This window comes from Lepidochelys kempii, chromosome 2, assembly GCF_965140265.1.
Source record: "Lepidochelys kempii isolate rLepKem1 chromosome 2, rLepKem1.hap2, whole genome shotgun sequence".
In the NCBI taxonomy this organism is placed as follows: domain Eukaryota; kingdom Metazoa; phylum Chordata; order Testudines; family Cheloniidae; genus Lepidochelys; species Lepidochelys kempii.
Genome location: NC_133257.1, coordinates 255,339,548 through 255,916,263, shown reverse-complemented (window position 1 = coordinate 255,916,263; position 576,716 = coordinate 255,339,548). Strand labels below are relative to the sequence as shown.

General features: G+C 44.2%; 4 protein-coding genes across 24 annotated transcripts; 2 read left to right on the top strand and 2 right to left on the bottom strand.

The window, feature by feature from the left end:
• The first annotated feature begins 133,935 nt into the window (after positions 1-133,935).
• Positions 133,936-508,131, top strand: NUB1 (negative regulator of ubiquitin like proteins 1). Of its 11 annotated transcripts, none has more exons than XM_073334636.1 (18): positions 475,397-475,504; positions 477,242-477,434; positions 478,771-478,900; positions 481,543-481,660; positions 481,773-481,940; positions 484,794-484,852; positions 486,010-486,080; positions 490,551-490,745; positions 494,115-494,203; positions 495,690-495,796; positions 496,594-496,780; positions 500,036-500,143; positions 500,346-500,498; positions 502,078-502,224; positions 504,563-504,664; positions 505,322-505,514; positions 506,629-506,694; positions 507,394-508,131. In XM_073334636.1, the coding sequence occupies exons 3-18, from the start codon at positions 478,866-478,868 to the stop codon at positions 507,555-507,557; spliced, it is 1,962 nt and encodes a 653-aa protein (XP_073190737.1). In that variant the 5' UTR covers positions 475,397-475,504; positions 477,242-477,434; positions 478,771-478,865; the 3' UTR covers positions 507,558-508,131. The 11 variants fall into 11 exon arrangements, with proteins under 11 accessions (XP_073190745.1, XP_073190746.1, XP_073190744.1 ...); XM_073334635.1 differs by having other exon boundaries at positions 506,629-506,712; XM_073334637.1 differs by lacking the exon at positions 478,771-478,900 and having other exon boundaries at positions 506,629-506,712.
• On the bottom strand, positions 297,121-439,675 carry XYLB (xylulokinase). 9 transcript variants are annotated; one of them, XM_073334647.1, is made up of 21 exons: positions 439,392-439,448; positions 438,518-438,593; positions 435,705-435,787; positions 430,998-431,067; positions 429,505-429,585; positions 427,900-427,986; positions 425,526-425,654; positions 423,645-423,710; positions 421,498-421,570; positions 411,916-412,034; positions 410,516-410,597; positions 406,919-406,959; positions 406,367-406,482; positions 405,437-405,552; positions 404,783-404,856; positions 383,031-383,127; positions 317,025-317,083; positions 309,795-309,882; positions 307,456-307,550; positions 301,942-302,187; positions 297,121-298,171 (listed from the first exon to the last, which is right to left on the bottom strand). In XM_073334647.1, exons 2-21 carry the CDS (start codon positions 438,557-438,559, stop codon positions 298,088-298,090), a joined length of 1,848 nt encoding a protein of 615 aa, XP_073190748.1. In that variant the 5' UTR covers positions 438,560-438,593; positions 439,392-439,448; the 3' UTR covers positions 297,121-298,087. The 9 variants fall into 9 exon arrangements, with proteins under 9 accessions (XP_073190748.1, XP_073190751.1, XP_073190749.1 ...); XM_073334650.1 differs by lacking the exon at positions 439,392-439,448 and adding an exon at positions 439,306-439,321; XM_073334648.1 differs by lacking the exon at positions 439,392-439,448 and adding an exon at positions 439,149-439,285.
• On the top strand, positions 438,964-468,745 carry C2H9orf152 (chromosome 2 C9orf152 homolog). Of its 2 annotated transcripts, XM_073334657.1 has the most exons (6): positions 438,964-439,212; positions 440,014-440,105; positions 440,814-441,009; positions 450,002-450,130; positions 461,261-461,398; positions 467,526-468,745. In XM_073334657.1, exons 3-6 carry the CDS (start codon positions 440,961-440,963, stop codon positions 468,101-468,103), a joined length of 894 nt encoding a protein of 297 aa, XP_073190758.1. In that variant the 5' UTR covers positions 438,964-439,212; positions 440,014-440,105; positions 440,814-440,960; the 3' UTR covers positions 468,104-468,745. The 2 variants fall into 2 exon arrangements, with proteins under 2 accessions (XP_073190758.1, XP_073190759.1); XM_073334658.1 differs by lacking the exons at positions 438,964-439,212; positions 440,014-440,105; positions 440,814-441,009; positions 450,002-450,130 and adding an exon at positions 461,011-461,099.
• Positions 508,132-518,860: 10,729 nt separating the features above from the next.
• WDR86 (WD repeat domain 86) lies at positions 518,861-568,890 on the bottom strand. 2 transcript variants are annotated; one of them, XM_073334633.1, is made up of 7 exons: positions 568,252-568,890; positions 565,573-565,902; positions 554,235-554,376; positions 551,091-551,514; positions 529,022-529,157; positions 521,137-521,240; positions 518,861-521,031 (listed from the first exon to the last, which is right to left on the bottom strand). In XM_073334633.1, exons 2-7 carry the CDS (start codon positions 565,733-565,735, stop codon positions 520,813-520,815), a joined length of 1,188 nt encoding a protein of 395 aa, XP_073190734.1. In that variant the 5' UTR covers positions 565,736-565,902; positions 568,252-568,890; the 3' UTR covers positions 518,861-520,812. The 2 variants fall into 2 exon arrangements, with proteins under 2 accessions (XP_073190734.1, XP_073190735.1); XM_073334634.1 differs by having other exon boundaries at positions 520,884-521,006.
• Between the last annotated feature and the right edge of the window lie 7,826 nt (positions 568,891-576,716).

Genomic DNA, 576,716 nt, shown 5'->3' with positions numbered 1-576,716 from the left:
TCAATTGTCTTTGTTCTGTCAACTACTGACAGCAGCAAGAGCAATTAATTTCTTTGTGTAGCCCTTGTGATACACATTCTTTACTTCACATGTTTATTTCATCTTCATGTGAGGAAGAGAAAAATATACATGCTTATTTCTCCTGCTCACTTCCCAGCACCATCTGATAAGTAAACAGACTCACAAAATATCACATTACTGTGAGGGAGGGGAAGATGTTACATTTTTCTCCAATGGCTATGGGGGTAAAATAATGATTTTAAAAGTGTATGGGCTGAACAGATTGTATTTCTTAAGGGAAACTATCAGGAAACTCAGGCCAGGCCTACACTACAGACTTATACTGGTGTAACTACATCACTCAAGGGCGTGGAAAAATCCACCCCCCTGAGTGATGTAGTTATACTGACCTAACCCCAGGTGTCGACAGCACTATGTCAATAGGAGAACTTCTCCTGTGGACATAGCTACCATCTTTTGCAGAGGCGGATTAACTACGGTGACGAGAGAAGCTCTCCCGTCAGCGTAGGAGTGTCTTCACTTAAGTGCTACCAAGATGCAGCTGCGCGGATGCAGCATTTTAAGTGTAGATCTGCCCTCAGTTTAGACACAAAATGTTTGGTGTTAAATAATCAGTGATGACAGAGTTTGACAGTCCTAGTTATAAGTGTCGGGTCCAATTCTGATTTTGCATGAGTGTAAAACAGGAGCAACCCCACTGGAGTCAATGGAGTCACACGGCTGCAAAACTCAAGAGATTGTGCCACTTCTGCTCATGCTGAGTAGTACCATATTAGACACATTACCCCACTGAAATCATGGCAAACGACTACTTACCATCAGGATGGCAGAATCTGCCCCTAAGTGAGATCATAATCAGACTCGTCTAACTTGTTTCTAAATATATGCTGGGGGAATTCCTCTGCCTATAGTGTCACCAGCCTTTTAAAGTGATGTCATTAAGAGAGACGTTAATTTAGGGCTCTCATAGCAAAGTGCTTGGTAGGCAGATTTGGGGTGGGTGGGGAGAAGAGTTCCTTCCCAGGACACGATATAGTTCACTGGGTCAAGAAACATTGAGAAATTATAGATGACCCCAAGCCAAAGACTGCACACACCACTTGCATCACTGATTATGCTCAGGAAAGGAAACAGGCCAGGATAAAAGGCAAAGCCAGCAAGACAGATACCGCGCATTATGCTCTGAAGTGACTGCATGACCTGATCGATTTTGCCCTCCCCCATCCCTAGCCCTCCCTATGTTGTCATTCTAGGCCACTGGTTCTCAACCTGTGGCCCAATCAGCACACAGCTGCAGCCCATGTGTCATCCTCAGGACCACACAGGTAGTATTAGATGTGGCACACATAACATACTGTGGGCTGCATATGCGGACCACAATGGTAACTAGGTTTAAAATCACTGTAATCCAGACTATGAATTGGCGGGACCTCCATTTATACCCCTGACTCCGTATAAGCCAAAATAAACAATATTTAAACTTTAAAGCAAAGGAGACATGAGGAAAAATGCAACTCAAGAAACACTGCTCCCAAAAGCCTCCATTAAACAAACAAAAACAAATACATTTTGCAACTTGCCCTGAAGATCAGCAAGGTTAGGGGCCTTTTGGACCAAAGGCAGATTTCTTGAAAATGATGAAAATTAGCCAAGAAACTTGGAAAATTGTATGGATTTTTTAAATATAGGACTGAATTTGAGCCCTTTTCACTCACAAGTAGTCTTCCTTTTTCAGAATGCAAATAACATTTTTGAAAAAAACTAATTTTGTGAAATGGGTAGTTCTGCAGGTGTGAAGATACCCAAATTAATCTTCTGTGAGATCATTTTTGCCCACATTTCACACAGCCTTACTCATGAACAACACAGAGCTTAGCTCACAAGACTCGATTCGAAAGGAGAGGGTTGGTGTCTGGTAAAGATGAAGAACAACCACCACAAAAAAATATTATTGCTTTTTTTTTTAAAAAATCTTTTTCTTTGTTTTTCCCCCACAATTTTTTTAAAAATATCCCCTAATCTCCCCCACCCCCCAAAAATCTCAGTTTCACTGAAATTTTGGAATTTGAAAACTGTTGTCAAAACTGTAATTGCAATTAGAGTTAGTCACCAAATGGAAACTGATTTGGTAAAATATTCATAAACAAAAGCATGTGAATTCAATTCCTTGCACTTCGTGGGAGCATGCTCATCATTATTTGCCAATCTCATGTGAACACTCGTGAAAGATCCACAAGCCCAAAACTTTCAAAAATGTGTACCAAGGTGAGCATTGTTTGATGTTTGCTATTTGTTATTTTCCTGTTAAGAGGTTTTACTTATTCATTCAGCAATCAATCACACACCAGGAATAATGGATAGCCAAGCACTTCAAAAACCTCACTGGCTGAAAACTATTTTTCTGAAATATTCAATTTATCCTTGGAGTCCAAATTCATATAGAGCTAATGGGACTGGCTCACAAAACAAAACGAAAACATCAAGTCATTGAATTATTGTTTCAATGAATACTCTAATAATCTCTTGTTATAACATTAGTGCTCAGATACCAAAGTGATGGATGCATTAGAAATGTACAGACAGATTTCCCCTGCCCCTCAAAAATATTTTATGGAAATAGAGATGATTCATGTACCCTATTAAGTCCTGCTCATTACAGAATCAGGTCAATGGGATCCCACACAGGTACACAGGCCCTGTCTACATTGCAAGCCAAGATCTTAAGTATCAACAATCCAGCAGTTTATTAATATTTCTTGGGAGGTACCTTTCCTAACGAAACAGTAACTTAATCTAGTAGGGATTAGACAAAGGTTTGCCCCCACCCACAATTGCCCCAGTTCAATAATAGAGGTCACAGATAAGACCTACTGAAATTTTTGAATTTTGGAAACACAGTGCAGAAACAGTGAAGTAAAGAAGGGAACTGCCACATCCAATTGGGAATAAAAGATGTTTATTGTAAGCTTAATGCAATTTTATTGTAATTAAATTCAATCTCTTCATCTTTGATGCAGTAATGGATCAGCAAATAGAACTCAAGAGCGTAGCCCCAGCCGAGTAATGGTTCTGTGGTTGGATGTGCCACCAGCAGTACACTTTATAAACAAGGGTCAGTGCAAATTGATTTAGAATATTTAAAAGAACAGAGCGTTTCCCAGTTGTGTGTGTGCAGTGCACATGTATCGCTCCCCCCACCCCCACCCAGCATCTATTTCCAAGCCATCACCACAAGCAGAAGCCTCATCAGGTATGTCTACATGGCAATTAAAAACCCATGCCTGGCCAGCACCAGCTGATTTGGGCTCACAGGGTTCAGGCCGTGAGGCTATTTAATTGCAGTGTAGACTTCCGGGCTCAGGCTGGAGTCTGGGCTTTAGGACCCTGCAAAATGGGAGGGACCCAGAGCTTGGGCTGCAGCTCCAACCTGGAAGTCTGCACTGCAATGAAACAGCCGCAGAGCTCGAGCCAGCTGGCATGGACCAGACCATGCATACCGGACCATGGTTCTGGCTACTAAAAAAAGTGCCAGAAAGGCATTCCAGAGTGTTCCAGCAGGACTTGAGTGCTATTTTAGACACACACATCCAGGATTTGATCACTGCAGATGACCTGCCCAGGGCCATCGGCACAAAAACATGAGTATTTGCACCAGGAAACTGATTTTAAAAGTTACATTTATACCAGACCAGAAGCAAAGTGGCAGATGTGTAGCTGCATTGACTCAGGAGAAACCCAGAGAACTGAATACCTTCCCCTCATACTCCCCTTTGCTGTAGGGGGCAGTAGTTTTGTGCTGGCCCTAACCACTAGCAATTACTGTCCCATTTTTGCTGCCTAAGAGGGCCAAAGCTCATGCATTCACCACGCACCTGCATGGAAGGACCAGCCACACACAGCCCCTCCTGTCGGTCCTATGAACACACAGCAGCAATCTGAGTAACCTACACAGGAGAGTAAGAAGGGAAATGATGTTCCCCAACACCCCTGAGGACAACACTGTAGCTTGCCCTCAAATCAGGGAACTGAATCATACCATGTGACCTGCTTGTCTAATCACAGCTAACCCACAGAGTTCAAAATTTCTAACAGCTCAAAACTCAAGAACAACACACAGACCAACAGAAGTTGGTCCAATAAAAGATATTACCTCAGCCACCTTGTCTTTCTAATACAGACCAAAAGTTATTTGGAGGAACCTGTTTTGATTACAGTCACAAGGTGCTTTACAATAAGGAGTGGCTAATATGTTTGGGTTAGATACTAGAGGGTTTTTTAAAATGAGCTTTTTCCTCATCATGGAAAATTTCAGTCTTCTGGTGGAAATTCAAAAACTGAAATATTTCCATTTGGAAATGCCGCCACTGTGCCTCATGCTCCCATTCTTCTCTACAGGCCACGCGTCCTGACTAGACACCTCCTACGATGCATCACGGTCTCCTCTCTTTTGAGAGGGGAGGCAGCACATCATGGCATTCCCTGGCCAAGAGGCATCATGGGAGATGTAGTCCAGCCCCAGAGCCCAGCCCATAAAGAAGAATGGTGACACAAGGCAACTGAACTACCACTCCCCTGAGGAAACATGGCAGCACTTTCAAAGTTTTGGGGCATTTGATTTAAAAAACAATTAAAATTTCCCAACGCTTTTCATGAAAAACATCATTTAGTCAGACAACCAGTTTTCCATCAAGAACAGTTTTAATGGAAATTTTTTGACCTGCTTTATTAGATACACTGACATTACAATCTTATAATTGGTCTCAATACATGCACACTATGAAATTCTCAGTGCTGCAGAAGGATTTCTATGCAAGCCCTCAGGAAGTGCTCTTGCCCAGTGCTAGTCTCTTAACTTTGCCCATTAGTTCTTCTTGTTCCGGGGGATAATATACTGTTCTAATAGTCTGAGTCACAGTAGGCATCCAAAATAGGACTCTCAGATAACTCAGTAACAACACACTGTGTGTCTGCAGAACTCTAGCTCTGAACGTAGAGCTGCACAGCAGTCAGAAATCCACACATTCAGGAAGGATATTGAATACTCTTCTGAAAATAGAAAAGGACGACTTGTGGCACCTTAGAGATTAACAAATTTATTTGAGCATAAGCTTTTGTGAGCTACAGCTCACTTCATCGGATACAGCTCACGAAAGCTTGTGCTCAAATAAATTTGTTAGTCTCTAAGGTGCCACAAGTCCTCCTTTTCTTTTTGCGGATACAGACTAACACGGCTGCTACTCTGAAACCTGTCTTCTGAAAATGTCTCTGCATGCTCCTCTAATGCACTGAATGTGGTACCTGCAAAGGAAAGGGGCCATTTTCCTATAAGAAAGAAAGAAAGAAAGAAGGGAAATAAAGCTACTACTTTTCAGGATATTTTTAAGTAGCCATAGGGTATTCCATCATAATTTGGCCACCTTAATTATTTTCAGCACGGGAATTGTCAAGCAGAATTTTCCTATACTAGCTATTTCTACTGATATCTATGCCTTAGATAGCACTTTGTTCTAGGGTGACCCTATGGCACTTTCAATTTCCAGAATATTAAAGATCTAAGGCTGGCAGTGAAGTCATCTTCAGTATCTTTTTCAGGGTCTTCCAGTGAACTGTTATGATCTGTTTCTATTTGAATGGAATACCTTTCTTTGGTTTACTTTAATGCAGGCCTCAGTTAAACTAAATCTGATGGAAGGAAAGTCCAGCTCAGTAGAGTTCATCACACTAGCAGCTGGCTTTTGATAAAAGCCCTACACGAATGCACTAATATTATTGTACAATATCTGACAAAGTACATTCAGACTACTGGACAGTACAAAGTCAGCTCCCCCATGCAGAGTTTTATTCTTAAGTCTGAGGGCTCTGCTACTTCATTTGATCACCGGGAGACTTCGGGAAACGGGAGGGGAATATAGATCCAGAGCAGCAAAGCTCCCTCAGAATTTTATAAAAATGTTTGGGTGGGTGAGGAGGAGGAAGGAGCTAAGTTGCACATTTAGTGGTTGAAATGTGGCCCTGTATTTTGACTAGAATATGAATAAAACCCAGTATTACTATTTTGGATATTCCAGGGGTGGATGGAGTAAGAGGGGAAGTTCACTTTCAGGAGTATTCAGGTTTAGATCTGAATTCAAAGCCTTCTCGTATACAGAGTCCCCATATCTCAGCTATCCCAACTGAAGCTACACAAATCCAGAGTGGAAATAAGGTATAAATTTTTAACTGCCAGAGCAATTAACCATGGGAACAATTTACTAAGGGTCATAGTGGATTCTCCATCACTGACAACTTTTAAATTACGATTGGATATTTTTCTAAGAGATCTGCTCTAGGAATAGAGGGAAGTCTCTGGACTGTGTTATACAGGAGGTCAGACTAGATGATCACAATGGTCCCTTCTGACCTTGGAATCTACTGCTGAATAGGGCTAGAAGTGAAGGGCTTAGAGGGCTAGCCCGGACCGTGAGAGACATAAATTCAAATCCCTGCTCCATAAGAGTCTTCCTGTATAACCTTGGACAAGTCACTTAGTCTCTCTTTGCCTCAGTTTCCCCAGTTCTGAAGTAAGTATAATAGCACTTTCCTATCTCACAGGGGTGTTATGAGGATAAATACATTAACGATTATGAAGTGCTCAAATAGTACGATAAGGGCAGGCCTACAAGTCCCTAAGATAGACATAGCTTCTATTCATGAATTCCAAAGGTATGCATCATTATTCACCACTGACAGATGTGGAAAGTGAGTTACAGATGGTGGAAATGACTTGGCCAACGTCACATAGTAGGTGACTAGCGGAACTGGATATACAGCCCAGGTCTTTGGTGTCCTATCCATTAGGACATGTTGCCTATAATGAAGCAGAAAACCTCAATGAAAGCAAAAAGATGCTGAAGCCAAGCTTTCACGAGGGAAATGCATTCTAAACAATAAATGTGAACTATTTCCAGAGAGATAAGCCTTTGTATGAAGGATGCCATCAGTGTGTGTGACAGTTTTCCTGCAGCAAGAAAATGTAGCCAGACTTGCGTCAAAGTTGGTTAATATACTACCTTTTAATCATAGTTGATCTGATTAACTTGGTATATGCAAATATAAATGAGGCCACGTTTTCAATAACATGCTACATATAACATATGGTGGAGCTGACTGACTGCTGCAGAGATCAAGAGAAGAGACCAACGTTCAGAAAAGCATTTTAATTATTGAGCATTTTTGTTTATCAGGGGAATGAGGTGGGAAGATGAGCGATCAAAGTTTATATCCAAGGTTGTGTCTGAATCTCTGTATTTCAAGAACAATATAAATCAGGGCTTTTTATTTAGTCAGTTGTGTGAGATGCAAATTAACTTCACACTCATTATTAATAAGGCATGAATGATAGGAAGAAGAGAGGAAAGAGATAATCTACACCTTACAAGTCCCTGTTTCCATTGTTGTACATAAAATAGGATTTCTAATATCCCAGTTCTCAGCTTTACCCACCTCTCCTCCAGCTAAACCAGGGGTGGGCAAACTTTTTGGCCTGAGGGCCCCATCGGAGAATAGAAATTGTATGGCAGGTCATGAATGCTCACAAAATTGGGGCTGGGGTGTGGGAGTGGGTGAGGGCTCTGGGGTGGGGCTGAGGGGTTTGGAGTGCAGGAGGGTGTTCTGGGCTGGGACCGAGGGGTTCAGAGAGCAGGAGGGGGATCAGGGCTGGGGCAGGGGTGAGGAAGGGTTGCAGGTTCCAGCTAGGGGTGCAGGCTCTATGGTGGGGCTGGGGATGAGAGGTTTGGGGTGCAGGAGGGTGCTCTGGGCTGGGATCGAGCGGTTTGGAGAGGGGGAGGGGGATCAGGGCTGGGGCATGGGACTGGGGCATGGGGAGAGGTTCAGGGGTGCAGGCTCTGAGCGGCGCTTACCTCAAGCAGCTCCTGGAAGCAGTGGCATGTCCCTTCTCCAGCTCCTATGCGGAGACGGAGCCAGGCGGCTCTGCATGACGCTTCATCCACAGGCACTGCCTATGCAGCTCCAATTGGAGCGCCAGAGGGGGCCATTGGAGTTTGTAGGAGCCGGAGTGGGGCTATGCCACGGATTTCGGGAGCCACATGGTGCAGCCCCCGACCCAGCTGGAGCGCCTGATAGGGGCCGAACCGCACGGTGCAGCCCCCGACCCAGCACCCCATCTGAAGCGCCTTTATCCATTAGGACAAGGTCTAATAAAGAATTCCCTCACATTGGCTGTACCACTTTCTGCGTTAGAAAATTGTCATCTCTAATGTTTAGAAATTCCAAGGTTGTTTTAGTACTGGCAGCATGAGGCCGCCAGTATATATCACTCAACTTGAAGTCCCCCATGATAACACATTCCCCCCCACTCCCTCCCCAAATTGTAGATAGGTGTATAAGGCGGCAATCATACTGTTCCCTACTGTGATGTGGTGAATTGTAGCAGACACCAACTAGTACCCCATCGTGTGCTTTATCTGCTGGACATTGATCCATATGCATTCAAGACCATTTTCTTTGAGTTAGCAGTGACTCATCCTCCTTTCCTCCTCTATTTACTCCTGTGGCACTTGTTTTCCCTAAAGGTGCCCACCACCCTGATGTCTAATATCACCTAAAACAGAATTTGCTGCAGAAACCTTAAGGATGGCAACCAGTAAGTCAGTAACTGTGGCACCCCCTGGGGCCAGCAGAAAAAAATGCTATTGGGCCTGTGGCATTCTTAAATGATGCAGAGAAGAACACATGGATGGCTGGAGCTAGTTCCCATCACCCTGGGGTCAGGGGGATTCAGTATGCTTTGCTGTCAGTGCAACAATCCTATAAGAAAGAGTGTTAAGGTGTCAGGGAAGATCTTTTAGCAGATTGGAAGAGGAGATGGTGGTTATGGCTGAGTTTTTATTATTATATGCAGCTAGCCCACCCACACTCCAGCCTGCATTTGAAACACACCTTTAGGGATACTGGTGACACTGGTACAGTAGAAGGACCCTGCTTAGCTCAGCTAGTGTCAGACATCTCACCTTTGACCCTCTAATTTACAGCCCATTTGCCTAGGCTGAGCAGAGAGGCAGGAGGAAGGCAGGAGTCTCTAGGAGAACCCCAATCAGTTTTCATGTGTGGGGCGGGGGTGGGGGGCGGGAAGGGCTCTCTCTTTCTCTGTGGAACATCTGTGGGGGAATACACACAACAATCTGCTTCTGGCTAGCTAGCAGGGAAATGCAAACTCAGACAGCAGTGAGCTGGATAGGCATAAAGTTACTGTGTGTGTCCATCACTGCCTATCTGTGGCACATGACAGTGGTTGGGCTGAAAAGGGAATCTTAGAGGTCAAGAGTGCACAGCATGTACAAATGCACCATTCTGCCTCCAGGGGGCATTCTTTTTCACATCTCCAGAGTGGGTCTGCCTTTGTGCTTCAGCGCCCAGCAGCAGGGGCGAAGGCATCACCACTCGATGGTCTATCAAAGAACTTTTGCGGCACAACACAAACGTAGGGGATCTGTTTTTGACAGCGGAATCCGTAAAAATTGACATGCATGATCGTCAACTGAGACTGGAATTCAAATTGTGCCAAATGTATCCTGGGGTGGCAGACAGGAGAACTAAATCTTGTTAGTAGATTTCTATCAGGGATACGTTTGGCCCATTGTGTTGAAGTCTGCCTTTTCTGGTGTAGTGGCTTTTTAAAAAACAAAACATCAAAGCCTTAGTAAAAATCAAGGTGAGGTGGACACCGTTTTGAAAGGGAGTGAGCTTATATATCAAGTCGTTTCACAGCAGGATTTTTGATGTTTTTCAAAATGCCTGCTTTACAATCAGGCAAAAATAAAAATGATCACGCCTTTCCCAAACAACCCCACCAGCCACCGGAAAGGACCAGTCCTACTATTCAGGTATTTAGGAGGCAATATACCCCCATAGGAGCTAGGCAGCTCGCAAGCAGCGTGTTTAGCCTCTCAATCAGTGGCAGACTTAGAGTTAGTGGGGCCCTGTGCTCAGCTTCACTTTTGGGGCCCCTCCTTGGGACCCACCCAAGAAAAAGAACATTCTCTCTTATTTCCCTGCACCCCTGTTTTTCATTTTTTCTTCTTCATCCTCCTCCTCCTATAAGTAATAGGAAGTAAATGAAAATAAAGTGAGGTACCTTGATTGTTTTTGTAGTCTAACTTATTTTTCCACAGACTACTTGAAAATTGCTGAGGGTCTCGGTGGACCACTTAATGATCTTTCCAAATATTCTTTGTACCGTTAGCTAACTATTGTAAAAGCGCTTTGGATAAGAGTGCTTTATAAGTAAAAAAATGTTGGATGCGGGGTCTGGCCAGGACTTAGAGTGTGGAAGGGGGCTCAGGCAGGGGGTTGGGGTGTGCAGCGCTTACCTGGGGCAGCTCTTGTTTGGTGCGAGGGGTGCAGGTGGGGATGTGGGGGGGTGCAGGAGTCAGGGAGGGCAGATGGCTGAGGGTGTGTGAGGGGGTGCAGGAGTCATGGCTGGGAGCGGGTGCAGGAGTCAGGGAGGGCAGGGAGCTGGAGGTGTGTGGTGGGTGCAGGGTCTGGGAGAGAGTTAGGGTGCAGGAGCAGGCTGGGGGTTGGGGCAGAAGGTTGGGGTGTGGAGCACTTACCTGGGGCAACTCCAATTTGGTGCAAGGAGTGCAGGTGGGAATGTGGGTGTGTGTGCAGGAGCTCCCGTTTGTTGCTCAGGGTGGGGGTGTGCAGGAGTCAGGGAGGGCAGGGGGTACGTGAGGGGGGTGCTCCCAGCCCTCTGCCCCACCCCAGCCCCCTGCCCTGAGCGGCTCATGGTAGGGGAGGGTGTGTGTGTGTGTGTGTGTGTGGGCGGGGGGGGGGAACTGCCTTTGCTCCGCCCTGCCCCGATTCCACCCCCCCCCCAAGCCTCCTTCCCTGAGCATGCTGTGAAGGAGTACTCCTCCCACTCCTCCCCCTCCCTCCCGGAGTACCAGCAAACAGTTGTTAGGCAGCGATGGCAGTGCTGAGAGGGAGGGGGAGGGGCAGGGGGAGCTTGGCTGCTGGTGGGGACGGATCCTGCAGCAGGAACCCCAGGAGCTGGCAGGACCAAGCTTCTGCACCTGCAGCTGCCTGGCCTTGGGGCCCCCTGTCATTGGGGGGCCCCGTGCCAGGGCACCCTGTCTTTTACTGTAAATCTGCCTCTGCTCTCAATAGAGCTGTGATACAAGGATGTATTATCCCATATTTCACGTGAGACAAAAAGAGCTTAAAACAACTTACCCCAAGTCACAGAGGGAGTCTGTGGCACAGCTGGGAACAGAACCCAGGACTCCTGAAGCCCTGTTGAGATTGCCTTTCTGCTCTGTGTGGGACAATAGCTGGTTTGTTTCCAGCTAGCCACCATTATTTTCACCAATAGCCAACTGGCACAGGGAAATTTTTTCTAAAAGTTTTATAATATTTCTTCTCCTGCCTTCTGTACTACTAAACACCATTAGTAAGACACTTAGCAGCATCTTATGTCACTTCACACCTTTGAAGTGCGGCGCAAACATTCACTAATTAAATCTTAGCTTCAGGGATGCTGTAGACTTTGTGCTTGCAAAGGGACACCAAAAGGGAAGATCAGTGCTGGTGAGCAGCTCCGCTCCTTGCTTACACATTGTGAGGAGGATGCCCGAGGAATGAGTCCGTGGGAAAGATAGCACATTCTCCCTGAGGTGCTTGCTGCTGCAGCAGGGGGGTCAGTGGAAATGGTAACCCTTTCCTTAAGAGGATATTCAGGTCTCAATTGTCCATTTCTTTCACAGAGACCTCAATCCCAAAACAGAATTCAGAGCTACCTTTCTCTCCCAAAATAAACAAAACCAGCAGCAGTAGTTGGTAGTAGTGGGGTGAGGAAGGGGAATATGTGCAGCTGGAACAGGGACAAATTAGAAGTATTTGGGAAAAAAATCCATTAGCAGTAAAAGGAAGAGGATGTTTTAGTAGCCAGCAAGGAAATAATAGCTAATTTTGTTATCATTCGTATATCTCAGCCGAGCACGGGAGCAATGATGTCAATACCTATTAAATCTCCAAGAATGCCACCTGATTTGAACAGGACTTTCCCAGAGGCCTGAAGAGACTCAGAGCCTGAATGCTCAAACTGTTAATAAAGTTCAGTGCCTCTTTTCCATTCAGCCTAACTCCAGAGGGCTTATTGGGATAGTTCCCACCACTAACGGCAAGCACATACTGAGGGCAAAGGGGTGTGTGCGGTGGGATAACACTAGAGAGAGACACAATAGAGCAGCAGAGACTGTTGAGTAGCACACTGCATTGTTGACATAAAGGAGGGAGTGCGCCTTTTAGCGGCGACTACTGTGTGAATACAGGGACCACTGTAAAAACCCAGAAGCAACTTGCTTTGAAAGGTTGAATTCACTCAGGTTACATTTTAGAGGCAAATGGCAAACATTTTATGCTCAGTCCAGCCCTTTTAGTGCTGGCATTTTTGTCTAAATTGTGTTTGGATTAAATGAATCCCTCTCATCTGTTTCCTCTCTGGCTCTGAAATCTCCATTGCATCACTCTACAGAGCTCGGCAACACCTTGCCTGATCTTCCTGCTCTGTTCTGTCAGCATTCTGTTTTGACCCCTTAAATCAAGGGACATGGCTTTTATCTGGGAGACATACGTCTCAGGTGTCTAGCATAAGGTGCCATCCATACAAAGTAAGTGCAGTTGGGCCCGCCAGTAACACACGGTCAATCTAGATGTGGATAAACAGTTTCAAATGTATTTGCTCCCTACCCCGCAGTCAAAGCTAATAAGCACTGGGAATATGCTCCTGCTAGGCATGTGTAACGTTACTGGATTTTGCCCTCTGCACTGTACCTAGGAGACCTCAGATCAGATCCCCAGCTTCTTTATAAGACGCCACTAGGATTAATAAACCAAGAAGCTTGGTCACTTGGGCCTAGGGTCATTGGAGGTTGCAGACATGAGCTGGAGGATTTGGGGAGTGGAGGCTTTTATTCAGCACATTCTCAGTTGTGTTCTCTTGTGCAATTTGGACGGCAAGAGGGGGAACTACGACATCTCCATTAAGCAAAGATAAATGATTAGTGTTGAGTTGTTTGCAGAGAAGCAACCAAACATGGGTAGTTTTGCTTGTGACCTCAGAAAGACCAATATCCAGATCTCATATGCTGGAGCGAAAAAGTATTACTGTGAAGTCTTAACAGAGCTGACACACTTGCCATCATGAATGAAGCTGTCACTGCTCTGAAGAATTCAAGTGGCAGGGCACTGGATATGCTAATGCAAAATAAACTGATCTGAGCTGGTTGACGTTTCCCTGAAACACTTTTTTCTACAAAAGGGCTTTTCTATGGTCAGTGTAGTGGAAGAGCTGGGGGTGGAATTTTCTGTTCTTTCAATGAAAAATTATTTTTAAAAACAAAAACAATTTTTCTCTAAGTTTTCAGTGAAAACCAACATTTTTCTTCAGAAATTTTGAAAAAACAAACTTTTAGAAAAAGTTTCCAGTGAAAAAGAGATTGGCAGACCCATCCCTAAAACATCCTTTGGAAACAGGCTGAGTCCACAGAATTACAGATGGAGAGCAACTGAAATCAGGGAAGACTTACTGGGCCATCTAGACCATCCCCCTTATTGCTAATCCATTCACTACAGTACAATTGCTAGTGCTTTACGGAGTGTCATTTTAAGGGTTCCAAGGAACAGCATCTTCCCTAGGGAAATTATCCCACAGTCTAGGGAGAAGGTCTTTCCTGCGCGGTTGCCCCTGAAGTGCTGAGCTAGAAGCTAAAATGGCTGAAGCCTCTGGTGGGCAGAAAGATGTGCAGGTTTGTGGCACTGGTGATTTTACTCTCCAGTGCTGGGGCCGAGTCACCAAGTAAGACAAGTGTGGAGAAGAGGATGGGTCTGCAGTATTGGTGGCACCTCTGCCGCTTGATAGATAATTGGTGAACTCTTACCCCAGGGTGGTGTGTGTCTGGGGATTCTTTTCTTCTAATCCCTAGGCAGAAAAGCACAAGCAGAGTGCAGGGCAGTGGAGGAGATGACATGCCCAAGGTCACACAGGAAGTCTGTGGTATAGCTAGAACTCTAACCCAGATCTCAAGTCCCGGATGAGTGCCTTAATGAAGGCTGGAAAGAGCACAGTGATCCCACATTGCTCTGTCTTGGGCCAAAGCTTTTTCTAAATGAGGCTGTACCAAGGCACACAGAAACTGGGGTGCCTGCAAAAGCTGATGTCTTGAATCCTCTCAAATAAACAATGAAATAAAATGGGGTATAGACTGGCAAATCTCTTCATCTCGTTATTCCCCAATACCTGTTAGGCTGTACATTGTAATATTATCTAGAATTGTAATATCATAAAGGGAGGAGAGAAAGTCAACCTCTCTGCTATTGCAAACTCCTTTTTTGTTAAAAGAAAAGGAGTACTTGTGGCACCTTAGAGACTAACCAATTTATTTGAGCATGAGCTTTCGTGAGCTTCATGCTCAAATAAATTGGTTAGTCTCTAAGGTGCCACAAGTATTCCTTTTCTTTTTGCAAAGACAGACTAACACGGCTGTTACTCTGAATCCTTTTTTGTTAGCGTTCACTAAGGACTCAATGCAACCAGATGATCCACGAGAGTTTTTTGAGATGCACCCTGACTGTAGCTCAGTTCCAGGCCTCCTTAACGGAACACAGAAGAGCGGCAAAAAAGGGCAAGGCCAGATATTCAAATACTACTTGGCAACAGGGAAAGCAAGAATGCTAAAGAGGTCAAGGGTCAGAAGAGGAGAACTAGAAGAAAGGCCATCTAGCAACAGGCATAGCTTTCAGACAACAGCTCCAAGGCTAAAAAACTGCATGGAAGTAAAATAATGAAGTCAAGGCCCTTGCATGACTTCTGCTGTAGCTGGAAAATGCTTAAGCCTAAAACAATCATATTTAGACCAGGCACAACAACACTATACATTTCAGAGTGATTGATTCATAACTCCCAGGAGTTCTTTGCTGTATTCTTTCTCTCCCCCCCTCCCCCCCATAGCAGTTTGTAAGATCCAGCCCTCAAGACAGATGAAAGAGATCACTTCCCTACATTCTCCTTAACATCAGTAGGTCCCCACAGCATTTAGAAAGGAGCATTTTAATGCTTAATGCTCTAACGAGGAAATCCAACTGCCATCAGTAGAGCCTGTTTTGATGGCCTGGGTAAACAGGATATGCTGGTGACAGGTCATTTTAATACTGAACCGATTAATTCCAGAACACTGGAACAATGGGTTTCCTTCGGCTGCTGAATAATGCATGCCTGGCATTGCAACTGGCATCAGTAGGGTTCCTGGTTAGTGACAGAAATTCACACCAATGCTATTTTAATAAGCCATCACTGCTAAAGAAAGCTATTTACATTATTCATCTCCAACATTTGCACAGACATGTCAACTAGGGAGGTGGGGGAAAATGAGGTCAGAATAAAATACTGTTTCCTAAGTATTTAATTTCATGATCGATATAAATGGAACAAGGCAATGCTTATTTTAAGCATGTGATGTTAAAGGTACTGTCTCTGGTCTACAACTGGGACAGTGTAAGCGCATAAGAAAGTGACAGAGCTTGACAGACAAGGGAAAAGCCAGGCAACGATTGGCCAGTCAGCCAGACCAAAGCTGTAGCAGAGCTCTGCTTGATACACGTGTGTCAGCCAGGTGGCATTAGGACTGTCCCAGGCACAGTTGACTGTAACAACCCTTTTGGGCCATTATGGCAATCAGGGATCATCGGATAGAAGGCATTCTCTAGCCATGGCTCCTTATGTCTGGGGCTGCCATTATACTGACTGTAGGCCACTCAGGAACTGCCTAAGTGACTGGATTTGGCAAGTTTCCAGCTTCTTCATTGGTGCAATCCAGCCAGGGGTAGGAACAAGGATCCAGCCTGGAATTATGGAAGTGAGAGATGAAATGACTAGTTTGGTCAGATATAGTCTCTCCTTGCCAATGCAGGATTGTTCCACTTTAGTTACGAATGACTCAGACAGAGAGAGAAAGGGATGTTTTTGTGGTTAACACTGGATTGGAAATCAGGGGCTTTAGGTTTGATTACTGACTGTCAGACTCCTCATGACATCTTAGGCAAGTCACTTAGGATCAGATTTTCAAACAAGATCAGTTTCTATTTAGGCACCAGCTCTGTGGCTAAATTCTGAAAAACGATCATATTAAAGGCCAAGATTTTTACTCAAATTTAACCTAAATTATGGGTGCTGAGCACTTGAAAAATCTGGCCCTCACTCTCTCTAGGCCTCAATTTCCCATTAGTAAAGTGGAGGTAATACTTCCTGTCTCCCACCGTTTGTCTCTAATGTCTATTTAACCTGTAAGCTCCTTGGGGCAGGCCTGGTCTGTTACTGTGTTTGTACAGTGCCTAGCACAACAGGGGCCTGATCTTCATAGGTGCCTCTAGGCATTATCAAAACATTAAATAGTTTTAAGTGACTCAAGTAACAGCACTTCTAACAGTTGCGCCTCCGTGGAGCCCACTCAAGAATTCCATCTCACTCCTTGGAGTGTACACCCTACAGAGACCTGTAGATCTGTCCTCCTCCACTTCTGGAGCAGTGGGAATGTTTTCTATGAGCTTGTGTCTCCAATGTGGGACTTGCCTCCATTGTGATACTTTATTGTATTATTATTTGTATTCTTAATTCTTTCTTGGGAGCAGAGAGCCCACAGCAGATGTGTTTACAATCTATTAAGTCCAAAAAAAGCTAAACAAAGAAGCATGACCATTTCTTCTTGTTTTGCAAAAAAAAAAAAAAAACTAAATAATAAAACCCCCAAAACCTTGAGAACATGACACCATGGCGCATAGTAATACAATGTCAGGATCAAAGGCAGCTGCAGAGCTAAGTGGGAGAGGCTGCACCCAGCTTTACAAAGTGTAATGTGTTATTTCTATCTCTTGGGAGACCTATAATTGAGGCATATTGGAAAAAAAAATTAGTTTCCGTATGGGGCCATTACACTGTATATTAAGAAGTCCAATTGACATGAAGTACTGAACTGAATTTTCTAACCTTTTAAAAAAAAGCCTTCACTTGGAAATTTCTCATGCATGTTCCAGATTAAATCTTCCTAACATAACTGGCTTCCTATTCTCTCTCCTCCATCACATGTAAGCTTCTTGTCCTTGCCTTCATAATTAGTTGTTGCACAGAGGACTGTAGAAACATATAGCAAGAGACAGCCCTTAATCTGAAGGACTTCTATTCAAAGAGATGAGTCAAAGTATCATCAACCTCATCTTTGACAAGTTCTAAGAGGTAGCTGGGATTTTTAAAAACATTTATTCCCTCCCCTTCCTACAAAGTGGGCAAAAGCAACAATCATTTTTTGCCTACAAAAGTCTCCACAATGTCATTTTTTCAATAAAATTTCAAAATGAGAGCCAATGTTTTCCGAAGTGGTTTTTGGTGCCTCTGTTTTTGGGGCTGCATCTTTTGGGTGCCTGGTTTTCAGTAATTCAGCTTCTCATAACAAGCACCCAAAAAGGCCTGAACTTAAAAAGTGACTGGTGACTTTAAGGCCCCTTAAGACTGTAAAGGCTGCCACACTCTACAATGGGATTTTCCCCAATAGCTCCTTGAAGATCACTCCTTCTTAGTAGGTTGGAGGGAAAAAAACCCAAGAAGCCATATTTGAGCACTGAGCCTCTAGGCAAACATAGCTCATGGAACCATCCCATTCAGTTCTAGTTCAGTGGTGCAGATCAATACCAATTATTTAATGCTAACACCTCAGGGTCCTCACAGAGCTCTAATGGTGATCTTTTACTGCTTGTTCTCTAGCTTTCCAGTATCAACCTTCATTACGGTGCACAGAGCAGGAAAGCATCTTTAGACAAATGAACACTGCACTAGTTTTATGGCTGGTTAATACCGCACCAAGCTCAAGTGACCCTGTACAGCCAATGAATATCATAGCCTGGGTGGACTCTGGCAGAGAGTGTTCCCCAAGATGTGTGGGCCTTTGGGGGAGGGTAAAGGGGGGGGGAGTAGAAAGGGCAAGGATCTTGGTTAGCCACGCACTATACCCCTCCCCAGCCTCAAAATAGCACCTGCAGCATTTGTGTTCCAGAATTGAAGGTTTCATTTTAGGACACCAGGTATGGCTCTAGTCCTCACAGCTGTGAAGCTAACCTTGTAAAGGTTTCAGAGTAGCAGCCGTGTTAGTCTGTATTCACAAAAAGAAAAGGAGTACTTGTGGCACCTTAGAGACTAACCAATTTATTTGAGCATGAGCTTTCGTGAGCTACAGCTCACTTCATCGGATGCATGCCGTGGAAACTGTAGCAGACTTTATGTATACACAGAGAATATGAAAAAATACCTCCTCCCACCCCACTGTCCAGCTGGTAATAGCTTATCTAAAGTGATCACCAGGTGGGCCATTTCCAGCACAAATCCAGGTTTTCTCACCCTCCACCCCCCCACACAGATTCACTCTCCTGCTGGTGATAGCCCATCCAAAGTGACAACTCTTTACACAATGTGCATGATAATCAAGTTGGGCCATTTCCTGCAGAAATCCAGGTTCTCTCACCCCCCTCCCAAAAACCACACACACAAACTCACTATCCTGCTGGTAATAGCTCATCCAAAGTGACCATTCTCCCTACAATGTGCGTAATTAAGGTGGGCCATTTCCAGCACAAATCCAGGTTTTCTCACATCCCCCCCACCCCCATACATACACAAACTCACTCTCCTGCTGGTAAAACCCCTTCAAAACTGACCACTCTCCAAGTTTAAATCCAAGTTAAACCAGAACATCTGGGGGGGGGGGGGGGAGGTAGGAAAAAACAAGGGGAAATAGGCTACCTTGCATAATGACTTAGCCACTCCCAGTCTCTATTTAAGCCTAAATTAATAGTATCCAATTTGCAAATGAATTCCAATTCAGCAGTTTCTCGCTGGAGTCTGGATTTGAAGGTGCCACAAGTACTCCTTTTCTTTTAACCTTGTAAAGGAGATCTTAATGTACACCCATGCAGCGGGGAAGGGGGAAAAAGGACACAAGCAGCATCTCTGTATGTCCTCTGCGCAGCCTTTGCAATCCCTGTGCCCCTCAAATGCAAGCACAGATCCCACTGATGCCCCTGTGGGTGCTGGCCACACTCCAAAGAAGGCAGGGAGAAAAGCATATTTCTCAGCCTAGCTGGCTGCAGAGGGGAGCGCGCAGTGCACCTTCCTAAAGTTATAGCAGCAAGTACACTCCCACTATGCAACTTTGCGCCACTCTCATTGCGGGACCACACTCAGGCTGGAGAAGGAGAGTCTTGTGGTTAAGGACGAGGAGATCAGGGTTCAATTTCCTGCTCTGATTCAGGCTGCCTGTGTGACCTGGGGCAAGTCAATTCCCCCCTTGCACCAATGGGATTATGGTGCATCCTTTATTATCCTTCTCCTTCTCTATTTAGATGGCAAGTTATTTGGGTCAGATTATCTTCCTATATGCACAGTGCCTCCAGGTGCTATAGTAGACTCAATAGTTTGTAGAGCTCTTGGAAGATTAGAATTGTTAGCGCAGTGCTAAGTATGCTATAAGATCAGAAGAATTTGTCATCAGCCTACAAAATTACCTTGAAAAGGAGCCTACACTCAAGGCACTGACACGTGCCTGCAACCTTGACACAGAGGCGTGGGCGGGACTTACTGCAGCACATATAAACTTTCTCCTAGATTTCCAACGGCATGAAACACACTTCAGGTGAAGCAGGCTCTCTCACAGTAACAACTGCTCTCAACACAAACTGCCTTGAAGGGTTCTATGGCCATATACCATTGCTGATCTTAGCAGACCCTGCCCGGAGAAGCAAAGCTATCCCAAAGAGTTCTAAATTCAAAGAGCTGTGACCTCAGGATGTCTTGCCAGTTCAGAACCAGATGACACAAGGACATGATCAGCAGGTAAACTTTTATTAACTGACACTTATTTTCAAATGGACACATTGCTCACTATCGATTCAGAAAGCATTTAGTCAGTCCAGTTTTGTTTTGTGTTGCTACTGCAAGCCGGCCTGCTTCTATAAGCAGCTATTTCAGAAATGGACACAAACTGCACGAGCCCTGAAAGCTGCCCAGAACCTTTAGAAAGAAAGTAATGTAAGCCTTCCCCCTGCCTCCCCATATCACTAAGGCCTTGTCTTCATTAGAGTTTTGTCAACAAAAGCTATGCCGACATACAGCCACCGCTTTAACTAAACCGCTCTTTCATGTCCACACTATGCTCTTTGGGTTAGCAGAGCACTAGCAGCTGTTGCATCAACATAGAGAGCAGTGCACCATGGGTAGCTATCCCACTGTGCAACTGGCTGCAGGATGCTTTGGAAAAGGTTTGCTGTGCCTCACGGGGCAGGTAGTGTCACATGATGCAGGTTTCTCAATCCCGTTGTTCCATGGGCATCCTACTAGATTGCCAGCTGCTTTTCAACCGAAATTGGGCAGGGGGAGGAGGAGGAGGAGGAGAGCGTGAGAGACAGGGAGAGTGTGGGGGGAGGAGGGGAAGACAGAAACAGAACGTGTGTTGGGGGGCGGAGGGGAGCATGTACATGAGCAGAGCAGTCACGGTGAGCATTGTGGGATACTGAGGGAGGACTGTTATGGCGACATAACAAATGGCAGCATCTACACGGATGCTTTGTCACTTTAACTTTGCTGCGAAAAGCTCTAGGTCTCTCCTCAAGGTGGTTTTATTTTGTTGGCAGAACAGGAGAGTTTTGCTGCCAAAAGTATCATTGCAGCGTGTACACCTCTACAGTTGCGTCGGCAAAAGCTGCCTTTTGCCAACAAAACCATGTAGCATAGAGAAGGCCTAAAACAAATTAGAGGATTGGGCCAAAAGAAATCTGATGAAGTTCAACAAGGAGTCAAAGGACAAGTGCAGAGTCCTGCACTTAGGACAGAAGAATCCCATGCACTGCAACAGACTAGGGACCAAGTGGCTAGGCAGCAGTTCTGCAGAAAAGGACCTTGGAGTTACGGTGGACAAGAAACTGGATATGAGTCAACAGTGTGCCCTTGTTGCCAAGAAGGCTAACAGCATTTTGGACTGTAGAAGTAAGAGCACTGCCAGCAGATCGAAGGACGTGATCATTCCCCTCTATTCAGCATTGGTGAGGACTCATCTGGAGTACTGTGTCCAATTTTGGGCCCCACACTACAAGAAGGATGCAGAAAAATTGGAAAGAGTCCAGCGGAGGGCAACAAAAATGATTAGGGGGCTGGAGCTCATGATTTATGAGGTGAGGCTGAGGGAACTGGGATTATTTAGTCTGCAGAAGAGAAGAATGAGGGGGGATTTGATAGCTGCTTTCAACTACCTGAGAGGTGGTTCCAAAGAGGATGGATCTAGACTGTTCTCAGTGGTAGCAGATGACAGAACAAGGAGTAATGGTCTCAAGTTGCAGTGGGAAGGTTTAGGTTGGATATTAGGAAAAACTTTTTCATTAGGAGGGTCATGAAGCACTGGAATGGGTTACCTAGGCAGGTGGTGGAATCTCCTTCCTTTGAGGTTTTTAAGGTCAGGCTTGATTTAGTTGGGGATTGGTCCTGCTTTGAGCAGGGGATTGGACTAGATGACTTCCTGACATCCCTTCCAACCCTGAAATTCTATGATTCTTCCGTCACTCTGGGAATTCTTCCTCATGGCTCAACAGAACTAAATTGGGGTCCCTTTAGTCTGCCAAATACAACAAGTCAAGGACTGTGAGCAAAGAACCACAAATGTTTTCTCAAATTTTTAAATGAATTTTCTCCATCCACTTTTTATATGAATCCTTCCCATGAACAATCCTGCTGACCAGTTTTACTGGCACAAATGTTTGCAGACAGCAACGTTCAAAGCAGCATCTGCTAGCTTTCATGGTAACTAACCTTTTAATATTACATATTAATACTGAAAGAGCTTGCAAACTCATCCAGTTAGAAAAACAAATCATACCTTGTGACTTAGCTGGCCAATCAGAACTCACAGGTTGGATTTCACATACGAATTATTCAAACAAAATTACTCGAGGCATTAAGTTTGAACAAATAAATTTGAACAAATGAATTCAAGCAATCACAATCTACTTAATACTCTCCTTCCTCACCACGTAGCGAGCATTCATTATGAGTGCTAGGAAAGCACATGCATACAATTAAGCACATCAAAAGACTACACACTGAAGGAGCTTTGGGCACTGGTGCACCGCAATCCCGCCTGTGGTACATAATAGTTTAGTCTCCTGGAGGCTGGAATACTTTGGTCCAGTTTTGGTTGTTGGGTTTAGCTAGCCTGTTTCAGAGAAATAGGAGCTTCTTCCAACAAACCCCAAAGCCTGTCTCCCGCCCTTTACTTCAGCTCTGAACCTGAATCCCGCCCACACTATCAAACCAGGCTCTACCATTCCTGTCTATTCTGGGCCACTATTTGGATGTCTTCTATGTTAAGTCAAGTCTCATACGTTTTCTCTCTGAGCACTGTTCAATGGAGGTCAAACACACATAAAATTAACACTGAGTTGGCCAAAGGACATTTTTACACAGCAATGGAAAGAAACAGTGACCCCAAATCTGAAAGAGTCAGGCTAGGCCAGGGCCATATTTATCAAACACATTTGTAACATCTAGAGTAAGCCTAGGACAGCATTGGGGATTTGTGCTGATCACCGATCACAGCTGAGAAACAAAGTGGGTGAGGTAATATCTTTTACTGGACCAACTTCTGTTGGTGAGAAGTTGGTCCAATAAAAGATTTTACCTCACCCACCTTCTCTCTCTCTAATATCCTGGCACCAATAAAGCTGCAACAATACCGCATGTTACAGCTGAGAACAGAGTACTACCTTAAAAACAGAGCAGGTAACTAAGCATTACCTCTTAATTCCCCCGCCCCCTCACCTTATTCATATCAAATGCATCACTCACCAGTTGCCATGCATTTTCTGTCTTACATTGCAAATGGGTATCCATCTTGTGGCTGCTGAATAGACATAGGGCACTGGGTCTGTAAAGTAAGAGTTTATTCCAGGGAACTGTTAGGCAGAATTTGCTCTGGTTTGATACCTGCAAGAACACGGCACAGCCCTCCCACCTAACAAGGAGAAGGTGGATAGCCTTTCAGATTGTGACAGCCTGTGTGGCCTCTCATCTAATTAGGTCAGATAAGAGCTTGTATGAAGAAGCAGGTGAAGTGCTGTAGATTCAAGGAAGATGGTAAATTAGCTCAGTTAAAATAAGAGAAGCTACCTCCACTCACAAGCCCTTGTCCAGAAATCAAGCCAAAACTTAAAAAAAGTTCAAAATAAGCATGTTTAAAGGCAGAGCCTCTTCCTTGGAGCAAAGGCAGGAGCAGGGTGTGAGCTAGTGAAGCAATCTGCCCTACCCTCGCCTTCTAGTGAGAATTGTATTTTCTGATCACAGGAAAAATATCAGAATACTTAACCTGCTCAGCATTTCTTACCCAGTACTTTCCAGGCAAGGATCTGCCTCTTCCTTTCTGTTCCTGGAACACCGGCCTTTAAGATGCCCTCTCTTGAGCATCTGTGTGAGCCTGAGTTGCTATTAACTCATTTACCAGGGTCAGAGCTATCACAGTCCCCGTCTGATGGCATGGGGCTTTCAGAGCCCTGCCAGTCTACTGAGGATGGCTGAGCTGGTCTCATCTTGATTTTGCTAAGTCCATTTTTATTATTAATACCACTTAGTTCTGATTAGTGCTTCTCATCTGTAGATCTCTAGGCACTTTAGAAGTTATCCCCAACAAACCAAGGAACAGAGAGATGAAGGTCACACATCAGGTGAGTAATAGAACTCAGGTCTCCTGAATCCTAATCCAGTGCACTATCCATCAGGCCACATGTAGCCCTCAGGCTTGATGTCCACTCATATAAGATTACTATATGTCAGTGTTTCTCCTATGATTTGTTGATATTTCAGGAGCTGCTTTGAAGGTATTTCAGGAGCTGCTTTGAAGATGTATGAAATGTTCCACTTCTTCATGTTCATGGTGAAAACATTAGGGCTTGTTCAAGATGTATTGCTGCACCATGGAGAATTTGCTCATTGTTTTACAGGAACAAACAGTCCGGTGGAATGAGTGTTCAGTGTGATGAACAGTGTTTTGAATCTAATGAGCGTTGACACTCATAGCAGAGCTTTTCTCCTTTGCTCCAAATGAACATCAATGGCCTGTGTTCAGGGGTCCTGCTAAATTCTTTTAGATACTACTTGGGTGGAAGACGTTCTCTGTTCCAAGAAGCTTGCACGTGTCATTGTTGAGACAGAAGCTGGCAATGGTGACATCTGCACTTATTTTAAAAAGTGCATTTTGGTCTTTTGTGTGACTGCTTCATGATCCTAAAAATGTCACTGCAAAACTGTCCTGGGTTTTCATGTTGAAAATATGGTCCCTCAGCTACCATCGCTCTAGCCTGCTGACTCCATTCTCATCCCTTTCACTCACCCTCATGGTCTCACAAACACAAAAAGTTACATTAATCACAAACAACAACTTTCTTTTCTGAGCAAGGAACAAAACATTTGAAATAGACACAAGAAGCAGCAGAGGAATCCTTGAAGATACATGGGTAATAATTAAGCCACCAAGTGCTCTTATCATTCTACCTTTGCCTTCCCTCACCGCTCTGCTGTTTGCTGTTATCGTTTCTATATTATGTTAAACGTAGGGGCTGATCCTGCAAACACAACTGCAAGTAGCGAGTTGTCCTCCTCATGTGGGGTAGTTGTGAGTGGAAAGTACTATGCAGGTGGTAAGAGTTTGCAGAACTGGATCTTATGACTGTAAATTCTTTGGGTAGGTCTATACTGCAGCTGGAAGATGTGTTTCCCAGCCCAGACAGACTCACATCAGCTCAGCTTGAGCTAGCATGCTAAAGTTAGCAGTGTGGACATTGTGGCAGAGGCAGAGGCTTAGGCTAGCCACCTGAGTCCAAGCCCATCACCCCTTCAGGTCCAAGTTCAGGCAGCTATCCCAAGGTGCAATGGCTACACTGCTATTTTTAGCATGCTAGCTCACGTCTATGTACCCATGCTGAGAATCACACCTCCCAGCTGCAGTGCAGACATATCCTTTGGGGCAGAGACCACATGCCAGCACTGGGACTGAAGGGAGGCAGCTGGCCCCTCTCCAGTTCTCCTGGGGCTAATTGGGTACCCACTCCAGGTTATGGCAGCCATAACTGGCAACCCTGTTACAGTAGCCTCCGTGGGCTATAGTGAGCATGAAGAATCACTGGGGTTCAGGACCATCTCTCCTGGTTAAAGTAGATTGGAACAGGAGGGGCTGCTCTCAAGGAAGAGGGGGAGCTGTGGAAGGTGGACTACTTATCCAAGCTGGGGGAACTCCATTCTGCCTTTAATTGTACTCCCCCATCCTTTAAACCCCCCAACTCCTGCCTCAGAGCCTTCTGTAGGAGGAGCAGAGCCAGTACTATGCTTGCTGCCAAGGGTCCAACCTGCTGAGGGATTTCACTGTTGGGGGAGAGGGGGTTGAGTTTCCATAACCAGTGCCCAAAAGTCCTAGAGAACACTGACTAGGGCGCCATGTATTTACTTGGTAAAAGCACCAGACACATCCATTATAAATCATATCAAATCCCCAAGTTTATTTAGTATAATTGCACAACATGTCTACTGCAGTAGCACCAACCAGGTTGGAACCCTATTGTGCTAGGTGCTGTACAAACATAGTAAATGGCAGTCCCTGACCCAATGAGTTTACAGCTTATAAAACTTCATTCCTGCTGACCATACCCCTGTCTCTACTGGTGGGAGTGGCTGTTCTCAGATTATAGTTCTTAATATGGAGAGTTTTATCTGACATTTTGACTACTGAAGCATGACGTTTGTCTGTGTTGTAGAAGCAGATTGTGCTCAGAAAGGATGAAATTCAGCTGCTTTTTTCCTCAGGCCTGTAATCACATCAATGCTCTGTTTTCACTCTTTTAAACTCCTGTAAAGCCACCTGTGAAAAATGTTGCTGATTTTGAGGAGAAACATGGATCTGACCAAGGCTAACGCTGGCTCTTTAAGAGTTGAAGGGGAGACAATTAGGTGAAGTGGCTCAGCTAATGCATAAACAGTTTGTAATTATAGGGCCAGGACAGGCACACATGCGCTACCTGGGGAATATTCTTATTAAATAAAGCAGAATTCTGTCATCTTCTTAATCATGAAATATGGATGAAGCTGTAAGCAGCCCATCTGAGGTTTTAGCCTTTGCCCTCTGTGTGGGCGTGTGTGCCCATCCTGCCATTCAAGAAAAGAAGGGGGGCAGAAACAAAACCCAGCAATGCATTCACAGTATACAAAACTATGCTCTCTGGTGTTGATGGATTTTTTTTGAGTTTGCATGGGCATACGGATTACAGAAATAAGAATTCTACATTATCTACAGCCAGGAGCTTCTTTTCAATTGATCATTAGCAGACAGATGGTTATATACTGTGTATATATATATATATATATATAGGAAGGTCTTGACCACATTAAAGGGAGTGTTGTCTCAGAATTTTGGAGATATGTGGCCACATTCTGATCCCTTCACTCATGTTGAGTAGTCCCACTGACATCAGTGGGATTTCTGGTGGAATATGGTGCTACTTAGCATCAGAAGCTGGTCCTCGGAGCACCTCCAATGAAGAGCCAGCTTTAGCCCCCTATGCCCTTTCCTCCAGTGATTACAGCCCAGTGCCTCAAAGATATTTAGGTGCCTGATTTTAATTGAGAGTTATTGGGAGCTAGGTACCTAAATACCTTTGAGCATGTGGGGTTTTTTATTGCAGTCCAGACATACCCTTAGAGACCCAGTGTTCTGCAGTGGAGCGATACTTCGTGTCTCTAATCAGCCCCTCCTGCAATGTTGCTGGGCACTGTTTTGAAGGCTGCTCTGTGTCACCCCTTAAGTGGCTCCATTTTAGTGCTGTATGATGTAGCGCTCCCCTGTACGCACCCTGAAATCCTTCAGGATGACAGCTGCTATATAAAGGCTTTACTGTGACATATGGAGTTATTGTTATGTTTGCAGCGGGAGACCCACAGCACCAGCACTACTGGCTGGAGATATTCTGCCTACAGATGAGAGAGGCAATCCCCTCTGTCGGTGCAAGGGGAAGAACGCACAGGGGCAAAGGAATGTGCTCTCTTCTTCAGTGCTGGCCCCAGACTGCTGGCTGGTGGAGAAGTCAATAGCAGTGGCCCAACTACACCCAATTTGTGACATCTGGAGAAGCAGGGACTGTCTTTTTGTTCTGTGTTTGGACAGCACCTAGCACAATGGAGTCCGGGCTCATAGGTGCTACTGGAATACTAATTAATAATATGTGGGGGGGGGGAGCATACATTTCAAGACTTTCCCCACCTGGCTGTGCAGAGGGGTCCCTCTGTCCTCTCCATTCTAACCATCTAAACAGAAGCAACCCTTAATCTAGCCCTTAAGTACCCTCCTCCTCCTTGAAAGTACACTATAGTGATAGATAGATAAATAGAACTGACCTAAACCCGTTAATTATTCTCTGCTTTAATCCCCCTCATTCACTTGTACTGCTATCCTTCAGCCAGCCACTCAGTTTAAAGAAAATCAGCCAGCTTGAAAAATGGGGTGTTCTCATGTAAACATTACTCATATTGCTGCAGTGAATTATGCTGCCTTCTGATCAGCAGCCTCACCCACTAAAGCCCACCTGATACAATGTCACATAGCATAACATGGTATAATGGTGTGACTGCAGTGAAAGATGCAGTAGTTTACTACACAACAAACCTGCTTCCAGAAGTTATGCACAAGCCAAAACTCCTTCATAGCATGGCTGCCGTACTCATTTGCAGCACAGCTACCGTCCCAGGCAGATCTGAAAACTCAAAAGGGGGTGTGGTCTGAAGATGTGAAGGAGCCCAGGAAAACCACAAATAAGTTACCACAGCAAACTATAGAATACGTTAGTGCTGCCGTGAACAGTAGAAAGTAACTAAGAGCCAGATTCTGCCACCTTTCCATTGAGCAGAGCCTTACTCCTCCATTAGTTCCATTGCTTTCAATTCGAGCTTGAGGACTTAGGTACTACTCTATGCAAGTAAGAGTGGCCAAATATGGCCCTAATACCCTGATCTGATGCCCATTAAATAAACAGAAAAATTCTTATTCATTTCAATGTGTGTTAAATCAGACCCTAAATTATCCAAAATCCACATCAGTGTAGCCAGATAGTGTTTCCATGGCTGTCCAAGCATATAGATGGTCCAACTGCAAATGCTGGGAGTGCCTGGACTTAATGTCAGGTTACAAGGGATTTGTGAAATTTTGCTGCATCTTTCCACAAGCCATAGCCTGTTTCTGCAGGTTGTAGTAGTGCAGTACTAGACATCTTTCCCACAGGGCTTTTATCTCTCCAGTGGGTGTTTCTAGCCATTCCCAGTATACCACGAATATCTATTTCTCATGGCTGGATAGCAGAACACATTAATGTACACTGCTCAGGTTTGTAACACATTTTCAATAATCTTTACGTTTACCACTCCACTTTACTACAAATGGAGCATGCAGCCCAACATGAGAACAGATTAGAATTGGAAGAAGGAAACATTTGGGGTTAGATTGTGCCATCAGGTTTTAAAAACAGATATTTCTTTTGAAATCAGCAGGGAGCTAGCATGCCAAAACATCATCATAGTGCAATATGTCTCCTTGGTTTGGATAGCAGCTTTCATTTGTGACGAGTACAACAGTGTTCAAGAGCTGCCTTAAATCCCAACCAGTGAAATCCATGGTTTGCCAAACCACCCAAGTTCTTAAAAGATAGATCAGTAGGGGGCTAATCATGCTTTTATTTTGATCTGATCTTCTGCAATGGTTTCCATTAGATATGGACCTCAGGATCTGAGCACTTCCTAGACTACAGGGAATTTCTAATCCAGATCTGAATCAGAACTTTGCATCTCCAGGCCTGTCTCTTGTTTGAAATAAACTCCGATGTCTTTTATAATCTAGGTGGTTATCATCTGGTAACAAGCCATATGTATTAGCCCCAAAAGAATGATGGTGATGCAGAGATAAATTAAAGAAGTCCAGATTTAGGGTGGACAAGGGACAGTGCTTCATTTCTGGAAAACAGAATGCCTAGGTAGGCCAAGTTGTCAGCCAGTGGCTACTCAGGTCCTGATTCAGGAAAGCCTTTTCTGGAACTTAAAACACATGCTAAGTGCTTTCCTGAAATGGGCCCTCAAGGAACAATTAAGCAGCACTCTAGGAAGTAGCAAAAAGAAAGCCTTCTCTGCTTGAACGGCCTTATTGACCTGAAATCTTATACTCTTTCTTTGCCAGTTTTGTTCAGCTGGAGTTGATTTCGAACTATAGCATGTGTCTTATTAAACATTCAGCTGGAATAATCACATGCAGGCCCAGATCCTCAGCTGGCCTAACCAGACAATACCAATTAAACTTTCATGTATGTCACAACGTGCTAAATACTGTGAAGGGTAAATTATTTTCCCCAGGCAGGGTTAATAAATATTCTTAAAAAGGCAGTTACATTTTGTTTGAACCATCCATGCATTAGGTTGCCAATGACAATGTGATGACTTTACTCTAAATTCACCTCCAGGTGAATGAGTTCATAGATGTAATAATTTGTCACCTTGTTCATACTTTCTCTCATTTTGGCAAACATTTCAAAACAACCAATTGTTCAGTTTCTAATAGAAAAGAGAGGCTTTGTTTTGGTTTGGTTTTTTGCATCGAGTAACCAATGTAGAGAGCTTCTCTCAGCAACCTGCTTTAAAATGCAACCCCTGTCCTGTACCTACCCTGTAACTTTCTGTTCCTCTCCATGCTCTGATTTCGCTCTCTCTTTTTGTACGATCACATTATCCCATATTGCAATTGTAAAACCACATTATAAAAGCAGCCGATATTGAACTAATTTTATCACAGGGCTAGTAATAAAGTTTAACACCAACTATAATATTGTTGTACACCAGAAATATTGCAACAGAGCAGTAATATCCTGTTAAATTCGTTTTCCACCCAGCACCATCAGATCTGTTGAAAGATGTTAAGGGTGAAGCATTTTTTGTTTTTTTTAAGCTTTATTTCTGTGGAGCTCTATAAATGTTTAAATTTCATAAAAAAATAGATCAGCTGGTTTTAGAAGTTGGACAGTAATTGTACCGGTGATATGTCCAACACATTTATAGTCTGAGCAGTGTAATTGATGGTCAGTAACCACCCTGCATAACAATGTACATCATTAGAGCATGCCCACAGAAAGGAATGACTATAGAGATTTGGTACTTGTGTGGCTCCCATATGACTGTAGCATCTGAGTGCCTCAACCTTTAATGCATTTATCCTGTAAAATGGGGATAATAGCACTTCCCTGTTTTACAGACAGGCTACGTAACTTGCCTACAGCTATACAGGGAGTCTGTAGCAGAGCAAGAAATTAAACCTGGGGCTCCCAACTCCCAGTCTGGCACCCTAGCCACTGGACTGTCCTTCCTCTACATAGGAGGAAAACAGTGATGGATTAATGTTTTCTGTCACGTAGGGCCATGGCTAAAAATATTAGCCATCCTTCTAAGTAAATTACCCCTGCCCCTGAAGGCTGCATAGGGTATTATAACTAATAATTCATTTACGGTAGCAGCCAAAATGTGCTAGTGTTTTCCAACCATCTGTGAAAGAGCTCTTCTTGCTTGCAGAAGCTCAGAATCGGGGGCCCTGTCCACCTAGAGGTAGGCACTGGATTAATGAAAGGTGTGTGTTGAAACAAATTTACTTAAGCTGGTACCAGCCTGTGTTGACACTTGTTTCACTGAAATCTGGTTTTTAAAATAATTTAGCTTGCATCAAAAATATGCCAATACAATAGTGTCCACTCAGATTTGTGCCTTTTAACTAAATTGGTTTTTAAACTAATTTTAGTTAAATGGGTGCAGAGTCTGTGCATAGAAAAATCCTAAAAGTGGATTTGTCTAGAAGGACAAGTACACAAAGATTATGGGAAGAAGAGAAGAGGTCAATTCAACTAACTGTCAGAACTAAGCAAAATGTATTGCCATTGCTTATTTGTACAATGGTAGTCTCTATAAGCCCCAACAAAGACCAGAGTCCCATTGTACTGCACCCCGCACAAATAGATAGTAAGAGACTGGCCCTGCCCTGAAGAACTTAGAGCTCAACAGACGTTACAGACAAGGGGAAGGAGAAAAGAAATATTTCAATTTTACAAATAGGGAATTGAGGCACAGAGAATTTAAGCAATATGCCCAAGTCACACAGGAAGTCAGTGGTTAAGTTAGACTTGACCCTAGGTCTCCTGTCTCCCAGTCCAATGGATTAAGTACAAGGCCATCCTTTCTCTCAAAGTAGGATCTAGATGCGGGTCTTTAAGATGGTCTTAAATGAGGACTGGGTAGGGACCTTGGGGATGAGCTCTGGGAGGTCATATTATACATAAGGGGCCAAGCGCAAGATAGCATATGTTAGAGTGTCACATCTCATAGCACCCCCTCCTGGTGTGGCCCTGCACATACCCCGCCCGTTACTTCCCCCTTTCAGGGCTTCTCAAGAATACTTCTCCAACACTCTCTTAAGCAATAACACCCATTTCATGAGGTAATTTAGTAACATGGGACATCAGGTCACAAAAGAAAGTCCAGACCTGTAACTCAGAAGGTTTGGACTCCACCACCTTCTGTGACTCCAGGCTCTTCATCAATCTCACTTGGTCTTCAGGCTCAAAAGCTACCCCTCCCCAAGGGCCCTACTAGAGTTCAAAAGCTCAGAGCAATAATGCTCCTGCCCTAGGCATAATAAAAGTCTCCTGTCCCTCCAGGGTCTTTCCCAGCACTCTACCCAGTGTACACGACAGGGGCCACAGGTCCAGTCCTCTGGGCCTTCCTCTTGATTTAGTCTCCTTCTCCCACTAATCCAGGCCTGTCTGTCTCCCTATTCCCAGGGACCACCTATAGAGTTTACTACTCTCCGCAGATTCCCTTAGGCCCATGGCAAAAACCCCACCTCTGTTCTCTCTGCCTGGTTTTCCTGACTGACTCTCAGGCATGGCTCACCCAGTCTGCTTCCCTTTATGGCCCAGCTGCCTTCCCTTAAACCCAACTGGGTAGGGACCTCTGGACCTGGGAATACATCTGCTGCCAGCCTTGTGGGAGGGACCTCTGGACCTGGGAACCAACTGAATATGGGGGACAACTAATGAATAACAGGGTCAGGAGTGAAGGTCACACAGACCTCACAGGCACCCACATAAGCCTTCCTAATCAAGAGTTTCATCTGAAGACTCCCAGTCCCACCTGTGGGGAACCACAGTATCCTGATTACCCTCTTTTAAAGGACAAAGGGCCATAACAGATGTGCTGAGACCAGTGCCTTGTTATACCCACCCTTCCCTTCCTGGCCAAGAGTTTCTGGTGAACATCTATGGAGCATTTGGCCTCTCATAAGTAAGCCTCTAGAGCATCAGTAGTCAGCCCATGGGCTGCAGGCCACATGCAGCCCAATTAGCACACAGCTATGGTCCAGCTGTGTGCTAAAAAAATTCAAAATTTGCCGCTCTGATCTGATAGGGGGCAGGGCTGGCTGAGGGAGAGAAAGCATCTGGCAGCCTGCAGAAGGGCTCCTGCCAGCAAGGGGCTGGCAAGTGGGTCTATGGCAGAAGTGGGCAAACTATGGCCCGAGGGCCACATCTGGCCAGCGGGACCATCCTGCCCAGCCCCTGAGCTCCTGGCCAGGGAGGCTCGCCCCCAGCCTTTCCTCCCACTGCCCCCCCTCCCCCGCAGTCATGCCACTGCGTGGGCAGCGCTCTGGGTGATGGGGCTGCGCACTCCTGCAGGGCAGCATGGCAGTGTGTCTGGCTTCAGCCGGGCAGCACGGCTGCCAGACATGCCGCTCTGAGTGGCATGGTAAGGGGGCCGGGGGGTTGGATAAGGAGCAGGGGGTCCTGGGGGGCAGTCAGGGGTTGGGGAACGGGGGGGGGGGTTGGATAGGCGTGGGAGTCCCGGGGGGCCTGTCAAGGGGTGAGAGTGTGGATAGGGGTCGGGGCAGTCAGGGAGCGGGCAGGGGGGTGGGAGTCCTGGGGGGCCTATCAGGGGGTGGTCAGGGGAAAAGGAGTAGGGGGAATGGATGGGTTGGGGTTCTGAGGGGGGCAGTCAGGGGGCAGGAAGTGGAAGTGGGTGGATAGGGGGTGGGGGAGCCAGGCTGTTTAGGGAGGCACAGCCTTCCCTACCTGGCCCTCCATACACTTTTGCAACCCCGATGTGGCCCTTGGACCAAAAAGTTTGCCCATCCCTGGTCTATGGGCAGGTTGTGGGGGGAGGGGCTTTGGGTTGTGAGGGAATGGGGGATGCTGGGAACCAGGGGTTTGCGGCATGCCAAGTTTTATGTGGGGCTCCATGACTAGGGTCTTGGCTGCCAGCCCACGCCTGCTGCTCCACTCCTGGCCCAGTGCAGGGGTCCCAACTGCCCAGTGCTGCATAGCGGCATCCGGTTCTGGCTGCCAGCTGCCCCGCACCACAGGGTCCCGGTCCAGCTAGCTGGCTCAGTGTGGCAGGGTCCAGCTGCCAGGCCCCACATGGCGGGGTCCACGTCTGGCTGCCTGGCCCTGCACCACAGGATCCCGGGTTCTGGCTGCCCAGCCCCACACAGCGGGGTCTCAGTTCATCTGCCTGCCCCCCCCACCACCACAGGATCCCCTCCTGGCCCCCTCTGTGGAGGGGTCTCTGGGCGGGGTGCTGGGCATAGGGGACTGTAGGGAGTTGGGTGGGGGGGAAGCACTGTAGTTCTCAACCTGCCACCCACGTAACACATTGAAAACCACTGCTCTAGAGGCTGTTAACAATTATGACCACCACTGCTACTATGGCTTGGGGTCCTGAATTTCAGGGGTGATGAGCAGCGGCAGCTCCAAAAATGGGCCCTTTAGCCAGGATTCCCTAGCTACTCTTCACCTGGAACTTAGATTGCATTTGAATCCTTGTTCTTTAGAAATGAAAGACACAGCGTTCCACCACTGATCTCCCACCTCCCATCCTTTCCTTGCAATAAGTTGTTTTAAGTAAGAATGCATCAGAGATGACATCTTCCAGTCTTCCTTTAGCTCTCTAAATGTTCACCAGGAAGAGAGCAGCTCATAGATTTAGCAGGCTCCTGCTTGCCTGACTTCTTCCTGTGCTACTGTTGTTCCTCCCCTTTCAGTGGATTACATCCCTGTCAGGTGCATCCTCATGTTTCTTGTATATAATTAAAGGACAATATGAATATTTTCTTTGACCATTACATCCATTGACAACAGCAGGAGTTGAAATGTCCAAATCCAAGGCACGTCCACATGGTGCATTAATGACCAGCAGCACCAGAAAATCCATGCTGTTCTCCTCAAGGTGAACATATAAGGCATGAAAAGAAAGAAATCAATGCCTAATGTGGCATCTGCAGGTTAATAACAAAATGCAAGCTGTAGTGGAGGTAGGCAGGGAATTAGTGTGACTGGATAGTTTAAGGAGGGGACTGAGTTCGGAGACTGGAGTTCTAGTCCCAACTCGGCCTCTTCAGGTGCGTGACTTGGGCAAGCTGCTTAACTCCTCGGTAATTGTTTCCCATCTGTAAAATGGGGATACTACTTGCCAGCTTTTACAGAGTCCTTTGAACCCTGCTATGAAGAGTGATACGCTCATCCAAATATTTCTATTACTAACCCTCCAACAGCCCCCATCCTCAACTCAAACAGGGTATGAAAATAGAGGGTCAGATTCCTCAGGAACTCAGAGCTATGCTGATTTACACCAGCTGAGCAATTGGCCCATAATATTATCACAGAAGTAAACTTAAAACAATCTATTCAAAGCCCAAATCTACAAGGTGGCAGGGGCTTTCAGCTCACTGGTGCATGCAAGCATTGGACCAAAGGTTAACCGTGACCTTGATGTTACTGGCCAAGATGGCAGCATGCCGATAGGATGCAGTCTCAGCAATCATTATCCACAGTTGGCTCTTTGGATCAGAAGTACAGGAAACTCCCAGCTGGGGACCAGCATGCTGAGCAGACAGATATGAACTGGCAAGTGACTGCTGGGCAGGGGCACTCTCTGCAAGTGCAGAGTGGAAAGATGGCAAGACTGGCCACCTGGGGGAGTTTGCTGGGGGATTTTGGGAAGGCACTGGAGGACAAGCTTGTTTCAGTGATTGTATCATGGCACTGAACTACAGCCATACTGGAACTCTCTTGAGTGAGCAACAATCAATTCAGCATGGTTCAAGATCTACCCCAACTTCTATTATGCTCAACATACACTGAAGGGAAATTTGTGTTTCTACCTCCTCCTGGGTGTCCCAGACCAAGACAGAGACTTCAGTGCAAAAAGCAAAGGTCACAGTACAGGTTAAATCAAAATTCGATTAACCAAACAGAATGGAGTTTGCAGATAGATACCTGGTATATTATACCTCAGTCAATTATTATAGTTCTTCATTATGAAGCATTATGCTGCATACACTATTTACCATTGATGCTACAACGTGCTGGAAAGTGGACATGATTTTTCTGCTATTTTGAGATTATTCTTGTCTTTGTGCCATCTGTTCTTGTGCAGTATTTGACACCACCCAAACCAATCTTCTTGCTGCACTTTACCTTCTTTTTGGTGTTCACGTGGTATTTCCTGCACTTTCAATTTCACGTGCAAATAATGCAACTGGAGTTTAATCATCCCTCTCTTGAATTTTATTCTTATTCATTTTAGCCTGTCTGGCATAGTGGAAGTGGAGGACAGCTTTCAATTGACACCACAGAGGGAGTGAAGGAAGATGGTGTGTATATGTGAGTACAAGAGAGTGAAGCCAGGTCATAGATTTTCCCTAGAAGCGGGTAAACTCTTCTGAACAGCTGACCACAGGGTATGTCTACACTGCAATCAGAAGGTGTGACTGCAGCTTGGGCAGACATACCTGAGCTAGCCTTGTACTAGCCAGACCAAAGCTAGCTCCAGTAACAACAGTTGTGCTGCCACAGCAGCAGGAGCCAGCGGCTCGACTATGTACCCTGGGTCTGTACTGCAGGAGGCTAGCCCTGCTGCCATGGCTACACTACTGTGGCTACTTAACCTAGCTCCTGTAAACACACACTGGCTAGCTTTGAGCACAGGTATATCTAAAGGAGCTTTAACTGCACCTCCCATTTGCAATACAGACATATGTTAAGTGACTTTCCCAAGGTCACACAGAAAGTCTGTGGCAGAGCTGGAATTTGAACCTTGATCCTGTATAGCCTAGTCCAGTGATTTAACCACAAGGCCATAGGTCAATTCAAAATGTAATGCTGGGGTTCTCTTTTATATTACCTCATGTGTTTTATTGTGGGATCATTTTCTTTTTCCATTTTTCACATTGATCTCATTGATCAGTGTCACTACTAATGACTGTCCTAGTGCAGACAAATTAGAAGGGGTTGAAGAGATCAGAGAGAGAACCTAAGCGCTTGTGCAGTCTCTGCTTGTGAGCAGCAGTCGGATTCTCCCACCTTAGCATACAAATAACTCCCCTTGACTTCAGTGACTTCAAAGGGAGCAGGAACATGTTCTCTGTGCATAGAAGCTGAGTGTATTTTTCCCTAAAAAACAGTCATCAATCATTGCCAATGACACAGACTTATATCTTCCTCTATATTGAATCTAGGGGAGAGTCAGACGTTTGAGATTCCAACATAGCAATTCCATATTGAACCAGTTCATGGCTGGCTGAGTCCATGTTGCTTTCTTCTGTTTGTCAGAAAAGATACCACAAGGTTAGCTTAAATTAATTTGCCTTACCATGGTACCTTAGGCAAAGCCAATGCATTGCAATGGAAGATATAGTCCCCTTGGCTGCCACAGGTAGCCACTACCATGGAGAAACAATTGTTTTAAGCAGTCTCCCCCTCCTCTTCATCTTGTCTTGCAGATCTGTGCACTGCCTCTTCCACAGCTTTTCCAAGAATTCAGTCTTGCCTTCTTGTAAGAATATAATTGAGTAGATGGTGTCTTTTTGAGCAAGTTCAGTGGTTCAGGAAAGGACAGTTGTTTTAAAGAGTGTGGCTGGCTGGCCAGCACCCCTTCTTAATGCATTGCACACACACGAGAGAAGCAGTAATATGAAAGCACCAAGAAAAAAAATGAGCAATTTAAAAAATAAAAAATGATTCTTCCCCTCCTGCAGGGAAAGCAGAATTCCAGGACTGCACTCTGAACAACAACCTACAGTCCATCAATTTTGACAGGCTTCTCAAGTAACTTTTGCAAAAAATGTACTTAGACCCTGTACAGATATTGCATTGAATTTTCTAAGCTAAAGTCCTGTCAGGAGAACCTAGAACTTAATTTATCGTATATGTTTACCAGCTGTCTTTGGGAGTATCCATAATGATTCTCTTTTTATCTGGCAACAATAGAGGACAAAGGTGCAGTGATGCAAAGAAAGATACATTAGCTGTCAGAACATAGGTAACATATCTTGCTAACATACTCCATTCTATTTTCCCCACATTGGCTTGGAGCAGTGTTTTCCTTTAAAAGCATCCTATCACCTCTGACAGAAGCATTAAACATGAATGGCATCAATACCTTGGGAAAATGCTACCTGCTAGGGAGCTAGATAAAACTTTGTCATTCAAAAGGTTTTATTTTTCCTATAAGGTCCTTTTTCTTGGAAAGCATCAACCATTTACTTTAAACTTTATCTATTTTTTTTTCAGTGAACACATCTATCCTGACAGTGCTGAAAGGCATGGGCCATGCAACTGCCATGGGTCTTGCTGAAAGCAGGCTAATGGAGGGGTCTGGATCTATAGGTAGTTCTTTCTAGACACCTTTGCCAGCACTGGTAGAGGACGATCAACCTGGTTTAGATGAAATAAGGACCAACATGAACCTTCATCGCAAAACACTAATGGAACCCAAATCTTTTCTGGGATTTGGGAAAGAGCATGGCTAATTTATTATAAATTATTAATTCATTATTATTATGATGGTTATTATTATAACGGTTCTCTGCACAACTTGGTTTTGGTCAGAACCAGAACTACAAATTCTTATGAGAGAGGCTATTCTTGAGTTTTTCTCCAACACCAGACAATCTTATGAGAGAGCCTGTTTTCCAAACCAACCTCAAGGTTTGGAAAACAACAACACAGCATCCATCAATCCATGTTGCTTAAAACATTAGCTGTCAGAACACTAATATTGCTTAATTCCCAAGAAGGCTAAGAGGAATATTATAACAAGCCAGCACTAGAATCAGAACTACAGCCAAGCTTGTGTTACCTACCTAGGGTTTGAACTTGCAAGAGTGCTAAGTGCTCTCGACTTCCACTGAAGTCAGCGGGAGTCGAAGGTACACAGCACCTGGAAGAATCAAGCATTTAGTGAAACAGATCTACAACAAGGCAGGTAAGCAAAATAGTAGCTAATCTACCTGTAGCTGTACCTATATGTTGATAGAAGGAAAGTTAGAACAATTTCAGTCCTTTCTACACAGGACCCACTTGAGGGGTGAAATAAAGAGAAGAGAGGCAGAACAAAGATGAGAAGAGTAAAGACATGAGAAAAGTTGAGATTTCTAAGGGAAGGCCATGAAATCTACTGTACTATTGTTGCCTTAGGGCTCTGGTTAGCTCAACTGCACAGCGTTTACTCTATGCAGGCTCCAAAGCTAATTAGCTGCTGCTAATTTGGATCCAACCTCTAAGCACAGGGCCAGATTTGGATCCAGGGATTTGATTATAAAAACACTCCAAAACAGAAGAGGATATTCTGGATTGGGTTTAACTCTAATATCCACCTTTCCTTCAGTTTTGCGTTCAATGTGGGGGTTTAAACAGCGCAACACAAAAGAAACTCAGGTGATTCTGGCAAGGTTCATGGTGAAGACATGAAAAAAATAAATTCAAGTTTCAATGCAAAGCCATAAATGATCCCAGGCCTGGTTGAAAGCTTTACAGTCAGTCACTAATGAACCTTTCAACTCACCTGAGCTGCAAATTTCAAGTATTCAACGAGATTAGAAATCAGCCATGTTTCTCCTGGTTTCAGGTTCTACCGCAAACATTTCCACAGCTCTAATTTCTGTTTAGGATTCAAGGGGATGATAGAGAAATGCCCTTTTTAAATGACTCAATCTCATTTAGAAGCTACATCAACTTCTCCATTCTATTATCTAGATGATTGTAATGATTCCTAGGAGCATCTCTGAAATTGTAAGTGGCAGGAAATTACTTGTGTGGGATATAATAAAGGACCTAGGAAGAAGAGGAGCAATGTACAAGGGGAACCAGGGAAAATGGAAAGAAGAATCTCAGACCCAAGCATGATCATCATAATAAATTTATGAATGGATACAAATAAGAAACCCAAGGATATCTTATATTAATCATTGCGGGGGAGAGAGGAAATTATGAACCTCTGACTTCCACTGGTGAGCAGTCACTCACACAAGTAGTCCCAGTGAAGTCAATGAGACCACAGAAAGCAAAGCAATTTGCGTAAGGTCTCACAGCAGAGCCAGGTCTCTTAGTCCTATGAGCTAGTTAGTGGACATTTGCTAAACACTCACACCTACCCATTACCACTGTCCTCATGAGCAGGTGTGGAAAGACAGTTCAACTACTTCCTGTGTTAGGGAATTGCTTAGACAGAAGCATGAGCATTACAGAGGCAACATGCCAACCACACCTTATTTTGTAACATGCCACCTTTAGGGGACCAGCTCTGCACAGAGCAGATGACATGGCCTGGCTCTTACGCTGTTGTAAGGTTTCTTTAGAACTTCAGTTAACATCCTTCAACCCATTGTATTACTGAAATCCCTTAGGCCTTATCTACATTAGGCATTTGCTAAAAATATTCTCATCATCGCTAACACAACTTCAGCTTCTTCAGTGTTAGCCACGTGGGGAGTCTTAGGCCTGGTCTACATCTGAAACTTAGGTTGACCTAGCAATATTGTTCATGGCTGTAAAGAGTTTCACACTCTGTATGACATAGTTAGGTTAACCCCCACTGTAGACATAGCTATGTCGACGGAAGAATTCTTCCAACGACCCAGCTACTGCCTCTTGAGGGGTTGGATTTATTACAGCGACAGAAAAAAACCCTTCCACCACTCTAGCAAGCGTCATCCACGTAGCTGCAGCAGTGTAGCACTAGTCGCATAGACATTCCTTTAGAGGATATACAGGTCAAGCTGCCATGAACACAGAGTGATTCTAACTGAGAGAGCTCTTGAAAATGCCAGTGGCAGCTGGCAGCCCATCTATGCTTGGGCTTCCAGTGCTGCTAAGCATGATGGAGCTCAGCTGGTGTCAGTGAAGTTCGAATTTCCTAATGTTGGTAGGGCCTGTAGCTCAGATTTGTAATACTAAAAGGGATCATTATGTTCATCCAGTTTGACTTACTGAATTACACAGCTCATATAATTTCACATAGCGAAATCAAATTCTTCATCAAACTCAACAACTTCTGATTGATCTAGAGTACATCTTTTAGAAAGACACCCAAGTCTTAATGTAAAGATGGCAGTGGTAAATTACCAGCACCACTAAAAGTAATGCAGCTCTGACCGATTTCACCTTATATATATTAGTAAGAAGCTAGGAAGAGTTCTCGTGTGTACACTTTCACAAACAGGGGCTTCCCAAATAAGGTGCCTGTTGTTTTCCTTCATAACTAAGATGCATAATTTTATCAGTGAAGTTATTTTCTCTCTCTACCAACAGAGAAAAAATGATATACCAGCTAAACTAATATCACTAACTGAAATGACAGGTTAAGTATAAGTGTGTATGACTGCAGAATGCAGGATGGTAAAGCATATATCAACCCCTTTCAAATGTGACTATTTAATATTACTGTCATTCTTTTGGAAAAGTCTTTCTCACAATGAAAACGACAAGCTAGTAATACTCACTTTGGGGGCTAAATTCCACTCTCAGTTACACTGCTTTAAAGTGACTTTAATGGAGTTACTACAGATTTATGCTGGTGTACCTGAGAGCTGAATTTGGAGCTTTATGTATTACAATATACTGCTACTTCACTGTTTTATATTCCTGTAATTTTTCAGAATCATGTGAGTGCCCTGCATCTTCAAATCAGTGTGAATGTCTCCCTCCTAATCCTGTGCAAAGAATGAAGGTTAATTAAGCCCATGTTTGATTTATAAATGTTATCCCTTCTGGGGAGCAGAGCACAACTCAAGCTACAAGGCAGTACTATGTTTATTTTTACTGCCCCATGAGACACTCCTTGCATGCAATAATTTTATGGTATAAACAATATTTTAGGGAAGGGACTGTTATGGCTTGTTGAGCAACTCTGGTGAAAACTGTTCTCAAACAAGACCAGCTTTTAAAGAGATCGCATAGAAGAGCAAGCCAAATGAAGCAAGCATCCTTGAAGGGAGCTGTAGTAATTTGTCCTTTAGTGGGTAAGCCATAAACCAAAGACATATCACAATTACATCTGATGTACAAAACATGGGATTAAAGCAGGCAGAATGTCTTACTCAGAAATCCAAATTCTGACCATAGTTACATGGGTGTAAATCTGGAGCAATTCCATTTGAATCATTGTGATGCCTCTGGATTTACAGTAGGGTAAATGAGAACAGAATCTGACCCTTAAGATTGTATTGAACTCCTTTCCCTTCCCTCTAGAGAAGTCATCATGGGCCAGTTCCTAAATTATTGGCACCTGTGTGAATAAAAACAGTTACGGCACCTGCTGTATTCCACTTTCTTCAAGGGCTTCTTTGAGATTGTGGCCATCTTCCAGCTCTGCTTCCATCACACCATCAGCAGTAAGCGTTACTACATGGAGTGAGGTGTGGGGACAATGTGGAACAGTTGAAATCTCTCTCTCAAACACACACCTCCCTGTGAAAAATTTAAATTTACTAAATGCCACAAAAATGGCAGTTGAACTGCAAAAACCATGCCAAAATTCACCTATTTTCTCAATGAAAACAATTCCACTCAAAATGGGCCTGTTTCAGCACAAAAAATTCACAAAATCAGGCCCGACTTTGAATTCACAAAGAAATGGTGTGACAGGGTGGAGTAGGCCCTGAGGTCCCCCGCTGGTGGCCTTGTGGCCCTGTCACACCTTGCCCCAGAAAAGGGCAGTAGAGAATGTGATGGGTTCCTCCCGGGGTGCTACCTGGAACTGGGGTACACTGAGCCCTCCTGACCCACCAGCCTGGGCTCCCTCTCACACTGTGCTGCTGTGACAAGCTCCATAGCCTCCAAGCTTGCACTTTCACCAGCATTCACACAAGTAGGGACACAGCCAGCTGCAGTTAATGCAGGCTCTCTAACCACCAGCCTCCCTCCTAGGACCCCAGAGCAGTACCATCCTGCCCTGCTCAAATCTGGCCAGTATATGGGTTTAATACCCGGTCCACCTCCCCCTCAGTGTGAAGAGGACCATACACACTTGTGGTAACCAAGCTGAGATTTGCCCCAGGCACCTTAGTCAAAGACGCACTGGTTTGGATTAAAACATAAAATAAGTTTACTAATATCAACCCTTGATATTAGGGTTGATATTAAGTGATTATAAGTGATAGCAAACAGATAAAAGCAGATTACTTAGTAAATAAACAAAACCTCAAACTGAATTTAACACACTGGATAGGTAGGATATGAATTAGCAAATTCTCACCCTGAGTGATAAATGGGCTGGCAGATTCTTAAGGCACACTGCCTTTGCTTTGCAGCTTGGGTTTTCTAGCCTGCGTATGAAAACTGGGAAACACCTTTAGCCTGGGACCATCACTTCCCCCAGTTCATTCTTTGTTCCTCAGGTGTTTCCAGGTGTGTTATTGTGAGGAGAGTAAGATACCATCAGGAAGTCATTTCCCCCTTTTATATCTTCTTCCCACTTGCTGGAGAACTGTGACCTGGGACAAACAGTTCCTATTGTGCTATCTCTGAGAGGTTTCTATTGTACACAATTCCTGGGGTAATCCTTATGCATGTGTGCATTTCCTCAATAAATCATTTATAGTGTTTGGCCTTTTTACTGTTGTACCTGAAAGGCTGCTTGTGGGTGTTTTCACCCTCACAACATGTTTCAGTAACACCTACACAGCCAAACTTCATAACTTCACATAGGATGACAGCACATACAATCCAACGAGATATTAATGTCTACCAGATCAAGACTTTTAGAATAATGCCTCACAAGACATACTTCGTGCAAAACATATCCTAATTATAGGATCACAGAAACCTTGTGAGCAGCACAGAGTGGGCTCAGGAGATTTGTTTTGTACCAGACCCTGTCAAAAGTTCTGAAACCTCAGCAAAGGATCTGGGTTGGATCAGTGTTTATAAGCAACTCTCAGTGGGCTGTTCTTGTGTTGGATCCGTGCTATGGTTTAAGCTTGTTTCCCCATCTCTAGTTTTCATCCTGCACCCTCTCCCAATGCAAACACTGGCCTTGGAAAAAAACAGGGCTGTGATGTGTATTGTGACAAAGTTCCTGCTCTACCTTGGTGGGTCTTGCACTTATTGGCAGATTTGCTTGCCTTGGAGCTTCACGGCAGCCCTCAGCTTGGCCGTTTTTCTGAACCCACAGTCCAGGTTGACTCCTCCTGTGTCTGACCAGGAGCTGGGAGGATATGGGGGGAACCCGGGCCCGCCCTCTACTCTGGGTTCCAGCCCAGGGCCCTATAGAATGCAGCTGTCTAGAGTGCCTCCTGGAACAGCTCCAATTCCTTGGACTACTTCCCCATGGCCTCCTCCCAACACCTTCTTTATCCTCACCATAGGACCTTCCTCCTGGTGTCTGATAATGCTTGTACACCTCAGTCCTCTAACAAGCCACATTCTCACTCTCAGCTCCTAGTGCCTCGTGCTCCCAGCTCCTCACACACCACAAACTAAAGTGAGCTCCTTTTTAAAACCCAGGTGCCCTGATTAGCCTTCCTTAATTGATTCTAGCAGCTTCTTGATTGGCTGCAGGTGTTCTAATGAGCCTGTCTTAATTGTCTCCAGAAGGTTCCTGATTGTTCTGGAACCTTCCCTGTTACTTTACCCAGGGAAAAGGGACCTACGTAGCCTGCTCACCTGCTGCTGCCCTCTGGCCTGGGCTTTCCTTGCTTTTTACCCCTGCTTTCAGCTTCCTCCTGACCGGGCCAGACGCTCTCCCCGCTTTCTTTTGATGTTTTTATTCTTTCTCCGCTGTTGCTAGAGTGCTGGCTGGCTGCCGGCCGGCTGTTAGCCTCTCCCCGCCCACCCACCCTCAGACGCTGCTGCCGCTCCAGCTGAAACCCCGCCCCCGCCGTGAGAGAGGGGGGCCTGCCGGCCCACTTCCCCAGAGGGGGGAGTGGAAGGACCCAGCCTCCAGACCCAGCTGCTTGCTGTTTGTCTGCGGACCCGTCTCTGGTTGAGAGGAATCTTATCACTTGCTCCAGCATTTCTGGAATGCAAAAAAGAAAGCCCGGCACAGACAGAGGAACAGCTGTCTACCAGAGGAACATTGCCCGGGGAACTTACAAATCGCCGTGGAGGGGGCCTAAGGCTGAGTAACTTTCGAACTGTGCTCTCATGTGGGGGGAGGCCTTGACTGTGTCGTGACTGTGTTTGTAGGCACACAGGGGGTGTGGCATGGAGCTCCCCCCGATCCATCTGTGTCCTCCCAACCCCCACACTACCATCTTCACAACTGCCACCTCCACCGTCATTGCTGGCTGTTTAACATCTGCCTCTGGACTTAGCTGCTTGCCCTGATTCCACTGTGTGGGCCAGAAGCACCAGCCAACCAAACAGGACTCTCTGGACAAGTGTACGGTGGTTCATGTGCCCCCCCCGCCCTGAATTGCCCATCCCACAGCCTGTCCCTTTTTACCTGACCCCAACTCCTGTTAACCACCTGCCACCACACCCGCTGGGGCATCAGCAATGGAGGGCACCGGGGAGACCTCTGCCACTGCCATGCCCACCGCCTCCCCAGACTCTAGGGGAGCCCCCCCAGCCGGCGGGAAAGGCCAGAGCAAGAAGAAGGGGAAGGACCCTGCTAAAACCACCAGGCCCTCCGTGGCAGGGGCCACCCCCATTGCTGCGGCCCCACCACCGACCACGGCATCCCTCCCCCCTGCCTCCTTCACCAGCTCTGCGGGTGTCCCTCCCTCACCCCCAGGATGTATGCCCCGCCGCCTCGTCATCTCTCCTGCCCACCACCTCCGCCACCATCAACAGCGGCCGGGGCCCCTTCCCCACCATAACAAGGAAGCACGGTGTCCGCTGCCTCCTGGTGCCTGCCTCACCGCACGTGGAGACCTACGTGCGGGCTTTGGCGAGGGTGGTGGGGCCCTCGGCCATTGTGATGGCCCCCAAAATGTATGGGAAGAGCGTCTTCTTTTTAGCAGCGGAGGCTGCCGCCCAGGAGGCAGTGGAGAGGGGCCTGGTGGTGGTGGGGGGGGGTTGTCCCCCTAAAGCCACTAGAGGACCTGGGTGTCCACCTGGTCCTGACCTCTGTCCCTCCTTTTCTCCCCAACGCTGCCCTGTTACCCACCCTTTCCACCCTGGGGAAACCTGTTTCTGTCATCAGCCCTCTCCCGTTGGGCTGCAAGGACCCCACCCTCTGTCACATCTTTTCCTTCCGCCGGCAAGTGCAGTTTCTACTGCCGTCGGTGGCGCATGATGGAGAGGCGGTCGAGGGGTCCTTCCTAGTCCCCCACCAGGGGACCTGTTACCGGGTGTATTTCTCCACGGGGGAAGCCCGGTGCTATCTCTGCCGGGCGTCAGGGCATGTCCGGAGGGACTGTCCCTTAGCCCGGCAAGGAGGGGCATCTGGGATCCCCGAGACCCGGCAGGACATCGGCCCCATCATTGCCAACGCCCCTGGCTGCCCGATACCCAAACCCGCCCCCCTTCTCTTCGGACCACCACTTCTCCCGCTCAGGCCCAAGGGGCACCTCCCCTACAAAGCCCAGACAAGTGGGAGAGCCTTGCCCTCGCTGCTGACAATCTGGCAGGGCCTATGGAGGAGGGTGTGGCAGAAATACCACCAAGCATGGGAGAGAGCCTGCCCCAGGGAGAATCCTCCCTCCCTTATGCTGCCCCACCGTCCCCCCGCCAAGTCCCTGGGCCATCACCTTTACTACCTGACACGACCCCTGCTAACCAGCCCCCAGATGATGCCATGGAGGGCTGGGCCCTAGTCCAGGGGAAGCGAGGCAAGCGGAAGGCTTGAGCTCCACCTCATCTACCCAAGGCGGAGGCCCCCCCATAAGACCAGGAAGGGGGGCACGATGCCAAACCTTCCGCTTTGCCCACGAGTGCATCCCATCCACCGGTGTCAGCCGGGAAAGACGTGGTAGCACTGGAAGGTAGTGTCTCCCCTCCATGGGAGACCCTCCCCTCCGAGACCCTCGAGGAAGGCCCTTCTGTCCTGACACTACCCGAAGCCCCCGTGAACCCCGAGGCAACCGTCATGGCAGGTGCCAGCAGGGAGAACCCCGGGGCGATGGAAAGTGTCCTCTCCTCCATGTTCGAGGAGATTGAGGCCCTAGATCTGACCCCGGTCGCCCAGGGGGAGGACAACCTTTTGCCAGCAAACCTCAATTTGGGCGACCTCACTCCACCCCTCTTTTCCCCATGTTCCCTCCCCCTAACTGCTGCTTCTGTTCCCACCTCCGAGGAGCCCCTGGACTCCTCCATCGACCCGGCCGCTAATGACACCCTGCTGACAACCACCGAGCCTGCTCAGGTGACAGCTGGCACCACACGACTGGGACATGAGTCACCGGGGCACCCCCTGTTGGTGCGGAGCAATCGATTTCCTTCCCGGGCGAGGGCCCAACAGAAGATAATCCACCATAGAGCCCGCGCCTGGTATCACTGAGAGCTCCCTTCCCACCCCCTTAACCCTCGAGTCTGATTGGGAGGCGCCACCATCCAGCTGCTTGCCTCCCGAAACCCAGAACCTCACCTCTGCCCCTGCCCCTGCCCCTATCCAATTTACCTCCTGCAATGTTATTACCGCCACTGGGGCTGTCTCCTTCCCTTTCCCAACTGATGACCCCCAGGGAGCGGCCTGTGTGTTCTCCTGCCCTGACCCATTAGGAGCTGCTATCTTCCCTCCACCATCCCTTATCGCCCCAGAGCTTGAGGCAGGCCTAGAAGCTCCAGCCCATCAGGCACCCCGTTGGGGGTCCGCACCCTGCTTGTCCATTTTAGTGGACCATGGGGCTGCACCAAGGGCCCCGCCAGGGAACAACCGGGAAACCGTAACCGCACCCCCCCATGAGCTGCGAGGAGAGCTGTGGAAGATTTTAGAGGATGTCCGTGGCTCCCGCAACAAGGTACAGCTTGCTCTCCAGCGATGGGGAGATATTTTTCAAATCCTCTGGGCCACAAGGGCCCTCATGGGGGAAGGTAAAGGGAGGGGGAAGCAGGATGCCGCGGCCTACTGGCGGGTCCACGTCTTCCGTTACCAATTACTCACCTACGGGATGGGTCAAGGACTATTGCGCGGCCCGCTGGGGGATGCGACCATCCCTGCCAGTGAGGATCCCCCCCCCCATGACACCTCTCACCATCACAACGTTGAACACCCGGAGTTGTAGGATGGCTCTCCACAGGTCCCAGGTGCTCTCCTCCCTTCGGGAGGGAGGGTACTCTGTGATTTTCCTGCAGGAGACCCATACGGATCTGACCACCAAAGACGGTTGGCGGCTGGAGTGGGGGGACAGAGTCTACTTTAGCCATTCCACGATTAGGCAGGCTGGATGGCGACCCTGTTCTCCCCCGACCTACGGCCCAAGGTGCTAGGGGTTGCCGAGGCCGTGCCGGGTTGCCTGCTGCATCTCCGGGTCTGTATAGAGGGGCTCATGGTTAACCTCGTTAATGTCTATGCCCCGACATCGGGCCCGGAGCAGCTGCAATTTTATCAGCAGGCGTCCACCTTCCTCGGCACCTTAGATTCTCACGAGTGCCTGGTCCTGGGAGGGGATTTTAATACCACCCTCGAGGAGCGAGACTGCTCGGGGACCGAGCAGAGCCCAGCCGCCACGGACACCCTCCAGGAGATAGCTGAACATCACTCCCTAGTGGACATGTGGCGTGACCACCACCCAGATTACACTTCCACGTTCACCTTTGTCCGGGTGGAAGCCCATCGGTCAAGGCACTCCCGGTTGGACCGCATTTATTTATCATGCTTCCATCTCTCACAAGCCCACTTCTCCAGCATTCAGCTGGCCCCACTTTCTGACCATCACCTAGCCACTGTGACAGCCTCCCTCTGTGCAGAGAGGCCAGAGCCGGCCTATTGGCATTTTAACAACAGCCTGTTGGAGAATGAAGGCTTCGTGATGTCCTTCCGGGAATTTTAGCTGGCCTTGCAAGGGCATCGACATGCCTTTCCCTTGGCGCAGCGATGGTGGGACCTGGGGAAGGTGCGTGCCCGGCTTTTCTGCCACGACTACACACGGGGCACCAGCCGACGGAGAAATGCGGCGATAGAACAGTTGGAACGGGAGGTCTTAGAGCTGGAGAGGCGTTTGGCCGCCAGCCCCGAAGACCCACTCCTCTGCGGATCATGCCGGGAGAAGCGGGAGGAGCTCCGGGCCCTCGAGGACCATCAGTCCCGGGGCGCCTTTGTTCGATCCCTGCATCTGCCTCCTTCGGGAGATGGATTGCGGCTCCTGCTTCTTCTATGCCCTGGAGAAAACAAGGGGGGCTAAGAAACACGTCACCTGCCTCCTGGCAGAAGACAGCACCCCCCTCCCAGAACCGGCGGAGATGTGCGGGAGGGCCCGAGCCTTCTACGCACATCTTTTCTCCCCGGATCCGACCGACCCTAGCGCTTGCAGAGTGCTTTGGGAGGAGCTCCCTATGGTCATCGCGAGCGACCGAGACTGGCTACAATTGCCTCTCACTCTGGCCAAGTTCTGGAAAGCCCTCCGTCGTATGCCCACTAATAAGTCTCCAAGCATGGACGGGCCGACCGTGGAGTTCTACCGCGTGCTTTGGAACGTCCTCTGCCCAGACCTAGTCACCATCTGGGCCGAGTCTCTGCAGAGTGGGGTTCTCTCTCTTTCGTGCAGGCGAGCTGTGCTCGCCTTATTGCTGAAGAAGGGGGACCTCCGCGATTTACAAAATTGGCGTCCCGTCTCGTTCCTCAGCACGGACTACAAAATCGTAGCGAAAGCAAACTCGCTGCGGCTAGGGTCTGTGCTGGCAGATGTGATCCACCCAGACCAGACCTACACCGTCCTGGACCGCAGTATCTTTGATAATCTATTTATGGTTCGGGACCTTTTGGAACTCGGGCGTAGAGACGGTCTGTCGTTCGCCCTCCTGTCCCTAGATCAGGAGAAGGCATTCGATAGGGTGGACCACGGGTACCTCCTGAGCACTCTGCAGGTCAACTGGGTCAAGAACTCTGGCTTGGCGGTAGGAGACTGGCGGCAGGCGAGCTCCCTCCCACCCGCGCTTCAGACCATCCGGTGGAGCGTGGGTCCGCTGCTCTACCTCAGCGTTTACCTTTCTGCCACGCATCCCTCTCCGCCGGAAAACTGGGAAAATTTAGAGGGCGGGGTGATAAAGTGGCTCCAGAAATGGACCGGACTACTCCGATGTCTCTCCCTCCGAGGGAGAGCGCTGGTGCTTAATCAACTAGTCCTGTCCATGCTCTGGTACCGGCTCAACACCTTGGTCCCGGCCCCGGGTTTCCTGACCAACCTCCGGACATCGATTCTGGGGTTCTTTTGGTCAGGAACGCACTGGGCCCCTGTAGGGGTTCTTCATCTACCCCTGAAGGAAGGAGGACAGGGCCTGAAGTGTCTACACACGCAGGGGTCCATGTCTTCCACCTCCAGGCCCTACAGAGGCTCCTCTATGGTGCAGGCAGTTTGGCATGGAGCACACTGGCGCACACCATCCTGCACCACATCCGAGGGCTCCGATATGACCGGCAGCTCTTTTATCTCCGTCCAGGAGGTCTTCCGCGAGACCTCTCGGGGCTGCCAGTCTTCTACCAGGACCTCCTCCGGACTTGGAAACTGTTTTTAATGACCAGGTCCATGGCAGCCATCGAGGGGTAGATCTCCTCGCGGAGCCCCTGCTACACAACACCCAGCTCCGTGTGCAGGTGGCAGAGTCCCCCTTGGTGCGCCAGAGCTTGATCCTGGCAGAAGTCACGAGAGTCAGAGACCTCCTGGACTATGACTGGGGAGACTGGCTGGATCCCCTGACTCTCGCCTAGCGCATGGGGCTCTCCAGACCTCGCACCCCCCCGGCGCGTACTTCAGGAGGCGAAGGCCGCTTTTCCGCCTGCTGCTCGAGCTTACCTTGACCGGGTCCTGCTCAAGGGCACGCCCCGCCCACCCTCTACCCCAGGCCCGCCAGACCTTTTAATTGGACCCCGCTCCGCAGACCCAATCGACCCCTTCACTGCGAGCCAGTTGCATGAACTGCAGCCGGTACGCTTCCAAACCGCGCCAAGGAAACATCTATACATGCTCGTGCTCCACACCCTTCACACCCTCACCCTAGTGTCCCGCCCCGACACAAAGTGGCGAGACCTTCTCCCACCTTTGGATGGTGAGCGGCCCCGGTGGGCCAGCCTATATTCCACCTTTGTTCCGAGGCCCGTTGGGGACATCAGTTGGCGGCTCCTTCATGGAGCTGTGAACACGGGCACATACGTGGCGCGGTTCACCCCCGTCCCAGATACTTGTCTCTTTTGTGGTGTGAGGGAAACCCTGGCGCACGTATATTTGGAGTGTGCCAGGCTGCAGCCCCTGTTCCGGCTCCTCACAAATCTCCTATTATGTTTTTGGTTGCATTTTTCCCCTCATCTTGTTGTTTATGCACTCCCCATCCGTGGCCTCACAAAGTCGCGGGATCTCCTGGCCAACCTCCTCCTGGCCCTGGCTAAAACGGCCATCTATAAAACCAGAGAGAGGAGGTTGGCCGATGGAGTTTCCTGTGACTGTGGGGCCATTTTCCGATCCTCAGTCCGTTCACGTATCCGGACGAAGTTCTTCTGGGCGGCATCCACTGACTCCCTTGATGCTTTTGAGGAGCGGTGGGCACTGTCCGAGGTTCTCTGCTCGGTGTCCCTGTCCGGGTCCCTTTGTCTGACCCTTTGATTGGGGAGAGAGTAAGGGACCCCAGCCCCAGCCATTGCTGCTGCAGACGACATCACCACCTTAGAGGGCTCCTTTCACATGTGGGTGCATGTGCCCCCCCCCGGATTGTCCACCCCACAGCCTGCCCCTCTTGTTGGGTGCTTTCAGAGGAGGGAATTGTTGGTGACACTCGGGGGTGGTGCCAGGTAACTCGAAGGGGTGGAAGACCACGAGAGTCAATGAAGCCCACTCGCTCTGGGCCACCAGGTAACTCGGAAGGGTGGAAGACCACGAGAGTTGAGGAAGCCCCCCGCTCTGGGCCCAGGCAAGCTTGAACACTTCCCTTCCCTGAAGCTAATGAGAAAACAATTGTGATTGGTTGCTGTGTTACACATTGCATATGCTGCTGTTTTTACTTTGTAAGTGTGTTATGCAAATAAAGAAGACATCTTTTGCTTAAAAAAAAAATTACTCTCCTCTAGCCATCTGGCCTGACCCTGTCACAGTATGAATATGTAACCTTCTTGTAAAATGTCACTGCATCGCCATCTATGGCTGGTCCACAGAAGGCAGCTGTCTGCTACTGCTCCCAGCAAATCTAATTAGTCCTTCAGCTCAAATGGTAGAGGTCTGTTGTTTGGCACTGCTAGGCCCAGGGTGAAGTCCTGCTAACAGACAATGAACTCACTACTGATATTCTTGCAAGCCTATGGGGAGAATTCTTTTCTGAGGTCTCAGGTGTTTCATGTACCACATGCTGGATAGTAACAAGAGAGGACTCCAACCTTCAAAAACTCAACTGGCTCTTTATTAAGAGAACTATTTACAGAGGTGCTGCAACTACAGCTAGGATTCAAGCCTTGTGCACACAGACTGGCTTCCTGGTGCCTTCTCCTAACCCTTCCCTCTTGCAAACTCTGCTTCTCCCTCAAAGTCCTGTACAGGTTGTTACATCAGGCATGCAAAAGAAGAGTCAGCTGTAGCCCTTAGAGATCCATTATTGTTTACTGGGTAAAATGATAAATATTCTGTTTGCTTTTAAAAAGTAATACTTTTTCTTTTTCCCCCTTTCTTGGATAAACTTCTCCCTTAATATATCTCACTAGGGGTGTGTACTGTGCATTCCTTGACTGGTCCATTGACTCCACAGGGTAATACATATGTCAAATATTGGTCTTGTTCTTAGAGCCAGGATAACATCCATTGTACACACTTCCTGTTTCTTCCTTCCCAGTGCTGGGGCTACCGCACTTTGACATACCACCAGTTGATTACGCCAGATCCAGTTGCTATTAAACAGATGTAAGCAGGGAATAAATTCTTCCCTGACATCAAGCTGGGAGGGGGAGAGACTTTGGCTGTGTTTATGTAAATATAGTTTGCTCCTGCTCCTAGATATCCAGCAAATAGAGCAGTGTTTTGCTCAAAGTAATCAGCTTTGGCTAATGCTGGGTTACAAATCACTTTAGTACTGAATGCAGGGGTAGTGAAATGCTGTTACCAAAATGTTGCAATTATTGTAGGAATACGGGGAAGCAGGACTGTGCTTAACCTGTCCCAAATGAGGTGGGGGTCACCTTCAGCTCAAAGGACCTCGTTAAGCCAGGGGCTTGAATGCCAGTGCCCTGTGAAAGTAAGAGAGGTGGGAACAGATGTCCTAGCCAGGAGATATGGATTCTCCCTAGGAGTGCCCAGGCTGGTTTGACCTATTCGTCCCCACTGTTCAAAGAAAGAGTTAAATAGACTTTATTAGGAGCCTCTTTTGTTATTTTAAATGCACAATCAGAGCTGAAATCAGTTGTGGGACTGTTTCTGCCCAAACTGCTAAGAACTAAATGTCACTGAGAGCTGAAATCACTTGAGATGGGGCAGTGTTTCTGCCCAGCCTGCAAAGAGCTGAAAATAACTAAGAGACTGATATGCAGAGGTCACAGCAGAGAGGGCTGGCAGCAGAAGGTGACTGACAGTCGGCCAGCAAACGAGTGGCTGGATGGGCAGAGAGGGGCAGCGAGCAGCCAGCAGGGCAGCTGGCAGAGAGGGGTGGCAGATGAGTGCCCAAGCAGCAGAGCAAGTAAGGTGCCTCCTTACCTTAGGGTGACCAGAAAAAATGGACAAAATATCGGGACACATGGGAGAAGCAAAAAAAAAAAAAAAAAGCGGCCGGATTCGAATTGCTGAAGGAAAAAAAAAAAACTCGCCGGAGCGGCCAAAGCCGCAATATTGGGACATCGTGCATCGGTTGGGACAGGGGACAAAGAACTAAAAATTGGGACAGTCCCATTTTATCAGGATGTCTGGTCACCCTATCTTACCTCCACCCAGGGTGGGAGGTGAACTCTGCAGATGCACCTCTGAACTTTGGGTTTGCATTGACCAAGGACAGCAACTGTAAGTGGGGTGCAGAGAAGGGACTGGCCTGCTAAAAGGACTTTTGGGTTGCTGGACTTAAGAACCTGAGGGGAAAAGGACACTGCCCAAATTACTTGGGGGGTGGGTCTTTGCTCGTGGTTTATGTTTACGAATCCTGTTTGTGGTGTTTTCCCAAATTAATGCCGAGTTACTTAAATCCTTTTATTAAAAGTTTCTTTTCTACACTCAGACTCTGTGCTTGCGAGCTGGGAAGTATTGCCTCTCAGAGGCGCCCAGGGTGGTGTGTAATTTTCCCAGGTTACTGGGTGGGAGCTAAAGCCAGTTCTGTGTTGTATTGATGGAAAGGAACCTCTAGATATTGAGCCCATCCCTGGTTGCTGCTGGCTTCGCCGGGCAGAAGGGTTAAATAAATGGTGCCAAAAACCTTGGCCAGTACGATGCAGACCTACAAACCAAGCCCCTAATGCAAACCAGCTGTTTGCACCTGGAAGAATAGGAGTTACAGAATGGAAGAATCCCTGGGACCACTGCATGAGGAGCAATAACTAGACATATCCTTTGATTTGTGAACCTCACACAGCCACTTGCTGGCTGACTGATTCAAAGGGGGAAAATAAAGCTCCCACTAAGGCAGTGCAAGTGAGACCAGAAAGCTCAGGCAGCTTGGGCTGAGATTGTCAAATCAGCTCCATGTACTTCAGGGCCCAACTCCCATTGAATTCAATGGGCACCTACCTCCCTTAGATCTCTTTGAAAATCCTAACCAAACAGATCATGTGGCTACAGAGCCTCTGTAGGGTTGGTGGTGGGGAAATCATTAAAATATAAGATTTGACTCACTTGCTATGGAACCCTCCTGCCCCATAGCCATGAATAATCCATTCTCCACAGTTTCCATGGCCTAACACAGTGTGAAAAGCTGGACAAGTCTTTGCAAATGAATTGAGCCCCAGAGTAATTACACATTCCTGCAAATTAGTTGGTACTATAATTGCACTTAGTATTTACCATGTGACCTAAGCCAAAAATAATCATGTATTTACTTTTTATTTATATTGTAACTTGCCATATACTGTAATTATACTGCCACTCCATGGCACTTAACACATCATTGAATGTTCCACAATTATCACGTTAGTAAATAGTGCTTAGTGGGGAGATTTGTGGCCTGTAATTTTAGAGCCCTACTTGTTAAAGGTTTAGTGTAGCTCTGTCAAAAATACTGCATCTCTTGACAAATACATTTTGCATAAAGAGCACCAGATACCAGGAGAGCAAAAAATGAACATTTATAAATTTCAAAATGCATCCAAAATATAGCTGGATTCTTAAGGCTCTTATGTTGAAGTCAAGCCAGTAATCATATTAACAAAATTCTCTAAAGTCTTCAAGAAAAAGACCACCAAATAAATGGAGGTTACTTACCTGTAACTGGAGGTTCTTTGAGATTTGAGGTCCTTATCTCTATTCCACATGTGGGTACACTGCTGCACCATGTGCATGAATCAGGAGATGTTTAGTAAGCGATGTCCATTGGTCTGCAGGTGCACGGTGGTTCTCCTCATGCTCTGAACCAACGTTATAAGGGGATCTGCAGTAGAGGGGCTGAAGGACCGATAGTGGAATACAAATAGGGACCACATAGCTCAAAGAGCCTCCCGTTATAGGTAAGTAAAAAATGGTCATCTATCTTTCCATAACGGTTGTTCTTTGGGGTGTGTTGCACATGAATATTCCACTGGAAATGTAGTGCACACACTTCGTGCACAGCTGACAGAAATTTTTCTCTCAGAGGTACCTGTCAGGGTAGCTCAAGCATCCTCTTTTGCCACACATTCCTCTCAGTTCCTTCAAACTGGAAGATTCCAATAGAGTGGGGAAGGAATGTGCAACACATCTCGAAGAACAACTGTTACAGAAAGGTAGGAAACCATTTTTTCTTCTTCAAGTGCCTGCACATGGCCAATCCACTGTAGGTGATTCACAAGCAGACAAACATGGAGGTGGGCTCAGCGTCTACCTGAACATTATGAATATAGGACAAATCATCCAAAACATCCATAGTCCTGGACTAATGGGGAAACAGCATAATGAGAATCAGATATGTGGACTGATGATCAAGTTGCTACTTTACAAATGTCTATGATAGGTACCTGCACCAAGAAAACTGCTCTAGTAGAATGTGCCAATACTCTAGCTGGTGGGGTTATATTAGCCAATTGGTAGCATAAATGAATGAACAAAGAGATCCAAGATGAGATTCTCTGAGTGGAAACTAGTCAGCTCTTAGCTCTGTCCACAATCACAATAAACTGTGTGGAGGACCTAAAGGACTTAGTATACTCTAGGTAGAGAGCTAAAGCCCTTCTCACATCCAATGAAGGAAGTCTCACCTTATCTCTATGTGCATGAGGTTTTGTGAAGAATGTTGGCAAACAGATTGCCTGGTTAACATGAAGATTAAAGAGTACCTTGGTGAGAAACTTTGGGTGAAGGCAGAGATAAACTTTATCCTTATGGAAAACTGTAGAGGGAGGATCAGACACTATGGGTCTCAACTTGTCCACCCTTCTGGCTGAGGTAAAGGCAACTAAAAATGTTACCTTCACAGAGGGGTGAAGCAGAGAGTAAGTTGTAAGGAGTTCAAATGGTGAGCCCATCAACTTTGCTAGGACCAAATTCAGATCCCTAGGAAGGGTAGTATCTTGCACATGTGGGTACAATATGACCCAGCCCTTCAGGAATCTGGTGATGATGGGGTTGGAGAAAAGGGATCTACTATCCACCGAGGCATAGAAGGCCGAGATAGTTTTATAAGAGTACATCTGGAAGCTAATAGCCAAATCTGATGTTTTCGGCATAGAAGATTGTGCAGTTTGAGGTGCAGCGGTGCATGTTCCAGAGATCCTTTTCTGCCGGGACCAAATGGAGAAGTGCTTCCATTTAGCTGGGTAAGTGCCCCTAGTAAAGGGGTTTCTACTATTCAGAAGCACTTTCTGAACATCCTTACAACAGGATCTTTTCAAATGCATTAACCATTAAGCACACATGCTGTCAGCTGAAGGGTCACCGGTTGGGATACAGCAGGTGACTGTAGTCCAGAGAAATCACATCTGGATCCAGAAGAAACAAAGGAAGTTTGATTGACAGGGTCAGTAGGATCACGTACCAGTGTTGTCAAGGCCATGCTGATGCTATAAGGATGAGACAAGCATGGCCTTGTTTGACTCTGAACAAGACGCTGGGTAGAAAGGGAATCTGAGGGAAGGCGTACAGTGGGTTGGGGTCCTTACAGGGCAGCAGAAAAGCATCCATCAGTGAGCCCGGGCTGAGACCTTGCTTGAAGCAAAACTGATGGCATTTTCTGTTGGGTTTTGTTGCAAACAGGTCCACTTGGAGAGTCTCCCAGAGGTGGAAGATTTATCTGACTGAATCTGGGTGTAACGACAACATGTGGTGATCAGAGATGGTACTGCTCTATCGATCCTCCAACATGTGCTGTTTCCCTGGAAGATAAGCAGCCTTAAAATGTATTGAATTGGTTATACACAAGTCCTAGAAGTTAATTGCCTCTTGGCATAGCTGAATAGATGGCACTCCCTCCCTTTCTGTTTATGTAAAACATAGTCACAGAGCTGTCTGTTAGAATTAACAAATTCTTTCCTACTATATGCAGGAGGAAAGCTGTACAAGCTAGTCAAACAGTTCTTAACTTCCTGACATTTCTATGAATCATTAGATTCTGAGACAACCAACCAGAGACCTTGAGTCAGCAGGTACCCCATATGAGGCCCCCAACCCAGGGATGGTGAATCTGTGACTACAGTGAGGGCTGGTAGTGGAGGGATAAACAGGACCCACACACAGACTTTCAGAGGGTCCATCCACTAATCCAGAGATGACAAAACTGGTATTGGCACTGGAATCACCTTGTCCAAATGATGAGAACTTGGGGCATATGCTGCTGCTAGCCATCCCCACAGCTTTCTCTGATGCAGCCTGGCATGTTGAACTACATAGGTACACGTTACCATGTAACCCAGGGGATTAACGCAGCAGCGTGCTATGAAGAGAGGATATGCTTTCAGTCAGGGAACCAGGCCCAGTTATGTTTTGAACCTGGATGGTGGGAGCAGGGCCTTGGCCTCAGATTGCTCCAACACACACTATTCTCTGTACCAGTTTTAGAATTGATTTGTCCCAATTTACTAGAAGCCCCAGTGCATCCAATGTGGACAGGACAGTGAATCCACTGGATAACACTGGAGCCTCAGACTTACCTCTGACCAACCAGTCATCCAGACATGGGAACATGGACTCCTAATTTTTGTAAATGTGCTGCCACCATATACTTTGTGAACATGCAAGGAGCAGCTGAGAGACTAAATGGAAGTAATGTGAACTGATCCTGGGACCCGTTTGCCACAAATCTGAAAAACTTTTGATGGTTGTGGTGTATCACAACATGGAAGTAAGCGTCCTTTAAGTTGAGGGCAGCATACCAGTCCCCCCTGTTCCAGGGAGGGAATGATCGAAGCTATGGTAACCATGTAGAATTTTATTTTCTTTAGGAATTTGTTCAACTCTCTTAGATCTAAAATAGGCCTTAGACCTCCTTTTTGCTTTGGGAATAAGGATGTAGTGAGAATAGAAGCCTTTCCCCGGAGACGCAATGGGACTTCCTTTATGGCCCCAGCCTGAAGAAGTGACTGGACCACCCAGTAAAGGACAATCCTGTGAGAGTGATCCCTGAAGAGGGATGGGGCAAGAGGGTGAAAAGGAGGGGTAGAAATGAACTGGAGGCCATATCCCAAGTCCACCATGCTTAAGACCCATCAATCTGATGTTACTTGGGTCCAAGCACTTAGGAAGCAGGATAAGTGATTTGTAAACAAAAGGTGGGAAACAGGTGGAACTACAGTAGCTGGTACATTGCCCTTGACCAACTCATCAAAATGCCTGTTTGGATGAGGCGGCTGGACAGGATGAGTCCACTGATGCTGAAGAAGAGGTTGGTGGAGGTTGTCTCCTATAACCCCTACCCTTTCTCCTCAGCAGATCTTGAGAATGGGGAGCAAATCCTTGGTATCTGTATGGCTGTTGTGGATGGAACTGTTTCCTCTTTGTGGCTGAAATATAGATTCCAAGTGAGTTCAGTGTTGTCCAGGAATCTTTGAGGCTATGGAGCCTATCGTCCATCTTATCCAAAAACAAAGAGGGACCTTTGAAAGGGAGGCCCCCGATGGTCTGCTGGATCTCTGTGGGGAGCCCAGATGACTGTAACCATCTTCTTATAGAAATAGCTGATGCCATGGCTCAAGCCACTAAGTCTATGCCATCTAAACTGTTCTGGAGTGCAATTCTGGCAACCATCTTGCCCTCTTCCACTGTTACTGCAAACTCCGGCCTACAGTCCTCTGGTAACCTGTCTTTACATTTTATAATGTTTTCCCAAAGGATGAAGTCATGGCGACTCAGGAGTGCCTGCTGGTTTGCAATTCTGAGTTGCAGAAGTCTAAGAAATAAAGTTTGTGCCCAAACAAGTCCAGTCTTTGAATCTTTGCCTTTGAGCATAGATACTTGATGTCTGTGTCTCTCCCATTCATTAGCAGCTGCTAACACCAAGGAACCGGGGAAAGGTGAGAGTATGAATGCTCATATCCCTTAGAAGGGAGGTAGAACCTCCCTTCAGCTCACTTTGATGTGGGAGGCAAGGAGGACTGTGTCTGCCAAAGTGCCTTAACCGGCTCCATAATGGCTTTGTTAATTGGCATAGTCATCCTGGCAGGTGCTGCCAATACCAGGATGTCCACCAACTTGTGAGAGCTTTCATGCTCCTCCTCTGCCTGAATATCAAAAACAGAGGCCACCATTTTCAACAGATCTTGATGAGATTTGTGGTCCTCCGGCAGCAGTGAGTTAGTTGCTGGTGATGAGGAAGAGGATGCAGCAGGCTTCTTAGGTGGTGGCTGCTTCATGACTTGTGGTGGGGAACCCACTTGAGTGACTTCTGGTTGTTCATTACCAATCTCGGTATCGAGTGTGACCTCAGGTGCCTCGGGTAGCCCACACTGAAAATGCCAAGGTGAGAGCAGGCTGTAAAAAGGAAAGCAGATTCTCCCAAAACTGATGGTTAACACTGTAGTTAGATTCACCAACCAGTCACAAACTGTGCTCCTGATCCCCCACTCTGGTTATCAAGAAGTTTAAAAAAAAGAAATCAGACAGCCCCCTGTATTGCATCCCAGTCTCTGGTTCCCAATCAGCCAATAGAGGTCCAGTAAAGTGAGAAGTTATTTAAAACTCTATTTACTATACAAAATGTTCTTCTGATCCCCAAAGGGCCAGCCACATTACCAGGTCATTATTAGTTTGGATCTTACTCGAAATACCACACTGCCAGCCAATTCTTTAGTATCTAAAACGTAAAGGGTTTTATTATAAATGAAAAGCAATCAGATACATACATATGACTTCAGAGTCCATATATCAGAGTCCAGCATTGGTGAGTTTGCTGGCTTTTAAAGTCCCTCCGGAACACATCCAAAGCTTGGATGGGTCTATCAGTCATTCGGTCAAAGCTTCAGTTTGTAGAGAAGTTACTCCAGAGATGAGATGGATTGAAGACAAAATGGAGAAGATGCAGATGTCTTTTTATGTCCTTTGCCATGTGGCTTGTAGATCCGTTGTCCCAAACACAAGATCACAGCACATGGGCATGGAAAAGCACTTGGAGTCCCCTGTCCACAGGCATGTCCCTACATGTCCTGCTGACTCACAGGTGAAGCCCCTGGCTTCTTTCAATAGGTTCATTGAATAGCTGATTGTCCTTGATGGGCCAATAAGCAGGCTGGATAGTGCTCATGCCAGTCTGTCTGGGGGTGTCACCAAGAAACGTAACACAAGTTTGAGATGCAGATATATCACACATTTATAACTCACGATACAAAGATGATACATATGCATAAACAAGATCATACTTAGCAAATCATAACTTTTTCACTGATACATTACATGGCACATCTTGTAAGATTCATTGCAATTTTGTAATACTGGTATCAATAATATTATAAATGGTCACCCATATACCTTACAGTGTCACACCAGGATCTGGAAAATGATGCCTTTGGTGCCGACTTCTTTTTGAGTGGTCTCAATGACCGTGAATGAGATGGTTGAGGGGAGGTCTGAGCAGAAAAAGGGGCTCCCCAAAGTGTCCAGAACAACCACTGATATAGGCCTTGGACCCATCCTTGACTGGGCTATTGCCCCCTAAAAGAAGGCCAGTGCTGTGACCAGTCATCTCCAGTACTCTGATGGAAGCTATGCTCTCTGTCTTGGATGCGACACAGACAAATGCACTTCTGACAATAGAGTGGGGGTGGGCAGAACAGGTTGGGACTGGGGATAGGTAGCCCAAGCCCAGAGAAGGTGATACCAGGGATATCATCAGAGGTTTGCCTTTCAGCTGCATTGATCTTTGCGGAAGCTTGAGAGTTAGTGGTACCTTAGTTTCCTGATGCGGTAAAAGTAGATGCCGCAAGCAGCTATACCAATTGTAAGCCCTCCTGGACCGTTAGGGAAGCAGGTCCATTGTGGCTGCGTATGCCTCCAGGATGGTTGGGAAAGGCAATAACTGATGGCTCTGCTGCAGAGATCGTTCAGGGGATGCCCTTGATGAACCTGGCACAGACCCCAGAGGTGGTGATCCCTTCTTCTTAGCTGAAGAGTGCTTCAGGGAGAGAGACTTCCCAGAATGTCTCATAGACTCTCTGCCTCTACTTGGCTTCAGTAACGACACAAGCAAGTGAGGTACTGAACCTAGAATCATAGACTTTAAGGTCAGAAGGGACCATTATGATAGTCTAGTCTGACCTCCTGCACAACGCAGGCCATAGAATCTCACCCACCCACTCCGGTCACAAACTCCTAAACTATGTCTGAGCTACTGAAGTCCTCAAATCGTGGTTTAAAGGCTTCAAGGAACTCCACTAGTAACCTCCTTCCAGCCTGACAGTTCACCTTTCAGTGTGACCCATTGTTCCTTATCCACCTTTCAATTTTCATATTGATCCCCATCTTTTCCAATTTAGCTAATAATTTCCCATGTGGAACTGTATCAAATGCCTTAATGAAATCGAGGTAAATTAGATCCACTGCATTTCCTTTGTCTAAAAGATCTGCTACCTTCTCAAAGAAGGACATCAGGTTAGTTTGATGTGATCTACCTTTTGTAAAACCATGGTGTATTTTGTCTCAATTACCATTGACCTCAATGTCCTTAATTACTTTCTCCTTCAAAATTTTTTCCAAGACCTTGCATACTACAGATGTCAAACAGGCCTGTAGCTACCCGGATCACATTTTCCCCCCCCCTCTCTTCAAAATAGGAACTATGTTAGCAACTCTCCAGTCATATTATACAACCCCTGAGTTTACAGATTCATTAAAAATTTTTGCTAATGGGCTTGCAATTTCATGTGCCAGTTCCTTTAATATTCTTGGATGAAGATGATCTGGGCCCCCCAATTTAGTCCCATTAAGCTGCTCAAGTTTGGCTTCTACCTCGGATGTGGTAATATCTACATCCATATCCTCATTCCCATTTGTCGTCCTACCATTATCCCTAAGATCTTCATTAGCCTCCATCCTCAGTGTTTAGCGGTCCCACTTCTTCTTTCTTTGTTTTCTTCTTATTTATATGGCTATAGAACCTTTTACTATTGGTTTTAATTCCCTTTGCAAAGGTCCAACTCTACATGGCTTTTGGCCTTTCTCACTTTATCCCTACATGTTCTGAGCTCAGTAAGGTAGCTTTCCTTGCTAATCACTCCCATCTTCCACTCCTTGTGGACTTTCTGCTTTTTCTTAATCACCTCTCTAAGGTGCTTGCTCATCCAGCTTGGTCTACAACTCCTGCCTATGAATTTTTTCCCCTTTCTTGGGATGCAGGCTTCTGACAGTTTCTGCAACTTTGACTTGAAGTAATTTCAGGCCTCCTCCGCCTTTAGATCCACAAGTTCTTCAGTCCAATCCACTTCCCTAACTAATTTCCTTAATTTTTTAAGGTTATCTCTTTTGAAATCAAAAACCCTAGTCACAGATCTATTTTTGTTTATCCTTCCATTTAGTTTGAACTGAATTAGCTCATGATCGCTCGAACCAAGGTTGTCCCCTACAACCATTTCTTCTATGAGGTCCTCACTCCTCACCAAAATCAAATCTAAAATGGCATCCCCTCTTGTTCATTCAGCAACTACTTGGTGAAGGAATCCATCACCTATCACATCCAGGAAAATCTGAGCCCTATTATTATTACTAGCACTTGTCCTCCAGTCTGTATCTGGGAAGTTAAAGTCTCCCATGACCATGATCACACAATTCCCATTAGTATTTACTTCATTAAAAACATTAAAGAGGTTTCTATCCACATCCAGATCAGATCCCAGCGGTCTACAGCACACCCCAAGCACTATCCCAGGGGAGGCTCTAGTAGCTTTCTTCCCCAATGTGATTTTTGCCAGACAGACTCTATCTTATCCATTCCATCACTTCTTATTTCTTTACAGTCTACCTCATCATTGATATACAATGCTACTCCACCACCTTTGCCTTTATTTCGGTCTTTCCTAAACAGCACATACCCTGTGGAGGGCCTAAGCCTTTTCTTTGGTACCAGCGAATGGGACCACATAGCTGCAGACATCCCTGATGGTGCACTGCATACTGAAGCTGATGTATTTGAGTCGCTCTCTCCACAAAATGAGTCCGATGGAGGGTGAAGTGCTGCCTCCACGAATATACACTTGAGTGTCATCACTCTACCTTTCTTGAGTGGGGCTTAAATCCCTTACAAATGTGACAGAATTGTTACTTTACTGGTTGAGGATAGTGTGATGTTGCACCCCATAATGCTTTTTGGAAATATGCTTATGAATGTAAATGACATAACTGGAATATGTTTTATGCTACGTATGCCATGTAACATCTCTCTGCAAAGGTTATGATCTACTGAATATATTCATCCTATTTGTATGCATGTATCATTTTTGTATTTGAAGTTATGAATATTGGCTGTGTACTTGTCTGATTTTAAGTAGCCTTAGTAAGGCATTCAGACAGCTTCTTTAGAAAGGAATTTGCAAGTTAATTGCCCAATCAAGAAACACTTAATGGACAACGGATCTTGGAAGGCTCCAATCCACATAAGAAGTCTACCTGAGGATGTTCAAGGTAGTATGTGAACAATGGCTGCTACCTGTAAGTTCTGAGTCATGCAAGGACATGTGACTTGCCCATGATACTCCAAAACCCCATCTTGTAGCTGAGATTCTACACAGGGGGAGGGAGGGGTGTCCACTCACAAGAGAAAGTCTATTTAAACCCCTGGGAGACTCCTCCATTTTGTCTTCAGCTGGCTCAAGAGATAGCCGCTCCACCCCAAAAGGATACCTAAAAGAAACCGAAACAAAGGACAGTAACCACGGGTGTGTGAGTGATTGCTGGACCCAGACTAGAAGGAGGCTAGTCTGTAAAAGAGGCTTATTGGAACATCTCTGAGGGTGAGATTTTATCTGTATTCAGCTTTTTACTCTATTAGGTTTAGACGTCCGTGTTTTATTTTGCTTGGTAATTCACTTTGTTCTGTCTGTTATCACCTGGAACCACTTAAATCCTACTTTTTGTATTTAATAAAATCACTTTTTACTTATTAATTAACCCAGAGTATGTATTAATACCTGAAAGGGGGGGGGGGGACCAAACAGCTGTGCATATCTCTATCAATGTTATAGAGGGCAAACAATTTATGAGTTTATCCGGTATAAGCTTTATACAGGGGAAAAAGGATTTATTTGGGGTTTGGACTCCATTGGGAGTTAGGCATCTAATTGCTGGAGACAGGAACACTTCTTAAGCTGTTTTCAATTAAGCCTGCAGCTGTTGGGGAAACGTGGTTCAGACTTGGGTCTGGCTCAAACCAGGCAGGGCATTGAAGTCCCAAGCTGCCAGGGGAAACGGGCTCGGGGTAGTCACAGCACAGCAGTTGGCAGCCCCAAGGGGGTTTCTGTGATCCAACCTGTCACAGATAGATTGAACCACACAGGAACGTGAACACTCTACATCTGATGTCCATCCAAATACCAGGCCTTAAGTTTCAATGGTCCCCAGTTGTGTTGGATTAGCAGGTCTGAAAATGGTTGGATGTTGATGGGTTTATGGATTGAAAATCTCAGTAAGTCTGTGAACAAGAACTGTCTCACCCAGTTGGTCACAATAAGGATGACTCGAGCCTTGTCATGATGCATTTTCCACAGGACATGTGGTATTATTGGGATGGGAGAGAAGGCACATCTGAGGTGATCCCTCCATGGTTGCAGAAGGGCGTCTCCCTTGGAGCCCCTGCCTAGAGCTCCTCTGGAGCAGTACAGGGGAAGTTTTTTGCTCCAGTTAAGCAAGGAAGATGGCATTCTCCACTGGTGAAAGACCATGTTCAGGACCAAATCATGAATCTCCCATTTGTGGTCTGTGAAAAAATGTCTGCTGAGACTGTCTGATGGGGAGTTCTACACACTTGATTAGCATGCTATTGAAAGGGTTATGTGATGTTTGATGCATCAGTTCCAGAGGCTGACTATCTCTGCACACTGAGATAGAGATCTTATTCCTCCCTGCTTGTTTATATATAAGATGGTTGTCATATTGTGTGACATTATTTGTATATGCTGGGATCAGCTGAATGGAAGGAAAGCATTGCAGGTCCGATGGACCTCCCTTAGTTCCAGTAAATTGGTATGCATCCTGGACACACAAGGGGTCCAGATGCCTTGGTCAGTATGGATTATCCATATGAGCTCCCCAACCTAAGAGGGAGGCAATGATAGTTGCCTTAACTGTAGGCATGAGGAAAGGAGTCCCCACTCAAACTTTCTCCAGCTTCATCCACCAGATCAGAAAGGCCAGAATCTTGGACAGAATTGTTACTTTAGAATTGATGTTGACTTTTTCTGGTGAAGATGGACTGAAGCCAGATTTGCAGGCAAAGGAGATGAAGCCTGGCAAATGGCATCATGAACATGAGACCACGTGGCCAAGGAGGGAAAGGCAAGTTCTGACTGAAGTCCAAACCCTGAAGTGACCTGTTTTATGAGATCACCAATGGCATGGGATCTCTCAATAAGTAGATAGGCTCTCGCTGTAGTTGAATCCAAGATCACTCCTATGAAGTTTATGGACTTTGTTGGGGTGTCAAAGTGGACTTTTCATGGTTGACAAATTCCTCGGGAAGGTAGTAGAAGGAGCAGGCATCAGGTTAGCAAATGGACATCCTTGTACAATCCACCCATCTGAAGCCAGTCATCGACAAATGGGAAGTTGCTATACCTATTTCTTCTCATCCAAGCTGCCACCACTGAAAAGATGTTTGTAAAGACCCCGGGTGCCATAGCTAGCCCAAGGACTCTGAATTGCTAATAGTTTTGACCAAGGAGGAATTGAGGAACCTTTTTTGGGCAAATATCTATGTGAAAGTTTGTGTCTTTCATGTCAAAAGCCACAAACCAGAAAAAGAATTATTGATGCCAATGTGACCATGTCTGAATTTTCATTTTTGGATGAATATATTTAGTTAGCATAGGTTGAGAATTGGTCTCCACCCCCCATTTTTTGTGGACTAAGACTATGTGGAGTAGAATATTTTCTCTGGATATTGAGGTGGAATTCTTTCTATGACTTCCGGCTGGAGAAAGGAGTTCAAATCTTGGTGCAGAATTTCCTAATGAGATTGGTCCCTGAAAAGGAACCGGGAAGGGTGTTTGTGGGTAGGTGGTAACAGAAAGTTAATCAGATAGCCATAGTGAATAATTTCCAGCATCCATTGTTTGTTAAAGCCTACCAGCTTTAGGCAAATTGGGTAAGGTGGCCTCCAAAAAAAACTGAGGGGAAGAATGATGTGGTATCAATAAAGGGACACAGGTCCCATCAAAAGAAATTATTTGACTGTGGGATAGAATGAGCTGTGGCAGTGAATGTTGTGAACCTGGGCCTTTGCACCATCTGATGTTTGTATGGTAGTTTGTGGAAGAGTTGATGGTAAAATGGTTGAGGAGGTGGTCTTGCTCTGTACCCCTGTTTGTGATGTCTTCTTTTAGGGGCAGGGGCATTAATACCCAAAGAACAAAGTGTTGTTTTTGAGTCCTTGAGAGAATGGAGAGATTCATCTGCCTTTTCACGGCACAGGCTAACTGTATCAAATGGCAGATCTTGATTGGTACTCTGCCCCTCTCTAGAGAAACATGAAAATTGTAACCAGGAATCTCTCCTCATGACAATGACTATAGCCATCCCTCTGGACACAGTGTCTGCAGCATACACGTCAGCCTGGAGAGAGGTTTTTACCACTAATTTGCCTTCATCAATTAAGGACTAAAACTGAGCTCTATCTTCCTAAGGGAGCTTGTCCTTAAAATCCAACAACTTTGCATAATTAGTGAAATCTCATTTAGCTAGACGGGCCTGATAATTTGAAATTCTAAATTGGAGAGAGGCAGAGAAGACCTTTCTCCCTAGAAAGTCAAGTTTTTGGTACCCTTGCCCAAAGGTGTAGTTTTGAGGTGTTGCAGCCTGGATCTTTCACTGCCTGCTCATACCATGAGAGAGTTGGGAGGTGGGTGAGAGACTAGAAACTCTGCCTCCTTAGGTGGAATGAAGTAGTGCTTCTCAGGCCTCTTCGGGGTGGGAGCGCAAGATGCAGGAGTGAGCCATCCTGTTCTAGCTCATGCTCGGAGGGGTGCTGCCTGTTGATTGAGGCCAATGTACAAGGGGGTCTTCCTCGCCTGGATCTGATTGTGATCTCATGGGCTTCTCCGTCAGATATTTTCTAAGTCTTAGGTCTCAACCCTCACAATTCTGGGAGAGAAGGAGCAGCAAATGCTGCACTTAGCCGAGATGTGAGCCTTGCCGAGGCACTAAAGGCAGTGTTGGTGTTCATTGCTCACTGACAAGGAATGCAGGCAGGAAATGCAATTCTTTGAACCCCAGGACTCTAACTAACTGACTACACTAGTGTGATGTTATCTAATTAAAATATGACAATATAGATTACTGTTGCAACAACTGTTCTATATTTGCAACAAATCTTGTACAAGATCTCGACTCACACCTTACGCCACCAGCACTTCCAGCTGTCTCCATGACACCACTGATTTCCTGAGAAAACTACAATGCATTGGTGATCTTCCAGAAAACACCATCGTATCCACCATGGATGTAGAGGCTCTCTACACAAACATCCCACACACAGATGGAATACAAGCTGTCAGAAACAGTATCCCTGATGATGCCACAGCACAACTGGTTGCTGAGCTCTGTGACTTTATCCTCACACACAATTATTTCAAGTTTGGTGACAATATATACCTCCAGACCAGTGGCACCACTATGGGCACCTGCATGGCCCCACAATATGCCAACATTTTTATGGCTGACCTGGAACAACGCTTCCTCAGCTCTCGTCCACTCACGCCCTTTCTCTACCTATGCTACATTGATGACCTCTTCATCATCTGGACCCATGGGAAGGAAACCCTGGAAGAATTTCACCACGATTTCAATAGCTTCCACCCCACCATCAACCTCAGCCTGGACCAATCTACATGGGAGGTCCACTTCCTAGACACCACGGTGCAAATAAGTGACAGTCACGTTAACACCACCCTATATTGAAAACCCACAGACCACTGTGCCTACCTTCATGCCTCCAGCTTCCACTCCGGACACACCACACGATCCATTGTCTACAGCCAAGCGCTGAGGTACAACCGCATTTGCTCCAACCCCTCAGACAGAGAACAACACCTACAAGATCTTCACCAAGCATTCTCAAAGCTATGATACCCACACAAGGAAATAAGGAAACAGAACAACAGAGCCAGACGTGTACTCAGAAGCCTCCTGCTGCAAGACAAGCCCAAGAAAGAAACCAACAGAACTCCACTGACCATCACATACAGTCCTCAGCCAAAACCTCTCCAATGCATCATCAGTGATCTACAACCCATCCTGGACAATGATCCCCCATTTTCACAGGCCTTGGGAGGCAGGCCAGTCCTCGCCCACAGACAACCTGCCAACCTGAAGCATATTCTCACCAGCAACTACACACCGCACCATAGTAACTAACTCAAGAACCAATCCATGCAACAAACCTTGATGCCAATTCTGCCCATATATCTACACCAGCGACATCATCACAGGACCTAACAGATCAGCCACACCATCACCGGTTCATTCACCTGCACGTCCACCAATTTAATATATGCCATCATGTGCCAGCAATGCCCTTCTGCCATATACATCAGCCAAACTGGACAGTCCCTACGTAAAAGGATAAATGGACACAAATCAGATATTAGGAATGGCAGTATACAAAAACCTGTAGGAGAACACATCAACCTCCCTGGACACACAAGAGCAGATTTAAAGGTAGCCTTCCTGCAGCAAAATAACTTCAGGACCAGACTTCAAAGAGAAACCGCTGAGCTTCAGTTCATTTGCAAATTTGACACCATCAGCTCAGGATTAAACAAAGACTGTGAATGGCTCGCCAAGGACAAAAGCAGTTTCTCCTCCCTCGGTGTTCACACCTCAACTGCTAGAAGAGGGCCACATCCTTCCAGATTGAACTAACCTTGTTATCCCTAGCCTGATTCTTGCTTGCATATTTATACCTGCCTCTGGAAATTTCCACTACATACATCTGACGAAGTGGGTATTAGCCCACAAAAACTTATGCTCCAATATGTCTGTTAGTCTATAAGGTGCCACAGGACTCTTGGCCACTTTTAAAGATATGGCATGTAAGATGTCTATGAAAAGGTTATGATTTGCTGGTTATAATTATGCTATCTGTATGCATGTATGATTTTTGTATTTGAAGTTATGAGTATTTGCTCTATACCTAGATTTCAAATATTTGCTCCTGGGGTAACGCCCACAAGGTATTCAGCCTGCACATCTTGGAGGGACTATTCAAATTACATGGCTCATCAAAAGGACATTTAACTGACAATGGACCATGGGAGATGCCCATCTACACTGAATGGACTGTCCTGCAAACGTGCTGTCTGGGGGATAGGTAATAATTTCCTGTGGTGACTAAGCAAAATTATTCATGGACATGTGACTTGCCCATGTGACTCCAAACCCCATCTTTTACCTGTAATTTCCCACTAGCTGTGCTGAGGGCTTTGTTTGAAACAATGGGTTTCCCTCCACACGGCAGAAGGTATAAAAGGCCCTTGAAACATCTCTCTCAGTCTAGTGTTTTCAGTGGTAATACAAGAACTGGAATGCCTAAGGAAACTGCTTTTCTGACTTCTTGTTAGCCAGTGTGGTGAAACAGAAGTTTACTTTTGTTGCTGGTTTGGGATATCCTATGGGGGATTAGCCACCAGTCTTGGGGTGCATCTGCCCTATTTCTCAGCAGTTTGTCCTGAATTTGGCACTCTCAGTTGTGGCCCAAAAAGGCACGGTTACAACTAGTACTTCCGACAAAAAGAATAAAATACTAAAACTTTGTACAATGTATTTACAGATTGAAGCAGTCGAAGGAAGAAGCTGTGGACACAGAGGATTCTGACTCAGGCCATGCAGCGGTAAGAAGGCACTGGAGAGGTGCCACTCCACACCTCCCCTTTTACTATCAGTTAAGAGCAGGAGGAGAACTACGGTGCATGTGCAGACCAATGGATAATGCTTACTAAAATCTCTGAACTCACATGTGGAATACACACAGAGACCATCAAGTGAAGAAGAACCTTAATTTATAGTAGATTAAAGCCAAAATTTTCAAACTTGACTGACTACATTAAGGTATTAATTCCACATTCAGGCACCTACAAAAACAAGATATTTTTGAAAATCCACCACAGATCCCATTTATTTCTGCTGGGATTTGTGAGTGCTCAGCACATATAACAATCAAACCACTTATATTAGATACCAGAGACTCTAGTCCTGAAGACACTTACTCATGCGTTTAGATTTGTACATACAGGTATCTTCCTTTGGATTTCTATGGGGCTACTCACATGATTAATTTAAGCATGTTTTTAAAAGCTTTTGTGGAGTGGGACTTAGCTTCATGCATTCAAGTTTAAAAATATTGGCCAAACTAAACTATTTACGGAGAAAAATTAAGTTTTAAAGTATTCTCAAATTTTCACAATTTCCATTTCAGCAGAAATTGTTTCTTCTTTAATTTAAATATAGATGGACCCCAGCTAAGATCCTGAATCTGAACACCCCCAAGCCTTGGTCAAATTCCAATCTGGATCTAAACTTTGGGGGTCAGCCACACTCCTAGTTTTCAAGGATTTCCTTTTAACAATCTATATGATTTATGATATAACAAAAAAGTTATTGGTGTTACAGATGAGCTACCCAAATTTTCCCACTTGCTTTAAAATGTTTATTTGTAGGTGTGATGCTCTGTACCTTGGGGGAATACCCTGCACCCCCATGTTCATCCTTATAATATGATTGTGTGGTATCCAGTGCAAAGTTTGTCATGTTGGATGTCTTCGGAAGGCTCATGATGCACTGAGCATTGTTGTTATAGTAATATAGTTAGGAGGCTGAAAATGTGTCCTCATGGCTTAAAACAAGTCGAGGCAAAAACTCTCCAGGCGCAGAGGGGCAGTTCACACCTCATCAGGCATGTATGGGACAAACCCAGCCCAGCCTCAGAAGAACAAAGGACACTGCATGCCTAGGTAGCAACAAAGGATCTGTTGGACTCTCAGGTGAGTCACCCCCCTTCCCTTGGTCAGTTTGGGACTGCAATGAGGTAATGGTACCTGACTCTGAAGGGGGAGGGCAAAGCCAAGGGGGAAGAAAGAATATGATAAAAGGGAGAGATTTGCCATGCTCTCTCTCTTCACCTACAGACACCACCACCAAGCGACTGAAGCACTGATCAAAGGGGAGAGCCTGGCTGAAGGACAACCAGCCACCCTGTGGTGAGAAGCATCTAAGTTTGTAAGGGCACTGAAAGTGTTAAAATCTGCTTAGAACACATTTTGCTTTTATTTCATTGAACCAAATCTGACTTCTTGTGCTTTGACTTATAATCACTTAAAATCCATCTTTTGTAGTTAATAAATTTGTTTGTTTATTCTACCTGAAGCAGTGCATTTGGTCTGAAGCGTGTCAGAGACTCCCCTTGGAATAACAAGCTTAGTACATATCAATTTCTTTGTTAAATTGATGAACTCATATAGGCTTACAGTGTCTAGCAGGCATAACTGGGCACTGCAAGATGGAGGTTCCTAGGGTTGTGTCTGGGACCAGAGATATTGGCTAGTGTCATTTGGTTTCACAATCCAAGCAGTGGCTGGCCAAAAGTGCTCGCTCATGTAGTTGGGAGCAGCTTACATGCTAGAGGCTGCGCGTGAACGGCCCGGGAGTGGGGGTTCTCAAAGCAGAGCAGGGTAAGGCTGGTTCCCAGAGTCGAGGAGTGGAGTGACCTAGCAGATCACTGGTCCAGATAACACCAGGGGAACGTCACAGTAGGTGAGCCTAGTGGAAAGACTCCATGCATCTAAACGGAAAACCCAGGTCTAGAAGGAGGAGTTTGTTGCATCATTCACTATCAACCACACTGACTGATTAAAGAATAGCAAAGATGGGCCATTAAGCTAAAATCCAAGAGTGGAATCCTTGCTCCATTGAAGTCAATGGGATTTTTGCCATTGATTTCTATAGGGACAGGATTTCATCCCAGAGCCTGAAGTTCCTGCTCAGACCTTGACCCTGCAAATACATACAAATGTGCTTAAATTTAAGCATGAGTATTCCCATTAACTTCATTAATTAGAACTGGATAAATAATTCCTAATGAATAATTTATTCAATGAATTTTACTTCTTTTTGTGTTGGTGAATTGTCTGCAAATAGATTATTGATTGGACTCTTCATCTAAAATTTGCAGGTTTTTTCCAGTGAATCATCATCAACCTGCAGGTCTCTGGGGAACAGTACATTGTGAACAGTTACTGTCTGCAATTCATGCTGTGTGGGTTGGCTATATAAATGGTGAGGGAACACGTCTGTTCCTTGACAGGAAAAATTGTATGTAACTAAACAGCAGCAGCATGAATTTCAAACTGCACATTCAAGTAGAAAACTCAAAAATTCACATTGTTGTCGACTGCTGTTATGAAATTCAAAATTTGCTTTCAGTCAATATCCAAACATTGGGACTTTCAAATTCCTTTCAGTGCGTGTTCACACTAGTAAGGCTTGAGAAAAGCCAACACAAGAGGCACAAATTCATTCAAACTTTGTGACTATTTCTTTAAGATTTTTTCCATGTGGCTCTACTCTTTGTTCAGGGCGGAGATGAAACATTGCTGAAGCCACAATCTTCTCAATCTTACCCAAGAAAGGGAAGTTAGAGATGGGCAGGAGTTGGTGAAGTCATAATGTCCTATGACTGCTTGTGCATGGGTCAATTCACTGCATTTCTTATAGTTGCAAGGATTAGGCTCTTATTGGGTGAGATGTTGACTTGGTCTTTCAGTAAGAGTCCTCATTATTCTACACTGGCTTTCACAAGCCAAGAAGAGGAAGAGTCCAATCCACCTATGATGGCCCTGGCTTCCACCATTGCTTTGAATATATGAGACTGACCAAAACTCAGCCAGGGAAGTTGCAGTGGTTTCCTCTTTTGGCCTTCAGTTCAGCATAGCACTTAAGCAGGCACTTAAAACCCTTTGACTTTGATGGCATTTAAGCATTTGCTTAATGTTAAGCATGTGCTTAAGTGGTTTGCTAGCTATGGTCCTTGGCTCTGGTTTGGGAGATTGTCGAAAATGCTCAATCTTTCCCATAAAGTAGCACTTCGCAGTAGGAGGCGTTTAATCTGGTATAGCCCAGATCAACATTCATGATGAAAAAAAGATAAATTGGTTACAAACAGGCCCTGCTGTCATAAAGCAATCCCCAAAGTGGGCAGATATGGAGTGGACTTTTAAAAATCAAATCATTGTTTTGTAATGAAAGAGAGAGAGGAAGCAATGAATATGATGAAAAGGTTGTCAGGCAGGCTGTAGATTCAACCATGTGACTGGATGCCCCTTTAATCTGCCTATCAGAATTCAAAGGAAGAGGGTAGTTTTAAGAGCTGTCTCAGAATACAAAGCAAACATGTCGACTGCTGATTCATGTAATGATAAACAAATGTGGGTTTTAGAGTGGAAGTAGGATTGAAGGTCATGCTATACAGATAGGAGAAGAACAAAAGCCGCTACTTAAACTAGCGTCATGTTGTGTACTGGTCCAGTTGGACCAATATAGTGTCCAAGAAGGACCACAAGTTTATGATTTTAAGAGAGTACCAACCACTTGAGAAAGGTTTCATTTGTTCTGTTTCCAGTTCTAGCTACAGTCAGTATTATCAGTCAAGAGAATGGATTCATAGCTTACCATTGCTTGTTCCTGTTACAGCCTTTGTCACAAGAAAGAAAGCGTGAAAAATTTGAGTAGCCTCATGCTTATGGTAAAGATTATAGTAAACCAATTCTCTAATAGCTAGGGCAGGTGTCACCAGATGGCGCTGTTACAAATATTTTTCCAAGTTCTTTCTCTTAGTATGTGAGCAAATGTTCAGTGTTGTGAAGACATGGTGTGTGCTGTTAGTTTTGTTATGCAAGGTTCTGGGGAGTGGCAACTGTATAAGCAGCAGGAGAATTTGCTCTCAGTTTTGGTCTCTGATTAGAGTCAGTTCTTGTGACAGAAGTGTTCCCTAAGAATTGGGCACTGGTGTTGAGCTGAGATTCCTGAAAGAGGGGATTGCCTGCATGCTGCTTGTGACCTCAGCTCCAGGACTGGTGTATGTATGTAAGTAAATAAAACAAGATATGCTGAGTGTATCTCCAGACTCCACATCACTGATTTCTCCTCTACTGGGAAGCCGACCTGCAAAGCCCTGGGCATCTGCTGCCATTCACCAGAGGGGGTAACCCTGGTGTCAGAATGGGACACAGATATTGGCAGAAAGGGCAACAATACAATCTATGGCTGCCATAGAGCTTCAGTCAAAGGAGACTTCAGGTTCCAGTATATAATCACTGATTTGATCCATGTGACTACAGTGTACAAGCCTCCATATTAATGATAAAGACGGAGAACAAGCATTTGGCTAATATGGTGATGTGCACCAATATAAGAAACTGGATAGATTGTTTCATTTGGTGCAAATGTAGTGAGAGCTATGGGCTCCTCTGAAGTTGCTAAGGGGCAAAATGTGAATAGCCCTCCTCTCCCCCCCGTGTGCTATAGTCAGCTTTTCTAGCCATTTGCAGTTTGAAAAGTATGACTGCAAACAGTACCATATGATGGGGGTCTCAACTCAAGATCTCCTATAAGCTTCTACCACTTGAACTAAAGCAGCAGCTTCTCTAGCCAGTAGCTGAAATAGATTCGTATCTTCTATGGACCAGTTACCAAAGGGGACAAGTTACCCACAGTTCATATGTGTTACATGGCCCCTTCTAGCATTTGGATAAGTCACAGCCACTCGCTTTATCCCATTAAGTCTTTCCCACAGCACAACAATCTGAACTAATGAAAATCTCGCATGAACAATGCAGCCAGTATTTATGCCCCATGCATGTGCCATTGATTAGAGTGGCTGCAGATGGTTGTATTTTAGATAATCAAGCCCAGATTTGTCAGTGTTGGAACAAAGGCATAGTTTCCTTGCTCGCTAACCAAATTTGTGGCCAAGACACTTGAACTGATCTCAGCTCTGGTGGCCAGTGAAAAAGTGTACATGGGGGGTGGGGAGAGAAGCAGCCTTTGCACATATCTAGGGCCCTACCAAGTTCACGGCCAGGAAAAATGCATCACGGACCGTGAAATCTGGTCTGCCCCCCTGAATCTGGTCTTGTGTGCGCTTTTACCCTATACTATAGGGATTTCACAGGGGAAACCAGTGTTTTTCAAATTAGGGGTCCTGACCCAAAAGGGAGTTGCAGGGGTCAACAGGTTATTTTGGGGAGGGGGCCACGTTACTGCCACCCTTACTTCTGCGTTGCCTTCAGAGTTAGGTGGCCAGAGAGCAGCAGCTGTTGGCCGGGCGCCCAGCTCTGAAGGCAGCACCCTGCCAGCAATAGCGCAGAAGGAAGGGTAGCAATACCAGACCATGTCATCTTTACTTCTGTGCTGCTGCCTTCAGAGCTGGGCAGCCAGAGAGCGGCTGCTGACTGAGGACCCAGCTCTGCGGGCAGAAGTACAGAAGTAAGGGTGGCCATACCATGCCAGACCATCCTTACTTCTGCGCTGCTGTTGCTGGCAGCGGCTCTGTCTTCGGAGCTGGGCTCCAGGCCAGCAGCTGGCACTCTCCAGCTGCCCAGTAACGTAACCCCTCCTTCCCCTGCCCTACAATAACCTTGCAATCCCCCCACAACTCCTTTTTGGGTCAGGACCCCTACAATTATAACACTGTGCAATTTCAGATTTAAATAGTAAATTTCAAGTTTAACTATTTTAAAAATCCTATGACTGTGAAATTGACCAAAATGGACTGTGAATTTGGTAGGGCCCTACACATATCTAGTCAGGTGTCTCATATCTTACCACAAACACTGCTTTCTTTCAGATCAGTAACCTTATTTTCTAGCTTCTGAAGGGAAAAAAAAAGGCTTCTATTTTTTTAAATATGCCTGTGATAGCTAGGGCAACTTCCTGCAGTATCTTAAGTATGAATAGCTTATGTATCATTGTGGACCAGGGATGGTACACATGTCATAGGAGAGGGTTACCACAGCTCCTCCAGGAAATGAAAACAGGAAGGGGTGATTAAAGCAAATCACGCTGGTTATAACACCTCCAGAGAGGTATCACCTCCTGGGGAGCCTCACCTATAGTACTTCAAACTGGATTCACCACAGGCCAGCCGACAGAGAAAAGACTTTTGGATTCAACTGACTCAAAGCCTTCTTCCTCCACCAGCAAACTGCCAGGACCTGCTGTCCAAGGTGAGCCCCAAACCTTGTGGCAGAATTGGAAAGACTTTGAGCTACTGGGTCCCCATAAGACTGATGGGTGACCTCCAGTAAGCTGTTAGCATGCATATAGGGTCATTTATTATTTGGTATATGTTTTCTCCGTTACCTGAAGAATAAATGTGCATGCGGTGTGGTAACTTGTAACTGCTGGCAATACACTGTTCATAGCCCCCACAGAGAAACAATGCACAGGCACCGGCCTTTGAAGGCAGACTGGCTGGCCGGGGCTATTGCAGTGTATCCAGGGTGCTGTGCAGCCTTAAAACCCCCAGTCAGAAGGGGTGAGAGAGAGGTGGATGGCTGGCAGCCAGAAACCCTCAAGTGGGCACCCTTCAGAGACCCTGGAGGGGGAAACACAGATGCAGTTACCCTGAAACTGCGACAATGTCATCCTGCCACATCTCACCACCACTCTGGTTTTAAAAACCAACAATCCCCCCTCTCCCTCAACACACACACAGAGAACAGAGTTGAAAGTTGTCCTGAGGGATGTTCTGGCCTGTCTCACACTCCTAATAGAACACGCTGCCTCAGGTACCACTTGTCCAGACTGCCACTGTGTTCATGTTTCAAAAGAGTCTCATTATTTACCATGCTGTTTGGCCTGGTGGGGCGGAGGGCAGAATGGGGGAGTATTATTATTTCTGGTAATGAAACATTTGGAAATAGACAAACTGACCCAATAAGGACCTGATCCTGTGAGGTGCTGAGCTCTCTCAGCACTCATTGAAGTCAATGAGACCTGTGGGTGGGTGCTCAGCACCTTTCAGGATCAGGCCCTTAATCCTGCTGTGTTTCTGAGACCTCTTAGTGCTAGACTTGATTCAGTCTATGTGCCTGCTTCAAGGAGTAAGGAACCCCCTTACGGGGGCTACTGGACCTTGGGTCTGGGTGTGTAGGTGTAGGCAAGGCTGATCACTCACTCGCTTGCTTGCCTGCCTGGAGCAAATGGGCAGGGAAAGGACAGGTAGGTGCAAGCAATTGACACAGGCTTGACTCTCCTCACCCCCATCACTGGCCAGAGTATCTGAGGAAGAATGGTTTGTCAACACCAAACTACTGCCCCAGGACCAGGAGGCAGAATTGTACCTTAGAGGTGTAGCCCAAGGTCCAGCATGCTTCAACAGCAGCCATGGGAACTACGAGTTGTGGACTACAAACTGTGGCATGTTGGGAGAACTTCCTGGTTCCTGCAAGGATGTACCCTCTGCCCCCGCCCCACCCAGCAGAAGGTCTTAGCACTGACTGAGCTGGGAGCATGTAGCAGGCAAGCAGAGGAAGCTGCTGGACTGTAATCCTGTTCTATGTTCTTGTTCCTGGTGGTTTGTCTGAGTGGGTCTGGTCTGAGGTGAACACACACTAACACACAGCGCAGACCACACAAAGGACCCTCAAACTTTCCCAAAGTTGTGTAAAAAGCTGCCAGGCAGGCTTCCCCTATCTTGAACACCCTTATACTGGGCCAGTGAACAGGAGGGGTAGCTACAGAGGGAGTAGAGTTATTTCTGGCATGAGGCAGTTTGGGCAGCCCCCTTTGCTCAAGATGTGCCTACAGTCAGAATCTAGCCCAGAGCCTGGGAAACCCAGCTTCCTTCCCTAGGTGTCACTGGCTTTGAGAACAAAGGACTGAGACCAAGGGAGGTATTGCTCTCGCAAATAGTTGCATCCCAGCCCTTTGTTTTAAGACACACTTTGTACAAATGAAACAAGTGGACTGTATGTTAACAAATAACTAAAAAATAGAGTATGTGTGAGAGAGAGAGAGATCAATAGAAAGCATTTAGCAGCCGAGGTGACATAGACAAAGTACATTTAGGACCACAGACACTTGACTCGAGGCTTTGATAGGGGCGTAGTTTATTTTTTGTTTCACTTCTTAATATTCTTCAGATTAATGGTTGCAATTCTCCACTGAGCTATAAGGTCCTAGAGGCAACTCCTGCTGGAGCATTTTGATCAGAGTAAGCCATGGCATTTGCAACAGACAGGTTTATGAACTGATTTACTGCTCATATAAATTTCACATTGCTAAACTATTTAGCTGGCCTCTTTCTCTCCCCCTTCCCCACACCTCTTGACAATTAATCATTGGAGAACTTTTTTTTTTGGCATGAAAACAGCTTCCAGGTAGTGTTGTACTGCTTCCATTCACATCTTATGTGTATGTGACAGTCACTGAGAGACAATTTTTTAGATTTACAAAATATTATTGCTATGGTGAACAGTGACATGGGGAGGGGGGAAATTGTGCTTGAAAAGTGTGTGTCATATCCCCAGCCTTGTGGGTAGTCTCAAAGATAATAGCCTACCACAGCTGCCAGTTAAAGGAGTTACTGTTTTGGCTCAAGTGGTAGAGTTTTGTGCTGAAGGTCCTAGTGTGATTTACATAAGATCTATAGATAAGCTGAACACTAGAGAAAACTCATCAATCAAGAAATGAGTCAGTCATTCTCCTATTCAATGATGATGAGAAAATGTACAGAGAGTATCACCTTAGATATTTAACCATCACTTTCTGTAATATGTATAATTCTTAAAGTAACATGTGAAATGAAAAAGGTTCACTGTAGGCAGATTGCCTAGGAAAACACGTATTTAAGTACATGGACTGGGTTTACCTGATGAAGAGAAAGTTTTTAAAAATTACCCTCATAATGGACAATATGCTTAATGTTGAACTTCCAGATTTGGAGGATTGGTTTTATGTACTCTGCACTACAGCTGGGGGAAGAAAAAAAAGAAAAAAGAAAAGAAACATTTTGTAAGAAGCTTTTCAAAATTCAAACATTCAAGATTTTGAATTTCCACCAGCTCTTTTAGATGATCAGAAAACAAGGCCAAGGAAGCTCTCTCTGTTTTTTGGAGTGATGATATTTCTAATTTTGAAACATTTCTCTTTTGCCCTTCTAGTAGGGCCTTCAATCCCAGGATCTGAAAGCACTTTACATACATTAATTAACATATTCATTCTTATAAACACCCTTGTGCAGTTAGGAGGTATTATCATTCCCATTTTATAGACTGAGATTAAGGCATAGAAAAGTAAAGTGATTTCCCTAAGGTCACATGGTGAGACACTGATGGAGCTGAGAGTAGCCTCTGGGTTGCCTGGATCTCTGCTGTCTGCTTTAACTGCAATATTATCCTTCATCTCCTAAAAGCTGCTGCAGCGAGACTAAAACTCTCCTTACAGTACGCACACATTTAAAAACTAAATCATTCCTTAAGCTTTCCCCATAATTAAATCTATACCAAACCCTTTCTGGAAGTTCAATGGAAGTTTACTTAATATTTGCATTTTTTTACCCTATTTGTATGTCTCAAGCAGGAGTGTTAGACTACCATAAGGAAAACCATTCTAGTGGTAATTCTGACCTCACTAGAAGCAAGGAACACTGGCCATCTTCCAAAATAGTCTATTATTGCAAAATCTCCAGCCTAAGTTTCTACAGAGGAAATGTCAATAGATCAAACTGGAAGCCAAACCTTGGCTTGCATGATACAAATCAACTACACATGATTGCCCGGTGTATAAGTTGATGCTGCATTTCTTCCAATCAGTTTACAAATATTTTGCTCATGGCATGGACCTTAAAAATGGACCTTACTAAAGTGTAAACTCATCTGACAATAAAACAAAGCCCCAGCTTTCTTCTTTAAGAGGAGTGTCAAATGAACCAGAACTGTGTGTTAACTTATATGACATACTCATTGTATCTCATTGAATACACTTTGCAGTCAAATAGAGACCAGTTACCTCAAAGTGACGCTCCTGGTCGTGGCATAGCGGCTTTTACCGGTCATTGCACTGGTTCAAATCCAGCTCAGGTGACCAAAACTTGTTATATCTGAAGGCCATTTGATTACCTATATCAAATGGACTGCAGGTCTCCATCTGGCTCCTATTGGACAGACGACCACATAACAAAATCTGTCCTCAATCTGAAACCATGGCTGGCAGCCTGAGCAGAGACACTTTTGATATAATGGGCATGAAGAATGGACTACCATCTCTTCCCCAGAGGTGTTCTCTCCAGAAATGGTCTGAGGCAGGTGTGCACTGCTACTGAACACACTGTATCTGTTTTAGTAGATAAAATGAGAACTTCAGTTCCCAGAGCTGTTATTTCAATGCCTTTTAATGTCAGTTTCCTTTTTAAGAAGAGTAGGGGGGGAAAAAAGGCTCTATTCTGAAAAAAAATTCAAATTCATTTTGTGACGTTGCACTCTATATGTTTATGGAAATATGCTTATGAGTGTAAATATGACATAACTGGAATATGCTTTGTGCTAGATAGGCCATGTACCATATCTTTGCTAAGATATTTTTATATCTGAAGTTATGAGCGTCAGCTCTATGCTTGTATTTGAAGTGTTTTCTATAGGAAACACATAAGGGAGGTGTAGAGGGGTGAGCACCTGCTCCAGCCCTGAAGGGGTTGGAAAAACCCTGCAGAGGGCTGGGGCTAGGGAAGGGAGTAAAACCCTGGCTGATTGGGAGAAGTGGCTGCAGCTGAGGGCCACCCCTAGTCAGGGCCCAGCTGGCTCTATAAAGGCTGTGAGCCAGAAGCCCAGGCACTCTGGTTTTTCCTTTAGCGGGAGAAGGGCCTGGCTGCAAGATGCTGAGCAGGACATCCAGATTGGAGCAGGGCTAGGGAAGGGCCAGAGGAGCTGGGAGCTCCGGTCTGGAAAGCCCCAAGCTGCAGCCCTGGGAAGGCCTATTAGGTGCGGGGGTTGCAGGGGCAGCCACGGGTAGGCAAAGGCAGCAGGTCCAAACCCCTTCACTTGGGATGAGTGGCTTATACTGCAGTCTGCCCCAGGGAGTGGGGGCTAGTTGGTGACTGGCAGTAGCCTAAGACTGAGATGAGATGGGGATAGTGGGTGGGGGTTCCCCTGGGAGGGGGAGACCCAGAACGGTGGGGGTATTGCCAGGGGGCAGCACCCAAGGCAAGGGCACCATGGTCTGGGAGGGACACAGGGGCTGGGGTGGTGAGACACTGGCCTGAAGGAGGTGCTCCAGAGGCTGGGTGTTAATTCCCAGATGATGACCAGCAGGAGGTACTGCCAGGTGAGTCTGCGCCCCGTGACAGGAGGTTTGGCTAATATATTATTAAGGGGCTGTTCAAGTAATTGGGAGTACTTAACTAACAAACAATGGACTTCAGGAGATGCCAATCCACATCTGAGCTTTCCTGGGAACTTTCAAATTAACATATAAAACAATGGCATCGTCCTGCAAAAAGCTGAATCATTCATGGACATGTGACTTGCCCAGGTGGCTACAAACTCCATCTTGTTGCTGTGATTTTGCACATAAGAACAAAGGGGTTTCCGCCCACAAGAGAATATAAAAAGCCCTGGAAGCACCTCCATTTGGTCTTCAGCTGGCTCAAGAGTTGGCCTCTCCACCCCAAAGAGATGCCTGAAAGAAACTGGAACAAAGGACTGCAACTACGGGGGTGTGAGCGATTGCTGGACCCAGACCATAAAACATCTCAGGTACATAAAAGGATTATACCTGAGATAACATGAAGGTGAGAAGTTAGTATTTGTAACTAGATCCTTAGTGTATTAAGTTAGCCTTAAGAAAAGGAGTACTTGTGGCACCTTAGAGACTAACCAAATTATTTGAGCTATAGCTCACTTCATCGGATGCATACTGTGGAAACTGCAGAAGACATTATATACACAGAGACCATGAAACAATACCTCCTCCCACCTCACTCTCCTGCTGGTAATAGCTTATCTAAAGTGATCACTCTCCTTACAATGTGTATGATAATCAAGGTGGGCCATTTCCAGCATAAATCCAAGTTTAACCAGAATGTCGGGGGGAGGAAAAAACAAGGGGAAATAGGCTACCTTGCATAATGACTTAGCCACTCCCAGTCTCTATTTAAGCCTAAATTAATAGTATCCTATTTGCAAATGAATTCTAATTCAGCAGTTTCTCGCTGGAGTCTGGATTTAAAGTTTTTTTGTTGTAAGATAGCGACCTTCATGTCTAATTGTGTGACCAGAGAGATTGAAGTGTTCTCTGACTGGTTTATGAATGTTATAATTCTTGACATCTGATTTGTGTCCATTTATTCTTTCGCGTAGAGACTGTCCAGTTTGACCAACGTACATGGCAGAGGGGCATTGCTGGCACATGATGGCATATATCACATTGGTGGATGTGCAGGTGAACGAGCCTCTGATAGTGTGGCTGATGATATTGGGGCCTGTGATGGTGTCTCCTGAATAGATATGTGGGCACAGTTGGCAACAGGCTTTGTTGCAAGGATAGGTTCCTGGGTTAGTGGTTCTGTTGTGTGGTATGTGGTTGTTGGTGAGTATTTGCTTCAGATTGGGGGGCTGTCTGTAGGCAAGACTGGCCTGTCTCCAAGATTTGAGAGAGTGTTGGGTCATCCTTCAGGATAGGTTGTAGATCCTTAATAGTGCGTTGGAGGGATTTTAGTTGGGGGCTGAAGGTGACGGCTAGTGGCATTATTTTCTTTGTTAGGCCTGTCCTGAAGTAGGTGACTTCTGGGAACTCTTCTGGCTTTATCAATCTATTGATTTCAGCCCATGCACGTCAGCGGAAGCACTCTTTGTAGAAGTCCAGTCTGCTGTTTCGACCTTCAGGAGGAGTCCACCCAGAATCCTTTTTTGTAATGTTGGTAGGGAGACCTCTGTGGATTAGTATGTTGTTCAGAGGTATTTTGGAAATATTCCTTGAGTCGGAGATGTCGAAAATAGGATTCTAGGTCACCACAGAACTGTATCATGTTCGTGGGGGTGGAGGGGCAGAAGGAGAGGCCCCGAGATAGGACAACTGCTTCTGCTGGGATGAGAGTATAGTTGGATAGGTTAACAATATTGCTGGGTGGGTTGAGGGAACCATTGCTGTGGCCCCTTGTAGCATGTAGTAGTTTAGAAAGTTTAGTGTCCTTTTTCTTTTGTAGAAAAGCAACGTGCGCGTTGTAAATGGCTTGTCTAGTTTTAGTAAATTCCAGCCACGAGGAAGTTTGTGTGGAATTGACTGACAGACAGCCCCCCAACCTGAAGCAAATACTCACCAACAACCACATACCACACAACAGAACCACTAATCCAGGAACCTATCCTTGTAACAAAGCCCGTTGCCAACTGTGCCCACATATCTATTCAGGAGACACCATCACAGGGCCTAATAACATCAGCCACGCTATCAGAGGCTCGTTCACCTGCACATCCACCAATGTGATATATGCCATCATGTGCCAGCAATGCCCCTCTGCCATGTACATTGGTCAAACTGGACAGTCTCTACACAAAAGAATAAATGGACACAAATCAGATGTCAAGAATAACATTCATAAACCAGATGGAGAACACTTCAATCTCTCTGGTCACGCAACTACAGACATGAAGGTCGCTATCTTACAACAAAAAAAAACTTTAAAACCAGACTCCAGCGAGAAACTGCTGAATTGGAATTCATTTGCAAATAGGATACTATTAATTTAGGCTTAAATAGAGACTGGGAGTGGCTAAGTCATTATGCAAGGTAGCCTATTTCCACTTGTTTTTTCCTACCCCCCAACCCCCTCAGACGTTCTGGTTAAACTTGGATTTATGCTGGAAATGGCCCACCTTGATTATCATGCACATTGTAGGGAGAGTGGTCACTTTGGATGGGCTATTACCAGCAGGAGAGTGAGTTTGTGTGGGGGGGGGCAGAGGGTGAGAGAACCTGGATTTGTGCTGGAAATGGCCCACCTTGATTATCATACACATTGTAAGGAGAGTGATCACTTTAGATAAGCTATTACCAGCAGGAGAGTGGGGTGGGAGGAGGTATTGTTTCATGGTCTCTGTGTATATAATGTCTTCTGCAGTTTCCACAGTATGCATCCGATGAAGTGAGCTGTAGCTCACGAAAGCTTATGCTCAAATAAATTGGTTAGTCATAGAATCATAGAATATCAGGGTTAGAAGGGACCCCAGAAGGTCATCTAGTCCAACCCCCTGCTCAAAGCAGGACCAATTCCCAGTTAAATCATCCCAGCCAGGGCTTTGTCAAGCCTGACCTTAAAAACCTCTAAGGAAGGAGATTCTACCACCTCCCTAGGTAACGCATTCCAGTGTTTCACCACCCTCTTAGTGAAAAAGTTTTTCCTAATATCCAATCTAAACCTCCCCCACTGCAACTTGAGACCATTACTCCTCGTTCTGTCATCTGCTACCATTGAGAACAGTCTAGAGCCATCCTCTTTGGAACCCCCTTTCAGGTAGTTGAAAGCAGCTATCAAATCCCCCCTCATTCTTCTCTTCTGCAGGCTAAACAATCCCAGCTCCCTCAGCCTCTCCTCATAACTCATGTGTTCCAGTCCCCTAATCATTTTTGTTGCCCTTCGCTGGACTCTCTCCAATTTATCCACATCCTTCTTGAAGTGTGGGGCCCAAAACTGGACAGTACTCCAGATGAGGCCTCACCAATGTCGAATAGTCTCTAAGGTGCCACAAGTACTCCTTTTCTTTTTTTGAGAGTCTGTGACTGAACCCACCACACATTTTCAGCCAAAAGACCTGAAGAGCTCTGTGTAGCTCAAAAGCTTGTCTTTCACTAAGAAGATGATCCAATAAAATATTACCTCACCCACCTTGGTCTGGTAAATAAAACCAGAAAGCCATCTCGAAATGCTTTCATCTGACATGCTCTGATCATCTGCAACCCACCTAGTGCTATTTTCACTAGAGAAATTAAATGCTGGGAGTTCTGCTACTGCTTTGAATACTATTCTTAAATACTTTACCATGGAATCTCCCAAAGGAAGTGGTGGAATCATTGCTTGGGACATGCAGTTTTAAGTCTCCTTTTCATCAGACCCAGACGGCATGGTGCTACAGAACTTGGATGAAAGTGAGCTGGCTGAGGCTCAATTCTGCAGAGACAGAGGTTATGTAGGTCAGTTGTAGATAACTAGGAATTCACACGGGACAGTGCATGCCAGTTGTAGAGGCATAAACCTGTACGATCAACATATTGGCTGACTCACAGGCAAATTGTAATTCTTCTATTACTGACTGGATTATATCCAAGTACACACTTTGTCCCCTTGGCTAAAATAAATGCAATCCCATTTTCTCTCTTTTTCCTCAGATCTTGAAAAGTACACTGCATATCTATCCATCATCATAAAATGACCCTTTGCCTTCCCATGCAGCTCTGAGATTTCATATATTTCTATCTTGCATCTTTCAAATACTTTTGTCACAATGGCAATTCCCTTCATACATATTCCTCACATTCCATGCTCCAACTCTGATGGTTAGTTTATGAAGCTTTGGCTCATTCTTCTCCTTGGTGCAACCATCAGACAACGTACTGCCTGAAGGTTTTGGTACAGTATCATCGTAACACTCACAGCCTGCACTCTTAATGGCCTCCCCAGTATAATCTGACATGCCTTCTGGCCTGTGGGTTTCACCATCCAGTGCCACATGTTGATGACATGATTTGAGTTCTATGAATGACTTGAAGAGACACTTCCTAAAACACAAGTTAAAGATATCACTTTTGTTATTGGGAACTTGAATGCAAACGTTGGATCTGTAAGCTATCCTAAAGAAGTAATGGGAAACAATGGCCTGTGTTTACAAAATGAGAAAGCAAGGTATTGAATTCTGCTGCCTTAATCACCAGGCCATTACAAACACCATATTCACCAAACATCTTAGACATTTATACACATGAAGGTCACCTGACACTATGGTAAAAAATCAGATTGACTATATAATGATACAGAAATACTTGAGATTGAGTGTGCAATGGACAAAGACTTTCCTGACTGCAGCTGAGACCATCTGCTGCTAGCCTCAAATTTAAAAAGTTACATTAGACAGGTCCACTGCATTTGGACTTGTCGAGAATCAATTAAAATGATATAATTTCTGTCCAGGTGAATGAGGACTACTACTGCAATGATCTTTGGCATAAAATGAAAACTATTATGCTTGAAACTGCCAAAGCACGCATTCCAAAAAGTCAGTGCTGAATTGCATCATGGTTAATTGAGAAGGTGTTAGAGATTGTGGGGGAAAATGACAGAGTGGCTTGGAAACAGAACATAGGAGATAATATAAGGAATCAAGCACACAGATTCAAAGGCAGTCGAGGCTAGACAAGAACAAATATATAAAAGGGCAAAATGTATGGAACATGAGAATTATAAAGAGTAATACAAAAGGGAGGTTCATAGTGGTCAGACTTCTTACCAATAGATTTTCCCAAGATCAAACAGAATAAAAGATCATGATAGCAGATTCCTTACTGAGGGTGATAACATTAAACACAGGTTGAGAGATTACCATCCCTATCTGTCTTCCTCACAAAGCCACTCATAATATAGTACGACAGAAAAGAGTATGGAGCTGGTGCCATCAATCCTGCAGGAGTACGTGATGCATGCTATTATGAAAATGAAGCTTGGGAAAACACCATTAGTAGATAACAAGCCTAGAGAATTGTTCAAAGCAATTGGTGAACATGATACTGATCTTATACGACCAATTTGTAAAGACCTATGGGTGACCAGAAATTGACAAGAGGACCGGATGAAGGGAATTTTTCTGCCCAGCCACAGAAGAGACGTAATAGAGTGTAGTAACGATTGTATTATCTCCCTGATATTGTACGTGAGCAAAATTTTGCTCTACAGGAAGTTCTGCTCTTTCAGGGTCACATGAAATGAAGTGTAGAAGCAGAACCACCACCACCTGGTTTCAGAGAGGGCCAAGGCACACATGACTAAATTGCAAATATCCATCACATCACTGAAAAAGGCAAAGAGTACGAACACCTGTTGATCATGTGTTTAACTGATTACTCGAAAGATTTGATACCATTCGACACGACCATCTGTGGAGGCTACTGGCAGACATGGGGATTCGAAAGCATCTCACTGAACTCATCACAAGTCTCTATCTTCACCAGCAGACAACGGTGCAAACCTCAGTAGGCAACAGTGACTGGTTTTCTACTGGCAGGGTGTGAAACAAGGATGTATTTTGTCCCCAGCCCTCTTTAATATATACATACATACTAAACCTTGGAAGGTTTTGGCAAGGCGGAAGGAGCTGGGATTTGCACTGGTGGACACCTCAACTAACCTCCATTATGCTGATGATATGGATCCTGTTTACTGCAATTCCTGATGTAATATAACAAATGTTGGTGTCTGTAAAAATAGTGAGGAATATGGACTAGTCCTAGATGTGATTAAAACAATTATGTATGTTGAGAATTAACAAAAACAGGATGCAAGTGGACATCACAATTAACAGAAAAGCTATAGAAGCAGTAGATTTAATGATCTGGGATCATATATATCCAGACAAGGAATCTGTTCCAAAGAAATTGGAAGAAGACTAGGGATGGCTTGCTCAGTTGAAAGACCATCTTGAAATGCATGAAGGTGTGACTGATGAAGAGCCTAATTTCTGGCATAGCAATTTATGGATATGAATTGTGGAAAATTAATGCTGCTGCCAAGAAGCAAACTGAAGCTTTTGAAATGTGGTGCTGCTGCTGGTGTATCTCCTGGATGGAAAAAAGATGAATGCCTATGTTCAGAATGATAGCTGTGTTAGTCTGCATCAGCCAAAAAAAAAAAAAAAAAAAAAGAAGTGTTAGTCTAAGGTGCCACAAGTTTTATTTGGGCATAAGCTTTCATGGGCTAAAACCCACTTCATTGGATGGGTTTTAGCCCACGAAAGCTCATGCCCAAATAAATTTGTTAGTCTCTAAGGTACCACAAGTACTCCTTTTGTTTTTTATGTTCAAAATATAACTGTCAGAAATCAATAGTCGCAGACTTATGTACTTTTGTCACAATAGGCAGAGAAAGTTGAGAGAGTTATTATGGATGGAATGGGGGAGGGTCCTCGTAGGGGGGATGACCAGTGAGGAAGTGGATGGGGTGTGACAGATCACTGGAAGGTCAGCTGCTGAGTGCTTAGCATTAGAGATGGATTGTGAAGGCTTCAGAAAATTCTGCTTTGCCGCCACTGATATTCAGAAATAAATCGATTTACTTGCCTCCATTATTGTGGTGTTTTGCACATCACTATTCAAGAAAGTTCAGTATTTAGGGATTAATTTTGGATACTCAATTGAGCTTGAAATCTCAGGTGGCTTCAATGGCCAACTGTGCCTTTTTCTCCTCTTTGCTTGGCAACCATTTTTAAGGATATGATTATGTTACAGTGCTCACCACTGTCAGGGAAGATGTGAATTTTGCCTTTTATATGGACTCTGCTGCAACACATTAACAATTTGTTCATTTTTTTATCTAGTTTTTTTTTTAAATGAGACTAGATCAAAGCAAGCTAACTAATCATTAGTGTGCAGCAGCAGGATCCAACGGAACAATTCTTTTGTTCGCTTTGATTAACAGTTCATTAGTTCGCTTTGCTTTATTCCTGTTTCAAAGAGGACTAGATCAAAGCAAACTAACAATGTGAGGGAGCTGACTTTTTCTCATCACTATAGCATGAAATTATCTATTGATTACTATGACTATGCCATGAATTATGCTTCATTTTACTGTGACATCATCATGTCCTTAACCATTTCCTTCTGATGTTGACATTGCCACAGTCATCCATGCCACTTGTGACCTTTGGATTAGCTTAATGCAATGCTTGCTATGAGACAGGGTTCTACCATCCTTGTGGAGCAGGGGGCTACCCCGTATAAGTAGCCCCAATGATTTCAATGGAGCCACTAGCACAGTGAGGTGGTGTTCAGTGGTAAGTCATGGAATCTGACCCTACATCAAATCTCCCTTGACAACTATGTAGAAGTTGCAGCGACTGTTTAGTACTTTTAACCACAGGAAGCAGATTCCATCAGTGCTCTCCATACTGCACGGGCTTCCTTTTCGTTTTGAGGTGCAATTCCACATATGCACGTTAATCTTAAAAGCCTTCCTTGACTCGGCTTCTAGACTCTTTAAGAACTTGTGAGAGTAGAACCTGGGACTATGGGGGTTTGGGCCGCCGATGCTTAAGTATTGCCATTGGAAGCTTAGGCCAGGTCTCTGCTGGAGGACCCTGTGAAGATAGACACTGCAGAAAGTAACACCCAGCAGGCCCTGAGGGGCAGCTGCACACGGCCCATTGATTGGCTCATTCTGGTATATGACCAGGAAGACATCATGGGGAGTTGTCTGAGCAACAGTGCAGACTGCTTGCTTGCCACATCTTGCTTTGCTGTGGGCCCTAAACTCGGGTTTCTTACCCTGGTTAGGGCAGCCATTCGTGCATTCCTGGAATACCGGACGTTTTGGTACTTCTGGGAATAGCGTTGGCCTGCCCTGTCAGCTTGACTCCTCCACTGCCATGACCTCAGATGCATGGTGTTTGTGAAGTCATGCTGCATAGGGGTGCCCTGCTTTGCCCTCACTTGACTGTGTGCAAGATCACACTGGCTGGAATGGAGCAGCATGCTCTTCAAAGGGGCATCCGCTGTTCTATATTGGACAAAACCACATCCGGTTTAGTCAGAGTATGAGATGGGAGGACCCCCGCCCCCCCCACCAAAAAAAGGACTTTCTGGTTTAATACCGGACAAGTGGCCTGCATAACCCTGGTTCATCCCTGACTCTGCTACTTGCCTGCAGTCTGTAACCTAGCACCTGATGGTAACTTCCTGGTATCCTGGCCCTGCAACCTTGACCCCACTATTCATCTTGTAACCACAATTTGATAACTCATTGGTACACACAGGCTGCCCACAGCCTGGCCCTGACAATTTACTCATACCACCTTTGCCCCCCTCCTTCCCCCTCCAGCCCCTCTAAAGATGATGGAAGGGACAGGCCACCCTCCAACCGGTGGATCCCTGAGGGCTTGAGACTGGCAGGACCAAGTCACCCATTTACCACCAGAGAATCTTATGCTACAGGCTCAAGCGATGCAGCTCGCGGTCAAAGCACAGACCCTACACTAGCACACACAGGGAGAAACTGCTACACTACGTACCTGAACAGACCACCCATCGCCTGAAGCAGTGCCCAGGGTTCTGCTGCCCACATGGTTTAACGAGGACCATCAGAAATTCCAGAGTTTCCTGAACCAATGCAGGCTACTCTTCTTGCTCTGCCCCTAAACGTACCCTACAGACCAGACAAAGGTGGGGCTTGTAGTCACCCTGATCCCCAGCAAAGTGCTTGGTTGGGCTTCCCCATGTTGGGGCAGAACAGCCTAGTGCTCTTTGACTGGGATGCCTTCCTACAAGCCTCCTTGGCCATCTCTGATGATCCACATTGCATCAGCTCCACAGAGGGTGTCCATTCGAAGCTTCATCAGGGGCAAGGGCTGCCCACTTCCTACACCACTCACTTCTGATGGCTTGCAGCTGATGTGGCATGGAATGAGGCAGCCCCATTACACCAATTCCAGTGGGGACTCTGAGGATGCAAAAGATGAACTATCCCTTGTTGAAAACCCCACCTACCTATAGGCCTTCGTTGTTCTCACCCTGAGCATCAACTTTTGGCTGTGTGAGTGGAAGGAGGAAAGGGGTGGCCCAATGCCCCCATGCCCATGAGCCCACCTGTCCTGAACCCATGCAGGTTGACATAATCACTGATGCCTGACCCCGGAAGAGAACGAATGTTGATGGCAGCTGAACCTCTGTTTTCACTGTGGAGCGCTAGGACAGGCCCTTGCCTGTTTAGGAAACAGTTTAGGAAATAGATCAGCCCAAGGCCTGGCAGGGGGGTAAAGCCTGGGCATCAGTAGTGCTCCACGCTCTAAACCACCTCCCAACCTTCAAATAGAACCCCACATTTTCAATCGTTCCTGTGTTTGTGGGTTTCGGAGCAAGTGAAACAGATCCCCCCACAGCTGGTGATGAGAGATTCCAGGGCTGCTGGCAACTTTATAGAGGCTAATACAGCCCAAATCCTCCAGATCCCTCTCTGGCCAAAATCCACACAATGGATTAGGTTTGCTCCTAACATCAAGACTAGTGACTCAAGAGACCATCCCAATAGTGGAAAGGCACCAGGAAATAATGTGTTATGGACTGGGATGTAGGTGGTCTGGACTAGTAGTCAGAGCAGGAGTCAGGTCTATTGGGTGGAGCAGGTGTCCAGGGTGGGGATAGAAGCCAAGGATCAACACCAGAGCCAACTGCCAGTTCCCAGAGCCAGGGATTGAGTCAGAACCAGGAATCAAAGCTGGGGGTCAGAGCCAAGGTCAGATACCAAATGCCAGAGCCAAGGGTCAAGCTGGACTTAAGAGCAGAAGTCGGAGGCCAGGGTCAGAGCCAGAACTGGTCACTGAGGATTGGAAGTGAGGCGTACAGGCAGGAGGAGAACCAAGGATTAAGCACTGACAGAAGCAGAGTGGGAACAGGAGTGAAGGTGTGAGTAAGGCAGGAGCCAGGAACAGGATTAGGTGCAGGAGGCAGGCACAAGCAGGGTCCAATGCAATCACAAAAGGAAACCACCTTGTTGCTCGGACAAACTTCCTGTTCCTCCTCCTGACTTAAATAGCGTAGGTGGACCAATCAGTGGAGCCGGGCAATCCCTATCAGCTTCCCAGTCCACCCTGTTTCAGTAGGTATTGGGTGTAGCCCAGGATGTGGCAGCTGTCTGGGTACACCCAGGCTTGGGTTCAACACCTGGGACATCACATGATGTAAGCTGCTCTCCATTCTTCCCAATAATTCTTTGCTTAGAGCAGCATGACCTATGTATCTCCTGATGGCAGAAGAGCATTGGATTCTCCTGTGAATATTTCCAGAAAGTTTGCCTCCAACAAACTGACCAATACCCAGAGGGCCCACATCCAGGCCTGAGGATTGGCTAAGACCCCAGATGGCAGGGGCTAACCAGAAGGGAGCAGCTCAAGACCGGAACCTCACCCTCCCTGACAAGTACTGAGACTACCTGGATGTGTTCTGAAAAGACAGATTCACTATCCCCACACCGGGCTGCAAGTGACCTTCAACATGTGACAAAGGTGCCCTATGAACAGACATACGCCTTGTCTGAACCAGAACTGGTCCACTATCAGCCTAGATGTCATTGTGGAACTTCCAGTGTTTAATGGCCTATCAGTAGTCTTAATAATCATGGACCATCTGACTAAAATATCCCAATTCATTCCCTGCAACCACCTGCCCCCGGATGAGACTACTGCCTAACTCCTGGTGCAAAACGTGAATCATCTTCGTGGACTTCCAAACCACACTATTTCAGACCAAAGGCCCACAGTTTACCTCTTGCTTGTGGCACAAAGTGCTTCAGTTTCTGGAATGTCACATATCCACTACCACTGCACACCACCCCTAAAACAGATGGGCAAACCAAAAGAGTGAACAGAGTACTAGAACAGTACTTGAGATGTTCTGTGAATTATCAGCAGGGTAACTGCTCCACATTTCTGCCATATGCAGTGTTTTCATTTTACAATGTCAACCATGCCGTTACAGGTTATAGCCCCTCCTTTTCAAATTACAGGTTCCACCCCATTTTCACACAGTGCCACCAGCAGCCTTCTTGAACCCAGCCACCACTGACTGGGTCCAACAGTCCAGGAGGAGCTCAAGAACAACCAAGAGGCGGCAAAAGAGGCTTACAAGAAACATGCATACCGTCAGCGACAGAAAGCACCCTCATTCACAGGAGGCCAGAAGGTGTGGCTCGCTGCAAAGCATCTCCAGACCAGTCAACCTTCCTGGAAACTGGACCACCACTTCCTGGGATTCTTCCAGATATGCAAGCAAATCAACACAGTTACCTTTAAACTACAGCTTCTCCAGTCCCTCAACATATACCCAGTTTTTCAAGTTTTCCTTCTGAAGTTCTATACTCAGAACCCCTTCCCTGACTGAACACCACCACTTCCACCAGTCAAAATCCAGGGTTGCGAAGAATATAACATGCATGCCATGCTTGATACCTGATGGACATGTGGCCGCCCGCACTACCTGGTGGAGTGGGAAGGCTACAGCATTGAGGAGTGCTCTTGGGAACCTGCTTCCCATGTGCATGCCTCTGACTGGGTGGGGGGATTCTACAGGACTCACCTTGACAAGCCTGGGCCAGCACCACCCCGAACCGGGGCCTGAGGAGGGGTGTAATGTAAGAACATGGGACCACTGGGGTTCTAGGCTGCTGATGCTTCTGTATCACCACTGGAAACTTAGGCCAGGTTTCCCCTGGAGGACCTTGGGAAGCTAAATATTGCAGGAAGTACTACCCAACAGGGCCTCAGGGACAGCCCCACAGTCCACTAATTGGCTCATGCTTGTATATAAACTTGGAAGCCATCAGGAGGAGCTGTTTGAGCAACAATGCAGACCACCTGCTTGCTTCTGCTCCAGACCTTCCAACTTGAGTGTCAATTAACTTCAGCTAACTAATGCAATTGTAAATGCTGCTCTAGACACACTGGTCTTCAAAAACACAAATGTTTGTTTGTAGGCTGAACAGTGATCAAGAACAAACATTTATGGATTTCTAGTTTAGCACTGAGTCATACGCCTGCTGTATATACAGTTTTTGGATTCATCTTACTATTTAATTTATGGGTGTGATTTTTTTAAAATCAGAAAGCTAGAACCCTGTGAACACAATTATCCAGTAAAAAGTGTAAAGGGTAAAAAGTGCCCTATGCTGGTCTAGTTTATTCCCTGTGGGATGAGAAGTAAACTATGCTGCTACAGGCATCTTTATACCAGCATAACTCCATCCATGCTAGGAGGATTATTCCACTTTACCAGGATCAGCATCACCCTGTTGCATTTCAGAGCAATAAACTTATCCTGTCAATGTCAAATGGTAAACTCATTTTGGTTTTGTGAATGCCATTTTGATTGTAACCTTCACTTTACATTGTAAATGCCATTTTGGGATAAGACAAGATGGGATGGCAATGAAAACCAGTCAAATCCCGAGAGGGACAATCTATGCTAGACCCTCTGTGCTCATATCAGAGGACTGGGACACCTCCTAGAGAGCCAACAATGAGAGTGCCATCAAGGGCCACCAACTCTGAATGACTCTTCCCTAGCTGAACAATACGTTTGCCCTTAGTAGGGGTCACTGACTTTGAATGGACTCCACACAAAAACCTGCCTTTGAAGAAGGGGGCTGAAATTCCTTGGTCTAAGCACATGGCTAGAAGAGCTGCAATTGCCCAGCCTGACTAAAGAGGAAAGATTTTATTTAGGGAGGCTTCTTCTGTGAGGATGGCAGCCATTCCACTGCCAGATAACACACAGGCCAATACGTGTGGGAGGGTTATCAGGTCTATGGACTTGGACCAAAACCTTAGGTCTGACAGGTGGTGGTGAAGTTATACAGAGGGAGCTGTGTTCAGGTGTGTGTTGATTTCCACAGATCTGTAACCCTTGTGTTCTTTTTAAGAGTAAAGGAGTTTTGGTTAAGAAATGCCTGTGCTAAGTCTGTGTTCCTTGCTTTACTGCCACATAGTCCTTGAAGTGGTTAGTTGAGAAATCAGAGCTTCCATAGCCAGCTGGAGTCTAAAATGGAATTTGTCTAAGAAACTGGGGGCTCAAGAGTACTGAGGCACTGGTCCTGGGATCCAGGTGGCCAGACTGCAGGGTCCCATTGCTCAAGAAGGGTGTCAAATATGGAGTCTGCACGTAGGAAGGTATTTGAGAGACCTAGAGTTGGGAACAGTTATCAGTCACTAACCAGGCCCAGGAGGTTTAAAGGCACATGGAATTCAGTGATTGGATCCCATCGTAAATTGCTGTCCATCCAGCAAGCAGGACAGGGCCAGGCTCTGACACTATGTAATTGCTGTCTTAGGGCTTGTCTACACCAACAATTAGAAAGCAGCAACCTGGGGTGTGAATCTATCCTGCACTAGCACGATCTAACTGTGGGTATGCACCCTGATGACACATGTTGACAATTCATTAGAGTGTTTGGAGCTAGTCCCATTTCAAAGAGGACTAGATCAAAGTGCTGTAACTAACTGTTAATGCATATCAGCAGGGGCACATGGACTGTCAGACTGTGACTACATCTACACTTGCAGATTTAGAGTGCTGGAAATTAAACCAGCTCTCAGAGACAGCAGCAGGGAAAGCGCTGCTGTGTGTTCCTTGTGACTGTAGAGCATGTCCACATAGCAGCTCTTGCAACGCCACAGAGAGCGGTGCATTGTGGTAGCTATCCCAGTGTGCAAGTGGCCGCAGCATGCTTTGGAAAGGGTTTGCAATGCCACATGATGCAGGCTTCTCAATTCCATTGTTCCATGGGCATCCTATTAGATTGCCAGCTGCTTTTCAAATGAGGGGATGGGGAGTGTGACGGGGAGTGTGTGGTGTGTATGTTGGGGGAGAGACAATGTGTTTTGGGGGGGCAGAGTGTGTCAGCATGCTATCTTGTAAGTTCAGACAGGGGAAGGGGGAAATCCGACAACACCCCCCGCCTCACACACACACCCCTCTACCTGACTCTGTAGCAGGAACATTCCACAGTAATGGTTTGCTTTATGTCCTGGAGCAGATAAGCATTCAGGCTGTCAGAAACAGAGCTTTGAAAGGGGATATCTGCATGCCTGCAGCAGAGTTCAAAACAATGACCGGTGTGGCCACTTGACTTCAGGGAATTATGGGATATTTCCAGAGGCCAATCACAGCACAGTAATGCAACACGTCATCCACACTGACACCCCAGTCCTCCGGCCAGGGTGTCACAAGCAAGCTCTATGCCCGTGGAGGTGGATTACCAGGAGTGCTCCAGCTAGAGTCCAAGCACTCTACGTGCCTTGTCAGTGTGGACACCTCAGGAGTTATGGCGCCTAGGGCTGATTTAATGCACTCTAACTTGCAAGTGTAGACAAGGCCTGTGATATGTTAGTGCAGGATAGATTCACACTCAACTTCCTGTAGTTTAATTCCTTGTACAAACAAGCCTTTTGACTTTCATCAGCACACAGTATCTGACTGCCTTTATCCTGCAGAATAAAATTCACAGGATGGTACATCCTAAGTTTACAGCCTGTATTCAAACCCATAGATCTCTGTGGTCTTAACACAATCCAAAACTAATACAGCAGACAATCTAATGCAATTTTGAACATTACACGACATGGTCAGTAAGGCAGCTCAGCTGGACAGCATCCTGTTTGCATTTGAAAAAGCAATGATCTTGGCATTGCCAGTTCATAAAGGAAAAAGAGCATTTGGTGGGGACCTGCTTTAGCAAACCTCATCAGCCACTGGGAGTCCTTGGCACTTCCTTCAAACCTTTACCAAAACTTCACAACATCACAGGCTCAAATGGCACACCGGGTGGAAAGCTGCAGAGCTAAAGCTTGCTCCTTGTCAGTTCCTAGAGCAGCTTCCAGCTGATGAAGCTGGTACTGTCACTACTTTGTCTGCCATTCAGCTAGGCCATATTCCATTTCTGTGGTGAGCTGTCATTTCCTAGCAGGTAGACTCCAGTTTGAACTGGTGGGTCATTTTCTGTTGAGATATTTAGAGTCTTACTCTAGAGATCCCCCTGTGAGGCTTATGTTAAGAACATAAGAATGGCCCTACTGGGTCAGACCAAGGGTCCATCTAGCCCAGTATCCTGTCTTCTGACAGTGGTCACTGCCAGGTGCCCCAGAGGGAATGAACAGAACAGGTAATCATCAACTGATCCATCCTCTGTTGCTCATTCCCAGCTTCTGGCAAACAGAGGCTAGGGACACCATTCCTGCCCATCCTGGCTAATACCCATTGACAGACCTATCCTCCATGAATTTATCTAGTTCTTTTTTGAACCCTGTTATGGTCTTGGCCTTCACAACATCCTCTGGCAAGGAGTTCCACAGATTGACTGTGCGATGTGTGAAGAAATACTTCCTTATGTTTGTTCATTTCTGCAATAACTGAGCAAAATGTTAAAGGAAAACTGAAGGAGTTGTGGGGGAGGGTGTAAATGAAGTACCAGGATAGACAGGGTGAGGACAGGAATTATTCAGGCAGCACAAAGGAGTATACCTGGGAGTCCTGGGATGAAGACCCTGATTCCACAAGGTGCCGAGTATTCTCATATCCCATCGACATTGGTATGTTTGAGGGACTTCAGCACCTTGTAGGACTGGGTTCAATTCCTGGACCTTGAGCAAGTCACTTAAACTCTCTGTGCCTCAGTTCTCTGTCTGTCAAATGAAGACAAAAATTCTCAGGGCTTGTCTACACATATAGTGCTGCAGCACTTAGAGAAGACACTATCTACACTGAAGGGAAAGCTTCTCCTATCGGCGTAGGTCCACCTCCCTGAGGTTGACTGGAGAAGTCCTTCCATTGACATGGTGCTATCTACTGCAGGAGTTTGGTCAGTATAAGTGTGTTGCTTGGGGGGGGGGGGGGCTTTTCCACAATCTTAAGTGATGCAGTGATACGGACAGAAGACTGTAGCATAGATCAATCTTTAGGCCACATCTACACTACAAAGTTTTGTCGGAAAAAGTTATGCTGTTTTAATTAAAAGCCCTTTTGCATGTCCACACTATCTCCTTGTGTCAGCAGAGCACATCCACACTAACGGCTCTTGCATTGACACAGAGCTGTGCACTGTGGGTAGCTATCCCACTGTGCAACTGGCCATAGGGTGCTTTGGGAAGGGTTTGCAGTGCCTCATAGGGCAGGTACAGTGTATACATGATGCAGGTTTCTCAAACCCATTGTTCCAGAGCTATCCTAGTAGATGGTCAGCCGCTTTTCAACTGAAGGGTGTGGAGGGAGGGAGAGGAGAGTGGCGTGTCTGGGGTGTGAGAGACAGCAGGGGGATACCTGAGACAGGGGGATACCCTCCCCACGTCCGCTCCGCCCCTGGCTCTGCTCCTCACAGCAGTCTCTCCCGAAGCAGCCCACTCTGCCTGCCTATGGCTCTGTGGTTCCTTCCGAGTTCTCACACAGCCTCCTGGGCTGCTGGGAGTGACATCCGCAGCAGCTCTATGAACTCTCCCTGCTGAGCGATATCAAAGCAGCGCAGCAAACAGCCCATCCCTCCCCCGCACCCCTTGCAGCAGTCTGTCTGCCCTGGTGTTCTAGTGGAGGGCAGAACAGGATTATTCCACCCCAGCGATTTGCTCTGTTTCCCGAGGGAGCAGCACGCTCAGCTGTCAGATACTTCTGGGAGTCTTGAAAGGGGAGGGGCACATGACTGCAGGGCAGCAGAGATCAAAACAGTGAGCAGAGCTGTCACGGCAGGCATTGTGGGACACTGGTGGGAGTCAGTTGTCGACAAAACAAACAGCAGTGTCTACACAGACGCTTTGTCGCTTTAACTGTGCCACAAAAAGCTTTGTGCCTCTTGCTGAGGTGGTTTTGTTGGCAAAACAGCAGAGTTTTGCCTCCAAAATTAGCTTTGTAGTGTGGACACCTCCCGTTATGTCGGCATAAGGCAGCTTTTGCCAACAAAACTTAGTGTAGACAAGTCCTTAGTTTCTCCCTTCCTTTGCCTGCTTAGATTGTTAGGACTTTAGGGTAGGGACGGTCTTACTCTGTGTGTATGCATCACCTAAAACAATAGTGCCTGGATCTGCTCCTGTGCTACAAATGAAAGTCATGCATTCCATCCCCACCTTTGCCATAACAAGGAGCACGTGACATTTTCAAACCAGTTCTGAGACATACCAGCCGTTAACCCTGTATCTGAATAGAGAGATTGATTTCCCAGTAGAAATGGCCATTGCACTGGTGCGCCTCACCAGAAGCTACAGTTCAGTGATACAGATTAGGACCTCATGGAACACCGCTCCTATTTCAAACCTTGGCAAAGCAAGGACTTTCAGCGTTGTTGGAAGGAAAGTTCTCTCTTGTTAATTTAACAAACCACTGCTAAATGTATACTTACATTTTTTCAAATCATACCCTACACTCTGAAAGTACCTGCTTTTTCCTGAATTCTAAGAGGAACTACATCTCCCAAGTCCTACTCTATGTAGTTAGTCTGCCAAGATTTCTGCTGCTCTTTGATGGTTAATCATTCCTTTCTTTTATTATATTTGACATTAAAAGTTGTTTAGTGTTTTACTCCTCTTTGTATTAAATGCAAAGATTAGAATGTCTTTTATATTATACCGCAGGTTTACTCTGAAGATGAAAAGTGCCAAGTATTATATTATAGCCAACCATGATTTATGGGGCTATTATTTACAGTGTGCATAACCTGTGCTTGAAATGCAACAAGATGGACATTCTTCATATTTTCTACAGTATGTCCTCATTGTTCTTTCCATTAAATTTTTGGAGGGAGAGAATCAATGGAACAGCTCCTCAGCTAATGTAAATCTGCAAGGTTACACTGAAGTCATGCTGATTCACACCAGTTGAGACTCTAGCTCTTTGAGGGAAAATTAATCCAATGTCCCAGTGTACTGGCAAAACAGTATGCACCCATTTTTAGGAGAAGATATGAAACTGTAGAGATCACAGATCAAAGCGGCTGGAAAGGCCATTCAGCAAAAACAAACAGGGAGAACAAGACCATCTGTGTCTCAGCCCAGATAAGCAAATGGTAGTTGGCACAGTCATTGACCAGCTGGGGTACCATTACCTTCCATTTCTCAAGAGACGGAGAGTGATTTAAACATCATCATTTAAGCACCAGTGGGTTTTGCAGCTTAACTGATATGAGCTAATAAACCTTTGCATTTGAAATATAGTGTAAAAATGGACACTTATTCTTCCTATATTCTTGTTGCTTTCTTATCTAACCTTCAGCTATTCACAAGTGCAAACCAACAAATCATAATTCATAAGCTAAATCCATCTTTAGTATTACTCTACTGTCTTCAGTTGACTTACACCAGGCATCAGCTTGTGATCACTGTTTTTCCACATCTCCTCTTTGTGATTGTTACTATTAAAGCTGGTCAAGAAGTTTCAGATTCTCAACATGTCAACAACATTTCACTATTTTTCACCCAAGATATCCATGTTTGGATAAGACTTCCTCCCCCAGCCCCTCACAGTTTCCATTTGATCCTGTAGGGTGAAATTCACCCCATATGCAAACATACATAAGAGCTATGGGCCATTTAAGTCCAGTGTTGTCAACTCTGGCAAGGTCATCACTAGGCTCACAATATTTGGAGCTTTGTCTTAAAGCCCCAGCTCCTGGAGTCATGGGATTATTTGAGAATCTCAGTTTTAACTGGAATAAATAAATCCTGGTGTAAGCAGGGTCTGAATGAATTCTTCCCTGACAGTTAGCTGAGAGGGGAAGAGACTTTAGGTGTGTTCATTTAAATAGTTTGTTCCTCCTCTGCTTAGCTAGAGTGCTGTGTTGCTCAAAGTAATCAACTTTGGCTGGTGTTGGGTTACAAATCACTTTAGTACTGAATGCAGGGGTAGTGAAATGCTGTTACCAATGTTTTTGGCAGTATTGTATGAATACTGGGAAGCAGGACTGTGCTTAACCTGTGCCAAATGAGGTGGTCACCCTCAGCTGAAAGATCTCATTATGCCAGGGACTTGAATGTCAGAGCCCTGTGAGAGTAAGAGGGGTGGGGACAGATGTCCCCATTTCCTGGCTGCGACCCTCCCCAAGGGTCCTCCCCATACTGGTTTAACCTGTTTCCCACACTGTTCAAAGAAAGAGCTAAATAGGCTTCATTAGGAGCCTCCTTGTTATTTTAAATAGGCCTGGTTTCCTAAACCTTTCATCATTTTTGTTGCTCTCCTTTGGACTCTCTACAATTAGTCCCCATCTTTGTTAAAGTGGCACCCAGAACTGAACACAATACTCCAGCTGAGACCTCACCAGTGCAAAGTTGTGTGGAACAATTACCTCCCATGTCTAGGAGTATGCTTACACTGAACTCTCCTTTTGGCCATGTATAGAGTACATGCACAACATGCCCCCTTAACATGGCTATAAACAGAAGTGTAGATGGCGAGGCACTGCTCCAGAGAGTAAAGATATGTCTGAACCCTTAGGGTATGTAAGAACATGAGAATGGGTCAGACCAATGCTTGATCTAGCCCAGTAGCTGGTCTTCTGATAGTGGTCAGTGCCAGATACATCAGAGGAAATGAACAGAACACGGCAATTGAGTGATCTGTCTCTGGTCATCCAGACCGAGCTTCTGGCAGTGAGAGGTTTAGGGACGTCCAGAACATGGGGTTGCATCCCTGACCATCTTGGCTAATAGCCCCTGACGAGCATATCCTCCATGAACTTATTTAATTCCTTTTTTAAGGTAGTTATACTTTTGGCCTTCACAACATCCCCTGGCAACAAGTTACACAGATTGACTATGCAGTGTGTGAAGAAGTACTTCCTTATGTTTTAAACCTGTTTCTTATTAATGTAATTGGGTGACCCTGGTTCTTGTGTTATGTGAAGGGATAAACACTTTCTCCACACCATTCATGGTTTTATAGACCTCTATGAAATTCCCCCTTAGGTGTCTTTTTATCCTAAAAGGAACTGTCCCAGTCTTATTGATCTCTCCTCATATGGAAGCTGTTCCATATCCATATAAATTTTTGTTGCCCTTCTCTGTACTTTTTCTAATACTAATGTATACTTTTAGAGAGTGGATGAACAGAACTGCACGCAGTACTCAAGGTGTGGGTGTACGGTGAACTTATATTGTGGCATTATGATATTTTCTGTTTTATTATCTATCCCTTTTCTAATGGTTCCTAACATTCTGTTCACTTTTTTGACCGCAGCTGCACATTGAGCAGATGTTTTCAAAGAACTATTTCCAAGATCTTTGAGTGGTAACAGCTAATTTAGATTCCATCATTTTGTACCTATACTTGGGATTATGTTTTTCAATGTACACTGCTCTTCATTTATCAACATTGGGCAAGAAAATGGCAGATGAAATTCAGTCACCCAGTTTTGTGACTGGGTCTCCCTATGTAAGTATTTGCAGTCAGATTTGGACTTAATTATCTTTTCAATAGTCTGCAAACTTTGCCACCTCACTGTTTATCTTTTTCCAGTTCATTTATGAATACGTTGAACAGTACTGGTCCCACTACAGATCCTTGGGGGACCCCACTATTTACCTCTCTTCCCTGTGAAAACTGACCATTTATTCCACTTTGATATAATAGGCATCACAGAAACTTGGTGGAATGATGATAATCAATGGGACATGGTAATACCAGTGTACAAAATCTTTAGGAGTAACAGAATAGGTCTGACTAGTGTGGGTAAGCACTATATTTAAAAGAAAGCATAAAGTCAAATATAGTAAAACATCTTAAATGAATCCAACTGTACCACAGAAACTCTACAGATTTAGTATTCATGCATGGATTTTCTGAGTGTAGCATTAGGAATATACTACTGACCACCTGACCAGGGTGGGGATGGTGAAATGCTCCGGGAGATTAGCGAGGCTATAAAAAACAGAAAACCCAATAATGATGGGGGAATATCAGTTATCCCCATATTCTTTGGGAACACCACCTCAGGACAGAATTCATAAATAAAATCTGTCAACATAATTAATAACTGCTTCTTGGAGCAGCTAGTCCTGGAACCCACAAAGGGAGAGGCGCTTCTTGATTTACTCTTAAGTGGTACATAGGATCTGGTCCAAGAGGTGACTATAGCTGACTCACTCACTAATAGAAACTACAACGTAATTAAATTTAACATCCTTGTAGGAGGAAAAAGACCAAAGAAACCCACCACAGTAGCATTTAATGTCAAAAAGGGGAATTACGCAAAAATGAGGAAGCTAGTGAAACAGAAATTAAAAGGATCAGTCACAAGAGGGAAATTCCTGCAAGTTGCATGGAAGCTTTAAAATCACCATAACAACTGCTCAATCGATATGTAGAACCCCCCCCCCAAAAAAAACAAAAAACAAAAAACCACACACAGACACCAGTATAAGGACCAAAAATGCCACTATGGCTGAAGAGAGTAAAAGAGCCAGTTAGAGACAAGATGACATCCTTTAAAAATTTACATCAAATCCTACTGAGGAAAATAGAAAGGAACATGAACTCTGGCAAGTCAAGTATAAAGGTACAATTAGGCAGGCCCAAAAAAACAAAAACAAAAAAAACCTACACAAAATAATTGAAGATCAATTAGCAAAAGACACAAACAGAAAAAATTTAAGTACATTGGAAGCAGGAAGCCTGCCAAACCAGTTGAGACCATGTGACAATAACTAAAGGAAGACAAGGCCATTGAGGAGGAGCCAAATGAATTCTCCGCATCAGTCTTCACTGCAGAGGATGTGAGGGAGATTCCCACACCTGAGCCATTCTTTTTAGGTGACAAATCTGTGGAACTGTCCCAGACTGAGGTGTCAATAGAGGCGGTTTAATATATTTAATTATATGTACTCTCTGTGGCTCTCTACATGCCTACCCACGTCTACACTGCTATTTTGAGCAGTGTACTGTACCATTGCCTCCCCACTGGTAGAGTCTTTCCCTGCCACAGCAAGGAAATGCTCTGGCAGCTTCCCACACTTGAAGCCTTTCCCATCTGCCTCCTTTATTGAATTTCATTTTATTGGTTTCAGACCAGTGCTCCAATTTATCAAGATCCTTTTGAATTCTAATCCAAGTCCTCCAAAGTGCTAGCAATCCCTCTCAGAATGGTGTCCTCTGAAAATGTTAAAAGCATACTCTCCACTCCATTATCCAAGTCCTCAATGAAAATGTTGAACAGTACCATTCCCATGACAGACCCCTGAGGGACCCCATTAGACACATCCTGCCGGTTTGACAGCAAAACCATTGACGACTACTCTTTGAGTACAGGTTTTCAACCAGTTGTGTGGCCACCAAATACTTTTAATCTACACCACATACCCCTAGTTTGTGCTTTAGAAAGTCATATGGGACCAGGTCAAAAGCCTCACTAAAATCAATTTACATCATGTCTACTGGATGCCCGCATCCAATCTCATGACTGCAGGGTGGAGGGGAGAGACTGATTCACGGTTTTGGGGTCGGCAATACTGTAAGTGGGGTTTACGTGGTGCATAATCTTGATATAGCCTTCTGCACAGGAGTGAATTTCCTTATAGTGAAGACATAAGTGTGTTGCGGGAACGTACCAATCTGACCCCGAGAAGCCACAAAGCAAGGTTCATGATTTAACTGCAACATCACATCAGATCTGGGCCTGGCCTGCAGGTTCCAGGACTATAACACACACAAGAAGGGAAAATGCACTTATTGTGAAAAGACCTCCCCCAGAACAAAAGTCTTTGTTCAATGAAAAGAAAGGAAAAGGGAAACAAGCTAATTCTGGCACTCTTGGTAAACGTAAGCCACTCACACACAGGGAGCTCATTTTACTGAGGGCAAAGAGGGATTTTATTGATGAACCACTCAGATTATTAATGAAAAAAAGATAAGCCGCTCACTTTTGCAGCTTGAGTCCCACAGGTCACTCTCTCAGATGGGTGGTAGCATCAGAAAGAAAACTACTGGTAATATTATTGATGAGCCCCAGCAAATATTAACCCTATATATATATATATATATATATATATATGGTGTGTACTTCAGAGTCTGATCACTGGAAATAGAGAAAGTTGTTCATTCTACAAAAAAGAAGAATTTAACAAAGATAAATGGCTGTTGTCACAACCTTCTCTAATGACAAACAAAGCTGTCTGGCCAGGTCTTTGGCCTAAAGCATTTGCAGCCTAGATTAGGTCTCGTAAACTAATGCTCACCTGTTACTGTCTTGCAGTTCTTTCATTTGAACCCCTCTAACTGCAGCTGATTTAGGCACACAGATATTCTGGATGGTTTCATGATCAACAGTCAAGTTACTGTACTCCTCTCTCTTCCCAGTATACTGTACAATCAACCTTTCTACAACTTATTATCTCTATGCCTATCCTTTGCTAGAGGAGAGAGTACATAGAGGGTGATTATTTGATTTCACTCTATCACTTTTGAAACCAGAACAGCAGTTGAGAGCGAGACAAGCTCACATGGCTAGCATCAGAGCTCATGCTATGCCAGAAGCCTGTTTGATTAGCAAACACACCACAACGAGCTTCATAGGCCCAGCCTCGGGAGGACCACCAAGTATCCCAGTTCAAAAGGATGGTTCTGGTTTTGAAGAACTGGGCCAGTATCCAAAATGATTATATTAAACATTAGATGTGAGGATTTTAGCACTTCACCAAGCTCCCCACTGCCTCCACCATCTCACGCAACAGAGGGAAAGAAGGAAAGGCAAGAACAACCGTAGCTTTGAAAAATGTCAAGCTTAGATAGTGGAAAGTGGTGGGATTCTCCCAAGTTCTACCTACTTGTGAGGCCACTCGCAGTAGATTGTGCACATCTGCCTAACATGATCATCCCTCTCCTTCTGTGGATGTTTTAATCAGCAGTGAAATGATTAATATTGACATTCGTATTGTCATCACTGGGTTTTAGAGTTAACATCACTGTAAAAGAATATGGGCAGCTTGCACCTCCCTTGAGCTGTCAGGGTCAGGCTGTCTGCAGACTCAGGAACATGTCACTGCAGCAGTTTGCAGTCAGATTGCATTGTTCAGGTTAGGAGTACTTGTGGCACCTTAGAGACTAACCAATTTGAGCATAAGCTTTCGTGAGCTACAGCTCACTTCATCGGATGCATACTGTGGAAAGTGTAGAAGATATTATATACACACAAAGCATGAAAAAAAATACCTCCTCCCACCCCACTCTCCTGCTGGTAATAGCTTATCTAAAGTGATCACTCTCCTTACAATGTGTATGATAATCAAGGTGGGCCATTTCCAACACAAATCCAGGTTTTCTCAACCCCCCCCCCCCCATTATGCAAGGTAGCCTATTTCCCCTTGTTTTTTCCTACCCCCCCCCCCCCCCCGACGTTCTTGTTAAACCCTGGATTTGTGCTTGAAATGGCCCAACTTGATCATACACATTGTAAGGAGAGTGATCACTTTAGATAAGCTATTACCAGCAGGAGAGTGGGGTGGGAGGAAGTATTTTTTCATGCTTTTTGTGTATATAATAAGATCTTCTACGCTTCCTACAGTATGCATCCAATGAAGTGAGCTGTAGCTCACGAAAGCTTATGCTCAAATAAATTGGTTAGTCTCTAAGGTGCCACAAGTACTCCTTTTCTTTTTGCAAATAGAGACTGACACGGCTGTTACTCTGAAACCTGTCATTGTTCAGGTTAGTTTCACAAATATAAGGGCTAGTGACTTACATGATTATTATTATTTTAAATGTGAACTTAGATTCTAGAGCTCAAGACGCAACAACCCGGGGAAAATCCAGGCTTGCCTACATGGGTCTGTGAATTGAGAAGGGGCCTAGCTAGCAATCTCTGGGTGCTCATCTGCAGCAGCTACACAAAATGGAAGACCGTGTGTTTAAGGACACAGGCTGGCTGCTACCATTGTCTCTGGGGCCTCTGCAAAGAAAGCAGGGCTATGTCCTAGTCTTCTGTCCACAATGAGAAGCAGAGCTAACTGGGCAGAGTGAGGAATGAAAGGTGTACGAGATGGAGCTATGGATGTACTGTAGTTGAGGCATTGTATCTGCCTGCCAGAACTTCCATGGGGCAGCAGCTGAGCCACCTTTAAAATGCAGGGCTGCAGCTATATGCCTGGAGAGTTTGCGTCTTTGCCCCTTCTAACCACAGGTTCATGGAAGAGGTTTTATGAATCTCCTACTGCTGCCAGCTGTAGGAATCCATCTTTTAGCTCAGAGGACAGAGGCTTGTGCTTAAGATCTCAGTTCAAACCTCACTGACAACTCAAGTGAGACTGGTTCCACACCATTAATTATTGTTATGATTTGTGTAACAGTAGTGGCCAGACACTCCATGCAGAGATCAGGGGCCTGTTGTACCTAAAGCAGGCTTTCCTGATGGTCACATCTCCAAAGATCAGACTCAGAGCTATTACTGTGGCCGCATGTATTCTAGTAAGGTCCTGCACTACATACAAATGCATTAACTTAAACAGACTAATATTAATTCAATAATTAGGCCTCCAAGTCTCATTTTGCGACTTGGCTGGTTGTTTTAAGTATCTTCTTGCATATATAATTGTCCCCCTTCACCCTAGAAACTCCTCTGTGTGCCTATATTTATGCTATATCTGCTCAGGAATAAGACAAGCAACTGTGTCTGGGTACATTTTAACTTGTTCTTTTACTTTAGATTTCTTTAAGCCTGGATTTTGTACCCCATGCTGTAGAATAAAGTAATAGTAACTTACACAGAGAATCCCAAAGCATCTTAGTCTCTGGGTCTGACCCTATTCCCACAGGGATCAGTAGGAACTGTCCTAACAATGTCAAAGAGGGAAGGTTTAGAAAGGAAGGAAAAGTGGTTTTGTCATTAAAGCAGGAACTCAGGAGACCCATATTCAGTCCTTCGCTCTGCCACAAACTTCCGTGGTGACCTTGGGCAAGTTGTTTAGTCTCTCTGTGCCTCAGTTTCCCCCCCCATCTGTAAAATGGGGATAATGCTGCTTCCTTTGCCTATCTTCTGTACTTAGACTGCAAACTGTTCCAGACAGAGACTGTCTCTTATTGTGTGTCTGTACAGCACATACCGCAATGAGGCACTGTAATGGGGTGAGCACCCTCTCTCGTGCGTGCCCCCTTTCTCTCTGGCTGATATACTTGCAATCATAGTCTTTTACGTGGGGTGGCATCCACCTCTCATGAGCAGTCCCCTTTGGATGGTTGGGTTGGAGCCTGTTTTTGGTTTTAGTTCTTATATTGGGGTGTCACCCACCTCTCAAGACACCCCCCAGGCTGATGGTTCTCTTCATAGGTCTTCAGTGACTCAGCCCTCCAAACAAGCCACATACACTGTCCCCGCTTTCTGGGGTATATAGTCCAGAGTTCTTATCTCAGCCCTGGTATGGGGCCATAGCTCTAAGGCTTTTCCCAGAGGCACTGTCTTCTTCAACCACCCAGCCAGGGCCCATCTCAGTACCCGCAACTGGTGGTGTTTCAGCAGGCCTCCCTGGGCTCAGTCTTCAGCCAGACCAGCAGGGCCTATCTTGGTACCCTCGCTAGCCTGGCCAGGTTCTGTGCTCAGTCCCCCTGGGCTTCAGCCTGCCCGCACTGACCTTCTGCTGGTCCTGCTGCTCTTCCCACCAGCCAGGCACTCAGGCTTCAGTCCTGTCTACAGTACTGCTGCTCTTTCAGTCACCCAGTCTTCACTCTTTGGGCTCCACCCAGCAACTGAACTCTGCTCTGCTGCTTGTCTTATGTAGGGCCCTTCCGGCCCTGGATTGGTCACTCCATCAGCACCTCTGATTGGCCACTGTTCTGCAGCCACTCTAGGCTGTCTGGAGGACTTCTCTCTGCTCTGTTCTGGGGCAAGGTGATGCAGGGCTGCGAGGCCTCCAGCAGGGGACCTCCGGACCTAGTCCACCCTGCCACATGCCCCAGTAGTAGTTGTGGCCCCAAGATACTGTAACGTTAGTATAAATAAAGATAATAAGCAATGGCAGCAGAAGTCTCAGGCCCTATCAATATACTATACATAGAGCAAGTCCACGACATAGATACATAACTTGGTATGGACATAATTTTGTGCTTTCCAAGCTGCTACATCACATCCTGGCCTCAGATGCAGATGTATTCATCAGGATCATTTTAAAACACTTTTCATTTTATACTGCATGATTTTGTTCATACACCCAGAATGAGTTTCATTGACCCTTACCTAATTATGGGCCATTACTCTGTATTTAGAGAGATAAACTGGTTAGCCAGCTCACATGTCAGCTACAGATCATGCACCTGGAGATTCACTGTAGGCTTAGGTCCAATGGTTCATGTAGGAACCAAGTTTGGTTCAGGATGTGGCCATTAATTTTCAAGATGAATTCTTTGGCTATTGGATTAGCCATTTGGTATTATACACTCACTGCCATATGTAAGATACCTATAAATGAAAATCTAGCAGTTCCTCATTTCTGGTGAAGTAACTCCAACTAACTCACTTGTCTAAAGTCATGGTTCTTAACCTCTTCCCACGCAGCACCCAAAAACTACCCAGGGTTTCTTGCTACCACCTACCTAACTCTCACAATCCAAAAGCTGGTGGAACAGGGATTAATAGCACTGGGTGGTTTGGAGAGCTGGCAGGATGTGGGGGTAGTAGGTGCTGGTTGCTGGGAGATAGCTTGCTGATGCAGGACTCCAGTAGAGCAGATCTGCTGGGACATTGCTGGGTGCTGAGCTAGTGGGGTTACTGGTGCAGGAGAGCAAGTCTACTGCCTTCATGTGGTGACCCCGTCAGCCATGGAAAGCAAAGCTAAAACAGACAAATTGCAAAATCTGAGCTCAAGTTCTCATCATAAAAAGAAAAATACAGGCCAGTGGGGCCACTATGAGGGCTAGCATTATAAACTTTACCACTGGAGTCAGATCACAAGGTACTGCACCTCAGTATCAAGGGAATTTCAGTGGCCAAGAGGGATCTCCTCCTCCAGTTGGCCATAGAACTTGAAGTACAGGTCATCTTTCTTCAGGAAACAAATGCCACTAGTGTTACTTAACTATCAATTCCTGGCTTTGCTGTCATGTCTCACCTCCATCATAGGCAATACAGGATGGCATTCTATATCAGGGAAGGTATTCCAGCAGCTCCAGTCTCATCATCAGGTCCAAATGACATTATTGAATGGCAGGCTACCAAAGTGAAAGACCTGACTTTTATCAATATCTACAAACCTCCATCTGCCAACTGGCCACCTCTTGGCTTACCCATCATCTCAGAATCTTTAGTCTACTAAGCTTATTCAGACCACTCCCACTGGGCATACCCTGATGATGATGATCTGGATGGAGTAGGCTAGAGGACTGGATGTTGACGGTCAACCTGAAGCTTATGTATGCTCCGAAGCAGCCACCCACTTTTCTTAGTAAAATATAAACCTTGGGTTTGTCTCCTGACCTTGCTTTTTCTACAACTGGTCAACATCCTCTAGTGGTCACAGAGTGTAAAATTCTTGATATGCTTGCTCAATCCCACCATCTGCCATGCCTGATCACAACAGGCATGCAAATTCCAACTACAAGGGGCTTCCAGAAACCTCAGAGGAATTTGTGGAAGGCAAGGTGGGATCTGTTCCAATCCAAGTTGGATGCTCTTATGGATATAGATTCAGAATCAGACAGACATTCAGAACAACATCAGTGCCATCTACCAAAGTTTCTGCAATAAAAGTTCTGGCTACTGAAAAGAAATCTAGGCCTCAGGGACTTTGTCAACAATTCATTCCTGGGTGGTCATGTGATGCAACTAGACTATATCAGGAATTTAAATCTGCCAAGAATGAACAGCAGGTTTTTGACAAAAGTAGAGACCTTATTCACCTTCTAAGTCAAACTAGGCAGGAGCGATGGAAAGAAACTGGTTCCAAATTGAACTTAATGCATTCCAGTTGCAGAACCTGGCGAGCTATGAAGAGAGTGAGGAGAGAGTCTAGCCTTGGCAAGAGGGAGTACCCAGGCACAGCAGACTCCATTGCATCCCAGCTTGTGGCCAATGGCAGCGCTCCAAATGGAGATAAAGTTTTCAGCTGTGCAGTTAAAATGATGGTTGCTGAGAGATGACAAGTGTGGACACAAACCTGAAGGTGCCTTCTACTGATGAAGAGCGCGACCTGGTTATACATCAATTGCAGCTTAACAAGGCTTCTGATCTAGATAACATCCACAACAAGTTTGTGTCTCATTTTGGACCAATCACCAAAAGCGGGCAGCTTCACTATCTGAATTGTTATACCCAGGATTGCTGCATCCCAAAGCCTGACACAGAGCAAAGGTCACAGCTGCTCCCAAGCCAGGGAAACCACTGACAGACCCAAAGAGCTACTGACCAATCTCTCTGCTATTTGTTACCTACAAGATGATGGAGAGACTAATCCTGATGCAGATTAACGAGGTAGTTGATGCTCAACTGCCTTCCATTCATGCTGGATTCAGGATGGGCAATGCACTCAAGATGGGGTTCTTTGTCTGACTCAAGACATAACAAATGCATTTGAATCAGGACAGACAGTCGGTGCAGTCCTTATTGATCTGATGGCAGCCTTTTGCACTGTGTGGCATTTCAGATTGACTGATAAGCTGCTGCAATTTATTCCTTGTAGTCCGATGGTTCATCCAATAAGTGATTAGTAACTAAAGATTCATCCTGCAATTTGGGGAGACAATCCTAAATCGTTTCTGCGATGGCCTTCCACAAGGATCAGTTTTGACTCCTCTTTTGTTCAAGATATACACAGATGAGCTTCCTGAAATGCAGGCCAAAAAGTATATATATATGCTGAGGACATCTGTATTGCTGACACTGGAAACAATTTCCATAGGGCTGAAGGGAATCTCAGTCAACACATGGACATTTTGACTCTACTTCCAGCAGCAAAGACTAATACTTAGTGAAACCAAGACAGTGGCAACTACTTTACAGCTAAACAATCATCTTGCCAATCGACCCTCCTCGATCCACGTATAAGGACAGTTGCTGCCATTTCAACATAGGTGGGAATAAAATTCAACCATAGCCTGACATACTGGCCACACCTGGAACACCCAAAAATGAAGATCTCTTCCTGTACCACCTGGATAGGAAAACTATTGGGAACCTCCTGGGAGCAGATCCTTTGGTCCTTCATACATCTGTATTGGCCCTGGTGTTGGCTCCAGCTGAATGCTGGGCATTGGTCTGGAGGTGCAATTGCCACACTCATCTGGTCAACTTGGGGCTGAATTTTCCACTCCTATTATTAGTGGCTGCTTGAATAATAAGCCAACCTCCGATCTGTATGTGCTAGTGTCCATAGCTCTCCAGGACCTTCGACAAGATGCCATTACTTTTAAGCATGCCTGGAGAGCAGTGACAGATGAAACTAACTTATTTCAGTTCAGTGGTGCCCTGTTTTCAGACAGGAGACTACACACAGCACCGACCTGAAGGTCTGCATCTATTCAGGGGAGAAATTCCACAATTGCAGACTGTGTGTGACACTCATAGCTGGTTTCTCCACAAGCCTTTGCTAGGGCAGCTCACATACTCCTGGACAAGAGCACTACTGGTCCTTTACCATGCACAGATAATCAGTTCCACCAGGAAGCTATGTTCTTATAGAGGGGAAGCATTGGTGGGAAAGAGAGTCAAAGGGTAAGTTTACGCTGTTTTAAAACCTGCCGCAACAAGTCTCAGAGCCCAGGTCTACAAACTCCGGCTCGCAAGGCTCGTGCTACGGTGCTAAAAACATCTGAGCAAACATCCGGGCTTGGGCTGGAGCCGGGCTCTGAAGCTGTGAAGGGGAGTGGGTTTCAGAGCCCAAGCCCAGAAGTCTACACAGCTGGTTTTAGTACCATAGCGCAAGCTTGTGTCTGCAGACCCAGGCTTTGAGACTTGCTGCTGCAGGTTTTAGGATATGTCTACACTGAATGTTAACACACGACATATATACAGGAATCCATCACTGCACCTGCTTTCTTGTCTACTTGATCTTAGATCCTGAACCAGGTTCAACAGGCTACTCTGACTCACAGAGTTGCCACAGCTATGCACCAGCTTGGCCTGGTTTCCTCTCCAGGGTGTGACTGGGGGGCAGCATTGCAGACAACTCATGTGATGGAAGAATGCCCCCCTTGACATCTGGAGGACGATTTACAATGCCCGGCCCCCCTTCATATAGAGGCTATCCTCTGGTTATGCACCCTGGACACTGAGAGCTGGCGTCTGTATATGAGAGGAGGTGCTGGCTGCTGGTGGGGAGCTGGGCTGCTGGAAGCTGCACAGCGACTGAATGGGGTGGAGCTGGAGCAGAACAAAGGTGATAATAGTAGCAGGTTGGAATGGGGGAGTAAGTCAGCTGCTCCTTCTCCTCGCTGTCCATATTCCCAGTGGATTCTAGTAACTGGGATTCAGCTGCTTTTGTGTTCTCTCAAGCAGTCGAGTGAAAGCCAACGAGTGTCTGTAATGTGGGCTCTCAACCCTGCAACACCTCCTGACAGCCTGGTGTGGAACCACAGTTGTGTCTCTGCCTCAGTTTCCTCTGCTGGACTCTCAATAAGCTCAGTGAGGCTTGTATCCAGTGAACAATGCCTCTTCAGGGGTCTAGTTTATTTAAGCATCACCAAACATGGCATGTAAACAACCCTTCTCCTGCTGCTGTAAGTCCCCAGGCTTCTCCATTGCCTGGAGCTCTGCATTCTCTCCTCGGCTGACTCAGTTGAGCCTTCCTGGCTCAGTAGTCTCTCTCCTCTGGAGCTGACTCTCGTTGTGTTCTGGGGGCTGTTCCTCTCTCTGGGAGCCTCTGCTCTCCAAGAGACACCACTGGAAGTAGCTTCCTACCCAGCTCCCTGGGAGGGGCTTTCTCGCCTGAATCTTCCTTGTGTGTTCTGGGCTCCAGCCTGAGCGCTCATAATACTTTATACAGCCCAAGTGTTCCTTAACTAGCTAACTACAGCCCAGCTACTTATCCAATTAACCATCCACAGGTGGATCAGGGTTGGCTCATTCTCCTTAGTGGCGCCTGTCACAGAATGGTTGGGTGCCTGATCACCCAGAGGGCTAGTCCTCATGACGGTGCCCCATATTTACCCCTTGGCTGTCATGCCCCAAGGGTTCAGAAGTCCCATAAGAGCAATCAGAATCAACAGTGCGTGAACTGAGAAAGTGTAGACGATTTATCTGGAGCTTTACCAATCTACAGTGTCTGAACCTCTCGGGTCCAGACAATCTAGCTGGAAATCTAGCTGTCAGAAAAGACTTTTCTCATGAGATTTCCATTACTTGGAACACCTGGTCAGGCTAGAAATACCACAAAAGCAGCTTCTCTCAGGGCATAGCATCTTATTACTTCCAGTTTCAGCAGTAGTCCACAAATGCAGAGTTGTACAAAAGTAAGAAATAACAGGGGAGAAAAATTATACAGACCCCAAATCTCATAAAAGCTTCACTTTGGGCTAACTTAGAAGCACGAGCAGTGGGGAGGGGGCATGGGAAATCAGTGTCTTTGAATGGGATCTGCCCTTCCCCAGCCTGAATGCAGCCTTGCAATAAATGTGTCCACTGGGCAGTTGTCAGTCTAGTAATCACACAAAATAGCAGGTCATAGATTCATAGATACTAAGGTCAGAAGGGACCATTATGATCATCTAGTCCGACCTCCTGCACAACGCAGGCCACAGAATCTCACCCACCCACTTCTGCGAAAAACCTCTCACCTATGCCTGAGCTATTGAAGTCCTCAAATCATGGTTTAAAGACTTCAAGAAGCAGAGATTCCTCCAGCAAGTGACCTGTGCCCCATGCTACAGAAGAAGGCAAAAAACCTCCAAGGCCTCTTCCAATCTGCCCTGGAGGGAAATTCCTTCCTGACCCCAAATATGGCAATCAGCTAAACCCTGAGCATATGGGCAAGATTCACCACCCAGATACCCAGGAAAGAATTTTCTGTAGTAACTCAGATCCCACCCCATCTAACATCCCATCACAGGCCATTAGGCCTATTTACCATGAATATTTAAAGATCAATTAATTACCAAAATCATGTTATCCCATCATACCATCTCCTCCATAAACTTATCGAGTTTAATCTGAAAGCCAGTTAGATCTTTTGCCCCCACTGCTTCCCTTGGAAGGCTATTCCAAAACTTCACTCCTCTGATGTCAACATCAGTTTTCATTTGGGGACTGATTTTCAAAGGTGCTAAGCACCCACAGCTGTAATGGGATATGCAGTGGCTCAGAACCTGTGAAAATCAGGCCCCAGGAGGCAGACACAGCAAAATAAAAGGAAGAGAACTCTGTCATGGCATCACACATTTTCCCCATGGGTTTGCCTTGATGTCTATTTCCAGTACTTCCCTGGGCTTTTCCTTGGCATTTATCTGACAGCATGAGCCCATTCCCCTGAGAAAATAGTTTCTTCTCTGTTGACAATATCACTTTATTTAGTTTTATATTAGGTATTTTGTAACATTTAGCAGGGGTTAAATACTGTTGTCTTTTAACTAATTATGGTGGAGAAGAAAAAGATGGTCTTGTGACCAAGGCACTGGACTGGGAGGAGATCGGGATTCAGTCCCTGTGTGACCACATGGGCATATGACTTGGTCTCTCTGCACCTTAGCTCCCCATTTATAAGTTTGGGATAATATTATTATCCCATTCTCCCACCCTTTGTGTGTCTTGTCTATTGTCACCAAAGGTCAGTGGGCCTACTCAGGTCTGCAAAGTTAGGCATGTGTTTAAGCTTTTGCAGGATCTGTGCTTACAGGTACATCGACACTTATGGCGTCCTGTAGGGTACTGACACTGCACGCCCAGCTAGCCCGGGGATAAATAGCAGCGTAGACGGTGAGGCATGGCTTAGGTGAGTAGATTCTATGCACCTAACCAGTGCCTCCCACACTTCTACAAATAGTGTCGTGCCCCTCTGCTTCTCTGCTGCTGGAGTCTTTCCCCACTGCAGGGCAAGGCTCTGACAGGAAAGGACCAGCGGGGACAGGCAGAGCAAGACAAGGCTCTGACAGGGAGAAGGCAGCGGGGACATGCTCTGGCAGCAGGGAGGAGGCAACGGGGAAAAGTCTGTAATGAGAGGGTGATGCAGTGAGGAAAGGCTCCGACCGTGGGGAAAGGCTCCAGCAGCAGGGAAAGGCTCCGACAAAGAGGAGGCAGTGGGGAAGGGCTGTAGCAGCTCCCTGCTGCCAGAGCCTTTCCCCGCTGCCTCCCCACTTCAGGAGCCTTTCCCTGCTGTATATAGCTACACGCTTTAGCAACAAGTGTGGATGCAGCTGCCTTTTACTGCGGTGTGTAGCTACATGTGTACCGCCTGCACTCTACACGCTGCTGTAAGTGTAGACAGGGCCTTCAACTGTCAGCTTTTTGGAGCAGGGACTGTCTCCCACCCTGTGTTTGTACCGTGACCAGCACACTGGGGTCTGTAGGCACTACTGTAATAAAAAACTGATAATAACAATAATAGAGAGGAGACAGTAACGTTGTTTCACACACTTCCAGTTTGGGCCTCTTTATTATTATGACAGTAGCACCCCAAGGCCTGACCAAGACCCCCTGGGGCTATGTGTCCTACACTCACAAAGTGATGGACAGTCCCTGCCCCCAAATAATTTACAATCTAAATAGAGAAGACAGACAAAGAGCATGAGGAGAAACACACAGAGAGGAGAAATGACCTGCCCAAGGTCATACAGCTGGCAGAGGCAGGACTGGAACCCAGGCCTCCTGAGTCTCACTTGTATGCCTTATAAGTAGAGAGATAGTTTGATCTACTGGATATTTCTTATTTTTAGCCATAGTGAGATGCCCACTGACCACAACTCTTCCGGATATTATATAGGCTGCAGTTAGCTGGAAATAACTTACTTTCCACAGGATATCCAAGAACTATATTCACTGCAATTTCACTCTGCGGCATGTAAGCAATAGCCATACTTATCTGAACTATTGCAACACTGACAGCCAAAGCACGCTAAGTTAATCACTGGTCTATCTGTAGGCTGCCAAGTATATAATAGCGTGATAATGAATTTGTATAACCAGTCCTATAAAAACTTTGCTTTTTGTACTCAGGCATTTTAATTGACATAGAAACACATTTTAAAAGAGAAAGCAGGCTTGATGAGGTCAGCTTAAATTCCTTGGTATAATTACCAAGTCCATTGAACACAAATCTGAAATCATTTATGGTAAGTTAATAACTTATGCCTTTAGTTTATAAGTGCTGCATTATATTTCAGGCAGCTCAGATCTTGGCTTTGCTAAAATGACCCAGCCTTTAATAAATACCTCCCCACGTTTTTTCTGTTATCGTTCTTTTACAATTGTGGTTTTGAAATGGTGATGCAGGTATGGTATGTTTAAATCACCATAAATTAGAATATTTTTTTTTCTGGCTGTTGCATCCTTACCGTAAGTCACCTGGTTTTCTTTCCCCAAAGAAATGTATTGCATGTAGGGTTCAGAAATGAAAAAATACTCCATGTGCCATCTATGAAGGACCCATGCTAGATTCCTCCTGGATCAAGGGCTCTTTCGGAGTCTCCCTAGGCAGGTAATTGAGTTGAGGTTTTTTTAAAATAATACTTTAAGGGCTTGACCCTGCAAGGTGCTGATTTACAATCTTTGGATTTACAATCTAACTAGATGGACAGACACACTATCTCTAGAAATGTTATATGGCCCCCATTACAGTGGTATCTAAGTGTGACACTTTGGGGTTCACCCAGGCCAGTAAGGGGTTCAGTCAACATCTGCCTTGCAACTCTTGCTGGCTTAAATGCTGTGTTGCCATGGTTCACAGCCAGAACACCAACAGCCAATATACAAGCACCCTTCTTGCCCAGTTACTCTTTGCAGGGGGACCTCAACAACCTTTCATCCCCAAGTTCTCCCCAAAAGTCTTTCTCTGCAGTGCTCAGCTCCCCTCTCCGTAGCGCACACAAAACGGTCTCAAGTTCACTGTTCCTTTAGCGCCAGTACATAGCAGCCTCTTAGCTTAACTGCGGTAACACACCCTCCACTTCAATACATAGCACTGAGTTGGTTTCTAGTTCAACAAAGGTTATTAAGAAGAGAACACAGATTTACGTGATACCAAGCAGAGGGGACAGGCATAGAAATGGTTACAAACCAACCAAAGTAAAAAATACGCTTCTAAAACTAAAGTCTAACCCAACCAATTAGAGTCTTTTGTTCAAAGTTGTTTTCTCACCAGTCAGTCATTCGCCCAGCATGGCTGTCCAGTCTTTAGCCAGGATCCAACACAGAGCCCAAAGCACTCAGTTTCTTTGTGGTGAAGGATGAAAAAACGGCCTTTTGCCATCACTTATATCATCCCAAAGTTCACTGGCCCTGTTTCAGGAGGCAGGAGGAAGGCTTCCTGGGGGTGCAGTCTCCATCCCACATCTCGACTGTTATGTGGTCATCTTCCCTCACTTGCCTGCCTGCTGGCTTTGTTTACCTTGCATGTAAATGTGTTTTTCATTGTCTTAGGTCACACCTGGCTTAATTTACACTGGAGACAATGGAGTCAAGCCAGTGAAAAAACATTCCTTTGTCTAGGATGGGCTGGGCTTAGGCACGGATTGCCAAGCACATTTGAGACCTATTTCCAGCATATCTGTTTAGCTTTTTGCATGTTAGCTGTACACACATCACACAAGAATATTTCTGATCAGCGAGTTACTAGTTTTACAGTTATATAGCACAAGACACCTTTTAAACAACTGTCATGACAACAGTGCGTGGGATGCCCTGAGCTGGTCAGACCAGCTGAGACTCACTGCTACATACCAGGGAGTCCCTTGCCCTCAGGCACTGTGGTGCTCTTAGAGTCACACTGAGCACCTCACAATCTTCAGTGTATCTATCCTCACAACAACCAGTGGAGGAAGGGAAGTGCTATTTTCCAGATGGGGAACAGAGGAACAGGGAAAGTAAGGGTCAGATTTTTTAAAGTACTTAGGCACCTAGCGGGATTTTCAAAGCATCTGCGTGCTTGACTGCCAATGACTTCAATGGGTATTAAGTGTCTAAGAGGCTATGGAAAATCCCACTAAGCACACATACCTTTAAATGTCTGTCCCTATCCAGCTTGCCCGCAGATTACACAGGAAAGCTTGTAGCAGAAAAGGGAACTTGAGTCTCCTAAATCCCAGGCTAACACCATCCCCCCTCTGCAAGTCCCAGAGGAAATTGATAACTTAGAGTATCCTTTCCTTCTATACACACCTCTTAATATCCTGGCTAGTGGACATCTTTCCGGGACCACACTCCTAGCGCTTTCCCAGCAACATCTCTTACAAGCTTGTACAAGTGCCTTTGAACTTGTTAATGTGAAAACATTCATTCATCAAATAGAATATTTTGGATACTATCCCACCTGGAAAGAGGTCACTGAGAGTGTCTCTTTCCATTCAGAGCTGTGGAACAGAAAAGAAATTCCTTTCAGCTTCAGGAGACCAGACTACTTCTGCTCTGCAGCCCCTTCCCTTTCTCCCCTCCCCCAGCCTTTCAACCCGGCTCTCATCTCACACAAATCAATCTTTCCCAAGGATGTCATCGGATCCCCGTGCAGCGTATTAAGAAGAGCAGGGAATATTGCCAGGAGGAATGTGCTGAGCCAGCTGGTCCTTTGCACCCGGTAGGATGCACAGACCAAAGAGGCATCTGCCACACATGTCACACAGATGAAGCCAACTTTACATTCAACAACGGCACTAGACAAAAGATAAAAGCAGCTTCAACATAATCTATCACTCCAAGGGCTCTGGATCCACCCCCAACCCTTTCTCTCCAGGTTGTTTACCCAAAGCTGAATCTTGTTTCCAATTAAAGGATTTCTAAACAACGCTTTATTATTAATTATTATTATTGCCTGACAACTTTGATTATCACAGTGGCTCATTCTCATTCATTAATCCAATCTAAAACTGTAGTACGAACAGTGTTTTCCTGTGATACATTCCTATGGTTTCTTTAAATGTTTTGCATTTTGACATTTTGTAGAGCTATACGTAGCTTTTTGGGGTATTTTTAAATGACTCCAGGTTTGTACCTTAGTTGCTGTCAACCCTCGAGGGAAAATAAGGGAGCAAAATAAACAAAAAAAATCACTCCAGCCATGTTTCCTGGAATCGGCTATTGTCAGAGAAATACTAGCATCACAGAAAGAGTCCAGGGAGTACTCTCATGTTTAATATGCACAGGCTACCACTAATACAGTAGCTTCACGTGCTACGAAACAGAAGTACAGTAATTGCAGCATCTTGTGGTGGTGGTTAGAATACTGGCGCTTTCCAGACTGCCAGCCATAATGAATTTCCCTGGAGGATGTACCGCAGAACCCACTTACAATGAAGCCAGATAGAGTGACAGTTTGTTTACAAAAAGAAAAGGAGGACTTGTGGCACCTTAGAGACTAACACATTTATTTGAGCATAAGCTTTCGTGAGCTACAGCTCACTTCATTGGAGGCATCCGATGAAGTGAGCTGTAGCTCACAAAAGCTTATGCTCAAATAAATTGGTTAGTCTCTAAGGTGCCACAAATCCTCCTTTTCTTTTTGCGAATACAGACTAACACGGCTGCTACTCTGAAACCTGTCAGTTTGTTTACAATGAAGCAGAAAAAAAAAGTGGAAAATTGTTTCTATGTAGTACAATGTGAAAATTGAAATTCTAGTTTGCTCCGTTCGTACTATTTAGCCAAGATATTTATATAGCATCAACCACTGTAGTATCTAGCTGTTATACACATGGGGGGAGATTTTCAAAACTAACTGCTTACATGCCATTTGTGCCTTTGAAAATCTCAGTCATACTGTATCATATATGTTAAATACACACACATGCATTTTGCACATATGTAGCCTTTCATTAGAGGATCTCAAAATCAGTATGCAAACATCAATTCATTAAGTCTCACAACAGTCCTGGCCAGTCGGGGAAGTATTATTAATAACCAGTTGTATTATGGTAGTTGCCTAAGGGACCCAATCACAGACGAGGACATGCGAGGTGCTGTGAAAATACAGAGCAAAAGATGTTTTCTGGCCAAATAGGTAGAGACAGACAGACATCACAAGAAAACAATGGACAATACGGGTCAACTTTTTTGTTTTGTTTTTTGTTTTGTTAGGGACATAGAAAATAAATGTTGTTATCCATTTTACATTTCTACATTGTAGTTGCATCACTAACCATGATCCTAGGCAGTGGTCTCAGTATACCAACCTTCTAACCATTATTATTATTCTCATTTTACAGACAGGTAAGTTGAGTTGCAGAGGGATTTTTAGTGACTTTCACAAGGCTACTCAGCAGAGTCAGTGACAGAGTCAGGAATAGAACCTAGAACCTGGCACCAGTCCTGTGCTTTAGCCACTATACCATACTGCTCACGGATACAGTCATCCAAAGGTAAACTACTCACATGGTGAAGTTTTCACAAGCACCCAAGTGATTTAGAAGCATAAGTCCCATTGAAAATCTCACCTGCAGTATAAGAGAAGAAATAAACTTACCTTGTTCCACCACTGTAAATTGGCCTCATCATCCAAATCACTTTCCAACATTAGGGGAAGAGGAACTTACATTTGAGATTTTCAGATGCAACATTTTACCCTACTTCACAATTTTTACACTCAGATGGGGAATATCTTCCCGCTTCTAACGATCTATGCTAGATTTGATGAGATGTTGAATAATAATACAAAAAGACTGCCCTATTGTTACAAATACTGTTTAAGAATCAGCACCCCCACCACCATTTTGGTGAGTCTTTCCTAAATCAATGTGCTGTGCTCCCTCTGCTGGTTCTGTGGCAGCAGCTAACACTATTCCTAGGGCTGACCTGACAGGTCATTCCAGTGCACTAACAGAAATGCTGTTAAACCCCAGAGATACCTTTTCAAAGGCACTCGATAAAATGAGGCTGTGGTAAACAAGCAACTGTGTCATTTTCATCTCCGTTCAAAACAATTGGGGGGGAGGGGGCGGAAATCAATGTTTGTCAAGTGAAAAAAAGATAATTTCAATAGGAAAAATATTTCCATGCTTCTAAGATTGTGAAAAATATCAGAAAACTGGAAAAAAAGTCTTGAAATTCTTCTTTTAAACAAGTGTTACACTGTGCACAGAAAATTCTATAATCGATGTTAAAACATTTAGTCAGGATGGAAACTGCTTTAATCGGGATGGAACTATGTCATGTATAGTTTCCTACACTGGGGTTTTGGGTAAAAATATGTTTTAGGTGCCTAAGTCCCATCTTCAAAGGTGACTTAGGCCACGGATGGCCTGATTTTAAAGGTATTTAGGTGGCTAATGATGCAGATAGGCATGTAGTGGGATTTTCAAAAGCATCTAGGCACCAAATTCCCATGGGCATGTAGGCACTTTTGGAAATTCCACATCTGCATCTTTAGGCACCTAAATACCTGGTCCCTAGGGGGGCCTAAGTTGCAATGATATTCACTTAGGCTTCTAAGTACCAGAGATTTAGGCTTCTAAATGCCTGTCTCTTATGAAAATGGGACTTAGACACCTATGAAAACTTTCCCGTAGTCACAAACAAAGCCACTTTTCTGAAAGCTGACTATTAGGTGAACAAAAATGCGAACGACACTAAACCTTAATTTGTCCCTAATTGAAAACAAAGATGATCCAAACCTTTTCTGAGTTTGAAAAAGGCTGGTTAACTTTTGAAACAATTAGGTTTCATTTCCACATTGCTCTTCTGCGTTCTATTAGAGAGCAGCAGAGAATGGGACTTTCAATTTTGATTTTTTATAAATTTAGTAAAAAATTTTAAAAGTCATAATCAGAATGAAATGTTTTGCGTTTACTGAAATGGAACTTCTGAGTGACGGGAAACTTTTTTTTAAAAAAAGTTCTGTTTCACAGAAAATTTTGAATTGGGGGTGGGGGGACGGGGTTATTTCCCCAGATGAGGAATGAAAACAAATGTCAAAATCTCAGGATTTCTTGTGAAACAGAAATTCTGATTCCCAAACAGCTCAAGTAACAAAATATCATGAGCCAGATGCTCAGATCGTGTAAGTCAGCATAGCTTCATAAGTCAGTGGTGCCACATTGATTTACATCATCCGAGGTCCTAGGCCCTGTTCTAAAACTTTTCCACATGTAAGTGTTTAGGGAGGTTATTTGTCAACCTTTTCTACACTGAGGAAGTATAACATACAGCACTAAAGCACACTTAACAAGGAATTCCTCTGACTGGTGGTTCCTCTCAATCTGTACTGTACAACTATCCTTGGCATTATCATGGCCGAGACACAAAATGAGAACAGTTCATATAGCTAATGACCTAGGGATTGATCAGAAGCTCACTGAAGTCAATAGATGTCTTTCCATTGACCACAATGGGCTTTGGTTCAGGGCCTTAGACACCAGAAGGTGTGCTAAGCTTGTCTTAGCTAGAAGCTGCTCTTTCCTTATCTAATGTGTTCTAGCAATGGGGATGTGCAGAAAATTCTACCTGGAATACGAAAAATGTAAGACACTGAGATTTTTCACCGCACCTCGGTTTTCTGAAAAGGCATCAATTTTATTAAGAATTTAAGATATTTTGCCATTTTTTCACTGGAAAAATATCAGATCTTGGAGGGAAAAATGGACTTGTATTCCCTTTGGAAATCATTATTAAGCCAATGACTGAATAAATCCCACAACATTTCTGATGTGTTACATTTCAGAATTCTAAATTCCTTTTGCCTGAAAATCCACTCACATCAAATACATCAAAAACTTCATATCACATTCGTTTGTGATATGAGCCATTTCCAGAACATACAGTAGCAAAGGATATTTGGGGGCTGTATAAAATAGGGAAAAACAAAATGATGAGAAAAGCATCTCTTGGAAATTATGGTCACTCTTGAACAGACTTCTTAGCAAGTCTGCCCTGAGAGTCAGAGTCTGCACCACTCTGAATCAGGAATAACTTCACTGAAGTCAATGGAGACTCACCCGCACAAAGCCTGTGTCAAGTGAAGCAGTCCCTTTCCTGTCAATCTACTGTTCTAGTCTGTTCCCAGCGACTGGCAGCCCAGGAGATGCGCCAGTCTGGAATGTGGCAAACAGTAAAGAGAGTAAAGCATGCTGACATTTTCTCAGCTATTAGGTGTAAGCAAACAAACAAAAATACAAAGGAAGGAAAATAAGCTTGGCACAGATGGGCTTTTTGCACATTGCTTTCCACACACAGAGCAACTGAATCTTGAGTCAGCATAATAATGACAGGTCGTTACAATTACAAGCTGCTTTGGACGTATTACTATTAGGGCTGCTGCTGGTTACGTTCGTATTGTTATTGGTGCTATTCATGCTACTTGGACAAGCATTTAATGTTCCCGTACTCACTTAAATCAAATCTGGATTAACGGCTGAGATAACAACATTATGTGAAACGGTTTAATGGCTGAAGAAGTAGTATTAAACTGGGGTCACATTTCAGCCTTATTGACCTGGGGGCATTATGGATTCAGACTGGGAGCCAATAGGAGTTTTTGTGTGAATAAGGATCCCCAGAATTCCCTTTTTGAGGGGACACAGATGACATGACTGGAGAGGCAGCAGACGTCTCTGTTTTCTTGTTTGATGGACAAATTTGCAGACGATCTCACAGCAAGTCAGTGGCAGAACCAGGAATACAATCCAGGAGTTCTAAATCGCAGTCCTCTGCACTAATCACTAAGAAACACGGTTCAGGAATTCAAAGCAGCCTTCCCTCGATGATTATAATGTTCTATAATCCATGGTACCGAGCTCTGTACAGTCTCTGATTTAACACTACACCCTCAAGCCATCTTTTACTCCATTTTGAGGTTGTTTGTATTACAGTGGCACCTTGACAACCCAGCTGAGATCAGGGCCCCATTGTGCTAGGCACATATACAAAGTAATAGTCAGTACCTACCCCAGAAACCTCACACACCTAATAGACATAGGAAGCATGATCATCCCTAATTTGTAGATGCAAAGCTGAGGCCCAGAGAGATGAAGTGATTTGCCCAAGATCATATGTGAAATCTGTGGTAGACAGCTTTTCAGAGCCCAAGTCCAGTACCTGGGTCAGAGCCTGGGTTAACTCAGGGTGCAGTGAAATCATACCCTTAATGGGAACACAGCAACTAGTGAAACAGACCAAGAAACTCTTGAAGTCACCTAAGTTTGCAAGACTACATAATAATGTTCCAACTGCACAATATTAAAGCAAGCTGCTGTGCATGGACAGATCCATCTATTCATACTGAACCTCACCAAGTTCTTTAAAATTGGGCGTTCTCTTCATATTTAAAATGACCCCCTTAATGACCCCTGGACTAGATGACCTTCTGGGGTCCCTTCCAACCCTGATATTCTATGAATTCCCTGTAGGATTCTCCATGTTTTCCCAGTTTTCAGATGCTACCTTCTCACTCTGAAAGCTGTTAATTCAGATGAGGCATTCAGATACTATGGGGAAGTCAGTATAGATCTCCCCAGGGAAAGGGGTTTGTCCACATGGAGCAGCTCGCAGGGACAGAGCCTTAATTTGTTCCTGACCCCCAACCGGCAGATACCCTGGAGCCTGAGAACTGATAGCTTTGTAATTTGATCCTGCTGTAACTGCAGATACAACTCCTGTTTATATACATGTAATCCTTCTGCCAGGTGGAGTTGGCAGCAACAAGGGCCAGGTTCAATATCTATGGGCTCCTCTTAACAATACAACACAGAACTTAAGCAGGCCCCCACCCAGTAATCTGAGGAAAATTAACACCACCCCTAGACACCTCTAAGAGGTAATACTTCCCCTCTTACAAGCATTGAGCCTGTGTATAACAAATGAGAACTTTTATTAAAGAAGAACCAAGCATTAGATTGATAAAACACCCTACCCCCTGATCTCCACTGGGATTTGGCATCCCTATCCCCAGCTTAGCGAGTGAGCTTCAGTTTAGGGTGACCCCCTCAATCAGGGCACGCTAAGTACAGTTCTGCTTCCCTTCACTCACAGAATAAGGATAACAACAGTTCATTACCTCGGCATCAAATACTAAAATGATTAGTAACCCAACACCAGCCAAAAGTGATCATTTTGCCAAAGCAGCTCCACCATGCTGTGCACCTAGGCAGAGTAGGCATGTCTATGCAAACACAGTCTGCTTCTGAAGTCTTTTCCCCCAGCTCATCACTAGATGTCAAGGGAAAGCTCATTCAGACCCTGCTTACATACATGTGCAATTATTTGAGATACTTCTCAGTTCAGAGAAATAGCATATGATCCCCATCCTAAAAAGCTTGCAATCAAATTTCACACTCTAACATAACAAAGGGGCCAATTAAATGGGAGGGGGCAGGAAATCCAGGGTTGAGAGTTACAGGAGTAGGTAGATATATAGGAAAGGCCAGTGCACACCATGGTTGAACCAATTTTACATTGTATACATTAAATATACACACACAAATAAAATAGTCTCTGACAACTTCCTTCTTGTAGGCATTGGCAGAGCTTGTTGGGAAAGTTTTTGACAAAAAAAATTTTTGTCAAAAATACCAATTTGTCAAAACCAAAACTTTTCAGTTTCAACAAATTTTTCAACTCAAAAATTTTTAAGAAAAAAGGTTTCAAAATTGTCAAAATATTTCACATTTTCTCAACAAAAATTTCCATTTTTCCAGCTCAAAACAACTTTTCATTTCAATATTTAAACTAAAAAGTTTATTCAAAAGATGAAACTCTCAGGGAAATATTTCGATTGCTCTGAAATGATTTTTTTTCCAGATTTTTGGTTCACAACATTTTTTGAGATTGACATTTTGTCCTAATTGGGCAAGGAAAAATGTTTTGATTTTTCAAAAAATCTTGTGGGACAGGGAAATGTTTCCCACCTCGTTCTAGGTTTTGTGCTAGGAGTGGGCTAAAGAGTTGGAAGAGGAGAGGGCACAGACCTTGGAAACTTGTCCAGTTCCAAGCTAAGGGGCAGCTTGGATGAAGGCACTAAAATGATGGTGGGAGAAGCGGTTGAACAGGGCACTGAAGTTGCAAGCGGGGTGTAAGACAGACAGCACAAGAGATTGGATAAGTCAGTGGGGGCAGAGTTATATATAAGACCACACCCCTTGCAACCACTGGATCATCAGCAGGGTCAAACTCAGGACCTACTAGTGCTAGAAGCATGAAGCATTACTGCTTGAGCTACAGGAATAAATTCCATTACCTTCTACCTGCAGTATACTCTCAACCTCTAATGTGAGCTAACAGCTGTAGGAGGGACAATGACTCTCCCTTTGCTCAGATGGTTTGCATATGCAGAACTTTGAAGGTGAGGACAAGTTTGAACTTGATGCAGTGAAGAAGAGGAACAAAGGAAGGGGTTTAAAGAGAAGGGGGATGTAGTCAACCTGTTGAGTCAGGAGGAGGATTTCAGCAATTAGATTGTGTAGGGAGAAAGCCGGAGAGGAGTAGGATGCAGTAGTTAGCCTAGGAGGTGGAACCGGCCCAGCAAAGGACTTTTCCAGTAGTTCTGTATTATTTTTTTTAAACTCTCTGAGCTGTCTGCCTTAATAAGATTCTGCTGCAGCGAGATCCACAGCTTAATTATGTGATACTCAAAGTAGTATTTTGCAAGTCCACAAGTAGCTCTCCCCAGTCTGATGCAACTGAACTGGGTATCTCGGAGCCTGATTCTAAACCCACTTACCCCGGTGTAACTCCACTGAGATACACCTGATGTAAACAGATGCGAGATCAGTGTTTGTCCCTTATTTTACAAGTAACTTTCCCACTGGGAGAATCTGGTCAGAGGGTTAACTACGCTGATTTATGCATTTCAGGTTGAGTGCTTCCCTTGTGCAAGTTTATCTTGAAAATACCAGACGTAGGGCAGGAAATCCAAGTAGAAGTAAAACAGGCCTTACTGTTTGGAACAGGACACATTCTTGTTCCAGATGATACACATGTGGCTACTCAAAGGATGTCATCAATGGATGTCAATTGTTTCCACTTCTTTCTTTCTTATAAGACACCTGCAGACAAGGACAGAGGAGGAAGTATGAAAAGGACTACTCCAAATCCTTTATTCCACTGATTTCCAGCAACAAAAATCTCCCTACATAGCACATTCCAGTGTCCTTTGTTTAACTCCCCTGCCCTACAAAGATTAGAGCACAAAACCTTTGCTTTCTGGTGCTTTGTAGGCTAACCTATAGGTTACTCTTTGATAAATATCCAGCCAGTCAAGGGACCATTAAGGTGTTTTCTCAAGCTGTGAAGTTGATATTTTGTTCAGTGTTTGTTAACCATTACAATGTTAGCCATATATGGAGGGGCTTACTGGCTTCCAAGCTTAATTTTGCTATCAGTTTTGGCAGGCTAGGTTAACTAGTGTTGATATTTTTGTCAGTTTTAGCCATTCACATCATCATCAAGTGCTTTATAGTTCACAGTTCTGACTTTCATATCTCATGGGAGGAGGCAGGAGGGTTTCACACTTATCAGAACAATTGTATCCTTGGGGTTTGACACACACACACTTTGAAGCAAACAGAAACCCACCAGGAATGGATTTTAGTGCTCTGGAAGCAAGCATTGACTAGATCCCAGTATAACATAAGCAGGTACAGGGCAAATTTCCTAACAGAGCCATGCATATGATACCTGACCTGCAGTATGACAGTCTTGAGCACAAGTTAACAGTCTTAAGAAGTTCCACCATTGTGCACTGGGTTGAGGTTGTGAACCAGCATCCATCATCAAGGCAAATCCCAAAGGAATGTAGCCTCCTTGCAGATCAAGCACCACCTGGATCAATATCTAACTAAGGGTATGTCTACACTATAAAATTAGGTCGAATTTATAGAAGTCGGTTTTGTAGAAAGCATTTTTATACAGTTGATTGTGTGTGTCCCTACACAAATGCTCTAAGTGCATGTAGTCAGTGGAGTGTGTCCACAGTACCGAGGCAACCGTCGACTTCCGGAGCGTTGCGCTGGGGGTGGCTATCCCACAGTTCCCGCAGTCTCCGCCGCCCATTTGAATTCTGGGTAGAAATCCCAGTGCCTGATGGCGCTAAAACATTTTCGCGGGTGGTTCTGGGTACATATCGTCAGGCCCCCCTTCCCTCCCTCCCTCCCTCCGTGAAAGCAGCAGCAGACAATCGTTTTGCACCTTTTTTCTTGAGTTACCTGTGCAGACGCCATACCACGGCAAGCATGGAGCCCGCTCAGGTAACTGTCACCGTATGGCTCCTGGGTGCTGGCAGACGTGGTACTGCATTGCTACACAACAGCAGTTTATTGCCTTTTGGCAGCAGACAGTGCAGTATGACTGGTAGCCGTCATCGACATAGTCCTGGGTGCTCTTTTAACCGGGTGCCTGGGCAAACATGGGAATGACTCAGCCAAGTCATTTCCCTTTTAAGTTTCGTCTCGTGGCGATTGAGTCCTACCGGCAGTGCACTGTCTTTTAATCAGCAGCCAGCAGAAGATGTTGGCCAGCAGTCATACTGCACCGTCTTCTGCCGAGCACCCAGGAGATGACAATGGCTAGCAGTCGTACTGCACAGTCTGCTGCCAGCAAGATGTATAAAGATAGACAAAGTGGCTCAAAACAAGAAATGGACCAGATTTATCTTGTATTCATTTTCTCCTCCCTCCCTCCACGAAATCAATGGCCTGCTAAACCCAGTTTTGAATTCTATCCTTGAGGGTTTGAGTTCTATCCTTGAGGGGGCCATTCAGTTTCTCGCAAAGCCACCCACTTTGTTGATTTTAATTCCCTGTAAGCCAACCCTGTAAGCCATGTCTTCAGTCGCCCCTCCTTCCATCAGAGCAATGGCAGACAATCATTCCGCGCCTTTTTTCTGTGCAGATGCCATACCACGGCAAGCATGGAGCCCGCTCAGATCACTTTTGCAATTAGGAGCACATTAAACATCACACACATTATCCAGCGGTATATGCAGCACCAGAACCTGGCAGAGCGAAACTGGGCGAGTAGGCTACGTCAGCGCGGTGACGAGAGTGATGAGGACATGGACACAGACTTCTCTCAAAGCACGGGCCCTGCAATGTGGGCATCATGGTGCTAATGAGGCAGGTTCATGCGGTGGAACGCCGATTCTGGGCTCGGGAAACAAGCACAGACTGGTGGGACCGCATAGTGTTGCAGGTATGGGACGATTCCCAGTGGTTGCGAAACTTTTGCATGCGTAAGGGCACTTTCATGGAACTTTGTGACTTGCTTTCCCCTGCCCTGAGGTGCAAGAATACCAAGATGAGAGCAGCCCTCACAGTTGAGAAGCGAGTGGCAGTAGCCCTGTGGAAGCTTGCAACGCCAGACAGCTACTGGTCAGTCGGGAATCAATTTGGAGTGGGCAAATCTACTGCGGGGGCTGCTGTGATGCAAGTAGCCAATGCAATCAAAGATCTGCTGATATCAAGGGTAGTGACCCTGGGAAATGTGCAGGTCATAGTGGATGGCTTTGCTGCAATGGGATTCCCTAACTGTGGTGGGGCTATAGATGGAACCCATATCCCTATCTTGGCACCGGAGCACCAAGCCGCCGAGTACATAAACCGCAAGGGGTACTTTTCGATAGTGCTGCAAGCTCTGGTGGATCACAAGGGACGTTTCACCAACATCAACGTGGGATGGCCGGGAAAGGTGCATGATGCTCGCATCTTCAGGAACTCTGGTCTGTTTCAAAAGCTGCAGGAAGGGACTTTATTCCCAGACCAGAAAATAACTGTTGGGGATGTTGAAATGCCTATATGTATCCTTGGGGACCCAGCCTACCCCTTAATGCCATGGCTCATGAAGCCGTACACAGGCAGCCTGGACAGTAGTCAAGAGCTGTTCAACTACAGGCTGAGCAAGTGCAGAATGTGCATTTGGACGTTTAAAAGCACGCTGGTGCAGTTTATTGACTCGGTTAGACCTCAGCGAAATCAATATTCCCACATTTATTACTGCTTGCTGTGCGCTCCACAATATCTGTGAGAGTAAGGGAAGACGTTTATGGCGGGGTGGGAGGTGGAGGCAAATCGCCTGGCTGCTGGTATGCATATCCAGATACCAGAGCGGTTAGAAGAGCACAGGAGGGTGCGGTGTGCATCAGAGAAGCTTTGAAAACCAGTTTCATGACTGGACAGGCTACGGTGTGAAAGTTCTGCTTGTTTCTCCTTGATGAAACCCCCTGCCCCTTGGTTCACTCTACTTCCCTGTAAGCTAACTACCCTCCCCTCCTCCCTTTGATCACCACTTGCAGAGGCAATAAAGTCACTGTTGCTTCACATTCATGCATTCTTTATTCATTCATCACACAAATAGGGGGATAACTACCAAGATAGCCCAGGATGGGTGGTGGAGGGGAGAAGCACCAGGAGGGGTGGTGGAGGAGGGAAGGACAAGGCCACACAGCACTTTAAACATTTAAAACTTTAAAACTTATTGAATGCCAGCCTTCTGTTGCTTGGGCAATCCTTTGGGGTGGAGTGGCTAGGTGGCCAGAGGCCTTCCCACCGCGTTCTTGGGCGTCTGGGTGAGGAGGCTATGGAACTTGGGGAGGAGGGTGGTTGGTTACACAGGGGCTGTAGTGGCGATCTGTGCTCCTGCTGCCTTTCCTGCAGCTCAACCATACACTGGAGCATATTGGTTTGATCCTCCAGCAGCCTCAGCATTGAATCCTGCCTCCTCTCATCGTGCTGCCGCCACCTTTCAGCTTCAGCCCTCTCTTCAGCCCGCCACTTACTCTCTTCAGCCCGCCACCTCTCCTCCCAGTCATTTTGTGCTTTCCTGCACTCTGACATTGTCTGCCTCCACGCATTCATCTGTGCTCTGTCAGTGTGGGAGGACAGAATGAGCTCAGAGAACATTTCATCACGAGTGCATTTTTTCACCTTCTAATCTTCACTAGCCTCTGGGAAGGAGAAGATCCTGTGATCCTTGAAACACATGCAGCTGGTGGAGAAAAAAAAAAAAGAGGCAGTGGTATTTAAAAAGACACATTTTCTAGAACAATGGCTACACTCTTTCACGGTAAACCTTGCTGTTAACATTACATACACAGCACATGTGCTTTTGTTCCAAGGTCACATTTTGCCTCCCCCCACCACGTGGCTAGCCCCTCCCCGTGGCTAACAGCGGGAAACATTTCTGTTCGGCCATAGGCAAACAGCCCAGCAGGAACGGGCACCTCTGAATGTCCCCTTAAGAAAAGCACCCTATTTCAACCAGGTGACCATGAATGATATCACTCTCCTGAGGATAACACAGAGAGATAAAGAACGGATATTGTTTGAATGCCAGCAAACATACACTGCAATGCTTTGTTCTACAATTATTCCCGAGTACGTGCTACTGGCCTGGTGTGGTAAAGTGTCCTCCCATGGTGGACGGAATAAGGCTGCCCTCCCCGGAAACCTTTTGCAAAGGCTTTGGGAGTACATCCAGGAGAGCCGCAAATGCCAGGGCAAATTAATCATTAAACATGCTTGCTTTTAAACCATGTATAGTATTTTAAAAGGTACACGCACCAGAGGTCCCTTCTCCACCTGGCGGGTCCGGGAGGCAGCCTTGGGCCGGTTCGGGGGGTACTGGCTCCAGGTCCAGGGTGAGAAACAGTTCCTGGCTGTTGGGAAAACCGGTTTCTCCGATTGCCTGCTGTGAGCTATCTACAACTTCATCATCATCATCTTCCTCATCCCCAAAACCTGCTTCTGTGTTGCCTCCATCTCCACTGAAGGATTCAAACAACACGGTTGGGGTAGTGGTGACTGAACCCCCTAAAATGGCATGCAGCTCATCATAGAAGTGGTATGTTTGGGGCTCTGACCCGGAGCGGCCGTTTGCCTCTCTGGTTTTCTAGTAGGCTTGCCTCAGCTCCTTAAGTTTCATGTGGCATTGCTTCGGGTCCCTGTTACGGCCTCTGTCCTTCATGCCCTGGGAGATTTTGACAAATGTTTTGGCATTTCAAAAACTGGAACGGAGTTCTGATAGCACAGATTCCTCTCCCCATACAGCAATCAGATCCCGTACCTCCCGTTCGGTCCATGCTGGAGCTCTTTTGCGATTCTGGGACTTCATCATGGTCACCTCTGCTGATGAGCTCTGGCCAGTGTGGCAAGCTGCAGGTGACCATGCAAAGAGGAAATTGAAATTCAAAAGTTTGCGGGCCTTTTCCTGTCTACCTGGCCAGTGCATCTGAGTTGAGAGTGCTGTCCAGAGTGGTCACAATAGAGCACTCTGGGATAGCTCCTGGAGGCCAATACCATCTAATTGCGTCCACAGTACCCCAAATTCGACCCGGCAAGGCCAATTTAAGTGCTAATCCCCTTGTCGGGGGTGGAGTAAGGAAATCGATTTTAAGAGCCCTTTAAGTCGAAAAAAAGGGCTTCGTCGTGTGGACGGGTGCAGGGTTAAATCGATTTAATGCTGCTCAATTCGACCTCAACTCCTAGAGTAGATCAGGGCTAAGAACTTAAAGTTGTAAGCAATTATCCACTATGGACTAAAGCAGGGGTTGGCAACCTTTCAGAAGTGGTGTACCGAGTCTTCATTTATTCACTTTAATTTAATGTTTCGCATGCCAGTAATACATTTTAATGTTTTTTAGAAGGTCTCTCTTTATAAGTCTATATATTATATAACTAAACTATTGTCGTATGTAAAGTAAACAAGGTTTTCAAAATGTTTAAGAAACTTCATTTAAAATTAAATTAAAATGCTGATCTTACGCTGCCGGCCCGCTCAGCCCATTGCCAGCCTGGGGTTCCATTCACCTAGGCCAGCAGCAGGCTGAGCAGGGCCTGTGGCCGGGATCCCAGCTGGCAAGGGGCCAGCAGCCAGAATTTCAGACCGGCAGTGGGCTGAGTGGGGCCGATGGCTGGGATCCCAGACCAGCAGTGGGCTGAGCGGCTCAATCCGCTGCCACTCAGCCCACTGCCAGTCTGGGGTTCCGTCTGCCAGCTCCTGCCAGCCAGGGTCCCAGCTGCCGGCAGCAGCCCTGCTTAGCCCGCTGCCGGTCTGGGATCCGGGCCCTGCCCACATGGAGTGACTACCTACCTTCTCCCTGGTTCTAGCCCATTCTCTTCCTCTCTCTCTCTGCACTGAGCTGAAGGTGGGAGTGCACTGAGCACAGGGCTGGGGGTGAAGGAGCAGGCTGGGTGTTGGGGTGTAGGGTCTGGCCAGGAACTAGAATGAGGGAGGGGGCTCAGGGTTGGGGCAGGAGGTTTGGGTGTGGAGTGCTTAGCTGGGCACCTCCCACTTGGTGCGAGGGGTGCAGATGGGATGGGGGGGTGCAGGAGCTCCCGTTTGGTGCTCAGGGTGGGTGTGGGAATGTGGGGGGTGCAAGAGTCAGGGCATGGGGTGTAGGGGGGCTGGGTATGTGTGGGGGGTGCAAGGGTCAGGGCAGAGGGCTGGGTAGGTGTGTGGGGAGGAGAAGGGATCAGGGCAGAGGGCTAGGGGTGTGTGAGGGGGGTGCAGGGGTCAGGGCAGGGGGCTGGGGGTGTGGGCTAGGGTCATGGGGGTGCTCCCAGCCCCCTGCCCAGAGCGGCTCATGGCAGGGAGCTGGAGGGGATATGCCCTGATTCCACCCCCCTTCCCCAAGGCCCTGTCCGCACCTCTTCTCCGCCTCCTCCCCAGAGCAGTGCACGCACTGCGGCTCCACTTCTCCCCCTCCCTCGCAAGGGCCATCAGCTGATCGGTGGCAGGGAGAGGAGGAGGGTCAGGAACAAAGCACGCTGGGGGAAGAGGCAGAGGGGGGAGCTTGCCTGCCCTGCAGCAGCAGCCGGCAGAACCAAGCTTCTTCACCCTGCCCCCGTGGGAGGGGGGCAGAGAAGAGCGGGCAGGATTTTTAATGGCATGCTGCTGCCTGCCGGGGTCCTGGCCTGGGTTCGGCAGCAGGCTGAGCGGGGCCAGCAGCTGGGACCCGGCAGGCAGCAGCGTGCCATTAAAAATTGGCTTGTGTGCCGTCTTTGGCATGCATGCCATAGGTTGCCAACCCCTGGACTAAAGTAAGACAATCTTGTTGTGTGTTTCTAATACTGCCACCAGGTGATGAGGGTGCATAAGGCATGAAATAAAGATGGCTAACTAGCAAGAAGCTACTGTGTCTGTATTATAGACTTTGACAACTAGTAAGGAATGAAAGGGCTGGCATGCTAGGTTTGGTTTGGATAAATCTGAACAAGACACAGGAGATGATGGTGGGTAAAGCTAAACCATAAGGAGGAATCTGCAGGGGATGTGGCTGCTCTCTCAATTGAGGGTGTGTCAGGAGGTGGAGATTGGGGTCCAAGCCTGGCAGTATCCAGCGGCGAGAGTCTGTGGTCATATTGCCTAGTGGTGAGAGTCAATAGCTGGAGGTATGGGAACCTGGGCCCTCCTTGCTCCACCAGGTTCCAGTCCAGGCCCCAGTGAAACAATAATTCAAAATGTGCAGCCTAGAGATGGGTGCCCCTAAATCAGCTCCTTGGGCCACTTCCCTCTCTCGCTTTGGTTCCTCTATCTGTGTCACTGGTTTGCCTCTGGGTCCCTCCTGGAGTCCTCTCTGTCCCACGAGGTATCCTCTTGCAGTCACATCTTGACCTCTGCAACAGAAAGGCCTGGGGCAGCTTAGCAGTGAGGCCTGGGCCCACCCACATCAGGCCTCAGAAGTTTCTTGGCAGGAGCCTGCAATACAAAACTGCTCCCCTGCTCCATCCACCCAGACTGAGCTGAGCTGCTCCCTTCTGAACTCAGCCTCCACTGTGAGCGTGCCCAGCAGGGTCCCTGGGTGGGGCTTTCTGGGCCCAGAGCTGCTCCTTAATCCTTTCCTCACCAGTGTGGGGCTGATACACCCCATCACAGGGTGTATGACCTAGAACCTGGCTATTTTGAAAGCACCTCTCACTCTCCTTGGGTTTGTCATTCTTTACTTGTGCCCTAGTTGTCCAAAGATGAAATCCATGCCACCTTGTGCTGTTAGCCTGTCAGATTTCACACATGCGGAACTGGCTTGGGCAATATGTGGATAGCGTGAGAAACACCCAAAGGACAAAGGAAGTGGTGATTCAATAGGTGGTGCTGTTCCCTGAAATCATCTATGCTACCTGCCCAGTTTTAGAGGACATTGTGCTGTTACGGGTGCTGTCTTTCAGATGAGATGTAAAAACAGAAGTCCTGACTACTTGTGGTCATTAAAGACTCCAATTGACATAACAGAGATTGTTGTGACCACATTCCAGCCCAGGTCATTATACTTTGCCTACCTAACTTGCAATTTCAGTTGGACACAGGATTTTATTTAACTTCCTGTCCAAAAGTTCCTCACTATAAATAGCTGCACTTCAGTGGTGGATGACATGATTCCTATCCACCACTAATCTCACAGCGATGTCATAAGGTTTAATTAACATTTGAAAAGCACTTTGAGATCCTCATTTAAGAGATGAAATGGCAGTACAAGGGTTTATCAGTATTAACCCATGGCCAGGCTACCTCCCTGCTATACAAATGTAACCCTTCTGTCAGGTGGCACTGGCAGCAACAATATCTAGGGGTTCCTCTTAACATTACAAAACAAAACTGGCTCAAGCCCGCACCCAGTAATCTGGAAAAACTAAACACCACCTGTGGGTACCTGTAAGAGGCAATACTTCCCTCCCCCGCTTGCAAGCACTGACTCTGTGTATAACAAAAAAAAACCCAGAACTTTTATTAAGAGCAGAGGGAAATATGGCATTAATTTGGGAAAACACCACCACAACTGAAAAGTAAGTAAACAATAGTAAAGTAATAATAAGTTAAACCTTCACCCTTCAGTATCATGGGCAGTAGTCCTGTGTGTCAGTTTCCCCCCTTGAGGTGTGAAAATCCAACAGAGGCCACTCCATTTTCTCTGCAGCGCCCAATGTATGGTTTGTTGTCCAACATCAGCAATGTCCCAGAATCAAGAAGTGTGTTTGGGTGAATCCACCTTATGCCTCCGGGGGACAAGGGGTGGTCAAGTAATACCACTGTCTCTCCTAATTCATGCCTGAAAATTTCATTCATGTGGCCAGGACCTCACTCTACAGGAATTGTTTTCTTACTGCAAAATAAATAAATAAATAAATAAAGCCAAAACATGCCAGTAGATTGTGGTTTCCCTGATCAAAATTAATCTTTGGGCTATGGGAATCCAATCTCACTTTCCAAAAGCCATTTCCGATTGCTGCCTATGTGCTTGACCCTGACTTCTGCTGATCGATGGGGCACTTGGTTTCAGGCTCCAATTGAAAATTATTTCTTTGGATTGCCTTTGTTTTCAAAGCCAGGAAAGAATTGTTCACAATTCTGAAGGCCACTTGGCTATAGGCAAAGTACTGAGCAGCTCATAGGAGCACTAATTGGATCCAGTATACTGACTGACCTGCCTTGACACTAAGGGTATGTTTTTACTACAAAGTTCACTCTGGTGATCAGCACTCAGGTGCAAGCACTAGGCTGGCCTCGCCTGGATGTGAGGAACCACACTGCAAAGCCCTACCTGAATTTCCATCTCCTCACTGGTGCTGAATGCCACCATGTGTGTTACTAGGACTTCTGGAGACTTATCTCATGGTACTTAGTACTGCAAGAAGCCGAGCTGCTCCATGATTCTTTCCCACCCTGACATCTGGTGGTGAGCTGTGGAAAAGGACTTCAGGGGCTGATCTCGTTTGCATGGGCACACCCACCCTGCCTAGCATGATGGACTGCTTGCCCAAATGGTCACTTTGGCTGCTGTGGGATCCCCAGTCTCTTTGTTATTGGGGCAGGAGTAATAAAGGGTTGTTATCCTGGTTATGTGAATCAAGGGCAGTAGAACTGTACTTGGCATTTTATGATGGAAGGACTCGCCCTCAACTAAGTAGCGCTCACTAGGCAAGGGACATGGGTTCCAAAACCCAGTGACTTGAGAGAGGCTGGGGATAGGCATGTGTACCTGGGAGTGTGGGGGCCTTACTTTGACCTTGGCTCTCCCCACTGTGTAATGACAGAGTTAATTTTGGCTCCATTAGGAGTCTTGTGACATGCTGCAGAGTCGAAATCACTAGTACCTAGATCGAAGCATGAGACCTACTTTGGGCTAGTGGTGCGCCAGCACTGAGGCTCCCCCCTACTACCAGTTAAAAAAATCGCTGAGAGCTGTGTTAAGTGAGGGGGGGCCCTGAAGACAAGTTGGTGAGTGGCTGGCGGAGAGGAGCAGACAGCAGGATGGCTAGCAAAGAGCGGAGTGGATAGCTGGTGGTGAAGACTGCAGCAGAACCCCATGGAGAGGCATGGCACTTGGCCATTGACCCGAGCAGCGGAGCATGTAAGAGGCCCCCCATATCTCCCTCCACTTCCACCCAGACTTGGAAGTAAACTTTGCAGATGAACTTCTGAACTCTGGAGGGCGGGGCGGGGGCTGCACTGATCAAGGACAGAAACTGGGGTGGGAGGTCGGGGACCATTGGGTTGCTGGACTTAAGACCCTGAGGGGAAAAGGACACTGCCAAACTTACTTGGGGGTGGAGCTTTTGCTCATGGTTGGTGTTATGAATCCTGTTTATGGTGTTTCCCCAACATACTTACACATTGTTTTCCTCCTTTATTAAAAGGCTTTTGCTACACTCAGACTCAGTGCTTGTGAGAGATGAAGTATTGCCTCTTAGAGGTGCCCGGGGGGATGGTATGTAATTGTCCCAGGTCACTGGGTGGGGGCTCGAGCCAGTTTTGCATTGTGTTATTCAAATGGAACCCCTAGATACTGAACCCGGCCCCTGTTGCTGCCAACTCTGACAGGCAGAAGGGTTATATGTCTGTCCTCTGGCCACACAGGGAAACTGTGGGAAGGCACTGGAGGATTATCAATACTAAAGTGGTTCAGCCGATATTCAGAGTGGAATGTGAGTGGGTTACTAGCCTGCGTGTAAGCAGCACTTGAGCGTTAGTCTACAACCTAGGATGGGCCAGCGAGCCTGGGCATAAAGCACCACCACACTCAGGTGACAGGGGTGAAGGTGTGTATGAACAGGAGCTGGGTTAGGGGCAATACCAAGTAAGAACCTGAGTTAACTCTGCAATGAAGACAAGCCCTAATTGCACAGAATACATTCTGTCCTTGCAAGGTGCAGACTGTGTTTCTGATCACAGTTTTCATTGGCCTACATGCATTGATCATGTGGAATGATCAAACTGGTGGAGTGCCCAGAACAATCCTTAAAACCCTGCTGCACAATATTCTTTAAGCTAATTGTGGCTGCAGTTGTATGAGAAGAGAGAATAGGGTCATGGGATAAGCTATATAAGCCTTCCTTCACCCTCTCTGTAAATTAAAATGAGGTCAAGTTCCTGCGGGGTTAGTTGATTTCTTCACTTGTCGAGCTGTTCTTTGCACAGCTCACTGTGCAGGAGAAAGAGGGACTGAAACTTTGGATTAGAGCAGGTTGGGATATTTGAATACCCTTTTTTGTTGGAAATGTGGATGCATTGAAATGGAAACTTTTCACAGAAACGGTCAGTACTAGGGAGCCCATGGAATGATGGGATGGAGAAAGCTGCACCATGGGACACTGAGCCTGCCCCCATGAGGCATTGCAAACCCTTCCCAGAACACCAGATGGCAGCCAGTTGCACAGTAGGATAGCTACCCATGGTGCAGTGCTCTCCCTGTGGATGCCAGAGCTGCTACTCCGGACACGCTCCACCGACACAAGAAGCGTAGTGTGGACATGCACCGGCAATTTAATTACAGCGGTGGCAGTACGTCAGTGCAACTTAAGCCAACTTAAGTTTGTAGTGTAGACATACCCTAATTAATTATTTATTGGGTCTGAGAGAAAGACTGACTCTGCAGCCTGGTGGTTCAGCCACTCACCTGAGACAGGGCAGATGTAAGGTCTTGCACCTGGTTTTCCCACATCCCCTTACTACTGGCTATTCTCAGGTTCTGCTCTCAGTTTCAAAAGGTCTTGGACAACCTGTTTGTAAAGCACAAGGAAAGATACCTCAGTCAGTACATTAACATTTACCTAGGGCATGGACCACAGAGAGGGCTATTCACTTTAATATTAATACAGGAATCTGATGAATTGATCTATCTTTTATGAGCATTTCATACAGCTACAATGAGCTCGATGGTGCAGAGCTCTTGCCAGCTTCTGTCTCCCCATATCAGCTGAAAAATGCTCATACTTGTGACACCACCCAGAGATGGCAAGAGACTTAAGAGCTGGCTTTAACCTCTAAGCACCGAGCATACAAGACGGTGCAGTGAGAGGCATGCACTGCTTAGGAGAAAGCCCTTCCCACTCTGTACAGCCACCCTGTGCCTCCGTCTCCCCAGTTGCTAATAATGTGGGAAGGGAGAAAAAAAAATGTAGGAGGAGGAATGGACTTGGCCACTGGAGCATGTTACTAAATTACAGCTTCAGACCTCAAACGATGACCCAAGATAGAATAGTGTAAAATATTATCAGTAAACTAAGCTGTACTAAGCCCATGCAATATCTTGTAAGTAATTGTATAATAAAGATATCCATAAATCAATCGGCACCTGCAACTAGTGCAAAGATTTCTTTTTAAATCATAAACATTCAAATGGTATAAAAGAAACCCAAGGCCCAACTTACAAACAGGGTGTCTAGTCCCACGTCCAGCCTCCAACAGTGACCAGTGCCACCTGCTTCAGAGGAAGGAACCCTGAATCCAGTTCTGGGGCTACTTGCCCCCAGGGAAAGCTTCCTCTTCTCCCTCAATAGCTGAAGGTTGGTTGCAGCCCCAAAGCTGGTGGGTTTACATCCCTTCCCAAATTCTTCTTCGTATACTCTTGATTTGCTATCCTAACAGTTAGGCACCTACATCAAAGGGGCTGATTTTCAGGAGGGCAGAACACGCTGAACCCCAGTTGAGGTCAATGGGAGTTGCTGGGATCCCAGCCCTTCTCAAAATCAGCCCTCCTACTTAGATGCCTGACCTAGGGTACCCAGATGTACAAATTTACTACCCCTTCCACAAACTGCCCACATTTTGCCCAGCCTAGGATATATGCAGGGTATCAGGCAAACCAGTCATTAAGGTACAAAATCAGCGAAGTATGTAAAGCTCATGTTGAAGAGCTTTCATGGATTGGGGCCTCAGGATTTACAATCTTCCAAACTTGAAGTATTCATTATTTCCAGATGCAACTGAGACCTCAACCTGGTGGTATTCCTTGCACTGTAGAGACAATCTACCTGCAGAATGTCAATGCTTCCTAAAAGATGGTGGACCAGACTGTGGCCAAACCTGAATAGGTGTGCAAGGTTTGGGGAAGAGTATGAGGCACATTCTCTGCCCTCGCACTCCTGTGAATCAGAGCTACAGGTTTACAAGAACCCTTATGTACCAAAAACATTGCATCAGGCATGGTCAATCATCGTAGTCTTCCCTCGGCATCAGGTCAGCCAAACCTATGATTTTGTGTTTCTGTAGGGCCAGATCTGGACTCCTCACAAAGCTCAAGTAACCTGAGGAGGAAGGTTTGGTTCACACGGTCAATGGTCACATTCCCACCCTCCCAAGGCTCTTGCTCAAAGCAGTGTTCGATATATGCAGAGAGTGGAATCCACTTGGACAACCTTTCCTTGGCCTCACCCTATGCAGCTGATCCACATGGGACCAACAGCCCTTCAGGTCTTCCACAGGATTTAGCTCTTACATTCCATAAAGCTGATGGTCATCATCCAAGTCACTTGCTGTGCAGCATAAATTGCCGAGTTGGGTTTCAGACTGAAAGTGTAATTCTAAAGATATTCCAGTTTATTTTTAGTTTACCTATGCTATGTGCACAGACAAGAGAAAGCTCCATTGGCCAGATTCTGATCTCAGCCATGCCAGTGTAAATCCACTGAAGTCAACTGAGTTCTTCTGCATTTACACTAGCCTAGCCCCAGTCAGAGTCCGGTAGCACAATGGAGTAACTGATATCGGCACCACATTCCTGATCAAGAACACTCACTCTCTTGCTGATCTCTCTGAGTTAAGTTCCAAGGGGTAAAATTCCCAAATGATAACCACAGGATATGTGTGCGGTGGAATATTCAAATTAACACAAAGCCATAAGAGAGTATAAAGCTGAAATGCAATGCTATCAGAACCCGCTTAAAAAAAAATAAACCAAACCAACCTTCCTCATTAAATAGATGCTGAAAGGAGAAACTGAGGAACAATGCAGTTTGGCACCCTTTAAAATAATTAGATCTACCTACTTGGCCCTAATGTTTTTTACCATCAGGAACATCAAGGCGGGTGTCAGCAAGGCTCCTTCTCATTTCTTAGGTGAACTGCATTGAGGGATTTACAGTCTATTGAGAGGAGTCTGGAATTCTTTAAATTCACCGAAGCCAAAGTAATTCTTTCTGAATGCAGCCCCTGAAGGTGATTGTGCAGCTTAGAATAAGGATGTCAACATGCTGCTTTCATCATTTGATCGCAGAACTGGTACTGCACACGGAGTTTCTCTTGACCATTTAATTAATGAAGGGACTCACACAGCTGGAATTAACGTGAACTTTCAAAGCATCAAAAAGTCCAGCTATGGAACAAGCTGATATTTTCATTTATATATTAGCTTATTCTGGGTCATTGTTATGTACTTCATTCACAGGATATAGCAGCCTCTTGTTCACCCCCTTTTACTTGAATATTCCCTTTCACTTCACCTCTCTAGTGCTTCTGCATGAAGGAGGCTATCACCAATTAACAGGGACAATGGGAGCTGGAAGGGAATTTTAGCAAGCTCAGCAGGAATTCTTTTCTCCCAAAATCTTTGAGGAAGAGGATTATCCAAAAATGGGCAGGATCGATGCCAAAGTTTTTCCCTTTCTGATTTCTACTTGCTTTAGCCCTAACTTTAAAAAAAAAAATCAGACAATATCAAAGACGCTCTTTCAGAAATATTTGTTTGCTTATTGAAGTGAATTGACTTCACTCCTGGTAGATCACAAACCCACTACATTTCCCAGAATTCCATTATATGCTATAAATTAGATCAAGAGTTTAATACTTATTACCTCATGCTAGTGGAAACACTACTTTCACCTTTGTTTTATTGCCAAATACCAATGGTTTCAAGAAATGTAATAAAAGAACATTTGATAGCGCATGGGGCTATTTATAGATTCAACACTAGCAGCTTAATTCCTACAGCAATCAGTCAGATGTGGCTTCTGGATAATGCAATGGACAAGCACATTGGCTAGATGCTATGAATCAAGACTAGATGCCTTTCTGGAAGATACGCTTTAGCCAAACACCCATACCCAGACTCAATAAAAGGGGTCATTGGGTAAAAAGTGTTGGCCAGTGTTATGCAGGATGTCAGACTACATGATCTAATGGTTCCTACTGGCCTTAAAAACTACCAATCTAAATGTTGCCAGTACAATAAAATAGTTAAACATAATGACTTTTAAGAATCATAATTAGGCTTCTTAGTTAACACATCAATACAATGAACCCAGGGAGTTCAAATCTCTTTTGGGGCTACCATTTGAGACTGTGTGGTTGCAAATTCAAAAAGGACAGTAGTACACCTGTTTCTAGTATCAAGGAACCTGAATCCGGTGGCAAAGCTAGTAGAAATAGGCTTTAAATGAAATCTTAGAATCTGGGGAACACAGCAAAATGCAGAAGAAGATCTTGACTCCTTAAAATTCTTTTATTTTCCTCTGAGCAGCTGTGATGACGTGTGTGTCCTACCCTGGCCCTGCTGGCACCTTGCACAGGGTGCCTGACTCAGTCCCATTGTTACACAGCACTGATGGAGCACAAGAACTGCTGTCTTACACTCCGGCGGTAGCTGCCTCTGAGCGTGGAGTGAAGCAGTGGTGTGACCTATACACCATATGTAGTGGCACCCCTGTTTATAAGCAATGGTTTAGGAGCCATCATAAGCGTTAGATAAAAGATGTACATTAATGGGCAAATAATTCAAAAGCGGGGACCTAACCCAGTGTCACTTAAGGGGGAGTTTGGGGCAAGCAGTATTCTTCTAATGTGTACTCACATGAATGTGTATCTAAATAAAACACAGGCAGCTATGTGGTATTAGAATGAGCACAGGCTTGAGAGCCAAGAATTTCAGATCTGCAATCCTGGCTCTCCCACTGACTTGCTGAGAACCTTGGGGCAAGTTATTTCACCTCTATGTAGCACAAAATGGGGACAACAATAGAAACTCTCCCATGCTGTTGTCAGGGTTAATTAGCAGCTGTTATTAAAATGTTCTGCAACTGCTCAGTTATCACAGTAAAAGTGCATATATTTAAGTGGGTTAAGTGCTTTGGGATCTTTCTGGACAAAAGGCTTAACACGTGTCCATTCTACAGCTCCACCCTTTACCCAGAGCTCACTGGTCATTGTGAGTCTAGATTCAGTATTATGGTAACGGCACTAGTTGCTCCTGAATACAGCTTGACAGATATTCCATATTGGTTGCATGCTTTATGGTTGGAAGAAATCCCAGCCTTGTTGACACTAACTTCACTCAGCTTCAGAGGCTCTCTTAACTCTGCTTTTGGGCTTGTCAACACTTGGCGGATTGAGACACCCTGTCAGTGTGTGGTTCCTTATACAAACCATGACTAGAAGCCAAGTAGTCTCCAGGGCATTTCTTTTTAACATCCTGTTGTGTGAGTTACATGCTGGTTAGAAAGGAAAATCTGGGTTTATTCCTTCACTGTTTATGTTCAAAGAATTTCCATCCCACAATGCCTACCCCAATAAAACAACCATAGCACGTCCTCCTACTGCAATTGGTTTCCATACCATAACATATATCCAAGCCTAACATTGACGCTGCTGAATAATGACTGTACATGAGGCTTGCTGTACAGGCTAGCTATTTTAGACTGTTTATAGTTAGGAAACTAACTCTGTCGGGGCATTTTCAAAATGTATATTACACTGATTGATGAAATGCCGTTTCTGGATTCTGTGACAAAGAAAGCTGCCAGGCCCCCCCTAGCCGGCCGTACACAGAAGCAAAGCACCACCTCTACTTTTACATGGGTATCAATATTTAGCTCTTTTTAATCAATACACTGCTGGGGTTTTCAGCTTAGATCACTTTAAAAATACTCCATCACTTTCCAAATAACACAGTCCCTAGGAAACTGCCACAGCACAAATTCCAGATAATTTTTTCCCTTTATTCAAAGGGGAAAAAATAGCTTCAAAGAGTGAACTTTGTTTAATGATTCTCTCGGTGCTTGTCAGACCAGAGCCTATTTCTAATATAAGTCTGTTTCATCATAACAGGTTTATGAAGTTCTGACTGAACACATTACATTAAAGGACCTATTATTTATTTGTATTACATAAGTACCTAGAGACCTCAGTGAAGATTAGGGCTCCTTTGTGTTAGGCTCTGTACAAACACAAAGTGAAAGATAGCCCCTGTCCCAAAAGAGTTTTCAGTCAAAACAGACAGATGAAGAGTGTGAGTAGAAACCAGAGTCATAGAGAGGTAAAGTGACTTGCCCCAAGTCACACAGCAAGTCCAGGAATAGCACTCACATCTCTTGACCCCCATCCAGTGCTTTACCCACTGGACCACACTGCCCTTTAAACATCACATTGAAGGCACTCTGACTGCACAGTGCAGGTTGGCTGAAGTTTATGGTGGACATGTGGGATCCTTTCCCTTATGGTTTTTGTTCACTGGTCTGGATTTATATTTGGTTGGATAACTGGCCCCCTTTGCTTGTAAAAACATAATCAGGTGGTCATGGCTGGGGACCTGGCATGGTGACACATCACTTCCTGTCAACATTATGGAGTTGAAAAGCAAATTCTGTCCTTCAGCCAGATCAGCTCTGCCTCACCCATGTCTCCCCTCTTGAATTCAATTTAAGGGCTCTGCTCAGACAAGGTGGCTGTCATGTGGGTAAATGACAAACACCCTGAGGAAGCAGGAATTGAAAAGATACTTAAAATAAATGACATTGATTAGTATGCCGATCTCAGGTGCAATGGCAATGGACAAATGCCTTTTGCACTTATGCACACAAAGGGACAGCAACCTCTTTTATAACTAAAAGAGTAAATCATATTTGCTTCTGTTGCAGAAAGCTATAGAGTTTCATGTCAGTCTGTGCCTAATTTGGACAAATCTGCAATCACCACTGTCAATGCTGGCTGAAAAATGTAAACAATTCTACAAAACATCTTACATTTTTGAAGTCATTTTATCTTTTCACAAGATTTAAACTGAGTCCATTTAATTTTTCAATCATTTTCTATATTTCTTTTGCCTTTTCCTGTTCTAAGGTCCTCTCCTTTTTTCTCTTCATTAAAATTGGTTTGGAAAATGACTGCGAGTTTGAAGCAAAGAGAGAAAGAAAAAGTGAAAAATGAAAACACGCAGAACATTTTGAAAAAAGAATTTTGACAAAAAAATTTAAATGGGCAGGGGTTTTTTTGCAAACATTTTCTATTTTGAAAAAGGTCATTTTTGATCCTCAAAGTGTTCATCTAAAAAATTTCAATCATCTCTAGTCACTACTATCGTTTCATCTAGCCCTCCTTGTAGTCTGTAAATTCTTCCCTTGTCCATCTTAACTGTAGTCTGCTGTACTCAGAACACCTTATTGAGGCAATGACTCACAATCATCTTGCTTTGACTGTGAGTTTAGGCCATGACCTTTCTTTTATTTTAGCCCCCAGGGTCAGAAACAGATTTCTTTCTCAGGAGGTGCCAGCAATGGTTGACCTTCACAATCTTAATTCCAGATACCATGGTGATGGACACAATATAAGTACCTCGACAGATAAGGTTGGCTTAATTAAAATTAATTTGTTAATGGAAAAACTAGAGATAATAAAATCAATGGTAAGTAAATGCTTCCATCTTCTATTACTCACAATGTTGCTATAGCTATAAGTAAAGAAGGCTTTAAGTTAGAACAGTGATACAATATGACTGCAAAGAGATGCAGGGCCAAGAATGTAAACATGACTAGTGACTAAACTGTCTCAAGTTTGGCATCCAAAGACAGACACACAAAAATAGTCACTTTTGAAAATCTTGTTCCTGTCCCTTGCCTTTAGGTTGGAAAAGGGTCTTGTCAGTGCATCCAACCAAGTTGGATCTTTGTCCTTTGTAAATCCTGGCCACACCTCTCTGTCTGGTTGCTTATCATTCAGGTAGAGATTCCAGTTAGCAAATGGGAGTTTGCATCAAACCTACCACAGAGACTGATCCTCCAAGGTGTAGAATATCCTCAATTCCCATTGCCTACACAAGGAGTGGAGGGCACTCTCTACCTTGTGAGGTTGAGGTGTTAATGAATAATTTGCAGTGAATAATTCTCTCAGTGGAGACAGTCTCTCCTCCTGCTTGTGAAATACCCATACACACAGACTGTTGTTGACTCAAGTACATTTATTGCACAAATTCACTCCATTAATTTTTTCGTGATCTTCTTTATTTCTATGGACCTGGCCATTGTTGTTTATTGTGAGTCTTCAACATTCAAGCTGTGCTGCTTAGATGTTATTCATCACATGGCATTCTGTCCCCTGATTTGACAATTAACTTTTATGATCATGGGAAGGGCCTGAAGAGGTCAATGGAGGTTAGGGAGCAGAAAGAGGATTAGACAATTGTTGGATTGAAGGTTTAGGGAATGCTGGGCCACACAGGTCTTGCCTGAGGCCTTGTTCCTAGAAAAGTTAAGCTTTGGTAGTCTGATGGTACTATATTCTCCATCTTCTTCAGAGTCTAAATTTGCAGGAACAATGATCCATCTAATTTTTACAAACGAGCTGCAACCGAGAAGTACCTAGTTTAAAATTAGAGTTGCACAAAATGGCTTTTATAAATAAGGATTTTTCCAGAGTAAGAAACGTAATTGATTATTAATAGTCAGAATAATACTTTGCAATTCTATCCAAAGAGATATTATGGCTAGGCAAACAAATATGGGTTAAATCAAGTTAGTCCAAAGTGCTGTTTTATTTATTTATTATTTGTATGATAGCATCCAGGAGCCCTAGTCTTAGACCGGGATCCCTGTTGTGCTAGGCACTGTACAAACACATAATAAAAAGATGGTCCCTGCCCCAAAGTGATCAGAGAAGAGGCCTGGGAGTCAAGACTTCCAGCTATGTCACTGATTCATTGTGTAACATTCAACAATTCACTTATGGCCTTACTTTTCAGAGATGTCAAGTACTTGGAGTTCCATTGACTTCAGTTGGAGGTGTGGGTGCTCAGAACTTCCAAAATTCAGTCTTAACCTCTGGGTCTCAATTAGCCATCTTAAAAGCCATCTTACCTCCTTGATAAGGGATTCTATTTGCAAAGCATTCTGAGATCCCTGAATCAGATGCTATAGAAGTGAAAAGTATTATCATGATCTACCTAGAATCCTAGACCAATCCTTTTAAGGTTATTATGCAAAGAGCATGGTTAGCCAGAGAGCTGAAAGAGTAAATGTGCCCATAGATATGGCGTCAGGCAGCCTGGCAGGCTAGTTTTTAACACAATCAGAAATGTTTTCTTCAGCATTGTTCTATCCAAAAATCAATAAAGGAACCCTTTTAAAATTACACTTAAAGAAATGCAATTGTTTTGTTCTTTCTCTGTGTACCTTCCGTACTATATGCCAACAGAAGAACAGAGCGTTCCCTCTAAATAGATGACAAACTCAAGCTTCAGAAGATAGATTTGATTTGGGCCACAAAATGTCAGCTTTAATGCATTCTAAAACCAACAGCAAAAAGATAGAGTGCATTCTATGGGGCACATTTGGAAAATATTAGCAATCCAAATGCAAGAATACCGATACCAGAAACTATGCAGAAGGCAGGGCCAGTAATTGTGCAAGCCCAGTAGGGAAAAGGGGTTTAAAAAAAGTTTTAGATGATTGCCTTTTATTGGTCTAACAATAAAAATAAATTGGGCAATCTCCTGAGAATTGCACTTGTTTAATCAATCATGGAAAACAGAGTGAGGCAGAGGCACTGAGCTAGTAGCAGGGTGTTAATTCAGGATGCATATTGAACAGCATCGGACAAATAATTCCTAACAAATCATTTCCTGGGAAAGGCTCTTTGCTTCTTTTTCCCCCCCTCTCTTTGCAAATTGACTCCCAACAGCTTACTACTGTCTCAAATTTATTTGCTGCTGGATATTATGTAACAGTTCATTTCTGTTGGTCACTTGTGCTCTATGGCTTGTGGGGAAAGCAGTTCTTTGATAGGAATGGTTGAAATTTGTAATTTTCATTGCAAATTTTAATGAAATTTCAACAAAAATAAAACCTTTGCCAAAAATGTTGTGAATTGCTTTTTTTAACCTGCTCTATTTATTAAGACTATTTGATTATCAAAATATGAGCTGCGTTGGTTTTGACTGGAATTATACCCCTTACTAGCTTAGTTAAAGCAGTATAACTTTCTAGTGCAGACAAGGCCTTAGACTACAAGACTGACTCTCACTATGTATTTCTGAAATAAATAGGATGAAATTCAATAAGGACAAATGCAAAGTATTCCACTTAGGAAGGAACAATCAGTTGCACACATACAAAATGGGAAATAACTGCCTGAGAAGAAGTATCACAGAAAAGGATCTGGGGGTCATAGTGGATCACGAGCTAAATATGAGTCAACAGAGTAACACTGTTGCAAAAAAAAGCAAGCCTCATTCTGGGATGTATTAGCGGGAGTGTTGTAAGCAAGACATGAGAATTCTTCCGCTTTACTCCGTGCTGATTAGGCCTCAGCTGGAATATTGTGTCCAGTTCTGGGCTCGACATTTCAGGAAAGATGTGGACAAATTGGAGAAAGTCCAGAGAATGGCAACAAAAATGATTAAAGATCTAATAAACATGACCTATGAGGGAAGATTGAAAAAATTGCGTTTGTTTAGTCTGGAAAAGAGAAGACTGAGAGGGGACATAACAGTTTTCAAGTACATAAAAGGTTGCTACAAGGAGGAGGGAGAAAAATTGTTCCCCTTAACTTCTGAAGATAGAACAAGAAGCAATAGGCTTAAATTGCAGCAGATGGGTTTGATATTAGGAAAATTTTCCTGTCAGGGTGATTAAGCACTGGAATAAATTGCTTAGGGAGGTTGTGGAATCTCTGTTGGAGATTTTTAAGAGGAGGAGGAGAGAAAGCCATGAGTGCAGGGGACCAGACTAGATGACCTCATGAGGTCCCTTCTAGTCCTACAATTCTACGATTTGTACAGCACCTAGCATAAGGGGACCCGGATCTTGGTTATGGCTACTGTGATACCAATAAATAATAATAATGTTTCTGTTCACAGACTCGAAAAGTGTAACTCTTAAAAATTAGGTTTCTGCTGGGAATAAAAAATTCACATATTCAATATTCGTCAATATTCGCTTGTTTCACTTCTACCACCAGTATTCCTGCCCTTTAATTTGTTTGCTAGGATATTCAGAGGAAGCTAAGATGCAAGGGGCATGAAGACAGGCAAAGCTAAATCATTTAAAAAGTCAAGAAAAATTCACATACATTTTTTGCATGATTTGCCCAGCTCACTATTTATAGTTTGAGATACAATAGAGTCAATGGGGAAGTTTGTTTAAACAAAGTCAGATGCACGTATGGCCTGCACTTCCTTTCCTTAATAGATCTGCTTAGATGAAAAGGGCAAGAAGGTGCTACAATCTGAATAAAAATGAAGAGTGAAGATATTTCTGTTTAAATGGGCCATATTGAGCCCTGGTGTAAGTGAGTTTAATTTATTAACGTTGATGGGAGTTGCACTTGGGAGACCTGGGTTCACGTCCCTGCTCTGCCAAAGACTTCCTGTGTGGCCTTGGGCAAGTCACTTAGGGTACATTTACAGAACCCATGGCCATGAGCCCCCTAGCTTGGGCCAATAGACTTGGGCTCCTGCCCCAAAAATAGTTGTGTAGATGTTGTGGCTTGGGCTGGAACTCGGGCTCTGAAGCCTAGGGAGGGGACAGGCTTCAGAACTCAGGACAGGACTTCAAAGTGCTCTCCACACAGCTATTTTAATAGTGCTAGCATGAGCCTCACAAGCCCCAGGCTGTCGACCCAGGCTGGGAGTCTCATGCTGTGTAGACGTACCCTTTGTGCCTCAGTTCCCCATCTGTAAAATGGGGATAACAGCACTTCCCTACCTCTCATGACCGTTTTGAGGACAAATATATTAAAAAAAAAATGAATGCCAAGCACTTTGCGATCTACTGTGCTATGTGAGACCTAGGTATTATTATCTTATACCACAGCTGTAGCTGACCCCATAACTTTACTAGTCTGTACATAAGTGTTACCAAATTGAAATGAAAGCCCAGGTTTTCAAAAGTGACTAATGACTTTGGATGCCCAACTTGAGACACTTTAATGGGTCCAATTTTCAGAAGGCAGGTGCTAGGCACTCCCCTCTATAGTCTCAAACTGGGCACCCAAAAAATTAAGTATCCCAAATCACCAGTCACTGCTGAAGGCCTTAGCTTAAACACTGCCTTATAGGACAGGTTTTAACAGTAGCAAAAGGAAGATAGAAAAGGTTCAGAAAAGGGCAACTAAAATGATTAGGGGTTTGGAACAGGTCCCATATGAGGAGAGATTAAAGAGGCTAGGACTTTTCAGCTTGGAAAAGAGGAGACTAAGGGGGGATATGATAGAGGTATATAAAATCATGAGTGGTGTGGAGAAATTGAATAAGGAAAAGTTATTTACTTGTTCCCATGATATAAGAACTAGGGGGCCTCTAAATGAAATTAATGGGTAGCAGGTTTAAAACAAATAAAAGGAAGTTCTTCTTCTCTCAGCTCACAGTCAACCTGTGGAACTCCTTGCCTGAGGAGGTTGTGAAGGTTAGGACTATAACAGGGTTTAAAAGAGAACTGGATAAATTAATGGAGGTTAAGTCCATTAATGGCTATTAGCTAGGATGGGTAAGGAATGGTGTCCCTAGCCTCTGTCAGAGAGTGGAGATGGATGGCAGGAGAGAGATCACTTGATCGTTACCTGTTAGGTTCACTCCCTCTGGGACACCTGGCATTGGCCACTGTCAGTATACAGGATACTAGGCTGGATGGACCTTTGGTCTGACCCAGTATGGCCATTCTGTGTTCTTAAGATGGCTTTATGCAGTAACATTAATATACAGTATAGACAAAATGCATTAAAATAACTATTGCACACAGGGTAGTTTTCTGTGGATTGATGGCAGTGCTAAAAGAAATAATGCAGGCATGGTGTGACAATCTTTATATAGAATACATAAATTGAACATTTTGGGTTTGACCAACATGGCTACAACAACACTGCAAACAAAAATTCAGGGCAAGACAGTTATCAAATTACCTTTTGGAATTGCAAGGAACAAATGAGAAATGGAGGAATCTCACTGTGAGGGATGTGAACATATGTTGACAAAAAATATGTTTTCTGTATATTCACAAAAAAGTGTGTCCATAAATACAAGAAACTAAGCCAGCCTTCTGGTCTCAACTTATGTATTATACACACACACACACTCACTCTAGTTGCTCAGAAAGGGCACCCTATTGTGATTATTAACTGGCATGGCTAAGGCAGGCCTGGGGCTGATTATTATAATTTAAACCCTTGGATGACTGAGAAGCCCTATATAAAACTGTGCAGTGCAGTTTAACAGACCCTCTCCTTTGCCTAACTAGAAAATCTGTTTCAAAGGGGCTCCATGAATTGTAGGGTACAGTCAATTAACTTGAATATTAATTATCTATAATGAATGTACCCATCTTGAGGGCTTGAGAAGAAACACATTACTTGGAGAGGGACTAATTACGATGATGTAATCTTGACCATGAAGAATAATTCCTTCCTAGTGATAGAAATGATCTAATTGAAGTATCTCATTAATTAATGTCTCCTGAAACTGACTGATAAAATGCCTCTATGAATGCCATCTGAACTCTGAGCCAGCAGAGCACTGTGCCACATACATTCCTGCTCCAGACCTTATTGGGGACAATATAATTAAAGGCCGTAGAAGCGTGCTGCGTTCAGAAGGATTTATAACTCTGCAACGTGTATAACCTACAAATGCAATGTTAAGACAATGCAGTTTTCAAACATCGCAAGACATCCGAGGTCAGCGAAAGAAAATATAAATCATGTAAAAATGTATTGGATTGGAGTGAATCCACTCCCCCACCCCCAACCCACACCAAGTCAGTCTGCACTGAGGGACCAATCTTGGGAGGTGCTGAATGTTCCCACCTTTTATTGGCTTCCCGACTCCAACTCACCTACTCCACAGCTCTCTGCACTAGATCCCCATTGAATATAGAGTCAGATGCCAGAAGTCTCATTTTCGGTTTACACCAGGTTTACACTAGCATATATCCATACACTTCAGTGGAATTGCTCTTTATTTACCCCAGTATAAATGAGAGGAGAGTCAGGCCACTTCCTATGCCTCTTATGTTGCCTTTTATGCCCCGGCAAAGAGGGTTGAACCGCCATTTGGACTTGGTAACGTTACATACTTGTCACAGGGTGAGCTGGCCATCTAAAGGAGTTGACCTGTGTCTAGTTAGCTACTTCTCAAGTGATTGGTTTGAAGTCAGGGGTCAGGTGATAGTCCTGCAGATCACCGGATCCCCAGATAAAAGTAGGCAAGCAACTCAGGCAAAGGGAGGCCTGCATGAGATCCAGGGTCAGGTGAAAGGATCGGTGGGAAGGGGGATCCACCACAGCAAATAGGTGGAAGGCTTGGCTGGAGATACCTGCTGTGTGGACAGGGGCTTAAACCTTGTCAGGAAAATCTTGAGGTGGGTCAGGCAGCAGAACCTGGCTTGTCTATTTTGACTGCTACAGGGCTGGACAGAAAGAGATAGAGATCCCTAATGGGTTTATTTTCAGATTAGTAAAGTGCTAAAATACCAAGGTGATGAGTGCTGTATAAATGTGTAGACAGACAGATTAGGTTGGTGATAGAGGAGGCACTCTGCACCTCTCGGACCAGTCCCTAAAGTGATCATTTTGAAAATTAGACCCTTAACCTAACTGTGCCTCATGTTGTTATCCTCGTGGTACAGATAATTAACACTAACCTATGGCATAGGCTTGTTGGGATTTTGTTTGCAAAACATGCTGAGACCCTGGAATAAGGCTCAATATCCTGATTGAAGTTTCTAGATTCCACTGTAATATAATCAACAATCATGGGATAGTGAAACCTGAATTAGGGCTTGTCTATACAGAGACCGGGTGTACAGAAAGCCAGGGTGTAAATCTACAGCATACCAGTTTGCCATGCACTAAGTCTCCATATAGACCTGCCCTTAGAATCCCAGAGCTAACAGTAATCAACTACAATTTAGTACAAACATTCCAGCACTTAACATCACATAAGGAAACCTTGGAAACAGTAAGTAAGTTAACAGGAGATATATGGGCCAGTTCAAGGACACAATTGTAATGTTACACCCTATATTCTTCATAGAAATATGGTTATGATATGAATATGGCATAACTAAGATATACACTATGCAAGATGGCTCATGTTAGATATCATTAGAAAGGTTATGATTTACTAAATGTGATTATCCAGTTGGTATGCATGTATCATTTACCTATCTGAAGTTAGGAATATTGACAATGTGACAGTTACAACTGTGTGTGTACTTGGGGAAACACCCACCAGACAGTAAGCAATCAGCTTTAATGGGCCATTAGAAAAAGACAATGAGTCTTTGAGATGGATCTGCCATCTGCCTGGAGTTCCTTCCTGTGGACATTGCAAACAAACCTGGTTTCATAGTTGCTTTGACACTGCAAAGTCAGTTGATAAGATCACCTGATACAAAATACTACCTTGGACACTGCTGGTACTTTTCCTCTGTAGGGAATGGGGATCAAAGGTTTCCCACCCTAGGTAAATCCTTTTAAGGCTGGGGAGGGGGTTAATCTAGACTCTTCTCCATTGCCTACCCAAGAAGAAAGACTGCTAAAAGTACCTAAAGGGACAAAGGAACTAACCTGAGGGGAAAGGCAGGGGTGAGTCCAGACTGAGACAGGAATCCAGTCTGTAAGAAGAAATAACTGGAACTCTAAGCTACAGAAACTGTGCAACTTGCCTAAAACAACATTTGGGGGAGAAACCCGACTCTTTAAGATCTTAAGCTTAGTATGCATATTTTGTTTTATTTGTTCAGTAATCTGCTTTGTTCCGTTTGCCATCTCTTATAATCACTTAAAATCTGCCTTTTGTGGTTAATACATTTGTTTTGTTTATTATTAAACCCAGTTTGTGAAAGTTCTAACTGGGGGCAAGAAGTTGTGTGTATCTCTCTTTACACAGAGAGAGAGCGCAAATTTTTATAAGCTTGCGCTGTGCAGATCTTTCTATACTGCACGAGACAGTATTATTTTGGGTTTATTCCCCAAAGGGGGTGTGCACGTGAGTCCTGGGTGAATCCTCTCATACAGAGCTGACTTCAATCTGCGTCAGCTGATGTGTGGCTCTACCTCTGTGTGTGAGTGTGCGTGTTCGTGCACGCGCGCACTTAAGCTGCAAGAGGCCGGAGAGCCTAATTCAGCAAAACAGGGAGAGGGAATCCAGGCTGGTGGAGCAGGCTGGGCTCAGTGAAATCCCAGTACATCAAATGGCATTCCAAAAGGGGCAGGAGGTCTAACCCGGGATAACAATATCGTTATTTGTTTTTGGTTTTTTGTTAAAGTGATTTAAATGTCTACAGCTGATAAAAGGTTCTTCTCCAGACTCCAGAACGCCTGGGTGTCACATACCATTCCAGCACTAATTACATTTCATAAAGCTACCATATACACCATAACTAACATTTATTGGCCCATGAAATGTTGCTCAGAGTTAATAATTACAGATTTGTGTAGACAATAAAAAGCGGAGCATCAGCCTGGAAGCACGACGGGAGATTTAATGTTTCAGTTGTTAGTGAGTATGGCTCAGTCGCTAAATTTATAAACTGGGGCCATATTGCCCCAGAAAATCCCACAGGAGGAGAAGAAACACACCTTTGGGGAGTTTCCCCCACACATCATTATGTCTGGGGAGCGGCGTGCATGAGCTGTAGGTCTGGCCCTCAGCACTCATAGACCTCCGTATCCATCAAAGACAGAGTCTTTATGGAGGCCCTCAGTCCTATTACCCCTGCTGCCCACTCCTGGGTAGAGATTTCCCTAGCCAAAGCTGACTCAAGTTACAGCTACACTACAGAGCCTATGCCAGCATAGCCCCTAGCGTAGAGGCAGCCTACACCGACAGGAGTTGTTCTGTCAGTGTAGGAACACCCCCCCCCCCGTCAACACAGCTGCCCCTACACTGGGGGCTTTGTCGGCATAGCAACATCAGTCAGAACTGTGAGTGTTTTCATACCCCTGGCTGACACAGCTGTGCCAACATAAGTTTTAAGCACAGACCAAGCCCCAGGGAGTGTTTCCTCTTCTGCTGTGGCTCCTGTTGTGAATTTTCCCAATGCAGTGGGGGTGCCCAACAGGTAGAGAGCCAGCTCTGCCCCGGCCCTATCTCATGGGGTAATGCAGGTTAGGTGGCACATCAGGAGCAGGCTGGAGGGGGGCCAGAGTCTATCCAGAGCACACTTGCAATGCTCCCTATGAGCCATCGCTAGTGCCCAACAGAGGCGCACAGGAGAGCATATCTCAGGCCTTAGACTTTTGCCATAGGTTGAACTGGCCCCTAGCAGCCCTATATGGGAATGGGGACTGGAAGCTTCCTTCCTGCTGGTGCTCTACTGGTGCCAGGATGAATTTGTCCCTCAGTCCTTATTCCCAAGGGAGTCAGTGGTTTATTATTATTCCTGCCCCCCATGAAAATGAGCAGTTAAATCAAGATGTAGAGAGGGAGAAATCAGCCTCCTTTTATGCCATTTTGTCATTTGCTTGCTAGTTCATATCTTCTTTCAGGTCGATTCCTATATAGCCAATCTCCAGATTTTTCACCCTATAGCACTTGAAGCTTTATTTGAGCTGGCCACTAGGGTGCAGATTCTCCCTCTAAGGGTATGTCCAAACAGCAAGAAAACACACACAGCTGGCCCACATCAACTGACTCAGGCTCATGGGGCTCGAGCTGTCGGCTATAAAACTGCAGTGTAGATGTTTGGCCTTGGGCTGGCGTCCAGGCTGAGGCCCTGAGAAGTGGGAGGGTCCCAGAGTCCGGGCTCCAGCCCCAGACTGAATGTCTACACTACAATACCACAGCCTGAGCCAGTTGGTACAGGCCATCCGCAGGTGTTTTACTGCAGTGTAGACGTACCCTAAAGTTCTTATTTGCTTATTAAATGAGATTAGCACAGATTTACAGGAGTAGCGAGGAGATGAGGAAGGTCACATATATCATTCACTATCAACAAATGCTCCATCACTCTGTGTGTCTGTAACCCTTCTGCCAGTGGAGTCGGCAACAAGAAAGCCAGGTTCAATTTCTCAGTGGCTGCTCTTGACAATATGACACAGAACTGGCTCAAGCCCCATCCCGTAATCTGCGTAACCCTACCACCACCCCTGGCTGCCTCTAAGAGGCAATACTTCCCCACTCGCAAGCACTGAGCCTGTGTGTGTATAACAAAAAAGATCTTTTAATAAAAGGAAACCCAGCATTAGTTTGGGGAAAGGTAACAACCACATTCAAAAGCAGACAACCGTAAGCAAACCTGACCACACAGTGCCCTGGGTAGTGTCCTTTGCCTCAGTTTCCCACCTTGTGGTGGGAAAGTCCGACTAAAGCCTGTTTGCCAGAAGCTGGGAATGGGAGACAGGGGATGGACCACTTGATGATTACCTGCTCTGTTCATTCCCTCTGGGGCACCTGGCACTGGCCACTGTTGGTATACAGGATCCTGGTATACAGATGGACCTTTGGTCTGACCCAGTAAGGCTGTTCTCATGAATGCCTATCCCTGGAACACATCACTCCCCTCTCCCTTTGCTGCACCCCACTCACAGTCGGTTGTCCTTGGTTAGCAAAGACCCAGAGTTCAGAGGTGTGTTCATGGCGTTCACCTCCCACCCCAGAAAGAGACAGGGCATCAAACAGTGTCTCTGCTGCTGCCTCTGCAACTGGCTCAAAGCTACCGCTATTTCTCTGCTGCCGCCACTCGCCACTGTCTCACCGCTGCGACTTCTCTACCACCACCGCTCCTTGCGGCGTCTAGCCACCGCTGCTCGGTGCTCCCACAACATCATATTCTGACGTTCCACCACTTAACCCAGCTCTTCGGCCATTATAAACTTACTTTGGTATAACTGCCTTGCTCAGGGGTGTGAAAAATCCACACCCCTCAGTGACACCGTTATTCCAGCCTAACCCCTGGTGTAGACAGGGCATAGCCACCCTCTCTCACAGAGATAGATTCGGCTATTTCAATCTTCACTGAAGCGCTACAGCAGAGCAGTGTTTTAAGTGCAGGCCTGTCGTTAGTGATTGAGCGCTCAGTGATTTCACCAGGGATTCTCACCGCCAGTGCCACCTCTGTGTTGTCTTTCGCTGTCCCCACACAAGGTCTAAGGTCAGCTCCTAGACCTCCTCAGCAGCGCTGTCAGCTCTAGGAATCACCAACCAGAAACAAGAACTCTCAATAGATCTAATTCGCTCTATCTTTAAACCTAGGAAATAAAAAGGTCAACTGGGGGGGTCTAGGACTCTTCAGGCAGAGTCCCCACCAACAAACAGGAATACCTGCCCCCCACCCATTCTCATCTTCACTGGGATTTGGCACCCCAACCCCCTGCTTAGCAAGTGAGGTTAAGTTTAGGGTGTATTAAGCACAGTTCTTCTGCCCTTTACTCGTACAATCAGGATAACAACATTTCATTACCCTGGCATTCAAATACTAGAGCGATGTGTAAACCCAAACCAGCCAAACTTGATTATTTTGGCAAGACAGCTCCATCTGCTGCTTACCTAGGCACAGTAGGCACGTCTACACAAATATGGTCTGTTCCTGAAGTCTTTTCTCCTTGCTCATCACCAGATGTCAGGGGAGAGCTCATTCGGACCTTGCTTACAGGTATGAAACCATCACAGAACCTAGGAACCTCATTCATGGACAGGACCCCATTGTGCTAGGCATTGTACAAACACAAAATGATGATCCCTACAAGGATCAAGTGGCATGATGCTCTGCATGGGACTACCTTAAACACTGGATATAGACAAACACTCAAGGCCCAGTTCTGTAGGCGTTACTCAGGCAAAATTCCCACTTCGGTCAATGAGAGTTTTGCCTAAGCGAAGCTAGCAGGATCAAGCCTATGCTGTGAATTCTGAACCAAGTGGTTACATTTGATCCAGACAAGCATGCCTGGAGGAAAACATTTAAAAAGGGAAAGAAATAAAGTTCTATAAATGGTGAGAGAACAGCACTGGGCATATGTGAAATACTGGAAAGTGCCCTAATTCCACCCATAGATTTTTCTCCACTGTCAACACACTAGGCTATTCTAAAGGAGATTATTTTAGGTTTGTGCTGATAATATTAAAAGGGGGCTTGAAGTGGGGTCGTGTATAAATAATGGATATAAAATAAAACCACTGCAACATTATAATTAAAGCTGTGACTGTACCTTTAAACAAAAAGAAAAGGAGTACTTGTGGCACCTTAGAGACTAACCAATTTATTTGAGCATAAGCTTTCGTGAGCTACAGCTCACTTCATCGGATGCATACCGTGGAAACTGCAGCAGACTTTATATATACACAGAGAATATGAAACAATACCTCCTCCCACCCCACTGTCCTGCTGGTAATAGCTTATCTAAAGTGATCATCAGGTGGGCCATTTCCAGCACAAATCCAGGTTTTCTCACCCTCCACCCCCCCCCACAAATTCACTCTCCTGCTGGTGATAGCCCATCCAAAGTGACAACTCTTTACACAATGTGCATGACAATCAAGTTGGGCTATTTCCTGCACAAATCCAGGTTTTCTCACATCCCCCCCACCCCCATACACACACAAACTCACTCTCCTGATGGTAATAGCTCATCCAAACTGACCACTCTCCAAGTTTAAATCCAAGTTAAACCAGAACATCTGGGGGGGGGTGTGTAGGAAAAAACAAGAGGACACAGGCTACCTTGCATAATGACTTAGCCACTCCCAGTCTCTATTTAAGCCTAAATTAATAGTATCCAATTTGCAAATGAATTCCAATTCAGCAGTTTCTCGCTGGAGTCTGGATTTGAAGTTTTTTTGTTTTAAGATAGCGACCTTCATGTCTGTGATTGCGTGACCAGAGAGATTGAAGCAAGGACTGGCCTGTCTCCCAAGATTTGACCTATCCTAAAGGATGACCCAGCACTCTCACAAATCTTGGGAGACAGGCCAGTCCTTGCCTACAGACAGCCCCGCAACCTGAAGCAAATACTCACCAACAACCACATACCACACAACAGAACCACTAACCCAGGAACTTATCCTTGCAACAAAGCCCGTTGCCAATTGTGCCCACATATCTATTCAGGGGACACCATCACAGGGCCTAATCACATCAGCCACACTATCAGAGGCTCGTTCACCTGCACATCCACCAATGTGATATATGCCATCATGTGCCAGCAATGCCCCTCTGCCATGTACATTGGTCAAACTGGACAGTCTCTCCGTAAAAGAATAAATGGACACAAATCAGATGTCAAGAATTATAACATTCATAAACCAGTCGGAGAACACTTCAATCTCTCTGGTCACGCAATCACAGACATGAAGGTCGCTATCTTAAAACAAAAAAACTTCAAATCCAGACTCCAGCGAGAAACTGCTGAATTGGAATTCATTTGCAAATTGGATACTATTAATTTAGGCTTAAATAGAGACTGGGAGTGGCTAAGTCATTATGCAAGGTAGCCTGTGTCCTCTTGTTTTTTCCTACACACCCCCCCCCCCAGATGTTCTGGTTTAACTTGGATTTAAACTTGGAGAGTGGTCAGTTTGGATGAGCTATTACCATCAGGAGAGTGAGTTTGTGTGTGTATGGGGGTGGGGGGAATGTGAGAAAACCTGGATTTGTGCAGGAAATGGCCCACCTGATGATCACTTTAGATAAGCTATTACCAGCAGGACAGTGGGGTGGGAGGAGGTATTGTTTCATATTCTCTGTGTATATATAAAGTCTGCTGCAGTTTCCACGGTATGCATCCGATGAAGTGAGCTGTAGCTCACGAAAGCTTATGCTCAAATAAATTGGTTAGTCTCTAAGGTGCCACAGGTACTCCTTTTCTTTTTGCGAATACAGACTAACACGGCTGTTACTCTGAAACCTGTACCTTTAAACAGTAAATGTCAAGGCTGTTATACCACATGTTTACAGAGGGCTCATAGAGACCAGATTTTCTTACCAATTACTCCAAATTCTATCACACACAGTGAGGGTTGTCCTCTAGGTCGGGGTCGGCAAACTTTGGCACACGGCCCATCCGGGTAATCCGTTGGTGGGCCACAAGATATTTTGTTTACATTGGCCATCCGCAGGCACGGCCCCCAGCCGCTCCCAGTGGCCGCGGTTCGCCGTTCCTGGCCAATGGGAGCTGTGGGGGGGGGCCAGGCTTGCCAACGGTCAACGTAAAGAAAATGTTTTGCAGCCTGCCAGCAGATTACATGGGTGTGCCGAAGGTTGCCGACCCTTGCTCTAGGTAGAACAGGGACCTAGGAGTCAGAACTCCCATATTCACTTCCCAGTTTTGTCCCTTGTTGTATGACCTTGGGCAAGTCATTTAGAGCCTGATTTTCAGAGGTGCTCTGCATCCACAAATCCAGTTGAAGTTGTGGGGAGCAGCAGCTGCTCTGCACCTTTAAAAAAATAATCAGGCCCCTAAGCTCTGTAACATTCATGTCACCCATCAGTAAAATGGGGATATTGATACCCACTTCAGAGGGCTGTTGTGGGGCTCAGTTAACTATCCCCCATATCTCACTCATCTGGTCTCAGAGAAGAGAATATAGCATTCAATCAGAGCCCAGCCCTGCAGCCTGGTACAAAAGTCCTGCCTCTGTAGCATCATTCCCCACTTCTCCCAGCCCACCAAAAGCCTCTCCATAGGGTTCTAGAGCCATATGCAGGGAAGCGTCTGGTCTAGTTTTAAATGCCCCAAGTGATGACGTTCCTATCACCCCCTTTAAACTATTCTACAGCCTAATATATCTCACTGTCTAGAAATTTTACCTAATATTCAACCTAAATTTCCCTTCTCAGTTTTATCTCATTACTCCTAGTTGTACCACCTTGTACCAAATGTTGTTCTTCCATAGAAATTATACCTCATAATGTTTGCAGACCATCACCACATGGCTGATTCACCTGATTTACAAGATTGTAAATGAGAGGAGTTAGTACATTACACATGGGCATAAGCACAGTTGGGAGTTTAAGATTAGACTTATTTCAATACAACAACAAAAGTTTAGTAAATACATTGCAAAAATCTTATTGTTTCCCCATTTGCACTCATATCACAGAGTGAATGTGAGCCCAATTCTTCACTCCATTAACACTGGGAAAGAGAATTAGCTCCTATATGTAACCATGGCACCCAAAATGGCTTACTGGTGTTGTTACGAATTACACCTAAGAGGACACGCACACAACTGCTGCGACCAGTGTTCACTGCTTTCAGATCAGCTGCAGCACATTGACCCCCACTGTTTGCAGGTAATTTCAGTACCATAACTGATAAAATGAGATGTCAGACATAGGGGCATATTCTCCTGTGAATGCAAGCACATAACTCCCATTAGTGTTAATGGGAATTATGCACATGCATCGTGTAGAGAATATATGCCCTGGGTTAGACAGCACACTCAGCAGACTTGAGTAATCTGTGGCTGATTTTATTTTTCTCCTCAGAGAGTTTGAGATGAAAGGGAATGCATAGGGAAACTGGGGTACAAGGCATTAAAATTGAGACCTGAGCGAAAGAGCGCTTGGCGGCCATAGTGCTTATGTTGTGTGAGTAATGGGTGGAGTCCTACAGGAATTCTTTTCTCTTAAAGGGCCTGATCATGATCTCTCTCTCTCTTGCTCGAGTGTAAAAGAGGAGCGAGGGTTAAGGGGAAGGGAAGCAAAGCTAAAACCAGAGGAAGAACTCCCACTTTTCCCCTTACTGTGGTGGTCTGGGGGAGTGCCACTTCCCCTCTCCCCATTCTCCAATGGTCTGAAAAGAGTCTCTCATGATGCCCTCTCCCCAGTTCATTTTTATGAGTGGTTCCCTTGTTCTTTATTGCTAGCCCCCATCCTGTGCACTGTCAGAAGCTGTCCAATCAGGCCCTGGGAAAACTGGAGAAGAGCGGAGTTTTCACCAACAAATGTGATTTAAAAAAAAAAAAAAATTTACAAGAGACAGTAGACCAGAGAGGAATGACATAACTGGGCCTTGGTCCTCTCTAGCTTCTTCTGTTTGCTTAAAAGACAGCTCTCCTAACTCTGAAAATGGTACTGTTTTACTTGACAGACCTGCTATCTATCTAAGGCACTCATATAATCCCCATCATTTTAGTATGCGAGTGCCTCATAATCTCATGTATTTATCTGCACACAACACCTCCGTAGGATAGCACTTTCCCATCATCCCCATTTTATAGACTGGGACATGAGACACAGAAAGGCTAAGTGCCATGCCCTAAATCTGCAATGGAGCTGGGAATTGAACCCACGTCCTACCTAAAGCCTTAACCACTAGACCATCCTTCCTCTCCTACTCCCTGTACCTAGTCAGGGTCTTATCCACACACTGCTATAACCAATATATAGTTTTACTGGTTTATCTTACAGAGGCATCATAGTCCAGCAGATAGGGAACTAAACAGGGAGTCAAGGGTCTTGGGATCTATTCCCAGTTCTGCCACTAACATACTATGTGACATTGAGTAAATCACTTCACCTTTTAGTGCCTCTGGTTTCTCCCCCTGTAAAATCGAAATAAAGATACTTGCTGTACTTAAAAAACCAACAACCCTATATTAAAATAATGCTCCCAGCAACGTGGGCTGTGCACAGATCTGCTGTGACTGATGGGATTATCACTACAGTGCAGACTAGGATTCTCTCCCCCTACAATTTATACATTCTTAACAGTAATCAAGGTTCTGCAGGCTGAACTGGTGCCTAATTGATTTCTGGTGTTAGCTTTAAAAGTGAACTCAATTGAAAAACCCCAAGTTGCTGTAAAATGAACTCGCCCCTTCTGTAGGGCAGGTGGAATGTTAAGGCTCTAGGATCGTCTAGGGGTGATCAAGAGTGGGAATTCTTTTAACTGTGAACTTGATTGCTTCTCTACTTACCAACACAAAGCATGTGCACAGACTGGAGGGGAGGAGGACAGTTTATATCCTATCTCCATACTAGAAACCCTGGCTGATTTTGCTTATCACCCATTAAGGGAAACAGTTAGAGGTTGTGCCTGTGATCAGCTAACACCCCGGGGCGGGGGGGAGGAGGGATAAAACACAGTGAGGGGGTCACAGAGTGCAGCAAAAAGTAAAACAAGCCCACCTCTCATTTTTGTTTTTCATATTACTTAAGTTAACACAGTGCACTGTTAACGTTAACTCATGGCCATATCTCACTATATCGATAGGCAATCAATATCACCACTGAAATATGATTTTGTTAAAATGTCTAGAGGGCTGTACACATTTAGCTCTCACACTATTTTCAGAAAATGAACATCAATATAAAAAATAATGAGGCTATAAAAATAAAGCCTAGTTCATGCAGCTGAGCTGGCTTTTAAGAAATGGGGCAGAGATTTATATTAAAAAACCTCAAAGGACACAGGCTAGAACAACAACATTTAGCATCTCTTTCAAACCCAAATGAAGGATGTTCAAGGCTGAAACTCAGTTTGCCATTGCTGATAATACTTGGATAGAACAGTGTTGAGGAACAACAAAAAAATCTCAGGCAGATAGATGAATAGAAACCGTTTAAACTTAAGACAAATAAATAGGATACTATAGCTGATATGACAGAGCATCACCTCATATTCACAGACATTGTAATGTCAAGGCATGCTTCTGTAACTCCCACACCTCCTGCAAGTGGTGTTCTGTCCCATCTAGTAGCACCGAGACCACTTAGAGAGAGAGAGAGAGATTAAGGAGTTTGCTCTACAGCCTTAGCTAACAGGAAGTTAGCTTTTAGCTCATGAGGTAGAGGCTCATGCACTAAGCTCCAGAGGTCCCAAGTTCAATCCCGCCCACTGATAACCAGGGTCTGTTGGCATTACGCTTCCATTCATAGTCAGACCTCGTCAGGCTAGAATATCATGAGAATTCAGACATTAAGCACCATCAGGCCTAATTAGTTCATGGATGGCAGACAATGATGAAAATGATTCTAGGGATACTACAGGGATTGGTATTGGTGACGCAGTAAGAGGCATCCCCTCCCTTCTTATCCAAAGTAAGCTAATGTCCCACTATGGTGGTAGGAGGCTGTTGGACATGATACTTGGTCAACTGCTATTTTTGTTTATTTTTCTTTAGGGTTGCCAACTTTCTAATCGCACAAAACCGAACATCCTTGCCCTGCCCCTTCTCTGAGGCCCCACCCTGCTCACTCCATCTTCCGTCACTCGCTCTCCTCACCCTGACTCACTCATTTTCAGTGAGCTGGGGAGGGTCCCTTTTTGACCGGGTGTTCTGGTTGAAAACCGGACACCTGGCAAAGGATGTTTCCAAGGGGCAGATAGAAGCAGGTTGTCACTTGACTATCCATATGATGTAACACAGTCACACACTGCACATAAAAAAGGATTGCAACTGGGGCACAAACAGGTCCAAGTGTTACACGCACAACAGACAGTGTTCAGAAAACAGCATGCTAAGGGAGGAACAGCAGCAGCAAAGTCATAAAGAACCAAGAATAGTATTTTCAGACCCCCCCGCTCCAACTCCCTTATATTTGTCAGGCTCTTCTCCTCCCACCCATCCTAGATCTTTTATGCATTTTTCATTTAATGAACAGAAGCCAATGTCCAATAAAGTACCATTGAAATGAAAGCATGTAAAATATCTAAGCGTCAGCAAGCTGAATTCAAGGAGACAGAGGACAGTTCCTTTTAGAACTACACCCCCACTAATGCATTTTCAGGGGCTCTTCTGTCTGCTCTAAAATGCTTCAATGGGGAATGTCCCTCCACAAATGAAAGTATACAACCTTAGGACCCATCCAGTGGCTGATATAAAAGTTCTCTGGGATACCCCCTGCTCAAGGCCCCCCCCGGGCCCACTCTAGTTATAGAGAAAATGAACATTTATGGGTCCAGGATGTCTCCCAAGCAAAGATTAGATAGAATGCAGTTTGACTGGAAGTTACTAGTTAAGACCCCAATCCTGAAGCAGACTCCATCCATAGAGAGTGGTGTTGGCTTCAGTGGGAGGGAGGGATGCACCCACAGGGAGCTCAGAATCGGGACCTAAATGGAGACATGTATGAACCCATCAGCATTTGCTTTTCCACCAAACAATGGATACTGGCTCAGAATCTGGCTCTGAACATCCTCCAAATTCAGGAGGAATTGGACCTAAAATGGAATTTCAGATCCATCTCTAACACCAACTAGCTATGCCACGGCCAGCCAGCTTAGAAGGCCAGAAGGAGCTGACGCAAATTCAGTTGTATTTCATAGGCTGTGGGAGCTCACACTTCATTGTATATAAATGGGCTTCTGTTTTTTTCATGCTATTGGATACTTGGGGTTCTTAGAATTTTTATTTAGCTTCATTTCACTTCAAACTCAGCATCATGTATAGTGGTTTAAAAATATCCACATTTAGAGTTTTCAGTTACAGCTGTGCATAGACTGAAAAATGTACCACCCTGCACTAAGAGCAGTAAAGATTTAAAAACATTCCCCCCTTGCAGGTACTATACAGTACCAGCCTGTTTCTGCTTGCCTCAGGGAAAATTCTTTCATCTTTCACATGTTCCTGTATGGCTGGATTATGTCACATCAAATCCAATTACCTCATGTCATGTCAGTTTCTGACATAATGCAACAGTACATACTGAAGCAACACAACTCAGCATAACAAGATGTGTCTGAAATATTTAAAACATGCATTATTCCATGCAGTAGTCGAAGCGCACTGGCTGCTTAAATGCCTTTGAGCAGCTATATTATTCGCATGCCTTGTACGAGCAAAATCTGACCTATCTTCCAGCACTGAATAAACTCAACTGCACAGATTCACAAGGCTCCCCAGTCCTTCTGTGCTTGAATTCTTCAACACCACTCTGCATTTCCCAGTTGTGCAGCTTAAGCAGCAGGTAACCTTACATCAACTAGTCACAGCTCCAGAGAGCACCTTTTTAGATATATACACACACACACAAAAAGTATGTTTTAAAAACCATGTGCATTGTGTTCAGTACAAGGGGCAGGATGGAAAGACCTGGACTGTGCAAGAGAGTCTCCCAAAGAAGTGACTTGGGGGTCACTCAAAAGTGGGCTGGATGGAGTACAAGCCTTGGGAAGTCAAGGTTCTAAATAATCACACAGATCTTCTAATCTTTTTAAAGTGAAACAGCAAACAGCAAAAGTCCCGCTACCACCCCAGACGCTTTGAGTCTGTATGCATAAACTAACTTAATATGGACCACGGAGCTGGTTCAAGGAGATTGCTCTGCTGAGAACTCACATAAAGAGGAGAGGGATAGCAGCATAAATAAAGGAAAAAAGAGGCTCCGCAAAAAGTAGACAGCCAGAAATAAGTAGAGACCTACATATATGACTCCCCCAAGAGCTCATCATGCAAGCAACAATCCAGTTGGGTAGCTTGTCTATTTAAGATGATTTGTTTACCTGCTTCCCTTCCTTTCTTATTTATCCAGGAAAGGACAGCTCCCAGGGAATGAAATCACCTGCCACCCCTTCTTTCTTGTTTAAGGACACCTCCAAAAGGAGTTCATGAGGGGGCAATAGCTTGTCCTTCCCCTCTCCAAAACTGCGGAGGCATTGTCCCTTTAACAAACAGGTCTTATGCTGTCCTGGGTAGTCTTTTTCATAGGGGTGCATGGATATGAATGAACATGATTCCAACAGGGTGTAAAATGGCATTACCATTCTTTTCCTTTGTAAACCTCTACAATGTTCTAGTTTACCTTTCCCCCAAGTCAGAAAGAAAGCCATATTCTCTTTTCCTATACAAAGAGGAAATTGAGTGGTGCAGTGTAGACAAAGCTCACCTGAAATCAACAGGAAAGATTAGGGCCTCCCAATAATAAAAAGCTCTGAAAGAGTTTGTATTTTTATTTATCCCCTTACATAAAGTTATAGCTGTGCCCAGGGCGGGAATAAATCTACTAGTTATTTCCTGGCTGGTAGCAACCACTTGAACCTGCCTAGTCCAGCTGTGGCTAATTGAAAGCCACAGGTGCAGCAGTTCCCAATTAGTGGATCCTGAGGCATCATTGGGGTTTCTGGGATATTTGAAATCTTGAGGCAAACACCTCAGAAGCTTTTTGTCTGTGCAGATAGGATTATGGGGGAGGGTGAATTCCAAAATGGAATACATGAGAGAGGAGGTAGCTATAGAAACATCTGTACTGTTCTTGAATAATTCTAGGTTTCTTTTAGTATTTTCTTATGGGGAGCAATGATAAATGTTATTAAATCATTTTGCTTTGCTCTAGAGCACAAAGCTGTTCTGTCTGCTTTTGCTTGTGGCATCCGTGAGGGGTTGCCCCCTCCCCCTCTGTCTGATATGCCACCTGATGTACTGGGGTTTCACTGAGCCCGCCTGCTTCACTAACCTGGGCTCCCTCTCCCTGTTTTGCTGAATCAGGCTCTCTGGCAACACACACACACAGTCTGCAAGCAGCTGTGTATGGGAAGATTCAGCTAGGAAAGTGCCCAGCACTCAGGTGCACACCCCCTTTGAGGAGTAAACCCAAAATAATATTGTCTTGCGCGGTATAGAAAAGTCTGCACAGTGCATGCTCATAAAAATTCACCTTCTCCCTCAATGTGGAGAGAGATATGCACAGCTTCTTGCCCTCCCCTCCCCCCAAATATGAATTGCACAAACTGTGTTATGTTATAAACAAGAAATAATTTTAACCATCAAAGGTAAATTTTAAGTGATTATAAGGGATAGCAAACTGAACAAAGCAGTTTACTAAGCAAATAAAACAAAACATGCATACTGAGCTTAAGATCTTAAAGAAATGGGTTACAAGTAGTCATTTCTCACCCTAAATGTTGATTTTTGGGCAGGTTGCAGAAATTCTTGAAGGTTAGCTACCCTGCTTGCAGCTTAAATCTTCAGGTATCTTATTCACTGACCAGATCCCTTTTCCAGCCTGAGATCAGTTCTCCTCCCGCTTTCCCTTCTTCCTAAGGTGTTTCCAGCGCTCATCCTGGGTGGGGATTCAGTGAAGAGTGAACCAAGATCAACTTACTTCCCAGCCTTAAATAAGATTTATATAAGGCGGGAATCTTTTGTTTCCCAGTCTTGACCTCCCCCTCCTTTTAGTGGAAAATTACTCGAAGTCCAAGATGGTATTTAGTACCAGATGACCTAGTAGTGTCACAGCAATATCCCAGGATGCCTCTCAGGAAAGAGAGAGATTAGTATCTTCAAAGTCTTATTGTTTCTTCCTAATGGCCCACCAAGGCTGATGGCCTGTTGTCTGGTGGGTGTTTCCCAAGTATACACCCAGTTGTAATTGTTACATAGTCAAATTCCTAACTTTAGATACAGAAATGATACATGCATACAAATTGAATAATCACATTCAGTAAATTAAAACCTTTCCAATGATACCTTACGAGACCCATTCTGCATAAAATATCTCAGTTATGCCATATCCATATCATAAGCATATTTTCATAAAGAATATGGGCTGTAAAGTCACAGCACCATCTCACCACACTGCCTATACAGAGGGTTGCCAGAAAAGGTTACATTGAAGAATCTGCTCAAACCTCCTTTAGCTTGGTAAGTTCATTTGGGAAACCTAGGATATAGGTCCTGGGAGGAAGAATGCCTCAGATCTATCATGGAAGCTGTCTCTTCAAAGCCAGCAATGTCTTCCATGCTTCCTGGCTTGCAAATGCTGTGGGGCAGCAGCTGCAACTTCATATGTGTTTGTACAGCACCTGGCACAACAAGGCCTTGGTACTGTGTGGTGCGGGGAGGGCTCTCTGGTTGCTTCTAGAATACAAATATTGCATAATACTATCAATCCTGAATCAACAGGGGCTGTAGATCCTTCCAGCCACAGATCATTAGCCATTTGGCATAGAGATGGACAATGTCTAGCCATGTTTCAGGAGGCCTCTGCTACATATATGATATTGCTCGCATCTTGTGAAATGGCCAGTTGCAGAATTCTAGCAACATCAAACATGAGGTCCCTGTGGGACCAAGCATGGTATTACACGCATTCCCTGCCTTCATCCATAAGTTTTGGCTGCCTGCTTGGAGCAGGATAGCTCATGCCATAAACTCAGCATCAGTCTCTCCACAGTTAAATAACAAAATAACCCAGGCCTTGGCTCTCTGTGCCTTTAAATAAAGAAAGAAAAAACTCAAATGCAAGCACTAAACACAAGGTCTTGACCTGATTCTGCACTAGTGCAGAGGAGGAGGAGATGCTGCATTCCAGTCTCCCTAGCTCTTCCACTAGGAAGATGCAGGCAATCTATCTTAATTGGCCTGCTGGCTCTTGATTGGACAATATTTTTCCAAGCCCTTCTAGGCTTTAGAGGGTTGTCTTGTTGGTAGCCTGGACTGAGTGGATTTTCCTTGAGCAGGGCTGCTGATGCCTCCAGAAGGGGACACAGAAGGCCTGATCGATCCCATCAGATCCCCCAACAAGGGCATAAAAAATCTGCTTCCAATAGAGTGGAAATTTTGGCACATATTAACAATATTATAGCCAGCATTAGTGCAGTGCCAAGGTGTGACCTCAGAAAAATCAGAAAAGTAAGATAGAAAAGACCTTTCTGATTGTCTAATCCGTCATCCAGGCAGTGCTATTGGATGAGACTACCTTAGGTAGATGGTGATTTGTGATTACTTCTCGTGACTGGTTAATTGCACACATTCTACTTTTGTTTCTGTTTTCTCCCCTTGCCCTGACCCATCCTGGTGCATTTGTTTGTCATTCACCTGTTGCATTTTGTCTTCTAAATTATAAACTCTCTGGGGAAGGGACTGTCACTTACTAAAAGAGAGGCAGTTTGACTTAATGGATAGAGCATGGGGCTAGAACGTAGGTTCTATTCCTGGCTCTTTCATGAGCCTGCTGAGTTACCTTGGGCAACTCCCTTGACATTTCTCTGCCTCGGTTTCCCCATATTCAAAATGAGGGTAATGACACTTCCCACCTTCGTAAAGCACTGGGGGTCTATGGACGAAGAGTACAATATAAGCGCTAAAGATTATTATGATGTTTGTACAGAATGTAGTACAATAGGACGCCGACACAGTTGACCTCTAGGTGCTATCAGAATATAAATATTACGACACACACAGTTGTTCCTCAGAGACAGAGCAAAGAAGTCCGCAGAGATCCTGAGTGCATCTGTTAAGTATTATAGGTTCTGCTCGTTTGAGCTTTTTTAGATCCTAGGAGAACTAACTCTTCATGAATAAATTCTCTTTGTTCCTGTGCATCAATTAGCTCAGAAAGCCAGAAGAGCCATTACTCAATGAAGTCCAACTGCAACGTTAGCTTAATGCAGGAGCTCTCAACCTTTTTCTTTCTGAGGCCCCCCCAACATGCTATAAAAACTCCACGGCCCAGCTGTGCCACAACAACTGTCTTCTGCATATAAAAGCCAGGGACGGTGTTAGGGGGTAGCAAGCAGGGTAATTGCCATAGAGGGCCCTGCAAAGCTAAGTTGCTCCGGCTTCGGCTTCAGCCCCGGGTGATGGGACTTGGAGCCCTGGGCTTTGGCTTTCTGCCCTGGGCCCCAGCAGGTCTAATGCCAGCCCTGCTTGGCAGATCCCCTGAAACCTGCTTGCGGTCCCCGGTGGGCCCCGGGCCCCTGGTTGAGAATCACTGGTTTAATGCACATCTTGTTTCCAGTGCCCATCGAGTTGAGATGGCCTCCAGTTGTGTCCCTCTATGGGTGTTCCAGTTCCACATCCAATGAACATTCCTGTCCTCAAGAACTCAGAATTGTGCATGAGGCAATTTCCAATCAATTTACCTGAAATCCTGAAAAGGTGGTGATGGCTCCAGCTTTATAATGGGCTTTCTGATCTCTTGAAGGCATATGATGGAAGACAACTGTGCATGAGGCATGAAGAAGGGATTGTTAATGAACTGATCCACCATAAGGGGAGAAAACAAATGAGACAAATTCAACAAAATACAATAGACATGGAGTAATTCCAATGATTTCCTCTAACTACCCTGTCTGCTGAGTACTCACCAAATACTGCAGTATCTAGAGGTCTTTCATGTGAGTCACATTCTCATTTAAATATCTAATGCATGCACTGTCTGCCTGCTCATAAGACAGCAAGTTCACCTGAAAATATAGGAGCCAGATCTGCAGCTGCAGCTTAGCATAGGGCAAGGAGGACTGCAAGGCTGGTGTTAAGCCACCTTAATGCTCCCCATCTCATGGGGCAAACTGTGTGCAAGTCCAGTCCCTGGCATAAATTAGAGAAGCCTGAAGCCTACTCTAATTTATGCCAGTTGTAAATACCCCTAAGGAGATTACCAGTATGGACAGATGCCCCAAATGCTGCTGCTTGACCCAGTCACACCCTTTCTACTAGCTGCCAGGAGGGATGGTGGTGAAGAAGTCATTACAACAACTCTGGACCACCCAAGGTCCTCACCACCCAGAGGGAATCCTACAGTGGCCAGTTAAGCCCCCTTTGTGCCAGAGGAGTAGCACAAAGTTGCCTTCACGCCACCCTATGCTCTTACAGAAAAAGTTCTCCTAGGTCGGGCATCTTCTTGGCTCAAGTTACACACCGGCTAGATGTCTAAGGGCCTCTGCCTCAGCTCTTTTTCTAATTCCTAGGACCCACCTTTGATCTCTGGATGACTTTCTCCTCATTGGCCCTGTAATTTGGAACTGCCTTCCAAAACCTCTCAGGAAGGCTCAGCTATGAAGGGAAAGGATGGACTTCCTCACTCATTGAGCTCACAGTTAGGATCATCTAGAACTTCTTGACAAAGAGAGACAGACAAATCAGCTCTGAGTAAGAAATATTCAGGCTAGTTCTTTCTCTTCCCCTCCTTTGCTGTCCAAAGGATCCAATTCCAGACACTCCCTCCTAGATGGCACTATTAATCCCTCTAATGACAATCAGCCCAACCTCACCACTGATACCCCTGCACTGGTCCCCTCTCTCCCAGAGATACCTGGGGCAGTCTGAGGCTGGAGTAACAGAAAGGCCCTAGAGTCCACAAATGCAGGGAAGTTTGAAACTTGTGGTGACCAGAAATCCCATCCAAGAGAAAGTTTGCAAGACTTGCCATCCAAATGGCCCAGATGCTCGAGGCTGTGACCTCAGTGCAGACATAGCTATGTACACCAGCTAAAAGTCTAACGCAAGGACTTGAATGGCAGAAGAAAGGGAACAAGAATTGAATGTATTAGGAAGGGGGATATTCAGCACTGGATCTGGGCTGGGACAGAGCAAGGGATGAATGCGGGGTAAAGCCAGGAGAGTTAGATTCAGACTGATATTGACCCTTATCTGACCCTCCTAATCTTCTAAGTTGCCGCTGTCGCTAACAGTGAAGGGTTCTCTGCTTTAGATCAGATAGGATTGTTTTTAAACACATTTCAGCAGGAAATGGTACTATTATTTACAAAGTCCTTTCTTTCCAGTGGAACAGTTGGTGCTGAGACTATGGGGTTTTGACAGGATCCATATAACATTAAAGCAAACAGTAAGATAATAGGAATCACATTTAACTGCCAATGAAGAAGAGAGAAAACCCAGAGTTCTTATCTAAGCTTTATCGGTCCCTGTGCAGTACTGTTAGCTTTTACTGTTGTTGATGCACCCAGCATCCATTCCTATAATTTGTGCAGCATTAGTCTTTGCCTGGACGGGAACATGAGATGAAAAGTGAAGTCGGATGAGCAGAACATTAGAGCAATTGGAGAGGGAGCATCTCTACTTCTGAGTTCTTGTGACGGGTAAGAATTTGTGACAATCTAGTGGCATAATTTCATGCAAGTCAAGGTCCCCTTCAATTGACTTTGTGTAAATCTAATCTCTATACATATTTCCCTCCCATCGAACAACTAAACCTCCTCATTGTAAATGCCATAGTGAGCCCTCTAATACACAGCTGGTGCTGCTGAGGTGGCCTATGGAAAGCAGATATTAATGGATATAATTTTTATGAAGACTCTGTAATTAACTGTGGGGGGCAGTGAGGGTTCTGTCCTGTTTTCCGATGAAAGAGGTAAGAATATAGGTATGTCTGGGTATACTATTAACTAGTTGGTAAACTAATTCCTGCTTGTAGCAGGGCAGTCACCCCACTCCAGCTCAGAAGGGGTTAAAATCCAGCCCTTGGAGAGGACTGGGGCTGAGAGGAAAGGCTAAGCTGATTGGGGAAGCAGCCACAGCTGGGGCCACACCCCAATCAGGGCACAGCTGGTCCTATAAAAGGGAGAGAAGGACCTAGGTTCTTGGGAGTTGAGCAGGGTACCTGAGTAGAGAAGTACTGGGGAAAGGCAAGAGGAGCTGGGGAACTAGCCTGCTAACTCCCTAGGCTGCAGGCCTTGTGCAAGGCCTAGAGAGGTACTGGGGCTACAGCCCAGAGGTGTAGCCTGGGGTTAGGCAGAGGCAGCTGGTCCAAACCTCCTTGCCCGTGATGAGTGGCTTACAGACTGCAGTCTATCCCAGTGAGTGGGGGCTAGATGGTGACTGGCAGTAGCCACTGAGGCAAGGTGGAGCTAGAGGGTGGGGGCTCCCTTGGGAGGCAAGACCCAGAGTGTGGGGGCACTGCCAGGGGGCAGCACCCCAAGGTAAAGGGGGTCTGGGAGGGATCCGGGGGCCAGTGGCAGATGAGACACCGGCCTGCACAGGGCTGGAAGAGCTAATTCCTGAGACAACCAGCAGGAGGCTCCACACCAGTGAGTTATTGCCTTGCTACACTGCTCTATTGAGAAAACCATAGGGGTAAATTCTCTCACCTTTACTCACAGGAGTAGTACTTAGTCTGCCAGTATTCCCATTGATTTCAAGCACCTTTTTCTAGAATAAGGTGCTACTGAATGTGAATGAGGCTGGCAGAATCTAGCCCATAGAAATTTGCCATTTCAGGGCCTGGCTGTAGTTTGTTGGCTCAGCTCCTTGATGGGGGTCTCTGATGGGGGTCAAACCTCCACAGCAGGAACTCCAGGAGGTATGATGGGCCCTGAGCTCTGTGCATTCAGGGGAAGTATTGCTGCTTCCCTTAAGGAGATGAACCTGAGCCAGAGGTGCAAACGGCTTCAAGGTGTCACCCCCCTCCCCACTCCTTTTGGGGGGTAGCTAGGAGCAGTAGCCACGAGTATTCTTTGTACTCAGGGGAACACAAGGACTCCAGTTGTTTCACGCTCCCCATGTGACTTTGCATTCATGGCTCCTTATACCCATGTTTGGGGCCTGGCTACAGTCTGGCATTTTCTAGACAAGTGTGTGTTTATACAAGTACTATACGGGACCCAGAGAGAATGAATGAGAGTGGCCCATGTCATACACGTCAGTGAAATAAGACAGACAGTACCACTTCTCCATGTCAGAGTACAGACACAGCGTGCGGTACCAGGCCTGGGCAGCCCACCCACTGATATAAACTTTTAGAGTTGTTCTCAGCCTGTCATGATCTACCTGACTCCGACTCTGTCCTATGATGATTCTTGGGGATCTACCCACTTGACTTCACCTAGCAGGATTCTAGTGAGCTGTAGTCCTTTGTCTGACTACAAAAATGGATCAGATAGACATCAAAAGGGGGTGGGGGTGGAGAATGAGGAAATACAGACATCTGTGCCCCATACATCTGAGACAGCAAAGAAAAACTGTGGTGTGCTTTGTTGGTTGCAGGGTCACAACTAGTGTACTGTGTACTTATCACACACAATAATTTTTCAGTTCTCCTATAAAAAACATATCCAACTCTGAAGCAGCAGGGTACTGAGAGTAGAGATTACTCATCGGTTAAGAGAGGTCAAATATTTCTCAACAGGGTCCCTTTTAACCTTTATAGCAACAGGCTTATTTCAAACAGTAATCTTGCAGATGCTCTCCTAAGGAGAGCTAGCTGCTAGATTAGTTTTCATTTAGATATACTGCTACAGCAGCATGCTGTCCATGAACTTTATGATCTGATCATTCTTGGTTAGTTCAGGGAGCAGGAGATGTTTGGGTTTCTGTTCCACCAGGAAAACCACTTAAAAAAAACAACAATAAAATCATACCACTTTAAACATGCAATTAACGTGATGGCAGCTGTCCTGGTTCAGATGTGATCTCTAGATTTCTAGAAATGATCAGCTCCAGGACAGCAGTTTCGTTTAAGGCTAAATTGAATCTGTAAAGCTTTGAACAAAGTGGCTTTTAAATCTGTACAATAGCTACAGCAAAGGGAAGCCCTGGAAAGTCAACGTCACCGAAACCATTATTATAGCTGATAGGCCCCAATACCGCTCCCCAGCAGTCTCCTCCTTGTCTATTGCAGCCACCCCTAGAGGCCCCATTGTTCTAGGTGCTGTACACACATACAGTAAGTGACAGTCCTGCTGGGAATAGTCCAGTCTCTATGCACAAGACAGACAAAAGCAGCAGCAGGATCTCTAGTTTGCATACAGAAGCACATAGTGATTGAGTCACTTGCCCTGAAGTCATGTGGCAAAGCCAGGATTGGAAACTATATCTCAAGTCCCAAACTAGTGCCTTAAGCAAGGGATCGTCTTTCCTGCCAAGCAAGATCATCTGGCATCTTCCCACACTGTGGAACCGTACCACTTCCACTGCATTTTGAGCCTGGAATGCCCACAAGGAAGGAGCAGCAGTCAGCTCCAAGCATTCATGCTTGCCCCAGGGGCCTGGAGCATTCCACCATACACCTCTGACACTACACGCTGATTGACAGAAGTGATGTGTTATCAATGTGTTATCAATGTTTTTGTCCCACATCACAGAGGAGGTAACTCTATATAAGCAAACAGGAGCTTCAGTTATCTAAACTTGGGAGCTTAGAGTTAAGCAGGTAAATCCATATTTTAGACATCTAAATAAGTAGCCTGGTCTGCTGAGGTGCTGTGCACCCAGCTCCCCATTTGACCTCACAGGGCAGTGGGGACACTCAACCCCTCTGAAAATCAAGTGCAGGTTATGCATTTAAATCCCCCTCTAGGCAGCTAACTTTAGGCTCACAAGTTTGACAATTCTGACCCTATTGTGCTAACAGCTACAGAAGTGTTAGTATATTAATATATGCAACTTTAAAATATCTAGGCATTTATTTTATTATTACAGTTGACTCATTGCACAAACATATTTATCACTGTGCATAGCCATCCTGAACAGTTACCTTCAGGTTAGCATGAGTGCACCAGCTCTGTATTGCTCATTTGTCAAATATCATGCTCATGGATCTGAAGCTGGTTAAGCGGTGTTTCCTCTTAAAGTCAATATTTATTCATTAACAACCTTTTAGCTAGTTAATTGAAAGTGACAGGATGCATTTTGCCTAATAGATTGCATTTTACAGAGTAATTTCTGATTTACAGTAAATTTGATTGAAGATAAAAGTTCATTTCTGGTATCAGTTTAAAAATGATTTGCGCATCTAGCAATTTTCCCTTAGGAAAATGCTGTGCTCTGATTTACTTGGATGTGTGTTTCCTGGCTTGCAACAACACCTCAGCCAAGTTTTTCCTCTAAGTTCTAGGTATCATAGCAAAGGGACCGTGTGATGAGCAGGACAGCAAATTGTGTTAAAGAGCAATTATTCTGCTATTTCTCCTTCAGGGTGGTTTTTAAACTGGATTAGATTCCACCCCCCCCCCATCTCTTCTACATTTAAAACTCAAGCACCTGGGAGTAATATGCTCCAGATAGTAGGATCAAGTACATTTGAAAAACAAATCAGACACAGAATGTATCAACATTACTTGAATTGTGGAAATCGTTATGAGCGGACAGAAACACGAACAGCGATTTTATTCCACCCATAACAGGAACGCTCGGCTAGTAAGCATTCTAAACTCCTGGCTTTCCCTCAATCCCTCTTACTTTTAAAGGTGAAGAATGATTCTGCTTTTCCAGGAAGGGTATATTAAAGAGCAGGTGACATGGGGTCAGGATTGCTGGATTCTGTTCTCTTTAGGTGTATGGTACTGGTCTGAAAAGTGACTTTGTAAAGACGGCCATGTGTATTGTCTCGAGGCTACATCTACACTACAGCTGGGATCGAAGTTCTGAGATCGATCCACCGGCGGTCGATTTAGCAGGTCTAGTGAAGACCTGCCAAATCAACAGCAGATCGCTCTCCAGTTGACCCCGGTACTACCCCCAGCGAGAAGAGTAAGGTAAGTCGACAGGAGAGTTTCTCCCATCGACCCCCGTGGTAAGTCATCCGAAGGTACGTAGACTCCAGCTATGTTATTCATGTAGCTGGCATTGTGTAGCGTAGGTCGACTTACCACAGTAGTGTGGACATCAGTGACTCCAAATCAAATGCACTCGCTTTACAAGTGAAAGGATGGTAGTTTTTTCCTGCCACCCTTGCAAACTCACCCTGGAATCTAAGTGTCCACAGCTGAGTTACTTCTGGCCCATGCATCAAACAATAAAGAATATACAGCTAGAAATTAGTTAACAAATCTGCTGATGATACATAAGCCAAAATAGAATCCAGCTGCCTCTCCTGTTACTATATTGACCGTGCAGGATTAACAGGAGTAGAGAGCAGTAAAAACTTATGGCCCAATTCTCCTGCTTTTATTCATGTTGAGTAGAACCTTAGTATGAAAATAATCCCAGAACTCAATTGCGTCTTCCAGATAAATCAATGGAACAACCTGTGTGCTCAGGTGGAACTGTGGCCCTTAGTCTACAAAATAAGCAGATAGGCCGCTGACTACACTTGGATAATCCATCAGTTGATTAAGAAGGTGACATTTTTACCCCGATACTTTTCAGAGGAAGACCACACTTTTGAACACCATGGGGATGAAGAACACACAATGGAGGCAATACATACCTGCTTCACTGCATTATTATGAAGCATAATTAAATGAAAAAACATTGTGAAACACTTTGAGGCACTTGACTGGACAATGTAATAATTACAACTTCTCCTTACTTACCATCAGAGATCACTTAGGAATCACGTTCTGACACTGTGATGGAGCATAATGACCTTGCACTCCCATCACTGCATCATGCAGGGACTTGCAGGATAGATACTTGAGTGTCAAATTTTTAAATATGTCCCCACAGTTCAGGGATGAAAACCTGGTACCACTAAAGTCAGTGGCAAAACTTCTATTGTCTTCAATGGAGCCAGGATTTCACCCCAGATGTTTATTCCACATTAACTGAACCTTACCAGGTCTTGATCTTCCCTCTCCTCTTTGTTCAAACAACAGGACATATGCCTTCCCCCTTGACCACATCCATCTTCCACTTACCCCAACTCCACTTAGTACAGATCCAATCAATCCTAGAGGCATACCCTCCAGCTAGTTATGGAAACATGGTGCAAGGTTCCCCACGCTGGCTTGCAAATGCCACTGCTTATATTGCATGAGTCCTGTGAACAAAGAAAAGAATATAGTCTTCAATTTGTCACCCAAATATTGACCAAGTGGTTAAAATATGGGGAAAGAAAGCGATAAGTTACACCACTACTATTGTTTCCCTGCCTACTAGTGACAGTTTTCTGTCTACTTTGACTTAACAGGTCAGATTCTGAGAACATTACTCCACTGAGTACTACCTTACTCAAGTTTCACAGAAGTCATTAGAAGTGTTCATAGAATAAGGGACCACTCAGGGTGACAATCTGGCCCAATGCTGCTGGGGAGGGGAGTATTTTGTTTAGTATCCTTTACAGATTAGAGAGGAGAAATTTCATCCTTTCAGTGTGACACTATGGGAGATTGGATAGTAGATAAAAAACAGAATGTTGTACTCAGTGGACAGTAGCACCACTGCCAAATACCATTGTGCAAGTCACAGCTCAACTAGAAGATGGAATGTTTGTGTTTTAAATCTCTCTGGCTGTATTCTCTTCACTAAGATGCTAGCCTCAGAGCAAATTAAAATACATAGTATTTTCTGCTGTTGTGTAAAACATGCCATTAGAAACAAATGGATCATCAGAGAAACCAAAAAATAACTAATTTTAAATATTTTATTGCTGGTAAAGTATGAACTGCATGGTCATTTGGGTGCTCAGACACTGTTCCTGATCTGCAGTAACTCATCACAATGTCAGACACCTGGCACTGTTTGCTACTTTTGCTTGTTAAAGCATATTTATATTACATCAAGATGAGTTTCTATCTTCTATGCTGAGTTTTGAAGAACAAAACACGCATTTATGCCTCAGTCCTATGAACCTGTACTCACATGCTTACCTTTAAGTATGTGAGTAGTCCCATTGACTTCTGTTCCTCTTTTTGCTGCTCACAATATGGAAGGGATCCAGCAAGAAAGAAAAAGAAAGTCAGAGGCTCCTCTAATCACAGGACAAATTCTATCCACAGCTACTTCCACACCCCCATATCAGTAGGGTTACATGCTTGTAAGGGGAGGAAGAATTTGTTCCATGTTTTTAAAGCAGATGTTGAGAAAAGGTTTGTTCGTTTTTACTAATATCATCCTTCCCAAACAGGAGAGAGGAAGAGCTATTCTCTGGTTAGATTGTTGGGCTGAGACTCAGGAGACCAGGGCTTGTTCCCCTGCTTCATCAGAGAATTCCTGGGTGACCTTGGACAAGTCACTTAAGCTATCTGTGCCTCACTTCCCTCTCTGTCAAAATGAGGACAACAGCACTTTCCTATCTCACAGGGGTGTTGTGAGGATAACTACATCAAAGACTGTGAGGGGCTCTGATTCCTTGGTAATGGGAGCCATGCAACTACCGTAGATAGCAGGGGAGTCCCAATGAAAAGGAAAGGAACTACCCCAAAGCAGGGGGAGCTTCCCATTCTCCACATTAGTGCATAAAGTGATCACATGATAGGACTCTGGCAAATTCCAAAACAGAGTAGCTTGTGAAAGGCTTCAGATCTCCACAACACACCAGGGCTAAGTTACACCCTCTGCATTCAGGCTATTCTGTACCTCGGAGTTTCAGCCCCATTATTTTATTTTTAGAAATGCTTGTCATTGTCATACATAAATAAGCCAACATCAGACAAAGGAGCACCCTTAGGAGGGTAAAAGAGCTGGTTGCAGGTATGGGAAGAAAAGTGTTATGAGGAAAGACTTCAAAAAGGAAACAAGTTCATTGTAGAATGATTGATTTACAGAGACTTTAGGTTTACAAATGCCTGACTGGAAACACCATAAGAAAGAATGTGTAAATGCTACACAATGAGATTGAATAAAGAGTTACTTAGGTTGGCTATCAGAATGGGATTTTCACTAGTCAGTCATTAACCCTTAAAGAGGCACTCATCCTTCAGGACTCCACACATTCATTTTTCTAACTGCCGGTATTTGTGCCTCCAATTTAGACCTCTTCTAGGCAAACGGAACTACTTGATTTCAGCCACGTCCCAAGAAGTAAGGGGAATAAACAGGAAGAACTGGAAGTCTTAGTATACAAGCTAAATTATGACTTAATTGGCACCAGAGATTTGGCAGGATAAATCTTATGACTAGAGTATTGGTATAGCTCGTTCAGGAAGGGCAGGCAGGGGGGAAAGGGAGGAGGTGTTGCATTATACATCAAGAATGCATACACTTTTTCTAAAGTGGGGAAGAAGGTGAGTGGCAGACCAGTTGAAAGTCTCAGGGTAAAGATAAAAGCGGGGGGGCGGGGAGAAACAGGGATGACATTTAGGGCTTTACTATAGTTCACAAAATCAGGAGAAGGGGACATTTCTAGATTAACAAATACTCAAAACACAAGACCTGGTAAAGGGGGACTTTAACTATCCAGCTTGTGACACTGCACCCCATATTCTTCAGTGATATTATTATATGATTATGGCATAATTATGACGCATTTTGTACATGATGGGTCATATGAGGTTTCATTGGAAAAGTTATGATTTGCTGAATATGATTATCCTATTTGTATGCATGTACCATTTGTGTATCTAAAGTTAGGAATATTGACTATGTATCTTATTTCAATCATACTTACCCTGGGTAACACCCACAACTAGCCTTTCTGGTATAACAATGAAAAAGCCATACAGGGCTGATGGCCCATCAGCAAAGAACGTAACCTTCCTGTGAACATTTTGGCCAGCCTGTAAGCAATGGCTGCTATGACTCTACAAGGACATGTGACCAGGCCACATGATTCTGGACTCCATCTTGGGATGTCAGTATTTTTCCACAAACCGATCTGGGAACCACGTTTTGAAACAAAGGATTCCTGCCATATGCTAAAGCTACATAAGGCAGGGAGTGACATCATCTGTTGTTCTTCACTCCCCACACAAGAAGATTCCTGGAAACACATGAGGAACAAGGACTGGAGTACTGTCATGGATGGTTATAAACTGTTCAGGAAGGACAGGCAGGGCAGAAAAGGTGGGGGAGTAGCACTGTATGTAAGGGAGCAGTATGACTGCTCAGAGCTCCGGTACGAAACTGCAGAAAAACCTGAGTGTCTCTGGATTAAGTTTAGAAGTGTGTGCAACAAGAGTGATGTAGTGGTGGGAGTCTGCTATAGACCACCGGACCAGGGGGATGAGGTAGATGAGGCTTTCTTCCGGCAGCTCACAGAAGCTACTAGATCGCATGCCCTGATTCTCATGGGTGACTTTAATTTTCCTGATATCTGCTGGGAGAGCAATACAGCGGTGCATAGACAATCCAGGAAGTTTTTGGAAAGCGTAGGGGACAATTTCCTGGCGCAAGTGCTAGAGGAGCCAACTAGGGGGGGCGCTTTTCTTGACCTGCTGCTCACAAACCGGGTAGAATTAGTGGGGGAAGCAAAAGTGGATGGGAATCTGGGAGGCAGTGACCATGAGTTGGTTGAGTTCAGGATCCTGACGCAGGGAAGAAAGGTAAGCAGCAGGATACGGACCCTGGACTTCAAGAAAGCAGACTTCGACTCCCTCAGGGAACGGATGGCCAGGATCCCCTGGGGGACTAACTTGAAGGGGAAAGGAGTCCAGGAGAGCTGGCTGTATTTCAAGGAATCCCTGTTGAGGTTACAGGGACAAACCATCCCAATGAGTCGAAAGAATAGTAAATATGGCAGGCGACCAGCTTGGCTTAATGGTGAAATTCTAGCGGATCTTAAACATAAAAAAGAAGCTTACAAGAAGTGGAAGGTTGGACATATGACCAGGGAAGAGTATAAAAATATTGCTCGGGCATGTAGGAATGATATCAGGAGGGCCAAATCGCACCTGGAGCTGCAGCTAGCCAGAGATGTTAAGAGTAACAAGAAGGGTTTCTTCAGGTATGTTGGCAACAAGAAGAAAGCCAAGGAAAGTGTGGGCCCCTTACTGAATGAGGGAGGCAACCTAGTGACAGAGGATGTGGAAAAAGCTAATGTACTCAATGCTTTTTTTGCCTCTGTTTTCACTAACAAGGTCAGCTCCCAGACTGCTGCGCTGGGCATCACAAAATGGGGAAGAGATGGCCAGCCCTCTGTGGAGATAGAGGTGGTTAGGGACTATTTAGAAAAGCTGGACGTGCACAAGTCCATGGGGCCGGACGAGTTGCATCCGAGAGTGCTGAAGGAATTGGCGGCTGTGATTGCAGAGCCATTGGCCATTATCTTTGAAAACTCATGGCGAACCGGGGAAGTCCCGGATGACTGCAAAAAGGCTAATGTAGTGCCAATCTTTAAAAAAGGGAAGAAGGAGGATCCTGGGAACTACAGGCCAGTCAGCCTCACCTCAGTCCCTGGAAAAATCATGGAGCAGGTCCTCAAAGAATCAATCCTGAAGCACTTGCATGAGAGGAAAGTGATCAGGAACAGCCAGCATGGATTCACCAAGGGAAGGTCATGCCTGACTAATCTAATCGCCTTTTATGATGAGATTACTGGTTCTGTGGATGAAGGGAAAGCAGTGGATGTATTGTTTCTTGACTTTAGCAAAGCTTTTGACACGGTCTCCCACAGTATTCTTGTCAGCAAGTTAAGGAAGTATGGGCTGGATGAATGCACTATAAGGTGGGTAGAAAGCTGGCTAGATTGTCGGGCTCAACGGGTAGTGATCAATGGCTCCATGTCTAGTTGGCAGCCGGTGTCAAGTGGAGTGCCCCAAGGGTCGGTCCTGGGGCCGGTTTTGTTCAATATCTTCATAAATGATCTGGAGGATGGTGTGGATTGCACTCTCAGCAAATTTGCGGATGATACTAAACTGGGAGGAGTGGTAGATATGCTGGAGGGGAGGGATAGGATACAGAAGGACCTAGACAAATTGGAGGATTGGGCCAAAAGAAATCTGATGAGGTTCAATAAGGATAAGTGCAGGGTCCTGCACTTAGGACGGAAGAACCCAATGCACAGCTACAGACTAGGGACCGAATGGCTAGGCAGCAGTTCTGCGGAAAAGGACCTAGGGGTGACAGTGGACGAGAAGCTGGATATGAGTCAGCAGTGTGCCCTTGTTGCCAAGAAGGCCAATGGCATTTTGGGATGTATAAGTAGGGGCATAGCGAGCAGATCGAGGGACGTGATCGTTCCCCTCTATTCGACATTGGTGAGGCCTCATCTGGAGTACTGTGTCCAGTTTTGGGCCCCACACTACATGAAGGATGTGGATAAATTGGAGAGAGTCCAGCAAAGGGCAACAAAAATGATTAGGGGTCTGGAACACATGAGTTATGAGGAGAGGCTGAGGGAGCTGGGATTGTTTAGCCTGCAGAAGAGAAGAATGAGGGGGGATTTGATAGCTGCTTTCAACTACCTGAAAGGGGGTTCCAAAGAGGATGGCTCTAGACTGTTCTCAATGGTAGCAGATGACAGAACGAGGAGTAATGGTCTCAAGTTGCAGTGGGGGAGGTTTAGATTGGATATTAGGAAAAACTTTTTCACTAAGAGGGTGGTGAAACACTGGAATGCGTTACCTAGGGAGGTGGTAGAATCTCCTTCCTTAGAGGTTTTTAAGGTCAGGCTTGACAAAGCCCTGGCTGGGATGATTTAACTGGGAATTGGTCCTGCTTCAAGCAGGGGGTTGGACTAGATGACCTTCTGGGGTCCCTTCCAACCCTGATATTCTATGATTCTATGATTCTATGACTGAACTGGGGGAAGTGCTGAACCCAGACTAAAGGGATTTCTAGCCTGTGTTTGAAGACCTGAGAAACCCAAGCTGTAAAGCCAGTGCAGCTTGTACCTTAAGAATCTATGAGTCTGCCCGTACCATCTGTTAGGTTGAGAATCTGGTATTAATATCCAATCTAGTATATTAAGCTTAGGTTGTGTTTTTGTTTATTTGCTAGGTAATCTGCTTTCTATTTTCTATTTCTGGTCTATTTGCTATCACTTATAATCACTTAAAATATATCTTTTGAAGTTAATACATTTATTTTATGTTTTAATCTAAACCAGTGAGTTGGAGTGAAGTGTGTGGGAATCTTAGCTCAGAGATGTTGTTGCATATTGAGGCGGAGGTGAACTGGATAATAAATTCATACTGGTTGGGGAGTTTGGGACCAGGACAGGACAGTACCACTTTGGGGTCCTAAGCTAGAAAGCTGGGGGTTATTTTGGCTGTAGCCTCTCCATTGTTGGTTCACATTCAGTGGCTGGTCAGAGAGCCTGCATATAACTGCAGCTGGGTGTATCCCTACCTGTGTGTATGCTGGTGGAAGTGCAAGACCAGGAGCATATCTGCAGCTTGTCACAGCAGCACAGTGTGAGAGGGAGCCCAGGCTGGTGGGTCAGAGGGCTCAGTGATACCCCAGTTCCAGGTGGAACCACGGGAGGAACCCATCACACAGATATTTGTTGGGAAAAACAAACAAACAAAACACAGAATGTCCAATAAGTTCTTGGAATGCACTGGGGGCAACTTCTTGTTTCAGAAGATGGAGGAAGTAATCAGGGAGACAGCCATTTTAGACTTGATTCTGAGTAACAGAGAGAAGGAATTGGGTGCAAATCTGAAGGTGGAAGGGAACTTGGATGAAAGTGAACATGAAATGATTTCTTTATTCTAAGGAAAGAAAGGAGTGAGAAGAGCAGAATAAGGAAAGTGGTCTTCAGAAACCAGACTAAAACTCAGAGAACTAGTAGGAGAGGTCCCATGTGAATGGGGAAATCTAAGGAAAAAGGAGTTCAGGGGAGTTAGCAGTTTCTTAAAGACACAATATTAAAGGCACAGCAACAACTATTCTGATACAAAGGAAATATAGGAAGAATAGTAAAGGGTCAATATGGCTGCATCAGGAGTTCTTTAATGACCTGAAAATCAAAAGGTATCTTGCAAAAACTGGAAACATGGATAAATGGCTAAGGAGTACAAAAGATGCACAAGTATATAGCACAAGTATATAGGGATAAAATCAGAAAGGCTAAGACAAAGTGAGTTACATAAAAGGCCACTAGAAGAGGTTCTTTAAATATATTAGGAGCAAGAGAAAGACAAAAGAAAGTGTAGATCCACTACTTAGTGGGCAAGGAGAGTTAATAGATGATACCAAGAAAGTTGAGGTGTATAAGGCCTCTTGTGCTTTAGTCTTCACTAAAAAGGTCATAGAACATAAGAATGGCCATTCTGCGTCAGACCAAAGGTCCAGCTAGCCCAGTATCCTGTCTTCCGACAGTGGCCAATGCCAGGTGCCCCAGAGGGAATGAACAGAACAGGTAATCATCAACTGATCCTTTCCCTGTTGCTGATTCCCAGTTTCTGGTAAACAGAGGCTAGGGACACCATCCCTGCCCATCCTGGCTAATAGCCATTGATGGACCTATCCTCCATGAATTTATCTAGTTCTTTTTTGAACGCTGTTATAGTCTTGGCCTTCACAACATCCTCTGGCAAAGAGTTCCACAGGTTGACTGTGCATTGTGTGAAGAAATACTTCCTTTTGTTTGTTTAAACCTGCTGTCTATTAATTTCATTTGGTGACCCCTAGTTCTTGTGTTATGGGAAGGAGTAAATAACACTTCCTTATTTACTTGCTCCACACCACTCATGATTTTATAGACCTCAATCATATCCCTCCTTAGTAGCCTCTTTTCCAAGCTAAAAAGTCCCAGTCTTATTCCTCTCTCCTCATACGGAAGACGTTTCGTACCCCTTATCATTTTTGTTGCCCTTTTCTGAACCTTTTCCAATTCCAATATATCTTTTGGGAGATGGGGCAATCACATCTGTACCCAGTATTCAAGATGTGGGCATACCATGGATTTATATAGAGGCAATATGATATCTTCTGTCTTATTATCTATCCCTTTCTTAATGATTCACAACATTCTGTTCATTTTTTGAACTGCCACTGCACATTGAGTAGATGTTTTCAGAGAACTATAAACAATGACTCCAAGGTCGCTTTCTTGAGTGGTAACAGCTAATTCAGACCCCATTATTTTATATGTATAGTTGGGATTATGTTTTCCAATGTGCATTACTTTGCATTTATCAACATGTATTTCAGCTGCCATTTTGTTGCCCAGTCACCTAGTTTTAAGAGACCCTTTTGTAGTTCTTCACAGTCTGCCTGGGACTTAACTATCTTGAGTAGTTTTGTATCATCTGCAAATGTTGCCACCTTACTGTTTACCCCCTTTTCCAGATCATTTATGAAGATGTTGAATAGGACTGGTCCCAGTACAGACCCCTGGGGACACCACTATTTACCTCTCTCCATTCTGAAAAATGACCATTTATTCCTACTCTTTGTTTCCTATCTTTTAACCAGTTACCAATCCATGAGAGGACCTTCCCTCTTATCCCATGACAGCTTACTTTGCTTAAGAGCATTTGATGAGGGGCCTTGTCAAAAGCTTTCTGAAAATCTAAGTACACCATATCCACTTGATCCCCCTTGTCCACATGTTTGCTGACCTCCTCAAAGAATTCTAGCAGATTGGTGAGGCATGATTTCCCTTTACAAAAAACATGTTGACTCTTCCGCAACAAAGTATTTTCATCTATGTATCTGACAATTATGTTCTTTACTATAGTTTCAACCAGTTTGCCTGGTACTGAAGTCAGGTTAACCAGCCTGTAATTGCCGGGATCACCTCTGGAGCCCTTTTTAAAAATTGGCATTACATTAGCTATCCTCCAGTCATTTGGTACAGAAGCTGATTTAAATGATAGGTTACATACCACAGTTAACAGTTCTGCAATTTCACATTTGAGCTCCTTCAGAACTCCTGGGTGAATTCCATCTGGTCCTGGTGACTTATTCCTGTTTAGTTTAGCAATTTGTTCCAAAACCTCCTCTGACACCTCAATCTGGGACAGTTCCTCAGATTTGTCACCTAAAAAGAATGGCACAGGTTTGGGAATCTCCCTCACATCCTCAGCCGTGAAGACCGATGCAAAGAATTAATTTAGTTTCTCCGCAATGGCCTTATCATCTTTGAGTGCTCCTTTAGCATCTCGATCTGTCCAGTGGCCGCACTGGTTGTTTAGCAGGCTTCCTACTTCTGATGTACTTAAAAAGAAATTACTACTTTTTGAGTCTTTGGCTAGCTGTTCTTCAAATTTTTTTTTATAGACCAAACTTCTATACATGGCAAGATTTTGGAACAAATTATTAAACAGGTTGCTAAATAATCTTGGAAGGATAACATTTTTTTAAAAAAAAATCAGCAAATGTTGGCAATCAATTTCACTGTATACACACAAACTGATGGGAAAATATTTCCATCAATAATCATCATCAACATTTATAGATATGCAGAATAAGAAAAGTGTTGCTTGAGAACTTCAGAGCTTGATTTAAGGATCTTTACTTTGAATATTTTGACATGTGAGGTTGACAATTTGTGTTTTAACAGTTATAAAACTAACTCTTTGAAGGTCAACCTCTACTGTCATTAAATAAATGTCTAACCCCTCAAAAATTTTCCACAACTGTGAAAATATAAAAAAGTACTTAAAATAGATGTCTGTCAACATTAAAAATCGATTTCTGACAAGCTGAATAGTAAGTAACAAATCATACTAAACCAACTTAATTTCCTTTTTTGATAGGATTACTGGCCTAGTGGATGGGGGGCGGGAAGTAGTAAACGTGATCTCTTGATGTTACTAAGACTTTGAGACACAGTCCCACATGACAGTCTCATAAGCAAACGTGGTATAGAGATGAAATTAATATAAAGTGGATACATAACTGGTTGAAAACCCATACTCAAAAAGTAGTTATCAATGGTTCACTGTCAAACTGGGTTGATGTACCTAATGATGTCCCACAAGGTTCTGACTTGGATCTGGTACTATTCAATATTTTCATGAATAATTTGGATAATGTAGTGGAGAGTATGCTTATACAATTTTGGAAGATCCCAAATTGGGAGAGATTGCTAACACTTTGGAGGACAGGACTAGAATTCAAACCACCTTGACAAATTGGGGAATTAGTCTGAAATCCATAAGATTAAATTCAATAAAGACAAGTGCAAAGTACTACACTGAGGAATGGGGTGCCAGAACAATTTGTGTTGGGGGGCGCTGAGAGCAGTTGAACAAAACTGTAAACCCTGTATATGATGGAAACTACTTCAAGCCAAGGAGTGCAGCGACACCCCCAGCCTTCTTGGCAACAAGGGCACACTGTTGACTCATATCCAGCTTCTCGTCCACTGTAACCCTTAGGTCCTTTTATGCAGAACTGCTGCCTAGCCACTCGGTCCCTAGTCTGTAGCAGAGCATGGGATTCTTCCACCCTAAGTGCAGGACTCTGCACTTGTCCTTGTTGACCCTCATCAGATTTCTTTTGGTCCAATTCTGCTGTCTCTGACTGATCTTCAGGCTCAATAGATCCATGCTTGTCTCCCGCTACAGCCCACAGAGAACTGCTTTCCACAATTCCTCCCTACACGCCTCTGCCCCATTCCACATGGCATCCGGAGCCACTGCAGTACCCCTACTGCTCCACCCCGGGGGAGAGTGCAGACAATCACAGCCATACACACACTGACCTGTGAGAGACATGGTTGGTGAATGTGTTAGTGAAATGGAAATGACTGTTCTTTCCCCTTCAAAGATTATTTTCCCTGTTGTGATCGGGGGCATGGTGCAGGGGGCTTCTGCCTAACAGTTTGAGTTTGAAGTGGTAGCAGTCCTGCCTACTGGTTACAGTGCAGATGGCAGCAGCCCTGCCTAGTGGCAACAGTTCAATGTGGCAGCAGCCCTGCCCAGTGGCTATAGTGCAGGCGAGGTAGGGAAACCTGGGCCCACCCTACTCCACCGAGTTCTGACCCCAGGTCTCTGTGGGGCTGGTTCAGCTGCTCTCCTATCTCTGAATGGTGTCAGCCTCCATCAGACTGCCTGAGCCACTTCCTACTCCAGTCCGTATGCCATCCAGCTGTCGCTGGTTTCTGGTGAACACTGCCTTCTGGGCTTCCAGCCCTTGTCCCAGTCTCTGGATGCTGTGGTTCCCCTGTTCCTGGCTTGCTGCGGGTTCAGTTCTGGTCCTCTGTGGGCCCTCCCAGGGCACATCCTCTTCCTTGGCTTTCCAGCCCTTGTCTAAACTGCGTTGGCGTTTAAACACTGCCTCCAGCCCAAGTATGTTCCTCAAGGGTGTAGGGGCGGGTCCTTAGCCCACAACTGTTCTTTAACCTCTTCCTGGCCAGTGAGGGGTTTATACACCTCATCACACCTGTATTGATAAAGTTTTGTTCAGTTTTAAATATGTCTGTATGTGTTCAGAATAAAAGTCTATTTATGGAAACTAAATTCACCTTTATTAGTTCACAAGATATATTGGCTGGGGCTGACATCATTCACTGATAATAGCAACAGATGCATTTGCAATGTTATATTACCACATACACAGCACTCATCATAATGTAAATACCAGAGTGCAAAAAAAAAAAAAAAAAGCACACTACAGCAACACACATTACTGTGGCTCATTGTTAAAATGGTTCTTCAAAGCCTCCCTGAGCCTTATAGCCCCTCCCCTCCCCCCACGTGCAGTTGAGCTCTTCTTACAGCCCTGCTATCCGGCTGCTCAAAATCAGCAGACAGCCGTTCTATCTTCCCCCCCGGATTAGCAGATGACAGAACGAGGAGTTAGCAGATGACAGAACGAGGAGTAATGGTCTCAAGTTGCAGTGGGGGAGGTTTAGGTTGGATATTAGGAAAAACTTTTTCACTAAGAGGGTGGTGAAACACTGGAATGCGTTACCTAGGGAGGTGGTAGAATCTCCTTCCTTAGAGGTTTTTAAGGTCAGGCTTGACAAAGCCCTGGCTGGGATGATTTAACTGGGAATTGGTCCTGCTTCGAGCAGGGGGTTGGACTAGATGACCTTCTGGGGTCCCTTCCAACCCTGATATTCTATGATTCTATGAAACTTCTCCCACTTTGCTTCAAAGACAGTATGAAGCACACAGCAAACAGTTATGACCATCGGGATTTTTTTTCCACTGAGGTCTAATCTCGTGAGTAGACAGCACCAGGACCCTTTCAAACAGGCAGAGGCACATTCAATTGTCATTCTGCACCTGCTGAGCCTGTTCCTGAAGTGCTCCTTGCTGCTGTTGAGGTGGCCGGTGTAAGGCTTCATGAGCCATGGAAGGAAGGGGTAGGCTGGGTCTCCCAGGATCACTATGGGCATTTCAACATCCCCAGTGGTAATCCTCTGGTGTGGAAAGAAAGTCCCTGCTTGCAGCTTTCTGTACAGGCCTGTGTTCTTAAAGATGCGTGTGTCATGCATCTTCCCTGATCAGCCCGCATTGATGTTGGCTTTTCAGAAATGATCTGGACAAGCTTGTTTGGATATAATAAAAACTACATTAAGAAGCTCCCCATCGCTTTAGGGCCTTCTCCCATATTTCAGGATTATGCTAAACCTTTTCTGGAGGTTCTCAGGGAACTTGTTGAATTCATTTCTGGTGTCTTTGTGCTCCCAGATCCTACCAGTGCTGGAAAGCTTCACTTCAGCCCACTTGTGCAAACTCCCAAGGTTTGATAAGCATCAGAGAAGTAGCTGAGCCTTTTGGACTCACCCCAAACTCCATCCAGTTGGAGATGTCCCTCCATCGCCAATCAAAACACATTCAAAATGACATTTGTGTGCACGCACAATTCAGGGTTAAGGCTGAAAAATTATGCTCAACTCTTCCCCATTGTGGCTGGCATTTGTGGTACTTACTGGGCCTGATTCTCCCCTATTACACCCTGTGTCATTGTTTAAATCTATGTAGAGCAAGTGAAAAATGGGTATAGCAGGCTGCCATTTTGATTGGGTACATTTCTGATGCTCATGTTGCACAGGTGTAAGTGACTCCATGAAGTGCTGTGCAGCAGAGAACACGGCCCACTGTCCGTATTACAGGACATTTAGTGACCTCTGCAATACAGGGCTTGACAATACAATTCCTAGCCACCTCCTCCCTGCACCGTTACCATATGTTATAAAGCTATTAAGACGGCAAGAACACTGTATGTTAAAGGAAAGGCATTCAAAAGCCACTTCTATAACATGAACAGAATTAAAAAGTTTCTCTATGCACTGTTGTAATATGGAAAAAGCGAGCACTTCCAAATCTACAGACCTTGTTATCTATGTATCTATTTTGTTATTGCTCAGGGATTAGAGCTGCTCTTCCTTACAAGCAGGCCTTTCTTTCACAAAAAGCGCCCAAAGAGATAGAACTCTGTCAAAGGACACTCATTTATACAGTCATGTGACTACACCACATGATTGTGATTGAAAGCTACAGCATCCTCCTGAAATACAAATAAGTGGGCATCACATAAGTCCTGTTGTGGATTTGTGAAATCATTGTTTCAGACCTCTGGAATGACATGGGGTGTCACAAGAGGGAGGACTAGCAAAGAGAGTGGCTATCCTAGCTGGGAGCATACGCAGGGCAAAGGAATGGGGACTGAGAGAATTCGTGCTCACGTGAAAAGAGAACAGTGCAGGATTCTGCTCGTTCCTGTTACTAATGAGGATAGGGTTAAACTGAGAGATTACAAGAGATGGCAACCAGAACAATAAGATTAATACATTGCACTTAAAGAGCCCCGTCTGCAGAAAGAACACAAATCAATTCATAAATATTAAATATAAATAAGCCCCACAGTACCCATGTGAGCTGCTTAAGTGCTGTGATTAGCGATGTGATGAGTCCACATTTTTATGGCTTCACTAGATACCAAATATTGGGCTCTAAATTTCCAAAGATGTCAAATGCAATGTGGCTGATAGGACACATCCTCTCATTTGCTGAAAATAAATGTCATATTTACATAGCAGCCACAATGTACCCTACCATGGGTACAATCTCCATCAACGGCACTAGCATTAACTGGCATGAATCTTCGATGGACTGCATAGGATGCAGAAGGAAGGGGTTAGGGGGTGGGGGAGAAAGCTTCTTCTAGGTGCAGCACCTCTCACTCAGACAGAGGCTGCTGATCCCATTTTGGTTCTGTGAGGTAAGTCATAGAATCATAGAAGATTAAGGTTGGAAGAGACCTCAGGAGGTCACCTAGTCCAACCCCCTGCTCAAAGCAGGACCAACACAAACTAAATCATCCCAGCCAGGGCTTTGTCAAGCCAGGCCTTAAAAATCTCTAAAGATGGAGATTCAACTACCTCCCTAGGTAACCCATTCCAGTGCTTCACCACCTTATTAATGAAAGTCATGTAGGGCCTGGTCATCTCCCCTAGCTCTGCACACAGCTCTATCCCTTTAAATACTGAAGGAGAATCAGCTGCCTTTGAAGTGTAATCCCACATCCCCAGAAGCCAGGGGGAGCCCTCTACAGCAGTCATATGCTAGACTAGAGTGGGATTTCCGAATGCACTCAGCATTGGCCTAACTCTGCTCCCATTGAACTCAATGGGAATTTTTGCCATGGACCAGAGTGGGGGCAGAGTTAGGTCAGTGCTGAGCGCTTTTGAAAACCCCACCCTAAGTCTTTACCTATTCTAGCCTAGGGATCCAAATCTTCAGTGTCAAACTGCCAGTCATAGCAGAGGCTGCAGACTCCAGGCTGATGTTTGCTCAGGAGAAGGGCTGTCAAGCGATTAATAAAAATTAATCGTGATTAATCATGCGATTAAACAGTAATAGAATACTATTTAAATATTTTTGGCTGTTTTCTACATTTTCAAATATATTCAATTACAACACAGAAGTATGAAGTGCTCACTTTGTATTTTTTTTTTGCACTATAAAAAACAAAAGAAATAGTATTTTTCAATTCACCTAATACAAGTACTGTACTGAAATCTCTTTATCATGAAAGTTGAACTTACAAATGTAGAATTATGTACAAAAAACCTTCATTCACAAATGAAACAATGTAAAACTTTAGAGCCTACAAATCCACTCAGTCCTATTTCTTGTTCAGCCAGTCACTCAGACAAACAAGTTTGGTTACAATTTGCAGGAGATAATGCTGCCTGCTTACAATGAAAGTGAGAACAGGCATTCACATGGCACTGTTGTAGCCAGCGTTGCAAGATATTTAAGTGCCAGAGGGGCTAAAGATTCATGCTTCAACCACCATTCCAGAGGACATGCGTCCATGCTGATGATGAGTTCTGCTCGCTAATGATCCAAAGCAGAACAGACTGACACATGTTCATTTTCATCTTCCAAGTCAGATGCCACCAGCAGAAGGCTGATTTTTGTTGTTGTTGTTGTTGTTTCGGGTTCTGTAGTTTCCACATTGGAGTGTTGCTCTTTTAAGACTTCTGAAAGCATGCTCCACACCTCATCCCTCTCAGATTTTGGAAGGCACTTCAGATTCTTAAACCTTGGGTCGAGTGCTGTAGCTATTTTTAGAAATCTCAAATTGGTACCTTCTTTGTGTTTTGTTAAATCTGCTGTGAAAGGGTTCTTAAAATGAACATGTGCTGGGTCATCATCCGAGACTGCGATAACATGAAATATATGGCAGAATGCAGGTAAAACAAAACAGAAGACATACAATTCTCCTGCAAGGAGTCCAGTCACACATTTAATTAAAGCATTATTTTTTAATGTGCATCATCAGCATGGAATGGTGGCCGAAGCATAAAGGGGCATACGAATGTTAGCATATCTGGCACGTAAATACCTTTGCAACGCCGGCTTCAAAAGTGCCATATGAACACCTGTTCTCACTTTCAGGTGCCATTGTAAATAAGAAGCAGGCAGCAGTATCTTCCATAAATGTAAACAAACTTGTTTGTCTTAGCAATTTGCTGAACAAGAAGTAGGACTGAGTAGACTTGTAGGCTCTAAAGTTTTACATTGTTTTGTTTTTGAGTGCAGTTATGTAAGAAAAAAAGCTACATTTGTAAGTTACACTTTCACAATAAAGATATTGCACTACAGTACTTGTATGGGGTGAACTGAAAAATCCTATTTCACTTATTTTTACAGTGCAAATATTTGTAATAAAAATAATATAAAGTGAGCATTGCACACTTTGTATTCTGTGTTGTAATAGAAATCAATATATTTGAAAACGTAGAAAAACATCCAAAATACATTTCAATTGGTATTCTATTGTTTAATAGTGTGATTAATTGCAATTAATTTTTTTAATCACGATTAATTTTTTTGAGTTAATCATGTGAATTAACTGCGATTAATCAACAGCCCTACTCAGGAGATTTTCCTCCTGATAAATTTAAGACTCAGACTAGGCTCGCAACTCAGAACTTTTTGCTCATAGAATCATCCTGATTATAAAAAGTGTACTTGATCAGAGCTCAGCATAAACTTGAAAGCCTTGTGTCTCTCACCAAAAGAAGTTGGTCCAGTAAAAGATATTACCTCACCTCAAAGACCAGTACATGAAATCTATGGCCTGGGCAGCAGAGAAGGGTTGCATTCTGGGTTAAACCTACATGATATGTTCATGAAATCTTTACTATTACCCTATATAGCCTACAGACTTCATATCACCATCACTGTCCTCCATCCCACTGGGTGGAACTGAGACGCCTTCAGACCGCTGTTAACTCCATACTGATTGAATATTTCAGCTTTCCTTTTGTCCTTACTCCCACCTGCTCAAGGAGAGAGAGAGACCAAAGACTCCAGGTCAGGTTTCCAACTTTGTTGCATATAAACTATATTGTAGTCCTAAACTGCTGAGCCCTAGGATGAAGCCATATCCTGGACTCATTGATGTCCAACCTTGGGGCTAAACTCTGCTCTCAGTTACACCAATGCAACCTCATTGACACCAATGCATGTATGTAACTGTGAAGAGAATGTGGCCTTTAATATAACATGGAATACATAATTGTGTATATTCTGTGTTGTTAACAAACAAGTAAAAAAGGCGATGTCAAATCTCAGCATGCATGTGTATGGATTGTGGGTTATTGACATTAAGATCTATTGGTGCACGTTATTTGGGATACTCAAGCTACAGATAATTAGCAGAAGAGACCACAATAGTTCTCTCTGAATTGATACAGTCTATGCAGTCAATGCTAACTTAAAGCCAAATTCAATAAAGCCTCCGTCTTAAGCACCATAAAAACTCACATCAGGCTATGTACTAAACTCTGAAAAATAAAATATCCAAAACATGCAGGGTTCAGAGGATAGATAAATCTGACCCTTACTGAATGTTTAAATCAAGAAAGATTGAGCATGCTTCTTTTGATTTATTAGGACTTTAATCCCTCTTGTAGAGGCAGCACGATTTAGAGGACTGAGAAGGAGACTAAAATCCTAACAACAGCTGGAGTGAAATCATGGCCCCACTGAAGTCAATAGGAGTTTTGTCACTGATGTCAATAGGGCAAGGATTTCAACCCTGGTTCTCAGATAGGGTTATGCAAAATATTCACAGCAGCATTTGAAAATCTTGACATGCAGGCTTAGTGATTGGGGGGTGCCTCCATTCTTCACTGTCCACATTGGGACACCTTGAATGGGCTGGATTTTCAGCGCTAAGCAGCTGCCCTCTGAAAATCAGAGCCCCTTAAAGTGTCTCCAGATGGGCACGTAAAACCTGAGGCACCCAAAATCACTCGCCGTGTCCTCTGTCTAGTCAAATTTTCAAAAAAGGGTCCAATTTTGTAAGAAACATGCAATATTTTTTCCACTTGAAAACTCATACCCATTTCGAACACTGATCTTTCTGACACTGCTGCTAGTGGGAATTGGTGTGATCAGAATATACACTTAGATTGCAGACTACACATATATCATGTACACTAAACTAATGTATTAAAATTCCTTATTTGTGGATGAGTAGCTTTTCCAGCTGAATAGTTCCTGTCTTTCTAAGTGAGCTCACTAACGTAGCAGTACTACTAGGTAGTCTAAATAAACCTATACCCACTACGGGAAAACGGTAGGGTTCTGTGCTGATTCTGTACATGGGGGATGGTCCTGCCACATTTATTCATACATAGCTCCCTTTGAGTGGCCAGAGGAAGGAGGATCAAGCACTTGATGAGCCCTATTGTAACCGTAATGCCCTTCTTTCTAATTGCTCTCTTCCCCAATGTTTGCTAACACGGATATTATTCAGCCTGTTAGTTTATGATAAGCACCGATGCAGCTAAATGCTGACAAACTCAGCTATACTGTAACCCTAGTGATATACTTTTATTGCTGCCTTTGTACAGTGGCTCATTTACAATGCTGTACAAGAAATTAAAAAAAAAATTAGTCTGGAGCTCTGTTCTTCTCACTCTGCATTTTCCATTAACAAGCCCCGCATGGGAAAATGGGTGCCCCCTCTACAGTTATTTGCACTCTGGCTGCGTATCAATCCCCCCTCCCCAATCTGCATTTCTCAATCCAGCCTGTGGATTAGTGTTGTTACCTCAAACCCGCCTTGAATTGCTCCACTTTGTCACCCGTATTTGAGGACTAAGGGAGAAAGCGAATGAAAGGAAAGCTGCATCTCTAATAGTATATTCAGTGGGCCTAGGGGTGCCGACTTTCTACTCGCACAAAATAGAGCTGGGGATGAGGGATTTGGTGTGCAGGAGAGGGCTCTGAGCTGGGATTGAGGGGTTCAGAGGGTGGGAGAGGGATCAGGGCTGGGGTTGGGGAGTGGGAGGGGGTCAGGGGTGCAGGCTTCGGGCGGCACTTACCTCAAGCAGCTTCCAGAAGCAGCGACATGATCCCCTCCAGCAGTGCTGACCAGAGCCACCAGGGTCCCTGTTCGACCAGGCATTCTGGTCGAAAACTGGACACCTGGCAACCCTAAGTGGGCCTGATTCTCTTCTCATTTAGTCACTCCTGATTTACACAAGGGCACAGGGATGCAGTTCCAATGTGTGGGCCAGATCCCTGTGTTTGGATGTGCTGTGCTCAGAGTATGATCTAGAGTGGAAGAGGGTCTAAGCAACCTTTCCACTACTCTGATCCTTGGAACAAACCAGCCCTTTGTGAAGCACCACTCTCCACTAACCATGGATCTTTGGAATGCAGTGTACTCTGGCTTCCCCCTCCCATTCAGCTTCCCACTCCCGCACCCCACGCCCCCCGCAGCCTAGGCATGGAAGGTGGTGGAGTGGTGGCTATGTCAAAGGAATCTCCAGCTGTAAGACTAGAGCAGCACTCATCCCTTTAGGGCTGCTGGAGCAGTGCAAAAGGGACAGAGCTAGGCGGGGGATAGGCTCTGGCCCATTATTTTCAATGGACCTGTGTCCCTCTGCACCAGTGATGCATTCAACTCCTTTACATTATGTTGACAAAGGGATAGAGTTTCTATAGGTCTGGAAACTGTACAAATGTACCACAATCTAAGATCCATCTGCTTCCCAAGGCCCAAAAGTGAAATCTGCTTCCCATCTTATGTTTTTATCTTTACTGACGCCCTGCTGTTTATACACTCAAATGCTGCACATTCTAATTTTGTTTAACATACACAGTAACTATGTACCAGCTGCTGAAACGTTGTTGACTTACGGCCTCTTCCTTCTGTCCACACAGTGAAAAGACAATATTAAAAATGCATCTTGCTTTCAATATAACGGACGGAGTATGAACACAGGAGAAGCTCTATGAAACAAGCATGACATGTATTTGGCCCCAGTGTACCAGACCCTCAGCTGGTTAACTCAGAGGAGCTCTGTTGGTGTCAATGGGACTACACTGAGGTGCAGCAGCTGAGGACCTGGACATTTGTGTCTACATTTATCCCAGTTACTTGTTGTTTTGCTGAGTCAAGGTGATCCATCCTGTGGTATATTTCTAATGCACAGATGCTATGTTGGCCATAATAATATTTGCTTTAAGAGATCAGGATGAGACCTACAGTAGAAACCGCAGAGTTACAGACACCTTGGGAATGGAGGCTGTTTGTAATTCTGAGGTTCTACTGTATGTGAGGAAGAGGAAAATTATCCCATAGTATGCAGATTCACCTTCCTCTGAAGCATCTGTCACTAGTCACTGTCAAATACAGGATACTGGCTAGATGGACGTTGGGTCTGCTGTGGTGCGGCAATTCCTATGTTCCTGTGTGTATTCTAGTTATGGTACGTTTTAAGATTTGACTTCACTGAGTTATTTTCCCCCCCATGTGACATCCAGTGGTGAGCTGGAGCCAGTTTGCACCGGTTCGCTAGAATCAGTTGTTAAATTTAGAAGCCCTTTTAGAACTGGTTGTTCTGCGAGGGACAACCAGTTCTAAAAGGGCTTCTAAATTTAACCAGCCAAAAGTGGCGCCTTAGGCACCGAATCCATGAGTGCTCCAGGGCTGGAGCACCCAAGGGGAAAATTTGGTGGGTGCAGAGCACCCACCAGCAGCTCCCCACCCCACCCCCACCCCCAGCCCCGGCTCACCTCTGCTCCGCCTCCGCCTCCTCCCCTGAACGTGCTGCCCCACTCTGCTTCTCCGCCCCCCCTAGGCTTCCCACAAATCAGCTGTTCCCGCGGGAAGCCGGGGCAGGCTGAGAAGCAGGCCACGACTTCCCGCTCAGGCCCTGGGAGGTGGAGGTGAGCGAGGCGGGGGGAGGGGCGCGAGGAGGGTCACCCGCGCCACAGCAGGTAACCCGTGGGGGGGGTGCATGCAGGGGAACCGCTCCCCACCCCAGCTCACCTCCGCCACCCTCCGCCTGAGCGGGAAGCCGCTGCCTACTTCTCAGCCCTCCCAGGCTTCCCGCCGAACAGCTGATTCACGGGAAGCCGGGGGAGGGGGCGGAGAAGCAGAGCAGGGCGGCGTGTTCAGGGGAGGAGGCGGAGGCAGAGCAGAGGTGAGCTGGGGCTGGGTGCGGGGCAGGGAGCTGCCGCTGGGTGCTCTGCACCCACCAAATTTCCCCGTGGGTGCTCCAGCCCCGGAGCACCCAGGGAGTCGGCGCCTAAGGCGCCACTTTTGATGTGATCAGTGAGGCGAGCGGCCGCTCCCCCTGCTCCCCCCCAGCTATGCTCCCCCGCCCCTAGGAGCCAGAGGGACCTGCCGGATGCTTCCTGGGAGCTGCCCCAGGTAAGCACCTCTGGGACTCCCCACCTCGCCCCCCGACAGGTGCCTCTGGCTCTGAGGGGTGGGATGGGCACCCACTACAGTGGCCCACGAGACCCTCCTGCCCGGTTCTGGGGGAAGTCAGGGGACAGGGGAGGGGGGTGGATGGGGCAGGGGTCCTCGGGGGGCGTGTTAAGGAACACGGGGGGGTTGGATGGGGCAGGAGTCCCGGGGGGCAGGGGTGGGCAACGACCCCCTCATGGGGTGAGGAGGGAACCCGTTAAGATTTTGGCAGCTCATCACTGGTGCCATCCAGACAACACTTGATGTCAATGGCTCACATGTTTAGACTCTTTGATGATGATGTTCCTCTTTGTAGAGGTACAGTCAAACCTGAATGTGCTGTGCAAGGATTAGGTCTGCATGCAGTTCCTATTAAAATTAAGTTACCTATTGTAATTCTGTTCTGAAAATGCACTCCCTTGCAAATGACCACAAGAAATAACTCCTGGCCGTGAAAGTCGTTACACTGGTGACCAAAGCCAAGATTGAAATTGATCTGCAAAAGGAAAGCCACTGCAAAGCCATTTCCTTCTGGAAACCCAGAAATGCAAACCAGTTATACTCTATACACAAAAACAGCAATACCAGTCCCTCAATAAAGTGCCATCTACTTCTTCAAGCAGTGGAACCCAGGAGGTAGAAATTATATTGGATCTTCTCCATTGTTCCCAGAGACAGAAAAAGAAGGGGAGACACCGATAAGTTGATTTTAAATGCACAATGTGGACTGCTGTTAGAAAACAGATAGATTAACGCCAGCTCCTGCCATGCTAAATGTACCAAATTAGGAAAGAATTAAACTGAAATAACCCAACATTCCATCCAAGAACACAGAACCTGAAAATATTTTTTCCCCATGTAAATCTTTGTAAAGTAGCCACTTCATTGGCTTCCCAGCACTAAATCTCATGAACACCCCACCTGGGAGCAATTGCACCAAAAATGGTGGCTTGGCATTTTGAAACTGGTTCTATCATGCATTGCTAGGTCTTCCACTGATTTAGGGATTTTGAGATATACCAATAGAGCTGGGAAAGGCAATCTAGGCACAGAAGCACATACTGTACAAACTCCAAACCAGAGAGGGAGGAAAGCCCATATGGGAGGAAGGATGGCCTGGCAGACAGGGACCTAGCCTAGGACTCAGGAGACCTGGGTTCAATTCCTGATTTAGCCACAGACTTCCTGTGTGACTTTAGGCAAGTCACTTAATCCACACTGTCTCAGTGCCCCATCTCTAAAACTTGGGTAATGCTTCCCTCCCTCATAGGGGTGTTGTGAGGATAAAATGAGTGTGAGGTGCTCACTGTGTTATGATACAATGGTGATAAAGCTAAACAGACCATGTGCCAGTGTCCTGGCTATAAGATGACCAACAAAAGTCGTGACTTGCTCAGGGCAAATTTGGAAAGGGACACCCCCCCAGTTTACATAATTCTTTCATGTTGGATTCTCCTATCTGTTGGAACCTCAAGAATCATACTGTGCCCTATTGTTGCCAACTACGATCCTTTCTGATTTGGCAACTCCTTTTAGAGCCAATCAACGATACTCTGTGATTCTTCTGACACTATATCATGCTCATCACTGTGCATATAATCAGCCATGGAAGTCACTAGAAACAGGACACTTTCTTTCTACCATCTGAACACAAGTCAAGTGAACAGCTCCAAGGAAGTGGTGCAACTGATTATACCAGCTGTGATTGGGCACATTGCTTCCATAGCATTCACAGTTCCTGCCAGACTCTGCGGAGTGAGAAACTGGTGGTAAGAGCTGAATGTAGGCTCATGGCTTTGGCTTCGTATTGGCTGCACACAGATGGTACCAGAACAGTACATGACTCAGCACAATCAACTTTCAAATCAAACTCACTGGTCTTGGTGGCACAAAATGAGATCTCAAAATCTGGAAAATGAAATGAACAGTAACTCGAAATGGGATAAGAAATAGAGTAACAAAAGTGAGGCGTGACAGGCAAACAGCATCTTAAGTAAAAATTATATTAAATAAAATAATAATGATAAAATACTGCTGCTACTTCTACTACAAGGATTTGACCACTTCCGCTAACATGTTTGAATAAAGAAAACCGTATCTCAGTACTTTTACTTCTGGCCAGACCAAGGGATGGGGAAGGCTGCCACACAAATAGAAGTAACACAGAGACCAAAAAAAAAAAGAAAGTCAAACCAACAACATTTCTTAAATCTACAAAACAAAACAAAACTTTCTTTAACTTGAGTTTGTGGTGGAGCCCCACAGCCCGGCTGGGATCCCACGGGTTCTGCAGGACCTGCTGCCATAATAGCGGGAGAAGGGTAACAATTCAAGAAACAATGCGGGAGCGGGTGGGAGAAGGTATTGCGGGGCAAGAGTGGAATTAAAAAAAAGTAGTCTTCCCACAACACAAACAACATGAACGCCCCAGCCAGCAGCTGCTGCTTTCCAGCTGCCCAGCTTTGTAGGCAGCGCTGCTGCCAGCAGCAACACAGAAATAAGGGTGGCAATGGGGACTCTCTCTGCCTGTGCCTGAGGATGGCAGGGCATGGGAGCTTCCTGTCCCCTTTGCATGATGATGCAGGAGCTCTCCAGCCATTTGCATGGAGGGTTAGAGATTTCTAAGCCCTTTGCATGGGGAAGGGGAGACTCAGGGGTTGCTGATCCCCTTGTAGCAGTGCATGAGGACGCCAATCCATCTGCATGGGTGAACTGGGAGTGTCGGGAGTTCCCATCCCATTGCATGGAGGTCCAGGGAGTGGGTGGGTGGGGAGACATCTGCTGAGAGCAGTATGTCCAGCCATTGCTGGGACAGTTTTAGAGCCCTGCAGTGGGACTAGGATCCCACAGTTTCCGCAGCCATAATAGCAGGAGCAGATAAAAATTCAAGAAACAATGCAGGAGTAGGTGGGAGTGGGAATTGCTGGACGGGATGGGAGCAGGAATAAAAAATTGTATTGCACAGGGTTCTAGTTTGAAGCAAAGGTTCCTGATGGGTCTTAATTTATCCAAACTACTAGATATGGAAACACCTAGATCATCAGCAGGGAAGCTGAGGTTACCAAAGCCATCTCACTTAGACTCTCTGACATCCACAGATTTCATACAATCACAGTTAACCTGTGGAACTCATTGCCACTATATATATATATATATATATATATATATATATTACTGAAGCCAAGGATTCAAAAAAGGATTGGGTGTTTATATGGATAACAAGAATATCCAGAATTAAACTAGTAAGGATTAAAAACAGAATTAAGAGTTTTGGAAGGGATATAAACCTTCATGCTTCAGGACACAAGCTAGCCTCTAAAGGGAATCTGTCACAGATCTGCTCAGGCTCCCCTTGCCAGTGGCCACAGATTGCTGTTAGGGGAATCTAGTCTCTAGATCCCCAGGTGTTTTAAGCTTCAAGAATCTCAACAGAGCCCAGGCACTGTCCCAGCCTTGGGGTCTGGAGGCACTCCCTCAGAGCACAGACCCTCTGCCTGGCGTTCCCTCCTGAGAGCTATGACCATGCGGCCCAGCTGCCCAGCCCCTGGATCCAGTGCTGACTCATCAGGCTGCCCCCATACTTTAAACACTCCCTCTCTCAGCATCCCACCAAAGCTGGGAGCCTTCTGGGTTACAGTTTAGCTCTCCTGGCAGCTCGTAGAATATTACGAACAAATACTTTGCACAGAACACTGCCCCGCTGTTGCTCTTAGCTCAGTCACACAAGAAATACACAGATCTATACAAAAATAATAAATCCTACATGCATTTCCTCTCTCTAGTTTCCCCTTCTCTTGAGAGTCTTTTGGGGGACTATCTGTAGTCAGATAGGCAGGGTATCCTCCACCCCTCTTGCCTGATCTGGCTCCTGCAACAGCTGCCTTCATTTTATGCTGGTGAAAAATAGTCAAAGAGAGCAAATAGAGCAGCTTCTGCCCTTTCATAACCTTCCAGCCTCTCCATCAGGTGACTCCCAGGTGACCAGAGCCCTATCAGGTGACTTAGTTGCTAGGCAACCTCTCCCGTGATAAACCAGTTCTCCTGGCAGGGGTCAGCCTTTTATCTAGGGTGCTTCCATCTTGAATAAAGGACCACCCCCTTTTAGTGACCCCCTGTTGTTAGGCCTTCGTCACTGCTCCTGTTGGGATTACTGTTCAACATGGAAGTTAAAGGACACCAGAAGAGACAAAAGGCTTCATAACGGCTGTAGCATAGACATAGCCTTCATGAATTGTACAGGCAGACCCCAAATCATCACTGAATCTAAAAGAAACTTTCCCTGGGGGCAAATTATCCCATAACTGTCACTACAGAGTTTCTTGCACCTGCCTCTGAAGCCGCTAATCCTGACCACTGTTGGAGACAGGACAAGAGGCTACGTGGACCATTGGTCTGGCTCGGTATTTCTGCGTTCCCTTAGAAACTAGCATTCATTTAAATAGAAAAAAGAAATTTAACTGGAAGCCCTGAGGAGCTTTGTCCACTAATTCCCAGTACTTCCCTTGCCCTCGCTCTGCATGACAGTGCTACAATTTTTTAAACAGAGAGAATCAGAACCTTATTTTCTTGCTTTTAAAACCAGAGCCTGCTGAGACCATCAAGCAACTGAGAAACCTCCATGGTTCTTGACACTGTGTATTGATTTAGATATTCCGGGCAGGTTTCTGGAAGATTTCGTGGGAGATGTGCTCACAAAACCTGTTAAGGTTTTATAATAACAGGTGTTGTGTGCATACATCCCCTGTGCTCCAAGTTTCTAGCTCAAAAATAGCAAAAAATGAGGTCAGTTCCTGAGACCGATGTCGTCGGGCTGGAAAAGAAGTGACAAGAAAGGAGTTGGAAAGACATTGTATTATCACGAAAGCTCCTCTCTGGGATTGCATGTTCTGGCAGCAGTGCTGTAAGCCTTGCTCGTGTCAGAATGTGTCAACATTGACAAGACCCATTGGAACAAAAAGCACGATTGGGTCAACCTGAAAAAACCCAAGAGGGTTTTGTAGGTCCTGAGTCCACAATTGGATCTATGCAGATGGACTGTGCCTGTGCAGAGACCCACCGTGCACTGCATGTGCACAGGGTCCCCCCACATGGATCCAACTGGGGAGGGTGCATTATTCTTGGGGAGGGTGCATTATTTTCTTGTGCGGCGGGGGGGGGGGGATTCCTGACAATTCCCTTGTATTTGTGCTATTTTGTGATTATTATTTATTTAGCACCAAGTGTTCCTGGCACTTTACCAAGTAGGATAGAACTTGTCTGTAATTATATGGAGTCTGCCTCTATGGCATCCAACAGCCTGTATGAAGAGAAGGGCTCTGCTCCAAAGACCTCACAAACTAAGGCCAAAATTTCAAACTCGGGCACCTAAAGTTAGACAACTAAACCCATATTAAGCACCTGATTATATGACCTAGGTTTCAGAGCTGCTGAGAATCCACAATTCCTACTGGCTACAATGGGAGCTTTGGGGCCTCAGCACTTTGGTGCCGAAACAGGGATTTAGGGGCATGATTCAAGAATTGAAAATACAACAACAAAACAGACAAAGAAACACAGTTAGTATTTCATGAACTACAAGGAAATACTCAAGGGGTTCAATCACACCTAATGCCTCGCTAGTCCTCTAGCGCCCACCAAAGAAGACAGGATCTTTAGTGAAAGCACAACTACTGTTGCTTTCCAGAAGTAGACAGCTTCACTGGGGATAACAGAAGGGGAATTTTCAATATGCCCACCATTCAGAATCTGAATCTGGGCACAGCACACGGACCAGTTTCTAACTTTCTAGTTTTACTCTAATCCGTCTTTTCAAATTTACCAGTACACACCACCGTTTTCAAACCAGCAGTTACCCGTGTCCTTCTGCCGTAGCCTGTAACTTACTTATCACTGCCATTTAATGGGACACATTCCCTGCTGGTGTAGGCAGACATGATGCCTTTGCAGCCAGCTGAGTTGCATCTGCTTTCACCAGCAGGGCAAAATCTTGCCTTTGGCAAAGGGCCAGTCCAAGGCCTAGGTACTACACAAACCCTATTCTGAAGGCTTCACTCAGAGTGGAGTGGTGCCTAGGCCTTGTGGGAATTTCACCCATAATGAATCCGGCAGCACACTACATGTATTGCTAGCCTGACTCCAGCCAATCTTTCCTAGGATTAGGGACCACCATTTTCAAACCATCACCCACAGAGGTGAAATTTATGATCCCCGTTCCCTCTTCCTACCTGGTATTGGACATGATGAAAGGCCTCTTGCTTTCCTATGGGGGAAAAAAAATCTGGTCATTCTTTCTCAGACTCACATCTCTACCACAAGCACATAGCCCGCCATTATTCTGATATTTCAATTGATTCAAATGAAAGGCCAAATGAAAAGCTAATCATTGCCAGCTTTGGCGCCCCCCGCCAACCAATCACCAGTTATGCCCAAGGAGTTTAAGGGAAGCATCTGAACTGTGGAGTCGTTATCTGGACTACAGCAAATCTCTTAACCTCTTGAGATACCACCACCACCAGAACATGTTCCTAAATCACTAGAACATGTTTCTGCCAAGCTTGTCTTCTAAAAGGATTATGACTGGGGTGGGTTAGGGTTAAGCTACAAACTCCTATAAAATGGCTGGTGAAAGCAACCACCTCGGACAGCTAATTCCCCATCTTTTGCCTTCATGCAGTGGAGGTATTTCTACTAAAAGCTGGGGCGCAAAAAGGGAACGTCTGCTCAGGACAAGCGTGGCTCGTCAGCCTTGGTAAACAGCCTGCCTAGGAGAAGGAACTCCTAATTCGCTGGTCCTCATCCTGTTCTGTAATAGCATCAGGAGGTGCTGCAGCTGAGCCTGGGGACTAGCTAGTTCAGCATTCAGGCAGACTAATGAGCCCAGATCAGCTACAACAGAATCGCCTGATTGGCTGAAGGGAACCGGCAGCTGTGCTTCTAAGCCTAGCAGTACCACCAGGTGGCCAGCTGCTCAACACTTAATGCCTGCAGCTGCAATTGCTCCCATGCCTGCTTTGTTCCCAGACTTACTCCAGTCCTGCTCCTTCCGGGTCCCTGACCCTTGGCTTTGACTCCTGGTTCCACCTCTGACCCTTGGTGGTGTTCCTGGCCTCTGACTCCAGCTCTGACCACTAGACCTGACTGCCAGCTGCTCCAACCAGTAGGCCTACCTGTCCACGTCCCAGTCCTGATAAATAGCTAGAGACTGGCTTAAGACATAAAGCATGAAGTGTGTTATCTCTTCCCAATTTTTTCATTAATTATGATAACTCTGGATAGTCTTGATCTCCATATAAATTTCAAACCCCTCTTTGAATCCTGCTGCAGTCTTATACAACTATATACGGTCTTGAAAAATTGAAAGTCAGTGCCTTTTTCACCATATGGCTAGAAGGAATTTGTAGTTCCTTTCCCGCTTTAGACTTGATACTACTCATTGGAGCTCAGAGGTAAATGCTAGACCTGCGGTCAAGGCCCTGGACTAGGAGTTCAGTTGCCTTTCTCTAGAATACCTGTCTATCACAGCCTCTCTCTAGGATATCTTGGGGGTAAGTCACTGATCTCTCTGTGCCTCAGTTTCCCATGCGAGGAGTGGGAATAACAACACTCTTTCTTCCACCCTTTTGCCTACTTGACCATAAGTTGTTTGGGGCAGGAACTGTTTCTTACTAGGTTTCTACAGCACCTAGCCCAATGGGATCTCTGACCTGCTTGGGATACTATAATACAGATAACATTAACAAACTGTTACTGGCCTGAGGGAGCTGTCGTCTGAAAAGTAAAATAGTTGGATGGACTAGAAGGATTGTCAAACTTGAATCTGTGGGTCTTAAGACTAGTTTCCTTGGAAAAGAGATCTTTGCCACCAGCCAAGCGGATAGCTAATGACCCTTGTCTGAAATCAGACCTGTGCCGAATTGATATGAAAGGGAGCCATGCAGCTAAATGGACTTGCGAACTCAGAACCAGATTGAGATCATGATGAAGTCAAACAGGTGATGTTCTGATGTGATGGGGAGTTGATCCTTCAAGAAGATCAACACAGGAGCCAATCAAAACTTAGTTATAACCAACATAATCTTCAAACTGCAAAGCAAGAAATGACCTGCAAGTACCTTCAGAGTCCATTATAAGGTTCACACTCTTAAAGCCTGTGAAACACAAGTGAAATTAAAGAAGACAATTGAACAAAAGCCACAGACCTCTGCACAGCAAGCATAGATCAGATATAGGACAACATCTCCTGCTCCATTATAGACACTGCGGGTGAACTCCTGCAGAAACAGATCCTAAAGAAGAAACCTTGGATTGTGGAGAAGATCATCAAGTTGAGTGATCAAGGAAGGAAGCTAAGAGCACAAAGGAAGATGAATGAAACTGCAAAAGAGCAATATTCCTGTATGATGAAAAAAGAATAGATGCACTAATTAAAGTGGCAAAAGACGACTGGTTTGAACAACAGTGACCTGATATACAGAAATCTTGTGGCAAATGCCACCAGGAAGGCCTACCAAACCATCAAGACTCTTTTGAAAGATTTTTATGACAGGAAAAAATAGTTGCCCCAAGTATTGGTGAAAAGGTATTTCCAATCATTTATAATGCTTTCTAGAGGAGCCGAGAACTATGCGTGACCTTGTTACCACTCTGCCTTAGCAAAAGAGAGACTTGCTGGAGCTAAAAGAGATAACAGCTTCCTGTCACCCCGGTCTGTTAACCACCCCAGACAGATTTCTCAAGACTCTGCCAGCTCTTACTTGTTGCACCCGAGTTCCCAAGCCCTCCAGAAAAGTGTTCCCCTGTACTGTCCGGCCTATCAATGGACACGCATAGAAACTACCTAGTTTGCTACCTCCAAAGAGACAGTTTACACACCAGCTTGTTTCAGTCAACTAAGAATTCATACTATGCTTCATATTGCAGCACTGAGATTTACTGATGATAAAACAAAGAGAAGCTTATAAACAAAGTTAGAGTTTTAAGTGATACTGAGTAAGGAGAGTGGACACAGAATTGGTTACAAATAAAACAGAAGTGTAACATGCTTCAATGCTTTGGCTAAAGCAGTTTTCTTACCCTCCAAGTCCTTTTGCAGAGTTTGCTGATTTTCAATCAAATCAGGATCCACATTTTTCATGAATTGTTCTCCTCCATGATAACCAGTCTTTTTGTTTCACCTTACATTTCCCCAAAACTCACTGTTTTGACCCTAAAGGCAAGACAACTCCCTATTGCCTTGGTCTCCCATGCTGATTTCACATCCCTCCCCCGTCAACCTGTTTTCCTGTTGACTTAATATGCAAATAGCACTTCCTTTGTGTTTGACATATGCTGCTTCATTTACCTTAGAGATCTAGGTAGACAGTTAAATCAGCATTCCTTTGTCTGGGAAAAAGTTGATTACTGACCCTGCCTGGTTACGTTGTTTATACATATTTTTAATACATACCTACAACTTCTTGAATGACATCCATACATACATACATACGTCTTGCAATGCTTATGATGACCAGTATGATATAAGCTTTTACTTGGTACCTTACATGAGGTTCTTTCTAGATAATAAGCGCAAAGTGTTAGAGGTAATGAGTTTGTCAGGCCTGATAGTTGTTACAGAGCAGAGAACTCATTGCCAGTTGGCACTGAGGGATTCTTAGACTCCTGATGAACAAAATTAATTCTAAGTTCGAAGTGAAAGAGGCAGAGGAGATCTACGTGAGAAGCTAGACTTACTCTGATGAACTTCCTTCTACAACAAAAGAAGTTGCAGATGTGGTTTGGACACTGAAAAGCAACAAAGCCCCTGGAGTGGACAACATACAAGCAGCACTAATTTAAAGTGGTGGACAGGCACTCATCTGGGCATACCATAAGCTTGTCAATGTGATTTGAAAGTCTGGAAGATGGCCCAAGACTTGGGTACAGTCCCTGATGGGTCCTATTCATTAAAAGGGGGATGCAGCTGTTTGTGGAAATTACCGCACAATCTCTTATTGAGCAAAATACTGCTGTGCATCATGCTGAGGAGAACTGTGCCCCAGATAGAGAACTTTCTGGCTGAAGAACTAGCTGGGTTTAAACCCAAAGCATTAAATTGAAGCAAATATTCAATTTGCATGTGCTATACAGAAGAATCCCATGCACTGCTACAGGCTGGGGCCGACTGGCTAAGCGGCAGTTCTGCGGAAAAGGACCTGGGGATTACAGTGGTCGAGAAGCTGGATGTGAGTCAATAGCGTGTCCTTGTTGCCAAGAAGGCTACCGGCATATTGGGCTGCACTAGTGGGAACACTGCCAGCAGATCGAGGGAAGTGATTATTCCCCTCTATTCAGCACTGGTGAGGTCATATTTGGAGTATTGTGTCCAATTTTGGGCCCCCCACTACAGAAAGGATGTGGACAAATTGGAGATCATCCAGCAGAGGGCAATGAAAATTATTAGGGTGCTGGGGCACATGACTTATGAGGGGAATCTGAGGGAACTGGGCTTATTTAGTCTGCATAAGAGAAGAGTGAAGCCCTGGCTGAGATGATTTAGTTGAGGTTGGTCCTGCTCTGAGCAGGGGATTGGACTAGATGACCTCCTAAGGTCTCTTCCAACCCTAATCTTCTATGATTCTGTACAAGAAAGTGCTGGAGAACAATGGGAAGGTGGTCCATCTTTTTGTGGATTTTGCTAAGACGTTTGATAGCATGTGGCACAAACGTCTTTGGGCAATCCTGTGGCTGGCTGGAGTGGTGAAAATGTGTTAAGTCTGATACAAAATCTCTATGGAAGTACAACAGCTTTGATGTTTGTGGGGTATGAATGAAGTAGTTGGTTTGACTTGAGGACAGATGTCAAAAAGGGCCTCTTGCTATCACTGACCCTCTTCAGCTGTTATCTTGAAGAAATATTAAGAGCTATTGTTGGAAATCTAGAGGGTGGCGTATCCATCAGTGGATGGAAATTTAGCTATTGGTCCTCCACCAATGAAATTGACTTGATTGGATAGTAACAAGAAGAGGTTCAAAAATTACTAGAAAGGTGGAAGCAGAGAAGTTAGGTTTAAAAGTATCATATGAAAAGACAAAGATAATGGTGACATCTGAGTCTGTTGAAAAGGCAAAGATATTCCTACACAAATCTGAGGAGGCACTGGAGTACAATGAGTATTTCAAGTGCCTGGGTAGCATGACTACAAGAGACACTAAACATCACTTAGATATTTGACCTACAATGGGACGTGTGACTACTGCTCTAGCAACATTCAGCTACATTTGGAGAAGTAAAAGTATTACTATGAAGTGTGAAATGAAATTGCTGTAGTCTCTTGTCTTCAGCATCTTGCTGTACACAGGTAAGACATGGATGTTAAGGAAACAGGACATTAAGAGGCTTTCTGCCTTCAAATTGAAATGCATCACGTGATTGCTGTGCATTAGTTATACCTCACACATGAATAACAAGGAGGTAATCACCCAGATTTATAGCATGACCAGGATGATAACTGACATGAAGACGATCAGATGAAGAAAACTTGAGTTTGTGGGCCATGTGGGTTTACTTCTGTGAAAATTCTGTGACACTGCACATGCGCAGAATTCATGTCCCCTGCAGATTTCTTTGCTTCCCCACAGAAAGTGACAGGGAAGCAAAGGGAAGCCGCAACAGTGGGCATGCACCCCTCCCCAGTACTGTGAGCACATGATTTCCAGCACCCGGAGCAGCTAGCAGAGAGGTAAATCACCCCAGGGGAGTGGCTGTGGACACCCATGGGTGTAGTTTGGAGGGGCAGGGGGCATTGCCTCCCAAACACAGGCAAAATGTGATGGGGCTTTTGGGGGCACATTCCACTGCTCCCTCCCATTTCTGTGAGCGCAGAGCTGACTGGGTGAGGGAGGGTGCTGTTCCAGCTAACTGACTGCAGCTGGATGCTGCCTCCTGGGTCCTAGTGTTGGTCATGTCCCCTTCTATGTATGCTGGGAACCATCCTGTTTTCGGTACAAAGGTGAGTGCCCACGGTGAGGCAGGAAGGGGATGGAATAAGGCAAGGAGAGGGAGAGGGGGAGGGGATGGGGAAGAGAAGGGATAGGGCACAGAAGGTATGTGTATGTATATATGTATGAGGTTTAATATGAGGCAGGTTATTTCACATCTGCCTATGGCAGGGTTCCTGCACCTTTCTCTGAAGCATCTGGTACCAACCGCTGTCAGAGACGGGATACTGGCAATTCCTATGCACCTTTGAGCTCTTTAGGGCATGGACCACCTTTTCATTATATGTGTGTGTGTGTGTGTGTACAGAACCTCGCACAATGGGCCCTGATCCTCAGATTTGCTTTTAGGTGCTACCAAAATACAAATAAAAATGATAGACAAAGAATAACTGCAAACATCCACTGAATGTGAGCTCTTCATAATATTTTGCCTTCGAACCAGAGATCTCAAAGCACTTTACAATATCCTACCACTACTGCAGATGGAGGTCAAGTGACTTGGCCTAAGTCACATGGGAAGAGCAAGGAATAGAAACTATATCTCCTGACTCCCAACCCTGTGCATTAACTACACAGCCATGCTTCCTCTCTAATCTTTGATTTACCCTCTAAATGCTGGAAGCTGTTTAGTGGGTCCTTTTTCCCCCTGTTCAAATATTTTACTAGCTGCACTGGAAAGAAAAAGATACAAACAGCAGGGGAGACTTTCTCATGGATAGAATACAATGAATTGCATGAGTGTGAGGGACTGCCCCTTACAATGTTCAAATGAAAGATAAATGTGAAAGGAGCTATATCCTTACAGCATAAAACATAGCAAGCACTGTTCCTGGGGGAATAGTAACGCCTTTTACAAATAAAACAGCAACCCAGAGGTCAATGCATTGTAGTGAGCAATATTTGCCATCTGGTAACTCAAATCCCTGAGATTTGCTGGCAAACAACTTTTGGGAATAATAACCATACGTTGGATTCACTGCATATATGTCCCTTCAGCCAAGGACTTCAAAGCACTTTCCAGTTATTAATTAAGCAAGTCTCATAACACTCCTGCCAGGTGGCAGAGTATCATTACACCCATTTTGTAATGATACCGAGGCTGAGGCCCCCCATCTCCAAACATAGCACCTGATTTGGGTGCCTAGCTTGAGACATCCTACGGGGGCCTGATTTTCAGAAAATGCTGAGCTCCTGCCCTATGGAAATCAGCCCCCTTTAATGTGTCTCAAATTGGGCTCCCAAAAAACAAAGGGGCCCCAATCACTGGTTACTTCTGAAAATATTGGCCATAGCAGCAAATTCATCATTGTAAATCAGTGCAAAGGCATAGATGGCAAACGTAAGTCTTCACCCCAGTAAATAGCACCATCACAGGGGGCCTTTCAACCTTCCCTGGAGCCAGCTTTGCACCACCTCAGCAGAAGCCCCCAGTGCAGGTTGCATTTGGGGTGAGTGGCAGATGGGCACAGTTATGTATCCCAGTGATTCCCCACTGGTGCAAGTTAGGATGGCCTCAGGGCTGCTCTAACCTGTTCTGGAGGCTAAAGCAGCTCCCCCACCCAGGAACCAAAGAAGCACAAGCCACTTGGGAATGGGCAACAGGGGATGGATCACTTGATGATTACCTGTTCATTCCTTCAGGGGCACCTGGCACTGGCCACTGGCGGAAGACAGGGTACTGGGCTAGATGGACCTTTGGTCTGACCCAGTAGGGCCATTCTTACATTCTTATCTCTGCACTGGGATTAATTTTACCTCTGAGAGCTTGATTTTTAGAGGTGCTGAGAAGCCATAACTCCTTCTGAGGTCTGTGAGAGCTGCTGAAGGCCCGATCCTCCTCTCCCTTACACCAGGTTTACACTGATATCATAGGTGCAGGAACTATGGGTGCAGGAGATGCTGCAGCACCCCCAGGTTTTATTTGGGGCTCTGCTCCTCGCCCCGCACCCAGGGTCCTGGCTGCTGGCCCCACCCTTGTCCCCCTTACCCCTGTCCGGGTGCCCTCCTCCTGGAGACACGGCCCTGCTCCGGGTCCCAGCTGGGGGGGGGACGGGACGGCCAGAGGTAAGGGGGCTGGCTTTCAGCACCCCCACTATTAAAAGTGTTCCACCATCACTGACTGATATGGCTCTATCAACTTCACTGGAGTTGTCCCGATTCACACCTGCGAGACGAATCAGGCTATCAGAATGGAGATTCAATGGTGTAAATGAACGGAGGATGAGGCCCGAGGTACCTAAAACCAGACACTCCAAAAAAAAAATGAAGCACCCAGAATTAGTGGACACATTTGAAAAATGTGACCGGACTTTGGCTGCTGAAGAAACGCACCTGCAACCTTCCTAACAGTAGGAGCATTTCTTTGCCAGACTCCTAAGGGTTAAATTCTTGCAGACCGGCTGAGAGGGAGTGGTACCATGTATAGAACACGGTACAAGGAGCTGAAAGCATGAGGCCATTCCTGGAACCCCCGGCATCTGTTGTCAATGACCATGGCCTCTCAGTGCAAAGCGTTGCCCTAGGGGAGATGGAGGGCTGCTGAATATTTATCATGGATCCAGGAATTCTGCCTATAACTGACTGGTCCAGTAAAAGTCTGTGTCAAGGCTCTGCCAGTGCAGGAAGCTGCATGTAGAATCAGGGCTATGCATATACCTACAGTATTGCTTTGCAACTGCCCTGCAGCAGGGCTCATGCTTGCGGGCTCTGTTGCTGGTATCAGTAATTATATTCAAGACCAAGATTCAGTTTTAGGAGGGAGCAGCAGGGGAAAGGTCCGTCTTATACAGAAGCAACAGCATGCTCCATGGCTAGAGGCAGAACATTAGCAGCACCAGCTGTTAGTAGGGGTGGATGAGCAGAAAAATAAAGAAGAGACCAGAAAGAAAACAAGTGACTCCAATAAACTGCAAAAGCCTTAACTGGAGTTGAGTTACTTTATCTGGAGTTCAGGCATCATGTATAGGTATCTAAAGGGGAGAATCATTTTTCACTCATGTGTTTAACCTTTTGAGATTTAAAAGAGAAGGGAGCTTAAATTCCTAACAGGAATATGCTACGCTTTCAATATGCTAAGTTAGACCCACACAATGCAATTCACTGTATTGTTACTGGATTTGAAGAATTTTTGTGTGTGTCTTGCTTAAAAAGAAAAATCAAGGAAGGTCTGATGATATTTTTAAGCTGTCGTGACACTCTCCTTGGGCCTCCTGAAATCAATGGAAAGGCTGCCATTGACTTCAGTGGGTTTTGGCTTGGGGTCATTATGGATGTTTGGGGATTTCTAGTCTAAAGAGAGGTTCAAGGTTTACATAACACTATGAAGAAGACTCTGCATAGAAATGTGGCAGCTGTAGAGTGGGGACAGGATGGTCACTGGTTCAAGGAATCAGTACTAGGACAGAGAGCATTTTGACTTAGGTCACTGGACTGATTAGAGCCCAGTTGGATAGCAATGATCGGACATTGTTACCTGTCATCTGATCACTGCTCAGGTGGTCTTTGGGAAGCAGTGTGGTTGGTGTTTCATCCAGTTCCTAGTACACGGGGGCTGAATCACCAGCTTCTTTCATGGGTTGACAAACCTCTTACCCCTGAGACAGAAGGATTAAGAGAAAATGACACATTTAAATATGTTTCCCAAATATCCAGCTAAGGAGTGCATGGGCCCATTATTGTTGTTAACTCTATAGTAGCCCAAGTGTGCTAAGCACTAAACCCTCTTAGTGTGTTTCCTAAAGCATCATTAACCATGGCTAAAATACAGAGATACAGTATATACAACCAGCTACTTTGCATGCCCTAGAACTAGTTTTTTCTTAAGAAGCTTTACTGTACGTTTGGTGCCTTGGAGCTGTAACATGCGTATGTGCTGTTCTTCTCTTAACACTCCATGCAGGGAGTGATGGGAATGTGCAATTGGTTATCAGACATGAAACTCAGCTGTATCTAAAAGCATCCATTTCAAAAGCAGACACCAAAGCATGTAAGGGGCACATTACTAGTGATGTTGCCGTTGTTTTTAAAAGAGCACCAAGGAAACAAAGCTACAAAAAAAATTCATTCACACAACGTCAAAGGGATCAGACGTCAAAGCATGAAAGCAAAGCAACTCCAGAAGGCGGCAAACGCCCTTGCTGGAGGTCACCCACCCATACTGCTAACAGACTGCCGGGCTCCCAAGTAAGTGCAGGGATTGGAAAGAAGAAAAGATTTTCCATGGTTCATGTGTCAGACACGGCCTGATGAGGCCAATCAATTTTGCAGCAGGGGCCAAAAGAGAGAAATTCAGATGTTTAGAAGGGGAGAGGATCTCTAGATACTTCCTGCTACCAAAAGTTTTATAAACCAACTTGGCTGCAATGCAATACCTAGATGAAAGAGCAAAGCTCTTCATCTCTCACTTGTTTAAATCTGGAGCAATTCCACTGAAATCAATGGAGCTACACTAGGGTACGTGAGAGGAGAATCAGGCCCTTTATGTTTAACATGATAATGCTGAGTTCTGAAATGTAAGCCAAAGAGTCGGATTCTCCGCTCACCTACCCCAGTGTAAATCAGGAGTAACTCCATTAAAGTCAATCATGTTAAAGAAGGAGAATTTGGCCCAGAAACTATATTGTTCCCTGTCTGCATTTTTAAATACACTGCACATCCATAGGCCAGCTTATTCCCTGTCAGGTGTTGCAAGATCTAGGTATAAAGGCCGATGGGGAGGGAGGCAGGTAGGTTAGGGATGTTATTTAGCCTTTAACTTGGGATTACCTTGGTTAATTTCTTGTGGCACTGCTCAGGCCCATTACCGGTTTCTCTAATGTATTTCTCTCTCTCTGTGTATGGTATTAATTTTCTGTTATGGTGGAAAAGAAAGGATAATTTTTCCAAAAGGAGATGAGCGGTGACAAAGGATACAGCTTGCTGACAACATACTTAGCCACAAGCCACTTTTACACCCTTTTACAATAAATAGTAGCTGGAGGGGGCATTGCTTTTCCCACTCTCCTGCCAACCTCTCATTGTTTACTCTACCCTAGCAGTTCAGGAGCTCTTGTTAATGCACTGTGATTGAGTACCTCAGAGAGGATGGGGTTTGGGGGTTAGCTCACGGTTCCCTTTGAAGAGCTGTTTACTCTTTAGTGATGCCTATGGCCCATTGAAGATAGTGCTGCCTCACCCCTGCTGGGCCCATCTGCTTTGTCTGCCTGGTTTCCTGCTGCCGCAGGCAGGCAGCTGGCCTGCGCATTTCAGCGAACATTTGTAAACCCCTGGAGGGAAAAAAATTAACCCCATAAAGAAAGGTGGGAAGGGGCAAGAATGAAACAGAACGTTCTTGCCTTCTAACCCCAGCCCCTCTGCCCCAAGCCCCGCCCCCATCTGTTTGATTTCCTCTTTAACAAGGAAATGTGCGTGTCTGTTCCTACAGTTAGACATCCACATTGGGCCATTTCCCCAGCTGGGGTCAAAGGGTGCTGCCAGCAGAGCGACAACCATTTACACCAGCCAGGGAGCTGGCCTGGTATTTGTTGTTGTAGCACACACGGCCTGCGAGCCATGCTCATGCTGTAAAGACTTAACAAGCGTTGCTATCTGCTGGGTGCCATTGACCCTCAGACTCTGCTGCCTTTATTTTATTTGGTTACTTTGTGAAACCTTCAGCGACGGCTACTCGTACATCCTCCTGATGAGGATGCTGCCCTTAGCAATTTGGTCCTCATCAGTAGCCCATCCTTCCTTTCAGGTGTTGTGCAGTTTTCACCTGCACTAAATTTTCTCTCTCTCTTTCTCTCACGCACGATGCAGTTTGGGGTCAGTTACATGGAATTACCTTTAAATGCACATTGGACTTAAATGCACAAGAAACCAGAGTGTTGCCGGCACCCGGTGCCGAGAGGCAAAACAACAGCAGGGGTTCGTTACCCGGTGTGCATCACCCAATAATCACAACGGGGTAGAGAAGCAGAAAAGTTTATTTGCAGCTGCAAAAAGGTACAGGGAGAATAAGATCTCAAATCCTGCACACAGAGCAGGAAGTTACACAGGCTTTTATACATCCTTTTTCCCAGCATACTTATCCAATAGCAAGCTGCCCTAAGTATCCATATAGCCAGCCAATCCAGTTACCAGCTAGTTCCCTTGTTTTTTGTATCATTTGTTAAACTATACATAAAGCTGCTTTATTCAGCATTGTTCTGCCATATCTGCCTTGTTTCGTTTCAGGCAGTCTGACTCTGCAACATATTGTTGCAGATCCTCAGCATAACTGCTGCGAGTGCCTCCAGGCGGGGGGGCCAAGGACACTTGGGCCTAGTACGCAGAGCTGCTGCGAGTGCCTCCAGGCGGGGGGAGGGCCCAAGGACATATGGGCCTAGTGCAAGGGGGCTTCATCGATACTCGTGGTCTTCCATCCCCTCGAGTTACCTAGTGGCCATGCCCCAATGTCCCCAACAACTCCCTCCTTTGAGAACACTCAACAGCCTTGGCTCTGAGTTTGCTCACTTGGGCTACTTATTTCTTTACAATAGGATTTTGCATAAGCACTTTATGATAGCCCTGAAGAGAATGACTTATTAACTTTTGCAAAAGGGCCCTGACACATGATACTGCACAGCATAATACCATTAATACAAGCAATACAGGAAAGAGAAGTTTCAATAACAGGCTAAATAAACCACCAAACCAAAACGACAAACCCCAGCCTGAAAACAAGGTTTGCAACCAATCGCTCTCAGGGGCAGTATAGGCAACCTGTGCTCCGGCTCAAGCATGGGCCTCAGCCTGTACCACCTTTTCACAGATTTCATAACTGCTATCATTTACATATACACAACATCGGGGCCCGACGAGGGCACAAACCCCTCCTTGGGATGCCAAGAGATAGTCCAAAGCCAGCCTGTTTTGGAGGGAAAACGTCCTGAGCTGCTGTACCTCTTTATTTAATGTTTTTACTGCTGACCCTAAATCACTAACCGAGTGCTCTAACTCTAAAGCAACTTTCTCAAGTACCATTTGCAGCCTTACAGTATAGCGGCCTATGCATGCCATGGCTGGCCCGGTAAACAGTGGCACTATTTCCAGTACAGAGCACCCTACAAGCTTTTCAGTTGTGAGGGAATTTTTTTATATTGCCCTCCAATGCCATAGTCAGTCACCGCAGGGTCTTTTCTTGTGACTTAACAGAGGTGTCACGGGCATTTCTAATCTTTCCTTTGGGCAGTGTGGCAGTTATTGACAGATGAGGAACTCCATGAGCTATATAACAGCTACCTGTCCAGTTGGCTGGCAGCACCTTGTAAGCCTTTCGGCCACATACAAAATAGTGACCCTGTAGGGCCCAGTAAGGACTGTTTCTTAAGGGGATTCCTTGGATATTTAAGGCTGCTTTGGCTGTTTTTCCAAACAGTTCATATGCCCCTAAGGGGGCATCCCATCCTCCTGATTGGGTACAAGTGGAGGCGTTTCTAATTGTGCTGTTCAAATTACACTCACCATAGGGACCACTACAAACCCACCATTGGCTTGCTACATTGGAGATATTAACTGGACGGCAAGTTACATTTCCAAACCTTTATTTTGTGGTAAGATTATTTGTAAGAGTTTTCCTAAAAGGGGAGGAACCATTACACCCACACTGCTGGCCTCCCCTTTTGGTCTTTATCCAATACCCATTAGCCCACTGTGTAATAACACAGGAGCTTTTTCCCACAGGACGCCCATAGTGATCAGATTGGTTTCGGGTAAAACATAACACTCCCTCAGTGAGTACTGCAACTGAATACTCCTGGTCCTGATAGGTGGCTTGCTGTAAAGAGGTCTTGTTCCAGAACAACGAGTCCATTCTTTCCTGCTCTTTGGTGGTGGCTAATTCTGCTAGGGTCAGGGGCAGCATGTCAAGGGGCATTCCCGTTTTGGGGGACAGTGGAGTCGGAGCACATACCCAGCAATCAGTCTGGTTTGTTAAAGTAGCAACATGGTGCGCAAGCGAAACAAAGGAGTTATGCTCCCGATATGCACAGTTTGGAAATACCAATACAGAGAGTAACAATGTTACCCAATTAATTATTACCAGAGTCTTCCCAACCCAGGGTCTCCAGTGCCTGGGTGGGCCCATTTTAGTGTTAAGGTGCCCGCTATTTGTGTCTTTTAAACAGTAGCTTTAGCCCAAGATCGTCACTAGATGAGGAGTCAGCAGGTTGGACGGTCCACTGCTCTGCTGACGAGGGGGCAGGTACTGCCTTCAGACGAGAGTGATGGATCCAGTTCTTGTGTCCCTCGATCTTTGCCGCTGTATGGGAGATCAGCAGGACGGTATAGGGTCCTTTCCACTTTTCCTGGAGAGGCTCGTCTTTCCAGGTACGAACAAGCACGGAGTCACCGGGCTGTAAGGAGTGGACAGGAGAGTCCAAGGGGAGAGGCTGGGAATCCTTGGTATACCTGTGAAGAGACAAGAGAACAGCAGACAGGGAACACATATACTGTGACAAAAAAACATTACCCAACTCCCATTCCCCTAACAGAACCGGGGTGCCATTCATAGGCCATGCCCTTCCGAATATAATTTCAAAGGGACTACGCCCTAATCTACCCTTTGGGAGAACGCAGATACGAAGTAGGACAAGGGGCAAAGCATCAGGCCATTGCAGTGAGGCTTCTTGGCACACTTTTGAGAGATGCCGTTTAAGGGTCTGATTGGTACGCTCCACTACCCCACTGGCTTGCGGTCTCCAGGGCGTATGGAGTTTCCAGGGGACCTGTAAGGCATGTGAGATGCTTTGAATGATTTTTGACATGAAGTGTGTCTCGTTGTCAAATTCCATCCACAGGGGGAGTCCAAAGCGAGGAATGATCTTCTTAACAAACTTGAGGGCCACTGTCCTGGCAGTGCAGTTACGGCATGGGAAGGCTTCTGGCCATCCGCTGAACTGATCCACTATAACAAGGAGATATTTGAACCCTTGGGTCCGGGGAAACTCGGTAAAGTCTATTTGCCGCACTTGTCCGGGGCCCGGAGTGGGTTCTAGGGCAGCTGGTGGCACAGGATGTCCCGGTTGGGGGTTATTTTTTTGGCAGACTAAGCAGTCCGCTTGTACCTGGGCAGCCAGGGGTCAGAGTCTGGAAGTGATAAAGTATTTTCCCATTAGCTGGATAAGTGCTTCCCTGCCAGCATGAGTGGTTTGATGTAGTTTCTGCAGCACCAGCTGGATCAGGCCCTTTGGTAGGAGGACCTTCCCTTCCGGGGAATGGAACCATCCCTCTTTTTCCCAGAGACCGAGTTTGTCAGTTAGCTGTGTCTCCTCCCCAGAGTACTGAGGGGTTGGAAGCTCCCCTACTGATGGGATAAGGGCATGCATATGGGCGTTCTCAGTCTGAGGGGATGGCAGGGTGGCAGCATGCTTAGCCTCTCTATCTGCCCGGGCGTTACCTCTGGCCACATCTTGATCCTCCCTTTGATGGGCTTTACAGTGTACCACCGCCACTTCCAAGGGAAGTTGTACGGCTTCTAGGAGCCGGAGGATTTGGGGCCCATACTTGACTGGGCAGCCTTGGGCTGTCAGCATTCCCCTTTGCTTCCATAGGCCAGCATGAGCATACAGCACACCAAAAGCATACTTTGAATCAGTAAAAATGTTGACCCGCTTTCCTTTTGACAGTTCAAGTGCACAGGTCAGGGCTGTTAGTTCGGCAAGCTTGGCAGAGGTCCCAGCAGGCAAACCTTCAGCTTCCACAGTGTCATGGAGGGTCACAACAGCATAACCCGCCCTCCTTTGCCCATCTATTACAGTACTGCTACCATCAGTGTACCACTCATAATCTGCAATTGGGAGGGGTACATCCTTTAAATCCGGACGGCTGGAGTACTGGGCATCTGTGATCTCTAAACAGTCATGTTTCTGTTCCTCTGTTTCTGGCAAGAGAGTGGCTGGGTTAAGGGATGGGCAAGGCTGTAAGGTGACTTCAGAGTTCTCTAACAGCTTAGCCTGGTACTGAGCAATCCCTCCCTTTGCATCCAATAAGGCTTGGACCATATGGGGAGTATAGATTTGCATAACCCCTCCCAATGTTAGCTTCTCGGCTTCCTCAAGCACTAGGGCAGTAGCTGCGACTGCCCGTAAACATGCCGGCCAACCCTTTACAACCTGATCCAGTTGCTTAGAAAAATAAGCCACAGGATGTCTCCATGCTCCTAACAGCTGTGTGAGCACTCCTAGGGCCACCCCCTTTCGTTCATGTACATACAATTGAAACGGCTTAGAGAGATCCGGCAGGCCCAGAGCCGGGGCTTCCATCAACTTCCTTTTCAAGATTTTAAATGCCCTGTCAGCCTCTGGGGTCCAATAGAAGGGGTCATGATCTGCTCCTTTTACACAGTCGTACAGGGGTTTAGCCCACAGTCCAAACTCTGGGATCCATATCCTGCAAAAGCCTGCCATACCCAGAAATGCCCTGAGCCGCTTACGATTACTTGGGGTAGGAACTTGACAGATAGCTTCCTTTCTTCTTTTTTTTTTCGCTTGAAAGCTGACGCTCCCCTTGCCTTAGCTGTAACCTGATCCCTCTCCACCTCAGACAGCAGGGTTCTCAGGAGGATATTACAGTCGTCTCAGTCCGGCTTGTGACTACTGAGGCACCCCTCAAAGACTGAAATAAACAGGCTTGGGTTCATGGAGAATTCCCCAGCCTGTGTTTTAAAAGCTGCTAGGTCTATTGGATTGAATGGCACATGGGTGTAAACTTGCATAGTGGTATCCTGACCTCAGTCTGCCCCTGGGCAAGCCACAACAGTCTCAGTAATCAAAGGATAGAGTCCCACCGAGGGGGCAATCTCTGTAACCCAAGGCATCCTACCCTTATAAGGTGGGGGTGTGGGGGCCAAAGGGGACACTGGCTCTGCCATTACAGTGGGGGTGGGGGTCTGGGGACTAACATTAGCTACTACCGAACCAGTCGGAGTCAAATTACAGCTCTGCAGAATTACAGCTCTGTTCTATTTCTTAAAGCCATAAACACTTGTGCATACAAATGTTCATTCCATTTACCCATTCACTGACAAAACAAAACTAATTGGAGGATCGTGTTGTAATTAATTGACCCTCCTGGTGAGCACCACTACTGGTCCTCTAGTTGATATTGAGGCCAGTCAACTGTACAGAATTGTTTTAATTGGCTCTTGGTCATTGGATCCGCACCAAATACCTTCCAGTTTGCTAGAATGCACTCTAGGGGCGTACACCGTGCCCTAACTCCCGAGCTCTGTCCCTGTCCCATACCTACTGGGTAACTCTGGGCATCCCCAGGTTCCAACAGAGCATACAATCCGGATTTCAAAAAGTTCCTACCTTATCCAAGGGACCGGTTCCTCACCGTTGCCCACAGCTGCTTCTCCCCTATATGAGTGCGTTGCACCATTGTACCCTCCGGCGTCGATCAAATCGCTTCTCCTCCGAGGCCCCCGATGAACTCACCGGTGCGCGCTGGGCGTCGGTTCTCGCCGCAATCCTCAACCTCCAGGAGGGGTCCGGCCAAGGCTAAATAGCAGCCTCGTCACCCACCCAGGGACGCCAAAAGCTGTTGCCGGCACCCAGTGCCGAGAGGCAAAACAACAGCAGGGGTTCGTTACCCGGTCTGCTATACCCAATAATTACAACAGGGTGGAGAAGCAGAAAAGTTTATTTGCAGCTGCAAAAAGGTACAGGGAGAATAGAATCTCAAATCCTGCACCCAGAGCAGGAAGTTACACAGGCTTTTATACATCCTTTTTCCCAGCATACTTATCCAATAGCAAGCTGCCCTAAGTATCCATATAGCCAGCCAATCCAGCTACCAGCTAGTTCCCTTGTTTTTTGTATCATTTGTTAAACTATATATAAAGCTGCTTTATTCAGCATTGTTCTGCCATATCTGCCTTGTTTGGCCTTGTTTCATTTCAGGCAGTCTGACTCTGCAACATATTGTTGCAGATCCTCAGCATAACTGCTGCGAGTGCCTCCAGGCGGGGGGGCCAAGGACACCTGGGCCTAGTGCGAGGGGGCTTCATCGACACTTGTGGTCTTCCATCCCCTCGAGTTACCTAGTGGCCATGCCCCAGTGTCCCCAACAAGAGTATTAGGGATAACTTAGAATGGGTGACATTGTATAGGGCCCTTTCTATTTTTGCTTTGTTCTCCTTTGAAGCTATATGCAGCAAATGAGATGCTGCTTTTCACACACAGCACTGCCAGCTAATAAGAAGGGTAAAGTGGAACCAAAAGCTAGTTACAGTTGTCAAGCTGCTGTTGTATGGTAGGGAAATTTGCAAGAAGCACTAATCTCCAGGAGAAAAATTGTAAGCTCTTGTGCAGCAGCCTTCTATTGATAAATGGGTGGATGGGAACTGGCGTACTTCTGAGACCCTGTCCAATGAGTCCGCTCTGTGTCTGGAGAGCATCTCTTCCCCCTTCTCCCTGCCACCCCCGTAATGCTGCTGAGCACCCAGAGCCTTAGTCTCCAGTGCTTTGCATCCTGCATTATAGTTTACTCCTGTGCAAAGGAGTAAAAGGCTGCCAGATTGGAAGGGTAGCACACTGTAAAAGAGACTGCCAGCCAGGCACAAGGCAGTGAGGACTCAGGCTCTGCATAGTCTCACCTGTTCACTGCTCTTTACTGAGACAGAAAACAAATAGAGTAAAAAAAACCCCAACCTGTGCACAGAATCCCATCAGAGAAGAGGCTTCTCTGCTATGGCAGCTGGGAGAGGTGGCTGTGTTGCCTACATGACACACTTAGGGCTATGTTCTCCTCTCCAGGCATGTATATAGCTCATTAATATTAACAGAAGGCTCACACAAACTCACAGGAGAATATATACCCCTCTGTGTTTGAGACTTGATACAGGCTGTATTTATAGTAGTCAGGGTCTGCGTTAGCTGCAGTTATGTTGATGTTCTGCCACTGGCCTGGATCCATTACAGACACTTATTTTTCTTACCCTCATTTCCTCTCTTCTCTCAAGTAATAGGCTTTTCTGATAGTTTCCATACCGCCATCCATTGGAAATAATTGGAGACATGAGAAGCTGATTATACATGAGAAGCTGATTATCTATCCCCCTATGTCTTATACTGTAGAGCAAGAGGAGAAAATGCCACCTGCTACCTGAGGGTGACTAATTTCCTACTAGGAAAATTTGGTTGCTAAACATCTGGCTTGACAGGATAGTGAGATGATTTCCAACAGAGGTGCGGGAAGGCCCAGGAAAATGTTTACACTAGCCTAAGGATGCTAGGCCCAAGTCCAGCACTATCAACCTACACATCAAGGCAGTAAAAACCTCCTGGATCTCCACAGAATATTTCCTCCAAAAGGATCCCAAAACACTTTGCAAACTATAGGCAGAGCACAAATGAAATGCATCTACCCCTATGGGGGAAGGTGCTAATAAACCAACATGCAGCATAAAAGTGTGAGCAGAGGAATACTGGCAAATATACAAAAGAGAAAGCCATTTCCCTTATCAGAAGTACCAAGATATCTTTAATGTTTTATGCAAGTCGGACAGGACCTGCTCAATTTCGCCACAATGGAAGCATAATGGTAAACGGGCTTCTAGGATTTGAACTTGCAATTCATAGAATCATAGAATATCAGGGTTGGAAGAGACCTCAGGAGGTCATCTAGTCCAACCTGCTGCTCAAAGCAGGACCAACCCCAACTAAATTATCGCAGCCAGGATTTTGTCAAGCTGAGCCTTAAAAACTTCTATTCCAGAGAGTTTAGCAATGTCAAACCAGATGCATACAACATACACATGACTCTTCTAACCCTCTTTTGGTTAGTGTATTAATGATCATTTGCGTTCTAAATATATACTAATAAAAACTGATTTGTGCATGTGTGTGTATGCACGCGTGTGTGTGAGCACTACTGTCTCTACAATAAAAATCAGAATTGCCCAACTGTGCATCCTAGGTCCTGCAGTGGTAACAGCTAATGTGGGGATTCTCCTTACACTGAAGAGGTAGAGACCTGCTTTTTCAGCAAGTGGATCCTAGTTCTAGCCCTGCTGTCGCTGAGAAGTTCAGAGTGGCCATGCTGTGCAGCATGTGACATCCCTGAGCTCCCTAAATAGCCAAGGGATTGTTATTACATATCTGAAGCAGTGAAACAGACTAGGAAATAAATGAACCTTTTGTCACACACCAAGGTGTAGGCGGTGCGACCTCGTGATTAGCGCATGAGTCTGGCCTAGTCATCAGAGCAGAACCGTACAACAGAACTGAAGGCGTGGTCAGGAGACAAGCCAATGGCTGGAGTCAGGAGCCAGAACAGAACCCAAGGGCTGAGCCGGAGTTGTGGTCAGGAGACAAGCCAATGATTGGAGCTGGGCATTCAGAGGTAGGAAGGGATGAGGGCTAAAGCTCCACAGGCAAGGGTTGGAGCAAGGGCTGGCTAGGAAGCAAACCGGGCATGGCTGTGGGTGTGGAACATACTAAGCAGCCACTGTTCTGCTGTTGCTACAGGGCTATGTAACTATAGCATCCTCGTGGGCAAGATGGAGTCTGCTCTGCAGGCATCTCTGGCCAAGAGAAGGCACACGCAGAAACGCAGCAGGGAAACTCCCTTCTACCTCAGGGGCACCTGTCCCAAACCCCTGGAGTAAAAACAGCCACACACTGGAATAGTGCAATGGATATAGGAAAGGGAAATATTCATTGACAGAGGGATAAATGGAGAAAACAGCAGGGGGAGAAGATGTGGGGGGGAGCAGTAAAACAGGGTTACAGCCCACACCAGGCTCCATGGGCCCAGTAGTATCACAATATGAAAGGGCAGATGCTGAGCACTGCGTCTATACTCAGAGTTCAGGAGTCCTGGGCAGAGTTCCAGTCCAGCAGTGAGTCTTGGGTGCTCCAGGTCATCTTCGGCGCCGGTAAACTTCCCCCTCTTCTGCCCTCTTCTGCCGCTCTCTGCAAACCCACACAGAGTAACAACCTCCCCACTTAGCTAGCTACAGCCTCCCTTCGTATTCCCAATGCAAAGTCACAAGCCCCAGTATTCATGGCCCCATACAGCGCTGGGCAAAAGTGATACTGGGTCTGGCTACTGTTTATCCTCATGGTGCCCTTCCCAGCTCCTGTCCTGAGATTTCCCCTGTCAGCTGCTCTGTCCTTCCTGGGCTTGAGACTGGAGTGTTGAACAGGATAGATTTTAAGTGACTATAAGTGATAAGGCATAAGTCAGAATTGGTTACAAAAGAAATAAAAAGATAAACCCACAATCTAATTCCTAAATTTTACCAAGCAAAGTAAGAATTGAAAGCAAAAAGGTTTCTTTCACCCCAAAACTTTCAGCAGTCCATACTAACTGGAAAACCTTTCAGCTAAGACCACTCCCCACAGTTCAATCATGCTCCTATTGTCTTTCAAGTAATCTTGCTGCCGTGACTACAGATAGGGGAGGAGAGGTAATGTGTAGGTCTGTATCCCTTATTTTATATGTGCCTTGTCTCTTTTAGGATTGCCCTCTGCAACCCACTGGGGTGCAGACCTTTAATCTGTGGTGTACGTGAGTTCCAAACTCTCCTTTAGATGAATTGTAAATTTCTTGTTTACTCCTTCTGTGTATGTGAAGTTTGAGCTGTCTCAGAGGTGTCTCACTCTTCCCAGCTGGCGAATGGGTTGCTTCAGCAATTAATAGTTTTCTAACACCTGTGGTCAGTTCTTTGTTGTCTCTGAGGAGCTAGTCTGTGGGCATTCCCACAATTACAACATATTTCAGTAACAAACATATGGTAAAATTTCACAGTTTTACACAGATTGTTGTTAATCATTTTAAGAGGATAATGATGTTCAACAAATTATAAGTTTTCAAATGATACCTCACAAGATATACTTTGTGCAAAATATATCCTAACCATATAAAAGTGGTGCATATGGGGTACAGGGTGTCACACTGGCATAGTGAGTTTTTAAATTACGGAGAAGGAGAATAGAACACACAGCAAAATCCTATACATTGGGAAAGAGCAGAGTGTCATTGTTATGGAGAGTAAATGGAGCACATTAGCTTGTATGCAGAACTCCATCTTGAAGCTCACCTTTTATGAAAAAAACGCTCCTTATAAGTAGCAGAATTTGAGAACTCTGACAAGAAGTAGGAAGTGGTAACAGTATCAAGTTACAACAAGAACACAGCTTCTTCATTGGTCACGGAGGCACAATAACACAAGGAACTTCCTCTGAACAGCTCTGAGCATATTGTCCCTCCATCACTTTCTCCCTGGTGAGCCAGTGGAGCAAAAGACCATATCAAGAAATTACACCTACACCTCACACATGAGAGTGAAAGACACTAGTACGAGGCAACCAGTCTGACTTGAGTTTCATCTAATTTAGATTTATTTTAACCCTAAAAATGTAAGGCCTGTTTTTTAATCTGATGGTAGGTGCTTAGTATTGTCATCTCAAAGCATTCAAAAAAATCACAGTCAAGCCCCGCCCCCGCCAAATCACAAGATGGGCTTAGCAATCATGAGATTTTAAAAATAAATTTGGGTTCTGTTTATTTGACTTCTGGTTTTTGAACAGTTAGGGTTCAAATTCATCTTTGCAACCATAAGGAATAAAAACATACTTTCCCCCAGTACATGAAAGCAGAGGCATTCACTTAATCACATGATTCCAGGAGCTGGGGCTTTATAGAAAAAACACCAAATATCATAAGCCTCACTATAAAATCATGAGAACTGGCAATACAGTTGTCCTGGGGCTCACTCATTGCTATCAGCACCTCCTGTTGGCCATCCTGGGAATTAGCTCTGCCAGGCATTGTGCTCCCCCTCTGGCATTGTCTTCCCGCGTGCTGTCTCGCCATATGGCCCCTTTCACTCCAGGGACTGCAGTCTCCTCTTCATGGCTTGGCACTATGGCCCGGTCACTAAAGTCCTCCTGTTCTGGGGAATTCAAAGTCCTTCCAGACCCACTAGCTGGCTGGCCTCTGCAATGCCTTGCCACTCCCCAGTGGCTGGTAGGGGAACCCAGGCACACCCTGTACACTGGGTTCTAGCCAAAGTCTCTGCACAGTTCTACCCCTTGCCAGGGCCGGCTTTATGCCTTACACATCCCTAGACACAGCATCTTCAGTGCCCCCCGTCACGGAGTATGGGGGACTCCAAGCCCTGCACTCCTCTTCCTGGGATTCACTGTGACTCTCAGCCAGCCAGTAAAACAGAAGGTTTATTGAACAATAGGAACACAGTCTAAGACAGAGCTTGTGGGTACAACCATGACCCCTCAGTCAAGTCCTTCTTGGTGACAGGGAGCTTAGACCCCAGCCTTAGGGTTCCCTGCTTTCCACCACCCAGCACAAAACTGAAACCAAAACCCCTCCAGCAGGCTCTCTCCTGCAGCCTTTAACCAGTTTCCCAAGCAGAGGTGTTACTTCCCCCTCCCCCTCCTGGCTCAGGTTACAGGCTCTCAGGTATCCCATCTCCAATTAAACTCCCCTGCCACATTCCCAGGTCAACACTCCCCCATCCCTGCTTTGTCACATCTCTCCCCCCTTCCAGACTGAACTCAGCGGGTCACTCTGACAAGTGACCTGGGGAAGTTCAGAGCCCCCTCTCCGGGACAACGCATCCGCTATCATGTTGGCACTTCCCTTTACATGGACCATGTCCATGTCATAATCCTGCAGGAGCAGGCTCCACGTCAGGAGTTTGGCATTGGCTCCTTTCATCTGGTGTAGCCAGGTCAGTGGAGAGTGGTCAGTGTACACGGTGAAGTCGCCCGAAGAGATATGGCTCTAGTTTCTTAAGGGCCCACACCATGGCCAGGCATTCCTTCTCGATGGCCATGTAGTGTTGCTCCCGGGGTAGCAACTTCTTGCTCAGGTACATGATGAGGTGTCTCTCCCCCTTTTCATCATCCTGCATTAACACCGCCCCCAGTCCCATGTCTGAGGCATCGGTGAACACCATAAAGGGCTTGTCAAAGTCTGGGTTTGCAAGAACTGGGCCACTGACCAGAGCCTCCTTCAGCACCCGGAAAGCCTCCTGGCACTCCTCGGTCCAGACCGCCTTGTCTGGCTTCCCCTTCTTGCATAGCTCAGTGATGGGGGTTGCTATGGCGCTAAAGCGGGGTACAAACCTTTGATAGTATCCTGCCAACCCAATAAAGGGTTGGACCTGCTTTTTGGTTTGGGGAGCAGGCCAGTCTCTGATCATCTCCACCTTAGTTGATTCCGGCTTTAGGCGGCTGCTCCCCACCCAATGTCCCAGGTAAGATACTTCAGCCACCCCCACCTTGCACTTCTCAGCTTCTCCAGCGCCCTGGAGTTGGTCCAGCACTTGTCTAATCTGGGACACATGGTCTTCTTTGGTCTGGCTAAAGACAAAGATGTCATCAATATATGCCACGGCAAAACTCTCCATCCCCCTCAGTAGCTGATCCAGCAGGTGCTGGAAGGTGGCCAGTGCTCCCTTGAGGCCGAAAGGCAGGGTCAGGAACTCATAGAGCCCCAGAGGGGTGATAAAGGCCGATTTCAGCCTGGCATCTGCATCCAGAGGCACTTGCCTGTAGCCCTTTGTAAGATCCGTGGTGGTAAGGTATCAGGCTCCTCCCAATTTGTCTAGGAGCTCATCAGGCCTGGGCATGGAGTAGGCATCAGATACAGTGATGGCATTGAGCTTCCGATAGTCCACACAGAACCGGATCGACCCGTCCCTTTTGGGGACCAGCACCACCGGCGAGACCCAAGGGCTGGCAGATGGCTGGATCACCCCCAAAGTCAGCATGTCCCTGACCTCTTTTTCCAGGTCCTGAGCAGTTTTCCCTGTGACTCGGAAGGGGAAGCATCTTATTGGCAGGTCTGAGCCTGTCTGCACCCGGTGGACAGTCAGATTAGTGCATCCAGGCTGGTTGGAAAACAGCTGTCCGTACAGATGTAGCACCCCCCCTGCTCTCAGCTTGCTGGGCAGGGGTTAGCTGATCTGAGAGGGGAATTGTTTCCAGGGGGAAGCCAGCCCTGGTCTCAGGGAATATATTTACCAAAGGGTCTCTCCCTGCTCCTCCCAATGTCCACACACGGCCAACACCACATTCCCCCTGGCATAATATGGCTTCATCATATTCACATGGTACACCCGGTGGTGGTGCGCCCAGTTAGACAGCTCCACCACATAGTTTACCTCATTTAGCTGCTTGACAACCTTGAAAGGGCCCTCCCAGGTGGCCTGTAGTTTGTTTTTTTTCAAGGGGATGAGAACCATCACCTGTTCTCCGGTGGCATAGGCGCGGGCCCACACAGTGCCGTTATACCAGACCTTCTGCTTCTTCTGGGCTCTGGCCAGATTCTCCCTGGCCAGGCCCATGAGTTCAGTAAGATCAGGACATACTCCACCACTGACTCTCCATTGGGAGTGGCCTTTCCCTCCCACTCGTTTCTCATCAGGTCCAGGGGGCCCCTTACCCTCCTTCCATATAACAGTTCGAAAGGCAAAAATCCGGTAGACTCCTGGGGCACCTCCCTGTACCCGAACAGCAGGTGAGGTAAGTACTAGTCCCAATCCTGCGGGTGCTGGTTCATAAAGGTTTTCAGCATCATCTTTAGCGTCCCATTGAACCTCTCCACCAGCCCGTTGGACTGGGGGTGATAAGCTGAGACCCAGTTGTGCTGGACCCCACATTTCTCCCACAAGCACCAGAGCAGGGCCGACATGAAGTTGGACCCTTGCTCTGTCAAGACTTCCTTGGGGAACCCCACTCGGCTGAAAATGGTCAGCAGCGCATCTGCCACGGTGTCTGCTTCAATGGAAGCTAAGGGCACTGCCTCAGGGTAGCAGGTGGCGAAATCTACCACCGCCAGAATGTATTTCTTCCCTGACCGGGTTGTCTTTCTGAGAGGTCCCACTATGACCATGGCCACCTTCTGGAAAGGCTCCTTTATGATGGGCAAAGGTTTCAAAGCCACTTTCCCCTTGTCCCAGGCCTTTCCCACCCTCTGACAAGGGTCACAGGATCGGCAATACTGCCGGACAGTGGTAAAGACCCCGGGCCAGTAAAAGTTCTGTAGCAGCCTCTGCCAGGTGCGCCGGATTCCCTGATGCCCTGAGAGGGGGATGTCATGGGCCAGGTACAGTAGCTTGCAGCGATACTTCTGGGGGACCACCAGCTGCCTCCGGATCCCACAGGACTCCACTTCCCCTGGGGGAGTCCATTCTCGGTACAGAAACCCCTTTTCCCACAGGAGCCTCTCCTTGCAACCTCTCCTCATAGTCTGTACCGCACTGAGGTCGGCCAGGTCCCTTAGCTTCCGCAAGGGGGGATCTTTCTGCAACTCGGCCTGGAACTCAGCGGCTGGGGAAGGGATGGGGACCGGTTCCCTCTCGTTGGCTGGGTCTGAGGCCACAGCCTCTCTGAGCCGTGCCCCTCGGTGCTCCCTCCCTACCAGGGTAGGGTCCTGTGCCTCCAGTGTGGTATCCTCCCCAAGGTCGGGGCACAGTGTCCCTCGCCAGCTCTGGCTACGGATCACAACCAGGGCATTCTGGGAGTTGCTTGGCCAGTCCTCTAGGTCCCCCGCATCAAAACCTCAGTGGGCAAATGGTAGTGCATCCCCACATCCTTGGGGCCCTCCTTGGTGTACCCTTGCCACGGGCACCTCGAATGGGGTCCCGCCCACCCCCATCAGGGTCAGGTATGTGTCGGGCACCACCCAATCTGGGGCCACCACCTCGGGCCATGCCAGCGTCACCTCCGCACCCGTATCCCAGTATCCATTGACTTTCCTCCCATCCACCTCCAGGGGAACAGGGCACTCTCTCCGGAGGGACAGCCCTGCGCCCACCCCGTAAACTGAGGGTGCAAATTTGCAAATTGGATACTATTAATTTAGGCTTAAATAGAGACTGGGAGTGGCTAAGTCATTATGCAAGGTAGCCTATTTCCTCTTGTTTTTTCCTACCCCCCCCCCCCCAGATGTTCTGGTTTAACTTGGATTTAAACTTGGAGAGTGGTCAGTTTGGATGAGCTATTACCAGCAGGAGAGTGAGTTTGTGTGTGTATGGGGGTGGGGGGGATGTGAGAAAACCTGGATTTGTGCTGGAAATGGCCCACCTTAATTATGCACATTGTAGGGAGAATGGTCACTTTGGATGAGCTATTACCAGCAGGATAGTGAGTTTGTGTGTGTGGTTTTTGGGAGGGGGGTGAGGGGGTGAGAGAACCTGGATTTGTGCAGGAAATGGCCCAACTTTATTATCATGCACATTATGTAAAGAGTTGTCACTTTGGATGGGCTATCACCAGCAGGAGAGTGAATTTGTGTGAGGGGGTGGAGGGTGAGAAAACCTGGATTTGTGCTGGAAATGGCCCACCTGATGATCACTTTAGATAAGCTATTACCAGCAGAACAGTGGGGTGGGAGGAGGTATTTTTTCATATTCTCTGTGTATAAATAAAGTCTGCTGCAGTTTCCACGGCATGCATCCGATGAAGTGAGCTGTAGCTCACGAAAGCTCATGCTCAAATAAATTGGTTAGTCTCTAAGGTGCCACAAGTACTCCTTTTCTTTTTGCGAATACAGACTAACACGGCTGTTACTCTGAAACCTAAAAAATCCCAGCAACTGACAGCTAAAAATAGCCCAGTTGGGCTAGAAAAACCATTTACCTGGGAAACTTTGCACCCTTGCAAGTGCCGGTGCCCCTAGCATATGCTTACTGTGCCTAATTAGAAATCCAGCCCTGTCCCTTTCTGCTGTTTCCATTGGCTTCTTCCTAGTTTTAATGGAAACTGATGGCCATTTTTACCCTTAAAAATTGGGGAAAATTGCTCACGTTCTTTAATAAAGGGCCTGATTCTGAACTGGTTTTCCCTGGTTGTACTCTGCTATAAACTCCCTGCTGACATCAGCAGGCATGCTCCTGATTTTACACCGGTGTAACTGAAATCAGAAGTAGGCCTGAAGTTTTTGCAAAAAGTATTTGATTTGATTTTTTTTCCCCCTCTCAGTGGCTGTGGCACATTGTGAAGGACTGTCAGTCACAGGGCCCACAGTGAAGCACACTACAACTCAAAGCACTTTTTCATCATAGTGTTTGGAGCAATGCAGTAATTCTGGGAATAGTTTTCCTAGCAGAAACAAACATAAACCCCACCGGGGTACAGGCTGTCTGCATGGGCTTTGTATTTTTCTGGCCAGAAATCTGGAGCCAGGTATCCAGATTTGTTTATGCATTTGCAAATGTTTTAAGGCAGGGGGACATCCTCACTTTATGCAAATAAAAAGCAAGGGCCTGATTTTCAGGCACATCTACTGCCTTATGTAGCTGAATATGCACATTCAATCCTCAGTTTATATGCATGCATAGTTGTGGCATATGGATATATAGCCACATGAGCACTGTGTACGTGTGTGCAAAATAGATGTGCATTTACATGCATGCAAATGATCTACTGTTGTGATGGGGTATCCACCCCACATAGGATTAGAAGGGGTTAAGATGGCCAATTAACTCCCCAGGCTGCACCTGGAGGAGAAGCCAGGGAGCAGGGAACTAATTGATTGCATGCAGGATCACCTGTGCAGAAACGGGGGGCGGGGAATAAAGACAGGAAGCTGGCTCTATGATGGCATGTCATGTGCCAACAATGAACATTGGCCAAACCGGACATGCCATCATGTGCCAGCAATGCCCCTCTGCCATATACATTGGCCAAACCGGACAGTCTCTACGTAAAAGAATAAATGGACACAAATCTGACATCAGGAATCATAACATTCAAAAACCAGTAGGAGAACACTTCAACCTCTCTGGCCACTCAGTAAAAGATTTAAGGGTGGCAATTTTGCAACAGAAAAGCTTCCAAAACAGACTCCAACGAGAAACTGCTGAGCTTGAATTAATATGCAAACTAGATACCGTTAACTTGGGTTTGAATAGAGACTGGGAGTGGCTGCATCATTACACATATTGAATCTATTTCCCTAAGTTAAGTATCCTCACACCTTCTTGTCAACTGTCTAAATGGGCCATCTTGATTATCACTACAAAAGTTTTTTTTTTCTCCAGCTGATAATAGCTCATCTTAACTAATTAGCCTCTCACAGTTTGTATGGTAACTTCCAATTTATCTGTATGTATAGATAGATAGATAGATAGATGTTCCATTCTATGTATCCGATGAAGTGAGCTGTAGCCCAAGAAAGCTTATGCTCTAATAAATTTGTTAGTCTCTAAGGTGCCACAAGTATTCCTGTTCTTAATGAGATTGATAATCTGGTAAAAGTATTTACCATGATTATTAATGAGAATCAGAGGGCACCAGAACGAACTTGGTTTCTTGACTGAACCCACCCCAAAAAATTACCAGCAATAATAAAACCTTTTCACCTGAATGCTGAACAGACTACCATCAACAGAAGATATGACCAATATGCAATGGATTATGCTACCCTGAATAGTTCTACAAGCAAAGGACCACTTTTAATGGCAGTACAGTAAAGTTTGCATTTCCTAATTCATGTACACACACACACAAAATCTATATAAGGAGTCAGGTTTTAGCCCAGGACACTCCCCCAGATCCAAATTACAATAAAAAGCAGGAATGTGCCATGCAACCCCAGTTAGTTTCTTGGCCGGGCTCAGGGCTAAGGAAGCCTGCAGTTAATCAGCTTTCTTTCTCCACTAACTGTCACTGCAAACAAAGGAATTAGCAGTGAGGTCTGCAGGGAACACTGAGATAATTTGGCTCAAAAGCAAGGTGGGGGAAGAAAGCAAAACAAAATTACCAACAAATTTACTCACACTGACCGCACCATAAATATTTAGATATAATCATCATTATCTTAGAGTAAATTAAGTTATAAACAGGCTTACATGACAAATGCCTGTCAGCACAGGAAAGCACTTTATTGCAAGTTAATGTGGAAATGGAGCACTTCAATCAATCAGGAGGCAGAAGTGCTGTCTGATGATATCAGCCCATAGAAACCTATTCCTATTGGACAGCATATGCTCATACCCACCCTGTACTTATTATACTGAACAGTGATAGATAGGAACAGGTATGGGTGTGTATGAAACTGAAATAATGAAGTACTTACACCCCCTTAGGAGTTATTACTGTGTATTACACTAGCACCCACAGGCCCTGAGATAAGGGGCCCATTGTGCTAGGTGCTGTACAGACACACAGTCAGAGACAGTCACTCCCGTAAAGAGCTTACACTCGAAACGGAGACCAACAAATGGTGGTAGTAAGGAATAAGTATCATTCAACCCTGTTTTATAGATGGGGAGCCCTTCCAGCATGCCCCAAAGTCACCAAATTCAGGCTATTTCACACCAGGGGAGGGTGAAATTCTATGGCTCATGCAATAAAGGAGGTCAGACTGGAGGATCTAATGATCCCTTTTGACCTTAAAATATATGAAAGCCTTTGCCTTAGAATCAGCCCTCATTTAGCTCGCCATGCTTATAGGCCCCAATTCAACAAGCTCCTTAAGCACATGCGCAGTCCCACTGAAATCATTAGAATCACGGACAAGTTTCAGGGCCTTGCTGAATCAGGCCTTCATAAAGAGTTGAAAATGCTCCTTGCCAGAGATAGTTTCTATTGTCATCGCTATTAGCCTCAGAATAAGGCAAACTCCCCTTGTCTTCAAGATGAGCCTTTGTTTCCTTCGAGTATTTTGTATGTTGTGTCAGAGTAGGTCTGCTCCACTGTTGCAGCAGCTGCTGTTACTTTCTCTGATTTGCGCGTGGGAGGGAAGGGAAGTTTATACTTTGCAACTGAAATTATTTAGCCAACTCCCAATGTCTGTCCTTACACCGGCCACAGTGCTGTGGAGTTCACGGTGTAACCCATTCTGCCTGGGCCAGCAGCAGGGTTTGAACTGGTGCCGTGTGAGCCGAAAGTTTGAGTCTCCTCCGTTTGGGCTAAAGGAGTAATTCTATTAGCTTGCAACTGTAGCCGGCTCCTATTATTAGTAACTATTGCCTGCGGGACCCTGGTAGGACTGGGGCTGGGGCTGCTGTTCAGTGGCTTTGTTCTTTTCAATCACAGATCTTAATGGGTAGTCGTGGGATTTTGCTCCTCTTCCCAAAGCGCTCCCCGGGGTGGGGTGCTGCAGGTTGCCATGGTGTCATCCCCTTTGTTCAACATCTGTATGGGCCCTTATGAGGGTTAATAAGGAGCCGGGAGATTCGGTGTTTCCAGCGTGCTGATGACACCCAGCTGTGTGCCTGATTTGGACGATGAGGTTCCATGCCTTACCGAGTGTAAGGTTGATACTGGGCCATGGATGAGAGTGAGGTGGCTGAAGCTTGAAGTCCCAGACAAGACTGAGGTGGTGATGATGGGTTGGGGGAAGCAGCCAGAAGAGATGGTGGAGGTAATATCAAGGAGTATGTTTGCTATTAATTATTAGTATTCACAATTTTATGTTTGTTTTAGGCTCCCAGCTGCTGTTTGAGGATCATATTACAGCAGTGACCCAGTCAGCTTTCTATCATCTGCACCTGGCCAGGCAGTTGCAACCTTTCCTTGCAGACCTTGCCACTGTTATCCCTGCTTTTGTCCCCTCAAGACCAGATTATTGCAATGCTCTTCACATGGGGCCACACCTTAAAACCATGCGGAGACGAAAGCTGGTGCAGAATGAATGCAGCAGCTCCCTTACTGATCACATGACCCCAGTGCTCCAGGATCTGCATTGGCTGCCCATTGGTAGGTGTTGATCTTGACTTACAAAGCCCTAAGTAGCCTGGGACCAGACTCCCTGAGAGATTATTTCTCTCCCCACACCATACTGCCACAACTGTGGTCAGTGGGGCGCGTGAGCTGGATCCCTCTCATCAGAATGGAGAAAGGGGCTGGCACAGCATTCTCCGTGAGGGGTCCAAGATTCTGGCCCTTGCTCTGCCTCCTTCCCTTCCCCCAGTGTGAAACAGCCCTAATTTGTTTTGTTTTCCCCCTGTTTTGAACCCACTAACTTGTGCTTGGCTAAAGAATTTCTTCCAGAAAGGCACCCAGTCTTCATCTGAAGATTCAACAGATGGAGAATCCACCACTTCCCTTGGTGGTTTGTTCCAATGCTTGATCACCCTCACTGTGAAAAATTTGTGTCTTATTTCTAATTTGAATTTGTCTGATTTTAACTTCCAGCCATTGCTTGTTACGTTTTTCTCTGCTAGTTTAAAGAGCCTTTTAGTACCTGGTATTTTTTTCCCCAGAAAGGGGAGAATTTCCATCCCCCAGGGACCACTGCAGCGTTTCCTCAGTTGCCCAGGATGGTAAATCTCCTAGCTGCCCATGAACATTAGTTCTGCTTCTAGATCTTCAATCTATTCTTTCATTTGGGTGAATATCACTCTCTCCTGTGGCTCGTATCTCCTCCCATATAAAACTCACAACATCAGTTTCTACAGAATAGCTGTAAATCTCTTTGTGAATTCGTCATTGGAAAGAAAAAAAAAAGAATCAACAGATGAAGTGACAGAGAAAATAATTAAGATAAATAAGATTCTTCTCAGAAGCGTATGTTTATAGAGAGAGGTGGAACCTAGACAACTCTGTGCTGTCTGCCCTTTGCCCCACTATGAAGTGAAAACTGAATACTCCTTTTCTTCTTTCTCCCCATGAGATGTCCTGCAACTGGCCTGCTAATCACTAGCCGAAGCAATGGAACCTTCTAAAAAGAAAGAGACATCTTTGGATGTTTTTTCATCTCTGAAATATTCCATGTGCCATATGAACCAGACAGTTTCTTTTAACAAAATGCTGTTTCTCCCCCCAACCCTATCCTTAGAGCAATAATGCACCCCGCACCACAATAATCCAGCCCACTAAATTATTGCAATTAAACTCCAATTCCTGTCACACACCAAGGACAGAATCCCAACAGGGTTTGTAATGCATTCATGCGGATGGGCAAGCAGAAGGCCAAGGTACATTTTGTTAAATGGTGTCTCACTCTCACTGAACTTCTGTGTGACTGAGAGGGGAGGGAGGAAATAAATTCACTAAATCTTTTGACTCAAAATAAAGATTTCTATAGATACCAAAAATCTGTTGACTGGCTCAAATAGAGAGCTTTGTAATTGAGTGAACAATGTTAACTACTGACTTCTCCTAAATCCTGCAAGACCAAGAGGGTTTCAGATTTCAGGTATTTAGCTAAAATTCCGTCCTCAAAGTATGCCACCCTAAACAGCAAATATTCTAGCAGTTAATTTGGGGTTATTAGACTGATGGGGCCAGTCAGGTGGCTTTATGGGAATCAGGCATTGCTCCTCTTTCTTTTAGGGAAATCCTAAGGGAATTATAAGTGGCTTTTTTATTTTAAAGGTGTGGAAAGGTAAAAAAAGAACAAGGTGTTTCTAGAAAATAAAAAGACCAAAGCAAAAGCGTTTGGATGGATAAAAGGTTGTAGAGATTATTACATTTTAACATATAAATTACTCAAATCGCACCCATATGTCTGCACTCTGCTGCCGCATGAAAAAAGGAGACTGAGTGCTTAGTTCCCAATACATTAAATCCTAATAAATCCACCTCTGTTTTAAGTTATAATACATGAAACACTTTTCTCTGAAAATTCATCTGTGGTGCCATGGAAGTAGAGGCTGGAGCTGTAAAACGTGTTTGTTATGGAATCAGAAAACAAGGGATAACACTGCAAGGCAAAGGAACATATCAACAGCGAGAGATTGCTACAAAGGCAGAAACTAAGAAAGTAATAATGGTGTGATATGAAGACAGGAGGAATCAGTTTACCTAAGGGAGCAGCCTTGCTGGGGAAAATACAGCACAGACTACGGTCACGCAGTTTATTAGATGAGTAAGTTGGCGGAGTTTTCTGGGGAGAAAAAAAGGAGTTTGAGTCTTGTAATTGTTTTGAGCCAGATCCTCAGGTGACGTAAATTGTCACAGTCAATGGGAGTTATTGAAATCAATGGAGCTGCACTGATTTTCACTTGCTGAAGATCTGACCTTTATTTTTAATGTTCACTGATGTTTTTCTATTGGGAGATGCTAAATCTTTTCTGAAATGTTGATCACATTTCTCTTATGCCAAGCTGCATCCTACTATCCAACTAGTCAATAAGCATCGGTTGAGACGCCCTTCAGAGACATTCAGCAATGTTCCAGTCAGCCTCAGGTTTCATGGGTCCAGCTCTCATTCATGTTAATGGGAACATCTTCACTGACGTTTGTGGGAGCTGGTTGGGACCTGAGATGAGCCACGAGAAACTCCCCAACAATTCATAGAAATCATAGAAATGTAGGACTGAAAGGGACCTTGATAGTCGCCTAGTCCAGTCCCCTGCACTGAGGCAGGACTAAGTATTATCCAGACCAACCCTGATAGGCATTTGTCGAAGCTGTTCTTAAAACCCACCAATGACAGAGATTCTACAACCTCCCTAGGTAATTTGTTCCAGTGCTGAACTACCCTGACATTTAGGAAGTTTTTCCTAATGTCTGACCTAAACCTCCTTTGCTGCAAAAAGCCTGTTATTTCTTGTCCTGTCCTCCATGGTTAAGGAGAACAATTTATCACCCTCCTCTTTATAACAACCTTTTATGTACTTGAATACTGTTATCATGTCTCTCCTCAGTCTTCTCTTCTCCAAACTAAACAAAACCAGTTTTTTCAATCTTTCCAATAGGTCAGGTTTTCTAGACATTTAATCATTTTTGTTGCTCTTCTCTGAAATTTCTCCAATTTGTCCACATCTTTCCTGAAGTGTGATGCCCAGAACTGGACACAAAACTCCAGTTGATGCCTTACAAGTGCTGAGTACAGTGGAAGAATTACATCTCATGTCTTGCTTACAACACTCCTGCTAATACATACTGGAATGATGTTTGGTTTTTTTGCAACAGTATTACATTGTTGACCCATATTTTGTTTGTGATCCACTATGCCCCCCCAGATCCTTTTCTGCAGTACTCCTTCCTAGGAAATAATTTCTCATTTTTGTATTTGTGCATTGGTTATTCCTTTCTGGGTGTAGTACTTTGCATTTGTCCTTATTTAATTTCATCCTATTTAATTCAGACCATTTTTCCAGTTTGTCAAGATCATTTTGAGTTCTAATCCTGTCTTCCAAAGTGCTTGCAACCCCTCCCAGCTTGGTATTCTCCACAGATGTCATAAGTGTACTTTCTATGCCATTATCCAAATCATTTATGAAGATATTGAACACAACTGGACTCAGAACAGATCCCTGCTGGACCCCACTTGATATACCCTTCCAGCTCAACTGTGAACCATTGATAACTACTCTCTGGGAATGAAGAAAAGGAGTACTTGTGGCACCTTAGAGACTAACCAATTTATTTGAGCATAATTGTACACTATAGGTACACTTATCTAGTACCTTTCATCCAAAGAATGCAAACTTTGGTCTGAATCATGGCTGTCCACATGTGGGCGCACTAGAAGGGAGAAAAAGAGCAGAGAGTCCTTCCCCACAGTTCACCTACTCAGGGGGCAACTGTAATTTGGCTCTCAGGGATCAGGTGTGCGAAGAGGGAGTTGGCCGGTAGCTCTGGTAACATGAGCAGCCCAGAGAAATTGTGTGTCTGGATGGAGGCACAATTACACACACACACACACACACACACAGATGATTGCTCTGGGAGAAACATTAGCTACACCTTTGTATAGGTTACCAAACACATATAGACAAAGAAGGAAAAATAAAGCCTCACTCACCACTGCTAGGCAGCCACCTCCAGGGTGCAACATGGCAGCTAATTAACAGCACTCACAGCAACTCTGTGTAACAGTTAAGGATGGGAGAGGAAGGAGCGACGTAGGTGGGCAGAATGTCATGACCTCCATCAGACTCTGGCCAGGCTTAACACCCCTGCTACGTGAGAGATGGCTTAGTATCGCTAATTACTTCCAACATTCAGTGCATCCATAGGACGACACATTACAGCAGCACAGCACCCCCTAATGGCACGCAGGGGAATTGATTTGGTACAGTCCTCAAGGATGCGCTCCACCAACTGATCAACTAATACAGTAATACAAGTGCAACACAAAGGTGGAGTAGAGCCCTGGTAAGAAAATCAGCTTTATTTCCTGGCACTGGTACAAAAGCTAATACCCCTATCCCTAGGGGATCAATATTCACTAACTGCAGTGGACACTCTTACAAACACCACTGTGATAAGTGCCTTAGATGTGTTTCTTGTAGCACTTGAAAAGGTCCCATCCAAGCACTAACCAGAGCCCATTTATCAATTCTCACAAACAGTGTAAAGATCACGGCCTGAGATGGCATGGCTACATGCCATGGATACACAGAGCCTGCTTTATTGGAATCCTTCCTATTAATCTGCTTGTTATTCTTGACCGTAACAAGAGAAAGCATTTATTCAGGGTCACCTGAATGTGACATACCAAAAGATCCTTGCTAGGCAGTCCAGCTTAATATAGAGTTAAAAATGCAAGGGCAGCATTCCCTACACTGGTTCTCAGTCTTGAATCTTACTTTACATCTTGAATGGTGTATGAGACATCTGCACAGCATGCTGGGAGAACAAATCCGCCAGTAAAATGACCACCCGGGGATAAATCCATCCCTGTTATAACAGCAATGGAGTTACACTCGGGCATGATTTTGGCCTGTTGCTTCCCAGAGGGAGAAAATGGATTCAAAGCAAGTAAGCCTTGATCGTCTACCAAGGAGACAAGTGAATGACTAAAACAGCATAGTTGTTGTAACTGTATGGTTTCATCTCTCTCACCAATAGAAGTAGGCCCAATAAAAAATATTACCTCACCCACCTGGTCTTTAAAATAGTGTAAGTAGAAACAGAAGTGCCTATTCAGTATGCTAAGATGCATTGGCCAGACCACGGCTGTGGTCGTCACACCGTGTTTGGATTCAAATTACCACTGATCAGTTATGCCCTATCCAAATCCTTCCCCCATAAAAAAAAAAAAAAAAATCTTAAAACCTATCTTGTGTTATGCCTTCTGGGCAAATTTGCTTTTATAAGCATGAATAATTCATGCATGTTCATTTATTATTAATTAATATGCCATGAACATGCATGGTTTATTCACCCAAACAAAAGCAGCACACCCTTCACACTCTCTGGCAGCATTAGATTAACCATTAGTAGCCAGTCTGACCAAAGCACGTGGATCTATTTCATTTTTCACCCCTTTTTCTCTGTGTGTAAGTGAAATTGTTCTCTGTCCTTCTCCCTTGTCAATGGCTTTCTCCATTCCATAGTGATTCCTGGAGTGGGGCCATTCAACTTATCAGAGCTTAAGCCTTTAGGATCATTTGAAAATAATACATTGTTGTTGCTACAAGGAGGAAAGAATGGTAATTATTAATTTGCAATATACTGTACACTTAAATACCATGTTATGTACAATTTCACACGCAAGAATGATGAAGATAACTCTGGAAACAGCTGACTTGGCTACCTCATAAGTAGGCTTACTGTTCAGCAGCATTGCGGAGGGGGTTTTATGCCTGAAACTGTATAAAAGCTACTATCACTTATGGCAGCATTTTCCAGATGGAAATATCTCCCGGCACTGTTGAAATGCCCCCAAAAGCTTCTGCAAATCACAGCCTCACACTTATTATAATTACTGTAATAATTTGTACCATGGTAACCAATTGATATCAGGACCCATTGTGCTAGGCACTGTACAAACACGCAGTAAGAGACAGTCCCTGCCCTGAGGAGCTTACAATCAAAACAGACAAGGAAGTATTCTTTCCTTTTTTTAGGTAGATAAAGAATAGAGGCAAGGAGAGATGCTGAGTTACACTAAACCCCTTAACACTGCAGTAAAATGACCCTAGTCTTCAAGCTGAAGTGACTTGCCTAAGATCACACAGGAAGTCTGTGGCCAAGCCAAGATTTGAACCCAGACCTCCTGAGTCCCTGAGCCTTACCTGCAAGATCATCCTTCTTCCATTGCCAGATACCAGTGTCAGTCCATACCATGGACAAGATGTAGTAGTCGTCTCTTATCAGTATTGCCCAAGAAGTACAAACTTGGTTAATTTGTTTTCCCTTTATGTCTGTGGCTCTAGTACTACAAAATGGCATCTCAGTTTAGGAAATTATAAACTAATTCCAATTCAATAAAGCCACCTGGTTTGAGACCTGCGATCCCGAACTTACAGTACTAACTATCCTAGTTTAAGGGATAGCTCAGCAGCAAAGCTCCATTCATTATATGCTTAACTTGAATCCCTATAAGAAAGGCAAAGTCTGCCAATCAGCTACTCTATACCAGCGGTTCTCAAGCTGTGGGCTGCATGCAGCCCAATGAGCACACAGTTGTAGTCCAGCTGTGTGCTAAAGGCTTTGCGGCAGGGTCCAGGTTCCCCGCTGCCCAGCCCAGCGCAGCAGGGTCAGGGTCGCCGGTCTGGGGCTGCTGGCCAGCCCCACAGGGTCAGGGTCTGGGCTGCTGCCTGGCTGCCCTGCCACTTGGCCCCATGTGACCAGGTCCAGGGTCATGCTGCTGCCCAGCCCACCCCCGCTCAGGGCTCCATTCCTGACCCCACTCTGTGGAGGGGTCTCTGGGCAGGAGGCACTAGGCATAGGGCTCTGTGGGGGGGGAGGGCACTGTGGTTCTCAACCTGCAGCCCAGATAACACATTGTGGGCCGCATATGCTGCCCACAATGATAAATAGGTTGAGAACCACTGCTCTATGCCGTAATAGACACACACACAGGGTAACTGTCTTTGGTCATTCCCATTGCCAAGGACCAAGCAGACACAGACCCATGCTGAATCCCTGAATGAACCAACTCTGCTAGACTTCGGGGAAGTCTGGATCCAGACTGGTGCCCTGATATGACATGCACCAGCCTCACTTGGCACTAGTGTCCATGCAAAACCCCATGCAAAACTGTGGTCAGGGTGGGTTGGTGGCCATAGAGACTAAATCTGCAGCCTGGCCCATCTCCAGCTCCGAGGAAATAAGCAACTGGTGAAGTACAAAGTGGTGAAACAAACTCATTTGGTTCAATATTTTCAATGTCCCCAGCAATTCTGACTGTCATTTTAAATACTCCTTGCATTGTATAAATGGCCCATTGTTTTAGACAGAGCTTTGATCTTCACTTTTTAGGGGTGACCTGTTGCAAGACACTCAGGTCTGTGCCACTCACATACAGCATTATGATTTCCCTAACTCGCAGAGACAATCCCATGTAAGACACAGTGCAGAGATGTGGAGAGACCTATATATTTTAAGGTCATACTCCCTTATACAACCCCTTATTTCAAGCATGAGGACAACAAAAAGGGGTCATACAAAAATTCCAGTGACAAATACACTACAGCTGCAAATCAGGCTTCAGTAAAAGCAATCGGAGGAGGCGCAGAGCTGGTCACTGACCGAGGCCATGTCTATACAGAGTTAGGTCACAGCAAGCTGGAGTGTAAGTCTACAGTGCTCCAGCCTGCCATGCACTAGCTGGCCACGTGGACCCTGCTTTTGCACATTAAAAGTTCCATTGTGTGCTTTGACCTACTGCTAGTTCACAAACGTTTCAATAGCACTATGTCAAAACACATTACAAAGCATTTAATGTACAACAGCATGGTCCACATGGCCAGCTAGTGCATGGCAGGCTAAAGCACTGTAGATTTACACTCCAGCTTGCCATGTACTAATTCTCCATGTATACAATCCCTGAGAATGGACAAAAAAGGCTTTTGGAGAGAGAGAGTGTGCAAGCAAAGACTGTCATTTAGGATATTTGTACAGCACCCAACACCACGTGGCCCCAGAAACCCCTGGATTTGGTTGAGGCTCTAGATGTTACCTACAGCAACATTAATGGAGACGAGTGAATGGAGAGGAAGAGGGAGACAAAAAAATAACTCAAGAACTAAACTGTTCAGTCCTCTTAAATAGTGATGTATCCAAAGCACAACTCAATATCCAAACCTCCCTCCTCTGTTGAAGAGGGAGGGCAGGGGGAAGGGAATGATTTGGAACTCTACTCAGATCCGGGCACAAATTGTACGGTTTCCTATGTAATGATCCAAACCAAGACCCCAAGTCCATACTCCCCAGCCATTGGTGTATTCCAAAACCATATCCAAAACAGAATGGCATGTCTCCCACCTTAAATGCTTCAAACATCCTCCCATTAGGTCAGATTGCTTTATAAACAGAGAGATGTTCTGGAACACGAACACTTGGAGAGTTACAGCCAATTTAACACACAGGGACTGCTCTGGGAAAACTTAACACTGTCATAATTCATCCTTCCCCTCCCCCCAAGTCCAGAGATGAAAGATGAAACCTCAGAAGATTTATTAAACTGTCACTTTAATAGAATTTTTAGACTTTCTCTGTTAATAGTTTAAATTTAATTGAATTCCATCAAATGTGGGGGAGGGGGAAAGGTTGACGTTTCCCCCCAGCCGAAGAACGTTCTGAAACAGAAGCAGAGCTCCAATGCATCTTTTAGGCTTATTTGCATGGCATAGAACTGGATTGGACAAACAACACACATCTCACTAACAGTGACAGAAATGCCTCCACAACCAAACTTCAGAACTGGCTCAGTTACCATGCCACAAACTGCCCTGAGTTCCAAACACGAGACAGACGACGCAAAGGAGAAAGAATAAAACATGTCACCCCTCGCTTCTCAAGGAGAGGGAAAGAAAGAGAAACAGAAGGACTAGGATGAATAACTCTAGCACTTGACACGGCAACAATTAACTTGCTGAGGGCAGAATAATTCTTATGGTACGTCTCCGGCCTTGGCAAGTTCCCAACTTGGGTAAGGGAGAGATGTAATGAGCACAACGGACTGCCAAAGAATTTTCATAAATCCCAGCTGACGTCAGTTTTGATTTATGAGATTTGTGTGAAAAAATGGAAAATCCAGGTTTCTCCAAATGCATATGTCATCAGCTGCCACAGCCCTGCTGGTCTCCAGAGGTAACTCATCACACAGACAGCAGTAATCTAGTGCTTCATAATCACACCGAGCTTCTGTACTGCATTCTTAAAGGTTAGACGTTCATTCCTAATCAATACCCGAAGTAGCAGACTCCCCCCATCCAACTACATTGTCTTACATTATTTACAACTCATCAGCTTTGTCCAGTAATTACTTTCAATCCCATCACTTGGGGACACAAAGCAGAGTCTCTTCAGACATTGAAAAGAAGCGGGCACCAAGCTGGCACAGCCAGTCACTTTGTTCTTCACCTAAGGAACAGTCACAAGCCAGGCTGCAATATTCTGAGATTCAAATGTATCTTGTTTTCCCATTCAAAAGAAAGGTGCTATCAAGGGATTTAAAACCCAAGTTCCCACCCCAGTGAGCTCTATTTGGGAGCGTGGAGGAACAGGCATTAGGAACACAGAGGCGATCTGCAAGCTGCGCTGAAGGCTGAGTTAAGAGCTTTATGTTAATGTGAATGGGTGCAGTTTAATATCACAGCAGCTGGAGGACATTCTAGCGCCGAGCTTTCACCCTCCCTCGCGTTCTGATGCACACAGGGTGACCAGATGTTCCGATTTTATAGGGACAGTCCCTACATTCAGGGCTTTTTCGTATATAGGCGCCTATTACCTTCCACCCCCATCCCGACTTTTCACACTTGCTCTCTGGTCACCCTAAAGACACACCATGCTCAAAGGGGAAGCAGCAGCAGCTGGTATTACCCTGTTTATGATTTTAACACCACTGCTGCTGCAATACAGAACATGCAGGAGTCTGCCCCTGGAATACACCACTACAAACAAATGCACCGTCCACTTCCATCCACAATGGCACCATGGGTAACCTATGCCTGCTTGATATGGCACCTTCTATCCCCTTCGATGGGGCACCTAGACCAGCGTGATGAGTCTACCACAGCCTTAGTTAGGAGAGATGCATCTTTTAGCTCATGGAATAGAGGCTTATGCATTAAGCACCAGAGGTCCCAGGTTTGATCCTGGTTGACGATAATTGGGGTCTATCAGCATTATACATGCACTCTACCCCACTCCTGAGACTACCCCAGCACACGCACAGACCCAGCCTTTGTATTTTTTTGTTTTGTTTTAAGCTTCGCAGTGTGTCTTTAAATGAGGGCATGTACCCCCCCTTACCTACCTCACAGGGGTTTTGGGAGGCTTAATTAATTAGGGCTAGGCCAGAACAGGTGCTGCAGGAGGGGAAAAGGGCACCTGTGCAGTGCTCCTGTGCAAGAGGCAGCCCTAATACTGTTGCAAAGTGTTTGGGAGCTCAAGGGGGAGGCCAGCCTGTAGTGTTCAGTGATAACTCAGTACTTAAGGTGCATGCAAGAGCTGTGCTGTACTCTGTTACAGGTTCCCCTGGGCTGTGCACAACAAGAGCTTCTCAGGGCCTCACTCAGCCTCTCCATCTGGGAAGCTTAGCCCTTAAAGGCAATCAAATTCCACCGCTTCCAAGCCAACCTTACTATAGCAGACATTTACAAACAGTGATAACCAGCCTAATAACCAGTGGTGAGCTGGAGCCAGTTCACACGAACCGGTTGTTAAATTTGGAAGCCGGTTTAGAACCAGTTGTTAAAGGAGTGGGCTAACTCCCCATGTGGGCCGCGGGACCGTCCTGTCCGTCCCACCTGAGCTCTCAGCTGTGGAAGCTCCCCTGAGAATTTTTACACACCCGGTGGCACTTTGGGCCTTCTAAATGTTTATCAGTGTTCAGTTAGGCTCTGAGGTGCCCTGTGCTGTTGCTTGGGACCTGCAGGACTCCCTGGAACATTAGCACTACTGCTAATCCTCTTCTTCTGGTTGTGCCCTATCCTGGGGCTCTGTTGTCTCAACCTGCTGTTGCCTGTCTGAGACCATCCCAGGTAAACGGCAGAGTCAAGGCCCCTTATCTCCCTTCCATTTGGGATTTGGAGAAGGTGTCACTTATTCCTCTGTGGCATGTGTCCATCTGGTTGACAACCTCATATGATCATAGGGCAACTTCTTGTGGAACTACAGGCCAGTCAGCCTCACTTCAGTCCCTGGAAAAATCATGGAGCAGGTCCTCAAAGAATCAATCCTGAAGCACTTGCATGAGAGGAAAGTGATCAGGAACAGCCAGCATGGATTCACCAAGGGAAGGTCATGCCTGACTAATCTAATTGCCTTTTATGATGAGATTACTGGTTCTGTGGATGAAGGGAAAGCAGTGGATGTATTGTTTCTTGACTTTAGCAAAGCTTTTGACACGGTCTCCCACAGTATTCTTGTCAGCAAGTTAAGGAAGTATGGGCTGGATGAATGCACTACAAGGTGGGTAGAAAGCTGGCTAGATTGTCGGGCTCAACGGGTAGTGATCAATGGCTCCATATCTAGTTGGCAGCCGGTATCAAGTGGAGTACCCCAAGGGTCGGTCCTGGGGCCGGTTTTGTTCAATATCTTCATAAATGATCTGGAGGATGGTGTGGATTGCACTCTCAGCAAATTTGCGGATGATACTAAAATGGGAGGAGTGGTAGATACGCTGGAGGGGAGGGATAGGATACAGAAAGACCTAGACAAATTGGAGGATTGGGCCAAAAGAAATCTGATGAGGTTCAATAAGGATAAGTGCAGGGTCCTGCACTTAGGACGGAAGAACCCAATGCACAGCTACAGACTAGGGACAGAATGGCTAGGCAGCAGTTCTGCGGAAAAGGACCTAGGGGTGATAGTGGACGAGAAGCTGGATATGAGTCAGCAGTGTGCCCTTGTTGCCAAGAAGGCCAATGGCATTTTGGGATGTATAAGTAGGGGCATAGCGAGCAGATCAAGGGACGTGATCGTTCCCCTCTATTCGACATTGGTGAGGCCTCATCTGGAGTACTGTGTCCAGTTTTGGGCCCCACACTTCAAGAAGGATGTGGATAAATTGGAGAGAGTCCAGCGAAGGGCAACAAAAATGATTAGGGGACTGGAACACATGAGTTATGAGGAGAAGCTGAGGGAGCTGGGATTGTTTAGCCTGCAGAAGAGAAGAATGAGGGGGGATTTGATAGCTGCTTTCAACTACCTGAAAGGGGGTTCCAAAGAGGATGGCTCTAGACTGTTCTCAATGGTAGCAGATGACAGAACGAGGAGTAATGGTCTCAAGTTGCAGTGGGGAAGGTTTAGATTGGATATTAGGAAAAACTTTTTCACTAAGAGGGTGGTGAAACACTGGAATGCGTTACCTAGGGAGGTGGTAGAATCTCCTTCCTTAGAGGTTTTTAAGGTCAGGCTTGACAAAGCCCTGGCTGGGATGATTTAACTGGGAATTGGTCCTGCTTTGAGCAGGGGGTTGGACTAGATGACCTTCTGGGGTCCCTTCCAACCCTGATATTCTATGATACCACAGCTGTTTGCGACCACTGTTGCCCTCATAGAGACACACGGCATCATTTTCATGGAGTGGTGGCAGCTCCCAGACCCCAAACTGTATTGATTTTTTGTTTTGCCTTCTCTCTCTCTTTATACACCTTCAAGAGAACTCCTCCTTAAGGTGATAATCAGGGCGGGGAAGATGCTGTTTCAGCCACTTTGTGCTAAAAGCTTTAATTACTTTCTGGAGGTGTCATCCTGAGCAGTAGCTCTGGCAATGACAGTCCACATTTCATCTGAGACTGGACAGATTTTTTTAAATCTTATTTACCTATTCAAAATCTAGCTCTAGACTTTGCTCCTCTGCACTTTTGTCAAATGCTCTAAAGAGTGTGTTTGCAATCACCACATCTCTCCCAGATTTTCATTCAATTTACAAATCACAAAGCTGAAACTATAATCTCTGTATTCTTGTGGGGGGGTATTGCCAGGCCTCTTTTGGCAATGGCAATAAGTGTTTTATGATCAGTTTCAACTAATGCAGACCTCCCATAAATAAAGACGGGAAACTCTGTACAAGCATGGACTAACGCCAAAGCCTTTTCCTCCTCCATTTGAGCGTATTGACACTCAGTTTTTGTTAGTGCCCATGACACATAAGCCCCAGTCTCCAGTTTTGGCCATGCTGCTGTAAGAGAACTGTGCTAACACCCTCCTTGGAGGTGTCCGAAGACAACTTAGTTTTGTATTACTGTCATAGTACCTTAGGACAGGGGCCTCTTCAACTCCTTTACTTTCTCAATTTGCATCCCATGTCCATTTGGACATCTGTGCACAGTAGTGCTCTCAGGTTCCTGGTTTGAACAGCTGGCATGGGCACAAATTTCTCTACATAGGAGATCTTTGTACTCCCTTCCTCTCCTGTCTTTTGGGGCAGGCATATTGGTGATGGCCTCAGCCTCATTGTGCCCAACCACCTTTCACAGAGACAGTTACCTAATTACCTAGTTATCTAATTACCCTGTAAGGTATTTACCACCCTGATTTTACAGAGGTGATTCTTTTTACCTTTTGTTATATTAAAATTCTTCTTGTAAGAAACTGAATGCTTCTTTTCATTGTTCTTAAGATCCAAGGGTTTGGGTTTGTGGTCACCTATGCAAATTGGTGAGGATTTTTATCAAACCTTCCCCAGGAAGGTGGGGTGCAAGATTTTGGTGAGGATTTTGGAGGGAAAAAAAGTTTCCAAATGGCTCTTTCCCAATAATAAACCCGGTTAGATGTTTGGTGGTGGCAGCGGAAATCCAAGGGCAAAAGGTAAAATAGTTTGTACCTTAGGGAAGTTTTAACCTAAGCTGGTAAAAGTAAGCTTAGGAGGTTTTCATGCAGGTCACCACATCTGTACCCTAGAGTTCAGAGTGGGGAAGGAACCTTTCCCCATGTTTATTCCACACACACACCCCCCACTGTTCCTCAGAAGTTCTTGTCACCTGCTGGAAATGGCCCACCTTGATTATCACTACAAAAGGTTTTCTCCCCCTCCCCCCCCACCCACTCTCCTGCTGGTATTAGCTCATCTTAAGTGATCACTCTCCTTACAGTGTGTATGATAACACCCATTGTTTCATGTTCTGTGTGTATATAAATCTCCCCACTGTATTTTCCACTGAATGCATCCGATGAAGTGAGCTGTAGCTCACAAAAGCTTATGCTCAAATAAATTTGTTAGTCTCTAAGGTGCCACAAGTAGTCCTTTTCTTTTTAGAGACAGTACAATTATTCAGCACAAGAGCATTACATAAAACAAAGCATCATAAAACTACAGTCTACACACACGCGAGCTTACCACCCTCTGCCTGGGAGCCTGCTACGTCCATACACAAGTTTGTCAGTTCGTTTTTCAAGAGTGCGTCACTCCTGGGTCAGCTCAGGCTGGCCCTTTGTACAGCTTGAGGTCTTTGTTCGCTAGCTGTCGTGACCCTGTTCAAAACCAGTACGTGCATCCCCCTGCCCCCCTCAGAGGGTGGTACTTCTATAGCTACGAGTAAGCGCAATCAAGAAGTGCTGGGATGTAAGTACCAGAAGTGCCAGAACAGCATCCCAGCAGGACTCCAGTAAGGTTCTACAGACCTGTTCACCAGCTAGGGATTTACAGTAATTTCCCCCCAGTGATTCCAGATTCCACAGGAAACCCACCCAGCAAGCCAGCAATACAAAGATAGATATACCACTTATTGATATAATCATTGAAGTTTCCACATTTCCAAGATCTCACGTCAATCAGACTGCTTATCTCATCATCACCCTCACTGGCACTCAGCAGCCATTCTGCCTTACACAGCACTTGGGGATGGACTGTATAATGAAATGCTAAACTGTATTATACATTCAGCCACTCGGTGGTGTTGTGTATAATATACCTTATTTAAGCTAGTCTCAACCATACCTGGCAGTACACTAAAGGACCTTATAGTGAACATTTCTGGTGTATCTCTCTGGGAAGGAAGCTCTGTAGACAGTCCATATTTGGTACAGGAGCTTGGCCTGCTAGTAGCAGCCCTGCAACCTATCGTGTACAAGATGCACATGACATGGTGTCAGGAGTAAACTAGTGCCAGAGGAGAACAAAACTTAAGGAAAGCGCAACCAAGGTTGTAAACAGAAGGAACAAAGCTTGCAGGATTGATCTTATCATCATGCCATTCTTCAATGCCCCAGAGAACTTCATTTTTGATAGACCTACAGAATGGACAAACTGGAAACAACATTTTCCAAGTTTTTGCATTACAACCAAAGTCCACAAGGAAGCTGGAGACATTCAGATATGCTCTTTAATTTATGCTCTGGGGAAGCAGGCCGAGCATATCTTTAAATATTTTACCTTTACTGAAGAGAGTCACAAAGATTAAAGGGGTCTGGTGATGTTTGATGCATACTGTATACCTCAGAGAAATGTGGTTTATGTAATGTCATGTTTTCACCTGAGAATTCAAGGACAAGGGGGAAATGTTGAATTTTGTACAAGAGCTCTACATACGTTGGATAAAAACTGTGATTTTTGAGACTGCAAAACATTAAAATACCAGAGACAAGCTCGTTATTGGGATAACAGATAAAAATATTTCACAGTAGTTACAATTAAAAACAGACTTAGCCCTAAACACAGCTATCCAGATAGCAAAATAGACAGAATTAGTGAAACAGCAGAACAAAAAAAGACAGGAAGCAGTAAAGAAACTCAGCATGACTGCTAGAAGTTATTATCATAAGACCCCTGAAGCTAAGAGGGACAAATTTCAAGCAAACACCAAAGCCTTTCAGCCTAAGTGTACAAGGTGTGGAAAATTTCACCGCTGTCCAGCTAAAGGTGAAAAATGTAATAAATGCACAAAATGTAGACATATTTCAGCTGTTTGCTGCACCAAAGCAGTCAATATTAGTTGACTAATATTTCAAACAATCAAGAGCTATCGTTTCTGGGCTCTATCACATGTGATGACACCGAGTCTCCCTGGAGAGCAAAACTGAATATTCATGAAAGGACTATTGACTTTAAAATTGACTCAGGAGCAGATGTCACAGTCATCTCAGAAAGGACTTGCAATCACCTTCAACTCCTCCCTGAGCTGAAGTCAACAGACACAGCTCTGACTAGCCCTGTAGGTACTCTGAATTGCATGGGCCAGTTCACCACAGAAAACGACATACAAAGACAAAAGCTATGCATTCAGCACGCATGTGATCAGAGGATCAAAGACTGATAACCTTCTTAGCTATAGCGGGGCAACCATGATGAGCCTACTGAGAAAGGGAGGAAAACTCAGAGGCTTTGATAATATTGGACTTTTAAAAGGAGATCCAGTGCAAATAACCTTATGAGACAATGCTCAGACTTTGGAAGAGTCTAGCTGCAGATTTATGCAAATTCAAAGGACATCATTACCTGGTCATATTCCATTTTCCAGGTATATAGAAATAATGTACTTGAAAGACATAACATAAGATGTCACAGAGTTATCGAGAAACTGAAGTGCACTTTTGCTCACTTCGGTAATCCAGAACAAATAGTGACTGACAAAGGATCACATTTCACTGCAGCAGAATTTAAGTCATTCAGAACAAAATATGATTTTGATCATATTCCTAGTAGCCCACTTTACCCACAAGTGAATGGAGAGGCTGAGAGAGCTGGACAGACAGTCAAGAAAATCCTACCACAGAAAGATCCATTCCTTGCTCTTCTGTGTTACAGATCAACACCAACAGCAACTTCTGGATATAGTCCAGCACAGTTCCTGATGGGAAGACAACTCAGAACTACTGTTCTGACTTTGGAAAAGAATCTATCTCCAAAGTGGCCAGATGTGAACAGAGTAGCCAAATTAGATAAAAGGAGGGGGAAAAAAGCTTACAACACTTGTGTAACAGAGATCACGGAGTTAGAGAACTTCCAGGTCTAGAACCTGGTGACCATGTTTGTGTCAAACTGAATGGAGAAATAAGATGGACAACTTCAGCTATCATAAAGAAAAAGAATTCAGAGCCCAGATCATATATGACCGAGACTGACAATGGAGAGTTTAACAGAAACAGTCGACATCTACAGTTTGTTCCTCAGAAAGAAAAAATCAACAGAGCAAATTCTATAGGTGGCAGATGCAGATCAAGAAGAAGACGACCCAAAGATTGCAGACTGACCACAGCCATTTGTTGCAACTAATGGACAGCCAGATAGCCAAGCTGTTACCTATTTGGGCTGTGTAATTAAAAAACCAGTATGATTCAGACACACTTAACAGACTGATATGTACTGAACTTCAAATATAGCATAATAGCGTAAATTTTGTAAATGGTAGGAATGTAAAAAACTTAAAAGGGGAGATGCAATGCAATAGGAAACCTCATTATACTGTTCAGCCACTAGGTGGCAATGTGTGTAACATACAGTACCTTATTTAAGCTATACCTGGCAGCACATTAAAGACTCTTTCGGTGAATACATCCGGTGAATCTCTCTGGGAAGGATGTTCTGTAGTCAGTCCATATCTGATATGCTAGTAGCTGCGCTGCAACCTACCGTGTACAAGGTGTACATGACAGACTGTGCATCCTGCCCCAGGCTCTCTAGAACCAGAAATGTAGTGGGTATATGGTGCTTGACGATCCCCAGAGAGATGTATAAATGCTTATAGTATTGTTATCTTCCCAGTCTCCACTTGTGAAGGTTCTGTGCTACAGTCCTGCTTGCTCCTCACTGGATGGAACTTTGTCACCAACTCTCCATGACCGTTTGCTATAGGCCTTTCAGAGCTTTTCAGGCCATTTTCTAAAGTGCCTTTGTATTGGAATGCTTCAGTTTTGGAGTCCTCAGCTTTAGAGACACAGCATGTTCAGAGATGCTGAGCTGTGTGTTCCCCCTGACTTGGAGTTATGGGTACTCCAGACTGCTGGTAATCAGTCTTTAGCGAACCAGTTGGGTGCCCAGAAATAGAGGCCACGTGAATATTTGTCATCCAAAATCAGGTGCCACTTTTGAAAAATCTGTTTTTCTCCTCCCTGTGCAATGCAGCATACCCTGACTTCAGCTGACTATGCTGGGTCCGCTGTGTTATTGACATACCAGCTTTCATCGATCTACAAATCAGGATTCTTCAGCCCTTAGAGTAAACTCATACAGCCCAAGAATAAAATCCTCCTCACCCAGGTAACCAGTCCTTTCAGGGATCCAATGTACCAGAGGATTCTCCAAAGGCTCCTCCAGAGACGAAGTAACTTGCTTCTCCAGTCCCCACCACTGGTAAAGCAAGACGTACACGCATTTGTGGTGTCATACCAATTCATTGGCAACGGGAAGCTGATGAATATCCACTTCTGCTGAGTTAGAGGGTCCCCTGACAGTTACAGAGCATGAATAACATTTTATGCAATTGAGTGGCTGCGTAGGGAATTGTGGAACTCAACTAAAGTTGAATATGAAAGAGGTTATTCCTAAGGCACATTTGAAACATCTGTTGATTGTCTCTAGTTTAATGCTGATGGCGGGGGGGGGGGGTGGTGAATAGCTGTGTCAAAGCCCAGTGAGCTCATCAGTCAGCATAGGGCGACGTGTCACTCTTCCGATCTCCAGTCTGATCTTGCTGTGATAAAAGGGAACGGGGGTTGGGGGGAGGAGATAGATGTGTCTCTGCATACAATAAGGGCTGCAAGATTCACATCATAAGCTACTCGGTTTGTCCAGCAGTTTCTTTTTGTTATGGTACCTATGCAAGTAGATCTGGCTGGGGGTGGTTTCTCATAGAGGAATGCTTTCCCCACGTATGGCCAGTCTGTTCAATAAGACTTTCTATTATTGTTTACGGTAGTGCCCAAGGTATGGTAGGTGCTTCCCAGACATTCAGGAAGGGATGGTCCCCTGTCCTGAGGACCACATACTCTTAGCGAAGAGCAGACAATTAGACACTGGTTAAAGGAAAGGCAGAAACAAATAGGAAACATTTATACAGACCAACTGATTTTCACTGTAAGCAGCATGAGAGAAGCAGGTCTTTAAGAGGACTTAAATGCAGGCCAGATATATATATGCTTTGTCTGCTGCGTGCCTTATTCTACTTGTGCATTTCTTATGGCACTGGGTGTTTCTTTACAGCTACCAATAAGGAGTGGAATGTGCTCGTGGTTAGAGCAGAAGACTGGGACCCTGGAACTCATGGCTCTGATGCTTATGGATCTTGGCCACATCTTGTGACCTCGCTGCCTTGATTTCCCCATCTGTCAAATGGGGTGGGCTAGCAGTCAGTTTGCAGCCTCCCAAAAGTGGGGGTGAGGACTGGCTGACTAATGGTTTTTAAAGGGCTTTGAGAAGGAAGGTTATTGTTGTTTGAGAAGGTTATTGTTACAATGTAACATCGGCTGTCAGGATAACCGGGATCAGCATCATATGAGAAACAAGCAATACTCAGATACACACAACTCTCACCGCAGAAGTTGTCCCACCAGGCCAGAGCTGAGACACATTGTCAGGTCAGCATGTAGGAGCGTTTGCCCAACTGTAGTCCATCCCGTGTCTGTTCTTGGGATAAATAGAAGGCATCAATCTCCAGCCGGGTTGCACAGCCAGCCCTTCATTCACTTTTAACAGTTATAAAAAACCAAAGCAAAGCAAGTGCCTTGGCAACAGGTCACGTCAGATGGTACAAATGCCACATCAAGAGAGTGATGCTGGTTCTGTGCTTATCATCTCGATAGCACTGGGGGTAGCCGTGCATGTTTCGTTACCAAGGCTTGTTACAAATGCACCAGCGACAATGTACAACCTTCTGTTTGCCCAGGCAAAAAAACCAAAAGACAAATTAGTCACTATAGATGCTGATCATTTCAGGCAAAGGAAAATAAAGAGGGGAGAAACAGGGACTCAACCTGCAGCCTTCATCGAAACTGAATCAAAATGTCAGCTGCCTCACAGCAGCCAGGAAGCCGCTCTCACATTTACAGGTGCAATCAGAAGGAAACAGAATCACCTCTCATTTCAGTTACATGGCTACATACACCACAACCAGCCTCCTTAGCAGGTGTTTTCATTTTCCTCTTAAGGATCAGGGCTTAGCTCTCTGCCAGATGTAGGGTTCCAGACTCAGTGGGCTGGGCACAAGACGGATCTAGAGTGCCTTGTATCCTATATTCTTAAATTGACATGGATGACAAAACACACCACCTACCAAAGCCTGCCATGAGTATGACGGGGGTGGGGGACAAGACTCAGGGAAATGCTGTAATAATGGAGATTGGCCCCGACAGCGGAGTTCAAAAATTCAGGGTCACGGTTTCGGAACCAATGTTCCATTTCAGATCCATCTCAATAAAGAAGAGACAAGAAGAGACGGTGAAGGGAGGGTTCCCAGTTAATCCCTGGGTAGTGTAAATGCTCTGGAGCTAAACTCAGTGCTGGCATGAGTGGGTGCAAGTCCATCAGTGTGGCCCTGTACTTTTATTCTTTCTATGTTTGTAAATTTTTGGAGAGACAAGATGGGTGAGGTCACCCACCTCGTCTCCCCAGTACAGCTACAATTCTGTAAGCTTTGGGGTTGTCCCATGGTCCTGTGTCCTGGGAATTGACTTTGGCTGACCTTTCTCAGCAGCCTTACTCTGATCAGCCAGACACTGAGCTGGGCTACTGTATGTTTATTTTCTCGCAACAATTAAACATCTCTGATCAGCTCAATTAATTAACTGTACACTAGCAGTTACTCACTGACAGCACCTTTGGCACCTTTACCACCTGTTACCAGACAATCAAACAAAAACAACTGAGCAAACAATGGATCCATGTCTAGTTGGCAGCCGGTATCAAGCGGAGTGCCCCAGGGTCTGTCCTGGGGCCGGTTTTGTTCAATATCTTCATTAATGATCTGGAGGATGGCATGGATTGCACCCTCAGCAACTTTGACACTAAACTGGGAGGAGAGGTAGCTATGCTGGAGGGTAGGGATAGGATACAGAGGGACCTAGACAAATTAGAGGATTGGGCCAAAGGAAATCTGATGAGGAAAAGTGCAGAGTCCTGCACTTAGGATGGAAGAATCCCATGCACTGCTACAGACTAGGGACCAAGTGGCTAGGCAGCAGTTCTGCAGAAAAGGATGTAGGGGTTACAGTGGACGAGAAGCTGGATATGAGTCAACACTGTGCCCTTGTTGCCAAGGAGGCTAACGGCATTTTGGGCTGTATAAGTAGGAGCATTGTCTGCAGATTGAGGGACGTGATCATTCCCCTCTATTTGGCATTGGTGAGGTCTCATCTGAAGTACTGTGTCCAGTTTTGGGCCCCACACTACAAGAAGGGTGTTGAAAAATTGGAAGGAGTCCAGCGGAGGGCAACAAAAATGATTAGGGGGCTGGAGCACATGGCTTAAGAGGAGAGGCTGAGGGAACTGGGATTATTTAATCAGCAGAAGAGAAGAATGAGGGGGGATTTGATAGCTGCTTTCAACTACCTGAAAGGGGGTTCCAAAGAGGATGGAGCTAGGCTGTTCTCAGTGGTACCAGATGATAGAACAAGGAGTAATGGTCTCAAGTTGCAGTGGGGGAGGTTTAAGTTGGATATTAGGAAACACTATTTCACTAGGAGGGTGGTGAAGCACTGGAATGGGTTACCTAAGGAGGTGGTGGAATCTCCCTCCTTAGAAGTTTTTAAGGTCAGGCTTGACAAAGCCCTGGCTGGGACGATTTAGTTGGGGACTAGGACCTGCTTTGAGCAGGGGATTGGACTAGATGACTTCCTGAGGTCTCTTCCAACCCTAATATTCTATGATTCTATGAACTTTCTGGGAAAGATACAAAGAACTAAGAAATCTCACAACAATTATACCCACCTTGAGGGCTAAAATGCACATAAAGAACTAAAAATTAGACAACCTACCTGGTTACCTTTGCCCCAGTCTATTCTACAAAAACTTAGCTAGAATCCTGCAGTAGTGAGACATTCCCTGGTGTGCTATAGGAGAGCTTTAGCTTTTGCAGAGAGAGGAATTTAAAATACATTTAAATAACGTAGGGATGAGCCTGGAGGCAAACATCCTTGTTTAGCTAGAGAATAGTATACTTCTGACTCCAGATCCAAACATAGCTAAACATGGGATGAACTCAAGCCCTCAACCTTCCCCATCTCCTCCCACCCCCCACCTCCCACACACACACACCAACAAGCTCCAGCACACCCAGGTTTGGGGAAAGTTTGGCTCCAGATCTCAACTTTTGGGCTTAGGTCCATCTCTAGAGAGAGAGAGAGAGAGAGAGGTGCGTAAAGCCCGACAGGTGCATAATTGCCAACATGGGCACTAAGACTTTCACTGGCACCTTTTCCTGCAATCCCTGCGAAGGGGCCCAGAACTGGAGGACCCCTGGACTCCGAATTGTCTTCTCAGCCTTCCAGGCCCACGTTCACTCCTGCCAGCAAGGCAATGACGAGAAGCTCGCTCCCCGGCCTCTCATGCTGAGGGAAGTGCTGCATTCTCCAGGGCACTCAATCCAGGAGCATCATGGACAGGACTTTCAGACGTGCCGGTTGGTTTGGGAGCCTCCATTCTCGAGGACCCATACAATGTAAAGGCCTGTCTTTCAGAAAACACTATGCACTCACTCTCTGAAAATCATTTCCTCTCATGGTGTCTCAAGTTGGGCTTCCAAAGTCAACAACCACTTTGGAAAATCTCAGCCTAAACGTACACACACAAAAAACCAAACACTGCAGAGGGTATAAATTGCAGGTCACATACAAATCAACAAGCCAAACCAAAAATGCCCCCAGATATACAGGATGGAAGAAGGGATGGTATTAATTCCTCTGAAAGCAGGCTGAACAAAGAGGAGCTCCCAGTATGTGCGAGAGAGCCCTGAAGTGCTGATGTAAAGTATCGTGCAGGTTCTTTCATTTTTGCAAGAAAAGAAAAAACCCTAAATTGAACCATAAAAACCTTGTGTTACAAAGAACTGATTAACATTTGACTCTGCTATAGAACCTGAACAATGGCCAAGGCTGTGAAGTGGCTGCCCAAAAAGGCTAAGCGAAACAATACAATAATACAAAGAGCCCTTGTGCATGGCAGGAAGCGTAATATACTATCTATCCTCCTGGTCACTGAGAGTGCTTTAGTGTTCATCTTAACTAACCAAGCCACAAGAATTCTCATGCTACATATTTTGTTAAAAAATCCCTGGGTAAAGAGGGTGCACAACAAAGTCATATTGCACATCCTAAGTGTCATAAGTGTTTCCTTGGTTACAATAGACAGTTAGCACTGTGGAACCAAGCTGTTCCTATGTTCCTTCTTCCCATCTTCAAAGCACTTCACATCCATCAACTAGTTCTCACAACGTTTCATGAAGTCAGCCAATAATATTATCCCCATGTTACTGGGAAACTGAGGCAGAGAAAAGATGGACTCAGAGGGACCACAATTTGAACTCAGGAGTTTTTGGTCCTTAGTCACTTTCTATGGTTAACAAAATGTTAGACAATTAGACCCAAATACTCAACTGATCTAAATCAGCCTAGCCTCATTGACTTCAATAGAGATGTTCCAGCTTACAACGTCTGAGAATCTGGCCCTTGATCTGTCTCCTGGGGACAAACTGAAATTTTACTTTTGACAAGGCCCCTCATCAAATGCTCTTAAGCAAAGTAAACTGTCATGGGATAAGAGGGAAGGTCCTCTCATGGATTGGTAACTGGTTAAAAGATAGGAAACAAAGAGTAGGAATAAATGGTCATTTTTCAGAATGGAGAGAGGTAAATAGTGGTGTCCCCCAGGGGCCTGTACTGGGACCAGTCCTATTTAACATCTTCAGAAATGATCTCAAAAAAGGGGTAAACAGTGAGGTGGCAAAATCTGCAGATGATACAAAACTACTCAAGATTGTTAAGACCCAAGCAGACTGCAAAGATCTACAAAAGGATCTCACAAAACTGGATGACTGGGCAACAAAATGGCAGATGAAATTCAATGTTAATAAATGCAAAGTAATGTACATTGGAAAACATAATCCCAACTATACATATAAAATGATGGGGTCTAAAATAACTGTTACCACTCAAGAAAGATCTTGGAGTCAATGTTGGTAGTTCTCTGAAAACATCCACTTAATGTGCAGTGGCAGTCAAAAAAGCGAACAGAATGTTGGGAATCATTAAGAAAGGGATAGATAATAAGACATAAGATATCATATTGCCTCTATATAAATCCATGTTATGCCCATATCTTGAATGCTGCATGCAGATGTGGTTGCCCCATCTCAAAAAAGATATATTGGAATTGGAAAAGGTTCAGAAAAGGTCAACAAAAATTATTAGGGGTATAGAACAGTTTCCATATGAGGAGAGATTAATGAGACTGGGACTTTTCAGCTTGGAACGGAGATGACTAAGGGATCTATAGAGGTCTATAAAATCATGACTGGTGTGAAGAAAGCAAATACAGAAGTGTACTTACTCCTTCCCATAACACAAGAACTAGGGGTCACCAAATGAAATTAATAGACAGCAGGTTTAAAACAAACAAAAGGAAGTATTTTTTCACACAACGCAGAGTCAACCTGTGGAACTCCTTGCCAGAAGATGTGATAAAGAACAACACTATAACAGGGTTCAAAAAAGAACTAGATAAGTTAATGAAGGATAGGTCCATCAATGGCTATTAGCCAGGATGGGAAGGGATGGTGTCCCTAGCCTCTGTTTTCCAGAAGCTGGGACTGGGCGACAGGGGATGGATCACTTGATGATTATCTGCTCTGTTCATTCTCTCTGAAGCACCTGGCATTGGCCACTGTCAGAAGACAGGATACTGGGCTAGATGGATCTTTGGTCTGACCCATTGTTGCCGTTCTTATCAGAATGTTGTAGTAGGAGAGGTGCTGCCTCCTGCCAGTGATCATATTCAGGAAGGAGAACTTCACGACTAGGCAGAAGCTGGTGAGACTGTTTCCAGGAAGTGCTGGCTTTTGAGCATAGGTTGTGAGTGTTCAAGGACTGTGTGTTCAAGGGCTGCTGGGAGTGCGCCTTGTCTGAGTGACACACTGGCAATCTCTGCCAACAGCAGTCCTTGGAATTCTGTGTTGGCTTCCACTAGCCACAAGCAACATGTGTCTGTTAGGACACTGCCGGGAGCTCAGCCAGGGAAGGTGGTAACACAAGGAAGGGAATGGAACAAACAGACATTAGCATATTTATTTTTCTGCTCCAAGCTGAAATGGAGTTGAGGCCACTGGCCTTTGTGACTTCCATGCACCAGATCATAGCGTGGGCTGAAAATGTAACATGCTGTTTTGTCTCTGTGTGTGATATTTGGCTTTTCACTTCCTGAGTGTGTCTCCTATGCAGTGTTTTTCTTTTGCTGATAAATATTTATGTTGTATGATTTTGATTTATATTTTGGGGGTTAAATACTGTGGAGCTGGAAACATCCAAAGTAAAACAACATAAAACAGAAAGAGAATAAAAGGGAACGACTCTTTGCCAAGGGTTCTGCTTCCTCCAACGGCGGAATTTTTCCATAGAAATGACCCCCAAAAGAGGCACAAAACTCATCCCCCCGGTCTATGCTTTATGATCATGACTCCAAAAACGTGTGCAGCAAATCGGAAAGGTGTTTGCAGAATCACCAAGGTTACTAGAGTGAAAACATCGCAAACAGCATTTGCATGATTGTCCTTCCAAATCTCAACTTGTAGCAACAGTGCATTTTAAATGAAGGTGATTTATAACTCAAACCAGCGTGCTAATCATATTCTGGATAATAGGATTTATGAGATAAAAAACAACAACCTATCTTTGGAGACAATGAGCTGTGTCTCTAGAAAGGGAGGCAGCTGAGCTTCAACCCCACCCCCACAAACATTTTGGACGGATTCAGAAATATACAGGAAGGTTATCCGTTTTCAGTATGATTCACAGTCTAGCAGGCATTAGCCCCTTCCCTGCTGAGGGACGAAGGGTATATCTTTTCTGCAGTCATGGGGCAGCTCGAGTAGACATACCTGAGCTAGCTTTAATGGAGCTAGAGCGGGGCCCAGAGGGGTGAAGCCACAGCAGCGTGCACTTAAGCGTCAGCTAGCCACTCAAGTAAATTACCCAGGGCTCCGGGCAGGCTTGTAAAGCCTTCACTGAAGCGAATGCTGCCACACCTTCACTGCTCTGGGGCTGAGTTAGATTACAGCTAGCTATAGTATGCCTACTTGAGCTGTAACCACACCCCATAAGTAGGGTTGCCAGGCATCCAGTTTTCGACCAGAACGCCCAGTCAAAAAGGGACCCTGGTGGCTTGGGTCAGCACCGCTGACCGGGCCGCTAAAAGTCCGATTGGTGGCGCAGCAGGGCTAAGGCAGGCTCCCTGCCCACCCTGGCTCTGTGTAGCTCTCAGAAGCAGACAGCATGTCTAGCTCCTAGGCATAGGGGTGGCCACGGGGCTCTGCACGTTGCCCTAGCCCCGAGCACTGGCTCCACAGCTCCCATTGCCTGCTAACCGCAGCATGGGCAGTGCACAGAGCCCCCTGGCCCCTCCGCCTAGGAGCCGGACATGCCAGCTGCTTCCAGGAGCCACCTGAAGTAAGTGCTGCCCAGCTGGAGCCTGCACCCCACACCCCCTCCTGCAACTCAATCCCCTGTCCCAGCCCTGAGCACCCTCATGCACCCTAAACCCCTCATTTCTGGCCCAGAGCCCAGACCCCGCACCCCCAGCTGGAGCCCTCACCCCCTCCCACACCCCAGCCCCCTGCCCCAGCCCAGAGGCCCTCACACACCCTGAACCTCTCATTTCTGGCCCAGAGCCCGGAGCTCGCACCCCCAGCCAGAGCCCTCACCCCCTCCCACACCCCAGCCCTCTGTACTACCCCAGTGAAAGTGAGTGAGGGTGGAGGAGAGCGAGCGACAGAGGCAGGGGGGATGGAGTGAGCGGGGGCAGAGCCTTGGGGAAAGGGTTTCAGTTTTGTGCAGTTAGAAAGTTGGCAACCCTACCCATGACTGCAGTACAGACATACCTTAAATCGAACACCCCAGCCCACTGAGCGAGTTCAAACAACTGTCATTTTTTAAAAATTAACCTGTCACAAAAAAGGCCAATTGTAGATCTCTACAACCTGCCCTCTTTACAACAACTGTAGAATTCCCAGCCCCCAAATACGCTGCATGAGGTGTGAGACAGACAATGTTCATTCCTGCACCAAGGATAGGGTTTAAGGTCCAATATCTTGCACCAAAGCAGAACTGGAAATGAGAGCTTTATGCCATTTGAAAGCAGATGCCCATGTTCCCAATGAGCTCAATAGTCCTGGATGCTCCTAAGATAGCTAACTTTACAGCCACGACACATTTATGTGGCGAAAAGCTCATTGAGATCACACTTTTGAAGGTGTATTGGCCCAAATCCTCAACAGGTATAACTTGAAATATGCTGATTTACATCAGCTGAAGATCTTGACCCTCAGTTTTAATTTCTCTCTATGAGCCTCATACAATTGGACTCATAATAACTAATCACCAGGCTTGACAGGTGGAAGGATACAAGAAATTGTTCTGAGAACCAAACTCTCTAAAACATTTGTAAAATAGATTTTCTGTGCAAGATGCGGTTTACAAGGAGCACACGATAGTATGGAGTGGTAGAAATGTCCTAATCAATGCTTGTATGGGACGGTCAGGCTGATTCACTCAGGGATGTGCCCAAACTCATCTCAACAAAATTATGTCACACCACCTTATGTATTTTCTATATATATATATATATATATATATATACACACACACACACACATATATACACACAATAAACATTCATATAAAATATGTCACCCTGTAATCTGTCAAATAAATCTGACATAATAAATATGTCAATTTATTTAACAACTGGTGCTGAAGAGAAATAGGCAGAGTGAAAGAAATAAAGACAGGGCTTAGTAAAAACACTGAGGAAGGCAGAAATTAAAGCAATCAATCAAATCCTCATGGAATGCCTACATCACTTGAAATAATATTTTATTGTCAGCTATTGATTGGCTCCCACTGAACGAAATTGCAAACAATGAATCTGGGGTTATAAACAAGAGTCACAATAAGAATAACTTATTTCAAAATCTTGGTCGCACATCAATTTGTGCTTTGCAGAATGAGATGTGCAGAGAGAGTCACCGGTAGCCCTTGGGCATTTGGCTGTTTTGCCATTTTAACCTCGGAAGCCATCACCATTCAGTAACAATGGAAATGTTTTTATGAAGCACCAGTAAAAATAAAAACCCACTCTCCCCCCTCCCAGGTTTAAACTTTAATTTGTCAAGTGTCCAAACGTCTCTCGGATTAGCGCTAAGGCATGGGATGAAAAAGAAAAGTAGCATTTGTTTCAGCTGGTGAGATTCCCTTTCGGAAGAGGGCGGGGGGGGGGATCTTGACATTCAGTCTCATGGCACCACCAGTGGGATTGACATTTTGCCCAAAGCAAAATAAAATAAATCAGAGGTGCAAAGAATGCTTTAGGAGCGATTTGAGCAGCTGGTGCACATTCCAGGCCCAGATCATTAATGATCTGGAGGATGGTGTGGATTGCACCTTCAGCAAGTTTGCAGATGACACTAAACTGGGAGGAGAGGTAGATACGCTGGAGGGTAGGGATAGGATACAGAAGGCCCTAGATAAATTAGAGGATTGGGCCAAAAGAAATCTGATGAGGTTCAACAAGGACAAGTGCAGAGTCCTGCACTTAGGACAGAAGAATCCCATACACTGCTACAGACTAGGGACCAAATGGCTAGGCAGCAGTTCTGCAGAAAAGGACTAGGGGTTACAGTGGACGAGAAGCTGGATATGAATCAACAGTGTGCCCTTGTTGCCAAGAAGGCTAATGGCATTTTGGGCTGTATAAGTAGGGGCATTGCCAGCAGATTGAGAGACGTGATCGTTCCCCTTTATTCGACATTGGTGAGGCTTCATCTGGAGTATTGTGTCCAGTTTTGGGCCCCACGCTACAAGAAGGGTGTGGAAAAATTGGAAAGCATCCAGCGAAGGGCAACAAAAATGATTAGGGGTCTGGAACACATGACTTATGAGGAGAGGCTGAGGGAACTGGGATTGTTTAGTCTGCAGAAGAGAAGAATGAGGGGGGATTTGATAGCTGCTTTCAACTACCTGAGAGGTGGTTCCAGAGAGGATGGTTCTAGACTATTCTCAGTGGTAGCAGATGACAGAACAAGGAGTAATGGTCTCAAGTTGCAGTGGGGGAGGTTTAGGTTGGATATTAGGAAAACCTTTTTCACTAGGAGGGTGGTGAAGCACTGGAATTAATTACCTAGGGAGGTGGTAGAATCTCCTTCCTTTGAGGTTTTTAAGGTCAGGCTTGACAAAGCCCTGGCTGGGATAATTTAGTTGGGGATTGATCCTGCTTTGAGCAGGGGGTTGGACTAGATGACCTCCTGACATCCCTTCCAACCTTGATATTCTATGATTCTATAATCTTTGTACAGAAAGGGGAAACAGTTTCCATTGCCCCTTGACTAGCCCCTTGGCCCCAACTCTCCTCTCTCTTGCATCATTCTTACCCGGGTGTAATTCCACTGACTGCTGGTTTACACCAGTGGAAGAGAGAGGAGAATCAGGCCCTGAATTTTCCCTTCCCTGCTAGAAAATGATGTGTGCGATTAGCCTTGAGTTAAACTCTTTCTGACCTGGATTCTGTTATCCTTCGTCATTCCTTCCTTCCCAAGTCGCCCCACTGAAATGAATCAGACTGCTGGAGTAGTTGGGTCTTGTGAAGGAGCAGAGAGACTGCAGCTGGGCACTGCACGAGTTAAAGAAAACCTGTGGGCTTAGCTAGCACCGCCCCATTATACCTTCAGCCAATGCCAGGCCTGGAGGGAGTAGAAAAGAAAGGAGCCTGGCTCGGTCAGGAGCTGACTGGTGAAGAGGCAGGAGCTCTCTGTATCCCTGCCTGAAGAGACAGATCAGCAACCTGCCTACCAGCGCAGCCACTGGAGGCAAGTAAGTCTCCCCTTGCCAAGGGGAACCTGCAGACAAGTCCCAAATGCGGGGAAACTGCCCCAAATGAAAAGGTCTGGCATAGAGAGCAGCCGAGGAAAACAGGTCCTGAACCCCCTCTCACGGCTGGGAGACAGGTCCACCTCTCCAGTTTAGGGGTGAGCAACAGGATCCTGGGCCCGGACCTGAGGAAGAAGGAGATGTCAGGTCCCCTTTCAGTCCCCCCTAACCACCGATCTAGCCACGAGGCTGCCCAGCCACTGAAGGCCCTATCACAGGTCTACTCAGAATGAGTGAGGGTAACCGAATCCGGCCCCATCAGATTGAACTGAAAAGAGGAGCATTAACTAATTATCACTTATTACCAGAATTGCAGTAGCGCTTACAGGCCATAACCACATAAGGACTCCACTGGGCTAGGTAGTGAATGGCTGTTTTAAGGAGATATACATTTTTGGCAGGCTTTGGGAGAAAAAATCCACTTCTTTCATTCTCCTTCGGCTTGCTGACTAGGAAGGTTTGACTCCAAGGGTGTTTATCAAGTTAAAATTAAAGGATTTAGAACCAACCACACTGGTCCCTTTTCTAGCTCTCCCTCACACTTACTCATACTCCCCACCTCCAAGGAGAGCTCCAGGCATAGGCGCCCACTCCGTGGGTGCTCCAAAAATGGTGGGTGCTTAGCATCTCTCCCTCCCCCCACTGCCTCCTGCCCACTGGCTACATGATAGGTCTCAACATGTAATTGTAAATTGGGAATCATCATCGAGTGGGTGTGTTTCTAATGGGGTCCCGCAAAGATCAGTTCTTGACCCCATGCTATTGAATATTTTATTAATGACTTGGATGAAAACATAAAATCATCACCAATAAAGTTTGCAGATGACACAAAAATTGGAGGACTGGTAAATAATGAAGAGGACAGGTAGCTGATAAAGAGCAAACTGGATTGCTTGGTAAGCTGGGTGCAAGCAAATATTGTGTGTTTGAATATGGCTAAATGTAAATATATACACCTAGGAACAAAGAATGTAGGCCATTTCTACAGGATGGGAGAACTCTGCCCTGGGAACCAGTGACTCTGAAAAAGATTTGGAGTCATGGTGGATAATCAGCTGAACATGAGCTCCCAGTACAATGCTGTGGCCAGAAGAGCTAATGTGAAACTTGGATGCATAAACAGCATAATCGCAAGTAGGAGCAGAAAGGATATTTTACCTTTGTATTTGGCACTGGTGTGACTGCTGTTGGAATACTGTGTCTAGTTCTGGGGTCCTCAATTCAAGAAGAACGCTGAAAAAATGGAGAGGGTTCAAAGAAGAGCCATGAGAATGATTAACAATTAGAAGACATGCCTTCTAGTAATAGACTGAGCTTGAGTCTATTTAGCCTAAGAAAGAGAAGGTTAAGGCCTGACTTAATTACAGTCTATAAGTACCTGCATGGGTAACAAATGTTTGACAATGGTCTCTTTAGTCTAGCAAAGAAAGGTATAACATGATCCATAGGCTGGGAGTTGAAACTAGACAAATTCAGACTGGAAATAAGGTGTACATTTTTAACAGTGAGAGTAACCACCATTGTAACAATTTACCAAGGGTCATGTTGGATTCTTCATCACTGGAATTTTTAAAATCAAGATTGGATGTTGTTCTAAAAGATCTACACTAGGAATTATTTTTGGAAAGTTCTATGGCCTGTGTTTTTCAGGAGATAAGGCCAAATGTATCCATAGTGTAAATTCATTGATTTCCAATGGGGCAGTATTAGGGGCTAATGTAGCTTTAACAAAGTTCTAATTTACATTTCTGACGGTGCTTAGCATCACTTCTAAGCTCTCTATAAGTTACCTTGCAAGGGGAGAGAGCTAATGTACACGCTAAGGTCTGGTGCAAGGACGACAGCAGTAACATATTGCCCAAGACTAAAAGTAGTTCCTGCACCTGTAGAATCGAGTCGATCTAGCCTGAAGCAAAGCTTCAAGCAATATTCCCCCATCGAGGACATTTTCCCCCGCTACTGCTCTTGGAGTCAGTTAGTATTTGTTTTACCATCAGGTAGATCTCTCTCTCTTTGTCTTAGCATTTTATACTGCTACCTGTCATCTGTGCACCTTCCCCATAAAATCAAGAGCACAGTCCCCAGTGAGTTTCATGGAGTTTCTGGCACTTCTCTGTCTGTGGGGTAAAATCCCTGCTTGGGGAAGGGGGCGGTTGGTTTTGATTTTTTTAGATCTGTATTCGCTAGATAAATGATCCCCTCTCCTACATTCCCCCACCGCCAAACCCCTTCACATGTTGTAAGGTCTCCTTCCCCGCACTAGGTTAGCAGTATCAACCTTCAGGTCCTCTATTCAGCAAAACAGAAGCAATTTTTGGTGTGGTCATCGGCCCACAGAAACCAACCAATGCTGGTCTCCAACCAGGACATTTTGCACTACCTGCTGTACCTCCAGCCGTTGGGGCTTGCTTTTAGTTCACTGCAAGTGCATCTGGCAGTAATATCGACATTACAACCCCTCATTCAGGGAAGATCAGTTTTCTCCAATGCCATGGTTGCAAGATTCCTAGAAAGGCTCCTTCATCTACATCCTATGGTCCAAGAGCTGGTTTCTCTGTGGGACCTTAACGGGACCTCCGTTCAAGCCCGTGGCATCTCATCCCTTTCCGCTTTTGTGTCACAAAAGACCTGCGTTCCTCGTAGCAATAACATGCACAAGGAGAGTGCGAGAGTTGCAGGCTTTGATGGCGGAGCCTCCTTAAACACAGTTCTCCAAAGACAACATGATTTTATGACTGCATTCAAGATTTTTGTTGAAAGTGGTTGCTCGGTTTCATTTGAATCAGGCGGTATTTTTACCTGTGTGCTTTCCCAGGCCACATTCATCTCCGGAGAAACAGCATCTCTATACATTAGATGTCAGGCGATGTCCAGCCTTTCAATCTGGACAGGATTAAATCATTTTGTGCTTCACCTCATTTATTTGTGTCATATGCGGATCACAGGAAAGGTTAAGAGGTCTCTTTGCAGCCGATCGCCAACTGGATAACATCCTGCATCAGGACTGCATATGAAACATCTTCTGCTATGCCTTGTGAGAGAGCATGAGCTCATTCTACGAGGGTGCAAGCTACGGCCACAGCGTTCTTTATTGACATTTCCACATTTGCAGGGCTGCTGCATAGTCGTCAATACATACATTCACAAACCATGACACCATAACTGCCTCTTCCAGGGTGGATGCAAACTTCGGGAGACTAGTCATGCAGTCCTTGTTTGGGTAGACTGCGAGCCCTGCCTCCTGGGGTGGGTCCTGCTTGTGAGTCACCTAAGTGGAATACACAGCTGCATCTACTCGAAGAAAAAGAAACGGTGATTTACTATAACTGTGGTTCTTTGAGATGTGATGGAGACTCGTATTCCATGACCCACCCCCCGTCCCCTCTGCACTGAAGTCTCATTTCCATGTGTTTGGGCTGAAGGAACTGAGGGAGGGTTAGGGCAGTGCCACCTCATATAGCCAGGGGAGGGGCTACGACCACTAGGCCTGAATGCTGCCCCTCTATGGGTACTGCTAGTCAAATTGCTCTGGCTCCAGTGCACTAGGCACACCCCAGTGGGATGCACAGCTGCATCTACTCAAAGAAGAACTAACCGATCACAGGGCTCAAAACAGTTAAAAGTGACCTATTCTCGGGACAGCAGGGTGATCAAAAGGACCAAGCTGCTTTTAAAGGGGACTCTCACTAAAGCAGGGGAAAAGAACTGGTTTGGGAGTTGAGGGAATGGACTCGGCCAACCAGACACTCGAGGTCTCATGGAGGGGTGGGGGTGATATGAAGGTTAGCGCTCCGAGGATTGCCATGGAGAAGATGTCTAGACACCTAGTAAGCCAGACATGTGTACAGACTGTTTTTTGTTGTTGTTGTTGTTGTTTTAAGACCCATTTTCATTCTAACAAATACTTTGCTTTAAAAAGGCTGTTTGGTTACTGCTCCAAGAGGGAACAGACTTGCAGGTGCTGGATTAAAGTCAGCCCTGCTGAAGTAATCACAGCTGATACACAGGGTACTTCAGCCAGGGCCCAGTCGGAGTAGGAGACTCATATGATTCCCCCACAAGCCAGGTGACAGCTAGGGGCCTGATCCCGGAGAGGGGGTGCAGTTAGCTCAGTAACTCACAGAATGCGCCAGCATTTCTTCCCCTCCCACCACACTTGCCAAGGCCCCTCACATCAGCAGCCCATCTCTACTTCCGACCAGGAGGCTGCTATATTTGGAGTCCATCAATGCTTCTCTGAGTGCAAAGTCTGGGCTGGAGGGGTGCTTTCCTAAATGTATAATTTTCCTACTGATTTCTGCTTTGGCTAAGAAAACAAAGCACATCTCTGCTGCAAGGAGGAGCTCTTAGGGTGGATGTGTCATGGAGTTCTGGGCATTCACCGCCCTGCTGAAGACCAATTAGCAGTGGGTGATTAAACAGTAATGCAGCATACATAATGAACCATTCAGAGGAGAGCAGAATGAGTGATCAAGATGTACAGAGCAGATCCCTTCAAACACAGAAGTGAGCCCTGCAGAGAAAGGGGAACAGCAGCTGCTGCATGCTGAAGGGAAGAAAAGAATCCTTGGAACAAAGCAATTGGGTACCCTCTAGTGGCACAAGCTGGGAAGCAGTCTTCCCTTTGTCCTGACCCCTTCATTGTATCTCATCCGATTATATTTTACTATACAGTTACAAACTCGTAGGCTTTACATGCCCCCAGGCTCTCTCTCTTTAACCCACTTTAATCACCATCTTCTCTATCAACACATCAGATCCATTAGCGTGAGCAGTAACGAGTCACCCTGAGCTTGTCAGATGTTTTTATCATGAGATCATACCATATGCCAGGCCCAGAGCTTAGCAGACGCACACGGAGGCATGGAGGGACCATGAGAACCTTAAAAAAATCACAGTAATTTTGGGGGATCATACACAGTGAAGACTAAACAAATGCTGAACCTCCTGACACTGCTGCCTAGAAGCAGCAGGTTAATCTCTGTCACATGCAGTGACATTTATATTGAGGAAAAAAGAAACCAGAGGTGGTTAGGTGCCAGTTTAGGGGTGCAGCGTGAGCGATGGCAGGGCTGACGATAGTTTCTCTATTGAGCTTTGGTGATATTGCTGTCCTTTCTTACAGAAAATAATCTGACGGTATTAGCTGAGTTAGAATGCACGATGGCCACCATCTTGGTGGGCACACTGGGGACTGAACTGGGGGACTTCCAGAGCTAAAAGCACAAGCTGCTACAGCTTGAATTAAAGAGCCAAACAACCTTTGGACTCATATCCTCCATGGAAAAGGCACAGAGGGCTCCTATAACACACTCATCAGCAGGTTACATAGGCACCCTTTATTAATATTTGAATTATAGCAGGACCTTCATGCCTCCACAAAATTGAGGCCTTGCTATAAGAGGCTGTGTATGAACAGTGAAGTCCCTGTTCTGAAGAGCTTATGGTGTAAATGGAGAAGACCAAGAAAAGGCCGGAGAAAAGCAGCATCACCATCTCTGTTTGACAGATGGGGAGCCGGAGGAAGGAGAAAAAGAGTGAAAATTTAGTCAAAACTCTTCTCCTTACTTTTTCCTCCATCTAAAAATAGAAATTTGGAAAATTTCAAGCAGCTCTAGCTTTAAAGCTGGTCTGGGTGAGATGGTGACTGGGTTCTCATTGACATTTTTAATATACAAAATCTTGTTTTCAAAGGTAAATCATTCAGAGCCCAGTACTGTGTTGGACTATTGGTCTGAGAACAGAGGGTCCCATCCTCTGCTTGGTTGTGCCCCTTCAGTATTTGTGTTCCGCTCTTTCAGGGATCTTGCTCCCCAGCAAATACACTGCATATAGCAAACAACAGGGGTCCCAGCAACAGCAGGAGGAGAGAGAACAACACAGGGCCAAAATTCTCTGCTGGTATTGCCCAAGCCCCTGTGGGAAATTTACTGCCGTGCCTTTCTCAACAGAGCTGGATGAAGACTGCCCTTCAGAGAAATCAGAACACAGCTGTAAAAGAATCTGTCTCCTTTTATTACTTGGCTCTCAATCTGTTCAAAGAAAAACAACTTTTTTTCCTTCTTAATCACCTTCATCAAACTCCACTGAACTTTGGGATAATGTATGCTGTGTCATTGGTGCAGCACTGCTCAGAGAATGGTAAATAGGCTCCCATGTATTTCTTAGGATGACAGTTCACATTATCATTGAGAGCGAGGAAGCACTGTGCCGCACTGAACAAAAGGAAATCAGAATACCTGCACCCCGAGTGTGCCTTTCCCCCTGAGCCTCACAACATGGCTGTGGGCTAAGGAAGGAAGATTATGTCCCTGTTTCAATTAGGGGTAAACTGAGGCACAGACTTACTCAAGGTCAGACTGTAGTTGAGGCAGAAATAAAACCCTAGAGTACCGACTACCAGTCCCCTGCTCGAATGACTAGCCCCTTCTCCCTGCCTCTTACTTGCTGCTCTACTGCAGTTAAGGTGCTCGCATGGTATGTGCCTCTGGCCTTTATAAGGAATGACAAAGAAGAACAGGCTCCAGCCCAAGAAAGCAAAGAATAAAAAATCTCATTGGAAGCAATGTTTTTACCTATACAAGGGAAATTAACAAAGCCACCAATGGGAGTTAGACACCTAAGGGAATTAGGCATCTAATTGTCATTTGTTTTTGAAAATCTCCCTTCTAATGGTTATTCCTTTGGTTCCTGAATCTTTAAAGCCCTGAGGGCTCTGCTGTTTGCAGAGAGAGGCAGCCATTTTGTGTTCAGTTAAGAGCAGACTGTCACACAAAGTCATGCTGTGCTCTTTCATGATGACTTCAATTGTGTTCTTTCTTGTCACCTTAGTCTAAAATAAAAGTAATTGTGCGCAACTTCTTCAGGGAATCTACTTTCAATTTATCTCCTCGTCCCTTCTTTTGTCCCCAGTTAACTCCCTTCTGAATGTGTTGCTGCAGCTTTCTTCATCTGACAGAAATTTTCAGTTAAAGGAAAAAGGTGTCAGTAATGTAAACCACGACTCGTGTCCCTTCTCCAGTTCTGGTTAGATCTTCATTCTCTTTATAAAACCCATCTAGCAAGGAAGTTCACCATCCTTAGATAAATACAAGAGGCCATGACACTTTCCAGGTGTGTGAAAGGAGAGGAACTTAGTTACACAGATTCACTTGTTGCCTCAAGTTAGTGCTGATGACAGAGAGGAGCACAGAGGACTAGCTAGACCCTGGATGATGTAAGCAGGTGCTATGCAAGCTTCTCCCCACCCCCAGATCAGCCACTGGAACCCCTTTGTGACCTTTAAGCAGAGACTGCCTGTCATAGTAAATTGCGTGGTCATTTTGTAATGTATATACATGTCCACAAGCGACTAGGACAAGACCATCACAGTGACAGATTATAGCTCACGTCTCCTAGAGACTTGAAATTCAATAGGACATGCAGTTTATACTTTCAAATACAGAAAATGGATAAACTGAATGTCTTGGGCTAACGTTTTTGGAAATGGCCAATCAATTTGTGCCTTGAATATTGTGTTTACAAATAAACGCCCCAACTAGGCCAATTAGGGGAAATGTCTCATGCCCTTTGGGAAGTGAATGTCTAAACTGCGGAATTGCACACACACATAGGCAGGGTTTTCTGATGCAGCTTCCAGCTTTCCTTGTGGGTACAAAATAGGCGTCTTTCTGAGCGAGCACATAATTGCAGTAATCTCTTATTTACCATCCAGCTCATCACATAAGGAGCTCTTGTCAGGATGCAGCTTAAAAAGGGGTCTGAGCACATGATTGTCATCTAAATTAAGGACCAGGACCGTACTGTGCTAGGCTCTGTACGAACTCAGAACAGAGTCCCTGAAACCCTCTCCTATTTTCCCTCTACTCCTTCTTAATTTTACCCTATAACAAATGTGCAGCTAAAATTAATCACCCCAGAGTTGAACTGTCCAGAACCCCAGAGTTGAAATTGTTCTGTTTCTCATTGTCTAAGCTTTTCAGCAGGAAAAAATAAAAAGCAACCAAACATCATCCAGGGCCAGATTTCCAATTAGGCACAGTAGGCATGTGCCTTGGGGCACCAGCCTTCTAGGGGTGCATTACCTCTCTAAAACTGTGTGCAACATGAAGGTCAGCTGTAGGCAGGGGGAGCGCTGAAGATGCTGGGCCTAAGAGCACGTAAGGTGTAAATCTGGCCCTGATATCATCATAAATGTAATAAAAAGTAAACTTTAAAATTAAATCATTTATTTTAAAATTTTATTAGTAACAGGCAAAGTTTTAAAAAATATTTTATATTTATGACGTGTTTTTACTAATTTGTTATTTAACCATCAATTAATTCAGGCTCTGAGCCAGAAAAGCACAGAAGACCATGCTTAGTTTTAAACATATGCTTAAGCCCATCTCTCTTCAGCAAAGCAATTAAGCACAGGCTTAACTTTAAGCCTGTACTTAAATCCCATTTAATGAGAACCACCAGCTTAAGTGTTTTGCTGAATAGGGCCCCTCAATCATTTTGAATGTTGTAGCTCTTTTCAGTATAAGAAAACTGCAACAGCATAATTGAGCAACTATGGTAAATCAGTGGGTCTGTCTGGCACTCAGCAACCAGCAAGGAAAAAACCAACAGAAGTGCAAAAAAGCATTCTTCTCCCAACTTGCCCCCTTCCTTTAAAAACAGCCAACAGGAAAAAGATGTATAATTTAGTGGAATGGTTTTATTTGTGCACTGGATTATTTTAAACATCAGCTGAAGTTATGTTCTCGTCTTCAGAGCTACTGGGTGTTGCTTCAAAGTCATTCTGAGTCACTGCTCTCAGTCTTCATCTGCTGATGGGCCCGCAGGTAGTGATGGAAATATAACTTCCCTTGACACAGATAACCTCCAACAAATGAGCAAGTTCCCTTTTGACAGGGTGATTATAATAAATGGGGTGGGGGTGGGGGAAAGAGATCACACAGCTCTTTAAAAGGTAAGAAAATGGGCCATATTCTGCTCTCAGCTTCCACCGGGTCATATGGGTTTAACTCAAAGCAGGATTTACTCCAACATGTTTGCAAAGCAGCAGAAATCTCATTAGTCTGTTTCTAAGACCACTGATGGAAAAGCAGTTTTTTACCTGCAATTGCTTATTCTACCGCAAATGGATAACACATTGGTACATGCCAGTAAACCGTAGGCCTTGGAGACCTGTGTATCTAGGAGTCTGACTAACTGAGGTACCTGGCCTTTCTCAGAGCCCAGTCAAAAGCCAACGCTTCTGATAATCCGGAGATTAAATACTGGCCCCAATTCTGATCTCAAAGGTTTTACATTAGTGTGGCTCCACTGACTTTAGTGGAGATACTACAGGTTTGCAGAGGTGAGAGATCAGAATCAGCCCCTAAGTTCACAAGATATCCTTCAACCTGCTTTGCACAAAAAAGGCTTTGTACACCCAAAAGTTGAAGTGAGTATAAAGGGCCTGATCCAAAGCCTGCTGAAGTGAATGGAAAGATTTAGTTACTTCAGTGAGTCAGAATGCAGCCTGGACTTCCAGGAAGTATCGTCTTTGCTTTCCAAAGGGTTCTTAATGCCAGCCAACCCCTACACTCTGACCACTGCCCTCTTATACCATTCTGGGGTGACTTGATTTACCGCAGTTCACCCTGCCCTGCTACACTGATGGTGCCTCTCCTTAGGGCATGTGGCCCTGGTCTTTCCTTTCCCACGAGAGAGCATTGATTAACCCTCTCTCTGCTAGCCCCTGTATGAAGTCTGTGCTCATCACATGTATTTTTCAGATAGCACCAAACATGGTCATTAACACACACAAAAAGCTGAATTCAGCACTCTTTCTGTAAAACGGATGGTGAATCCTTAACAATGCTAGTCTCTCCTGGGAATAATAAATTATGAGGACAAATGGCAGAATCATTATCAGTTTCAATAGCCAGTCATAAATAGTCTTATAAGAACACTGAAATGATGGGGTTTTATTGAACTAGGTATCACTTGCCATTAATTACAGCAAGAAACTTTTGTACTTTGATGAAAGGCATTTTAGCCAGCTGAGTTATAAATTTGAAATAATCTTAAAACAAAAGTCACCTCAAGTATTCCCCCCTCCCCCAGACCTGAATGCAAAATGGCTTTTTAAGCCCATAATGACACAAAGTTTTCTAAAAGCTTTCTTATTGCACTCTGCTTCAGTGCTTACAAGAGACATTGAGTACAGATGGCTATTTTATTTTTCCTATTTACAGTGTTTTGTAGTTCTGCTTCAAATATTTTATCTTTTGGCTTGGTCATTTATGCTACAGCAGCCCATAGCATCTAGAACAGAAAAACCCACCGCACTAATTTAAAGTCAATGGGAGCTGTTGGAGCTCAGCACCCGTGAAAGGTAAGGACACTAATTGAGCCGCACTCCAGCAACTTCGTACACATGTGCACTTAACCTGAGTCCAGCTGCCTTCAGTGGGAATGGACCATATGAGCATGTGTGTGTCTGTAAGCAAACAAGTATTTGCAGGATCAGGGCTTTGGATGCCAAAGGCTCTGATCCTTCACACACTTCTGCACCTGAGTGGCTTTATGCCTGGGAAGCACTATTGAGTCCAATGGAATTACTCTGATATGTATTGGCAGGACAGGGGCTGAATAGTTAACTTCTGGCACCCAGGTTTGAAGATGTTGACCTTTGTCTTTATATTTGACTGCAAAGCACACCTATTATTCTCATCATCATTGTTATTTATTATGTGTATTATAGAGCCTAGGAACCGCACTCATGCACTAGAGGCTCAGTCCTGCAAGATGCAGCATGCTCTCGGCTCCTGTTGAGGTCAGTGGGAGCTGAGAGCAAGTGACATCATATGACTGCTCAGCACCTTGCAGGATCAAGCCCTAGATAAACAATAGGAGAATGGTCCTGTGGTATTACCATTTGCTTCTTGTTGCCTTAAATGACCTGTTTATATTTTTCCTTGTGCAGGCATCATGTTTTTTTCCTACTGCCTATCCAGTTAAGACCTTATTTGGCAATCTGAGAGTTTAGCTCCCCAGTGCACTTGCTTAAAATTTAACAGATGGCCTCTAATAAGTAAATTGAAAAGAGCAAATAAGGTTAAAACAATTTTTCTTTATTGAATATCATTAACTTCACGGCTGCTCACTCCAAAATGCTAATTAAACTACAATTCCTTTTGTAGGGTCCTAGTGAAGAAAAATTGCTGTGGGGTAAATTAATCTTGGTTGCAGAGGCCTGGACCAGAAGGTCTGATGCACAGATGTTTGTATTGCATAACCTTGCAGAGACTATTTGAAACTTTCCACTGATCATACTTTGTCAGACTAGATCCTTTCCCAAAATAATATAATCAAGAGGGGAGTTCTGGAGGGTCTGATAAGAAACTTTGGTCCTTTCCACAGTATAGTAAGGAACTGGACAAAACGACAGGGTCTATAAACAATGGTGCTGCTAGGTCGCCTCTAACAGATTGTTTGACTAGTGTGGATGAGGATTTCTAAGAACCATGTTATAACCTTGTAAAAATCGTGCTTCAAACCAAAGGTACTTGGCTGCTGTCTCTAGAACCACATACAGCTCTTGACAAGAAGAATGCCTTAACCACAACAGCAGTGGATTCATGAGCTGTGGGTTCAGTTCTCTCTCTTTCAGTACTTACATAATTCTCCTAACTGGAGTATCTGAGTACCTCACAATCATTAAAGGACTTTATCCTCACAACACCCCTAATATGTCAGTAGGTCTTACTCCATTTTACAGACAGGGACGTGAGACACAAGGGGTTAAGAGACTTGCCTAAGGTCACAGGAAATCTGTGGCAGAGGAGGGAACGGAGCCACAGTCTCCTGACCCTCACTCCAGTCCCTGTTCACTTAGGCCAAACTTCCTATGCTCCTTGTCACAGATTGGTCCCCTGAGAATCCTTTCAGGACTTAATCACAGACCACAACCACTCCAGGTCTCCTTCACCACCATCACCACGTTTTATTTCATTCTCCCAGCAGGCCGCAGCCCGTAGTGTTGTTTACATGTATTTACAGCCCCTCGCCAGCTTCCCCACTTGTGTCTGGAGAAGGGAACAGGTAGGCAGCATCTAGTCCTGCCTACTTCAGCCTTCCTTCAGGCTCCCAACTCTTCCAACACTTCCTTCCTATCAATGTATATACCCCCAACAGGCTGGGGTTGCTTCTCCCTCAACCTGTAGCTCTTCTCAGTTAATTAAAACCCTCCCTCAACTACCTATTTTCCAGTTAGGTCTCAATTACTATATACTGGTGGGTACTAAAGTGAGACAGTGCTGAATTAGCTCCGACGCAGCACACCCTGTTACACTCCCTGGGCAAGTCACTTAATCTCGGTGTGCTTCAGTTTCCCAACTGTAAAATGGGAATAGCATGACATTCTCAGACTGTCCTATCTATTTAAAGCTGTTTAGGGCAGGGATTTCTCTTATTATATTTGTGTAATGCCTAGTACAAATGGGGCTCTGATCCCGAATGAGACCTGCAGTTGCAGCTGTAATGCAATAATGCTAATAGTGATACATATGGACCTGAATCAAGTTCCACACACTCTGCTTAGTTTCTAACAGGGTGAGCCGAGTGCTGCCCCCAGGCACACTGCCAGATTGACACAATGAGGCCAGAGCTAGAGCAACGAACACGAGTCACCAAGGTCCTATCCCATTCCTGGGTGCAAAGGGTAGAGAAGAGAGAATCTCTTGCTCTCAGCAGCCAGGAAAGGTGGGATTGTGATGAGGGAGAGAGAAAACATACAGAATGCCAACAGGAAACATGGCAGGGCATTCTCAGGAGTATTAAGGCTTTTAGAATGGCACCTCAATACCACAGAGAATGGTGCCTATAGTTAAAACTGTTAGAAGCAATTGCAGCCAGAGTTAGTTGGAGACTAAACCAAAGAATGAAGTGGACTGACTGCAATTTATAACAAGGACCTGTTTCATTGTTGCTGTCATTTTCATCCACTCAACATCATTGTGGTTCAAAGGCAGGAGTGGTTTATTTGGTTCTGAAGCCGTAACAGTATAGTGTCAACTACAACAGGGACAGAGCCTCAGACTTTCCATACTGCAAAGATATTGCAGAGGAACTCTCTTCTCCTTTAAATATGCGATTCCACTAATCTGAAAAGTTGGATTTGCTTCTACACTTAAAGATTCGGAGTATAAATTGTAAACTTTAAAAAATGGGGAATTTGACGTCAATTATCTGGCCAGTAGTCATTTCTAGTCTAGACAACCAGACTGAATATCAACATCTTGGCATCTGCCTCTCAGCCCAGAATATTCATTGCAGGGAGCACCCACTGTCCAACACACCAATTGCAAAGTCATTCTAACTCCAAGAGCAGCCATTGCATCCATGATGGTTAGAGAGAGTGGAAGTTGTGTTGTGACTTTCATTCCAGTCTTTAGATGAAGTAATCAGAACAGTAGCAGATTTTTCTTTTAACTATGGAAGCTACTGAATCAAATTCCTGTGCCAGCTTGTAGCCATCCCTATCCCCACCCCTGTTGGGTTCAAGCTGGCTGAGGAAGTTGTTAGCAATAGTTGTTTTAAGAATAACTGGTCCACTTATAAGTGGATCTAAAATGCCCACAAAACAAATCAAAATGAGACTCTATTCACTGGGCAAATGGCAAAATGGATCTAGTCAGAAAGCAATTCTGCTTGTGACTCAAGTGTGCTGTTAAGGCAGTGAGATGGAATCAAGAGAAACAGTGTACCATGTTTCCTGAGTCAGCCATTCCCAGAAGAAATTGGTTAAACATCAAAGAGGGGTCTTGAAGTGCAGCATATTTGCTAATTCGTTTGGCTGACCTGTCTGACTAAATTGCATATTGGATTAAGTACCACTGATGGCAGGAATCATAATAATTAGGTCAAGAAAGGGAAAACATATTGTCATCTTTCAAGGATATCTTTCTTGATCAAAGGAGCATTTCTGCTATAAGCTACTATCCTCAGACTGAGTCAGTTAGGACGGGAATCTAATGAAAGGAATGAAACCGTGAGTGACATGGGGAATGTCCCACTCTGACCTAACAAGCTACAGCAGCAGTATCAAGAGATGCTCTCAGGAGACATAAGCAGTGACATCAAGGTTTTGCGAGAACTCTTTGCTTATTTGTTTTCTGTAACTTGTATTTCATTCTAAGATGAAAGCCTAAGGTAGGAAGTCATCTTGCGGTGACTGTATAAGCCCTTTCATAGCATGGTTTATATTTTTAAGAGTATTCCATCTGCAAATAAAGCAACATTTACCAGCTATAGAATGTCTAGAGTTCCAGACTGCCTCTCACTCCCTGTCCATATGAGGAAGTGTTAGGAGAGTCCCCAACAGCTGGTAAAGCGGTGCACATTATATTATGCAACACCTGTCAAAATCTCAAGGGAGTCTTGTTTTACCTAACCCCAGGAACTGGGCTTGCAGGCACAATATGAATGTCTGGAAGAGTACAGCTGAGCTGCAGTGGTAAGCACAGACAAGGGCACACAGCAGAGAGAGAGAGAGAGAGGGCAAGATGATGTAATAACAAAGTAACCTGTCTGTATCTGCAGGATATCCCTGTACAAATGGATTAAGAGGATTTTCTGATGGGAGTTTGTGACATGCCAGGTGAGCCTGAGGAAGGTAGGAAGCAAATCCCACCTAGTTAGGAGGAAAAATAAAGGAGTATTGGACCAAGCAGGAATTAAATGAAGTCTTCTGGAGCTTCTGTACAGCTAGCTACAGAAGAATATCCAAGTATCTCATGGGTGGCTTCCTTAAGCCCAAGGCCCTCCTCTTCCTGAAACACATGGACCAAACATAAACCAGGCAGGAGGTTTCTGCTAGCCAGGGCATTGACACTTTATCCCCTGTCCTAACCTCTGAGCCACAGGCTTCACAGGCCCTGAACAAAATGAACTAGCATGCACAGTGGTAAAGAAAGAGCCAGCATTTCTTAAAGAACAATTGCAAAAGTTTCATTATATTTGTCAAGGACTTGTTTAAGATACTACAGAACGGCAGAAAGACAAGGCAAGTAAAAGCAATATCAAGAATGGGTCTTAACCAGAGGAAGGTTCACGCAATGAAACGTCAAACAGAAAGAGGCGTCTTCGTGCCTATGAAGAAGTGGGAACAGCAGCCCATTTCCAGCAAACTCCAAAGGTGAAAACAGCAGCAGAACATGCTTAAGTCCCGGGCAGACTGCGAAAAGCTACAAGCGTCTCTCAAAACTGGGTGACTGGGCAACAAAATGGCCAATGAAATTCAATGTGGATAAATGCAAAGTAATGCACATTGCAAAGCATCATCCCAACTCTACATATAAAATGATGGGGTCTAAAGTAGCTGTTACCACTCAAGAGAGAGATCTTTGAGTCATTGTGGCTAGTTCTCTGAAAACATCCATTCAATGTGCAGCGTCAGTCAAAAAAGCAAACGGGATGTTGGGAATCATTAAAAAAGGGATAAATAAGAAGACAGAAAATGTCATATTGCCTCTATATAAATCCATGGTATGCCCACATCTTGAATACTGCGTGCAGATGTGGTCGCCCCACCTCAAAAAAGATATATTGGAATTGGAAAAGATTCAGAAAAGGGCAACAAAAATTATTACAGGTATGGAACGTCTTCCATATGAGGAGAGATTAAGACTGGGACTTTTCAGCTTGGAAAAGAGACTACTAAAGGGGATATGATTGAGGTCTATAAAGTCAGGACTGGTGTGGAGAAAGTAAATATGGAAGTATTATTTATTCCTTCTCATAACACAAGAACTAGGGGCCACCAAATGAAATTAATAGGCAGCAGGTTTAAAACAAATAAAAGGAAGTATTTTTTCACACAACGCACAGTCAACTTGTGGAACTCCTTGTCAGAGGATGTTATGAAGGCCAAGACTATAACAGTGTTCAAAAAAGAACTAGATAAATTCATGGAGGATAGGTCCATTAATGGCTATTAGCTAGGTTGGACAGGGATGGTGTCCCTAGCCTTTGTTTGCCAGAAGCTGGGATTGAACAAGAGGGAATGGATCACTTGATTACCTGTTCTGTTCATTCCCTATGGGGCACCTGGCATTGGCCTCTGTCAGAAGACAGGATACTGGCCTAGATGGACTGGTCTGACCCAGTATGGACATCCTTATGTAACATATTTACTCTCAGAGGCAGAAGTTGTGGAACTCTTGATAGACAAAAGAGATCAAGTCTCTGGAAAGAAATCTTAAATTCTGATAGGATCACTCAAAGCGAAACCACTGTGGACTACATGGGTCAAAAAGCCCTGACTTAAGGAGTGCTGAAAGCATGCAGAGTGGATAGAGGCTGTAATTATTACTATCCTAAGCCAAGAGAGGTACATTACATAGATGCATCGGAAAAGATGTGTTTAGCTATAAGCTTATTACAGAAATACTTGGCCTGATTCTCCACTGCCTGGCACATTGTGTTGTCACATTGTGTTGTCATTTATGCTTATGCAATACAAAGCAATAGGGACTACGATTCGGATTTGATAGCATTTTATGCCCACTTTACACAGGTGTAAATCACTATGCTAGGGGCCTGGCTTTGCAAAAATCAGGCCCACTGTCTATGGGTATCTTTCTTTAAATGGATTTTGGCCCCTCATAATGTGGATGTAAAATCTTAACCACAGTTTCTGTTAAGAACTTTTCATATAGGCCCAGAGTCCACAGCTTGGCCTGGGGCATGAGGGCTAGCTAACAAAGAACAATACATGGCTAAAAGAAAGCTGGGGTAGACAGACAACCTTGTGTGTTTCAAGTCGATGAGCGGAGTCAGCATAACTCCAGATGGTGAGCCGTAATTGGGTGTCCTTATCGCGTGTTACAGACACATGAAGCGCTGAGAAGGTCCTCCAGGTGAACTCCCTGGTGAAGGAAGAAGATAGTAGTACAATACCCCTCAGATGCCAGACAGAGGCACAGCATGATTGGCATGAGTTATGACATCCTCCCCTCACAGATGTATGCCAGTCCTAGTTCACAGAAATGCAAGGGTAAAACTATAAACAATTGTTATTGTTAAATACTAATTACTGCTTCTTTGCTTTAAATCTCCAGGAATGTACCCGTTGGTCAACCAGGAGAGCTGCCACCTCATTCCCTGGGACCCCAAAATTAGGATTTAACCTATACACTTTAATAGGAATAGTTTGAGGGTAATTCCCTGTGTATTAGCAATATGTTAACCTGAGTCACGGGTGGAGCCATTATGTAATCTTTTAGACTATTGGCTTCTTGTGCTTATCTTGTCTTGCTGCTAGAACCTATCCAGGGTGCTCGGGAACTCCCACCCTGTCGCTTCTCTCCGCCCAAGGAGCACCCTATATAATCTACTGTAATTAATTGTTCTGCAGTGTCTCTGAGCCTAATAAGCAAAGTGACACTCCAGCAGCGCTGTGCATAATAAACCCTTGTGCTTGACTCTACACCAGGGATTGGCAACCTTTGGCATGCAGCATGCCAGTGTAAGCCGCCTGGCAGGCCAGGCCGGTTTGTTTACCTGCCGCATCCGCAGGTTTGGCTGATTGCAACTCCCACTGGCCGCGGTTCGCTGCTCCAGGCCAATGGGGGCTGCGGGAAGGGCAGCCAGCACATCCCTCAGCCTGTGCCGCTTCCCGCAGCCCCCATTGGCCTGGAATGGTGAACTGCGGCCAGTGGCAGCCACGATCGGCTGAACCTGCGGACGTGGTAGGTAAACAAACCTGCCAGACCAGGGGGCTTGCCCTGGCGGGCCGAACATTGCCGATCCCTGCTCTACATGGTGTCCATTTCTATTCCTTCAGTTTATATATCATATCATTATTGTGAGACTTTACTGACTGGTTTCTTTATATGTATTTTGAATCTTTCAAATGTTATACATTGCTTCCATTCCCCAGCCAACTGGGGCGCAAATGGAAATAAAGGCAAAGCATGTGCGTGAAGTGCACTTTTGGCTTTTCTGCTGCTTTAGACACGTATCCTGCACTGTGTTACTGTTTAATTTGGTGAATTTGCCGCAATTAAAAATGAAAAGTAAAAAGGATTCCACAGGGGTCAAAAAAGGCGGTATTTGGGTCAACTACTACTTAAACCATGGACAGAAAGTAGATGTTTTCAGTGTATTATTTATTCAGTCAGAGCTCTACCTCTTTGAAACTGAACCTTTCAGCAAACCCAAACATCTTTTCTTGTTCTTTTCCACTTGCACCATAAAGTGCTTTTTCATTGGATCACTTTATTGGAGAGTCATACCTTTCTCAGATGGATTGAGACTACAGTTAGGGGGCCATTCTTTTTAAGGGCATGGCTGAAGCCTCGGTCTTTCCTTGTACTCCATGACCCATAAGGCTCCAACCTAGAGGGTCTTTGGCATGGGAGTGAGAAGTAATGCAAGTCAAACAGCAGCAAACCCGTTCCCCACAGCTAGCAAACTTCACTGCTGTTCCAATGGCTGGGATCAGTCTTCTGTGCAGTCTCACTGGGTTTGTCTAGATTAATAAAAAGGTTGTGGATTGGTCAGGGTTATTTAATACAATAGCTAACCCTGACCTTTCCTTAGTTTAGCTGCAGGTTAACATTTTGCCTGTATTTAGCTAGTCAAGGTCACTGTAGCGAAGGAACCTAGGGTCAACCTCAACCAAATAAATCCAGGTAGAAGGTGTCAACCTGCAGCTAAACTAGGGGAAAGATTGTGGGTTGGCTGGGATTAGCTAGTGTGTTAACTAACTCTGACCTCTTTCCTAATCTGGACAAATCCACTGTGATAAACAAGGAGCCTGAACAATGTGAAATAGGGAATCTGGTTGGAAATTCAAATGCAAGACACATTAAATTTGAAGAAAAGGGCCCCACATTCCTGCATCAGTGGGTTTTTGGGAAGGGATGTGTACATATGAGACCTGCGAGTCCTTGCCAGACTAGCCTGTATGCCTGGAAAAGAGAAAACAAAAGGGAGGACTGAGTCTTACAACAGCATTTCTTTACAGGACTTTCTTGATTTACTGAGTCTTATTCCATCTGACACTAGTCAGTGAATAGTTGTGACTTTGGTGAGTTGGAAAAAAAAGAGCTTGTCTATAAATTCTTATACACCAGACACCAATCCCTAGAGGTCACCCCTAATAAACCCATCACCACAGCAATACTATAACTCAGTGGTGCTCAATCTGCAGGCCCTCACAGCCTTACATGCTTCTCTCATCTCAAGGTTGCGTAAGGCTTCCTGCAGCAACCTGACAACGCAACAGTCGCCTTGAGGAAAATGACAATTTGAAACAAACACCAAACGGCAGACATACACACGCATGTTGGAGCCAGGATTGGTACAACCAGATTTTTTATCCCAGGTGACATACATCAAATGCCAGGTTTCTCACTCACCCAAAGGGATATTGCACAAAGTGTTCCCTTTCATTACCGACTTTGAGTTATTAATGTACAAGAACTTTTCTCCATACACTTCTGAATTCCAAACATACGAATACTTTGCAGTTCCACAGCACTTTCCATCACAGAACCTCAAAGCACCATCTCATAAATGAACTGAACTTCACAGCACCAGTGTGAGATAAAGCAAGTATTACCCATACACACAGAAAAGGAGGCACAGGGTGGTTAAGTGACTTGCCCCATGTGACACAGCATGTCTAAGGACAGGTTTCAGAGTAACAGCCGTGTTAGTCTGTATTCTCAAAACGAAAAGGAGGACTTGTGGCACCTTAGAGACTAACCAATTTATCTGAGCATGAGCTTTCATGAGCTACGGATGCATCCGACGAAGTGAGCTGTAGCTCACGAAAGCTTATGCTCAAATAAATTGGTTAGTCTCTAAGGTGCCACAAGTACTCCTTTTCTTTTTGAGAATGTCTAAGGTAGAGCTGGGAACAAAACTAAGAATTCCTGATTCCAAGTTCTGTGTTTTAACTACAAGACATTGCTTCCCCTCATGTATAATTAATATTTTTAATTCTTCTGCAGCTCTGTTGGACAACAAGATGGCTGTTAAAGGTGGAGGGCTATTGCTATAATAATTGGTTCATGTTATAGCATTGTACTTGGGGACACAGACTAATGAGCACATAAAAAGAGAGGAAGGAATGCACAGAGATAAACGTGTACTTATGCCACTTTTGAAAGCAATTGCTCAAAACCCCCCTTTTAAAAACATGAACGTGTAATCCCGAGCTTGTTAATATCAAGAACAGTTCTAATGGTTCAATCATGAACAAAAATGGCATTGTTCATATTCACAGATGAAGTATTTAAAACACAAAATGAATAAAACAAACATTCCTTTATAATGCACAATGGACAATATTTTGTTGAAGCTGCTCTTTACACAAAGTCAGATGCTTGCGTCATCTTCTAGTAACGTTCTTGTATTGAAATTTACTAATATGGGGCCCAAGTCAGGAAAACATCCTGAATTCACTTAGGCATGTGCTGAACAAAATGGGATGTAAATACATACCCAAAGATAAATACATGCTAAAGAAATGTCAATATGGACGGTGTCATGGGATTGCTGGCCCCGCTAAGGGGAGTCCAAGCCAATGCCACCTCTGAAGAGCTATCTTAATCATAGAATCATAGAATATCTGGGTTGGAAGGGACCTCAGCAGGTCATCTAGTCCAATCCCCTGCTCAAAGCAGAACCAATCCCCAACTAAATCATCCCAGCCAAGGCTTTGTCAAGCCTGATCTTAAAAATATCTAAGGAAGGAGATTCCACCACCTCCCTAGGTAACGCATTCCAGTGTTTCACCACCCTCCTAGTGAAAAAGTTTTTCCTAATATCCAATCTAAACCTCCCCCACTGCAACTTGAGACCATTACTCCTTGTTCTGTCAACAGCTACCACTGAGAACAGTCTAGATCCATCCTCTTTGGAACCCCCTTTCAGGTAGCTGAAAGCAGCTACCAAATCCCCACTCATTCTTCTCTTCCACAGACTAAACTATCCCAGTTCCCTCAGCCTCTCCTCATAAGTCATGTGTTCCAGCCCCTAATCATCTTTGTTGCCCTCTGCTGGACTCTTTCCAATTTTTCCACATCCTTCTTGTAGTGTGGGGCCCAAAACTGGACACAGTACTCCAGATGAGGCCTCACCAATGTCGAATAGAGGGGAACGATCACGTCCCTCGATCTGCTGGTAATGCCCTTACGTATACATCCCAAAATGCCATTGGCCTTTTTGGCAACAAGGGCACACTGTTGACGCATATCCAGCTTCTTGTCCACTGTCACCCCTACGTCCTTTTCTGCAGAACTGCTGCCGAGCCATTCGGTCCCTAGTCTGTAGCGGTGCATGGGATTCTTCCGTCCTAAGTGCAGGACTCTAAGGAGCCACCTAGGCAGTTAAATTGTATAACAAGCACCAGGGCCTGATGAAAGGCTTCCAGGGCTCACTTACTTGGGGTGCTCATCTTGAAAGAAACTCTCCCAAGGGAGAGGAGCTCCCAGGATTGAGACCCATAGGCCCCAAGGATGAGGGCTGTGCAACCTCTGAGCCAAAGGGAGAGTTAATTCAAGTGTATTTTGAATTTAATGGAGTAGAATCCCAGCAAGGATATTATGTCTTGCATCGGTTTGGAGTGTGAAGTTCTTAAAGGGTCCTGAGAAAAGGGAAACAGAGGCAGGGGGTGCCTGCGGCACCGCACCAGCTCAGCAGGGGACGCTACCGGCAGGCATGTCCTGTGATAGATGGATTTAACCATGTGCGTGAGTGCTTTCCTGACTCACACATGGCCTTAGATACTAGGAATGGCTTTGAAGCACAATGTTTGGACAGGTTCCAGTTCTGGGTCTGAAGTACAATGTGTTCAGTTTAACTGGTCCATGGCAAGGATCTGGATCGCTATTATTTAGTTATAGGCGCGATTGGTAGCACTACCTTTTATTAAACTTGCCTGACACTTCCCTTTTTAAGTTAGGCCCTATATAAATCTCAGGGTGTTTTAAAAAAAAAAAAAAAACCTCACCACGTCACAGCCAGAGCCCAGGCATTGGACTTTCACAGGATAGCCACAGCCACCAAGACCCCACTCCCACCCCTCACTACTGCAACCTTTTCCAGTAGCTGGGAGGTGAAACCAGGCATATCAGCTCACGCCTCCCTGCTGAGGCCATGGCTGCTTGTGCGGGGTTAGTGGGCTGCTCCAATCTCAGAGGGGACCAGGTAGGTAGCAGGCCAGTCCTGTCCCAGGGAGAGGGCGGGGCAAGCGGGGTGCATCTCACCGTCAGCCAGGCTGCTGCAGCTTCCTGGTCCGACCAGCCAGTGGGGAAAGGGGGTTGGTGCTGACAACACGCAGCCATTAGGAGCCCAGGCCTGGACCACCGCACAGTGGCCCCTGAGGGCCCTGCAGGAAAATCGGGGTTTTCCAGGTTCCATCCCCCAACCCTAATCCCCCCACCCTAATTCCCACACCAGGGCAGGGCCCCTCTCACCCATGCTCATGCTCCAAGCCACAGATCCTCATCTCAGCTCCTGCAATGTCTCCCCTGGGCCTCCAAATTGCAGCACATTGTCAGCACTGCCCCCCTCTCCCTGCCAGTTGGCTGGACAGAAAGCAGCAGTGGCAGCAGCCTGCGCTGGATGGTTGGTGCCATGTGGTGAGACATCCTCACCCCCCGGAGCAGCAGAATTAGCCCAATACTGTGATTTTTCCAACAGCGGGGAGGCAGAAACAGACATTCCTACTTCCACCTCCCCACTATTGCAAACATCACAGTATTGGACCAATTTCACAACTCCTGCGCAGTCTGTGAAATCATTATTTACACAGGGCCTTATTTATAAGGTCCTGTTTTCAGTTGCTGCTAACTTTGCCAAACTTTAACCACTTGGGCTGAAATTTTCCATGCTGGCGTCTGCCTAAGTGTAACAGGGTTCACTCACCATTCTGGCACCTCCTGCTGGCTGTCTTGGGGATTAGCTCTGCATGTTAATGCGCCCTCTTCATGTGGTGCCTCGCTGCTGTCAGTCCTGCTCTAGGACCCACATCTCTCCAAGGACCGTGGTGTCCTCTTCAGCGACACAGTCTTCTGGCCGGGCCACACACTGTGCTCCCCCACTGTCAGGGACCTGTAGTCTGCTATTCAGCCACTTCGCCTAGTGCCAACTACAGCAAATTGTCTGGCCACTTCCTTGTGGCCCCAGCATCCTCTTTACCCTTGCCTCAGGCCCTCAGCCTGCAAACCCCAGCAGCCAGCCAGGATGGTCTCTTGCTCCCCTGGTCACAGCACTGCTCTGTCCAGAGTGCGGGCACTTCTCTTAACCCTCTAGAGACACAGTCCTTCCTCCCTCGGCTCCCAGCAGAAAACTGCCCTCCCCTGCCCTGCAGCTCCCTTTTTATATGGGCCTGTTTGGCTGCTGCCCTCATCCCTTCTCTGATTGGCTGCCTCCTGTGCAGCCTCCCTAGGGCTCTATTAACCACTTAGAGCCCAGGGTGGGGCAGGGACTTCAGCACACATTTTTGGAAATATGTCACCAAGATGGTTTGGCCATTTCCAAGAAAAAGGCTGGGGAAAAATGTTTTCCCCCCATTAAAAAATTCTCCTCACCTTTTCTTTAAAGAGTTCTAATGCCAACATGCTTTGGAGCAGGGACTTTAAGTTTGGGAAGGGGATGGGCCTTTGTGTTGGGGATGTGTCTCTTGCCCCACAAGTCGTCATAAAAATCCATCCAAATTTGGCCAAGTTATAAGCCTTTGAAAAATTACAGTTGCATGTGCTGAGTAGAAACAGCTTATATTTTAGCAGCTATATTCCCTGAAGATTCTGTCCACATTGGATATGCTCCAGTCTGGGATTGAACAGGACTTTCCCTGCAGTTACATCTCTGGGCTTCTGTGGGCCATGCTGGACCCAGGTCCAGGAACCTGAACTGTGTGCAGAGAGACTGTCTCTAGAATACTTTCAATGATAACCCTGCTGACCCCAGGCAGTGTGGAGGAGGAAGCTGACGGATTAAAATGCAGAGTTGGACTTGCAAGGGGTAGGGGAGTAGATTGGAACAAGGAGTCTGTGGGAGGGGAGATTCTGGGACTGCCCGGACAAGGAGACTGGGTCTGGTAGCCACGGGTAGAAACTGGAACTGAGATGGTAAGAAGACTGGAGCCAGGGGACTATGCGATGGTCTGAGCAAGGGGACTGGGACATAGTCTGGGACAGGAACACGGGGGATTGGGAGCCAGTTAGAGCTGGCACTAGGCATAAGCAGACTAAGTAATTGCTTAGGGACCCAAGCAGCTCAAGGGGGCCCCCTATTAATTATTAGTATGTGTTGTGTGTGGGGGGGAGGGGAAATATTCTTGCTTAGAGCCCCCAGCATGCTAGCACCAGCACTGGAGCCAGTAGCTGGGGGAGAGACTAAGGTCAGATGAGATGGCAGGAGGAGACTGGGACTGGCTGCGTAAGGAGATTGCGACTGAGAAACAGTGGGATGTGGGGAAGAAGAGGGCAGGAGGGGACACCAATCTAATGAGGAGCTGGGTCATGGGGAGGAGAACCAGCACTGTCTAGGTAAAGAGCCAGGAGGTGGGGACTGATTGGATGAGGAGACTGGAGGGGGAGATTGGGACTGAGAGCCAGTGGCGCTAAGGAATGAGGGGAAGATGACTGGAGGCCAGGGTGGGGAAGGAAAAGAAAGAGATCAGATGAGGAGCTGGGACTGGCTGTGCAGAGACAGGGTGGGAAGACAGGGAGCCCCAAGGGATGAGACCAGGACTTGCAGAGACTGGAAGGAGAAGCCTGAAGAGTGCAGACTGAACTAGAGGAAGAATATAGGACTGGGCCAAAGGGATCACGCTTGGGGAAAATGGCAGAAGAATCTACTCACCAGAGCACAAAGCCCTCCACATCCTGAAATGGAACACAAGATTCCTGAGTCTTGCCCTTCTTTTGCTACCAGCAAATGCCTGTTAATATACCACACAAGTGTCTCGTTCCCCTCTAGTGCTGGTCCGCGTAGAGGATGACACCCTACTGCTGTTATCGGCTACTCAATGAGTCCAAGCAACAGGGGTCTGTGCAGTGGAACTAAAGGTTTCAACTCTGATAGCCAATGGGGTGTCAAAATAATGTCACATAATGGAGGTTGGTTTAAGTGGCATGTCTAACATCACACAGGGACACAGGCAGGGATGGAATCCAATTCTCTAGGGTGGCATTCAACTGCCTTAACTTTTTGCTTCCTTCATTCTCCTGCCTCATTCCCTACACTGTTGCAACAAACAAAGCAGGGGTCCTACAGACTACAGTTTCTTTCCCTATACAACTCTGATTCATCTCCAGACCAAGTCCATCCTATGCACTGAATGAGGCAGGGATCCTATGTGATGATGTAACTGCAGACTGTTTATAACACATATGCACAAAACGGACGAATGAAGGTTCCACAGGGAGCCTGAGTTCTGGCATTTCCCAACTCTGGAGTGCTTGATTTTGCAATCTTAATGCTCTTTTAATAGTTTTTTGTTTGTAATATGTATATATTACAGTTGCTGTGCACTGTACAAACACATGCCCTCAAAGGATACAGAGATTCAGATTCAATGCTCTGACTTGTGCTTTTCTCTGATAGGAAGATCTAGTGGTTTGTATTTATCTGAGAAGATTCTCTTAGCTTAAGTTTATTGGGTTTGGTATAAAAATATTGGAGGTGGAAGAATCGTAGTTCAAATAAGACAGTGCTGGAACAATGTAACCCAGAAATATTCATGGGTGTCATCAAAATGGGAAAAGCTGGTTGAATCAAGTATGTGGGAGACAGGAACTGCGAGGGTAGGGGTGAGGCTGAGCTGCACTGTTGAGCCTCACTCTCTGACAGGGAGTCTCGAGCAATCACTCCAGCTCCTGCCCAAACACTCATAACAGTGAGCGGAGCTGAGTGCAGCCAGAACAGCCAGTGCAGTGGTGGGCACGAAGGAAACAACATTCCCCAAAGCCAGTGAGCTGGGGGAACTATCCCTCCACTTTTAGCAAAGGTTCCACTTTAGCCCCCTTTCTTTCTCGTTTTGGAAACTCTACTGTCAAACACCATACAGTACAGAGGTGATAAGTGTACCTCACAGGTCAAGTTCAGCCAAGGGAACTGCAAAGCAGCCTGCACGTACGCTGCTCTATACTATACGGCAGGCTTCGCTGATGTGGAGAGGCCCAAGTTAAGACAAAACACGCCTGAACAAGTAACTGCTGAACAAGCTGCTCATGGAGTTCACTCACTGCTGTGAGTGCCTCCTCCTGGCAGTTCTGGGGATTAGCTCAGTCAGGCTGACACTCCTTCCAGCAGGTTACACCCTGAAAGTTTCTCCTCTGCAGCCCCTCTCTTGCTCCTGGAACCATAGAATCCCCTTTGTGACTCACCCTCCAGCCAGGTCACTCTTGTGGTTTCCCCCTATGAGGGAGGGAGAGTGAGAGCGTGTGTGTGTGTGTGTGTGTGTAGCAGGGAGAGACAACAATCAAAGCTCCTGCTCTCCAGCAGTCTTCCACTTCACTGCCTCACAGTAGCACTCCCACAGCAGCTGGCAGGGGAACCTGCGCCCCCTCCAGGTTCTGGCTCAGGGACCCTACACAGCAGCCAAAGTCCATTCCCTGCACCTGGCTGCTTCTCCCTGAGCCACTTCCATGTCTCCTAGCTCTCACTACTCCTATGGGTTTCCCAGTCTCTTCACTGATCTCAGCAACACCCCCCTGGCATGATTGCAAACTTCTCCCTACCACCCCTCTGCTTCCAATGTCCTGTCTTTTTTTCACCTGTCCCTCACTGATGAGCTTCTCTCTAATTAGGTTCACCAGCCTAAAGCTCCCCCACAACCATTTGCAGCCAAATTTAGCTGACTGGGTCCAGCTGGCCCAATTCAGCTCTTGCAGGGCCAATGTGGGGAGCACTCCCTATCAAAGTCTGAGCAAGTAATTGCTGAAATAACTAACTGTTGTGACAATGTTTATATACAATAAGGAAGCAGAAACTAACTAAACTAATTATTGTGGGTATGTTTATAGTAAACTAAATAGGCAGAAATACCCTGAAATGATAAGCTTGCCTTACACAATCTCCAAAGCAATTGGTCTGTATGCAATCCGCAAAGTGATTGGTCTTTACATGCAAGAAGTACAGAGGTTAGTAGCTAGGCAAGATGTGTATAAACTGTATGGTGTGTGACATGAATTGGAATTGTGGTATCACCCTGTACCTAAATCCCCTGTGTCTGGACCTGGCCAGAATGGGCAAAGAGCTGTTGCAAGCCTAATAAGTAACCTGAGTGACAAGCTAGAGTCAAATTGAGTTTTTTGGATCCCATAGAACTGGATGAAGTGTTCTCCCCGAACTGGACAAGGTGTTCTGGAGGATAGGTCCATCAATGGCTATTAGCCAAGATGGTCAGCGATGCAACCCTATGCTCTGGGTGTCCCTAGCTTAACATAGAATATCAGGGTTGGAAGGGACCTCAGGAGGTCATCTAGTCCAACCCCCTGCTCAAAGAAGGACCAATCCCCAACTAAATCCTCCCAGCCAGGGCTTTGTCAAGCCTGACCTTAAAAACATCAAAGGAAGGAGATTCTACCACCTCCGTAACTAATTCCAGTGCTTCACCACCCTCCTAGTGAAAAAGGTTTTCCTAATATTCAACCTAAACCTCCTCCACTGCAACTTGAGACCATTACTCCTTGTTCTGTCATCAGCTATCACTGAGAACAGTCTAGAGCCATCCTCTTTGGAACCCCCTTTCAGGTAGTTGAAAGCAGCTATCAAATCCCCCCTCATTCTTCTCTTCCACAGACTAATCAATCCCAGTTCCCTCAGCCTTTCCTCATAAGTCATGTGTTCCAGTTCCCTAATAATTTTTGTTGCCCTCCGCTGGACTCTTTCCAATTTTTCCACATCCTTCTTGTAGTGTGGGGCCCAAAACTGGACACAGTACTCCAGATGAGGCCTCACCAATGTCGAATAGAGGGGAACGATCACGTCCCTCGATCTGCTGGCAATGCCCCTACATATACATCCCAAAATGCCATGATGCTCCAATTGGATACAAATGGACTTCCAGTAACAGCACCTAATAAGAATGTACTTCCTCCAAGGATTTCAAAGAGCTTCTACAATCATTAATCAGCTTTTATAAATATCTAAATGGTATTAGACCCATGTTAAAGATGGGTATGATGAGGTACAGAAAGGTGAAGTGATTCAGATCAAGACCTATATTTCCTACCCATAGGATGCATCCCCATACCAACGATATGAGCAGTTCCAATCTGCCCCATTTTCTGTAAATTAGATCAGACTTTCAGACATTTAATAAGCAGACTATATAGCACTCAGCTAGACATCGTTTGGGCACCCCCAGATGTAACACACTGTAAGCACATACAGGCACTTTCTACAAGAAGACTCATTTCCAACAGATCCTTTACTTGTTTTAACACTCTTTATTGTCTGTAGCACATTTAGCCAGAGGCCACAGCCATTAATTACAGATAAACGGCAAAAGCACTGAGTTCACATTTCAGACAGTGGGCCAAACTGCCCTCTTAGTCATACCCAGGCAACCCTTCAGTGTGCTTGCACAGGCATAAGTTATGGTGGGATTTGATCCAATGCAGCCAACACAGTACTTTGTAATAGCAGATAATACTCACTAAGGCATTTCCACAAATGGAAACAGAACATCACTGGGACTGAAGAAGGGAAAATTAAGAAGTACTCTCTTTAATATTAATAACTGCTTTCAGAGGAACATAATTCCCGGGATATTCATACACCACCTTCTGTTTTAGAATAATCTAGCAGCTTCATAAAATATCTATATGTTAAGGAAAGAGAATCCAAAATCAATGGTGCTTAGATTTTTGTGGACTTTACGTAATTTCTGTAAGGCAGCACCATAATAAACATGGTATAACATGGTATAAAAAACAGACAGATTAGATACTTATAGAAAGATAGTTATGACAGATAAATGGATATAACAGACAGATAAAATAGATACGATACAGACAGACAGAAATGGTAGACATACAGATAGAGACAGACATGTAAGCAGAGAAAGACATGGGTAAATGGATAGATAGAATTAACCTGACTATTGTTACCCAGCTATTACAAAATACCAATTACAATGCTGAAAAGGATCTGAGAAAAAAAATGATGCTGTGGACACAAAAAAACACTTGAGTGCTTTAAGTAAGATTTCAATCTTTCAGCAACTTTTCCAGAAACACCTTTTTAAAAAACATTTTAATATGTATTAGACCTTGTTTTGGGCACAAAATACGAAGAATGCCTTAAACAACTGCAGTAAATTCTGTCAACTTTCTTCTGATCTTCACCCTGGCAGTCAATTCCTTGGGCTAGTGTTAGATTTTTCTTTTTCTTGCTATTTAGCCAGATGAGAGGAGACTGGACTGTAGAGAATCTTTTGTTCAAGCTCTGCATATCTTTTCAGAAGGGGCTGGTAGAGCTAAAAGAAAGAGAAAGTTACATGTGTATGTTTAAAACATGGATTTTAAAATTTTGCATTTCAAACCACCCCCAGAACCAACCAGAGTGTTAGGAGTCTTTTAGAAATGTCCTCAAGAATATGCACTGCTATTCTTCATTCTGTTTTTAATAGCCCTTGCTAACAGTTCTTTTACAGCTTTAATTTTGACACACTCAGACAGTTTCTATTGTAGTGGTGTGATAAGATGTGTACATGTTAGTTCAGTGTTCTTGTGATGAGCATAATTCATTATGTCAAGGGGAAGTAAGCAGTCATCTCTATTAAAATCACTGTTTTCTCGCAATTTGACACATCCTTCTCTGTAACATTTCTAAAACCCAGCCTGGTCTTCCTAGCCACACAGCCAAAACTCTTGTCCCGGCCTTCCTCATCTCCCCCAGTATTAATAATAACTGCATCATCCTCAACCTCTCCGGCCTACATGCTCCCTGCACTGATGCTATTCACCAGCAGGGCGGTGTTATGCCTGCCTGCTGGCACTAAGGGGCCATAAAGCCATAATAAATCAGGCCCAATAACTGGAAACCCTTATCCGTAGTAACCAGTAAGTAAGACCCAGTATTTAAGTGAATGTCACTGTTTCCCAAATAAGGACTCCAGTTTGCAATCCTTACTCAGACAAAATTCTAAATGGCTTCACCCTGAGTTTTTCATGAGTAGAAGTATAGGCTTTGTGAGAGTACAGAAAATCAGAACTGCCCTTTATTCAGCTAAAAGTACAGTACCTCATGGCATCAGTGTTTAATACATACTCAACTGGAATAAAATACAATCTCCCAATATGATCACATCTTCTCACAAGAGAACACATTTATAGTTTTTGTAGGATGTTATCACCTAACATCCTACAAAAAAAAGTGATGGTGTTTTGACCTTGTGTTTCCATTCATTTCAAAATCTTCAGTTTCTGAATCCCCTTCTCCCTGAATAATTGTTTCGAATTGAAATTCTCTCTTTGTTCCTGGAATTTAGTCAAGAATTGTTGACTAAAGAATGGAATTATTGGACAAATTCAGCAACAGAGGAGTATGCTTTGATTAATTCTACCCATCACTAATAAGCGGTTAACAGCAGTTAAAACAAATTTCTATACTAAATTAAAAATATCAGGTGAAAGTCTAAGGAATATACAAGGTAAGTATACAATATATCTATGATATGTGAGAATATACATTGTACACTTCACTGAAGCCCTGTCAAGTACATGAAAATAGGTGTTTTAATACATGGTAGCTAATAAATTTTAACATTTTTAAACACTCTCTTCCAGTGACAGAGCTCAGACTAGGAGACAGGAGACCTAAGTTATACTCCTACCTCTACTGCTGACTGACTGTATGACCTTGGGCAACTTGTTTAATCTTTGTGCCTCAATTTCTCCTGTCTGTAAAATGGAGATAGAGATCTACTGACAAAAAGGACATGAAACTGCAGAGTACTGTTATGATGAGAGTCATTCAGAAAGCATCTAGCCTGACCTATTTAATTATACAGTAGGGCCCAATATATTTCACAGACCAAAGTACTGATATTTTGTGTTTCTTTGTTTGCAGACATTTTTCCCCATGCAGAACTTGTACAAGGATGTGTTGAAGTGAGTAAGCACCGAAGATTTGAAAAATGGAGAAGAATGAAGTCATAGAGGTGATCAAGTACCTCTATAAGGCTTGAGTCCAAAGAAAATCCCTGAGGACATGATTGCAACACTGGGGAATGATGCCCATATGCCACAGTAAAAAAGCTGGGCTGATGAATTGTTGAATTTAAGCAAGAGGGAATCAGCACTGAGGATGAGCCAAGGTCAGGATGCCCTAGAGAGGCCAGAATACCAGAAAAAGTTGATGCAGTCCACAGGATGATGATGAATGACATAAGATGAACAGTCAGGCACATAGCTGAGACACTGGGCATCTGCAGTGGGTCAGTGCATGCCAGCCACCGTGAAGACTTGGGCCTGAGAAAGGTTTCAGTAAAATGGGTGCCCAGAATATTCAGCACTGATCAGAAAAGAGTGTGATACATTTCCAGGAAACTTTTTGCTTCTCCAGGACAGTGCATCACCGCACACATCCCAGACCGTAATGACCACAGCAGCCAAATGTGGCTTTCAGCTGCTTCCCCGTCCAGCCTATTCAACATATTTGGCTCCTTCAGATTTCTGCCTGTTCCCCAAGTTGAAGGAAGACCTTTGGAGAAAGAGTTGCAGTGATAATAATGAGGTGATCATAGAAACTGAGGAGTTTCTGGGCATGCAAGACAAGGACTTCTATTAGACAAGCATAGCCAAACTGCAGCTGTCTATTCTACAGCTGCACTGGACCAAGTGCATTGATGTCATGGGGGACTATACTGAAAAATAAACAAATGCAAATTATGACTCTCTTTGCCAGGCTAGAAACTTTCTGAACACTCCCCATAGCACATCACAGAGCATATGATTTTAACTAACTACATGAATGCCTTAGGTGTGTTGTGTGCCAAAGTGCTGTCAGTACCTGTGAAATACCGGAATTGCCATTACACATCCTGAAGAATGCTATTGTTCCTATTTTTCTTAAATATATATATAGAAGAGTAAACAAAATACTGAGCAAACACACATGGGCTGTATTAGGAGCATCAATATGTCAGACAAAAATAGATCCTTCATTTACTGAAACATCTATAGTTATGCCTCACTAATTCTTGCCTTGCTAACCTGTAAACTTGATAAACCCTGGCTGCTTTACCAGACTCCTCAGCAAAGATTTAATAGCAGAGCGCTATATTGCTAAGACTGCTGTATTTCTAAGATAGCGTTCTCATGTTACTACATGACATTTGTACAATATATACTACTGCACGTTTACTAGCACAATATGAAGTAGTATTGTGAATATATCACTCTAAATTAAAAAGCGTCAAAATCAACGAACAGCCACGTCAACTGATAAGTGTCCTTGACTATTTTATTGGCCTTGAACACTTAACTTGCCAATTTGCAAAATCCAGGCACCTGCAGTGGGTCTCCCAGCCATCAGTGTGAATGAGTGCTGTAATATATACTGCATGCACATGGGAAAAATCAAGACCATCCCTCCTACTTTATTTCCGTACAACTTGGGTGAAATTCACCCCCCTGTGCAGAGGCCCAGCACAAAGTCTGTGAACTATATATGTTCTTCTTACCCCCTTTTTTGACTTCATTGGGGAGTTCTGTTTAAATACTAGTGGCACAGCATGGCCCCCTATTACTGCAGGCTGTAGTGATTGGTATTTTATATGCAAACACACGCACGGTGAGTCAGAACTTCAAATGGTGTAAGAAACAGTTACTTATTGTAACTGTGGTTCTTCAAGATGTGATGCAGATGTGTATTCCACTTGGGTGTGTGTGTGCCCAGCACACCAGAGCCAGAGAATTTTGCTTAGCAGTATCCGTAGGAGGCGGAAATGGCACTTTGTTCTCATGGTCCCTCTCCAGCAATACGAGGCAGCACCACCCAACACCCCTCAGCTCCTTCACCCAGAACACCTGGAAACGAGACTCCAATGCAGAGGGGACAGAGGGTGGGTTGTGGAATACACAGCTGCAACTCAAAGAACCACAGTGACAATAAGTAACCATTTCTTCTACTTCAAGTAGACGCAGCCATGTATTCCACTTAGGTAACTCACAAGCAGTACCCACCCCAGGAGGCGGGGCTTGGAGTCTATCTAAACAAAGATTGCAGGACTGCACTACCTACATTTGCATCCGCTCTGGAAAATGCAGTAATGGCATCATGGTTTGTAAACATATGTATCAACAACCAGGTGGCAGGCCTGCAAATGTCCAATATTGAGATGACACTGAGGAACCCTACTGACATAGCTTGCACTCTTGTAGAATGAGTTTGCACCCACTGAGGAGGCATGGTTGAAGCTCTTTCATATGCAGTCTTGATACAAGATGTTATCCACCCAGGGAACAGACTGCTTGTCCGTTCATACATCTGCATATAACACAAACAGACAAGTCGATGCATGAAAAGGTTCAGTTCTATCCAGGTAGAAGGTTAGACAATGTCTCACATCTAAAATATGGAGATGCTGCTCCTCCAGAGATGAATGTGATTTAGGAAAGAACACAGCTAAATATATTGCCTGGTTCAAATGAAAACTGAGAAACCACTACAGACAAAAAATCATAGTAGCTGGTTTCCATTGACATTACCTTGGATAACTCCTCCTTAGAGATTTCAGGAGCATTTTTCCAGAGGCAATTATATGGATTTATTTTTATAATTGATGTCCACATGGAATAAAGAACACTCAATGATGCACAAAAGCTCAGGAACATAAATTTCCTCTTTGTAATACCCTCAAAAAGTAACGTATCAAAGAGTGATATTTTAAAAAAGTAATTATGTGTGTTATAATATGAAGCTTGTAATTGCCTATAACGTAACTGTCATCAATATATTACTGACCAATCTCACACATTACCAGGGCTCAGCACGTAAATAAGAAAACAAAAGATAACAAATTGTTAAAACAAAATACAATATAACCTAGACTGAGACTACTACCTTCCATGCAAGAAGTGCTCACATCAGTATTACCTTGTCCTCCGTTCCCATCCGTCTGTTGCATCCTGTTACAAACCTAGATTGTGAACTCTCTAGGGCAGGGACTATCGTCTTATCAATTGTTTGTACAGTGGAGCCCTGACCCAGTCCCTGGGTACTACTTAGGGTGACCAGTTGTCCCGATTTTATAGGGACAGTCCTGATATTTGGGGCTTTTTCTTATATGGGCACCTATTACTCCCCACACTCTGCCCCAATTTTTCATACTTGCTGTCTGAATACTACTAACTAGACGACTACTAACATTAATAAAGTCAACAATACAAACAGCCCCCTTGTCACACACCTCTCATGTATTATATAAGCCAATGCTGACTATATCAATGCAAAATTTATGAATTAAATAGATGTAATTAAAACCTATGCACTTAAGGATGCATAGGCACTTCCCTGCACCTTCCCTACACAAAATCCTATATAACAGCACTAAACCAAATCTTATACCATTGCATAGGTACATGCCTTGTAACACAAGAGATGGGATTATCTCCAGATAATCATATTCTTTCTCATGCCTTTTTGCTTAATTAGCCAATAAGCCAAGCATCTCCGTTTTTAATAGACTTCTAAAACTGAGCTGCATTTTAATGCTGTAATAATGGTTTCTTACTGTCAGTTAGCATATACATATTGTTATAAGGTCTCCCAGTTATTTCTGTCATGCCTAGTGGTTCTGTCAGGCTGCAATCTAGGAAACTTCAGTGTCTGGAGCTCTATTGTGCCTTTCCTGCACAATCCCAGTTCCTTGCCCCAACAGGAACTATGGAAGGCATCACGTTCCCCAATGTGAAGGGGGGCACAGCTATTGCTCTCAGTATGGCTGCAAGTCATTGCTGAGGGATAGGCAAGTTGAGGGCCCATGCTCGTCCCTGCCCCTCCCCCTCTTTGGGACGGCTGGCAAGTGAGTGCAAGGACTGGTGATGGTCCTAAGCCCCTGCACGGAAGCACAAAAGGAAAGTGGTTCCATGCACCCTCCCCACATCCTTCACATCCACATGAGGCACTAGGCCAAATCTGACCCTACAATAATAAAGAACATATTAGGATAAAAGTTGTACTTCTGATTCTTGAAATTCTATTGTACTTATAGACCTTCACATTCAGGATTCAAATACAGCAAGCTGTAATGTTTTATTGCAGTCAGAAACAGGCTTTCCCCCCCTCTAGTGATCTGGTCCTTGTTGCTTCCAACCTATACTGGCAAAAGAAGGAAGCCAGACTAGATTCCCTAGCTATGACCCGCTTTCCGTACACTGCGAAGATCTGGCTCTTGCAGTCCAAAAGTGATATGGGCAACTTCACATTGGTTAGCAAAGCTGCTCTACAAGAGCTCCTCAGCAAGACAGAGCTTAACCTCAGGATGACTTTGAAGTTTATAAAAAGAACCATCATTTAAGCGAAAGCCACTAAACACAACAGAATGAAACTGGATGAACAGGGAGATGCAGCCCTGTAAAAAACAGAACCAAACTGACTCATCACATTATGAATTTTCAATGCACTGTTCATGCTAACCCACTGTATTACTGACAGGCCCTCTGGCTTTCTGCAGTTTCACAGCCATGAAACTAGCCAAGGAATCCACTATCAACTGTAGAATTATAGAACAGGAGATAAAAAATTGAGTGGAATTTATAATGGAAAGAAACTGCTTTTAATGGGATGCAGCTAGCATGCTAAATGGGGGTGCAGAAATGGTCATTCCTCAGCTTGTTGTTTAGCTGCTATGGTCTCTTTAATGACTCCGTTTCAACAGGAGCAATAATTCACTGCCTCGATATCATTTAAGACCAATAAAAAGATGTGCAATGATAGCCAGGTCTAACCAAGTGAGAAAGGAGGAGAAAAGTATGGAGACAGAGACAATTATTCTTTTCGTTGTCAGGACATTGTATGCCAGTAAAACGTAAAAGACAAAAGAATTCACTGTTGATACTTTGAGCCAGGCAGTGTCTACCCCTGCACGGAAACAAGGATCTCACCCTCCCTTGCACACCTTTGCAAGCGGAAACTAGAAGAGCACTAGACAGCCCAAAAGAAGTGAACCGGTGGTTCACCATTCCACAGAAGCCAGCAGAGACAAACTGCACAGGGAGCACATATTACACACTTTCAAAGGGTGTTGCAACTCCCACTGGTACCATGTCCCTCACTCCTTCCAGAGACATTGTGGCTGAGTCAGATGTCACTGTGGACTGCTACTGGGGCAGAGTGTTTCTCCACCCTTCCCATATCTCCTGGCAGCTCGGATTATAAAAACCAGAACACAGATCTTTTAAAACAAGGGGAAACAGGTATCACAAAGTTGAGCAAATGAGATCAGATCATCTGATTTTAAATTGACTGGCTTAATATTTCTGATCAGGACTTGTTTGATCACTAAGATTTTCCAGTTCTGTAATAATTAAATAATATGCTGGTATGTAGTGTGCCACTATGTAGCATAATCATTTCCATTACTAGTGTTGCTGATGTCTGGTCCTCCAATACCCTTTTAGCTGGAAGCTAGTAATTTTGGCAGTTTCCAAGAGTTTAAATAAAAGCTTAAAAGCCTTGATGTCTGCATTTATGGTGTGTGATGTTCTATGAGTGAAGTATGACCATTCATAAACTTGATATTGCCACTGCAACAAATCTTGTACACAGTATGTCATGTAAGGTGTCAATGGAAAAGTTATGATTTGCTAAGTCTGATTATCCAATTATATGCATGTATCTTTTTTTCTGAAGTTATAAATATTGACTATGTACTGGCATACATATATGCTGTATTCCTGGGTAAAACCCACCAGGTAAAATCTACAATGAAGCCAGACAGCTTTGCATTGATGACCCATTAAAGACACTTAACTGTTGCAATGGGCCACAGAAAAAACTCATTCCACCAAGATATCTCTTCCTACAGATGCCTCAGCCTCAGCTACCATCTGTAAATCAGCAAGCCATGAAAGGACATGAGATCTGCTCATGTGAACCTTGACTCCATCTTGTGCCAGTAACTTTCCACAAACTGGACTATGAACTTTGATTGAAATAGAAAATTTTCAGGCCCATGGTCAAGGGTATAAAACATCCATTTTGTCTCTTTCCTGCTCTGATTCTCTGGACTGTGCATTTACAACTAAAAGGAGCATACTGAACTATGGACTGAGGACCTTCCAATACTTTGGAAGTTACCAGGGAGACTTTACAAGCCAGCAATCTGTAATATCACTGCTACAAACCAGATATAAAAACATTGCCATTATTGTATGTATATGATCTATTCACCATTATAATGCTCTTTTTTAATTAATAAAGCTTTATATTTTAGTTACTAGAAGACTGGCAGCAGCATGATGATTATTGGATAAAATCTGAGTTATGTATTGACCTCACTAAGTGGCTGATCTCTTGAGATTAGAAGGACCTTATATGTGATGAAATTGGTTTTCAATAACCACTCCTCAGAGTCCAGTGTCTGGGAGGTGAGATAAGGGCTGGGATGCCGAAGGAGACTGCATTTCTTACTTCCTGTTAACCAGTGTGGTGAGACAGAAGTTTACTTTTGTTACTGGCTTGGTATAATCTAATGATAGAATAACCATCAGTTTGGAGTGAGTCTGCCCTATTTCTCAACAGTTTGTCCTGAATATGGCATTCTCAGCTGTGACCCACTGAGGCAGTGACATGCTGCATCCAACGTATTATGCAACATGCCAACAGACTAAATTAATGTAGAAGAAATCTGTACATAATTAAAGTTAGTGGAAGTAGAAGGTATTTAGATCCTAGACAGCTACAACTAAGTTACTATTGTACAGTATTCTTGCTGCATTATACTGTTCATTTATTGCATGATATTAAGTTATATGTAAAAAGCTGTAATAGAGCTACAGTCTTATGGAACTCCAAATGGGAACAAATTGCCTTTAATGGGAAATTGGAAGTCCCAAAGACAAGTTCTTTCCTTGGTTTACATGAACTATGTGGCTCTGTTGCCTAATTGGTTGTTTAGCCACGTGGTCCCACAAAACACAAGTTTCTTGTTTTGGGAGAATTGTAGAACTTTAGAGGATGTGTATGTATGTAGTGAAAACTGGTTCTAGTAAGCATTATTTCTAATTAGCGACCATTTGGCTGTTCAGACTGGAAGTTATCAGTGAAGATGTGTGTGCCTTTCATAAATGATTGCTGATCAATATTAAGAATCAGGCAGGCAGGGATATTTCTGATGTTTTCTAAACAGAGAAAATAACTTCATTAACATTTTTCCAACTAGCACTTTGCTGGAAGTAAAGACTACTTTGTCAATATTACCAGTCAGAACCCAAATGACCAGCACAGGCATTAAACCCAAGTTATAACACTTTCTATCCTTGAAAGATGACAGTTTTTCCTCTCTGCATGTATCTGATTGGGGAAATTTACTCTTTTATGGGTCTGAATATTGTGATCACTCAGATATTGTATCATTACAAGAACAGAGATTTCCTCAAATCAATCCTAGTGCCTCCCAAGTTACAAATACATCCATTTTATTTGCAAAAAACAAACAAACAAACAAACCAACAAACAAACAAACCATTTTTAAAACATACAGAAAATAAAATGAAATAAAATTGAAAATGCTGAAATTCCAAAGCTACTCACCTGGTCTGCCCCAGTGGTTGGTGTAACAACTAATCTAGGTTCTGGTGCTAATTTCACTACATCTACCAAGGACACACTTGTTTCTGCCACAAGCCCTGCAGAGAGAATCACAATACTGATCAAAGCTCAAAAACAAGATGAGGGATGTGCCTCGACTCACTGGCAAATTAATACATTATATTGATCCTCCATCACCAGGTCAGCATTCAAAAGTGAAGGATAAATGGCAAAGGTCTTAGATTCCAATGCACTAATCTGGAAAGTGGGGACTCTGAGATTGAGTTTTTGTCAATCATTCAATTTGTACCTTATGGTGGAATAGCAGCAGAAATGCAGTTTCAAAAAATATCAGTAATCATTTATAGACACCAATAATACAGTAAGCCGCAGTGAAAATTTGCAGAAGCAAGAAATCCAAGGACAAAGTGTAACCAAAATAAAAAGCACAGCAAGAAAGATAGGGATGAGCTGTGAAAACCGTATTAAGAAAATATGTACTACAAATACTCATTAAACTATGACGATATATAAGGCAGCTGAACAGTCAGAGGGAATCCCATTACTACAGCATTCTCCCTCGCAGAATAAGCTACAGCATTTCAGGTATTCTTTGTTATTCCTGCCAAACAACCTAGACTAACCATGGAATACTGTATTTGTAGATTATAAATTGTAATGTTGTTAAGGGGCCCTTATCATCAATATTTCATTTATATTAGCAAGTCTTCATTTTTACACAATTCCTCTGCTCAGCCAGAGGAGTGAGCCAGCTGAACAGCATCAATCAAAAATGCCACTGAAAAAAAACACACAGCATGCCCGAGGGGGGTTAGGCAGCAGCATACCTGAGCAAAGATTTCATATACCATACTGACAGAGGGAATCCCCATCTTCTGGCCATATGAAATATCTGCATAAATCTTAATGGAAGTTGTCACCTCAAGCTATATTCAAGGGCAGAGAATCCAGCATGTACGGGAAAAGTTCAGGATGATTTTGAAGTATAAGGCACATTCTGAGTAAAACAGAGGAAGGATTTGGTCCCTAAAAAGTGTAAAAATGTTCTCAGCATACTTCACTCCTACTGATAGTCTGGTGCTGCTATTTCCACTCTCCTAAATGCTTTGCTGATGGCATCATTGCATCTTCTTTGGAAACAAAGTAGTGGAAGCATATTTTGTGTGTTAAAATTACTGACTCCGGTTCTCTGCTGCACAGAGTTTCTGCTTTGTCTTCAGACCTGTGAGTGCAGTCAATGTGGGTGTACCATGTAGCTGAACGCAGAATTTTCTTCTGAAAATGAAACCTGGATGCTTTTGTGATGATCAGCACTGTCTTCACCATGCTTCTGTCTCAATGTTATGACCCTGCATGAACCTGGACACAGGCTGTCCATTGCTAAAATGTCTAATTGAGGCCTATGAGAATTTTGCCTGAGTAAGGACTTGGCCCACAGCTTTGAACTTGTTTAACAGTAAAATAGCCAGGAAATGATGCTATTAAAGCATTCCAAAATACGTGAAGACCACCTTCCTGGGATTCAACATCATTTAACCTCTGAGAACCTGTCATTAACATACAAGTTTTTGCATCAATACGCAAATTAATTAACACCTTTACTTCTGGGTCTTTGGCTGTTGCATTACAACTGGTGATGTACTGCAATAAATGAAATGACTGAGCAAGAGATTTATGCATTCACAACATGAAGCATACACAGCTTGAACGTGGAGCACAGCACAGCTTGTATATGCTGATAGATGGTTTGTCATTTAAAAATGCCAAGATTTACACAGAAGCTTTATTTTAATGTCACCCGTTTGGGCAGTATTTATTACTAGGCTGGTTTTCTCTAACTCCTTCTCTCTTCCTCTGTGGGTTCAGTCAGGAGAGGGGAGCTTTAATTAACAAATGGGTATCTGTTGGTGGAGGATCAGCGCATCAAAGCTGCACACCCTTCCCAGCAAACCTCATCCACTTCTAGAGATGTACCTGCCATCTGTCCAGGTCCCACTCCTGTCTGAGAGGAGGTTGCTGTAGATTGTGCTGCTGTACCCTACGTTACCCTCTAGGCAGACAATCTGCCACTGGGAGCCCAAGCCTAAATTCTGCTGCAAGAAGTGAGTGAAACCCTAAAAATTCACTTTTATTCTTATTGGGCATGATCCAAAACCCACTGATGTCAGTGGAAATACTCTCTTTAACTTCAGTGGGCTATGGATCTGGTCCACTATGCTTTATATACCCTGCACTTTTTTTCAGAAACTTTAATCATGGCTATTGGGTGCATGAAAATTAAATGTTCAGGTAGACCAAAGGACTTTTCTTTACAGCCTTACCATGAATTGCTCTGTAAGCACATCCTAAACAAGCAGAGTTGGCGGTGTCAATAGTATACACTGGTGCGCTAAACACATCAGACAGGACCTGGGAAGTATAAAAGCATCTGTTACATATGACTGTGAAACACAGGGCAAATAAGTAATTCCTTATAATTGCTGAGGCAAGCAAATGGTTCCTGCACATGATAGCAAAATGTTTGTGCAGGCTTTGTACCAGTTACCTCAGGGGTCAGTGTGTACTGACCCTTTTCATGTGACACAGTACTAACCTTTGGCAAACTTGACTCAAGTCAGGTGACCGGGGCCAGGAAATAAAGATTTCTTACAGTGTTGTCACTCCTTTATTACAAAGGTTCTGTATGCGGTTATTATCTCTCCAGCAAGTTCTCAGAGTCATCCCCCAAGACTTGTAAGGGGCAGATCTGTTCACTCCTGAACCAAGAAATGGGGGGCCAGATTCTCTGCTTCACCGAGTTTATGCTCAGCAAAGTAGAAGGAAGGAGGGGAGAAGTGAGGGAGTCAGCTGCAACTCCCCAATTCTCTGCTCAGACATGACCACGGTTAGAGCAGCCTGGAGGCCCAGAGCATTCCAGCTACTCCTCCTCTCTCTCCCCAACATAGCCCTTGTTCTGGGGTCTACAGGGAGGGTGGTATAGGAGTCATGTGATCCTAACAGTATCCCAATGCAAGAGGACAGAGGCCTAAGTGGTATCTTGTAGTGAGTTTCAGCTGGCCAGATCAGTTCAGTGTACATCAACTCACTTTAAAAAGGTATAATGTAAGACATCAATAGTAAGCTAATAACATACTGATCATTAATAGTATTGTGTGGTGTATGCACAGATGACAAATTCAAAATTACAAACATATTGTGAATTATGTTTTTAAAGTGTGTCTGCTGGGCAGGGCTGAAGTTACCCCACTCTAGACAAAGGAATGTGGTTCTGCCACCTTGAAGGTACTTCCAAGGTGCATTAAGAGACAATGGAAATGCAATTTACAAAAAAGAAACAGAACTATCAAGGCAACAAGGGGAGGAGATAATCACTCAGCATCACGGCACGGGGAGGAGACTGCAGAAAAACAGATTAATTGGCATTTTAGCAAACACCAGCAGAGGAAACCAGCATGAAGCTTCCTTCACCGCAAGACTATGTCCCTTCCTCACAGCTTGACTGAGCTTTGCTTTAGGATAACCTTCAGAAGAATCGATTGCAAAGGTTCACTGCACTATAAAAGAGAGGGGGAAAAAGCCCCAAGTTATCTTCCACCTAACAAGATAAAGGAACCAAGCACTTTGGACTTTGTGGAAGATCCTGACCTGAATGGTGGTCAGCCATCTTGCTGGAAGGTAGATTGGTAAGGAAACTACCTTGAATAAAGGCTGTAGCTTGTTGGTGTTAAGCCTCAGCCACTTGAAAGTGTTTTTCACTTTTATTTGCTTGTACCCATATTTAACTCTATCCCTTACTTGAACTCACCTAAAATCCTATCTTCTGTTGTTAATAAACTTGTTTTACATTTAATCTAAACCAAACCAGTGCCGTGCTCCCTTCAGGTAGCATTGTGAAGTAAGCATCTCTAAGTATCCATCTATATCAAGCATCACGTGAAACTCTATTTTAGGGGACAAATGGAAAATTGATCAAGACATCCTTTCCATGGCTTGGTAATCAAATTTAAGCTTATTCATAAATTCATATATATAACAAATCATTTAGAATATGTGATTTCTTCCTCATGAGTGACTTCAAAAGTAACCGATAGAACTTTTCAATGTCAAAAATAAAGAACAAATATTTCACCACATGTTTCATGCAGTCATTCATCAAGAGCCAAAGATGTAAAAGGAAAAACTCCCTAGTTTAGACATTAAGGATTATATTTTGAAACAAGAAAATAGAAAGGGGCATAAACTCTAGCAAATCAAGTGTCAAAGTATAATTAGGCAGGCCTAAGCCACCAGATGGTATTCACCCAAGAGTTCTGATGGAACTCAAATATGAAATTTCAGACCTGTGGTTTGTAACCTATCACTTAAATCAGCTTCTGTACCAGATGACTGGAGGACAGCTAATGTGACATCAATTTTTAAAAAAGGTTCCAGAGGTGATCTTGACAACTACAGGCTGAGCTAAGTCTAACTTCAGTACCAGGCAAATTGGTTGAAACTATAGTAATGACCAGAATTATTAGACACATAGATGAACATGATTTGTCAGGGAAGAGTCAACACAGCTTCTATAAAGGGAAATCATGTCCCACCAATCTATTAGAATTCTTTGAGGGGGTCAAAACATGTAGACAAGAGTGATCCAGTGGATATAGTGTACTTATCATAGAATCATAGAATATCAGGGTTAGAAGGGACCTCAGGAGGTCATCTAGTCGAACCCCCTGCTCAAAGCAGGACCAATCCCCAATTTTTGCCCCAGATCCCAAACGGCCCCCTCAAGGATTGAACTCACAACCCTGGGGTTAGCAGGCCAATGCTCAAACCACTGAGCTATCCCTCCCCCTTTAAAAAAATTTTAATGGCTGGGGGAGGTTTGGAGCTGTGTGTTCTGCGGTGAGCCCTCTCCATGCTCCCGGGTTGCCGGGCTTTCTTGAGACTTCAAGAAAGCCTTTGACAAGGTCTCTCACCAATGGCTCTTATGCAAAGTAAGCAGTCATAGAATAAGACAGAAGGGCCCCTCATGGATCAGTAACTGGTTAAAAGACAGGAAACAATGGGTAGGAATAAATGGTCCATTTTCAGAATGGAGAAAGATAAATAGCAGTGTCCCCCAGGGATCTGTATTGGGACCACTGCTGTTCAGCATATTCATAAATGATCTACAAAATGGGATAGACAGTGAGAATGCAAATTTTGCAGATGATATTAAATTACTACAGATAGTTTAAGTCCAAAGCAGACTGTGAAGAGCTAGCAAATCTAAGGGGAAAAACAACTGAAGACAGTTGGCAGTTTTTCAAAGAGACATTATTAAGGGCAGAAGAGTAAACTATCCCGTTGTGTAGAAAAGATAGGAAGTATGGAAAGAGACCATCCTGGCTTAACCAGGAGATCTTCAATGATCTAAAAATCAAAAAAGAGTCCTACAAAAAGTGGAAACTAGGTCAAATTACAAAGGATGAATATAAACAAATAACACAAGTATGTAGGGACAAAATTAGAAAGGCCAAGGCACAAAACAAGATCAAACTAGCTAGAGATATAAAGGGTAACAAGAAAACATTCAAATACATTAGAAGCAACAAGACTACCAAGGACAAGGTAGGCCTGTTACTCAATGAGGAGGGAAAAATAATAACAGAAAATGTGGAAATGGCAGAGGTGCTTAGTGACTTCTTTATTTCAGTTTTCACCAAGAAGGTTGGTGGTGATTGGACGTCTAACATAGTGAATGCCAGTGAAAATGAGGTAGGATCAGAGGCTAAAATAGGAAAAGAACAAGTTAAAAACTACTTAGACAAGTTAGATGTCTTTAAGTCACCAGGGCCTGATGAAATGCACCCTAGAATACTCAAGGAGCTGATTGAGAAGATTTCAAAGATAATCATGAATGGCTCAGATAAGTCATGGAAGACAGGAAAGAGTCCAGAAGACTGGAAAAGGGCAAATATAGTGCCAATCTATACAAAGGGAAATAAGGACAACCCAGGAAATTACAGACCAGTCAGCTTAACTTCTGTACCCAGAAAGATAATGGAACAAATTAAGCAATCAATTTGCAAACATCTAGAAGACAAAGTGGTAAGTAACAGTAAGCATGGATTTGTCAAGAACAAATCGTGTCAAACCAACCTGATAGCTTTCTTTGACAGGGTAACAAGCAGTGTGGATTGGGGGGGGGGGGGCGGCAGACGTGGTAAATCTTGACTTTAATAAGGATTTTGATACTGTCTCACATGACCTTCTCATAACAAACTAGGGAAATACAACCTAGATGAAGCTACTATAAGGTAAGTGCATAACTGGGTGGAAAACCATTCCCAGAGAGTAGTTATCTGTGGTTCACAGTCATGCTGGAAGGGCATAATGAATGGGGTCCCTCAATAAGGGCAAATGCAAAGTACCCCACTTAAGAAGGAACAATCAGTTGCACACATACATAATGAAAAATGACTGTCTAGGAAGGAGTACTGCGGAAAGTGATCTGGGGTCATAATGGATCACAAGCTGAATGTGAGTCAGAGTAACACTGTTGCAAAAAAAAAAAGTTACAGAAAAAGGGCAACAGAAATTATTAGGGGTATGGAACAGCTTCCATATGAAGAGAGATTAAAAAACTAAGACTATTCAGTTTGTAAAAGAGATAACAAAGGGGGGATATGATAGAGGTTATTATACCATGAATGGTGTGCAGAAAGTGAATAAGGAAATGTTAATTTATTTCTTCACATAACACAAGAACCAGGGGGTCAACCAATGAAATTAATAGGCAGCAGGCTTAAAACAAAACGAACAGTCAACCCATGGAAGGTGACCAGATTTTCCTATTTTACAGGGACAGTCCCGATATTTGGGGCTTTTTCTTATATAGGTGCCTACTACCCCCACCCCCACCCCGATTTTTCACACTTGCTGTCTGGTCACCCTACATGGAACTCATTGCCAGGGGATGTTGTGAAGCCCAAAATTGTTTCTGAATTCAAAAAAGAATTAGGTAAATTCATGGAGGATAGGTCCATCAATGGCTATTAGCCAAGATGGTCAGGGATGCAATCCCATGCTCTGTCCCTAGACCTCTAACTTCTAGATGGTGGGACTGGACGACAAGGGATGGATCACTTGAGGATTGCCTGGTTCTGTTCATTCTCTTTGAAGCATCTGGCATTGGCCACTGCCAGAAGACAGGATACTGGGATAGATAAACCCCTGGTGTGACCCAGTATGGCCATTCTGATGTTCTTCACAGATATTCCTGAGTGTTTAAAATAACCTTTGGTATGTACAAAATGAGGGATTGTGAATACAGTTTATTAAGTGGCAGCTTTCTATAGCCCCAGAATGAATTATCCAAAAGCGATGACAATAACCTGAAAACACTTTGTTTCCCGAGGTTTTGATTAAATATTAAAGAATCCAATTAACCAGTGATTAAATTAAAGTAATGGCACTATATTGATCATATTATTTTAAGACACTTCTAAAAAGTTTTAACAGCAGCTTTATTATACTTAAACAGCAAGTTCTGTAACTTTATTCCCCCTCTCTAAGTTTGTTTCACTGTGTATAAATGTATTGTGAAAAACATCCAGCTCCTTGCCTAGATATAACAGTGAGGAGGTTCTACAAATGGCTCTAGGGTGTATATATATAGCTTTAGAAATTAAGGTTTCACTCCCACTAAATGTACTGGCCCAAGTTCAACCCTGGTGTTGCCTTAGTGGAATTACACAAGCACGGATCAATCTGACCTAGTTTTTAATCTTCCTTATGTCAAGTTATCGACTAGAATAACCAGAGCAGATACAACAGACAAAGAGAAATAACAGCAACAAGCAACATGTGTCAATTTTTTCTCTTGCCCCAATCCACTTTAAACACTATTGTCATACAAAACTGAGAAAAGGGATTCTGGATGACTTGGGAAATATAGAGCCTTTCACTTCTAAGTCATGAGCTCAAATCTGGATCAATTCCGTAATGACCAAGTCTGTGATGGGGTATACAAACACCACACCATGCAAAACTGCCTATACAACAACTTTGGGCTCAGGCAGCCTTGCCTAACCACCCCTGAGAGGCATGCTCATCTTGCAGGAGCCCAGTTCAGAAGGTCCCAGCCCTGGGAGGTAGAGAGACCTCTCTTCACTGGCTCCCAGGAAGGGAGGATGAAGCTGGCAGAGGCTTCCTGCAAACACTGTGCAATAGCCCTGAGGACACTGAAAAGAGGGAGGCCAGGGACACGTTTGGACTGTTGCTGTATTGTGCTTTTCCTTTGTTACCTTTCCTCTGAGGCCTGGAAGGGGTTGTGGAAGAAGGCCTAGAGGCAGACTGCAGTAGGTAGAAGCCCAGGGAAGAAGCAGGAGGTCTGAAGAAGCAGATCTCAATAGCCTGGTACACGGGCCCTAGGCTGAAACCCAGGATAGAAGGATGGACTTGGTTGTCCTATAGGCCACCAGCGAAAGGACTGGTGAAAGGCCTATAGGCCACCAGCGAAAGGACTGGTGACCAGACAAGGGTCAAAAGGTCTAGTGGGCCTAGAGTCAGGCTGGAGCCTTGGCACAAGGTTGCCAGACTATATCTGGACAGGACTCTCACTTACCTCGAAGTGGTGAGACTAAACCATGGCCTGGCCAGAGAGTTGAGTCACAAGACAAAAGTGGCACCCAGCAGACCCCAATGGTGTGTCACCGAGACGACAGTGAGGAAAACCCTAACTCTGTCGCACCAAACCACAAGGCGGCACATTGGCTGGTAAGTCATTTTGTCAAAGACCTTTGTACTCTCAAAGCTGTTCTGGTGTTAGTGTGAAGTAAATTAGCAAGATCAGTCCACTTCCTACTGGACAACTGTCCTTGTCACAAATACTACCACCACAACTAGCACTAACAATCAAACTCAGGAGAGAGGTTGATGACTAAACGGGCCAGGGAGACTAAATTACTTTATCACCTAGAGGTTGTCCCTTCACAATGCGACTGAGGTATATTGGTGGGGCAGTATGCTGTAGATTGCACTGATACTGCCTATGCTGTATGTGTCCTGTGGGTGAATAGAGGACTTCCGCCTCCAGCACTCCCATAGGCATTACAGCTGAGATTTTCAAAAGTGTTCAGCATTGGCCTAACTTTGCTCTCATTGACATAAATGGTCCAACGTTGAACATTTTTTAAAATCTCACTTTAAATGCACTCTTACCAACAACTCTTTGGTTTGGTTGCTGAAATGATGTGACTTAAGTTATGAGACTTGGAGATCATCACCATTTCAGATACTTTCACAAAACTAGTAAGTTGTAAATACTCTTCAGAGAACTCAACTTGAAATTAGCATTGGATTAACCTGTAAAACGTGGAGAAATTATTATAATTTTGTTAATATACTCCACACAATATCTCAAAATTTGAACAACTCTTAAAATCTCAAATACTCTCAATCTTATGTGCAGCTATAGAGGCGGCAGACTCAGCACACGAATATAAAACTCTACTGCCAAAGCTGTTAATATCCAGTGCAATGTAATTTTCTTAACAAACTCAGCAGTCTGCACTTACCTGTAAGATCTCTTTATTATATGATGCTCCACCAGTGGCCAAAATCCTTGTTCTTGGCACTACAACACAATAGAAAGGTCAGTTAACTAAGTATCATCAAGATATATGCTATTTAATTGGGCAATTAGAGCACGCAAGTGGGAATAAGACTACATGGTTTCTGTCACTGACTTTACCACTGGCTTACTGTGTGACTCTGGGCAAATCCATAACCTACCTCTCCCTCAATTTTGCCAGCAGTAAAACGGAGGATAGCGCTGCTTAGCCACTGTTATAAAGCATGTTACAATCCATGGATAAAAAAGGCAATATAAGTAATGTAACTCTAATATTGTGGTACCAAAATCAGTAAGCTCTACTGAAGAGGGATACAGTAACAACGGCAAGATGATATTATGCTATAGTTCCGATTTGAGGTCAGCCTCAGTTTGGATCTCAGTTATGTACGTGCAAACTGACAGACAGCTTACAAAATCAGCAAAATTCTCAAAACACATCTCTTTGTGATGTTCACAATCACTAATCAGAGAAATTAGTGGCAAACTCCCTCTGCCTGAATGATAAGAATGTGTTTCAAAGAATAATAATAAGGGAGTTACTAATAGATTCTGATAAAATAGTCTTTCTGAACCTTCACCCAAAAAAGGAAAGAATGGTTACTTACCTTGCAATAACTGTGACTCTCCATACATATTTCACTTTGGTGCACATGTGCCCCATGCATTCAACACAGCAGTGTCTGTGGAGGCCGTGCCTGCCCTGGAGTTCCCTCTCACTTCCCATAGATGAGAGCATAAAGGGCAGGGCAGCCAGAACCTGCACTCAGGTCCTTTGCTAATAAGAATCCCCCACAAGCAGGACACCTATCAGTGGGGATGAAAGGCAAGATTCAGAATCTCTGTGGAAAACCCATCTGGAAGAATCATAGTTACTGCAAGGTAAATAATTCTTTCTTCTTTGAGAGGATTGTCCACACAGTTTCTACTCTTGGTGACTAACAAGCTGTTAAACCAGTGATAGGAGGCTGGTAAGCAGAGGCCCATTTCAAGAGTGACTGTAGGATACCTAACTGAACTAGCAACTGCTCTGAGAATAATGAGTAGTACCAGAGAATAATGAGTAGTAAAGGCCTGGATAAAACTTCACATTGCTGATCTACATATCTCTGCTGTGGGGATGCTACCCAAGCAGGCTGTGGAGGCCAGTCACCTGAACTCTGGTGGAATGAATTCTAATCTGTCCAGGTGGCTCTTTCCTAGCCATAACAGAGCAACTCCTGACACAGTCCAAGACCCACTTCATCTCTATGAAGACACAGGCTGCCCCTTATCCCTTCCAGCAAATATAATGAAGTGTCCAGGTGTACACCTGAATGGATTGGTCCTATTCAAGTAAAAGGATAATGCTCTCACAGCATCCAACATGTGAAGTCTCATTTCACTTGCTGTGGAATGTGGTTAAGGGCTTCAGGGCTCCACCTTGCAGCCATGGGAGGTAAGAAGGAACTGAGTGAAGATTATGGCTGCCCTGTTCTTTATGCGCACTGTTATGTGGAGCAAGACGACACTGAGAGCACAGGCATAGCCCCCAACAGACACTGCTGTTGAAAATAATCCAATCTTATGCTCATGTGCACCAAGAGCAGAATCTGTGTGGACAATATCTTGAAGAACTGAGCCCATACCTTTTGGGATATTAAAAATAGCACCCTATTCATCTTTGAATCAACATTTCAAGAAATGGCTCCTTCTCTTCATTAATAATTCCCTCACTGTCCTGTGTCTTGTCATTTGTTTTAATGCTTGTCAAAGCACACAATCTGTCTTTATGTCCATAACCCCAATTCAGCAAAGTACTTAAGTATATTAGTAGTAGAGCTGGTTGCAAATTTCACAATGAGACAGTGTTTCATTGAAAAATGCAAATTTCTCTAAACCAAAACTTTTTTTGGTCCATTTCACCAAAAGTATTGTTGGGAAGCTCTCTCAGGTTTAGGATGCGATTTCTGGGCAAAATGAGAGCAAGAGACTAGCCCACCTCAGACAGCCTGATGGTCAGGGCACTCACCTGGCATGTGGGTGACCCAGGTTTAAGTCCCTTGTCCTCAACAGGCAGAGCAGGGACTCAAATCCAGGTCTCCCACTTCCAGGTGAGTGCCCTGCCCATGGGGCTATTCTGGGCATGCTCTATGGTTTTTCACATAAAATTTCATAAGGTCTTAGTTTCACCCCAATGCGGAATGGGAACATTTTTGAAACCTTGAAAATTTTCAATGGATAGGAAAACCATTTCCTGCCCAGATGTGGGTAGTCCCATTGACTTCAAAAAGACTATTCATATGCTTAAAACAGGCAAATATTTAAATACCATTGCTGAAGTGGGGTTCACGTTTGTAATGTGCAGCATGAATTTATAGAATTAGATGTTTTGTAATAATCAATAGTAACTACTATTGTGTTTGGTACTGTTAAATGCTATAATGCTGAAGATCCCTCCCAAAGAGATATTTCACTGATTACATCTATATATCAGCCTCAATTTGGCCTGAGCTGAAGACAAAACACAATGGAAAAGGTGGTCAAACAGCTCTGGAGGCTACAAACCACTCTTTATATTCTACCTTTTAGAGAATTTGTAGTCAAAGCCCTGAACATAAAAAACAACAACAAAATGAAGATGTAGATTGCATAGGGTTCTCATACAATTCCTGAGCCTACAGTGACTTGATCAGGTAGAGACTTTATGACACAGCCAAAGCACTGCAAAGAGAACCTCACTTTACCAATACATTAATCTTATTTTCCTTTTGGTGCATATTCAGTGATGCACAAATTGAGTTTTAAAAGCCATTAAGATCTCTGTCAATGTCAGTAAACAAATCAACCAAATGGCAGAGTGATTCCTCGGGGGAAACAAGTTTCAATTATACCTACATAGAGTGACAGATCCCTGCCAAGATTATCAAAACAATATAATGCTGAAACAAATGAAAAATAACCAATAAATCACTGTGCCTGGAAACAAATCTGAACTCTTTATGGTTTGCCTATTAGTTAAATTTCTCTTTTGCTACACCTTCGGCATGATATTCTCAAAAAAACATCACATCCAAGATAAAAGCACCACATTTGAAAGTCATCCTGCAAAACAGACAGAAGTGAAAAACAGAAATAAGTTTACCTCACTTTGCCGCATGACAGTGACCAATTCAAAGAATGAGACTGGCTTCTGCCTCCAGCCACATGGGGAATGCATCATACAATGCCACTATACCAAGATCATGGAAGAACAAGTAGAAAATAAAGGTGATAAGGGCAAATAGGAGTCCAAATGAAAATTACAACCACTTCTTGGGTAAATTGCTTCTTTCAGCTACTTCTACCCATGCACACTCCAGCCCTTTGTCCTTTTCTATGCTTTTGTTATGCAAGCATCCAGCTTTGGATCACTGTAATAATATAAGAATATGTTGCTGTATATTTTAATTGACCAAGGTAAACATTGGACTACAAATTGCTTGTTTTGTGCATTATCCAGATTTGTATTAAGTGACGTCAGTATCTATACAGAAGACAATCCTTCAGTGTTGGCTCAGGGTCTCACGGCCATCGTGACTCATCGCTGAGTTACCTCTGAGCCTGAGCCTTCTCAAATGCAATGAGTCATCAATTACCCACAGGGTTCAGCCAATCCACAGGTGAGGTTCCATCCTTGTGATCCCAAGGCAGGTATATAGGCTCCTGAGGGACACAGTCTCTCCAGTATGCTCGTCACTAACTGGCCAGGAACACTCCCCCTGCCAGTAGTTTCAACAGACTACCTTTGCTCCTGCCCATGTCTGTTCCCACTCCAGCCAGACCCTATTCCAGCTTTCATCTGCTTCTGCCTCACCTGGCCACTCTGACCATTTCACCAAACTGCCCTTTTCATGCTTGCTGAGATGGAAGCCTCTGTCACACCTGCTACTGAAATGTTGGAGTTAATTCAGTGCCTCCAGAGTCAACACCCTCTCTGCTCACAGATCCCGACAACCTCAGTACCCCCAGTGCAGCCAGATGCAGTACCTTTAGAACAAGGCCTGAAGGTCCTGCCACCAGGGAAGTTGGATGGGAAACACCAGAAGTTCTGCAGGTTCCTCAACCAATGCCATCTGTTTTTTCTGATGTGCACTGAGATGTAACGCACTGATCAGGGCAAAGTGGGGCTTGTTATCAGTTTATTGACTGGTAAAGGGGGGGGGAGGAATAGCTCAGTGGTTTGAGCATTGGCCTGCTAAACCCAGGGTTGTGAGTTCAATCCTTGAGGGGGCCATTTAGGGATCTGGGGCAAAAATTGGGGATTGGTCCTGCTTTGAGCAGGGGGTTGGACTAGATGACCTCCTGAGGTCCATTCCAACCCTGATATTGATATGATTCTATGAAGCTCTAGACTGCACCTTGCCTCTCCTAGAACAGTCAAGCCAGGTCCTTGGCAATTTTGACAAGTTCCTCCATGCCTTCTCACTCATATTCGACGGCCCAAATCATACTCATACCGCCAAAGCTGCCTTGCAGTTTCTTAAACAAGGTGTTGATCCATCTTGGCATATGCCACCCATATTCAACGTTTGCTCACTGACATGCAATAAACAAGGAGGCACAGATCTATCATTCCTGTCAGGGTCTAATAGATGACATAAAAATGAGTTGGGCTGAGTAGACCGTCACACCCTCCCCCCCCAGACCCCTATGGTGCTGAACTCAGATACTGAACTATGCATACAGATTGAGAACCAACTGTTCAAATAGTGCCAAAAGAAAAAAATAGTGCCATGTTCTACCCCAATGTAGTCTGGTCCCATTCCAGCCACTACCACAGCCAGTCCCAGTGTGACAGCCTGTGAAGATCAAAGTGATGCAAAGACACCTCATGGACTGGGAAAAGGAGTATCAGCAACATAACAGCCTTTACCTATACTGTGGTGGGCAAGGCTATTTTGCCACCAAATGCTCCCTCAAATCCAGACCTGCGGCAGATCAGAGTAACAACCACATACAGCCCCTTTAGAAGGGTCACAGCTGGACATAATCACCAGATTGGGTGCCCCAAGCCAACCCCCTCTTCTATCAAAATGTATTTTAACAGCTGTGGACTGTTGTCATCCCCACCTGCAAGTCTTGCTCCATTTCTTGTCCTGTCTACACATGAGGTGAACTGCTCCCAATTTGTACTTGTGGATTCTGAAGTCTCCAGTAATTTTATAGATGCTGGATTTGATAAGACTAATCAACTTCCGGTACAGAGAAAGCACACCTCAGACCTGGTGGAATTGATTGATACTGTTCTCTGGTCCTGTTACCAATGAATCTATGCCCCTTTGGTTTGAAATCCAAAACCTCCAAAAAACCCTGTAATGTAACTTGATCAACTCACTCTACTTCCACGTAATACTTGGCATCCCCTGGCTCATGATCCAAATATCTTTTGGAAGATTTGAGGTACAGTGTGAGTCGGGCTACTGCCAGCAGTGATGTTTAGCCAAGTCAGGCACCAAGGAAACAAGAAACAGCATGGGGAAGGCCACTTCCTTCTGTGTCCAGCAAATTCAAGGAGGTAACAATTTACCAATCCCTGAAAAATATTGAGATTTTGCCAATGTGTTTGACAAAAGAAATGATGATATCCTACCCCCACATCAGTCCTGCGTCTGCCCCAATGATTTACAGCCCAGGGCCAAAATTCCATTTGAATGGATTTATCCCTTGTCAAACCAGAATTCCAAGCCCGACAGGAATACCTTGATGAGAACCTGGCAAAAAACATTACCTGTCTTTTGTCAATGTATAGGTGAACAATGATTTATTGTCTCTTGTGAAGTCTTTCCTGCCTCAATCCATTTGCGGTATTACTGTTGTTGACCACTATACACCTGGCCCCCAACTCAAACTTCACAGTCAAGAATGGGGTTCTCCCATTAAAAGATCGGATCTATGTCCCCAGTGGCCAACCACATCCAGCTCTACTCCAGCTATGTCACTACTCATCCCTGGCTGGCCATTTCAGTCACTGGAAAATGATGAAGTTAGCCTCTTGTAATTTCTGATGGCCAAAAGTACATCAGTCTATGAAGTCTTACATTAACTCCTGCAACATGTGTGCTTTGACAAAAACCTGTGCACTTTGGTTTCACTGATGGCTCTATCCCAACGCTGGTCATCTCTGTGGACTTTATTATTGATCACTCCAATTTCCAAGGCCATGTGGCCACAATAGTTATCACTGACCTCCTCATAATGATGTCTTTTTTTGTGCCCTGCAGGAAAATCTCTACTGCAGAGGTGACAGCCCAACTATTTTTAATCACATCTTCAAGCTCCATGGTTTACCACTGGACATTACATCTAACCAAGAATCGCAGTTCATTTCCCATTGTTGGCAGGAACTGTTCAAGCTCTTGGATGTTAATTTATAAGCCTCCTCAGCCTATGGGAAGACAGAACAAGTAAACCAAATTCTGGAGCATCATCTCTGCTGTTTTATCAGTTACCATCAGAATGATTGGGTGCCACTTCTTCACTTTGCCAAGTTTACATACAATAATTCTGACCACAAATCAATCCACCAAAGTCCTTTTTACACCAACTATGGTTTCCAGCTTTGGTTTCACCTGTCCATACTACCAGTTTCTCACATTCTGACAGCCTCTAAGCACCCACACCACAACCATGAAGAATTAAAAACCCACTCAGACTCCACCATGACTCCACCAATGTACAAACAATACACGGACCTCAGTTGTCAGAATACCCCTCAAATTGTGGTCTGGGATAAGGCATGGCTCTCAAAACAAAAACACCTTGTACCAGCCCTCAAGGAAGTTAGGACACCAATATCTCAGCCCATTCCAGGTCATCCAATAGATTAAGCTGGTGGCTTTCAAATTCCAGCTACCCAAGATGACAAAGGCTCCTATAAGTTCCATATTCCCGTGCTGAAAAAGTGCAACTCCTTTTCTGGATGGATGAAGCCACCTCCTCCCCCTGTCATGATCCAGTGGCAGGAAGAATGCCTGGTGAATCAGATCCTGAACTCCAATATTCTCCAAGGGAAGCTCCTATTCCTCACTGATTGGGAGGTCTATGACTCAGTTGATTGCTCCAGAAAGCCAGCCAACAACATACATGCTCAACCTGCTTTTGGAATTCCATTGGTCACACCCCAACAAACTGGGCCCCGCAATGCCTGGTATGTATCTTTTGAGGGTGTGTGATGGGATGACTCATCCCTAAGTTATCTCTGAGCCTGCTTAAGTGCAATGAGACATCAATTACCTGCGGGCTTCAATTAATACACAGGGAAGGTCCCACTCAGGGAGTCCAGATGACTCAGGATCACCAACTGGCCAGGAACAATCCCCATGACAGTAGTTTCAACAGACTACCCTTGCTTCTGTTCCAGCCTGCTCCTGCTCTAGCCTTTGACTGTTTCTATTCCAGCCAGCCCCTGTTGCAGCCTGCATCTGCTCCTGCCTTAGCCAGCCACCCAGTGACTGACACTCTGTATAGAGAGCTGGTGACTGAGAGTGAAGATTACACCTTTGCAATTACCTCTTGCAGTATGAAGTTAACAGAAACTTCTACTCCTTTTGGATCAGAGGACGTATTTCATTTGTAGAGACTATTAGATCTGACTGGGATTCAGCCATTAAAGGAAAATACACTTCCAATGGTAATCCATTCTATCAGTGACTTGGTAGAACATAAGGACCTTTGGTTCTTGAATAATTCAGTAGTTCAGAAGTATAAGCAGGTTGACATATTTCCAATTAAATGTTTTTAAAATAACAAATGGTCTTTCAAAAATATTTTTAAGTGGATGTTAATTATTTTTCTTTTTCACTTAATATTTCATACCTTCTATGCCTTTTCATATTGTTGTGATTCCCCCCCACACACACACAATTGATATTTTTGGCTTATCTAAAACCTTCTGTGAAAACGGTTGATATCTAAATAGTTTTCAACAATTTTTGATAAGCCAAAATGTAATTGTTTTTGAAGAAAATGTCAATAAAATATTGTGAAATTTTGAAAACGTAAGAAAGAAAGAAAAATGGCTGTTTTGAATACTTCAAAATAAAAAACGAACCAACATTTTGAAATTTTTGCAGAAACTATTTTTGGATTTTTCGACCTTTCTATTTCAAAGAGTTCTCTCAGGTCTCCTTGCTCTATAGTTGATTTATAGACTAAACCAATGTAATGTATGGAGTGAAGTTCAGAGACCATGTGGCACTTATCAGAATGTTTCTAGTAGTTGACAGCCTGGTAAATTCTAGGTGTCTCCAACAAAGTCTGATCTACTTGTCTATCTATATTGCAGCAAGATGGATCAAAGTAAAATCTGCTTGGCTGCTTTTGTGGAGGCAGATCTGTATATGGAGGCAAAGACTACCCTTCTTGGGTTTCAGCAAGTTATGCTCATTGAGGAGGTAAAGGTTTCAAGAGAATGGGTCTGAAAAAGCCTGAGTTTTGATGACTTTTAGGTTATGACAGGTTTCAGAGTAACAGCCGTGTTAGTCTGTATTCGCAAAAAGAAAAGGAGTATTTGTGGCACCTTAGAGACTAACCAATTTAACCAACCATCTGGACCCCATGGAAAAGAAGCCCTTGAGGAATTCCACCATGATTTCAACAATTTCCATCCCACCATCAACCTCAGCCTGATCCAGTCCACACAAGAGATCCACTTCCTGGACACTACAGTGCTAATAAACGATGGTCACATAAACACGACCCTATACCGGAAACCTACTGACCGCTACTCCTACCTATATGCCTCCAGCTTTCACCCTTACCACACCACATGATCCATTGTCTGCAGCCAAGCTCTGTGATACAACCGCATTTGCTCCAACCCCTCAGACAGAGACAAACACCTACAAGATCTCTATCAAGCATTCTTACAACTACAATACCCACCTGCGGAAGTGAAGAAACAGATTGATAGAGCCAGAAGAGTATCCAGAAGTCACCTACTACAGGACAGGCCTAACAAAGAAAATAACAGAACACCACTAGCCGTCACCTTCAGCCCCCAACTAAAACCCCTCCAACGCATTATCAAGGATCCACAACCTATCCTGAAGGATGACCCAACACTCTCACAAATCTTGGGAGACAGGCCAGTCCTTGCCTACAGACAGCCCCCCAACCTGAAGCGAATACTCACTTGCAACCACATACCACACAACAGAACCACTAACCCAAGCACCTATCCTTGCAACAAAGCCCGTTGCCAACTGTGCCCACATATCTATTCAGGGGACACCATCACAGGGCCTAATAACATCAGCCACACTATCAAAGGCTCGTTCACCTGCACATCCACCAATCTGATATATGCCATCATGTGCCAGCAATGCCCCTCTGCCGTGTACACTGGTCAAACTGGACAGTCTCTACGTAAAAGAATAAATGGACACAAATCAGATGTCAAGAATTATAACATTCAAAAACCAGTCGGAGAACACTTCAGTCTCTCTGGTCACTTGATTTCTGATCTCAAAGTGACTATCCTTCAACAAAAAAACTTCGAAAACAGACTCCAACGAGAGACTGCTGAATTGGAATTAATTTGCAAATTGGATACAATTAACTTAGGCTTGAATAGAGACTGGGAATGGTTGAGTCATTATAAAAAGTAACCTATTTCCCCTTGTTTATTCCTCCCCCACTGTTCCTCAGACGTTCTTGTTAAACCCTGGATTTGTGCTGGAAATGGCCCACCTTGATTATCATACACATTGTAAGGAGAGTGATCACTTTAGATAAGCTATTACCAGCAGGAGAGTAGGGTGGTGGGAGAGAAAACCTTTTGTAGTGATAAACACCCATTTTTTCATGGTTTGTGTGTATAAAAACATCTTCTGTATTTTCCACAGTATGCATCCGATGAAGTGAGCTGTAGCTCACGAAAGCTTATGCTCAAATAAATTGGTTAGTCTCTAAGTTGCCACAAGTCCTCCTTTTCTTTTTAGGTTATGGTCCATCTCTTCTCTCAGTCTCTCTTCTGAAGGTGAGGTGGCTGGGTTGTTATTTATTTTAAAGATTGTGCTTTTTTTATTTGTACAAACTGTGTATTTTAGTGAATGATATGCATGTAATTGGGTACATGTTATAAACAACCACCCAATCATTTATGTACAAAGAGACACAACGACATCATTCATCCATCATTATCAACTGTTTTCAGCTGACTATGGTTGAACTTCTCAGGGGCTGCCATCCGTCCCTTATGGCAGTGCACAAAAGGTACTTAAATGAGTGCTGCTGAAATAACCTAACAACTGTAACAAACATAATTCATGGATTAAATCTTTTGACAGTTCATGGAATTGGTTTAAACATTGTTTTAATTAAAGCCGCACCTACAGTACACACACACTGATGTGAAGAGCTGTAGCTTTGTAGAGGGTTGACACACAATATTTTCCCCTACTGTGTGCGTCCTAGCACTGCTAGGTGTAATGTAAGATCTATGAAAAGAAGGACTCCTGCAGGGTACACATCTGCTACACATATCTTATCTGCTGTAAGAAACATATCGGCTTTGTTTTAATATTGGTTAAAACAGTAATGCCTGTAGAAAAAAGAAAGAAGCAAAAATAGCATCAGTTTACTGGTGCAATAGGTAGGAGTGACACACATTTTCCTATACAAGTTCTGTCTGCATCTATCTACTTTGAATGGAATCCTACTCTGCCTAAGGAATGCCCTCTCGGACCTCAGACCTCTAGCCGTCATCTCTGAGGGCAGGGACCTACGTCCCTTCTCTCTGCAGACTGTGGTTTTAGGCCGCAGTCCCCTTACAGTCACTGTGATGCTCTCCAAGCAGGTCTGACTAAGCATCTAGCCTCTACACTTTGCTTTGTGTCCAAGGGCTACAACCAGGGAATGCCAGTGACTACAAGTAACCCAAACAGGTTTTTCAAAGCAGAGTACATTTAAGGACAAAAACATGCAGCGAAAAAAACACAGAACAAAATAAATGTCAAAACACATACTAAATGTGCCAGAAGTCACTCATTTTCCACAGAGGGGAGTCTGGCAGGCTGAAGTCCTTCCAGCCCTCCAACAGATTTGGGGTCCTTTTATTGAATCAAATAGAAGGCTTCTCTGTCAGCCTTTTAAAATAGAACTCTTGCTTTGTAACCCAGCTTTTAAAACTTTTAAAACTTCTTTTAAAAACTCAGCCTTTTAAAATAGAACTCTTGCTTTGTAACCCAGCTTCCTGAAAACAGGTAAACACAGTCACAGCCCCTTCTTCCCCAGAGGTCAAGCCTCAAAAGGCTGGGTATAACCAGCTTTGGGATTTTGCATTAATTATCTTCTAATGATTCCAGATTCCACAGGAAATCCTCCAGTGAGCCAGAAACATATAAATACATACAACATGTATTGATACAAAAGGCCGTGAATATTCTAAAGGCTCACATTTTTCTGGCCCATTTGAATACAATGGTCTTTGAAGTGCTCATGCTTTCAAAGCTGGCTCAAACATTCAGATAACATTCCTAATATTAAATACAATAAATAGTCTCAAGATAGGCCTGTGTTCATTATATCTGTCACAGTGAGCAGATCATTGAATTAACTATTACGAATATGTACTATGGGCCTAATCCAAAGACCACTGAAGTCTATGGAAAGACTCCTGTTGACTTCAGTAGTCTTTGGATATCAGGTCCTATTTCAATCATGGCACAATAATGTGTCCAAATCTGTCCTAATTATGCTCATAAGATCTCAATGAAGTCAGAGGGCAGAATTTGATCCAACATTTTTAAGTTTAAAACCAATTTCAATCCCTGAATATAAATATCACAGTTAGGCTTAGATTTAGTTTGCGCCCCAAATTCCACACCCACGGTGTCATTTGAAACTCTGGAGAAGACAGTTTCCTTTCCTTAGTCCAAGTAGCTCAGCAGTATCTACACGTTCTAAAAAGTTTTATGGAGTTGGAACTTTCTTCTCCTTCATGGCTCGGCCCCCTAAATAAAATAGCATGATGAAACAAGCATTCAAGATGCAACATCACCTCATTCCAGCAATAAATGTGATTGCAAATAACTGCAATTTATGATTTACAAGTAAAGGCAAAAATCAATCCCTTCTTTATTTTCCTGATTAAACCCCAAACTCTGCAATTTAATGAAAAACAAAAACCGTGAGTTTATATTTGTGTTATTTTGTCTGATTTACAAAACAAACCCTTGAGAATTGTTCCTACCTATAAATCCACATACACCACCTCCAAAAATCATGTTAGTCTGTCTTATTATTACAAAGTTGGCAAAATTAATCTCATGCTCTTTAGTGAACAGTTCAAGGATTCCCCTTGCCATGTACCTTAAAGCCTGATCACACACACAAAATACCAATTGCCCCTTTGTGCCCCTCCAAAAGGTACTCAGCAACTTGCAGCGCCAGACCCTTAGTCACAAGCATGTCTGCCAGACTGTGGTATAACACAGCTTCACACATTCCATTCAGTTGTGAATACTTTAACTCACAATAAAGACAAAATACTGCTGCAAAACAGGTTTCACTGCAGTTTAGATCTAGCTGAAGAGGGCATAGATGGCACTAACTGGAATAGCCAAGTTCTGGATCTGGTAAAACAGTACAAACAATCTGCCTAAAATGATTCTGAACCCTGGTTTAAAGACAAATGGATAGAATTCCGTCATCCCTGCTATACTAAAAAGCGAAAATTGAAAAGCTAGGTCAAGTGTTATTTATTTTTATTTCAAAACGATAGCCACACTGGAGAAAACATGGGAGGAACGAACAAGTGCATCTACTTCAAAAATTTGCAAACCGGTCACTTGGTCTACAGTTAACCTCTTCATTAAGCACTACAAGGTTGATCTTTTATCTTCTCCTTTGGCAGGAAGCTGCTGCAGGAGGTGGCCCAGAAATAATAGACGTTTGAGCAAGCTCACAAAAAGAGGTTACTTCTTTCCTACAAAACTTTTATTTCTGACGTAAGTAATTTTAAATGATATAAAAAAAAAAGATAACCTCCAGGGCCTAATCCTGATGAGCTCACCAAGACAAACTGCCACTGACTGAAAGAGAAACATTTGCTTGCTGAAAGCAAGGCTACGAAAACAAGGGAATCTATTCAAGTGTTTTCCCATTTAAACAAAAAAGTTCCATGTGAAGCACCAAAGATGGAGGCAGCACTACTGGGCAAGCAAACATATCAAGCTTGAAACATTCATTCTCTGCTTCTGGACAATGTAGGGAATATATTGATCGTATAGAACAGCGTTCAGCTCTTCACTAACCTGCTATGTGAGCATGGGCAAGTCACTCCACTTCTCTGTGCCTCTTACTATGTGTACATACAGCACCTAGTATAGTGGCGTCCCGATCTCAGTTGGGCCTATGAGACACTGTTACACACACACACACACCCTCTCTTTGAAAGTGAATTTTTAACAAGGGTCTCTTGTGGGCCCCAGGAACTCCCTCCATCCCATTACTGGTAAAATTAAGACCTGTTGATATGTATGATGTTTTTAATTTAACTGAAAAATAATCACAGACAAACTAATAGGCCGAACGATTTTTTTTTTTTTAAGAATTGCCCTAAATCAGGATTAAAGTGTTCTGACTCTCAGTGTATCTTAACAGGCAAGTTCTAGGTAGCTAGCCATTCACTGGGCTGGGGTCTTATAAATTGGATGCTGTTGCCAAGCAACAGTAGGTGCTAAGGAATGAAATACAGTCTGTAGAGACCTAATAGCCTGAAGAAAAACAGAATCACAATCCAAGATTTATGGCGTATTTAAAAAGGAGACAGAGAATGTCACAAACACAAATACACACTATTAATTTATTGTAAATATAATTAGTATGTTTTCATAACGCATAATTAACTAGCAAAACAAAAGAAAACTGTTAGGTGAAATGCTTTATATTTTTCTTTATTAAGCTTAAATAGACAGTCAAAAGATTCTTAAGAAATTAATCCATTAAGACCGAGCCCTGACATCTACCATGAAGAGATTTCAGAAAAAGAATTCTGTGTTGATAAAGAACACTACAATTGCCAGTGGTTTATCTAGGATATCTACATATCTGTGTTTTTCTGCCATGCTCATTGACATGGCATCTGCACATCAGAAAATTCTGTGTAAACCTATTAAGATTTAAAAATATTTTTAGCAAGTAAATTAGAATACATTAACACAACTCATCTGTGTTCACCCATCATGCATATTTTATACTACTCAGGCAAACTGCCTTTAAATGATATACCAGAGCTATGCAGGATACACTGTAGCATAGTGAACAATGTAATCCTGTGATAAAGGTAACTGTTTCCATAGATGTAATAGTTTATTTGATGGACTGTGTATTTTAATCTGCAAATACACAAGGAAGATTGGGCCAAAAGTTTTGGTTGTAACCAAGAGAAGGGGCTAACTGAAAGCCTAACAAGATCAAGTTGACCCAACAGAAACAAAAGAAGCTGCAGCAGCAGCAGCAGGATTGCAACTTTGTTGTGACCTCCTTCCAAGTCTCAATTCCATGGGCCAAATTCTTCCCTGAGTTAAGGCCACTCCGGTCCCTTTCACTTTTGCAGAGTGGCCTTAAATGCTGCATAGTTGTCCACAGAAAAAATATAGAGGGATCTCTGGTAGCACAGAACTGTCTTAGTGGCTGTTATATCACCATCTGTTTCTGCAGCTATATTGGGGGTGAAGGAAAGTGGGCATGACTGGATCTTCCCTGCACCTCAGTAACCTCTGAAATACCATAATTGCCCCTTTGAGTCACTGGCAGTCAGAGCATTCTAATGAGCTGCCATAAATTATACTAAGTTAAGACAGGGGACCAAATTGGTGCACAGCCAGACATGAATAACTTTGAAGACACCTTCCTCTGCACCTCTGGTACAGATATAATACAACAGCTTTTCAATTTTAATGACTCTGGATCTAACATGTCTTATATTGACATAGTCTCTAATAATATCTTTCCATGTCATGAAACCACTCCAAGTAGCAATCTCTTTTCAACAGAAGCTCAGGATTGACATAACAAGGGTTTATTTCAGGTCTGGATTCAGGTACATTAGACAGAACTAAGTGTGAAAGCATACAAGGAACAAGCCTGAAATAACCTTGGCTTTAACTAGGGTTATAAATTGCTTGTTCTAATGTGCAATAAATGTCCAAATTCAATCACACAGAATTAAACAAGGGTTTATGGGGGAAAGGGAGACAGTGAAGCTGACTTTGTATATCTTGGATCTGTATTGTACCATTTATAGAACAGTCACAAAAGGGCTCAACTCTAGTAAGACTAAGTCCATCATGGGGCACTGGTAATTGATGGCAATAAACAAAAGGGAACCCAGGGCTCTTCGGAACCCTGTCATTCATTCACTGAGTCCAATCAAATCCTGTATGTTGTATTTAAAACTGTTTCAGTCCCCTTTTGAGCCCACCCAATTTTCCTATCAAAGGAATATTGGAGATTCACGCTAAGTTTATCAATAGACCTTCATGTTAAGCAATGTTAGTTTTAAAGAGTTCCATAAATTAAAAAAAAAAAAAAAAGACAAGAAATCTGCCACTCTTCCTGGTTGAATCAAATTTTGCAATCTATAATAAGCTGCCCCTACCTCATTCCACTCTAATTAACATCTTACAGGTTTCAGAGCTGATGTATTTGAGTCACACCATAAAAAAACACAAAACAAAACAAAACTAAAAGCTTTAAAAATCAGGTTCTATTCTTAAAAACCCACAATTTAGATTTTATGGCACAAAGCGCATCAAAACATAGGTGCTCTACATTTCGGTCATCTGTCATACATTTTGATGGTGTGTGTCATATGCATTAGTGCGTTTGAAGGCTGAGAGGTATGGTCCTTGTTATAAATCCTTCTACAATGCTAAATAATTCCTTTCAATCCTTGGTAGTTACACCTTTCCAATATTAAGCACTATTAACCCATGTTCTAGATATTTGCTCTTGTAATCGCTTCATCCCCTTAATCATTTTTGCTACTCTGCTATGAATTTCTTCTATTTTTGCTACAACATTCTCAAGTAGAGGTGCCCAGAACTGAATGTATTTAGCTTCAGTGTACACAGCACAGTAAAAAATTAACACAGATGGACAATTCACAGGCTATTCCAAATGCCAAAATAAAAGAGAACTGCTGAAACAGCTGAAAAATGCATGCAAACAGATAGAACTCCAAACCTTCTCTGAGTAAAATCCACATAAATTGCAACAAAAGTATAAACACCAATCTGAGCTTTAACCCAAAGCTTGACAGTTCCTACTGTTTCCCTGCACGGACCTCTTTGTTTCTGCCCAAAGAGAGGATTCCATCTCCTTATATCCAGGATCGAGTTAACAAGCTACCTCTGCCACATAGCGCTAGCCAGCATCTTCCTACAGTGTTCCAACACATGCTAACAGGTAAGGAGACCTGACACCCTGTTATATGCTATTAAAGAAGAGAAGATGTATTCGTTTATTTTGTTACATTTAGACAGAAATGTGACTTCTTATGAAAGAAACCTATTGAGCTAACTCTGTAGAGTTCTAGTAATATCTATTAGGCAACTAACAGAGCTTAGATGAGCAGTAAAAGAGAAAATTAACATTTCTTAGAGACGTGGTGTAGTGACCAGAAACCCTACACTACATCTCTCAACTAAGAATGTCTACCACCAAAGGAGGGAGAAGGAGGGTATCAATCAAGACAGCAATAATGAAACAAAAGGATATTTAACAAAAAGCTTATTTTGTTACAGTATTAAACTACCACAGTGAATCCAGATTATTCCTCAAATGGAAATGGTGACTGGATTATCCATTCCAGTTACTACCCATTACCAGGTATCAAGCATCAGTATTCAACATGAGACTCCCAGAGTGTTACAGCTACAGCTGTAAAACTCGCCTTGCTTGGAATTTCAATGAGAACCTGAAACTCTCTGAAATTCAAACCAGCTTCAGGCCAGCTTGGAATCCTTTTACCTCTCAACAATTCCTCTCCTCTCAAAATGTCTCTGAATTCTGTTTCCTCAAACAGACTCCACTTGTCCTTAATGAAAAGCTACATGCTTCATACGTAGTTGTTGGAGATTTTTCTTTCAGCAGTACCCGTCAGGGAAGCGCAAGCATGCTCTGGTGCCTTGTGTCATTGCACACGGGCATGAAGAGCCATGTTGTCCCGATCTCCTTCAGTTCCTTCCTACCACAAAGACTCTGACAGAGGCGAAGGAAGGTAGTTGTGGAATGGACTCATGCAACACATCTTCAAGAACAACAGTTACAGAAGGTAGGTAACCATTTTTTCTTCGAGTGATGACACACGTCCATTCCTCTATAGGTGACTCACAAGCTGTTCGAGCTGGACATGGTTTCAGAGTCTATTTGAACAGGGATTGTAGGACCACCCACCCAAATCTGGCATTGTCTCTAGACTGAGAGGTAAACATGTGGATTGAACGACTGCTGCCCTACAATCCACATGTTGTGCAGGATGAGCGCGTGAGCCAGAAAGTCCATGGAAGCTACCTGTGATTTAGCTGAATGAGCCACCACTTCAGTTGGAGCTTCCATATTTGCTGGACAGTAGCATAAACAAATACAGCTGGAAATCTAGGAGGACATTCTCTGAGTGCACACTGGGTGGACCTTTACACTGTCTGAAATTGTGACAAATAGCTGCAGAGATTACCTGAAAGGCCTAGTCCAATCCAGATAAAAAGCCAACACCCTTCTAATATCTAGACAATGGAGATTCTCTTCCCACCTACCTGAATGAGGCTTTGGAAAGAAGAAGGTTGGTAAGTAAATGTCTTAATTAATGTGAAAATCAGGAACCACCTTAGTCAGAAGCTTTGGATGAGGTTACAGGAAAACCTGGTCCTTGAAAAATATTGTATAGGAAGGTTCTGACACTTAAGCTCATATTTCTCCTGCTCTCCTAGTCGAGGTAACAGCAACCAAGAAAGCCACTTTCATAGATAGGTGTAGTAGGTAACAAGTCGCTAGTAGATCAAAGGGGGAAACCATCAACATTGCTAGAACTAAATATGATGGGATAACGTGATTTTGGTAATTAATTGATCTTTAAATATTCATGGTAAATAGGCCCAATGGCCTGTGATGGGATGTTATATGGGGTGGGATCTGAGTTACTACAGAAAATTGTTTCCTGGGTATCTGACTGGTGAATCTTGCCCATATGCTCAGGGATTAGCTGATCGCCATATTTGGGGTCAGGAAGGAATTTTCCTCCAGGGCAGATTGGAAGAGGCCCTGGAGGTTTTTCACCTTCCTCTGTAGCATGGGGCACGGGTCACTTGCTGGAGGATTCTCTGCTCCTTGAAGTCTTTAAACCACGATTTGAGGACTTCAATAGCTCAGACATAGGTGAGAGGTTTTTCGCAGGAGTGAGTGGGTGAGATTCTGTGGCCTGCGTTGTGCAGGAGGTTGGACTAGATGATCATAATGGTCCCTTCTGACCTTAGTATCTATAAATTCAAGCTCCACTTTGGAATCAGGCTGTGCATATAACCTGTCCAAACCCTTTAGAAATCTGATGGGCATTGATTGACCTTTTCATACCCTGTTGTCCACTGGCGGGTGGAAAGCTGAGACAGCCACCAGGTGAACTCTGATGGAACTATGGGCTAGTCCTTATTGTTTCAGGAACAGAAGATAGACCAAGATATGGGGAATTGAAGCTTGCAAAGAGGCATCCACCCAGCCCATAGATCAAATCGAAAATCTCTTCCATCTAGCAAGGTAAGTAAACCTACTTGAAGGCTTCCTACTGTTAGGAGAATTTCTTGTACTCCTTTAGAGCAATCTCATTCCAAGTATGTTAGCCAAGAAGCATCCACACTGTCAGGTGGTTTGAGCATTGGCCTGCTAAACCCAGGGTGGTGAATTCAATCCTTGAGGGGGGTCATTTAGGGATCTGGGGCAAAAATTGGGGATTGGTCCTGCTTTGAGCAGGGGGTTGGACTAGATGACCTCCTGAGGTCCCTTCCAACCCTGATATTCTATGACTGGAGCTCTCTTCCCCATAAGACTGTTACTTGCAGTCTGCCAGTAGTGAGGGACCACTACACCCTCTTTCTCAACAGGTCCTGATTACAAGGCATGAAAGGGTGGAACCACTGGGATTGCTGGGGTGGAATGGTTTTCTCTTTGTCACCAGTATATAAATTTCCAATGAATTAAGGGTTGCCTTGAATCCTTAACGCTATAAATCCTCTTGTCCATCTTTTAAGAGAAGAGTGAGGGGAGGAGGAATAGGAGGTCTTCTACAGTTTGTTGCACCTCCAGGGGACGACTCAATGACTGCAGCCAAGATGAATGCCGCATAGTAACTGTAGAAGCCATAGCTCGAGCCTCAGAGTCTGCCACATCTAGGCTTACTTGTAAAGCTGATCTGGCAATTAATTTGCCCTGTCATAAATATAAAGTGAAGGGCAAACCCCTTTGAAATCCCTCCTGGCCAGGGGAAAGCTCCTCTCACCTGTAAAGGGTTAAGAAGCTAAAGGTAACCTCGCTGGCACCTGACCAAAATGACCAATGAGGAGACAAGATACTTTCAAAAGCTGGGAGGAGGGAGAGAAACAAAGGGTCTGTGTGTCTGTCTTATACTGGTTTCTGCCGGGGATAGACCAGGAATGGAGTCTTAGAACTTTTAGTAAGTAATCTAGCTAGGTATGTGTTAGATTATGATTTCTTTAAATGGCTGAGAAAAGAATTGTGCTGAATAGAATAACTATTTCTGTCTGTGTATCTTTTTTGTAACTTAAGGTTTTGCCTAGAGGGGTTCTCTATGTTTTTTTAATCTAATTACCCTGTAAGATATCTACCATCCTGATTTTACAGGGGGGATTTCTTTATTTCTATTTACTTCTATTTTTATTAAAAGTCTTCTTGTAAGAAAACTGAATGCTTTTTCATTGTTCTCACATCCAAGGGTTTGGGTCTGTGGTCACCTATCCAAATTGGTGAGGCTTTTTATCCAACATTTCCAGGAAAGGGGGGGTGCAAGTGTTGGGAGGATTGTTCATTGTTCTTAAGATCCAAGGGTCTGGGTCTGTAGTCACCTAGGCAAATTGGTGAGGCTTTTTACCAAACCTTGTCCAGGAAGTGGGGTGCAAGGGTTTGGGAAGTATTTTGGGGGGAAAGACGCATCCAAACAGCTCTTCCCCAGTAACCAGTATTAGTTTGGTGGTGGTAGCGGCCAATCCAAGGACAATGGGTGGAATATTTTGTACCTTGGGGAAGTTTTGACCTAAGCTGGTAAAGATAAGCTTAGGAGGTTTTTCATGCAGATCCCCACATCTGTACCCTAGAGTTCAGAGTGGGGGAGGAACCTTGACATGCCCTCATCCATCAGAGCAGTGAACTCCTGCTTAGCTTCATCCAGAAGCCCGTCCTTAAATTTTAGGACATTATCCTACAGGCTAAAATTGTACCAACCCAACAGAGCCTGCTGGTTTACAATTCTCAGTTGTAAACTTCCTGTGGAATACATCTTCCAGCTGAAGAGGTCCAGATTCCTTATTTCTTTCCCGTTTGAGGCTGATGCCTGATGTCCCTATCTCTCCTTTTCATTTGCAGCAAACACTATCAGGGAACCCAGAGGCAGGTGGTTGTAAAAATGTTCATACCCCTTGGAAGGGATGTATTATCTCCTTTCCACCCTTTTAGAAGTCAGAGGAAGGGAGAATGGAGTCTGCCATAAACTCTTAATGGGATCTAGGATAGCGTTGTTAACAGGGAGAGCTATCCTAGAAAGGCCCACAGTGATCAAAATGTCCACCAATCTGTGAGACTTTTCTTGCACCTCCTCTGGCTGGATATCCAGAGCTGTAGCCACCCTTTTTAGTAAGTCTTGACAGGCCTTGAAGTCATCTTGCAAGGGTGAGGTAGACTGCATGACTACCGCCTCATCTAATCATGAAGAGGCTAATGGCTGTTGAGGAGGTCCCTTGTCCAACTCTTGCACAGGAGAGTCCTGAGTAAATAACTCCTCTTGTGAAGTCCCAGTCCCAGGAGAGGGGGAGTGGTGACCCTGGTGCACATGTTCCCAATACCTTCTCGATATGGGAGGGCTGGAAGGGAGTGGGGATGTCTGAGAGCATGGGGGGAAGGTAAGAAACACTGATACAGAGGTGGGACCCAGCTATATGCCAGCCATTGGTCCTTGGGTTGAGATCTAAACCATAGTGGGTAAGAACCCCACTGGGGCTGCTCAAGTCTGGAAGCATAGGATCCAACCTCAGAGTCTAACGAGGAAGATGAGTCTGTTTTCTTTGACGGTTGGGAAATGACCCCATTGGTACTGGGGAGAACAATTGTGAGTCTAGTGATGGAGGCACTGGTGAGACCATCACAGGCTTCCCCCTTGATGGAAGCCACCAAGATGCAGCAATGTATCCACCAGCAGTACTGAACAGTGCACCGGTGATTGAGCTGGCAGGAAGGATCTAACACATCCAATCCTGGTACAGGACAGGAATCTTGCACTGCAGGTGAAACTGGTACCAAGAAGATCAATAGCTCGCAAGCCGTCTTGAATGCTTCGGGTGTAGATGGCGCCATCAAAGGCCCCGACCCTGGGGTACAATGAGCTGCACCAGTCCTGGGATCAGTCTCAACAGGTCCTTCCTGAGCTCCAAAGTCATTAATCCCTCTTTGCATGCAGGCTGTATCTGGGAATCTCTCTTCTTTGACTTCCCCTCAGTGTCCTTGCCTCCACTCAGTACCTTACCTGCAGATTTTGAGGGCATCAAGGACTTATGAAGTCTTTTCTTCAGTATGGTAAGGAGGGTCTGCCTATAGAGTCAGCTAGAATGGGCAGAGCACTCCTGATAAACTCGGTACCCGTTCCAGGTGTGAAGGTTCTGATGGAGGGTGACAAGCAAACTCTACGAGTAAGTATTTGAGCCTGCCAGCCCTCTCCTTTTTGGAACAAGGATTGAACCCTCTACAACTGTGACATATGTCACCTATGCATGCTTTCCCCAGACATTTAAGGCAGCTGGGGCAAGGATCACTCACTGGCATCGGTTTGCCACAAGAGTGACAGGCCTTGAAGCAGAGAGAATGTGGCACCAGTCCAGTACTGGACCTGGTGCCCAAACAGGCATTGGAGACCAAGATTCACTAAGAATAAAACTAAACTTACACTAGTCAGTAACTATGTACAAAATACACTACTCTACACTAAACTAACACGACAGGCACTATACACACATGAAGGGAGGAAAGACTTGCAAATACAAAGATCACAGCTCCAACAACCGACACGGGGGAACTGAGTGGGCAGGGATAGCATAGCCCTTTATACCTGCCTGCAGTGGCACAAGGCACCAAAGGGCACTTATGCTGCCCTGGCAAGTATTCCTGAGGGGAAAAAACAACAACTGTGTACAACGTGTGCACACTTACATGTGCAATCACTCGAAGAATTGTGTGTTTTTCTGGAGAGTCCAACATCTTCAATCAACTGGCCTGCTCCCCCATCTGGTGTCTTTGGAAGGTTGCTGATAAGCCACTGACTCCACCAATCCATGGTTAACATCTTTACAAAGAAGGAAACTGCTTACCTGCAGGACATTCAGCAGCAGGACGACCAGGAAATGCTTTCCCTGTCTTATTTCTGCCCCTTTAAAAAGCCTTCCCCTTTTTCTTGGGTCTGGTGCACTCCAGAGTACACAGTATGTTACATTCCAGGTTTTCTGCTTTGCAGTATATCTAATTGTGTATAAGTGAACAAAAATGCACATCTTTTGTAATTCCTCACACTTAACACATTTAGCAGTAATAAAGGACACAGTGACTTTCCAAGGGCATGTACCTGCTTAATTATTCAAAAGAAAATGACTCAGGCACTGTGGTATGAAACACTAAAATATGCAAACAAGGTAAATTATGGGGGAAAGTGACAAAAGGAAAAAATACAGTTCATGGTGGAAACACCACACAGGACCATATCCTGATCACCTTACCCATTCATGCAGCTCCATTCACTTCAATATAAGGTGAAACAAATGTGCCACTTCAGGTGAATTATTCTGTATAGCACTCAGCAACTAGCCAGTTTCCTAAAATAATCTGACCAACAACTGGCCACCTCTAGAGCATCTGCAGTATTTTGACTTAATGAAGAAGGATGTTTAAGAAAGGACAACAGGGAACTGTACTTCATTTAATGGGGTCAAATCCCAATGCAGGCAAAACACCCTTGACTTCAATGGAAGCTTTGCATGAGTAAGGACTCAGTGAGATAGGAATTCAGGATTTCACCCTTGTGTGACTCTGGGCTATCACAAATGAAGGATCTGAACTGATGGAAAAAAGAGATTAGTACAGAGACATTGCAACATTGAATTTTATCTACTTCTCATAACACACACAAAGTCCACTCAAACAATGAGCATCTGATTTTAGCTTGGACCAAAAGAAATGTCTTTCCAATCAAGACATCTATTAAACTGAATGTCTCTTGTAAGCAGGTACTGTGTTATATATATTTTCATCAAAACTGCTGAGAATAAGCAAGAGGAAAATGACTAAGTGAACTGAACAAGAAAGTGTCTGATCTTGATGAATAATTCAAGGATGAAATGCAACAAATGCTGATTTGTTTTTAAAGGCAGAAGGCAGGATACAACTGTCCTTGGGTTTGAAAAATGACCTTTTCTATGTAATGATGCTCTTGTCTTTAGGCATTGAACCACAAGCTCAGCATCTGTAATTCCAGTTTACAGCTCTGTTGTTTATCTCAAAGCTTATCACTCCTTGTAATATAATTTAACCTTTACTTAACAGTGTAACCCAATTATTGCAGGTGACTAGACTAGATGATCTATCAAAGTCCATCCAGTCCTACATTTCTATAATTCTATGCTTACCTGCTTCACAGTACTGTTGTGATGCTCAGATACAATTTTTAGATGTAAGCACAAACTTTTTATTATTACCACAGTATACCTATAAGTCAATAAATAACTGCAAAAAAAACCTTGTGGTTATCTATATCAGTGGTTCTCAACCTTTCCAGACTACTGTATCCCTTTCAGGAGTTGGATTTGTCTTGCATACCTCCAAGTTTCACCTCACTTAAAAACTACTTGCATACAAAATCAGACATAAAAGTACAAAAGTGTCAGCACAATATTACTGAAAAATTGCTTACTTTTTCATTTTGTCTGTATAAAATTTTAGTTTGTACTGACTTCGCTAGTGCTCTTTATGGAGCCTGTTGTAAAACTAGACATATCTAGGTGAGTAGATGAACCCTCTGGAAGACCTCTGCATATCCCAGAGGTACATGTACCCCTCGTTGAGAACCACTGATCTGTATGCTTCAGTTCCGTACGTAAACTCCACCACTGTGGTCAGATGCACTTCTAGGTTATGCTAGCTACTGTAGTGGTGGGGAGGTGGCAGCGGTACAAGGCAGCATGTAACTTCTTCTCTGTTGGGGTTGCAATAGGAGCTTAGTACAGCTCTGTAAATGGCTAGTCATGGCCTTGGTAGCCAAAGGATCTGCCCTATTCAGTGCATCCTTGCTGGATCCTCTCACTAGCACCCTCTCCAATTCATGTCTTCTTTGTGGTTCTCTGTGTCCTTTATGTTCACCTGACCACAGCCTGTTATGAAACAGCTGATAGGACAGGACACCTTTGTCAGTGGCCTTCCGACCAAAACCTCCAATTGAGTGTAAAGTTCCACAAACCCTTCACCACCTCTTATTAGAGATTAGGGGATTTTTGGTCTCTGGGGTAGACTGCAAGAAATTACAGTAACTCCTCACTTAACGTTGTAATTATGTTCCTGAAAAATGTGACTTTAAGCGAAACGATGTTAAGCAAATCCAATTTCCCCACAAGAATTAATGTAAATGGCGGGGGGGTTAGGTTTCAGAGAAATTTTTTTCACCAGACAAAAGACTATATACACATACATACATACACACACACACACTGTTTTAAACAATTTAATACTGTACACAGCAACGATGATTGTGAAGCTTGGTTGAGGTGATGGAGTCAGAGGGTGGGATATTTCCTGGGGAATGCCTTACTGCTAAATGATGACCTAGCACTCGGCTGAGCCCTCAAGGGTTAACTCATTGTTGTTCATGTAGCCTCACACTCTACAAGGCAGCACGAATGGAGGGCGGGGAGACGGCATGGCAGACGGAGGGCGGGGAGACGGCATGGCAGACGGAGGGCGGGGAGACGGCATGGCAGACGGAGACACACACCGTGTGAGTGAGTGAGTGTGAGAGAGAGAGAGATGCACATTGTCCCTTTAAGTATACTGACCCCACTCTAAGTACACTGCCTTGTTAAGTGGATCAGCAAGCTGAGACCGCAGCTGCTGCCAGAAAGCTCCCTCTGTCCTAAGCCCTGTCCCTGTCGCGTGTCCCCCCTGCTCTATGGAAGATGGGGTAAAGCGGGGTGCAGGAGCAGGAGGGAGGGGGACACCCTGACATTAGGCCCCCCCTTCCCCCTTGCACAGCAAGCAGGAGGCTCAGGGAGCATCTCCAAGGCAGAGGGCAGGAGCAGCACATGGCAGTGAGGGGAGGGACAGCTGAACTGCTGGCAACTGATAGCCTGATATGCTGAGCGAATATATCAGCATTTCCACAAAGTATTGTTTGGGGGAATACAATCTCCATTTTCCATACAATGATTATTGTCCCTTCTCTCTGCTAACATCCCCTCAACTAGGTCTGGATGAGTAGGCAATTTTCCTGATTCCAAATTCATTAGTTTGTATTTCAAAAGCCACTTTGATCTACAAAACTCAAGGTGACTGAATTCTGATTTGCACGCCCATGTCCGTCTGTATTATTCTGTATGTTGGTCCCTCAACAATGCAGAATGTATTTTCCTCATTATAAATACATTTAAATTATAAATTTTGCTTGCTATGGAACATCATGAAAGATACCAAATTCTGTCACATCTTTGCTTGTGGGTTTCCTGTGGAGCCCCAAGAGGCAATTCAGCTGCCATCTCCCAGGGCAATATATAAGAAAGGGTAGTAGATGTGATTCCATTTATCATTGCAAGAGGCCAGGCTGGAGTAAGGAGGTGCAGTTTCAAGCTCCCTGCAACAACTGACAACCAGGGTTAATCTGGCTCGATATTCCTTAAATTTTTAGCATAATAATTCACACACAGTATCCAGGACTCTTTGTGACTCATGCCTGAGATACCAATATTGGTGGAGGGGAAAATAAGTGCTTCTTTTACTAGAAAGTCATGATTTTAAAATTGCTCAGTTTTCCCAGTCTCGGCTTCTCCATAAATTGTGTTCTAAGTCCTTTTCCTGGACTGATAACTTGATTAAACCAAAATTGTGCTGGAATGAATCCACTTGAGAGCAGATGATCACTCAAGACAGATAAAAAAAATGAGAAGAAAAACAACCTATCCAACTCTGATACTAGGCAAACAAACAGTAAGACTGGCTTAAGCACAGACAGAGGCCAAGCACTAAGATGCATACTTTCTGTCTCCTGAAAATCCACCAGCACCCCTTGCTCATGAATACTCAGATTGTATTTGGCTAGTTGGCAGCACCATTTAGCAGTCTAAAAAAAAAAAAAAAAAGTGCTTTTTCTCTGTGGTAGACAAATCTTCTCACCTTCATGCCCACCTTGTCATCTATAAAACTTACAATTTATTCAACTATTTTATTTATAGCATAATTAACCTTTTCAATATCTGAAACCTTCTGTGCCTTTTAAAGTATTAATGAACAAAGAATACTTTTCTGAGCCAATGTTTAATACTATTTCTGGGAATACAGAGTATGATACTAAAAGAGAAATATATATACTGTACTTAATACAGGATGTGGCTAGAAAGAGAGACTTCTCTACTGAAGGTTTTTAATTTCATAGCATGATGATTGGTTTGCATGGAATTGCATTTTGGGCACATTCTGATCTCTGTATACCAGGGAAAATACACTCAAGTTAATGGTTACTTTAGATTTACACTGATAAACAACAGATCAGAATCTGGCCCAGACAATCATGAGAAAAAAAGTCCCACTTGCCTTGGTCCCTTGGAGACCCCAGGATGGCTCACAAGAGTAAGGGAAACAGGATGTGGTCTCATGAGTTTCAGATAAAAATGCAAAAAAACTTCAAGCTTATATGTAAAAGCAAGTTGTGGGAATGATTCTGATCTCACCCTCACTGGTGCAACTCCATGGATGTCAATGGAGTTACTTTCTGGCTTACACTGGTGTGAGATCAGAATCAGACCCTCTAGGCTTGATTTACCATTGCCAGGCACTTTCTGTCATCATTTACAGCAATGCAAAGTGAATACAAAATGCTACCAAATCAGAACAGTAGCATTTTACATTCACTTTGCCCTGCACCTTGTGTAGCGATTTATACCACTGCAAAAGGCAGAATGGACCCTATATGTTTAGGTCCAGTTAAGTGAAAGAATACATCCAATTCCTCAATAATATGGCTGTTGATTAGTCTCCTGAAAGGTAACTGAAGTCTTCTACGTGTCAGATATTTAGCTTTAGTTACACCAAAAACTATCTTCAGGGAGTACAAACATTTCCCCTCTGGCAACCTGTCTGCCACAGCAAATCTGTAAATAAACTGTCAAACGATTGCAATCATTCTTGAATCTGCAAGGGAAAAAGTAGTAAAAATGGTGCAGCTGGCTCTAGTCCCTGTAGAACTGGACTGATTTCACAGCTTTAACATGGTTCACTTCTTCACAGTAAATCCAATCTGATATACTGTGTGCAGAAATGAGTGACACCTTTGCTAATCATTTTCTTTAACTTATCATATTCAAAGGTAATAAAGGATGCAATGACTTTTCAAGGGCATGGACTGGTTAATTTTTCATAAGTAAATTGACTGCAGCTCTGCAAAAATCTACTAAGACATACTGTAAAGCCATCTAAAGTATGAAGACTCACATGTAAAAGGGAAAACAAAGGCACTGGTACTGGGAGAGATGATGTTAGAATGCTTCCTTATATTGACAAATGGAAAGTAAGAGTAACAAAGCTGCAAACAACCCAAGGAGCTAGCCAGGGGCGCTGACTGTAAGACTAATTAGATATAATTGCAAACTGGACAAACTGTTAAACAGAGAGAACTAACATATTTGTTTTTATAATTTAATGGTGCAGATTAAGGCTTGGGATTCACCTCCCTCCCTTACCTTATGTACTTAACAGAAAGCCAGCTAATCAGGCGAGCAGGGTCTGAGGATGCAACCTTATTGGACAGGCACTAACCAAACATCTGGACCCGTGAATATGGGGATGTGAGAAAGGCCTATCTGAAAAAGACAGTGAGTTTCATAACAGTTTTGGCAATCTGTAAAAAAAAATCTTTAACTGAGGGCTCTGCGCAGTGCAACTGGTCACTCCAGAAGGCTGTGCTGAGGAAGTAGTGTCCAGGAGATAAGTCTTGGTGGTTTTAGCTGGAAAAGTGACAAAGAGACCTGGAAGAAGAGCAGCAACTGGAGATGAGGGCTGCCCCCAAAATGCTGTCTGTAGAGAGTAAAGCCTCCATCCTGGTGGCCCTGAAGAGGAAGAACAGAACAGGGGAAGGAGGATCACCTGGACCGCTCTTGCTCCTCCGGAGTGGGCAAAGCATAGGAGATAAAAGGACGTACTAACAGCTTATGCACTGAGCTTCATCAAGATAGCCTTGGAGGGCTACAATGAAGCAGGACTTCCACACTGTTCCCTGGTCAGGACCTCCCCAGTGGCAACCTGGTTTCCTGGAGATCCAGGCATCCATGGTCTCCCTGCTGGCAGCTCTACAAACCCACCTGAGAATGGTTGAATATACATCAAGGAAGCAATTTAAATAAAGCTGAGGTCAGCATGATCACACTCTTGAGTATCCCAATGGACTTGAAGGGGGGGAAATTATACCATCCCCCTGACACTTCCCCTTCCCAGCCTATAGAGCTCAAACCCCAACTACAGAAAGGGTTTTGCAGGAGAGATGATTGCAAGTCTTTCCACTGACTTCAACGGGTTTTGGTCAGGCCCCTGTGGAGGAGGGATATAGGGGCCTTAGCTAGGAGACCCCGCATCAGAATATTAACCACATAATAAATTGAGTTATTTGTTCAGCCATTTTGAGTTACTGGCATGTGTGTGGTGGAACCCCCATATGGACCTGAATCTGATCTCTCTTACATTGGCGGTGTGTGTTTATAGGTCTCTTTATGGCCGAAACAATTAATTTATTCTCAACACTCTTATGAGATACAGAAATATTATTGTCCCTATTTCACAGATGAGGAATTGAGGCACAATAGAGAGATAAATGTTCATCCAGGAAGCCTGTATTAGAACGAGGAACAGAAACCAAATCTCCGGAATCCCAAGGCAATGTATTATCATAAGACCATCATACCTCACTGGTGTGATTCAGGATTTACTGCATTTATACTGGAATAAAAACATTGTGAAATCAAAATAAAGCCTGTGCATTTCTTTTCATCTGAAAAAATGACTTTTTCCCCCCAATCTCCCCATAACAAAGAAATAGCTAATGGGATTTTCCTCCCACTATAAAGAAAACAATATCACCTCTGGGTTGAAAGGTGTCAGCCCCACAAGCCATTATTTTTTTTAAAGTTGTGGGCATGTGAAGGCAAGAGATTCTAACAGAAGTCTGAAAATGAAATCAGCCTCCTCTGGCATGCAATACAACAGAGCAACAAACATTAGGACAGGATATGAAGACTAAGACTGTGTCCAATTGAAAGTACTGGGGTATTTTAGGTAGAGAAAGTAATTACCCCAACTAGAGTTGCTCCAGGTCAGCAGTGTTAACTCCCTGACCCTTGCCAAAAGCGCTGTGAGTCAGGTCAACAGGCTAAAGCCTGCAAAGTAAAGTGTTTTTCCGGAAAGTGTTTAGCGTGTAAGATAAGGAGAGATACAAGAACAATTAACAACTGAAGAAAAATGTGTACTACTACCTTTGTTTTCATCCAGGCTGAATTTCCCCTGAAACTGAATCACTGGGTGGGGAGGAGGGGTGGAGGGAAGGATTTGCTAACATCCTGAACCACAGGAAGAGCCTGCCTGGGAAACCTAAACAAAAAAACTCACAACTGTGTTTTTTCAGTGAAAAAACACACACGCACAATAAAGCTTGTTACATATACCATGAAAGAGCATATTCCTAAAATAATTACAACCTAACCCAGCTCAGAAAAGGCAAGTATGTTTAAACAATGACAAAAAATCCTAAAAGATCACATCCCTGTTTGCTGAACCAGCCTATACAGTATAAAGATTTCCCGCACCCCTTTCTCCCATCTCCGGGCACCCGGGTTCTGTACAGTCAAATAAATTGTAAGCAGAGACAGGGTGGGCTCCACCCTGACATCTGGTGGTGAGGTGTGGCAAGTTGTGGAAAAGAACTTCAGGGGCTGATCTCATTTGCATAGGCACACCCACCCCGCCTAGAATGAGGCCATAACTGCCCAAATCGTCACTTTGGCTGCTGTGGGATCCCCAGTGTCTCTGTTATTGGGGCGGGAAGAATAAATTGTTAGTACCCTGATTATGGGAACTGTGCTTGGAACTGTACTTGGCCTTTTTGTTATGATGGAGGACTCACCATCAACTGAGTAGCACTCACTAGGCAAGGGACATGGGTTCCAAAACTCTGTGAATTGAGAGAGACTTGAGACAGGTATTAGTGCCTGGTGGTGTAGGCCCCTTTGTGAGGGCCTGAAGCACCAATTGCACCTCTGTCTCTCTCCACTGTGGAATGTCAGAGCTAATTTTGGGTCTATTAAGAGTTTTGTTACAGGTACTGTGCTGAATTCACTTCAGCCTTATAGTGCACCAGCACTAAGGCTACCACTACTATGAGCTGAAATCACTGAGAGCTGAAATCACTGAGCACTGTGTCAAGTAGTGGGGAGCCGGAAGATCTAGTGTGCAGTGGAGCCGGTCGTGAGACAGCGGTTTGTTCATGAGACGGCGAGCTGAGCGGAGCCGGTCGTGAGACAGCGGTTTGTTCGTGAGACGGCGAGCTGAGCGGAGCCGGTCGTGAGACAGCGGTGTGTTCGTGAGACGGCGAGCTGAGCGGAGCCGGTCGTGAGACGGTGAGCTGTGCAGAGCGGAGCCGGTCGTGGTGGAGCGGAGCAGAGCCCTGTGGGGCAGTCAGCTTCAGGACACGTAAGGTGCCCCTTACCTCTTTCCCCCACACCCAGGCACATTTTAGCCAGATTGGGGAGTAACACTCTGCAGGTGAACTTTTGAACTCCGGGGCTGGACTTTTTTTGGACTTTGGGTGATTTGTGGATTGCTGGACTCAAGAGACGTTTGGGTTCTGGGACTCAAGAGCCTGAGGGAAAGGATGTGGCCCAATTTTTCTGGGGTGGGTCAGTGTTCATGGTTTGGTTAATGAACACTAGTTGTGGTGTTTCCCCAATTTAATGCTGATGTTGTTTGCCTCATGTTATTAAAGATTCTCTACTACACCAAGACTCTGTGCTTGCGAGAGGGGAAGTATTGCCTCCTTGAGGCGCCCAGGGGGTGTGTAAGATTTTCCCAGGTCACTGGGTGGGGGCTCGAGCCAGTTTTGCATTTGCTTTAATGAGAGGGAACCCCTGTGTACTGAACTCGGCCCTTGCTGCTATCAACTTGGCCTGGCAGAAGGGTTACAAAATAATTGAATCAGAACACAATATAAAAAACTCCAATAAAATATCCAAACCAAACAGTTATGAAGTGGACAGTCACACATAGAGGGTCACAAATACTGTATTCAAGCGGCCACCACAGTGGAGGCTTGATCATATGCTGATTGTAGGTTTAATAGTGGAACCCCTAACAACAAGCAACTACCCACTGAATTAGGCTCAGTACTTTGTGGAAATGCTGAAATCGCCTGACCCGGATAGAATAATGAACTCTTAATGTTTGAGATTAGTCTAATCCCTGACTAGGTTCTTGGGTCAAAAAAGGAGAGGAGATCATTGGGGATACAAAGGAAAGTGTGTCTCATGCTATTTGACCAAGAGGGTCATGGGGAAAAGTTAGATAACATTTTTCCTTTATCATATGAATACAGCCAAGTGTTTGTTCACGGAGACTAATTCGACTCCCATTGACTTCAGTGGGCATTAGGCTGGGCCCTAAGGGTGAAACTGCAATTTTACAACCAGCCTTGAGTAAGGGGTTGCATGTAGCAGTGCTGCCCCAGGAGTGGAGCAGAGACCTAACTGTGATTCAGTCCCTCCCCTGCTCTCGTCTCACAGTGGCGGAGTAATTTACTTTACCGCTTCCCCTGGGGCAGCTTATTTCCCAGAGCCAGCAAGCAGGAAAGGGTGTAGCTATGGCTCCTTCCACACTCAGCCCTTCTATAACCACTTCCTTGCAAGAAGAGTATCTGGTAAGTAACTCCTGCTCTCCCAACCCTGGCAAGAGTAACAATCTGCACAGAGAAGTAAATGGGTATTATTCTCTCTCACTCCCTCTATAGGCAAGTAAGGGACATGAAAAGTAAGGGACATGCCAATCTAGCACTAAGGCCTTTAGCTCGACCAACAGGACCTAAAGGTAATTTATTTACACCAAACTGGTTGAGATCAACTCTCTATCTATCCCCCACTATAACCACAAGAGGCTTTTCAACCTTTTATAATTTCTCCCAAAACATTAACACAGCTAAATTGCACATCTTACATGTATTATGATATAGATTAATATTATAAACAACTATATGTTCAACAAGGAAAAAGAAGAATAAAATACATATTTGCAATATGGTCAAGTTAATTTTTGGAATCTCCTGACTTTTGAGTGTCTGACACTGAATGTTGCACTAATACTAGGGGATGGTATGGGCATCATATTTAATTGCACTTATTATTTCACAGGGGAACAAGAGGAGGAAACACTCAAATGCTAGAGAGAGAGAAATCCAGAGTTATTTGACATGCACACCTTACAAGCTCTGCAGGTTTCATCAATGATGCTTGTAAGTTCTTTGAAGTGTAGCTATTGCACAGCTTGTAAGTTTCCTTGCTCTGGAGCTAATGGGCTTGTGGAACTATAAGCTCCTTAAGCTCCTTAGTCTAGATCTAAGCGAACAGCTTGCTACAGTTACAAAGCTTCACTACCCCTTGCTCTGAAGTTGTTAAGCTTCTTAGTTTACACTCTTCTCCTGCGTCATCTTGTAAATTCCTGTAATCTGTACCTGTACTGAACTCTACTATACAACTAAACTACCATCCCATGCACATGCATTGCATCCACCTTTAGCACCTCGCAAGATGTGCTTAGCACCTCACAAAAATCAGGCCCAAGTCAGTAGCTACAAGTTAAATGGAAATTGCTTTGGTTCATGATCCACCTACATTTTCCAGTGCCATAATTTTATTGTAAACCCAAGTTTTTTCTATCCTAACAAATCTTGACTTCTCAATAAAAACCTATTTCATACCAGTTTTGAAGTTTCAGGGTGAGATTTTCAAAAATGTTCAGCATCAGCCTAACACTGATACCACTAAAGTCAAAGGGAGTTTTACTATTGACTTTAGTGGGAGCAATGTTCAGCCAATACTAAACACTCTTGAAAATCTCACCCTCAAAGTTCTGAATTACACCCATAAAAATAATGTTGGTCAGAATTTCCCCTCTCCTTTCCTATTCCAAAAAAAGTAAAGAAAAAATTCATTCACAAAGTGAACAGGAACCAATTCTGGACCTCGGGCAACGTGTAAAGCCAGTGACTTTGTACCCACTTACACCAAATTTGGCTTCAAGTATGGACATTTTCATCCCTGAGTACAACTATTCTGAGAAGTTATGATTTGACAGTGGAAACTGTCTTGGCAACTTTAATTATAATTATCATGACTAATGTTACAAAAACATTGTACCTTTTTCATGTGCAAATGCTATCTCAAATTAATCTACTAATTGCATCATTGTTGCTTTTTGGCATGCAAGCTACCAGTTTGATTGCTGAAAAAACAACTCTTTCAAGGAGAGCACCTAAGCATGTCCTTAAGTCCCATTACTTCAGTAAGACCTAAGCACATGCTTAAGGGCTTTCCTGAATAAGGGCCTTAATCCTGCCTTCACTTACCATTAATGTGAGTTGCATCCCTGCATTTGAGAGCTGTACCTGAAACCCAAGATCTTGTAACACAGCAGCCTAATCAAAGGGCTGCTGGCCAGGCCACTACTCTACACTTCTGCTATCATGAACGACATAATGCAATACAGCTAAAAGACTTAAGCATTCTTCATTTGTCAAAAGTAATTAAACATATTACTGACTTTCTGCACAACTCCAAAGCCAGCTGGGAAAAGAGAAGTATGTCTCTAGATCCATTTGAGTGACAAGGTCACATCATCCCTCTCTCCTTTAGTTACATCTCCATCACTGAGGGTGTGCATCATGCTGTAAGTTAATCTGTAAAACTCTGGACAGTCTATCTAATGTAATTAGGTCTAGCTGTCCAAACAAGACAAAATAATATGGGATGGCATCTGAGGGTTCAGATTGGCTTGTAACCACCAACTGACAGAAATAGGTTAATATACAAATGTAATTCAAGAGGAGAACATAATAGTAGGCTTCTGTATAGTTACATTTTAAGAGAGAAAAGATTGGAGAAAAGGTTTCAAGACCTTCAAATTGCAGGTTAAAGAAATGCTACGTGCACTCGTTAAGAGCCTGATGTGGAAACGACATATCTGCTTAAGGCTGGGTTGTTGTTTTTTCTCCTGTGACATAAAAAGCTCATAAAATGTAATTTTCCCAATGTAGCTTACAAGAAATTGCTATTCAGTTCATCAACACAAACTAGTCATCACAAGGGGACACTCAGATGATTGTGAAAAGAATTAAGCATGTAAAAATGAGGACTAATTGGCTGAAACAGAATTTAGTAATGGGATACAGAGCCTATCACCGATAGATATTCCCCTCCCCCCACCGCCTTTGTCTGTCATAGCTGTTTATATTGGAAGCTCTTCAGGGCAGAGACATTCTCTGACCACACACACACCCTGCATCTAGGCACAATTTTGGGTGGGACTCTAGGCAATACACTAATAGATCACTGGTATGAAGAACTTGGCTCAGGACAGTAGTGGCCAAAATTTGTTAATATCCAATAATAGCTGTCCAGTGAGGTGTCAAAGAAATTGGTGGACAGTGTCTATGTCACCTTGCTGACTCTCAGCAGAAAGGCCAACAACTAAGATTGCAAATTCAGCACAGCTAATAACTTGGAAGTATATGAATAATCCCACTGACATTAGAGAGTCAATGGGACTACTCATGTCCTTAAAGTTAAGCGTGTTCTTAAAAGCTTTGCTGAAATTGGGTCTAAACTGGCAGAGAGAATGAACCAAGCTCATTTCTACAGGAGGTTCCTCAAGGTCAGGACTGAGCCATAATGGTAAAGCAGCTTTCACTGCTGTTGCCTATGCAATACCTCTTCTCCAGATAAGCAGAGGATTTCAGTTTCTGTCGCCATCAATCCTGCAATAAATGTGCTTTGTCTTGCTTTTGTTTTTTTTCTAACCTCCTGTGAGCTCTTGAAGAAGCACAGAAACCATTCCCACCACTGACTGAATCAAATGACAATGCTATATGAAGCAACAAAGCAAGCCCTGTTTTAAAATTAAAAAAACCCAAAAGAATGACAGTGTGAGAGGGGGAAAGAGACAGATCTGGTGTGAAAGGATATGAGAGACATTCATAAATTTATTTTTTATTAAACTGGATATATAAGTTAAATATCTCCCAAGATAAAATAAGTTTTACCCCTAAGACCAGTTCTCCAAGGCACCAATGGCCTCACAGGCTTTAAGGGGAATGTTTTTATTCCAACAAACTGTTTGAAACAACTTCTTCAATGTACTACATTAGGCACACATACTGCACATCAGACATAAGTTTCTCCTCCCACCCTCGGCCTTTTTAAAAACAATTTTATTATAGATATGCCAAGGGTAACCCCATTTTTAAAGTTATGTTTGAATTCCACTTGTTCTTGGAAGATCCCAAACTATTTATTGAGTAGTTAAAGATATTCTTCCATAAACATGCATTTCTTTTTATTCGCTTTCAAGGCCACAGAACAACTGAACTGAGACCTCGAAATGCCCATGGGTTTTTCAGGCATAGGATGCACTACAAGAGATAAGCAAGGGTCTAAGGAACATAGATATTGTACTCTGACGGATAAGGTACAGTAACTCCCCACTTAACGTCCTCTTGCTTAACATTGTTTCGATCTTACGTCCTTGCTCAATTACAGAACATGCTCCATTGAAAGTTGTGCAATGCTTCGCTATAACGTCGTTTGGCTGCCTGCTTTGTCCACAGCTGGCAGCCCCCCCGCCCTACCATCAACTCTCCTAAGCCCCCGCCACAGTGCCTCCCGTCCACTGGCAGACCCCAGGGATCAGCGCCTTATCCCTCCTCCCGCGGCAATCAGCTGGCTTGAGGCATTCTGGAGGGAGTAGGGAGAAGCAAGGACTCGGCGTGCAGGCTCCCCCTCTTGAACTATGCAAACCAGCTGATTGCCACAGGCAGGGGGGAGGCTGCGCTCCGAGACCTCACTCCTCCCCCCTGAAAGTCACAAGCTAGCTGATTGCCGCGGGCAGGAGGGAGGAGCGAAGACGTGGCGGTGCAGAGTAAAGGGGAAGGATGGGGGGTGAAGAAGAGGTGAATTAAGGGTGGACTTGGGGGAAGAGGCAGAGTGGGTGGGCTGAGGGTTGAGCCCCCCGCCCCTGGTGCTTGCAGAGTAGGGGAAGCTGCTGCTGCTGCACAACATGGTTCTCCTAGCCTACAGCACCTTCAGCCTCCTTGCCTGCCTCATTGTCTCCTCATTGCTGTGCCTGTGTGGGGTAAGGCAGGGGCACAGTACAGTACTATAGTTGGGAGGTATGTACAGTATGTTTGTGAACACACAACACGTGCACACTCCCCCCCCGGCAGCAATTCACTGTTGCTTTATGGCCCAGTGGTCCTGCTTGGGAATAGGGCTCTACACCAAGTGCTTGCGAGGCCACCAGCTGCCTGCAAAGCAGCTGTGGGTGGTGCACAGCAGAGGCCCTGCCTTGCTGTCTTGCTACAATGATGATTGTAGTATTAAATTGCTTGTTTAAAATGTATATAATGCCTTTTGTTTGGCAAAAAAAAAATTTCCCTGGAACCTAATTGCCCCTCCCCCCCCCCTTTACATTAATTCTTATGGGGAAATTGGATTTGCTTAACATCGTTTCACTTAAAGCTGCATTTTTCAGGAACATAACTACAACGTTAAGTGAGGAGTTACTGTATTCTGGACCGTGATGGTGGCCAAGAGACTCACTACCTTCTACATGTGGCAAGGAAAGTAGCTTACTGCATGTTCCCTAGCTTAGCAAATTGACTTAATTTTATGATCTTCAAATGTGAGGAACCCTAAGAGGGAGCAATTCTCAGTGTGTGTGGGTTTGTGGAGGATGAGTGTCTTCAAAAGATCTGAAAAAGCCCTTCTTATGCTTCACGAAATGCAGCAAAACAATTTCAAACATGGTCGTAAGGGAATATTTATGCCAAGCCTGCCCTGAAGCTTATTCCTATGTTAATCAAGATCCGAAATGTAAATTTACCTCTCAAGCATCTTTCACTTCAGTCCCAAATTTACCTCCCTTGCACATAATGTTGATGTCATCTCACTGTTTATTACTGAAAATGATTGACACTTGAAGTGCTGAATCATGAAATTGGGGTTGTACACTAGTTTGTTCACTTTAAAGCAATTGATCCCACATCATTTCAAGATTCCTCTTCTGCTGTTTTTCATTGTGCTCTTCATCCTGTCCCTTTGTCACACTGTGGCAGGGATGTGCTCCGCTCCTGCCTCTTTCCAGACAAATTTGGAGACCTTTCTTCCGGGAAAATACCCAGTGATTTATTTACATTTTTCATTCCCACCACCTTGACAGATTGTGCAGCAGCTTTAGCAGTATTCTGGGACTCTAAAGCTCCTGAGCCAGGCAGAGGGGAGACCTCCTGTGGCCTTGACTTAGAGTGACCATATTTCCCAAAGAGAAAATGCAACACCGCACGGGACTTGCCCAACCCTGCCTCTCCCTCCCTCCACATAGGATCCGTCCCAACTACCTGGCATCACCGTTCACCCGAGCCCCTCCCACCCCACACGGGGCTGGCCCAAACCCTCTGCCCCCCAGTACAGTGCCGGACCAATTCACCTGGCATCACCACTCGTCCAACTCCTGCTGCCTGGGGGCTGACTGCCTGAGCCCCGCACCTGGCACCACTTCTTCCACCCCCTCAAATGTTCCCCTGTGCCCACCTAGGAGGGCATGCCCCAATTTTTTGGCAAAACTGGGCATTTCGCATTTGCTCTTGCCAGCTGATGATCAGTTGGCAAGAGCAAATGGGACAAATACCCAGATTTGCCCAAAAAATTGAGACATCCAGGACAAGGCTTAAAAAGGGGACTGTCCTGGCCAAAACAGGATGTATGGTCACCCTACCTTGACTCTACCGGTCTATAGCTTTTCACCTTTTTGCTTCCCCCTTTGCACTTCCTTCCTGTGCCCTTGTACCTAATGAGCTTTTAACTGTCTCCAGCATATCCTCAGTCTGGCACAGTTCTCATATTCAGGTGTACATGAGGCAACTAATTGAAGTTGCAGTGATCAGAGTGCTGGATCAGCTGCTGTTGCCCACCATTCTGTCAAACACACACTTATATAGGTTGAAAGCTATCAATGAATCCTAACAATGTAAGGCCAGATCCTGCACACCTCTCAAAATATTCTCAGGCAACTGGATCTGATTTCAATGGAAAGTTTATCTGAGTACAGTATATAGGATTTGCCCCAAAGTGATATTATGAAAAGTGGTTACAAATACTAACAGACTGAGTCACATGTGGGTTATCTGTAAGATTCTGGAATCTGGACACCTACTCTGTTCCTATTTACACAGACTATGAGCCACATTCCTCTCTTAGTTACACTGTTCCTCTCCATTAAAACAAACAAAATATTACTTGTGTAACTAATAGCAGTTGGGCCTAGCTGTTTTCTATCACCATTCTGGTACTGTTTTAAGAAAACTATATTAGCTTCCAAAAGAAACAGGGGCTTCTGAACTAATGAGTCCCCTAACCATTTTGTTCAAGGTACAAAATGGTATCACCCGTGATTGACACATTTATTATGTTCTTCTTAAGGCTCAGATCCTCTGAGATGTTGTGCCTTCAACCCCTATGTATTTCAGGCAGAGTTTAGAACACCTGGCACCCTGCAGGAGGTGCTCAGCACCTCACAGGACTGCATCTTAAAAATGTAAACTAAGGCATTACTATCAATTTGGTATAAAATCCATTTCTTATACTAGAGTGCAGGCTTTATTTTTAGGTGTTTTGATCAACTATAGATTTATATCACTTCAAATTGGCATTTCTTTTTTACTACCTACTAGTATTTAAAGTTGGCATAGCAGACCACATTGGACATCTAGTCAGGTAAACCTATATACATAATGGAGTTGCTCTGGCAATTCTCCTTACCTCACAAAGTCTCCTGTGATTGTTCCCCCTACAGTTCAAATTTATCTTCCTCTGATGATCCCAGCTAGGTAAATCTCCAAACCTAAAGTCTCAAAGCCTGCATAATTACATAGTGCTAATAATCCAAACTTCTATTGTGACTAAAAAACAGAAGAGGCAAGAGGCTTCTAGTAGTGGTACTTTCTCCAATTCTCTCACAGAGCAAAGCATTTAAGCTAATGTATTACATTTAATGAGGAGTCAGGAACTTGTACTGCAAATAACAGATCAGATATAATTGGAACTTGTTCCACCCCACTAACCTACAGTATATCAATAAAAACAATATTCACATTGGATATTGGGTTCACTTCATTTGCATTTCTTAATTTAGTGTTTAAATAATTTAACAATAGTAACGACTTAATTCAAATTAAAATCTAGGGCAAAAATAAAACAATTTTAAAAAGCCATTAAAGATTTTTTTACATTCCATCTAAATTAATATTAGCCTTAATATTTTCAGTAAATGCTTTTTTATCCTCTTCCCACTGAAACAAACATGAAGTTTTCTCTGTGCAGCCAAGCTTTAGACAAACCTTGTTAGAGCTATTGGCATTATTTCAGGCAATTAATTAATATACATTTTTTTAGGAAAAAGTGCAAAGAGTGGCAGTAAAATGGATGAAGCTGTTTTTTAAAACACTGCATTCAATTGAGATAATTGCTCTTATTCAAACACATTCAAGAATGTGAGCTGGCTAGGGATATCCTATCCATTAGTTACACATTTCCTAGCCATTCTTGGCACTGCTCTTAAGTGTCAGAAACTCAAATCGCACAAACTGCAACAATAAAGCAAGACATAACTTCCTATATCTCAAACGGTAGTGGTAGATTGATAATTAACATATGTTCCCATAAAAATAACTTAATTAAATTAAGGTTGTAAATATGTATGTATTAATTTAGAACAGTATTATCAAAACACTATTAAAATGTTTGAAAGCCACAACATTTGGAGTTAAGGTTCTGCAAACTACCTCAGCTCTGACCTTGTTTTCACTCCCGTTATTGACAACCCAGTGAGGGCCAAATTTCAGACCTAGTATAAGTAGGCACAACTCTATTGCCTCAGTGGAGTTATACCAACTTACTCCACATCTCAGTTTAGTGCATCATTTTTTAGTCCATTGATAGAAAGTGAATAAAGTTCCCCGAGGAGGAGCTGTCTAGTAAATTTTTCAAGACTGCTCAAGGGTTTGGAAATTAAGACAATCCTACTGTGACACATGTCCAGAAAGGGTTAAGCATCCTGCAGGATAAATCACTCAAATTCAACCCTTAAAAACATATGGGGAGATAATATTGGTGTTTTTGTGTTTACACATATACACTGGTAGAGGTCAACAATGTAATCAAACGGTCCCTGTCTATGCTGCATTCTGTTAATTCACAGATCAAAACAACATCTTAACATTTAAATGAACTGTAAACATAGGATACTGCTGCATTCACCTCTCTTTGAAATGTATAGCAAATCGACAAATGGTGGAAAAAAAACAGGCAATTGCCTTATATTAATTCGTGTAGCTCAGTACCGGTGATGCTTAGGAAATAGGCGAAACAATATGCAATCAGGGTGACTTTGAAGTAGGTCTAAGGACTCTGACCTGTCAAAGAAGGCCTGGACCTGTATAAGACCCTTGGGTCCTGATCCTGTTATCTCAGGTTTCATGCAAGGGAAGCCTAAGCCATAAGGACTGAGATCCCAGTTCTGACTGGACCGCCCTGAATATAAACATGGGACTATAACCTATGGACTATTTCTGAATGAACTCTTTGCATTTACAACACTCCATTTCTGCTATGAAACTGAATCTCAAGGTTGACTCATGCCTGTATGTATACTGCTCTTTTAACCAATTCTCGCTCTCTTTTCTTTAATAAATGTTAGTTTAGTTAATAAGAATTGGCTGTAAGTGTGTATTTGGGAAAGGTCTGGAATATTCATTAACCTGGGAGGTAATGTGTCCAGTCCTTTGGGTTGGTAGAACCCTTTTTTATATGAGGAGTAAGATTTTCAGAAATCCTCATCATACCTGACTTTGGTGTCCAGGTGGAGGCCTGAGGCTGGGTTACTTTAAGGGAACTGTGTTGTTGACTTCTGAGTAACCAGTGAGGTATAATAGAAGCTGCTTTGTGCTGGCTTAATAAGTATTGGAATATCCACCAGCTTTGGGGGTTGCCTGCCCCATTCTTTGCAGTTCACCCTAATCGAGTGACCTCAGCTGGCTCCTCTGGGATTCCAGTCACACCTACACGCTGGTATTCAGATGAGAAAGTGGTCAAATCAGTGGGAAAACTCTTGTAATAATTACTCGTGAGTAACAGTTTGGCAGAAGTTTGTAATTTATAGTGTGTTTGAGTTTGCATCAGAACTTGTAGCTGAAAGAACTTCAAAATACTTAATTATGAATCAAAGGGGTCTAAAAGAGAAAAACAAAGACAAAAACCCACCATGTACTGAGAAAAGAAGATTACTTACATGTAACTGGAGTTCTTTGAGAGGCGCCTCTGCATATTCCCACCTGTGGGATCAAGGCAAATGCACCACAAGCTTCCAGAATCTTCTGGAAAGTAATGTCCATCAGATCCACTCAACCTTCCCTTCCCCAGATCCCAGAGGACTCAGAAGGTATAAAGGAGGGGGTGGCCCCAACAGCCCCTTAGTTCTTTCCACTAATTTGGATATTCCTAACCTGATAGTTTAAGGAAGCGGGGAAGGTGGGCAGGGAGCGTGAATATGCAGAGGCTTATGTCAAAAAACTCATGTTACAGAAAAGTAACCTTCATTTCTTCTTCAAGCAGGTTCTGCACATTTCCACTTGTGCAAGTTTAGTGAGTAGTACAATACCCAGGAAGATGGGCTGAAAGGTTCTCAGTAAACATGGACAGCAGAACTGCCGAAAGAAACATCAACTCTGGAAGCCACACCAGAGTGAATAGAGGTGACTCAACTTCTTGCACTCCAAAAATAAAAAAAAGTATTAATGATGGTAATTTGTTTGGGAATGCTTGCATACAGCTTCAGTATCAGTCATGCAACATGCTGTGGTGAAGAAAGCATGAGGGTATGCCATGGATAAGGACCAACAATTCCAGGAGGTTGAAGTCCTGTCAGGTGGTAATAATTGTGAAACAGTGCATTTTACATGATGGACTGACTCCTCCATTGTCAGCTCCATTTCTCCAAGGGTTTTGGGAACTTGTAGATAAGTTTGGGGGCCATATAAAAAAATGAAATATGCAAAGTATGATATGACTCTGCATATGCAAAGTATGATACCTGCCTCCCTGAATGTAAGTGAGACTCAGGGACAGATAGACATTTCATCTCTTTCCGACTACTACTAGAAAGCCCAAGCATCTTAGACAGTTAGGATGGAGCTGTAGGAAGGACCACCTAATCATTAGGCTTGTATCTCAGTAACCATAAGCTAACAAGAATGGTATCTTCATAGTGATATAGTACAGAGACTAATATGACCAATGCTTAAATGGGAGCCTATGAGCTTTATGAAGATACACACTACAGAATACTAGACACTGTGTATGTCATGTACACGGTAGGTTGCAGGGCTGCTGCTAGCAGGTCAGGCTTCTATACCAGATATGGACTGGTTACAGAGCTTCCTTCTCAAAGAGATACACCAGCTGTATCTTTCATTATATCCTTCAATGACTACCAGGTATATCTGTTGCATGCTCAGATAAGGTATGTTACACACATTAGCAACTCGTGGCTGAACAGTATAATAGTTTAGCATTATTTTACAGTGTACTCCATGGTGCAGGTGGAAGTGGACATAAAACGTCTCCTTCCTGGCTTAGAACCAAAAGCTAGTTATAATTGAATGTAGGTAGCCAGGAGCCCAGTAATGTTATAATAAAATTTCCTCCCAGGAGAGGAATCCATCAGCATATTTAGGGAATATCAGAGTAGTTATCACAGCCCCTCATACAGCTCTAAATCTAAATAGGACCTACAGTACTCTGTATCTTCTCTGCAGAACCTTCACAACGTGTCTTTTAATTTCCTGAAGATGAAGAAAAAGGATTCCATCCATCTCTTTTTTTGCCTTTGTATTTGCAGGTTACAAAGAGGGTCAGAAGCCAATAGGCAGTCCTTTCTGAAGCATCAGATGTATCCTGTAACACCTTAATCTGTTTCTCTTACAAAGGTTGCATAGGAGAGAAATCTTCAGATCAATGACAGGTTTCAGAGTAACAGCCATGTAAGTCTGTATTCGCAAAAAAGAAAAGGAGTACTTGTGGCACCTTAGAGACTAACCAACTTATCTGAGCATGCTCAAATAAATTGGTTAGTCTCTAAGGTGCCACAAGTACTCCTTTTCTTCAGATCAATGAGATCTCAGAATCAATAGGTCTGAGGTAGGTACAGTAGCACATTGTAAGGGAGCTTCTAATCCAAACATCAGTTCTTGGTCTGTCAAATCTTCATATATATTCTCATAAATTTGGTCCTGGGCAGCTGAATTTCTGTTAGAGCAGTGCTTCCCAGCCTGTGAACCATGGCTCCCTGGGGGAGCCACAAAGTGTTCATGAGAGAGCCTCAAGTATCTGGCAAAAATATTTAATCAATATGCCCACTTTTTCTAATTAAGAGACTATTAAACAAGGCTTAAAAATCATCTGTGTCTTATATTATGCTGTTGCTGCTGCCAGGGATGGGTGCCTCTCTGTGCCCTCCGCTCCAGCAGGAGCCTCCAGCAGAGGGACTTCCTTCTGGAGGAAGCATTCAGCAGGAAGCTTCCTGGAGTACAGGGCAGAAAGAAGTTCCCAATACTGGTAGCAGCAGCAGTACCAGTAGACAGGAGCAGAGGACTAAGGGAGAGACAGAAGCATGTTATCTTTATAATGGAATGATTTTTATGAAGTGCTAAGCCTACATGTAGAAAACATTAGGCTAAAAATGATTATTTTAATAAAGTCAAACAGAAAAGGAAGAAAAGTAGACAATATGGTAATTACATTTTGTCTGGATTTTCCTGTTTTGGTATTACTAGGGAAAGTCCACAGCCCACATTGTGTCTCCTGTTTTCAAGTGTTAGTAAATTAAAGTACGAGGCCAGGGAAACTACGGAGACACTTAGAAACCCAACAAATTGAATGTACTGAACCTAACACTTCTAGGTAGGAATACTAATATACTAGATATGAAAGAAAAAAAAATCAGGAAATTCATGAAATAGCCTTGTCTTTGGAGATGCCACATTGAAAGGGGAAAGGAGGACTTGTGGCACCTTAGAGACTAACAAATTTATTTGAGCATAAGCTTTCGTGAGCTACAGCTCACTTCATCGGATGCATATAGTGGAAAATACAGTGGGGAGATTTTATATACACAGAGAACATGAAACAATGGGTGTTACCATACACACTGTAGTTACTAAGATATTTCCAGTGTTATCAGACTTCTTAAAACAAGAGAATGAAAAAGATCAAACTGCTATTAAAGACCTACTACTAAATTCATGTATCTGTATTGTATTCCCATTTTGATCAACTTTTTCCTGGAGTTGAACGTGAGTTTCCATGAACATCAATCTCTGTCTGGTTTCAAAACCTGTTCTCAGGAACAGCTGACTCCATTCCAACTTTGAGTATCTCACCTCAAGAAAATCTCTAGAATCATCAAGTACTTATACGCTAAGGATCAAGTTTTCAAATCTAACAAACAAAGAATTCCAGTGTCCAACTTGAATCTAGTGTCCTGAATCAGTATTTAAAAAAAAAAAAAAGGTACTTGGTTGTGGGGAGCCACCAAGTTTTAAAATATTTGTAAGGGAGCCGTAGCTCCCTTACATTTGGGAACCACAGTCTTAGACAACTTAGTCCTTACAGAAACCTCAACAGTCCCTACCCAGAACCAAGGGAAATGACAGTTCCAGAACCAAGTAAACTGGATTCTAAGAATTCTGACAGTAGAAGAGTCTAAGAATGGATGGTCCTTCTGTCCCCACATAAAGGGCAAGGGTCTCATAGATGGAGCAATAGAAGGAGGGAAACACTCTCAGACTAGCAGGGCATTGAGTGTGAAAATGCCAAACAGGAAGCACAATGTAAAAATACTATCCACTGTCCAGATCTGATCTGATCAAAAACTTGTAATGCATTTCCCATTTCAACTGTTGTAAGGACCTCCACACTGGCCCTCCTTGCTCACACTACTATATTGAGCACAGAATCAATAAGCGAGCAGTTCTGCAAAGATTATGGTGGTGGAACTGCAGTACCATATTCCACTGACCTGACAGAACCACTAGAAAAGTGACAGAACAATCGAAGGCGTCAGATCCTCACGTTTGCTAGATCCGAGGCAACCTGATCCCTTCTTGACAATGAAGCTTGACTCTGCATCCAGGTTCTCACCCTGGATCCATGGTTGGCAAGCTAGCTAGATCCAGACTGGTTAGAGGATCTGGATCTATACTTGTCAACAAGAGATCCATGCTAAGCTTTAAAAAAAAAAAAAAAAAAAAAGCTCTTGATCCTTGCTCTGTTGTGGATCCAGGTTCTGCAGCTCCCGGATCCATGCTTGGCTGCCAGACCCAGATCTTGCAACTCTGGAACCATGTGTGGCTGCTGGATCCAGATCTGGGTATTGCAGCCACAAATCCATGCTTGTCTGAAGGTTCTAGGATCTGCAGATCCAGATCCTTTGGAAACTGGATCCAATAGCTAGAGAGCCATGTTAGGCACATAGCTAGGTCTCCTAGGTCAACCTGGAGAGGAACATTGATGATGAACAACATGAGGAGCTTTCCCTGTCAGTAGGGGTGTATGAGGCAGCCTTCCCATTCCTGTGAGTCCAGACAAAGCCTGTGACAGACAGGCATCTCCTCTTTTCTTTTAAAAAACAAACTGGACAGACTAAATGACAAACTATAAGCCAAATTTGATCTGAAAGGACAGAGAATAGGAATAAACCAGGAGGAAAGCATTGAGGCCATTGTGTGAGATCCCAGCTCACTGCACTCTTGACGGTTAGAAGGAATTAAGACCACTTCCCCTTTTATACCCTCAGAACCTCCAAGATGAGTGAGGAGGGAAGGGTGAGTGATCCCAATGGACACTGCTTTTCAGAAGGTTTCATAAGCTTGTTGTGCAGGCACCTTGATCACACAAATGGGAATATGTAGAGGCCACTTGAAGAACGTACAGTTTGTCTAAAATACAATTCATTCTCTTCAATAAACATTCCAGAAGTACTTCATTCTAGCGTTCCACCACTTTAAGGGCCAAATTCTGGACTTCTGTGGGTACCCAATATCCACATCCAAGGGCAAAATTCAACATTTAGTAATTAGCTTTGATGTCACACTGTCTGGAGCACAAGTGTTCAGTCCTTGGTAAATGTAAGTTATTTAACTAGAAACACTTAATTGGACAAGCTCCTCTGGCCTTCCCCCAGCCCTGCTCCACCTTAGGTATTCAGGTATGCTCCCCAGCAGCCAGGCCCTTCTCCCTCTAAAGGCAGAGAGAGACTCTCTGCTCCTGGCCCACTGCCCTCTTATAAGGGCCAGCTGAGCCCTGATTGGGGCATGGCCACAGCTGATGCTGCTTCCCCAATCAGCCTAGGAGCTGCTTGCCCCCAGCCACAGCCCTCTCCTGGGCTGTTTTAAGTCCCTCAGGGCAGGCGTGGGGTGACCACCCCGCTACAGTGATTATCATCTTCTCTCACATACTGTTCACAGAGTTCCCATTACGTAGGTTGATTCTGGGTGTTAAACTACAGTACTATTTTGTATGTTCCAAGATGACCACTGAATAGACCACAATAAGTTACCTTATTTTCAGAATTTCTGTGCGTCCAGCAGCTCCAACTGGAGATCACTTATTTAGGTGCCTAAATAAGGGTTCCTACATAAGGTATAAAGACTCACCTCTACTTCAGCCCCTATACATTGGATAAAGGGGCTGGAGTAGCGAAAAAGAGCTCTAGCAGCCCTGGTTCTGACTGGGGGAGAATCTCCACCTTATAGCCCCCAAAGCCTGCATGAGCTACAGGGATTCTCATTTGTTGCAAATATTCTGAGCAGTCCATTAGCTGCCCACAGGGGAATGCTGTAAATTAGACCAGCTCTCAGAACTGGTGGTGTCTTTCCTTTTACAAATTAATATTGAACATAATTAGAGATTCTAAATAATAAGCATTCATTATAACTATAAACAGAAAACACTATTATATGCCGGGTAACAGATTAATTTATTTGAACATAACTTGGGTATCTCTAGAATCTAAAATTATGGTCAACTGATTTATCATTTAGTAAAGCTCCAGGATATTTATATATGTGCCTTATCACTGGTAGAAGCTTTCTGCAGCGTTACTGTTCCAATATGTTGTGTTCAGTAAGTTCATATAGGCTTAGGGAAAGATTTCTAATCATTTTATAGTTGATAGTTTGTCAGGGATAAATCAATTTTTAGGACCACCACTCTGCCACTGACATAAGATGACAGAACACAATAATTGGCATGGCAAAAAACATCCTACTGTGTTAACCTACTGAACACAACATATCAAAACAATAACACTGCAGAAAGCTTCTATCAGTGATAAGGCACATATTTAAATATCCTGAGGCTTTACTAAATGATAAATCAATTGACCATAATTTTAGATTCTAGAGATACCCAAGTCATGTTCAAATCAGTTAATCTGTTACCCAACAAATGCTGCTATTTGCTATTTATGTTTATAATGAATGTTTATTTTTTAGAATCTTTAATTATGTTTAATATCAATTTGTAAAAAGAAAGACACCACCAAGTATCCATGTGTAAGACAACACAGATTTTCTGATAGACTATTCAGTACACTATGATCCCCATACAACTGTTCCTCTTTTAGTTTATCTCAAATGCAATAAAGTAAATAAGTAAAACTATATATATAGACCCAAGCCAGCTGGGTATAGCAAAGTAGCCCTATTGGGATCCAGGAAGTGCTAAAGGATCACCCACAAGCCTAAGAAGGGGGTCCACAGGACCTGGAAACCAAATAATTACAGGGGACAACTAATGAAATAACAGCAACAGGAGTGCGGTCAAAGGGTCAAACGAAGGGAACCAGACGGGGACACCGAGCAGAGAACCCCAGACAGCACACACTGCTCCTCAAAGGCGTCAAGGGAGTCAGTGGACGCCGCCCAGAGGAACTCTGCCCAGATACATGAATGGACGGAGGATCGGAAATAGGCCCCACAGTCACAGGAGACTCCATCAGCCAACCTCCTCACCCTGGTTTTATAGATGGCCACTTTAGCCAGGGCTAGGAGGAGGTTGACCAGGAGGTCCCGTGACTTTGTGGGGCCACGAACAGGGAGTGCACAGATAAGGAGGTGAGAGGACAAGTGCAACCAAAAACGTAACAAAATATTCGTGAGGAGCCGGAACAGGGGCTGCAACCTGGCGCACTCCAGGTAAACATGCGCCAGGGTCTCCCTCACGCCACAAAAGGGGCAGGTGTCTGGGATAGGGGTGAACCGTGCCAGGTACAAGCCCATGCTCACGGCCCCGTGAAGGAGCTGCCAACTGATATCCCTAGCGGACCTTGGGACCAGAGTGGAGTATAGGCTGGACCACTGGGGCTCCTTACCCTCCAGAGGTGGGAGGAGGTCCCACCACTTTGTATCGGGGCAGGACACGAGGGTGAGGATGTGAAGGGTGTGGAGCACAAGCGTGTATAGATGTTTCCTCGACGTGGTCTGGAAGCGGACCGGCTGCAGATCTTGCAGCCGGCTCACGATGAAGGGGCCGGGGGGCCTTCAGGTCCATGGGGAAGGGGACTGATGAAAAGGTCCGGAGGGCCTGGGGTGGAGGGTGGGTGGGGCGTGCCCTCTCTTAGGACCTGGTCAAGGTAAACCCGAGCAGCAGGCGGCAAAGCAGCCCTCACCTCCTGAAGTACACGCCGGGGAGTACGAGGCCTGGAGAGCCCCGTGCGTGAGCGAGCATCGGGGATCCAGCCAGTCTCCCCAGTCGTAGTCCAGGAGGTCTCCGACTCTCATGACTTCTGCCAGGACCAACCTCTGGCGCACCGAGGGGGACTCCGCCACCTGCACACGAAGCTGGGGGTTGTGTAGAAGGGGCTCCGCGAGGAGATCTGCCCCCATGGTGGCCGCCACGGACCTGGTCACTGAGAACAGTTTCCAGGTCTGGAGGAGATCCTGGTAGAAGACCAGCAGCCCAGAGATGTCTCGCAGAAGACCTCTCGGATGGAGATAAAGGAGCTGCCAGTCACATTGGAGCCCTCAGAAGCGGCGCAGGAAGGCGTGCACCAATACACTCCACGCCGGACTACCTGCACCAAAAAGGAGCCTCTGCAGGGCCTGGAGGTGGAAGACATGGACCTGAGTGTGTAGATACTTCAGGCCCTGTCCTCTCTCCTCCAGGGGTAGATGGAGAACCCCTGCAGAGACCCAGTGCAGTCCTGACCAGAAGAACTCCAGAATCAATGTCCGGAGGTGGGTCAGGAAACCTGGGGCTGGGACCAGGGTGTTGAGCCGGTACCAGAGCATGGACAGGACTAGTTGATTAAGCACCAGTCCTCTCCCTCGAAGGGAGAGGCACCAGAGTAGTCCTGTCCATTTCCGGAGCTGCTCTATCACCCTGCCCTCTAAACCATGCCAGTTCTCCGGCGGAGACGGATGTGTGGCAGAAAGGTAAACCCTGAGATAGAGCAGCGGACCCGCGCTCCACTGGATGGCCTGAAGCGTGGGTGTGAGGGAGATCGCCTGCCACCCATCCCCTACCACCAGGCCAAAGCTCTTGACCCAGTTGACCCGGGCAGAGGAGGCTGCCGAATAGATGGTCTGGCAAGCCTCCACCCATGCCAAGTCACCCGGGTCCTGGACCACAAGGAGCACATCGTCAGCATACGTCGACAAGACCAGCCACAGCTCCAGCTCTCGCAGCACCAACCCCATAAACCTCCTACAGAGGAGATAGAGGAAGGGCTCGATCGCCAGAGCGTACAGCTGGCCTGAGAGGGGGCACCCCGCCGTATTCCTCGCCCGAAGCTGACCAGTTTGGTCAGGGTCCAGTTGAGCCTGACCAGACACTCTGCAGAGGTGTACAGCACCTGTAGAAAACCCACAAACTGGGGTCCGAAGCCAAACACTCACAGAGTGCTCAGGAGATACCCATGGTCCACCCTGTCAAATGCCTTCTCCTGATCCAAGGACAGGAGGGCAAACGACAGACCATCCCTACATCCGAGCTCCAAGAGGTCCCAGACCAGATACAGGTTATCAAAGATGGTGCGGCCTGCGACAGCGTAGGTCTGGTCTGGGTGGACCACATCCACCAGCACGGACCCTAGCTGCAGTGAGATGGCTTTCACTACAACTTCGTAGTCCGTGCTAAGGAGCAAGACGGGATGCCAATTTAGTAAATCGCGGAGGTCCCCCTTCTTTGGCAATAAGGCGAGCACGGCTCGCCTGCACAAAAGAGGAGGACCCCGCCCTGCAAAGACTTGGCCCAGACGGTGACTAGGTCTGGGCCGAGGACATCCCAGAACACGTGGTAGAACTCCATGGTCAGCCCGTCCATGCCCTGAGATTTATTGGTGGGCATGCGGTGCAGGGCTTCCGAGAACTCAGCCAGAGTGAGAGGCAGTTCTAGCTGGTCTCGGTCGCCCACGCTGACCGTAGGGAGGTCGTCCCAGAGCACTCTGCAAGCGTTAGAATTTGTCAGATCCAGGGGAAAAGGGCCTGCGTAGGAGGCCCTGGCCCTCCCACACATCTCTGCCGGATCCATGAGGGGGGTGCCATCCTTTGCTAGGAGGCATGTGACATGCTTCTTTTCTTGGGCCCCCTCTTTTTCTCCAGGGCATAGAAGAAGCGGGAGCCGCGATCCATCTCCCGAAGGAGGCAGATGCGGATGTGGGATCGAACAAAGGCACCCCGGGCCCGATTGCCCTCGAGGTCCTGGAGCTCCTCCTGCTTCTCTCGGCATGCCCCGCAGAGGGATAGATCCTCGGGTCTGGCAGTCAGATACCTCTCCAGCTCTAAGACCTCCCATTCCAACTGCTCTATCGCCGCATCCCTTCGTCGGCTGGCGCCCCGGGTGTAGTCACGGCAGAAGAGCCGAGTGCGCCATTTCCCCAGGTCCCAACACTGCTGCTCCGAGGGAAAGGCACACTGCTGCCCTCACCAGGCCAGCCAGAACTCCCAGAAGGACTCCACAAAGCCCACATCCTCCAACAAGCTGTTGTTGAAATGCCAATAGGCCGGCCCTGGCCTCTCTGCACAGAGAGAGGTCATCACGGTGGCTAAATGATGATCAGAGAATGGGGACAGCCGGATGCTGGAGGAGTGGGCCCATGAAAGGTGGAACCTTGATATATAGATGCGGTCCAACCGGGAGTGGTGCGACCAATGGACCTCCACCCGGACAAAGGTGAACATCGAGATGTCGTCCAGATGGTGGTCGCACCAGACGTCCACGAGAGAGTGATGTTCAACTATCTCCCGGAGGATGTCTGCAGCAGCCAGGCACTGCTCGGTCTCCGAGCAATCCCGCTCCTGGAGCGTGTTATTAAAGTCCCTGCCCAGGACCAGGCACTCGTGAGGATCCAAGGTACCGAGGAAGGCGGACGCCTGCTGATAGAAACGCAGCTGTTCTGGGCCCAATGTCGGGGCATAGACATTGATGAGATTGATCACGAACCTCTCCATGAGGACCCGGAGGTGCAGCAGGTGACCCGGCACAACCTCAGCGACCCCCAGCACCTCGGGCCGTAGGTCGGGGGAGAACAGGGTTGGCACTCCAACCATACGAACTGTGAGATGGCTAAAGTAGACCCTGTCCCCCCATTCCAGCCGCCAGCTGTCTTCAGCAGCGGGATCCGTATGGGTCTCCTGCAGGAAAACCACAGAGTACCCCCCCCAAAAAGGAAGAAGAGCACCTGGCACCTGCGGAGAACCATCCTACGGCCCTGGGTGTTCAATGTTGCGATGATGATAGGTGCCATGAGGACGGCTGGGGTGGATCCTCGCCAGCAGGGTCACTCGCGGTCCCCGTCGGGCCACGCAACAAACCGTGACCTACCCCGTAGGTGAGTAAGGAGTCACAGAAGAGGTGGACCTGCTGGTAGGCCGTGGCGGCCTGCTTCTCGGTCCTTTTACCCTCCCCAGTGAGGGCCCTCGTGGCTCGGAGGATTTGATGGAAGTCCCCCCATCGCTGGAGAGAGAGCTTCACCTTATTATGGGAGCCACAGACATCTTCAAGGAACTCCCGCAGCTCTTCTTGCAGCGTATGGGGGGCCAGGGTCACTGGCCCCAGCTATTCTCAGGAGGGGCCTCTGACACAGCCCCGTGGCCTACCAAGACAGGCAGGCAAGGGGCAAATCCCCGACGTGGCGCCCGATGGGCCAGCGCCACGCGGCCCACCTCAAACCCCAGCTCAATTGCGGGTGGCGGAGGGAAGATAGCAGCCCCTGGTGGGTCAGGACAGGGAAACACAGAGGCCGCTCCCTGGGGGCTATCCTCTGGGAACGAGGAGGTGACAGCCCCAGGGGCAGCAATGGCATCACGAGAGGTGGAAGGGATAAGGACGGGGTTGGCATTAGGGGCAGGACAAGGATCAAGAGCAGGGGCCGGGTAAGGATCAGGAATAGGGGCAGGGGTCAGGAGCAAAGTCGGGGAGAGGAACAGAGGCAGGATCCTGGGCCCCAGTAGCTGGGCCATTGGGAGGTGGCCCCTCTCGGTTGGGCTCAGGGATCTTAGGAGTGGGAAGGGGACCCCCAATGAGGCCGGGCTCTGGCTCCATGGCTGGCGTGGAAGCAATGGCATCAGGAGGTAGACAGTCTGCAGTGGGGTCCCCGCCCAGGAAGGAGGTCGGTTGCCCCACACCTACGAGGGATACCCCATGGGACTCGGGTCCCGGCCGCAAGGCACCAGCCGTTGCCTCAGTAGGCTCGGCGGCTGTCAGCAGGGTGCCACCTGCAGCCGGGCTGATGGAGGAGCCCAGGGGACCCTCGGGGGCTGGAGCAGAAGCAGTGGTTAGAGGGAGGGATGGGGAAAGGGGGGCGGGGGTGAGGTCGTCCTCCCCCTGGGTGACTGGGGTCAGACCCAGGGCCTCGATCTCCTCATAAATGGAGGGGAGATCACCTTCCACCACCCCGGGGTTTTCCCCGCCGGCACACGAAGCGACAGTCACCTCGGGGCTCACATGGGCTTCAGGTGGTAATGGGGCATGAGGGGCTGCAGCTGCACTAGGGGAGGAGGGAATACAACAGCATAGGGGGTGTAGTTAAAAGGGGTTCAAACTAAAATGGGGAGGGGCACAAGCCCATGGGAGGGGGCATGGGCACACTGAGCAAGGCACTAATCAGGGCAGGGGAACCGCATGGGAAGCGGGGAGAACCAGGCTGGAAGTAGGACAGGGAACCAAGGGGCTAGCTTCAGAGGCTGGGGCGGGGCAAACAAACAAAAGCTGCAGAGGGAAAAGGGCGGGGCAGGCAAACAAACTGAAGCTAGTATGGGAGGCTGGAGAAAAGGGGAGGGGCAAAAGGCTGCAAGGGGCAAATGGGGCAGGTAGCAAGGCGCAAAGCTGTGGGGGGGCACGTGCGCCTGCACAAAAAGTCAGTGTGGGCTGGCTGCTGCTTCTGGCCCAAATGGTGGTGAAAGGGTGTGGCAAGCCAGGTGAGCAGCTGAATCCCAGAGGCAGGAGCTGAAGGCAGATGGTAAGTGTCCAGCGATGGTGGTGGGGGTGGGGGCAAAGGGGGACACACGGATGGACTAGGGGGCAGGCTCCACACCACACCCCGTGTCCCCACAAACTCAGTCAAAACTCCCATCACAAGAGCACAGTTCAAAAGTTAATCAGTCTAGAGAGAGAAGGGCTACAAGGGTTGCAGTGTGCCTCTGAGAGTAGCATAAACTACCTGGCAGCACGGGACCCAAGGGAACAAGGTTGAAACTCTGCCACAATAGTTTTATCTTGTGGGAAAGCTAGTTAATTTGTGCAAATAGGCTCTATTTAGAAGCTGATCCAACATAATAAGGCACCTTCCAAATACAGTTTGCATTTTACAGGAACCAACACAGTTGATAAGCATATATCAAGATGGAACAGGAAGAAGAGCTAAAGCATGATTTAGTGACATACTCAGTGTGACAAAGTTCCTCCTCTACCTTGGTGGGTCTTGTGTTTATTGGTGGATTTGCTCATCTTGGAGCTTCACGACAGCCCTTAGTTTGGCCGTTTTTGTGAACCCACAGTGCAGGTAAACTCCTCCTGTGTCTGACCAGGAGTTGGGAGGATTTGGGGGGAACCCGGGCCCGCCCTCTACTCTGGGTTCCAGCCCAGAGTCCTGTGGAATGCAGCTGTCTAGAGTGCCTCCTGGAACAGCTGCGCGACAGCTACAACTCCCTGGGCTACTTCCCCATGGCCTCCTCCCAACACCTTCTTTATCCTCACCGTAGGACCTTCCTCCTGGTGTCTGATAATGCTTGTACTCCTCAGTCCTCCAACAGTATACTTTCTCACTCTTAGCTCCTAGAACCTCTTGCTCCCAGCTCTTTACACGTGCACCACAAACTGAAGTGAGCTCCTTTTTAAACCCAGGTGCCCTGATTAGCCTGCCTTAATTGATTCTAGCAGCTTCTTGATTGCCTGCAGGTGTTCTCATCAGCCTGTCTGTCTTAATTGTCTCCAGAAGGTTCCAGATTGTTCCCCTGTTACCTTACCCAGGGAAAAGGGACCTACTTAACCTGGGGCTAATATTTCTGCCTTCTATTACTCTCCTGTAGCCATCTGGCCCGACCCTGTCACATCAGCTAAAGATTGACAAATACATTTATCAGTTTATTTGCACCATATGTATCCTCTAAAAACTGATTTATCCCTGACACACTATCAACTATAAAAAAAATAGAAATCTTGTGTGTGTGTGTGTGTATGTGCATGCGTGCACGCGCGCACACACACACACACTTCTCTTCTTCAATTTAATTGCAGCCTTCAAAATTTCTTGAAATGATTTTACTAAGCACAATGTTTTTTACATGTATGCCAAATTTTTTATATGGATGCACTAACTGCTTGGACAGTACCAGATGTATGAAGTTCAGTAGGGGCTCCTAAGTTTCCTAGAATGATCTATTCTTTTCCACTTCCTTTTGGGTCCCTGGGCTGGAACCCAGAGTAGTCAGTGGACCCAGGTACCCCTACCAGCCATTGGGGAGGTGGCACAGACCAGTCAATGGAGCAGAAGACTGCCTAGGACAGTCATCCAATGGGACTTTAGTACCCCTGTAAGGGAAGGACTGTGGTGACCTGGCTGAAGGGCCAAGACACGAGGATGGAGTGTACTGAGTCCCAGAGAGCAAGAGGACAGAAGAGGGCACGAGACCTGGTGACAGCTGATCCCCAAAGGAGCCACAAGGAGATGCCACCTCCCATGAGTGGACCCCATTACATAAATGCAACATACTTACACTTAGAAAATAAAAATTAAATGCACAACTAGGAAATGAGGAATAACTGGCTAGGCAGGGGTACTGCTGAAAAAGATTTGGGGGTTTTAGTGGAGCACAAGTTAAATATGAATCAACAGTGTGATGCAGTTGTGGAAATGGCTAATATAACTCTGTGACGTTACTGTCAGGAACTGTGACCATATAGATCAGGGGTTCTCAAACTGGAGGTCGGGACCCCTAAGGGGGTTGCAAGGTTATTACATAGGGGGTCGCAAGCAGTCAGCCTCCACTCCAAACCCCGCTTTGCCTCCAGCATTTATAATGGTGTTAAATATATAAACAAGTGTTTTTAATTTATAAGGGGGGTTGCACTCAGAGGCTTGCTGTGTGAAAAGGGTCACCAGTACAATAGTTTGAGAACCACTGTATAGATCATTGTTGCAACCAGGGTCCTATGGCTGAACCAGATCTTGTACAGAAGAGGCCAAGTGGGGTGTCTATGGAAAGGTTGAAGTTTGCTGGTTATAATTATGCTGTCTGTATGTGTATCATTTTTGTATTTGAAGTTATGAATATTGGCTATGTACCTCTTTGATTCCAAGTAGCCTCAGTGAAGCATTTTGTCAGCTTCTTGAGAAAGGACTCTTCTAAGTGAGTGCCCAATCAAGAAACACTTCACTGACAATGGACTTTGGGAGATGCCAATCCACATCTGAGCTTTCCTGGGAATGTTTAAACTAACATGTAAACAATGGCATCGGCCTGCAAAAAGCTGAATCATCGATAGACATGTGACTTGTCCATGTGGCTACAGACTCCATCTTGCTGTGATTTTGCACAGGAGAACACACGGGTTTCTGCCCACGAGAGAATATAAAAGGCCCAGGAAACCCTTCCATTTTGTCTTCAGCTGGCTCAAAATATAGCCTCTCCACCCCAAAGAGATGCCTGAAAGAAACTGGAACAAAGAACAGTAACTATGGGGGTGTGAGTGATTGCTGGACCCAGACTAGGAAGGAGTCTAGTCTGTGAAAGAAGCTTATTGGAACATCTGAGGGTGAGATTTATCTGCATTTAGTTTCCTACTGTATTAGGCTTAGACTTGTGTGTTTTTGTTTTATTTTGCTTGGTAATTTACTTTGTCTGTCATTACCTGGAACCACTTAAATCCTACTTTTTATACTTGATAAAAGCACTTTTTGCTTATTAATTGACCCAGAGTAAGTAAGTAATTCCTGGGGGAGCAAACAGCTGTGCATCTCTCTCTCTCTCAGTGTTATCGAGGGCAGAAAATGTATGAGTTTACCCTGTATAAGCTTTATACAGAGTAAAACGGATTTATTTGGGGTTTGGATCCCATTGGGAACTGGGTGTCTGGGTACTAGAGACAGGAGCACTTCTTAAGCTGTTTTCAGTAAAGTCTGCAGCTTGTGGGGGACGTGGTTCAGGCCTGGGTCTGCGTTTGTAGCAGGCTAGTGTGTCTGGCTCAACAAGACAGGGTACTGAAGTCCCAAGCTGCCAGGGGAAACAGGCTCAGAGGTAGTCTCAGTACCTCAGGTGGCAGTCCCAAGGGGGGTCTCTGTGACCGAACCCATCACGCATTCTGTGGTGTATTTACATGAGTATCGAATGTAAGATATGGGAGGTAATTGTTCTATTATACATGGCATTGGTGAGGCCTCAGCTGCAGTACTGTGTCCAGTTCTGGACAACACACTTTAAGACAGATATGGACAAATTGGATGGAGTCCACAGGAAAGTGACAAAAACAATAAAAGGCTTAGAAAACTTGATCTACAAAGAAAGGTTTTAAAAAAACTGGGCAAAGTTAGCCTTGAGAAAAAAGACTGGGGCAGGGGGATACGTGATAATAGTCTTCATATATGTTAAGGGCTGTTACAAAGAGGACGGTGATCAGTTGTTCTCCATGTCCACTGAAAGTAGGACAAGTAGTAATGAGCTTAATCTACAGCAAGGGAGATTTAGGTTAGATATTAGGAAAAGCTTTCTAAGTGTAACAGTTAAGTATTAGAACAGGTTCTCAGGAAAGGCTGTGTAATCCCCATCATTAGAGGTTTTTAAGAACAGGCTAAACTAAGGCCTCTCAAGGATGGTCTAGGTTTACTTGGTTCTACATCAGCACAGGGGGCTGGACTAGATGACCTCTCAAGGTCCCTTCTAGCCCCACATTTCTATGATTCCATAAACCACATCCCAATCTCAGGGAACAAAACCACAAATTCATCTAAATTCCAGTGTATACATAAGGAAATACAGCATATGGAGGGAGGGGTATGATTCCCTGTCATTCTAGAAAGACATTCTATTGGGCCAAACCTGGGCTGATGCAGTTGTAAAGCACTTTGAGATCTATAAATGAAAAGTGACATATAATGACAAGTGTATAAGAAAAGCCAGGACACCTAAGACAAGTAAATGGAGAATTAACTCCGACCTGTTTGTGACAATTGGAACAACAGGAGAATCTCTGGGGGAGCTGACTGGAGTCCAATCTCTTCGTTCATATGTGAATAACCAAAATAGAAAAATGGAGGGACATAGGAGGAAAGTTTAAAGTAGTAAATACGTACAGCTTAGCCAAGTAACAACAATAATAACTGTAGTATTTTGATAATGCTACAAGCACTAAAAAGGGGAGGAATTTACAGTGATATGGAGAGGTTTAACTAGAAATAATGGATTTAAACCAAAGACAAGAAAATACAGGGATATCGGGAAAGCTTCCTAAGAGTGAAATATTTTATGCTGTGAAATAGCTTCGCAAAACAAGGAATAGGAGCCACATCACCAGAGTCAGTTAAAACTTGACTGGAAAAAGCACTAGAAACTATACTAGAGGAAATAGTCCCTCACTGGATGACCTAATACATTTTTAACATTTTTAATTTCTATGATTCTATGCAGCTTCCTAGTAGACCTAGTACAGAGATAGCCTGATCATTTTTTAGGTGGCTATGTGAATAGTATCTCCACCGAAAAAGAATAAAAAATCATCTGGGCACAAGAATCACATTTAAATACTTGCGGACTAAACATTAAAGCCATTGTTCGGACAATGACAGCATCTTATCAATTTTCAAAAGAAAGGCAGATAATGCAATTTCCAATCTCTTTAAGTGTTCAGATTTTCTGTCTTAGCTGTGTTTCCTTTATGATGATAACAAGAGAACAACAACAAAATTCCAAGAAGGACAATGCATGTAAAAAATTCTAGTGCACGTAGGCTGCTTCCTTATAACACATTAGGTCACTTCCTTTGGAGGCATTTTATCTGTAAGTGCCTAAAAAATATTAAACTGATTCTGTTACTTCCCTCTGCCAGATGAAAAAGCAGCTCTTTGTGTGGACTAGATGGCTCGGCTAACAAACCTTTAACCTCCAGGTCACTGGTTCAAATCCAAGCTCTGGTCAATCATGACTGGAAGTCATTGCTATCTGATAGATGTTTGCTGGTTTGTGTGATATAAGATGAGGTATGCTGAAAAGCTGGTCCCCAAATCACAACTGGGACCCTTTTAAACAGTTTCATCTATAAGGATTTGGGACCCTCTGGAGTTCTGACATTGACTTTGATCATGGCTTTAATTAATATGAAGGTAAAACTAACCTCTCTCACCTCTAGAGCTAACAATCCTCTCCCCACAGAGAAAGGTTGAGGTGTATTGGTAAGGGGCATTGTAGGAAGCTTGCCCTGCCCATGTGGTGGTTAAATAGAGGCCTTGGTTGCTGTCAAGAGCACTACATTATTTTAAGCTGTTTTCATATGCTTCATGAAGCAATGGGCTTCAAACAGAGGAGCCGCCCGCACTCATGCTGCTGAAACAACATCAGAACTCTGAGCAACAGCTAGAAACCAGCAATCAGCCAACACAACATTTTAGTATTGATTTTTCTTTGAGAAATTTAAATCCTTCAGGGCAAAAATGTCAATTTAATCTGTATGCAGCTACACCATGGCTCCTTCAAAGGTTCCTTTTTTCAACTAGGAAGGAAGGTGTAACGTAATTACAGCTCAAGTAGCCAGATTCTTGAGCAATGAATGTAAAGAAGTTGATAGAATAAGCTTTCAATACAGTACCTTTAGGAATTAAGGTTTCCCAAAAGCTTGTAATAATTTATCAAGTAGGAAGTTAGATACTGGTTACTATAAGCAAGACAAGTGACGGTGACTATAGGCAAACACAGAAGCCATTGAAAGTTTTACCAATAATTCACACTGAACCATTAGCAAGATATTCTGTTTTATGGGCTGAGGGGGAAATTGTGAGATGAATGCCCCTAGGACTAGTGGTCTCTAGCTTTGCAAAGCCAGGGAGTTACCCCATCATCAAATGGACTGACATTGCATCATAATGTCTGCACCATAATGTCACACTGTTGGGACTTAATGACATAGCATCGTAACACAAACAATGATATGCCTAAATGTCAAATCTCCACCAGGAATATTTTGTGAACCTCTCTGACTCCAATATAATATCTTTTCCCTCCATTTCCCAGCTAGCTGCTGGGAGGGAAGATGGATCCATTTGGTTTGCTTAGCATTTTTTCAGCAATTTTACACCAAGAAAAACCAAGGAGAGAGTAAAATAGTATCTGAAGGAAGGAGGGAAATTCCACTAGATACACTGGAGTTTGCTCTCACACTGATCTATGCTTTGGTTTCTTTTTAAATATAGGATCTCAATCTCATTGCTGCGACAACAATGACAAGGTTAAACCCTAGGAAGGGCCTAGACTGGCACTCTCTCATTTTTTATAACTAGTATCTTGGGATTGCAGTTTTTAAAAAGATGTGGCTAACCTCTTAACTCAATCAGAAGAGATGCACTTTCACACACTTGAAATACTATTAACACATGGCACTTTAGAAAACAAAACCTACCGTATTCTTAGCAAGAGAGCAAAAAGGTGGGCATGCCTGGTACTACAGCCATTAATATTTAAGCATGCATGTGTACTGTCCACACAGTTAGTAGGGTAACATAAGCAATGGATTTCCACATGTAGGGGACAATGTAATATGTAATAAATACAGACAAAGGGTTTTAACGTAAATGTTTTAGCCTATAAAGCTCAGAACATTATATCCATCTCCATTACCCTTTGGATGACAGTTAGATGGTGAGAATCAGACTCCTAAAAACCTAAACTAATAATCACACTAGCACAATGTCAGAAAGCTACAGCATTATATAGTCACTGATGGGTACTTTTGAATACACAGAAGTTATTATACTGATTGGGTCTGTCAACATCACAGTAACTCCCCCACCCTCCCTGTCCCATGTACAGTTTTCCTTCAATGTCCAAAATATACTTGACTCAGCTGAAGGCAAGCATACGGTTCACTCCCTCAATTACTTATTTTGGGGCTAGTGACACTGTCATTAACACTGGATTCCCCCAAACCAGGATAAAAACCCTGATTGGGGTTCCCTAACATGTAAGATCCCCAGCCAAAGTAAAGGTCTTATCCTGCTTCTATTGACATTAATGTAAGTTTTATAATTGACTTCCATGGGAACAGGATAAGCTTCTAAGCAGCTGGGATTATGTGTGTCAGGAGGCTACTTACACCATAATTTTCACTATAAAGGTGTCATGGTTTTGGTTTCAGAGGACATATAAGAGGTGCAGGGCTTTATCACAACAGGTCCCCAATCTATACATTAGACAGGTCTAGGATCTGATCTCTGAATTCTTAATTGTTGAGCAGAAATTAAATTTCAGAGGGGATGGCCATAAAAATAGAGAAGTGACAAAACAGAAGATGTTTATAGTACATTCAAAACCCAGAGAAAAAGGGAACACAAAGCCTTCACCTTATCTCTGCAGATCACTGAATCAGACGATATAAAGAACAGGAGCAGAGCAAGCTTCATTTGTTTGTTCCGGGTTGGCAACACTCTACCTACCCATCAAGTAAATAATCATAACAGGATATAGGGTGTTGCTCAATCATTTCCCTTGAAATCTGATTGAGAAAGATTGGAACAACTGCAACACAATGACAAACACATTAAAGCCTTTAAATCATGATTTATACAAGGTCTAACTTTTCTCACAAGTACCATCTGGTGACTTTGCCAGTTTTAAAAACAGGGTTGAGACACAAAAAATATATATCTTGGTTTCAGTAAAATAAATAAATAAATAAATAAAATCATGAGATGGAATCTACCGCCCTCTCCTGGTAAATAAGCAAATTGTTTTCAGGAATGTGTATATGTGCACACATGAACATATACACATGGCAAGTACAGGGTTGTTTTAAGATTTTTGCAATTAGACTTTTGCCAAAGATTTTTTTTAAGTATGAAATGCACCTAGAGTTTTCGATAGCTGCAACTGGAAACACAACTAAATAAACAAACTATGATTTCGCTGTGTCACTATGTTTTTTCTACTACAGAACCAGTTTCTATAAATAAAAGCGATTTTTAGTTTTTCTATAAAGTTGACAAATTAATTCATAAAATGACATTAAGTTACAGTAGATTATCCAATGTTTATATTGTTTGTTACTCATCCAGGCACTCTAGCAGACAGGAAATATCCTTAAACAAGTTCCCTTCAAACTCTGAGGCTTTCTGGCTTATCCATCTTCCATTGCATTTAAGATTACAACCCAGATTCTTGGGTCCAACCAAGCTGCACTTGGCACAGGATCTGAGGGGCAGGGAAGATCGGGGTACAAAAATGGTTTTACATACCCTTTGTGACTCCCATATTCTGGGGCTGGATGGAGAAATTATCAGGTAGCCAGCTAAACCAGTTTTCTGGTTCATTTGTACCACCAAGAATTGGTTCCTATAAATTTCAAAACACCATATAGAGGTGTAAATTGTACTAGATCATGTCTACCCCATCTCCTACTAAGGCCTTGTTTAAATTGAGGAATTTTTCCCAATTCCAGGAATTGGCAGGAATTACCATTGTAGCTGCACCTGTGCAAAAGTGTCGATTAAGGAAAGCTGCAGTTTGCACTGATACAACTACAGTAGTGGATGTAAATCAACTCAATTCCTGGAATCTGGGCAAATCCGCCATGTATACAAGGCCTAAATGTGCTATATTTAATGAACACAAGTGACTATAGTTATATACTTCTTCCAAAAGATAAACAGACTTTTAAACATCTCATCAAGAATCACTAAAAATAAAAACTGACAGCTACCAAAACAAACAAGAGAAGGAGTATCTTGTGTGCAGGGGAACTAAACATATTTATAGTACTATGATCATATCAGTACCCTAAAACACACTGTATTTTTTCCCATTTCAGAACTGTTTTACCAAAAAAAAAAAAAAAGTTGAGACAGTGCCATCACTACCGAAATAGAGCATCACATTTAAATAAATAACAGCATTGAGGAAAAAAGCAGGAAATGCATAAAATTAGCAATAAGGGCCAGCAGTTCTTTTTAAACTCATCTTTTAGTAATTACATAGCTGAAAGTTTATCTTGATGCAACAAAACAAGAATCAAAATGTTCCATAGCATCTGTTGGGAAGATACAATTTAAGGGACAGTGTCACACTCAGATATTATAGTCATCTCAGGAATGAGGTATAAATGGACATTTAAAATACAATGTATTTTAATGTTGCCACCAATAAGCAGGTGTGTTGTCTCCACGACACAGCATCTTTTTTTTTGTGTTTACAAAGCAGTATTGTCAAATCTTGTGATTTTTTTCATGAGTCTCGTGATATTTGATGTTTTTCTTGAAGCCCCAGTTCCTATTGTCACATGCTAACATAAAAATCTCAGCTTTCATTTTTAGAAAAAGGTATGAGTCCTCATGGCTGTAGAGAACAGCTTGAAAACATGACCCAAGTGGACCCTAAAGGTAAACCAGAAGGCAAAGAAAAAGATCCCAAAATATAGTCTTTTAAAAAAAAATCTTATTATTTCTAAGCCAATCTGATGACTTTTGGGGACCTGACTTATAATTTTGGAATGTTTGGGTTGACAACACTGACACGGTGCCAAGTACAATGGAGTCCTGATCCCTGACTGAGGCATATAGGTTCTGCCACAACACAATTGATAACAATAGAGTTTAACATGTATGTTGGGGTATATTCAGCTGGAGGGAGCGGGGGAGTTATGTTGTAATAAGCTAAAGTATTGCTTTAAAACAGAAGTCATGGGATGTTAAATCATCAAAAAAAAGGCCAGACTAATGGACGAGCAGTACTGCAGTGCAGGAGACCCAGGTTTTATTTCCAGATCCAGCCTTTCAATTCAGTGTTGCCAAAGGGCACCCTGGAAGACAGGGATGCTTTCTGTAGCTCAGCAGCTACCCCTCTAGTTAATTGAAGAGTAGTATTTGTAGGGTCTGACCAGGTCCAATCCAGTCTGCCTCAGCAGGAGGACTGTGATTGCAATCCAAGGTTCAATGGCAAGGGTGATACAGATCTAAATTCATAACAGCTGATATCAGCTGAGACAAGGTGAGTGAGGTAATATATTTTATTGGACCAACTTCTGTTGATGAGAGACAGACAAGACGACCAACAGAAGTTGGTCCAATAAAAGATATTATCTCACCCACCTTGTCTATGTAATATCCTGGGATCAACAGGGCTACAACTACATCGAATACAACAATGGAAGATATCAGCTGAGATGTTCTTGTGAAAAGTTCTTAGATATGAATGTCAGATCTGGTGGGGAGGGCTTGGAGGCAGGTGTTCTTGGTACATCATATTTCCCCCACATACGTAAGATAGCCCATAGTCTATTGACGGTTAGAGAATGGTAAAGGCCCATTTTTGCCTGACAGGGGTGATGGTGACTTATGTTTACACTTTAATTTATGGAGACAGTCTATTATGTTAATATTGAAGCTGGTGGCATCAGACATGCCTCCCCATCACCCACTCAATATCCCCCATTTAAAAGTGGATCTACCACTAGCTTTTTCACCTGTCTCCTATGTGGCCTTTGTTTTTATATAAATCTTTAACTGTACCCTGCTAAGCAAAAATACAGGCCATCCTGAGCCAGTCTGTTCTCAATTGTACTGATACAAAGGGATAACTGTGAGGGATGGATTTTAATTATTTAGTTTTAAATTAATAGAGTACTCTTGAAAGAGGCATGTGTCTCCAAGATAAACATGACGGAGAACAACAGGCAAAAACTTAAGCCCATGATTTTTTAATGTGGTTACCTTTTCCTAAAATTTACCATTTATTATTTACATTACAATACTTACCAAGATTGGTGCTTCATTGTGCTAAATGCTGTACAAACAAAGTAAGAGAATTTTCCTGCCCCAAAGAGTTTACAGTTGAAATAGACAAGACAGACAAAGGGTGAAAGAAAGGAACTATCATTATCTCCACTTTGCAGATGGGGAACTGAGGCACAGACAGATTAAGTAACTTGCTCAAAGTCACACAGAAATTCCTATGACAAAGCCAGGAACTGAACAAAGATGTATTAATCTCAAGTCTAGTGTCTTAACCACAAGACCATCCTTCCTCTCATTTAACAAAAATTCTAGTTTAAAAGTTATTAGTGAAGCCTAATACATTGAATTAGCCAGGATACCTCAAGAAATAATCTACAGCCTGATTCTGAGAGACTTTCATCATCCCCAATTAAATCAGCATCTGCTAGAATCAGGCTCCTTTTTGCATAGTCAAGAATGGCATTTAACAAGAGCCTAAGTCAAAACTCACAACAGTTTCAGTACCTGTCAGGCAAGATAACAACCTTACCATCTGCGTTACAGTCAGAACCACTCTTGTTAGTGCTTGATCTTAGGTTCCATTGCCTCTGCTGTTTTTGTTTTTTTTTCAGATCACACTTACTGATTTTATATCCCAGCTTTTCAGCATGAATCCTCTTGGCCATGAACTGTCCTTCGATCAGTGCTCGTATCTCCACCTCCTTTGGAAAGTCTGGAACCTGTATCACAGGAATAAATTAAATTAACACACACCTTATGTAGTATACAACACAAGATTGGAGTCTGTTTTTTTAAAAAAAAAAAAAACAGATTTATAGTTCATTATCCTTGTCTTCACCCTGATGCTTGCACTCACAACTGTTCTTCAATCACATACACATCACTTCTAAAAGCTCATGACAGACAGAATATAGCCCATAACCTTGGCACTCTTGGCAAACCCTTTAATCCTGAAATCAGTGCATGATGGGTAGTGTTTCTAATGCCAGTTGTAAATTCTTCTACATTTATCCCACAACACCAACAAACTGCTTATGAAATTGGCCTCAAGTACATTATCTCCTCTGGGGTACATTAGAGAAAATTCACTAAGTACTAAGTAATGTCATACACAGAAGAGTTTAAATTTGTCCTTTTGTCTACAAAAATAGGAAACAAAAACTAATCCTTTTCACTGATTTTCATTCACTGTGGTAAAGAGAGATTACTCCCTTGTAAAAACCGGTTATTTACCTTACAGTAACCATTGTTCTTTGAGATGTACTGTGTATGTGGATCTCACTCATGGTGCATATGTACCCTCTGCACAGGAGTTTGGCAGTTTTATCAGTTCTGTCCACTATGGATCACATATGCGTCTTTCACACCCTTGGACTCCCTCCCCAGGGTATAAAGCAGAGGTGGGCAAACTACGGCCCGCAGCCACATCCGGCCAGTGGAACCATCCTGCTTGGCCTGTGAACTCCCGGCCAGGGAGGCTAGCCCCCGGCCCCTCCCCTGCAGCCTCAACTTGCCTGTCAGGCGGTCGGATAGGGGTCAGGGAACGGGGGGTTGGATAGAGGGTGAGGTCCTGGGGGGGCAGTTAGGGTCAGGGGGTCCTGGGAGGGGGAGGTCAGGGGACAAAGAGCAGGGGGGATTGGATGGGATGGGAGTTCTGAGGGGGGCAGTCAGGGGGTGGAAAGTGGGAGGGGGTGAATAGGAGGTGAGGGGCAGGCTGTCCGGAGAGACACAGCCTTCCCTACCCGGCCTTCCATACAGTTTCGAAACCCCGATGTGACCCTCAGGCCAAAAAGTTTGCCCACCCCTGGTATAAAGGATAGACCCTACCATTCAGCTCCTTCACCCCCCAGAATACAGATTAAGATTCTCTGAGGAGCAGGGATGGAGGGAGTTGCGGGGAGAATGGGGAGTCATGGGATCCACATGCACATCTCAAAGAATGAGTTACTATAAGGTAAGTAATTGTGGTTTTTGCCTTCGAGTCTGTGTCTGTGAGGATCTCGGTCATTGTATTTAGCTAACAATTTGGTTCCAAGTGGTGGGAGCTGGGAACTCATCTGAATAAAAATTCCAGAACTGCTTTCCCGACTTGTGCATCAGCTCCTGATGCTGACACCAGAGAATGATGACTGGTAAATATATTCATTGAGAACCATGTGACTGCTCTAGAGAGCTCCACAATTAGTTTTCTACTGAAACATGCCACCAATGTAGCCTAGGCTCTCATGGAATGAACAATAACATGAACTAGAAATAGTATTTTTTTAATATCATGCGATATTCTAATACTGTCCACAATCCATTTGAAAGTCTTTGAGCAGAGATCAGGTTGGTCTACCTCTAGATGTACTGCCACATGTGATGAATAGTCTAAGAGATCTTCTGAATGGTGCTATAATACAACACCCTCCTCTTAACATCCAATGTATGAAGTTTAGATTCACTGGAAGATTATCTGTAATTTTCCAAGACATCACTAAACTGAATATATCAATTAGCATGAAAGTCTGAAACCACTATTGGAATAAATGTAGGGTGAGGGCTCAGTCACTATGTCTGCATGTAAACCATGGGGGATGGAAGATGATATATGTGCATGAAATTCACTTACTCTTTATGCAGAAGAACAGCCACCAAAAATATAGCTTTAATAGATAAATGATGAAGGGAACAAGAGGACAGAGGCTCAAATGGAGGTTCCATTAGAGAGGTAAGGATTAGGTTCAAATCCCATGAAGCTAGTATCTTTCTTACTGGTGGAAACATCTGCAATAGATTCTTATGGAAGAGACGTGAACAGGCAAATGACAGGCCAAAATCACTGCAAGTAAATTATAATGAAGCTGAAAGATAAACCAGAGAGTCCAGAATTGGAATGGATGATTGAAGAGTGTCACGTTGTCTTGCCCTCACTCCTAAGGAAAAACACTTCCACCATATATGATTTTCTAGTTGAGGGTTTTTTATTTTCCAAACGGATTCTCTGGGTCTCTGCTGAATGCTCCCTACCTGCTGACATTAACCAGAGACTCTCCATGCCATCAGATGGAGAGATGTTTAGTCTGGATAAAGCATGAGTGATGGTCTATACTATTACGTTCACCACTTTTACAAGACTATGATAAATTTTGTACAAAGTATGCTTTGTGAAGTATCATTTGAAAACTTATAATCTGCAGAACATTATTGTCCTGGTAAAGTATGTGTTATCAGCACCGTATGTGAAGTTAGAAGATTCTATTATGTATCCTTGCTGTAACATGCTCAGTTTAAAAAAAGCAGGCCCAAACCAGTTTTTCAGAACAAAGAACAGACTAACACCCAGCCAGGTGTTAAAGAGCTATCACTTACTTAAGCAGTCATTCTCCAGTAATGGGAAGGTGTAGACAAGAAATCTACATTTCCTCTCAATGACAGTTCAACCTTTACCTCCACCCAGCCGGGGATAATCCTCAAAGTGGGGGGAGTGGTATAAGAATGAGAGACAGTGGCCTCCACTTCATCTCTCTCCTCCTTCATCCCTGCTCATGTCATGAATGACCCAAAGAACTGAACTGCGGGGAGGGGTCCCCGGCTGAAAGGAGACCCACCCTGTGAAATTTACCGCAGCGTATGGTGAGACAAAAACTGCTTTTAAGTTCACTTGGCTTGTTAAGTTAGGTACTAGCTTGTGTTTTATGTTTTTATTTTCTTTTGTAACCAATCCTGACTTTTATGCATCATCACTTGTAATCATTTAAATTCTATCTTTCTGTAGCTAGTAAACTTATTTTTTGCTTTATCTTAATCAATGTGTTTTGATTACTGTGTGTTGGAAAAACCATTTTGGATAACAAGGCTGGTTCATTATCATTTTCCTTTGATGAAATGATGGACTTTCTGCGAGCTTGCATTATTCAACAGATTGCTGGACAGTACAAGACTCAAATTTCTGGGAGACAAGGCTGGGACTAAGAATATGCAGGCATTGCCCTGTATGTAATTAAAGAATGACTGGTCAGGGCGCTCATGTATTTAGCTGGGAATGAATTTGCATGCTGAAGGCTGTCTGAGTAGGCCAGGAAGAGAAGGTTACTCACTTTGTGCAGTAACTGAGGTTCTTCGAGACATGTGTCCATGTGGGTGCTCCACTTCAGGTGCTGGTGTGTCCTGGCACTGTCAATCGGAGATTTATGGTCGCAATGTCCGTGTGGGTCATGCGTGCACAGTAGGCGTCTTGCGGTGCCATTGGTGCCGCATCTAGTGCGAGTATAATCCAAGCCCTCCAGTTCATTCTCTACCATAGAGTCCTAGCAGCAAACTTCAAAGTAGAGAGGAGGAGGATGGGTAGTGGAGCACCCACAGGGACACACATCTCAAAGAACCTCAGTTACTGCACAAGGTGAGTAACCTCTTTTTCTTCGAGTGCTGTCCCTGTGCATGCTCTACTTCAGGTGACAGCAGAGCAGTGCTCCTCAGAAGGCAGGAGGGTCTTTGGGTTCATGTGAGTCACAGAGGTAAGTACGGTTAGGCCAACTATGGTGTCAGCTCTGGAGTCTTGAATGATTGCATAGTGCTCAGGGAATGTGTGGACAGAGGCCCAAGTGGCTACCCTACAAATCTCTAATATCAACGAGGGCGATGTCGTGGTGGGAGTCTGCTATAGACCACCGGACCAGGGGGATGAGGTGGACGAGGCTTTCTTCCAGCAACTCACGGAAGTTACTAGATCGCAGGCCCTGATTCTCATGGGAGACTTCAATCACCCTGACATCTGCTGGGAGAGCAATACAGTGGTGCACAGACAATCCAGGAAGTTTTTGGAAAGGGTAGGGGACAATTTCCTGGTGCAAGTGCTGGAGGAACCACCTAGGGGCAGAGCTCTTCTTGACCTGCTGCTCACAAACTGGGAAGAATTAGTAGGGGAAGCTAAAGTGGATGGGAACCTGGGAGGCAGTGACCATGAGATGGTCAAGTTCAGGATCCTGACACAGGGAAGAAAGGAGAGCAGCAGAATACGGACCCTGGACTTCAGAAAAGCAGACTTTGACTCCCTCAGTGAACTGATGGGCAGGATCCCCTGGGAGAATAATATGAGAGGGAAAGGAGTCCAGGAGAGCTGGCTGTATTTTAAAGAATCCTTATTGAGGTTACAGGGACAAACCATCCCAAAGTGTAGAAAAAATAGTAAATATGGCAGGCGACCAGCTTGGCTTCACAGTGAAATCCTTGCTGATCTTAAACACAAAAAAGAAGCTTACAAGAAGTGGAAGATTGGACAAATGACCAGGGAAGAGTATAAAAATATTGCTCGGGCATGCAGGAGTGAAATCAGGAAGGCCAAATCACACCTGGAGTTGCAGCTAGCAAGAAATGTTAAGAGTAACAAGAAGGGTTTCTTCAGGTATGTTAGCAACAAGAAGAAAGTCAAGGAAAGTGTGGGCCCCTTACTGAATGAGGGAGGCAACCTAGTGACAGAGGATGTGGAAAAAGCTAATGTACTCAATGCTTTTTTTGCCTCTGTCTTCACGAACAAGGTCAGCTCCCAGACTACTGCACTGAGCAGCACAGCATGGGGAGGTGGTGACCAGCCCTCTGTGGAGAAAGAAGTGGTTCGGGACTATTTAGAAAAGCTGGACGAGCACAAGTCCATGGGGCCGGATGCGCTGCATCCGAGAGTGCTAAAGGAGTTGGCGGATGTGATTGCAGAGCCATTGGCCCTTATCTTTGAAAACTCATGGCGATCGGGGGAAGTCCCGGACGACTAGAAAAAGGCTAATGTAGTGCCCATCTTTAAAAAAAGGAAGAAGGAGGATCCTGGGAACTACAGGCCAGTCATCCTCACCTCAGTCCCTAGAAAAATCATGGAGCAGGTCCTCAAGGAATCAATTCTGAAGCACTTAGAGAACGGGAAAGTGATCAGGAACAGTCAGCATGGATTCACCAAGGGCAAGTCATGCCTGACTAATCTAATTGCCTTCTATGACGAGATAACTGGCTGTGTGGATGAGAGGAAAGCAGTGGACGTATTGTTCCTTGACTTTAGCAAAGCTTTTGACACGGTCTCCCACAGTATTCTTGCCAGCAAGTTAAAGAAGTATGTGCTGGATGAATGGACTATAAGGTGGATAGAAAGTTGTCTAGAGTGTCGGGCTCAACGGGTAGTGATCAATGGCTCCATGTCTAGTTGGCAGCTAGTATCAAGTGGAGTGCCCCAAGGCTCAGTCCTCCGGCCGGTTTTGTTCAATATCTTCCTTAATGATCTGAAGGATGGTGTGGATTGCACCCTCAGCAAGTTTGCAGATGACACTAAACTGGGAGGAGAGGTAGATACACTGGAGGGTAGGGATAGAATACAGAGGGCCCTAGATAAATTAGAGGATTGGGCCAAAAGAAATCTGATGAGGTTCAACAAGGACGAGTTCAGAGTCCTGCACTTAGGACGGAAGAATCCCATGCACCACTACAGACTAGGGATCGAATGGCTCGGCAGCAGTTCTGCAGAAAAGGACGTAGGGGTTACAGTGAACGAGAAGCTGGATATGAGTCAACAGTGTGCCCTTGTTGTCAAGAAGGCCAATGGCATTTTGGGATGTATAAGTAGGGACATTGCCAGCAGATCAAGGGACGTGATCGTTCCCCTCTATTCGACATTGGTGAGGTCTCATCTGGAGTACTGTGTCCACTTTTGGGCCTCACACTACAAGAAGGATGTGGAAAAATTGGAGAGTCCAGCGGAGGGCAACAAAAATTATTAGGGGACTGGAACACATGACTTATGAGAAGAGGCTGAGGGAACTGGGATTGTTTAGTCTACGGAAGAGAAGAATGAGGGGGGATTTGATACCTGCTTTCAACTACCTGAAAGGGGGTTCCAAAGAGGATGGATCTAGACTGTTCTCAGTGGTAGCAGATGACAGAACGAGGAGTAATGGTCTCAAGTTGCAGTGGGGGAGGTTTAGGTTGGATATTAGGAAAAACTTTTTCACTAGGAGGGTGGTGAAACACTGGAATGCATTACCTAGGGAGATGGTGGAATCTCCTTCCTTAGAAGTTTTTAAGATCAGGCTTGACAAAGCCCTCACTGGGATGATTTAATTGGGGAATGGTCCTGCTTTGAGCAAGGGGTTGGACTAGATGACCTCCTGAGGTCCCTTCCAACCCTTATATTCTATGAAAGGACACTTTCATGGATAAAAGCAGCAGGGAACAGGGTTCAAATAGCAATCTGGTGAGGCATTTCAACACGAGATTGAGGTCCCATGTTGGCAAACTTCTGAGTAAATGTTCTGGAGACCCGTGAGGAAGCGTTTAGTAATTGGGTGGCCAAAGATCAAGTTCCCGTCAATCTCATGATGGAATGCAGTAATGGCCACAAGATGGACTTTGATCGAGCTCATTGCTAAACCTGATCGATTCTGCTCCAGTAGGTATTCCAACACTAATGTTAATGGTGCTGTTGAAGCTGTCATGTGTTTTTCTTAACACCAGGAGGAGAATCACTTCCATTTTTGAAGGTAAGTGTTATGCATGATCACTTTTCTGCTGTTTAGTAACATGTTTAACTTGTTCCAAGCAGGCTAGTTTGCCATGATGGAACCATGTACGAGCCACGCTTGCAGGTGGAGTTTCTCTGGGTTCGGGTGAAGAGTGTGACTGTTGTTCTGAGACAGCAGGTCCAGATGACGAGGGAGAGTTAGAGGGGCACATATCACCATGCACATCAAGTAAGGGTACCATGCTTGTCTGGGCCATGTCAGGACTATGAAGATAACCTTGGCATTGTCTGTTCGTATCTTGTGTATCACCACCGGCAGAAAATGGAGAGCAAGACTCTCCCATTCATTTCCCACGTGTGGTCTTGAGAGAAGTACCCATTTAGCGTGTCCGCCATCACTTTCTGATAGCCAGCAAGGTAGAAGGCCGAAATGTTTATGTTGTGGTGTATGCACCAGTTCCATGGTTACATGACTTCAGTGCACAGTAAGTGAGATCGAGTGCCCCCGTGTTGATTGATGTAAAACACGCAGGCAATGTTGTCGGTCATAATGCGAATGGATTCATTCATTATGTGTGGTAGGAATGTCTGCAGGCATTGTGGATAGCACATAGTTCTAGTAGATTGATGTGTAACTGAGTCTCCGAAAGAGACCATTTGCCTTGAACTGTGTGCAGGTGCATAAGGGCACCCCAGCCTATCAGCGAAGCATCTGTCATGATTATTATTGATGGGGGTTCCTGTTGGAACGGTATGCCCCTGCATACATTGTCTGGTCTTGTCCACCAATGTAAAGAGCTCAGAACATGGGGTGGTACTGTAAGTCGTTTGTGCAAGCTGTGCTTGCTGGGTATGTATACCGAGCTCAGCCAGCCCTGTAGGCAGCACATATGTAGTCTTGTGTGTCATACCATGATTGTTGTGGCTGTCATGTGTCCTAGCAGTTACAGGACAGGACGAGCCAGTATTTGGGGGCTGACTCTTACCTGTGAGATAAGGTTGGTCAGAATTGTGAATCTGTTCAGGGGCAGGGATGCCTTGGTTTCTATGGCATTGAGATGTGCCCCAGTGAAGTCTAGTTGTTGAACAGGGATTAGAGTGGATTTTCATTCATTTATCTGTAGCCCTAGATCCCTGAATTGTGTGATTGTTGTCTGGACTGAGTCCAGTGCTTCTTGTTGAGTTGGGCCTTTGAGAAGGCAATCATTCAGGTAAGGGAAAATCATTATTCCTGTTTGTGTAGATGTGCCACTACTATCACCAGGGTTTTGAAGAAAACTCTTGGTGCAGTGGATAGGCCAAAAGGTAGTACTGTGTACTGGAAGTGATCATGTCCTACTGTGAAATGCAGGAATTTCCTGTGAATGGGGTATATAGTAATATGAAAATAAGCATCTTGAAGGTTGAGTCCTGAAAACCAGTCCCCCTTTTGCAGCGCTGGAAGTATCGTGCCCAGTGTCACCATTTTGAACTTCTGACTGTGTATGAACTTGACTTTCCTGAGATCCAAAACAGGTCTCCATCCCCACTTCTTGTTCTGGGTCAAGAAGTAGTGGGAGTAGAACCCCTTCCCTGTGTACTCTGAAGGTACTTATTCCACGGCACCTAGTTGTAGAAGATGATCGACTACTTGTCGTAACAGGTGCGTGTGAGAAGGGTCCCTGAAGAGGGACAGGGAGGGTGAGAGGGTAGGTGGTCAGGAGGTAAAGGGAATGGTATATCCCAATCTTACAATCTCTAACACCCATTGGTCCGTTGTTGTTGACATCCAGATGTGGTAGAATGGGCAAAAGCAGTGTCCAAAGCATGAGGATGGATTAGGTGAAAGAGCTGCCTGGTGAGGGAGATCGACCACACCCTCGACCAAAACTTCAAAACTGTGGCTTGGGCAGAGCCGATTGAGAAGTCAATGGTTGAGTTTGAGGTGTTCTCCGTCGCTGCAACCATTGGTGATACGTTTCGTTCTCGTATTGTCACTGTTGTTGTCAGTTGGAAGAGGAATCCCCGTTCCCCTGATAAGGCTGGTATCATCTTCTCTTCACAGGTGGAGTGTACATCCGCAAAGTGTGAAGGGTGGCTCAGCAATCCTTCACTGAGTGGAACCCCTCGTCTGTCTTGTTCAAAAAGAGCTTCTCTTGGTCAAGAGGTAGGTCCTCGACCTTGTTTTGGAGTTCTTTAGCTATGCCACAGGATTGCAACCAGGATGGCCAGGGCCTGACTACGGCCATGGCCGTGGTTCTGGCTGCCATGTCTGCAACGTCCAAAGATGCTTGGAGGGCTGTTTTGGCAAGTAAGAGTTGACCCTCATTTACAATGGCACAGAATTGTGATTGTTTCTCCTTGGGAAGCTCCACTGTCAATGAGCTGAGTTTCCCATAATCATCATAACTGTATTTGGCCAGCAAGGCCAAATAGTTGGCGATTCAGAATTGTAATGTCGCTGAGGAGTAAATTTTTCATCCAAAGAGGTCGAGCCTCCGGCGTTCTTTGTCTTGTGTAGTTGATCGAAACTGTAGTTGTTTGCCAAGTTGGTTAGCGACATCGACCACCAAGGAGTTGGGAGGCAGATGTGAGAAAAGGAAGTCCACCCCTTTGTTGGGGATGTAATACTTTCTATCTGCCCTTTTGCATGTTGGCAGAATTGAGCCCGGTGTCTGCCCGACTGTCTCTGCTGGTTCTAAGATCACATCATTGATTGGCAGAGCAATTTTGGAAGTGAATGCAGGTTGTAAGATTTGTACCAGCTTGTGTTGGTTTGTCTGCACTTCCTCCAATGGGATGTCCTGGCTTTGGGCTACCCACTTAAACAGTTCCTGGAACTGTATGAAGTCATCCGCCGAGGTAGGCGGCAGTGGCATAATTGCCTCAGCCGGGGAGAAGGAAGAATAGTGAGCAGGAGATGTCGCTTCCTGATCAGCAGCTGTTACTGTGTTGTCCCCAACATCCTGAGCCTCTGTTGGTTGCGGGGTGGGAGACATGGGATTAGACCTCAGCTCGCCTCTGAGCCGTGGGTGGCCTGGATTGGGGGCCCCAGTAAGTTGCCCAGGGTTCCCAATGTGCCCATTACATTGGTAAGGCCATCGGTGTATACATCCATAGTGGTCCGTTACCACGGTTGGGCCAGCTGGTTATAAAGGTATTTAGGACCCATCTGGCTCCAGGTTGGGTTGTCGGTCTTTTAGTGATGAGTGGTGAGGCAAGACAGTGCATGGTTCCCGCACATCATCATCATCATCACTGGACAAGTGTACCACGCCATGAGAAGTATGGGGATCTCTTCTATAACTTAAGGGAGAGCCCTCGGTACCAAGTAGTGAAGACTGCTGTGTTGATGACACAGCCAAGACTCTCTGTTGCACTAATTTCTGTGGCAGTTCTGATGTCAGTGCTGTCAGCGCCAATGGGGGTGCTCTAATCGGTACCTTCAGATGGGATGTTGAGTTAGTCAGCGCTGACTTGGTTTTCTCAGCTACTGCCAATGGCAATGTCAGTGCCGGGGGGCGGAGACATGGTGCCTGAGGAGATGCTCAGCACCAGTCCCTTACGGGTGAATTTGGTGCTGTGAAAGAGGCATGTTGCCATCTGTGCCTCGACTCCATCTCCTTCGCTCGGGACTCGGCAGTGCCAGAGGTGCCCAGAGCGTCGTAGGTGCTCATCCAAGCATGTGTCGGCATCAGGGGTAGTGACCTGGCAGGAGACCACCTATGTTTCTGCGGTGTTCTCTGCGGAGACGTCTGCGCCCTCTTCTTTGCTATTTTAGAGGAAGACATGTCTCCTGTCTCTGCAGCGGGGGTGCCTGGAGAGGAGGTCCATTGGCCTGGCTGTTTGGAGAGATTTCTCCATCAATATCATTTTCAAGTGGAGATCATACCAGGCTCTCACTTTCAGATTCCTGCAGTGGGTGCACATAAAGAGTGTCCATCCGAAACGGGCATTGCTTCACAGCAAGAGCTGCATCGCTTAAAGCCTGGGGAGCCAGGCATCTCTGACAGGTAACTGACCCCGGTGCGGAGAGGGTAAATAAACTGGAAAAGTAAACTTTTTAATTCTTAAAACTATCACTAACACTAACTATAACTTTTAAAAGACTAAATAACTATTTAAACTGCTATCTTTTTTAAAGGTTTGGCAAGAGTAATAAACACCGCCCCTAAACTCCATCTTCAGCCGAGGATGGCTGAGAAGGAACTAGAGGGCTAGGGTCGTGCACACACTAGACGCACCAATGGCACTGCGAGATGCCTACTGCACGCGCGTGACCTGTGCAGACATTGCTACCATTAATCTCCGATTGACGGTGCCAGGACACACCGACAAATGAAGTGGAGCACCCACAGGGACAGCAGTTGAAGAAGAATGGATGTTCTGACAGCAAAGCTGTGTAAAAGGTACCCCAGGCTAGAGAGTTAAGGGGGACACAGCTGTTAAACAGTCCAGATAGTACCCTGGGAAACATCATAGTATGCAACTGGAATTCTGCGAAATTATATCCATCGGAAGTAGAAGAGCTATGAGCTGATGACTGAAGAGATGCAGCAGGTCTGAACACCAAAACTGACAAGGTCATGCTGAAGCCACCAGGATCATCTGAGCTTTGTCTTGTCTCACTTTCCTTAACAGTCTGGAAACGTAAGGAACAAGAAGAGCAGTTGATCTGACCATGGAATCAGAAAAGTAGCCATTATTGACACCTAGCTGTGACCTCAGGGCTGGATTACCCAATAGGCAGACTAAGCACATGCTTAGGGCACCAGCAAAGCAGAGGGCACCAAAATAATATATATATATTTTTAAAAAAATTAATATTTGATATTTCCAAAAAAGCATCCAAGTAGTCATCATGGGAAAAATCAGAACTTTGTTAGACTTCCTTACACTCCACTACACACTCTTCCCCCGTTTTTCTGTTTTTTTTTATTACTTAGCCCCACCTAAACCAGGGGGGCGTCCCACTAACGTAGATCAAAAAATGCGAGGAAATCAGATCCTGTCATGTATTGCAATACATTTGTTTTATTATTGATATATTCTTCTGAGTTATATGTACTTGATTTCATATATGCATATATATATACACACACATACACACACATAAAAATAGTGTACATTGTATAATTTGGTTTTTTTTAGTTCAGATAACTGAGATAGGGGGCAGGATGAAACATAACCAACTGAGTGGAGCACAGAAACGTAAACTGGTGGAAGAAAAGAAACAAAAAACTAGTGAAATTTTCCAAAATCTTCCAAAGTTGACATCATTTTACGAAGTGAATCCATCAGAAGCAACATCTTCTCTCAGTAGCACAGACATCGTTCCAAACCCTGTAGGTGTTTCAGAGACTGACCCTTCTTCTGTTGGTGAAACAAACACCATTCCAGAACATGTGGATGTGTCAGAAACTGTAACTGATCATCCTACTCCTGGTGGTAAAACAGACATTGTTCTAGAAGGTGTGGATGTGTCAGAGACTGAACCTGCTTGTGCTGTAAATAATGGGAGAAAAGATCCTGGTATGTGGGTTGATTTCAGTACCTATGATTTAGCTTACTGGATAGATCATGTACCAAATGACTGTCAACACCACACTGGGTCATTTGAGAAACCACGTTGGACTTTTACCAATGGCAAACAAGCAAGATACTGTCCACAAAAAATATTTTTCAGCATGAAAGTGAATGGTGAGAAATACACTCGAGAATGGCTACTGTATTCACCATCAACAGGATCTGTGTACTGTTTTGTTTGCAAACCTTTTGCATATAAGCCTTCAACATCCCGGTTTGCTGCCGATGGATTTAGTGACTGGCAGAATACTGTTTTAATTGAACAACATGAAAATAGCACTATTCACATAGATTCAATGTTGACATGTTTAAATCGAAGACAGGGCTTTGGATTGACACAAAAATTGGAAGAACAAATTAAAGGGGAGCGTGAATACTGGCAACATGTCTTGCAGCGTGTTATAGCTGTTATTCAAACATCAGCTGAACGTGGTCTGCCTTTCCGGGGATCAGATGACACATTTGGATCATTGCAGAATGGAAATTTCTTGGGATTGTTGGAGCTTATGGCTCAGTTTGACCCATTTTTAGCAGGCCATATCTCAAAATATGGGAATGCTGGCAAAGGTAACCCATCATACTTATCCAAGACAATATGTGATGAACTCATTGGTCTAATGAGTGACAAAGTTCATTCAGCTATTGTGGATGAAATAAGTACTACTGGGTATTTCAGTTTATCTGTCGACTCTACACCTGATCTTTCACATATTGATCAACTGAGCATTGTACTAAGATATGTGTATCCCACAGATGGAAAACCAGCTGAACGATTTACGACATTCCTCAATTTGAAAAGCTACACTGGTGAAGAAATGGCAAATCAAGTACTGCATTATCTGTGCCAAGTTTGCAAAACAGATTTCTCAAAGTGCAGAGGTCAATCTTATGACAATGCTGACAACGCCAGGGCGTTATCAAGGAATGCAGAAGCTTTTAGAACAGAACAAATATGCCATATTCATACCATGTGCTGCACACTCTCTCAATCTTGTTGGCCGCAGTGCTGCTGATTGTTGTCCGGTGGCAGTAAGTTTTTTCTCAACAGTCCAATTACTTTATACATTTTTCTCTGCCTCAACACACCTATGGGCAGTTCTTAAAACACATTTGGGCAATGATCATGTGTTGAAATCTCTTTCTAATACTCGCTGGGAGGCACATGCAGTGGCAACAAGTGCAATTCTGGAGTCCTACTCAAAGATTGTGGATGCATTAGAAAGTATAGCTGAAGACCAATCACAAAAGGGAGAAACTATACAAGAGGCAGAAAACATTGCAAACAAGATGCAAAAACTAGAGTTTGTATTCATGTTGACCATGTGGAATGAAATTTTACAACACTTTTACCACACAAGTCAAGCTTTCCAAGAAAAAGAATTGATTTGAAAACATGTGCAGACCTCTGTCAATCATTAGCAGACCACTTACACACTTTGAGGAATTATTTTGAAAGATTTGAAGACACATCAAAAGATATCTTGCCTGATACTAACTACGAAGAAGCCCAGTCCCGCAAACGAATCAGGAAAAAACATGCAGATGATAGCAGTGCAACAGAAACAGCACTGAATCCTAGAGACAAATTTCGCGTATCTACTTACTACACTATAATTGATACACTTGAAGCTCATATGAAGAGGAGAGGTGAAGTGTACAAAGAAGTATCAAGTAGATTTTCTTTTCTAAACGATATGTACTTATCTGATGAACAACATTCACAAGGTTCCCAAAAGCTAGCTGACTCATACCCTGTTGACTTGAACATGAACCTCTGTGGGTTTCTTAAGTGCTGAGGCCAAGGGCACCAGTAGGGCCAAAGTTGAAAACTGCATGGACAGGGCATATTACACCAAAGTGGTGGACCCCAAGGACCAAAAGATAGTTCCTGAGATGGAGTCTTAAAAGCAGTGGTCCAAGAGGAACTTCCTCTGTCATGTTTTCTATCCATTGATGGAACCACTGAGAGTAATCAAGGCTCCAAGGACTCTTCTCTACTGGATGCCTACAAAGATGAAAAATCTTCCAAAATTGGTACTGAAGGAGCCTACCACTCACCACTCATTAAAGAGTAGAAGGCATTTCCTTTTCCTTAACCTGAGGTCACAATGATATCTTCATGACAGATACTCTGGGTTGCACTGGTGGAGATTCTGACCTGCCCAATAAAGGAGAAAAGTACAATAATGGAAACTCTAGTTCAGGAGTTATCCTTGTGTTAGTCATTTCTATAGATGAGACAGCAGTAAATGTCCCTGGGAAATATATTATTCGGCTAAAAAATTTCACCCAGCTCTAGTCCTAATTAAACAGCAACTGAAGTACTGCCCTACCAAATTGTGCATTGGACCTGGAAGCTAAATCAAGAGCATAATTTTCAGAATGGTAGTCATGTTAGTCTGTATCAGCAAAAAGAACGAGGCATACTTGTGGCACCTTAGAGACTAACAAATTTATTTGAACATAAGCTTTTGTGCGCTAAAACCCACTTCATTGGATTCATACAATGGAAAATACAGTAGGAAGAAATATATATACACACACAGAGAACATGAAAAAATGGGTGTTGCCATACCCACTATAACGAGAGTGATCAGTTAAGGTGAACTATTATCAGCAGGAGAAAAAACCCTTTTGTAGTGATAATCAGGATGGCCCATTTCCAACAGTAGACAAGAAGGTGTGAGTAACAGTAGGGGGAGAAAATAAGCATGAGGAAATAGTTTTACTTTGTGTAATGACCCATCCACACAAGAGCATAATGTTTCATGAATGTATGTATAGAGTTCCAAGTTGGTGCTTTGCACACTTCAATAATAGGGCCATGTTTATGGCACTCAGGAGGGACTGACTTAGCCCTAGTGGAGTGTGCCTTAATCTTAGCAGGAAGAAGGACTGAGGCTAACTTGTAACTCTCCTGAATACATAGCCTAATCCACGTGGATAAGTGTGGGAACCAAACACCCTGATCCTCATGATCATCTAGTCTGACCTCCTGCACAGTGCAGGCCACAGAGCCTCAGCCACCCACTCCTGTAATAGATCAATAGCTTCTGGTTGGGTTAATGAAGTCCTCAAATCATGATTTAAAGACTTCAAGTTACAGAGAATCCACGATCTACACTACTTTAAATCTGCAAGCGTCCTGCGCCTATGCTGCAGAGGAAGGTGAAAACCTCTCCCAATCTGACCCACCGGGGAAAATTCCTTCCTGACCCCAAATATGGCAAGCAGTTAGACCCTAAGCATTTGGCCAAGACCCACTGGCCAGATGCCTTGGAAAGAATTCTCTGTAGTAACCCAGAGCCCTCCTCATCTAGTATCCCATCACTGGGCATTGGAGATATTTGCTGCTAGGAGTCGCAGCATGGCTACATACTATTATAGGCATCTCATCATGCCATCCCCTCCATAATCTTATCAAGCTTAGTATTGAAGCTAGATAGTTTCTTTTGCACCCACTGCTCCCCTTGGAAGCCTGTTCCAGAACTTCACTCCTCTGATGGTTAGAAACCTTCATTTAATTTCAAGACTAAACTTGTTGACGGCCAGTTTATATCCATTTCTTCTTGTGCCCACACTGGTGGTTAACTTAAATAACTTTTCTCTCTCCCTCCCTGGTATTTATCCCTCTGATGTACTTGTAGAGAGCAACCATATCTCCCCTCAGCCTTCTTTTGGTTAGGCAAAACAAGCCAAGCTCTGAGTCTCCTCTCATAAAGTAGGTTTTCCATTCCTCAGATCATCCTAGTAGCCCTCCTCTGCTCCTGTTCCAGTTTCAATTCATCTTAAACATAGGAGACCAGAGCTGCACACAGTATTCCAGATGAGGTCTTGCCAGTGCCTTGTATAATGGACACTTCCCTATCTCGACTGGAAATACCTCGCCTAATGAATCCTAAGACTGTATTAGCCTTTTTCACAGATGTATCACATTGGCGGCTCAGTAGTAATAAACTAATGAACTTTGGTCTTTCTCCTCCTCTGTCACTTCCAACTGATAAATCCTGAGTTTATAGCAAAAATTCTTGTTGTTAGTCCCTACATTCATGACCTTGCACTTTGCACTATTAAATTTCATCCCATTTCTATTATTCCCATTTTCAAGGTCTTGCCCACATGCTCAGGGTTTAGCTGATTACCATATTTGGGATTGGGAAGGAATTTTCCTCCAGGACAGATTGGCAGAGGCTCTGGGGGTTTTCGCCTTCCTCTGCAGCATAGGGCACAGGTCACTTGATGGAGGATTCTCAGCACCTTGAAGTCTTTAAACCACAAGTTGAGGACTTCAGTAGCTCATTCATAGGTCAGGGGTTTGTTACAGGAGTGGGTGGGTGAGATTCTGTGGCCTGCGTTGTGCAGGAGGTCGGACTAGACGATCATAATGGTCCCTTCTGACCTTAAAGTCTATGAGAGACTGTTACTGGCTTTCAGGAGCTGTGTCACAATGCTCCACACTGTACTGCTATGACTGAGCAGTGGGAGAAAGACCAAATGGAAGAACCTTGTCCTGATAGCAATCTTCCCCAAACATAAAATGGAAGTATTTGAGATGAGAAGGTCTGAGATACATATGTATGGAAGTATGCATCTTTGAGACAGAGTTCTGAACCAATCTTGGGTGGGTAAAGAGTGAATTGTGAAAGCATAGGTCATCATAGGAATCTGAACTTCCTGATGGAAGAATTAAATGTTCTGAGGTCAAAGATGGGCCTCAGTCTACCATCATTTTTTGGGATCAGGAAGTATCTTAAATAAAACCCCTGCTCCTCTCAGCACCTCCCTAATGGCCCCTGCTTCTAGAATGGAGAGAACCTCTGTTCTTACTAGATTCTCGTGAGAGGAGTCACTGAATAGGGAGGGAAGGAGTCAAACTGTGTCCAACAGCATTCTGGCACTATCTCTGGGGTTCACTTTTCATGGAGATGGCACTCTATTGATGGAAATAGTTGGAATATCTATCTCCAAAGGAAAGGAGTACTTGTGGCACCTTAGAGACTAACCAATTTATTTGAGCATAAGCTTGAGCTGTAGCTCACGAAAGCTTATGCTCAAATAAATTGATTAGTCGCTAAGGTGCCACAAGTACTCCTTTTCTTTTTGCGAATACAGACTAACACGGCTGTTACTCTGAAACCTATCTCCAAAGGAAGAGTCAGAGGTTGATTGGAAATTGGATTGTAGTTCTCGCTCCTCCTGTGAAATCTAAGGCAAGAGGATGAGGCTGTCTGCCTTCTCTGGGGACAAAGTTTGTGGTTCCTTTCTCCTTTGTTGTTGCTGAGGAACAGGCTGCTGTTGTTGATAAGGACACCTATGGGTAACATATAAGGAGGAAAGTGAAGAAGGATATTTCTGTCTGTGGTACAGATTCTAAGGCCAGAAGGGATCACTATGATCATCTAGTCTGACCTCCTGCATAACAGAAGCCATATCTGAAGATGATCTTCCTCCCTAAAGTGTCTAATTTTCCACCTTCCCTATCAAACAGAGCAGAATGCACCTCACTATCTTTTTGCTTGTTGAACAGCTGCAGCCACCACCAGTGAGCTTGGGAGCAAGGTGAGTGTGAAACAGCAAGAACTCTTCATAGGGCAGCTGCTTTTTTCAACATGACCAGACTCATAACTGGATTAAATCAAATTATTTTAGGTGGCTTCAAAAGTACTTCCAATACTGTTAGAGTGATCTTTGAATTAGAAGGAGCCCCCAAGTTATAAAAAATTAGATGAGAGATCTCTTTTATAGAGACTGATGGTATATTCAAAGTGGAAGCCCTTCTAGAGACCAAGCCATGGAACTATACTGTGACTTCAGACAGTGAAGATGCTATGCAATTCCTACATTATCACCTGGAAAGATTTGGTCTCCAGTCTCTAAATCAGTGCCCTAGAACTCTACATTGGTTCTTCTTCTGAAAGAGTATCTGGGACCACCACTGGAGATTGCTGTCTATACCTGCTGATGTAGACAGATTTGGGGGCACCCAGAGGTCTCAGAGGGGACAACTCCCCGTATGACTACATATGTTCAGCTTCCTCATAATATCTAGGAGACAGCCAATAGGACCATCCAGCTCAAGAAGGACACTGCCAGTCTTGGCAGTACTCAGAATCAGCTTCTGTATCATGGAACCCACCTGGATGTAGGTGTGTTCTGTGTGAGTATGGGTCATTGAGAGTATATGTTTTGTAAGCAAAACAGAACCAAGGTAGAAAGTAACCTGTCTGTCTGATGCCACACTGGAGTGTGGATCCAACCTTAGATCTCAGGTAGTTGGAGACAGTGACACTAGAGGTCTAGGCAAACTTAAAAACTAAAAAAGGGGAAGATAATTTTCCCAGAGAGCCTGTACGAGATGTAGGAGAGGGAAGAGACAGTTCAGGAAGATTTGGCTATGCTCCATAACCTTTTGTCTTTTCCCCACAGGGGAAAGCAGAGAAGGTGCCTCTATTACTTCCCTTTTATCCTGTAATTGTTAGTGTCTTCTGGATCTGAGGCTATTTGAGGATCTGAGCGATGTATTGGGCTATAATTGTTAACTTTGGCACAGGTGGCTCCTCAGCACTGGAGATGATTTTTGGATTGGTAACACTCATATCACCTGCCTTCATTTTAGGATTTGAGGCTGACATTGGAATTAATCCCAAATAATATGAAAGGGATTCCAGACAGTGCTTGGACATAAAAATGGAGGCAGCATCACGCAATACCAGTCTGCTCCGAACCAGGAGAGTCCGGGCTCTTTTGAGAGGGCTGGCTCTGCTAACAGAGGCCTACACATGTACCATTCTGCTACTCTTGGAACTAGGATCTGACAACTTAAAATCTCTCAATATCAAGAGTTCTACTCTTTTCCATGGATTGGAGGACAATTCATTTTGTAGAACCTTAGGCTGCTGGTTCTTAGTTCTCAAAGGATCCAGACCTAACTTTACTCACAGAACCAAACTGATTAGCACCGGAGGGTCTGGCCACTAGGTCCTTCTGTAACAGAAGAATTGGTAGCCAGTTTTGCTGCTCCTTTTGGGCTCTTGAAGTAAAGGTGCTATAAACTTTGCACTAAGAAAGAATGTGTCCTTCTCCTAAGAATGATAGACACCTCGTAGGGGTGCTGGAGGCAAGGAACACAGCAGGAAAAAAAGGATTACTCTTAAAACCTGGCTGCTTTCCCTTTGGATCCACCACAGAATCCATAAGACTGCACTGAGGCGCAGAACCTAAAGGGAGTCTCAACATATAAATAAATAAAATACTTTTATAAAATAAAATACTGTACTCTTAACTAACTATGGCACTATTTGATTAAAGAAGTGGATCCAAGTCAGATCTGGAAGCTTCCAATCCATCTGCAACTGCACATGGAAGGAATTGAGGTGGCCAGTGTGCTACATCCCCTGTCATAGCCTCACCTTCAGAATATTCAGAACAGTGGGGAGGGGGGAAGGTCAGAAGAGGACATGAGAGCACTCCAACAGGACCTGCTGTGAAGCATTCTATTATCAGAGCTGCAACGGCAACATATACCAAGAACGGGAATATGTAAAGGCCACTCAAAAGAAATTTTTTTTTCTTCCTTTAGTTATGTTCAATATGAGAAAGGCAACTAAAATAAGAAACCAGCCAGATACAAACCTGAAGCAAGCTACATTTCACAAATAATTATTTATTATCTGTAGCATTTTCCCATGCAATGTAATAACTGCCTATGATTTGGATAACAGTAAGAGAAAACTTTGCAAACACTTAATCAGTAAGAGTTTAAGAGATTGGTGAGGTTATAAAGATAAACTGTACCAATTTCTGTTCACTCAACAACGATTAATCACAATTTCCAGTCATATTGTTTGAGTCTCATTAGCATCTTTACTGATAGACCTGAGAAGCCAGTTAACATCCATTGCCCGAAAGAGAAAAGGAATACATAAATCCAGGGGTGAAAGTAAGCCGGTGCAGGCTGGTACGGCATACCGGTAAAAAGTGGCCGCCAGAACCAGCCCGTACCCAGCTGACTTTAAAATCACTGCTGTGGCAGCGCTTTAATGTCATTGCCCCTTTTGCCCCACCACAGCTGCCGCCGACAGGGAGAGGCAAAAGGAGCAGCTGCCTCGGGGATATAAAAGGACCCAGGGCTCTAGCCGCCACTGCTGCTACCATGACAATGGCCAGAGCCCCAAGCCCTTTAAATCGCAGCTGGAGCCCCGGGCGGTGTGGGCTAGGCAGTGTGGAAGGGCTGGCTGGGGGACTCTGACCTCCCCCAGCCACGCCCCTTCTGCCCAAGGCTCTGCCCCTTCCGGGGGCCAGAGCTGGCCCCCATACCAGTAAGTCTTTGTCTTTACTGTCATCCCTGCATAAAACTTTTCTTTCCATAAAATGTATTCTATTTTCATTCCAGTTTGATTTGGTCCAGTGTTTCATTACAGCCCACCACATGGCTCTCAGATCATTTGGTTAGAGACACAGAGAGGCAGGAAAAGTTCTTTACTTTATATATTTAGGAGGAGCTAGACAAAAAAAGTAACTTTAAGGCCAAAATTTCAATTCATCCTTAAACAAGCAATTATTTGTGCCCATAATTTGTGCCACTAAGATACGTGCACCTCTGCCTGTGTATGCAAATCAGGGACTTTGGCCTGGTCTACACTTAAAATTTAGGTCAACATAGCTATGGCACTTAGGGTTGTGAAAATCCATACCCCTGAGTGCCATAGCTATACTTACCTAACCCCCAATGTAGATGTAGCTAGCTTAACAGCAGATAGCTTCTGTCACCCTAGCTAACTTTGTTCAGGGACGTGGTGTTCTTACAGTGACAGAAAAACATGTTCCATTGCTGTAGGCTGTGTCTGCACTACAAGGTTATGCTGGCATAGTTACAGCACCATAGGTGTTCCGCAACAGTCCCCGTAGTGTAGACACTGCCTTAGACAAGTGATTTATTTGTGCCCACAGAAAATGGATGCCAGTGTACAAAAATCAAACCTTTAGTCTCAGCTTGGCAACAGCTTATGTTAACCTAGCACTATTTGGTTTGCACTGCACTCTTCAGAGCACATCAAGTCCCCTAACCCAGGTGCACAATAAATAGACATTGGCCAGTTTATAATGAGCTAGCTGGGGTCAGAGTCAGTACTGTGGATATCTCCAAGCCTGGGACACAGACCAGAAAATGCCTTCAGAAAATCACTCAAAGGATCACATCAGTATATGAAATCCAGAAGGAATAACCGCAGATGCAGAAGAGAGCAAAGTTCTCAGGCCTTGATGGGATGAGCCTCCTTTAAGTCATGAACACAACATGATTTACTACAATGTGTTAAATAGGTTATTACTACCTTGTTGTTGTCTCTGTTGAATCTGTGAATCCCAACAGCTTCAGGAGTAATCTCTATCACATCAAAATAGAAACCTTAAATCAAAACAAATTAAAGATAGTCATGTTTTCTTCTGGCACAAAAAAGTATTAGTTTCAGCAAATGGCTAAAACAACAAGTGTATATAATGCCCATAAGAGTACAGAATGGTAACAGAGTGGAGCAAGACAAAGTAATTTGATTTATTAGACAATAAATTTAAATTTTGTATAGCATCTTACATGCACAAAATAAAATCACGGAATGTTTCTTGACCAATTCCAGTCCACACGTTTATTGAATTTATTCTATTTCCACTGATTTATAAGAATGTGTTTTTTAAAAGCATCTCTGACTCCAGGCACCTTTAATACTTCAATAGAAACACAAACCATATAATAAAAAAAGATAAATCCAGCAACTCAGCCTCACTATATAACAGAAATTACCAACCAAATACATGCGTATACAAATAGTGTATGTAGGTTACAATAAATCTTAGCGGTAGCATGAGTAGATACAGGGCAAGTGGGAAAGGGAGAGAAGAAAGAAACAAGTGATAGGAAGCTACTACCTATGAAATAATGACTGTATCCAAGTAAACCCTGGAGTTCCCAACTTTGTCAAGGTTCATACCTAGGTTTCCATTGTTTCCAACAACAGTACATTTTAGGGCTTTGGAGAATTCGTCCCAGGAGCCTGAAGCACAGTCATCTCTGATCCTCTCTCTTATTAGAGAGCCATTCTTAAAACTAAAAACAAACAACAATACTAACTATATATTCAAAAGCGGCATTTTCCAAATCATTTGGACCTCCCAGATTATTAAAGAGGATTTTGAAACACTAGAGGATTTAGACACACAACGGTCACTAACATTAATGGAACATATATCTAAATTCCTTAGACTGCTTCGAAAGTCTCAATCCAAAGTACTATAACTCAGTGCAACTGAGGTGGGAGAGACAAAGGTGGCTCCAAACCTTTTCTCCTACTTTGACCCTGGTGGTGCTTAGGAGACAAACTATCTCCCTGGGCAAATTAGAGCAGCCACATGGCTATCCTAGAGACCACTCCAGGAGCTGAATATCATAGGATGACGTGTTCCAGCTACACACCCAGCATGTCCCAGAACAGCAGCAGTTCTTCCCCTCTATGAAAGAGGAATCTCCAGATGCCTCTTTAAAGGTACCTTTAAATCCCTTTTGTACTACTAATGCAAAGGTTATATATTTTAGGACAAGGATCTAGCCCACAAACCATCACCATTCACGTGATTTCTATTCCTCTAAATTTAATACACTGCCTTAGATTCATGCTCACCAGCCTTAAATTATACAAAAATGAACCCCATCCCTTCTATTGGCACCAGAGCTTATTCCTCACAATTTTGCAGCTCCTGCTCCCCAAATTAAATAATGGGGATGTCATAATGTTGATTGCAAATATTGCCATATACTGTACATAATATTGAATTTTTTATTCATTAACATTTTGCAAAGGAAACAAGAAAAAATATCTTGTTGACTCCAAATGTAAGAGAAAAATCATGTAAAAGGATGTTACCATAAAAGTGCCATATAGGCTCGAGAGTCAACAGGATTGCAGAAAATATGACCTTCTAATGCAGGCGCTGGTTCTTTAATCCAAAGAAACAATGTGTCGCTTGTGCCAAGGCTAATCTGGAGAAGAAAATAATTGTTATAATAATAATTGTATCACATGAAGGCAATACAGAAATTAAATTAAACCCATTTATTATTACTGCTAATTGTTTTTAAATCACACATTTAGTGAACTGGATTCTTATTATAGCAAGCGGTGATTCAGGTTGTCACCCCAATTAAATATGTTCCAGAGATAGAGATCCAGCAACTTATAAATTTGGGGCATTATCTTAAAAATAGTCCATGAGTTTGATTAAAATCCTACATCCAGCTCCAGGAGGAACTGAAATGAGAATCAGTCTGACTCCAGTACACAGAAAATCAACAAATTCTCTATTTTGGTTTAGTTGAGGACCAAAGGTTATTGTCCAGGGTCCTATTTTACATTCTGTAGTAGCTCTAATTTTATCACAGTGATGTGAACATTTTTCATGAATGTGTATTGACTTACCGCAATGTCCCCTTCTTCAAGTTTCATTCCTGCAAGTGAAGCTGAAAACATAAATCAGATAGTTCAATTAATAACTAGGCATTCAAGGTAATTATGCTGCACTGGAGAGGACATTCTATTCTGTGCAGAAAGCCAGCACAAGGCCCAAACATAACCTCAAAGTGGATTTAAGTGGTGAGTAGGCCTTGTTTACTTTGGAGAAATTCACCCTAAATACTGAAGTTAGTCATTATAGGGCATCATAGAATCAAAGGAGTTGGAGATTAAAAATTTTATCATGTCACCTGTTTCAGAGTAGCAGCCGTATTAGTCTGTATCCGCAAAAAGAACAGGAGTACTTGTGGCACCTTAGAGACTAACAAATTTATTTGAGCATAAGCTTTTGTGGGTTACAGCCCACTTCATCCCAAGCATAGAATGGAACATATAGAAGATACATATATATACACATACAGAGAACATGAAAAGGCGAAAGTTGCCATACCAACTCTAAGAGGCTAATTAATTAAGATGAGCATATTATCAGCAGGAGAAAAAAAAACTTTTGTAGTGATAATCAAGATGGCCCATTTTAGACAGTTGACAAGAAGGTGTGAGGATACTTAACATGGGGAAATAGATTCAATTTGTGTAATGACCCAGCCACTCCCAGTCTCTATTCAAGCCCAAGTTAATGGTATCTAGTTTGAAAATTAATTCCAGTTCAGCAGTTTCTCATTGGAGTCTGTTTTTGAAGCTTTTCTGTTGCAAAATTAAAAGGAGTACTAGTGGCACCTTAGAGACTAACCAATTTATTGGTTAGTCTCTAAGGTGCCACTAGTACTCCTTTTCTTTTTGCGAATACAGACTAACACGGCTGCTACTCTGAAACCTGTCGCAAAATTGCCACCTTTAAGTCTGTTACTGAGTGACCAGGGAGGTTGAAGTGTTCTCCTACTGGTTTTTCAATGTTATCATTCCTGATGTCAGATTGTGTCCATTTATCCTTTTACATAGAGACTGTCCGGTTTGGCCAATGTACATGGCAGAGGGGCCTTGCTGGCACATGATGGCATATACCACATTGGTAGATGTGCAGGTGAACAAGTCCCTGAGGGCGTGGCTGATGTGATTAGGTCCTATGATGGTGTCACTTGAATAGATGTGTGGACACAGTTGGCATCAGGCTTTGTTGCAAGGATAGGTTCCTGGGTTAGTGTTTTTGGTGTGTGGTTGCTGGTGAGTATTTGCTTCAGGTTGGGGGGCTGTCTGTAAGTGAGAACTGGTCTGTCTCCCAAGATCTGTGAGAGTGAGGGATCATCTTTCAGGATAGGGTGTAGATCTTTGATGATGCGCTGGAGAGGTTTGGGGCTGAAGGTGACGGCTAGTGGCATTCTGTAATTTTCTTTGTTGGGCCTGTCCTGTAGTAGGTGACTTCTGGGTACTCTTCTGTCTCTGTCAATCTGTTTTTTCTCTTCAGCAGGTGGGTATTGTAGTTTTAAGAATGCTTGATAGAGATCTTGTCGGTGTTTGTCTCTGTCTGAGGGATTGGAGCAAATGCGGTTGTATCTTAAAGCTTGGCTGTAGACAATGGATTGTGTGGTGTCCCCTGGATGGAAGCTGAAGGCATGTAGGTAAGTATAGCGGTCAGTAGGTTTCCTGTACAGGGTGGTATTTATGTGACCATCGCTTATAAACACTGTAGTGTCTAGGAAATGGACCGCTTGTGTGGACTGGTCCAGGCTGAGGTTGACGGTGGGATAGAAATTGTTGAAATCATGGTGCAATTCCTCAAGGGCTTCTTTTCCATGGGTCCAGATGATGATGAAGTCATCAATGTAACACGAGTAGGGGCATTTGGGGATGAGAGCTAAGGAAGCGTTGTTCTAAGTCAGCCATAAAAATGTTGGCATACTGTGGGGCCATGCGGGTACCCATAGCAGTGCCGCTGACTTGTAGGTATACACTGTCCCCGAATGTAAAATAGTTGTGGGTGAGGACAAAGTCACGAAGTTCAGCCACCAGGTTTGCCGTGACATTATCAGGGATACTGTTCCTCATAGCTTGTAGTCCATCTTTGTGTGGAATGTTGGTGTAGAGGGCTTCTACATCCATAGTGGCCAGGATGGTGTTTTCTGGAAGATCACCGATGCCACCTGTTAGCCCACGCACTCCTACTTTCCACCAGTACAGGATTGTTCTCTATGATATATGTTCAAGTGTTTTGTTCTCTCAAGTTTTAAGTATCTCAGACCCTGTTTTGGTAAAGTACTTAAACAGACAAGGTGTCCTACTGACATCAGTGGGACTATTCACATGCCTAAGTCCTTTGCTGAATTTGAACCTTATAGAAGGATAGTCTTGCAGTTGAAGTACCCATCTGGGATCTAGAATGTCTTGGTTCAATTCCTGGCTCTGCCACAGACTTCCTGTGTTCCTCTGGGCAAATCACTTAATCTCCCTCAGTTCCCCATATATAAAGGGGGGCCAATGACAGTCCCTTTTGCCAGTCTGGTCCATTTTGACCATAACTCTGTCTTTTACTATACATATGTACAGTGCCTAGCATAATGAAGCCCCTATCTTGGTTCAGACATGTAAGCACTACTGTATACAGATAAATAATTTTAAAATCTCAAGAAATGGTGCTTCTGCACTCTTGTCCATAGGAGTTTTCAGAACTTCCACAAACATCCCTAAATTTAGCACATCTTGGATATCTGGGAATTTTGAAGCCCCTTCAATTATCTCTTAATAGAATTTTAGTAAAGGGCATCATTAAAATTTCAGCACCCACAAGATTAATGAGGGTGGGAGATTAAAAGAATAAAAACAAACTTTCAAGCACTTTGATGCCTGACTTCCCACTGTCTCTTTCAAGTAAGGCTTACACTGTATCTCGTAGTGATGAAGTTTGTCTTCTGTCACTGTGTTATTCCTTTTTAAAAAACTATGGTATTTATTCTACACAAGTAACTGTCTAAAGCACTGCAGTATCATTAAAGCAAGTGCTAGTGTTTTGGATTATTAATGTGAAATTGTGCACTACTTTTTTAAGGGTTTCCTGTTTATAGAATTTTTCTTTTAAACCTTTTTTCAGGTTTTAACGGGTGATTTCTTTTTAAAGGTTTGGGAATAGGTTTATATTAATTTAAATATATGTTTGTTTGAACTAGGTTTTATCTTCTTCATACCCAGGACTAACAGCCTGATTGAAGAAAAGTTCTAGTAGTTAGAGTGAACCTCTGATCTCAGTTTCCACCTTCAGGCTTGGAGGAGAAAATGCAAGTTCTTTAAACAATAGATTTTTCTCAAGCTAAAATGGAAGTGTTCATTGGCAAAGGAAGTTTCTCAGGTGTGGACAAACCAAAACCTAAATTATCAAGGTGCAATTTAGGTGCACTATGATTATGAGATGCATTTGGAGTCCATATGCAGTATATATCCCATACAAAGTATGTATCTCAGAAGAATCAGTGACAAAGGCTGCTGGAAAAAGGTGCCTGTGTGATATTCTTTCACCATATATAGATCATCTAAGAATTAATGAGATTTATTCAGTGAATATGATAATACACAAACACAGAACTATGGAAGCATATTTGTTTATTATCTCACCTGGATTGTCCCCGGTAAATGTCACTACTTTACAGTCTGGACTAAACCCATAGCGCTGAATATAATATGGAGAAACAGAGCCCTAAGGAGTAAACAACACATGAAGAAAGCTGAAAAGTGCAAATTAATCCCAGAGTGTCAAAATACGTCTATAACACAGATATCCAGCTGATTCTACAGTACTTCTACCGTAGCTGCAATAATTATTTACATTTGTTTTACATTTACATTGCAGCGCTTGAGCTAACGTTTTTGTAAGATACAAACAAGAAAACCTCCTGAAAACATCCCTCAGATCAGATTCTGAAACAGTAAAGACAGCAGCAGCATTCTGACTTCAGATCTGCCTCCAGTTATTCACAAAATATACATACACTTGTGTTCCACACCCACATACATATATATTACTATTCAAAATTAGATAGGAATACAGATTGATATGCAACCAAAAAAACACATACAGCTAGTATGCATCACTATGTCAAATGTGATATGAATGTTTATCATCGATTATCTTTTATTTCAGGGGTCGAGGATTCCATTCTTTTATGTCTCACCAACAACAAACGGTAGCAAGAAGAGATTACTCTTTAAAATAAGAGGACACTTAAAATGACTTCTAAAACGCTGCTCCTGTTTTCACTGCCAATACCAGAAGACCAGCACTTGGCACTGGAATCACAGCACACTCCCAGATGGGTCAACCATGTTCACTGGTGCTTATACAGTGGCTGGGTGTCTGCTATCCCCATTCCCACGCATGCACATCTCTCATTTTGTGGTGCTGCTCAGACCACAATCTTTTTCAAAAGGTATTCAACCTGATTTGTTTTGACAATATAACAAAAAGATACGCTAGGCGAATTGAGGGGCTTTTAATAAACCTGATAACTGATAAACTTTATAACTACCACACAATACTGCACTTGAGAAGCTTAAATGTCAGGCTCTATTTCTTCAGTGTTACTGACTGATGATAAAAGGAATACAGTAAACATTGTTCTCTCGTCTAAAGTCAAACAAGTGTTTGTGGGTGTGCAAGGAGAGAGAAGAGACTTTTATCATTTGAAGACTGCCAACAGGGTCACCACAATCTTAGTCTTTGTATCCCCAGCATGCAAAAACCAGAGGAATCTAGTGATGAAGGTAGTGATAGCCACCAGCCACCAAAGTAGGGCTTGTGCATCCTTTCAAAGAGGTCAGCACTCCTGCTCTGGAATGCACTTACACAGCACTCCCGGACATATTAGTCAGCCAGAACAGCTCTGGAGACTACCCCTAGAGCACAGCATCTCTGTGCAAACATACACCAAGAGGGACCCTATCTGTTACACACAGAGCATAGCACCAAAATCTTCCAATTACATGTTCATCAGCAGTTATCCTCCACTGGCACATACCAATACTGAGCTGGATGGCACAACAGGTCCCAGCTTTTCTTCTAATCCAGGCGCACAAGCATTGAGGCAGGCGGTGGACCATATTTTATCATGAATCTGCAGTAAATTCATTCCAGAACCTATGAGACAACAGTATTCAAACACAAAATGTAGATCTTGGAACATAAGAATAGATTAATGAAAAGAAAAGAAAAGAAAAGAAAAGAAAAGAAAAGAAAAGAAAAGAAAAGAAAAGAAAAGAAAAGAAAAGAAAAGAAAAGAAAAGAAAAGAAAAGAAAAGAAAAGAATACTGCATTAGAGGATTTCACCTGCCTAAAGGCAGAAAAGAAACTATAAATAAAAGTGGACATTTAATACTGAAATGGAATGGTCTCAGCTCAGCAGAGCACAGGGATGCTGTACAGTTACTGACTCACAGCTTTGTGGTAGCTTTCATTTTGGAAAGGGGATGGGGGCAAGGAATCTTCCCCACTGCATAGGAACTGAATATAGTCAAAGTCCTTGCACTCCAACCAGTGATGCTAGACTCCCAAAATAAATGGGGAGGTACAGATAGATCCTGCAACCCCTCAACACTGGCGAACAGAAAATGAAGCCTATGCTGCACCCAATCAAACTGCAGTCCCTCTGCATTCGAGGGAATTGTGCTTTAGGCACAATAGTGCAGGAATTCCTACTAAGGAGGTATGCACCTTTGCACTGCACCCTAGTTGGGCTGTGGTTTTAGGCCATCATTTGTCTGTAACTAATCCTCCTAAGATGCCTGTGAGGTTATGTTTGTATTATCACCCTCCTTTACAAATGGGGAAATTGACCAAGAAAGGTCATGGCCCAAATTTTAAAAAGTAACCTCTAATTTTGGGTGATACAAGTTTTGGGTGTCCAGTTTTATACAATTAAGACATGATTTTCAGACTGGTTGAATACCTTCAAGTCCAGCTGAAGTCAATGAGAGTTGTGGATGCTCAACACCTCTAAAAATAAGGTTCAATGTGTGTATTACTGGACACATTTAAAATTTGGTCTTAATGATTGGCTAAGGCCACATAGGTGAGTCAGTGTCAGAGCCAGGATTAGAGCTGAGGGGACTCTAAATCTGAACCCTGCAGTTAGCACACTAGATTAATCAGGCCTTCTGAATGAACAGGGCTGCCTCAACAGCTCATTGCATTCCCCTCTATGTTTACACTGCTCCAGCTTCTCCTCTAGTTAAAAAGAACAAACGTTTTTAAAACCCATGATTGACTGAGCACTAACTGTGGAGATGTTGAATACCATCAACTCTCATTCCCTGCACTGGTCTAAGATATATTTAATTAGACATTTCACTTTACTTTTAATAACCCAAGGTGAATTCTCTTAACTTAGTAATAATATTATCCTGGGCTAAAAACACTTTTGATTTTATATCTAATTAGCCCAGGACCTGTTTATCTCACTGACAGAAACTCAGTCATTGTCCAAAGTGACTGGGAAGTCTGAAACCAATGGAATTTTGTTCAGTGCTACTGACCTTTAGACACTTCAACATATGTAGGGAGAGTGAAACTCACCCTTGGCACAGGGACTGTGAGATCAGGCTGTCCATGGAGTTTTGTGGGGCATGGGGGGAGGAAATGTAGTCCACCCCTCAACCTACTGGCAGACCACAAAGCTGCAACATGGCCCCTAATCTAAACAATGGGGTAGCCCTTCTGCACCCCTATACAAGTATTTGAAACCATTGGATATGCAAGCACTGAGCTACATGCCACACCCTGGATTAATTCCTAACAGCCTCCTCTGCTCCAAGCTATTTCAGGCTACTGAAGAGCCCCCATCCTGAGTGCACATAGGGTACAGAAACAACACCCATTCCCACTGCAGCCTCTCTTTCAAAAGCACTCTCTCACACACACTCACAGAGGGATTAAGTGGCACGGTGGGACTTGTGCTAGACCTCTGCACTTTGGTAGCTTAACGTTTTATAGAGAGGTCCAACAATGAGTATGTATGGGATATTTACACCAAAAAACACACAGTCCAGTGTTAAGACATAACAGAGCCAGGCTCCAAGAGTGAATGCAGCTTTACAGAATATATTATACACCTCTGAGACACTAACTCAGGCCACATAGTAGGAAATTTAGATTACACCTTACCTGAGTTAATGATGTATAAATGAAATTAAATGTATTAAATTCAATCAATCTCATTTCATGCAAATTAAATTCACTTAATACATTATATGCTGGTTAATTTGCCCTATGATTCAGCAGTAGGAATTCGACATAGCACAGCACACTTCCCATGGACAAGAGATGTATTGCTCTTTCCCGCTGTCAATCACACCCACCACCACCAAAAGCAATAAATACAACAGGATTTAATCAGATACAGGGACATTCCAGCTTTTCCACGTTCTTGAAGGGACCATTTTTAAAAAAATCAGCCACCACACTCTTCAGGACAAACTACATGCAACACCAGTAGAAGTTCACAAGAGAGACAGAGGGTGCAAGGAACCCCTTCCTACCACTTAACGCCCCTGTACATGGTCTAGGCATAATGGGAGTCCTTGCACAAGGACTCTGCAGCGATGGCACAGTGTCTGGACAAACCTATACAAAAGGGCCAAAGAGGAATGTTTTGTGGAAAAGCTCTATCACACATCTAGCTTCCTAGAGTAAAATGCCAAGTGTCTAAAGGTTTAATTATTCAGTGAGCAATAAAAGTTTTAAAGAAACATATAGTGATTTTGTGGGTAGATTCCTTATCTAAACCTAGAGACACATTGAATCAGACTTCTCTTATACCATTTTGAAAAATGTCATGACAGTTCCAGTCTTTAAACTCTATCATCATTTGTTTGTATGCAATTTTCTAGTCCCTTCTATGCAAAATGCAACTGGCAGAGCATTAAAACCTCCCACTTTAATCCTGTTCTATGGACACAGGGTGCACAAAACTGATTTTTTTTAAAATAAAATTTAATTTAAAAAAAATTAATCATATATAGGTTTCTTTTTAAAAGTAAACATTTTTAAAATTAAATTTGAAAATTGACAACCCAGGTTAAAGCCTAAAATTACTATAATCTATTAAAATAATTTAAACTAAATATAAAAAGTAATATTAATCAGCACAGGTCTGCTGTCAAGTTTCAAAGAAAGTCAAACCACAAAACTGGTGGAACCAGAGTTTGTTGAAGTGCTAACCAGGCTTTTGACAGCTGAAGCCTCTTCTGCAGGTGCAGAGAGAATATCTTCTTCATATCAATTTATTCAACTAGTTCAGTTCAATGACTAGCTTGTTCAAAGTTAAGAAACCAATTGCAAGTTGACAAAAGCAGGAAAGTTTATTTTCCCCTTCCAGTCTACAAATAAAAACTAGGTGTGAAAGGATGAAATCTACTGATTCTAAAATCTTGAAGGACATGGTAACTAAAAACAATCAGTTCAGTTAATTCATTACAGATAATACTTCCTTTGTATAATAAATTGGATACTTTTAAATATAAAACATATTCTGATAAACTTTTTGATCATTTTTTACTTTGTATCCAGCACATTTAAGGTAGTTTTATTTAATAATAAATTAAAATGCTGCTTTTGAGCATTTTAATTTAATTGCATTTCCATCCAACTAAAAGCTTGATACAAATCACAAATAAACAAATTAATTGACTAGTAAATAAGAAATGCATCATTCACCATATTCTACCATAAACAAAAGAAACAATTAAGAATCTGAATAAATGTGTTAACTTATATAGTTTAAATAAATTTGTATAGATATAGTGTATCCTCCTTGTTAGCAAAAAGAAGCAACAAATTTAGTATCAAGGCTATATATAGTTGCAAATCAACACACTAAAAATCAACATGCTTTCATAAAAATCACACTTTCTTTAGGCAAATAACTAAAGTAAAAATGCAAAACGCAACTAAAATTGAGTATAACAAGGTTTTCTGCTTGCTGATTAAAATCATGATTAAAATGGGTTATTTAAAGTGCTTTGATTTTAATCAATCCACTCTGTATGGACATAATATTATTTATTGAATGTCAAATAGCTTTCATATATATATTATATGCTCTGACAGTGTTCACAACACCACAAAGCCAGTTAGATGGGCAAAACACCAACCTTTGCAATTCAGTCTGAGCTCCTACAATGAAAAGATGATGGTTCAATTCCCCCAGGCCACCAATTGCTAATAAATGTTCAGATATGTCTATACTACTCAAGGATGAAAGGATCATTTCATTTACCTTCCCATTCAGAACTCAGTTGAGAAATGGAAAAAATATTTTAAATGAACTATTAACCTATTGGAGCCTATAGGGAGAAATTAATATTTTACTTATATCTATCTTTACATATAAAAGACAGGTAGAGTACACATACCTTCCTACATATTCATCTAGATGGCAGTCTAAAGATTGCCAGTACTCCAAGGGTTAAAATCTAAGTGAGTCAAGCCATACAAAGCAAAGGCAGATCTTTGAACTATCACTTCATATGGACACTCACTCAACAATAAATGAATTCAATATCAGAGGTCATGGTCCAATGGTGATTGAGAAGAGGATCCATATGTGGATGGAAGGGATTCAGTATCTCATTCCAAGTACCATTGATTGATAGTTCAAGATCACCATCAAGTGCAGTAAGGATCACCAAATGTTAATTACTGATGCAAAAAAGCCTAAATGATTCAACACTGGGGGAAAAAAACAAAATTCTATTACAAAGGACCAAAAGACATTGCCTAATTGGATTTATTAATGGACTAAAAGTGAAAAAAATATCCAGAGATCAATACTGTAAAACATATATATAACATCTAGCGCAGGGGTGGGCAAACTTTTTGGCTAGAGGGCCACATCGGGGTTGCGATATGTATGGAGGGCCGGGTAGGGAAATCTGTGCCTCCCGAAACAGCCTGGCCCCCGCCCCCATCCACCCCCTCCCACTTCTTACCCCCGACTGCGCCCCTCAGAACTCCCGGCCGATCCAAACCCCACTGCTCCTTGTTCCCTGACCGGCCCCTCCCAGGACCCCCTGACCCGGACCCCCTGACCCTAACCCCCCCCCAGGACCCCACCCCCTATCCAACCCCCCCTGCTCCCTGTCCCCTGACTGCCCCAACCCCTATCCATACCCCCACCCCTGAAAGCCCCCTTGGGATTTCCACACCTATCCAACCCCCCCTGTTCCCAGTCCCCTGACTGCACCCCACCCCAGAACCTCCGCCCCATCCAATCACCCCTGCTCCCTGTCCCCCAACTGCCCCCCAGGACTCCTTGCCCCTAACCGCCCCCCCAGTACCCCACCCACTATCCAACCCCCCCGCTCCCTTACCATGCCCCTTAGAGCAGCAGGAGCTCGCAGCCCCGCCGCCCAGCCAGAGCCAGCCACGCCAACGCACTGCCTGGCAGGAGCAGTGGGCCAGAGTCCTGGCAATATGGCGAGCTGAGTCTGCTGGGGAGAGGGCTAGCCTCCCCTGCCAGGAGCTCAGGGGCCAGGCAGGACGGTACCGCGGACTGGATGTGGTCCGTGGGCCGCAGTTTGCTCACCTCTGACCTAGTGTATTTGTGTCAAAGCTCTCTTCTCGGTTTCTTGGTGAGTCAAATTCATAGCTAATATATCGCCATTGGCACCAACAGAGCTGCATCAGGATGAATTTAGGCCAATATGCTTTCTCTTGACAAAGGCCTTAATTTAGTATGTTCTTCTTTGATAGAACATGAAGTATGCTAAGCTATGGTGTGCCTAAGGTACTTACAAAACATTTCAAAACATAAAAGTCTCTCCATGTCAAGAGCTGAGTAGCCGTTCTTTAAGGTGTTTTATAAAAAAAAAAAAAAAAAGTAACAATGCCTCAAGGTGACACACTCAAGTATTTTAGGTCCCAAATGTACAGGAACTCCTCACTTAAAGTCGTCCCAGTTAATGTTGTTTTGTTATGTTGCTGATCAATTAGGGAACATGCTCGTTTAAAGTTGTGCAATGCTCCCTTCTAATGTTGTTTGGCAGCCACCTGCTTTGTCCACTGCTTGCAGGAAGAGCAGCCCGGTGGAGCTAGCTGGTGGGGGCTGGAACTAGGGTGGACCCACAGCCCCTAGCAGCTCCCCGCTTCCCCTAAGTTCCCTGTGCAGCAGCTGCCCAGCAGGCTATCAATTGTGGCAGTTCAGCTGTCCCTCACCCAGTGTCATGCGCTATTCCTGCCGTCTGCCTAGGAGCTGCTCCCTGAGCCTCCTGCTTGCTGCGAGGAGGGGAAGAGGGGGGCTAATGTCAGGGTGTCTCCTCCCCCCCTGCTCCTGCACCCCACTTATCCCATCTTCCATAGAGCCGGGGGGGGGACGGGACACAACAGTCCCGGAGGCGACAGCTGAGGTGGGTGATCTCTTGCTGATCTAATTAACAAGGCAGTGTACTTAAGACAGAGATCAGCATACTTAAAGGGGAAATGCACATCTCTCTCTCACTCACACACGCACACACACACACAGTGTGTGTCTCTGTCTGCTATGCTGTCTCCCCTCCCTTCATTCCTTCTGCCTTGTAGAGTGTGAGGCTACATTAACAACGAGTTAACCCTTGAGGGCTAGTTCATCATTTAGCAGTAAGGCATTCCCTGGGAAATATCCCACCCTCTGACTTCACCACCTCAACCAAGCTTCACAATCATCATTGCTGTGTACCAAAGTCTTTTGTCTGGTGAAAAAAATTTCCCTGGAACCAAACACTCCCAATTTACATGAATTCTTACTGGGAAACTGGATTCGCTTAACATCGTTTCGCTTGAAGTCGCATTTTTCAAGAACATAACTACGAAGTTAAGTGAGGAGTTCCTGTATCTTACTTTTAACATCTGCACAATATACATGGAAATCGTTCCTCTTTCCCCACATTGTAGTTAATTTTTTTTAATCAATCAAACGAGGGTGTTCTGCTGCTTATGGATAGCGAGTCATGCCTTATGAGACTGGGCCTTAAAAAGGAAACATTTTAATTGGAGTAAGTAACATTTCCTTGTGTAATCTACAACTTTAAAGACATAAGTTGTTTAGTCCTCTAGTGTAACTTGACAGGGTCTTTTAAAGCCTATGTGCCCTGAAGTTAAACCTACAGAAATGAAGAATAGAAGTCTATTATATGAACATTATTTTAAGAGATGTATTTCCAAATGCGATATACAGGATTCATGGAAAGAGATCAGGTGAACTGCAGGAAATTGTAGAAGATGAGAAAATAACAGGCTTTTGTAATCAGCAGCAAAATAACTATTGCATAATAATTATTTTTTATTACTGGAATTAGAATGATCTCCCATTATGTTAATGGAAGACAAGGGAATGGAAGATAGAATGTAACTTAAATAATACATGATCTTCAGTCTAGTAAAGACTGACACTGTAATTTCTTACTTCATTCTCTCATCTTTTTCACATAAATATTTAATAATTGTATATCCTCAGGACTGAATATTTACTCTACATATTTAAATGTCCAGAGGAGCAACAGAATTAGAAGGGCATCGTATGTGTAAGTTAGAGCTGGTTAGAATGCTATATGTTATCTGTGAAAAATTTCAAATGAAACAAAAAATTTCCCATTTTGTTCAAAGTTTTTCACAAAATGTTTTGTTTTTTTTGACTAAACCAAAAAACATTTCCATTTCAAAAACTGAAAAAGTTGTTTTTCCTTGAAGCGGGGTGGTCACCCCACTCTGGCCCTGAAGGGGTTGAAAGCAGCCCTGGAGAGGGCTGCAGCAGGGAAAGGGATTAAGAACAGCCAGGAGAAGCTGACTGCAGCTGACCACAGGTGTGGCTGGCTTAATCAGGGCCCAGCTGGCCCTTATAAGAGGGCTGCGGGCCAGAAGCAGAGGAGTCTCACTCTAGCCCTGGAGTGGAAAGGGCTAGCTGTCTGGGAGCAAGGTACCCAGAGCAGAGCAGAGCAGTGCTGTGCTGTGCTGGGGAAGGGCAAAGGGAGCTGGGGAGCTCCAGCCTGATAAACCTGGTAAAGGCCCAGAAAGGTACTGGGGCTGCAGAGGGGTAGCCTGGGAATAAGCAGAGGCAGCTGGTCCTAACCCCTTGCCAATGATGAGTGGCCATTACATTGCAGTCTGCCCCAGTGAGCAGGGGTTAGATGATGACTGGCAGTATGGGCCACACTGCCCGGATACTTGGGGCAAGTTACATGGACTCTGGCAGATAGGCTGCACTACCTCGCCAGCCAGGGGTGATTGTGTGGAAGGAGGCCATTAGGCTGCAACCGGCCGCCCACAGAGAGACAGGCACGGGAACTTGGGAGTGGTGAGGTTCCGACTCCCTATCCCACCCCTGCCACAAAGGGGCGGTGCAGTGCCAGAGCCGCTACATTCCTCCCTATCTTCTCTCTCTGAAAATAGTTTTCAAAAACCAAACCGTTTTAGTTTTTCATTGAAAAACAAATGGAAAATTTCAACCAAAATGAAATTTTTCTTTTCATTTGAAAAGTCATTTTTTCCACACACACAAAAAATCCAAAAGAGTTTTGACCAGCTTTAGTTTAGTATGTTGGGGTTAATCCTCCAAAGTGCTGAGGCACTCTGTGAGGGACTAAGCACCCTTAACTCCCAATAAAGTCGATGGGTTCACTTGCTGACTATCCATAACCTGCACTAATGATCATTGGAGCGATGGGTGCTCAGCATCTTTCAGAATATGGCCCACTGGGAAATATGGTGCAGACCCGCAAAAATTATTACTGAAGCTTACTGAAACTTAAAGGTAACCTGCAAAGAAAAAAGTAATTGGGCTAGTCACCTTTTTGCCTGTGTTATGATGCAAAAGAAAGCCTGTTTTGGGTTGGGGTTTTTTTTTGGGGGGGGGGAGGCTGGTTTTTCTCTTTAAATTAGCAATTAAGACCCTGTCTTGGATCACTTTGATGACTGAAAAAATACCAAGACAATGTCATCACAAGAAAGTGATGACATCAAGCAATTGAAAAGGGAATGGATTTTTTACTTAGATCATTTAAAACCCTTTCATTTTTTGCTTTAGTTAACATCTATTTAACAACATCAGCTAACAAACATTTTGGAGAAAGAAAAGGAGTACTTGTGGCACCTTAGAGACTAACCAATTTATAAGGTGCCACAAGTACTCCTTTTCTTTTTGCAAATACAGACTAAATACGGCTGTTACTCTGAAACCTGTCATTTTGGAGAAAGGATGTTGTTGTTATAAATTTGTCCACCAATTAAGGTGAGAAAGCTCATTTACATGCTGAGAGACCCAACCCAAACAACGGAAGAATAGAAATATCAGGAATGTCAAGTCTAAGGCAACAAAAAGCAAAATTATAACTGACAGACATTTCAGATGTGCACATGTGGACAAAGGGCTGACAGAATTAAGATGAACACTAAAATGGGAATAATTAATTCAGTGCAGAGCCACAAGTTCAAATACACTCATCATCAGAGCAGTAAGACTTAAACATGTAGGAAACATCATGCCCCTCTCCTACTCATGATGGGGAGACAAGGGGAACTGCCATGCTAGACTGTCGTCCCCCCCCCGCCGAAAAAGAAGAGACACAACACTTACCATCACAGTAATCGATGGGTGCATAAGCACTTAGAAAAAGAGATGCTGCAAAGCTACTAACCAGAGAGATTCTCTGAAACAAAAAGATAACTTGAGATAGTAACTCCCCTCAACATTCATGCCCAAGCAAATGCAGTTTGAGTAAACAAAAGCAACAAAATATTAATAAAATCTCAGCAAGGGGTACTGCCTACCAGAAAAAGAAGTACTACAAGGATTATCCAGTAAAATTTTCCTGCCTGGGCTTTTAGAAGACATCCATATAAAAAGGAACCTCATAATAAAAGCTTTTAATAGCTTTTAGCTCTGAAACATACAAAATACACACACTATATTAGTGTACTCTGCCTTAGCATGAATTACTGCACAGCCATGATGTACCCAAGGGCCACAATTTAATAAAAAGAAGTCTGCATACAAAAAAAACAGGGAGACGGAAAAATCAAAGCATGGATGACAGCACAGAAACCATACCAACACCATCCATCAGTGAATCCAAAAGGAAACCAAAGCTAAACAAGGAATAGATCTTATAAATTTCTCCTGCCTCTTCCGAGAGACTCTTCCATCACCCCTACATGGGCTCTTGTCTTCCTGAGTCCATTAACTTCTTCCTAAGTCAGGCAACATAGACCATCCTTACAACCCTGCCCTCTGACACCAATCAGCTATGCATTGCAATGCTACCTGCTACTATGCCGCAAACTAACTGCTCAGAGATAGATTGTAGATGGAATCATGAGGACAGTAGGGTTTAATGACCCTCTATCTCTTTTTGAGACTCTACCCAGGAACACATCTCAACATGGCTGAGGAACACAGGCCATGCCCTTCCTCGTGCTCCAGTGGACACTAGCTGCCTGAAAGAGAATGAGGAGTGTTGGGCTAAAGGTTGGTTCTGGCTCAACTCTAAATCAGCAAGCAAAACAGGCTGGCACAGTGGAAGGAACGCACTGCATCCTCTATAAAGTAGTGAGCTGCCAAGCTAGTGTGTGCTGCCTGAGGGTCCTCAAGCGGAATTCTTACCAAGACAGAATTCCTCCTGGGGGCTCTGGTTGTAATATGGCACTGCCACATCCCTTTCAGCACAACTGGGGATCCCAGTTTAATTCACTTCTGTATTTGGTCTTAATTTGGGACCAGAATATATAGTCTGTCTTCCATCCATTCCACTCCATCCCACACTAGAATAAGAGGTGTCACAATGACACTCATGCAAATACAGACAGAACAATATTAAAGAAAACATTTCTTTACAAAGGGTATATTGAACCTGTGAGACTTATTGCTGCAGGAAGACAACTGGTCCATATTGATAATGGATTTTAAAAGCCCTGGAAATTTTATCAAGTGCAGTAATAAATGCGAAAACAGGAGTCTCAGACAGATCTCATGCTTCAGGATGTAGGTCCTTCCCTCACGTACAGCACTGCCAACATGCATTACAGGGGTTTATCACCTTGCTCTGAAGCATGAAGTATCAATCACTGCTTTAGGCAGAACATCAGATTTTCAGCTTTGAGCAGTTAAAATAATAATTGTTATTGTTGATTCCTGAAATGTCAATAAAAAAGGAAACTTTTGTTTGAAATGTGTAATTCATTTTATAATTAGAGAGATCAAAATAACCTTCAAGGGCCAATCTGTTAAAAAGGGCTCAACTCAACCTCCAGTTTTTCCTGGGTAACACTGCCTGGCACCTGTTTTGCATCAGCAAACATTGCACTGATGCATGCAAATAGCCGTTCTGTGTGTGTATCAACTGTGTATAATCACTGCTTTCTGTGACCAAATGTGGCAATACCTGCACAAACTGGTGCAAATGCAATTTTGTGCAGGTAAAATTAAGGCCTACTTTTTTAAAACTTCGATTCAAAATGTTGTGACCCACAAGTATTCACAATGTTAAATGCATCATTCTAAAAGGATCTGATATTTGATTTTCATCTGCCAAATAACTGACCATTTAAAAAAACCAGACCCACTTTATAAAATCATCACCTCTATATTACCTATTTTGCATTATGAAAACTAATTCAATAAACAAAATGTACTTCTGTTTAGCAAAAACATTTTTATATTTTCTTTAAAAAATTAAAAAGATTTTCAACTGTGATTTCCAGTAAGTGGACTGAAGTTGAGCCAACCTCAGTTTGTACGTAGACCTCAGGATTCTGGCTGTAAATCTTTGCGATCTGGTTTCCTGTAAAACGCTGAGAAAGAAATGCAAATGCTTAGGAATACAAACACTAAATGGAGTCAATAATCATTAACTCTGTGTAATGAGTTCAGTACATTGCACTCTGGATATTTAATTTGCCAGATGCATGATGAAAGTCAGTGCACAGCAGGCAATCTGCACTAAACAGGCTATAATGCATAGTTTCATTATGAGAATTTTGCTCACCTTTTGGGAAAAGGCTGTGAAAAAGCATTACTATCCATAATTTATGTTTCAGAAATGACAGTTCAATGGAATGAATCATACTGATTACATACAGAGGAACCCAATACAATGCAAACATTGGCCTCCAGAGCCTTAAAAGGTTCCCAACTTATACAACTTTGTATGGGTGGGGTAGATGGGGGACAGGGTATTTCAAGCCAGAAATAACTAATGGCTAAGGAATAATTATTTCTCATATATGTATTAAAGAAAAATGCTTAAGATTCACTGATTTTTTTAAGTTAATTCATTGCCTGTTATAAGTTAAAAGAAACATTTTTGCACTGTTTAAAGTTTCATTTCAACTCAAATGAGCACACACTCTGCACAATGAATCAAAAAGAGCTATGCATATGGATAGGACTATATTTTGATGAACTCACCATCACTAACAAACTGACAACCAGGTGCTATTTACATATGCTACTTGTCTAAAACAGTGGTACACAAACTGGAGGGGTGCAAGAGGTTCTCTGGGGGGGCGCAAAGAAGCTGGGATCCTGCAGGCTCCAAAGGACCCACGGCCATAATAGCAGGAGTGGGATAAAAATAGAGTGGGTATTGGGGGCGGGACAGGACTAGGAATAAAAAAATTATCCTCCCGCACCACAAAAAACATCAATGCCCCAGCTGCCCAGCTCTGAAGGCAGCACTGCCACCAGCAGCAGTGCAGAAGTAAGGGATTCCTTCAGATTACAAGTGATGAATGGGGGAGACATAACAAATTCCGTGAATGGTAATGGGGGGGCAGGACTGGAAAAGTTTGCTCACCACTCGTCTAAAAGACTCCTCTCACTTCATGACATATTGTCACAATTTTGGTAGGAGGAGGTGCCTGATCTGAAGTCCCACTGCAATAAAAAGGGTGGGGTGATGGGGCATTCTCTGTTATGGCCTCTGGAACTTACTTATCCCCAGGTCCACAACCGTCTGAGTTTGTTTGCCTCCACAGAGCACTTGAAAGGCCCATTTTTTCTCCCTTACCTATGAAGAGATGGGTGTTGGGTAGGGCTGGATAGTGGTGTTGCGGGGCTCCAGATGTCTTGTTTAGAGACATTTATTAATTTAACTAAAATTAAATTTAGAAACACTCTGTAATATATTTTATTGCTATGGGCATCTGCATGAAAGCAAAAATTGAAATTAATCTGCTCCTGCATCTTTTTCCTCACTTGAACTCAGAGACAGGTCCTCAACTTGTGCAAATTAGCATAGCTCCACCAGCTGAGGATCTGACCCACAGAATTACAGAAGTAACTTACAGTAATAATTCATCCAGTCACTCTTTCTGCCAGTGCAGGCTTGCTTCATACAGTGCATTTTCTACTGCTTTGACTAGTCTAATTTTACAACTCCCAAGCAATAGGACATCACCCCTTCCTTTGTGACGCTATTCCAAAGCTTAGTACATTTCACTGCCAGACAGTTTTTGTCAATATTCAGACTAAACTTACCTTTTCACGAGTTTCAGCCTCATACAGATATCACACTTAGTGGCTGTGGACAGAATTATTTTCTAAGTTTGCCATGAGGCACCAGTGCCTCTATAAGAATTTTCATTCTTTCCTCCTCCAGTTCTCACCTCGCATGCTCGTGAACCAGTTATATTAGCTAGGTTTTGTGCCCCTCCAACAGCTTTCTCAAGCGATAAGCACTGGGTATTAGTACTGGAATCCATCCAAACAGGGCTGTCACTGACAGAAAAACAAGCCTGGGGAAAAAAATAAATCATCAAAAAGATTATCACTCCAGGAGGGACTTTCATACTAATGACCAAATCCTGAGAAGTTATCTGTGCCTGTATTAGGCCCAAATACAACAGAAAATAAGAACGGCCATAGTGGGTTACACCAAGGGTAATTCTAGCCCAGTATCCCTGTCTTCTGACAAAACTACTGTAATTTTCACTGCAGACATCTGAAGAAGAGGGTCATAGCCCACGAAAGCTTATGCTCTAATAAATTTGTTAGTCTTTAAGGTGCCACAAGACTCCTCGTTGTTTTTGCTGAAACAGACTAACAAGGCTACCCCTCTGAAACTTGTCTTCTCACAGTGGCCAATGCCAGATGCTTCAAAGGAAATGAACAGAACAGGGCAATTATCAAATGATCCATCCCCTGAGGCTGTCATCCAGTACTAGCATCTGGCAGTTAGAGGCTTAGAGCACGTTAGAGGACACCAAGAACATGTGCATGGAAATGTCACATTGTTGCACTGAAGATCCCCCACTGTCAGACACTACACCCATCTACAATCCATATAAGCCAGCATGTTGGAGACATAGCCAGTGGATTCGCAAACAGTGTGAAAACCCCAGGCCAAACCTCACATTGGAGAGGAGAAACAAGCTGTGTCTGCCACTCTTTTACGTATTTTGCAGTAGCTAGCCATGGGCCAGCTATGCAGTTTACCAGGCCCTGAAGCAGATGCTGGGGCTAAGGATTCCGTTCCTGAGCTCTGCTTTACTTCAGCATAGTTCTCTCACAGCATAGTCCTTTTGTTCCAGTTTTCAGGATTTATCCCTATGGATAACTACTGTTGTTCTTATTGGGGTTGTACTGACATTGTTGTCTCCAATGACTAGTTATGGTCTTTTGAGAATTCTTCATTTGACACTCAGAACACCACTTTGCAGTATTTTAACCCAGTCCCCAGATGGTTCACATGTTCATTGCAGACAATATTTTCATTTGGGAATCAGGATATACACATTTAAGATTTGAATAGACCAGTTGTACAGATGTCTTCGTCAAATGTTTAAAAGTTCTTTCTGATCTCAAGGTGGGAAAGGCTGGTTTCAAGATGAAAAGGAGGACTTGTGGCACTTTAGAGACTAACAAATTTATTTGAGCATAAGCTTTCGTGAGCTACAGCTCACTTCATCGGATGCATGCAGTGGAAAATACAGTAGGGGGATTTATATACACAGAGAACATGAAACAATGGGTGTTACCATACAGACTGTAACAAGAGTGATCAGGTAAGGTGAGCTATTACCAGCAGGAGAGGGGGGAAAAAAAAAAAAAAAAAGCTTTTTGTAATGATAATCAAGGTGGGCCATTTCCAGCAGTTGACAAGAACATGTGAGGAACAGTAGGGGGGAAAATAAACATGGGGAAATAGTTTTATTTTGTGTAATGACACATCCACTCCCAGTCTTTATTCAAGTCTAATTTAATGGTGTCCAGTTTGCAAATTAATTCCAATTCAGCAGTCTGTCGCTGAAGTCTGCTTTTGAAGTTTTTTTGTTGAAGAATTGCCATTTTTAGGTCTGTAATCGAGTGACCAAAGAGATTGAAGTGTTCTCCAACTGGTTTTTGAATGTTCTAACTCTTGACGTCTGATTTGTGTCCATTTATTCTTTTGCGTAGAGACTGTCCAGATTGGCCAATGTACATGGCAGAGGGGCATTGCTGGCACATATCACGTTGGTAAATGTGCAGGTGAACGAGCCTCCTTTGCTTATACCTTTAAAGGAGAAGGCTTTTCAAATCTATGTCCACAAGCCACAAAACAACCCCAAGCAGCCACCCTGTGCACAGGAACTCCTTGGACCATAGTTTGAACCTTCAGAGATAAGTCTATCACGTTTCACGTAAGTATTCTTGCTAATAAAATCTTGTGAGTTGAATGGGAAATCAGATCTAAACATATTATCCATAATGGCAAAGATGTTAAAATAATATTAAGCTTTATAAAACAATAAATAGATCACTTGTCATACATTGTGGTGCTCACTGGGCGTTGCATGTTTTAACAAAATTGTATGCTGTCATGCCAGGGGAAGATGAAATACTGAAACCCCTGGGATATAGGAGAAAAAAAAGTATACTGCAGTGGCTTCTAACACAAACAAGCAAAGGGAATATTTTGGAAGGAAAAAGCAACTGTTAAGTGTCAGAAAGAGGAGTGTGTGTGCTCACTCTCCCTTCAAAGCTCTTCATTGCACGTATTACCTTTAGTAGCTGATGTAAAGGAAGATCAGGTGATAAATTCTTTAAAATTTGGCTGGCTCCTTCTTTCCAATACACGCTCCCATGTTGCTGTAAAGGATATACATTTTTAAATTAAAGATGGCACCCAGGATGTCAAATACAGATTCCAATCTGGATTTCGAACATTAAATGGAGGAGAACCATTTTCAAAGTGAGACACAAATTTATTGATTAATTAATTCATTAAACAGTTCACCTTTTTTGGAGACATCCAGGCCAATTAGATCATTTAATTACACTTCAAGAATGAGCAATGTATGTGCCAAATCATCAAATACAGGAGTTTGTCTGGCAAAAATGTAGACCATTAATTAAAGCAGCATCTAGTGGGCGCTTCTATAATATTGCTAGTTGCAGCTATTACCTTACCCAATGATTCTACCACAGAAGGGCAGCTATAAAGTGCAGCCAGGGCTCCACAGAATGACTTTCTGTCATTTTGGACCCGGCACACAGGGTTAGACTCTTTGTCTACTGATTAAAGCAGAGAAGTGGGAATCAAAATGCCTGGGTTCTTTAATCATATTCAAGGTACTTTGTCTGTCACTAATTCACTGTGTAACCCAGAGCAAGTCCCTTAGGCACCACTAATTTGGGGTATTCAACTTGAAACATATAGCCCCTGATTCTCTGAGCATCCAAACCTTTAGCTGAAGTCCATGGAAACTGCAAGAGTTCAGCACCTCTGATTAATCAGTCCTAGGAGTTTGAAGCTGAGCAACTGACAACTGATACACCAAAAATTAGTGGGCACTTTTGATAATGCCTGCCTTAATCTCTCTGCACTTCACTTTACACAACTGCAAAATGGGTCTAAGACTTGCTTACCTTACAGGCATGGTGTGAGGCTTAATTGATGAATGAATGTCTGAGCACTTTGACATCTTCAGAAGAAAGGCACTATGCAATATAGGCTAAATTAGAGAAGCCCTACACAAGTGCCTAAGCAAGAGGCACAGGGGGAGACATCCCCAGCACATTTACACACAAGGCAGCCATCGTTTGGTTTCCATTATTCCTGAATATGGTTTCCATTATGCCTGAGGATGCACCACCCAGCAAATGAAGAGCTCTGATTAGAGGGATGCTTGCTACACCTCGAATACATTTTACATGTTCAGCTCTTCACTACATTCCCCTCTCGTCGAGCGCCTGTGGAACAATCTTGCAGACACAGCTGCTCAAACTCCTCCATCATCTCCAAGCACGGCTCAGATTTGCAAAACCATAATAGAACCCCGTAAGTGTGAAGAATTTAAATGACTTGAAACCATCTAGTTGTACACACAGCTAGTCTATGTAACCATACTGTTATCCTTGTCCTCTCTGTCCTATCTCTTCGTGCAGTTGTATACAAGTTGCATCTTGTATTAAATTAGCTTTTAAGATCTTCAGGCAGAGTCTGTCTCTTATTATGTATTTGTACGGTGTCTGGTACAATGAAACTTTGATCCTAATTGAGTCCTTTAGATGCTATTGTAATACTCCTAAATAATAAGTATCATTATTCCTTAATACTCTGTTGAGGACATACAATATAACTAATTTTTCCCTTTAAAAACTAACCTGTCCAGCTCCAGAAAAAGCTCTCACATGAGAGAACTTAAAACCAGAAGACTTCATCTTTTCCAAGATCATATCCAGAGCCTACAAGAACAAACAGAATCAAGAGTGATTGTAATGAGCTACCAAATTATGCACACTCACAATCCTCAGAATTAAATTGTAAGTATCTGTCATCACTGATAAGGGTTCAGTAACAGATAATGAAAAATTAGCTAATGACTAGGGATTTTTTGAGAAATTGAATGCATTAGTTTATTAAGCAGGAGCCCATTTTAAAAAAGAGAACTACACAAAAAAAATTCTTCAAACAGGTTGAATCACAAAGGACAAATCATTACATCTTGGCTCTTGTTTGGTCTTCAGTGGGTTCCAATATATGAAAGAGACATTGTTGAGGTTGATAGATGAAAAATGGGACAATTTATTTGTTCTTACAGTTGGAAAACCTATGCAATTCTTTGTGGGGCAAAGTCCAATCTTGGAAGATGCTGAGCATCCTCAACTCCCACTGATTTCAGTGGGAGCTATGGACGTTCAGCACCTCTGAAATTCAGATGATTTATTCAGATACCTAAATATGGATTTAAATGCTTAACCTTTAGACACTCAAGTCTGAAAATTTTGCCCTTGCCATGAGATTTTCAAAGGACACTCTGAAGTAATTTAAGACCAAAAATTAATTTACCTTTACACTTTCATTGCTGTGACCTAGATTTTGCCACCCTTACTCATGACGTCACTAGACAAGTTGCCTTAGTAGGACTACTTACATAGTAAGATTCTACTCAATGTGAGTACAGGTTACAGAATCTGGACCTACATGAGTAATTTTTTTCTGGATCATGAATATATGCTTTTAGAATACAAAAAGAAATCATCAGTATTTTAAGCTAAACATTTTCTACCATTATCATAAAGGGCCTGCACTACAAAGTTTTATGATCAGCTGCTGCAGAACCAGCCAGCCAACCAGCAGAAGGAAACAAAAACTGGCTAATAAATCTTATTCTCAGAGGATGAAATTAACTCTGATGTTGCACAAACGAAGAAGTAAACAAAGCAAAGCCAGACTGGCTCCTCTTCCATATGAAACAAAGACAGCAAACAAAGAATGTTTTCCCAATTAAAAAAGAAGGAAAATTAGCCAAATTCTATCCAGCAGATGCAATATTTATTCATGGCTGGGCTGAAATCCGTTCAAAATCAGTGATGAAAGAACTTCTATTTTTCATGTATCTAGTATTAAAAACAATGGAGAGTGAAGAAACAAAAGCATAACAATTTAAGAACTCCAGCTTCGCTTATTCATGATGTGAAAATTTGCATTTCAATGAGATAGATCTGCATGCAAAAGAAATAGAAAACAAGCAAACGAAACACCTTAGCTTGAATGACAATCTTAATGGCTGCTCATAATTATAATCCTGAGTTAAGAAGATGAATCATAAGAACACAAATATACTCAGGCAACCAAAATTAAAACATGTTCTTACCTTGACCCACATTAACACAGGAGAAGTCACTGTCAGCTTATCACTGTGGACGTGGACACCGCAATGAGTCCTGCAGAAAGACAGTATTTTCTCTTGAGATGGGAGGGGAACCTGTCTTTTTTCACATTTGGTTCATTTTTCACCCTCCAAGCAGTTTTTTCAAATGATCATTTATGATCAAAGAACACACAGTACTATTTAGTACACAGCAAGGATAAAAACAAAGTTAGAAAATTCAGCCTGCTCTCTGGAACTAACATTTTGATATTTTGACTAGTCACAGAGAAAAAAAAATAAAGAAGTCCCTGATCCTGCAGTGAGATCTAAGAGGGTAGACTCCTACATTTGCTCAGTACTTTGAAGTCACTGAGGCTCTGCATAGTTGGAAGGGTCCGCCTGCACAGATCTCATGCAGCAGTAAACTCTTGGTCTTTTATATTCATGCTAGTGTCCTACAAGGCAATTTGACACTAAAAGCCAAATATCACACAAAGACGATCCAAAGTGAGCCCTTGTCTACACTATAAATTACTTCGGTACATCTTACATCACTCAGGGGTGTGAATAATCCACACCCCGAGTGACATAATTTATACCGACCTAAGAGCTGGTGTAGACAGTGCTGTGTTGGGGGGGGCACGGGGAGCTCCCCACCAATTTTTCCCAGTTGGTGCTCCAGCCCCGGAGCACCCATGGAGTCGGTGCCTATGATGGCTGGCGCCGGAATGCTGCCCCTAGAAATGTGCCGTCCCAAGCAAGTGCTTGCTTTGCTGGTGCCTAGAGCCGGCCCTGATAGCTGGATCAGTGCAGCTGCACCACCGTAAATGATGTAGTGCAGACAAAGCCTTAGTGTGCAAAATGTGTGTGTGCATGATACTTTATGTCACAGTTCAGGGCAACTGCACCTGTATCTCCCCTCGGTGGTTCAGCAAAGGCACCAACTCTCAGTCTTCCAGCTCCCCACTTGTTGCCTCTCTTGGATGCAGACATCTGTCTCTCTCCCTTCTGACCTACAGTTCCCTGCCTTCACTGCATAATTCCCAGCCTAAACATTCTTCCCAAACAAACCTGCTTGCTTTCTCTTTAGAGAATGATAAGAGTGATTGCTACAGATATAAGTGCCACACAGAGTTTTCTAAGCAGGCCTACTTTATTCTTAATGTACAAAGCAATAGAGAGAAAACATACGAAAAACAATAAAAGAATCTACATGCATGCTAATTAGCCTACCAGAGTACATCCCAATTCTAACATGGGTTCTGGCAGGATAAGTCTTTCAACACCCCCACCCACTGTAAGGAAGTCCTTTTGGTTACAAGTTTCAGAGTAGCAGCCGTGTTAGTCTGTATCCTTAAAAAGAAAAGGAGTACTTGTGGCACCTTAGAGACTAACAAATTTATTAGAGCATAAGCTTTTGTGAACTACAGTTCACTTCTTCGGATGCATACAGTGGAAAATATAGTGGGGAGATTTTATATACACAGAGAATATGAAACAATGGGTGTTACCATACAGACTGTAACAAGAGTGATCAGGAAAGGTGAGCTATTACCAGCAGGACAGCGGGGGCGAGCGGGGATTGTAGTTGTAAGTATGCTTGATAGAGATCTTGTAGGTGTTTGTCTCTGTCTGAGGGGTTGGAGCAAATGTGGTTGTATCGTAGACCTTGGGTGTAGAAAACAGATCATGTGGTGTGGTCTGGATGAAAGCTGGAGGCATGTAGATAAGTACAGCGGTCAGTAGGTTTCTGGTATAGGGTGGTGGTTATGTGACCATCGCTTATTAGTGCCATAGTGTCCAGGAAGTGGATCTCATATGTGGACTGGTCCAGGCTGAGGTTGATAGTGGGATGGAAATTGCTGAAATCATGGTGGAATTCCTCAAGGGCTTCTTTACCATGGGTCCAGATGATGAAGATGTCATCAATGTAGCGCAAGTAGAGCAGGGACATTAGAGGACGAGAGCTGAGGAAGCGTTGTTCTAAGTCAGCCATAAAAATGTTGGCATACTGTGGGGCCATGCGGGTACCCATAGCAGTGCCACTGATTTGAAGGTATACGTTGTCCCCAAATGTGAAATAGTTATAGGTGAGGACAAAGTCACAAAGTTCAGACACCAGGTTTGCCGTGACATTATCGGGGATACTGTTCCTGACAGCTTGTAGTCCATCTTTGTGTGGAATGTTGGTGTCGAGGGCTTCTACATCCATAGTGGCTAGGGTTGTGTTTTCAGGAAGATCACCGATGGATTGTAGTTTCCTCAGGAAGTCAGTGGTGTCTCGAAGGTAGCTGGGAGTGCTGGTAGCATAGGGCCTGAAGAGGGAGTCTACATAGCCAGACAATCCTGCTGTCAGGATGCCAATGCCTGAGATGATGGGGCGTCCAGGATTTCCAGGTTTATGGATCTTGGGCAGCAGATAGAATACCCCTGGTCGGGGTTCTAGGGGTGTATCTGTGCGGATTTGTTCTTGTGCTTTTTCAGGGAGTTTCTTGAGCAGATGGTGTAGTTTCTTTTCGTAACCCTCAGTGGGATCAGAGGGTAATGGCTCAGACAGAGACAAACACCTACAAGATCTCTATCAAGCATTCTTACAACTACAATACTCACCTGCTGAAGTGAAGAAACAGATTGACAGAGCCAGAAGAGTACCCAGAAGTCACCTACTACAGGTCAGGCCCAACAAAGAAAATAACAGAAAACCATTAGCCATCACCTTCAGCCCCCAACTAAAACCTTTCCAATGCACCATCAAGGATCTACAACCTATCCTGAAGGACAACCCATCACTCTCACAGATCTTGGGAGACAGGCCAGTCCATGCTTACAGACAGCCCCCCAACCTGAAGCAAATATTCACCAGCAACCACACACCAAAAACACTAACCCAGGAACCTATCCTTGCAACAAAGCCCGTTGCCAACTGTGTCCACATATCTATTCAGGGGACACCATCATAGAGCCTAATCACATCAGCCACAATATCAGAGGCTCGTTCACCTTCACAACCACCAATGTGATAAATGCCATCATGTGCCAGCAATGCCCCTCTGCCATGTACATTGGTCAAACTGGACAGTCTCTAAGCAAAAAAAATAAATGGACACAAATCAGACGTCAAGAATTATAACATTAAAAACCAGTGCCCCCGCCCGCCCCCCCCCAGTGCTCTCCTGCCGGTAATAGCTCACCTTTCCTGATCACTCTTGTTACAGTCTGTATGGTAACACCCATTGTTTCATGTTCTCTGTGTATATAAAATCTCCCTACTATATTTTCCACTGTATGCATCTGATGAAGTCAGCTGTAGCTCACGAAAGCTTATGTTCTAATAAATTTGTTAGTCTCTAAGGTGCCACAAGTACTCCTTTTCTTTTGGTTTCAAGCTCATCACAGCTACAGCTGAGAACAAGCACACTCATACAATGTTCAGTTCCCTTTTAGTTCAGGGGTCTCTGAACTGGAGTTTCCAGAAGCAGGTAATTAGTACACAATGGGTCTCTCCCTCCAGGGCATATCTTCAAAAGGTTGGCTTCAGAGTATGAATTTGCATTCCCATCACCCCAAGCGATTTCCTAGGGAATCCACATTTTGTTCCAAAAAGACTTTCTGAAGTTCCTAATATCTTCCAGATATTGCATTAATCTTGTCTTCCTGATAAAGAAGTCCCATACAATCTCACAATAGTACATAAACATTTGCATTCTAATACAATGTACCCCAAAGTTATTAACATTAATTCAATAAGGTTTAACTTAATTCAATAAAGTTCACTCAAGATATTATAGGACATTGTCAGTCTGCCACACTGTACACCTACTGCAGCTATTTGTGATTATTAAGTTTACTCATATAAACTGAGTAAGTGCATATGCAAACAGCTAATCCGGCACCTAAATCCTGTTCTTAAATAAAGGACATGGAGTTTTTGATGCACCAATTAAACTTGGTCTGTCAGTCATAACACCTTTTTAACTTCCTAATGTTTACCATCAAAGGTTTCATATCACAGCATGGGTGAAATCCACTTCTTGTCATATAAAATTTGAGCAAACAGGTTTTGTGCGAAAAGTCTGTGAGCTTGCAAGATGGAATGTATACACTCCAGACTACAGATTGGAGTAGCAGGCACTACCCTCCTACATCCCGAGAGCATTTTTGGTCAATGGATCTACTCCAGCATATTCCGAAAGGTCCTTTCCAAACCTTATTTGGTGTTGGCATGGCATCCCCTTCCCAAACACAAAGGCAGTATTGCCAACCCTCAATTTTCAAAATTCATGAGCCATCCCCAAAAAACTCATGAGATTGGCTTAAAAATCAGGAGCTTTTAAAAAAAAAAATGATAAATTAGGGGGTACTTGGTATTTGCTTTTCAGTTTCTGGTCTTTTAGAATGCACTCATTTCATGTTTTCAAGTTTTTTGCCACAATCATGAAAGCTAACATCTTTCTTTCTTAAATGAAAGCTGAGATTCTCCTGCAATCAGAGGATTCCAGGAGCTGAGGCTTTAAGAACAGCACTAAATGTCACAAGCGTTTACATCACCTTTGCAGTGTGGCCAAATACCACACACAGAGACAAGCTGGAAACTCTGTTCATGCCTCCACACTCAGTAGATCCATGGGGTGTAACTGGGGTGAAGGCCCTTCAAAGGTACACCACATTGGACTGAACATCACACTAACTGAATAAAATTCAAAAACATACCCAAATTCCGGAAGGTCTTTGTCGAAATGAATGTTATCCTCATAGATGACTCTCAGCTGCTCATCAATGGCAATAACTTTAAGCTGAAAGAAATCAAAAGTGAACAAAAATGTAGGCCTACATTTTCAAAAGGAGGATCGTTTGTAAAGAGTGGGTTCTCAGCAATTTCTGAAAACCAGGCTCCTTCAAGGTGTCTCAAACTGGGTACCCAAAATTACTATAAGCACTAGCGAAGCACTGCAGCTGGCTAGCTTCAGAATCAGGAAGGCAATGCTATGTCAGTAATATCTGGTTCACATTTAGAAGTTCATCTTAGCAACTGTAAAAATGAGAAACTTTTTTAAAATGACAGCTTAAATTATGCAGACGTGAACAGCTTAGGCCCCACATACATAAGGAAGAGCTTTCCAGTCACTGATGGGAAGAATTTTTTTTTCTGGACAATTGTCATTTGTATAATACCAGCAAGGTTCAGAAACAGCCAATGTGTGTCCATGCACCATATCAGCACTTCTCTGAAGTGCTACCTTGCCCTCCAGAATCTCAGATTTCACTTAAAAACAAAAATGTAAGGCCTTGTCTGCACAACAAAGTCAATGTAAGGCAGCTTACATGGACCTAACTATGGAGGTGTACACACTACAATGCTCCTCCCACCGATGCAACTCACCCGCTACGCCGACCTAATAAAACCACCTCAGCAAGAGGCGTAGCGCTTAGGTTAACATAGTTAAGGTGATGCATTGTCAATGTAGACACTGCGTTGCTTACGCTGACTCAAGTGGCCTCCAGGAGGTGTGCCACAACGCCCACCATGACCACTCAGGTCACTGTTTTGAACTCCACTGCCCTGCAGCCAGGTAAACAGGTATACACCCCTCCTCTTTTAAAGCCTTGGGAATTTTTTAAATTGTTCTTCCTGTTTGCTCGGGGTGGAGAGCTAACATAGCTACTGCCCAGTGGACTGTGCTGGCTCCATGCAGAAAACATGGTTCTGCCTGGTGTATGCTGGAGGTGGTGGATCTCCAAGGTCTGTGAGGAGAGGAGGCTGTGCAGTTACAGCTGTGCTCCAACTGCAGGAACTTTGACATCTACTGCCAGATCACTCAGGACACTCGGGACAGCTCACTTCATCGGATGCTCAAATAAATTTGTTAGTCTCTAAGGTGCCACAAGTACTCCTTTTTCTTTTTGCAACGTTAACTATTTTCTCATAAGAGAGTGAGAGGGAGGATCACAGATCCAGAATTTACAGTGTGATGTCTCAAGTTTCTGACTTTTTTTCTCCAATCACAGAGCCTAGATCATACTGAAGCCCAACCAACAGGCAGTCAAACTTAAGTAGCCTAGTGGAGCACACATGATCATACTTTTAACATACTTTGTACAATGTACAGAGAGTGGCATATTATTCTGGCAATTCACATGGACTGAGCTTATTTTGAGGGTGGAGAGATGAAGCATGTCACCATCGATGTCACTCCACTGCTGTTGCACTAACGCAAATCATTATTGTGTTGCATCCGATGAAGTGAGCTGTAGCTCACGAAAGCTTACGGCTCAAATAAATTGGTTAGTCTCTAAGGTGCCACAAGTACTCCTTTTCTTTCTGCGAATACAGACTAACACGGATGTTACTCTGAAACCTGTGTAGATACACTGCATCAGTGGAAAAAGTGACTCGCACTGGTATAGCTTACCCTGATTTGGTAAACTATGCTGGTACAAATCACTTTTTACACTGCTGCAGCACATCCACAGTGATAGTTTGCACCAGTGCAGCAACATCTGTGCTTAAATCTCCAGTGCAGACAAATGTTACATATCTTCATTAAATTAGTTCCCCAGATTTCTCAACTAGGCATGACCCAAATAAGTAAACTCTGCATACTTCCAAGCAAAGAGAGACCCTACATTCTGTGGCATTTCTCTGTTGGTTAGTAACACAATAATGTTGGAATGTCATATCCAATCAATTCCAAAAATTCAGAGAATATTCTATGCATCCATGGGCACAACCCCATTGATTTTGGTGCTAATCAGAACACCAAAAAAGCCTGATTCAGAGGAAAATTAGGGTCCCCAGACTGCTTGGTGCTAAGGAAGAGAAAGTTCTCTGCCATCACCTACTGCTGCTTACACATATCAAAGGTAGAAGCTTAATTTTCTGCATGGGGAAACTGTAGCCTGGATTCTAACAGAAATAAGAGAAGCGGGCAATGGGGGGGAACACAAGAAGCCACTGCCATGGCAGAGGGGGATATGAGGGGGACACAACCTCTGGCATAAGAGAGGAAGTGGCGGGAGTAATAAAAGGGCATAGAAAGGTGACACACAGGGAGTTTGGGGGAGAGAGAGAATGGAGGAATACAAGAAGCCCCTAGCGCGTGCAATGAGTTCAGCCTACAGAAGCTAGGAAGTGCACAACCTTCAAGTGTGTATGCATGTTGCTGCACACATTAAAGCACAGGAGACATAAAACACCTGTGACGAGACAGAAATTTAACTAGTAGTTTCTACCCCTTCTTCCCTTTATTTCCCTCTCTTCAGTTTGAAGGGGGGCAGGATAATGTAAAATCAGTGGGCCAAATTTGGACATTAGTACTATTGACCTTTGATTTGTAATTCCAGGAACCCAGTGAACCGAGAATCCAGTCAGAATTTCTACTGACTTGCAGTTTTCTGGAGATCAGCAGTTTCTATTTAGATACTGTTACTGCATATCAGTGAAAATATTTTGCTTATTATCAAAAATATATTGCTAAAAACAAAGCAAGGAAAATACAGATGAGAAAAGCAGACGTTACTCTAACCATTGAAGCCCCGAGTTTCACAGGCGCCCGGTCTGGAAGCATTGGATACAACAGCCAAAGTCATCTGCCAACAGCACTATGGGATGAAGCGCAAGAAACGTGGACAGACTTTGTGCCTGCCCCCACTAGGGTGACCAGACAGCAACTGTGAAAAATCGGGACATGGGGTGGAGGGTAATAGGCACCTATATAAGACAACGCCCCAAATATCGGGACTGTCCCTATAAAATCGGGACAGCTGGTCACCCTAGCCCCCACCCTCCATGAACCAAATCAAAATCCTGGCTCCAATCTAACCCCAAATCTTGCACAGGTCCAGCTATGAACTCTGCACTTCGCCCAGGCACGCAGTCGGAGTCTCCGCCTCACCTGCCCCCACCCACGCCTCTGACCCTACTCCTCCCGCAGCGGGGGCTTTTTTCCACCCGCCAGCAGGGCCCACCTCCTAGCCCAGGGGGCGACTACGGTAGTCAGGCTGTTGCGGCGGGATCCCCATCCGGCTGCCAGGCGGACCCCACCCCCTTACGGCTCACAGACGGGCCCCTTCTACAGAACGGCCCCTGCTCCCGGACGAACCCCCTGCCCCACACGCAGAGGGCCCGGGGCGGGGGGGGGGGCTAATGACACTGACTGGGGAGTAGCCCAGGCTCTGCCTCCCCCGGGCCGGGCGCCCTCCCGAGCGGCTGCTCCGTCAGGTCACTGCGAAGGGGGCGGAAACCGGGGGCTGGGCTCGGGCTCTTCCTCTCACAGCCGAAGCGGGTTGTGCACAGCCGCCAGCGCCTCCTTACCCAGCCGCCGGGGGCTCGGGCCTGGCCGCTCCGCCCGGGGAACGGCGAGAGCCTCGGGGAGGCGGAGCCGCCCGCCGCCCCCGTACCTGCTGGGTGCTGAAGTCCCATCCCAAGTACCAGGGAGCTTCGGAGGCGGCCATGCTGGGCTGGATTTCCAAGAAGGCCAGGCGAAGAGGCTGCAGTAACCGGCAGCCGGCCTCCCCCCGCCCGGCCCCTCCGCGCGCGCGCGGGTGTGGTGGGGGGAAACTGCCCGAACAGCCCACGCGGAGCCCGGCCCCTCCGCGCGCGCGCGGGTGTGGTGGGGGGAAACTGCCCGAACAGCCCACGCGGAGCCCGGCCCCTCCGCTCGTCACACTCAACAGGCGGGGGGGGGCGGAACTGTCCTAACGGCCGGTCAGCGTGTGACACAGATGGGGGCGGGGAGCGACCTGCCCTAACGGCCCCTCAGCATTTGGCACTGACGGGGGGGTGGGAGGGGAACTGCCCTAGCAGCCCCTCAGCATGTGACATTGACAGGGGGGACTTGCCTTAATGACCCCTCAGCATGTGTGACACTGATGGGGGGAGCTGCCCTAATGGACCCTCAGCAAGTGACATTGACTTGCCCTAATGCACCCTCAGCATGTGACACTGATGGGGGGGGGGGGAGAACAGCTGAGATAGAGGGAAAGAAATTTTACACTAAAAAATCTTTTTAAAAATCTAAAGTTGTGATCCTGCAATCAAACCTGCATCTAAGCAGCGTTACCGTGTAGTGATTGGGTCTCTGCACAGATGCAGAGGTCTCATATACAACACAGGTAGGGATTTTTTTTTAAAAAAGCATTAATTTTAACAATAATTATACAGTGTTGCCAATACTGCTGATTTTGTCATTACTTGGAATAAACGGTATTTTCTTAAAGCCCCATCTCAGTAAGTAAAATGATCTTAGTTAGCATAAGAATCTGAAAAAAGAAAAGGAGGACTTGTGGCACCTTAGAGACTAACAAATTGATTTGAGCATAAGCTTTTGTGAGCTACAGCTCACTTCATCGGATGCATGCAGTGGAAAATACAGTAGGGGGATTTATATACACAGAGAACATGAAACAATGGGTGTTACCATACACACTGTAAGGAGAGTGATCAGGTAAGGTGAGCTATTACCAGCAAAGGGGGGGAGGAACCTTTTGTAGTGATAATCAAGGTGGACCATTTCCAACAGTTGACAAGAACGTCTGAGGAACAGCAGGTGGGGGAGAAACATGGGGAAATAGTTTTACTTTGTGTAATGACACATCCACTCCCAGTCTTTATTCAAGCCTTAAGTTAATGGTGTCCAGTTTGCAAATTAATTCCAATTCAGCAGTCTCTCGTTGGAGTCTGGTTTTGAAGTTTTTTTGTAGAAGGATTGCCACTTTTAGGTCTGTAATCAAGTGACCAAAGAGATTGAAGTGTTCTCTGACTGGTTTTTGAATGTTATAATTCTTGATATCTGATTTGTGTCCATTTATTCTTTTACATAGAGACTGTCCAGTTTGGCCAATGTACATGGCAGAGGGGCATTGCTGGCACATGATGGCACATATCACAGTGGTAGATGTGCAGGTGAACGAGCCTCTGATGGTGTGGCTGATGTGATTAGGCCCTATGATGGTGTCCCCTGAATAGATATGTGGACACTGTTGGCAATGGGCTTTGTTGCAAGAATAGGTTTCCTGGGTAAGTGGTTCTGTTGTGTGGTTGCTGGTGAGTATTCGCTTCAGAATCTGAGTTATCATTTTTAAGTAACTTTGAAGCCCTCATGATTTCAGAAAAGAGCTTGAAAGCCTGAACCCTAAATACTCAATGCCCAGAAGATTAAAAAAAACTCAAATTTAATTTTAAAAAATCTCATGACTTTTATCCAATCTACTGATTTTTGGAGACCTGATGCATGTTTTTTTTTAATGCCTTGGGTTGACAGTACAATTATTAAAATCTCAACTAAATGCACCCAAAAAATCTTTAAACAAAAAAGAGTAACATTTAAAAGCTACCTGAAATTGTATCTAAAATGAGGGATCCTCTCTCCAAATGAATGAGAGAATTGGCAACCTGTGCCTTAGGACCTGATTCTGCAAACTTTTATTTGCATAGTCCTGGGAAGTTAGGAGTTAAATTCCTTTGAGGATCTGGGTCATAGTGTTTACTACCTGCAGAAGTCCCACTGAAGTGAATGGGACTATCACAGTTTAAAGAGACAACAAGCATGATCATAAGTAAGGCTGTGTGTCTGTCACAGAGGTCATGGATTCCTTGATTTTCCATGACTTCTACAGAGGCCGGTGCTGGCTCAGGGGCCCCAACTCTGCCTCCCCTCCCCACACACACACCAGCAGGGGTCCCAGGCTGCACGCTGCCACACCCCCAGCACAGGTCCCGGGCCATCCCGCAGTGGACCCGCGGTCCCCCGTCCCAAATTTTAGTTAGGGGTATATAGTAAAAGTCTTGGAGAGGTCACGGGCTGTGAATTTTTGTCTCACTACTGCCCGTGACCTGTCCATGACTTTTACTAAAAATATCCGTGACTAAAATGTAGCTTTATTCATAAGCATAAGATCATGAGCAAAGCACCCTCCTCAGAGTGCGCTGGGTAGGCTTTTGTCTCACGTTCTCCCCTTGTGCAGGGGCTACTTAGGAACCTGAAAATTAAGTGTTTTTTTTTTTTTTCAGATAATAATTTAGCAATTAGCTGATAGGAATACTGTATCTAATTCCTATATAAAAAAAGAATTAAATAAATATTAGACCCACTCAGCTCTAATACTAATATATTCACATCTTGTGTCAAGTCACTTAAGGTACATTGCTTAGGTTTAAAATTTTAATGTATATTCTTAGTTTGTTACTAACTCTTGAATACAGCAATTGAAACAATTGTAGAAAAATCTAGATTATTTTCTATCACTTTTTTTGCAGTTCACCAACCGTCGAATAGATCATTTAACTTTAGAAACATCCTACTAGGGCAAGGCCCCCTGAGTTTATACTGCACCTGCCTGGGGCTCTAGGGATGTTACCTCACTACAAAAAATAGACTAGAAACTGACCTTAAACAGGAGTGAAACTGACACTTTCAAGTCACTTTCATAGTATTGGGAATCCCAAATGTTCAAAAATCATGAATCAGGCTCACCAAAATCAAGAGATTTAAAGCCAATCATGAGATTAAGTAAAAATAATAGATTTGGTGTTCTTTTTATTTGCCATCTGCTTGTTGAGCCTCTAGGGTGCACTGGGGTCACATTTCAAAGCTTCTTCTACAGCTACGAGGGCTAGAAACTTCATTTTTCTTTAAGAATGAAAGCTGAAATCATCACATATCCACTTGACTCCAGGAGCTGGGGCTTTAAGGAAAACAATAATTATCATGAGACTCATGACAAAATAATGAGAGTTGGCAACACTACTTTTGCTTCTATATAAAGGCTGGTTACTTTCCTGAAGGCTCTTAAGCACAACACCACAGTGATTAAGTTGCAGTTCTCACATGCGAATATTTAAAACCAAACACCAAGAAAATTCCACATTTTAAAATTGAGGAAAAAATTGAGACTGTGAGGTATATCAGGGCACTGCAGGTAGGAAAGGAAAATAAACAGGCACAGGAGCTCTGGGCAGCTCTTCCTCTTGAAAAAAAGTTGGAGGGTCAAATCTTCCAGTCCTTAATCCAGTAAAATTTCTATTACCATCAGCGTCTCCACTCATAGATATTAACATGTGTTCAATAACTACATACTTCATACTTAAATATCTGAGCCATCTTAACTAGGGCTACACATTTTATACACATTGGCTTAGGGACTACATTTTCTGGCATATTCTGAACAGTGCTGTGCACATAGATGGTGCCCAGTGAATAATACAAATAATGACAATAATTGATGACTTTATGGACTCTGAGTAACAGCCGTGTTAGTCTGTATTCGCAAAAAGAAAAGGAGTACTTGTGGCACCTTAGAGACTAACCAATTTATTTGAGCATAAGCTTTCGTGAGCTACAGCTCACTTCATCGGATGCATACTGTGGAAAATACAGAAGATGTTTTTATACACACAGACCATGAAAAAATGGGTGTTTATCACTACAAAAGGTTTTCTCTCTCCCCCCCCCCGCCCCACCTTCCTGCTGGTAATAGCTTATCTAAAGTGATCACTCTCCTTACAATGTGTATGGTAATCAAGGTGGGCCATTTCCAGCACAAATCCAGGTTTTCTCCCCCCGCCCCCCAAAACCACTCTCCTGTTGGTAATAGCTTATCTAAAGTAATCACTCTTCTTACAATGTGTATGATAATCAAGGTGGGCCATTTCCAGCCCAAAGTGACTATCCTTCAACAAAAAAACTTCAAAAACAGACTCCAACGAGAGACTGCTGAATTGGAATTAATTTGCAAATTGGATACAATTAATTTAGGCTTGAATAGAGACTGGGAATGGTTGAGTCATTATAAAAAGTAACCTATTTCCCCTTGTTTATTCCTTCCTTCCCCCCCCCCCCCCAACTGTTCCTCAGACGTTCTTGTTAAACCCTGGATTTGTGCTGGAAATGGCCCACCTTGATTATCATACACATTGTAAGGAGAGTGATCACTTTAGATAAGCTATTACCAGCAGGAGAGTGGGGTGGGGCGAGAGAAAAACTTTTGTAGTGATAAACACCCATTTTTTCATGGTCTGTGTGTATATAAAGTCTGCTGCAGTTTCCATGGTATGCATCCGATGAAGTGAGCTGTAGCTCACGAAAGCTTATGCTCAAATAAATTGGTTAGTCTTTAAGGTGCCACAAGTACTCCTTTTCTTTTTATGGACTCTGTGGACGCAGTTTCTGTTCTTTGTTCTGGACTTGGCCTAGATACAGCTGAAACCCTAAGAATTTGAGACATAGACACATCCGGATACTTATATGACACTTTCTGATTCTTTCCTTCTCTGGAACTCAGAACAAAAAAATGACAAAATGAAATGGTTTTCCATTAAAATGTAAAATTTCACAGCAGCCATTGCTCTACAAACAGCATGGGGCAGAACCTGCCACCCCTTGGGAGTTAAGTGATCTCTTCTCATCTGACTCTCATTTTCCATCCTTACTGACCTCTGTGCTGCTTTTCATGCTGTCAACCATGACATTCATCCCAACCTCCTGGGGCTGTTTGGAGTCTCAAAGAACTAGCCACCTAGGTTTTGTTCCCATGTATCAGAGTCCTCCTTTTTTGCAGCATGCAGCAGAGAGATAGGCTGTTCTGCTAGATAGAGAGTGAGCTCTGAAAGGTCTGGGTTTTACTCCACCCTCACATGGGCTTCTTGTATAGCCTCAGGCCAGTGCCTTAAGGACAGGGTTTCAAACCCTTTTAGGCACCCAAAGATGCAGCTAGGTATCTAGTGGGGTTTACAAAGCACCTAACCTTCTAGGCACTTTTGAAAATCCCACTAGGTGCCTAAATACCTTTGAAAATCTGGCCTTTAGTCTGTGTGCCTCAGTGCCCCATCTGTACACTGGGGATAACAGCACTGCTTTACTTCAGAGGGGCTGTGAAGAAAAAAAAAGGTTAGACCTTGTGAGGCGCTCAGATACTACGGTGATGGGGCCTTGTAAGTACCACAGGTAGAGTGGGAACTTTCCTATACCACTGCTACCCCTTCCTTTGGTTTTGGCCTCTTCTTTCACCTACACTCCCAAATCTCCCCCTTTTCTGAATGTAACCTTGGCTCTGAGGGCTTGGCTGTATTTTTTCCTGAGTCCCATGTGTTATCTCTAAAACAATCCCTCCTCCTTACCCCTGCCCAGGAATTCCTGTTTTAGAGGCTAGACTTTCAGATCCTTATCTTAATCACCCTGCCTCTGTTTGTAAACAAAATACTGACTCCCGGCCCCAGGGGGACACATCCTCTGCAGAACTTACATTTCACATTAATGCCTTGCTGTTCTTAAGAGCTCCACATGGGAGCTTGCACACCTCCTGTATGAAATTCGGGGGGGGACTCCAGCCCCCCCCCAAATGGCATCCCTGTCCTGTTGGTGAGAACGTTCAAACAAAAGTTCCTTTAACATGCCCGTCCATCCCTCTCTCCCTCCCCCTCACCCCACTCACAACTGTTGTCTTTGGTCAGTGAAGACCTAGAGTTCAGAGGTACAGTCATGTGAGTTCACCTCCCACCAGGAGTGGGGTGCAGGATGTAAGGCACCTTGGTCGCTCCACTATCCGGCTGCTTGCTTCACCAGCCATTTGGCAGCTTGCTTTGTTTGCTCCATTTACTGCTCTGCCTGTTACCCCTAAAATCAGACTTAAGGCTCCCCCACAACAGCCTGCCTATATCAGTAATTTATCTGTTTTTTGGTAGATGAAAGGGGGTGGCCCACCCTAGAGGAACTGACAGGATTTTACCAGGGAGTTTCCCTCCAACCTATGGAGAACTCTCCAGAACAGATTAATTATGTTAACCCCTGGGAGGACATGGATACAGCCCTCCGCTCAAAGGATTGACACTTAGGAAGCAATTCTTTGAAATCAAAAATAACTTTTATTTAACACAACATGTCCTAATACAGTAAATCTAAAGTATATATTTGGAACAAAAAATAAGTTCTTACAGTTTATAAGACACATAAGATAACAAACTAATCGCAGATACATGTTAAAGTATTTAACATGATGATATATGACTAGAAAGGCTTTTCAGTGGTTACATTCTATATGCAATGGCCACTCACGTATAGAATGCTGGCAACAAGTTACTTATTTGAAACATTTAAAAACATAATAACAAACATACACAGACATCCAACTTTATTATCTCAAACACACCCACTCATTCAATTCATTATCAAAATCACTGTGCTTACTTTTCCCATAGTCTTCTTTTCCTCTGAAAAGGTCCTTCTGTTTTATTTATATTCTGCTGTCCATTGTTCTGTTCCTTTCTTCTTTAGTGATTTTGCTCTTTTAGATGTTTTCTTCCCTCCTGCATCTGCTCCCTCTCACTCACACCAGGACTGGCTAAAGCAGTGGTGGGCAACCTGCGGCCGCTAATCCACTGGCAGGCCGCAAGACAGTTTTTACATTGACTGTCCACAGGCACGGCCGCCTGCAGTGGCCGTGGTTCGCCATTCCCGGCCAATAGGAGCTACAGAAAACGGCAGACAGCAGGTCCCTGCAGCCCACGCCGCTTCTCGCAGCTGTCATGGGTCAGGAATGGCGAACCATGGCCACTGGGAGCTGCAGGCGGCCGTGCCTGTGGACAGTCAATGAGACCTGTGGCACCTGGGCTGCAGGTTGCCCACCACTGGACTAAAGCCTGTCAGCTCTCTGCCTTATATACAGATTTCGGCATATTCTGATTATTTTTACAATCCTGAGCATTCCCACCAATCAGATTTAAGCCCTCTGTCAATCAAAGCTGGATCTGACTGAAGACCTGTGCCTTAGGAGCCAGACCTGATTGAAGACCTGTGTTATGCTTCACTGACCCCTCCCTTCAGGGTTTTGGAGTGACCTCTATTTCACCTCAGCTTGCTTACTTACTATTGGCCCAATCTCTCCCAGACCTCAATTTTGGATTTCTCTGACTCTGACTGCTTGCCACCACCATCTTGTTATCAGCCATAACCATCTAAAAGCATCTAAAATATATTAATTATTAAACCTCTATAATTATAAACAACTATCCATATCTAAGTGTACCCTAACACTATGATTCACTATCACCACTCTATTTTTTAATTATTTTAAACAAGTTTAATTTCAATCTCTCCCTGCTTCAGCTAGTGATGGCAGTGCAGCATTCTTATTCCTTGCACAGAACAGAGCAGCTGAAAAATCTCTTGTACCATGCCATCCATTCACCGCTCCACTGCTGTCTGCTCAGGGATGTCTTGAGGTCCCACCACTTAACACACCTTTCAGCTCTCAGTGACTGCAGCTGTTAGTGGGGGAAGCCTCACTGCTAGCACAGGCTGGGCATTCTCTTTCATCAGAGATACTGTCCCATAGTAGGTCTAATACTAAGACCTACTTATCAGTGATTTCAGCTCTATTGATCTGCACCAAACGACTGTCAACTGAGTCTTAATCAGCTCTTCCATTACACACTGGAGAGGGGGAGGATCAAATGATGTCTAGGACCCTTAGGCAGAGCCCACACCACCAGGTAAAAACACCTATCCCAACCCTCTCATCTCCCCGGCCTTTGGCGCTCCTGCCCTCAGTTTAGTGAGTGCAGTTCAGTTGAGGGTGAGTCCCTCAATCATGGCATGACAAACACCATTCTGCTGCCCATTTTTCACACAACAAAGGTAACAACACTTTATTACCCCTGCCCCCCAGTAACAAAGTGACTTGCAATCCAACACCAGTCAAAAGTGATCATTTGGGCAACGCAGGTCCATCATGTTGTGCAACTAGGCATGTCTTATGCAAATGGTGTCAGTTCCTGAAGTCTTCTCCTGCAGCTCATCCCTAGATGTCAGGGAAGAGCTCATTCAGACCCTGCTTACATTCTTTTGGCAACAAGGTCTGGATAAAAGGTAATGGAATGAAGCTGCTGTAGGGAGTATTAAAGAAAGTTATATGGGCCAGATTCACCAGTAGTGAAACAGGAGATTCATGCAGCCTTGTTCTACCAAGCCCTGTTGAGTGAGAGGGGAATTTGCCCTAAAGGACAGTACAAAATGTTACTGCTGCTGCTCTGGGGCCTATCTCCACGTCAAGAATTATAACATTCAAAAACCAGTTGGAGAACACGTCAATCTCTTTGGTCACTCGATTACAGACCTAAAAGTGTCAATTCTTCAACAAAAAAACTTCAAAAACAGACTCCAACGAGAGACTGCTGAATTGGAATTAATTTGCAAACTGGATACAATTAACTTAGGCTTGAATAAAGACTGGGAGTGGATGTGTCATTACACAAAGTAAAACTATTTCTCCATATTTATTCCCCTGCCCCACCCCGCACTGTTCCTCAAACATTCTTGTCAACTTCTGGAAATGGCCCACCTTGATTATCACTACAAAAGGTTTTTTCCCCCCACCCCGCTCTCCTGCTGGTAATAGCTCACCTTAAGTGATCACTCTCTTGTTACAGTGTGTATGGTAACACCCATTGTTTCGTGTTCTCTATGCATATAAATCTCCCCACTGTATTTTCCACTGAATGCATCCGATGAAGTGAGCTGTAGCTCACGAAAGCTTATGCTCAAATCAATTTGTTAGTCTCTAAGGTGCCACAAGTACTCCTTTTTTTATTTCAGTATATGTGAACCTTTCATCCATCATCATTATCATCATCATGGCAAATCCCAAAGAGACATATCATCCTTACAGATTGAGCACTGCCATGTTCAATGTCTAGCTAGGTCATTAAGGTGGTCTGGCTGGATATTCAGTGTATGTTCATCATTGATGATATTATCACACCACCAAAGCTTTTTGTGACACTTTAATTGCTGGCCTTGTAATAGCAGTCCATGGCAAATATGCTTCATAGTCCATTGGTTTTCCATCCTCATAACATGTCCATATCAAAAAGCTGCCAAAACCAAACTAATGCTGATGACCACACTGTTGTTGAGTAACCCAACTGAAGTCAATGGAACAGAGAGTGTAAAATTAGCATATGCGAACACAGAAAAAATCCCAGCGGTCTCATCCAGCTCCCACTTAAGTCAATGGGAAATTTTCTGTTGACTTCAGTGGAAGTTAAATTGGGACCCTAGTGTGTTATAGTCAATGTCTTTTTTTATTTAGAAAAATAGGGTTTCAACTGATTAACACATTGAAATACACACAGATGGCTATATAATTAAGAGCATGCAATGAAGAAGCCATTTAGCTTTTTGTCAAAACAACACTTTTTTCTCATTTTAATCATGTTAGTTTAATCCATAGGCAAAAGGGTCAATGGTATCAGAAATGATACAAGAATTTCTATTGATGTTTTTTATTATTTTATTTTTATTATTATGTGTATTACTGTGGTACTTAAGAGGCCTAGTCACAGACCAGGACTCCATGAACTTCTTTTTTTAACCTTCAATTTTATAAATCCCAACACTTTTATATGAAGTCCTGTGCAAATTCCTCATGAGGTTTCTATGCAAAAGGGAAAGGAAGGATGGGTATTTGAGACTGGTGAATTTTTCCAACCCTTTAAGAGTTTTTTTGGAACACCTCCACAGGCACTTTCTTTGCCCATATTGACTTTACCCATTATCACCACCTTGGCACTTAACAAGATCTTGGGAGAAGAGTGCCCTAACTGGTTTCAGACAGCAAGTTTTTTTAAGGCTGCTTTCTACATCTGACACATTTGACCTTGTAGTGAAAACTGACCTAATTTGCGTCCTTATGCTCAGAGGACAATAGCTCAGCAAAATAAAGCTGTGATCTAGATAAAAATAGAACTAAGATTAACTATTGTTAACAACAGATTAACCAGATCTCTCACTCTACACTTTATTTTTATCAAACTCCACTTGAAGATAAATGTATTTGTATTGATTAAAAGCTATCAAAGACAAATTCATTCCTATTCAAACAACCATCTGATGTGAATAATAGCAAAGCTTTGCACTTCCATATCACATTTCATACAACGATCTCAAAGCATTTTACAAACAATACATTAAACTCAACATCTCTGAGCAGTATGTGTTATCCTCACTATTTTGCAGATGGGGAAACGGAGGCAGATAAGTGCATCTGGCCCCAGTCCCGCCCCTTCCGCTTGAGGGCCCACTCCTTCCAGGGGCCCAAAGCCATCCCCCACACCTTGCCCAGGAGCCCGGCCACCCTGAGTACTGGTAAGTCCATTTAAGTTACTTTCACCCCTGGTATGAAGTCATCAGATTTTGTCACTAAAATATGTTGTAAGTTTGATAGTCTCTACTGTTAGTTCACCAGTGACAACAAAGGAGGTAATCCACTCCCAGGACCCAGGAAGGTATTAAGCAACCATTAATCAGCAGGGGAGTTGTAAACAAAGGATTTACAATGCTGTAAGAGGGATGGACAAGCAAAACACAGTGGGGGATTGCTCAGCTATGTGACACAGCAAAGCCCACCAGGACATGTCTGGGTTAGTGTTTTCCAGGCACATGGACTGAGGATATAAAATAGGGGACAGTGGTATCATTCTTTTACCTTTACCCGCCATCTACTCTGGAAGCAACAATAACCATGGGAAGACAAAGACTTGAACTGAGGAAACTGGTCCCAGGCTTAAAGGGAAAGCCAGTGTATTAAGAGCAATAACATACCTGCAACATCCAGTGGGGTGAAAAAAACCAAATACTAAATCCAAATACTGCCTAGTCTAATAAGGTTTACGATTTAGACTCTGTGCTTACCTTTTATTTTCTTTAACAACTACCTCTGACCTTTTCTGCCTACCACTTATAATCACTTAAAATCTATCTTTCTATAGTTAATAAATCTGTTTTATTTACAGTAACTCCTCGCTTAACATTGTAGTTATGTTCCTGAAAAATACTACTTTAAGTGAAACGATGTTAAGCTAATCCAATTTCCCCATAAGAATTAATGTAAATAGGGGGCGGGGAGGGGTTAGGTTCAGACAAAAGCCTTTTTAAAAATTATTTATATATACATTTCAGTATAAGTTTTAAACAAACAATTTAATACTGTACACAGCAATGATGATTGTGAAGCTTGGTTGAGGTGATGGAGTAAAAGCATGGGATATTTCCCAGGGAATGCCTACTGCTAAATGATGAACTAGCACTTGGCTGAGCCCTGAAGGGTTAACACAGTGTTGTTAATGTAGGAAACACTCTACAAAGCAGCACGAAAGGAGGGAGGAGACACAGCATGACAGGGAGTGAGAGACAGACACACACGGTGGGTGGGTGTGAGACAGACAGAGACACACGGTGGGTGGATGTGAGATGCGCATTGCCCCTTTAAATACGCTGACCTCACTCTAAGTACATTGCCTTTTTAAGTAGATCAGCAAGTTGAGACAGCAGCTGCTGCCAGCAAGCTCCCTCTGTCCTGAGCCCTGTCCTGTCCCCCCTGCTGCTCTGTGGAGATAAGGTACAGAAGTGGGGGGAGGGGGACACCCTGACATCAGCACCCCTCTTCCCTCTGCATAGTAAGCAGGAGACTCCCAGCAGCAGCTCCAAGGCAGAGGACAGGAACAGCACACGGCAGTGGGGGGAGGAACAGCTGAACTGCCCTGCAATTGATAGCCTGCTTGGCAGCTGCCACTCAAGGAATTTGGGGGAGCGGGGAGTTGAATGGGGGTTGCCGGTCTACCCTAGTTCCAATCCCCCACCAGCTAGCTCCAACGGACTGTTCTTCCTGCAAGCAGAGGACAAAGCAGGGGGCTGACAAACAACATTATAAGGGAGCATTGCACAACTTTAAACAAGCATGTTCTCTAATTGATCAGCAAGGTAACAACATTAACCGAGATGATGTTAAAGGAGGAGTTACTGCACCTAAAATGGTGTAGTTTTAGTTGAAGTGCTTGTGGGATCTCAGCTCAGATTACAAAGGCTGGTGTGTGTTCACTTTCCTTTGAAGAAGTGGCAAACTAATTAATGAGCTTCCACTGTCCAAGGGTATCTTGAGCAGTGTAAGACGGGGTGAAAGGCTGGGAGCTACGATGACTGGCTGGTGCCTCTCTCTCTGTGATACATGAGAGGCTCAGGGAGCATTCATGCAATTTAGCTGGGTGTGGGGCTCCACATGCGAATGGCTGAGTGATCACAACTCCTGGTGGGGTTTCGCTGTTTGTCACTGGCACGGTATTGTGCGAGACAACCCAGGCTGAAGAGTTAAGGGAGCACAGTGGTCCTACAGTTCCAGGTTGTACCCCGGGGACCCCATCACACCTTCACACTTAGAAGGAACTGAAGGATGGTTGAGGTCACTTCCCCTTACATATCCTCAAATTCTTTATGAGAGGAGGTGGGGGAAGGTATGAGTGGCCCCATTGGAAGATTCTGGAAACTCGCAGCACAGGTGCTGTGATCCCCAAGTGGGGCCAGCTGAAGTAGAATCAGGAGTCCTGAAGGCCAGCCTTGTGTTCTAACCATTGCTAAATCCCTAGTAACTATCATGCCTTAACTAGGTCTCAGAGTTAAAGATGTATTTGAAATCTGCATACGCTTATCAGATATCTCATGAAAAAGGAAGTAAGCAATTACTATTGACTGCCAATATTTTCTGGAACCCAAAATGTGTACAATTAATCAGACTATAGTAGACATCCTGTTTCTTTCTTCTCTTTGTGTGTTTTACCTTTATTTGAGTCCTCTGGCATGTGTTTATCTTTTGATGTAATAGTCTGCTTTTAACCTTTCAAGGTTGTATAAAAAGGAAAATTATAGGAAGGCAGAGGATTATGATAATACCCTTGATTTTGCTTCCTAATGCTAATTAAAAAAATTGCAAGATATTTGGAACCTATCTCTGTACCCCAATCGAACTATGTGGAGTATATCATCCAACACTACCCATATAAACAATGCAAATAACCATGTACGCCACTGTACAATCATGCGTATCATTGAGTCTAAACATCATTTTGTGCCAGATCTGCAGACAAATATAATGATACAGGTGACAAACACAGATGTAATTAACCATTAGGAACATTGTTTTTTTCTTCTGTTAAATCAACAATAATTATTGCCTAGAGATTCCCAGAAAAATTCAATTAATCAATTAATGGACTTTTAGATAGCAAATTATTTTTACTAGATAAAATTACGTAGATTCTCCTGATGAGAGGCTCTGCAAACAAGGTCAAGGAAAGTAAATGTCTACCTATGGCAAAAGCCAGTGCCTTTGCATTTTGAAGCACCCCACAATTTTTTACCTCTAGGAAATGAAAAATTGCTTCTGCCGTGTGATGTAAAACAGACTTTAAAGAGAATATTGCACTTCAGATTTCAATCCATAATCAAATTGTCACTCAGATCAGACATTTTGACAGTTTGTTAATTGAGACAAGCTTGCACAGATACTCTACTAAGTAATAATGTCTCAAAGCCTACATATGTGCAAAAATATGTGTACCAGTGCAAAGAAATGTTTTTTGTGCTTGTTATTAATATTATTTATTACTATTTATTATTTGTATTACCACAGGACCTTGGACCAGGATTCCATTATGCTAGGTCAGGGGTGGGCAAACTACGTCCCAGGGGCCGCATCCAGCCCTCCAGGCGTTTTAATCCGGCCCTCAAGCTCCTGCCAGGGAGTGGAGTCGAGGACTTGCCCCACGCTGCGCAGCTCCCAGAAGCAAAGGCATGTCCCCCCTCCAGCTCCTACGCATAGGGGCAGCCAGGGAGCTCCGCATGCTGCCCCCGCCCCAAGCACCACTCCTGCAGCTCCCATTGGCTGGGAACCACGGTCAATGGGAGCTGCAGGGGTTGTGCCTGTGGACATGGCAACACGCAGAGCCGCCTGGCCAAGCCGCCGTGTAGGAGCCACTGCTTGTAGGAGCTGCTTGACCCAGAGCTTGCACCACTGACCCCCCTCCCATACTCCAACCCCCTGCCCCAGCCCTGATCCCCTTCCTGCCCTCCAAACCCCTCAGTCCCAGCCCAGAGCACCCTCCTGTACCCCCAACCCTTCATCCCCACCCCTATCCCAGAGCCCGCAATCCCAGCCGGAGCCCTCACCCCCCCTGCATCCCAACCCCCAATTTCATGAGCATTCATGGCCTGCCATAAAATTTCCATACCCAGATGTGGCCCTCGGGCCAAAAGGTTTGCCCCTGTGCTAGGTGCTGTACAAACACAGAACAAAAAGATGGTCCTTGCAATATATGGGCCTAATCCTGGGCCTGTAAGTTTCTAACATTAAGACAAAAAAAACCCAGACCAGCCACACCAGTCCCATAGTGCCACCTCCTGCATTCTTCAGGGAGAACACAATGATGGGAATTCAGAGTGGATCTAAAGAAATTATCAGAATTAGACCTACAAGGAGGGTATTAGCTGCTCTTCTCTCAGAAGTGTCACCTGCTAGCTGATTTACAAAGCACAAATGGTGACAATGCCAGAAAGGAGCATGTATCCTGCCTTTCTGACCAAAGATAAGCAATTCCAGTAGTGTCTGTATGTCAGTGAGAAAACAGATTTTTCTTTTTACCATTAATACATAAGTGAGGCATGAGTACAAAGCAAATCCTTCTATTGTTACTCGCTCATATTGAACTTTGGTGGGAACAGAAGCTGCAGGTGTTCCATTTCAAAGGATTAATTGCATCAGTTTACTGAACATCAGAAGCACAATTAAATCCATTTGCTGTATTAACTTCTCTAGGTTAGACCTGTAGCTTGTTTCATGGATCACACTCTAGTTGCATATTAGTGTTTCCAAAAATAATCTATATTCCTACCTCTGGAATTTTAATCAGACCCCCTAGTCATTAGTTTACTTTAGAGCAGCATGTTCCAGTGGATAGCACACAAGACTGAAAGTCAGGAAAGTTGGTTTCTGTTCCCAGTTCGGCTACTGACCTACTGTGTGACTTTGAGCACTAAGTCACTGTGCCTCTATGTCTCTTCCTTATTTGTGTTTTTCTATTTAGACTGTAAAGTTACTGCTACCAGACATTATTGCCTCATATAGACTTTAATATACTTTAAATGCCTTTTTATTTAATAGGTAGATGCACATCTGTTAGAGTAGAACCTAAATTTAACTTTCAAGACATGCTGTCAAGGCTATTGTTTATGCAGCATATAGTCAAGTTGTGCAATACACGTTCACAAGTGGTCAATGAGTCAAATACTGGTGTTTGATTTTAGAAAGGGCTGGGTAACTTTATGACCATTAATAATGTTTGTATCTAATGCCAGCTAAAACTATTAGGTCAATCAAATCTCATGCTTCATTGTATAAACGGATAGCCTGAGGGTGTGGAGAAGGATACCGGTTTCCCCCACAACTCAGAGCAGCATTGCAAAATCGGCCAAGTGCATTATGGGAGGAGGAGCTCACTTTCCTCCAAAGCATCAAGTACCAGTCATTCTTGGAGACAGATTATCAAATTAGCGTACCAAAGGTGTGATCCATGTGACAACTCTTATGAGTCATATGCTCTCTTCCAGTGTCAGTAGCAGGGAGCTTACCTACAGGAAGGATCCACATCTCCTGATCAGCAGCTGTTTTGTCTTATCATCCTCTTGGTAATGTAAGATAGACAGTATGGCAGATTAGGCAGGGAGCAGGCCTGCGTGTCACAAGTGTGCTGAGGATCCCTAAAGAATGATGAGGCTTGGCAGAATTCGATTTTTTTTAAATATAATTTTGACAGATAATATTGATATTTATTTTTAATTTTTATTTATTTTAATTTTCCCAGTTGAGCAAAATTATGAGTTTTAAACATTTTTTATATTTAATCAATTTAAATTTTCACAACTGTGGGAAATTATGGGGGAAACTGACTATAGGGGGTCAGACAATAATTATTTAATCACAGTAGACATAGAGATTCAAAAAATTAAAGCTTTATAACAGTTGGAACACAAACTGTCAACGTCACGTGTGTGATACAGTGTACAAACCCCACATTGGTGAAGAAAGGGTTAAGAAGCAACTCTGTGCCCAGAAAGGCCCACCCAGACACCTGTGCTGGGCATGCTCACAGTACAGACTGAGATCAAACGGGAGCAGCTCAGCTTAGTCCGGTTGGACGGAACAGGGGAGCAGTTTTGTGTTGTAGGCTCCTGCCGAGAAGCTGCTGAAGCACCAAGCTGCCCCAGGCCTTTTTGTCACAGAGGTCAACAAGACGTGACAAGACTCTGACAAGACGTTCCCATCCCTGAAGCACTAGACTACACCCAGGTAAAAAAGCCATACTCGACTACCTAGATATCAACCCCAAGACGTTCCGCCAGAGGTTTTGCAAAGACAGTAACTGCCTGGAACCCTGCCCCAGGTGGTGGGCCAACAATTGAAGAACCAGTGTTGGCGCTGGTTAGATCCATAAAAACAGACGTGACACAGATGGTGGAAATGATCATGCTAGAACAATTCACCCAGATTCTCCCAACCAAGGTGAAGGAGTGGGTAAAGCACCATTGGCTGTCAACACTGGCAGAGACCATGATCCTAATGGAAAATTATGTGTCCACAGAGGGTCCAGCCTCACTAATGCCAAGGGAAGGGACTCCTGGAAACAAGACTCTGACCCCTAATGAGGGCCGGGCAAGGAGGGAAGACCAAGGACAGCTAAACTGGCTGTTACCCTTTGGGGTGCCCCCGGATGCAGGGAGCAACCTCACCACAAAGGTGGAATGGGGGCGGGATCGGGGCCCTTGAAGAGGGGGATACGCCCCACAAGGAGGACCCACTGCCCCAGAGGTGGACCAAATAATACTGACCCCAAAGGGCAATTTCTTTGAGTGTGGACAGGAGGGGCATTTCAGGCAGGAGCACCCCTTTATGAACTGCAATTATGGGCAAGCATGGACGGCAGATACCCAAGGCCAGAAATGGGGCACAACTAATATGCTGCTGCCAGTACATGTCAATGGCATCACAGTGACGGGCCTGGTGGACTCTGGATGTAGTTAGACCATCGTCCAGACAAGCCTGTTGGAGTTCCCTGACAAGCCAGGGGCCCCTATCTAACTCTAACACATCCACAGGGATATGCAGTCCTACCTCATATGACAAAAGTGCAACTTAAAGTAGAGGGCCACACAGATTTGCTGAGTCAGCTTAGTGACCACCTTGCCCTACCCAGTAATATTGGGACGAGACTGGAGATAGTTTGGAGAACTCCTACAGCAGTGGAACAAAGAACCCCGGCAGAGGTCGACCCAAACCCAAGAACGAGGGGTCTTATGGGACAGGACAAGGTGAAAGGTCCTGGCAGGGGTCGCTCAGGCCAGCCAGGAACACTGGCCCAACAGCCCACTAGTCCGAGGACATCCAAGGAAGCAAGCCATGATTGGCTACCTTTAGAGGAAGACTTCATGCAGGAACAAAGGGAGGAAAAGACTCTGAGCTGCACTTGGGAGTAGGTAGCTGTCCTGAAGGGGGAAGAGGATAAAACCCAATAGGCAAAGCAGTGGCCACACTTCAAGCTCTGCAATGAATGGCTATACTGAGTGATGAGAGACACCCAATCCCAGGAAAAATGGCACCAACTGCAGGTACCAAAAAAGTTCTGCCAGAGGCTACTACACCTAGCCCACTCGGTGCTGTGTGCCAGGCACTTGGGGAGAGAAAAGCTGCTGGAGAGGGTGGCATGTAGGTTCTTCTGGCTGGACATCCACCAAGAAGTGCACAATTTCTATGCCTCGTGTCCTGAATGCCAGTTGGCAGGACCCAAAGGGAGGTCTAAGGCCCCCCTGATTCCACTCCCGGTGGTGGGTGTACCCTTCAAATGGGTAGGGGTGTATTTATTGGGACCTTTGAGAAGAATGCATTGGGATTCTGTTATATACTGGTGATAGTAGAGTAAGCCACATGGTATCCCGAAGCCGTCCCACTGTGCACCTATGGTAGTAAACGAGCTCATGAAGGTCTTTGCGAGGGCTGGGATACCAAAGGAAATAACTTTTTATAAGACTCACAATAACAGAAAACATAGAATCATAGAAATGTAGTGCTGGAAGGGACCTCGAGAAGTGATCGAGTCCAGACCCCTGTGCTCAGGTACGACCAAGTAAACTTAACCATCCCTGACAGGTGTTTCTCCAACCCATTCTTAAAAACCTCCAATGATGGTGTCATAAATATAAAGGGAAGGGTAACCACCTTTCTGTATACAGAACTATAATATTCCTCCTGGCCAGAGGCAAAACCCTTTCACCTGTAAAGGGTTAAGAAGCTAGGATAACCTCACTGGCACCTGACCAAAATGACCAATGAGGAGACAAGTTACTTTCAAAGCTGGAGCGGGGGGAACAAGGGGTCTGTCTGTCTGTGTGATGCTTTTGCTGGGAGCAGATCAGGAATGCTCTTCAGAACTCCTGTAAAAAGTTAGTAAGCAATCTAGCTAGAAATGTGTTAGATTTTCTTTTGTTTAAATGGCTGGTATATAAGCTGTGCTGAATGGAATGTATATTCCTGTTTTTGTGTCTTTTTGTAACTTAAGGTTTTGCCTAGAGGGATTCTCTATGTTTTGAATCTGATTACCCTGTAAGGTATTTACCATCCTGATTTTATAGAGGTGATTCTTTTACTTTTTCTTTAATTAAAATTCTTCTTTTAAGACCCTGATTGCTTTTTCATTATTCTTAAGATCCAAGGGTTTGGGTCTGTGTTCACCTATGCAAATTGGTGAGGATTTTTATCGAGCCTTCCTCAGGAAACAGCGTGTAGGGCTTGGGGGGGGGATATTTTTGGGAGGGAAGACATCTCCAAGTGGGCTCTTTTCCTGTTCTTTGTTTAATATGCTTGGTGGTGACAGCATAGGGTTCAAGGACAAGGGAAAGTCTGTACCTTGAGGAAGTTTTTAACCTAAGCTGGTAAGAATAAGCTTAGGGGGTCTTTCATGCAGGTCCTCACATCTGTACCCTAGAGTTCAGAGTGGGGAAGGAACCTTGACAGATGGGTATTCCACAGCTTCCCTTGGAATCCTTTCCCAAAACTTAAGTACCCTAATAGAAAGTTTTTCTTAATATCTAACCTAAATCTACATTCCTGCACATTAAGCCCATTGCTTCTTGACCTCTCTTCAGTGGACATGGAGAACAATTGTTCACTGTCCTCTTTATAACAGCTCTTAACATATTTGAATACTGTTATCATGTCTCCAATCAGTCTTCTTTTCTTAAGACTAGATATGCCCAGTTTTTTTAACCTTTCCTCATAGGTCAGGTTTTCTAAACCTTTTATTATTTTTGTTGCTCTTCCCTTGACTCTCTGCAATTTGTCCACATCTTTCCTAAAGTGTGTTGCCCAGAACTCAACACATTACTCCAGCAGAGGCCTCACCAGTGCTGAGGAGAGTGGGACAGTTACCTCCCGTGTCTTACATACAACGCTCCTGTTAAGACACACTAAAATATTAGGATTTCTGCAACTGCATCACATTGCTGGCTCATGTTCAATTTGCGATCCACTATAAATCCTACACCCTTTTCAGCAGTACTACCACTTAGCCAATTATTCCCATTTTGTATTTGTGCTTCCTGAGTGAAGTACTTTGCACTTATCTTTACTGAACTTCATTTGTTGAATTCAGACCAAATCTCTAATGTTTCATAGTCATTTTGAATTTTAATCCTGTCCTATAAAGTGATTGCAAACCCTCCCAACTTGGTATCATCCACAGATTTTAGAAGGATACTCTCCATTCCATAATCCAAGTCATTAATGAAAATAGTACCAGCCCTAGAAAGGACCCTAGGTATAGTATCAGCCCTTGGAATGACCCATGTGGGACCCCACAAGATATGTCCTCCCTGTTTGACAGTGAACCTTTAATAACTACTCTTTCAGTATAGTCTTTCAACCAATTGTGCACCCACTTTATAGTAATTTCATCTAGACCACATTTTCCTAGTTTGCTTATAAGAATGTCATGTGGGAACTGTGCAAAAGCCTTACTAATACTTCACACTTCTAACACATTTCATCAATAGACTCATAAACTTTAAGGTCAGAAGGGACCATCATGATCATCTAGTCTGACCTCCTGCACATTGCAGGCCACAGAAGCTCACCCACCCACTCCTGTAATAGACTCCTAACCTCTGGCTGAGTTACTGAAGTCCTCAAATCACGATTTAAAGACTTCAAGTTACAGAGAATCCACCATTTACACTAGTTTAAACCTGCAAGTGAGCCAGGCCCCATGCTGCAGAGGAAGGTGAAAAAACCCCAGTCTCTCCCAATCTGACCCAAGGGAAAATTCCTTCCTAACCCCAACTATGGCAATCAGTTAGATCCTGAGAATGTGGGCAAGACCCACCAGCCAGATACCTGGGAAAAAATTCTCTGTAGTAACTCAGAGCCCTCCCCATCTAGTGTCCCATCTCCGGATATTTGCTGCTAGCAGCTGCACATCAGCTACATGCCCTTGTAGGCAGTCTCATCATACCATCCCCTCCATAAACTTATCAAGCTCAGTCTTGAAGCCAGTTAGGTGTTTTGCCCCCACTGCTCCCCTGGAAAGGCTGTTTCATAGGTCTCAGAATGTTTTACAAAGGAGAGCAGGTAAAATTTCTCCCCATTTTACACACAGAATAACTGAAAGGCAGGAAAATTAAATGAGGTAGAGCCAAGACCAGATTCCAGAATTTCCAACTCTTGACTCCCAAGCCTATACCTTATCTACTGGAGCATGCAGCCCCTATGGTTCACAGTTTACAGTCCCAGGTGCACACACACTGAAAGGAGATTGATGTGCACAAGTTTCTTCGTTGTGAATCTTACCTACTTTTTAAAGATATTTGGCAAAGATGCAACAATTAGATTGGGAGGGCTGAGTGGAAAATGCATAGAATAATCCTGAATGTAAAGTCTGGATGGAATTATTTTCATGACCGATCAACATGATGGCGTTCCTTTAAAATTTAAGATTACTACATAAACCAATATCATCCAATCCTTTGTTCACCTGACTGTTTTGTTCAATGGTGTTTTGTACTTCACTGTGTTTTTTGGCAAAGATTCAATTGCTCAACCTTAAGTAAACATTACCTTCAATTGAACAGTTCTTGTCATTAAATGTTTTCTGAAGTTCAGTACACACGGAATGTATCTTAAAACAAGTTGATCGAAATCTACAACTCTGCATGCACCAAGCAGTGAAGGGGGCTGCTATAGGTACCAAAAAGTTATTATTTCACTTAGGAACATTTTAAATGTTGCGAACTTGATTTTCTTCTTTGCAAACATAATGAAGGACGTCTCTTGCTTCTGCCTATTGTCTTCCTTGTGGAAACAGATGGTGCAAACTTACAAATATATCTGTGGTATTTTCTCAGTGACTCATACAGCAGAGCAACAGGATTCAGACTGTGACAGGCAGCCAACCAAGATGGATGTAAGCTTACTTGAGGAGCAGTATGACTGTATAAAACAGAAGCAAAAGCTGCAAACACACATTATTGTGTTTAAAACAGGTATGCTTCAGATTCATAGGCCAAACCTGACAAATGTAGAGGGGTAAAGGGAACTCCTTTAAGTCTTCATTAACTTAAGATACTTTTGAATGCTTATGCACAGCTTGCAAGGAAAGCACAAAGTGGACTGCTTTCATGTTGCGGATGTCTTTGTTTCTTTGTTAATTCCACTGAAAAGTAGTCTAATGGTTAACAAATATATTAGAAGAGGAAGCAGTGAAACACTTTTTAATGTTTGTTTGAGGTGATTTTATGTATTTTAAGATAGTGTTATGTAAGTTGCATGCAATTCTTGATATCACAAATGTTAATTTTCACACGTACTAATTAATTAGTGTTAATTGACGATAATATTTGCAGCATATAGCTCTTGTCAGATTTCTGCTTTCCTTAATGCTTCCATATGGTTAACCTAACAATACCGTCTTGCACCTTTTGTTCTTCCTGTTTTAACCTGTTCCATGAAGCCTGTCCTAAAAGACTAACCAAGGCAGCAGCAAAAATCAAATGCCTAGCAGAAGTTAGGCTTTAGTTTAAAATGAGCTAAATTATACTTGGAATCACCGGCATAACTTTAATGTGCTAGCTTCAGACAGAGATGTGCCTGGTGGAAGTGGTTTCACTGTATATTATTTTGAATATGAGCCCACAGGAAAACAAATGACATGTGACACTTAGCTGCCACATCAGACGGGTTTTGGTATAACCAGTATTAGCAACATTTTTAAAGTTTATATTAGAATACTGTTTACAAATATTATATTGCTTTGCTTCTCTTTTCTTTCTAAGCTGATCGGAAGAGCCATGAAACTAAACAAAATAATTTAAGTTTCTTTAGTTAAATAGTTGCAACATGAATAGAATTAATGTGATTTAACAGAGTTTAGTGTTTATTTCAGAGGTGAGTAAAATAAACCTGATGAACTCATAAGCCCCAAACCTGTGTCCAAACCAAATTTGGTGTGTGTCAAAATAATTTAGCCTATTTCTTACTTTACATTTTCCTGTGCATTTTTCTGCAGTTCTGGATTCTGGCTGGATGTAGAAGTGCTGAAAAAATTATAAATTAAATAATAATATGTAATAGATGCAGTTCTATATCTCCTTTCATCCAAGGGCATTGAAACATAAATATTAATTAACCCCATGAAGAGGAAAAGTATATACATACAGAAGAACCAGTTTATCCAACAATACAAAACAGTCTAGGAGGGGAAGTGAAATGCACTGTATCCAAATGAAATTCCAGAAAGACTGCAAATAAATTGACTGTAATTATATGAGTTAAAATTTGGCCAGCACACCAAAACACAATCATTCAGACACAGGAAACTGTTGATGGAATAACTTTTGAGAGGGCAGCAAATTTATATTACAGAGGATGGCTACACAGGTGGCTCTGTTCCTTTTTCTCTGAGAGATCCCAGGTGGTAACATTGGGTAACTTCTTCTGTCTAAGAGCACTCTCCAGCAGGGTACTAAGCTTTTATTTAATATTTATGTTACAGTAGTTCCTAGATGCACCAATCAGGTACTAGACACTATACAGAGGCACACACCCTTACTAAGCTTTCTTGTTTGACATATATATAGGGCTATTAGGAGGGTTAGTGTTACTGCTTGAGGCACCTTTAAAGTTCCTTTGCTGCATGGATTTTGGCAGGGCTGAGGTTCTGGTTCCATGTTTTTAAGGTTAACAAACTGGGGAGCTTATTGAATACCCAATTGCTTATGAGTATTCAGGTAGCAGTAATTTCCATCCGTGCATGGAAAGATTGCTGCATTCTTTTTCAAATGTGGACCTTGCCACAATTATCCACACCTTTGCTACCTTGAGGATGGGTTCTGCTACTCTCCATAAGGTTACATATTCCAGCCACCAAAACACAGCTGCTAGAGCAAAAGGAGGCAACCTACTTAGCAAGCAGTGTTTTGCACCGACAGCAAAGTACCCCGACAGGCGATCTCCATGGTAATCAGATGATTTCCAGGAGAAGTTTAAGTGTGGGATTTTCAAAGGAGCATACAAGAGTTAGGCTCCCAAATCCCACTGTAGTTCAGTGAAAGTTGGGCACTTAACTCCCTTATGACACTTTGAAAATCCCAAAATAAACAACATTTATTATGTTGCCCAATAAATCCCTAAATTGTATGGATCCTGCCTATTTGTTCCACGACACACTCATAAGAAAATTAGGGAAATGTCTAGCTGAGATTACTATCATGTAGGTACACAACTGTTGAAAAACCGCACTCAGAGAATAGTTATCAATGGTATTCTGTCAAAGCAGGAGGGCATATCTAGAGGGTTCTCAGAGCGGTCTGTCTGTCAATAAGTACTATTCAATATTTTCATTGATGACTTTGATAATGGAGCAGAGTATGCTTATAAAATTTGCAGATGACACCAAGCTGTGAGAAATTACTAGCCCTTTGGAGGGCAGGATTAAAATTCAAAAGGACTTTGAATAATTGGAAAATTGATCTGAAATCAACAAGATAAAATTCAATACACATAAGTGTGAAGTACTTCACTTAAAAAGGAAGGACAAATCAAATGCAGAACCACAAAATGGAGAATAACTGGCTTGGCAGTAGGATTGCTCCAAAGGATCTGGGGGCTATAGTGGATCACAAATAGAATATAAACCAATGATGTATTGCTGTTGCAAAAAGGTTAATATCCTTCTGGAGTGTATTAACAAGAGTGTTGTATGTAAGACATGAGAGGTAATTGTCTCATAGACTTTAAGGCCAGAAGGGACCATTGTGATCATCTATCCTAATCTCTGCACATCACAGGCCACAGAACCTCACCTACCCACTCCTATAACAGACCCAACTGTCCCGCTCTACTCAGCACTGGAGAGGTCTCAACTGGACTACTATGTCCAGTTTTGGGCAACACATTTTAGGAAAGATGTGGACAAATGGGAGAGAGTCCAGAGAAGAGCAACAAAAATAATAAAAGGTTTGTAAAACCTGACCTATGAGGAAAGGTTAAAAAAACTGGGCATATCTAGTCTTAACAAAGAAGACTTATTGGGGACTTGATAACAGTTTTCAAATATGTTAAGGGCTGTTATAAAGAGGACAGTGATCAGTTGTTCTCCATGTCCACTGAAAAGAGGTCAAGAAGAAATGGGCTTAATCTGCAAGAAGGTAGATTTAAGTTAGATATTAGGAAAAACTTTCTAGCTATAAGGGCAATTAAGTACCGGAATAGGTTACCAAGGGAGGTTGTGCAATCCCCATCATTTGAGGTTTTTAAGAACAAGTTGGACAAACACCTGTCAGGGATGATCTCGGTTTATTTGGTCCTGCCTCAGCATGGGGTATGGACTAGATGACCTCTCAAGGTCTCTTCCAGCCTTTTATTTCAATGATTATATTTGAGACTGCCTCTCTTCCCATGATAATAAAGTAATTGTGATCATCCAAAACTTCCTCCTGGTTTAGTCGGGATGGGACTGGCAGAAAGACATTCTGTGATGAGTCTTGGCTCTAGATGGTCACTTCCCACCTCTGTTGGCCCAAGCCCTGATCTGGTGACTTTTAGAACACTTCTAGATTTACTGGTTCTCCCAGGTTTTCAACTAGTGAGTAAGTGGGGGAGTCATCTGATAATGTAACTTTCTTCTGTTCCTTCCCGTGACACACACAGTGACACTTCAGTCTCCTTCTGATATTCAGGAACAAGAGGTGGCTGGCTTTGAAAATCTTCACTCAGGGGAAGAATAGGCCAATAAATTCATTATTTATCGTAGACTGCGAAATGAAAGTGTTGCTTACTCTGGGAATTAGTCTGAGAGTGGCACCCAAAGTATACAGTAGGAGACAGTCACATACAATAAGCATATGCCTATAGAAAGCTTCTTCAGAGAGTTTCTAAAGCTCCTGTGAAACGTGATTAACCTATGTCACTCAGAAACCTTGAAAAATGTAAAGACCCTGCAATCATAGTTCCTTTATTATGAAAGTGCAAGTGAAAAGGCCTAAACAATAAATACACTTGCAATAAAACCATTATATGCACTTGTTAAATAGAAAAAAAGTTCTATTCAGTGCAAGAAGATTTAAATAAAGAACTTACCTTGGAACTTTGGAGAGTATGTAATAAACTGCTAATATAACTTACTGCATAACCTCCACAGTTCTGATCACTACTGAGTTCTATGGACTACTGCAGATCCTGAATGTGGGAAAGTGGCATGGCATGTGTATCTTCAAAGCAAAAACTTTACACCCTCTCTCTGTTTATGTTCAGAGAGAAGAACTTTTAAAAGAAGTATCTTGAAAAAAATAGAGTGTTTTGTTGTTTTGAGTACTACCAGTGAAACAGGTGGATCTGACATACCTTCAAGTATTTCATTGTAAAGACCATTACACCAAAGGAAAACCAATTACAATATTTGTAAAAACACAATCCTGTTCTCTTTCAACAACACTACTTTGATTTCAAATCCAAGGCTGAAAGGTCTCATTGCACTATCTAGTGCTGTGATCTATTTTAACTGACTGTTTGGATGCTTTTTTGACAAAATATAATCTACACTCTTCTGTCCCCAAATTTTCCATTTGAATAACCTTCAGACTCTTTACTTCAGCAGACACACCTACTGCTAATCATTACAGTAATATAAGACAAGCACACTGCACAACTCCCATGTTAAACATTTACACCAACTGAAAATACATTTAATGAGAACTTGTAGAGATGTCAGTAGGAGCCATATGTTTTTAAGGGCTCAACTCCTAGGTCATTTTAAATGTATAGCAGACCATGGGTTTTCAGTAGTTTGATTGCTGTATGCTAATAATGCCTTTGCTTTTGCAGTAATTCTGTTCCTTATATCTTGTATGTTACTAACAGTAGTACTTACATAATGCTTTACAAATATTTATTAATGGATCCTCACAACACCTCTCCATGAGATTAGCTAATAAATATTATTCTCTATTTTATAAATGAGAAAACGGAGGCACTGATGTTCAATGACTGGCCCATGGCCTCAGTCAGTGGCAGACACGTTAGGAGAACTCATTCCCAGTCCCTGGTTCAGAAGCTACACCCCGTCATTTTGCTTTAAATAAACACTGTCAAGTTCTTCCGTGACTTTGTCCCCTGTGCAATCTCATTAAATTTGGTGGTGTGCAGGAGTAAAGTCAGGGCAGAAAATGGCTTTAGCTGTCTCATTAACTTGAGGCCACAATATGTGTAATGCTGCTTTCTTGCCACCTACCTGATTTAAAACAAACATGTTTCTGTATTAGGTGACTGTGGAAGGCATTTATTTTCAGCTCCCCTTCTTTGGGTCGGGGAACAGCAAAAAAGGAAATCCATAGATGAGAGAAAAAAACAAGATGGCAGATTCTTTCCATTTCAGCCATTTTGTGCCACTCAGATGACACAAAGTGGCCAGAATTTGGCCCTAAATGGACAGGTGGGAATTTCCTTGGCAGAGGTAAACTGTTTATCTTGACCAGCTAACACATGTTAAAACTACAACTGCCTTGTCTACACTAGAAGTTTACCATGTGATAGATATGACCTGTCAGCTAACATATGGTCAAAATATATTTTTTCCTAATGTAGATGAATGCACGGTTGGTAATATAAAGCCTATGACACAGTTGTGCAGTTCCAATTCAATCCGGGAGGGGGCAGCAAAGCACACACACACTAGTCCGTTCGTTATGGTATTTTTAATTCGTATGAATAGTTACATCAAAATCATCAAACAAATAGAACATTTGTATCTTTGTGACTACAGATCTATCTTCAGCTGAAGAGATTCCATGTTCATCATAGGAATTCTTGCTCATTGATGATTAAAAATTGAAGATAATCTAATTTATTATTGGGTTTTATGCTAATATCAGTATTTCCTTTATAAGTCTCAATTATTATTTGATTGACTGATGGAGCACCACTTGGGTACTCAGGACTTTGAAACATTTCCCCTCTGCACCCACATACTAAAGGAACTTGCACTCTAATTAGCCACAGAGAAAAAGTGCAGACACATTGACCCCTTAGAGCTCCTAAGGTTGAGTTTGTGGCATGGAAGTTGGATCTTTAATTTTTGCCAATGTAATAATGTAGAAATATGCATTTTCTTCACAGGTGAGAATCAGCCTGTTCCTGGGGAATCAATGGTCAATGGCATTTTAATAAATAAGAAAATAAGGAAACCAAAAGAATTTAAAGAACACATTCCTGTCAGAAAGGTCACACTGGACTTAACTTCCAATGGCAATGTACAAGACAGTTCACCATGGCGTACACACCTGGGAATCCACCGTCTAGTACAAGCTGATTGTCAGAAGGTTCCAAGTGATCTTGCCCATTGCAAGAATGAACAGATTAGTTTTGACAATGAGAGACTGACTGTGAAGGAAAATGTCATGCTGCCATATGAAAAAACACTAACTGCAAGTGAACATTCCACAGTATCACTCGATGAACTGGGAAATTCAAGTATGTTAAACAGTCCCACTGAAGAGAATAGCAACTCCATTTCAGGCATCTGCCAGAAGCCTCCTTTGAAGTCAGTCTCTTCAGCAATTTGGACACACCAACAGATTTCATCCACAAAATGTACACCCATATCCAGCAAACTAAGCTATTACCCTTTCCCTCGGAAAAAAACACCCAGGATCTCAGAAGCTGCAAAAAGACTTGGATTATATGTCTCACCATAAAGAAATTTCAGTAATGTGTAAAGTTTAGTTAAAATTTAAAATAAAATTTCAGTAAACTAATTTTTCAATTCAACTTTTGACTTACTAAGTAAGGGGTCAGTACTTTATATAGTAAGAATTTGCATGGGCCAATCAACATGTTTTAGAAGTTCACAGAGTGAAAAGTCTGTTAAATGAGTTGCAATGTCATAAAGAGTATTGGACAATAAAGAATTTTTATACCTAGAGCAACATCAGGATTATCCATACCCATTTTTGTACCTTCAAATATAGGAACACCTAATGTTAACTCATTTTGCATTGATTCCTTTTTTTCCTTCTAAATCCAAACTACTGATTTTTGAGGGACAAGAATTCTATCATAGTGAGATCACAAATCATTTGAAAAAGCTGTAGCAAAGAGTAGGATTTACAAAAACTGCTGATGAAGCAACTGGACTGGATTTCAGTACTGCATAATTCGATTAGCTGTCTGAACAAGCAACAAATGAAGCAGGTTTTAGAACAACAGTAGCAAGGGTGATTAACGCGTTCTAGTCAACATGAGGTTTTATTATTCATTTACTTCCACAAATTATTTGATTGATTTTCCTGTGTGTATCCTAAAACAGTGAATAAAACCATCATAGCATATTTCTGTTGCTGTCCTTAATGGCATTCAATACAGTAAATATCCAAATGCTTTTCCTATTCATAAATCCCACATGCTGTTAATTGTTTCTTCCAGCTGTGAATTAGAAACACACCTGTGCCTTGTGTTGTTGCTGCCACAGTAAGATGAATTATTCAAGTTGTGATATGGTTTTCAATGAAAGAATTGGTGCTAGCTAACATAAACATACAAGATAAATCAGATGTACAGTATGTACTTCCAAGGGACATGGTGAAGAAACAATTTTTTGGGTCATTCTGAGATGGAATGAGCAAAGCCCTAGAAAATACTGAACACTATGGGGAATTATTTTACAGTGGCCAGGGGATGGACTAGAAAACTTAGAACATCTTTCCATTTCTCACTTCTCATTCTTTGGTACTCTGTGCTAGTAAAAACGTTCTTCACCTTCCAAAATAAGCTATTATGTGCTTCAGTATTAGATTTGGTACTGAGATGTAAACTTTCCATTTGACTTGTTACACAGCCAAAGCTACTAAAGGACTTATCTGTACAGGGAAATTGATCGGCACTTATTTATTAGACTATTAATTTCATATATCTTAGAGCTTTTATAGCTATGCCAGTATAAATCCCACATGTGGGCACCCTATTCTGGAAAAAAAATAACTTTATTCCATAATTATTCTAGAATAAAGTCACACTGATTCTGGAATGGAGAGTCCACACACAGACTGACATAGCTATAGGGGAATACCAGTTGCCTGTCAACTTCCCCTCTAGACAAGTCTTAAAATAAGTTCTGAGTAAGTGGGGCCCCTGCTTTATGAGACAAACTTCAAGGAAATATAGTTTCCTAATAACCAAAATAATATGATAGCACTTTTATATTAAAACTGGTCTATAAATATTAATATACTACACAGAATTAGTTGCTCCAAACTTTTAACAGGATCATCTTAACTGCGCAATATGCTTTGGGATTGGGGGGCGGGAGGGAGAGCTCAGTGGTTTGAGCATTGGCCTGCTAAACCCAGGGTTGTGAGCTCAATCCTTGCGGAGGTCATTTAGGGATCTGGGGCAGAAATTGGGGATTGCTCCTGCTTTAAGCAGGGGGTTGGACTAGATGACTTCCTGAGGTCCCTTCCAACCCTGATATTCTATGATTCTATGATTTTTGGCCTAGTTCTCCAATCAGTTTACAGTTAGGGATGGTAAAGACAGACGTTAAAGCCGAGGGCAAAAACCTCACACAGTTATCAGTGTTTAAGAGCCTGATCCAGCTAAATTAAATTCAAAGGTGGGATAACCAATGACTTCAATGGTAGTTGGACTGGGCAATAAATTAGCCAGCCTCACACAATAGAAGCCAAGAAATCTCCAGTAATTTATTATTTATTAATGTTTTGATTTTTTAAACAATGATCAATTGAAGACAATCTATTTTTATTAGGTAATAATTAAAAGGCACAGAAAATATAGATGCAGCAAACTCTGAGAGGAGGACATAGCTATGCCAGCATACATTTTAAATGTAGAGCAAGACTTACTCTTTTTAAATTTAAATCTTTGTAGACTTCCTTGCAATTTAGGAAAGGGCAAATTACAACTAGAGACTTTAATATTGTACTTAATACCCTTTTGAGCTGAATGGACAGATCATTTGTCTTGGAGCTTTTATATTAAGTTGTATTCATCTCAATAAGGTATTCTCTTTGAGTTGCAAACACTCCATTGAGATAAACTGGTTGCTCATACCTTAGAGCTATTGAATCAGGCTGTTGGCAGAGATCATGGATTAATTTCTAAGGCCTGGTCTACACTTAATCTTAGGTTGACACAGCTACTGCTCTCAAAGGGTTGAAAAATCCACACATCTGTCTGATATAGTTTTGCCAACCGACCTACAGCAATCCTGGAGTTTGTACAGCGATGGAAAAAATCTGTTCCATTGCTCTAGCCTGTATCTACACTACTATGGCACCATATGCACAGAACCGCATAGCTATGCTGGCATAACCACAGAGCATATATAGCACAGAGCAGCCTACACCAACGGAAGATGCGCCCAAGGTGCCTTCATCCTCTACCCCGGGTTGACTATGCAGAGGACCTGGAACAAGACTTTACATTGTGGGAAGTAATGACCAGACTTACAAAAGACCAAAAACACAGACCCAGAAAAAGATGGCATTTGCTATAGCTTCCTGAAAAAACAAGACCCCAGTTGCCTGGTATTAACTGCCATTTTCAACAAATGCAAACACTTCTACAGTCCTTCCAGCTTCTGAAAGAAGTCCATGACGGTGTTCGTCTACAAGAAAGGCGAGTGAGACAACTCCAGTAACTGGAGACCCATCTCTCTCTATTCCACCATGTACAAACTGTATGCCAGCTGCCTTGGGGCTAGGATCACAGACTGGTCAGTGAATGGAGGAGCCATCAGCTCCATCCAGAAGGGCTTCAAGTCCTGCGAAGGCTGCTATAAACACAACTTTGTCCTTCAGACTGCCAAACACCTGTCAGGGATGGCTCAAGTATAGTTGGTCCTGCCTCAGCACAGGGGGCTGGGATTTGATCACCCCACAATGTCTCTTCCAACCCTGCATTTCTATGATACAGTTGTTAGGGGGCTTATTCCTTCACCCTACTTTCCTGGTCCTTCTCGCATGAATAGAGAGCAACAATACCCGAAGTCCAAAGGTGCAAACAATTCGATGTTTATTGGGGTGAACTTCCAGCAAGCATGATTCCAGTTTCCTTCCTTAGTATCCTCCTTCCCAGCTCTGACACCACAGAGCCTTACACCTGTGTCCCTGTTCCCATTCCTACCCTTAGCCAAACATGATTCCAACTTCCTTACTCCCATTCCCTGTTCCCATTTCCCCCTTTAGCAAAACATGATTCCAATTTTCTTACCCCCATTCCCTGTTCCCATCTCCCTTACCCCTAGGCCCACCCCCACCCACTAACTTCCTCATTGACTACAGATTATATAGTAAAACTTGAGTTCTGCTTAGCTATACCTTAACCAATCATTTTCCTGAAATTTAACTAACCAATCCTAACATATTGTAACATGATTATGTAACCAATTATATCCCACCACCTTAATTAGTTTACACCCAGCAAAATTAATTATACAGTAGACAGGAACAATCACAGAACCAGACAGAGATTATACAGACAAACAATAGCAAAGTGGGAACTACAATGACAAGACAACACAGAAGTGAGGATTTCACATCCCAGCTATTGATAAGTGAGTTCTTGCCAGACAGGATGCTATCAAACTAAGTTTCCTTTTACATTTTCTAGGCACTTCCCTTTCTCTGGAGGTGATAAGAATATAGGACAGGATTGTATTCCTAACAGCCGAATAGCACCTTATTTCAGTGTGACTAGTTTGGAATGTGAGGATGTGACCAGTCGCTTCCCAGCTTATGGCTGCCTCTGCTGCTTAGCCAAAGGCCTTAGCCTAAGAACAGGGCCTCAGACTGTCACAGTAAGAGAAGGCCCTTACACCAGCAGACAGTGATTTTGATTCTTTCTTTTATACCTCTATCACTAGCCAAGTGATAAGAATACACCTAAATTCTTAGAGTATAGGCCTTTACAGACAGGCCTGAATATCTATATCCTAACAACAGTATACCTCTATTATATCTTTATACTGATATAACTGTGTCCACACTCAGGTTTTACCAGCATAGCTAAAGTCATACAATTGCATGTGTAGACAAGGCCTAAGGTTTTCCTACAGTGCACATATGCAGCTGCAATTCTGCTGAGGTCTTTCTGAAAGGGGAAGGTATTCTGATGCCTGGTCTACACTTGAAAACCTAGCTACATCACTCAGGACTGTGAAAAATGTCATGCCCTGGGCACAGTAGGTAGCTTTAACTATCTCCTGGTGTAGACATGGCTAGGCAACAGAAGGATTCTTCTGTTGACTTAGCTAACTCCTCTTGAAGAGATGAATTAACACCACCAGGAAAAACCCTTCTGAGGATGTAGGAAGCATCTACACTACGGTGCTACAACAGAAGAACACAGCTGCTGTAGCACAGACATACCCTGAGGCTATGTCTACACTACAGAGCCTATACTGCCATAGCTATAATGACATAGCCCCCTAGTGAAGATGCAGCATACGCTGACGGGAGTTTTTCAGTATAGGCTGGTCTACACTATGGGGGTGTGTGGGGATTGATCTAAGTTACGCAAATTCAGCTACATAAATAACGTAGCTGAATTCAATGTACTTAGATCTACTTACCGCGGTGTCTTCACTGTGGTGTGTCGCACTTCTCGTTGAGGTGGAGTACCGGAGTTGACACTAGAGCAATCGATGGTCGATTTATCGCGTCTATGCTAGACATGATAAATCAACCCACGCTGGATCGATCGCTGCACGTAGATCCAGCTGGTAGTGTAGACAAGCCCTATAGGAACACCACCTCCCTAAAGGAAATTAGCTATGTCAACAGAAGCACTCTTCTGTTAGCATAGTTGTGCCTACGCTGGAGGAGGGGGGTTGTCAGCATAGCTATGTCACCAGGGGTTGGGGGGTGTTTTTTCTTGTCCCTGAATGACATAGCTATGCCAGTCTATGTTTTAAGTGTAGACTAGGCCTACCTTCCATTTTCTCTGTGCCCACCACAACTTCAAATCACTACTCATTCATAAACTTCCACTGAGCCTTCCTATGCTCGATGGAGCAGTGTTGAGCCTGGGAACGTTTGCAGCTGGTTGTCAGAGCTCATGCTGCCACCTCAGGAGACTCATAGCTGCAGCTGTGCACCACGGGCTGCTCACATGCCCATGAAGATAACAAAAACAGCTGGGAACATCATAGTATTTTACCCCATCCTAACAACTCCAGCCATTTTCTCTGTGTCTCTCCACAATCCCACATCTGCACTCATAATTACACACTGCCATGGCCGTCACTCTTCTCTTTACTATACCATTGACCTGGGCAGGACTTGTAGTGGGCTGGCAGACACTGCTCTCTCAGCAAGGGGTAATGCAATCTCCCTGAGAAACACCTTAGGAGAACAATGAGTTTTAAAACTGCTAAACTTCTTAACAGTTGCCCCAGCACTGCACTTCTCCCTCCCTGCTGAACTCCATTTCTATCCGTAAAATGGGGATAATGATGTTTGCCTCCTTTGTAAGCACTTCTGAGATCTACTGATGGAAAGCACTATAGAAAAACTAGGGATGGGTATGGGACTACACTGCAATTTCTGAGGTATTCATTAGATCTGCAACCCAAAAGAACGGTGTGAAGTCTGTGTAGCTTTGCCAGCATAGCTGTGTCCACACTAGGAATTCTTTGCTAGTATAGTATGCCAGTATTCCTATAACAGTGAAGCATTCCTAGTGTATTCATAGCCTTCGCTCTTGCATAGAGTCATAGACCTATTTCTTAAAAAACAGGTAAATATCCTACAGGTCAGGAGACTGAGGCAATTTGCCCAAGGTCACAAGGCAGGTCAGTGGCACAGCCAGAGCTCCTGAATCCCAGTTCAGTGTCCTCTTCACTGCACTGTGCTACCTGTGGGATTCACATTTAAAAGGTTGCAGGGTGCAGCATCAGCTATCCTGGTTACATTCACAATTGTTGCCGGCACCCAGCGCCGAGAGGCTGAACAACAGCTTGAGTTGGTTCGTTACCTGGTGTGCTGCACCCAATAATCACAACGGGGTGGAGAAACAGAAAAATTTATTTGCAGCTGCAAAAAGGTACAGGGAGAATAAAATCTCAAATCCTGCACACAGAGCAGGAAGTTACACAGGCTTTTATACATCCTTTTTCCCAGCATACTTATCCAATAGCAAGCTGCTCCAAGTATCCATATAGCCAGCCAATCCAGTTCCCAGCTAGTTCCCTGATTCTCTGTATCATTTGTTAAACTATACATAAAGCTGCTTTATTGAGCATTGTTCTGCCATATCTGCCCTGTTTGGCCTTGCTTAGTTTCAGGCAGTCTGACTCTGCAACATACTGTTGCAGATTCTCAGCATAACTGCTGTGTGTGCCTCCAGGCGGGGGGGCCAAGGACACTTGGGCCTAGCACGCAGAGCTGCTGCGAGTGCCTCCAGGCAGGAGGGGGGGCCAAGGACACCGGGGCCTAGTGCGAGGGGGCTTCATCGACACACGTGGTTTTCCATCCCCTCGAGTTACCTAGTGGCCATGCCCCAGTGTCCCCAACACAATGTTGCCTAAACAGGGATTGTCTACACAGGGAAATTACCCAGCCTCGCTATTCTGGAGTAGCTCAATTACACCATAACAAGGATGTTGGAATAGCTAATGCTGGTGCCACCTTCCCCCATGCAGACAAGGCCAGAGAGAATTTTCACGGGGAGAGGATCCCCCGGGGCTCCCACACGCGCAGATGGGGCCTATGAGAAGAAGCTGTAATGGCCTCCCCTCCTCGCAAGAGAGGAGACACGAGCAGCGGGAGGGAACCTCGGCAAAGCAGGGCACGTCAGAAGAAGGGAAATGGCTCTTTCCCGGAGTCTGTCCCGTTCCGGCCGCCGCCCCACCTCTTTTTTACCACGGCGAGGGCTGGGCCTCACCAGACCCCCACCCTCGGCCCCAGCCAGATGGCGCCCCCTAGGGGAGCGCAGGGATATGAGGCTAAGAGAGTTCACGTTCCCCGCACCCTTCGCCGCTTCCGGGCTTCCGTAGGGAGCCGGCTGCCCCGCCCCGCTGGCCGTGCGAACGCAGCGTAAACAAACGGCCGGGAGCCCGCCGCGTAGCGACAGGTGCACAGGTGAGCGATCCCCGGCGGGTGGGGGCGGGGCCTTCCCGCCCCTGGGAGAGACTCAGCCACGCGCTGGCGCAGCCGGGCCCCGCCCCCGCCCCCTCCTCAACTGTCCCCGCCCCCTACTGCCTCTGCCGCCGCCGCGGGGGGACGCAGGCGCTGTGTTGCCCGGTGCCCCCTCCACACACACACGCACGCGGCTCCTCCCCCTCCCCTTCCCCCTCCCCCTCCGGGAGGACCCCGCCCCGTGACCCACGGACCCTGCAAGGGGGTCGCGGCACCGGCCACTGAGAAGCAGCCGCCGCTGGGGCCCCAGACGGCAGCTGGGCTGGGGGCTCGTCTGCACTAGTAGAGGACGGGCCCATCGCTCGCTCCCCGCGAGTGGCTTTACCGCTGTGACACCCGGTGTTAGGCAGGCGTGGTTAGGTTAGAGGTGGGGAGAGGCTTAGGTGGGTCGGTAACCCTCCCCCCGCTCGGGGAGTGAGCTGCAGACCTGAGGTCTAGATGGTGCTTAAAAATTAGATCGACACTTACGTGGCTCAGGGCTGTGACAGATTTCTTGCTCTGAGCGGCGCCGTTAGGTCGACCTAGGGCCCAGTGAATTCTTTCGTCGATGTAGGTACTGCCTCTTGGCCCAGCTCTACGCTGCCTATAACTACGTGGCTCGGGGTGTGGAACATTCACACCCATAAGCGACACAGTTACACCGACCTAATTCCCCGTGTGAGCAGCGCCGGGTCGATGGGAGAGCTGCTCCCATCTACGTAGCTACCGCCTCTCCGGGAGCTGGAGGGCCTATGCTGACGGGAGAAGCCCTCCCGTTGGCCTAGGTAGCATCTTCACTGAACGCTAACAGCGCTGCTGGGGCAGTGTAAGTGTAGGCGAGCCCTTGGAAAGATGGATTAACCACATCAACGCCAATGCGCTTTGCATCACTCTTGGAAACGTCTGCACTGTGGCACTGTAGTGGTGCCCGTATGGTGGCTGTAGTGTAGACATAGTCTGAGCATTTTACTAGTGTATACAGGACCTTACAGAGCATAGCATACTACCCTACTCTTACTATATTTGGATACTTTTTATTTAAAAATACACCCAATTTCTGGAACTGGTAGTACTTTTTAGCACGATAGCTGCATATCCTAAAGACAATGACAGTGCCATTCTCCCCCCCACCCAACCCCCCTAATAACTAATCTCTCATTTCCATTAGGCTTGACTCCGTGGCATGGTTAAGTAGATCAGTGCCACAAAGATCAAGTTGCATTTGATTATCTGCGAATGGTTACGGGCAGGATTAGCCACTGCCACAGAAAGGGAGAATGTAGAGCTATAATTATTTTAGTACTTACATACCTGTCTGCACTTATGAAATACCCATCACTGCTGTATCATTCTTTCACTGAGGCGGGGATGCTAGATTTGAAGGAGCAGTGGCTGTACAGGCCAGGCTTCTCTGGGAAAGTCCAGGTCTGCATGCCTAGTAGAGAATCTGCAGTGTATGAGTCCAAGTCCTTCCATGGAACTTCTAACATTAACCACCATGACACTACTGTGGTCTCTGGGTCCCAGGAGACCATGCCACATCAGCTTCCCCCTTGAGCTGGCCATGCCGCCTCACTTTGAGGAAAGCCCAAGTTATTGTGTTTTGCTCAGCCAGCTTTCACCACATAGCCCCTGCTCCCCTCCCTCTATGTGGCTGCCAAATCTCATTTCTTTACCCATTTGCTCTTGTGTGTCATCTAGAAGAGGGGAGCAACTGATTCTGTGACTGCTTTTTATTCATAAACATCTGATGTTACATTCAAAACATCCATTGGGAAATACCCCCACAGTTTTATTGAAAACAGCTTTGGGAAATACCCCAAAGCTTTTAGTGACGCATCACGAAAGTGAAAGTTGAATCATTCCAGGAACATTAATGTCGGACGATGGAGAGGTATGTCTAAATGTTTTATGAAGGATTCTGTTTTGAATACTGCAGTTTACTAGTCATGAATGAATATTAATAGTAAGATCAGAAAATGGCTCTCAACTTTCTGTTTAATAAACATGGATGATTTTTATAGGTTAAAAAGTTTGCTTGAACCTTTGCATTTACAAAAATGAAACTACTTTGTTTTTTATAGAGATATTCTTAAGATAATTTGTTAGAACAGGAGTAAAATACATTTAACTTAGGATTTTTCAGTCCCTTTTTTCTGTTTTAATAGTTTAATAAAAATCACAACTAAGCTTGATTTACAAAACTATACCAAAAATTGTTGATAGTATAGCCACTGTATGTATGATCAGTTTTCAGATTCAGTTTGTATTTAAAATTCTGCACATTGATGTTAGTATATGCTCCAATGTGACAAGTATATTTTGAAGACTTAGGGAAATGGAAACTGTTACAAAAAGAACATATCTGGAGTTTTAGTAAAACATCTAAAGGAGGTTTGCATGTAGATACAGTGTAACAATTTGAGATTTTTAATCTGGTCTCAACAAACGTCATAGTCTCTGTTACTTGGATAATTTATTATTTAGGGCAATATATGTTAAGTAAAATATCTGCTATAAAATGATTTCCAGAATTCAAAAAAGATAAAAATAGTAAATAATAATGGGGTAAATGAATTAAAAGCTGCCTAAAAAAGAATTGCTTGTGTGCGGATGAAAACATAGGGAGAAGAAAAGGAGTACTTGTGGCACCTTAGAGACTAACCAATTTATTTGAGCATAAGCTTTCGTGAGCTACAGCTCACTTCATCGCATCCGATGAAGTGAGCTGTAGCTCACGAAAGCTTATGCTCAAATAAATTGGTTAGTCTCTAAAGTGCCACAAGTACTCCTTTTCTTTTTGTGAATACAGACTAACACGGCTGCTACTCTGAAACCTGTCATAGGGAGAAGACTGTATTAGTAATACCCCCAGTGCTTTATTCTTATGTGACTGTGTTAGGCCCTTTACTCTTAAGCCTGGAGAAGGGCTACTACAAAATAATAGAAACAAAACGGACAGGGCAGCTTACGTCAATTTCTGCACAATTTACTTTTCTATTTAAAAACAAAACAGTTTCTTGTCTTTGTGGTTGCAAAGAAGCTTCCAAATGTCATCCAAGTGTAAATTGATTTAGTGTCTATCAGATTACAGGGAGACTGTCTCCTGGCAAGGGTAGCCTTTGCCTACAAGTTAGGTTTTTGTTTTTAGGAAGGGAGGACCTTTTCAAAATCAAATATTAATAGAAACGTTTCTAATTTTTTCCCCATTTCCCATGAACTGTTTCTAGCACTGCCCTAATATACAAGATCGGAAAGTGAAGCTATCTACAAGCAAAGGAGAAACTGATCAATCTATTTTTACCATCCAGTTTTAGAGGAATGAATGTGTAAATGCCAACATTTAAAAAAACTTTCCATGTAAGCTGAGGAATACTTTTTCTAAATAAGCTTGGGTGTCTAGGGTCCAAAAGTCACCCACCAGAAGCCTTCATGTGCATTCAGGTTTTTCCCTTGTATCTCCTCCATTTCTACCTCCTACCTCTCTCCACTACCTTGGTTTCCTATTTTACCAGGATGTGACTCCTCTAACTTGGTAGGTCAATATTAGCTGTTCAAGAGTTTTACTCCCCCACCCCACCCCACCCCCGGGCCTGCTTTCACTCTGCCTGTTCTGGCTGAGGCAGAGATAGAGTGTTAGAGTCACAAAGCAATTTATTAACACAAAGTAAAGGTTGCCTGGCAGTATCTCATGCCTTTTCATAACATCAAATTCAGCAAAACATAACTCTTTATTTGCTGGTATTCAGAGGCTAAGTTACACACTAGTGGAATCTTAACTCTGCCCCTCCTGAGGTTGACAATAGCCACTGCGGAATTATCGGCATGCGCTTCAGCTGTCTTTGTTTTTTTTACATGTAGCTGTGTTGAATGGTGGAGGGATTAGTGGGATAAATTTGTCAGAGCTGTGATTGTGATATGAGGTAATCTGCGGGGTCCTGCCCTTTGGGAGCAGAGTCTCTGAGTGCCTCTGCCTGCCCCTCACCTTGAGTGTGTACACTGAGGGATGCAGTTTGCCTCATTTCAGGGCTGAGTTGTGTAGAGTGTCAGTAGCTGTGCCCAGGATTGTCACCAGTGAAGTAGGATGCATGAGTGGTATGTGAGTGTTATGGTGGGTAAATGAAAGCATAGTAGTGGTAGATGAAATCCTGTTCGTTAGGGTGAAGCGGGGGGTGTAAAATGGATTAGGCATTTGAGTAGCAACATGCCCAGCAGTCATTCTCACGTATCAGCGTAGAGCATGTGTAATTCATTATCTTTCAGAAAATACTTGGAGCCCTTTCTAAATTATCTGTACAAATTAGCAGGACACATTTCCCAAAAGTAGAAAAATCCCTCAACACAGTCAGGTGCAGCATGACTAAAGGTCATTCTCAGGCTTCTGCCAAGGGTAGGGTTTGAATTTATAGTGTACGTGTGAAGCTCAGCTTCAGTGATATCTGCACTATGTCCCCTGGAGCCACCAAATTACTGTGACAATGGATTGCCTACACACCCTCATGCATAGACTTGCTGCACATGTGCGTTTCAATCTCTGGCTTGTGAGTTTTATCACATACTGTTCTAGGCAGCTGAACTCTTCCATATTATCTTTGTCAGTATTGCTTTGCCAAAGGGACAGTGGGTGCCAGGCACCAGCTGAGATAAAATGTCAAGTGAATGAGATCAGTGGGGGGACAAGTAGAGCCATGGTTTGAACTCCGGGTATGTGGAAAAAAGAAACAAAAAGAACCTGTTGATTTTGTAAAATGCTGGCTTTTTTGGAGGGCTGTATCTCAGGAACCCCTTGCTGAAGTGACCCCAAATTTGGACCACTAACGCTACCCAGCACCCTCATGAGGCACAGAAATTTTCAAGACAAGCTGAGTAAGCGTGCCGATTTTAGAGTTGATCTTTACACAGAAAGTGCTGCTCGACCTTCAGTATAGCAGAGTTGGCACTTCAATATAATGAGTGTTCTGATTTGGTTCAGTGGGGGCGGGAGCTTAGCTGGTGTAATAGCCTCCTGTTTATCCAACCAGTGAGAGAGTGAACTCCAGCAGAGAGCAGGAATTGAAACTATTCCTTAGCTTCCTGCTGTTGCTACAAGCTGCCAACATTCCAGAATGGTAGCTAGATAGGTTAGTAAAGACAGAGCAGTCATGGCCAAAACCAGGACTGTTGGCAGTTAAGAAAATGGAGAAAAAATAGAACATGTATGGTTAAAAAAGTGATTTAAAAATTCTTTTAGTTTTTATAATCTAAGATGTCACTGGTAACCTAGAAAACATTGGGCCCTGGTCCTCCAGCTAGCTCTGTGGAGACCCAGGGGTTAACCTGCATGGAGCCAGCAGCAGGAGCAGGGTCTTTGGTTTTTTTAATATATTATTTTTAACCCATGAATTTTCCTTATAAACAGTGAAATTACAATAAAGAGAAGTATATAAAAGCAAACTAAAGAAAATACTGTACAATTGTTAGCAAATTTCCATCTCCAAGTTTAAATGAAATTTGCAGAGTTAGTTCATTTATTGGTTTGATATTGTACTTCACTTGTTTGGTTATTTATATTTAAAAACTGCATTACTGATGTTTTGCTGGCAGCCATTATCTTGCTGAAATCAACACTTGCCAACAAAGTTCCATCCTCCTGTGCAACTGGCGTAATGAAAAGAAAAAATGTTAATGTTTAAATAGAAAAGTTTTCCCAATTATTCCATAATTATCAGAGCACAGTAAAAATTGAATTAGAATCTTTGTAAATTTGGTTTTAGTGTATTTTTAAAATACTATATTAAATGCAGTCTTCCTACAGAACTTTAAATAATACAGTGCATGTTCCCTGAGGCCCAAATCCTCAAAGATATTTAGATGATTTAAGTAAAAATAGTGGGAGGTAGATGTCAAAATATCTTTGAGGATCTGGGCCTGAGTTAAACAAGGTCTTTTGATTCATCAGAGAAACAACCATACAAACAGATTAATTAGTTTTTTCATTTTTCCTATTGTGTTTTGTATTAAAGAATGGCGCAAAAGAAATACCTTGCAGCAAAACTTAAAAACTGTTTAAGAGAAGACAAAATTCAGCTTTGGAAACCTCCATACACAAATGAAAATAAAGAAGCTGGTCTGGAGTTGAAGGTACGTATTCTGCCTCACTGTTCTGTGGTCATTTTTTTCACTTTTATTTCATACATGGCACGTTTTACTATTTTATGTTTTACTAATGTATGTTCTTTTATTTTTCTGTTAGGAGCTTGCACAGAAATATTCAGCCAAGGTGAATCTCAGTGAAAATGAAACAGAGTGCATTCTTGAAGAAATAAGATGTGAAGCAATTGAGCGTGGAACAGGAAATGAAGCTTATAAGACAACAGGGGTTGCAAAACTTGAAGTGGTTTTGCCTCCTAAGATGAAAAAAGTAAGTCTGTATACATTAAAGTTATGAAAAGAAGCATAACTAAAATCTATAGTAAAGTCCATACAACTTTAATTCTGTATCTGGTGCAAAACATTTCATTGGTGCAAAAAAGCTAAATCGGTTGGAGGAGGAGGGAATTCAGTTCAGTCATAAAACTATCTAGAAAAAAAATAAAGAAAACACATTGCAGCTTCTCCCTCATTACGGTCATTCAGAAACAAATTCTGAATGGAGAAAAATGAACCAAATTTAACTTGATCTTTTCTGATCTCACCATCCAAGTTAAAAGTGAATGTATGGTGCTCATTCAGTTTTACAACTTATATAAAACATCAAAAATTGTCAGTATATGGATATTGTTCTTTGTTTAATCACAGTTTTAATTATAAACAAAATCCTTATTTAGGCACAGTAAGTAACCCCAAAACAACACCATCTTTTGTCATGTAAAGGACACTTATGACAACTGTCTTCACTAGGGCTGTCAATTAATCACAGTTAACTCAAGCGATTAACGCAAAACAAATTAACTAGATTAAAAAAATTCACGATTAAACAATAATAGAATGCCAATTTAAATATAAATATTTTGGATGTTTTCTGCATTTTCAAATATATTTATTTCAATTACAATTCAGAATACAAGGTGTACAATGCTCGTTCTATATTTTTGTTTAAAATACTTGTGCTGTAAAAAAGATAAACAAAAGAAATAGTATTTTTCAATTCCTCATACAAGTACCATAGTGCAATCTCTTTATCGTGAAAGTGCAACTTACAAATGTTTACGTCGTCACCTGAAAGTGAGAACAGGCGTTCACATGGCATTGTTGTAGCTGGTGTTGCAAGGTATTTACGTGCCGGATATGCTGAACATTCATATGTCCCTTCATGCTTCGACCACCATTCCAGAGGACATGCTTCCATGCTAAATTTAAATTTTGTATTCTCTTATTGTTTAACGTTGTGATGATCACAACTATTTTTTTTAATCTTGTGATTAATTGAATTTTTTTTTAATTTAACTATGATATACCTGGGTAATACTGTAAATTATAAACTTAGCTACTTTAAATGGTAGGTGTCCGGCTTTTAATGATGCAACCTGCAGATGTGCTTGCATTGGTTAAACTATGGGTCAGCTAACTACTTTCCCAAACTAGCCATCTAAGGCAACTTAGGTTGAACTGGCTAAGTCCATTGCTTGAACTTGACACAGAGTGGAAAAAATAATTTGTCTAGTGTGTCCTGTACACTTGGCCATGTTACAAAACCACCAGATAGGTGACTCAGCATATTTGAGAACTTTTCTTCAAGAAATATCAGGTCAGAACTGTATTACTGTAAATGACTATATAGCTGGGTAGATGAGGACATCCATGGACACCATGCTCATGTGCCTGCCTGAAGTCAGCACAGTTAGTCCCTGGTTTTCACGGTTCCAGACAAAAATGACTAAATTTTCCTCAACATTTAAAAAAAAAATCATCTTATTTTATAGACACACCAGTTGCAGCTCCATAGTTAAGGCTGAGTTCCACACTTTAAAGCAGGGATTTAAGCTCTTGTTTTATGTACAAAGAACAATTGCTATCTCTGTTTAAAAGAAAATTTACTCTGTTTTCTGAATGAATTTTCTTTTGCAAGTAAATCTGTTGATATTTACTAAAAAAAGGATTATTTTTAAAAAACATTTAGCACCCTCTGTCAGACCTTTTCTTGTTCCAAATGATCTCAGCTCAGAAATTGTTTCTTGACTAGATGTAGTACAATGGATAGCTTTTTTTATTAAAGAACTTAGAATTAGTCTTCATGACTGAAAGTTTATCATTCAGCAGAGGCTGCACAATAATCTTCATAGAAATTAACAACAAACTCTTTCAAAGTGGCTGCAGTTTCCTATTTTTAATGTGATTGAGGCCACGGGTTGCTCTTAGTGGGGCTTGCCTGCATGGGGAAATTTACTGATCTATTTATGCAGCTATAAAATTGTACCACTGTCATTATATTGGTATAATTCCTTTTGTTAGTCCCTAGACACTTTTATTCTGTAACATATAGTGATATAATTTCCCAGATAGACAGACCCTTAGCAAAGATGACCACCACCTCCATTCAGCAACTTTCTGTTTCCTGACTGCATCATGGAGTGGGTCAAGATCACTTCACTCCCACTGATAACAACAGAAGGCAGTTTCCATCACTGCTGAGGGCAGTCTGTGCTCTTATTCGTATTGACAACAATGGCGTCCATTTTGAAAGATGCAGTACTTAGTGTTTCTGAAGGAGATTTTATGTGCCAGCCTCTGCTGAAAGATAAACTTTTATGAAAAATATTGGGGGGGGAGGGGAACCTTAATGGTAAAACTTTATTTGAAAAAAACTGCGTTGGAATAGCTCTACTCAATGGCGAGTGCGGTATGGGTGCAGGGTATGCACCCTAAACAACCTTAACTCTGCTCTGTAGCATCACTGTGAGGAAAAACAGTCTAATATGTCTCTATCTAATCTGGATCCACGAATGTTAATAGGCTTTAATTATAATCTGACTATTCTGTGGCATGACAAAAAAAGCAGAGTTAAGGTTGAGTGCCTTAATTGTGCATTTCAATAACTTAACTTGTTTGGATTTGAGTTAACCATAACTCTGAATTTCCTGGCTTTATAATGATTATTTGGGGTAATTACAGCATCCCTGTAAATCATTACTATGTGTATTCTCAACGTTACTGCTATTTTAACATAGTTTTTGTCTGGAAATAAAGAGAGAAATTGTGGCTGCTTTAAATTAGTTAATTAAGAAAATGCCCAAAGTACCTGTATACCATAACTTTTAAAAAATATTTACATTAGACCAGAAAAAACATGCTGGAGACTAAATTGATCATCACTGGCGAGGAACTGAGATCCCAGTAAGTATTATAACCTTTGTCTTTTTTCCCTTTTAAATGGTTAGTGTCCTCTTTTGGTTTTGGCTCATCGTGCTTTATTACAGTATGTCCTAGATTGGGGATCTCAAACTTTCATAGGGTGGAGCACATCTTTATAGTGTGTGTCTCATGAACACATCTTGTTTATGACTATATAACATCTGTGTAGTTACTATGGCAATTGCTTACGTGGAAAAGTCTTGATTTAACATGAAGAAACAAGGTGAAAGGTTAGCACCACATGACAAGCTAGTTTGCCATGGACCACTATAGGCCATTAGTGGTCCATGGACATAGTTTGAGAATTGCCATTCTAAATCAATAACTACTAGAGCTTCTGAGATTATAAAGTGTTTTCCCTTACAATATATGCCATGTACGGATGCCTTCCAACTACTTGGTCTATCCTGTCCACTTTCCTGACTGCTCTGCTCTCCCCTTCTCAATACTTTGGGCTTCTGTTTTTCTGGGTTCATTGATTTCATTTTTCAGGGTTTATTTTTAGCAATTTTTGAGTTTCATGTGAATGCCCCAAAATCAGGTTTTTTGGGGGAATTTCTCTTTATATATACTGCAATGAGTAATGTATATTATTTACATTACTCATTACATAAGATATACTGTAGTAAGTACTCTTCGCATTGTTTCCTATTGCAGTTTAACACAGTACTGTTTAAAGCACACTATGGGACCTTTAGTGCACACCAGCGGGGTCTATGTGGACCAATTAATGAGCCACACATTAGTGCCCTTTAGAAATCACATCCCTGTAGTTTGCATTACTGTTTAATGTAGACAAGCCCTTAGATACAAGAAATGATTTCTACTGTTTTTCCATTGTTTATTGGATAAACATGTTTTTTTTCTTTTTATTGGGGGTGTTCTATTGCTGTTTATTGATTCAAATCTAAAATCAGAAACCATATCAATAACCTCTCTTCTCCTCACTTGCTATGGTGAGTTTGTGTCCAGTTACTAATAATGTAATTTTATCTTCAAGCAGACTTATAGTAAAAGTTTGAAGCCAGTTACAAATATATAACATTTTAATTTTTATTGCAATATGTTGCCAAAATATTTCATATCAAAATGAGACAAGAAGGTGTTTATACTTTGGAATTAACTACTTTATTTCACAGGATTGCACAGATGAATGGATTTCAAGAAAAATGTATCAAAATAATTATAAATAAGAAGCAGCTTGACCTTGGTATGTATCACCAATTGAATATATGTTTTATTTATTTTGTAATTATGTCTTTCTTAGAAATCATCTTTCTTGTAATTTTGTCAGTCGCAGAAACAATATTAATAGCAGGGAAATAAGAGCTAGAGCGGTTCGCAAACTGTGGGTCGGGACCCCAAAGTGGGTCTCGACCGTGTTTTAATGGGGTCACCAGGTCTGGCGTAGACTTGTTGGGGCCCACCGCCTGGGGCTGAGTGAGGCTCAGGCTTTGGCCTCAGCCCTAGGTGGTGGGTCCAGGTTACAGGCCCCCCACCCAGGACTGAAGCCCTTGGGCTTCAACTTTGGCCTCCCCCATGCCAGGACAGTGGGGCTCAGGCTTTGACCCACCTCCACCCAAGGCAGTGAGGCTTCGGTCCCTTCCCCACCACCCACCCCCCCGTCATGTAGTAATTTTTGTTGTCAGAAGGGGTTTGCAGTGCAATGAAGTTTGAGAACCCCTGAGCTAGCCAATAACAGCAGTCATGCTTGTTAAGTTCTACTCTAAAGGAAGGCTGAGATATTGTGATGGTCAAAATCAAAGGAGAGAATTATGGAAGAGGACAGCTTTGTGTGTTTTAAAAGCTCAATGTGCCACATTCTCAGATTTAAATCACATAATTTACCAAAACCTCATGCTGTAAAGTGACATGTTCTAAACTTTTCTTTGTTATCTTTGCCATCTTTCTTGATTTGCGAGACATTTGTGTGAACAGAAGCTTTGTCTTTACAAATTAACGTTCTTCTGTTCATTCATTCATTGATGTCCTAAATTCAGTGTCTAAGACACATTTAGCTACCTTGGAAGAAATCATGGTGTAAATGGAGAGAAAGGGTGGACCAATGGTTAGGGCAGTAGCTTGGGCCATCAGGAACCTGGGTTCAGTTTCCTGCCCCCTTTTACCACAGACTTCCTGTGTGACCCTGGGTCTTAGTCTCTCTGTGCCTCAGTTTCCCCATCTGTGAAACAGGGATAAAAGCTCTTTCCTACCTCACAGGAGTGTTGTGAGCGTAAATACATGTAAAAAGATTGTCAGATGTCTGACGTGTTTTCCCCCGGTGTGCCACTTGGAACTGGGGTACTACTGAGTATGCTTGACCCACGAGCCTGGGCTCTCTTTACACTACTGATGAGGCAAGCCAGCCAAGCCCTCCCTCAGGCTTCAGACTGCACTTAACCAGCACTCATACAGGTAGGGACACACCCAGCTGCAGCTTTACACACAGATGCTGAGATCAGCTCTGCCTGGGAAGGCTCAGCTAAAGAACTGCCCAGTACTCCAGTGACCCCTCTGGAGTGAAAACCCCAAATTAGAGAACTGTACAGCATAAGCATGTGAAATTTGCCTCCTCCCCCAAGGTGGAGAGATATGCAACAGCGTTTTTGCCCCCCAGTTATGAATTCCACACTCTGGGTTTTACACAAAACAAAAACAAGTTTATTAACTACAAAAGATAGATTTTTAAGTGATTATAAGGGACAGCAAACAGATCAAAACAGATTACCTAGCAAATAACACCAACACACAATCTAAGCTTAATATACTATAGAAACTGGTTATAAACAGCAAATTCTTACCCTAAATATTGTTCTAGGCAGATTGCAGAGATTCTTGAAGACCCTTGCTTGCATCTTAAAACTCCAGATATTCCTTTCACAGGTCAGAAACCCTCTAGTCTGGACTCAGCCCTCCCCCCTCACCCCCCAACTCAGTCTCTGTTTCTCAGTTGTTTTCAGCTGCCGTCTTTCTTGGGCAGGGAGTTAGTGAAGAACAAGCCACAATGATAAGGAGTACTTGTGGCACCTTAGAAACTAACCAATTTATTTGAGCATAAGCTTTCGTGAGCTTCAGCTCACTTCATCAGATGCATACTGTGGAAAGTGTAGAAGATCTTTTTATACACACAAAGCATGAAAAAATACCTCCTCCCACCCCACTCTCCTGGTGGTAATAGCTTATCTAAAGTGATCACTCTCCTTACAATGTGTATGATAATCAAGTTGGGCCATTTCCAGCACAAATCAAGGTTTTCTTACCCCCCCCCCCACCACCACACACACAAACCCACTCTCCTGCTGGTAATAGCTTATCTAAAGTGACCACTCTCCTTACAATGTGTATGATAATCAAGGTGGGCCATTTCCAGCACAAATCCAGGGTTTAACAAGAACGTCTGGAGGGGGGGTAGGAAAAAACAAGGGGAAATAGGTTACCTTGCATAATGACTTAGCCACTCCCAGTCTCTATTCAAGCCTAAGTTAATTGTATCCAATTTGCAAATGAATTCCAATTCAACAGTTTCTCGCTGGAGTCTGGATTTGAAGTTTTTTTGTTGTAATATAGCAACTTTCATGTCTGTAATCGCGTGACCAGAGAGATTGAAGTGTTCTCTGACTGGTTTATGAATGTTATAATTCTTGACATCTGATTTGTGTCCATTTATTCTTTTACGTAGAGACTGTCCAGTTTGACCAATATACAGGGCAGAGGGGCATTGCTGGCACATGATGGCATATAGGAGGAGAGTGGGTTTGTGGGGGGGTGGGGTGGGGGAGGCTGAGAAAACCTGGATTTTTGCTGGAAATGGCCCAACTTGATTATCATATACATTGTAAGGAGAGTGATCACTTTAGATAAGCTATTACCAGCAGGAGAGTGGGGTGGGAGGAGGTATTTTTTCATGCTTTGTGTGTATAAAAAAGATCTTCTACACTTTCCACAGTATGCATCTGATGAAGTGAGCTGTAGCTCACGAAAGCTCATGCTCAAATAAATTGGTTAGTCTAGGTGCCACAAGTACTCCTTTTCTTTTTGCGAATACAGACTAACACGGCTGTTACTCTGAAACCACAATGATGTCACTCCCCTGCCTTAAATAGTTTTTGCATATGACTGGAATCCTTTGTCTCCCAGTGTGGTTCCCACTCCCAGTTAGTGGAAAAATACTAGTATTATCATGGAGTCCAGTACCAGGTGACCTGGTCACATGACCCTCCAGCCATAACTCAGAGGCTGTTTGTAGCATCTGCAGAAAGACTTTTCAGTGGGTGATTAGCATCTTCAAAGACCTATTGTTTTCCCTAATGGCCCTTCCCAATGGGCCATTCAAACTGATTACATTCTGTCCAGTGGGCGTTCCCCAGGTGTAAACACATTTGTAACAGATGCATAGACAATATTCTTAACTTCAGATACAAAAATGATACATACATACAAATAGGATAATCATGTTCAGTAAATCATAACCTTTTCAATGATACCTCACATGACCTATCTGGTATAAAATATCAAAGTTATGCCATAATCATATCAAATATAATAATATCTCTATGAAGAATATGGGGATGTAGTGTGACAAGATGCTCAGATGCTACAGTAATGGGAGCCATATGAGTATCTTAGATACATAGATAGACAAACACAGAACTGTCTCATCACTTTGGTTGCAATTTTTTTCCCTCGTTGAAATTGTTAACTGTTAACTTCATTGGGAGCAGGAATTAGCCCTGCATGTTTTGAGTAAAAGGACTAGGGTGTTTTAAAATATGGAAGCTTTGGGGGATACAGACCTGATCCTGAAAGATTCTGAATGCCTTTAATTCCCACTGAAGATTTTGGTAACTGAGGTTACTTAGTTGCACGTTGCATTAGTCAGTACTTGAGCCATTCAGTTTAATATTTGAACAGTAGAGCATGAAATGTAAGACATTTCTGTGAATAATAAACATATCCACACTTAGGCTAGCTAGAATAAATGTATAAGGGGTATCACCCATCACATTAGAGGACATAAGCCAACCACCAAATGTTGGCTTAGGGAAGAAGTACCAGATCATGCAAGTGTTAATATGGAAGAGCTGTATTTAGAGGGATGAGTTACCCCTATGCTTGTGAGGGGGAAAAAAACCACTTCGAAGTGCTAGTAAAATAGCAAATAGTTCTACAGTAATGGAGGGTGTTTTGGAAAATGCATTGTCTTAGGGCTTGTCTACACTGGCAATTAACAGCGCTGCAACTTTCTCACTCAGGGGTGTGAAAAAACACCCCCGTGAGCGCAGCGCTGGGTGCTACGCCTCTCGTGGAGGCGACCACACAAGGCACGTTACACAAGGCGACCACACAAGGCACGGCAGCGCTTTAGCATTGCCAGTGTAGACTAGCCCTTAGGTGGTTGCTCCTTTTTGAAGTCTTCCTAGCAGGAATAGCTGTTTTTAAAATGTAAAAAGAAAAGGAGGACTTGTGGCACCTTAGAGACTAACCAATTTATTAGAGCATTATGCTCTAATTGGTTAGTCTCTAAGGTGCCACAAGTCCTCCTTTTCTTTTTGCGAATACAGACTAACACGGCTGTTACTCTGAAACCTTTTAAAATGTAGTTATCTAGCAGTACAACATGAAATGTACTGTCTTCATAAATGTAATTTGTTTTGCCTATTAATCATGCTCTGTTTTTCAGAAAAAACACTTGAAGAGCAAGGTATAACGCACAATGTAAAGGTCATGGTGCTTGAGCTAAGACAGAGTGAAGAGGATACCAAAAAAAAAGTTCAGGAAGAAGAAATGCAACATGAAGAAGAGACCATGAAGGAGAAAGAAAGAAGGGAAAGGATGAAAAGAACTAAGAAAGGTTTAGAAATACTGGCAACGAGAGGTATGGGATTTTTACTCTTACGTGCAGTAGAAAACAGCAGAATGAGTTTTAAAAAAAACCCCACTTCTATTTAAAAAAAACAAGGCAAAGTGGAAAGATTAGTATAACTTTGGGTTGTGATCTAATCACATCTAAACAAAGTCAAGCCTTGTCAGTACTTGGATGGGAAACCTCCAAGCAAAACCCAAGCGCTGCAGGAAGTGGACTTGGTGATTCATTCATTCCTAAATTGATGCGAAACAAATCCATTGTCATGATCCTAGGAGGCACCATGCTACTTGAAGGTGCCATCTTGCAGATGAAATGTGTAAAACCAGTTTGACCTCTTCTATTTGATCTTGTGAATCTAAGGGTGTTAAAGCCAATGAACTGGCCAGATTATTACATTCTGCCCACTTGAAAATTGGTTTCTCCAGTTGGTTATAGTACTCTTCTTCACTTCTTAAAAGACCTTATTTGTATAATGCTTGTGTTTCCATAAGAGAGACAAGGTGGGTAAGGTAATATCTTTTATTGGATTAACTTCTGTTGGTGAGAGAGACGAGCTTCCATGCTTACAGCAAAATTTTCTTCAGTCTGGGAAATGTACTAAGTGAGTCACAGCTGAATATAAGGTGGAACAGATTGGTTAGCCTAAGTTGTTAACACATATTTCAAGGGACCATTCAAGATGAAGTGATTCCTTAGAACATTTTGAGTTTTGAGAAAGGTACTGTATGAATCTGTTGTTAAATGGGGCACTTGAGAGTTAAGATACTGACAGCTCTGAAAACGTGCTTTGTATTTATTGCAGAAATAGCTAGGCCAGAATGATATATTGTGAGTTGTTATGCCCTTCTCTGTCAGTTACCTCTGTTATGACCATAGATACCCATGATTTCATTATGCAAGGTAGTTCACGTGTCATTCTGGTCCACAGTGAGGCCATTCTCTTCTCCATGAATTTTGATGGAGGCTGCTGGCAACTGTGGACCAAGTTAAAGAACCAGTCAATTTGAAAATAGTCATTTTCAAAATGTGAGTTAAGAGTAGTTTCAGGCACTACACCTGCCCAGGATGCCCTTTTGTTAGTTTGAAGTTTTAAATCATTACTATTTTAAAAATGCTTTTATTTCCTTAGTTTCTGCTTGAAAGACCCACAAATAGAAAACTTAACTGGACTATTCACTAAAGTCCTGTCAAATGTAAAAGTATACAGACGAGTTTTCTCTAATCTTCTCTTACAATGGGTTGCTTACAACAGTATTAGGTTGTAACAAAAAATGTAAGTAGGTGGAAATGCCCCTCTGTATTGGGCCTGTTAGGCAACTTAGATTTCAGTTCTTCGGTAAGCTCTTTGCAGGTAGATCTCTGCACCTGCATAGACGCCCATAAGCTTAGTTCCAGAAATACTGAGCAAGTATTGGAGAACGATAACAAACTGTCATTGTACAGTTACTCCTGGGGGAATTCTGTGCCACTGCGCAATGCAGAATTTTCCAGAAATTTAATGTTGTGCGCGCAGAATTTCCTTTCCCCCACAGAAATGGGCTGCAGTGCTGCTAGTGGCCACTGGACTCAGCAGAGCCTAGTTTGCACATAGAAGACACTGCTGGACGAGGTGGGAGAGGGAGCTAGAGGGTTCCTGGCAGCTGCAGTTCCCACCATGCCCTGAGGGAAACGGAGGGTGGCATACAGCACTGGTTCTCAACCAGGGGTCCGAGGCCCCTTGGAGGGCTGCAAGCAGGTTTCAGGGGATCCACCAAGCATGGCTGGCATCAGACTTTCTAGGGCCTAGGGCAGAAAGCCAAATCCCCACCACATGAGACTGCAGCTGGAGCCCCCGAGCTCCACCACCAGGGGCTGAAGCTGAAGCCTGAGCAGCTTAGCTTTGTGGTGCCCTCAGTGTCATGGTGCCCTAGGCAATTGCCCTCCTTGCTACCCTCTGACAGCAGCCCTGGCTTTTATATGCAGAAGACAGTTGTTGTGGCACAGGTGGGCCATGGAGTTTTTATGCATGTTGGGGGGAACCTCAGAAAGAAAAAGGTTGAGAACTCCTGGAATGCAGAAAACTGTGCAAGCCTGGGACCAAGCATCAGGCTGTTTCTCCCTCTAGATCTCTGGGCTCTGCAGGGGAAGGGTACGGGTGTCTGGGTAAGGGAGTCCCCACAGCTGGACTGTGGGAGGGAACAGGGACAGGTATCTGTGCTGGGGAGACCCGGCAGCTGGACTCTGTGGGGGACAGGGTGCGGGTATCTGGGATGGGGGGGGGGGGCGCTGTTGGGCTCTGGGGAGGAGGGCGTTTGGGTGTATTGGCTGGGGGGGCCTGCAGATGGGCTCTGGGAAGAGGAGTTGTGGGTGTCTGGCCCCTTGGCTGGGATGGGGGTGTTGGGATGGGGCCAGAGAAATAGGAACTGGGTTGTCATAGGGGTTTCTTTAACTCTATTCCCAGGGGAGTTTTTGTGTGTCTGTATTGTTACAGACGTACTTGCTGACAGGTATTTTAAAATAAATTAGCAAAATAATTGAAACTAGCATGATTATGTAGTGTTATTTTGACAAATAAAATTTGCAGAATTTTGCAGAATTTTAAAACACTGTGCACAGAATTAATTTTTTGGTGCAGAATGCCCCCAGGAGTATACAGTGCAGCACTAGAGTATCGAGGATCCGTGGGAAGACTTCACTGGGTCCATTGGCAGGCTCAAGGATCAACCCACACAGCTCATTGCTGGATTGGGGCAAGTCAGTGAATATGAGAGAATAGGAGGGAGTTGAGAACTCGGTTGCCCGGGTTGAAGAAAGTTACAAGACAGAAACTTTGCATATCCGGAGATTGCAGGGCTTTCCCTGAATGGCACTGGTATATTGGCAAAACATCTTTTCATGTTAAGTCAAACCACAGCAAATAAGAAACAGATCACTGCGTTGCAAGCACCAAAGGGAAACTGAGGAAAATGAATATATTTAGTTTTAGTTGATAAAACCATAGAGAATAAAGCTCATTATTTTGTATTTCACTGTTACCAGTCTATTAAGTGAACTGCATTATGCACCATTGGATATGCAGATGCTTTCCTCTCCTGAATAAGTTCTTTACAGCACACACAATTTAGAATTTCGTTCAGAAATTCAGGCTTGAGCTAGGGAGAGGCCCAGATCCTGCAAAAAGCTCCATAAAGGCTGTTAATGGATCAGATTTCTCATTACACAATTGGTGCCATAATAGAGAACTCTCTCTGGAAGCCACATACACTATTCTACTTCATTTTATTTACAGTTTTTCTTAACAAGATGCGTATTGATATGGTCTTAAGACCACAATCTTACTTTGTTCTTACTGTTGAAGGCATTGATAATGAATTAGTGGACACTCTTTTTTTGTTGCAGATGATTATTTAGATCCAGATACCACTCCATATCTAGATATAGCTAACCAAACTGGAAGATCTATCAAGATTCCTCAGCAAGCCAAAAAAGTAAGTATAACATTTAAGGAAGATATTTAGTGACCTTTTAAATAATCTTCACATGTGGTAATTTAAGTATTATATTGAAATGGTCAAAACTGTTTCTTAAACAACCTCTGTAGATGCCAGCAAAAATTGATTGCTTAATAGAAGTGGTCTTCTGATAAAGGTGAAGCAGAACTGTGCTCCTGTACATTTGGGAATACTCTGATGGTCTCAGGACAGGCAGTTGTCTAACGTCTGTGATTTCTTGTAGAATCTTTTGTAAAAGGTGTTTGCATTTTGTCTTCGTGCCTAGAGCTATACATTAATTTATGTATTTTACGCAGCGCCTATTGTTGTAGCTTCTGGGTGTCTTAGTTAGAACAATATAAAACAATTTCTTCATTAGATCTCAGTCAGTTTAAATCACAAGCTACAGGAAATGTGTTAATAGTTAACTCGAAGTATTATTAAACAAATATGACTTCTTTTGTGCCCGGAAAGTCACCAAGCCTAGGTTCTGGTAGACTATTAGAATGAGAGAATTCCACATCTGGGAGCCTTCAAGTGAGAATGCCTTGCTAGTGGTCCTGGACGATGAAATTCCAGTAACCAACAGCAAGAGCAACTCACTAGATCTTGACCACTAAGACAGAACAATAGAGGAAGAGACAATCTCTTAGATTACTAGATCATTCAGAGTTTTAAGAATCATAGCAAACACTTAGAATCACACCCAGAAGCAAAGAAGTAGTTAGCATGGAGCACTAATTCAATGTGTTAATTGTGACCTGATTTCCTCACATGGTGCACAATGTTATTCTGCCCCAGCTGATATTCCTGTATACTTTACAAAGGTAACCCCAAATAGCATATGTACTGCATGTTCTGATGCAACAGTGCAAGAAATGGAAAATCACTGTAAGGATTTTATTCAGTGCTGAGCACAAGACATTAAAGGTACATGGAGAAATCTTGTAGAATGTTTAGATAAAATAATGTTATTTATGATGCCGTTCATTGTCATAGTGCAAGAACCAGAAAGTTTTCAGCAACCTTCACTACTTCTGTCATTTAGTTTAGTAGAATTGAAAAAATGAGATTAGATTTTTGGCAAGTGATTCATGGGATTTTATCATCTATTTGGAAATAGTAGGGTTAGTTGGTTATTTATGAACACTGGCTGGATGCTGTTCTGTACAGTTATGCTCAGTAAGAGACTTATCCTGTTTATGAGTAAATTCTTGAAAACATATTTAGGGTTGCACTTTAAAAGTAAGGCAGGTGAAATATGTCATGTATCAGTAGCAATCATTGTTTTCAATAAATTGGACAACACAAATGACAAATACATGGGTAGATTGGTGAGAAGAAGTGTTAAATGATGGGAGATAATATGGCTTGATGAAGTGTTTTTCCATGGACAACAAATAATGTAAGTTATTTTCTATGACATTTCTTTTTAATTGTGAACATAATAAGGGTTTAATATATTCTTAATCCATTTTCATAGTCCCTTCTATTAGCTATGGGCTATCATGAAAAAGGCAGAGCATTCATGAAGAAAAAAGAATATGCCGTAGCACTGCCATTCTTGCTGGATGCTGATAAACACTTCCGGTAAGAACCTTTCTGAATTGTCATGTGGCTTTTCAGAGTACCAGCCAGTTGTGGGAACAGCATAAGTCATACCACACAGCGTACATTTTACATCAGTGGTTTTCAACCTTTTTTCATTTGTGGACCTCTAAAAAAATATCAAATGGAGGTGCAGACCCCTTTGGAAATCTTAGACAGTCTGCAGAGCCCAGGTTGAAAATCACTGTTCTATAGTAACAACAACCACTATTTTATATGGTATTCTTCCACAAGCATGCCACTAGTGGGCAGCGTTTGATAAAATTGCTTTAGTCTAGTCTAATGCAGCCCCCTTTGGTGTCCAAAAAAGTGGTGGTCTCCCCGTATGTTTCTGATATGCCAGCACATTCTGAGGGACTTCCCAAGGAGCACAATTTGGATCTTTACATGCCTCCAATGAAGATAACTGATTTCTATGCCCTCCCAAAAGGTTGGAGTGTTGTAACTCCACTATACTTTTAAAACTGCAGTATCATATGTAGAAACAAGATAAAGTAAAGATAGTGTAGATTTAAGTCAAATGTAATATACCATAATATGATATACCTGGGACTCTCATGACATGAGAGCAGAGCATATTAGTTTGATAAATTAAAAAGTAATTTTGTATGTTACATTTATATCAGTGTGATGGTCAGACTGTAGAAATTTTCGGAATACACATGATATATATGTACGCATTCACACACGTTTTCCTTTTCATGTTTTCCTGTCCCAATTCTTCAATGCAGTAGGGAATGAAGAAGGAACTTAGTTAATATTTTATTGCTGTTTTGCAGTGATTGTGGTAATGAACTTCTGAATACAGTTGATAATTATGCAGTGTTGCAGTTGGATATAGTATGGTGCTACTTCCGTCTGGGACAGCTGGAATGCCTTGATGATGCAGAGAAAAAGCTCGCCACAGCCCACAAATGCTTCAAGAGGTGTTATGGGGAAAACCACGAAAGACTTCTCACAATAAAAGTATGCTGGCATGATTTTACTGAAGGTGGTTTTGTTTTAGCAAATATTAATTCTTTGTTCCAGTATTTCAAAACTTTTTTAGGAATATAAAGTTCTCATATGTCCCCTTTAACCTTTACTTTTCACTCTTTCCAGATGTATAATTGTCAATACTGTAAAAGCATTGGACATGCATTGTGAGAATTCAGCATAACTGCTTTTCCCACCTCTCTGTATTATTAATGACATTTTCTTCAAACTGCATCACATTTCTGTCTGATGGGGAACTAATGTTAACTGGCTAATTCAGTATATATATATCACCTATGTTGGAATTCCTTCTTAAGTATTACATATTTAGGGTGACCAGGTGTCCCAATATTATCAAGATCATTCCGATATTAGGGGCTTTGTCTTATATAGGCAACTATTCCCCCCCTCCCCCATCCCAATATTTCACAGTTGTTATATATCTTTTCACTGAGTTACATTTTGAACATGCACACTGACAGCTGTCTAGGGGATAGGTCATTGGACTGGAACTCAGGAGAACTAGGTTTTGGTTCTGCCACTGGCCTGCTAGGTGACTTTGGACCAGCCATTTCGTCTCTTTGTACCGCGGTTTCCCTGTCTGGAAAATGGAGGAAATTATACTTCCCTCCTTTGTAATGAGCCTTGAGATCTATTGACAAAAAAGAAAGGTGGTGGTGGTAACATGTTGCCCTAGTTCTTGATCAGAATTTGAAGACTGTTCATATAAATTGGTTAGAGGCTTCCGAAATACTGCTTGAAGTAGTGTTAAACAAAGGAAAGTATTTAAAAAATGTAATTGTTACCCTAAAATTGGTCTCACATTTTGTAGCTTTCTTCTTCTACTCCAGTCTTGAATTATTTGAGGCCTGGCATCATAAAATCATAGAATATCAAGGTTGGAAGGGACCTCAGGAGGTCATCTAGTCAAACCCCCTGCTCAAAGCAGGACCGATCCCCAACTAAATCATCCCAGCCAGGGCTTTGTCAAGCCTGACCTTAAAAACTTCTAAGGAAGGAGATTCCACCACCTCCCTAGGTAATGCATTCCAGTGTTTCACCACCCTCCTAGTGAAAAAGTTTTTCCTAATATCCAATCTAAACCTCTCCCACTGCAACTTGAGACCATTACTCCTCGTTCTGTCATCTGCTACCACTGAGAACAGTCTAGAGCCATCCTCTTTGGAACCCCCTTTCAGGTAGTTGAAAGCAGCTATCAAATCCCCCCTCATTCTTCTCTTCCGCAGACTAAACTATCCCAGTTCCCTCAGTCTCTCCTCATAAGTCATGTGTTCCAGTCCCCTAATCCTTTTTTGTTGCCTTCCGTTGGACGTTTTCCAACTTTTCCACATCCTTCTTGTAGCGTGGAGCCCAAAACTAGACACAGTACTCCAGATGAGGCCTCACCAATGTCGAATAGAGGGGAACGATCACGTCCCTTGATCTGCTGGCAATGCCCCTACTTATACATCCCAAAATGCCATTGGCCTTCTTGGCAACAAGGGCACACTGTTGACTCATATCCAGCTTCTCATCCACTGTAACCCCTACGTCCTTTTCTGCAGAACTGCTGCCTAGCCATTCGGTCCCTAGTCTGTAGCGGTGCATGGGATTCTTCCGTCCTAAGTGCAAGACTCTGCACTTGTCCTTGTTGAACCTCATCAGATTTCTTTTGGCCCAATCCTCTAATTTGTCTAGGGCCTTCTGTATCCTATCCGTACCCTCCAGTGTATCTACCTCTCCTCCCAGTTTAGTGTCATCTGCAAACTTGCTGAGGGTGCAATCCACACCATCCTCCAGATCATTAATGAAGATATTGAACAAAACCGGCCCGAGGACCGACCCTTGGGGCACTCCACTTGATACTGGCTGCCAACTACCAGTTGAGCCCAACAATCTAGCCAGCTTTCTATCCACCTTATAGTCCATTCATCCAGCCCATACTTCTTTAACTTGCTGGCAAGAATACTGTGGGAGACCGTGTCAAAAGTTTTGCTAAAGTCAAACACGCCCACTGCTTTCCCCTCATCCACAGAGCCAGTTATCTTGTCATAGAAGGCAATTAGATTAGTCAGGCATGACTTGCCCTTGGTGAATCTATGCTGACTGTTCCTGATCACTTTCCTCTCCTCTAAGTGCTTCAGAATTGATTCCTTGAGGACCTGCTCCATGATTTTTCCAGGGACTGAGGTGAGGCTGACTGGCCTGTAGTTCCCAGGATCCTCCTTCTTCCCTTTTTTTTAAAGATGGGCACTACATTAGCCTTTTTCCAGTCGTCTGGGACCTCCCCCGATCGCCATGAGTTTTCAAAGATAATGGCCAATGGCTCTGCAATCACATCCGCCAACTCCTTTAGCACTCGGATACAGCGCATCTGGCCCCATGGACTTGTGCTTGTCCAGCTTTTCTAAATAGACCCGAACCACTTCTTTCTCCACAGAGGGCTGGTCAGCTCCTCCCTATGCTGTGCTGCCCAGTGCCCATGAGTTTAAGAATAAAGGAGTAGCCTTTCACTGCAGCACCACAGTTAACCACACAGTTCTCATTAACAAAGGAAACAAGGCTGAATCTTCTCTTAAAAACACAAACCCCAATACACAGGCATTTAGCGACAGGAGAATGATTCTGCAGGCTTCAAGGAGGTTCATGCTGGCATGAGGCAGGGACGACCAGATGAACCAATAGACATGAAAGATCTGTTAAAGTGAACTCTTCCAGCAGGAGGATAGACCAGGGGAATCTTTCACATCACATTATGATGTGAGAAGGTATTCATGTTTATAAATAAATATATATTTAAAAAACCAAGAGTTGTGTGTGTGTGTGTATGTAATGGATCCAAAAGAGACTCAAATTTGAAACTTTTTAAAAAGTTTCTTCAGTTTTGATTTTAATTTTATATAAAATGTTTTTCTGAATGCCTGATTAAGAGGTTTTCTTTGCTTCTCAGTTTGTTTTCCATAGCATAGTGCAATACATAACAGGATTTAAATAGCTTTTCAGACTTTGATCCCATTATTGGATCCCTGCACCTGTGTGGAACCCCGCTGACTTCAGTGGGGCACCACCCATGTGGATCTGACTGCAAGAACGGGGCTAGCGTCTGTAAATTTCACATGCACAAATCTGTAATCCTTTTAGAATGTAAGATTTTTCACCTGCTTGTTGAGTGCCATGACAATTAGCATGTAATGGACTGATGCTCTGTTATACACTAACTTTTTTCTTTATTGAAAATTTCTTTAGGGAAGTTCTGGGAGTGAAAAGGTTTTATTTCTAAGGCTTTACCTCCTTCAGGGAATAGGAGACTATCATAACGGCAAAGAAAAAGAGGCTGTTGAACATCTTCAGAAGGTAAGGCATTGCACTAAGCAGCACATCACATTATAGGAACTCATTTGGAAACAGAGCTCACATGTTTTGCCTGATCTTGCATTCTCTACCCCCTCTTCTTGCCACCTCCCTCCCCCCAATGCACAGGGAATTTGGGAAGGGACCTTTAATATATATGCCAGTGGTGGCATTGATTTGATTGTTCTGTTCTTTCTACATCTAGGCAAATGATTTGTATCAAGAGCTCTCCATAGATCCTGAAAAAATCAATAATTTGTTACTCCTGGGATTCTCTGCTCAGGAAGCTCGTCTTGGTCTACGAGCTTGTTATGGGAACCTGGAGGAGGCTGCCAGTCTTATTACCAGCAGAAGAGAGGTACGGTGCTGGGAAAGTATTAAACAGGTCTGAGTACTTATGTTCCAGAATGTACATCTTACGTATGTATTGAGACATGAGACAAAGCCAAGAGCTTTCATCAACTCTACATTGGTATTCACGGTGAAACTGAACAGTTTGCAATATTTTGTTGCAAGTATGAAATAGAAATTTAAAATTCTAAGGGGCAAATTCTCTCCCACCTGGCACAAGTGTGCAAGGCCTGAAAAAGTAGAACTGCCATGATATTGAAGAGGTACATGAGGATACTTTGCATCAGTTTTTACCACTTAACTGTGCTCTTTGGGAGCACAGATGGGGAATCCAAACTACATAGATTTACCAGCCAAAACTCCCATTTCAGAGTTGGCTGGTATGACACCTCAGAGGCTGCAGTTGTGGCCACAGAGTAGCTACTCACAGTGCTGCACATTCTGGCTTTGGATTGGGAATGCGGGGGAGAAGAATATTTGCTTTGTAAGGGAAGGGGGAGGATGGGAATTTGGCACAATATGTTTCTAATTTTAGACCGTTATTTAAACTATGATACAGGAGTAGTCAAGTGGAAAGGGACTGAGCTGAACTCCTTGGTTAATTTGCTGGCTCTGATACTGATTGTCCAACCTTGGGCAAGTCATTTTACTTACCTGTGTACCCATCTGTAAAACTAATAAAATATCTACCTCACAGGGATCTTAATATGCTTAATAAACTCAGGCCTGATCCTGAGACAATCCAAAGCATAAAAAAATGTAACATCATTCTGGGATGTATTAGCAGGAGTGTTGTTAGCAAGACACGAGAAGTAATTCTTCAGCTCTACTCAGCGCTGATTAGACTTCAACTGGTGTATTGTTTCCAGTTCTTGGCACCATATTTCCTTAAAGATGTGAACAAATTGGAGAAAGTCCAGAGAAGAGCAACAAAAATGATTAAAGGTCAAGAGCACATGACCTATGAGGGAAGATTGAAAAAATTGGGTTTGTTTAGTCTGGATAAGAGAAGACTGAGAGGGGACATAACAGTTTTGAAGTACATAAAAGGTTGTTAAAGGAGGAGGGAGATAAATTGTCCTCTTTATTTTCTGAGGATAGGATAAAAAGCAAAGGGCTTAAATTGCAGCAAAGGCAGTTTAGGTTGGCCATTAAGAAAAACTTATTGTCTGGGTTGTTAAGGACTGGAATAAAATGCCTAGGGAGGTTCTGGAATCTCTGTTGTTGGAGATTTTTAAGAGCAGGTTAGACAAACACTAATCAGTGATGGTCTAGATAATATTTAGTCCTGCCAGGGGACTGGACTAGTACAGTATGGCTACAAAATGGTGAATTAGGATTACAAAGTTTGCTAGTGTATATACAACCTTATATTGGAGGAGGGAATGTCTCTTAAAGATCATTGAGCAGCACAAATTTGTTTAAAAAAAAGTTTTCTTCCTCCCTGGAAGATTTGTAAAGATTAAAAAAGTATACAGAAGAAACCACATACACGTCTATCAAAGAAGTAATGGATCCATCTTCTAGTAGAAAGCTGACAGTATTCTTCTACAATACTTAGCTTTGTAATGACCCTGCTTTTATAGGAAAAGGCACAAATAAGGAGAGAGGAGAGAGCTAAGAGGAGGAGGAGATTGGACGATATAAATACCTTGAAAACTATGGGCTACTCAGAGCGAGCCGCTAAAAAAGCACTTCACCAGGCACAAGGAAACTTGGACGACGCCTTTAAGGTAAATCGCTTTCAAGAATGGTACTCTCATACAGTAGACCTTTTCCACTGGAAGCCATAGAAATACAGCTACCAAAAATGCATGTTTTCTAGACATTTTCTTTTTCTCTTTTTCTATTACTGACTCACTATGTGATTAAACTTTCACTCTCTAAACTGGTGAATCAGGCTGTCATACTGTCTGGGGTGGCCCATGAGCAAGAATGCCACCCTTCGAGCAGTTTGATAAAAAGCAGGGCACAAACCCCAAACTGGTTTTGAGTTCTGTATTTAGATTTCACCAACAAGTAACAAGTGTAAACTCCTCAGGCACTCTACAGCCTTAACATGGAGTCACAGACAGTCCCCTTGGGCATGCTGATCCATTTTGCCATCCAGGCAAGCTTGACTTTGTGATAGATGGTCACTTTACACAAAAGATCACAAAATATTCAGGTTACTTCTCATCCCAAAGGACCAGTCACTTACCCCAAATCAATTTGCACCTTAGATCTCACACCAAAGACAACACCTGTAACCAGCCCTGTAACAAACTAACTAAAGGTTTATTAACTGGGGAAAAGAAATATTTACAGGATTAAAGCAGGTAAGCATACACACACCAAAAAGATGCAATCTTAAGTTCAAAAGGTAATAGAAGCTTCTATAATAAACAAGCTTTTATTCCTTTAGGGCTAATCCAAGCCAAGCAGCTTGGGGAATCTCTTGTTTATGTTTAGGAGTCTTTGCCCCTCAGAGTCCATAAAGAGACCCTAATTCCTTAGGGTCACGAATTTTTATCCTCACCTCCCTAGCGTCCAAGCTGATGGGACAAGTGCTTCTGCGTATAACCTCTTCATGAGTAGGTGTGGGGAACAATTGACAGAATCATTGTTCTACAATGGCCTATTTGGATTCAGTAGTCCTTCCTGATGAGCAGGAGATAACACCTTTTGTAGAAATCCAGCATTTTGCATTAGGTCAAGTTTTTTTTTTCCTGTTTGGTGAGTTACATAGTTTCAGAACAGATATTTTACAGTTACAGAAGAAATACTTAAGTAGCACCTTATAGAGGTGAATACAGATAGTATAAGTAGGATTAATACATGCAGCATCCTACAGGCATTCCATAAAGTCTAGATACATCCTATAACAATGATATTTGTTTGACTGTAGTAATCCACAGATAAGCCAGACTGGTTTCCAGCTGTGCATTGGTCAGGGTTCAGTGGTGCCTGGGGCCCTGGCATCAGCAGGCACCTGGTCTGCCAGCATCACATAGGCTCACCCGTTTTTTAAACACAAGTATTTTTTTGTATATTTACGAAGATAAACGCCTGTCCCAACTTCTAGACACTCGACAAAACTTCTAGAACACAAAGGAATACAAAAGTAAATTCAGCAGGCTAGTCTCACTCACATATCAAAAATTAACCTGCTAAACGACTAAAACTTACAAACGCACTCCTGCCCCCAACATACCAGCCCCCATCCATTTCCCCTTCCAAGAAAGCCAATAAATTATGGCTACTCTGGACCAAGGGGAAAATGAAAAACAAAGTCAAAGGCCCTTTAGATGGGGTTCCATTTGAGTGTCGCTGTAGTAGTATTGTACTAGGAGAGGAAGGCCCAGCTAGGTAAGTCACAGCCAACATCTTAAACAACCTGAAAACTAATAGGCAGCCCATGCAGAGTCATAGAGCTTAAGACCAGAAGAGGCCAGTTTGATCGTCTAATCTGATCACACTGGTGTCATTTTCTCTCTCTAAAGAAAGGATGACTAGTAGCATTTTTATTTAGACAAAGGCTAATACCTATGGGGACCCTGTTTCCTACATGTAAATTACTATAGGACACTAACTTTCAGTTTATGGACATTCCCATGTCAGAAAGAGTAGACATACTAGGACAGAGGTCAGACAAAATCAACAAAACAAGATTTTGGGGCAGGGCAGATTCATTTATGTGGAAAGAACACAAAATACTGAAACTTAGCATCTACTGCTCTTAATTTGTTTAACCAATTGTCTTTTAGTATGGGAAGGATATAAACTAGATTCCACTCTCATAGTACAAGTGGGCAGGTACTAGGAATTCAGGCTGATAATCTGCCTAAATTTTCAACAGTGAGATCTGTTAAACACTGAAACAATCTTACAAGGCAAGGGGTGAAAGATGCGAGATACAACATGAGCTATCACAAGATAGGTAAGATAAATTTACTCTAAGGAACAATATGATGAGGTATTAACTACATGAGCTAATGAGTCTTTTCCAGGTTCTGTAATTGTGTGTACATCTCTTTTGAGGAATACTACAACCTTTTAACTTATACTAATCACTGTCTCTTTCTGCTTTAGATTCTTCTTGATGAACCTCAGTTATTCTTACTAAATGATGATGATAACGCTGATCCTATGGCCCCACACCAGTTTCAAGTTCCGAAGGAAAGTGTTGACCAAGTAAGTTACATGTTTTTCTTAAAGATGGAGTGTAGGGTAGTTGTTTTTTTTTAAATCAAACCAGTGTAATTCTGAGGGCTCATTTCATCCCCTTAGCTGTTTAAATATACCATATTAGATCTTCCTTTGCAAAGCCACAGTCGTGTTCTACCCCCGCCCCGCCTCTGGCACTCGTCGAATCCCCACTGATCTTCACCTACCACTTGGTGCAAAGTCATGCATGCTACTGAGTAATCCTGGGATGTGAATGCAGATTCTAGAGGACTTGGGTTCTTCTCTGATATGGCATGTTTTAAAGTGGAGATAAAATTCTCTTTTAATGTTCTGGCTCAGGGATAGGGAATAAGACTTAAAAAAAAAAAAAAAAAAAAAAACCCTAAACATCTTGCAGTATTTGGAGGGGTCAGGGAGAAAACCCTGATCTTTCTTGTGTAGGCAGCTGCCCTGCTCTGGAGCTGTTCAGTATTCAGTGTGATGTCACCAACTGAGAGCATGCTGGGGCATCTCCGTCAGTACATGCCAAAGAGGAGGACAGCACTTCAAAGAATCCGTAATAAGAGGAAATAAACAGGCACATTCAGATTGCTGATGTGGAATACTCTAGACTGTACAAACAAGTCAGTCTCTCAGACTTAGGGGTTTTTTGTTTTTGTCTAGTTGATGTACATGGGTTTTAATCGTGAGTCAGTGGAGGAAGCTCTGAAAGTCTTTCAGGGCAACATTCAGTTAGCTGCACAAACACTTGCTCATTATGGAGGAGTTCTTCCTGCTGAGTTGCAGCTGTCAACCGAACAGACCACTCCATCAGAAGAATCCATTTCATCAAAAGATTCTCCTACAGAGTCTGCAGGTAAGACTTGCGGCATATGACAGATATGGAGGGGGAGATGATTGCTGAATATTGAATAGATTGGATGATTACCTCAAATATCTCAAGAATCGCTCAAGCTTTTAGTAGCATAGTATCTATTGGATAGAAGTTATTAGGAGCAGGCTTTGGGCTGTGACAGTGTGCTATCTGCTCAGCAAAAATAAGGAAAATCAGAGGAAAACAGAACACTTACTGAGTGAGAGAGAGAGCAAGAAATGCAATCCATAGCTGCTAGGAATGAAATGACTGCTTTAAAACGAACGAGGAGGACTTGTGGCACCTTAGAGACTAACAAATTTATTTGAGCCTAAGCTTTCATGGGCTAAAACCCACTTCATTGGATGCATGCAGTGGAAAATACAGTAGGTAGATAGATAGATACACAGAGAACATTAAAAAATGGGTATTGCCATACCCACTACTATGAGAGTGATCAGTTAAGGTGAGCTATTATCAGCAGGAGAAAAAAAACCTTTTGTTGTGGTAATCAGGATGTCCCGTTTCCAACAGTTGACAAGAAGGTGTGAGTAACAGCAGGGGGAGAAAATAAGCATGGGGAAATAGTTTTACTTTGTTTAATGACCCATCCACTCCCAGTCTCTATTCAAGCCTAATTTAATTAAACTGTTTCCCCGTGCTTATTTTGAATCCCAATGCTAAAGAATCTCTTGCCCCCTACACTCCACCAATAATATCAGCTTCCACCATCCATTTGTACCATCAAAGGGGAGATGTGGAAGATCACCCTTCCCAAACTAGTCCATAAAACAATTATCCTTTCCTCCTTCAAATCCTTCCTTGAGACCTTTCTTCTGTGGAGCCTACAGGAAATTGCCAACTGTTAATGGCTACATGGGTGGCCCATGGGACTTGCCAATGTCTAGTTACCAAACTTTTATTTTTTGTAAAAAGTCTCAGAACCATCAGTCTGAGCCTATAGCTGGCCATTTTAAACCCCTGGTTCAACTGTAGGCTTTGTCCTCCTTCCCCCCTTCCATAGTAGTGTTTGTTACACCCGCCTGATGTGTCTTGTCCTAAATTAGATCGTAAGTTCTTCAGGGCAGAAACCATGGCATCTTATGTGTTTGTACAGCACCTACCACTATGGGAACCCCAATCCTGAATGGGGCCTTTGGGTACTACCATCATAGAAGCAATGGTATGCTATGGACTTCATGTGAGTTATGGTCAGAACAGTGATGAAAATAGCACATCCTAATTAAGAGTATGTCTATGCTTAAAACACTACAGCGGCACAGCCGCAATGCGTCAATGTAGACACTCGCTACAGTGACAGTAAAGCTTCTTCAGTTGCTGTAGGTAATCCATCTCCCCAAAAAGCGGGAGTTAGGTCAGTGGAAGAATTCTTCCATGCCCTGTCTACAGTGGGGGTTAGGTCAGCCTAGCTACATGTCTAGGGGTGTTAAAAATCCACACCCCTCAGAGAAGCAGCTATGCAGATGTAAGTTTTTCAGTGTAGACCAGCCCTAAGAGCTGCTCCTTGCTGAGACCTATCTCAGGGAGTACAAGGACTAGAAATGTTATTAGGCCCTGTGCAAAGGAGGGGAGAGAGCTTACATCATCTCTTCTTTTTCTCCCCTCCACCATCTCCCTAAGTAGTCACAGTTTAACCCCAGCTTATTACAATGCTACCTAATGTACAATTAAGGCTTTTCTTACTGCTTAGAAGAATTAGTGCATCTCTCCCCAGACATCCTTTGATGCAAGATAATTTTAAACTAGTTCTCCAGTGAAAGGTTTATAAAATTAGTGGTGTTGGCAAAAGAGAGTTTCATGGGAAGTTGACTTTTTCAAAGAAAAGATTATTTTTATTTTTTTGTTTTGTTTGTTTGTTTAGGTACTTCTAGTTCATCAACGGATGAAGACATGGAAACAGATGTAGTCAATGAAATCTTAGAGGATATTCCAGAACACGAGGAAGATTATCTGGATTTAACTCTGGAAGAGGAAGAACAGGTTATTAAAGAATACTTAACCTATATGCATGAGGAACAACCCTGAAAACTCATTACCCACCATTCAGTTACATTAAATTACTTTGGCTACATATTACATTTTGGACTCTTGAGTTTGGATTTAGATACCTATATCCTCAAGCTTATCTTTTGCCAAATGCCTTACATTCAGTTAAATTATAGATGAATTATTTAATTATCAATTAATTATAACAGTGCTCAAAATCTGCTTTTTTGGGGTTTATTATAATTTGTCATAATCAGCATAAAGATGAAGCAGAAACAAATATTTTTCTGAAAAACACTGTTTAGTAGAGAATTGAATATATATTTATATGGGTGTGAAATTAGCCCATTTAATTAATATAGCAAATAAAAGCATTTTACAGCATTTTGCACCATCTGTTTTAAAACAAAATCTACGTTTGTAAATCAGAAACCTAGTTAATACATTTATAGAGCTGTCAGTTTACAAAACCAATTTCCTTCTCTTTGAAGTACTGTTCTCCAAAAATCACTTACAGATCTGTTGTGTATGAACTGATGATATCTTTTCTTGTCTCTGTTCATGTCAGATGTTGCAACAGCAACTAATAAAAATAAACATATGGCACACCTTGCTTTTATTGAGATGTTTTCCATACTTTAAACATAAAAATATTTTTAAAAGGGGGGGAGTTGGAAGCAGCTGGGGAGGTCCTGCTCCCATCCTTGCCTCGTGCTGATGGGGCTGATTTAAACACTTTTCTGTAAAAAAAAAATTGGTGGGCATGATGTAGGGACACATTTTGCAATTCATAATTGCACACATTCTCAACAAAATCACCCGTGAGAGCCAGACATGACCCATGGACCATAGATTTGACACTCCTGTCTCTATCTCAATTTTTAGATAATTTAAACGTAAGGAGGAGGAAACAAAACACTGGCCAGCTAATAAAGACAGAAATTGGGCCAGGCTCATTTCACCTGTCACTTTGTTGCCTTCAGAAATTTAGCTGAATGTTCCTTCCCAATGCTCTTTATCTTCCTTTTGATTCTAACACTTAGCCCTCTTCTTTTTGGTGTCCCTCCAAATGCAACTGCTGAACAGAGATGTTCCATTTTTGAGATCTGTGGTGATGCCGTAGCCCTGTTGGTCCCATGAGACTAGAGAGACAACAATATCTTTTACTGGACCAACTTCTGTTGGTGAAAGAGACAAGCTTTCAGGCTTAAACAGACCGACCTCTTCTTAAGGTCTGGGAAACTGAAGAAGAGCTCTGTGTAAACTCAAAAGCTTGTCTCTCTCACCAACAGAAGTTGGTCCAGTAAAAGATACTATCTCACCTACCTCTTGTGTCCATTTTTGAGAGGCTGTTTTGGAACAGAGATTGTGGTATAATATTTTTATTAACTTTATTCAAGCAGTAGAGGGACTCAAAGTCCCATCCATTGTGTCGGTCCATTTAGATGGCCCTACTTCAATGAAGAAAACAGTGATTGGGAAAGGAGGGAATATGACAGCAATGTGTGGTGTTCATAGTCATCTGTATCTAAACCCAGATGAAGCCCCTTCAAAGGTTAGTTTACTGCCTAAGCGGTGTACACAAGTTATTCAGGGGCCTGCTTTTCAGTTTACTCCAGTTAATTCATATGTGCTGGAATTCTAATGAATTAGCCTTCTCTAGAAAACACAAGGACAGTGGCACCTTATGGTCCAGTTAGAACAAGGAGGAAACATGGAACTATAGTTTGGTCCACCAGTATAACAATCTGGAGGGGGTACCTGGTTAGAGTTTTGTCTGCATGAAATGCCGTCTGATAGAGCTAATGGAGGAAAAGATCCGAGGTTTGGAGATGCAGGTGGAAGGTCTGGTTGAGTTTAGAAAGGAGTTTGAGCAGATTATGGAGCAAAGACATGAGGTATCTGAAGGGAAAAGCTCAGACTTGCAGATGGAAGCAGGACTGAGGAATTCTGAGGGGAGACTGGGTGAGGAAAGTGGTCATTGGAAGCATGTGACTAAAAGAACCAGGCAGAGGAAAAGACGGGCTAGTGAAGGAGAAATAGAGCTCAAGAACAGGTCTACAGAGTTGGAAAATGAAGGAGGGGCTCAGCAGGTAGTCACTGAAGGTGGAAGGGCAAGGAAGAAGAGAAGAGCAGCTAGTCCTATAGGAAAAGGGGAAGAGTCAATGGAGATTACACCAAATATGAGCCCCAGGAGGATACAGGATGGGTTGAAGAGGATTACAAGGGAGAATAGGAATGGAAAGAACTTGCAGCCAGAGGGAACAGGGGATAGACTGGAGAATAGCACCATCACCAGGAAAAGGCAGGTCTATGTGATCGGGGATTCTTTACTGAGAATAATAGACAGGCCTGTAACCAGAGCTGATCCAGAGAATAGAAGGGTATGCTGTCTTCCAGGTGCTAAGATACGGGATGTAGACCTGAGGTTGAAAAGGATCCTAAAGGGAGCAGGAAAGAATCCCCTAATTATCCTTCATGTGGGAACAAATGATACCGATAGATTCTCGCTGGAAAGTATTAAGGGAGACTATGCTAGGCTGGGGAAGACGCTTAAGGAAATTGAGGCTCAGGTGATCTTTAATGGGATTCTGCCTGTTCCTAGAGAAGGGCAACAAAGGTGTGACAAGATTATGACTATCAACAGATGGCTTAGGGAGTGGTGCTATAAGGAGGGCTTTGGGATGTATGGCCACTGGGAGGCATTCATGGACAGAGGACAGTTTTCTCTCGAGATGGACTTCATCTGAGTAGGGAAGGAAATAGACTTCTAGGATGGAGGCTGGCACAACTGATTAAGAGAGCTTTAAACTAGGAATTAGGGGGAGATGGTTGGGAGATGTCCAGGTAATCTCCACGCCAGATATTAGCATTGAGAGGGAAGAAAACGAAGTAAGAAAGGATACAGCCGTGGGTAGGAGAATGTATACAAGGAGGAAGGGCAGTGTGGACACCAGTCTAATAGGTTATACTGGCTGTAGAATGACCGTGCCTAATAGGGTACAGAATGTGAGCGAGGCCAAACAGCAAAAATTAAGATGTTTGTAACCAATGCGAGGAGCCTGGGTAACAAAATGGAGGCACTAGAGCTACTGGTGCAGGAAGAGAAACCAGATATTATAGGGATAACGGAAACATGGTGGAATAGTCGTCATGACTGAACTATGGATATTGAAGGGTCTGTGCTGTTTAGGAAAGACCGAAATAAAGGTAAAGGTGGTGGAGTAGCACTGTATATCAATGATGAGGTAGAATGTAAAGAAATAAGAAGCGATGGAATGGATAAGACAGAGTCCGTCTGAGCAAAAATTACATTGGGGAAGAAAACTATTAGAGCCTCCCCTGGGCTAGTGCTTGGGGTGTGCTATAGACCTCTGGGATCTAATCTGGATATGGACAGAGCCCTCTTTAATGTTTTTAATGAAGTAAATACTAATGGAAACTGCATGATCATGGGAAACTTTAACTTCCCAGATATAGACTGGAGGACGAGTGCTAGTAATAACAATAGGGCTCAGATTTTCCTAGATGCGATAGCTGATGGATTCCTTCATCAAGTAGTTGCTGAACCAACTAGAGGGGATGCCATTTTAGATTTGGTTTTGGTGAGTAGTGAGGACCTCATAGAAGAAATGGTTGTAGGGGATAATCTTGGTTTGAGTGATCATGATTCAAACTGAATGGAAGGATTAACAAAAATAAATCTTCAGCTAGGGTTTTTGATTTCAAAGGGGCTGACTTTCATAAATTAAGGAAATTAGTTAGAGAAGTGGATTGGACTGAAGAATTTATGGATCTAAAGGCAGAGGAGGCCTGGGATTACTTTAAATCAAAGCTGCAGAAGCTATCGGAAGTCTGCATCCCAAGAAAGGGGGAAAAATTCATAGGCAGGAGTTGTAGACCAAGCTGGATGAGCAAGCATCTCAGAGAGGTGATTAAGAAAAAGCAGAAAGCATACAGGGAGTGGAAGATGGGAGGGATCAGCAAGGAAGGCTACCTTATTGAGATCAGAACATGTAGGGATAAAGTGAGACAGGCTAAAAGTCAAGTAGAGTTGGACCTTGCAAAGGGAATTAAAACCAATAGTAAAAGGTTCTATAGCCATATAAATAAGAAAACAAAGAAAGAAGAAGTGAGACCGCTAAACACTGAGGATGGAGTGGAGGTCAAGGATAATCTAGGCATGGCCCAATATCTAAACAAATACTTTGCCTCAGTCTTTAATAAGACTAAAGAGGATCTTGGGGATAATGGTAGCATGACAAATGGGAATGAGGATATGAGGATACCATATCTGAGGTAGAAGTGAAACTCAAACAGCTTAATGGGACTAAATCGGGGGGCCCAGATAATCTTCATCCAAGAATATTAAAGGAATTGGCACACAAAATTGCAAGCCCAATAGCAAGAATTTTTAATGAATCTGTAAACTCAGGGGTTGTACCTTATGATTGGAGAATTGCTAACATAGTTCCTATTTTTAAGAGAGGAAAAAAACGTGATCCGGATAACTACAGGCCTGTTAGTTTGACATCTGTAGTATGCAAGGTCTTGGAAAAAAATTATGAAGGAGCAAGTAGTTAAGGACATTGAAGTCAATGGTAAATAGGACAAAATACAACATGGTTTTACAAAAGGTAGATCGTGCCAAACCAACCTGATCTCCTCCTTTGAGAAAGTAACAGATTTTTTAGACAAAGGAAACGCAGTGGATCTAATTTACCTAGATTTCAGTAAGGTATTTGATACCATGCCACATGGGGAATTATTGGTTAAATTGGATAAGATGGGGATCAATATGAAAATTGAAAGGTGGATAAGGAATTGGTTAACTGGGAGACTACTGCGGGTCCTACTGAAAGGTGAACTGTCAGACTGGAGGGAGGTTACCAGTGGAGTTCCTCACGGATCAGTTTTGGGACCAATCTTATTTAATCTTTTTATTACTGACCTTGGCACAAAAAGTGGGAGTGTGCTAATAAAGTTTGTGGATGATACAAAGCTGGGAGGTATTGCCAATTTAGAGAAGGACCAGGATATCATACAGGAGGATTTGGATGACCTTGTAAACTGGAGTAATAGTAATAGGATGAAATGGAATAGTGAGAAGTGTAAGGTTATGCATTTAGGGATTAATAACAAGAATTTTAGTTGTAAGCTGGGGACGCATCAATTAGAAGTAACGGAGGAGGAGAAGGACGTTGGAGTATTGGTTGATCATAGGATGACTATGAGCTGCCAATGTGATACGGCCGTGAAAAAAGCTAATGCGGTCTTGGGATGCATCAGGCAAGATATTTCCAGTAGGGATAAGGAGGTTTTAGTACCGTTATACAGGGCACTGGTGAGACCTCACCTGGAATACTGTGTGCAGTTCTGGTCTCCCATGTTTAAGAAGGATGAATTCAAACTGGAACAGGTACAGAGAAGGGCTACTAGGATGATTCGAGGAATGGAAAACTTGTCTTATGAAAGGAGACTCAAGGAGCTTGGCTTGTTTAGCCTAGCTAAAAGAAGGTTGAGGGGAGATATGATTGCTCTCTATAAATATATCAGAGGGATAAATACCAGAGAGGGAGAGGAATTATTTAAGCTCAGTACCAATGTGGACACAAGAACAAATGGATATAAACTGGTCATTGGGAAGTTCAGACTTGAAATTAGACGAAGGTTTCTAACCATCAGAGGAGTGAAGTTTTGGAATAGCCTTCCAAGGGAAGCAGTGGGGGCAAAAGATCTATCTGGCTTTAAGATTAAACTCGATAAGTTTATGGAGGAGATGGTATGATGGGATAACATGATTTTGGTAATAAATTGGTCTTTAAATATTCATGGTAAATAGGCCTAATGGCTTGTGATGGGATGTTAGATGGGGTGGGATCTGAGTTATTACAGAAAATTCTTTCCTGGGTATCTGGCTGGTGAATCTTGCCCACATGCTCAGGGTTTAGCTGATGGCCATATTTGGGGTCGGGAAGGAATTTCCCTCTAGGGCAGATTGGAAGAGGCCCTGAAGGTTTTTTGCCTTCCTCTGTAGCATGGGGCATGGGACACTTGCTGGAGGATTCTCTGCTCCTTGAAGTCTTTAAACCATGATTTGAGGACTTCAATAGCTCAGACATAGGTGAGAGGTTTATCACAGGAGTGGGTGGGTGAGATTCTGTGGCCTGCGTTGTGCAGGAGGTTGGACTAGATGATCATAATGGTCCCTTCTGACCTTAGTATCTATTAATCTTCAAATTCCAGTATGGAGCATGTTTATTTGATTTAGTACAAAGATTTCTTTTAGTCATGGCAAATATGGATCAGATATTACAGCTCACAGCAATGGTGTAGACAGTGGTATTATTTGTATGGTTTTAATATTTGATATTATTTACAGCTTTTGTACACCAATAGAATGGACAGTACAAAAGTTAAATACAATAGTTATGCATTTATGGGAATACTAGTAGCATACCAAAACCCAATAAAGGGTGGCTGGAATGAAACAAACCTGAAAAAGATCAGCTCCGGGACTACCTAGAAATAAACGGAAGAAATATGATGTCCTCCAAGACAGCGGTACAAAGGAAGGACAAGGAAGTGGTTTGGCCCTGAGGGATTTGGGCTTGAGCCTGTGACCAGCTGAGAACTCTCAGCTCGTATTAAAACCAGTGGGAGTTGAGGAGGCTTGGTGCCTGGCAGGATTTGAGCCCTTATTAAATTGATACTGTGTTACCGGTTAGAGCTTCCCACCAAATGATGTAGTTGGGGTAGATGGACTCTATAGCTTGATACAGTGCAGAGTGAATAGCAGGAGTGGGGGGACAATTGAGTGTGCATCAGTTTTGATGGAACTGTTCACTTCTCTTGCTTTGTGCTTTCCTTAAGCATTGAAGCTTTGCTTACGCAAGACAGTACAATTTAAAATGAAATGCTTGCCATAGGGAAATTTAAAATTTACTATTGAATGTGTAAGGTCATTCTAACAGAAACAGTTCCACCTGTCATGTAACTAATCCAAATAGCCCATGTGGCAAATAGTGAACAGCTGCCACTGGCAAGTGAGCTGCAGAGTAAGAATTACACGTTGAAGTCTGAGAGTAATTTCAAACATATGTTTGCTACTGTGATCTGCTTACAAGCAAGAGGCAAAACTCAGGTTACTCATTCACCCAACTCTGATCCAAGGGATCATCTCCACCATTTATCGTTCTTTCCCAGCACCATGTGCTGCTGCAGGGCAGCCTGTTCAGTTCATGTAAACATACACAATATTGTTTTCTTTTAAATTTTCTGTACGGGTGTAGGTGCACTTTACCCAGCAGAGAAAAAACTAAGCCTTTACCTGTCCTCCAGCCCAAACTCCAGTGTATTCATCTGAACTCCTAACACACATCACTGAGCTCGCAGACAGCCTATGAATAGAGTGAGCCTCCTGGCTGTTGAGGAGGGAGCCTGGTAAGAGCCACCATCTTATAAATGTGTCCCCTCAGGACCAATGGTTAATAGCGAGCTGCATAGCAAGATGGAGTAGTGCCTGGCCGGGGTAGAATATGGGGCCAGTCCTCCTTGCAGGTATGTTCCTAAACCAGCACTTCTAGATGTGTTCACACGTCAAGCTGTAATTTCAAGCTGGTGGAGACTGCCCCAGGCTAGCTCTGGACAAGCAAGCATAGGTCATTCACCTGGAGCTGGACATTACACCTCTAGCTTGAAGTGTAGACTTACACCTAGTATGAGTTAAACACACAAACTCCAGTCCCAGCCAACAAAGTGGTGGGGTCACCTGCTGGACATAGAAAACAACTGGTAAACAAACACCTGCATAGAAAAGCAGGACCGTGCATGTTTAGTCAAGCAAAAGGAAGGCGGAGAGGGGCAATGATTGCCCTCTATAAATAGATTGCGAGGGACAGGAGGGGTGCTAATAGCATGGTAGGTGACAAGCAGAGGTGAAAGTAAGCCGGTACACCCTGGTACCGGTAAGGCTTCCCCAGGGGGCAATTTAAAGGGCCTGGGGCTCCCAGCAGTGGCTGGAGCCCCAGGCCCTTTAAATTGCCTCCAGAGCCACGCTGCTGGAGCCCTGGGGTAGCGGCTGCAGGGCTCCGGCGGCTATTTAAAGGACCGGGGCGGTAGAAGCAGGGGATCCGCGGGGCCCTTTAAATAGCCCCCGGAGCCCCTAGTGGGGGGCTCCGGGGGCTATTTAATGGGCTGGGGCTCCAGCTGCCTCTGCCGCCCCGTCCTTTAAATAGCTGCTGGAACCCTGCCACTTCCCCAGGGCTCTGGTGGCTATTTAAAGGGCCAGGGCAGTAGAAGAGGGGAGCCCTGGGCTGCTGCTGCTATCCCGGTGGGGGGGGCACTTACCTTACAGGGTGGGCTGGGGCTGGCTCTGACCCCCTCAACCCCGCCCCATCCACCCTAGGCCCCGCCCCTTCCAGGAGCCAGAGCTGGCCCCAGAGTACCGGTAAGTCACTCGACTTACTTTCACCCCTGGTGACAAGCTACTTAAGCTAAAGGACAATGTTGGCTCAAGGGCAAATGGGGGGGGTCAACTGGCCATGAACAAATTCAGGCTGGAGATTAGAAGAAGGTTTCTAAGCAGTAGAAGGTTGAGTGAGCATCTTAGTTTGTGTCAAGAACAAGCTGGACAATGTTATGGGTGTAACTGTATGAAGGGGTTACTTGTGATGGTGGGGGGGCAGGGCTCACGTCCATTTTATGCTCATAAAAGCTCATGTTTCAGGCAGCCCGCTGGAGGGGGATCAGGAAGGATTTTTCCCCCACCCTCAATGTAGTCTGGCAGGTTGGGGTTTTTTTAAAATCTTCCTCCGATGCATCTGCGATAACTCTCCCCCCACCCCGCTTCCTGCTTCTGGCGCTCCTCAGCCTTGGGGGTGGGGGGGTCATTGTATAGGGAGCGGCTCCCCTGTTCATCTGGGCTCCTCCACACCCAAACACACACCCCAGCTGAGCCTCACTCCCCCACCAAGCACCCATACACACACCTGAACTCCCACCCGTCCTGCACCTGGACCATGTCAACAAGCTCCCCCTGCACCCAGACCCTCCCACCCGCACTGAACCCCAACTTGCTGCACCCAGACCAAGCCTCCCTCCCTCAGCACCTTCACCTGGACACACACACAGCCACCCCACAGAGTCCCATTCCCTCTGTACCCAGAACCCCCCAAGAAGCCCCTGTGCATCCAGATTTTCCACTTCTGAACGGCCCACCTCCAGCTTGCCCTACAGCGAACCCTCACCCCACACCTGGATTCCCACACTGAGCCCCTCCACACCTGGATCCTGCAAGGCAGAGCTGCTTGCCTCATACCTGGATCAGTGGCCAGGGCTGGGCATGCAAGTGAGACGCTGTTCTTCTCACTTACTGTCTTGGCACCTGGCATGGAGGGGCAGGGCCCTGGGCTGTGGCTCTTGTGCTGGGTGAGGCTCAGGTGCAGCCCCACTGCCAAATCTGGAGGGGGGCACAGGGTGATCTCCTACCTTTGTGCAGCCAGGGCCCTGTGTTCTCCCACAGCCCCTCCCCCAAGCCATGCTGCAGTCTCCACCTTTATTTATTGAGAAAATATGCAGCATTTTAAAATGTTGCAGATAGAATTTTTATTTTTTGGTGTAGAATTTTTTGGCACCAGAATTCCCTCGGGAGTATTAGGTGCTTGGCTGGGTCTTGTTCAGGGTCTAACTGCTCACCATATGTGGGGTGGAAAGGGACTTTTCCTCCAGGTCAGGTTGGCAGTGACTATGGGAGTGTTTGCTTTCCACTGCAGTACATGGGTAACCAGAATTAGCTGGGTCTATCTCAATCATTTCTCTGCCACTGCAGCACCTTGGCACTGGTGCACCTCAGTCCCTCTTTTCTCTGCCTGCAGCACCTAACAGTCTCCTGTGGGTTGTAATACTTCACGCTAACGTGGGGTGTTGGGTATAAAGGGCTGGTCCTGGATGGCACTGGGGGCCTGTGCTATACACAGGGTCAGATTAAGTGATCTGGTGGTCCCTTGTGGCCTTGAAATCTGAGTAGAGCTGTACTGGTCCTGTCACTGGGCAAGGCTAGACTTTCACCACTGCATTTAAGAGAGAGAGAAAAAAAGATAGGCCTGTGGCAGCTTGTTTAACTCCTTCTAGGACAACCCTCACCGTATGAGACGTGCTACTTTCCCCCACAGTGTGAGTCAGCAGGCTTTGACCCAAGACCTTCTGATCCCCAGTCGCCAGCTCGACTGCTTGCACTACAGGAACAACTGGTCGCAATGTCGGCTGTTATCCTTGTGGCCCAGGCACGATGTGTGGGGTTCAGCGTGGCACAGACTTTGCCCCAGTTCACACACCTGTTTGCTAGACAGTATTAGCATTGTAGGCGTAAGGCTGCCGTGGTTCACTGCTGTGCATTGGGAGGACAGCGTGCTAATGGTTAGGCTGAGCCAAGCCCTTACAGGCAGTGTGACTGAGGAGTGGCACTGTGCTACCGAAGAGCTAGGTTCTGGTCCCAACTTTGCCATCCGTGACTTTATTTGTAAAACGGAGGGTGTCACATTCTCCTGCTTCGGGGGGGAGAAGGGGGGATGAGCTCCCTCACTTACTAATAAGGGTTGTGAAGTGCAACAGCTAGTGCAAGCCAAGATGTGAAACCAGGGTGTCCTGGCTCCCAGCATAACATACCTTGTGCCAAGGCTGCAGTGTATTTTGTGGCTTTGTCAGTCAAACTCAGTGGATTAAAGCGTTGAGATGTTGGCATCATACAGCTGTAGCAGGCAGGGCATAAGAATTTAGGGACCGTCCTTCTTCACTAGTAACAGACTTGACTGCAGCCCAGGGGTGACCAACCTGAGCCTGAGAAGGAGCCAGAATTTACCAATGTACATTGCCAAAGAGCCACAGTAATACGTCAGCAGCCCCCCAACAGCTTCTCCCAACACCTCCCGCCCACCAGCAGCCCCGCCGATCAGCACTCCCCTCCCTCTGCATCAGCTGTTTCGTGGCGTGCAGGAGGTTCGGGGGGGGGTAGGGGGAGGAGTGAGGGCATGGAGTGGGGGGCAGGGCGTGTGGCAGAGCCGGGGGTTGAGCAGTGAGCCTTCCCCCCCCCCCCCCCCCGGCACATTGGAAAGTTGGTCCCTGTAGCTCCAGCCCCGGAGTCGGGGCCAATCCAAAGAGCCACATGTGGCTCCGGAGCCATACGTTGGCCACCCCTGCTCCAGCCCATCTAAGCGGGAAAAGTGAGGACATGTTTGTAAAGTTCACATGATTTTTTCCCTATGCTTCTCCCCTTCTCCTCCCTGTCTGACTGCCATTTGTCTGCAGCCAATCCTATGTATGCAGCAAGAAAATAAAGGATTCAGTTTCATCTATAGATGCCATGTGTTTATTACCCACTCGCAGAGTATTACAGCATTTATCCGCCACAATACAGAATAAATAAAGCCACAAAAATAAAAAAACATGGTTACGTATCTGTTTCATTGATTCTGCAAAGTGTGCTATATCAACAATAAAAATATAAGGACACTTGAATATTTATGGCTCAGTGATTATCAAGGAGCAGTGAACCTGGACAAGACGAGTGCGCCACCCCTAAATTTAGATCAGCTGTTCTCAACCTGCGGCCCAATTAGCGCACAGCTGTGTACTAAAAAAAATTCAAAATTTGCTGCTTTGGTCTGGTGGGGGCAGGGCTGGCTGAGGGGGAGACAGTCTTGCAGCCTGCTGGAGCACTCCTGCCAGCAGGGGGCTGATGAGTGGGTCTGTGGATAGGTTTGGTGTGGGGGGGGAGGCGGCCACTGGGCAGTGAGGATGTGGGGGTCACTGGGAGCTAGGGGTTTACCAGGGTGCTGCAGAACCCCAGGTTTCAGGTGGGGCTCCGCTCCTGGCCCCCCTTCTCAGGTCCTGGCTGCTGGCCAACTCAGCTCCTGGCCCAGTGCCAGGGCTCCCAGCTGCCCAGCCCTGCATGGCGGGGTCCAGGTCCAGCTGCTGCCCGGCCTGCACCCAGGGCACTGTTTCTGGCCCTGCTGTGGGCAGGGGTGCTGGGCATAGGGGACTGTGGGCAGTTCGGGGGTGGCACTGTGGTTCTCAACCTGCAGCCCACATAATACACTGTGGGCCGCATAAACAGGTTGAGAACCACTGATTCAGATGCTTTTCCAAACCTACTGCACCCCTTTCCTTCAGGCACACCTAGGTGGTCTCTAGCAATTTCACTCTAGATCTTTACACACCACCACCTCCCTTCCAACAGGTCCCCACCTTCTTCCATGGTAACACCCTTCTACATTCCCATGCTCTTCATTTCAAAGCCTCTATGGTCTCCAGGCACTCTCTAGCTTTTGTCTGGCTCCTATGGCACCTGTCATGGAATGGGCAGCACCGCTGCCGGGTTAATGAGATGTGAAGGGAGCCCAGGCTGAGCAGAGACGCCAGAGAGCTACTGGGTGGCTGCATTCACTCAACCCCCCCCTCCATCACATCCTTCAGAACCAGCATCCCTGAAGCCTGTTGACCTGCTTTCCAAGCTCCACAACAAGGAAACAAGGCCCTCGCCCCACCGGGTACACCCACTGCCATCCTGCTCTCCCACTCGAGCTGTATGGGGAGGAACTGGCCTGAAGTTCAGGTTGGTCGTTTGCCGGAGTTTTTTAAAGCCCATTTAAATCTCTGCTCTGTTGCTGTAAGCTCAAGCCCCAGAGAGACTTCAGGCATCTGTGTGCCTCAGCCAAACTCTCCTACATTAAAGTCACTCGGATCAGCGAGAGGCAAGGACATTATTACCCCAAAGGGAGCTGAGAAAATTCAATTCAGAGTCATCCTGCAAGGCAGCTTTCGCTTGCACATTCTGCTCCATCGCAGTGTGTTGTAACAGGCAATAAGAAGGGGAGGGAGCCTATTGGCTTATTACTTATTCCTGCCTCTCCTCCTGTCAGGGACCAGCATGATACAGCAGTGGGGTCAAATACCACTGTACAGGGAGGAACTGGGAAAAGGAGACTTAAATACAAATTATAATTACAAACAAAAATACAGGGGAAGGCATATCTCATGGACTGCTTTCCACAATGGCTCCTAACCCCATATTGCCCCTGGTCTGTAAGTCATCCACGTAAGTTTACTTTCCATTACAATATACTGTGAGATGCGGCGAGACGTCAGTAATAGTCTGAAGAGAGTAGTTTCATGATTCACAAGAATGTGAACTCTTGATTGAGCACTTTGGGCAATATAATTTCCCACCCCTTTCCACGGTCTGGCTTATCTGCACCCAGTGGTACAGCAGATGGCTCAGAAAGTTTGTTCCAGGCAATCACATTAGTTCAACAGCCTCAAGTTCCCCATTCTCCTGTTGCATTGTGCAGCCAACTCTGTTATTGAAAAGACGAGACAGGCTTCCCTTCTGAGAGCTCTTGCCCGGGACAGACCGCTCCGTCTTCAGGCGATGCTTGTTTCGCTTGCAGATTCCTTGTACATCCCAGATCCTTAGCGTGCCATCATGGGAAGCTGTGTACAATAATTCATTGTGAATCTGGAACAATAGGGTCATATTTAATCCCATACTGCACATTTCAGGGTCACCACAATCAAAATACAGCTTGGAGGTTTAGTCCTTTACATTTAAAGCCCTCCTCACCTGAATGCAGTTGATGATGAACTTGTGTCCTCGGAAGACCCTCTGCAGGACTCCTGTCTTTGAATTGAAAGCTCGAGCGCTGGCATCACCACTTCCTGTAAACACTAACACAAAGAAGCAATGAGGCCTTTTGAGGATAGCCATGTGACCCATCATAAAGGATGAGTTATTCGAGAAAAACACTTTTTGGGCCCCATTCTCCACTTGCTCATACCAGTTTAGCTTCATGGACACCAGTAAGGTTGCTCCCAATTTAGTCCTGTGTAAATGAGAGAAGGGTCATTCTGGAATGTATTAGCAGGAGGGTTGTAAGCAAGACACAAGAAGTAATTCTTCCACTCTACTCAGCACTGATAAGGCCTCAACTGGAGTACTCCAGCCAGTTCTGAGCACCACTCTTCAGGAAAGATGTAGACAAATTGGAGAAAGTCCAGAGGAGAGCAACAAAAATGATAAAGGATCTAGAAAACATGACCTATGAGGAAAGATTAAACAAACCCTTTTTTTTTTCAGTCTGGAGAAGAGAAGACGGGGGGGGGGCATAACAGTCTTCAAGTATGTAAAAGGCTATTATAAAGAGAAGGATGATAAATTGTTCTCCTTAACCATTGAGGACAGGACAAGAAGTAATGGGCTTAAATCGCAATAAGGGAGATTTAGGTCACACATTAGGAAAAGCTTCCTAACTTTAAGGGTAGTTAAGCACTGGAACAAATTACCTAGGGTAGTTGTAGAGTCTCCATTAGTGGAGGTTTTTAAGAACAGGTTAGATAAACACCCGTCAGGGATGGCCGAGATCATACCTTGTCCAGCCTCTGTGCATGGTCCCTTCTAGTCCTACATTTCTATGGTCTTTCCCACCATTGCTAAGCATTCTGGAGCTCCAACAGCAGAGTAGTGTAGACAATGCACCAGTAGCCACTGATGTTTTAATCACCATGAAATACAGGTTTGCGCTGAGCAGGGTTAGATGATGTGGGGCCAGACCCTCAGCTAATGAGAGTCAGCAGAGTTCCACTGAACTTCAGTGGCACTATCTGGATTTACTGGAGCTGATGATCTGGTCCAGAATGCCAATGTACATAATCCACTGGGAGGAAGAAGTTACTGCACATAACATGAAATGACGGCAAAGGACCCTGTTTTATTAACATGGGTATCTTCCTCCAGGAGATGCTGCCACGCCTCAGGTTCATCTAACCAGCTCCCGACTTTACCCCTGAAATGTTCCCCACTCAAAAACATTCGTTTTATTTGTAAAGCAAGCAGTTGCTGCTTCTGTGGCTACATTTGTTGTTCCATGCTACACATTCATTACACTCAGCCTAAATTCCTTCTGGGCTTTGTTTCCCTCACACACACCTCTCATTTTTCAAAGTACTGAGCTCCTCCTCAAGTCTATGGTTCCTTCTCATGTTAAGTCTACCCGACCACGTTAATTGCACACATTTAGGTTTCCCTTCCTTCTCTCTGTATGTTTCCCTGTCTATACACATGCTTTGACAGTCTCTAGAGTTTCAAAGATTTTTCTGAAGCCTTCATTATCTTTGAACACCATACAGTTCCAGGGGCCCATTCCTTGCTGTAGTATCTTCACCGGTTTCTTCTATTGCATCAAGCAGCGGAGGCAAATACCCTTCTGATTTTGAAAGAAAAACTGCAAACCCCAGTAATTAAGTACGAGTCTAACACTTTCTCTCATAATATATGAAGCACGGCTTTACCACTGTTAGAATAAAGCCTGGGCTTTTCAACCAAAAAAGCTTATTATCAACAGGTAGGATTCCTCTGTGCAGAGATATCACACAAAAGAAAATCCTTTTTCTTCAGCAGTGAAAATGCATCTTCAAGCAACTCTACACATTTCCTTTCAGAAGAGCTGATTTTTTCAATTAACTCTTGTAGCTTAGGATCCTTGAAAGCAATACATCCTTTGAGTGATTTAAGCCACAGGTTAGAGCTGGTATTCCATTACAGTATAGGAGTTTATAGAAATGATTGAAAGTGTGTGTCATGTCTATATTGTATATCACATACTATATGAACTATGGAAGGTTATTATAAATTCAAGCATGATTAGTGATTTTGGGTGCCCAACTTGAGATACTTTCAAGGGGCCTGATTTTCAGAGGGTATATGCTCAGCGCCTTTAAGGAGTTTCAGGTTGGGCACACAAAAATCACAAGACTTTTTTGAACATTTCAGACTATGAACAACTAGCTATTAATACGCACAGTAAGGACCATATCAACCAGCTTTAATGGTTGGGGAACATTCTCTTCTAATGGCACCACTTTTCTTAACTATTCCCAGCTCATTGACTTTTCCTACAGATAGAAATTTCTGAACTAAGATAGAAAATAGGTGAAATCAGTGATCCTTGTATTTCATGCCTCATCATAAACTGCCAGTGTGGAAAGTTTTGTGAAACAGAAGGGCATCCAAGGATTCACATTCTGTCTCCAGCCATCTCACCCCTCAAAACAGATGACAAGGCATTGATTGACTACTGAAAGAGAGGAAATGGACAAACGTGGTAGTTCAGTATTATTTACTGGTACACCGAGCAACCTGTCACTGTACATCTAGTGGCACAAGCTTTGCAGATCTCAAATTAAGCAAGGGAAGGCTGGAGCAGCAACTGCATTGCTCTTAGCAAGTACATTTTAGTTCACTCTTTCTTTCAGGATTTGCCTTTTGACAGGTATCCTTTATTTCCCTGTGAACTGTCATTTTGCATTTAAAGAGATTATTTGTATAACTGAGCTTCAACAGGGCAATGTAAAATCAAGTTTGGGCCAACATTTAGTTTGTATATAAATAAATTTGTATCCAAACCTACCTACAAACCCAATAGAAACCCCTTTTATGGAGGGTGGAGGGGGTTGGAGAAGAAGGGGTTAAAATTCAGTGCAAGGAGCAGTTCTTAAACAAGATTCCCTGGCAACCTTTGCAACACAAAAACTGCAGCACAGACATCTGAGTTGACTAAATTCATTTTCATTGTCCAAGCCCAAAAATGTAAGAGAGAAACAACAAGCATAACCCGTGAAAGAGAAATTGCACTGAAAAAAATCTAGTTTTAATAATCTGTGGTGTTATTAGTTACAGAGGCAAAGAGAAGATGACGCATGGTTGTGTGGTTAGGATGCTAGCCTGGCCTTCAAGAGATTTGGATTCAATTCCCAGCTCCGCTGTGGACTTCCTGTGTGACCTTGGGCAAATTGTTTCTTTTCTCTGTTCCCCATCTGCAAAAATAATACTTTGTCTGGCTCGTCTTTTTTCAGCTGTAAGCTCTCTGGAGCAGGCAACGCCTCTGACAATGCATGTGTACAGTGCTGAGCAGAGTGATGCTCTTATCTCTACTGGGGCCTCTAGGCGCTACTGTAACAAATCATATTGTAAACAAATTACTGGTTGTAAGGGGGCAGTTTCTCTTTTACAAGGTTAGAATGGTGTGTTTATTCTTCCCAAACAGGTCCCTAATGTTCTTCATTGCCCACTTGATGTTCTATTTCCCAAATGGGACAAGTCAGCTGTCTCATCAATGGCTGTGATCAATGGCTCCATGTCTAGTTGGCAGCCGGTATCAAGTGGAGTGCCCCAAGGGTCGGTCCTGGGGCCGGTTTTGTTCAATATCTTCATAAATGATCTGGAGGATGGTGTGGATTGCATCCTCAGCAAGTCTGCAGATGACACTAAACTGGGAGGAGAGGTAGATATGCTGGAGGGTAGGGATAGGATACAGAGGGACCTAAACAAATTGGAGGATTGGGCCAAAAGAAATCTGATGAGGTTCAACAAGGACAAGTGCAGAGTCTTGCACTTAGGACGGAAGAATCCCATGCACCGCTACAAACTAGGGACCGAATGGCTCGGCAGCAGTTCTGCAGAAAAGGAGCTAGGGGTTATAGTTGACGAGAAGCTAGATATGAGTCAACAGTGTGCCCCTGTTGCCAAGAATGCCAATGGCATTTTGAGATGTATATGTAGGGGCATTGCCAGCATATCGAGGGACGTGATCGTTCCCCTCTATTCGACACTGGTGAGACCTCATCTGGAGTACTGTGTCCAGTTTTGGGCCCCACACTACAAGAAGGATGTGGAAAAATTGGGAAGAGTCCAGCAGAGGGCAACAAAAATGATTAGGGGACTGGAACACATGACTTATGAGGAGAGGCTGAGGGAACTGGGGATGTTTAGTCTTCAGAAGAGAAGAATGAGGGGGGATTTGATAGCTGCTTTCAACTACCTGAAAGGGGGTTCCAAAGAGGGTGGATCTAGACTGTTCTCAGTGGTAGCTGATGACAGAACAAGGAGTAATGGTCTCAAGTTGCAGTGGGAGAGATTTAGGTTGGATATTAGGAAACGCTTTTTCACTAGGAGGGTAGTGAAACACTGGAATGCGTTACCTAGGGAGGTGATGGAATCTCCTTCCTTAGAAGTTTTTAAGGTCAGGCTTGACAAAGCCCTGGCTGGGATGATTTAATTGGGGATCGGTCCTGCTTTGAGCAGGGGGTTGGACTAGATGACCTCCTGAGGTCCCTTCCAACCCTGATATTCTATGATTCTCTTGTCAAATCCTTTTAGCTTTTATTATTATATTAAAAGCTAATAATACCCTTGTGAACACCTCTGTCACATGTTTCTCCCAGGTCTGGCTAAATATATCAATGGTGACTGCTTAGTCACAGAGCGTGGAGTGCTATGGAAAGAGAAGGGAATGAAAGAAAAGACGGCAAAGTGTGCAAAATCTAGCAATACTGGGGTGGCAGCTTGGAAAGTTTTATTTGAACTGTGTGTAATCTTTCAAGTGAGCCAATGTCAATTGATTTCCCAGCTGAGCTACAGAGCGGGAATTGTTCTGAGACTTTCGTCTTTCTCATGCTCTCATTAAACAAAGAAAGACCTCCCACCCCTTCACCTCTCCTGTCCTCCTCCCCAACAGGAAGTAGGAGTTACAATAGTGGATCAGACCAGCAGTGTATATAAAAAGAAAAGGAGTACTTGTGGCACCTTAGAGACTAACAAATTTATTAGAGCATAAGCTTTCGTGAGCTTCAGCTCACTTCATTGGATGCATGCCGTGGAAAATATAGTGGGGAGATTTTATATACACAGAGAACATGGAACAATGGGTGTTACCATACAGACTGTAACAAGAGTGATCAGGAAAGGTGAGCTATTACCAGCAGGAGAGTGGGGGTGAACCCTTTGTAGTAATATATAGTGTATATAGTTCAGTATCATGCCTCTGGGCTTGTCTACCTGAACACTTTTTAAGTGCCCCAGAACAACTATGAAATCAAGTTAGCTTACTTGATTCTGATCATGACCAACCAGCCAGTGTGGACCAAGGAAAACCATGTTCAGCATCATGTCAGCTAATCATTGTTTACCCATGATCTGTATGTCTGAGTAGCTCATATTATTCTTTCCAATGTGCATTACCTTCTATTTGTCAACAGTGAATTTCACCTGCCATTGTACTGCCCTTTCACCTATAGGGATGGACCGTTAGTTCCAAATTACCCTACAACAATGCAGTTAGAGTTATTTGCAGGTATCCTATTTGAGGCAGATGTGGAAGAGGGAGCTGAAGAGAGAGCAGTGGCCTTGTGGATTGGCTCAGGAAGGGCATTTCTTCCATGTTGCCTGTATGCAAGAAGGTATGGAGACATTTATTGGGCAAATAGCACACCACAGCTACATCACTGGCAGATCAGGCCAGAGGATGATACATAAAAAGGCTCAGGATCAGTGGTGAGCTGGAGCCGGTTTGCACCAGTTTGCGTGAACCAGTTGTTAAATTTTGAAGCCAGTTTAGAACCGGTTGTTAAAGGGGTGGGCAAATTCCGGCCCATGGGCCACATCCAGCCCGCAGAACCATCCTGTCCGGCCCGCCTGAGCTCCCAGTTGGGGAGGCTCCCCTGGCTTGGAATCTCTTTTTAATTTTTACTCACCCGGCAGCGCTCCGGGTCTTTGGCGGCACTTCGGCGGCGGGTCCTTCGCTCGCTCTGGGGCTTTGGCGGCACGTCCTTCAGTGCCGCTGAAGACCCGCAGCGAGTGAAGGACCCGCCGCCGAAGTGCCGCCAAAGACCTGGAGCGACTGAAGGAATCGGTTCTTCAGATTTTGGCAGCTCATCGCTGCTCAGGATGATGACTATCTAGGATCAGCGTTATACATGATCCTGAAGCCAAGAACAAGAAGTGTAAATGAGCCATGCTAGAAGAGATAGCCTACAAAGGGATTCAGAGAGCGGCAAGGATATGGTGAGAAGTCTAGGCTGTAAACTCTCTGAGGCAGGAACTATCTTCATTGTTTGTAGTGCCTACCACAACGAGGCCTTGATGGGGTTTGTAGACACAAGACATTACTTATTTGCAGGAATCAGTATGGGAGATTATGAAGGTCTGAATAGGAGTTTTAGCTTTCAGGTCAAAGTAGACAGAATGTTTTGGAAGGGGAAGGAGCCAGGTTTCACAGATGTACATTTTAGTTTGAGAACAATAAATTGTGCATTACACAAACCCAATATCTTGCTATACCTGCATGCTCTAGTCAGTAGCGTAGCCAGAGGGGAAGTGGGGGGAGCAGCCACTCCGCCTCTGAGCACAAGTGGTGCCCTTTTAATTTATAGGCACCTTTTAAAATTTTTACTCACCCGGCGGCACTCCGGCCCTTCGGCGGCGGGGGCCTTCGCGCGCTCCGGCTCCTCAGCGGCCCTTCGGCGGCGGGGGCCTTCGCGCGCTCCGGCTCCTCAGCGGCCCTTCGGCGGCGGGGGCCTTCGCGCGCTCCGGCTCCTCAGCGGCCCTTCGGCGGCGGGGGCCTTCGCGCGCTCCGGCTCCTCAGCGGCCCTTCGGCGGCGGGGGCCTTCGCGCGCTCCGGCTCCTCAGCGGCCCTTCGGCGGCGGGGGCCTTCGCGCGCTCCGGCTCCTCAGCGGCCCTTCGGCGGCGGGGGCCTTCGCGCGCTCCGGCTCCTCAGCGGCCCTTCGGCGGCGGGGGCCTTCGCGCGCTCCGGCTCCTCAGCGGCCCTTCGGCGGCGGGGGCCTTCGCGCGCTCCGGCTCCTCAGCGGCCCTTCGGCGGCGGGGGCCTTCGCGCGCTCCGGCTCCTCAGCGGCCCTTCGGCGGCGGGGGCCTTCGCGCGCTCCGGCTCCTCAGCGGCCCTTCAGCGGCGGGGGCCTTCGCGCGCTCCGGCTCCTCAGCGGCCCTTCGGCGGCGGGGGCCTTCGCGCGCTCCGGCTCCTCAGCGGCCCTTCGGCGGCGGGGGCCTTTGCGCGCTCCGGCTCCTCAGCGGCCCTTCGGCGGCGGGGGCCTTCGCGCGCTCCGGCTCCTCAGCGGCCCTTCGGCGGCGGGGGCCTTCGCGCGCTCCGGCTTGGCAGGGGCCTTCACTCGCTCCGGGTCCTCAGCGGCATTTTGGCGGCGGGGACCTTCAGTGCCGCCGGGTGAGTACAGTGGGTGGCACCTTTTTTTATGTCCACTGCCCCTGTACACTCCACCTAGCTACGCCACTGGCTCTCGTGCTAGCTGGTGCACATGAGGATGGAACCCAGCCACGCTTCCAACCCATCCAGATATACTGTGAGATGTGCAGAAATAAACGGATCCCGCTGCAGCCAGGGAGTAGAAGCAGCTGCATGCACCTGCACTAATGTTCTGCTTGGGAGAAGCGAAGGTGCTCTCAGCAACCGCTCACCAGCAGAGTGAGCGCCATACTTTGGTGCTGAATCTGGTAGCACTAGAGCAGGAGGAAGAGTCAGTGAAGATTTCACAAGATCTCACTCCTCACAGCTATAATGTTACCTTTATTATTCACTTTTAATCAAAGGAAAAACATCCATAAATAGCAGGGAAAATGAGACAAAATTTCTGGAACGGAAACTTACAGATTCCTGCATGGTATTTCAAAGTGCTAACGCTGTGTTTGTGAGTCTTGTATGTTTGGACTTGCTCCCCAGTGTCTGCTAACCAGCACTTCACCGTCTTGTCTGCACTCCCCGAATACAAGTATCGATTCACCAGCTGAAGGGGAAAGAGAAAAGAACATCGGGAATAGCCTCTTGGGAAAATTCAGAGAACTGCACTCAAGTGATTCATCCTCAGTCACATCTTCGAACTGAAAAAAAAAGCAAACAGCTTTTAGAGGGGAGTTTCATCAAAACAGTTCTCTCAGAGCTGAAACAGAATTGCCTGATCCTGTATTCTTTGCACAGCCACGTCCCTCATGGGACTGCTGGGCCCTAAAAATGGTTTCCAAATTTCAAACAAGGGAGAGATTAAGGGCCAGATTCTCTTTTGGTGAAAGTGGGCACATGTCTCTTGAAGTTTATGGAGCTGCATCCACTTGCAGTAGTAGAGAGTTTGGACTAGTTTGTCAGTTTATAAAAGCACTAGACTAAAAACAATTGGGAAATATGTTATGAGATCACAAATTTCAAATAAAAAAAAATGTCAAAGAACAAATCCTAAGTAATAAAAAGGCAAATTTAAAAAACCCAAGTCAGAGGCTAATGCGATAACAACGGACAAGGTCAGCGTTTTGAAATACTGTGTTTTCTTTGTAACTGTTTTGGATGTGTGTTTCCAGTATTGTTCAATGATGCAATAACATTTTTTAAAAAGCTCTTTTCAGACAGGATCCTAGAAGTGTTTCATAAATTATCTTAGCAATGTAGCAATTAAAACAGTTTCCAATATTATTTGTATTACAGCCATACTGCCTAGAGGCTTCAGCTGAGATCAGGACTTCATTGTGCTAGTCACTGTAAATCCACGTGGTAAGAGACAATGCCTTACAGTCTAAACGGACAAGACAGGAAGGGCAGGAAAAGGGAAGAGTTACCTCCACCAGACAGATGGGAAACAGAAGCAAAGGGAGATTAAGTGGCTTGTGCAAGATCATGTAGCAAGTCTGTGGCACAGCTGTGAATTAAACCCAGATTTCCTGAGTCATAGTCCAGTGCCTTAGCCACAAGGCCATCCTTCCTCTCATCATCCTTCCCTAATATGGGAAAGATTTCACTGAGTTCTTCTAACATACAGATAAGGAAATAAACCAAGACAAAACAGGCATCATTAAAATACTAAGATTGTAAACTCTTCAGAACAAGGACTCTGGCTGGGCGCTTGTCTGTAAAGCGTCAAGCATGCAGTTGGTGCTACATGAAAAAAAAGAAATTTCTCTTACCAAAAGTTCCAATTCAGGAGCCAGGGTAATCACAGTTTCACATATCAGGTTTTTAAGGGCTAGTAGGAACCACCTTGGGACTGATTTAAATACGTAAAGAAAAGGGAGAAACAGGTGTTGATTGGAAGAAAAACAGAACTTGCACAAGGAATAATGGCTTATTTTCCCTACGAGCACACAGGTTTAAAGGCTGTCATGTCCAGAAGCATGGCTTAAATTCAGCTGGAGCTGACTGGAACAGAGCACCGGTAAATATTTTCAAAACTTGGCTCCTGTCTGAGTTCCCAACAGTTCCCAATGGGGGGGCTGCAAGCTGGTTTCAGGAGGTCCATATAGCACCTCTTGTGGGGCTGAAGCCCCAAGTCCCTGGGCGCCTCCCATGAGGAATGGGGGTCGGGGGCTCTGGGAAATACTCTGAGAATTTAAGCCCTGTCCAGAAGATAACCCCTCGCCTGATCAAATTCTCTCTGATGTCAAGGGGAGTCCTGCAGAGAGACTGACTGCAAGATATGCACTAACCCAGCTTGACATGGACTTCACTTTTAGGCCATGTCTCTATTCCTATAAAATCACCCATCCCTTCACCATAAAGTAAGTTATTTAAAACACCTCTCCCCCTCCCACACACACACACTCCACGTGGCTATTCAGCCCCTTTGCTCACCTCTGGATTTTGCAGATAAATTTGATTTCCTTCCTGCCCAAAATCCCATTTAGTGTCCTGAGTCAGCTTTGTAGCAAAGGGGTGAATCATATCTTTACTGCTTGTACAGTATTATGAGACCCTCTAACGAAAGATACTTAAAATATTTATGATGGAGCTGTGCTGCACTGGACGAGAGTAATGTGACAAACTCACACAGAAGGACAAAGATGCCCTTGAAGACACATGCACAAACCCCACCGAATTCAAGAGTAACTGTGCTCATGCAACTCACTGCAGGCAGAACTTGATACACAGGACCTCTTCCAAGGCCATGTCTCAGAAGCTCATAAAACACACAATTGCCCAAAAACTAGTAGTTTGAAATTTCACATCTCATTAAATTTCTGATGCATCAGCAGTGGCATTACTATTACATCTCAAGAAGGGAAATGAGGGAGTGACCTGCTGAATAAACAGACTTTGAGCTACACAAATAGCCTGACAGAGCTAATCTGAGCTCTAACCTTAAAACCCAACCTAAGTGGGCATCGAAAACATTGTCACATTTCACTGCTAATTGGAAAAGGATGGCTGGAGTTTGGATCCTGCTGGATTGTTCTTGGCCAACTCATGGTATTTCTGTTCCAAACATCTTACAGGAGGCAGAATCTACTCAACAAGAACAAACACTAAGTTACAGCCTCTTACAGGTACATGCCACTCTGCATTAACGGTACATTAGGTTATAGTACTTGAGTTCTCCATTTAAGCGGGTGTGAAAACATTTAAGTCAAGCCAAATAACAGCTATGTGCCTTGGTTTGCTCTCCATCTTTATTTCTCTGCTAGAAATACAATGTGGCAAATGAAGGGGGCTTAGCTGGCTAGTCAATGGAACCCACAGTGTAATGGCAGTGAAAACTTTCCCTGAACAGTCCTAGCTGTGATATGAAGGGATGAACTCTAAGAGTCTTTGTGAACTCTAGTTTAGTCTTTATTCAGTCTGTAGCCTCTGTAACAAGAAGGGTACCAGTTGTACTGATTTATAGGCTTTTCTATGCTGTTCACAACTACAGTGTATGGGCATCACACCAACTTAATGAAATTAGACCCATAATACCCATTTGATATAGGAAAGTATTATCAGCCTCATTTTACAGAGTGGAAAACTGAAGTATCAACACGTTAAATATTTTTTTGCCAAAGGTCACTCAGGAAGTCTGTGGCTGAATCAGGAACAAATCTCTCAAGTTCCAGTCCTTAACCACAACATGATCCTTCCTCTCATTTTGATGCTGTTTTTGCAATAGGAACTGAACCCACCATCTCATTGCACCTAGGGCACCTGTCAGCCATCAGTTGGTGATAGCTTTCACAAACTCCCACTGGATTTGAAGCTGTAACCTATGTGGCACTTTGCACCCCAAAGCACCCCATATTTATCATGGTGATGTAATTATGAGATGTTTTGTACAAAGTATGCCATGAGAGGTATCATTCTAAAAGTCTGGATCTGCTAAACATTAATATCTTGTTGGACTGTATGTGCTATCATTGCATGTGAAGTTATGAAATCTTGCTATGTGTGAGTTATTAAAATATGATGTGAAGCTGGAAATACCCCAAACTAGCCTTTCAGGTACAACAATGGAGTAGCCAGACAGTGTTAATTGCTGTCATCAACACCCATCAAGGGAAGAATCCACTAACACAGGAACTCGGTATAAGGAAGCCTCCTCCCAGGGAGCACGGAGACAATGGAGAATGTTTGGCCAATGGAGGCGAACCCCTTCCTTCCTCCCACCCTACCCCCCTTCACATTTATAGACTTTCCAGCAAACTGGAAGAAACTATAAAATACAGGGAGTGACATCTTGATTTGTCTTCACTCCCCCACAACTCAACACCTGAAAGAACCTACGGAAGACAAAAGACTTTGAAAAGTGGAGGGGAACCCAGGCTGCCAAGCAGATGCAGCCTGCATATCAAGAATCTGTAAGACTGCTTGTACCATCAGTCAGGGTGAGATTTTGCTGATTCAAATCCTATCTAGTTTGTATGAGACTTAGATTGCGATTGTTTGATTTCCTAAGTAACCTGCTTTGATCTGTTTGCTATCACTTATAATCACTTAAAATCTATCTTTCTGTAGTTAATAAACCCGTTTTATCTTAACCAGGGTGTTTTTGAGTGAAGTGTTTGAGAATCTTAGCTGTGTTAACAAATGCTGGGGCATATCTTCCCCACAGCAGGGGGGAGGAGGACAGAATAATTAATGAGCTTGCACCGTACAAATGCCTGTGCAGTGCAAGATGGTATAATTCTGGGTATATGCTCCAATAGGGATGCAATGCTGGGGACCTGGGAAATTGGCTGGTGCCTCCATTGTTGGTCCATGAGTGGCTTAGGTAAAGCACTCAGGTAACTTAGTTGTGTGTGTGGTGCCACCTGCTGTCATGTTAGGGTGATAACAGGGCCCAGAGGGACTGGCTGTGTGTCGCCAGCAGACCATGGGGAGAGGGCAACCCAGCTGAATAGTTAGGGGAACACAGCGGTTCCAACAGTTTCGAGGCTTCACCTGGGGATACATCACATCACAACCTAGATCTACCTATAGTACTTGTGTGACACCCATCCCTTTACTATCTGAGTGTCTCTCAACACTCCTGTGAGGCAAGGAATTAATAATATCCCTATTTTATAGATGGGGAATTAGGGAAGAAAAATTAAATGATTTGCCCAAGATCATACAGGAACTTTATGGTGAAGCAGGGAATTGAACGTGGGTCTCAAGTCTCAGGCTAGCACCCTAACCACTAGACCATTCTTCCTAGATGTGAAAGACTCCATATACCATTACTAACTCTTGACTTATCCAATCCTGTTCCTTTATTAAAGCAAAATCTATTTTCATACAAAAACAAACCGTACAGACCAAAGAGAGTGAACTTTAGGGTGATCAGATGTCCCTATTTTACAGGGACAGTCCCAATATTTGGGGCTTTTTCTTATATAGGCACCTATTACCTCCCACCCCCTGTCCCAATTTTTCACACTTGCTGTCTGGTCACGCTAGTGAACTTTCTAGTTTAGTAAGGCCTCACCCATTTGTTTTTCTGAGTAATATTTGTTTCCAGGGTATAAAATATGGAATAAAATACTTTAGGCAATCTCCTAAAAAACTCATTGGGCTACTGAAATGGAAAAATGACTGCGGCCTCAGGCTTGAAATAGTCTATATCATACAATGCATATCAAGTACACAAAATCCTACATTAGGTCTTCACTTCAAAATGTCAAATATTCTAATTTTAATTTATATTTGTTTCATTACAAAGATACAGATGCCTTATGCTGACAAGAGTGCAAATTAATTTCCCATGATTTAGGTGGGAGAGGGGAAAAAAAGAAAAACTTTACACAACAGCTTTTTTAAATATACCCAAGTCTGTCAACTCCTGATTTATAAGTGATCAGAAGATACAATTACAAATTCTAATCTGTCACTGCCTGGAGAAGCAGTGATAGCCTCAGAGCTGTACTTTCCTTGGCTGACTTTGGAGAAGCTTTGTTCGTTTTGGCCAATTTCCCAAGAGAGCTCCTGTCGGGGAAAAGCATAGCAAACCAAGGAGACTTCTAATAGATTAGAGAGCACAGGCTGGGATTGCAGCTCTGATATCAATGAGAAAAGTGGACACTGAAGTCCCTAATTCAAAGAGGTCTAAACATCTGAAAACTAGTTAGCTAAAAAAGGAGATGGCAACCAGCTGCCTGGTTTTAAAGCCTTATTTACAAATTAATTATATGGAGTGGCTATCACTGCATAGCTGGCCAGAACTCCAACCCATTCACTTGTCCCATTGCTGAGAGAGGCATTTCCTCTGCACTCTGTGCTAGCTGAAACACTAGCTCTCACCTAGGACAGATGAATAAAACAAATTTGAGCATACAGGCCACACCATTTTAGATATACTATTGCATGAGAAATTTCAGGCAGACCAGTTTAGTATTAGCAAAATTAGGGCAGGAGCAAAACAAATTATAATGGTAACATTGTTACAGCTTTAGCTATGGTGAGGTCATCTTCGGGGTGGCCCTGCTCTTGGTTGGGGTCTCTAAGACACTACTTTACTACAAACAATACATGAACAACAATGTTCTCACCCAGGCAGCTCTCAAGACTGAAGAGGCCAGTAATGGCTTAATGTTCAACAGTTTGGTGGATCTGAATATGCACAGCAGCTCAAGATTTCCCTTCTCTTTGTATGACGGCCAAAAATATCTGCAGTACAACTGCCTGGCTGGTACTTATGCCAAGGCTCATAGACATGTGCTTTCCTCTCACAGGTACATCTCTGCCAGAGGAGAACAAGTTCACGTCTCATCCCTCCAATCAGATTTGGACAAATATTATTGGTGTCAGTGCATCTACATGTATTCCCAGCCACTCCTGTGTCTCTTCGCTTACCAAATTCCCAATTATCTGCTTACTCACCACTTCACTGGGCCGCATTCCCCAAACTTTTCCGCAGGAGACTCATTTAAACTGAGCTTGTTAAATTCAGAATCACTAATGGGACCAGTTCCTGAGGTCCAACTATATGAGCTTTCAGCTGAGCTGGCCTTTCAAGATCCTATTCCAACCACATTCATTTTAATGAACAAAAAAAACTCTGCAGACAAGAGGTTGTTTTCTGACAATCAGACTATAGTTATGCTGGCTGGAGTCTCAGAAAGAAACAAACAGTCCAACCCCTCCACTGCAGCTTGATCTCTTGGATTGGTGCTGAAACTATGCTTCTCTAGTACCCCTCAGGTACTGTACAAAAGTACATTACACTGATTTATATGTGTATCACCTGACTAGTTATAAAATAAATATTAAGGCAAATTACAAGATTTAAGAATATTTCAAATCCACTTAACAACTGGACAAGTCGTTCCTCCTCTTGTGATCACACTAGGTCAGGAAATGGAGTGTAGGTGACAATTTAGTAGGTGGCACTCCTCCACTCCTTGCGTTCTAAAATTCAATACATCTTTAGGGGGACTGCTCTACTAAAGGTGCCATATTTTGGAAGAGACCCAAAGCTAAGTTCCTGCCTGTTTGTGGTCCTGTTGCACTTTTCACCACAGTAGGAATATTTCCTCTGGCTTCCAAGCTAAATCCCAAACTGCATAACTTTGTTCTACTAACCTATGTTCTCAGAAGAACATAGGAGATTCCACACTGGTCAGACCCAGTGGTCTATCTAGTCCAGTATCCCATCTCCAACAGTAGCCAGCACCAAAGCTCAGGGAAAGTGTACACAACAGGGCAATTTTGGAGTGATCCACCCATCTTTCAGTTCTGGCTTCCGTCTGCCAGAAGTTTACGGTCACCTCAAGCATGGGGTTGAATCCCTGACCGTCTTGGATAATACCCATTAATGGACCCATCATCAATGAACTTATCTAGTTCTTTTTCTAACCCCGCTATACTTTTGGCCATCACAACATCCATGGCCATGAGTTTCACAGGCTAATTGTGCCTTGTGTGAAAAAACATTTCCTCTTGTTTGTATTAATCCTGCGGCCTATTAATTTCATTGGATGATCCTTGGTTTGCATATTGTGGGAAAGGGTAAATAACACTTCTCTATTCACTTTCTCCACTCATTCATGATTTTATAGACCTCTATCATATCCCCCCTTAGTTATCTGTTTTCTAAGCTGAACAAACCTAATCTTTTTAGTCTCTCCTCAACAAAAGCCATTCCATATCCTTGATCATTTTTGTGGCCCTTCTCTCAACCTTTTCCAGTTCTATTATATCCTTTTTGAGATAGGGCAATCAGAACTGGACACAGCACTGTAGGTGTGGGCTCACCATGGATTTATATAGTGGTATTATATTTTCCATCTTATTATCTATCCCTTTCTTAATAGTTCCTGCCATACTGTTAGCCCTTTTGACCACTGCTGCATATTGAGCTGAAGTTTTCAGAGAACTATCCACAGTGACTCCAAGATCTTTCTTGAGTGGTAAAAGCTAACCCATCATTTTTATATTATATATTACTGTAGTTGGAGTTATTTTTTCTCCACTGTGCATTACTTTGTCCTTATCAATATTGAATTTTATCTGTCATTTCTTGCCCAGTCACCTAGTTTTGAGATCCACCTGTAACTCTTCACAGTCTGCTTTGGACTTAACTACCTTGAATAATTCTGTATCATCTGTAAACTTTGCCACCTCACTGTTCACCCCCTTTTCCCAATCATTAATTAATATGCTGAACAGCACAGGTCCCAGTACAGATCCTTGGGAGACCCCACTGTTTACTTCTCTTCATTGTGAAAATTGACCATTTATTCCTACCCTCAGTTTATCATCTTTCAGCAAGTTACTGATCCATAAAAAGACCTTCCCTGTTGTCCCGTGACTACTTAGTTTCCTTATGAGCCTTTGGTGAAGAACCTTGTCACACACTTTCTGAAAATCCAAGTAGAGTATATCAACTGGATCACCCTTGTTCCTATGCTTGTTGACCCCCGCAAAGAATTCTAGTAGATTGGTGAGGCATAATTTCCCTTTTAAAAGCCAGGTTGACACTTCCCCACTAAATCGTATTTATCTATGCATCTAATAATTCTGTTCTTTAGCACAGTTTCTACCAATTTGTCTGGTACTGAAGGTATGTGTGCCAGCCTACAATTGCCAAGAGATTGACATTGGAGCCCTTAAAAAAAATCCATGTTACCTTACATACCTTCCAGTCAGAAGCTGATTTCAGCAATAGATTATGTACTACAGTTAGTAGTTCTGCAGTTTCATATTTGAGTTGCTTCAGAACTCTTGGGTGAATAAACATCGGGTCCTGGTGACTTGTTAAATTTTTCAATTTGTTCTAAAACTTCTTCTATTGACACATAAGTATGGGACAGAACTTCAGATTTGTCACCAAAAAAGGAAAGGTCTGATGTGGGTATCTCCTGCACATCACCTGCAGTGAACACTGATGCAAAGATTACCTTTAGCTTCTCTGCAATGACCTTGTCTTCCAGGAGTGCCCCTTTAACACCTTTAACACTGAATGCATCCGATGAAGTGAGCTGTAGCTCACAAAAGCTTATGCTCAAATAAATCTGTTAGTCTCTAAGGTGCCACAAGTCCTCCTTTTCTTTTGCAAATACAGACTAACACGGCTGCTACTCTTTAATACCTTTGTCATCTAGTGGCCTTGCTGCCTGTTCGGCATACTTAAAAATATTCTTGTTAGTTTTTATATCTTTAAAGCAAGTTGCTTCTCTGGATTGCATTTTTGTACTTTTACACTTAACCTAACAAAGTTTGTGCTCCTTCCTATTATCCTTACTAGGATTTGACTTGTAAATTTTTGCCTCTACTGGCCTCCATTACTCTGCTATTTAACCATGCTGGCATTCTTTTGGTCCTCTTATTGTCTTTTCTGATTTGTGGTATACATTTAGTCTGAACCTCTATGATGGTGTTTTTTAAGTAGTCCAGCATGCTGTCTGCAGGCATTTAACCCTTGTGGCTGCGCTTTTTAATTTCCATATAACAAGCATCCTTGTTTTTGTGTACCCTTTCCCTTTTTAAAATAAAATTTTACCATGGCAGGTTTTTCTGTATTATCCCCCCCCAAGGATATTAAATTTAATTACATTATGGCCACTATTACTGAGCAGTTGAGCCATATGGATCAGATCCTGTGCTCCGTTTAGGTGTAAATCAAGAATTGCCTCTCCCTTTGAGGGTTCCAGGACTAGCTGCTCCAAGAAACACTCATTTATGGTGTCTAGAAATTTTATCTGCATCATGTCCTGAGGTGACATTTACCCAGTCAATAGAAGGATAGTTGAAATCACCCATTATTATTGTATTTTCTGTTTTTAGTCAAGTATGGAATTTCTATCTATAGATATCCTATGGTACAGTTTGTTTCATTTAAGATTTTTACTAGGGCTGTCGATTAATTGCAGTTAATTCATGCGATTAACTCAAAAAAAATTAATCGTGATTAAAAAAATTTATCACAATTATTTGCAGTTTTAATTGCACTGTTAAACAATAGAATACAATTGAAATTTATGAAATATTTTGGATGTTTTTCTACATTTTCATATATATTGTATTCTGTGTTGTAATTGAAATCAAAGTGTATATTATTTTAATTACAAATATTTGCACTGTAAAAATGATAAACAAAAGAAACAGTATTTTTCAATTCACCTCATTCAAGTACTGTAGTGCAATCCCTTTGTCATGAAAGTGCAACTTACAAATGTACATTTTTTTGTTACATAACTGCACTCAAAAACAAAAAAACAGCGTAAAACTTTAGACCCCGCAAGTCCACTCAGTCCTACTTCTTGTTCAGCCAATCGCTCAGACAAACAAGTTTGTTTACATTTACAGGAGATAATGCTGCCCTCTTCTTATTTACAATGTCACCAGAAAGTGAAAACATGTATTTGCATGGCACTTTTGTAGCTGGCACTGCAAGGTATTTACGTACCAGATATGCTAAACATTCATATGCCCCTTCATGGTTCGGCCACCATTCCAGAGGACATGCCTCCATGCTGATTACGCTTGTTAAAAAAATAATGCATTAATAAAATTTGTGACTGAACTCCTTGGGGGAGAATTGTATGTCTCCTGCTCTGTTTTACCTGCATTCTGCCATATATTTCATGTTATCGCAGTCTTGGATGATGACCCAGCATGTTGTTCATTTTAAGAACACTTTCACTGCAATTTGACAAAACACAAATAAGGTACCAATGTGAGATTTCTAAAGATAGCTATAGCACTTGATCCAAGGTTTAAGAATCTGAAGTGCCTTCCAAAATCTGAGAGGGATGAGGTGTGGAGCATGCTTTCAGAAGTCTTAAAAGAGCAATACTCCGAGGCGGAAACTTGTAATAAAATATAAATATAAAGTGAGCACTGTACACTTTGTATTCTGTGTTGTAATTGAAATCAATATATTTGAAAATGTAGAAAACATCCAAAAATATTTAAATAAATGGTATTCTATTATTGTTTAATCGTGCAATTTTTGTAATCGTTTGACACCCCTAATTTTTACTTTATTTGACTCTATGCTTTCTTTCACATATAATGCCACTCCCCCACCAGAGCAACCTCCTCTTGCAGTGTCATTTTGATAAATACCCACAGAAGCTGTACATCAGTAGTAGATAAAGTAACCTCTGGGGACAGTTGGTAGAGCACCTTGGAAATTCTCAGGTTAAGAGGTACTGTATATATTTAGGGAAGGTTGTCCAAACTGTTGTGGTAAGGAAAGCATGTGTGTTTGGTTATGAATTGAACATGCTCCCTTAGGCATGCCCTGACATTTTTAAATGTATAGGTCTGAATCAGCTGCATCACTACATCCTCCCCAGCTGTCTCCAAGCAGCTGCTGTACCTTCCCTGATGCAGCTGCTCAGCTGCCACGCTGCTTATGTGTTGCACTGCAGGGAGAGGAAAGAGTGAGTAGCTCTAGCTGCTCCACAACCTGGTTAGGTAACAGGCAATGGAAGTCTCAGAGGGAGCAGGTTGGAAGCTTGACTGGCTCTGCGTAATCCAATGGGAGCACCTAGCAAAGGACAGCCCAAGAAAGGGGGAGAGGGGGGCTGAAGAGGCAGTGGGGAAGAAAACCTAAGAACCAACCACCACTCACGGCTCCCTGATTCTACCCCCAGAACAGCCTGGAGGCTACTCTAGCTTGTGCCAGCTGACAGAGATACTCAAGAGACCACATGCCAACTGAGGAAATCCAGAACACAGCCCAATCCTGCCACTTCACTGTCCCCACACCCCCAACATGTCTTTTGCACCTGGAGCCACGGGAAATGAAGTATAAAACCTGGGTATTCCAGCTATATTCCCACCAGACACCACCCTCCATATGCCAGGGGAATCTCTGGCAGAGCCTTGCAGGAGGTTTCTGCTCCCTTTTCAGCACCTGAAAAGTGCAAAGGGAACAAGACAGAAAAATCTGCCCCAAAGTACTCACTGTCACCCCTTGATCTTTCTGAAGCAATATGTCTGGCCCTCAGATTGAAGAGGTCTGGCATGACAGATGAATGGTATTCTAAGGCAGGGCCCATGCATGTAGTGCTGCCTATAGCTAAAACTACCTACCACTTTTCATTACAAGTCCATTTTCATTTGCTTACAACCTTGCCGAAATTTAACCGCTTGGACTGAAATTTTCCAGGCTTGGTTTCTGCCTCAGGCCACAGATTTTTGTGAAGTTTCAGCAAAAGCAGCTCAGTTACTTTTGAGAACAAGACTCAGGAAAAGTAGGTTTCTTGAAGAGCTGTAGGGTGAAAACCTGGCTCCATTGAAGTCAATGGCCTATAACCCGTTGAAAGAAATGGGGCCAGAAATTTACCCTACTGCTTAGGGGGTCTGAAGCAGGAATTAAGCATATTAATCATTTTGTTTATTTTCCCCACTTATTTTTGCCTTCTGATTATACCTTTAAGAGCAGTAATTGACTACTAGAGCATCCTCAAAACATATTACTGTAATAGTAGCACAGAGGGAGCAGAGAAACAACCTTTAACCCCAAAAATGTATCCAAACAAAACAGAGGTTATTTGGTGCCTGCATAATTCAGCTTTAAGTTTTCCCTCTAAGAGAGAGGGACGCTCAAATTCCCATGTTACAATAGCTTTTGGGCCTGTAGGACCTAGCAGCAACCGTCTCCTTTACGAAACAATGGCAACACTTATTAAACAGCGACTAATATATTTTTGCCCTGCAAAGGAGCAGCAATCATTTTATACACCAGTAAACAAGGAGAGAGTTGACTGCATGTGTTTTCCCATGGAAGCTAACACAATACATCTATTTAAGACCATTTGGGCTTGAAATCCCTTAAGTTACAGCCACCAGAGCATGGAATTTCTAAAAATATCCTGTTAAAAATGACCTGTTATCTCAACTATACACTCAGAAGAGAGGAGCAATTTTATCCAAGCCTCTTCACGCCAGATGTCCCCCAAACCTGCCATTTTGTGGCTGGGGGGGGAGGGGTTGCCATAGAAACACAGTGAAATATAGACAGCAAGATGTACAAATGAAATAGGATTTTGCTAACCTAAAAACTACACCATGTCTTTTCTTTTCTTCTTTACCATTTCCTGGTTTTCTTCTATCAGTCTGATCAAGCCCTCGGACTGCTACCCCTTCCTACTTCTCCATATGGGCACCAATGATACTGCCAAGAATGACCCTGAGCAGGTCACTGCAGACTACATGGCTCTGGGAAGAAGGATAAGGGAGTTTGAGGCGCAAGTGGTGTTCTCATCCATCTTCCCTGTTGAAGGAAAAGGCGCAGGTAGGGACCATCAAATTGTGGAAGTAAATGGGTGGTTACCCAGGTGGTGTTGGAGAGAGGGCTTTGGATTCTTCCACCGTGGGATGTTGTTCCAGGAAGTAGGATTGCTAGGAAGAGATGGGATCCATCTAACGAAGAGAGGGAAGAGATCTTCACAGGCAGGCTTGCTAACCTAGTGAGGAAGACTTTAAACTAGGTTCGATGGGGTGTGGTGACCTAAGCCCTGAGGTAAGTGGGGAAGTGGGATACCGGGAGGAAACACAAGAAGGAGGGTAACAGGGGAAGCCTCCTGATTCATACTGAGAAAGTAGGGCAATCGGCTAGTTATCTTAGGTACCTGTACACGAATGCCAGAAGCCTGGGAAACAAGCAGGAAGAACTGGAAGTCCTGGCAGTCAAAGAACTATGATGTGATTGGAATAACAGACTTGGGGGGTAACTCACATGACTGGAGCACTATCATGGATGGGTATAAACTGTTCAGGAAGGACAGGCGGGAGAGAAAGGGGGAGGAGTTGCAGTGTATATAAGAGAGCAGTATGATTGCTCAGAGCTCCAGGATGAAACTGGAGGAAAGCCTGTTGAGAGTCTTTGGGTTAAGTTTAGAGGCGAGAGCAACAGGGGTGATATTGTGGTGGGCATCTGCTATAGACCACCAGACCAGGAGGATGAGGTAAACAAGGCTTTCTTCGGACAACTAACAGAAGTTTCCAGATCACAGGCCCTGGTTCTCATGGGGACTTCAATCACCCTGACATCTGCTGGGAGAGCAATACAGCAGTTCACAGACAAGCCAGGAAGTTTTTGGAGAGTGTTGGGGACAACTTCCTGGTGCAAGTGCTGGAGGAACCAACTAAGGGTCATATGCCTCTTGACCTGCTGCTCACAAACAGGGAAGAATTGGTAGGGGAAGTAGAAGTGGGTGGCAACCTGGGCAGCAGTGACCATGAGATGGTTGAGTTCAGGATCCTGACAAAAGGAAGAAAGGAGAGCAGCAGAATACGGACCCTGGACTTCAGAAAAGCAGATTTTGACTCCCTCAGAGAACTGATGGGCAGGATTCCCTGGGAGGCTAATATGAGGGGGAAAGCAGTCCAGGAGAGCTGGCTGTATTTTAAAGAAGGCTTATTGAGGGCGCAGAAACAAACCATCCCAATATGCAGAAAGAATAGCAAATATGGCAGGCAACCAGCTTGGCTTAACAGAGAAATCTTCGGTGAGCTTAAACACAAAAAGGAAGCTTACAAGTGGAAACTTGGACAGATGACTAGAGAAGAGCAGCTAATCCTATAGGAAAAGGGGAAGAGTTAATGGAGATTACACCAAATATGAGCCCCAGGAGGATACAGGATGGGTTAAAGAGGATTACAAGGCAGAATAGGAACAGAAAGAACTTGCAGCCACAGGGAACAGGGGATAGACAGGAGAATAGCACCGTCACTAGGAAAAGGCAGGTCTATGTGATTGGGGACTCTTTACTGAGAAGAATAGATAGGCCTATAACCAGAGCTGATCCAGAGAATAGGAGGGTGTGCTGTCTTCCAGGTGCTAAGATACGGGATGTAGACCTGAGGTTGAAAAGGATTCTAAAGGTAGCGGGAAAGAATCTCCTAATTATCCTTCATGTGGGAACAAATGATACAGCTAAATTCTCGCTAAAAAGTATTAAGGGAGACAATGCTAGACTGGGGAAGACGCTTAAGGAAATTGAGGCTCAGGTGATCTTTAGTGGGATTCTGCCTGTTCCTAGAGAAGGGCAACAAAGGTGTGACAAGATTATGACTATCAACAGATGGCTTAGGCAGTGGTGCTATAAGGAGGGCTTTGGGATGTATGGCCACTGGGAGGCATTCATGGATAGAGGACAGTTCTCTTAGGATGGACTTCATCTGAGTAGGGAAGGAAATAGACTTCTAGGATGGAGGCTGGCACAACTGATTAAGAGAGCCATAAACTAGGAATTAGGGGGAGATGTCCAGGTTATCTCCACACCACAATTTAGCATTGAGAGGAAAGAAAATGAAGTAAGAGTGGATACAGCCGTGGGTAGGAGGAAGGGCAGTGTAGATACAAGTCTAATAGGTTATACTGGCTGTAGAATGACCGTGCCTAATAAGGTACAGAATGTGAGCGAGGCCAAACAGCAAAAATTAAGATGTTTGTACACCAGTGCGAGGAGCCTGGGTAACAAAATGGAGGAACTAGAGCTACTGGTGCAGGAAGTGAAACCAGATATTATAGGGAGAACGGAAACATGGTGGAATAGTCGTCACGACTGGACTACGGGTATTGAAGGGTCTGTGCTGTTTAGGAAAGACAGAAATAAAGGTAAAGGCGGTGGAGTAGCACTGTATATCAATGATGAGATAGAATGTAAAGAAATAAGAAGCAATGAAATGGATATAACTGAGTCCGTCTGGACAAAAATTAAATTGGGGAAGAAAACTATTAGATCCTCCCCGGGATAGTGCTTGGGGTGCGCTATAGACCGCCGGGATCTAATTTGGATATGGACAGAGCCCTTTTTAATGTTTTTAATAAAGTAAATACTAATGGAAACTGTGTGATCATGGGAGACTTTAACGTCCCAGATATAGACTGGAGGACGAGTGCTAGTAATAACAATAGGGCTCAGATTTTCCTAGATGCGATAGCTGATGGATTCCTTCATCAAGTAGTTGCTGAACCAACTAGAGGGGATGCCATTTTAGATTTGGTTTTGGTGAGTAGTGAGGACCTCATAGAAGAAATGGTTGTAGGGGATAATCTTGGCTCAAGTGATCATGAGCTAATTCAGTTCAAACTGAACGGAAGGATTAATAAAAATAAATCTGCACCTAGGGTTTTTGATTTCAAAGGGGCTGACTTTCAAAAATTAAGGAAATTAGTTAGGGAAGTAGATTGGACTGAAGAATTTATGGATCTAAAGGTAGAGGAGGCCTGGGATTATTTTAAATCAAAGCTGCAGAAGCTATCGGAAGTCTGCATCCCAAGAAAGGGGGAAAAATTCATAGGCAGGAGTTGTAGACCAAGCTGGATGAGCAAGCATCTCAGAGAGGTGATTAAGAAAAAGCAGAAAGCATACAAGGAGTGGAAGATGGGAGGGATCAGCAAGGAAGGCTACCTTATTGAGATCAGAACATGTAGGGATAAAGTGAGACAGGCTAAAAGTCAAGTAGAGTTGGACCTTGCAAAGGGAATTAAAACCAATAGTAAAAGGTTCTATAGCCATATAAATAAGAAAACAAAGAAAGAAGAAGTGAGACCGCTAAACACTGAGGATCGAGTGGAGGTCAAGGATAATCTAGGCATGGCCCAATATCTAAACAAATACTTTGCCTCAGTCTTTAATAAGACTAAAGAGGATCTTGGGGATAATGGTAGCATGACAAATGGGAATGAGGATATGGAGGTAGACATTACCATATTTGAGGTAGAAGCGAAACTCAAACAGCTTAATGGGACTAAATCGGGGGGCCCAGATAATCTTCATCCAAGAATATTAAAGGAATTGGCACAAGAAATTGCAAGCCCATTAGCAAGAATTTTTAATGAATCTGTAAACTCAGGGGTTGTACCGTATGATTGGAGAATTGCTCACATAGTTTCTATTTTTAAGAAAGGGAAAAAAAGTGATCTGGGTAATTATAGGCCTGTTAGTTTGACATCTGTAGTATGCAAGGTCTTGGAAAAAATTTTGAAGGAGAAGGTAGTTAAGGACATTGAAGTCAATGGTAAACAGGACAAAATACAACATGGTTTTACAAAAGGTAGATCGTGCCAAATCAACCTGATCTCCTTCTTTGAGAAAGATTTTTTAGACAAAGGAAACGCAGTGGATCTAATTTACCTAGATTTTAGTAAGGCGTTTGATACCATGCCACATGGGGAATTAATAGTTAAATTGGATAAGATGGGGATCAATAGGAAAATTGAAAGGTGGATAAGGAATTGGTTAAAGGGGAGACTACAACGGGTCCTAATGAAAGGTGAATTGTCAGGCTGGAGAGAGGTTACCAATGGACTTTCTTCAAGGATCGGTTTTGGGACCAATCTTATTTAATCTTTTTATTACTGACCTTGGCACAAAAAGTGGGAGTGTGCTAATAAAGTCTGCGGATGATACAAAGCTGGGAGGTATTGCCAATTTAGAGAAGGACAGGGATACCCTACAGGAGGATCTGGATGACCTTGTAAACTGGAGTAATAGTAATAGGATGAAATTTAATAGTCAGAAGTGTAAGGTCATGCATTGAGGGATTAATAACAAGAATTTTAGTTATAAACTGGGGACGCATCAATTAGAAGTAACGGAGGAGGAAAAGGACCTTGGAGTACTGGTTGATCATAGGATGACTATGAGCCGCCAATGTGATATGGCCGTGAAAAAAGCTAATGCGGTCTTGGGATGCATCAGGCAAGGTATTTCCAGTAGGGATAAGGAGGTTTTAGTACCGTTATACAAGGCACTGGTGAGACCTCACCTGGAATACTGTGTGCAGTTCTGGTCTCCCATGTTTAAGAAGGATGAATTCAAACTGGAACAGGTACAGAGAAGGGCTACTAGGATGATTCGAGGAATGGAAAACTTGTCTTATGAAAGGAGACTCAAGGAGCTTGGCTTGTTTAGCCTAACTAAAAGAAGGTTGAGGGGAGATATGATTGCTCTCTATAAATATATCAGAGGGATAAATACCAGAGAGGGAGAGGAATTATTTAAGCTCAGTACCAATGTGGACACAAGAACAAATGGATATAAACTGGCCACTAGGAAATTTAGACTAGAAATTAGATGAAGGTTTCTAACCATCAGAGGAGTGAAGTTTTGGAATAGCCTTCCAAGGGAAGCAGTGGGGGCAAAAGATCTATCTGGCTTTAAGATTAAACTCGATAAGTTTATGGAGGAGATGGTATGATGGGATAACATGGTTTTGGTAATTAAATACTCATGGTAAATAGGCCCAATGGCCTGTGATGGGCTATTAGATGGAGTGAGATCCGAGTTACCCAGGAAAGAATTTTCTGTAGTATCTGGCTGATGAATCTTGCCCATATGCTCAGGGTTTAGCTGATCGCCATATTTGGGGTCGGGAAGGAATTTTCCTCCAGGGCAGATTGGAAGAGGCCCTGGAGGATTTTCGCCTTCCTCTGTAGCATGGGCACGGGTCACTTGCTGGAGGATTCTCTGCTCCTTGAAGTCTTTAAACTACGATTTGAGGACTTCAATAGCACAGATATAGGTGTGAGGGTTTTTTTTGTAGGAGTGGTGGGTGAAATTCTGTGGCCTGCGTTGTGCAGGAGGTCAGACTAGATGATCATAATGGTCCCTTCTGACCTAAATATCTATGAATCTATGAGGAGTATAAAAATACTACTCGAGCATGCAGGGGTGTAATCAGGAAGGCCAAAGCACAATTGGAGTTGCAGCTAGCAAGAGATGTGAAGAGTAACAAGAAAGATTTCTACAGGTATGTTAGCAACAAGAACATGGTCAGGGAAAGCATGGGACTCTTACTGAATGGGGGAGGCAACCTAGTGACAGATGATGTGGAAAAAGCTGACATAGAATCATAGAATATCTGGGGTTGGAAGGGACCCCAGAAGGTCATCTAGTCCAACCCCCTGCTCAAAGCAGGACCAATTCCCAGTTAAATCATCCCAGCCAGGGCTTTGTCAAGCCTGACCTTAAAAACCTCTAAGGAAGGAGATTCTACCACCTCCCTAGGTAACTCATTCCAGTGTTTCACCACCCTCTTAGTGAAAAAGTTTTTCCTAATATCCAATCTAAACCTCCCCCACTGCAACTTGAGACCATTACTCCTCGTTCTGTCGTCTGCTACCATTGAGAACAGTCTAGAGCCATCCTCTTTGGAACTCCCTTTCAGGTAGTTGAAAGCAGCTATCAAATCCCCCCTCATTCTTCTCTTCTGCAGGCTAAACAATCCCAGCTCCCTCAGCCTCTCCTCATAAGTCATGTGTTCCAGTCCCCTAATCATTTTTGTTGCCCTTCGCTGGACTCTCTCCAATTTATCCACAATGCTTTTTTTTGTGGATAAATCCACATACTCAATGCTTTTTTTGCCTCCGTCTTCACTGACAAAGTCAGCTCCCAGACTCCTGCACTGGGCATCATATTATGGGGAGGAGGTGAGGAGCACACAATGGTGAAAGAACTATTTAAAAAAGGTGGACATGAACAAGTCCATGAGACTGGATCTAATGCATTCGAAGGTGCTGAGGGAGTTGGCTGATGTGATTGCAGAGCCATTGGCCATTATCTTTGAAAACTTGTGGCAATCAGGGGAGGTCCTGGACGATTGGAGAAAAGGCAAATATAGTGCCCATCTTTAAAAAAGGAAAGAAAGAGAATCCAGGGAACTACAGACTGGTCAGCCTCATCTCAGTCCCTGGAAAGATCATGGAGCAGGTCCTCAAGGAATCCATTTTGAAGCACTTGGAGGAGAGGAAGGTGACCAGGAACAGTCCACATGGATTCACCAAGGGCACGTCATGCCTGAATAACCTGACTGCCTTCTATGATGAGATAACTGGATCTGTGGATATGGGGAAAGCAGTGGACATGATATACCCTGACTTTAGCAAATCTTTTGATACAGTCTCCCACAGTATTCTTGCCAGCCAGTTAAAAAGTATGGATTGGATGAATGGACTATAAGGTGGATAGAAAGCTGGCTAGATCGTCGGGCTCAATGGGTAGCGATCAACAGCTCAAAGTCTAGTTGGCAGCTGGTATCAAGCAGAGTGCCCCATGGGTAAATCCTGGGGCCAGTTTTGTTCAGCATCTTCATTAATGATCTGGATGATGGGATGGATTGCATCCTCAGCAAGTTCGCGGATGACACTAAGATGGGGGGCAAGGTAGATATGCTGGAGGGTAGGGATAGGGTCCAGAGTAACCTAGACAAATTGGAGGATTAGGCCAAAAGAAATCTGATGAGGTTCAACACGGACAAGTGCAGAATCCCATCTGGGGACAGAGTGGCTAAGCCGCAGTTCTGCAGAAAAGGACCTGGAGATTACAGTGGACAAGAAGGTGGATATGAGTCAATAGTGTGCCCTTGTTGCCAAGAAGGCTACCGGCATATTGGGCTGCATTAGTAGGAGCATTGCCATCAGATAGAGGGAAGTGATTTCTCCCCTCTTTTCGGCACTGGTGAGGCCACATCTGGAGTATTGTGTCCAGCTTTGGGCCTCCCACTACAGAAGGGATGTGGACAAATTGGAGAGTCCAGCGGAAGGCAACAAAAATGATTAGGGGGCTGGGGCATGTGACTTACGAGGAAAGGCTGAGGGAACTGGGGTTATTTAGTCTGCAGAAGAGAAGAGTGAGTGGGGGATTTGATAGCAGCCTTCAACTACCTGAAGGGAGGTTCCAAAGAGAATGGAGCTAGGCTGTTCTTAGCGGTGGCAGATAACAGAACAAGAAGAAATGGTCTCAAGTTGCAGTGGAGGAGGTCTAGGTTGGATATTAGGAAAAACTATTTCACTAGGAGGGTGGTGAAGTACTGGAATGGGTTATCTAGGGAGATGGTGGAATCTCCATCCTTAGAGGTTTTTACGGCCCAGTTTGACAAAGCCCTGGCTGGGATGATTTAGTTGGGGTTGGTTCTGCTTTGAGCAGGGGGTTGGACTAGATGACCTCCTGAGGTCTCTTCCAACCCTAATCTTCTATGATTCTAACTCATATGAATTCCAAGCTCAGAGAGGATCTAGGTAACAGATCTAGGAAAATTAGATCTGCCTTTCCTTTAGCCATACAGAAGCTTAGGAAAGACAGAACAGCTTCTGTGGAAGAGGAGTTGTTTCAAGGTTACAAAATGCCATTATTTCCATTACTATTTATATTTTAACGCCTGGCCAGGGACAGACCCATCTCCCCAAATTAAAATTATGCTCTCACCCCATTTGCTAAACAAAAATATTACATTAAGAGTTAAAAATAGATTTGATAAAAAGCTCCTTATTACCTTTCATAGAAACATAAGACTGGAGGGGACCTCCCAGGTCATCAAATCCAGTTGCCTGCTACTGGAGACAATCGTGTCATATAACCCCATTCATATTTTTATCAAGCTCTATTGTTAGATTAAGTTGATTGCCACCATTACTCCTATTGAAGGCTGCTCCAGAACCTCACTCCTCTGATGTTTAGAAATCTTCTAATTTCTAGCCTAAATTTATTCATGGCTAGTTTATACCCATTTGTTCTTGTGCTAACTTTGTCCTTTAGCTTAAACAGCTCTTCATCCTCCCTGGTATTTATCCCCTGAGGTATTTAGAAACCAATCATATCCTCTCTCGGCCTTCATTTTTCAGAGCTAAACAAGCAAAGCTTTTTTAGTCTCCTCTCATAAAATAGGTTCCCCATTCCCTTGATCATCCAACTAGCCCTTCTCTGTAGCTGTTCCAGCTGGAATTCCTGCCTCGCTTCTACCTGGCTTTTTATCCCAAACACCAGTTTCTGGCTACTTTGTGGTCTGAGACTAAAGCTTGTGCTTCTTAGTCACACTTACTGGAACATTTTGTTTCATAGCTTGTCAGTACTGAAGCTTTTTAGCCACGGACGAGGCAGCAACTGGACAGGTTTCCTGCATGTTATTGCTGTACACTGTCTCAGAGGAACCTCTTCTGAGTATAAGGTGGCAGCTCAGTCCCCTTGGCCTATTCAGTTCTTGGCCAAGAATGGTACGATGTGGATAACCACCTCCAGGTGGCAGTATGAAACATACTGGTTCTTACCTCTAGACAGATAACCGATCCTTGATGCTCTTTGAACACTTTTAACTGCTCGCCGGTTACAATATTCCATGTTCGGATGGTATAATCTGTGCTGCCAGAAAATAGCTCCCTGTTTGGAGCATCGAGTATAAGGCATAAAACAGCCCCAGTGTGCCCTAGCAGGGTCTGGTAGCAACGCCCACTCGACACCCACCAGACCTTAACAGTGCAGTCTGTGCTTCCTGTCACCAGGAAGTCTCTGCTCAGTTTCTCCTGCTCCTCCTCTGACTCATCATGAACATCCCTGGAGGAGTAGTGAGCCAGAGTCAGAACACAGTTCCGATGGCCCCGGAATTCCTGGATTTGCTTCTCCTTATCCACACTCCAGCACCGAGCTGTCCTGTCATAGGAGCCGCTAAACAGATAGTCTTTGGCAACCAGGATCCTGTTAAAAATAAAGAACTAGTATACACATTGTTGCTTTGTGCTTTAACTGCCGCCCCCTCACCCCCGGTGACTGCATAAAGGGTACTGTACCAAGACTGCAATGAAGCACAAGAAGCAACTGTCCTTCAAATAACTGTTCAACCATCAGATATATTAAATATATCAATGTGAGCACCTCATTGCCACACGCAAGGACATGGCACAGTCCTGCAGAGACTTACCCAGTTACAAGTGAAAACAAACACATTACAAGGCAGAAGACTACTCCATTCAGGGTTCATCCAGGTTTTGGCCTTTGGTATTTGATTCTCTGCTGCTTAACATTTCCATTCCAGTTTAGGACACCATGTTGCTAGCAAGCAACTCTAATTCCCCACTGAACCTGCAAGACGTATCTAGATTTCTGATACACTGACAATGGAAGATTCCCAGGATCATAAGACTTGCCAAACCAGATCAGAGATCCATCTAATCTGCTATCCTATCTTCAACAGTGGCTAACACCAAATGTTTCAGAGGAAGATACAAAAATCCCATAGTGGACAATTATATATGAAATAATTTGCCCACAGAAGAGATTTCTTCCTAATTCCAGCTAATTAGGGGTTATTTATACCCTGAAGAATGAGGGTTTAATCCTCTTACAATTTTTTATCCTCATTTAATTGCTGATCTTTTCATTAACTATATGAATTACATGTAAAAAACAGGATAAAAAGAATGTTAAAGTTACAAATATAAGCATTCGGAAGTTAGGAAATCCCAGTATTAAGGTTGCATGTGGAACCTTAATTTGGCCCTTCTGCATATACATAATCACATGTTATCCTTCCCTTCCCTCTCCTCTACCCCCCCCCCCCTCCAAAAGCCAAAACAAGCCAAAACAAAACCTGCTTCAGCATTCTGAAGTCAGGTAACTTATTTAGGTACCTAAAATAGACTAATTTGGGGCACCCTTTAAAAAATAACCTTGACTAGCAGCGCTACCATGTGTTATTCATTAGTTATCAGTTGCTTTTATAAACTTATTTAGCAGCTCATTTTTCATTATGGCTATTTAGTTGTCCAAAAGCCAAAGAAAATAGCCAACAATAACAGCAATTAAACTAATCGAACATTTAGTTTCCAAGAACTTGGAACCACAGATGATGGTTCCTAAGACCAATTATCACACAACTGTCAGACAAACAGGCAGGTTAAAAACAACTTTTAAAAAAATACCTAGTCAAGGATCTCACAAAAAGAGGATGATCATCATTATCCCAGTTTTACAGATAGAGGCTACGGCTACATGAGAGAGCCGTGCACTACAGCGGCGCAGCTGTAAGCTCTCTAATGTAGCTGCTCTACGTAGATGGGAGAGAGCTCTCTCAACAGCTTCACTACTTCAGCCCTGGTGAGCAGCTGCTCCCTATGCTGGCAGGAGAAGCTCTGCCATCGACATAGTGCTGTCCACACCAGCGCTTATGTTGGTGTAATTTACATCACTCAGGGGGGTGGTTTATTCACACCCTGAGCAACATAAATTATGCTGACAAAAGCTGTAGTGTAGACATAGCCAGAGAAACTGAAGAACAGAGGGGTTAAGTGACTTCCTTAAACTCTCAAAGGGAGTCAGTGACAGATGTAGGATCAGACACCCAGTCCAGCACTCAGTCCACTGGACAACAGAAGATCTGATCAAAGAGCAGCATGCAGCCCATGAAGTTCTACCCTGCAGTTCATAGCACCTTCACCTTAATGAGGAAAAGAAGGTTGTCCACTTAGATCAAGAAGCCAAATGTCCAAATTACAGACAGGGCAGGGTGGGTTAGGGTTAGGAATACTTCTAACCACCTTCTTTTCCGTAAGTTAGACATGGCCCTTTGGCACCTGTCAGGCTGCAAAGGCAGCCATCTAAAATGGGCAATGTTTTGGTGTCCATTTAATTCAAGATGTCATGAAAACTGGCTGACCCAGTATTTGAGCTGTCTCCTCCAACTGTTTACATATTCTGTTACATGCGTGTATTTGTTTTTTCCTTTCAAAACAAATGCTTCAATTGCTCTATTCCTAAATAAGTAAATATTTTCCAGCAATCAGGAGAAACCCTAGGATAACAAGCTAGGGAATATGCAAGTTCAGTAAGAGGTCACAGTGTAATTTTAAACTTAGTTTTAACAATAAGGAATAAATCATTCAAACAGGACCATGTCCTTTTTGCTAACAAGAATGGCTGACACGCTGCTTTTAAAATCTATTTATTACAGGTATCTGCTTTCAACTGAGCAATTTCTCCTAGAATTCCATTCCCAGTGGCAGATTCACCATACTGTGAGCCTTTTGCTGTTCTCCCATCTCCAGTCTATAGCTGTGTCAGCACCGTTGCTAGGATAACTAATTATTACCGCAAAGAACATGAGTAGCAGAGAGTCAAAGATTTACACAACCCATTTAGTTGTATAATGGAGATTACCAGATAAATTGTCTTTCTACCAGGATACAAGGTGGGTGAGATAATATTTTTTGTTGGACCAACATCAGTTGGAGAGAGAGACAAGCCTTTGAGCTACACAGAGCTCGTCCTCAGGTCCCACAAAAAATATTACCTCACCCCCTTGTCTCTCTAACATCCTGTGACCCACAGGGCTACAACAGCACTGCATACAATTTATCTTGTGTACAGTTACAGAAGCACAATGGAATGATCCTCTTAAATGAAAAATCTGTAGTACCAACCTGTTGACAATTGATGTGTGCCCTCGGTAAATGGCCAGACACTGGCCTGTCATCACATCCCACTTTCTAATTGTGTGATCTGCACTACATGTGAATGCAACCTCATTTTCTAAGTGGCAAAAGGTGATGTAGCTTTCATGTCCTAGGAACAATGAGGGAGATAAAAAATATTCAATATGTTTCAAACAGAACAGGTCGGGCAAGCTGTGACATGCTTTCTTTAGTTTAATTTAAAAAAAAAAACTAGTTTGAAATTGGCCTGATCCAAAACCCCAGACCCTAATACTTTTGCGGCTGCAGTTTAAAAATCCACAACTGAGTTCATCACAAGCAGGAGCTCATGGAAAACATGGCACTTTTAATTTTAAAAGCATGAACTCCATCTTTGATTTACTGCTTCACTGGTATAAAGAATAAATTAAACAGAGGCATAGGTGCTGGAACTAGGGGTGCTGGGAGTGCTGCCGCACCCCAGGGCTTGGAGTAGTAACAACACAAATACATGGTTTCCGCATTCCCCCACTATAAAAATTGTTCAAGGACCACTGAACAGAGGTATGGTGGACCATTTCAATGATTACTGTCAACCAATTTAAGGCCCATCACTGAGCTTCTTGTTGTTTTAAAGGGTATTACGGAAACAATGAGCCAAATTCATCCTTGGTGTAACTCAACTGAAATCAACTGAGTTCAAATGAGCAATGAATTTGGTTCACTATATAAATACAAGTCTTTTCTCTTCTCTTTTTTAATTTGGTGAAAAAAGTGTATTTCAACATTACCCTCTGGTTTTTTAGACAAACAGCAGCACTGGGCTAGTGCAGGAAATTCTGAAATTCAAAAGACTAATTGGAAAGTTTCATTACCCAATCTAATTTAATAAGGTCCAATGTGAGTGAAATGCAAGCAACTAAAAGAACATGAGTGATGAAAAATAAATCAGCTGTATTCCCCCCCCCCATTATTTCTAATAACAAGTAGAAATATTAAATATGCTTTCAATGGCAACAGTATCTCTTTAAGCAAATAGAGAGAAAGAATAAAGGCATTGTCATTACTATTTATACAGTGATCAGAGCGTAGTAGGCTTTATAGTCAGATTAAAAACAGACATGGTCCCTGCCCTAAAGAGTTTACACTCAAGCAAAAGTGTGGGAATAGAGGCAAGGAGGAGTAGGGTTACAACATTTAGGTTGAGTTGTTATTTGATTGTACCATTAAGTGTATTTTACTAGGCCTCTGTGAGTTCAAGATTCAATTCCCACCAGCTCTGCCATAGCCTTCCAATTTGGCCTTGTCACAAGATCTCTCTGGGCCTTGGTTCCCCATCTGTAAAACAGGGGTATAATACTTTCTCTCCTTCCCCCCACCCACCGCTTCATTTTATCTGTTTAGATTGCTTACTCTTGGGGTAACATCTCTTACTATGCGGCTGTACAGTGCCTAGCACAATGGAACCCCAGTCTCAGCAGGGGCCACTAGGTGCTATGATTATTATTCCAGTAGCTTTGGGGTTTGTTTGGAGGGGTGGGGGAAAGAGGTAGAACATGACAAGCAGAAGAGGATGGAGGGAAAGAGGAAGGAACAAAGATATAGGGAAAGGAGTGGTAGAGTACGGAGAGTTATGCAGAAGAGGGAAATGGGAAAGGGTAGAGGTAAGGATCATCAGGAGGAGAGCAGATGGTAAAATGAGGCAAGCAGTCATAGTTAACTGACAGCATTAAAAATATGTGACTTAAAACAAGTGACTAAAGATAGTCAATTAGATATCAGGGGGTAGCTGTGTGAGTCTGTATCCCCAAAAATAACCAGGAGTCCAGTGGCACCTTAAAGACTAACAGATTTATTTGGGCATAAACTTTCATGGGTAAAAACCCCACTTCTTCAGATGCATGGAGTGAAAATTACAGATGAAGGCATTATATACTGACACATGAAGAGAAGGGAGTTACCTCACAAGTGGAGAACCAGTGTTGACAGAACCAATTCAATCAGGGTGGATGTAGTCCACTCCCAATAACAGATGAGGAGGTGTCAATTCCAGGAGAGGCAAAGCTGCTTTTGTAATGAGCCAGCCACTCCCATCTCTATTCAAACCCAAATTAATGGTGTTAAATTTGCAAATGAATTTTAGTTCTGCTGTTTCTCTTTGTAGTCTGTTTCTGAAGTTTTTTTGTTCAAGTATAGCTACTTTTAAATCTGTTAGCTACTTTTAAGATTTAAAAGTAACAGATTTAAAAGTAGCTATATAAGCTCCTAGTCAAATACTTATCTAGAAGAGGGACACACGCAATATACTGTCAGACTAACTGTAGACCATGCTGTGCACAGGAATTTGTTTATTGTTAATCTGACAGCATATTGCACATCTTGTCAACTAGAGCATAAATTTTTGCAATGAAACGAATATGTGGCTGACTTCCAGAAAGTCAGAGTCTTTCCAGATGGTATCACAAGTAAAGGTAAACTGAAATGCATTTTAAGTAAATAAAAGATGGCTCTGGGGATTAGTAATGTGATATAGCACTCTTCTAGCTGCTGGCTGAGTTCCAACCTAGGTCACATGACCAAAAGTTGTTACCATCAACAGCCAATGAAAAGTGAGCTTGATGGCCTCAGTCCAATTACCCAGGGACTGTAATGTGCACCGAAAAAAAACCCCACACACACCAAAATTTGGCACCCTTATAAGCAGACTCAACACACTGGTCAAGAATCAGGCCATCTGATCTATACTATGAACCCTTGTACCTATGCTGAGGTTTTGTGAAAACCTTCCACCAGTGCTAGCAAATTTGGGAGTGTGAATGTAGACATTCACCAGCATCTTGAGCACCATGCTACATAATTCTGCTCTGAGCAGCTCTAGACCAGTGGTTTTAAAACTTCGGGTCACGACCCAGTACTGGGTCATGGAATGCAAGGCACTGGGTCACCTTCCTCAGCACCCAGGTACCATGGCGCCTGGCCAGTAAAAACTAGTGGTTCCTGGCAATGGGAGCTAGGGCAGGCAGGGGGTGGTGCCTGTGGGTGAGAGCTGCTTGCGTGCCTCCGCCTAGGAGGCAGCCCTGCTGCTGGCTGCTTCTGTGGCGCAGCGTGGTCTGTGGTGCCAGGACAGGCAGGAAGCCTGCCTCTGCACCCCGGCTGTGCTGCTGACCGGGAGCTGCCGGAGGTAAGCCTGTGCCCCAACCCTGCACCCCGATCCCCCAGCTCGGAGCCCCCCCAAACCCGAAGCCCCCTCCTGCACCCCAAATGCCTCATCCAAGGCCCCACCCCAAAGCCTGCACCCCCAGCCCAGAGCCCTGACCCCCCTCCCACACTCCAACCCCCTGCCCCAGCCCAGAGCCCCCTCCCACACCCTGAATCCCTCATTCCTGGACCTATGCCAGAGCCCTCACCCCAACCCTCTGCCCTAGCCCTGAGCCCCGTCCCACACCCCAAAGCCCTCATCCCCAGCCCCTTTGGGTCATGGGCATCAACAATTTTCTTCAACTGGGTCACCAGAAAAAAAGTTTGAAAACCACTGATCTAGACAACCTGGTGGCTGAATCACTTCACCACTATCTACATTAGTTACTCTTGGAGGAATTATGCACCACTGCACACATGCAAAGTTCAAGTCCCCTGCAGATTTTTTCCCCCCTGCAGAAAATAGATTCTGCAGGTGAAGTGCTGCAATTACACCTTTCACCCACCAGGGGCTACTGTTGTGCCAGAAGAGGACAGTTGGCTCATGGGCAGGAGAGGCTGCTTTCCTCACAGTGCCCTGCCTATGGGGACAGGTGAGGAGGCACAGTATATGTGAAGCACTTAGAGGAGAGGAAAGTGATCAGGAACAGTCAGCATGGATTCACCAAGGGCAAGTCATGCCTGACTAATCTAATTGCCTTCTATAAGATAACTGGCTCCGTGGATGAGGGGAAAGCAGTGGACGTGTTGTTCCTAGACTTTAGCAAAGCTTTTGACACTGTCTCCCACAGTATTCTTGCCAGCAAGTTAAAGACGTATGGGCTGGATGAATGGACTATAAGGTGGATAGAAAGTTGGCTAGATTGTCGGGCTCAACGGGTAGTGATCAATGGCTCCATGTCTAGTTGGCAGCCGGTATCAAGTGGAGTGCCCCAAGGGTCGGTCCTCGGGCTGGTTTTGTTCAGTATCTTCATTTATGATCTGGAGGATGGTGTGGATTGCACCCTCAGCAAGTTTGCAGATGACACTAAACTGGGAAGAGAGATAGATACACTGGAGGGTAGAGATAGGATACAGAGGGACCTAGACGAATTGGAGGATGGGGCCAAAAGAAATCTGATGAGGTTCAACAAGGACAAGTGCAGAGTCTTGCACTTAGGATGGAAGAATCCAATGCACCGCTACAGACTAGGGACCGAATGGCTTGGCAGCAGTTCTGCAGAGAAGGACCTAGGAGTTACAGTGGATGAGAAGGTGGATATGAGTCAACAGTGTGCCCTTGTTGCCAAGAAGGCCAATGGCATTTTGGGGTGTATAAGCAGGGGCATTGCCAGCAGATCGAGGGACGTGATCGTTCCCCTCTATTCGACATTGGTGAGGCCTCATCTGGAGTACTGTGTCCAGTTTTGGGCCCCACGCTACAAGAAGGATGTGGAAAAATTGGAAAGAGTCCAGCGGAGGGCAACAAAAATGATTAGGGGACTGGAACACATGACTTATGAGGAGAGGCTGAGGGAACTGGGGATGTTTAGTCTACGGAAGAGAAGAATGAGGGGGGATTTGATAGCTGCTTTCAACTACCTGAAAGGGGGTTCCAAAGAGGATGGCTCTAGACTGTTCTCAGTGGTAGCAGATGACAGAACAAGGAGTAATGGTCTCAAGTTGCAGTGGGGGAGGTTTAGGTTGGATATTAGGAAAAACTTTTTCACTAGGAGGGCAGTGAAACACTGGAATGCGTTACCTAGGGAGGTGGTGGAATCTCCTTCCTTAGAAGTTTTTAAGGTCAGGCTTGACAAAGCCCTGGCTGGGATGATTTAATTGGGGATCTGTCCTGCTTTGAGCATGGGGTTGGACTAGATGACCTCCTGAGGTCCCTTCCAACCCTGATATTCTATGATTCTATGTGGGGGATGGACAGAGTAGGGCACATGGGGCTTCTGGGGGGTCATGTAGACTGGGGTTCACAGGGGGTAGTGGGGGGACAGACTGGGGCAGGAACACAGGAGCTAGTGGGTGATAGCATTAAGCCAGGGAGTGGGAGTGCAGGGCCACATGGGAACAGTGGAGGACTGGTGGCTGAGTGGAGGTGCAGGAACACATGGGGACAGAGGCAGATGTGCCTGACTGAATGGGAGAGGCTTGGGGTCAGCCAGGGACTCCATGGGGGAGGCTCCCCAACTCCCTAACAACTCCTCCCAAAAACAACTATTCCACACTTCTCCCACTCCAACCCACACCCAACAACCCTCCACGTTCACTCCTAGGCTGTTTCCCAGCAATTACTTCCCTCTCCCTCAGCTCCTCTCTTACCCCTGACTCCCACAAGCTTTTGCACTGTTTCTGAGAGGTGCAGGAAATTAACAGAGCCCTGCAAATCCACGGGTATCTGTTTTATATCCATGGACCATTTTTGCAGATAGCCACTCGGATGCAGATACAAATTTTGTATCCGCGCAGGGCTCTGACGGTAAGGGTCAGGCAGGCAGCTGTGAGAAACCATGGCTCGGACTCTCCACCTGCCCCGGGCAGGGCGCCTGGGGTACAGGGACACAGACTGGGGCTGCTCAGGCCCCACGCAGGGCAGGTGGAAGGTCTGCTGCGACTCCCCACAGCTGGCTCTTAGCATGGCCAGGCTGCGGCTCAAAGGGCCAGTCCCCCACTGGCTGGAGCTGGGTCAGGGAGAGCCATGCTGGCAGCTGTGGGAAGCCGAGGCAGACCCTCCACCTGCTGTGGGTGGGGGACCCGAGCAGCCCCCGACCCGTTTCCCTGACCCCCCAGATCACCTGCCCAGGGCAGGTGGAGGGACCCAGGCTCCCCACAACTGCAGCTTCCCAACCCAGCTCCGGCCAGTGGGGGACAGGCAGCTGTGGGGAGCTGCAGCGGACCCTCTCATTGGCCATGACTCCGCGGCTCCTCACAGCTGCCCGGGTGGCTTGTATCATGGCTAGGCTGTGGCTCCAAGGCCCTACCCCCCGGCCAGAGCTGGGTCGGGAGAGCCGAGTGGGCAGCTGTGGGGAGCTGGCATGAAGTCATGGATCTCCACCTGCCCTGGGTGGGGGGCCCGAGCAGCTCCACAGGTCACCATGCAGCAGTGACCAGTAGCACTGGAACAGGGGACCAGGAGGGGCCTCGCCCATCCACTCTTCACAGGGGTGGACCCCTCCTCCTTCCCTTCTTCTTCTCCCACCAAGGTCCCACCCACCCTTCCCCACAGCCAGGCCAGCTGGAGCCCACCTGGGGAGCTGTGGGGAGCTGCAGCAGACCCTCCACCTGCCTGTGGTGCAGGGGAGGGACTGACAGCAGCCCCCAGCCATGTCCCTGCCCCCCAGGCTCCCTGCCCAGCCAAAGTCAGGTGAAGGGTCCATGACAGCTCCCCACAGCTGCCCACGTGGCTCTCCATGACCCGGCTCTGGTGCGGGAGGGGTGTGCCTCAGAGCCTCAGCCAGGCCACAGTAAGTAAAGCCATGCAAATCCGTTGATATCTGTGGATATCTACAGACAACTTTTGTGGATCACAGCGCAGATACACAGATGCAGATCCAAGCAGGGCTCTCGAAATATGTTTCTTTATTGTAGTTTAAATGAATTATTACTCAAAGTTCTGTATTAATATGCCTATTAAGGAATCTATTTGATAAAAATATTTCCTGAATCTTTTTTGTTGTCTATATTGTTACAAAAAGAAAAGGAGTACTTGTGGCACCTTAGAGACTAACAAATTTATTTCAGCATAAGCTTTCGTGAGCTACAGCTCACTTCATCAGATGCATTCAGTGGAAAATACAGTGGGAAGATTTATATACATAGAGAACATGAAACAATGGGTGTTACCATACACACTGTAACAAGAGTGATCACTTAAGGTGAGTTATTACCAGCAGGAGAGCAGGGGGGTTGGGGGGAACCTTTTGTAGTGATAATCAAGGTGGGCCATTTCTTGGACGTTGACAAGAACATCTTAGGAACAGTGGGGGGGAGTGGGATAAACATGGGGAAATAGTTTTACTTTGTGTAATGACCCATCCACTCCCAGTCTCTATTCAAGCCTAAGTTAATTGTATCCAGTTTGCAAATTAATTCCAATTCAGCAGTCTCTCATTGGAGTCTGTTTTTGAAGTTCTTTTGCTGAAGTATTGCCACTTTTAGTTCTGTAATCGAGTGACCAGAGAAACTGAAGTGTTCTCCAACTGGTTTTTGAATGTTATAATTCTTGACATCTGATTTGTGTCCATTTATTCTTTTATGTAGAGACTGTCCAGTTTGACCAATGTACATGGCAGAGGGGCATTGCTGGCACATGGTGGCATATATCACATTGGTAGATGTGCAGGTGAACGAGCCTCTGATAGTGTGGCTGATGTGATTAGGCCCTATGATGGTGTCCCCTGAATAGATATGTGGACACAGTTGGCAACGGGCTTTGTTGCAAGGATAGGTTCCTGGGTTAGTGGTTCTGTTGTGTGGTGTGTGGTTGCTGGTGAGTATTTGCCTCAGGTTGGGGGGCTGTCTGTAAGCAAGGACTGGCCTGTCTCCCAAGATCTGTGAGAGTGATGGGTCGTCCTTCAGGATAGGTTGTAGATCCTTGATGATGTGTTGGAGAGGTTTTAGTTGGGGGCTGAAGGTGATGGCTAGTGGCGTTCTGTTATTTTCTTTCTTCGGCCTGTCCTGTAGTAGGTGACTTCTGGGTAATCTTCTGGCTCTGTCAGTCTGTTTCTTCACTTCTGCAGGTGGGTATTGTAGTTGTAAGAATGCTTGATAGAGAGCTTGTAGGTGTTTGTCTTTGTCTGAGGGGTTGGAGCAAATGCAGTTGTATCATAGAGCTTGGCTGTAGACAATGGATCATGTGATGCAATCTGGATGAAAGCTGGAAGGCATGTAGCTAGGAATAGCGGTCAGTAGGTTTCCAGTATAGGGTGGTGTTTATGTGACCATCACTTATTACCACCGTAGTGTCCAGGAAGTGGATCTCTTGTGTGGACTGGTCCAGGCTGAGGTTGATGGTGGGATGGAAATTGTTGAAATCATGGTGGAATTCCTCAAGGGCTTCTTTTCCATGGGTCCAGATGATGAAGATGTTATCAATGTAGCGCAAGTAGAGTAGGGGCATTTGGGGACGAGAGCTGAGGAAGCGTTGTTCTAAGTCAGCCATAAAAATGTTGGCATACTGTGGGGCCATGCGGGTACCCATAGCAGTGCCACTGATTTGAAGGTATACATTGTCCCCAAATGTGAAATAGTTATGGGTGAGGACAAAGTCACAAAGTTCAGCCGCCAGTTTATCCGTGACATTATCGGGGATAGTGTTCTTGGCGTCTTGTAGTCCATCTTTGTGTGGAATGTTGGTGTCGAGGGCTTCTACATCCATAGTGGCCAGGATGGTGTTTTCAGGAAGATCACCAATGGATTGTAGTTTCCTCAGGAAGTCAGTGGTGTCTCGAAGATAGCTGGGAGTGCTGGTAGTGTAGGGCCTGAGGAGGGAGTCTACATAGCCAGACAATCCTGCTGTCAGGGTGCCAATGCCTGAGATGATGGAGTGTCCAGGATTTCCAGGTTTATGGATCTTGGGTAGCAGATCCCCAGGTCGGGATTCCAGGGATGTGTCTGTGCGGATTTGTTCTTGTGCTTTTTCAGGGAGTTTCTTGAGCAGATGGTGTAGTTTCTTTTGGTAACCTTCAGTGGGATCAGAGGGCAATGGCTTGTAGAAAGTGGTGTTGGAGAGCTGCCTAGCAGCCTCTTGTTTATATTCCGACCTATTCATGATGATGACAGCACCTCCTTTGTCAGCCTTTTTGATAATGATGTCAGAGTTGTTTCTGAGGCTGTGGATGGCATTGTGTTCTGCACGGCTGAGGTTATGGGGCAAGTGATGCTGCTTTTCCACAATTTCAGCCCGTACACGTCGGCGGAAGCACTCTATGTAGAAGTCCAGTCTGTTGTTTCGACCTTCAGGAAGGGTCCACCTGGAATCCTTCTTTTTGTAGTCTTGGTAGGAAGCTCTCTGGGGTTAGTATGTTGTTTAGAGGTGTGTTTTTTACCTTCAGTCCTTTTGGTATGATGTCCATCTGTTTGCATTTGGAAAGAAAGATGATGTCTGTCTGTATCTGTATGAGTTTTTTCATGAAGTTGATAGATTTCCACTCCATACAGCTAAATTCAGTGCCTTGCATAATGACAGGTTTCAGAGTAGCAGCCGTGTTAGTCTGTATTCGCAAAAAGAAAAGGAGTACTTGTGGCACCTTAGAGACTAACAAATTTATTTGAGCATAAGCTCGTGAGCTACAGCTCACTTCATCGGATGCATTCAGTGGAAAATACAGTGGGGAGATTTATATACACAGAGAACATGAAACAATGGGTGTACATTGGTCAAACTGGACAGTCTCTACGTAAAAGAATAAATGGACACAAATCAGACGTCAAGAATTATAACATTCAAAAACCAGTTGGAGAACACTTCAATCTCTCTGGTCACTCGATTACAGACCTAAAAGTGGCAATACTTCAACAAAAAAACTTCAGAAACAGACTCCACGAGAGACTGCTGAATTGGAATTAATTTGCAAACTGGATACAATTAACTTAGGCTTGAATAGAGACTGGGAGTGGATGGGTCATTACACAAAGTAAAACTATTTCCCCTTGTTTATCCCCACCCCACCCCACCAGTTCCTCAGACATTCTTGTCAACTGCTGGAAATGGCCCACCTTGATTATCACTACAAAAGGTTCCCCCCCACACCCCCGCTCTCCTGCTGGTAATAGCTCTCCTTAAGTGATCACTCTTGTTACAGTGTGTATGGTAACACCCATTGTTTCATTGTCTCTGTGTATATATATCTCCCCACTGTATTTTCCACTGAATGCATCCGATGAATTGAACTGTTGCTCACGAAAGCTTATGCTGAAATAAATTGGTTAGTCTCTAAGGTGCCACAAGTACTCCTTTTCTTTTTGCAAATACAGACTAACATGGCTGCTACTCTGAAACCTATATTGTTACAGATATACTTATTGACAGGTATTTTAAAATAAATTAACAAAATAATTGAAACTGGAGTGTTTATATTGTGTTATTTTGACTAATAATATAATAATATAATAATATATGCTGAATTTTGAAATATTTTGAGCAGAATTTTTAATGTTTGGGCACAGAATTCCCCCAGGAGTAAATAGTGCTCTGACCATCATGTACTAGAGTAACAGTGAATAATTCACAAAAACCTCATTGTAGATGAGGCTTCACTGATGGGTTACGGTTGCGGCACCTTGGTTATGTTGTGGGTGAAGCTTGCAGTGGTGTTTGTTCTGTTGGCAGAGGGCTGTCAATATGGTGACTTTCACAACACCAAATTTATATGATTTTTTTCATTAAATATGATAAACTGTTTCATGTAGATTTGAAACTAGCCAACATCCTTAAGGGAGATTATGCGTGGGTAGAGCCCCAAACCCTAGCAGTAAGTAGGCCTGGTTGTGAATACACCCAACCCTTATTGAGTGGATTGAAAAAGAATTATAATCCTAAAGGGGTATGCAGGAAGTTATCTAAAGGGCAGCTTTTACACTGGAAATTCAAGATTTCAATTCACAATCCCCTCCTGCAGGCTTTCTGCATTCTTTAATCGTTTTGAGGTTAGTCTAGGGATTGTGTACGAAGATGTAAATCTCATTAAACAGGCAAAAACAATTTCAGAAGTAAAAGCCTAGCAGTTTGCATTAGACACATGGAAATGTTTTGTTCTACTGAAGAAAATCCCATTGTTCACTGAGGCCTGTTTCTCAACTGTAAGGTCAAGAAGTTCTGAATAAAAAAAAAAGTCTCCTGGAAAAAGTGAAGATTTTAAAAGAAAAAAACAGTTACACTTGGGTGAGCAGCTGAGGACTGCAGTGAGGAAGCAGAAGTTAAATTGCTGTGTTCTACTCCAGAGGCCAAGGGATTCCTCTGTGCGGTAACATTTGTAACTTGCTTTGGGATGAAAGAGCTTCTAGTTAATATTACTCTTACTGATTCTTAAGCACGATATTTGGCCACTCAACCTGCTCCAGAGACTGGAGAAGATGGAACATGCTGTGTCAGGTTTGTCCCATACCTTAGAATAAACTGTACTTGAACTCAGAACCTAGATAAAAGGGACACATACTGTACCTTGGAAGTGGCCATGGCACTGGCTATCTGCAGTGCTCCAGAGACGTGCAGTGCCATCTTCACTGCCCGTCAGCAGGTGCTGCCCGTCTGGGCTCAGACTGAGCCAGTTGATGCCTCCTCGGTGATCAGAACAGACCTTCAGTGCCGAGCCACTGCTCCCCATCCTGCTGGCCTCAGCACAGGCCCCAGCAAAGGCAGAGGACCCAGACAGGGGTTGACTCACTGATTCCACACCACTTTAGAAAGGTAGTATGAGCCTGCAGCGGGCTCCCAGAGACCAACTTCAGCCATTACTATGGCCCTGAGAAACCAGCAGGCTAGCCTAGTCCCCTGCAAAAATGCACAAGGTCACAGAACAGGACACACATCCATCCTTAGCATGGATAGTTACCCTTTTCCCCTCCCCTGGTCAGGACATATTAAACTAACTGATCCTTGACCCTTCATGAGTAAACATGGGAAATGCAGCAATTCTCACTGCTATAGGCATGGGGCTGAATCTATGTTGCCACCCTGCCCCGCACACTTTATTCTGGTTATAAGAAAGGGCTTGATTTTCTGCAGTAAAGAACACTGGTAGCTCCCACTTCTCCCTCTGGCTGGCTGTAGTGTCCATAATCTGGTGTCCTGACCACCCCAGAGGATTCTAATGTACCCTTGAAAGGTTTAAAGCCAGGTCTGACTAAACACAGGGGATTAACACCTTAAAGCAGCACAAAACCCGGCCCTGAACAGAAAATACCCCCCACCCCCCGGACAGAGATCTGTCTCTTCTACAGTTTGCAAAACATGTGTAGCTTGTCATGCCAATGCAGTATTATCAAACTGACCTGACTGGACATGATGTCAGCCCAGGGACCCTTACCCTGGCCCCACAAAACCTGCCCTTTCTAAGCACAGCTCTCTCACACCCCCTTGGGAACTAACTCTGCTTTTAGCCCTTATTCATCACCTTCATGCCAAGTCCTGAGCAGACACATTGGAAAAGAGGTTATATGCCAAAGAGAGCAGTGAGAATGCCCACACCACCTCCTCTCACGTCCTAGGAGCAGAGGCCAGGGCAGGTTTGTTCCCTGTGGTACAGTTCCTAGTATTGCTATTCAGTGCCCCTCCTCTGCGGTACAGGCCCACAGGTTTCTGCCTGCACCTCCCACCGAGGGGAGATGGAAACCAGGCAAGGGCTCTCCCCTCTTTCCCTGGATTATATCCTCACCTTCCCCAACCCCCCAAAAAACCTCAACCTCTGTGTAAAATCAAACAGGATGATAAACCCTGAATGGTTCCTGCCATCAGAGAGCAAACCCCTCTCCATGCCCATCGCTGTGCTCAGCCCCCGCCCCTCCACCGCCTCCTGCCCCCAGGAGAGAGAAAATCCCCACCCCCATCTCTGTGCTCATCCCCTCCCACCCCATGGCTGTGCTGCTCTCCTTCTGCCCTTCCCCCCAACAAGGCGGAGCCCCCTCTCAGCCCCCCCCATAGCTGTGCTGATCCCCTCCTGCCCTTCCCCACCCCCAGGGAGGAGCCCCCTCCCAGCCACCCCCCCCCATGGCTGTACTGATCCCCTCCTGCCCTTCCCCACCCACAGGGGGGAGCCCCCCCCAGCCCCCCCCCATGGCTGTGCTGATCCACTCCTGCCCTTCCCCACCCCCAGGGAGGAGCCCCCTCCCAGCCACCCCCCCGAAGGCTGTGTTGATCCCCTCCTGCACTTCCCCAACCCCAGGGGGGAGCCCCCGCAGCCACCCCACCATGGCTGTGCTGATCCACTCCTGCCCTTCCCCACCCCCAGGGGGGAGCCCCCTCCCAACCACCCCCCCCATGGCTGTGCTGATCCCCTCCTGCCCTTCCCCACCCACAGGGGGGAGCCCCCCCCAGCCACCCCACCATGGCTGTGCTGATCCACTCCTGCCCTTCCCCACCCCCAGGGGGGAGCCCCCTCCCAACCACCCCCCCCCATGGCTGTGCTGATCCCCTCCTGCCCTTCCCCACCCCCAGGGGGGAGCCCCAATCTGAACTGTTCCCCACCATGCCTGTGCTGCTTTTCCCCTCACGCCTCCTTCTTTCCCAGAGGAGACCCCCTCCCATGTTCCCCCCTAGAGAGCAGGGGTCCCTCCCCCATGGCGGACCGGTGCTATCTGCCTCGCAGCGATACCTTCCGGCTGTGTGTCCTGAGCCCCCCCCCCCCCCCCCCCCGCCCCCCGCATGCCAGCGCCGCTTCTCTCCTGCCAGACACCCCCCCCCAGGACAGCAGCGTCCCCCTCCCCCACGTCTGTGCTGCTTCCCCCGGCCCCCTCCCCCCACGTCTGTGCTGCTTCCTTAACACTCCTCTCCCCCTTTGTCTCTGCCGCCCCCTCACAGAGGTGCCCCCCCCACTGGCCAACCCCCAGCAGCTGCTCCCCCCAGGGCTATTTTGCTCCTAATGCCCCCAAGCACCCACCCTTCCCCAAATAGTGCAGCCCGACTCCCCCACATACGACCCCCCATCTATGTTGTTTCCTTTGACACTCCCCAGGGAAGGAAACACCCCCTCCCCCCCTCCCCAGAGCTGGACCGTCTCCTTGTCACCCCAGCTCTTCCCCTCGCCTGTGCTTCCACCCCAGCCCCATGCAGGACACCCTCCCTCCCGCCGTGTCTGTGGTGCCCCCCCCCCGCCCCCGCTCACCCCCAGTCCCGGTTTCTGACCTCATTGTAACCCGCCAGGGCGGGCGAGGAAGATCCCGCGTCCCGGAGCCTGTGGGGCAGAGGCACCCACTTGCTGGAGAAGAGCGGAAAATAAAGCGCCCCCGGGGGGCTCGTCTGCGGGGGCGGGGGGGGCCGAGACACGTTCCCGCAGCCGCGAGTTTTCTCCTTTTAACCAAGGGACTTTCTCCCCGCCCCAAGGGAGAGGGGCAGGGAGAGGCACCGAGCCTCGCGTGCGGACAGACCCACGTCCCTGCCTGCGGAGGGGCAAGGGGGCAACCTGGGGCGAGGAGCCCCCCCGCCTAGCAGTCCCGGGAACCCTCCACGTTCCCACGCGTGGGTCCTGCTGGGAAGATGCTCGTGGGGATGGTCCTTCGCCCGGGCTTAGCCCCCGGCGCTGTGGCCGCCGCTGCCGTGCAGGGAACAGCGCTGCGAAGAGGTCGGATTCAAGAGGTTTCACGTTCAGCACGATGCCTTTTGTCCGGGTCCCGGCCCCCCTTCAGCTGCGCCCGGCTGAAGAGCTTCATCTGGGCTTCGTGCCGAGGCCCCCACAGGCATCCCCAACCCATTCGCTCTTCAGCCCCTTCCAGCGCCTTCGCCCTGGTTCTCATTAACGCGGTGGTTCAGAGCTCAGCTTGTCCGTCCATCAGCTGCGCAGGGGACCACACCACCCCCCCTCAGGCTTCCCCTAGGTCCTAGAGGAAGTTGTCTTCCTCACGAGACTTTTTTTTTTTTTTTTTTTAACACGTCTCTAGCACTTTCCATACTAGGAATCCATGCACTGGTTGCCTCACAACACCCCTGTGACACAAGGAAGCATTCTTTTTCTTACCGTGCCCATAGGCCCCCAACTAAGATCAGAGCCTACTGTGTTGGGCACTGTATAAATATGTAGAAAGAGACCGTCCCAGCACCAAAGAGCTACAGTCTTAGGCCATGTCTACATTAGCACTTATGCCGGCAAAACTTTTGTCGCTCAGGGGTGAGACAATTCCCCCCCCTCCCCCAGTGGCATACATTTTGATGAATGTATCCAATGAAGTGAGTTGTAGCTCACGAAAGCTTATGCTCAGATAAATTTGTTAGTCTCTAAGGTGCCACAAGTACTCCTTTTCGTTTTACATTTTGCTGGCATAAGCAGTGCTGTGTCATGGGATGGCATCCCTAGCCTGTGTTTACCAGAAGCTGGGACTGGGTGACAAGCATAGGGTGTGCTCAGCACACACCAGCCATGGTTGTTTGGCAGGGCCATCAATCAGTTGTTTTGCGGCTGGTGGAAGGTGCTAGAGGGAGGGCAGAGAGCAGTGATTGGCGGGTGAGGGGCTGGAGGGAGGGAGCACAGCTGGGGCAGGAAGAGGCGGAGTGAGGGTGGGGCCTCTGGGGAAGGGGCAGATTGTGGGCGTGGCCTTGGGGTGGAGCAGGGGTGGAGCACCCACCAGGAAAAATAAAAGTCAGCACCTCTGGTTAAAGCAGATGGATCACTTGATGATTACCTGTTTTGTTCATTCCTTCTGAAGCACCTGGCATTGGCCACTGTCGGAAGACAGGATATTGGGCTACATGGAGACTTTGGTCTGATCCAGTTTGGCCATTCTTAAGTTGGTGGGAGACACTGTCCGGCCAACATAGCTACCACTGCTCATTGAGCTGGTTTTATTATGTCGACGGGAGAGCTCTCTCCCATTAGCATAACACGGCTACACAAGCGATCTTACAGAAGCACAGCTGTGTCATACAGCTGTGCCACTGTAAGCTTTTAAGTGTAGTCATGGGGAGAGAAGGAGAAACAGAGATACAGAAAGGTGAAGTGATTTGATCCAAAAAGTCACACAGCAGGTCAGTGGAGCAATCAGGAACAGAATCCAGATTTTTATGTAACAAATGGGCAACTGAGATGCAGAGGATAAATGACTGCCCAAGTTCACTCAAGACGTCTGTGGCAGAGGTGGGAACTGAATGCATTTCTCCTGACTCCCAGTCTTTTTAAGCCACACAACCATCCTTCTGGTGCTAGGCAAGATCTCCAAAATACTGTCGGGGGCAACCCACTTTATTATTGTGATTGTATTTAGTGACAAAAATACACTAGCCATTTTACAGATACATCAGAAGATAAGTTCCCGGCCCCAAAGGGTTGCTATCTGTATAAATTATTCCAATGTAAAGAAATGCACAGATTAAACATACTTCAGAAGGAATCATATTCAGTGCAGCACATTATGGCTGACACAAAACAGACCTAATACATTACGCCCACAAAGAAGAACATATGGTTAACTTCTGCTTCTTCTGCTCTCAGTTAGTTACAGTAATGTAAATCTGGAGCAACTCACTGAAGTTAATGTTAAGTTACAACAATGTAAGCCTGATGTGAAAGCAGAATCAAGCCTAATGGCCGTTTTCTGATGACACACATTTCAACACATTCACCAGGACCAAAACTGGGACCCAATTTTTTTTAAATGACCAGTGATTCTGGATGCCCAACTTGAGGGCTGATCACTAGTCCTCTGAAAAATCAGGCCTCTTTAACATGTCTCAATTTGAGAATCCAAAATTCAAGACACCCCAAATCACTAGTTACTTTTGAAAATTTAAGCCTGACAATCTTTTGGGCTAGGTATAGTTGCAGAAGGTATCCCAGGTTATGGGGAAGCACTGCTTTACTATACTGCTGCAGTGTGGATGCAAGGATAAATTCAGGTTCCAGGCATAGACACACATTTTCATTACACAAGTATAAATCTCCTGCTTAGACTGGGCCATAGGGGATCCCTCTGTTATATCTCAGGTGGCCATGTTTTGGCTTTTGGTGAGCCCTTGGGTGTAGAAATTGATCTGCCACTTCCTATTTTGAAGAGACATTTCAAGGCTCTATTTCAAAGGTGGTTTTCCCCTGTGATCATTATTAGTTGTGATGGATAAAATGTTCAAAATTGTCCAAGCTTTTGAACATTTTGCCCTATTTTTATTACCTTCCCCCAGCCCCTTTCATCTTTTTCTATTGCTTTTATCTGTTTGATTTTTAGGATTTATTATATTTTATTGTATTTTGTTTGTATACCACACTGCAAGGGAGGAGCAGGAAAAATATCTGTTTGGTTTTGCTATTTAAGGCCCTGATCCTGCAATGAGCTCTATGTAGGCAGATTCCCTCCCTCTTGCTCAGAGCCCTGTTGAAGTCAGCAGGGATCTTCAAGCAAAGAACTCACTGTAGGTTCAGGGGCCAAGCTGGTAAGAGTTTTTAATGCAGATCAGATATGCCTACAGCCTTTAGACGTGGGTTTCTTAATGTTTTTTCTGGAGGGGACAATTGTACCAGGGCCCCAAGCTCAGGGTCCCGTCCCGTCCCCCCCCCCGAACATCTGTAACTGGGGAGGAATGGAGGTTAAATGGAATGGGATGGGGTAGGCCCCAAATTTCTCTGAAGGGCCTGTGACTGGCTCACTCCCCTGATCCTAACCAGAGAGAGCAGGATCTAGGAGGATACTATAATTGGCTGGGCTCCTCCTCCCCCACAGACACAACAGGATTGTATGGGTGGAGAGGCCTCTGGTAGTGTATTTTCTTCTGACTTGTGTGAAAGCATGATCTTGCCTGCCTGAGCTTGCTTCCTTCTAACACACAGAACAGGCTTCCAGCCCCAACGTAAGCTTCATTTGGAGCAGCACTGAGGTAGACTCAGAAAAATAGCATTTTACCTCCTTAGCTGTACTCTGTACAAGATTTGAAAATGTTGGACAAACTGCTACTCTTTGTTGATGTTATTCACTTTTATTCTGAGCAGAAGAGAGGGGAAGAGATTATTGCCCCCCTCCTTATTTATATGAGCCAAATCCAAACCTGGTGTAAGCAGATGGAACGACCACGGACAACAAAGGCTCTTTTGTTACATCAAAGGAGCAGAGCCAATAATGCTCTAAAGTAGTCAGTACTCAAGGCTCCTCTCACCCAACTAAAAACAAAAGAATAAAGTGTCTAGCAATACAAATGAACTTCCCTAGAGGATTAACCCCCTCAGCAATCCAGCTCTCTCTCTACACATTCCAGCAGAGAGGCTTGTCTAGATACCAGCTAAAAACATCTTTCTACTGCATCCTATCACTCTGCTTTCTAATTCAAGCTGTCAAACCTAATCCATGTCAGAACTGCTAACAATTAAATATTACCTCCCTTCTTCCCCAACCCAAAAGATTTCACAAGCCAAGCAAATCTCTCATGGAACAGCTGCCAGGACCCAGGAGACTGGTAATGGCATATGACACCTTCCACACTTAGCTCACTCTCTTGACAGCAGCCACATCATGTTAGTGAATGAAAATTGTTACCTTCTGAGGTGTGTTAGGTGGAGTCTCCACTGACATAGCCCCTCAGCAGTGAGGTCTGGTCTAGGCTAGAAAAGTTGCACCATCGTAATTACATTGATTTCAAATCACTCTAGTCACGCTGGTTCAAACCCCTAACGTAGATGCACTTAAACCAGTTTCTATCTTGCTAAAACTGGCTTAAACCTTGTTTAAATTGGTTTTGCTTAATTTAGTATGTTAGCAAGAACTAAATTGGTTCAAGTGCATTAGGAATTTGCATTGGTGAAACTTCTCATGGACCAGGCCTTAGAGATGGTTCTTATAGATAAGAGAAGAGGCATATTGGTTGAGCAATAAGGAAAACCCAGCTCCGTATTTGCTTTATAAATGCCAGTTCCTTAATTTCTTGCACCATCAATTCAAATCCTTTTACCAGCATTAAATTCACTAAAAACTAAGGAAAGAAATAGTAACAATCTCTGTAGGGCCTCCAACCACATCAAACCTCTAACAGAAACTGCTCTTCCTTCAAGCCCCAGTGGGATCTGAAAATATTTGTAGGTCAAGAGTGTGGACTCACCTCAACTAATATGTGGAGCAAACGTTCACATTACTATGCAATGGCATAGGGAATGTAGATCAGGAACTTCTGATCTCCCTCTCCCATAACACAAAAATAAGGAGACATTCAATGAAAGCCAGCAAATTAAAAATGATAAAAGGGAATACTTTTTAGACAATGCATAATCAGATTGTGGAAGTCATTGCCACAGGATGTTGTTGAGGTCAAGAACTTAGCAAGATTCAAAGAGGGAGATATATATATATATGGATAACAGGAATATCTATAGTAATTTTATGAGATACCAAAAAAAGTACTAGAAAGGATATAAAACCTCATGTTTTGGGGCGTAAACCAGTCTCTAACTATTAGGGCTTGTCTTCACTACCGGGAGATCGACACTGCTGCAATCAATGCAGCAGGGGTTGATTTAGTGGGTCTAGTGAAGGCCCGCTAAATCAATGGCAGAGCACTCTCCAGCTCCCTGAGAAGATTAAGGTAAGTCGATCAGAGAGCATCTCCTGTCGACGCAGCTCTGTGAAGGCACCAGGATAAGTCGACCTAAGCTACGTCGACTCCAGTTACATTATTCATGTAGCTGGAGTAGCGTAACTTAGGTCGACTTACCCCGGTCATGAAAGCAAGCCCTTAGAGGGGTTAGGAGGAGATGCTCCCTCTGCTGGGCAGATTATCCCATATTTGCCTGGTACAGGGTTTCCTGTACTTACCTCTGAAGCATCTGGTGAGAGACAGGACACTGGACTAGGTGGACCACAGATCTGGTCAAGTACGATAATTCTTAGGCTTCTGTACAGTCACTCTGTCCAGGTTCTTTGCAGGTAGGCATGCCCCAGCTTCCTCATGAGCCTTGCTTGAGTAGAATAGTTTTGCAAATTCCATGCACAGTCTAGCAGGTTAAAGCCCTGTTGGAGACAATTTCAAAGACTAGGATTTCCTGTCAGTATTCACAAAGGCCCTTCACTTTTTTTGATGAACTCTAAAGAAGTAGTTCCCAACTAGTGGTAGTTTTTATCACTGGTATTCTAGGTTCCTTCTCCCTATTTTAATGATTTAAGTTATCTGCTAAACTCCAGCACTCCACTGCTACACATGCCACACACTAAAGGGATTTAAAACTAGCTGATAGGTCTCCAAAGGAACCGTAAATCAGGCATCATCATCAAGCAGGTTGTTTCCAGTGGAGTCCTGCAGGCAGGGCCAGCTCCAGGCACCAGCGAACCAACCTGGTGCCTGGGGCTGCAAATGTAAAGGGGCGGCAGGATGTCGGGCTCTGGGGCGGCAATCCGCCCTTGGCGGCGGCAGGAATTCGGTGGCCACTCTGTCACAGTGCTTTTCGCACTCGGCGGCAATTCGGCAGCGGGGACGCGACTTCTTCTTCCTTAGAAGTTTTTAAGGTTAGGCTTGACAAAGCCCTGGCTGGGATGATTTAATTGGGGATTGGTCCTGCTTTGAGCAGGGGGTTGGACTAGATGACCTCCTGAGGTCCCTTCCAACTCTGATATTCTATGATTCTTCTTTGGTCGCTGGGGGCAATTCGGCAGCTGCACCATCACACCACCTCCATGTTTGGCGGGCAGGATTCCGCCTCCCCATTTGGCGGCAAGTTTGAAGTTTTTTTGCCACTTGGGGGGGCAAAAATGCTGGAGCCGGCCCTGCCTGGAGGCATCTGTTTCTGGCCCTACACGAGTTAACACTTTTATCAATGACCTGAAAGAAAACATAACATCATCACTGATAAAGTTTGCAGATGACACAAAAATTGTGGGAGTGGTAAATAATGAAGAGGACAGGTCACTGGTTCAGAGCAATCTGGATCACTTGGTAAACTGGGCACAAGCAAACAACATGTGTTTTAATATGGGTAACTGCAAATGTATGTATCTAGGAACAAAGAATGTAGGTCATACTTACATGATGGGGGACTTTATCCTGGGAAGCAGGGGTCTGTGGTGGATAATCAGCTGCATATGAGCTGCCAGTGCGACACTGGCTAAAAGAACTAATGCAATTCTGGGGTGCATAAACAGGGGAATCTCAAGTAAGGGTAGAGAGGTATTTTACCTCTGTATTTGGCATTGGTATGACCACAGTTTTAATACTGTTGATAGAAGTTATGGTGCCCACAATTCAAGAAGGGTTTTGATAAATTGGAGAGGATTCAGAGAAGAGCCACTAGGATGATATTACCAGCAGGAGAGTGGGTTTGTGTGGGGGGGAGAGGGCGAGAAAACCTGGATTTGTGCTGGAAATGGCCCAACTTGATTATCATACACATTGTAAGGAGAGTGATCACTTTAGATAAGCTATTACCAGCAGGAGAGTGGCATGGGGGGAGGTATTTTTTCATACTTTGTGTGTATAAAAGATCTACACTTTCCACAGTACGCATCCGTTAAGTGAGCTGTAGCTCACGAAAGCTTATGCTCAAATAAATTGGTTAGTCTCTAAGGTGCCACAAGTACTCCTTTTCTTTTTGCGAATACAGACTAACATGGCTGCTACTCTGAAACCTAGAATGATAGAAACCATGCCTTATAGATATTGAGCTGCTTGAGTCTATCTATTTAGCTGAACAAAAAGAAAGGTAAGGAGTGACTTGATTACAGTTTATAAGAACCTACATGGAGAACAAATATTTAATAAGGGGCTCTTCAGTCTAGCAGAAAAAGGTATAACACAATCCTATAGTTGGAAGTTGAAGCTAAACAAATTCAGACTGAAAATAACTTAAGTTGTAAATTTTTAACTGTGAAGTTAATTAACCAGTAGGACATTTTACCAAAGATTGTGGTGGATTCTCCATCACTAACCATTTTAAAATCAAGCTGGATGTTTTTCTAAAAGATCTGCTCTAGGAATTATTTTTTGGGAAGTTCTATGGCCTGTGTTATACAGGAGGGCAGACTAAATGATCACAGTGCTTCCTTCTGGATTTGGAATCTGTGAATCTACCTAGCCATGTGAGCACTAACTCTTGGTGCTTGGTCTGCTTCAAACTCCAGTCTAGTAACTGTAAGAGCAGAGTCTGGAGAAGCACAGATTCCCAGGCAGATGAGAGCTGACCTGAACAAGAGACCATGGGTTTACTGGGTGCTACAAATGAGGTCTTTTAAGATCTGACCCAAAGCTCACTGAAAGCAATGGGAGTCTTGCCATCAACATCAATGGGTTCAGACCCTTAGTATGTTGAATGGATAGAGTTGCCCCAATAGTTTAGGAACTTCTGCTGTATAGTAGACTTCTCTCTCTGCTAACAAACCAATTATAATTTCCAAGAAACTTTCAAGATTATTTTTCCTGACATATAGCCAGTTGTGATCACAGCTGTTCCAGGAAAGGTTATTGCCATCAGCTTCTTCCATTCTATTCTCTGCTAGGACAGGCAGCAGACTTCCCTGCAATATTATTGTATTTCTGGAATGTTACAAAATAACTCAAAATTACAAAACTTTACAAAATTACAAAATATCCTGGAAAAAAACCCTCATTCAACCCTGTTCTACTTTGATAGGAGTCCTCGCTTTCCTTCCAGACAGTAAACTGGCCTCTTGCCCAGACCATATATCTCTTATGACAGT

What these genes read in the sequence shown, in the direction of transcription:
- XYLB (XM_073334654.1), bottom strand. Translation starts at nt 439,445, where the DNA reads ATGGCCGCCTCCGAAGCTCCCTGGTACTTGGGATGGGACTTCAGCACC. An exon ending in CTGGTTCACGAGCATGCGAG is followed by an intron (nt 423,711 to 425,525) that starts GTGAGAACTGGA and finishes TTTCTTTCTCAG; the next exon opens with CGTTTTACAGGAAACCAGAT. An exon ending in ACCCATCGATTACTGTGATG is followed by an intron (nt 412,035 to 421,497) that starts GTAAGTGTTGTG and finishes GTTGTCTCATAG; the next exon opens with GTTCTGGAATGAATTTACTG.
- C2H9orf152 (XM_073334657.1), top strand. Translation starts at nt 440,961, where the DNA reads ATGTGGACACTGTTGGCAATGGGCTTTGTTGCAAGAATAGGTTTCCTG. An exon ending in CCCGGCCACCCTGAGTACTG is followed by an intron (nt 450,131 to 461,260) that starts GTAAGTCCATTT and finishes GTATTTTCTCAG; the next exon opens with TGACTCATACAGCAGAGCAA. An exon ending in CATTATTGTGTTTAAAACAG is followed by an intron (nt 461,399 to 467,525) that starts GTATGCTTCAGA and finishes TTTTCTTCACAG; the next exon opens with GTGAGAATCAGCCTGTTCCT.
- NUB1 (XM_073334635.1), top strand. Translation starts at nt 478,866, where the DNA reads ATGTGTAAATGCCAACATTTAAAAAAACTTTCCAT. An exon ending in AAGCTGGTCTGGAGTTGAAG is followed by an intron (nt 481,661 to 481,772) that starts GTACGTATTCTG and finishes TTTTTCTGTTAG; the next exon opens with GAGCTTGCACAGAAATATTC. An exon ending in CGAAGGAAAGTGTTGACCAA is followed by an intron (nt 504,665 to 505,321) that starts GTAAGTTACATG and finishes GTTTTTGTCTAG; the next exon opens with TTGATGTACATGGGTTTTAA.
- WDR86 (XM_073334633.1), bottom strand. Translation starts at nt 565,735, where the DNA reads ATGGGGAGCAGTGGCTCGGCACTGAAGGTCTGTTCTGATCACCGAGGA. An exon ending in CACACATCAATTGTCAACAG is followed by an intron (nt 551,515 to 554,234) that starts GTTGGTACTACA and finishes TATTTTTAACAG; the next exon opens with GATCCTGGTTGCCAAAGACT. An exon ending in GAAATACCATGCAGGAATCT is followed by an intron (nt 521,241 to 529,021) that starts GTAAGTTTCCGT and finishes TCTTTGTGTTAG; the next exon opens with TGTTTACAGGAAGTGGTGAT.